General features: G+C 36.7%; 22 protein-coding genes, 2 long non-coding RNA genes and 43 other non-coding genes across 111 annotated transcripts; 13 read left to right on the top strand and 54 right to left on the bottom strand.

The window, feature by feature from the left end:
- Window positions 1–19,246: 19,246 nt before the first annotated feature.
- On the top strand, window positions 19,247–106,509 carry pex5la (peroxisomal biogenesis factor 5-like a). Of its 6 annotated transcripts, XM_048199779.1 has the most exons (16): window positions 19,247–19,845; window positions 36,987–37,023; window positions 61,845–61,949; window positions 71,541–71,652; window positions 76,686–76,880; window positions 77,169–77,289; window positions 79,813–79,906; window positions 80,121–80,150; window positions 83,534–83,629; window positions 96,009–96,125; window positions 96,240–96,383; window positions 97,372–97,442; window positions 99,834–100,040; window positions 102,285–102,450; window positions 103,046–103,203; window positions 105,744–106,509. In XM_048199779.1, exons 2-16 carry the CDS (start codon window positions 37,018–37,020, stop codon window positions 105,943–105,945), a joined length of 1,824 nt encoding a protein of 607 aa, XP_048055736.1. In that variant the 5' UTR covers window positions 19,247–19,845; window positions 36,987–37,017; the 3' UTR covers window positions 105,946–106,509. The 6 variants fall into 6 exon arrangements, with proteins under 6 accessions (XP_048055736.1, XP_048055733.1, XP_048055734.1 ...); XM_048199776.1 differs by lacking the exon at window positions 36,987–37,023; XM_048199777.1 differs by lacking the exon at window positions 36,987–37,023 and having other exon boundaries at window positions 19,248–19,845; window positions 77,172–77,289.
- On the bottom strand, window positions 27,112–67,542 carry LOC125273941. 10 transcript variants are annotated; one of them, XR_007186145.1, is made up of 5 exons: window positions 67,117–67,542; window positions 33,932–34,152; window positions 33,776–33,860; window positions 28,388–28,623; window positions 27,112–28,238 (listed from the first exon to the last, which is right to left on the bottom strand). It is a non-coding gene; the product is annotated as an uncharacterized LOC125273941 (long non-coding RNA). The 10 variants fall into 10 exon arrangements; XR_007186150.1 differs by having other exon boundaries at window positions 28,388–28,563; XR_007186152.1 differs by having other exon boundaries at window positions 28,388–28,521.
- Window positions 106,510–109,264: 2,755 nt separating the features above from the next.
- Window positions 109,265–143,026, bottom strand: usp13 (ubiquitin specific peptidase 13). Of its 2 annotated transcripts, none has more exons than XM_048199775.1 (21): window positions 142,801–143,026; window positions 141,150–141,275; window positions 137,739–137,799; window positions 136,583–136,704; window positions 134,284–134,426; window positions 132,598–132,782; window positions 132,327–132,421; window positions 131,028–131,218; window positions 130,647–130,718; window positions 129,600–129,693; window positions 128,935–129,057; window positions 121,869–122,022; window positions 121,417–121,591; window positions 121,058–121,146; window positions 120,398–120,520; window positions 119,732–119,758; window positions 119,402–119,545; window positions 115,937–116,103; window positions 112,973–113,165; window positions 112,759–112,843; window positions 109,265–111,481 (listed from the first exon to the last, which is right to left on the bottom strand). In XM_048199775.1, exons 1-21 carry the CDS (start codon window positions 142,909–142,911, stop codon window positions 111,385–111,387), a joined length of 2,577 nt encoding a protein of 858 aa, XP_048055732.1. In that variant the 5' UTR covers window positions 142,912–143,026; the 3' UTR covers window positions 109,265–111,384. The 2 variants fall into 2 exon arrangements, with proteins under 2 accessions (XP_048055732.1, XP_048055731.1); XM_048199774.1 differs by having other exon boundaries at window positions 128,935–129,060; window positions 142,801–143,024.
- A 1,437-nt stretch (window positions 143,027–144,463) lies between these two features.
- On the bottom strand, window positions 144,464–148,932 carry ndufb5 (NADH:ubiquinone oxidoreductase subunit B5). Its single transcript, XM_048199773.1, has 6 exons — window positions 148,761–148,932; window positions 148,160–148,245; window positions 147,986–148,052; window positions 147,833–147,894; window positions 147,576–147,682; window positions 144,464–144,716 (listed from the first exon to the last, which is right to left on the bottom strand). Exons 1-6 carry the CDS (start codon window positions 148,876–148,878, stop codon window positions 144,596–144,598), a joined length of 561 nt encoding a protein of 186 aa, XP_048055730.1. The 5' UTR covers window positions 148,879–148,932; the 3' UTR covers window positions 144,464–144,595.
- A 615-nt stretch (window positions 148,933–149,547) lies between these two features.
- Window positions 149,548–153,464, top strand: mrpl47 (mitochondrial ribosomal protein L47). Its single transcript, XM_048199772.1, has 7 exons — window positions 149,548–149,709; window positions 149,837–149,967; window positions 151,442–151,502; window positions 151,587–151,683; window positions 152,499–152,629; window positions 152,722–152,817; window positions 153,233–153,464. Exons 1-7 carry the CDS (start codon window positions 149,576–149,578, stop codon window positions 153,339–153,341), a joined length of 759 nt encoding a protein of 252 aa, XP_048055729.1. The 5' UTR covers window positions 149,548–149,575; the 3' UTR covers window positions 153,342–153,464.
- Window positions 153,465–155,251: 1,787 nt separating this feature from the next.
- Window positions 155,252–164,469, bottom strand: actl6a (actin-like 6A). The gene is made up of 14 exons (XM_048199771.1): window positions 164,269–164,469; window positions 163,840–163,916; window positions 163,576–163,750; window positions 162,049–162,149; window positions 161,842–161,939; window positions 161,558–161,652; window positions 160,821–160,927; window positions 160,605–160,694; window positions 160,451–160,512; window positions 159,676–159,790; window positions 159,514–159,594; window positions 159,323–159,418; window positions 157,647–157,733; window positions 155,252–155,786 (listed from the first exon to the last, which is right to left on the bottom strand). Exons 1-14 carry the CDS (start codon window positions 164,291–164,293, stop codon window positions 155,706–155,708), a joined length of 1,290 nt encoding a protein of 429 aa, XP_048055728.1. The 5' UTR covers window positions 164,294–164,469; the 3' UTR covers window positions 155,252–155,705.
- A 3,116-nt stretch (window positions 164,470–167,585) lies between these two features.
- Window positions 167,586–208,593, top strand: tmem131 (transmembrane protein 131). Of its 4 annotated transcripts, none has more exons than XM_048199759.1 (41): window positions 167,586–167,743; window positions 178,915–178,976; window positions 181,625–181,665; window positions 184,391–184,459; window positions 186,432–186,552; window positions 187,790–187,906; window positions 188,006–188,128; window positions 188,247–188,327; window positions 188,408–188,558; window positions 188,638–188,694; window positions 188,811–188,872; window positions 189,712–189,820; window positions 190,275–190,383; window positions 190,465–190,618; window positions 190,701–190,871; window positions 190,997–191,107; window positions 191,277–191,411; window positions 193,223–193,327; window positions 194,681–194,767; window positions 195,145–195,297; window positions 195,481–195,556; window positions 195,644–195,758; window positions 195,849–195,987; window positions 196,150–196,259; window positions 199,600–199,672; window positions 199,849–200,000; window positions 200,084–200,226; window positions 200,351–200,534; window positions 200,721–200,906; window positions 201,693–201,848; window positions 201,961–202,415; window positions 202,549–202,733; window positions 202,851–202,987; window positions 205,028–205,149; window positions 205,245–205,397; window positions 205,498–205,654; window positions 205,764–205,879; window positions 206,045–206,132; window positions 206,230–206,333; window positions 206,443–206,585; window positions 207,549–208,593. In XM_048199759.1, the coding sequence occupies exons 1-41, from the start codon at window positions 167,623–167,625 to the stop codon at window positions 207,804–207,806; spliced, it is 5,391 nt and encodes a 1,796-aa protein (XP_048055716.1). In that variant the 5' UTR covers window positions 167,586–167,622; the 3' UTR covers window positions 207,807–208,593. The 4 variants fall into 4 exon arrangements, with proteins under 4 accessions (XP_048055716.1, XP_048055717.1, XP_048055715.1 ...); XM_048199760.1 differs by having other exon boundaries at window positions 205,242–205,397; window positions 205,501–205,654; XM_048199758.1 differs by having other exon boundaries at window positions 205,242–205,397.
- Window positions 208,594–214,112, bottom strand: si:ch211-201h21.5 (uncharacterized protein LOC555526 homolog). Of its 2 annotated transcripts, none has more exons than XM_048199766.1 (6): window positions 214,007–214,112; window positions 211,269–211,463; window positions 211,009–211,188; window positions 209,788–209,899; window positions 209,453–209,589; window positions 208,594–209,366 (listed from the first exon to the last, which is right to left on the bottom strand). In XM_048199766.1, exons 2-6 carry the CDS (start codon window positions 211,449–211,451, stop codon window positions 209,007–209,009), a joined length of 972 nt encoding a protein of 323 aa, XP_048055723.1. In that variant the 5' UTR covers window positions 211,452–211,463; window positions 214,007–214,112; the 3' UTR covers window positions 208,594–209,006. The 2 variants fall into 2 exon arrangements, with proteins under 2 accessions (XP_048055723.1, XP_048055722.1); XM_048199765.1 differs by lacking the exon at window positions 214,007–214,112 and adding an exon at window positions 213,454–213,581.
- Window positions 213,536–223,115, top strand: LOC125273929 (basic immunoglobulin-like variable motif-containing protein). Of its 2 annotated transcripts, none has more exons than XM_048199763.1 (10): window positions 213,536–213,558; window positions 214,550–215,130; window positions 217,174–217,303; window positions 217,394–217,489; window positions 217,739–217,843; window positions 218,241–218,335; window positions 218,583–218,715; window positions 221,912–221,995; window positions 222,074–222,170; window positions 222,379–223,115. In XM_048199763.1, the coding sequence occupies exons 2-10, from the start codon at window positions 214,656–214,658 to the stop codon at window positions 222,670–222,672; spliced, it is 1,509 nt and encodes a 502-aa protein (XP_048055720.1). In that variant the 5' UTR covers window positions 213,536–213,558; window positions 214,550–214,655; the 3' UTR covers window positions 222,673–223,115. The 2 variants fall into 2 exon arrangements, with proteins under 2 accessions (XP_048055720.1, XP_048055719.1); XM_048199762.1 differs by lacking the exon at window positions 213,536–213,558 and adding an exon at window positions 213,700–213,830.
- An 879-nt stretch (window positions 223,116–223,994) lies between these two features.
- Window positions 223,995–229,457, bottom strand: zgc:172121 (uncharacterized protein LOC337599 homolog). Of its 3 annotated transcripts, XM_048199768.1 has the most exons (9): window positions 229,320–229,457; window positions 229,114–229,231; window positions 228,975–229,042; window positions 226,457–226,629; window positions 226,273–226,379; window positions 226,030–226,191; window positions 225,114–225,319; window positions 224,250–224,323; window positions 223,995–224,170 (listed from the first exon to the last, which is right to left on the bottom strand). In XM_048199768.1, exons 2-9 carry the CDS (start codon window positions 229,183–229,185, stop codon window positions 224,109–224,111), a joined length of 924 nt encoding a protein of 307 aa, XP_048055725.1. In that variant the 5' UTR covers window positions 229,186–229,231; window positions 229,320–229,457; the 3' UTR covers window positions 223,995–224,108. The 3 variants fall into 3 exon arrangements, with proteins under 3 accessions (XP_048055725.1, XP_048055724.1, XP_048055726.1); XM_048199767.1 differs by having other exon boundaries at window positions 229,114–229,412; XM_048199769.1 differs by having other exon boundaries at window positions 226,273–226,376; window positions 229,114–229,412.
- nme7 (NME/NM23 family member 7) lies at window positions 229,449–267,170 on the top strand. Its single transcript, XM_048199764.1, has 12 exons — window positions 229,449–229,764; window positions 233,783–233,884; window positions 233,966–234,132; window positions 237,101–237,211; window positions 240,118–240,168; window positions 240,358–240,565; window positions 240,705–240,810; window positions 246,836–246,900; window positions 247,717–247,785; window positions 250,185–250,286; window positions 265,360–265,467; window positions 267,080–267,170. Exons 1-12 carry the CDS (start codon window positions 229,762–229,764, stop codon window positions 267,110–267,112), a joined length of 1,125 nt encoding a protein of 374 aa, XP_048055721.1. The 5' UTR covers window positions 229,449–229,761; the 3' UTR covers window positions 267,113–267,170.
- A 2-nt stretch (window positions 267,171–267,172) lies between these two features.
- On the bottom strand, window positions 267,173–276,496 carry atp1b1a (ATPase Na+/K+ transporting subunit beta 1a). Its single transcript, XM_048199770.1, has 6 exons — window positions 276,275–276,496; window positions 272,880–273,008; window positions 271,026–271,181; window positions 270,551–270,735; window positions 270,286–270,369; window positions 267,173–268,615 (listed from the first exon to the last, which is right to left on the bottom strand). Exons 1-6 carry the CDS (start codon window positions 276,366–276,368, stop codon window positions 268,349–268,351), a joined length of 915 nt encoding a protein of 304 aa, XP_048055727.1. The 5' UTR covers window positions 276,369–276,496; the 3' UTR covers window positions 267,173–268,348.
- Window positions 276,497–292,446: 15,950 nt separating this feature from the next.
- Window positions 292,447–302,502, top strand: dpt (dermatopontin). Its single transcript, XM_048199757.1, has 4 exons — window positions 292,447–292,830; window positions 300,624–300,749; window positions 300,948–301,055; window positions 301,225–302,502. The coding sequence occupies exons 1-4, from the start codon at window positions 292,541–292,543 to the stop codon at window positions 301,289–301,291; spliced, it is 591 nt and encodes a 196-aa protein (XP_048055714.1). The 5' UTR covers window positions 292,447–292,540; the 3' UTR covers window positions 301,292–302,502.
- A 5,922-nt stretch (window positions 302,503–308,424) lies between these two features.
- LOC125273926 lies at window positions 308,425–313,524 on the bottom strand. Its single transcript, XR_007186142.1, has 3 exons — window positions 312,256–313,524; window positions 311,901–311,982; window positions 308,425–309,643 (listed from the first exon to the last, which is right to left on the bottom strand). It is a non-coding gene; the product is annotated as an uncharacterized LOC125273926 (long non-coding RNA).
- Window positions 313,525–319,099: 5,575 nt separating this feature from the next.
- On the top strand, window positions 319,100–331,344 carry zbtb11 (zinc finger and BTB domain containing 11). The gene is given in 11 exon segments (XM_048199756.1): window positions 319,100–319,640; window positions 320,321–320,538; window positions 321,629–321,860; window positions 323,203–324,224; window positions 324,961–325,257; window positions 325,347–325,743; window positions 328,157–328,274; window positions 328,391–328,549; window positions 328,728–328,741; window positions 328,744–328,902; window positions 330,198–331,344. Coding segments are annotated over 11 exon segments (3,444 nt in total). The 5' UTR covers window positions 319,100–319,330; the 3' UTR covers window positions 330,716–331,344.
- Window positions 331,345–333,077: 1,733 nt separating this feature from the next.
- On the top strand, window positions 333,078–368,880 carry dipk1ab (divergent protein kinase domain 1Ab). Its single transcript, XM_048199754.1, is given in 7 exon segments — window positions 333,078–333,454; window positions 333,457–333,501; window positions 333,583–333,666; window positions 365,089–365,223; window positions 365,676–365,783; window positions 366,609–366,785; window positions 367,308–368,880. Coding segments are annotated over 7 exon segments (1,407 nt in total). The 5' UTR covers window positions 333,078–333,409; the 3' UTR covers window positions 368,121–368,880.
- Window positions 368,881–369,407: 527 nt separating this feature from the next.
- rpl5b (ribosomal protein L5b) lies at window positions 369,408–379,366 on the bottom strand. Its single transcript, XM_048199755.1, has 8 exons — window positions 379,215–379,366; window positions 378,683–378,752; window positions 378,482–378,597; window positions 376,094–376,228; window positions 371,570–371,772; window positions 371,173–371,350; window positions 370,149–370,237; window positions 369,408–369,574 (listed from the first exon to the last, which is right to left on the bottom strand). Exons 1-8 carry the CDS (start codon window positions 379,215–379,217, stop codon window positions 369,478–369,480), a joined length of 891 nt encoding a protein of 296 aa, XP_048055712.1. The 5' UTR covers window positions 379,218–379,366; the 3' UTR covers window positions 369,408–369,477.
- Window positions 379,367–380,593: 1,227 nt separating this feature from the next.
- Window positions 380,594–441,864, top strand: evi5b (ecotropic viral integration site 5b). Of its 7 annotated transcripts, XM_048199750.1 has the most exons (21): window positions 380,594–380,716; window positions 400,015–400,241; window positions 411,455–411,644; window positions 413,954–414,178; window positions 414,970–415,044; window positions 415,332–415,457; window positions 416,290–416,433; window positions 416,737–416,826; window positions 417,046–417,143; window positions 417,216–417,276; window positions 417,807–417,860; window positions 418,842–418,874; window positions 419,276–419,425; window positions 420,162–420,293; window positions 421,059–421,199; window positions 421,425–421,583; window positions 422,389–422,535; window positions 422,907–423,002; window positions 435,796–435,891; window positions 438,709–438,718; window positions 439,961–440,144. In XM_048199750.1, the coding sequence occupies exons 1-21, from the start codon at window positions 380,714–380,716 to the stop codon at window positions 440,008–440,010; spliced, it is 2,307 nt and encodes a 768-aa protein (XP_048055707.1). In that variant the 5' UTR covers window positions 380,594–380,713; the 3' UTR covers window positions 440,011–440,144. The 7 variants fall into 7 exon arrangements, with proteins under 7 accessions (XP_048055707.1, XP_048055702.1, XP_048055706.1 ...); XM_048199745.1 differs by lacking the exon at window positions 438,709–438,718 and having other exon boundaries at window positions 380,596–380,716; window positions 439,961–441,864; XM_048199746.1 differs by lacking the exons at window positions 380,594–380,716; window positions 438,709–438,718 and adding an exon at window positions 381,285–381,633 and having other exon boundaries at window positions 439,961–441,864.
- Window positions 441,865–442,141: 277 nt separating this feature from the next.
- gfi1ab (growth factor independent 1A transcription repressor b) lies at window positions 442,142–448,188 on the top strand. 2 transcript variants are annotated; one of them, XM_048199752.1, is made up of 7 exons: window positions 442,142–442,409; window positions 444,936–445,140; window positions 445,530–445,730; window positions 446,134–446,516; window positions 446,600–446,737; window positions 446,833–446,998; window positions 447,083–448,188. In XM_048199752.1, exons 2-7 carry the CDS (start codon window positions 445,029–445,031, stop codon window positions 447,277–447,279), a joined length of 1,197 nt encoding a protein of 398 aa, XP_048055709.1. In that variant the 5' UTR covers window positions 442,142–442,409; window positions 444,936–445,028; the 3' UTR covers window positions 447,280–448,188. The 2 variants fall into 2 exon arrangements, with proteins under 2 accessions (XP_048055709.1, XP_048055710.1); XM_048199753.1 differs by having other exon boundaries at window positions 443,601–445,140.
- A 9,484-nt stretch (window positions 448,189–457,672) lies between these two features.
- glmnb (glomulin, FKBP associated protein b) lies at window positions 457,673–463,824 on the top strand. The gene is made up of 17 exons (XM_048199744.1): window positions 457,673–458,134; window positions 458,458–458,577; window positions 459,352–459,462; window positions 459,544–459,652; window positions 459,776–460,013; window positions 460,479–460,581; window positions 460,672–460,850; window positions 461,171–461,224; window positions 461,344–461,374; window positions 461,491–461,580; window positions 461,876–462,087; window positions 462,246–462,330; window positions 462,443–462,552; window positions 463,118–463,175; window positions 463,293–463,428; window positions 463,526–463,617; window positions 463,709–463,824. The coding sequence occupies exons 1-17, from the start codon at window positions 458,096–458,098 to the stop codon at window positions 463,793–463,795; spliced, it is 1,854 nt and encodes a 617-aa protein (XP_048055701.1). The 5' UTR covers window positions 457,673–458,095; the 3' UTR covers window positions 463,796–463,824.
- Window position 463,825: 1 nt separating this feature from the next.
- Window positions 463,826–469,476, bottom strand: LOC125273919 (protein SPO16 homolog). The gene is made up of 5 exons (XM_048199743.1): window positions 469,125–469,476; window positions 468,847–468,940; window positions 464,876–465,047; window positions 464,500–464,578; window positions 463,826–464,267 (listed from the first exon to the last, which is right to left on the bottom strand). Exons 1-5 carry the CDS (start codon window positions 469,185–469,187, stop codon window positions 464,157–464,159), a joined length of 519 nt encoding a protein of 172 aa, XP_048055700.1. The 5' UTR covers window positions 469,188–469,476; the 3' UTR covers window positions 463,826–464,156.
- A 2,130-nt stretch (window positions 469,477–471,606) lies between these two features.
- On the bottom strand, window positions 471,607–471,678 carry trnae-uuc. The gene has a single exon. It is a non-coding gene; the product is annotated as a tRNA-Glu (tRNA).
- Window positions 471,679–471,810: 132 nt separating this feature from the next.
- On the bottom strand, window positions 471,811–471,882 carry trnaa-cgc. The gene has a single exon. It is a non-coding gene; the product is annotated as a tRNA-Ala (tRNA).
- A 132-nt stretch (window positions 471,883–472,014) lies between these two features.
- On the bottom strand, window positions 472,015–472,086 carry trnaa-cgc. The gene has a single exon. It is a non-coding gene; the product is annotated as a tRNA-Ala (tRNA).
- Window positions 472,087–472,227: 141 nt separating this feature from the next.
- Window positions 472,228–472,299, bottom strand: trnaa-cgc. The gene has a single exon. It is a non-coding gene; the product is annotated as a tRNA-Ala (tRNA).
- Window positions 472,300–472,372: 73 nt separating this feature from the next.
- trnaa-cgc lies at window positions 472,373–472,444 on the bottom strand. The gene has a single exon. It is a non-coding gene; the product is annotated as a tRNA-Ala (tRNA).
- Window positions 472,445–472,593: 149 nt separating this feature from the next.
- Window positions 472,594–472,665, bottom strand: trnaa-ugc. Its single transcript has one exon. It is a non-coding gene; the product is annotated as a tRNA-Ala (tRNA).
- Window positions 472,666–472,738: 73 nt separating this feature from the next.
- Window positions 472,739–472,810, bottom strand: trnaa-ugc. Its single transcript has one exon. It is a non-coding gene; the product is annotated as a tRNA-Ala (tRNA).
- A 132-nt stretch (window positions 472,811–472,942) lies between these two features.
- Window positions 472,943–473,014, bottom strand: trnaa-ugc. The gene has a single exon. It is a non-coding gene; the product is annotated as a tRNA-Ala (tRNA).
- Window positions 473,015–473,087: 73 nt separating this feature from the next.
- On the bottom strand, window positions 473,088–473,159 carry trnaa-ugc. The gene has a single exon. It is a non-coding gene; the product is annotated as a tRNA-Ala (tRNA).
- Window positions 473,160–473,232: 73 nt separating this feature from the next.
- Window positions 473,233–473,304, bottom strand: trnaa-ugc. The gene has a single exon. It is a non-coding gene; the product is annotated as a tRNA-Ala (tRNA).
- A 132-nt stretch (window positions 473,305–473,436) lies between these two features.
- On the bottom strand, window positions 473,437–473,508 carry trnaa-ugc. The gene has a single exon. It is a non-coding gene; the product is annotated as a tRNA-Ala (tRNA).
- A 132-nt stretch (window positions 473,509–473,640) lies between these two features.
- On the bottom strand, window positions 473,641–473,712 carry trnaa-ugc. Its single transcript has one exon. It is a non-coding gene; the product is annotated as a tRNA-Ala (tRNA).
- Window positions 473,713–473,785: 73 nt separating this feature from the next.
- trnaa-cgc lies at window positions 473,786–473,858 on the bottom strand. Its single transcript has one exon. It is a non-coding gene; the product is annotated as a tRNA-Ala (tRNA).
- A 148-nt stretch (window positions 473,859–474,006) lies between these two features.
- Window positions 474,007–474,076, bottom strand: trnaa-ugc. The gene has a single exon. It is a non-coding gene; the product is annotated as a tRNA-Ala (tRNA).
- Window positions 474,077–474,204: 128 nt separating this feature from the next.
- Window positions 474,205–474,277, bottom strand: trnaa-ugc. Its single transcript has one exon. It is a non-coding gene; the product is annotated as a tRNA-Ala (tRNA).
- Window positions 474,278–474,390: 113 nt separating this feature from the next.
- trnaa-cgc lies at window positions 474,391–474,462 on the bottom strand. Its single transcript has one exon. It is a non-coding gene; the product is annotated as a tRNA-Ala (tRNA).
- Window positions 474,463–474,754: 292 nt separating this feature from the next.
- Window positions 474,755–474,826, bottom strand: trnae-uuc. Its single transcript has one exon. It is a non-coding gene; the product is annotated as a tRNA-Glu (tRNA).
- Window positions 474,827–474,958: 132 nt separating this feature from the next.
- trnaa-cgc lies at window positions 474,959–475,030 on the bottom strand. Its single transcript has one exon. It is a non-coding gene; the product is annotated as a tRNA-Ala (tRNA).
- Window positions 475,031–475,171: 141 nt separating this feature from the next.
- On the bottom strand, window positions 475,172–475,243 carry trnaa-cgc. The gene has a single exon. It is a non-coding gene; the product is annotated as a tRNA-Ala (tRNA).
- Window positions 475,244–475,391: 148 nt separating this feature from the next.
- On the bottom strand, window positions 475,392–475,463 carry trnaa-ugc. The gene has a single exon. It is a non-coding gene; the product is annotated as a tRNA-Ala (tRNA).
- Window positions 475,464–475,536: 73 nt separating this feature from the next.
- Window positions 475,537–475,608, bottom strand: trnaa-ugc. Its single transcript has one exon. It is a non-coding gene; the product is annotated as a tRNA-Ala (tRNA).
- A 132-nt stretch (window positions 475,609–475,740) lies between these two features.
- Window positions 475,741–475,812, bottom strand: trnaa-cgc. The gene has a single exon. It is a non-coding gene; the product is annotated as a tRNA-Ala (tRNA).
- Window positions 475,813–475,885: 73 nt separating this feature from the next.
- trnaa-cgc lies at window positions 475,886–475,957 on the bottom strand. The gene has a single exon. It is a non-coding gene; the product is annotated as a tRNA-Ala (tRNA).
- A 132-nt stretch (window positions 475,958–476,089) lies between these two features.
- trnaa-cgc lies at window positions 476,090–476,161 on the bottom strand. The gene has a single exon. It is a non-coding gene; the product is annotated as a tRNA-Ala (tRNA).
- Window positions 476,162–476,234: 73 nt separating this feature from the next.
- Window positions 476,235–476,306, bottom strand: trnaa-cgc. Its single transcript has one exon. It is a non-coding gene; the product is annotated as a tRNA-Ala (tRNA).
- Window positions 476,307–476,438: 132 nt separating this feature from the next.
- Window positions 476,439–476,510, bottom strand: trnaa-ugc. Its single transcript has one exon. It is a non-coding gene; the product is annotated as a tRNA-Ala (tRNA).
- A 132-nt stretch (window positions 476,511–476,642) lies between these two features.
- trnaa-cgc lies at window positions 476,643–476,714 on the bottom strand. Its single transcript has one exon. It is a non-coding gene; the product is annotated as a tRNA-Ala (tRNA).
- A 141-nt stretch (window positions 476,715–476,855) lies between these two features.
- On the bottom strand, window positions 476,856–476,927 carry trnaa-cgc. The gene has a single exon. It is a non-coding gene; the product is annotated as a tRNA-Ala (tRNA).
- Window positions 476,928–477,076: 149 nt separating this feature from the next.
- On the bottom strand, window positions 477,077–477,148 carry trnaa-ugc. The gene has a single exon. It is a non-coding gene; the product is annotated as a tRNA-Ala (tRNA).
- A 73-nt stretch (window positions 477,149–477,221) lies between these two features.
- trnaa-ugc lies at window positions 477,222–477,293 on the bottom strand. The gene has a single exon. It is a non-coding gene; the product is annotated as a tRNA-Ala (tRNA).
- Window positions 477,294–477,425: 132 nt separating this feature from the next.
- Window positions 477,426–477,497, bottom strand: trnaa-ugc. Its single transcript has one exon. It is a non-coding gene; the product is annotated as a tRNA-Ala (tRNA).
- A 73-nt stretch (window positions 477,498–477,570) lies between these two features.
- Window positions 477,571–477,642, bottom strand: trnaa-cgc. Its single transcript has one exon. It is a non-coding gene; the product is annotated as a tRNA-Ala (tRNA).
- Window positions 477,643–478,140: 498 nt separating this feature from the next.
- trnaa-ugc lies at window positions 478,141–478,212 on the bottom strand. The gene has a single exon. It is a non-coding gene; the product is annotated as a tRNA-Ala (tRNA).
- Window positions 478,213–478,285: 73 nt separating this feature from the next.
- Window positions 478,286–478,357, bottom strand: trnaa-cgc. The gene has a single exon. It is a non-coding gene; the product is annotated as a tRNA-Ala (tRNA).
- Window positions 478,358–478,506: 149 nt separating this feature from the next.
- Window positions 478,507–478,578, bottom strand: trnae-uuc. Its single transcript has one exon. It is a non-coding gene; the product is annotated as a tRNA-Glu (tRNA).
- A 132-nt stretch (window positions 478,579–478,710) lies between these two features.
- Window positions 478,711–478,782, bottom strand: trnaa-cgc. Its single transcript has one exon. It is a non-coding gene; the product is annotated as a tRNA-Ala (tRNA).
- A 132-nt stretch (window positions 478,783–478,914) lies between these two features.
- On the bottom strand, window positions 478,915–478,986 carry trnaa-cgc. The gene has a single exon. It is a non-coding gene; the product is annotated as a tRNA-Ala (tRNA).
- Window positions 478,987–479,118: 132 nt separating this feature from the next.
- trnaa-ugc lies at window positions 479,119–479,190 on the bottom strand. Its single transcript has one exon. It is a non-coding gene; the product is annotated as a tRNA-Ala (tRNA).
- A 132-nt stretch (window positions 479,191–479,322) lies between these two features.
- Window positions 479,323–479,394, bottom strand: trnaa-cgc. Its single transcript has one exon. It is a non-coding gene; the product is annotated as a tRNA-Ala (tRNA).
- A 73-nt stretch (window positions 479,395–479,467) lies between these two features.
- Window positions 479,468–479,539, bottom strand: trnaa-cgc. The gene has a single exon. It is a non-coding gene; the product is annotated as a tRNA-Ala (tRNA).
- A 149-nt stretch (window positions 479,540–479,688) lies between these two features.
- trnaa-ugc lies at window positions 479,689–479,760 on the bottom strand. Its single transcript has one exon. It is a non-coding gene; the product is annotated as a tRNA-Ala (tRNA).
- A 132-nt stretch (window positions 479,761–479,892) lies between these two features.
- Window positions 479,893–479,964, bottom strand: trnaa-ugc. Its single transcript has one exon. It is a non-coding gene; the product is annotated as a tRNA-Ala (tRNA).
- A 318-nt stretch (window positions 479,965–480,282) lies between these two features.
- On the bottom strand, window positions 480,283–480,354 carry trnaa-ugc. The gene has a single exon. It is a non-coding gene; the product is annotated as a tRNA-Ala (tRNA).
- A 6,037-nt stretch (window positions 480,355–486,391) lies between these two features.
- On the top strand, window positions 486,392–501,002 carry tomm70a (translocase of outer mitochondrial membrane 70 homolog A (S. cerevisiae)). Its single transcript, XM_048199742.1, has 12 exons — window positions 486,392–486,709; window positions 490,071–490,244; window positions 490,330–490,456; window positions 490,785–490,894; window positions 490,987–491,135; window positions 495,130–495,337; window positions 495,912–496,046; window positions 496,615–496,722; window positions 496,897–497,013; window positions 497,146–497,243; window positions 497,335–497,457; window positions 498,850–501,002. Exons 1-12 carry the CDS (start codon window positions 486,473–486,475, stop codon window positions 499,001–499,003), a joined length of 1,740 nt encoding a protein of 579 aa, XP_048055699.1. The 5' UTR covers window positions 486,392–486,472; the 3' UTR covers window positions 499,004–501,002.
- Window positions 501,003–506,579: 5,577 nt separating this feature from the next.
- On the top strand, window positions 506,580–524,304 carry tbc1d23 (TBC1 domain family, member 23). Of its 2 annotated transcripts, XM_048199725.1 has the most exons (19): window positions 506,580–506,724; window positions 509,884–509,998; window positions 510,447–510,552; window positions 511,779–511,983; window positions 513,184–513,307; window positions 513,695–513,819; window positions 514,758–514,804; window positions 514,925–515,028; window positions 515,190–515,312; window positions 515,917–516,009; window positions 516,236–516,406; window positions 516,522–516,564; window positions 516,680–516,786; window positions 517,211–517,347; window positions 517,617–517,661; window positions 519,001–519,089; window positions 520,206–520,341; window positions 521,519–521,713; window positions 522,905–524,304. In XM_048199725.1, exons 1-19 carry the CDS (start codon window positions 506,687–506,689, stop codon window positions 522,987–522,989), a joined length of 2,088 nt encoding a protein of 695 aa, XP_048055682.1. In that variant the 5' UTR covers window positions 506,580–506,686; the 3' UTR covers window positions 522,990–524,304. The 2 variants fall into 2 exon arrangements, with proteins under 2 accessions (XP_048055682.1, XP_048055683.1); XM_048199726.1 differs by lacking the exon at window positions 517,617–517,661.
- Window positions 524,305–524,874: 570 nt separating this feature from the next.
- Window positions 524,875–575,426, bottom strand: tp63 (tumor protein p63). Of its 15 annotated transcripts, XM_048199728.1 has the most exons (15): window positions 568,591–568,743; window positions 568,155–568,282; window positions 559,993–560,130; window positions 559,490–559,619; window positions 542,590–542,838; window positions 534,248–534,434; window positions 534,034–534,149; window positions 533,478–533,587; window positions 533,235–533,371; window positions 532,836–532,918; window positions 532,116–532,240; window positions 527,624–527,766; window positions 526,117–526,303; window positions 525,918–526,011; window positions 524,875–525,714 (listed from the first exon to the last, which is right to left on the bottom strand). In XM_048199728.1, the coding sequence occupies exons 2-15, from the start codon at window positions 568,205–568,207 to the stop codon at window positions 525,412–525,414; spliced, it is 2,055 nt and encodes a 684-aa protein (XP_048055685.1). In that variant the 5' UTR covers window positions 568,208–568,282; window positions 568,591–568,743; the 3' UTR covers window positions 524,875–525,411. The 15 variants fall into 15 exon arrangements, with proteins under 15 accessions (XP_048055685.1, XP_048055689.1, XP_048055684.1 ...); XM_048199732.1 differs by lacking the exons at window positions 568,155–568,282; window positions 568,591–568,743 and adding an exon at window positions 575,062–575,426; XM_048199727.1 differs by lacking the exon at window positions 568,591–568,743 and having other exon boundaries at window positions 568,155–568,399.
- Window positions 575,427–576,716: the final 1,290 nt, after the last annotated feature.

The raw sequence follows: 576,716 nt of genomic DNA, 5'->3' as shown, positions 1-576,716 counted from the left end.
TCATGCTAAACATGACCAAAGTTTTAAAACACGAGTTGGACATATGATGGTAGCCTGGGTGCCAGCCCGAACCCCGCCCACAACATTTTTTGGACGGGAAGTTCGGTCTGGACTCGATCCATTGTGGAGTAATTATGCTCGGCTCCCAGAAGGCCGAGCCAATCAAATTGCCAGGGCGGGCTTTAATCGATGATGGACAGGCTATCTGCGGTTACGTAACCACCCATGTCATCAAAGAGCGCTTGGGGAGTTTGATTGACAAGCGATCTAACCAATCAGAACGCCGCATCCGCCATGTTGTCCGACAAAGCCGTCAGGAGTTAGAAGATTAACATCGGTGGAGTTAAACTTGTAAAATTGTGCATATTGACGTCTTTCCGCGTTTGAAACAACTTTCATTCTCATGTTCATTCATGTTTATTTGATGCTATAAATGGAATAGTAGGAAGAGATGATCGGTTAACGAGCCTCTTGAGCTGAGGCGCTACAGCAATCTGTCACGATCATGGTCACAACCCATTAAAGAGCTACAAAACGGTTTTTATTGTTTGAATTTTTTTAATAACTACACAGTTTGAAAGCTGGGACTTTGTTTAATATCATAAGTAACCTGCTCTGTCTCGTCTGTCGATGTGTTGTCAGTTTCCTCTTTGCTCCGCGATGTATTTTCCACTCTGTGTGGCGTGACAGCGCCACGGCTTGTCGGACAAAGCAACAGTAACTAAGGGGAGCGAGTCCTTGCGAGGCATTTGTCGATGGGAAAGATGTCTTTGCTGTCCTTCCTACGGGATTCGGCAAAAGTTTGATTTATCAGCTGGCCCCGATGGTCGCTAAGAAGAGTTCTGTTGACAACTATGCGTCGCTCAACATATGTCACTTACACTGTAGCTCTGATTGGTTGTAGGTCTATCCAATTGAGGTCTTTCCTGGATTGGTTGAAATACGCCCCCATAATCAAAGCCCAATGGAGCAGTATCAGACTCATATTCTGACTAGAATTGAGTATGACCACGTCAGGCTAATATGATGGAGTATTTCTGTGCTAAATATACTCCTTCCGGATTCCGGATTCAAGTTTCGTAAAGTTTTTTTCAAGTATGGCCCTGTATCACATCTTAAAGGGTGGAATTCCTTGAATGGGCACTTCTCCCTGATAAGCGTGCGCACACATCACCAAGAGCAAGAGCAAGAGCACGCCCATCAAAGTGCTTCGTCCGGGTAACGGAAGAGATTTTTCAACAATGTCACCAAAGAAGTGTGTTTTTGGTTGTGAGGGAAAGATAACCTTTTTCAGCTTCCCAAATAACCCAACGTAAAGGGAACAGTGGATGCACTTTGTTTTTCTGGGACAGCAACGGAGTTGTGCACGTTTGTTTGTTTGTTCCCAGAATTTTGGTGATGAATGTTTTGTAAACAAGACTCAGTTCAATGCTGGATTTGCAGATTGCAGGCAGTGAGTAAAATTGCATCAAATGTCTGTTTTGTTGGCAATTGGAGCGCAAGTGCATAAAATGTAAACAACATGAACGCTTTTGTTACCTTTTTATTTATAATGATGTCACAGCTTGCAGACGATTGCTATGCAAAAGCTGCGTGTGCTCGTGACTCTTTAGCTCTGCCCACGGCACGCCTCCAGGAGCTCGGCTTTTTTCGGAAAGAGCCGTTACAGAAACTAAAGACTAAAGACTTTTCAGAGATATGAAGGATGCAATACTTTTCTAAATGTACTCAAGATTAACATGAGATTGGCGGAAACTGTGTGTGTTATGTACCCTTTAATATGCTTGAGTTGAGTGGCAGCAGATTTTTAATTTCCAGCATGCTTTGCATCAGACTGTATAAATAAATGCTGAAGGTGTTATTTTGTGTTTTTGCACAAGATTAACATAGGGAGACTTAGTTAGTGTTTAATGTTGTGTTATGTTGAGCTTTACAGGGGGTTTTGTTGTGCTAGTTTTGTAGGGTTACCATTGTGGTGAAGAGTAGAGCCTGTGGTTGAAGATGGGCTGCAAAACTTAAAGGTGCCATCGAAATGAAAATTGAATTTACCTCGGCATAGTTGAATAGCAAGAGTTCAGTACATGGAAATGACATACAGTGAGTCTCAAACTCCATTGTTTCCTCCTTCTTATATAAATCTCATTTGTTTAAAAGACCTCCGAAGAACAGGCGAATCTCAACATAACACTGACTGTTACGTAACAGTCGGGGTGTACGCCCTCAATATTTGCATATGCCAGCCCATGTTCAAGGCATTACACAAGGGCAGCCAGTATTAACGTCTGGATCTGTGCACAGCAGAATCATCAGTCTAGGTAAGCAAGCAAGGACAACAGCGAAAAATGGCAAATGGAGCGATAATAACTCACATGATCCATGATTACATGATATTTTTGTGATATTTGTAAATTGTCTTTCTAAATGTTTCGTTAGCATGTTGCTAATGTACTGTTAAATGTGGTTAAAGTTACCATCGTTTCTTACTGTATTCACGGAGACAAGAGCCGTCGCTATTTTCATTATTAAACACTTGCAGTCTGTATAATGCATAAACACAACTTCATTCTTTATAAATCTCTCCAACAGTGTAGCATTAGCCGTTAGCCATGGAGCACTATCAAACTCATTCAGAATCAAATGTAAACATGAATGACAAACACTTTGTAAAGATCCATTTTGAGGGGTATATTAGCTGTGTGAACTTTGTTTATGCAGTGATAGAGTCGAGAGCTCGGGAGGGGGCGGAGAGCGCAAGCAATTAAAGGGGCCGCAGCCTGAATCGGCGCATTTCTAATTATGCCTGAAAATAGGCAGTTAAAAAAATTAATTTAAAAAAATCTATGGGGTATTTTGAGCTGCAACTTCACAGTCACATTCAGGGGACACCATATACTTATATTACATCTTGTAAAAAAACGTTTGATGGCACCTTTAAGACCATATATATATTGTATGTTGTTTGATTATATACATGCAAGTATATAATGGCAGTCTCTTTGATAGTTATAAGAGCATGTGTTATTTGCTATCTAACATTTAACCAAGATCTGAATGTGACGTTTATATAAATGAACTGTATGTAATTAACATTATGATTAGAGGGGTGAGGCTGAGATCTGTGGGAGTGAAGGGATGCCGGTGACGTGATTGTTAATGAGAGACACCTGTGCACCACACTGGCCTTGCTCCGCTTCCACGGCTCTCGGCCCCGCCCCACTTGTCACAACAATTTTAAGTTCTGCTAACTTAAAAAAAAAATTGAGTTAGTTTACTTAAATGTTTTGGGGTAATAAGTTTCCTCAAATGTTTTGAGAATTCTGAACTTATTGAGTTTTACAGTGCACAGTTTTTTTTCTAAGGCAAAACAATAGTCAAAACAAATTTGTCAGATGCGAGGGATAAAAATTTGATTTGGGCCACATTCAACCACAATATGAACCTAGTGCTTCATTGCTATGCTAATTATGCTAAAAATTGAACATTAGTATTTTTAGGCATAGAATATATCAGAATTATTTTTTTTTTTAGATGTAATTGTTTAGCCACACATTATACAATCTTTTCCAAATAACAGCAGATCACAGCCAGTATATACTGCAGAAGGCAATAATGCAGTTCTAATTGGTCAGTTTTCAGGGCCTGAGACTGAGTCTCCTCATCAAGGGTATATTACATTGCATCAGAGTGAGAAAGATGCAATACTCTTGGGAATGCCAACGACATTAAAATGAAGGGCAAGACATTATTACAGAAACAGCGATTAAGAGGCAGTCAGACCTAGCTTTGTACAGTTCAAGTGCATAACGATATTGTGGCTCACTTTTTTTGTCAGTTGTAGGGATTCTAATTGAGCCACCTTCTGGCTCCCTCTACCTCTTCACTAATGAGAACATTCCCTTGTTATTTTCTGCCCCAAGTCTATGGTGTGATTGTGTAACATATACAACTGCATTCAAGCACTAAAATTAAAGCTGATGGAGTAACACTTGAACAAATCTTGTCTTAATTTACATGGACAGCACACAGCTGTTCAAGACAGCTTAGCGTGTGTTAATTTTACATGGCTTGAATCACGTGACGGGAGGTCACGTGATGTCGAATCACATCGCTTCCACTTTTCTGTTTGTTGGAAATGCTTTAAATGAGCAGTTCACCAAAAAATTATTTTCTCATCATTTAGTGTACTCACACTTATCTCATGCGACTTTCACTGTCGCCTTTTTCCTTTCTTAGTTGGGGATATATAATATTCAGCAATATTATTGATTTAACTGCACTGACACTATCAGATGAAACTGAATAATGACACTATTGTCTTCTGTAGGGAGTAGAATTGAGCTTGTATCATAATAAATGAACTTTACGCAGTTATTGAACTGAACTGAATCAACACTGAACGGAACTGAGATGAATAATAACACATCTTGCTACAGCTGCTTTAGAGCAAAATTTGAATCTGTCTCATATTTGATGAAGTTTGCATCATTAATTCTGCTACTTTCCTGTTTTTTACTAGCAAGCTGCTTTATTTTAGAAAGCAAAATAAAGGTGACTTGACTTGTACTGGTTGCTCTTTGCCATGCAATTACAATGAATGGGGACTGGAGATTTCAAGCCTTACGTTTTCGGAGGTAAAATGATAGCTTTCCGTCACAAACAGACCAGAATTCAAATCCTTGTTCGCGTAAAATCTTCCCCGCAAATGGCTTCTAAACTTAATAACTCAGTCGAAATTGTGAGTTCATCTGAATGGAATCAGCTGATTTGTTTTGAAAATCTGAAAAACTTGTTAATGAATCAAATTTTGCTGCTGCTTTCAGGAAGGCACCAAAGAGAGCTCGGGTAGATATCAAAAAGAATTTCTGTTATGACATAATCTTAGCTTGTTTCTTTTTTATGGTTTCAGAAGTCTATGGATACAGCGGCATAACCTGATATTGCTGAGTTCAACATGTTCCTGGGTCAACATTTTTGTTGATCCTGGAACAACATTCAAATCAACCAATCAGATCTGAGGGACAAGTTTACAGAAAATGTCAAGTTTAGGCTTAAAATCATGAATTGGTGCTTCTACATCAGTGTTATTCATCTATCATTTCCCTCTGATTTTTGGGATAACTTATGGGTAGGGTTAGGTGTTGGGGAAGGAATAGGGTTAAGACTAAATTTTCAGACTAGAATGTTGTTCCAGGATCAACAAAATATGTTGACCCAGGAACACATCTAACTCAGCAATATCAGGATGTGCGATACAGCGCACAAGTCATATCCGACGCATGCATGTCACATGCATGACGAACACTTTGTAAAGATCCATTTTGAGGGTTATATTAGCTGTGTAAACTTTGTTAAGGCACTGTTCAAGGCGAGCGCGAGCTCTGTGGGCATGGACCACGGGATTTAAAGGGGCCGCAGCATAAAATCGGCGCATTTATAATGATGCCCCAAAATAGGCAGTTAAAAAAATTAATTAAAAAAAATCTATGGGGTATTTTGAGCTGAAACTTCACAGACACATTCAGGGGACACCTTAGACTTATATTACATCTTTTAAAAACATAATCTAGGGCACCCCTAACCTTTGCTTTGTATTTTTCAATTACCGTCTCTGCCTTGCGTTTTGGACTTGTTATCCTTGCTCTATTACTGTCTGGTTTTTAAGAGAGAATGTGCATACGATTCTAATTTCATTTCATTTTAAAAAAAAAAGAAAAAAAAGAAAAAAAAAAGAAAAGCATCACTCTTTTTCAGTTCTTTACTGTATATTTTTCATGTAGCCATTGTTAGCTGAGAGAAACATTCTATTGCTATTGTACAGCATTGATCCTCATTTATTTAAGCACTCGAAAAATAACAACACAAAAAACTAAAGATGCCTCCTCTTTGGAAAATGTAATCTTTTAAATCACTCATTTATTTTGGATTAGATGAATCTCACTGACAGATGGTGGAGATAAAGATTTGGTTCAAGAAAGCAGCTGATCTCATGTTTTGTAAATCAGGAGATCATGTCCTGTCACTTCAGTCTAAGTGTGGCCCGAGAGAATGGCTATTTTTTGTCACCATGTTCTGAAAGGTTCCCATGAGCCCATTCGTCTGCCTCTCCTAAAAACAGCTCTGCTTATGTTGACATAACCTCCATCTTTGCAAACAAACACCTCATCAGAGGCAAAAACCACACAAAGGATTTCCGGGAAGCAACTTTTGACAGGGCTTTGAAGCAAACCGGTAACAAATTTGCTGAACCATCGGCTAAGCGAAAAGCTTTGTCCCTTGAGGCCTAGCCATTGCTTTGTAGTCACAACACTGGAACGGTCTACAGCAAACTCTCCGAAATTAATCCCACAGTTGGCAACACACCAACACACTTCACTTCTAATTTTTTACATCGTTTTGAATTATTCAGTGCTATTTGTAAAATATTTTATGTAATGTGTCTACTGTAATATCTTATTTTCAGATCCCTTTCACCTCAGCGGTGGGCTTTTGTTCCTCAGCGGGCTGTAATAAAGAATGTCGTCTTGGCATGATAATTCATCATGTAGATTAGACTCCATATACAGACTGTTCTGTTCCTCTGTCCGTGTTTAAAGTATCTCTGTTTCTCAGCTTGTGGGTAGAGTGTATTCACGCTCTCAATGCAATGTCAAATATTGCTTGCTCTGGTCTTAAAAAGTTTTCTTACCTCTTGAAGCAGGCCTACAAATGTGTCACCCCATAATTAATTGCTGGTTGCTAAGGGCTAATCATGACTAATTGCCTGCCCAATTTTGTCTCTCTATCACAGCAACATGTACAGGCTTGTAAGTCCTCAGGGACAGCAAAGAAGTCTTCGGTTATCAGAATGGAGCAAAGATGGGACTTCTGTGTGTTTCTGCTTTGCTTCAATTGTTGAAATTTGTAAAGGAAGAAGGGTCAGTGACGTGATGGCCTTTTTCTTGTCCAATCTTTTAATTTATTAAAAAAAGACATAATATAACACTAAATTAGTTTGATTAGTTTGTTTTAGATTTTTTCCAATTAAAATGCATGTAATATATATAATAAAATTGTATGTTATTATAATGAAACAAAGCCTCATTAAAATAATTTGTTCTTTTACTCATTTAATTATTTCTTAGAAAACAACTGCTTCATTGCTTATTAATGTTGGAAAATAAAAATATTTTGTTTACCAAAGTCATATGGTGCATATAAGTCATGTGATCAAACCAACATGCAGAAATATAAAAGAATATATACAAATAAAACAGGGAATTATATCAAAGAGAGAACCTTTGCAAACCATTACTATGTGTAAAGGCTATAAGTCCCTTATAATATCAGATCATTTTAATTTTTATGAAGACATATTAGTTCAGTTTGTAAAATGTTTTGTTGTGTAAAAACTTGTTTTTTTAAAAATTATGAATTAATGATATTTGATTATGATATTTGCTAGAAAAAAGTATTTTTACATTTTTTTAAAAATAATTATTATGTGCATTCAAGGAAAATCTGTTTTGTAAATACTTATCTGTAAATACTTTTTTAAAAAAAAGATTAAATTGCTTTCACGTGACATTTTTAAAGTCATTAAATTGAAACATCTTAAAATTACGGAAGAGGATTAGGGCCAAGCAATAATAAAAATATAAAACCATCTCGAGATTAAAGTTGTTAAATTTCGAGAAAAAAGTCGAGATAAAATGTTGAGAACAAATTCGTAATTTCTCAACATTTTATCTTAACTTTTTTCTCGAAATTTAACGTCATTTTTCTCATAATTTAACGAATTTGTTCTTGTAATTTAACGACTTTTTCTCATAATTTGACGAATTTGTTCTTGTAATTTAACGACTTTTTTCTCATAATTTGACGAATTTGTTCTTGTAATTTAACGACTTTTTCTCATAATTTGACGAATTTGTTCTTGTAATTTAACGACTTTTTTCTCATAATTTGACGAATTTGTTCTTGTAATTTAACGACTTTTTTCTCATAATTTAACGAATTTGTTCTTGTAATTTAACGACTTTTTCTCATAATTTGACGAATTTGTTCTTGTAATTTAACGACTTTTTTCTCATAATTTAACGAATTTGTTCTTGTAATTTAACGACTTTTTTCTCATAATTTGATGAATTTGTTCTTGTAATTTAACAACTTTTTTCTCATAATTTGACGAATTTGTTCTTGTAATTTAACGACTTTTTCTCATAATTTGACGAATTTGTTCTTGTAATTTAACGACTTTTTTCTCATAATTTAACGAATTTGTTCTTGTAATTTAACGACTTTTTTCTCATAATTTGACGAATTTGTTCTTGTAATTTAACGACTTTTTGTCATAATTTGACGAATTTGTTCTTGTAATTTAACGACTTTTTTCTCATAATTTGATGAATTTGTTCTTGTAATTTAAAGACATTTTTCTCATAATTTAACGAATTTGTTCTTGTAATTTAACGACTTTTTTCTCATAATTTGACGAATTTGTTCTTGTAATTTAACGACTTTTTTCTCATAATTTAACGAATTTGTTCTTGTAATTTAACGACTTTTTTCTCATAATTTGACGAATTTGTTCTTGTAATTTAACGACTTTTTCTCATAATTTGACGAATTTGTTCTTGTAATTTAACGACTTTTTTCTCATAATTTGATGAATTTGTTCTTGTAATTTAAAGACATTTTTCTCATAATTTAACGAATTTGTTCTTGTAATTTAACGACTTTTTTCTCATAATTTGACGAATTTGTTCTCATAATTTAACAAGTTTATTCTCAACATTTTATCTCAAATTTTTTCTCGAAATTTAATGAGTTTTTTCTCGTAATTTAACGAGTTTATTCTCAACATTTTATCTCGACTTTTTTCTCGAAATTTAACGAGTTTTTTCTCATAATTTAACAAGTTTATTCTCAACATTTTATCTCAAATTTTTTCTCGAAATTTAATGAGTTTTTTCTCGTAATTTAACGAGTTTATTCTCAACATTTTATCTCAACTTTTTTCTTGAAATTTAACGAGTTTTTTTCTCGTAATTGAACGAGTTTATTCTCAACATTTTATTTCGACTTTTTTCTCGAAATTTAACGAGTTTTTTCTCGAAATTTAACAACTTTAATCTCGAGATGGTTTTATTTTTTTTATTATTGCTTAGCCCTAATCCTCTTCCGTATAAAATCGTCATCATAAAAACTAAAAAGTTTAGATAAAAGTTTAAAGCACATTATAAAACGGATAGTTCCGGCCCTTGATTTTGATTGGTTGAGCCACGTTCGAAGCCGTTGTAAATTACTCTACAAACACACTTCATTACATCAGTATTACTGCACCACTGTGTCTGTGTTTCTGTAATTCCTTGTATTGTGTATTTCACGAAAAGTAACTGTTGTTTATTATTTATAAAACGGTTAGTTCCAGATTGGTCAATAGCTGTGTTTTGTTCACAATAAAACATGGCTATGACAACTTCACACAGTTCTACTACACAACACCCTTAGCAACCACTCTTAGCAATGTAAAAAATGTTTGTTCTCAACTGATATTGTTCACTGAAGCTTACTATATAGAAGAGTATTGTGAGAGAGATATTGAGTGACCGAGTATATTACCTGCATTCAGATGTAGCATTTTCCTTCAGGTCAGTCCTATGTTCATAATAAAAATATCTGAATGTCTGCTGCGACCTAGTCCTTTTAACAGTTAATGGGTTTTCTTGTGCTCTGCTGACACTAACAATGCTAGACAAAAGCTGAATCCCAAATGGCAACCTAAACACTTGCGGTCTTTCTCTGAGTCCGCACTTTCGTGACGTAATGCCATTTTGACTGCCGGGTAAAGTCCTCTGTGTAGCTCGCAAACTTGCGGGCTCAGCTGAAGTGCACATTGAGGGCGCATAGCGGCTGAAAAGGGGGCACTTGCGAGCATCCTTCTGAAACCTAAAATGATGAATGGGACACCCTACGGTCTTGTGGACTTAACGGACACACGCAAGAAGCAGCCATTGTAAGTCCACAAGACCGAAAGTGCCATTTGGGATTCAGCCAAAGCATTTGTCATTTGCGTCTTGTTCTGTGTTCACAAGTTTCAATATAAAAATCTTTGCGACTGAGTGACTCGCTCATAAAGACAATCTTTGCCGCCATCTAGAGGCGTAATAAATGTAACTTCTGTTGCTGTTCATGGCCAGGGACTATTTTTTCCAGCAGAAGGAAGGCTTTTAGAGATTTTACTTCATGAAAGTTGCATTGATACATTTTTTGTCTTTAATGTTTGTATTGTGTGGTAACCGTTTTATAAAAGCAATAAGCCCTGTGAAGCCGTGGTTTACAGTGAATTTATAACAGCTAAGGGTTTTTTTTTGTCACTCCGCGTCGTGCCTAACAACACCCTTTAGCTGTTATAAGTTCACTGTAAACCTTGGCTTCTCAGGGCTTATTGCTTTATTTTAAACCAGTTTTATCGTAAACACTGTTGTACGTCATTGATGTCAAATCTATGGTTGAACATGCAATTCGTTGTGTGTAAGGATTGACATTACAGGAGTTTGAGGACATTTGTCATAATAATATTCAAATATGCCAAGGTATATAAATATGTGACTTTGCCAAAATGTGAATCTATTGACTTGAAGCGGTGCAACCGTGTGATGAGGCCTTTGGCCTTCGTTTTTATTGAGGAGAGTTGCTTAATGAGGCTAAACATGGCAGAGGTGCTGGACCAAAATGGGGACAGAAGTTGCTCTGTCTGGAAGAGGGGGAGGCTGTTATTATAATTGATAGCCCTTGCCGCTCACCTCCATTTCAAAGTTCATTAGCAGCGCTGCACTCCTCACGTCAAGCTTTCGCAAGGTGCTTCATGGTTCTCTCCAATGCAAGAGAGATTTATGGACCCAAGATGGATCATCTGGGCTTTAAAAATACACTAAGAAATGAGATCATGCGCTCTAAATCCCTCAAGATCCACAGTTCCCTCTCAGCCCAACTTTCATTTTGTCTTACTGTCATAGCTTTCAAATGAAGCAAAGCTGTCATTTACCCCCAGAGAAATACAAAAATACTTCAAATGTATTAAATGGAGCAGAGAGATGATAAAAATGTAATTTAAAAACAGTGACATTGTTAACAGTGTTTTATCAGATGTGAAGGCTTTAAGCAAATGATGGCAGGGATGTACATTAACTCTCTTTACGTATACAATCTGAACGTGTTGAGGTGTGAGGTATTATAGACAGTAAACAGCTAATTATGGCTCTGACAGTGTGCTGGTGGGGAGGCCACAGGCCCAATTCGGCTCGACAGTAGAAGAAGCTCATTGTGTCTGAGATATATATGCGTACAGTCCCTGCTAAATGGAGTTTCTTAGTCTCTATTTAAACGGAAAGTTCATCAAAAAATGTACTACCTCTCATGTTGTTCCAAACCTGTAAATTTACTTTCATTTGCAAAACAGGAAAAAAGATATTTTGAAGAATGTTTCAACCATTTTTATCAATACACTGTAAAAATTATCTTAAAGGGTTAGTTCACCCAAAAATGAAAATTCTGTCATTCATTACTCACCCTCATGTCGTTCTACACCCGTAAGACCTTTGTTCATCTTCGGAACACAAATTAAAATATTTTTGATAAAATCTGATGGCTCAGTGAGGCCTTCAATTACAGCAAGTTTATTTACAATTTTAATGCCCAGAAAGCTACTAAAGACGGTCCCACTTTATATTAAAGGTCCCGTTTTTCGTGTTTTTTTGAAGCTTTGATTGTGTTTATAGTGTGCAATATAACATGTGTTCATGTTTCGCGTGTAAAAAAACACAGTATTTTTCACATAATTTACTTATCTGTATACCGCTGTTTCCACTGTTATAAAAACGGGCTGATGACTTCCTTGTTCTATGAAGTCCCTCCTTCAGAAATACGTAACGAGTTCTGATTGTGCCAGCGGTTCCTGTGTTGTGATTCGACAGCAGCTTAGCGCACCTTGCCCGGAAAGGTCACGCCTCTTACCATAACGTGTGCTGCACATAGTTTTACATGTGGATTATAATTTTCGGGAACCGAGTTAAACATAAATTGTAACCATTGATCTCTAAGTACAGCGTCCCTGGGAAGGCCAAACAAAGGTGATTGGACTGCGGGATGAAAATAACAGCGTTTCGACGACATGGCGACAAACACACTCTACAAACGCAACTCTTGCTCTTCTCCGTGGGAGCGCAACAAGACCACGCCCCCTTTTTTGTGTATTCCTGTGGGCGGAGGTTAGTCAAAAAACTGTTTTAGTCACTCATTAAAGAAGGAAGTAGAGGGATGTAGTCCAAACTGGCCGTTCGATGTAGGCGACTTCTGTTAAATAAAATATCTCGCTTGGCATTGAACTTTGAGCTTTAAAATTTTACAGATTTTATTTATACTCTAACAACAACATTACACACTAACTAAAGTTTGAAACATGGGATCACGAAGAACGGGACCTTTAAGTGGCCTTAACTACTACAACTGTACTTACATTTAAAGGTGCCCTAGATTATGTTTTTAAAAGATGTAATATAAGTCTAAGGTGTCCCCTGAATGTGTCTGTGAAGTTTCAGATCAAAATACCCCATAGATTTTTTTTTATTCATTTTTTTAACTGCCTATTTTGGGGCATCATTATAAACGCGCCGATTTTATGCTGCGGCCCCTTTAAATCCCGTGGTCCACGCCCACAGAGCTCGCGCTTGCCTTGAACAGTGCCTTAACAAAGTTTACACAGCTAATATAACCCTCAAAATGGATCTTTACAAAGTGTTCGTCATGTATGCGGCATGCATGCGTCGGATTATGTGACTGAGTATTGTATACTGTTATATTGTTTACTTCTGATTTTGAATGAGTTTGATAGTGCTCCGTGGCTAACGGCTAATGCTACTCTGTTGGAGAGATTTATAAAGAATGAAGTTGTGTTTATGCATTATACAGACTGCAAGTGTTTAAAAATGAAAATAGCGACGGCTCTCTTGTCTCCGTGAATACAGTAATAACGATGGTAACTTTAACCACATTTAACAGTACATTAGCAACATGCTAACGAAACATTTAGAAAGACAGTTTACAAACATCACTAAAAATATCATGTTATCATGGATCATGTCAGTTATTATTGCTCCATCTGCCTTTTTTCGCTATTGTTCTTGCTTGCTTACATAGTCTGATGATTTGGTTGTGCACATCCAGACGTTAATACTGGCTGCCCTTGTCTAATGCCTTTTATAATGTGGAAACGTGGGCTGGCATATGCAAATATTGGGGGCGTACACCCCGACTGTTACGTAACAGTCGGTGTTATGTTGAGATTCGCCTGTTGAGATTTATATAAGAAGGAGGAAACAATGGAGTTTGAGACTCACTGTATGTCATTTCCATGTACTGAACTCTTGTTATTTAACAATGCCAAGATAAATTCAATTTTTCATTCAAGGGCACCTTTAAATTAATCATTTGATACAATGCAATTATTGTGTACATACATGTTTTTACATTGTATTTATAGTTTAAAAACACCTGCATGTAATTACATCTGTAATTAATTTCTGTATTTACATTTATAATTACACTGTTGACCCATCCCTTACACCTTACCCCTACCCTTAAACCTACCCATACCATCAAAGCTTTGCCTAACCTTACCCGTATTCCACCTCAATAGCAGCAAAAGTGATTTGCAATTCAATATGAACCCAATAAGTACATTGTACCTATTTTTTGATGTAAGTACTTAGTAGTTAAGGCCACTTAATATAAAGTGGGACCCTAAAGACATATTTAAAACAGTCCATGTAACTACAGTGGTTCAACCTTAATGTTATGAAGCGACGAGAATACTTTTTGTGCACCAAAAAAAACAATACTGTGAAAAACTGTAATAGCTCAAACAAGACATTTCATGCAATTTTATAGTAAAATACTGTTAAATGTGCAGATTTTTGTACTTTGGTATATTTTGACTGTAAATTTAATCTCAATCTGTTAAACTTAAAATGTTTTTATTTTTTTTACTGTAAATTTAATTAATTTTGTTTATAGTGTATACATGTGCGTGTGTGTGTATATATATATATATATATATATATATATATATATATATATATATATATATATATATATATATATATATATATATATATATACACACACATACAGAATACACATACTAACCCAACCCATGAAGCCTCTCAATTGATTCAGTTACTTGTCAACAGTATAATATAACAGTGTATGTAAAGGTGACATCGTACATCAGATGGAATGGAATGGACAAAAATAGAGCAGAGTCTTACTTTTTTTTAAATAAGGGCCATATTTATCATATTCAGAGTATTTTATTGTATTGTATATATATATATATTGTATATACATATATATATATATATATATATATATATATATATATATATATATATATATATATTTATGTAGGTATATATGTATGTATGTATGTATGTGTACATACATACATACATACATATATATATATATATATATATATATATGGCTCCAGCTGCTGTGTCTTAACAATACTGTTGAAAGCCAGCAGAGGGATCTCACAAAGTCCCACACAAAACATAGAGCAGTAACAAGCACTAAAAGCAAGACCTGCTGTTGCACTTGTCATAACTATTCATTTAAAGCATCAGTGGTGAATGAAATTAGCTTTCAAACTTTGGTCTGGTAGGCAGACAGTATTCATTATAGTGATAGATAGCCAGAGCATCTCTCTTCCTCTTTTCGCTTAGTTACGTAAATTTTGACTCAGGACAATTTGTATCGAGTCGATCCTTTCTCTGTTTGTTTTTACGATCAATAATCTAGCAGGATCATCAGTCTTATGTTACATAGACAGTATTACATGACTGGAAACAGGACAAAAGATCCCTCAAATTTAACATGCACAAGCAATGAACAATCGTTTATGATTCAGTATTGCAATTATAGACAATAAATCATGCCCTCCTTTTTAATGAGTACAGGACGTCTAAGAAATCCCTGTAGTGCACTGAGTTACAACTGGACTGTCAATTACTGCAGTCTCCTAATCAGTTTATCCATTTCCAGAGAGTTATTGTTTTAAAATTATCTTCAGTGACATATTGGTGACATTTACAAGAGAACTGAATGCTATTGAAATTTTGTTCCTGAAGCATCAGCATGCATTTTTGAGCACAATTATAGTGTGTGTTATAGCTTATATTACTTCTGTCTACATTATATTACACTACTCAAGTAAAGGGAGCAATTGCTCATCAAAGTAATCTTTTTACCTCAAACCTGGGTTAAATAATGACAAAAACCCAACAAACCGTGATTTTAAAGTTGACATACATTATTTCTAAGACGGAGTATCACCTCTTTACCTTGAAAACTGAGTCATGTTAATCAGTGAAAGTTGATTATTCTTGCAATTATAGGTTTTAAAAAATTATCTATCGCATCCTTTGAGAAAAATGGAGGGAATAAAAAACAACAGAACAAAGTTAGTGTATTTGCAGTGTCAGAACACAATCCGTTCATTGCTCTCAAAATGGCAGAAAGTCAAAAACACCACATTGTACTCAGACTCATGCAGATCTATAATATAATCAAAATTTGAAAAAAAAAAAAAAAAAAAAAAAAAAATCATTAGCTCAGATTGCCAATCAATAATATGATCCTAAACAATATCACATCTGTGTATTCTGTTTTTGTTTTCCGCAGCTCACCCAGACCTAATGATGTCACTGGAGTACAGTCACTTTTTCCATGCGTCCTGGTCTGTTTTCAAGTGTCACTGAGTGACATCAGTATTCCCATCCAAGCCTGGAAACCCTTACTTGGAGCTAAACCCCTCTCAGTCATGCACCATAGATCTATCAGTGACATCACACGTCCTTTTAACCAAGCAGCAGGCCACACAAACACAGACAGCAAACACAGCTAGATCTCTGACTCTCATATGGGATAAATGATGATGCTGTTATGTTGACAGAAAACAATGAATATCCTTTTAGGCAGCTGTCAGACTGTATTCAAAGGCAGAATACTAACCCAACCCATGAAGCCTCTCAATTGATTCAGTTACTTGTCAACAGTATAATATAACAGTGTATGTAAAGGTGACATCGTATATCGGATGGAATGAAATGGACAAAAATAGAGCAGAGTCTTACTTTTTTAAAATATGGGCCATATTTATCATACTCAGAGTACTGTAAAAAATCTAACTGTGGACAGATGATTTGAATAAATGAAGACATCTATTCTTGCCCTCTCTTATTAATATTTAATTAATCTAATCACCATTCTTTATGAACAGAATAGAGGGCATATTTTTCTTTGATAATAAAATATTACATTTTAAGAACTGTTTCATTCTCTTGAAGAGACTGAATTGTAGCTGAATAGACTTTTTTTTTTTGCTGGTGAAGAAAATGTTTAAATCAATTCTTCTGAATCAACTCTTTTGGAAAATACAACCAATAACAAAATATTAATGTAATTAATATTTGTGTGTGTGTGTGTGCGCGCACACGTTTTTGTGATTTATGAGGACACAAATTTGTATAATGACATGGGTATTACACTGGTATTACGACATAAACATAAAATATATGGACATTTCATGAGTCCTCATATTTAAAATAGCTTTAAATACATACTAAACAATGTTTTATTAAAAATGTAAAAATGCAGAATGTTTTCTGTGATGGATAGGTTTAGGGGTAGTGAAGGGGGATAGAATGTACAGTTTGTACAGTATAAAAACCATTATGCCTTTGGAATGTACTCACTAAGATAGCAAAAAACAAAAAACCCTGTGTGTAAGTGTGTGTGTGTGTGTGTGTGCGTGTGTGTGTGTGTGTGTGTATGTGGGGGGGGGGATTGAAAGTGGGGGGAAACTCACATTATGAAATAAATGTTTTTCTCCAAAACACGTTGGCCACAATTATTGGCAACCTTGTATTCAAAACGTTTTGCAACCTCCTTTTGCCAAGATAACAGCTCTGAGTTTTCACCTATAATGCCTGATGAGTTTGGAGAACAGCTGACAAGAGATCAGAGCAGAGCCTTCATGCAGAATCTCTCCAGATCCTTCAGATTCCCAGCTCCATGTTGGTGCTTCTTCTCTTCAGTTCACTCCACTCATTTTCTTTAGGGTTCAGGTCAGGGGACTGAGATGGCCATGGCAGAAGCTTCATTTTGTGCTCAGTGACCCATTTTTGTGTTGGATTTGATGTTTGTTTTGGATCATTATTCTGATGGAAGATCCAACCACAGCCCATTATTGGATTTCTAGCAGAAGCAGTCAGGTTTTAATTTTTTATCTGTTGGTATTTGATAGAATCCATGATACCATGTATCTGAACAAGATGTCTAGGACCTCCAGCAGAAAAATAGGCCCACAACATTAAAGATCCAGCAGTATATTTAACCGTGGGTATGGGGTACTTTTTATCCATGTGTGCACCACACCCATCTGGTGGGTTTGCTGCCAAAAGGTTTGCTGCCTTTTTTTAGTTTCATCTGACCATAGAAGCCGGTCCAGTTTGAAGTTCCAGTCTTGACTGACAACTGAATATGCTGGAGATTGAATCTGGATGAGAGCAGAGGATTTTTCTTGAAACCCTCCCAAACATCTTGTGTTGATGTAGGTGCTGTTTGATCATATTTTTTAGGCTTTCTGAGACTCAAGACTCAACTAATCTCTGCAATTCTCCAGCTGTGATCCTTGGAGAGTCTTTGGCCACTCAAACTTTCCTTCTCACCACGCATAGGACGATTTAGACACACGTCCTCTTCCAGGCAGATTTTTAACATCTTTAGTTGTTTCTTAATTATTGCCCTAATAGTGGAAATGGGGATTTTCAATGGTTTAGCTATTTTCTTATAGCCACTTTCTATTTTGTGAAGCTCAACAATCTTTTGCTGCACATCAGAACTATATTCTTTGGTTTTTCTCATTGTGATGAATGATTATGGGAATTTGGCCTTTGTGTTTCCTCATGTTTATTCTCCTGTGGAACAGGAAGTCATGGCTGGACAATTTCATGTTCATGATCACCCTGGTGTGCTAAAAAAATTTAAATATGAATGGGAATATACTTCAGAGATATTTTACTCATAAGAATTACTAGGGGTGCCAATAATTGTGGCCAACATGTATTGGAGAAAAACATTTATTTCATAATGTGAGTTTCCCCCACTTTCAACTGTTTTCCTTCAATGAAAGATTAGAATTTTGTGAATTTTTTGAATGAAAGATCAAAAGGATAAACAATGCAGATTTATTTTCACAGCCACCTTTGCTCATAATTACTAAGGGTGCCAATAATTGTGGAGTGCACTGTATACCTAAACCTACCCGTCAAACATTCTTATATATGTTTTTTAAGATGTTGTCTTTGTGGGGTCTGACTGAAGGACCCCATAACATCATAAATTCCTGATCTTACTATCTTAGTGGGGTCATTTGGACCCTACAATGTAGTACAAGGATGTGTGTGTTCATTTGTGAGGAAAACAGCTTATAAATCTGTCAAAAAATAAGGGATGTTTTTTTTTTTTTTTTTATGTCAAAAAATGCAGAAAATTTTCTGTGATTTAGTTGTAGGGTTAGGGGACAAATACAGTTTGTACAGCATAAAAATTCTTATGTCTCTGTCCCCATAAAACATGAAAACCCAGTGTGCGTGTGTGTGTATTAAATGATCAAGTGTAAAATGAAAGTATTATGTTGTACAGGCCTATGCCAAAAGATTTTTATATAACACTTGCAATTAATAGAGTAATCAATATTTACATTTAACTTAATATAATAAGCCTATCAATTACATTAACTTAATGTAATATAATTCGTTAAAGAGAAGCAATTAATAAAAATAACTGAAATATTAATTTGTCCATATTAAAGCTGATTAATGTGATAACAAGCTATTTTATATTGAGAACACTTTCTTGTTTAGCCTACTTTTTTCCCTTTATTGATGCAAGTAAACAAAATATTTTCCCTTTTCAAAAAGAAAACATTGTGAAAATAAGCATTTATTTGGCATGTTGTCAATAAGCATGTTTTCTGCTATATTTCTTCACCTTATCACACTTCTGGCAATTGACTATTATGTAACAAAATGCAAGTAGCGCCTCCTTGCTCCGAAGCTACGAGGAACAACTCACGAGGAGGACGAGGTCCGATATAGCTTTTCACTTGATTGAATCAGTTACTCGCTAGCTGAACATTAAAACGATGAGAACACCTGGACCGGGCATCTGCGCGTGCAGCGACGCTTCTTTGAATGACGGAACCGGCTCCGCCTAAATCCGCTGGGGGAGAGGAGGGGACGAACAAGGAGAGAGAGAGAGAGAGAGAGAGAGAGAGAGAGAGAGAGAGAGAGAGAGAGAGAGAGAGAGAGTCTGATAAAGGAGGGAGGAATTGCTGAAGAATCAGACCAACTAAGATAAAACGCTGAAAGCCACGCAGGGGCTTTGATTATGACGTAGGCACGATTCTCGAGCCTTCAGCGCATCCATCGCGCGCCTCAGCAAGTTGGTGAAGAGACTCGCCGGCGCGCGTGAAGCTCGGAAGCCTCCTCACCTTATAAAGTGCATCGGTGACGAAAGCTATCGCGTGCGCGTAAATTCAGCACTTGGTTCACGAGACAGCTCCAGTGTGTCGGCTTCCCTAACTGGACTCAATTTCAAGAGCAGTTCTTTCAGTACTTTCAGAACACTCTCGCACGCATGAACATTAGAAGTGTCATCATATTTCTTGTGCTCATCTAGCTGTGATCCATAGTCTGGGACCTTTCTTATTCTCCACTAAATATGTACCAGGGGCATTTGCAGGTAAGACTCTGTTCACACAAGACGTACAATACTTTTCTTTACATTTATGATGGCTGTTATTTGTATTGTTTTAGTTACACTGAAATCACTGGATTGCACTGGAAGCATGTTAGGTGCAATTATCAAGTGATCAGTGCATTAAAATCATGTCAAAGTTGGATTTTGTCCTTCTAAAGAGTCTTGCTTGCTGTTGATGTCTGTTGTGTTCATTAATTTTTATTTCATGATTTAAGATATTAATGGCTGATACTGTAGTCTCAGACATGGTAAGTTATGTTATTTATACTTAAATTGCCAATATATGTATGATCCAATAAGAAAACCAAAGCATGCGCTCTTCATCTAGTCCACATGACGCAGATGCCAGTTGGACAGTTTGAAAAGTAAAATAATGTCTCTGCAGAAAAGAAAGAAAAGCAAGTTTCCAGTTACAAAACGCCGACATAAACATTCATCTTCTGTCTTGCTGTGCACTTTTTCCACGCAGTTGCACACTTTGTTGTAGTATCACCAACAGAGAATTACTCAATATTCTGTTGTATCACTTAGGGAATAATAAGTAGGTTGAACTACACAGTTGAACATGAAGGAGCAATCCATAAATCACATTATGTGCAAAATGAGACCCACTGGTGTCTTTGAACCTCTATGCTTACTACAGCAACAATAAGGTTTGATTGTGTTACTATTTGATGAAGATCTCTTAATTATGTAACTGCTAAATTAAAGCAGGCAGCGCTTTGTTTACCAAGTCTTACAACTTCCAAGTAATTTACCAGCTGAATATTTTATGACTTCTATTACAGCTTCTTGGGAAACCAGAGTAGCTTTTTGATACCCTTTGTCTTTATGGTCTACTATAGATGTGTCTTCAGTTACCTTCATATCACTTAGATAGTGATTGGCTTTACTTGTATTGTATGTACAACAATTCTCTAGTTTGGCCACCATTTCATGCATAGACACCTATAGTACTCATTCTTACACATATTTAAAGCTTCATATCTAATTTAAAATGATATGCTATTGCCAATATAGTATGAGAATAATCGTTTCGTTGTGTTATTAATGTTCCAGGAGACAGAAAATAGATATGTTTTCAAGTAACGGTAATCGGACACTTGATAAGAGTCTCATATGGTCCTATTCATAACTGTTCTCATCATGTTAGAGGCTTTTATTTCAGGCTTTGGGGAGTTAGGGAGAGTAAGATATCACATTTTCTCTGTCAGGTAGGAGGTAATTTAAGAGGAAATGTTCTCTCTGTGCAAAGCAGATGTTTTATCTGTCCTTCGCTGGGCTCTTTGCAGCTCCTCCTTCCTTAAACAGACACACTTATCTTGACAGTGATGGCTCATTCTCCCTTGAAGCCATCTCAGAGTATATGCTGTTTACTGTTTCGCTTCACCGTTGCTGTAAGAATGAGGTTTTTTTTCTTCACTAGTGTCTCAATGTATATTAGAGGCAAACAGTTTGCATTTGCACATTATATAGTATACATAGCAGCACTGCCATGAAGAGTTCAAATCAAATGGTACGTTTTCTAAGCAACAATACGTTGATACTCAAGTATGCAAGGATGTTGAGAGCTGTTCAGTCAGCCATTAACAGATGAATATGCTTTGCTGGTTTCATTAAATTTAAGGTGAAACTTGGATTTAAAAGTTTTACCTTGTGGAGTATTTCTGAATGTACAGCTTTTCTGTATTAAACATCAGCCTCTTACCACACTAGGGGGCATTGGAAATCAGTATATCCCACTGATCATTTTCATAGACCAAATTTCTTTTTAGGTGTGAAGTGTAAGTTATGTCATTTCATCTTAAACAACACAACCGGATTGAATTATATATATATATATAAGTAGTTTAATTTTAAGAGCTATTTGACCTATTTAAACCTAATAACAGCTCACACCTTAGATGTAACGGCACGTGTTATAATTACTATAAATAACTCTAGTTGCTTGGGTTACTCCTGCCCTTTACAGCCATACGGCTGTTTTGAGATTAATTTGCAATTCAGTGTGTTGCGTTCACTATCAAACATGGGCATCGCAAATAGTCCAAAATTGTGTGCATAATTTGTCTATCTTGCTCTGGCTATTGCTAGAATGCACCACACTGTCTGCCCAAGATAAAGCACCTTACGGAACGCTGGCAAAAGCTCCTGAGCCCTTTTACCTTCTTATTACTTTAATTAGTCGAAGCATCTTTTGCATATTCATTCAATTAATGGAGTGTCTCTATACCCCTTTGCTTAGTTCAGGGTCTATTTGTCATTTTTGGAAGCAATTCTTGTTTTCTAAAACTAAACATGCTTCCTTTTTAGAAAATCGTAGCCTCTGTGTCCGATTTCCTACAGGATGAATCCTGTTATACAGTTCAATATTCACTTAGTGTATCAGTTCCTTTTTCTATAAATCAATTTATTTATTTCATAAATGATATACAACCATACCACCTTGAATCAATTTTTGTATCACTCTGCTTTCTGTGTTTGTGGCATTAATAGTCTAGATCCAGCTTTGGCTTCAATACTTTGCTAGTGGAGCAACATTAGACAAAATAACTAGCCAAATTGTGTGTACAATGTAAGTTACTCAGTCTTAGCTTGCTTATATAACTGTTGAAATGGTATATGAATTGCATAATTGTATTAACTCTAGACAAGCAATACCACACATTAATTTATGCTTTTGTTCTGAATATCAGCATTGTTTTTCTAAAGCTCAGTCACACTGCCATGCAGATTTTCTGCAAAACAAGTGTTTTTTTTATTATTATTATTATTATTATAATTCCATTTATAACTATAAATGTCTTAATAGGTGCAGTAGGGTAAAATACGTCAGTTGTTCTGCTGGCTAAAAATTGGCCATTACCCTCAAGAGAGTCTCTGTATATAGCATTTACTAGGCTCTCCTGTTCTTTTTTTAAATGTATAAAATGATATAAATGCGATGTTATCTTCCTATTTTCTAAATTGCCTGCCTAATGGGTACCTCACAGAGCTGTTGTGTTGTACTGTATAGAATCCCTTGGTGTGGCTTTGCCTTGTGAATGGAGTCTCTGATTTCCCATAGGTGTGCAGATACAGCCCTGCCAGGTGTTTTCCTACCATGCTGCTCTGACAGGCTGACATGCATGAGGTCCATTGGCTTTTTCATGTTGCATGTCTGGGTTTGACAGTGATAGTGCTTTTGGTGAGGAGGTGAACAGCAGTTCATCTTGGGCTCTCGCCGTTTGAGCTGAGCTCAGAAAAAGAGATTGAGACATGCTTGTGTGACACTTCTGTGAGTGTGAAATATGCAAGCCCAGACTGTAGTACACTGAGGCGAAGGGGGCTCTCAGAGACCCTACAATCGTGACAGCTATTGATTTATGTGAGAGGGTCTCAAAATGACCTTTCAGGGCCTTTCCCCATAGAAAAGTCTGAGAAAGAAAAAGACAGATAGATTTAGAGAGTCTCTATCCTTTGAATATTAATGTAATAAGCATAGATTAATCCTTCATATGCTAATGAAGGTTAGATAAATGGTGTTACAAGCAATGCTGCTATACACGTGATAAAATTACAAGCAAATTATAATCGCGCCCTGCTGGAAACAGCAAAGATACATAATAGCTCTCTGCAAACTGTAAAAAAAAATGTCTCTCAGAGGTTTTTTAGCTCTTTTTGTGAATATGTTAGCATTAAGGTTATGAATAAGCTGATGTGTTCCAAAACAATGACAAAATTTGCATTTAGGATATATAAGCATTGTCTCTCACTTCTGCTAAAAATGGATCATGGATTTTCAGGACATCACCGCAGACTTCAGCTTCTCATCAGATCTTCTGTCCAATCAAATGCTCTCTAGAATCTAAAGCATCCCGCCCCCTTACATTATAAATAGACGCTGAAGCTGCGGCTGAAATCAGTCACTTGTTCACACATTTGCTATTTTCTACATGGTGAATGGCACAGTGCACTATACAGGGGATAGGGAACGATTAAGACAGTGTAAATATGAATATGAAGTTTACTCTGGCACAGAGACACGATAGCACAGAGCGGATCATATGCGCGAGTCGGCGTAGACCACAAAACGTATCGGACCCATTTGAATTCTACACAGAATGCTATATTTTAAAGCGATATGAAGGAGAAACGGTTAGAGATTAGAAGGAAACTGAGGTTTTACCGACAGCTCTGGCCAAGCTTGATATAAACAAAACACTATTGGCTATTTTTAAAGGGAGGAGCTGTTTGATATGTCTGTCTTCCTGTTTCAGTTGAAATAAAGTCAACACATTGAATAAAGCTGTGCATTCCAAGGCACTTCAGTGGACCTTTAAAGTCACCCAAGTTCACCCAAAAATGGAAATTCTGTCATCGTGTCATTCCAGACCATATGACTTTCTTTCATTTGTGGAATATAAAAGACAAAGAAACATCTCAGTGTTTTTGTCCATGTACTGTACAATGGAGGTCAATTGTCATCAAAATGGTTACCAAAATTCTTCAAAATGTATTATTTGGTGCTCTGCAGAAGAAAGAAAGTCATACAGGTTTGGAACAACATGACGTTGAGTAAATGATGTTCACCCTAAAATGAAAATGATGTCATTTACTCACTCTCATGTTGGTCCAAACTTGGCCTTCTTTCTTCTACATAACAAGAAAGAAAGATATTTTTCAGCTGTTTTTGTCCTAATTACATTTATGTCACCATATTTTATGTAATCTGTGTGTGCGTTGATAAATGTTTTTTTGTTTGATTTTGATATTTCTCTGTTCATAAAAAAACGTAGCTTTAGATGACTTGCAGTATAGTAGTCAAGTCAAGTCAAGTCACCTTTATTTATATAGCGCTTTTTACAATGCAGATTGTGTCAAAGCAGCTTTACATTGATAACTGGTACATAATTTTTGCTGCACAGCAGCTCTTAAAGACTAGTGTCAATGCAGGCAGATCAAAGCACTGTTGAATAAATGTCAAGAATACTGTTGAATATCAAATGTCAAGTCAAATGTCAAGTGTCCCCAACTAAGCAAGCCAAAGGCGACAGCGGCAAGGAACCCAAACTCCAACAGGTGACATCAGGTGGCAAACAAGTGGCAAATAGGTGTTAAATGGAGAAAAAACCTTGGGAGAAACCAGGCTTAGTCGGGCGGCCAGTTCTCCTCTGGCGAACAGTGCTTTGTTACGATTCAGGTTGCTATCATAAGTCTGATAGGATCGCAACAGTCAAATTTTATGTTCCACAGAAGAAAGAAAAGCACATGAATTTGGAAGAACATAAGAGTGAGTAAATCATAACAGAATTTTTATTTATAGGTAAACTATTCCTGTAAGAAAAAGGTTTTTGGTTTAAAGATTACAGCAGTTAAGCAAGTTTTGATTATTTTTTTAATGAAAAACACAACATTTAATGTTATGAAATAAATTGCTCTGTCCACTACATTTTACTAAAGTAGTGTCAGGCAAGCTGGTGGATACCTATTTTATCCAAAGACAGAGACATAAATGTTAATGAAACATGTTTACATTGCTCAACTGGTACAGCATGGTCCATACAATACCAAGGTCATGGGTTGTGAACATGCATACTAATAAAAAATGTATAGCTTGAGTTTCAGTGTAAGTCTCTTTGGACAACAGCATATGGACAATGCCATATAGAGGTGGTGTGACACCTTGTGTGTTATGACTACCATGATGCTTTTATGCGGTATTTTCAGAGATTACACAATCAGTTTGTCTAGCTGTTGAGAGTGCATATGTCGCTCAGTATCTATCATAATAATACTGAAATCCTGTTGATAAAGTCCGGAAGAAGGACAGTGTAATAGAAAGGGACATGTGGCAGCCTTTCAAATAAAATCAATAGACCATCTGTCTCACTCAAGGTGTGCTTCTTGACAGGGGGTATTTTTTACATCACCTGTGAGGAGGATGTTGCTTCTACTATTTGAGTTTTGCATCTCTGGCTCAACTCTTCAAGCTAAATTCCCGAAGAAACAAAAAAGACAAGGGACTATTTTGTCCTTTACCTGTTAAAGCTGATTAGCTTGAGTGTGTCACGTCTCTCATGGACACTTATCTGAGAGGACAAAACTCAAGGCCGGCAGGGAAAACAATCAGCAGGAGATACTAAAGGGGGGAAAAGAGTCAGGAGAAACAGACCGGAGCAAGTGGAATAAGTGATAGCGTCCGCTTTACCCCCAGAGAATATGTGAGCAGTTTTTGTGGAATCTTTATCTCATTTTAGAGTGGGTCTGACTCTGTCACTTCTGTAAAGGCAGTAAATAAATGATGAGGGTCTTACATGAGAGATGTTAGCAAAAGCTGTTATGTAACGCATAAATAAGAGGGTAATTAATATATAATAAATAAGAAATTTTAAAATTTTATGGGTGGAGGGAAAGTTGCAAGGCCAGTGAAGGCAAGCTTCTTCTGATGTGCTCAGAGCACAGCGAAGGCTTTGCAAATATTGGAAAAGCATGAGTGCAATATTGTGTGTTTTTTTCAAAGAAAGCATCAGATTACAGTGTTATTTTTTAATGTTCATGAATTTAATTATGATGGTATCCAGGGATGTCATTAATGCACAGGAACCAACCAAGGTTGCCATTGAGGGAATAGGAATTGTACACTTCCCATCCCATAATTCACAAGAATCTCAGCAGAAGCTTGGCATATGGAACTATAGTAAAATGAGAAGGTTGGTTAGGAACAATTCCTTTGAGCTTTTAAATTCAAACTCATCGCAAGAAATAGGACAGCTACCACTGTCCCTGCATGGTGCCTCATCCATCTCTAAGTGCAGCCCATAGATACAATCCCTCTGCATTCATCAGGGTCCATGGTGGACTCATCAGCTATAGGCGTCATATGAGGCTAGGCATCAGGGAAGGCAAGATGTGCTTTGGCACTGGAAAATTCAGACAGACAAATATGGGCCCACATCTAATCTCTTTGAAGTGGCACCAGTGCTAGCAGGGGTGTATAGCAGCCATTACAACTGGGTGAACATGACCCCCGCAACCACTTCAATTTTATTTAATTTTGGAATGCAAAATTACATTTATGTAGTTAGAGCTCTTCATAAAATGGCAGCCAGTGTAAACTTTTATCTTTTTGTTCCTGGTGTTAGCTGGGATTTTTTCCCCTGGTCAGTTTAAAATTGAGAGATAAGAGTTGAGGTGCAGGAAACTAATTAACTCTAGAATCCTTCCTTTCTTAGGTTTTTGATATCTCCACAGCAACCCAACCTAAAGACAAAGAGAAAACAATTTCAAAATGCAATTACTGCACTTTCTCATAACCAATTATGGACACCTTATACAAATAAGTTGATGAACAAAGATGCTATAACGATTCATATTTCCCCCTTAATCTCTCTCTCTCTCTCTCTCTCTCTCTCTCTCTCTCTCTACCATTACTAATTAGCTGAACCAAACCATTCTGGAAACTAGTCCACAGAGATCAGAGGGAAAAACAAACAGAGACTGCTCTGATTTTTCAAATTAATGTTTAAAGCTTTGTGCAACGCAAATTGTCTCAAAAGTCTATTACGTAACATTTGGCGGAAGCACCAGAATTTGACAGAATCTTTATATACACAATCAAGATAATTGCTGCAGAAGAAGGTGAGCTTAATTGCATGACGCGAGACCAGCAACTGAGGGTGAGAATGTAGTCAGATTTCTTCTTTTTGATGTTTGAAGATTTATGGTAGAGATGTGAAGTTGATTCAATCACACAGCAGGCCGCCTTTAGCTGTAATTGAATCAAAAACCTGACTGGATTCAAGATACTTTATTCAAGCCTTTACAGTATGTGTCAGCTAGTACATAGCAGAATTTACATGGCACATTTTGTAATATCAGAAGACATTAAAGAGATCTCTCCAACTCTGTATGACTTTCATTCTTCCTTGGGACACAAAAGGAGATTTTCAGCAGATGTTCAGCTGCTATCTTGGGCACCAATGGCTGTCAAGCTCCAAAAAGGACAAAAAAGCACCATAAAAGAATTGTAAAATATAGTCCATCTGACTTATGTTATATATGAAGTCTTCTGAAACCATAGTTACTTTAAGCTGTTATTCACCAAAAAATATTGCTTTAAAAATTTGACATTGTCATCATTCACTTTCATTGTAGTGAAAAGAGCTGTATTCTGCTATAAATAATATAATACTTTCAGCTCCATTTAACATATTTAAATACACAGATGTATTTATATCAGATGTTCCCCCAAGTCTGGCACAGAAGACGTAAAATTACGGTCCAAAAATGTATGTCAGAAAGGCTAATTCTGACTTTTGACATCCTGAAATGCATGAGACAGCACTCTGGACACAGTGTTTTATTATATGAAAGCTGGCACTTCATGGCCCTTCCTGTTAAATAGAGCAGGAAACCAGGAATTAGACCTCTATAAATATGCATATTAACCCTAATATGCCAACCAAAACATTGTTAAACTGTTATTACAAGGGGCAAAATACAAAAAAGCAACAAAAACACTGGCAGGCAGTTTGGGGTTTACCTCAGTAGAGGGCTTTTTAAAGAGACTCAAGGATACTTCAGCAGGGGGCAGTGCCTCCAGCACAGCTGTGACCCAAACCCTTGCCTGGTCCCATCTGTTCCACACAAGCTCACATGTGCTGAGGTCAAGTGGTGCTGGCATGATGAATTCCCCACCCAGAAACAGAAGAAATCATGCTGCATGCAGTATACAAGGTCAAAGGGCATCATGCTATATATCCTTTAGATGTGAACATGCTAGACAGGCGTGTAATGCAAACAGGAAGGACAGAGAAAGGCACAGAAGATAGTTTATGGTGTAGGAGTAGATTGACAAGATTGCAAAATATGAAACAACATTTGTTACATGGCACACCACACTGGGCTGAAGTGTTGAAACCTAAACTCTCTTCCAAAAGCAAGTGAACTGCCTACGGATGCAGCATTTTAGGCATCATAGGCACCCTCTTGACATAAAAGCTGTTCCAAAAGGAAGGCATCATAATTATTCGGCTTCCTAGATACTTTGTTTTGGCCAAATCTTGAGGCAGAATTGCATGTATCCTTTATGGAGAAGCCAATCCCATGATGCATTATAAGCACAGAAATTATGATTATACACTACTGTTCAAAAGTCTGGGGTTGGTAAGATTTGTTTAATGTTTTTGAAGTATCTTATTTTCACCAAGGCTGCCTTTATTTGATCAAAAACAAAGTAAAATATTGTGAAATGTTATTAATTTAAAACTATTGTTTTCTAATTTAATATATTTTAAAATGTAGTTTATTCCTGTGATGGCAAAGCTGAATTTTTAGCAGCCATTACTCCAGTCTTCAGTGTCACATGATTATTTCAGAAATCATTCTAGTATGCTGAAAAGCACTGATTTGAAATAGAAATCTTTTGTAACATTATTATAAATGTCTTTAATGCCACTTTTGATCAATTTATTCCATCCCTTTCAAGAATAAAATAAAATAAATAATTCTTACTGACCCTAGACGTTTGAATGGTACACAGCAAAATCCCCAGAGTTAAATCAACTCTGCTTAGAGTACATATGGTCCCTCTCTAAATAGTGTTAAAGTAACACTACTGAAGCAGAGTTAAAGTTAATGATATAATTAAGGGATTAATTAAGTGATGATTGAGCATTAATGATGAACACCTGCTGTTAACAAGCAGAATCACTGAAGAAAAGAGAAACACAAAAACTACAACTGACTTTAACCCTGTTTCAGTGTTACTCTAACACTATTTAGAGAGGGACCATATGTACTCTAAGCATAGTTGATTTAACTCTGGGGATTTTGCTGTGTATGTATATTTAATTAAATGCTAAAAATGTATCAATAAAACAAGTTACACTGAAAAATACTTTTATCCATTATTTGTGTAATATTGTGAGTATTATGCGGTTATCATAGCAACACACCAACATTACACTGTTATTGCTATTGGTGTGGTGCGTAGTGTAAAATACAACCATAAAGAATTAGTTTCATTTATTCATAAAATCATTTATCCAAATGTTTTTATGACTGGTTTACATTATTAAATTAATTCTGCTTGTGTTTTGTGTACTAGATCCATTTTGTAATGCCTTAATCTGACAGAAATACATTAGGTAGGAAGGGAAGGGTAAAAAAACAGAATAAAATATGAGGACTGTTGACAACATGGCCGGCATGTTTTTGAACTCTGCAAACAGCAGCATGTGTTTCTATTTTGGTCTGATAAAACAGCCCATCTTTTGGTCAGCTCTGATGAGCTTATCCTCTTAAATCACTCACAGTCCTCAAATACTTGAATTCCAAGCACAGGCAGCTAGCTCTGTTTGCGCCAATCACTAGTAATCTTCGACAAACAGATCACTGACAAACTTAAACCGCACACATATAAGAGTGCGAGCGAGAGCTAGAGAACAAGGTTGTATTACAAACACTGACACGAGACATTGGCCTACATGCACATTTCCACCAGGTGTTCAGGGATACGATGTGTGAGTGCGATTGTGTTTGTCTGTGTGTGCTGGACTGACCCCTAACCACACAGTCTGGCTCTACTGTCATGGGGCCTGACTAGTCGAGACACAGATGGCTCTCTCAGGTAGCGTCTGTGTAGTGTAAGGACTTTCTCTATGGAATTCCTTCTGCTGAAACAGCTGGTTTTCCCAGCCAAGCTCACTTCTTCCAGGCTCACTTCTTCCTGAAGCACACACTCCCAACGAATTAACACAAGTACACACCACCATAAATCTAACCGCAGATGCTACAGCACTCATTTTCCTCCCATTATATTTAGCTGGGGGGTTGATGAACTATCAACCTATGAACTGGATTTCTTATGGCCCCTATCAATCATATAATATAATATATATTTTTTATTATAATGTATGTCTAGTGTCTTTTGTTGTTACTTTTTGTAAACTATATGTGCACTATTAAATAAATTAAATATACTTTCCTCGTAAAATTATTAAAGGTGCCCTAGAATTAAAAATTGAATTTATCTTGCCATAGTTAAATAACAAGAGTTCAGTACATGGAAATGACATACAGTGAGTCTCAAACACCATTGTTTCCTCCTTATGTAAATCTCATTTGTTTAAAAGACCTCCGAAGAACAGGCGAATCTCAACATAACACCGACTGTTATGTAAAAGTCGGGATCATTAATATGTACGCCCCCAATATTTGCAAATGCCAGCTCATGTTCAAGGCATTAGACAAGGGCAGCCAGTATTAACGTCTGTGCACAGCTGAATCATCAGACTAGGTAAGCAAGCAAGAACAATAGCGAAAAATGGATCCATGATATCATGTTATTTTTAGTGATATTTGTAAATTGTCTTTCTAAATGTTTCGTTAGCATGTTGCTAATGTACTGTTAAATGTGGTTAAAGTTACCATTGTTTATTACTATATTCACGGAGACAAGAGTCGTCGCTATTTTCATTTTTAAACACTTGCAGTCTGTATAATGCATAAACACATATTCATTCTTTATAAATCTCACCAACAGTATGTAATGTTAGCTTTAGCCATGGAGCACAATCAAACTCATTCAGAATCAAATGTAAACATCCAAATAAATACTATACTTAAGCGATTAGACCTGCTGCATGATGAACACTTTGTAAAGAACAATTTTGCGGGTTATATTAGCTGTGTGAACTTTATGCTGTTTAAAAAAAAATCTATGGGGTATTTTGAGCTGAAACTTCACAGACACATTCAGGGGACACCTTAGACTTATATTACATCTTGTAAAAAAACGTTCGATGGCACCTTTAATAGTAATCAGTGCTAGCCAGTTCATTTAGACTAATGTGACTCAGTAGTCTAGACTTGAATATATCTACTGTCATAATTGTTTAGTTTACCGAGTACTTTGCTTTGTCAGCAATTATGACAAGCTCTTACTGTATGTCATAAATGTTTTCAGGCAAAGCCAGCAGTCTGAAAACAATTACAATCTTACAATCAATTTAAAAAGGTCATGTTTTAGTGTCATAACCAGTTTGCATTTCTCCAAAGACATCCTACTAAATTGGATGATGTGAGTGCATCTATAGAAATAGCTCCTTATACTGAGAGCAGCTGAGCATGGCAGATAATTCCTCTGGTGGCAGGGGGCTGTTTGTCAGCAAATAGAGTAAAGTGGATTCTTGCCGCCAGTGAGGAACCAGTACATTATTGTTTGCTTAGTGAAACAAATTGAGTGGTAACAGATAAAAGGGAAATCACTTACAACTCAATGAGAAAAATGTTAGAATAAACTTTATCTAAAAAATTTAGGCAGAGGCTATTTACTCAAAGTCATAAGGTGAGACAGATGGTATTTGCACCCGATGTAAAAAAAAAATTTTTCTAGTAACACATAATAATTATAAATTAGTCTACTATTTACTATTTATATATGTGACCACCAAGGCTTGACATTAACTGTTTTGCTCACCAGCCACTGTGGCTAGTGGTTTTCCAAAGTTACTAGCCACTCAGGATTTTAACTGGCCAGTTTTGACATCAATACCATGGGCAAAAATGGCCATATAGATATTTTTAATATGATCTCATAATTTGGCAGCACTTATATTAGGCTGCTGTCACTTTAAGACCTGATGCGTGAATCCATTATACTGTTAGGGCTTGTTCACACAGAAATTTTTCAAAGCAAAAACGTGAGACTTGGGCAGTGGAATGGGGAAATACGCAAGGTCTCGAGATGCGTTTTTTAAAAGTTGAACTGATTTTAACTTGAGCACCATGTTTTTAGCAAGCGCAACGGTCATACACGTCCGTCTACTGTGAGTTTACATAGAAAAACAATGGACACAATGGAATGTAAAAACACGTTCTGTGTGAACGGCCCTTACACATGCATTTTCTTGAGTGAGGCAAGGCAGATTTGTGTGTTAACTTGTTGTCAGAGAGATGAGAGCAAGAAAGCGCAGCTGATATCGTGTATATATTCTGTGGAAAATGAGTATAAGAACAATTTCAGATATTTCAGTATCGATATGTATCGAAAAATCAATATTTTTGACAACACATTGCACTTAGTTTATTATTTCAGATGCCTTTTTAAAAGACTACAATTGAAAAATGTATATTATATATAAAATCCACCCGCACTTGGCAGGTGTTAATGTCAAGCCCTGGTGACCACTTATATTGTCATGATTCCCTGTGTTTAGTTTTCTTGGACTTTTATTTTGATATTCTTGTGTCTCACTATGTCTGTTTTTTCCCCCTGTGTTTAGTTCCTGTTTCTATAGTTACTCTTGTCAGTCTCCGTGGTTACTAATGTTCCACACCTGTTCCACATTACCAATCTTGTTATTCTTTGCTTGTTTCAGTCTGTAGTTGTCAGTCATTGTCTTTACACACTTGTTGTAAAGCTGTTGCGTCTCCTGTTACTTCATGTTTGGATTATTACCATTTGTTTGGATTATTACTATTGGCTTCTTGTTTGGAAGTGTTTGTGTTTATATGTTCATGGAATAAAGACTACTTGCTAAAAGATCCTCACCTCTCCTTGTCCCTGCTGTAACACCTGTGACATGAGCCATACATATATATACCACCGTTCAAAAGTTTAGGGGCTTTTTTTTAAAGAAATGAATACGTTCAGCAAGGATGCATTATATTGATCAAAAGTGTTAGTAATGACATGTTATAAAGATTTCCATTTTAAATAAATGCTGTCCTTTCTATTAATCAAAGAATCCTTTAAAAAAAAAAAAAAAAACTATAACTATTTCCAAAAATATATTAAGTAGCACAACTGTTTTCAACATGATAAGAAATCTTTCTTGAGCACAAAATCAGCATATTAGAAAGATTTTTAAAGGATCATGTGACACTGAAGACTGTAGTAATGATATATATATATATAACAACCTACCAATACTTGTCCTGTACCAGTGTCTCCAGCATCCAGATCACCGTCACGCTGTGTGGCCAGCACTACAACCAACACGAATCACTCACTGTCAATGACAAAATGACAATTCAATTAAACTTTCTATATGATGACAATGATCTACATTCATAAACCAACCTCATGAATTCTAATTTTAATGTCAGACACGTCCTTTGCAGGCTGTCTATATTTGTAACCCAAATGATTTCTGCCTGTCATGGTATACCAGTCCAACTAGCAAACCCTCAAGCAGTGGACCATGTCAATTATATCCCATCCTCAGGCACAGATCCTATCCAGCGTTGTCTGCCAAGGCAAAGGTCAGTCGTGACCCAGGCCCTGGCATGAAATTCTCAAGTCTGAAAATAAAGAAAAACAGCTGTGTCCTGAGTCATTCATTTGATTCAGTTCTCACACTGATAATACTTTGCATCTTCAATAACTCATAATACCTCACAATTTATCTTATCACTCAGTTTATCTTAATTATCTAAATTGTTTTTCATCTGAGGTATTTTCCAGTACATTGTTATTGTCAACTAATTTGGGGCTGGTAAATTAGTGCCAACTGGCAACCTAGGGACATGCTAGGAGCTTAGCAACAAAGCTGTGTGATTGAAAAAAAGAGGATTAAAAACAATAAACAAATGTCAGTTTTGAAATGAGAACGTTGTTCTCAGTGGCTTAGACAACCTGCTAGCTTCATAAAAAAGGTACTGTACCTTTAAATGGTGCTCTGCACCATCTATTGTATTGATAATAAATAAAACAGCTGGTGATGAACTCACTCAGTAATTGCTACTTCAGGGGAAATAAGTTTATGCCCAATCATTTCCCAACTTCATTCACTGTAGTTCTGAATTGCCTTGCGTCACATTTGTGACCCGTCGCGTTGTTTTATGGATAGCATGATTACTCGGATCTCTCCGTGGCTCGTGCAATCAAGACCATGATACTTGTCTAATCTCACACGGAGCCCTTGCTCTCCAGTGCAGCCACGAAGACAAGTCTAACAAAATGGCCCTCCACGATGAAGTCCTCGGCAGAGTTGCGGTGATTAGCTTATGCAGATTGACATTTATATAGCCGTGGTAGAGCTCGCTTCTTGCGCTCTTTATCAAAAAAGCACTCAAGTGAAAACACAGCCTCATAGTTCTAGCCTCTATCATTTGTCAGTCCCAAAATGTATGCCCCTCTTCCCAACCTCCTGAGACTGATTGCCACGCGCACTTCATGTTTTTTCTCTCACTTGGAAGAATATTGCTGATGAACAGATCAAATCATGCAGTGCACATCTTTCATTTGGAGTGATGGAGAAGGAACAAGAAAGAAAGCGAAAAGGAGATGATGATGAATTTTCATCTTTGAGTGCATTATGCTTGAAAGGAGCTTTGTAACTCCATACTTTGAGATCAATAGGTGGAAGTGGGCCAATGGCTAGTCTAAATCTGTCTGGGCTGTTGAGGGGGACGCCGTGGGCTTCCAGTGCATGGGGCCTTCAGTAGGTAGAAATATCACATTACTGAGATGCCCCTGCAACACAATCTCTGAGTACCACATATTGATCCGAGCTGTTAGGCTTACGCACTAAACTAAACACTTTCACGGCTTTCTGGCACACAGGAGCTCTTGTTTCCAATCACTGTGCTATATTTAGTAATGGCAAGGTCCCTATTGTAGGCCCCCTTTGGCCCATACGTGCTTCACACAATGTTAGTCCTGCATGGGTTTTAATGGATGTAATTTAACATTGTTGTGTCATTTACAGAAAATGTGCAAGGACATATGCTCTACATCAGATAATTTCATTATTAAGTTGGAAGAGGTGCTGTTTTTTGTTGTTGTTGTTGTTTGTTTTTGGGTTAGTGCAAAGGAGAGGTAGAATGAAATCGAGCTGTTCCAGCTCACACACACCAAATAAAGCATATTACCTTTTGGAACTTGGAAGGGTTCAATTTGAGCAGATGTTTTTTACCACCATCAATGTCTTTGACAGAGCTCATTTCCCCAGTATATTTAACATCTGGCTCAAATTCGAAACTTAACCATATTCTCAAATCATTTTCAAAGTTTTCAAAATCAATATTTTGATCAATTATTCTTGAACTGACCAAAGTATTACAAATTACAGTAATTGTAATACACCCAACACTGGTTAAAGGTTTATAGTGATTGGATGGATGGATGGATGGATGGATGGATGAACGGACAGATAGATAGATAGATAGATAGATAGATAATCCGAAAAGTCTTTAGTTTTATCAGATTTATAAAGGAAAGATATGCTGTACCGAGTCTTTCCGAAAACAGCCGAGCTCCTGGAAGCATGCTGTGATAAATTCTCGAACAAGTCCTGTGCAGTGCTGCAGATGACTTCCGTAACCCGAACAAGGCACGTTGATGCACTTTTGCTCTCTTGTTCTGGTTGACGTGTGCACGCGCTCTTCCGGGAGAAGTGCCCATACAAGGAATTCCACCCTTTATTACGTACTGTAATACAGGGCCATACTTGGGGAAAAAAAACTTTCCGAAACATGTAGGAAATCTGAAGGAGTGTATTTGGCACAGAAATACTCTTTCATACGTCCAACTCATTTTTTGAAACTTTGGCCATGTTTAGCAAGAGAATTCAACTCTTTAGCAGTGGAAATAAGTCAGAATGCATGAAATAGCATAAAGATAGATATAAAGTCTAGAGTAGACTTTACAGAGTGCTCGACTCTTGAATTGTCAGTACAGTCTTGACCAAGAATTGATGCACCTCTTGATGGAAATAAATGTTGTGACGTTATTTCCATCAAGAGGTGCATCAATTTTTGGTCAAGATCTTGTATTGACAAAGCAAGAGTCAAGCACTTTGTAAAGTCTACTTCAGCATATCCCAAAGACTTTCAATGAATTTAAGGTCTGGACTTTTTTGGGCCGGGCAGTGTGTGTGTATGTGTGTGTATATATATATATATATATATATATATATATATATATATATATATATATATATATATATATATATATATATATATATATCTATCCTTTACTCACCTCATGCCATTCTAAACCTGTATGACTTTCTTTTTTCTTTTGAACAAAAAAAGAAGATATTTTGAAAAAATTAGTATTAGTCAATGACAGTTAATGTGGTCCAAAGTTGCACCCTAATGTTCTTTAAAATATCTTCTTTTGTGTTCCACAGAAGAAAGAAATTCATACAGGTTTGGCAAGACATGAAGGTGAGTAAATGATTACAGTTTATATTATTATTATTATTATTATTATTATTTTGGGGTAAACTATCCATTTAACATCTGTACATGAGTTTAGTTCCTCTTGTCTAAATTATATACCTGATAAAAGTGAATTACAGTAGAAAATAAATCATGGACATTGAGTGTCCTTTCAGTAAAACAATGTCCAGGTCAAACATCCTGATCACACCATGCTCCTGGTGCATTGCCGAGCATGTGAAATGGGTTTAATGAGTCTGTCTGGTGGTAGAGAGCGGCTCTGACGGCCTCATGTGCAGCTGTGAATACAACCAAGTGATTTCAAAGCAATCTGACGTGGTGCCCATGAAAACAGAGGCGATAAAGCCAGCACCGGTATCTGGCCCCTCTCAGCATTACGTGTGAATGGTTTCTGTTCTCCTAATCTGCTTTCCAGATGTGTGGCTTAAAGCTGCCATATCAGGACATCAAGCTTCCTGACAAAGCTGCCCTGCTGCCAGCCGAGGCCAAGCGATTCAGCAGGGGTTGTGACTAGAAAGCGCCCAGCTGGTTAATGCCTGTGTCTCAGGCAATGCATAACACCCAATCAAAGCCGTCCTCCCATTAGAAATGTGGAAGGGCTCAGGCCACTCTGTTACAGATGTCAGAGGGGATTATAATAGGATTGAGTCCAACATGTTTGTGATAGCATGTTGTGACTTTCATATGGATTCTGATCCTGACCATATTTCACATTTAACAGCCAGTATACTTTCATAAAACATGGAAGTTACTGCAGGACCTGGAAGGTGTCACACAAACATGTTTGTTTGTTTTTTTCATCGTGAGAACCTTCCACTGACTTGAAAATGTTGTTTTAATAACATTTTTCATCCTTAAACATTCACAAACCTATTTGCATTTTTAGGTTTAGATTTAGTTTATTTAGCTATTTATTTAATCATTGGCTATAGTGACTAAGAAAGATACAAATGAAATAAACAGTGCTTTACATTTTTGAGGTAGGCTACAGTAGGTCTAAATTTACTATACACTGATTCTTAATAAATATTTTAAAGGTGCCCTAGAACCAGTTTTTACAAGATGTAATATAAGTCTAAGGTGTCCCCTGAATGTGTCTGTGAAGTTTCAGCTCAAAATACCCCATAGATTTTTTTAATTATTTTTTTTAACTGCCTATTTTGGGACATCATTAACTATACACCGATTCAGCATGCGGCCCCTTTATTTTTTTTTTATTTTTTTATTATGCAAACAGACAATTACAATATTTACAGAAAACAAATTAAATGCAGAAAACAAATACAAAGACTGTAGTCCCCTCGAGTCTCCATGAATACAGTAAGAAATGATGGTAACTTTAACCACATTTAACAGTACATTAGCAACATGCTAACGAAACATTTATAAAGACAATTTACAAATATCACTAAAAATATCATGATATCATGGATCATGTCAGTTATTATTGCTCCATCTGCCATTTTTCGCTATTGTTCTTGCTTGCTTACCTAGTCTGATGATTCAGCTGTGCTGCTTCAGACGTTAATACTGGCTGCCCTTGTGTAATGCCTCGATCATGAGCTGGCATATGCAAATATTGGGGTCATACATATTAATAATCCCGACTGTTACGTAACAGTCAGTGTTATGTTGAGATTCGCCTGTTCTTCGGAGGTCTTTTAAACAAATGAGATTTACACAAGAAGGAGGAAACAATGGTGTTTGAGACTCACTGTATGTCATTTCCATGTACTGAACTCTTGTTATTCAACTATGCCAAGGTAAATTCAATTTTTGATTCTAGAGCACCTTTAAAGTTATTCATTTAAACATTGGGTGATTTTCTTTCTTTCTTTTTTTTTAATTAACATTAATCACACAGACAGCAGCTGGTTTATTAGGCTGCTGTCACTTTAAGACCTGCACAGATCCAATACACTGGAACACATCCGATTTCCTTCTCAACTGTTTTCGTTCACTAAAGACATACCCGACTGTGTTTACACGAATACTCGCCAGGATGTACATTTTGACATATTTTTGACCATTCAAGGGCAATAATCCACGAAGAGAACTGAAGCCACGATTACACGCTGATGCAATCAGCCTTCAATGCAGCTTTCTGTGCTTGTGCTTCAGCAGTCCATTAGCGCGAGTACTCCAGTGCATATCATCCTCATGGACTGCAGCAGATTTGCCAGTTTTTGCTGTGAGATGTTACCACTAAGCAGGGCTTGACATTAATTTTTTGCTCACCGGCCACTGTGGCTAGTGGTTTTCCAATTTTTTTTAAATTGTAATTGTAATTGTAATTGTAGATTGTAATTTTGTGCTACGATGAGCTTAGCTACCTTTCATTTGACTGTAGGCTGAAATTATATTCAACCTGCCAAAGTGGCTATTGGGAGTGGCTGTCTTACCCGCCACAGCTGAAATCTACCTGCATTTGGTGGGTTGGCGGGTGCCAATGTCAAGCCCTGCCACCAAGACACTTGCAAGTTCTCAAACACATCTGGGAGGACACATAGTTAAATGTCATTTGGCATTGCAAGGATGAGCCATGTAATGGGGAGGGTTGGGGAAAGCCCTGGCAACCAAGCCCGGAAAATGTATTGCCAAGAAAACTCATGGTCTCTCACATATGGCAAGAGATGGCCATAGAATCACCAAGAGTCAGACACGACTGGAATGGTTAATTTAATACAAATCAAAATCACACACAAAGTACTTTACATTTTCTTTAAAAAAAAAAATAATTACTAATAAATAATAAATAAATAATTAAAAAAATAAATAAATAAATATATATATATATATATATATATATATATATATATATATATATATATATATATATATATATATGCAATAATACATTAATATACAGTATAATTGTTAAAAAACATAGTATGTCTCTCTTTTATTTATTACTACTCGCTGTTGTTTTGTTTTAAAGTTCACCATAAACAGCATGTGACTGATCACTCTATCCATTTTTGCGCTGTTAAGAACCCTCTTAAAACTGGACACTTCTGAAATATCAACCATACTATAAGGACATTTTGTGATTTATATGTGGCTTGCAGAGAATTTTATTTCAATCAAAATGCACAGCTACTTTTGAATGGCTGTCAATGGAGAAACATTTTGTCTGCATAACAGCATAATCAACCTACAGGGGCAAACCAACCAAAATCTCCAGGTTTAACCCATTAAAGCTGATTTTCCGACCGGTTGCATACATGATAGGCGATAATGACAGGATAATCAGCTAATCATAGTGTCCGAAAGGCACTGACCCTTTCATATGACTTCAAATGTATGTTAACTGCATGCTGCATTCACCAAGCTGAAGGGAGCCAAGAGATTTTCATACTATGTATTTTTTTTTGTAAAACACTGCTATTATTCTATATATATACTCTTGCTTCCTGTGCCATAGTATTTGCTATATGCTATATGTGCTACAAACTACAGCATTGAAATTCAGAAAATCAAACCGCAAGCATATTGGCTAATTAAGATAAGCTGCAGCTAAAAGGGTAATCAGTATTATTTAATGCCGGTTTATGGCCTGTTTTGTCACATCCATTAGTGGCTACAACAGATATGCCATTTTTCACACAGCATTTCACAGACAATTACAGCTCTATTTAATCATGATCATGCTACATATTGTCATATGGCTTTGCCATGTAATTCATCATTTTTAAGTCAAAGAAATTGTTATTTCTTTGCTCAATTGAGATTTATTTGCTTACAGTACCAGCTGGCAATGGCAGGAAAGTCGGAAGAGTTTTTTTGTTTGTTTGTTAAAAACAAAGCATATGTCATACTCTGCTTATGCTAGTATTCATAGGATTTTAAAGTGTTTGCTGAATCATATATATTTGAAAGTAAGGTGGTAGATAACAGCGTTCATTTAGATACATTGGAGTAATACAACTGCAACTTAGCTGGTAACAAATAATTTATTGCTGTCTAGCCAAAGAGGTCACCTATATGTTAATGAAGTACAAATATTAACAAAATTCGCTTAGCAGATATACACATTTTTAAATGTACAGAATTAAGTAATTAAGTTCCAATAAAACAGAATAAATGATGACTCAACCGATGATGCACTACACAGATTTTTGTCCATTCGAATGCTCTCTGAGAATGCCCCACCTTCTAATAGCATTTTCAGCTGACTAGCAACTAGCAAGTAGCAAACCTTGGTTCAAAATTATGATGTAACTAAGGCCTATGCTGCGTCCGAAATTGCATACTGAGTAGGTACTACATTTGAATTTACTTTGTGACCATTATAAAAGTATACTACAGGAAGTATGACTATGGGTAGTGTGAATGAAATTTGCACATACTACATCCGCCATGTTGTTACTGTCACATGACCTACAGTACCAGCGTCAATTGCGTTGCTTCACTTCCACTCAAAAATCCCCTTCTGTGGCCTCATGGGATAGTAAAGTGTCCATCAAATGCACACTTTAGTGGAAGCAGGTCATCCAGGAATTTTTTACTGTTTTCTGAATACTATGTATTCGGATATACTACTCTTTTTAGCATACTGGTTTTCGCATATACAGGTGCTGGTCATATAATTAGAATATCAACAAAAAGTTGATTTATTTCACTAATTCCATTCAAAAAGAGAAACTGGTATATTATATTCATTCATTACACACAGACTGATATATTTCAAATGTTTATTTCTTTTAATTTTGATGATTATAACTGACAACTAAGGAAAATCCCAAATTCAGTATCTCAGAAAGTTAGAATATTACTTAAGACCAATACAAAGAAAAGATTTTTAGAAATCTTGGCCAACTGAAAAGTATGAACATGAAAAGTATGAGCATGTACAGCACTCAATACTTAGTTGGGGCTCCTTTTGCCTGAATTACTGCAGCAATGCGGCGTGGTATGGAGTCAATCAGTCTGTGGCACTGCTCAGGTGTTATGAGAGCCCAGGTTGCTCTGATAGTGGCCTTCAGCTCTTCTGCATCGTTGGGTCTGGCATATTGCATCTTCCTCTTCACAATACCCCATAGATTTTCTATGGGTTAAGGTCAGGCGAGTTTGCTGGCCAATTAAGAACAGGGATACCATGGACCTTAAACCAGGTACTGGTAGCTTTGGCACTGTGTGCAGGTGCCAAGTCCTGTTGGAAAATGAAATCTGCATCTCCATAAAGTTGGTCAGCAGCAGGAAGCATGAAGTGCTCTAAAACTTCCTGGTATACCGCTGCGTTGACCTTGGACCTCAGAAAACACAGTGGACCAACACCAGCAGATGACATGGCACCCCAAACCATCACTGACTGTGGAAACTTTACACTGGACCTCAAGCAATGTGGATTGTGTGCCTCTCCTCGTTTCCTCCAGACTCTGGGACCCTGATTTCCAAAGGAAATGCAAAATTTACTTTCATCAGAGAACATAACTTTGGACCACTCAGCAGCAGTCCAGTCCTTTTTGCAGTCCAGACGCTTCTGATGCTGTCTGTTGTTCAAGAGTGGCTTGACACAAGGAATGCGACATCTGAAACCCATGTCTTGCATATGTCTGTGCGTAGTGGTTCTTGAAGCACTGACTCCAGCTGCAGTCCACTCTTTGTGAATCTCCCCCACATTTTTGAATGGGTTTTGTTTCACAATTCTCTCCAGTGTGCGGTTATCCCTATTGCTTGTACACTTTTTTCTACCACATCTTTTCCTTCCCTTCGCTTCTCTATTAATGTGCTTGGACACAGAGCTCTGTGAACAACCAGCCTCTTTTGCAACAACCTTTTGTTTCTTGCCCTCCTTGTGCAAGGTGTCAATGGTCAACTTTTGGACAACTGTAAAGTCAGCAGTCTTCCCCATGATTGTGTAGCCTACAGAACTAGACTGAGAGACCATTTAAAGGCCTTTGCAGGTGTTTTGAGTTAATTAGCTGATTAGAGTGTGGCACCAGGTGTCTTCAATATTGAACCTTTTCACAATATTCTAATTTTCTGAGATACTGAATTTGGGATTTTCCTTAGTTGTCAGTTATAATCATCAAAATTAAAAGAAATAAACATTTGAAATATATCAGTCTGTGTGTAATGAATGAATATAATATACAAGTTCCACTTTTTTAATGGAATTAGTGAAATAAATCAACTTTTTGATGATATTCTAATTATATGACCAGCACCTGTATAGTAGGAAAGTATTCATTGTTTATTTGTTTATTTGTTGAAAACTGCCCATCAAGTGATTTTTTGGGATCGTTAACAGTGCATAATCTTTGATAATTTTCTATCCACACACCCTCTTTAGCCAACTTCAGTAGATATAAACATAGATTTATTACTTTACAAATGAGGATCATTATTCCCCATCACATGGGTAACCGAGACAATATGGCACAGTGCTGAACTGCTGGATCTTTAGCAGTCATCTATTATAGTGGGTTGCCGTGATGACCTCAGCACCACCGTGCCGTCCTGTGCTATATTCTCTTGTGTTTCTGCCAACTGTGCCACACTACATTTTTTTCTCCATTATAGTTCCTCTGTCATACATCCAGTCTATGCTGCCTCACACTGCCTGTCTGTTGATTATTATCCTACACATTTACATTTTTTCCCTCCATTCCCCACTAATGTTTTCACTGTTTTAACTTTGAAATTAATCACGTTGTCCAAGGATTTGTCAGCTCTCATGATACCAGTTTGTGCAGCTCCACAATCACACACAGACATACACACGAACATGCCCAAACATGTCTTCTCTTACACACATACACATATAGAAATGTGCAGGAGGGGTAACACCTGCTACCTTGAAATATGAAACACCTTTCACCTCGTCCACCAATCAAAGGATGTTGTGCGGCGAATAAAAGTATCTACACCACCAAGGAAAGAAAATATTAACACTATACAAATAGTAATGGTAATAGATTCAGTAGCGATAATGGTAATGGACTCACTCACCATCTTTTATTCTGACTAGTTCCTTTAACCTATCATACAACATCTAGAAAAACAAAACAAACAAACAAACAAACAAAATAAAACAGTAAGAATCATTTAGGCCTGAGACTTATTGTTCATGAAATGTACAACCCAGGCTGAATGGAAATATGTGCCTGTGGTGACATCTCTGAAAAATATCACGTTGCTTCTTGAACATTATGTGACCGTTTCAAAGTGAAATGTCCTGTGAGTGGTGCTAAAAACATGTTCAGTTTTATCTGAAATAGATTAATGTGAATCTTGCAGTGTTTTATTACGTTGGTTGTTCTATTTATTGGCATAGTTTGGAAATTAAATGTCCAGTCATTGGCGCTAGAAGATTAATGGTCTATTGGGTTTGAAAATAATGTACCACCTATACTAAACCCTACCCTAAACCTAAACGATAGTGTTAAAAAAAAGTTGAAATAAAACAGAAGCAACAATGCCCTTTTAGCTTATTTCTACGAGTCTTTGAGCTCTTTTATCATTCCTCGTGTTTCAGAGGAGTACCCAAGCAATCCACATCGCAAGTGCAGAGCTGTACCAGGTGAGCTTCTGAGCAAGTTTACTACATTAGAAGGGCCATATACTGTATTGCAAGCTGGTTATGTGACTCAAATGTCAAAATGTATAATTATTTTACAAATCACGTAGGATGGTAATTGTTTTCAGGTCATGACATAGTATTGTGCAAGGAACCCTGTAAAAAGTCTTTATTAATCGATAATCTGTTCCTGTAATTCGCGTGAACAGGAATAAAAGTTGTTGCCGTTTTACTGCCACTAGTGTTAATTTCTTTTGGAAACTGCCATGAAGTACAGTATGTATAGGTACCAAGAAAAGGCTCCTAGGAATGTAGGTAGGCACATTTTTCTAATGAGCCTAAGCTGGAAATGTACCAACAGATGTTGCATGCTTGAAGGAGCTTTTCTGAGTAACAGAACCTCTGAGCAGGTATGGTCATGAGCATTAGAGACGCTTGGTATAGCATCATAGATCTAGGACAGCAGCCGAAGGAGGTCTCTTGTGAGGATGAATTGGCTTTTCCTGCCTATTCTAAGTCGAGATAATCAGGCTAGATCTAGTGCAGCCAAGAGAGAGAAAATTCAGAAAGAGACAGAGACTAGGAACAACAGTAAGCTACATTATTGTCCACTGAAGCCCAATAACAAGACAACAGTTCATGACAGAATCATCTTAATCAGATCTGACTCTGAGGTAGGGATGTGCTAAATTTAGACATTAGCTCTGTTCCAAAACCTATTTAGCTGCCTCACTGACTACTGCCTACATAGTCTGCTGTCTTTTAAGGCAGCTCATAAGTGACTGATTTCAGTACAACAGATTTTTTATGGAGTTCTAATTTTTTTTCCATCGCACTGCGAAGAAAATTGGCCAAGAAGTTGTCAGAAAATGGAAAAGATGTGCAGCGCTTTGTGTATTGGGGTATTTCTGCTTTTCTATAAGCGCCACCTACTGTCAGAGAGTGAATTTGCACTTTCATTCAGCCTGTCTGCCATTTTTTTATGTATTGGTCTAAACAAACAACTTGGAATTGCATGCATGCACGCAAGTTCTGTCTTAATAAGCAATAATATACTAAGATCACACAAATTTTGTTAAGTAATCTTTTTATACTTCTTGAATGAAGTATGAACAAAGTATTTTTAATGAGCATTTCTTATGCTTCCTGCGCCATCTTGGATTTATTGCCTTCTCTGTGAAGGATACATGTGTCACTGCCTTAGAATTTACATAGTCAGCATAGGGTTGTCAACCCTTTGGAACGTACTTGAAATCCTGTCTCCATAGGTGGTTCGATAGACTTTGGAACAGAATATATTGTTTATGTAAGTGTATGTGTGTGTGTGTGTGTGCTGCACAGAAAATTGCTGCACATGTCTACCTGGAAGTTTGCTAAATACCCTGAAAAAAGACACTGTGGACATCTTATAAAATGTCTTTTACTCTGCGGTAATTATATAAATTAGCTGTCCCCTGTTCCACTGAATGCTTTTACGGTTTTAATAAAAAAGACAGTTGGCATTTAAAATAGACATAAAGGGATGTTACCTTTTTAGACTGACCCTTCAGGAGATTTAGATTTAAAACATTCTCTCCTGTTTAAACATCTGCTTTCTAAGGCATATATGAATGGAGAAATCAACTTTTCCTTAAGCTTTTGATATATAGGAGGTCATCATACTATAAGAATATCCTGTAAGTTTCAGAACTGAAAACTTCCTTGTTAGTCCAATAAAAGCTTTTATTGATACCAGGCCCATCGAACGACAGATCCTGGAATGTGCCTCATAGATAGGTGAAACGCTGCCTCTGCAGAAGAAATCAACACCTACTTCATCATTGCAACATTAGCCCCACACACTGTCGTGTTAGGGAAATGAGGAGAAGAGAATAGTTATAGAGGACAAAAATAACATTACCTTTCAAAGGATCCTAATGCTAGGAATATGGTTATTTATTTTCAACAATGTGAATGTCTCAGTTGAGCATTATTTATTTGCATTTGCCATTTCACTGTGGATTCTTTGGTAAATCAATCACATTTCTGCGCAGGCTTTGCAAACAGACTTTTACGATATGGCTCGACAGTAGTGCAACAACATGTAAGTAACTGTGTTGATTCTAATGTCTAATCTGATAATGATTCATGTACAGATCAGATGTTCTTTGTCTATGTCTCAGTAAATCAAACCAGCGACTAAATGGTCAACTTCACGTTGTTTCTCTTAGTAGGATGAAAATAATCTGTTATTTAAATGGTGATTAAAGTATACAAAGAAAGCGATCAAAGAACGCTCCATTTGCAATCGCTGGAGCTGTCATTCAAACAGTGCAAGTTTATCAGTGACTGAGTTCTGGACTCCCATTTTGTTCAACAAATTTCTTAGTTACATCACGTTTGCACTGTTAGTTGTGATGTAAGCATTCGTTAGTGTGCAGAAATTGAGTTGCAATGACGAGATCACTGCTTTCAGGCAGTTTATGACCCCTTTAACATTTAAGAGCTATATAGACTATATTTTGGTCACACGTTACAAAAAGTACATGTTTTTGTGGATATGGTACTAGGTAATACCATGTTTTTGGACGTTAATACCATTGTATTCTCTGAAGTATTAAATAAATACTAAGGTTGCTTATATACATATTGTAATCTTTTAAATACAACAGTTTACATAACCGATAAATCTGGTTAAATTTGTTTCAATGGAGGCACTGTTTAGAACTAGATGTTCAAAACATCTACCAGGATGGGCTAATGAGCCCCCTTGGTTTCACCTAAAAATATTGTTCATATTGGCCATATTGTTCACTGTTAGCTTTGTACACATATTCAGGTAGAGAGAAATGCATGATGTAACATTTTGCCTCAGCATGAGATCATTGTGATAATAACACTTTCAATGAGGGTTGTCAAGTCCAAAAGTTTGTGCAGCTCTGCAACTTTTTTGGTGACTGTGCACTCTTTCACTACTCTGCCTTTGTTGAATTCAGGGAGACCCCATAAATACACTGGCCATCTGTGAAAGTCAAAGACTGTAAGCTTGCAGAAAGGCTTTGCTCATCTGTCTTGCTAATGTGCAAGTGAATGCAACGACCTCAACCCCTCCCGCACTAGAGTTAGAAAGAATAATGCCATGCCCCTCTGGTGAATTTTATTTTCAACAGCACACCTGCCTGGCTGACAGCCCCCAGAGACAAGATTGTGGTTTAATGGCACAATGTTTCTTCTGTCCCACAGCCAATGAGAGCAGAGCAGTTGCTAGCACTATGCTGACATTAACGCTGTTAACCATGGGACGGTGATGGTGAGGCCCAGTTTCTCTTTGTTGTAAACTGTAGGACGCTTGTATAATGACATTGGAACTCCGGCGTTCTGTAATGAGCTGAGCAAAGCAGAGACGTTCAGTTCGTATTAGGTTTCTGAATATGCGCTAAAATCATGTTTGTTTTAAAACAGGTTTTTTGAATACTTCCCCATCTTCCATATTAGACAGACAAACAGATAGTCTCGCCCCAAATGCATGCCATCAATATATTTTTGTTTTCTTTCCCCTTGAGATTTGGTCATTTTAAGGGTTAGTTCACACAAAAATGAAAATTATCCTATGATTTACTCATCCTCAAGCCAACCTAGGTGTATATGACTATCTTCTTTCAGACGAACACAATCGGAAATATATTTTAAAATAGAAGAGGAGCTTCAGTTGGTTGCACAGCCCTATTTGTTTGATCTGCGAAAGGCATCTAAGCTTACGATACTCCTACATTCTGCATCATACATCGGTTCAGTTGTTACTCATTTGGCGCAAGTCGACTTGCGCAGTATGCATACGGTCATCTGGCAGAAGCTAGTTATTTTAGATTTTAAAGTTTTAAATATGGATATTTTTCTTAAAAAAAACCCATTGCCTCACTTCAGAAGTTTTGAATTATATTTATGATGGATGGATGCATTTATTTTGGGCTTCAAAACAGGCCCCCCATTCACTACCATTATAAATCTTTGGAGAGCAAGGATATTTTCGAACATATCTCCGATTGTGTTTGTCTGAAAGAAGATAGTCATATACACCTAGGATGGCTTGAGGGTGAGTAAATCATGGCATCATTTTTGGGTGAACTATCCCTTTAAGAATGGCATTCAAAAGGGCCAGTAAGGTTTAAAAAAAAAAAAAATAATAATAATAATACTTATATTCAGCAAGGATGCATCAAATGGATCAAATGTGATAGTAAAGACTTTTACATTGTTACAATGTTTTGCCATCATAAGAATAAATTACATTTTAAAATATATATTAAAATTAAAAATTAAAATTAATTAAAAATTATTAAAAAAAGTTATTTTAAATTGTAATAATATTTCACAATATTACTGTTTCCACTGTATTTTTGATCCAATAAATGCAGGAGAGCATTAGTACGGAGCCCCGCACATGACATGCAGGAAAAAAAAAAAGTCTAAGTCTTTCCCTCGATATACTAAATTGTGCACACGATTTACCATTTCGTTCCTCGATTTATAAATTGTGCACATGATTCAGCAAAATCGAGAGAACGAATCAGTAAATCAAGCGCACAAAATCGAGGGAACGACTTAGTAAAGCATGCACACAATTTAGCCTACTATTTTTTTCCTGCATGTCATGTCCGCACATTAGCTCTGGACATTAGAGTCTTCTTTCAAAAACATTAAAAAATCTTACCGACCCCAAACTTCTGAACAGCAGTGTGTGTGTGTGTGTGTGTGTGTGCATTATAGATAAGCATAATTTTTACTTTTTGTCTCACTCAACCTACAGTGTGTCTGTCAATAAGCCACAAAAGGTTATGACTTTGTCGTCTTTAGTGATTGTGAACATGTGGTCAATTTCATTGCCAGCTAACTCGAGGGATGGTTAAGTTGTTCCTAATTAAATGGTTTACGACATACAGGGTACTGAGGGAAAATCATCCTACAAAAGGCTTATTTATAGCTGTCTGCATATCATATGAGTATTTTAACATCAAAAAATTACACACTTCAGCTTTAAAGCTGCCGCAGTTTTCTCACGAAAAAGATGATTCATGAACATCATCAGAAAGACCTGTTTTGCTGTCTTACTTTAATACATGAGAAGAAAGATCAGAATTGGAATGATTCATTGATCTATATGTTGCCGGAAAGGAAATATAACACTTGTAAGGTAATCGCTATCGCACCCCGGAATGGCCTAGACTTGCTTTTTCTAAGGAGCACAGAAGTGAAAAAGAAGAGACAGGATGGAGGGCTGAACAGATGGGAAAGGACACAGAATGACAGCTAAACATGAAGATCTGTGAATGAAAATGGGGATGAGGAAGCATGAATAATGTCGCTCAGGGACACATTTATACATGTTCTTTTTGAATTAGACCAGGAAGCAACCACCTAGCAACCACCCACAATGCCCTAGCAACCATTCATAACACCCTGTGCTATAGGCTATGATGCTGGTGATTTTGCACAGTAAAGACAACTCACATTTTCTACATAATATAAAAATCTTATGCTGAATGTAACTGATAAAGGTTTCCCTAGCCGTTAGAAATGATTACACCGCAAAATCCCATTTCTAATAACAGAATCCCATCCTAGTTATTTAAGTGTTGTCAGCAGCAAGAAAACATCCGTGTAAGCTGTTCCTGCTTAGGACAGACACATGGCAGTGCCAGCCAACATCAGTCTTCAAATCCAGAGACTAGATTACCAGTAGCTCAGAAGCTTTTGGCTGTCTGTTTATCCAGACAGTAAGACAACGATGTGATCAATGAAACTGCCATGCTTTTGTATATAGTTTTATCATAAATACTTAATGACAGTTTGTTTGAAATTCAGAATTGTATTAGATCCTGTCAGCAAACTGCATATTTCGGAAATGTTTATTAAATTTGTTTTTGTTTTTTTAAAATGCACAGTAAGCATAGTTACGTAATCAGCATATGTGGCATACAGTTACATTTTTTTCATTTATTAATTTCTTTTTTTTCTGCATGCATTTGTCTTTAAATTAAGATATTCCTCAGTTAAGGTTGACTTTTTTAATAATATATATAATCAGATTATATTCAGAAAGAATGCAAGAAGAAAGAAGTAGCAGATGCTATTGGTGGCAATGCACAGTACTAGTGACGGACCTCCCGGCAAACTTAAGGTTACGCACACACATATTGATTTACTGTCATGCTGGGGACTTTCCATTGTATTCTATTGTTTTTATACTGAGCTAATGATATTTTCTGGCCCCTAACTTAAAACATGCCTCTAAACCTATCCTTCACACCCCTTCGTGCCTTCACCTTTGTGCCTTTTCATTAAAATATTTATTATGTGTAATTAAACCGTTTTCTTCTTTGGGACCATTGAATCACCAGAGGTGATTTCAGGTTTTACTGTCCTTGTGGGACACTTAGTCCCTACATTGTAGGCAGCACTGACCTATAAACGCACACAAATATCTAAATCAAATTTATTTTCTTTGTCAAAACAAGTAGAAAATGCATCTTTCATGGGACATAGTTTATGGGAAATGTTTTGACCTCGGGTCGCACATATGCTGGCAGCTTTCCTATCCAGAAGTGCTCTTTTCCTTAGAGACCAAAGAAGACTCGTGCTGAGACAATCCCAGTGACACACCACAAAGAAGTAGCCTCCCAAAAGCCAGAGGAGAAAGTTAGGACACCCATTAATTGGAGACCTTAAGACTCGAGCTGGCTAAATAATGGCGATAATGGGCTTTGCCGCTACAGAACAAGGGATTTGGAAACAACAGACTGTGCAGGGCATTCACAAAGTCCCAAAACACATTCTGAAGGGTTCTGATCACCAAAAACTGGTCATGCATAGGGTGTCGGCTCATTACCAGCTCTCCGCCCAGTCATTATATTCTCATTAAACAGTCAACAACAAATCATAAGGAGATGATCAGGTCACCCTGCAGAAAAAAAGTGGACAGGAAGTGTGCGGTTTTCATAGCTATATTCATTGTTTCTTCAAAGGGTCAATTACAGGTTTTCTGTAATGTATATCACAATCAGTACCTTTTATCTGAATATTTGCACTGTTACTGAATTCAATGTCCTTGTGGTTTCGTATAACATATGCAAACATGCATCCCCACCTCAGGAAAGAGATAATGCAATGAAATGCAATCTCGCTTTACCTTTCTCTCTTTCTCACCGTGCCACCATTTTTTGCATGCTGAGGCATGAACCAATTATTTCACATAAATAGATTGGTTTCCATCCGCACGTTGTTTATCATTCTGGGTTGGTAAATTTGTTTGTGTCACCATAATTATTCCTCCATGTAATATTTTCAATGCTCTCATTTCATTTTTTGATAAGATGGCACAGCTGCTCTACAGCTATCAACAAGGGTAATTAAAAAAATGTAGTCTTTTATCTCCATACACAAATCAAAACACAGCGATGAAACTCTTAAATTACTTCATATTCACATCACCCCACAATTACTCTAAAATACTACAGCCTTAACGAGTCTCAAGGGCATCAGTGACGTTACTGAAAGTTACGCAGAGCCTCATCTACAACGATGTCAAAAACTGATCCCATGTACGGGAGGATGGGGTAAGACGCCACCCAATGGAATTTATTTAGATATGAGTTCAGAATGATAATGCATAATATTTTTGCTATGGAAAATAAATGGAAACATTTGGAAATGCTGTTATCTGATGTTTGCAAAATGTATAAAATTTATTTGATATAAAATGCATTTTTGAAGTATCAATAATGTCATTTGACTGTCATACTGTCACATGATACATTTTATCAATCTATTTTTATCATTAAAAATGTATTAATTAAAAGGCATATTTTATAACAATGAATTTATCTCAGAATAGCAACAATGCTATATATTCAGATTAAGTTATTCTACTAATTCATTATAGCATTTGATGAATGACAAAGATTAATTGAATAATTAATAGTGCTGTCAATTGATTAAAAATGTATTCAAATTAATCACACATTTTTATGTAATTACACAAAAGATTTAATATATTTTTATAATGTAATACTTTCACATTGAATCTCCAAAATAATGTAGAAACAACATAAAGATGATATATTTTAATTATTTATTTAATGGCATCTTTTTACAATGAATGAAGGCCAGTAACACTGATACCAATACTGATCCTTATTTTTTTGTTTTTTTCTCAATATTAGCCATAAATTATAGCCATTCAACATTACAGTATAACTGAAAGCCATCATTTTTAACATTTAATAGGCTTAAAAAAAATAACTTTAAATTTAGGAGAACTTAAAACAATCTTCACATAAACCCATTGTAAAAAATGTCACATTTAGTTATGTCTTTAATATATAAGGACTCAACGCTAAGGGTGTTTTACCTGCCCTGCTAAAATGCTAATTGCTGAAAGGTAGACATCCGCTTCACAAACAGCGCGCCAGTACAATGCATTCATCTAATTTTTTATTGATAATTTTTAAATAATCAAGCTTTTTTTCTGGAATTATTAAATAAAAAGTCCCATTTCTGAGTAGGTTATTTTATACCAAGGGTCTGACATTACTTTTCCACTAAAACATATTTTCAATGTCCAATCTAAATGTATGAATCCTATATCATCAAATATAGGAACTTTTGATATTTAATGTGATAGGCTATACATTTACATAATCAGTATTATCTAGTGACAAAAACATCACCAAATGTTGATCTTCAGAATCAAAATTAAGAGTATAGACTTTCAATAAATGCGTTGAAATGAGATTAAGTGGCCAAGAAGACAATTGCTCCATCTCACCAACAGTCCCATTCATTAATAGTAGCCTACAGTTCTAAAGTATGAACTTTCAAGTCTAAGTTGCTAATTTGGTTTCATATAAGGCAGTGGAAAGGTAAGGCAAAAAAGAAGAACTCTACTTCCATTTAACAACTTTAATTGTCTGGCATGTATTCTTCTTAACTCTGCATTCAGATGTTGAAGGTGCTTTTGTGCACCTGAAAGTGCTCTGCAGGGGCTCTCTGAGTTTAGCATTAGCATTTAACGTGTCGCAGAAGAACAAAGGAAAAAGAGGAAAAAAACTTTTACACAAAACCTGACCTTTAAATGGTTCTTCCTTGGTTTTGTGAGTGGCAGTGGTGTCTGCGCTTCAGTGGCGAGCAGCTCATTATCAAGATTACTTGTGCTGTACAATAAAACGTATGGAATAGACAATGATTCTACATAACAAGGGTTCGGTGAGTCAGATACATGAAGATGGCTATAGGCACAGCCTGTTGAAAGAACTGTTTACTGGCCACAACGAGCCTCAGCACAAGGACATCTAGATGCCCGATGATTGCAGGGAACTTTCTTTTCCTCTAGCAAAGAAACTCAATGTGAATTGGAATGTCTAATGGTCAGATCTTGGACATTGTGTATCAAATGAATGTTTGCTTTATTTTGAATATAATCTGAAAGGTATTTCTATCCACTCAATCTAGTCCCAACCTTTTTAACTGTATATACACTGACAGCCCCATCAGAAAAGATAAAATACCTATTGTTATTGATACTAAACCACAAATGTGTTTCTTTTAACTCATAGGATCTCAAATCTAATATTGCCATTTCTCATTTAGCTTTTATAAAAGTTCTGAATAATTATAATCATTTTTAAGCATAAAATAATCACATGAATGAAAACCAGATTCAGAAAATCGCTTTCTCTCAAAGTGGAACAGTCAAAGAATATTAAAACATTCCGTCATTACAACAGTCATTAAGACATTCATTCAACTGAATTGTTAAAAAAAATAGTGATTTATTTAGTAATGTGACTCCCTGTGTCAGAATATGCCTACATCCCTATAGTAGGTGAAAAACATTATAAAACAGTATAATAAAACAGTAGACGAAAATTAAGCCTACATGGATGACTTCCGCCAAGATTCTGAGTTACATCAGATTTACTATCTTTACTATCCCATGAGGCCACAGGATAGGAGTAAATGGCAGTGAAGCGGCCAACTGACACTGTAAGCCAATGACAATACACATTCATGTAGAAAATTTTTTAATGAAATAAGTTCCACATCAAATGTTGTATCTACTCAGACAGTATGCGAGTTTGGACACAGCTAATGTGAGTGAGTCACTGAATCATTCATTTAACCGATCGGTTCAGAAACACTGATTCAGTCAGGAACAAAACACACTACTAAATTTGCTGCTGCAATTTTGTGTCTAATATAAAAGTTACTTATTAACATCTTGTTCTAAATGAATGAAATCCCAGATACTTTTCCACCAGACCACTACCATCTCTGAAACTTGCTAGTATACTTTCCAGGTGTGTTAATCTATATCTCTGCATAACTATCTCTATACGTAAGCCCTCCTTCTGAATAAAGTTTTCCCAGATTAGCAGAACAATGTATCCCATCTCTGTTTAGTCCCTGAAATGCTCTAATTAGATCAGCAGACCAAAGTGCTACCAGCACAGGGAGAAAATTAAAATCATTAAATGAGCGGGAGGCACAATTCTATGTGCTGCATGACGTACTGCTGCAGCTGCAAACTGGCATAAATGACCACATTGAAGAATTGTTTATATTTATAAAACGGGACATGCAATCTCTCACTGCACTTCACTTTAATACCCTTTGTTAGAGAACCAGCTGTGACTGTAGAGCACTGTGGATTGGCAAGTTGAGGTCAGCGGTTTGTATTAGGACACAGTGGGTAATATAAAGCAGGAGAACAACTCTGATTTAAAGGTGGCAAGCAGGCGTGACGTCTACTATGAATCAGATCCAGGAACTTTGAGCTGCCCTGTGGAGAAACGGGCAGCTCAACAGAGAAGCTAGTCCTAGACTAAAATGCATGTTTGGAAATCATAATTAAATGAAAAAACAGGTTTTTATTTAATTTATTGTTATTGTATTTACTTTTATTTATTTTTATTGTATATTCCAATTAAGATTTAAATTTTTTTCTTAATTTTTTTTCAATCTAAATTAAAAAAAAAATTCTATCCCTTAAGGTTCAAAAGTTATTAGCATAAATTTGAGTGCAAATTTTGACAGTTGGTGGCGCTAGAGGGTTTGAGTTAGAGACTCCAAAATCGCTGTGGTTAATGTTCAGACTGTCCTCTATCTGTGTGCCAAATTTCACAACTTCCCCACAAGCGGATCTATGGGCTGCCATAGACTCACAAATGGAGGGAGAAGAAGAAGAAGAAGAAGAAGAAGAAGAAGAAGAAGAAGGCAATTAAGTGGCCAAGCACCACAGAGGCAGAATCAGGAGCTAAAAATCAAGGCAAGGAGCATCATACCAAATGCAAAAATGAGACTTTTGAAAGACATTTGGAAATGATTTTAAGCAAAATCATTGAAAGCCCATAAATACAATCACTTGTAATTATGTGTAATGTGCTCTATAAATAAACTTTTAATTTGATCTGAACTTCTTTTGACCAATACTTTTTTTTTTTTATTTTTTTTTTTACTTTTGACCAATATGTGGTGGTGGTGCTGATACCAAATTGATCTGGTGTGGTCAGTGTTGAGTGAATATGACACAAAGTTTGGTGTCAATATGTCAAATCTTTCCAGAGATACACCCTCAGATGCAGTGTTGATGTGGTATACAAAAATGGTTTTGTCTATCAACACTAAATCCATAATTTTCAAAACTGAAAAGTTATTAGCATAAACGCAAGTGAAACTTTGGACAGTTTTTAGCCCTACAGTGATTGAGTTAGAGACTCCAAAATATCTGTGGTTAAAGTTCAGACTGTTCTCTATCTGTGTGCCAAATTTCATAACTTTCCAGCATTTTAAAGAGTGGTTGGGACAGGAGTGTGTTGCTGGTTATAGTTATAGCAGAAGTGTACAATAATAAATGCACAAAAAATAATATTGCAATCTCTAGAAATCAATTTCAATAGTACACTGAGTTTAATTTATTGACAAAGAACTTATGTTTAATGCGATAGTAATCTTCTATAATACAGTATATTGTTAGTCTTGTGAGTATTTACACTCTAAAAAATGTGTTGGCTCAAAAAAAAAAAATTATGCAAGAGTTTGCATCAATTTATTTGAGTTATGACAACTTTGAGTGAATTTACATTCAACCAACAAGCTACACTGAGTTAGAGGAACTTAATAATGATCAGCATAAACACAAATTTTTAAGTTTATTACTCAAAAAATGAAGTTACCAGAGTTATAACCCTGGAACCAATTAATCTTATCTATTTCAGTTCAAATCAACAGCTGTCATAGCACTAGCTAACATAACTTATTTAACATGTGCATTTAATGAATTCAGGTTTATTGGGACACTTTTTCCAAGTCAACTCAATGGCAAAATGTGTCCTACTTGTCACTGGCATTGCTTACAGAGTCAGTGTAGTGTTTACCCTCATGTATCTACTCTTCAGCACAATGGTAATGACAAAAACTTCAACATTACAGAAACTCTTTTAAACGTCAAACATAACAGCAAGCACTAACAGGTCTTTCCCTTTACTAAAAACAAATAAATAGCACTTAAAAACATTTGGGAATGCTGGGAACTAGAAATCCACTGCCTAATTTCTGAAGTTATCAAGACAATTTCATTAAGTTCATTAACTACAACCAAATTTTTTTAGCTAATGCAGAAGTTTGAGTTTAAATTATAGACGATATTAAGTTGATGTAATGATCAACATTATTATGTCAACAAAACTCTACAAAATAATTTTTGCAACTTAAAAGGTTTAATTAAAACAATACATTTTTAACTGGTAACCATGCATTTATTTAAGTTGTGGTAACAGGTCCCCTGAATAACTTTTTAGAGCATACATTAGTGAATAAATATGAAGACCACATTAGTGATATGTGTCTTAATGGACTGGTGGTAGAATTTTTGTTAAGCATGCCAGAGGTTCTGGGTTCTAATCCACCCACAAAAAGTTTATTTTCTCATTAAAGATGTTCATCAGTGATTGCATATCAAGAGCAGGGACACGTTTGTGTGCATTTTGCTTTGTGATTGCACCGGAACGAATAGAGAGTCTCGCAACAGCCTTAAGCGATAGATTAAAGCACTAGTTTGTGTTAAGACTGTGCACAAGTACCAAGAGAACACTGCTGCCTTCCGCCACTAATAAGAGCGGCAACGAGCACTCAGCATGATTTCAAAAACAACACATTCCAGCACCAGAACTCCTCTTATTTAACACAAACGAATAAATTGCTAATCAACTGGAGATGTTTCTTTTGTATTAGGAGACGTGCTGTGAGATGTTTCAAAAAGTGGTGTGGACAATATCAATGCTGGCAAAAAGTGGTGCGGCTATGTCCTACCCGTCCCACCTTCAAATTTCACCTAGACTTCCAGAGCAGAAGAAGAAGAAGACTAACTAGGTGCCTATGCTTGGCCCCTAATAAGAACACTAACAGATACGCCTACGCACATTCGGTGCTTGGCTCCTAATAATTATGTTGAGTTCACTGGTATTCAAAAGGTTTAAGCTTTAACTTGACATTAGTGGTAGTGGAGTCCCTGTGAGGACATTTCCCAACATACTGTATGTCTCTTCATTTCACGGCCACAGTTTATTTTTGTTACAGGCCCTTCTTAACTGTCCCTCTTGTACAGACATATAATATTAGAGGCAGCGCTGTGTTTTGTTCATACATAATGGCTATTGGTCCTGAGTCCAGTGGGCTGTCAAGACTATTTAATATGAATGTTCTCTTTGAAGCTGCAGGCAGATCCAGCAAATGGACCAAGCCCTGCCAGGAGCTGAACTAGAGATGCATCAAACAACCATGCATTATCCACGCTACTGTTACATAATCCAAAGACTATGCAGAGTGCAAGCACCAGTTATGGAGCAGTTCACCGGATTGTGCACTATTCGGATTTGACATGAGAACTCATTTTAAATTCAGTTCCTGTATTTGAAGAAGACTTTATATTTATATATTTTATTTTTGACCATAATGGAAGAACACTTAATTTCTCAGAATGCTCTAATACCCCCTAAATCTTTAAAATGGTGCCAGACAACATTAAGCAGCTTACAACATGGAAACATAATTTTTTGTCAAAGAACTTCTGTTGGACTAATGAAATTCCTCCTGCTGTGCAACTGTGTTGTATTTCTTTGGATTGCAGTTCCATAAAGTCCTTTTTAATTCAATTCAATTTCCAACTCATGAATATAAAATTCTGAGTTTTGCCCAACCCCATATCAAACGCCACAAACAGATTACTATCTTCCTAATTACTGCTAATTAGATGAAATATATCAAATCCATGCATTGTGCCTCCAAGATAATTTGGATACATGATTTACAAATGAATGCAAATTTTGTGAAATTAATTTGAAAATGTGACAGATTGTACACGCAGGAGATGTTAATTTACACATTTGCATAAAAAAGAATACTACTATTAAATAAACTGAGTGTAATTAATTATTTGAAATATCACCTTTTTGAGGAAGTGATACAATGTGGCAGTATAAAATGCATTTTTACTATTAGTTCAGCACCACTGATACCAGCTGATACCAGGCACTTGTGAGATTATTTACATCATAAACTGCGGTAATAGCAGCATTACACTCACTACTAGTTTATTTTCACAACTCATTTGTGCACCTGTCTCGTAACTAATGAGTTCAACACCTGTAGAGTAAACTTTCCCTTTTTGCCAGCTGGATTTACTGTAGTAAAGTGCAAAATTTAGTTTGAGTTAATTCAAATTCAGTTTATTTCTAGCATACACAATGCTGCAAATTGTCTTCTTTTAAGTTTCAGTAAAGACATTTATAATTATTTCTATTTCAAATAAATGCTGTTCTTTTGAACTTTGTATTCATTAAAGAATCCTCAAAATGTATCACCATTTCCAAAAAATTTTAAGCAGCATAGCTGTTTTCAACACTGATAATATAAAGATATGTCTAATCAGCATATTAGAATTTCTGAAGGATCATGTGACACTGAATGTTTAATATATTTTTAAACATTTTAAAATATATTAAACAGTTATTTTAATTTTGCAAGAGTATTTCACTGCTTTTACTATATTTTTGGTAAAACATAAGAATTTTGATTGTTTCTCCTCTCCGCAGATTTTCTACTACAGTGATATCACAAAGGAATTCACAATAAATTTTCCATGATATTATATTTAATACATTTACTCATGTTTTGTATCTGGAGGCCCTGAGACCCCAGACATAAGTAATGTAATTTGGAGGACAGTTGATGTGTGTTATTAATATAATATGTTGTCTATAATCACTTTTCATAACAATAAGAAAAGTATTTTAGTATCTATCTGATGTGGAAGGTATTTGTTTGTTTTTTTGAGCTATTAAAATGGCCTTGGGGTCTCTTAGAATCATAGGGCAACAGGACAAAGATGACAAAGAGAAATCATGAAGCAGAGAAGACTCCTCACTTTGTAAGGACTTCTTACATTTTTAATTAAAAAACACTTACACTTTATATCAGTCAACTAAGGCGTAGAAGTTTGTCTGCAGAAAGTGTTTTTCGTCTCCTTTAATAGCATGAAGTTCTCTAGAGAGATGTCTCTGGGGTCACGTACACACAATGGCGCTAGACCACTAAGACACAATCACAGGGTAGAGTGAATGAATTGAGCACTTCTCGTTTTAAGAATGACGACAGTGTGATTCAGAGAGAGAGATTACTTTTCTTATCTCTAATGGCAGAGCCATGCTAGATTAGACTGTCAGGGAATACATTTTATCAAAAAAAGATGGCTGGAAAGTTTTAAGGTATAAATTGCGTGGGTTTTTTTATTTTTAATAGAACGAGTTTTTGCAAAGATGCAGTATTTCATCTTTATGCAATCTAATGCTGACGTCACCACAGCAAACGAGAATTTGAAATGTAGAGGTAGAAAGATTTTTTGTTTGAGACTGTTCAAAAATTAAAATTCTGTTATTTATTACTCACCCTCGTATCGTTCCACATCCATAAGACCTTCGTTCATCTTCGGAACACAGTGGTAAATTTTTTTTTTTTTTTTGCACAAACAAAGCACTCAGGTTGCTTCATAAGAACAAGGGGTATAAAATAACAGAATTTTAATTTTTGGGTGAACTAACCCTTTAAAAACAATTGTGAAACATCCATTGCTAAAGTCTCATGCATCGCTGTGCAATAAAAATCTGATCTGACCAACTAGCAGTTTGAACAGTCAGTCTCAAACAAAAAATCTTTCTACCTCTACATTTCAAATTATTGTTTGCTGTGGTGACGTCAGCATTAGATTGCATAAAGATGAAATACTGCATCTTTGGAGTCACATGGAGTACTTTAATGATGTCTTTTTCCTACCTTTCCAGACATTGGAGCGATAGTTCTCTATGGAGAGACAGAGATCTCTCAGACTTCATCAAAAAAATCTTAATTTGTGTTCCAAAGATAAACAAAAGATCGTATGTAAGTGGAACGACATGTGGGTGAATAATAAATGACAGAATTATCATTTTTGGGTGAACTAAGCCTTTAAGAGGATAGTCCATATCTGCAATTCAAATTTGAATGTAAAGCAATATAAATAACATTAATTTAAAGAAATTCTGTAATATTTATTTGGAGTTTAATTAGTAATTTGTCATTTTTACTTAGAAAAGCACACTTTGCCAAGACAAACTTTGAATGTTTGAAGCATTGTAAGCCTGACGGACGGACGGACGAGATAGATAGATAGATAGTGTTACAGTATGTATTTGTATATTTGAAAGTTTAACAAGTTTAAATCCTCTGGATGCTGTATTTACTCAGTGCGAGTTAAGCCAAGCTGAACAGAGCTGTCCAATTCAATTTAACCCATTATGTAACTTGGCCTTGGAGCAATAGGATGCTGTCTTCCCTAGGGGAGGCAGTGGTTGAATCCTCAAATGACTGACTGTTCAGACTGGCCATACGTCTCTGTCTCTGTAGCTGAGATAAAAGCAGTTGACGACAGCCACCCACCCTATCACTTGCTTGACTTCGGTGGCCTCTTTGTGATATAGCACTTCATCACGCAAAGTAAAACCGAGGGGGACGTGAGAAAGAGCATACTGTCACTCCATACAGCTGTTTTCATGTGTGGCTTTAGGCAGTGTTTCATTTTGCTGTGTGTTGTTGACGCTCAGTGTGATCATATTAATCTTATAGCATATAAATCTTTCAGCACCGTAGGACGAATAATACTTGGAATATATAAAATATTCTGTCCTGACACAAGTCGTTGTTGATTTCACTGTTGTAGGGGAAAGACTCTAGGGCTGCAGATAAGACCGTTGCCATGGTCCTGAAGGAGATACCCAATAAGGCGTCCTCAGAAGGCAAGCCCCTCCTCACGGTGACAAACAAGGTGGGCAGAACTACTGCAGCTACCGCAAGAGTGAAACAGCACCTCCGTTCTCGCTGCATGATGATGATAACCAGTGGCAAGGCTTTGACCATCACATGTCTAACCTCTACATTTTAGCCTAAAAAAAAAATCAGTGTGTCTCTGCAATCATAAATGCCTAACCGACAACACAACTGCAAACACACGCTTTTTTATTTTTCATTCAGAGCAGCTCTGTGGGGTATAAAATTGGGCTTTTCACATCAGGCAAGGCTTGTCACTGGCAATAGAAATTATCATTTCAGATGGACACATGGGACACACATGCCTTTCAGTATGTTTAGTTATGGTCAAGGATTTTACACCACAACCACAATATAAATCACATATTTAAGCTCTAAATATAGGGAAACACATCACCACATGCTTCTAAACTGTAATATACCCTAATAAGCAGTTCAATTTGATATATTTTACATAGTGATGCACAATATATCAGTACTATATCAGTTATCAGACTATATTTTAATTGTGCATACTCATATTTCACCTATATTTACATTTAGATTACCACTGCCGTCTTCTAACGCTTAATAAATTACTAACAATGTTGCAAATCCCAAAATGAACATACATTTTTTATATTGTACTTTATCATGTCTAAATTCACTTCACTTATCAATCATTTAAAATTATTTTAGTTTTTAGTGCTTTAATTTGTAATTTATGACACAAAATAGTATGAAAATTTCATAAAAGGCAATTTAATACAGAATTGTAATAGTGTTGCGTCATTTCTTTTACATGCAGCAAACTACATGATATGATAGCAAACCCAAATTTATTTGATGCTGGATCATTTCTGACAAAAATACATTTCCTTGCTCTTGATATTAGTCTAGTGTCATAGCTTTATAGCTCATCTTATTGTTGCCTATGTGGTCTGTGGCTCATTCTGTGTTTAAATCTTTTTAGTTGTGTATGTGTAACTGTCGTCTGTATTGTACAAGTCTGTGTGTTGTATTGATGCCAGACGGATTCTGAACTATTCGATAATAATTGGATTACACCAAGCTTTTGTAGCACTTAACTGGCATCCACTCTTGCTTCACTAGTCACTAAATGACAAATAATTAAAATATGCCTTTGCAAAGCATGTAGTGGTTAGTTTTGTAATCAGTCAAGACTCAATAGACCAGTGACCTGAAGCCAACTGCACTCCTTTGCTTTGTCCATAATAGGATGAAGGTTAGTTCATTTTTTCAAATCAGGTGAGATCGAACATGGTATGTGAAGCACAGCATCATTCCTCTGTGTAAAGTCTTGTCAATACTGATGCCAGTGTTATCAGATCAATACTGACCTATTTAACACAATGAGGAACCTGTAGTAACTTCGGTCTTGTAAAACAACTAATGGTCCGAATGAGAAGTTGATTTCATTGGCAAAGTTTATTTGGGTGTCATTCGGTTATATTTATAGATACTAGGATATTTATTAAAAAGCCTAAATAACGTTCTGTTGAGAAATTATCACTTCTTATTCTCTGTGTCCCTAAACAATTAATACTGTGGATATTTAAACACCTGCCGTCACTTAAGAAAATTGTAGAATTTACCAGCTAGGCTCTTTATCTGAAGAGAAAGATTTTATAATTAGCCAGGAACACTGTGTGAATGACAGAGGAAGCAGTTTTTTTTACTTAATTGAAAACACTTTGAGAACCAGGCGTCCTTATTTATACTTTTGAATGTTTTTCAATATTTGATCAAATGAGCAATCATGCTTGTGTTGCATAAACACTTTCTGTTCAAATATCATATTCATTATACAGTTAATTATACAGGCCTCACACATAATTTATAACTCAAGATTAAATAGTATAGGTTTTTAACAATGTATTACTTTCACAGCCAAACACCTCTGAAAATCATTCCTCATACATGATGCAGTTGTGTACGTTCATGCTGTTATTTATAACACTAATAATTGCCTCAGATGAGCTTATACCTCCCTCAACTTACCTCCCTAACTCTCCCCCTTAAGACTCCCGCTAGCTAAACTGGTTCCAGGTTCCCTTGACAACAATATCTTGGAGTTACCACCAGGAGCTAAGCCCACGTGACACAATTAGTTGAAGTTTTCCATGACATAATTCAGGATATGCCCTCAGGCTCACCACAAAGACAAAAGTGGAGAGGTACGAAATGCTTGTGTTTTGATAAAGCATGGCTGAGAAGAACAGAAAAAAATCCTGTGAGAAGTCCATAAACATTATTTTTCTTACTGTACCTATCAGTGAATTTATTCTGCATTACAGTTACTGGGAATCAGCATTCACAGTAAAGAAATCAATTTGCATAAATTCACAAAATAATCGATCGTTGCTTAAATTAATGATCAATTAATCGATTAACTGTTAATCAACATATTAAATCCAAAGTGAGGGTATCTGTAAAATCATCGTACATAACAGACAGACTTGAAAACTAGTCTTAATAAATTACTAACAAGCACATTTGTTTCGGTTAGAGACCAAACCATACCGATTTGTATGAAAAAGTGCCACTGATGCACGTGTAAACAGTACACACGTGATTGCTTTTGCGGCATGTTTTTGTTTGGAACTTTGCAAAACATTAATAAACTTTAATAGATTGCATATCTTTATTTAGAGCGGGTGGTCTCAGAAAAGCCCAAACACAACATAAGACAATGCGTAGATCACGGAGTGACATGACATGCTGCTTGGCTAAAGCTATAGGGCTTCCAGAATCCGATTGTGTGGCGATCATGATGCAGTGTTTTCCAACGTAATTCTGAAAGGTCAACCAAAGGAAACTGGGTTTGTGTCCGAAGTCGCTCCCTATACCCTTAAATAGGCCACTATTTTAGGGGACAGCCATTTGTAGTGGTGTCCTAAATCATAGTGGATGTTAGAACGCACTCATTCAATCCCACAATGCACTGCAATAACAAGTGTACAAGCGGTGTGCGCTCAACGGCTAGAGAATTCCCATAATGCACTGTGAAAGTTGCGCACAGAATATATTCCCACATCTGAGCAGAAGATGGCATCCATCTGAATTACCCATCCATCCATTTTCCAAAACACTGTTCCAATGTGGCTAGAGCATAATATTATACAGGAATAAATTCCTTTTTAATTGATTATTAAATTGTTTAACTAAGGTTTATACATAGTTCCCATGACAGAGTTCAAGATAAATCTTTTCATTACTACTGGAGCTGCCAGTTTCAAATAATTTTTAAAAACAAGCACAAACTACGCAAAAGTGGTAGCCCTTCTAGCACACTCAGTGTCCAAATTCACTTGTTTTCATTCACTCTGTCAAGTGAACTATATTAGTGGACTAATGTAGGGAATAGTGAATGAGGAGGCGATTTTGGACACAGCCTGGATCTCGGGTGTGGTGGTTGGGTATAGTGGGTAGGGACGATGTGTAGAGACCAATGGGACATCGTTTTACAGCTAGAGCGCTCTTGGATTGGTTTGATCACTCAGATTGACAGGTCTTGATTTACCATATGCCACAGAATAGAAGCACACAGCTGAAACAGCACTGAAAGATCATCACTTATCCACCAGGACCTCATTAGTTCTATGTACTTTTATTGTGGTGTTTACACAAGTAATTCTTATGTTTAGTAAAATCACTGATTTGGAGGGTTTTTTGGACAATTGGTTAATTATGTTTCAAAATAAACGGTTAGCCTACCTTATCCATAGCATGTCTTGAATACATTAATACATTCAGAATACTTAACTATAGTGCGCTCTCTTCATTTTTCCATGTGTCTGCTGCACGTGTTTAGATGACCTTGCTTAATCGACCATCGAAAAGTTTTATCGATTAAATTATTAACAATTAATTGATAGTAGACTAATCATTAGCATCCCTAATTCATGGGGATGAATTAAATGTAGTTGCTATAAATGCTTTTGAGGATCATAGCAAGATGGGACAGAAGCAAATGAATCTCAGAATAGAACATTATGCTCTACATGAATAATCAAATCCTAATAAAAGCCAAATTATGTGACCTTGATGTTCAAGTCTTAGCTGAATTTGGCATTGCAATATTCATTGTTTGAATTTATAGGGAGCCTCACGCTTATATAACACACTTCAAATGTATTTCCAATGTATCTTTTACTTGATAATGCTTTTATGTTGTATCTTCTGAGGGACACTTGTAAATGTTTGAAATGTTTCTTTCAGACAATGCCAGGAAAGAAATAGGAACAGATTCCAGAGACTAGGCCATCATTTTTAATGGAAATAAGCGTTCAAAATGTAAGCAGAAATTTTAAAAAGTTCTTAATATTGTAGGAAGGTTTAAATTAAATAAACCACCAAAGTAGATAAAGACATTAATGTACTCTATTAATATTCATTGAATATTTATGCGGGTTATCATTGCGCCAGTAGGTGGCGACAAGTGACTGTCATTTTGAGCCATTAAATGATTCATGATTCAACCGATTCGCTAAAAAACAAAAAATCTGATTCAAGAACGACGCAAGACTATTGTGCTGCTCCGAGATGCAGCTGTTAATTCTGCAATCTCAGTCTTATTGGTTACTAGAAGTACTGTTTCTAGAGTGTTAGTTACTCTATATTAACTTAAGAATTATAGCACTCGTACGATATCGCAAAATATATTATTGCTTAACTGGCAAATGTACGAGCATATGCAACCAAAACTACAATAATCTGTTGTAAATACATAAGAAAAGGCGTTTCGAACATCTTTTTAGATATGTCAAGTCAAAAACGCCATGGTGGCTTTCTCTGCTTTTCTCTTATACCCACACTTGTCTGAATGCGATTCCAGATTCTTTGCACATGCGCAGATGTTTTGTTTGAAATTAATTAATACAGGTGGTGTAAACGATTATTTGAATCGGACTGCAAAGTTTAGCATAACTATAAACAGAACTTTCGGAATCTGCATTCGTGTTGAATAAATTAAGTGCCTGTAAACATACTTAGGCTAAAGGTGCCGTCATTTTAGCTAACGTTAGCGTCTCTGTTCCACAATGGTGTTACACGCTGCACTGCCATCTATCGACGTGAATCGGCATGACCGTCTCTGAGTTTTATGTATATTACGGATACTAGCGAGTTTTAGAGAGCTGTTTACACAAAAATAATTCCCTTACCTGTCCAAGAAAAAGAAGCAAAGTGGACATCACTACTCGGGATTGTTTTCATCGTCAAATATTTCCACCTCCTCGTGTATACCCTTCTAGCTTCAGACTCCTTGTACGTTAGAGGTCATACAATCAGTACAGGTACACATTCTCCCGTTGTCACTGCTGGTAATGCAAGATTAAGAAAAAAGTGTGATTAATTTTCGCTTTTCGCATTACCTACATTCACTATGCAACTATCGTATCTAACATAAATAGGCGGCAGCAGCCAATGGACGTGATGATTCTTTTCGACGGTTAGTGGTCACGTCATGGCGAAATACATTGAGCGGACAACCCCTAAATAGTTTTAAAATAATAGTAGTTAAATGATAATTTAACAATAATTAAATAAACTAACTATTTTTATAGAAAACTTGCAGTGTAGCCTTCATGAACTCAGACCATTCAGACTCTTAACAAAAACACAATTAAAATTTTAATGTGATAAACTTTTTAATTTAGCACCAAACGAATGCACTTTTAACTGAAGATACAGCAAATGTGTTTCTCTCTCAGACAGAACAGCTCAATAAATCCTCTGTCAACCAGATTGCTACTGAAATAATCAGACTTGAGTTAATAAAGTAGCCGAACTGTTCTGTAGTGTGACTGTAGTTATCTGCTCTAATTAGACGAATGAGTTTTGTCCCCTTAATAATTCCTATTAATGTCAACAACCAATTTGTGCCAGAAATGAAAAACAGTTTTAAACAGAATACAGGGCAATCTAATTAAGTTGTAGAGCCCAAAATGTTTCCAAAACAATTCTCCCCCTCTCGTTATGGCCCTTGTTCTGCTGGCATTCACAAGGGAGGAAATTATGCTTTTATAATAAGGCTTAGAGGGGCAAAATAAAAGTGAGTTCCAAATCCAGCTCACCTATAGTGATAAAACATCCGAACAGTAGATGCTGTTACATAACCCAGCCTGACACTTCAGAATATTCAGATGCTTGCTGATCAGCAAATCTGAACTTTCTGCATGTGAAAGAAGGCAAAGACAACAGAAGACAGAGTACCCTCATTTTCTTCACTTTCATCAAAAATGTACAAGGTGTTGTAACAGCAGGAGTTCAGCTTGGGTAACATCAGGCATTCCAGCCAGCGAAGGAATAAATCTCCTCCCTGACACTAGCAGAGCCAGAGTTGTCTGTGCAACCCAATTAAGACTGCTGGGTCAGCGTTCTGGCACAGACTCTCACAACAGGAATGTTCTCCCAAGCTCTCTGGCCAACATTCACTGCTTGTGTTATTCATGAATATTCAGTATTTATTTCAAAGCTTCTGTCAAGCTACTGTACGCAGAGATCACAAACCCTCGTACAGTCGCTAGTTTGAAGGTAGAATACGTACACCAGGAAATTGCCAAGCACAGATAGTTTTTGCTCAGAGAAGTATGTTTTTCTATGTCCATCTCTAAATTAATTCCTGCTGGACTTTTGTCTCTAGGGTCTTATTTAAGCCCCGGACAAATTAAAAATAAATCTGAGGGAAAATGCAGGAGCCCTTAATTAAGCCAGTCTTGAGAAGGTCAGAGTTTTCAATTTATAGTTCTTTTCAGTTTGTTTTAAATTATAAATATGCAACAGTCTATTAATTTAGGCAGCGTTATTTGAAGCATGTGTTGTTGTTAAATCCATATATAGGACATGTGAATGTGACATGAAATTAAATGCGTGCTGTTTTACAACCCGCAGTGTTTTGATGATACAGCCATATCCTTGCACTATTTGCATGAAACATGTCAGCAACATGCAAACTAGAGGCATTTCTTAGCTTCATCCAGGGGTACAGGCTCCCCGTTAAGTAAAATAGTGTCTATTTCTTTCTAGGGGTGCCTGGGTGGATTCTCTCCCCAAGTAAATTGTTTGCAAAAACAGCTTTAAAGCTTTCAATTCATGTGACATTTTTACATTCACGTAGCATATTTACATTCTCTTGAGTACAGTTGTGTAGCATTAATGCAACTATGGGCTACAGATGTTTTCATCAGTTAAATTTATTAACTACAACCTAATTCTTAACTAAGCTACACGTACTCTACTGTTCAAAAGTTTGGGGTCAATAAGATTTTTACTTTTTTAAAGAAATTAATTATATTATTCATCAAGGATGCTTTAATTTAACAGTTTTACTATTTTTAAAAAATGCTTTTCTTTTGAACTTTTTATTCATTAAAGAATACTGAAAAAAAAAAAAACTATCATGGTTTCCACAAAAGTATTAGGCACAACTTTTTTCAATATTGATAATAATAAGAAATGTTTCTTTAGCACCAAATCAGCATATTGGAATGATTTCTGAAGGATCATGTGACACTGACTTGAGTAAACTCAGCTTTGCCATTACAGGAATAATTTACATTTTAAAATGTATTATAATAGAAAAAAAAAGTTATTTTGAATTGTAGCCTAATACTACTTCATATCTGTTTTATCTGTATTTTTGATAAAATAAATACAGCCATGGTGAGCATAAGAGAATTCTTTCAAAAAAATTAAAGCCACCCTGTAGTCAATAATTTTATCCTTTAAAACTCATCTTTGATCACCAAAATGAAACATTTAAAAAAAAGAATTCCTGTGAAAAAATTTCTTCATGCCTTAAAATAGCTTGAATATAACTCTACACCCTTGCTTCATTTATTATACACAAATCTCAGAGATCCACTCGGTCAGCTTACTGAGGTAAATGCTGCACAATTGTATTGCTTTTTACAACGTTGGACACGTAACAATAATTAATATGATTAGCCTTTTGCTTGACTATATTATCAAACAGCTGTCTTCTAAAAATCAACATCCATAGAAATGCTTTGAACACCTTAGAACGTCAGTGGAGAAAGACATATAGTTCATCATAACATCGTTATTGTTATATATCATACACCCACTATATTGCTAAATCTACCTAATTGTTTATATCAACAGAAAAATATACCGGGATACCTTTTTGAGACTCTTTTGCTTCAGAGCGCTCATGGTTAATGATATGCTAAAGCTCGCCGGCACGTTGACGTGATTGGTCACAAGGTGGTTTGTGACGTCACAAACACCAGCAATTTCAAACCGTGGGTTTGAGACTGTCTTTTTTTCACTGCAGTTTTAAATAGAAAATTCTCAGCAATGGTGTTGACTAATCTGCACATGGTTATTGTCTTAAAGCCTATTAAAAACATAAACAACATTAAAAACTTGACCTTGACTTCACCACAGGGGGACTTTAAAAAATAACAGCATGTTTAGTGACTTTTGACCTTCGAAACACTTGATACAAACATTGCATTGTGTTCTTACTATAGTGAATATGACCACACCTGATGATGTTATTTTTAACTTACAACTTGTCAGAAATCCAGGTATTAAATTCGTACCAAGCAAAATAATATATGCAAACAAATTTAAATAGCTACTTATTCAGACATTAGCAAGTGTTAGCTTGGTAGCTAGCTGCCTTCCAGTCACGTAGTCACGTAAGCAGGCAAATCTGAAAAAAGGAAGAAAAAAAAGAGAGAGAGAAGGGGAGGAGGAGTCTAAGAGGGCGAAGATACATACGGTTAGAAATGTTTACCTCAGCTGGTGTGATCATCCTTCATGTCTTAAATTATGCAAACAATGGAGATTATCAAATCCAGTTAATAGATTAGCATGCTTCTCTGTATTTACTACATAAATATGCAATATGTAGTAATAAAATAATGAATTTGTCTGCAATGGGGACACACATTAAGCTTAAGGGATCTCTTTAATGTTGTAAATGTGTGTCTCTATCCTGACTAAAGGATTACACTTTCAAAAGAGTGGTAGTTATGGCTGAAAGTGCAGATTTGCTGTAGCCATGCACTGCCCACAAAAGTGCTCTCCTCTGATGAGACTGTGCCATGGCTGAATGAACACTATGAGAACAACCAGATGATGATTGATGTGTTTTTTCCATTCCATTCAGACACAAGGCCACCTCTACGCCAGTCTCTCAAGAGAACATACACACATTCTGTCACATAGCACACATAGTACACTGATGGGGGCTTTATAAAGACAGTCTCACACCTTGTCATAATTATATTCATATACAATTATATTTTAATGGAAAAACAAGCATGACACATAGCTACTATTTGTGATTTTACTGGTCTGCCTTCTCTCTGTTTAAGTGAGAAAGGGAGAGAAAAACATCCTCAGGCTAGAGACGTTTGTCAGAGGGGGGCAAGGTGAGAATTGTCGTCTCAGTCCTGTAAATAGGCAACAGCTGTAAGGGTGGTGACTACCAGCCTTACCAATCACACGCAGAGATGGTTATGGTGCAATGTAGGCTGCAACTCAAACAATAGGAGAACAGGAGGCCAAGTGTATTAATGTAGATCTCATCACACTCTTCTGCTTGATTTTTCAGCTGGTGAGCGAGCAACAAGAGAGCCGTCCCTTGCTGAGCCCTTCTATCGATGATTTCCTCTGCGAGACCAAGTGTGATGGAGCTGCCCGCCCAGTAACCTCTAACACAGCAGGTACCAGAGATACTGACCTTCTTGTACTTCCTCAAAAACTTTGCTTCTCCACTATACTATACTTCACTGCACTATACTATTATGCTATAGTAATTCTGTAATGTTAAAGGATTAGTTTACTTCAGAATTAAAATTTACTGATAATCTACTCACCCCCATGTCATCCTAGATGTCTTTCTTTCTTCAAGAAATTAAGGTTTTTGAGGAAAACATTCCAGGATTTTTCTCCATATAGTGGACTTCACCAGGGTACAATAGGTTGAAGTTCCAAATTGAAGTTTCAATGCAGCTTTACGCAATCCCAGATGAGGGTCTTATCTAGCGAAACAATCAGTCATTTTCTAAAAAAATAATCATTATGTACTTTTTGACCACAAATGCTCATCTTGCACTAGATCTGCGATGCACCACGCATTACGAAGTCACATTGGAAAGGTCAAGCGTGACATAGGTGGAAGTACTTAGCAAGTGTATACAAAGCGAACATGCAAAAAAAGGTAAAACGATGTTGGATGATTTTGAAGTTGGAGAAAATTTGTTTTTCGCTCTACCGCAGAACTTCCGCCTTCATCAAATGTGACCTTTCCAACGTAATTACGTAATGCGTGGCACATCGCAGTGCTAGTGCAAGATGAGCATTTTTGGTTAAAAAGTATATATATATATATTTTTTTTTTAGAAAATGACTGATTGTTTCACTAGACAAAACCCTTATTCCTCATTTGGGATCGTGTACAACCCATTAAAGCTGCACTAAAACTGCAATTTGGACCTTCAAGCCGTTGAAGACCACTATATGGAGAAAAATCCTGGAATGTTTTCCTCAAAACCATAATTTCTTTTCGACTGAAGAAAGACATAAACATCTTAGAGGACATGGGGGTGAGTAAATTATCAGGAAATTTTCATTCTGAAGTGAATTAATCCTTTAACAACATATAATCTCTTTTTTTTACGAACCAAAAACCAACAAGCATAGCAGATTAATTGGATTTTTTTAATCTAAAATATACTACCATTCAATAGTTTGGGGTCAGTCTATAACAGGAATGGAGCTGATTATAGAAATTTATATTCAGGTCTTTAAAGGGAACTGCTGTAATCTTTCAAAGGAACGCCTCTGAATTCAATTATTATTCTCTGGCAGATTCTCCTGAGTGAGCTTTTGATTAATTTTTCATTTTAGCAATAAAAAAAATCACGACTTGCTTTGGTTTAAAACGGCAGAGTTGAATGACTTTAAAAGGGACTTTATTAAGCTAACATTTTCAATTCAGTCACAACATTTACTTAATATAATTAAGTATTGTCAGACTATCATATTATCAACACGAGATATCGCTCATGCTTACGTTTCTACCTAATTAATTCCACACAGATGTCGTCGGCTTTATATACATCTTCAACACTTATTAGCAGAGCTGACAGACACATTACTAAATGAGGAAGTAAGTGGCCTCTTACTTCATGACAGCTGTATTACGTGAAGTTCACACTGAGAGGCTGAGCAAGTAAAACTGTATTTATTTCACTTGCATTCTGTCTTGCCTACACCACAAAGCAATTAAGACAACCTCTCCTACTCCCTATAGAGTATCTTGTTTACTTTCTGATTGTGGAAAATAGCATATTCAATTTACCAACAGATTACGTTTGGAAGATCTTTCGATTTGGTTGTAAAAAAGCAGCAGTCTGCTAATTACTGTGCCTCTGAACATAATGCATATTGAGGTTCAGAAATTACCAGGCAGAACTTTCTGCAATCAAAATGTCACATACTTCACAGTATGAAAGATTTTCAGTCTGTCAAACAAATAGTAAAAGTGCCAGTTATTGATTTATGTGTAGTTGAGTATGTAAGTGCCTGACTTGAAATGTGAAGCCAGAGACGATTACTGAGTAAACACTGCATTAAATTCGTAGTTTCTTGTTGGTACCACTTTAAATGTTTTTGCACAATGTTTATTAATATATGCTGAATTAAACTACATTCTTGAAGAAGAATTTGAATGATTAGTGGAATACCAGGCTTTTTTAAGCTGTGTCTGTCTATAACAGGAATGGAGCTGATTATAGAAATTTATATTCAGGTCTTTAAAGGGAACTGCTGTAATCTTTCAAAGGAACGCCTCTGAATTCAATTATTATTCTCTGGCAGATTCTCCTGAGTGAGCTTTTGATTAATTTTTCATTTTAGCAATAAAAAAAATCACGACTTGCTTTGGTTTAAGTATTGTCAGACTATCATATTATCAAGGCGTCAGGACTCCTATACGTCTTTATTTGAGACGCTTATGAGATTCAAAGCAAGACCAGTGCATTAAACCACACTGAATTTTATCTCACTTTTTAAGCATCTACAAACTAATTAATAATAATAATACACCATCAATGTGTAAGATCATGTAAACTTAAACCTAGATATATTTTTGGTTATTATAACAATTTCAGTACTGGTGGCTTATTCAATGCACACATGCTTATCTGCTTTATCATTTTAACATCAAAATCAGAGAAAAAACTGAGAAAATTCAAGATTTCAAAATGTTTATATTATATATATATATATATATATATATATATATATATATATATATATATATATATATATATATATACACACAGTCAAACCAAAAATTATTCAGACATTTTTTATATTTTTAATATATTTTTACTATTGGGTGCAGGACACAGGCATAGTTCATTTATATAAGTGAGGATAGCAAAATAAAGTAAACTGTGACATATTATACTCAAAAATTATTCATACAGTGGACTACCAGTAAAATTGATAAAACTTTGGAACCAAAAATTATTCACTTTTACCTGACCATGTTTTGCTTAAAGGTACAATTTGTAAGATATTCACAGTAAAATATCCAAAAACCACTAGGCTAGTGTTATATATTTTGTCCAGCTGATTACTAACAATATGTCTAATGTTTTCAACTACTTGTAAATCATGAGAAAATTCCCATTCTAAACAGTGACACGGGGCAGTGCAGTCGCCTGTCAATGACGTCAGTTATCCTTTATTACCGCCTTTACTGACGTAGAAACCACATGACAACAGTGTCGTGGACAAATGCGGAAGTAGTGTCTAGCGTCCAGCAAACCACTAGCTTGCTTCAAGCAGTTCCTTATTTACTTCTTGCACGTTTTATGGTGGATTGTGTTACTTATTTATGGAACATAATTACTGTTTACCATCTGCCGCTGGTTCTGTCGACAAGGACAGCTCCCGTAAACGTAAGCGTACAGGCCAACCAAACGACCCAAGAAGAGTTTGGGACAAGAGGAGAGAAAGAGCGAGGATCAGTATCGGTGTTGCATTTTCTAGATGGAGAGAGCTTCGCGACAAACTTCACCTAGAAAGAGATGCCGATCTCGCTTGTGTTTTACTCGACAGGTGAGTTGTTTTGATTCGTATCTTTACAGAAAACGTATGCCATTATAACGATCAACACGATTAGTATTATGGGGCATACACGCCAAATGCGGGGCATCGCGTCTCTAGACCCGCGCGCGGATGCGTCTGATCCATAGTTTATACATTTATAAAACTTTACCTCATCCGTTAAATCCATGATTTATCTTTCCGTCTGATTGATGGCCGTCAGCGGTTGGGTAGAAGACAGTTATCAAGTTTTATTGTCTAATCATTGAATTCAATCTTTCAATCTATTCATCTTTTTGATAATATTGATGGCTGAGGTTCTTGCACTCTGAGCTTGTTTTAAAGTAAGTAGGGTTTAGAAGATGTCAAAGACAGGTATTTGTCTTGACAGGTATTTGATGTGCAAGCTGGTCCTTGTGTGGTCAGCAGAGACAAAAGCATGTTAACCTGGTTTCAGCTCTGATGTTTGTGCCAGATTTCAGAAGGTGTACTGTCAAGCCCTCAAGGCTTGTGATCATGCAAGCTCTACGCTGGCATCTATATGCAGTACTGACCTGCATGGACATTTTGTCTACTACCTGGTTATGAAGACTTCTGTTCTGCAAGCCAGATGGCTAACAGGAAGGCAGTAGAAGCTGCAGAATATGTCTGTACTGTCTGTTCTAAATGTTCACATACTGGATAATGGGGGGTTCGGCCATCTAAAATTTTTATGCTTTAATCTCACCTAATCACAAAAGCTGACTACATTCCCTCTGAATATTGAATGAACACATTCTTCTCAAACCTTCATCCTCTGCAGCGGAATACAATGTTCTGTAGAGAGTGTTCTTGATAAAGCGTATATACATATATATATATATATATATATATATATATATATATATATATATATACACACACACACACACACACACACACACACTATATCAAACGCTCTTTGTTCTCTTGGAGAGGAACATGCAACATCAAAGATTATTTGGCACAGGCCCCTGAGCTGTCGGAACTGCCTGCTGTCTTTATTGCTGTGATCACGCAGGTAGATAAGTGCCTAGAGCAATAACTAAGCTAGAATATGTTTTTGCTTTCCTTTAAACTCTGGACATTTGGTTGATGACATAATTTGAAACTGTGCAAAAACTTGCTAGTTCACAATTTATTTCTAATGCACAAATGAGACTTCATGACACTGGCTCTCAAATATAAGATAGAACCTTCACCAGGGTTGCCAGGTTTTCACAACAAAACCCACCCAATTGCTACTCAAAACTAGCCCAATCACGTTTCGGGGGGTAAAATCCATGTTTTTGGTGGGTTTCCCCTGGTAAAATTCGCTTTCCAGGGGTTAAATATCATGCTATTTGGGGTTGCTACAACCCACAGATATGAAAAACAACCCACGGCAACAGTGTTCAAGAAAACCGTGGACTTGGCAACACTGACCTTAACCGTCTCAGTTCCTCTTGAACCTTCATTCAATTCACTGAAATGTACTAATGTACTAATCTAGCCTATGCTTGAAACTTGGCATTGGCCATGGGATGCATCCCACTCTTTCAGAACCACTAAACTTTCTGGAGCAGGAAGACAAATAAAAGTAGATGATATTTATTTTCTTTTTGCTTCCTTTGTCCAGTATTGTCCTCCTCTCTGGACTTGCTGGATCTGAGTGAGCCTGGTGAGAGAAGACACAGCAAAGACAGGAAGAGCCCTCTTTCTTCAAAGGGCACGCCATACAGGAAAAAGGCCGATGAAACAGAGCTGATCCAAGTGGATGTTGAACAGAGCACACCCTGTTCCCACACACCTGAAAAAATTTCATTGGACTCAGGTATTAAGCGTCACACAGCTAATGTGAAGGGCTGTTATGCCAAGTTGTTCTCTTGTAAATCAGTCAAGGGAAATCAGATTGTTACACCAATAAAAATTTTCTGGATAGTAATGGATAGTACTTTTTAATTGAGAAGAACATTACGCGATTACATATCATTATGTACTTGCCCTCTTCAATATGTGCATACTGCAAATGCCTCGAACTTTGGTGTTTGTTTGTGTTTTTTTTGGGTTGCATTATGATAATATATCTCTGTCAAACAACATGGCCTCATTTTGTTGACAGTAGCAGTTCCATCTTCATTGGACAAATGGGAAGAACTCAACCCACACCCAGAGAGAAATGGTAGTAGAAAGTGGAAACTTGAGAGAAGACGTTCATCAAAAAATTCTGGTGAATTTGTGTGGTAAGTTGCTGCTCTAAAGAAAAAAAAATGAAATATGAAAATACTCAATTGCTTTGTCTAAAAGATATGAATAAATAGTTTTCAGTAACGTGACTGGCACTGAGACCTGGAGGGCAAAATATCCATAGAACTGCAGCACAGGCCTGTCAATTTTCCATCTGTTTCAAGCCACTAATATTTAGATCACCTCTCAAAAAAAAAACAATAAAAAAACTAATATTTTTTTTTATCAAAACGCGAGTTTGGGCACTTGTGATCCTTATACAGCACCTGCTGCAGTATTTCAGTCACTAAAAACAGCAGGACATTCTAAAACACTTCACATGAAACTTGAACTTAACATGTATACACCTTATCAGTATTGGGAGTAACGCATTACAAATAACTTGAGTTACGTAATCAGATTACTTTTTCAAGTAACTAGTAAAGTAACGCATTACTTTTTCAATTTACAACAAAAGATCTAATTTACTTTTTCAAAAAAGTAATGCAACTTACTTTTTCACATTGACTGACAGCTCTCCTGTCCCCATATTAAGAGAAATAAAGTGCAGAGGTGTTGTGTGCGCTGTGTGAACATGATGCTTATTGTAGTTCTAGACTTAATGTGAGCATGCATTTACTCATCTCACTTGCACGAAAACATTCAGTATTCTTCTAAATGAATAAAAACAGTGAAAAACAATCTCAGAATTTTACGCAAACCTGTAATATGTAATTAACTATATTAAATTACACAAATATACTTTATGTATTTAATCTCACTTTATTAACCAATGTCTTTGCTGCAGATCTAATTCAACCATACTAATAAGCAAAAATGATTTTAGATTAGATTTAGAAATAAGAGTGTTGAACTTCCTTCTCCTATATCCTGTTCTTCTTTAATCTATAATGGCAGCAAAGCTGAAGGGTTAGTTTGAGCTGCGCCCTCTACTGTACAGGAGTGAATTTACATTTCCTTCAGCCTGAGGCTTAATCATTTTACTTTTGGTGTGAAAGGGTCTTAAAGGTCCCGTTCTTCGTGATCCCATGTTTCAAACTTTAGTTAGTGTGTAATGTTGTTGTTAGAGTATAAATAAAATCTGTAAAATTTTGAAGCTCAAAGTTCAATGCCAAGCGAGATATTTTATTTAACAGAAGTCGTCTACATCGAACGGCCAGTTTGGACTACATCCCTCTACTTCCTTCTTTAATGACGTCACTAAAACAGTTTTTTGACTAACCTCCGCCCACAGGAATACACAAAAAAGGGGGCGTGGTCTTGTTGCGCTCCCACGGAGAAGAGCAAGAGTTGCGTTTGTAGAGTGTGTTTGTCGCCATGTCGTCGAAACGCTGTTATTTTAATCCCGCAGTCCAATCACCTTTGTTTGGCCTTCCCAGGGACGCTGTACTTAGAGATCAGTGGTTACAATTTATGTTTAACTCGGTTCCCGAAAATTATAATTGTGGTATCCTTACTGCAATAGTTAATGTTGGACTGCAGTGCACATAATGGCCACAAGAGGGGACTATGTTTATGTATATGGCGGTTTTCCGTATGAGGTAGGCTACTCTTCTGAGTGAGTGCTAACGTTGTACATTTTCTGTCGCTGCTTGTGGAGATTAAAGAGTTCAGTCTCTCGGGAATTATTGTCTTTTGTGTTCATTCGGCACGACACCACAATAATCCACATGTAAAACTATGTGCAGCACACGTTATGGTAAGAGGCGTGACCTTTCCGGGCAAGGAGCGCTCTCTATGGCTCTGGGTGCGCTCAGAGCTGTCGAATCACAACACAGGAACCGCTGGCACAATCAGAACTCGTTACGTATTTCTGAAGGAGGGACTTCATAGAACAAGGAAGTCATCAGCCGGTTGTTATGACAGTGGAAACAGCGGTATACAGATGAGTAAATTATGTGAAAAATACTGTTTTTTTTTACACGCGAAACATGAACACATGTTATATTGCACACTATAAACACAATCAAAGCTTCAAAAAACCACGAAAAACGGGACCTTTAACATCTGCCAAAAATAGAACTTTTTTGTTGTTATTAAAAAAAACAAACAAGCAAGCCCAGCCCAGGTGAGAAAAAAAATAGCACAAAAGTAATGTAATGCATTACTTTTTATGAAAAGTAAATAAGTAACGCAATTAGTTACTTTTTTAGGGAGTAACACAATATTGTAATGCATTACTTTTAAAAGTAACTTTCCCCAACACTGCACCTTATAGTGATGATGCATACTATATACAGGCAAGCAGATGAGCGCAGAAACTCGTTGCGTTTGTATTCTGGGTTCATGTGCTTACATTATCAATAAAGCTGGTGTATATACTGAATTTAGTCTTTTAATATTGCTGCCTTAATACATTAGTACTTAGCACAACCTGGTAAAAAATAACCAGCGGGCAATGGAGGAAAGCCTTGTTTTATCTTGTAGGTGGCCATTCTTATTATGGTGTGATGAGAAAACTATTAATAGGTAGTAGTAGCACCTTTTTTTAACATCAATTTCTTATGACACAACCCCAGGTCTATGGATTGCAAGACTCAGCTAGACACTGCCCCCAGGAACTCCCTGGAGGTAAATAATAAAGTAGAGGCCGAAGCAGTACCAGTAACTCAAGTAAGTGCAACACCAAGCAACACTTATTGCTCTTTTTATGAGTCATGATCATTTGTACATATGTCAGTAACTTTCACATGTTATTTCCCATGTGTCCCACATTTGTAGTGTTGTCAAACATTATTATAAGTCCATCCACTTAAACTGTGAATGGTTTGTCACTCAATTCATTGTGGAACATTCTGTGCTAATGTCTAGAATTCTTTATTTTCAGCTTAACAGGCAATATGTTAGTGGAAGACACGTAAGCCTCTCTGTGCACTCTTTGTATGAATCGCTGAATGGTCTATGCATTTGCACCATGGCAACAGCATCACCACCAAATTCAATAGAAAAAAGACCAAACCTTTTTGGCAATACTTGAGCTACATTCATGGCAAATAATGAACTGAAGTGGTGATTTTGTGGTGGGTCACAGTTTGCAAGCACTTTCAAATTTGTTGTGGTGCTACAGGGTACAAATGTTACACGCTTTTCCCCCCAGTGAAGCATGCAGGTCTGTTGTATTGCTATCTATCATGATTAGATTATTAGAAAATTAATTATTGGCCAGCCACTGTCCTATATCAACGTCGGATGTTGCCCCAGTTTGCTTTGGAAGAAGGCATAAAACTGAAATTACACCAAATATATAGTTTCCAACAGTGGTTGCCTCCTCCAGTACCTTTAATTTGCTCCTCTGGTTTGTAGACGGGTTAAAATGTCATGTGGTGCGACTTCCCAAAAACGTATCAATACACTACCTTTCTAAAGTTTGGGGTCTATAAGATTTTTTAATGTTTTTGTCTCCTAACTTGCAGTTATTTGATCAAAAATATGATAAACATTACATTTAAAAATTACATTTAAAACATTTATTTAAAAAAAATAATGATTAATGTTTCTTTATTATGGACACTGTTATACTAGGGGGGTGTAACAAAATATCGTGTCAAAATATATCACAATACAAAAATGCAACAATATGTATTGTGCATAGTGACAATATGTATTGTGTATAGTTCACCAAAAATGAAAATTAATGTGTGAGAAAAAATTCAAGTTTACAGAGTTTTAGTGTCAGTACTACATTAAACTACTATATATAATGTTGAATATAATGCATAATAATGCAATGGGGAATATTTGTGTGTCCTAATAATGCCAAATATCTTATGTTACCAGTAAAAGTGGCCTAAAATAAAAAAAAAGCGTCTAAAATAATTCTGTATTTTCAGCTTAAGAATCATGAAATATTTTTATTCTGGTGTCACCATTGTCCTGTTCATTTGGGTTACCAGCACCAAATCCAAGCCTATTCATTTTCACCTCAATGTAGTACCAAATTTAGCATTTTAATCAACAGTACATTTTTGTTAACCTTTTACCATATGTCTTGGAGTATAACGATACCGTACATCACTGACCCATATATACTTAAACCTTACATTAGGAGTACAGGTACATTTTTCTTACATGACTTAAGACTAGTCATGATGAAGCAATCATTACGCTTGTGAGCTGCATGGTTCTAAAAACATCGAGCTCAAATTGTCTTTTGGCCATGAGGTGCAGTGGAAATGGAATGTGTAATGTTAAAGGTAATTGTTGCACTGACACAGGGTCTGACAGGGCACATTAAATGTAATTATACAGAGCTGCACCAGCACAATGAAGCAAGACCAATTGTCCTTTTTGAGGCCTCCATTATAGCCTCCTGTATGAAATCCGTTTAACTTGGTAACCTTGGTAATTGATTAATATCCAATGAGGCAGGTGGCAAATACTTCATCGTATTCCTTTGATTCAGTCTGCCTGGAAGGCTTTGTTATGCCGAGAATGAATTGGGGGAATGGAAGTTTTCCTTTGATAGCTCAGCACTTGACATTTAGAGTGACCTAAGAACAAGATACAAATACAGAGGGTGAATTTTAAAGGGTAACTTTATGATTACATTATTCATTAAAATGACAAGCAACTTTAAAGTTTAAGGAGCACCAAAAACATTATTGTTAATGAAAATGCAACAACTAGGGCCATCAATGTAACATGTTAATTTAGTGTGACTAATTTTTTTAAAAAGACACAATTAAAAAGTAGCACAATTAATCATGCCCCCTTGCCTGTACATTAATTTTGCAGTAAGGAATTTTGCTACCATCAGAGCAATTTAAAGACAGCTAGTTGGAAGATATATGCAATTATTTATGGAATATCCTGTAATTAATTTGATTAAAGAGTTAGGTCACCCAAAAATGAAAATAATGTCATTTATTACTCACGCTCATGTCGTTCTACACCCGTAAGACCTTCGTTCATCTTCGGAACACAAATTAAGATATTTTTGATGAAATCCGATGGCTCAGTGAGACCTCCATTTCCAGCAATGTCACTGCACCTCTAAAAGATCCAGAAAGGTACTAAAAACATATTTAAAACAGTTCATGTGAGTACAGTGGTTCAACCTTAATGTTATGAAGCGACGAGAATACTTTTGGTGTGGCAAAAAAATAAAATAATGATTTTTCAACAATATCTAGTGATGGCCGATTTCAAAACACTGCTTCAGAGCTTTGCGGATCACGTATGAAACAGTGTGCAAAACTGCTGAAATCACGTGACTTTGGCGCTCCGAACCACTGATTCGATTCGTAAAGCTCTGAAGCAGTGTTTTGAAATTAAGCGACGGGGATACTTTTTGGTGCACGAAAAGTATCCTCGTCGCTTTATAATATTAAAGTTGAACCACTGTACTCACATGAACTGTATTAAATATGTTTTTAGTACCTTAATGGATCTTGAGAGGTTCAGTGACTTTGCTGGCAATGGAGGCCTCACTGAGCCATCAGATTTCATCAAAAATATCTTAATTTGTGTTCCAAAGATAAACGAAGGTCTTACGGGTGTGGAATGACATGAGGGTGAGTAATAAAAGACATTATTTTCATTTTTGGGTGAACTAACCCTTTAATTAATTGACACCCATAGCAATAAACTAATATTAAAATATTGTATAGCGTTTTATAGTGTTTGTTTTAACATCTGAAGCCGTCAGCAAATGTAAACAGAAGGTTCTTATTATTTATCATGCCCATATGTCACCTTCTAAATTTGAAACCTCTCCAGATGAAGCCTTTATGACTCTGAAAAAATAAAACCCCTGAGATCTTAGTGTTGTGTTTTATTTTGCAGTAAGCTTGATTTTCATTGCTGTGTGAAATACACACAGCAGTGTAGTCAAAATGAATGGCTTTGCCGCATGTGAAGCATGTCTTCAGGTGTACAGTGCTGAAAATGGTGTGTATTTGACGATTCATGCTGAGCAAAGTCTCCTACCATGCTATTTTCAGATTTGCATACTGAGAAAAATGTGCAGGGCAGCACGTTGTGCATGACAAGCCAGTCCAGAGCCATTATGAGTGTGAGAACATTAAGAGTGGACAGAAAGATCTCAAAAGAGTGAAAGTGAGAAAGAGAGAGAGAAAAAGAAAGAAAACAAGAAGACCCTGTGCTGCTAATGCTGGCATTTCTCCTGGCCTCTGGCATCAGGGGTTTGGCAAGGGCAGGGCCTTTTTTCCTGTCAGAGTGATTGAGAGATGGCTGACAAACTTTTCTCTGAATCCCCCTTTGTGTGCATGTGTTTGACAGGGCCGCTTGAGCAAAGACCAACGGTGGGGTAGCACACTGCTGTCCAGAAACCAGTCTCTGGAGGAAGAGTTTGAGAGAGCTAAGGCAGCAGTGGAGGTAAGCCAAAAGCTTCTATTAAAGATGTCTATGTGCATCACAAACATTGCCTCATGGGTCATGAGCATTAATGGGCAGTGTCTATAAACTAGTAGTTATCCAATATATCGCCATGGCCTGTATATAGGCCAATATTTCGCATTTTTTTAATTATCAACATCGGCCGATACGTTTTTCTGTTTGACTGATGGGGCGGCTGCAGGACTTTTATTTTGAAGGCACTGAGAACACCAGCACTTGTTGTATTCATGTCATTTTCGCTGTTTCACTGTTCATGTCTTCGGTAGAGATGCTTTACAGCTGAATTTGTTTCATATTTGATTCATTTTGCAACATTAACACTGTTATTTTCCCATTTATTACTTTGAAGCTGCTTTGACAAAATCTGTATTGTATAAAGCCATATGTAAATGTAATTTGACGTGTGTCGCGGCTGGGTTGCAAATAAAGTCGAAAGCAGGATCTATTAGCAGCAGTAATGGTTTTATTTAGCATAGAACGCAGGAGTCATGGAAACAGAACAACTCAGTTTAACGTAGAACGGACAATTGAACAAAGGAAACTGAGGACTTAAGTACACAGAGGTAAACAAGGGAACTAAATGAACCACAGGCAGTGGCGTAACTTTGTTTTAAAAAGTGGGTGGTACAGGTATGTTTGTGGTGGTGGGGGGGTGTATTGTAATTGTATCATTACAATAATAAATGCACAAAATGTATTGACATAGACCTCACGTTTAATATGATAGTTTCGTCCTTATATCTACTGTAATACAATATATAGTTATTTACATTAACCAATAAATACGTGGATCCGCATTTAATGTTAGAATGTCCTGATGGACTAGAGGTAGAATTTTTGTTCAGCGTGCCAGAGGTTCTGGGTTCTAATCCGCCCTTGTGTAATTTATTTTTTTTTTTCTCATTAAAATCAAATATGTTCATCAGTGATTGTATATCAAGAGCAGGGACACGTTTATGTGCATTTTGTTTTGTGATTTCACTGGAACGAATAGAGTCTCTGGCAGCAATAGCGTTAAGCGATAGATTAAAGCGCTCGTCCGTGTGAAGACTGCGCAGTGTGTGCGAGCGCCAAGAGAACACTATTGCGCCACTGTTAACAGCGGCAACAAGCACTCAACATGATTTCAAAAACAACACATCCCAGCGCCAGATCGCCTATTATTTAACACAAAGAAACGAATTGCTAATCAACTAGTGATGTTTCTTTTGTATTAGTATACATCTGTGCCGCGAGATGTTTCAAAAAGTGGTGGGGACATGTCCCCGCAAATTACGCCTATGACCACAGGTGAACACATGCAAGTAACACATGCAAACTAAGGGGCCATTTACACAACACCGTTTTCAACTAAAAATGGAAAACTTTTTATGCGTTTTGGCCGTTCATTTACACAACAACAGCCTGAAAATGTGCACGTTTTTGAAAACGGTCTAAACAACAAAAACGCTAATCTGCGAAAACGATGATGACATGCACATGTGTCTGTGAAGTTTCAGGTCAAAATACCTCATAGATTTTTTTTTTATTAATTTTTTTAACTGTCTATTTTGGGGCATCATTAACTATGCACCGATTTACCCCTTTAAATCGCGCGCTCCCTGCTCCCCCGAGCTCTCGACTATAAAACAGTGCATTTACAAAGTTCACACAGCTAATATAACCCTCAAATGGATCTTTACAAGATGTTCGTCATGCATGCATGCTTCGGATCATGTGAGTATAGTATTTATTTGGATGTTTACATTTGATTCTGAATGAGTTTGAGGCTGGGCTCCGTGGATAACGGGCTAACATTACACACTGTTGGAGAGATTTATAAAGAATGAAGTTGTATTTGTGCATTATACAGACTGCAAGTGTATAAAAATGAAAATAGCGACGCATCTCTTGTCTCAGTGAATACAGTAAGAAACGATGGTAATTTTAACCACATTTAACAGTACATTAGCAACATGCTAACGAAACATTTAGAAAGACAATTCACAAATATCACTAAAAATATCATGTAATCATGTATCACGTCAGTTATTATCGCTCCATCTGCCATTTTTCGCTATTGTTCTTGCTTGCTTACCTAGTCTGATGATTCAGCTGTGCACAGATCCAGACGTTAATACTGGCTACCCTTGTCTAATGCCTTGAACATGAGCTGGCATATGCAAATATTGGGGCGTACATATTAATGATCCCAACTTTTACGTAACAGTCTGTGTTATGTTGAGATTCGCCTGTTTTTCGGAGGTCTTTTAAACAAATGAGATTTACATAAGAAGCAGGAAGCAATGGAGTTTGAAACTCAATGTATGTCTTTTCCATGTACTGAACTCTTGTTATTCAACTATGCCAAGGTAAATTCAATTTTTGATTCTAGGGCAACTTTAATGCTTATAGTCTAGTTTGACCGTGGCTTAACTTCATCATTACTCAGATATTTTACCTTTAGTAAAAATAGTATATCACTTTAATTTGCACTTTTTGTGAATAGCATCTTTCACTATTTGCACTATTTGTTGCTATAATACTTGGTGCAAATAGTATCTACTGCCTTTTTTTTTACACCTGGTGTACTGTATTTACAGCCAATGCTGCATTACTGTAATATTGTTCCAAAGTCAACAGACAAAGATGGAGTCTACAGACATTTTCCACTTTTTCTATCCTGGTTTAATTTGCAGTATTCAGCAGAGTGGATTTAAATAAACTAAAAGGATTGAACTAGAGCTGAGAGTACTACACTCATTTTAGCCAAAAGCATTATTCAGTTAATTAAAATGTTTTTGCTTTTGTACACTCTTTGGGAAGGCAACCCACCAATGGCTTACTTATACAGTAGATATTTCTGAACATAATAGATAGTGCACTCAAAAATAAAAAAAATCTGTAAATCATTTATTCATCCTCATGTTGTCCCAAACCTGTATGACTTTCTTTCTTCTGTGGAACATTTTTTTTTTTCCCATAAAAGAGAAGTCAACAGTCAACAATACTCTTCTAAATATCTTGCTATGTTCCACAGAAGAAAAAAGTCATACAGTTTTCGAATTACATGAGGATGAGTAAATTATGATGGAATTTTCAGTTTTTGGATGACCTACAGTATCACTTTAAATTTGGATTGAAGAAAATATAGTAAGATCGAAAGAATCAACATGAAGTAACTTGGTCTGCCCTCTACTGCTAAAATAAATGTTTTAATAAGGCCTCACCTTTGTGGCTTTGGAGGAGTTGAAAACCGTCTGCTGTCACGAGTACAATGTGATGCTAATTAGCCTCACTCAATAATTGATTGATTATAATGTCATCACTGTTGCTCGTGGAATAAGTTGAACCATATAATAACTTTCCATTGCTCAATGAAAGCAGAAAATAGGCCAGTCATGCAGCATCAGGTGGCAGAGGAGAAGGTATTGTGTTTTCAGAAACTAGATATGGGCTAATTCAGCTGGAGACCCTGCTATCCACCATCAGTTCCTCTGCTTCAGTGATCACAACCGCTGATTCATTGGAAGAAATTACTCTAAGGCCTGTCACTCAGACACAATATCGCTTATTCAACCAGAAAGCAATTTTTTGATATAACAGCTACATTTATATCAGTATTTTCAGCAGTTGTGCTTGGGTAAGAGAGTCTTTGAAATTTTTATTTTATTTCAGTTTCCAATACACAAAATAGCAACCAAAACTTGCAAATAAAAATCATGTATATAATCACAATGTCATAATACTACTTAGTGCTGTGTTAAGAGTCCTCACTGCTTAATTGTTTATGTTGTTCTGATGCCTTTCAGTTGTTGCACTTATAAGAAGCCAGCTATTGTATTACATGTGTTGCAGAGGTAGAGTTCTAAACACGGGGCAAAAACATGGGGGATCTGTAAGAACAGATGAATAATGGAGGAGGAAGGGCACATCTAAAAGTGAGAGCAGTACTTACAGTGTGAAGAACCAGTCAGTGCAGATTTTGTACTGTGCACAGAATCACTGGTTATGCTGTAGCCCTCAAGACAGCGGCTATTACAGCTATAGGGCTAAGATGATGTTCGGTTTGGAAGGGAGTTGGAGGGGGTGGGACTTAGTGTACAGTAAGTAGTGATTCTAAGGCTGCAATGCACAATTGGAGAGTTGATCGATAGCACCATCCTTGAGTTTCGATCATTACGGGAACTCTGGCCTGCACACTGAGAGCTGCCCTTCTGCCTCCAGCCCCCCTATAACTGCATATATTTAATATGATTATTAGCTGAACGGAGTCCTGAATTATCCAGAAAGCTACTTTATGGGACAGTGAGGCCAGTTTCCAATCATTTTTATTGGTTGATGTGCTGCATGAAGAAATACCTTGGAGCCTAAAATGAACTGAAATGGAGAATCACTGGGCTGGTCTGATTACTGAGCAGTGAATAAAGAGACAAGATAGATGGAAAATATATTTTATGCCCCAGAGTCTTAGGGGAGGATGTTGGGATGCCGGAAACAGAATACCACTGAAATTATGCTACTCTTTTTAGAAACAGGCAGACAGCAGAGGTCCATGCCGGATGTTGGCTGACTCTGTGCTGGTCAGGGCCAAATATAACACAAAGGTGTGTTAAATGCAAGGATTTATGCTGTGAATAACAGCGTATTTCATAAATTGTGAATATAATGATGTATAAATACCATGTGCCGGCAGGGAACCTATTGGGTCATTAAGACCTGTCACTTCCAAACAATAATAGCATTTATTTCACAAAGAAAGAACAGTATGATTGATTATATAGGATTTAGCTTTACAATAGCACACTTCCAGTAACTCAGAATCCATCATCTGATCCTTTCCATCTTCTAACATGTTGGACGTTTCAAATGATGCAAAATGACAGGGATCGGTTTTAACAGCAGGACTTGACAGCTTGTCGATTCTTTTTTTATATGCTCAGCAAACCAAACTCTCACACAGAAAGTTCCTGCTTTTCGTGGGGGAAATACAGCTACTTAAGGAGCAGTAGAGTAATGCGGTTACATGATCAGTTCTGTCCTGCAAACATTTTTGGTAAGACTTTATTTTACAGTGTCATTGTTACACATGTAGTTACTGTAGTAATAACTATAAAATATGCATATTTACATGCAATTAACCCTAAACCAAACCCTCACCCCAACCCTGAACCTTTAGTAAGTACATGCAGTTAACTGTTATTACTCAGTACTTAAATGTATAATCACACTGTAATACTGACACCTTAACATACTTTTTTTTTTATTTAGTTAAGTAATTATGATGGATATTAAATCGCAAATATGAATGTAATATTAATATGTAGTAAGTACAACAGGGACTACTTCAATTTGTCCCTTGACAGTTTTGCTGACTCATATATTCAAAACTCTGTCAGAAGATATTGTTCAGAAGTTTATTAGAAGCCTCACTGGATGACTTTTGTATTTATATGACTTCTTTGTATGAGTGTCACGCTCAAGTTTTTAATTGTTTGTCACGTCTGTCTTAGGGGGTTTTATCATTCCAATCATGAACTGACCCTTGGTCTCTTATAGTTTGTAATTATGAGATGAATATATTCACTTGCTCCTCTATTAAAGAGTTAGTCTTTGAGAGAGTTCAAATAATTCTTTGCATCCACCACCCCAACTTTTTCCTATTCTGGACAGCAAGTCAAACTTGTCCACATCCCTCTTATACACTATATGAATGTGTAAAGGTATTATTTTATAAACTAACAATTGTATTTGATGGGCATTCACTCTTTACAAGTTAGATTTATCCTTAAAACTTTACCAACGTAAAAAGATTAAATTCAAGATATATTTTCGGAAAAAAAAAATTCTATATCTTATAGTTATGCTTCTAAGGTAAATGTTTAAGGTTCCCAAGAACTTTTTTTAAAAAGATGTAATATAAGTCTAAGGTGTCCCCTGAATGTGTCTGTAAAGTTTCAGCTCAAAATACCCCATAGATTTTTTTTAATTCATTTTTTTAACTACCTATTTTGGGGCATCATTATAAATGACCCGATTCAGGGCTACTGGCCCTTTAATTCTCATGCTCCACGCCCACGGAGCTCGTGCTTGCCTTGAACAGTGCATAAACAAAGTTTACACAGCTAATATAACCCTCAAATGGATCTTTACAAAGTGTTCGTCATGCATGCAGCATGTATGCATCGGATTATGTGAGTATTGTAAACTGTTATATTGTTTACATTTGATTCTGAATGAATTTGAGGCTATTCTCAGTGGCTAACGGCTAATGCTACACTGTTGGAGAGATTTATAAAGAATGAAGTTTTGTTTATGAATTATACAGACTGCAAGTGTTTAATAATGAAAATAGCGACGGCTCTTGTCTCCGTGAATACAGTAAGAAACGATGGTAACTTTAACCACATTTAACAGTACATTAGCAACATGCTAACGAAACATTTAGAAAGACAATTTACAAATATCACTAAAAATGTCATGATATCATGGATCATGTCAGTTATTATTGCTCCATCTGCCATTTTCGCTATTGTTCTTGCTTGCTTACCTAGTCTGTTGATTCACCTGTGCAGATCCAGACGTTACTGGCTGCCCTTGTCTAATGCCTTTTATAATGTTGGGAACATGAGCTGGCATATGCAAATATTGGGGTCGTACATATTAATGATCCCGACTGTTACGTAACAGTCGGTGTTATGTTGAGATTCGCCTGTTCTTCGGAGGTCTTTTAAACAAATGAGATTTATATAAGAAGGAGGAAACAATGGAGTTTGAGACTCACTGTATGTCATTTCCATGTACTGAACTCTTGTTATTTGACTATGCCAAGATAAATTAAATTTTTCATTCGAGGGCACCTTTAGGTAAAGCATGTTTAGGTAATTTTACTGGAAACTAACACAGAAGTACTAATAAAGAACTATTTTACAGGGGTAAAGCATGTGATTTTGTGTACTGTCCAAATAGAAATAAAGGTCTCAAACTTGTGAACCAAAGGGCATTCTATTTCAGCAACAAAGACCAATTAGAAAAGACTTTCTCACCCCAGTGGAACAGCATGGCCTTGATCATGTGTCTGTTGTTTGAAAATGAGGAAGACCGAGCACTGACCCCCTTTGGAGCCATCAGTTAAGGCCTCTGCCATGGCCTGCTGAGCTCCTGACAGAATTTCAGACTTTTTTGCACTTATAGAGCTGTATCAATCTCTCAAGGGATCTACAATGCAGTTTGAGGTAAGAGAACTCTAAAGGAAAGATGCCAGTCTTAAATGACAGACAATGTCACATGGGTGTTCAGGAATGCTTTTTCTGTGCCCCTTGCACAGTAACAGCTTCAGGGTATGTCATAACAGCTCTCGCTATTCTTCATGGATTTTTTTCAGTGTTTCTGACTGTATATTTCAGTGAAACATGTTTTTAGAAATAGTCCAGGTGCTTTGCACAAAATAGGTGACCAAAGTTGTTAATGTAATAGTTCACCCAAAAATTATTTTTCTCTCTGTGGAGCACAAAAAAAAGGAGGATTTGGAAGATAATTTTGGTGACTGGAGCTTTCAAAGATGCTTTCAGGATTGGTGAAGAAATCAATTAGACTGCTGTTGTGAACCAGATTAAACCAATTCATTGATTCAAAGGGACAATTCATGAATCAGACCTCACAATTACTTTTATTAATAACTATTCATGATTTTCGGTGAAGAACGACTTAAATTTTGGGACTTGCATTTCCTTACTCAAACCTATCATATGGATTAGAAGACTTGAAAACTTGTGCAAACTGTATGAGCTACTTTTGTGCAGTGTTATTTTAATATTATTTATTAAATGCTATTTTAGTAGTACTTAATATTTCAGCTTTTATTTTTATATTTTACATTTAAATTTATGAAAGTCTTTTTTTGTAAACAAATGTAGAGGACTCTATAATTTAGAAATAGAACAATTGCGAAAAACATGCTGGATTAAAAAAAAAAATGTCTCCGATATGTTCGGTGAAGATGTGTGCTGTGAAGGATGTACTTAACACAAATGTTCTGGCTATTAAAAAGTTCAGTCGGGCAGTCTTTCTCTGGATGAGAGATAATGAGTCTTCAACTTTGACCTTTGACTAGTTGGATTGTCTCTGTGCTGAGCTGTTGGGGGGAAGAGGGGGTGGGTCATACAATTACCGTAATTGGCCACTTAGTGAAGCTGTTGCCCATCATAAAACACGGAGGGCCATTTATCTCCTCAACAAAAGATGTCATTGAACAAAATAACATCTCATCAACTTTCAGTCGCACAACATTCTTTGAAAACCCTCATCATAAATACAATCTCTGAGGGAATCAAGCCATAAAGGTTTTTGAAAAGCAGATAGCTCTCTTACATCAGTGCTTTTCAAGTGAATATGAGCCATAATGAAGTAATACTGGGACCTGTATTGATTGGTTGGTGACTTCAACAAATACTCCTGTCGCTTCTGTTTTTATAACAGTAATGTTATGTATTATGACAGTAATGTGTGAGGTTTTGATAAACAAGTATAACATGAATATATGTCAATATATGTTTTACATACAGTCAAACCTAAATTTATTCAGACACCTTGAACATTTCATTCATTAATACAGTTTATTCACTATTAAAAAAAAGGGTAATAAAATATGAGTTAAACTGTGTCAGAAAAAAATCATCTTAATTATGTCAGATTATGATAAGTCTCTTAGTCATTTTTGGTTCCAATTTTATTTAATCAATTTTACTGGTATTCAACTGTATGAAGAATTTTTGGGTATAATATTTCACAGTTTATATAATATATATTATTATTATTAACATTTCAAAATATTTTTCAACCATTTTGTCCTTTTGCTTAAAATCAAAGTGTTTTAGTGCAGTCAGCTCGCTGACTAATGCTATCTGAAAGTAATTTATTTATTTTTTTGATTAATCAAACCCTTTAGATGAGATTTCCAAATGTCCTAGATGGCTGAGAGCTGAATGATTGCTTGCGTGGCTGTGTAAGTCTCCTCTTGCCATCAATATTCATGCACAGTGATTCATTATTCAGATTGCTGAGCACAGAGAGTTCAGAGGCATGTTGATACAGATTTGAGACATTCATAAGTGTGGCACACCTGCAGAGACTCAACTAAAGACTAAGATTTACCCAGAGCATGATTTTACGGAGACATTTCATTTATTTTATTTTTATTTTTTTGCAGCTGGTTGCAGATAAAATTTCTAGTTGGATTAAATACATTCTGTGAATTAATGAATTAAAATGGTATTTCAGCATCTCTAAAGTTTTTGACCAGTATGTTTCCTGTGAATCCATGACCTTGATGAATTTCAGGAATTGCATCACTGTAATGTCACCAAAGGTTTTATAAGTGTGTGTGTGTGTGTGTGTGTGTGTTTGTGTACAGTGCTCAGCGTAAATGAGTGCACCCCTACACACAAAAGTAACATTTTAAACAATATCTCAATGAACACAAAAAACATTTCCAAAATGTTGACAAGACAAAGTTTTATATAACATCTGTTTAACTTATAACATGAAAGTAAGGTTAATAATATAACTTAGAGAACAAAATTTTCAGTTTTACTCAAATTAGGGTGATGCAAAAATGAGTACACCCCACTGAAAGTCTCTGGAGCACAGCTAAATTTTAGACTACAAATGTCTAATTTAACAAGAATCCAACCACAGGTGAGCCTAATTATTCATTACACAGGTGTCCAGCAGACAGCTGACTATAAAAGGGTGTTAAAACCCCTTCCCATTTCATACTGTCAGCAATGGCACCACATGGAAGAGAAATGTCAAAGACCAGAGAAAGAAAATAATTTCTTTACACCAGAAAGGTGAAGGCTACAAGAAGATCAGCAAAGCTTTACTTATCAGTCAGAATACTTTAGTAAAAGTGGTACAAACATTTAAAAAAGATGGAACTGCAACCATCTCACAGAGACGCCCAGGTCATCCATGGAAGTCGACAGGAGCATCTTCTGATAAGAAGGATTGAAGAAAATCGGCATGCAAGTTCACTGCAGTTATCTAAAGAAGTAGAAAGCCAAACTGGGGTGACTATTTCCAGTGACACAATACGGTGTACACTGCAGAGGAATGGCAGGCATGGGTGCCGTCCACGAAAGAAGCCTCTCCTAAAGCCCAGGCACAAAAAAACCTGCCTAGAGTTTGCCAGGGCCCATGCTGACAAAGATGAAGACTACTGGGACTCTATACTCTGGAGTGATGAGACCAAGATAAATGTTTTTGGAACTGATGGCTTCAAAACAGTATGGCGTCGCAAAAGTGAGGAATACAAAGAAAAGTGCATGGTGCCTACAGTGAAACATGGTGGTGTCAGTGTCCTTATGTGGGGCTGCATGAGTGCTGCTGGTGTCGGGGAGCTGCATTTCATTGATGGCATCATGAATTCACAGATGTACTGCTCTATACTGAAAGAGAAGATGCTACTATCACTCTGTGCCCTTGGTCGTCGTGCACTTTTCCAACATGGCAATGATCCTAAACACACATCTAAGGCCACTGTTGGATTTCTGAAGAAGAACAGGGTGAAAGTGATTCAGTGTCTCCTGATCTGAACCCAATCGAACACTTATGGGGAATTCTGAAGAGACAAGTTGAGCATCACTCTCCATCCAGCATCCAGTCTCTAAAAGAGGTCATTCTTGAAGAATGGAAAAAGATAGATGTTGCAAAATGTCGCCAACTTGTTCACTCCATGCCTAGAAGACCTGGTGCTGTCATTACAAAATCAAGTACTAGATGTAGTAGTTTTTGTTGTGGGGTGTACTCATTTTTGCATCACCCTAATTTGAGTAAAACTGAAAAATGTGTAATCTAAGTTATATTATTAACCTTACTTACATGTTATAAGTTAAACAGATGTTGTATTAAACTTAGTCTTGTCAACATTTTGGAATTTTTTTTGTGTTCATTGAGATATTGTTTAAAATGTTACTTTTCAAAGGTGTACTCATTTACACTGAGCACTGTGTATATATATAGCAGAATTAATATTACAATCCATTAGAAAAACCATCAGTTTCTTTAGTCTAACACACCCTTCTTTAAAAGGGGTAGGGATACTTAAAGCATCAAATAATGAGACTAAGTTTGATACTTGCATGTCTGTCCCATTTGAATAAAACTGCCCTAATGGAATTTGTTGAGGCTCCATTTGATCTTTGCTGATGTTATCTTGATGAGAGAGAACCAACTGGGGTCAGAGGATCCTTGGTGAATAGAAAAACAAGGCCACAGCCTGGCACAAACTTAGGGCTCCTTAGAAGACTTCTAGCTCAGCATCATCTTCACATCAGAGTTTCTCAGAATCCAAGACCGCATGATCTTGTGATCAGTTTGAAGATGCCACACCCTCTGGAGGTGTGTGAGCCAAAAAGAAGTTGTTCCTTTGGAGGGAAACTTTACGATCCTTTGTCCTCAGGTATTTGCATATGTAATTTGATTGGGTGTTTAAGAGAAGAACCTTCAAGATTCTTATAATACTAATATGTTGCATAGGTATCAACATATAATATACATGATCGTGTAGTTATTAAGAATGATATACTATATGCAATCTTGATTAATCGAGTAATACTAACACATGCATTCAAGGATTAATACATAGACAAAGAATGATCACATAGTGAATTCGAATACACGTTGATACATTTCTCAATTGGTAATATATAAAATATATATATAGGGTTAAAAGGGTTTATTTGTCCTTTTCAATGAGAATTAAGTGAGAGTCAAAACTCTGCAAATTCCTTCTGGTCATAAACCTTATCTGTGTTACCACAGTAACCAGAGGCCTGGTGTTAGCGGCATTTGGGGTGTTAGTTGCAGTTTTAGGGGATGGGTTCACAGAACTGTGTTGGGAGAGTGAGTTTTCTTGATTATTCATTAAATATAATGAATAATTGTGTGTCTGTGTTACATATCCCGTGTCGTCCGGACTCCATTTCCCACTATCCTCCTGTTCTCCACCTGCACTCACTTCCCTCGCTCTCCCCACATATGATCATCATACCTGGACCACCTCGTCAGCACTCCCTATATATGGACTCACTCCCTTCACTCCTTGTCTGTTCTAATGTTAACTCATGTGTTTGGATGTTGTCTCTCTCTGTTATATGAATAAATACCCATTTGCTTGTGGAAGTCCGTGAACGCCTTGTCTCTACAACACCGACACGTTACACTCTGATTGACCCAGAAGCTACATATCATTAATTAAATTAAATATTACAGAATGATATAGTAAAAAATTTAATATTTTAGGAGAACTGTTTTAATATGGTACTGTACATTGTGTCAACATGTCTTTCTTATTTCTCCTTTCTCAAATCTCTTACAGTCAGACACAGAGTTTTGGGATAAGATGCAGGCAGAGTGGGAAGAGCTCGCTCGCAGGAACTGGTTAACAGAGAATGACCAACCGCAGATTCCCTCCAATGTGTCTCCTTACGAAAAGGTAAAGGAGAAGCAATTCAAACAAATGATTAAAAATGTATTTCATTATTTTTCTAGTATGTAAAAGCTTCATACATTTTCCACTACTTAATTATTTCCATAATTTCTTCCTCAGGGATACTACTTCCACACAGATAACCCTTTCAAAGACTGGCCAAATGCATTTGAGGAGGGATTACGCAAGTCGAGAGAGGGAGAACTGCCTAATGCCGTACTTCTTCTGGAAGCAGCTGTGCTCCAGGACCCTCAGGATTCAGAGGTGAGGGATCGGGCTTACAAAACAATTGTAAGCCAGGTACTTTCATCCAATCAATGTCTGCACAGCTTGAAAACAGCAAACTACATGTTCTGCCAATCAGACTACCATCATACCTTTCCTACATACAGTGATAAGTGGTAGTTGTGTTCTTGCCCACACTGAACATTTTTACTGATCATGGCATGATTAGCCAAGGCAGGGGGGTCCATGTTCACACTAATTTTCAGTGAGAGTTCTGTATTAGACATCACACTTGAAAGTGACTGATGGCAAACCATTAACACTCCTGTAACTGAGTAGGGTTCCCTTTTTCAGACGATTTAATGATGTAATAGTTCAGTTACATCCCAGAAAGGATTATCCCTCTTCTCCTGGAATTACCCTACCTCTAAATGATTGTGTCTCCAAAAAAAAGCTGAATGTCACCAGATAATATTACAAGCAAATAACATTTCAGGGGAGATTTTGCTTGTGAAATGTAATGAAGTACGCTATACTCATTGTACCCTAGCAGGTTAAGTGCCCAGACTCAGCCAACCTTGTTAAGATATTCTATTTATACGGCTCATTAATACTTTTTCCATTGTATTCACAAACTGTAGCCTTGTCAGAAAGGTTTTGAAATGCAGTTTCCTCCTACACAAAGTTAATAAGCTTGTCTTCAAATAATTCAGTGTTTATAACCTTACAAATGTTTCATTTAGGAATCATAGCATAAATATTCATTCAGTCACATAATAAATCATACTAAACTTCCAATATTTGTCTAGCAGTATTCGTACGTCCAATGTTTCATTTTCTCCAAGTAATGGCAACACAAATCCATTCAGTTCCTCGCTAACATTGTGTTGTATGTCTGAGCCACAGGCTTTTGAAAATGAATCATTTCCCCCAGGTTAGCACTGTAGCTCCTGCACAATAGAAGCTCCTCGCCGGAGTCAAGGTGATAACCCCAAAGCTCATTGTTCAGTACCTATTTTCTTTTCAGGCTTGGTTGGTGCTGGGAACCACACAAGCAGAGAATGAGAATGAGCAGGCAGCAATTGTCTCCCTCCAGAGGTAAGGAAGTATCCCTGCATGAATCATATGCAAATGATGTTTTACATTGAGCTGTTTGGCGCATGAAGTTTGAGTCATCACACTTACGATGTGACTGAGTGTTTATGGCAAAGTAGAGTTGGTTTGTATTAGTACGTATGCTTGATGATTGTGAGGTATGAACCGAGATTCTCATCACCATCAATGTCAAGATTAAGGTTAATCAAAAAGTGAATCGTCATTCAGAATAGAAATGGTTTAATAAGTAATGAAAATAAGACCCTTCTGCATGTTTAATGCAGAGAGGAAGTTCAACCCGAAGAATGTCAAACAGGCCTTGAATCGAACACCTCCATGTGGTTATCTGTGACACCAAATGAGACAAAGCTCTCTGCTGTGTCCTCTCCTGCTCGAGATAAAGGGCTACTGTAATAACCCGGTGATCCAATTAAAATTGCATTTCATAAGCACAGAGGCCTTTGGGAGATTATATTCATTTTGGATAGAACAGCCAGTCATAATCTCATACAATGTTCCTCTGAGCGACCGGGGTGAAAACTCCAATCTATGGGTGTTAATCATTGGTGACACTCAAAGCTGTGTTTTGGTACCATGTATCCGCATTACTTTTGAATGGAGTGATTTTATAATGTCTACCTCACTCATATTATCAAACATAATTTAATATGTCATTTTAAAATGGTGTGTCATCTGTGGTTGGTCCGTACAGTTGCTATGCCCCAATTCACATCCCGTTTGTCTTAAGTAGTATGTAATATTAGAACTAGTATGATCCAAATCAGTTTCAGCTGTACTAAAGAGGCAAGGAATGCAACACCAAAACTGCCACAGAATTTTTAATAAATATATGGCTCAAAAGGTGAAGAATTGTAGGTGAAGTTAGCTAAATGCTAATGCAGGTTACATGTAAACAAATAACAAAGTGGCTTACTTTGTACTAGCTTTGTGTGACTTTTGGTAAAAAAAAAAAACATGTACACTGCTGTTTCTCTCTCACTGTAAGATTTTTTTTTATATTTTTGAAATTCTCTTTGCTCACCAAGGCTGCATTTGTTTGATAAAAAATTATTGTGAAATATTATTTCACAAAAACTTTCTGAATTATTATTTCACAAAATCTTTATGCCTAATTCGCAACATGTGCGCACACGCAGGAGTTTGTTCCTAACTTAGTTCTAATGTTGATAAATACGGATTATTCTAAATGAGCGACCGCGTGCCCAAGGTAAGTCATTTACATAAAACACCCCAAAAACATGTCCATATAAGGGCATTTCGTACACCCTTTTCATTCGCAACTCTCAGCAAACGACATTTCTAAAGACGCGTTCTCGCCTGAGAGCAGCGCAGTGAGATTTGTGAGCAATGCCAAGACGATTTCAAATGCAATAAACATCTTTTATACAGACATTACAAACCTCTCATTAACCAGCTGTACATCTGCGTCTTTATGCAGAGCTACTGTAACAGACGTAGTCTAGTAAGAGTTGTGCGTGTAAAACCTCACTCCCCTGAACTAGGCCTCCATTGTCGCTGTACCTTGCATGCGTTCCAGATTGTTCTGATTATAAAGGTTTGTTTGACTACCTTGTGAATCAACAGCCCCAGGACACGGTTGCCACCTTGTGGATAAACTAAGTACTGCAACAAAACAAAAAAAAAGCGCATATGCGACCTGGTTACAAAAATCCAGCGGTGCGCATACTCTTCTGATGACATTGCGCTCTGTACGCTGAACCTCGCGTACACGTAAATAGTGAAGTATACTTTGGGCTTTAGTGAATGAGACCCATTGACAGCCAATCAGAATCCATCCAATCGTCTAAGTATGTGAATTGGGACACAGCCGACATCTTATTTGGGCTGGCGGGGGTGGGGGTTGAGTATACTTTTACCTAAATCTGATTAGATGAGATCAGATTAGATTAGAATTGATATTTCTGATGGATTTAGCAGGTAAATCATCAGCAATGTGCACTGCTTTTGTTTTAATGGACAACAAGAGAAAATGTTTTTACTGACTGTTACAAAGACAACCTAGTAAAAGTTTTTATTTGGCATTGTTACATTTCCATATTTATTCTTCAATACAGCTGTGTAGCCAATGTTTGGAAATAAACAATATCCAGATGTCACCCTCAGTCTTTTTTCTTACACTTGTAAAACAGGGAACGCGACTTCCATCATAAACCGAGCAAAAGATTTATTTTAGTTTTATGAAATATGTTTAAATTGTCTCCATGCAGACACATGAGATGACACAAGCGTTCACCCATGAATTAAAACCAGCACTAATAAGGAAGCATCTGCCTCTCATTATGATGGCAGACAGCTAATTAGTGTCCATCAAAAGCAGCGGTTCTTTAGATGCTTCCCTGTATGTGTGTGCAGGTGTCTGGAGCTCCACCCCAACAACCTTCAGGCCCTCATGGCCCTGGCAGTGAGCCTGACCAACACAGGCATGAGGCAGGAAGCGTGTGAGGCACTGCTGGGCTGGATAAGGCACAACCCCAAATACAAGCATCTTCTGAAGAGCCGCACGCACCTGCAGGGCTCACCTGGCTCACGGCGACTCTCCCACTCCTCTTCAACTGGCTGGTATGGTTTCAAATGAATACAGTGACAATATGTAGTGAGGAATATACAGCAGCCCCAAAATTGGTTTGGATACTTAACTTACACTTAATGTATGAATTTCAATACTGTAGAAACAAAATGTTAACAAACAAGTGGTTTCAAACTAATTATTTCAGAACTAACTTAAAGTTTTAGCCATGTTTGCAGTTACATCTAATCAGCAGGTCATTTTAGTGAATGTATGAATGAATGTTGTATGAATGTATGTTGTTGTTGTTATTAAGATAAACAACCATCCCTCAACCTCTTCCCTCAACTCCAGTTCTACTTATTCTACTTACATATATAATTGTTTCTTAATTATATAATAATAATTAATTATTATTATTATTTAATAATTTGCATGGTTTTTATACCAACCCATAGACTGTAAAAAAAGATGGACGACGCACATTCACTCTCTTCCATTGTAGTAAGTGAAGCTGCCAGTGTGCCAATATGGCACTGAGTCTCGAGTCTGCGCATAGTGAACTTGGAGCCCGAGTCTGCGCAGTAGCGAGCACGAAGTGGAGCCGCGATATCAAGGTTCCGCCCACACTCCCGCAGAATCAGTTAATACTGCTGAACAACTCATTATGTCGGTGTGAAATAAACAGCTCCAATCTCCTCCTGAAGATCCAGAAAAAAGTCCATTGGTGCTTCAGTGACTACTTCACTCAGAGAGGCTGTCAATCTCAGCTGTCAATCATTACGTCAAAACCCGCATTTTTATTGCATCAAATAACTAACTAAAAACAAATATATTTAAAGAATGAACACTTTAAAGGTGCCCTAGAACCAGTTTTTACAAGATGTAATATAAGTCTAAGGTGTCCCCTGAATGTGTCTATGAAGTTTCAGCTCAAAATACCCCATAGATTTTTTTAAATTAATTTTTTAATTGCCTATTTTGGGGCATCATTAACTATGCACCGATTCAGCGCGCGGCCCCTTTAAATCGCGGGGGCGTACATATTAATGATCCCGACTGTTACGTAACAGTCGGTGTTATGTTGGGATTTGCCTGTTTTTTTGAGGTCTTTTAAACAAATGAGATTTACATAAGAAGCAGGAAGCAATGGAGTTTGAAACTCAATGTATGTCTTTTCCATATACTGAACTCAACTATTCAACTATGCCAAGGTAAATTCAATTTTTGATTCTAGGGCACCTTTAACTAACATCAGCGTGATTAATAAAAACTAAAATGACAGAAACCATCTTTAGAAAAAATATTTGAGGTGTAATTTAACTAGTTTTGTCTCACGTCCCATTACATTACATGGAGAGGGTGAGGTTTATGACCTATACTGCATCCAGCCACCTGGGGGCGATTGAGATGCTTTGGCTTCACTTTTCAGGACTCGTGTGGCACACTTGTACCAATCAAATTTTTATGAAGTATTTTTATATATTATATTGTTATATAAATATGTTGTTTTATATGGTAACACCTTAGTATGTGGAACACATATTAACTATTAACTATGACTTTTTTTCTCAGTAAACTCCTAATTTACTGCTTATTAATAAGTAAGGTAGTTGTTATTGTGGTTAAGTTCAGGTATTGGGTAGGATTAAGAGATATAGAATACGGTCATGCGGAATATTGCATTAATATGTGCTTTATAAGTACTAATAAACAGCCAATATGCAAGATAATAAGCAACTAGTTAAATGTGATAATTGTTCCCCAGACTGAAGTGTTACCATATATTATATATACATATATATATATATATATATATATATATATATATATATATATATATATATATATATATATATATATAATATATATAAAAATATATACAGTATTACCTGTATGTTTTTTAATTACTATTATTATTAAAAATTATTTTTTCTTGTTTGTATACCAACCCCTTCCCCCAACTTTGTCTAATTTTTTTATGTCCTACAAATCCTAAAACTTCTACTGTCTCCACTGGTCATGTATTTTAGCAATTTCCTGTGCCTAATTTTTATATGATTAAACTGACAGGGTTATAGTTTCCCAACATGTAGTGCTCCAAACACTAAATGGAAAGTTCTTGGAACCAACACTTTAAATCTCTCTCTAGAGAGTCCCTTTCCCTTTTCTTAGCTATTAAATGACACATTTTGATGATGTTGCTGGTAGGGACGTCCCTGAAGGGCAATGCCTCTGGGTCTCTCGTCACTTTCTCTCTCTCTCTCTCTATCTTTTTATGTCTTCTGCCGCTCCAGCCCCCTGCTGCCAGAGGTGAAGGATCTGTACCTGGACGCTGCCCAGCAGAACTCGGACACTATCGACCCAGACCTGCAGACAGGGATGGGAGTGCTGTATAACCTCAGCTCCGAGTTCAACAAAGCGGTGGAAGCCTTCAACGCCGCGCTGTCAGTGCGGCCGGAGGTAAGTCACTGTTCAGTGTACTCGACTTACAAACTGGGGCTAAAACATCCAGAAACCCTAAAGGCAGAGGTCAAAGGAGTTAGGGAGAAAGTCACCGGGGCTTACAAAGTGCCTCCGAAATCTTTGAAACAGTTCATTTGAAACTTGAGGGGAGCTTTACCATTCATGAGCGCTGACTCCAGAACCCTGTGGGTCACCTTGTCGACGATTGATGCTTGCTAAGCCAAATTCTGTCCCCCTGTGTAGACTGCATTTACACTCAATCGAAAATCCTCCCCATCTGCTTGACTTGGTAATGTCTGCTTGCCTGCTGGGGGGCTCAGAGCGTGAATACGATGAAAGATAATGGCAATGTGGAAGTGAAACTCTGATACCAGGCTCCTTTTGACTTCTTTGTACAACTGTTTTAGACCGTGTCACAGTACTTAAAGGTCAAATTCATATTTTTTATCCCTAAAAGAAAGAGAGCACATCATCACTTAATGGTATTAAACATGGTCGCATGTAACCGCATAATCTTTCAAACGCAGAGTGATAATTATTTTGATCCATGACACTGAGCCAGAGGGGATTTTTTTGCCGTTGGTGTGTACAGGACTACCTGCTGTGGAATCGGCTGGGGGCGACGCTGGCTAATGGAGATCGCAGCGAGGAGGCTGTGGAGGCCTACACCAGAGCCCTGGAGCTCCAGCCCGGCTTCATCCGCTCACGTTACAATCTTGGCATCAGCTGCATTAATATGGGCGCTCACAGGTTTGTGACAGAGTTGTCCTGAAAATTATGTAAAACTTTTTGTATAAATACTTTGATCCTGGGTTTATGCCTGAATAAATGCAGCATAATAAAGAAACATTTATTCCTTGATTTATGGATGTTTCTTCAACTGCTGGTACTTTTGTGTCCCAGGGGTTGATTTTTTTTTAAAGAGGTTTTTTTTTTTTTGTTGCTGTTTGTTTGAAATGAGGGTCATATATACTGTTATGGAAAATGTTGCCTTTGTGGAAACTGCCTTCGTAATTTATTTGTGCTACTTTTCAGATGCCTTTATGTGTAGATTTTATTATTATACCATTGGATCTTTAAAATATGAAACTGAAATATGAAAATTATATAAACATTATTAATTATGTTTTATATATTATTATATAAAACATAACTATTAAATTTATTAAATGTAAACAAATATATGATCATCTAAAGTAGGATTAAAAATTGAGGTAAAAGTAATTTGATGTTTATTGTGTGAGAGTAATTTTTATAAATTTTTACACAAATTATGGCTGTTCTTCAGTCAGCATTTTTGCCATGACTTTTATGTTTATGTTTAGTAGATGAAAATTATTATTTTTTTAAAAAAAGGAGGAAAATAAAAAAAAGGTAAAAATGACTTGGTGACTAATGACTTGTTGTGTACAAGATACACTATATTGCCAAACGTTTTGGGACGCCTGCCTTTACGTGCACATGAACTTTAATGACATCCCATTCTTAATCCGTAGGGTTTAATATGGATTTTGCCCACCCTTTGCAGCTATAACAGCTTCAACTTTTCTGGGAAGGCTTTCCACAAGGTTTAGGAGTGTGTTTATGGGAATTTTTGACCACTCTTCTAGAAGCGCATTTGTGAGGTCAGGCAGTGATGTTGGCGAGAAGGCCTGGCTCACAGTCTCCGCTCTAATTCATCCCAAAGGTGTTCTATCGGGTTGAGGTCAGGTGAGGTCACTGGTGCGCAGTCATGTTGGAACAGGAAGGGGCCATCCCCAAACTGTTGCCACAAAGTTGGGAGCATGAAATTGTCCAAAATGTCTTGGTATGCTGAAGCATTAAGAGTTCCATTCACTGGAACTAAGGGGCCAAGCCCAAACCCTGAAAAACAACCCCACAACATAATCCCCCCTCCACCAAACTTTAAACTTGGCACAATGCAGTCAGGCAAGTTCTCCTGGCACCCGCCAAACCCAGACTCGTCTATCAGATTGCCAGACAGAGAAGTGTGATTCGTCACTCCAGAGAACATGTCTCCACTGCTCTAGAGTCCAGTGGCGGCGTGCTTTACACCACTGCATCCGGCGCTTTGCATTGCACTTGGTGATGTAAGGCTTGAATACAGCTGCTTGGCCATGGAAACCCATTCCATGAAGCTCTCTACGCATTGTTCTTGAGCTAATCTGAAGGCCACATGAAGTTTAGAGGTCTGTAGCTATTGACTCTGCAGAAACTGTGACTTCTGCGCACTTTGTGCCTCAGCATGTGCTGACCCCACTCTGTGATTTTACATGGACTACCACTTCATGGCTGAGTTGCTGTTGTTCCCAATTGCTTCCACTTTATGATACCACTAACAGTTGACCGTGGAATATTTAGTAGTGAGGAAATTTCACGAATGGACTTATTGCACAGGTGGCAACCTATCACGGTATCAGGCTTGAACTCACTGAGCTCCTGAGAGCGACCCATTCTTTCACAAATGTTTGTAGAAGCAGTCTGCATGCCTAGGTGCTTGATTTTATACACCTGAATTCAATGATTTGGAGGGGTGTCTCAATACTTTTGGCAATATAGTGTATATGTCAAATTATGTGAAAATATATTTTGTGTATTTAGAATACTAAAATTTAAGGTATTAAATTAGCCTTAGCAAGACAAAGGAGTTGGCCATTTTATTGCAAAATTTTCAACACTGTCATCCTATTAAACACAACATCTATTCAACATCCTATTAAACACAATGTATAATTTGAGAAAACACTATAGTGGAAATGTTCATATTAACTTTACAAAAATGACAGAATTCTCCTTTGATGCATGTTTGTCTATGTACAAATTAAATAAACTAGTGAACTAGTTGGAAAAATGAATATACATTTTCTGAATAGTCAGTCACAACCCAGGTGAAAAAAAAGTACATTTCAATAATGTACTTAAAGTGCTCTATTTTTGTACTTAATATACAAAAAAATTCTTCTTTAGTACTTACTAAGATAATCGTAAGAACATCTAAGTGTACTCAACTGTGCTATTTTGAGACACCATGACATGTGAACTAAAATGTGCTTTTAATACACTATCTCTGTATTTAAAAAAAAATGTATTTAGATACTACTTATAGTACATTTGAACCCATAGTGTACTACAAGTGGTAACTAAATATATTTTTTAAATACAGAGATAGTATATTAAAAGCACATTTTAGTTCACATCATGGTATCTCAAAATAGCACAGCTGAGGGCCAAAATTACCCGTAATTGTAGAAATGCACCATTTTGCAACCTTTTTTTTTTTTTTCTTGCAGGGAGGCAGCCAGTAATTTCCTGACGGCTCTTGGTATGCAGAGAAAGAGCAGGAGTCGGCAGCTTTCGCACCAGGTCATGTCTGGAAACATCTGGGCGGCCCTTCGGATAGCACTGTCCATGCTGGACCAGCCAGAGCTTTTTCAAGCTGCTAACATAGGAGACCTGGACTTGCTTATGAAAGCCTTTAACCTGGATATGTGAGCGAGAATACCCTTTAACCATGGCAAATATCCAAAGTACTTAATGGGAAGAACTTTGTCAGAAAGCAACATTTTTTTCTCGCAGAGCACCTTTACATTCCTGAGAACTGAGTGCAGGATGATACCATTTTAATAGATTTGCACATCAGTTTACGATTATCCTAAAGAGCACAATGCCAGGCGAAGATTGTACAAGTATGCCTTAGAGAAAATATCAGCTGGACCTTTAAATGTAACAGTGGGAATCGGAGGAGAACTTAATTCCACAACTGATCAGAGGAACGCAGACTTTAAATGTGCAAGAAGAACATTGACTTCACATCAATGACTTGATTAGAAATGTACTGTACTGCGTAGACTTTATGTATTGATTCACTTGCACTCTTTATTTGAGATGGTGGGGTTATTATTGATTTTGGTGGCACTTAGTTCAACCCTGGACATTCCTCACCTGATCTCTGCTGCATCATCCCCTTTATTTCTTGGAGCTTGCAGACCAGATTAAGAAGCCTTACTTTATCGTGCATGTAAAATAAATAATTAAGATGTTATCGGTATGATATCAGATAAAAGCCATTCCTTGCCATACAATGACCTCTTGATATAACTGAGGAGAAGTCTATGTTCCATCAAGGTCTTTTTGTGAAACACACCACATCTTTGAAATGTTATTAGACATAGCATTATTTTTTACAAAATTCGATGCAGGGAATTCTGATATACTGCCCCCTTTTGCCACAATTATCAGCCTGGATTTATCAGGAAAAAAAGTGTCTCTGTTTTTGAAGAAAGCTGCCCAATATCTAAGCCAAACAATTTGTGATTTTTCACAGTTTTATACCCTAATACTGACGTTATTACTCATATTATTAAGGTTTATCTCCAGCTTGCATGACTTTCCATTTTGCTCATCAGCGTGAACACACAAGTGCTCAATGTTGAATATGCGCTTCAAGAAAAGTCAGTACATAGGTGAATGATTTTAAAATGCTATGCAAAACCTATAGATTTTTTTTTTTCTTCATGCAGCCCGGAAGCAGAAGAAAATCCTATAGCATTTTATACATGCTTTGTCACTTTTAGGGCTTTTCACACAGCGCTTTGAAATGAAAATTAACCCAAGCTTTACTCACCCTCAAGCCGACTTCCATATTGAAGTTATGAAGAAAGTGTAAACTGGCATCATGTCAGTTACACTTTTTCTGTAAGTTGAATAAGGAAAGCGTTTCATAGCATAACGTAGCGTAAGCTTTGTGAACTGCAAGTTTTACACTTTCTGCGTACGTTAAATACGGAAGGTGGCTCGTGAGGAAGCTATTTATTTTACTTCATAACTTGTTAAATATGGATTTTTTTTTTTTTTTTTTTTACACAAACGCATCGCTTCTATTCAGAAGGCCTTTAATAACCCCCCGGAACTGTGTGGAGCACATATTTATGATGGATGGATGTGGATGGAAGCACTATCTTCAGCTCATACTCATCAGTCCCTATTTCTGCAATTATGTTCATCAGAAAGAAGAAAGTCATATACACCTAGGATGGCTTGAGGGTGAGTAAAGCTTAGGCTAATTTTCATTTCAAAATGAACTAATCCTTTAACCCCGGGTTATCGTCGTTCTAAACACCTCTTTTAACCCCGGGTAAAGGAATGTTTCATACTTGTAATTTTGAAGCGGAGTTAGCACCGCTTTTTACCCGGGGTTAGAAACCCTGACCGGAGCAGGGTTAGCATCGCTTTTGCTAATGTTACAGCTAGACGCTTAGCAACAGACAGCAATAGTGTACTCATATTTGCCTCCTTTGGACAGTCACGGAAACGCTGCGCATTGTATATAAACAGTAAATTCAGCATTTTAGAAGAAAAATGTCAAATGCTGACCGAAAACGCGACAATTTGAGTGAAGAACAGACCGTTTCATTCACCTTTATAGTCCGATATGCCCCACTCGGCAATACGAGGATGCACAATGCTAGAGCAAGCCAATGTAAACAGGTCGCGTGCTGCGTTTATCCAATCAATGACACTGCAAATATGCAAATAAGAACGTTAATCCAGGGTTTAGGAAAGTACAATGTGAAACGTCAGTTTATGAATACCCAGGATTTATTGTTAACCCCGGGTAAATTATGAGCAGTGTGAAACTTCAGCCAAGAAAACCCAGGACTCTGTTTACCCGGGGTTTAGAATGACCCAGGGTTAACTATTTCAAGTGTGAAAAGCCCTTTGTGTTGTAATAAGATGTAAACTGGTACAGTAGGGAGAAGATCTGGTAGACAATGGTCTATTTTACTTAATATTTTGTTTCTTATTTTAAAAGTCTCCCTGATCCAGCTGAGCTTATTTGTAGCATCATATATTTTCATTATCCCCACACAACGTGGAAGAATTTATTTATTAAATAATATGTATCAACGAACAAGCATGCAAAGCCATTCAAGTACCCATTATCAAGTGTTATTGTTATTATATTTATTTAATTACTGCACTCTGTATTTGTTTTATTATTCTGTATCCGAAACTATTTGAAAAGTCCTGTAAATGCTCATCGATACAGTTAGAACAGACTTGTGCTTTGTAGCCGAATGTTACAGTAGATACTGTAGATTCTCTAATGCCTGAGGCCAAACCTCCTCTTTTCTAGAACTTTGTACAATCTCAGGTGTGATTGTCTAGATGAATTCATGCTCCAGAAATACTCCTGATGTATGATCGCATGCCGAATATACTTATTTTTGAATGCTGTAGATTTATTTATATGCATGAACTTGACATGCCTATTTTAATCTATACCCTTCATTTCTATGACTTATTTATCACTGTAATCACAAAATTTTGCATTTAACAATATATATATATATATTGATCTGAAGAATACGGCATATTAACCGTAAAATACCTAGAAATAACAAGGAGTTTTTTCAATGCCGTGGGTAAAATCTCAACAAGACGTTCTTTATAGTCACTTATATTACTATTGCAATAGCCAGATTTACTAAAGCCTTTAGAATTAGAGGCTCAAATACATTATGCATCATTCAGAGCTGTGTTTCTGAATTTTGTACGTGCAAACTTTCTTAAATGTTTGCCAAAGGCTTTAATAACTCTGGTCCAATATTTAAAAGATAGATGCATACACAAAAGTTATCTTTTAAAATAAAACATTGTAATAGAATTTGTATGCCTGGTTGTTGCTGTCGATCAAAAATTATTGCCATGAGTGCATTTAGCTGTTAAGGGACTCACAAAACAAATGGTTCCATGGATAAAATCTCCTCTTTCAATACTGGCATCGCCAAATATGAAAATGGTACAGATAAACAATTGTGGATTTTATTGAACAATCCAAACATTGATCCACAAGTATGTTTGAACAGATTTTCAAATGAGGATTCCCACATTTGCCATGACTGTGTGTTTATATATATATGGATCAGAAAATCCATTAAAAAAAAAAACCTTTTAACAAACAAGTGGGCAAGTTTGTATAGTAGCTACAGAATTGGCACACCTTTTTTGCAAAAAAAAAAAAAGTTCAACAATAAAAACGTACCACTTAACCTTCAGTTCCATGAAAAACAGAACTCGCTAAAAATCAATAATATATTGCAAAATGTCAACTGACTAACTTTGGAGTTTTAGTGCACATTCTGAAAAAAAAAAAAAATCAAGGCATGTTTAATAAAGGTGAGGTAAAAGCATCCACTTTCACACCCAATATAAAGACAAAAAAGAAAAGAGAGAGAAAGAGAAACAGGAGGAACTGGATATGAATATTCATTCATTGTTAGAAAGAGAGGAAGAGAAAGAGTGAGAGAACCTCAGATGGATACGCCAAAGGAAGACACATGCACAACACGAGGTAAATGGACAAAGACACGGACCTCCCAACGTAACAGCTAGTGCACAATAGAAAGAAACATGACAGGGTACAATCTTCAACAGAATGTGCAACATCAGTTGAAATAAATTGAGATGAACAGGCCCCACCTCAGCCTGAGCGAGATCACGTCGTAAAACAATGAATATTAAACTTTAATTCAGCGCTAACCTTCAGACTGAAGCTCACGGCGTAATAAAACACTTTAAAGGATACTTGCCAAGAACGAATACGGGTTTTGTTTGGTAATGACATGCTTCTTCAGCAAATAAATGAAATGTCCAAGATTTGAAGGTGATGGAGGCGGAGCCAAGTTTGTCAGATATGTTGTAAAGCTTAAGAGCTTGTGATTTGGTAACACTGAGCACCAATACATACATGTATCTGAGATCATTCTATGAATAATACTGCATATAATTCTGCTCTATACAGTATGTCATCACATATTGCTTAGGTATGGGATAAAAATAGTTTTACATTCTTTGAGACTGGAAATAAATGAAACGAAACGACTTCAAATGCATTCCAGTCTTTAAACTGCTAAAGATATGATCAAAGTAAAGCACTTGAACATTGCATGAATATGTGATATTGGTGCACTTTCTGGTCAGATATCACAGACTGACTGAAAGCTATCATGGACTTAAAGTTGAATGTAATGATATTGTACAAACAAAATATTTTTAAAGCCATGCCAATAAATGAGGCTCAATGTTCTTGAATATATATATATATATATATATAAAAAGGTCTACTTCTGCCTGAAGGTATAGAAACTGGACAAACTTTTGCAGTTGGGGAGAATAAACCTGAAATATAGATTCCATTATTAAAAAAAAAAAATCAGTCTGATGCCACAAATATGGATCAATCCAAATGCTAGAACATAAATCTAGCACATATCTATCAGCAAACTAAGACCTACCAAACAAGGACCACAGTCCAACATTTCAATAAACTTTTTTCCTCTATGGGCATGAGTCAAAAACAAATGTTTCTGTGTAATAACATTACGTTATAGATCGATTGCAGTTTCATCAAAATCCACTAAACATGATCTCTATTTGAAATCTCCTCTGACAGACTTTTTGTTGTTGTTGAACAACTAGGTAACCCAAAGAACATGAACTGAAGGGAGTACATTCTGAGATGGCAGTAATAACATTTGTAAATGCAGGCACGTGTTATGTTTTCAAAAGAAGTACGCCTTGAAAATACTGGCACAGGAGCTTAAAGTATTCAAAGAGAAACATAACAAATAATTTGAGAATATATTAGGAAAATAATCTGCATACGTAAAATTGCACACATCCCACTGTACCTTTAAAGCAGACACGAGACGAACAAATAAACAAAACTCGGACAGACGACACACACACACTCGTTTCCCTGCTCGACCGTTCCTGTGGTATTAGTGTCTGTGTGGGTCTTGGCAGGGACTGAGAGGTTCTCTCTCCGTCTCACAGATGTAAATGCTTCCCTAGTTTCCAGCAGTGTCAGTGGTGCCCCACACACCTCTCTGGCCAAATGGCTGTGCATAAGGTTGTGAAGGTCCAGATCTAGCAGCTTGACAGGCGCCGGTAAAAGTACATGTAGCCCAAGTCTTTAGGGGGTCTCTCTGACAAACAAACTTTGTGGTCATTGTAAATCAGCCATCTAGAGAAGTGGAAAAAAAAGTTTGAGTTTTACACACACACACACACACACACACACACACACACACACACGTATCTATTACTTTTTTTTCATTTTAAATATTTTTTTCTAATAAGCCCATTTTAAAATTCTAATGATAAAATTTAAAAAAAATGTATAATTTTTAACTCATTCTTTATTTTTTTCCTAATTATATTTATTTTTTTTTAAATAATTTCAACATTTATAAATGTTTATATATATATTATAAATATAAACATTTTTCCAAACAATTACATTTTATCATTTATTTAATTTTATTTTTACATTACAATATATATATTTTTATTTATCCATTTATAAATGATAAAATATTTATTTTAAACATTTATACTTGTTTATGAATGTAATTATAATTGGTTAAATTATTTATAATTTTATTTATCCATTTATAAATTATAAAATATTTATTTTAAACATTTATACTTGTTTATGAATGTAATTATAATTGGTTAAATTATTTATTTTAAACATTTATACTTGTTTATAAATGTAATTATAATTGGTTAAATTATTTATAATTTTATTTATACATTTATAAATTATAAAATATTTATTTTAAACATTTATACTTGTTTATAAATGTAATTATAATTGATTAAATTATTTATAATTTTATTTATACATTTATAAATTATAAAATATTTATTTTAAACATTTATACTTGTTTATAAATGTAATTATAATTGGTTAAATTATTTATAATTTTATTTATACATTTATAAATGATAAAATATTTATTTTAAACATTTATACTTGTTTATGAATGTAATTATAATTGGTTAAATTTTTTATTTTAAACATTTATACTTGTTTATAAATGTAATTATAATTGGTTAAATTATTTATAATTTTATTTATCCATTTATAAATGATAAAATATTTATTTTAAACATTTATACTTGTTTATGAATGTAATTATAATTGGTTAAAATATTTATGAATTTATTTATAAAAATTAATTAATTAAAACATTTTAAATTAATATGTAAAAAGTTTAACTTTAAAATGTGTTTTCCTTATATTTATTAAAATAGGTTTTATTTTCTTTATCATTTTAACACATTTACATGTTTCATTTTTTTTTTTTACATTTATAATCATTCACCTATACATCATTGTTTGTTCTTTACAGGCACAAAACAATTGTTTTTTAGATGTTCTCTGCAATCAGTCCGATTGTAACATCCACAAAATGAAAATGTGCAAATAAATAACACACATTATAATCAGCATACCTGCCCTCTTTTTTGATATGACACACATAATGACCAGACATTGTGGATGTTCCCATGTGACTGATGAAGGCAAACAGTTCATAACCTTTGAGAAAGAAAAAAAATGAAATGAATGAATGAAATATCAGAATGAAATATCAAACCAGCAATGTGTGTAATCCTTAGTATGTGTTGACCCTCTGTTTGCTGAATTTAATAGTCAGTGGGCACTTACGCCCTGGTCCGTCTCTGACGCGGGGGCTGGACAGGTCCTGATCTGGAGAGAGCGAGGAGTCGCTGTGGGCATTGGCGTTTGAGAAGCTGTTATCGTTCGGCTCTGTGTCTGCTGTGTCTGACATAGCCTCAGTCTCTTCCTCACAGTCTGGGTGTGTGAATATCCAGTCAAGAGCTCGCTCCAAGTTGTTGTTCTATATAGTCACACAAGGAGTAGAAGAAAGACAAAATTTCACTTAACGATACTGTAATACATTTTTACTGCTGCCTTCAGGCTAAAAGACAAAATAATTTCATCACTTGAGTGGAGGAGCTCTTAATAAACATAACCACTTTTTTAGGTTACTAACAGCCTAACTGGACAAAAAACATGGCAAGCTTTAATTTCACAAGAAAACACTGAACATCGAAATTATATCCTCAGGCAAAGAGCCATTTTTAAATCGCTCAGACCAGTCGAAAGTCCTTGATTTAACTGAGGTCATTCTAGCGTGGTCAAAAGACTCATTTAGGCATAGGCACTAATCTGAAATAGCGCCGTGATTCACTGCAAATGCCAGCAGTGAAAGCAAATGTGCCCTGACGCCCTCATCTTTTCCTGGACAAATGTGAACGACGTAGGTTGAAGACGTCCACTTGTTACCGCGCTATTATTGGCTGTTTGAGAGGCTATTTTTAAACACACGTACACACACATGCACAGATATGAAAAACACCACCACACTGACTCAAACACAAAGCCAAAAAGAAATATTCAAGAAGAAGCAGGTCCTGCTATGAAGCAATAATGTTAAACATATAACATTATAAACATCAAAAATTCTGAAAAAAAAAAAATTATATTTATAATTTATAATAATTAATTAATAATTTATATATATATATATATATATATATATATATATATATATATATATATATATATATATATATATATATGGATTTGATGAATAGAAAATTCAAAGGAAAATCATTCATTTGAAAAATGTCACTTTTAATTAATGTAATCCATCCTTGTTGAATAAAACTATCAATTTCTTTTAAATAAAAAAATCTTACTGACTCAAAACTTTTGAACGGTACTGTATATATACATTTAGTTACCAAGCTAATTTGTCCTAAATAACAGCATGATCTCTGAAGAACTTCAAACCAATAAAAATCACAATTCCTTAAAAAAAAAAAAAAAGGAAAAGTATGAACTTTCAAACATACAGTACATTAAGACAATGTGAAGGTTAGCCAAGTACCAAACAGTTCAACAAAAGAGATCAGCTTCTCCAATCTCACATGCTTGGTTGAAGAGCAGCGAGTGACAAAACGGATTCTGACATGCTGAAACATGTTGCGTCTGTGGAACATGATGGAGCATGATAATTATATTCCTGCCAAAGAATCACATCTAAAAATTTGCAGCTAGGAACAGTTCAAATCAGTAACATCCAATCTACAGTGGCCCTAAAAGGTACATGGACACTTTTGTACACTTAAAGGGTTAGTTCACCCAAAAATGAAAATTATGTCATTAATGACTCACCCTCATGTCGTTCCAAACCCGTAAGACCTCCGTTCATCTTCAGAACACAGTTTAAGATATTTTAGATTTAGTCCGACAGCTTTCTGTCCCTCCATTGAAAGTGTTTGTACGGTAGACTGTCCATGTCCAGAAAGGTAATAAAAACATCATCAAAGTAGTCCGTGTGACATCAGTTGGTTAGTTAGAATTTTTTGAAGCATCGAAAATACATTTTGGTCCAAAAATAACAAAAACTATGACTTTATTCAGCATTGTCTTCTCTTCCAGAATCCTTTCCATTGAATTGATTCCATTGAATTGATTCCATTGAATCCTTTCATCTGTCGGCATTGGTAATGCACTTTTACGTTGTTGTTTTTGGCGATTAGGACATCCGCGACATGCACACTTACACACTATTTTAAAAAATATAGCAATACCAAAATACAAACAATGTAGAATAGCTTGAATACAGCGTGCGTCTCTCTCAGACTGTAAATGAAGCTCGGGCGCACCGGATAACACGTCAGCAGCGTCTTACATCAGCACCGTCACTGTGGAGTCGTGAACCACACTACGGAGCAGAAGGGGGCGGTAATACACCAATAAGCTGGATGCCAACCGCCGTAAAACAGGAAAGAAGAAGAAGCAGAGTCGTGAACGTGGATTGACAACAGACCCGGAAGAGAATACAATGCTGAATAAAGTCGTAGTTTTTGTTATTTTTGGACCTAAATGTATTTTCGATGCTTAAAAATGTCGCAGATGTCCTAATCGCCAAAAACAACCAGGGCGACGTAAAAGTGCATTACCAATGCCGACAGATGAAAGGATTCAATGGAATCAATTCAATGGAAAGGATTCCGGAAGAGAAGACAATGCTGAATAAAGTCGTAGTTTTTGTTATTTTTGGACCAAAATGTATTTTCGATGCTTCAACAAATTCTAACTGACCCACTGATGTCACATGGACTACTTTGATGATGTTTTTATTACCTTTCTGGACATGGATAGTATACCGTACATACATTTTCAATGGAGGGACAGAAAGCTCTCGGACTAAATCTAAAATATCTTAAACTGTGTTCCGAAGATGAACGAAGGTCTTATGGGTTTGGAATGAAATGAGGGTGAGTCATTAATGACATAATTTTCTTTTTTGGGTGAACTAACCCTTTAAATGCATGAATTTCATTTGCAAACAAATGACACTAGAACTTTTATCAGAACTAACTTGAGCTATTTCTGAAATTACATTTAACCAGCTGGTCTCAAGGTAATTTTTTAGTAGATGGATGTATATGGAAAGTTCACACAGGTGTTCTAGCAGAGTAACCACAGGTGTAGTTTATCATAATGCAATGACATTCATACATTTAAGTTTGACCTAGGTATCCAAATTCTTTTTATGGGCCACTGTCTATGAAGCAGATGAGGCATGACACTCACTGTGGCTTTGAGAGCCTTGATTGTGTGATGTCTGGGGAAGCCCATGGAGGTGAGGATGGAGATGCTCTCTTCTGGAGGCTGGTTGTCCAGAGCACTGGTAGTAGGGAGGCTGGGGCTGAGCAGGTCTGGTTCCATGTAAGAGGGAATTGCCAGAGGCTCGGCAAAATCTGCAGTTAGTTTCACAAGAGACGTAAGAGACAGTAATAGTAATAACAGTAAATTATATGCAACTAACCCCAAGTCAAACTTAACACTGACCCTATAGTAAGTACATGCTGTTAATTAATATTACTCAGTACTTCAATATATAATTACACCGTAACAAGGACACCTTACAATAAAGTGTAAACCAAGTCTTTTATCACACATATACTACATATCAGAACACAGACAATGCAGATAGTAGATGTAACACCAAGTATTATGTAGTCCTTTAAATCCAAAGTATCTCAAGAAGAATTTCAAATTCAGTCTAGACTACGGATTTATTCACCAAGTGTGCAGAGAGGATGAAAATATCACACTCGCTGCCCTATTGAGATTACACAGATAAACCGGAAATTCAAATGAACACGAGCCATGTAATCCATTCCCTGTAGTCTGCAACTAATCCTTTAATGTTCAAGATCAAATGCTGTGCTCAGACACACAAACACACTGTATGACAGCACCATGTTTGGCCACTAGCAACTACAAACTGACCTGCCTCAGCCCTACATGAACAAACATTCTAATTAAGTATTAAAGGCACTCCTGTGTGCCATGCCTAACAATGGACTTTAGCCATGATATTTAATCACAACCTCCAGTTCCTTAATGTTTCTATAAAAACTGCTGCTACTGCACATAATAAAAAATTATGGAAATAATGGATAAAATAAGGATAGAAATTAAACATAAATGTAATTATTACATATTAATTACATATTTATTATGAATTAAATATGAATTATACAATTTTTGTTCAAATTAAAGGATTAGTCCACTTTTAAATACACTTTTCCTGATAGATTTACTCACCCCCATGTCATCCAAGATGTTCATGTCTTTCTTTCGTCAGTCGAAAAGAAATGAAGGTTTTTGAGGAAAACATTCCAGGATTTTTCTCCTTACAGTGGATTTCAATGGCTACCAACAGACTGAAGGTCTACTTACGGAACGAACGTGGCGCCAGTTTCGTTTTTTTCCGTAACTTGAATAGGGAAGGCGTAGGACATTCAGCGTAAGCGTTATGAAGAATGCGGAAGCGGAAAGTACGTTCAAGGCGATATTTTGTTTATAAAGCATAAACGGTTGTATTTTTTTCGAAAATGACCGATCGATTCGCTAGATAAGACCCTTATTACTCATCTGGTATCGTTTAAAGCCCTTGAAGCTGCACTGAAACTTTAATTGTTGACCTTCAACCTGTTGGTAGCCATTGAAATCCACTGTAAGGAGAAAAATCCTGGAATGTTTTCCTCAAAAACCTTCATTTCTTTTCGACTGACGAAAGAAAGACATGAACATCTTGGATGACATGGGGGTGAGTAAATTTATCAGGAAAAGTGTATTTAAAAGTGGACTAATCCTTTAAAAGTTATTGTACCATGCAGATATCTAAACAAATGGGAAATGCATCTCTGAAGTTTCTATTTTCGGTTTTAGATTAGAAAATTAAAATCTAATCTAATCTTTATATTATCTATTTTATAATAACATCTATTTTAAACAGTAAAATTGTAATATTGTGTGAAATTTTCTTTTTAAATATATTTTACATTATTATAATGTAATTATAATTATAGATAGACTGAAACTATCAATTTTATAAAATTATAAAATCAGGCAGAGCAGATTTTTGACTAAATGTTTGACTTTTTAAAAAAAAGTTAAGATTTTTGTTTTCTTTAGACTAGCCATATATCACCTCCACAGTACAGAAGAACTAATGTAAGACTATAAAAAAAATGGTATGAAGCTATGTGTAACACACTCTATATTAATAACCACTGTCAGTGGCGACTATATAGGAACAGGCCCAGCTGTAGCTGTGGAGCCGACGTAAGCCACACGAGTCCAGGAGATGTGAAGCTAATGGTGTTTGGACCACTAGAGACTCTGTTTGTGTGTGTAGAGAGTCTGTTTGTGATCTCAGGTGGCTGCTTAACTGGGGCAAGAAAGTGAGGAGAACAGAATTCCCAGCTCACAGGTGACGCTGAAGTGTGAGGACTGTGTTTATTAGCCAGAAGCACCATGATAAACAAGGGTGCCTAGCAAGAGACTTGAAATACAACCTTGTGTAAACTTCTTGTGTAAATCTACTAGACCAATAATATAAAGCAACTAAATTCTAAATTGCATTTGGATTAATTCCTTTGGCATGAATCTTTCCCCATCAATAAAAGTACGCAACTCTTTACGTCACATGGCATGCTCCAAACATGAAATATTCCCCTGTGGCTGGAACCCAGATAATGAGCCTCACAAAGCACATGCAGCTTATTTATCTTGACTGCAGCATAGATGGCAGTTAAAATGGTCTGTTCTGAAAAAAATACAATTAACTATATATTCCTTTCGTACATAGTTGGGGTAGCAAAATAGGTTATTACACTCTTGTTGGTGACGTTCAAGGCTGTACGTCACATTAAACTCTACACTGTTGTAATGCAAATTCATCTTGGTAGAAACCAGACTAATTAGGCAGATGCTTCACATAGCCATGGATATCACCCAGACTACACTATATACAAGAGAGAGAGTTTGTTTTTTTCTGACCACACTGTGTTATGCAAATTATTGATTTCAACATTGGAATTCATAAGACATTTAGAAACCAAATACTCAATTACAATATTGTATTGTAAATTGGCCCAGTATCTGGTCCACGTGTTTGTTGTTGAATTTGAAAATAACTTTTGGATCATAAACAATTTTGGATCAATACTAAATTGATTCCCAGTCTGATTTCCAATGAGGCCTAAAGCAAAACCAGTTGAGTAAATATTGTTGTGAAACTGTGCTGGAGTTCTTTAAAAGAATGTCAACTGGATGACTCATATGCAACCGACAGTAAGTTCATTTGAGTTAAATGTCTACAATGTTCCTTTCGAGGCAGCATGTAATTAGGTGACACTGTCTTCTGCTCAATTAGACTTTTTCTCACACTTCAGTTCCAACAAAATGGCTACAACCTTTTAGCCAATGGAGCTAAAATGGCAGACACGTCAGTGTTTTCCCCATGATTACAAGACTATGTGACCAGAGCCATTAGAACAAATAAGATCTCATACTTTTAATACTGTCTCAGCTGCAAGTTTTAGACGATAACAAATATACATCATTTGTTATTTGCATATGGAACATTTTGTAGTTTTACATAATTATTATTATTTTAAATGCTTTTATATGGAATAAGCAAAGGACACAAAGGATATGCCTTTGTTTAAAATGTGTCGGTTCAGTCAAGATACGAGGTCCTACCTGGCTCTTCCATGTGCGCTATTATCCAGTTAAAGGCCATCTCTGCCCCCATATTCCCAGTGTAGTACACTGCCTTCCGACAGGCTTCCAGAGGGAAACCCATCTCTGCCAGTTGCATCACGGATGATTCATCTATTTCTGGAGCTGAGGAACAGGTAAAGAAAATGGTTGCTTCAAATCAACATCCCACAACTAACAATAGATATACAGATTATATTTGAGGCTAATTAAAGCAGTTCATAAAAACTATTTAATAAATATAAAGTATTTTTGTAGTGCATGTGTACAATTATAAATGTATGGAATATTTACAATCAAAGTGGTACTTACATTCCAAAGAGTTGTTTGTTGAACTGTCTGAATGCGAAAACAAGACTTAGTTAGTACAAAGCAAAAGGGAACAATATGCAATTGTGCAATTTCAAGCAGGCTGTTTTGATTACACTGCATTTTATATATATATACATATATATTTTATATATATATATATATATTCAATTTTGATATATTTTAAAATTTATTTCTGTGATGGGAAAGCCAAATTTTCAGCATCATTACTCCAGTCTTCAGTGCCACATGATATATTCAGAAATCATTCTAATATGCTGATTTGATGCTCAAGAAACTTATTATTATCATCAGTGCTGAAAACAGTTATGCTGCTTATTTTTGTGATAAATTTTTCATGATTCTTTGATGAAAAAAAAATTATTTGAAATACAAGCTTTTTGTAACAATTTAAAAGTTTTTACTGTAACTTTTGATCCATTTAATCCATTCTTGCTAAATAAATTTCTTTATAATAATAATAATCCATCTCTGTCTCTCTCTCTCTCTCTCTCTATATATATATATATATATATATATATATATATATATATATATATATATATATATATATATATATATATATATATATATATATATATATATATATATATATAGAGAGAGAGAGAGAGAGAGATATATATATATATATATATAGTAGTTTCTCACCTCTGGTGTCTTCAGGAATGACAATGGGAGGTGTAAGGTCAGGCAGTTCCTCTTCTCCTGCCTGTAGCCCTGTTGCCCGGAGGCGATTCAAGTCCAGGAAATCAGGCACATCTACAGATATATCTGTAGCACATAAAAAAGATCTTTGAAGGACATCATATATATGACAAAAATATATATACTGTATGCTGATACACCCAGAACAGACTCTGGGCATTATTCCTTTCCAAACACCTTCCCAACATTTTGCTCCACAACAGAACCGCAAACTTTCTCTGATCCCAAAATTTGTCATGTAGAAAAACAGTGTTACAGTACCCTCTGCTGGACAAGGGAAAAGCTTCTGCTGAACAAACATAACACCTTGCAAACCGATAGTCTTTTCATGCAAGCAATCATGATGCATTGCTCAACATGCACGGCATGTGATGGTCTGAATTGCACAAGAGAGCATGTGATAGGCAGACACAGATGACAAACAAGAACATGACATATTAATAAATCTGCTTTGGCAGGAGCTGGATGGATTAAAAACAAAATGATCCAACATTTTGTACATGCTTTGGCCAGCAATGTGTTTGGCCAGCAATGTGTTACTTTAACTACAACAATGTGAAATCAAAATACAACATCAAATCAAGACCACTTAAATTTACACACCTAACTTTTTGGGAACCCAATCAACACCAAATGTGAACTTCTTTATCTGCACAACCATGTACTCGGGGAAAGATGCGAAACGAGAAGTCCTAAGAAGAGAAAAAGACAGAAAAAAAGACAGTCTTAGAGAGTAGGGTTTTTTAACCTGTATAGACAACTCTTTTAGCCAGCCTAGGGATTTATTATTATACACTTTATTATAACTTTATTATAATTTATTATAACTTTCATTATGTATATGTATGTATATATATAATTGTATATTATAATTAAATAGCATATAAGATTACTGTTGATGTAAACTTTTACTGACTGTTTTGCAAGTCATTCAAAGGTCTCAAAACCAGAACCTTGCTTACTTCACTCCAGCTGACTTGGCTTGCAGCGCAGAGCTCCAGAAGTCTGGAACATTCTCGGGCTCAGTGAAGGCTTGCAGACAGGCAGTGAAGGGGATTCGGGCTCTCACCGGCTCTGGAGGGGGCCGCATGTTCTCCTCAGCTTCCTTCCGCTTACTCTCAAATGCTATTAGCTCCTCTGTACAAACGACAAAACCATACGCAAATAAAACACAAACATGTCTACCTGCACATTGGATTCATAAAATGTCATTAAACTTAAAAACAAACAAAAAAATACACTGGTTTTATTCAAGTCAAAAAATATTTATTATAAATGAATCACCTAACAATATTAGGTTTTATCAATTTTATAGAGGCAGATCAGGTAGAAATAGCTCTTTAAAGTAATAACCAGACATTTTAACTTTGTGTAGAGCAGGAGCAATGTTCAGATCAGTTGTAGAAGGTATTACCTCTGTTGCTGGCTGCCTCCAGGGGTGTAGGAAGCTGCATAAGGTAGTCCACTCGCTGTGTGTACCGCACCTTCTGTGTCTGACAGCACTGCACTCGCTCCTCAACTATGAAGCGAAACACATCGCTGGGGTTCTCTGAGCCTGAATTGTTCCTCTGCAAGTGGCAAAACACAACGTAGCCTATAGAAAGTTTTCTATTCGAGCCATGGCACAGTGGGTAGCTCTACACATAAAAAAGCTGTTGTCCTCATGGAAACACAGGTTTGAATCTGGCCTGTTCCCATTTGCCTTTCCTCTATAACTTTCCTATCTACTTTTCAGGTCCATTAACAACAAAAGAACATAAAAAGTTTGGTCACACTTCATATTAGGTGTTCTTGAACTACTATGTACTATTGTGTTCATGCAAAACACTTTTGCTGCTATTGAGGTGGGATATGGGTAAGGTTAGGAAGAAATTTGGTGTTATGGTTAGGTTTAAGGGTGGGTTAAAGGGTTAGTTCACCCAAAAATGAAAATAATGTCATTTATTACCTCACCCTCATGACTTTCCACACCCGTAAGACCTTCGTTAATCTTCAGAACACAAATTAAGATATTTTTGTTGAAATCCGATGGCTCAGTGAGGCCTTCATAGCCAGCAATGATACTTCCTCTCTCAAGATCCATTAATGTACTAAAAACATATTTAAATCAGTTCATGTGAGTACAGTGGTTCAATATTAATATTATAAAGCAACGAGAATATTTTTGGTGTGCCAAAAAAACAAAATAACGACTTATATAGTAGGGCTGTAACGATATGCGATATGAAACCGAAATCGCGATACGCAGGTCCACGAACCTGTATCGCGATGTGAGAAGGCAGAATCGCGACACACCCCTTCCAACTCCCAGAGTTATCCTTCCTGTCCAGATCCAATGCTACCACATTTTTAAATTACTATAAGTATTAGGGGTGTAACGATTTATCGTAGATGGTGTGTCTCAATCAGCTCTCTAGTTCAGTAAGTGTTTCGGGCACACATTGAATCTTGCAAGCAGGTTTAAACGTTTCTCATGTCAGTCTCTTGCATGGTCGCGTGAGAAAAGTCGTGGCTTTCTTTCACAGCAGTGCACAGGAACAGCTGTGCTCACAGAAAAGCAAAAGACGCTTGCGATGCTTTGCTTTAAGAAGTTCTGTGGGCCCGTTCACATATTGCGTCTTTTCCGCGTGCAAGTCAGTTATTATTTTCAAATGTAGCCGCGCGGCAAGCGCGCTCATAATGGGATCAACGCGGTCGCGACGCGCATGCAATTCTCAACTTCTCAGAATGCCGCAAGCGCACCGCAGGTCGTGTGACAAGAATCAACCGATCAGCTATGGCCTTTCCGTAACAAAACATCAAAAGCTCAGCCGAACAGCTGATCATAGCTGTACATGGTGGTTTTTATATCTTATCTCCATCAATATATCTCGTAGTAAAACTAATGCAAGGGCTAGAAATCATTTATCCTTAGCAGAAACATCCTGATCCTCTTGGAGAGCTCAGTTCATGGTTGCATAGCAACGACCGACGCCACGGGAGCGCAAGCGCTTTGGAAAGAAGGAGAAGCGGTGCGGCCGCGCCTTCCACGCGTTTTTAGACGCGATATGTGAACGGCCCCTATTCATAATTCTAAGTTCATGTTAAATTTAACATTTTTTTTCAGTGACAGACAGCCCTATTCAGCTGTTAATTTGAATACAGAAGGTTTTTATTAAAATTTTATATTTATTTATTTTATTGAAATGTGATCTTGTATGTACAACAAGGAAAATTATTGAAATTTGTTCATGTTTTTTTAATAAATCTTGTTTGAATTTCAGTTTCATTTTGTTCAAAATATCGTGATACGTATCGTATCGTGAACTCCGTATCGAGATACGTATCGTATCGTGACCTGAGCGTATCGTTACACCCCTATTATATAGTGATGGCCGAATTCAAAACAATGCATCAGGAAGCTCGGCGCATTATGAATCAGTGTGTCGAATCAGCAGTTCGAAGCTCCAAAGTCACGTGATTTCAGCAGTTTGGCGGTTTCACACGCGATCCGAATCATGATTCGACACACTGATTCATAACACTCCGAAGCTTCCTGAAGCAGTGTTTTGAAATCGGCTATCACTATATAAGCTATTTTGTTTTTTTGGCGCACCAAAAATATTCTCAGCACTTTATAATATTAATATTGAACCACTGTACTCACATGAACTGATTTAAATATGTTTTAGTACATTAATGGATCTTGAGAGAGGAAATGTCATTGCTGGCTATGAAGGCCACACTGAGCCATCGGATTTCAACAAAAATATCTTAATTTGTGTTCTGAAGATTAACAAAGGTCTTTCGGGTGTGGAACGGCATGAGGGTGAGTAATAAATGACATTATTTTCATTTTTAGGTGAGCTAACCCTTTAAGGGGCAAGGGAAGGGTCAACAGTGTAACTAAACATGTATGTACACAATAATTGTATCAAATGATTCATTCAAATGTTAGTCAGTCTATAACGCTTCAAAAAGTTCATAAAAAGATCGTAAAACAAATCCATATGAATCAATCAAATCTGTGGTCAGTAATTTTATCCCTTAAAACTTATCTTTGATCACCAAAATGACATATTTAAACATTTTTTCCAAGGAAAAAATTCTTCATGCCTTAAAATAGCTTGAATGTAACTCTACAGCCTTGCTTCATTTAGTATAGGCGGATCTATAATTATGCTTATTAGCCCCGCCTCCACTGACTCGCACGAGTTCAGAGTTTCACTCGGTCAACTTACTGAGGTAAACACTGCACAATGGCATCGCTTTTTACAATGTCGGACATGTAACTAACGGTAATTAATCTGATTAACGTTAGCTTTTGGCTTGACTATGTTATGCTATGTTATCAAACAGCTAATAATGTGTTGCTAATGTTACACAAACCATGTTCCCGTTCACCATCTCAGAGTCAGACAGCTGCATTCTGAAAATCAGTAAGTTGAAATTATTTTAACTTGACATGGCATCTTAAAAACGTGGCGCTCGTGTACGAGGCACTGCAAAAGACGCAAGATGAGCATAACGGTCATACACATCCGTCTAGCACGTGTTTACATAGAAAAACAATGGAAAAGTAGTGCATTGGAATGGAAAACACGTTCTGTGTGAACGGCCCCTTAGAACGTCAGTGGAGAAAGGCGTATAGTTCATCATAGCATCGTAATACACCCGCTATATTGCTAAATCTACCCTATTTTTCAGTTCAACAGAAAAAAATACCGGGATAGCCTGGCTTCACAGCATAGTAATGATATGCTAAAGCCCTCTGGCACATTGACATGATTGGTTACAAGGTCGTTTGTGATGTAAACACCAGAGATTTCAAACCACGTTTTTCCCCCCCTGCAGCTTTAAAGGTGCCATCGAACGTTTTTTTACAAGATGTAATATAAGTCTAAGGTGTCCCCTGAATGTGTCTGTGAAGTTTCAGCTCAAAATACCCCATAGATGTTTTTTAATACATTTTTTTAACTGCCTATTTTGGGGCATCATTAAATATGAGCCGATTTATGCTGTGCGGAGCCTTTAAATCTCATGCTCTCCGCCCACGGAGCTTGCACTTGCCTTAAACAGTGCCTAAACAAAGTTTACACAGCTAATATAACCCTCAAATGGATCTTTACAAAGTGTTCGTCATGCATGCGTCGGATTATGTGAGTATTGTATACTGTTATATTGTTTACATTTGATTCTGAATGAATTTGAGGCTGTGCTCCGTGGCTAACGGCTAATGCTACACTGTTGGAGAGATTTATAAAGAATGAAGTTGTGTTTATGAATTATACAGACTGCAAGTGTTTAAAAATGAAAATAGCGACGGCTCTTGTCTCCGTGAATACAGTAAGAAACAATGGTAACTTTAACCACATTTAACAGTACATTAGCAACATGCTAACGAAACATTTAGAAAGACAATTTACAAATATCACTAAAAATATCATGTTATCATGGATCATGTCAGTTATTATTGCTCCATCTGCCATTTTTCACTATTGTTCTTGCTTGCTTACCTAGTCTGATAATTCGTCTGTGCACATCCAGACGTTAATACTGGCTGCCCTTGTGTAATGCCTTTCATAATGTTGGGAACATGGGCTGGCATATGCAAATATTGGGGGCGTACACCCCGACTGTTACGTAACAGTTGGTGTTATGTTGAGATTTGCCTGTTCTTCGGAGGTCTTTTAAATAAATGAGATTTAAATAAGAAGGAGGAAACAATGGAGTTTGAGACTCACTGTATGTCATTTCCATGTACTGAACTCTTGTTATTCAACTATGCCAAGATAAATTCAATTTTTCATTCGAGGGCACCTTTAAAGAGAAAATACTCAGCAATGGTGTTGACTTATGAATTTGCACATGGTTTCTCTTAAAGCATATTAAATAAAACCACATAGACATATAAACAACATTAAAAACTTTATTTTCGCCACAGGGGGTCTTTAAGAGACACCATTGCTTTATATGATAAACAGATTTAATTTAGGCTTTTATTTACGTTTAAACATTCCACTCACACATCAGTTGTGGTAAACAGAAGCTCAAGCATGTTTGCTTGACATGCGAGAAACAATGAGGTTTATACTCTCTTTTTAGCACATTCGAGCTTCCGCCAGAACAAATGAGGTTTGAGCAAGTACGACAGAGCTTCTGTTTATGTTCGCTGATCAATTTATATGTGGATAAAAGCATAAATTCAATCTGTTCATTATATAAAGCAACCAAAAAAAAAATTGGACTAAACCACTCAATTCATATGGATTAGTTTCTAAAGTGGTAGTTGCATGGACTGTCAACGGAGGGCCAGAAATCAATCAGATTTCACTTAAAATATCTTCATTTGTGTCTTACTGGATTTGGAATGACATGAGGGTGAGTAATTGATGACAATTACAGTTTTGGGTGAACTAACCCTTTAAATTCAGGCATCTTTAGGGACAGTACAGAGTTAGCCCGTAATTAAGATCAACGAGGTCATCCTACAGCAGTTTCGCTATTCTGAGGCCATACAGAAATATACCAGACCTCCTCTATCAAGTCTGAGATACCAGAGACCACTGAGCAGAGAACAAACCTGCTGAGGAAGTAGAAATGCACTGTAAAGTCCCCTCACTGTTCATAGGCCTTATGCCATTTCACACAGGGCACTGCTGAAGGCAGCTACAAATAAACCAGTCAACATTTCTGAGCACTAAAAACATTTCAAGGGACTATAGCTCTGTCTTGGTATTAATGAGGTTGACCCTCTTGGTATATGTGCACTGTCAGGACCAAAGCAAATGTTAGCAAAGATTAGGTCTTGATTAGATGCATCACTTCAAAACCAAACAAAATAGAAACATATCAAGCTTGATATATTTGTGTAAACAACCACATCAAATTAAAATGGACCCTTTTTATTTTCATAATACAGTTTTCTATCTCTATTGTGAAAGATTCATCTGTGCATGTTAGTTCAAATATAAATATGTCCACAGACATTAACATCGGTTGCTAGTAGGCGTTCCTACTTGACCGCATTATCCAACTATATTAGGTGGCCGATCACTCCCTGCACTCCCATTGGTATTCTCCACATCACATCGCTACTTACACAACCGTTCAAAAGTTTAGGGTTAGAAAGATTTTTTTTTTTTTTAAATAATAATGATACTTTTATTCAGCAAGGATACATTAAATTTAAGTGGCCTTTATAATGTTGCAAAACATTTCTATTTCAGATAAATGATGTTGTTTTGAACTTGAGCATCAAAAGTGTTTTCTGCATTGATAATAAAAAGAAATGTTTCTAGAGCAGCAAATCAGCATATTAGAATGATTTCTGATTCTGAAGGATCATGTGACACTGAAGACTGGATTAATGACTGCTGAAAATTCAGCTTTACCATCATAGGAATAAATTACATTTTAAAATACATTAAAATACAAAAAAGTTTTAAAATGTAATAATATTTCACACAATTGCTGTTTGTACTGTATTTTTGATCAAATAAATGCAGCCTTGGTGAGCAAGGCTTATTTTAAATGTGACTTCTTTAAAAAAACATTAGAAAATCTTACCAACCCCAAACTTTTGAACAGTAGTGTATTTGTAACATCACCATTGATCATGATGTTGCTCATATCGCAACATCATTCTGTTCAAAAGCAAATTGCTATCTGTGTGAATGCTCCTTAATAACTAGAATTGACTTTCCTTTTCAGCTGATGTCAACAAGCACTTATATTTTCCAGCCCCTCCCCTCCTACCACCTGTCATATAGAAGCCATTTTGCATGATCCATTCAAGTATGTCACATCATAAAATGTAAAATGGGTTGGGAACTGGTTCTTATTGACCTACATAGTATATCTCACATTGTAAAAGTCTAACAGTGTGGCTTCTACTGTTGTTTGTTTTTAAGTCACAGAAAAGTGTCATGGAAGGCAACGGCTTTCATTCTGGACATAGACCAAGTGGGGAGGGTAACAGGAAGCATTATCTGTGTAACTGATAGGGGTATCTAATTTTAACACAGTTGAGAAAGTCACTTGAAGTGTGTGTCTGCCAGTAGAGGGGTAGAGAGTGCAGTCCAGTGTGTCTCCTGAAACCAGAGCCTGCTGACAAGACTCAAAGTCTACAAACACGTCTGGGGAAATTCCGGCCAAACCCTAGAAACCCATTTCTCTGAAATAATTTTTTTTAAATATATGATGACTTCAAATGATTTAAAGAGATATTTCACATAAAATTATTTTCCTGTGTCGTTCCAAACCTATATGTATTTCTTTCTTGTATGGAACACGAAAGGATTAGTCAAGAAAAATGTTCAAGCTGCTCTTTTTCCATAAAAATAAAAGTAATCTACATCTTTCAGCTAAAGAAATGAGGGTGATTATATAGAAATTTCATTTTTGGGTGAACTATCTTTTTTAGACACGAAATCATAATAATCAAGGTAATATTAAGTTTCCACAAAAGAAGCACAAAAGATAGAAACACACAGTCGTACCTCCACCAGGTTAATTAAGTGCAGGAAGAATTCGTGAGCATCTTGTTGTCGGTTTGAGGAAAACTCGGGATGTCCTTTACTGACCAGCGATTTGAACATCTTAGGTGAAATCCCTCTTTGCTGCTGCTACAGAAGAAAACAACATGACACATCTAGACTCAGGGTCACCAAACACACTTTAAAATGGCATCAGAAATCCTAAGAAAGCTGGATTTCAGCGGGACATTCTAAAAAACTCTTAAAGGCCACAAAGCTGTACTTTAGGAAAATAGCATGCAGAATTTTTTTGTTTCATATAGCATGAAATTAAAATAAAAAACAGTCCATGTTTTCTTTGGATGAGAAAGGAAGTATATTATCATGGAAGCATATTTACAATTTGATAGAAATTCAGTGGAACTTCCAAATTACTATAATTTAGTCATACAAAAAAGAAGGCCACCCAAAACAATAAATTAGCTCAAGAATATTAGATAACTGTTGGGATAAAAATGGTATTGTGTCTTCTCTCAAACAAACAACTAAACCAGATGTACAAGCATATTGGTCTAGCAACCAAGGCAAAACAGCATGCAAAGGACTGCACCTGCAGATCTAGTAAGTTTAAGCAGAGTTATGCAAACCTAATTGAGCCAAATATCAACAAGACAGACCAAGTCAAATACCTTGTATTCTTCTTTCATCACCTGTTCAATTAGTTCTGATTTCATTGGCGGTTTTGCATACTGGCCTGAGAGAAGTCCATGACCAAGTTTTGCCCTTGAAAAATAAGAAAACAAACATTCCAGTTTAGATACCATGTCTTAACGACACACACGTAAAGGGTTAGTTCACCCAAAAATGAAAATAATGTCATTTATTACTCACCCTAATGTCGTTCTACACCCATAAAGACCTTCGTTCATCTTCGGAACACAAATTAAGATATTTTTGATGAAATCCGATGGCTCAGTGAGGCCTCTTTTGCCAGCAATGCCACCAAATTTCTCAAGATCCAGAAAGGTACTCAAAACATATTTAAAACAGTTGATTTGAGTTCAGTGGTTCAACCTTAATATTATAAAGCGACGAGAATACTTTTTGTGCGCCAAAAAAACCGAAATAATGACTTTATTCAACAGTATCTAGTGATGGGCGATTTCAAAACACTGCTTCGAATCTTTTGTTTCGATTCAGTGACTCGGATCTCGTGTCAAACTGCCAAACTGCTGAAATCATGTGACTTTGGTGCTCCAAATCACTGATTCAAAAGATTCAAAGCAGTGTTTTGAAATCGCCCATCACTAGATAGTGCTGAAAAGTCACACAAAAAGTATTCTCGTCGCTTTATAATATTAAGGTTGAACCACTGAACTCACATGTACTGTTTTAAATGTGTTTTGAGTACCTTTCTGGATCTTGAGAAGTTGGGTGGCATTGCTGTCTATGCAGGCCTCACTGAGCCATTGGATTAAAAATATATTAATTTCTGTTCTGAAGATGAAAGAAGGTCTTACAGGTGTGGAGTGACATGAGGGTGAGAAATAAATGACATTATTTTCATTTTTGGGTGAACTAACCCAAGTGCTGCCATATTAAACCAGTAGTAAAGATATGTATAATATTGCATTGCATTATATTACACAAGAATTAGAAGTAATTTGAATTTCAGAAATAAACAAAAACAAGATAAATGTAACATGATATTAACATTCAATGACAAAAACACCTACATCTGTGTGTTGAAATCCTGAGTTGGATCAAGAGGCGAGTAGTCATATATTCTCTGTAGGTTCCCAACATACCTACAATATAAATACTGGTAAGAAAAGCAATCATTTCTCACTGTTTACACCTGCATATTAAATTCACTGGATAAAGAACCTGGCTAGATGAATTTGACATTGAATCAAAATCATCACATAAAAGAAAGAACAGATGGCACAGAATAAGAGTCTAAATACAAGTTTTCTCAGAAATGACACTTCTACAGTGTGATAGCATTCAAACCCGATTCTTTTTTTTCTTTTTTTCACAGACCCAATGATAATGGGAGGAGAATGTAGGCGAGTATGTAGAATGCACTGGACCACTGAGGTCTTTAAGGTACTCACGCTCTCTGGAACTCTGGAATACTGAAAAGCACTTGCATAGTGGTGCTCAGGTAGCAGCTGTTGCCCAGGTTTTTGATGCCCGTGTATCCTGGTCCATAGACGGGCTTTAGCTTTAGACCAGCCTCCTGAATCACTTCCCAGTCACTCACACGCAGCTGCACGTGGTTGTCTGTATGATGGCCATTCTCTGTCTGAGAGGGATAGACAGACATTTGTTGTTGTGTTGCTTGTCTTTGCTTAAGTAATTAACTATTGTTTAGAACAGGGGTTTTCAAACATTTTGATGCCACCGACCCACAAATATGACATATTTCCCTTCCTACAATTAAAAGGAAGCTACATATTTTCATGTATAAAGACCCATTAATAGGCTACCATGAAAAATTAAAAATATTATAAATATTTGTAAAATATTATCAGAAGAGTTTGGTTCCAAAACGCGATAAACGCCATTTTCAAAAAAATCGAGTTTCCGCCAAAATCAGTATTGTATATGGTCAGTATTGAAAAGTCATTTATTAATTTTGCGCAAAATGCGATATCCGTCGTGTTATTCTGCCATGTTCCCTCCCTTTCTTTCCAAAATGCGACAAACGCCAGTCTCCTTTTTCTCCAAAACGCGATATATCCGCTCTCAACCAATCACAGCGCACCATTCCACCCACTGTAAACATTGAAGGCTTTTTAAAAAGCCGATTTTAATAACAATGTACTTGGCAAATGTGTTTATTTAACAGTGCGGTGGCGCAAGATACTCTTTAATCGGTAATGACAAATAATTTATAACATTAACAAGATGACCCGTTGAATTCATTTTGGGAGCGACGGCTGAATGTATTTTTAGTAAAATGTCTGTACATAAGATAAATATTGGCAAAGTTTAGACTCTGTCATATATGTGTGAATCAACTTACTTTGTTGTGTATTTTCAATTTGAAAAATAACTTTCATATTGATGGATTAATTGCATTTTGAAAAAAAAGTATCATGGATTTATTGCATTTTGGGGGAAAAAAATAACATGTTTTTATAATAAACTTTTTAAAATCAAAATGTAGATTTGAACTTTTAATGTTTTTATAACCAAAAGATGCTATGTGAAAGTTTGAAACAGAAAATAGTGGTTTTCATCTTGCCACTTTCTTGGTAAAGAAAACACCTTTTTACTCAAATTAATCAAAATGGAATTATTGCGTTTTGGAACCAAACTATTAGAAATTTATGAATGACCGACTACATGATAAAATGTAAAGAAATTTATGAATAAAGTGTAGGCAAAAAATTTAAATAAAAACATACCCTTTGCATTTGCAGCATATCTATTCCGAAGTGTAACAAATGTTCTGATATGTGAGGATCAAGCACTGCTTCTTCTTCATCGAAGGAATAAACATCTGCAAAAGAGTGAATGGAACTGAAACACCTTCTATAAACAAAAAAAAAGGGTTTTTTTGTCTAAATTATGTTTGAGCTTGAAATGTTTGTGTGATATACATGCAGGCCAACATATTTCCTGGAAGACTGTGTGACACATGAAACTGTGTGAAACCTGTCTTGGAGAGACACTTACCTGCTCCATCTGGGGTGATTGTGTTGAGTTTAACTGCCAGGGGGAAGTTGGTTTCTCTGTAGTGCTCAAGGGCATGTCCGTTCCCTCCGCTCCCATCAAAGAACCATTTCCCACAGAGGACAGAGCCATCCGTCAGGTTTAGCCACAGGTTTTCTCTCATTTCACACTTGGCGCACTTCCAGCCGCTAATAGGACATAAAGCATATTGCAGACTTAAACAGGCAGGAGAGGAACTCCTCAAATTTCAATCCAGGTGATGCAGGTGTCTTCAAAGTAATGAGGCTATGTTACTCTATAATCCACTGACTATATACTGTAATCTATTTGTGTAGACCAAGATGAGAGCATTTCCAACACATCAATATATCGGCTAGACCAATCAATTGCCAATATTTTAGGTCATTTTGAGATCATGGTTAAAGAAAAGAGTTAGTTCCCCTTCAGTGTTGTTATTGTTAACAAATACTAAAATTATTAAAAAATTTTGGTAATTGAAATAAAGCTGAAATATAATAAAATATGTTAGATGAAAATTAAAAAAAAAAATTGAAATGTTGCTGTGAAAGTTTGAGTTGAAATACTAATATTACTATATAGAAATTATTTTTTTTTTTTAAAATGACAAAAGCACATAACAAAATGACTAAAATGTAAACTAAAAATGTAAGTTGTAAATGTAAATAAAAGCTAATTCAAAATATTAATAAATGTTATAATAGTATATAAATACTACTAAAAAAAGTGTTTTTAGACAAATATAGTAAAGAAGTGTAAATTTAATCAATTTGGCTAATTTACTATAATTAAACTGTACTACTTTTAAAAACCACATTATATTAGTCATCAGACACCCTGCTTTCCAGATATCAGCATCAGTATATCGGCCACTGAAAAGCCTTCCCCAGGGAATTTTGACAGCATTAGTACACTGTAAAAAAGAACTGTTGGTTAACTTTTAAAAAAAAGTAAGTTACCTGGCTGCCTTAAAATTTTGAGTTCATTGAAATTAAAAATTTGAATTAATACAACGAAGGCGATTGGTTTAATCAACAGAAACTTAAAATATTATGTTATCTGAACCACATTAATTATCTAAGTTGATCTGACAAAATAAAAAATGTTGTGATAAATCATGAAAACTTTTTTTTACAGTGTTCTGGAATTTCTGGAGTATCCTAATGGAACAGGATTTCAACATAAAACAAAAACTAGATCTTTCAGAACACACAGTTACTAATAGTTCTATTGTGATTACCATAAAAAGGACGCTGTAGGACATCAAAAAATAATTTAAAAACTACTTTAATTGTCTAAACTGTTAAAGCTCCCTTAAACAGTTCAATAGCAAGACATAAAGATTACACAATATCCAATCAGATTCAATCCTGTAGGGATTTCAGTTTATCTGAAAGGATATAATTTGGTTCCCATTTAACCATATATTGGGGATATCAAACAATGACTCATCTAAAATGCAGTTAACCAACACCATGTATTGCCTCATAGAAATTTAACCATTCAACTGGGTATATTAATATCCTAAACATATAAACATCAATAGCTTGTTTTGATATTATTTCACATGGCAGGGAAAACAGACATATCAGATTCAAGGGTGACCTGAAGTAAGTATCAGAAGACTCTAGAGTGCTAGTCCTTATGACTCAGGGTTTCCACGGGACCAACCTGGGAGGAATTCGAACCCCATTCTCCTGCTGTCTGAGGCTTCTGGCATGTTTAGATACTTGGATCTCCTCTTCCCATGAATCCAACTCCTGCTTTTTGTATGGAGATGGCGCATTGAGGATGGCATCACAGGCTATTGTCACCTGAAAGTTGAAGGGGCATGTGAACATTATTTTATCGCTGTTTCATTGCTAAATATGATATTGAATATAATGACTGTTTAAGAAAACACAGCCAGCTGGAAAGTCATGCAGACTACGGCTAATTAGATTTAAAAACGTTGAAACTAAAACTGAATAAATAATAAGTAATAAAGAAAATAAATATAAGGAAAGCAGCAATAAGTACACACACCATGCAATTACAAGCATCTACAAGCACAAAGATGTGTGTTCACTTGTGTGCTACTTTAAGTATTGTATGAACAACTAACATAGAACATCATAAACTGTAACAAATTAAGCTTCTTGCATCATGTGTACTGATACAACATTACATCAACCAGTGAATCCACAAATATTTGAGATTGGTAAGATTTGGGGTCGGTAGAATATTTTAATGTTTTTAAAATAAGTTTCTCATGCCCACAAAGGCTCATTTTATATTAGATTAAAAAATACAATAAAACAATAACATTGTGAGCTTGTAACATGTAATTTATTCCTGCATGGCAAAACTGAATTTTCTGCAGCCATTACTCCAAAGTGTCACACGATCCTTCATTCTAATATGCTGATTTGGTACTACATTTCTTCTTATTATTATTAAAGGTGCCGTAGAACGTCTTTTTAAAAGATGTTATATAAGTCTAAAGTGTCCCCTGAATGTGTCTGTGAAGTTTCAGCTCAAAATACCCCATAGATTTTTTTTTAATCATCTTTTTAATTGCCTATTTTGGGGCATCATTAAATATGCGCCGATTCAGGCTGCGCGACCCCTTTAAATCTCATGCTCCCCTCCCCCGGAGCTCGCGTTTGCCTTAACCAGCATAAACAAAGTTCACACAGCTAATATAACCCTCAAAATGGATCTTTACAAAGAGTAAGTATGGTATTTATTTGGATGTTTACATTTGATTCCGAATGAGTTTGATAGTGCTCCGTGGCTAAAGCTAACAATAAACACTCTTGGAGAGGTTTATAAAGAATTAAGTTGTGTTTATGAATTATACAGACTGCAAGTGTTTAAAAAATGAAAATAGCGACGGCTCTTGTCTCCGTGATTATAGTAATAAATGATGGTAACTTTAACCACATTTAACAGTACATTAGCAACATGCTAACGAAACATTTAGGCAATTTACGAAGGCAATTTACAAATATCACTAAAAATATCATGATATCATGGATCATGTCAGTTATTATTGCTCCATCTGCCATTTTTCACTATTGTTCTTGCTTGCTTACCTAGTCTGATGATTCAGCTGTGCACAGATCCAGACGTTAATACTGGCTGCCCTTGTGTAATGCCTTGAACATGAGCTGACATATGCAAATATTGAGGGCGTACATATTAATGATCCCGACTGTTACGTAACAGTCGGTGTTGAGATTCGCCTGTTCTTCGGAGGTCTTTTAAACAAATGAGATTTATATAAGAAGGAGGAAACAATGGTGTTTGAGATTCACTGTATGTCATTTCCATGTACTGAACTCTTGTTATTCAACTATGCCAAGATAAATTCAATTTTTAATTCTAGGGCACCTTTAATGTTAAAAACAGATGTGCTGCTTTATATTATTGTGGAAACCGTGATTCTTTGATGAATAAAAAAAAATTATTTGAAATAGCCTTCACTATTACTTTTGATCAATTGAATGCATCCTTACTGAATAAAAGTATTCTTTTTTTCAAAGCAAATCATACTGACCACAACCTTTTGAACGGTCTGTGTCTACCACTAAAAAACCTATTCTGCTCTTAATAATTTCAAAAATATCAATAAACACAAAGCACATGCTGTGTATTCAGACATAAATGGTTGATGATTGTGCTTTAAACCACATAAAATTCAGATCTAATCAGAAATAAACTTTAATTTAACTCATTTTCGTGTATACCAAAATAATCCATCATAGGTGAGAGTGGAAAACTAAAACTCATATTATGACAACAACACATGACATCACTGCACACAGTAAGAAGGATGAACAGTGAGTATATAAAGTATAAGGCCATCTGTCGACAGAATAAAATGTAATGTTGTGACGTTTGACAAGCAAGCACTGAAACTGAAATGGCAGATCAGGCCTTTGGCATGCAGGGCATACAGGGCGCATGAGCACACACTCTCACTAACCAGTGCGGGCAACTCCTCAATATTTGGTAAAGGGATCTCAAAGTGGTCTGGAAATATGACAAGCTTGGCTTCATCTTCATACTCATAATCATCTCCATTAAAATCACGGTTAAGCTCTAAATCTTCAGGAAAGGAAGCAGAAAGAGTTATTTTTAATCAAGAGCTGAAGGGCTGACTGCATTTAGAACAAGTGCTTGGAAAAAAAATGTCCCAAAATAATTAATTAATAAACACATGATGAAACTGCACAAAATGTACACACACAAAAATAGCTTTCTATTCATGTTTGTCTTGTCCTTCTCTTAAAAAGGGTATGATTCAGCCTTTCGATTCAACATTTTCTTTAGCTCCCTTGACTGAACAACTAACATTAAGATTTGAGGTTAAAATGTATTTGAATGTATAATAGAAAGTCTAGAGGCTGCGATGGTTTTTAAAAACCTTTTAAAATAGCTTTTTGCAGTTCACTTAAATAGCCCTGCAATGAGAGAACAAATTTTCTTTCTAGTCTCTCAATTAAAATACAGACTACAAGTTTGGTCATTATAAAAGTATAATAAAGAAACTCAATTCGTTTGAGTATGAATGTTTTGTCTGCATTAGAACATGGCAACGAGATCTGACAGACTAAAGAAAACACCTGATCGCATCAGTTTGCGCTCCAAGCCACTGGTGACAGGCCAGACATTATCCTTAATAGAACAGTCAGAGTGGTCTAAATGACATGTTTGGCAAAGCATTGTGGGTTTACAAAATGACTGGCATCCTTTCTGACGTATCGTCCTCAAAGAGGCGTTTATATTGACTGTATGCATGAGAATAAGAGGCCGCAGGTCCCCCACCTGCTACGTCACACCTCCAATGGCAGAAGTGTGTCAGCCTGGGAGGTTGATAGGGCACAGCAGCTGACAGGCATAGCCGGCCACTGTAAACCAACCCTCCATAGCACAAGATTAGGCCAGGGCAAGCATGTGGCACTTTAGATTTAGAATGGTTACTAACTGCATATACAAATAAATAAGCTAAATTTAGCCCCAGCCAGTAATGACTGGGGAGGCTAAACATAAAAATATAAGGCTTATTCAAAAGGGTTTGAGCTAGAAGTTTCAGTCTGGGACTTTTTTCTTTTTTGGGACTTTTTTCAAAACAGACTTACCTAAAAATACTTTTCCATTCCTTCTTCTTGGTATGGCACCCCCTGCAGCACCTGTGGCTTTCTGTAATTAAAATCAGGAAACAACAAGGCTAAGTGTAATGTTACATTTGCAAAACTGTCTATATAGAACAACAAAAAAGCACATAATGGTAAAATCAATTGATTGTGGAGTAAAGTGGACTACTGAATGGTTAATGTTGACACACTTTTAATGTAATCCCAAGTAAAAACAGCAAACACAAGAGCTACAAGAATGGGGCCAGCTGTTTGATCCAGACAGGAAAATAGCAGCATTTAACCAGCACATCCAAATTCACTTGGAACTAACAAGAAGCCATTAAATAATTAAGATCCTATTCTAAATGACCAACAGATCAGTCATCGTTAGGCCAATGTATAGGAGCAGGCTGGAAATCAACAAAACTGCTAAGACATGAAAAGACTTCCATTGTAACACTGAAAACACGAGACAATACCTTTGTATCTGATGATTTAAAACCTATCATACTGGATTTAGTACATATTTTGTGACAAACAATATAGATATGGTGTTTTAAATAATGCAGCTCATTTATCTTCTCTGTTTGTAACATGTTGTTAATTTATTTATCATGTTGTAAATATATTTACTGTAATTATTGCAAATATTCCTTTAATGCTGGGCTCATTAATTATAAACCAATATGCCAAAGCCATTTCTATGAATATACCGTAAAAAAAAAAATCCACCTATTTCAACTTCAAAACTTAATTATTTAAGTTAATTAAGCAAATGGACTTTATTAAGTTCATTTGCTGCCTTAAATTAAGTATAATCAACTTGTTTCATTTCACTTCAACTTAAATTATATTAAACTGACTTAAAAAAAAATCTAGTTGAAGTAATGTAAAACATAAGTTGCCTAATCATATAATTTTTTACAGTATAGCAGCAGATTCTTAAAACTCTCTAAAAAAATTAACTTATGATGAAGAGTGAAAAAAAGTATACAAAATATAGCTGCATCTTCAGCTTCAAAATTTCTTTTCTGTAGCAGCTCAATAACACCTAAAACCTTTACATTTCATTGGGTAATCACCTCAAAACTCTAAGCTGTTTTCTAAATCCAACAGTCATCAGTCTCTGCTAAATTGAGTTTTTCCACCTTTTGAAAGTAGCGTGGGATGGCAGATCTTAAAACTAGAGAATGCTCACATAACATAAGAGGAAAAAAATCAAAAGATATGACTTAATCCACAACTAATTTGATTATAGATTAATTCCATCTGCGCACTATGGATGAAAAACATCTGCCAGTCACGTTACTTAATAGCTGTAAATGACGCAGTTGTATGGACGAAACACATCTGGTAAACAGCAGAGGTTGCAGAGTGAGCTGCTATGGGAAATTCTAAATTATTATAATTTGCTTCTACTTTTTTCTAAAATATTTCTTGTTAGACATTAAATGTAAGTTTAAAATACCACAAGTAATTGTATTTTGTTATGAGAGCAGTAACAGTAAAGGGACTATGAAATATTAATGTAATATGTGTGTTCCTCCTACCTCATACTAATGATGCAGGATACACCTGTGCTAGCAAGAAATCATGATACCCTGCTTTTTAAAATGGTGCGCTATCTCATTTTACTAGTTATACATTATACTGAAAGTTGTTTTAATAAGAGCCGTATTTCCTGAGTTGCGTCAACGACAGCATCTGTGCAGTGCTCTGTTTCCACTTCCTGCAGGCACACTGGCTTTACCAAACTTTATATATCAGCTCAGGACTGCTTAAAACTATTGACAAGTTAAAGCGATAAAGAAACATGCATGAATGAGAAAATAAAGTGCGGGACGTGCTTGATGGTAAAAAGAGTTATTAAGAGCAGTAAGCTGCGAGAAAGAACTCGATGCAGTACTCACACGTTACACACCCGAAGCACCGTGCACAAAGCCGCCTCTAAGACAGCATGCAATGTCGAATTCAGATCTTTTTCACTACTTATTGCGTCCAACAGTCAAATACACACACAGTTCTATCAAAATGCCCATCTTAGCGAGTATTCACGTAAACGCAGTCAGTTATGACTTAAGTGAATGTAAACAGTGTGTGTCAATAGAGTGGTGCAGAGATGACGTATTTTTGTAGGCCAACCAGAAAGTTTTTTTTATTATCTTTTTTAATTTAGTGAATAAACGTAAGTAATCAGTTTAAATTTTAACCACTTTCTTTGGCATATAAATGTTTAATTGCACATGGCCTACATTCACTATATTTCTTTTCATTGCCTTCAAATTGCACATTGTTTGGAGGACAATTTTGTAAATAATGGATTAAAATTTTATTTTTTTTAATTAATAATATTATGTTATTCATAATTAACCTTTTTTTTTCATTTGATTGATCGAAGAAATAATATTGATAGTCAAAATCATCATTAGTTGCAGGGAGCCCTACTACATAAAAACAAAGACTATAGAATAACACAAGACGTGTCACTCGTATTGTTTTGAATGGGAGAAAGTGTAACGCGCAATATGGCGGAACAAGTCCCGCCTTCTAAATAAGAGCCAATCACCGACTGGTAAAGTCATCGCAGCGTCACTGCAGCGGCCGTTAGAAGCACCGGTTTCTATAGAAACAGTCAGACGCGCACCTCCGAAATGAGGCACAAGAGACGCGCATTTAGGTCTGTGCATGCGCATTAGCTTGATCCAGTAATTTTGATGCGCATTTTTTTGTAATGATTCGAGCGTTTGGGAAAAAAATTATGAGACAGTTGTTGTCAGATTTCATTGGTGATTTCAAATATGAAATTTAATCGAAAGCTTGGCAAACAGCTTTGGAGCTGCATGATGCCCAGGATGCCCGAGAGGTGTTTCAAAGATGGCCGCCGTGTGAAATGACTTGTCTTAAAGGGACTTTGATGAAAAGTAGCCTAATAAATATATGTACATCCACATAGAATCTGCTCACAGAAGTCCAAAAAAGCACCTCAGAATTCTGTCATTCAAGTTCCGCATATCCTCCACCCCTTGCATTAAAGATATAATTCACTGGCACCTTAAGTTTATGTTAATGCTTTTGTTATGTTTTCAGTTATGTTACATTAGATGCAAAGTATCTGTTTCCATACAAAAAAAAAAAAAAATCCAGAAAACAGTGTGAGTTCTTCATCAAAACACTGGTAGGAAACTGTTCCTATCTTCAACAAGTGTTGTACTACCTTAAACCGATGATTAATACATATTACTTTATCTCTTTTGCTTCCTTTGTGATGTTTGTAAGTATGACATATTCAATATGTACAGGTTCCTTTAGAGTGCAGAATGAAATATACAACCACACTTTTACTATTTCTATGAAATTTGAAAAAGAAATTCAATCCAGCAATAAGCTTGAAAAAAAAGATGTCACTGTTCTTACCTCTTTCACATGCCGCTTTAAGTGCATGTACACACTCTGTCCAGTCTTGCGGTAATGTCTCTCCACGTGTTCTCTTCCAAAACCCAGGAATGAGTTCAAACACACATATAGACCTCCTTCCGATTCCTAAAACAAATGATGAAGCAAGATTTAAGCTAAGATATATTTCATTAAGATATATATAGACATATTTCTACTTTAGTGATTTACTTTTTGATTTACCAGACAACTGTGAATAAAACTGCTATTAGAGATTAAAGCAGACTGTTCAAAGACATGAACATATACATGAAAAGAAGACACACTTCAACATAGCAGAGCATAATAATCTAAAATACCTGCATCCTATTTACAATCTAGGGCTTCACTGAATATTAATGCCAAATATCTAGTATGTATTATTAGAAATACAAAATATGGACATAAAAGTAAAATTATAAATGAACATTTAATTGCTCAATGCTCACAGTAGTGCCTTTTACTTAAAGATTTAAATTACTATAACATCAAAGCTCCAATAAGTACTATGGTGCTTCTTTTTTTGTTGTTGGACATGGTAATAAAATGTTCTTCAGGCATATTGCAATAACATTTTGGTCATGTTTCATGATATATACAGCCATTTTTGGTGGTACCTAAGATTATTCAAATAATATAATTTAAAAATAATGCTTGTTTGTTATTTATTAAAGTTATTTTCAGAAATGTTGTGTTCCTTCTAAACATTAAAAACACATATAAACAATCAGAATTATTCTTTTCTAAGTCTTTAATAACAAATAAGACACTTCTGAGTTTAATCTGAATCAAAACACTGTGTTACAGGGCCGGTGTGTGTTAGGGTGTCGAGGGCCCAGCAGACTGAAAAACCTGTCACTAGCTCCTGGTGACACACGAGCTTGAACAGATAGTGTGTAAAAATAACCTGTCTTTTGGTCTGACATGACGAACTCCAAACAGCTGAGTCACCTTTAAAACTTTTACAGCTGGGAGCTAGTTGTGAACTTTACCCACATTTATGTAAAAGTTCCTATACCGACCGCCAAAATATATGGTATTATACATAATTTGTGGACAGAGCTTGTACACTTGAGAACATAACAACCCACGTTGACCTGGATTCTTTTATAGGTCATGGCTGCTAACTGCTTATTAGTGTAGATTTAAGAAATCCCATTTTTCACCTATTTCATCCTACACAACAGTCGTTGCCTCTTGATATCAAGGAGATATCATAATAAACAGTCTGACCTCAACAAGTAACACACTACTAGATGTCTAATGTGGATGGGAAGATGCCGAATGCATAAAAACGTGGGACATAATTATTTCTTTGACACGCCTTTAAAAGACAGAGGACAGAAATGCTTTCTAGTACAAACCAGCGTTCAGACTTGCAGTGTTTATGTTACCATTATACATCTGTATCTCGTATAACGCCAACTGAAAGAGGGAAACTTGGTCACGCTGTAAGATGTAAACACCTCAGTGTTGTTTATTTATTTCTGTAGACTGTCACATAAGTTGAGCAGGAGAATGGTGGCCGAGGATCCCCAATCTCTCTTACGCGCCATACGCAGCTTTTCACGTGTCTGTGGGACGCCAGTTGTTGTTTAACGTTCATGCATGAAGTATTTGACATAATACTCACAGGAGAGTCGTAGGAAAAAGCGCATTCGCTCTTGAAAACCCTGTCTCCTGTCCTCGGTACTCTAATGGTGGGCATGTACGGGACCAGTAGCTCTCCCAGATCTGTAGCCATCTTCACATTCCTGCTGCTCGCACCACTATGAGCCTCGCTGGAGCAGCGTGTCAGGCAGAAGATGAGATGGGGCTATTTTTAAATCATACAGACCCGACATTCCTCATGGACCGAGGGATGTGACGACGAAAACATTGGGACATAGAGGGATGGAGGGTGGTGTATAGGGGAGGGAAACAATGGGTGTCCCCATGGAGAAACAGTCAATATTTGACATGATTCACCCTGACGCCAAGTGGTGACGTTTTCAGATCTACGCTTAGTGAGTTTGATGTGTTTATCAATGTAGTGTGCTTTCATACTGAATGTGTACAAACATTTAACGTTGTCTTTTGCTTTTTTGGCTTTTAAAAAGGAAATAGTTTTTACTGAAATATTACATGTATTATGTTGTTTTTGTTATTACTTTAATTTCCAGTTTATTATGTATATATTATTTTGGTTCTTGGTACATTATTATGTAAAGTACTTGATGTATATTATAAATCTTTTTTATTGTAAAGCACTTTGAGCTTTGTATGAAAGGTGTGAATAAACAAAGTTTATTATTATTATTCATTTTAATTATTAATTTTTACATTTTGTGGCAGAAAGCTATTTGCTAGATGATTATCTACTCATGCAAAGTATCTATAACCTACTCTAAATAACTAACATTAATCAAAATTATCAAACATGTTGAAACTGATGTTTTTTGGACTGAAATATTATAAGGTAAAAATACATTTTGACAGATATAGTTTGGCTGTTTTCTTTTTCTGCCTTTCTTTTGAAAGAGTAATTTATGGAATTTAATTTATTCACACAGTTATGAAACCATTTTATAATGGACATCATATTCTGATGTAGTACACTTTACTATTATTATGGTTACTGTAAATTTCTGATTCTAGTGCGACTTTACTGCAATCATGTAAATATTTTGTAATATTTATGTTTTGATTCCAATTCTTTTGTTAGTATTTGTTAACTTGAAAACCTTCATGACATTTCTACTTCAGTGAAACATAAAATAAGAAATTGTGAATAATATATTTGGCCACTCTTTTTTATTAAATAATAATGGAGACAGGAGATTTCAAGCTTCCATAAACATAAATGCATACTGAGCAGTCTGAAATGAGTAAATTAGGGCTGTCAAACGATTAATCGCGATTAATCGCATACAAAATAAAAGTTTGAGTTTGCATAATATATGTGTGACTGTGTGTAAATAATATGTATATAATACACACAAATTAATGTATATATTTAAGAGAAATATGTTATTTATGTACAAAAAAAAATTATATATAATATAAATTATATAAAAATATAAATACATATACTTGTTAATATTTCTCAAATATATACATGGATGTGTTTGTATTTATATATATACATAATAATTACACAAAGTACACCCACATATATTAGGCAAACTCAAACTTTTATTTTGTATGCGATTAATCGTGATTAATCATTTGACAGCCCTAGAGTAAATGATGACGGAATTTCAATTTTGGGGTAAATCATTGACGTAACACTTAAAAGAATACACAAGAGCAGTAACTTAGTTATAATCATTCGTTTATTGGTGCCAGAGGCAAAGAAAAGGGAAAAAAAGAAAACATTTTTTATTAATAACTACACATTATACATTGTATAATGCCTGAATATTTTGGACAGGTATGCATGACCACTCTTAGTTATCAGGGGATGATTTGGGACTGTGGTCGATGAGATTCTTATCAAGTGTCTGAATTTGGAACCAGGGTCCATCTCCTTTTTCTCTCATGTGTCGGCGGACTTCAAGTTGTTTATGTCTACAAGAAAAATAGTGAATAATACATTAGAGATCATCAATTAGGCTACATAAAAACAAGATACATTTCTGTGAGCAGTAAAACCATTTCAAAGTGCCTTTGTTGTTGTGGTACTGATATTAAATTATACCCTAAGGTTTGACTATTCCTTCATTATTTTTTCCCCTATAGACATTTTTCTCTTTTCTTCTAATCTTCTACTACATGATTTATTAATGACAATGTGATTTTTCTTTACTTGGAGGCACCTCACACCTCAAAATGAACCTATTGTGTGGATCACCTAAGTGAGCAGAATTTTTCTATCATGATAGAGACTGTTTAAGAAGTACAGAACTAGATCATCTAAACCTCTAGACCAGGGGTCGGCAACCTATGGAGGGGAATTGCTAGCAGGTGAGCAAAAGCGAGAGAGGTGTATGTATTTCATTCAGATTAAGTACCTCCCACCTGCATACAGAGTTAAATTTGAGGTAACCATTCCTCATAGTAACACAGCTAGATTTATTAAGTTAGGAGTTAAATAATAATATCAAAGTGTGAGAATTAAACTGTGCAAGTCACTGAAAGCACGCAGCTCTGACAGAGCATTAGTGTGACCACTGCGCATCACTTGCGCACAAGTTACTGACTGACAGCTTTTTCCGCTGTAAATTGTTAATGCTATAAATTTCAACCATAGCTATCCAATCGTGAAAAGACCAGGGGTAAATGTCCTCCGAAACAGGGCATTTTTTCACATTTCAGATGAAACAGGACAAAATGCATTTGGTTGGTGAAGTCACATATGTACATTTTATTCCTCCCATAATGGTAAAATATAAATATGCGAGAGGATATGATATATGACATGACCGCGCTACTGCAACACGCATCGCCACAGATATGGCCTGCTGCAAAGGAGTAGCAGGGTATCTCTTCAGCACCCGATGTGAAAGTTCAGCGTCACATCCTGAAGCTCAACATACAGTTGTCTGTATGTTGACACTAAATTATCTTACCAACGCTGATGCTGCTCTCTCACCAATTGCAGTCTTTGATCTTGAAATTAGTGGAAAAATAAAATAAAGCTCATATCTTGCTTTCATTGATGTGAAATCCGCTGAATTTGCATATAGCATGGGAATTGAAAATTAGATTTATATTAGTTTTGCGGATACACAGTTATGTTGCCAAGCGTAAATTGAACAGTTCTGTAACAAAGCGGATAGCTATCCGATAAGTAAAACGCATGAATGACCAGGTGTAAATAGGCCCATTGGAATTCTTCTTTAAAATCTAATTTAAACCTGAAAACAAACAAATTTTATGAAAAATTGCTTCAGAAATATTTAAGGTTATACATATTCAATAAATCTAGTAAATCCCGTAAAATTTCCAACTGTTTCCTCCTACTTCCTACTCAGTCATATGTATATTATACCATGGAACAAGAAATGAAACACTCGTTTGACAATAAAATGCTTTAAACAGTGGTTCTCAAACTTCTTGACTCAAAGGCCCCACTGTGTACAAATTCTTTGACTAATATATTTCCTTTGGTATTTCTGCTGTAACTTTGAATATTTTCAAACTTTTTTTATTAACAGAAACTGCAAGTGACATAATAAATAAACTGATTCAGTTTGTGATTCCAGATCTAAGATTCTTGAGGTCCAAGTTATTGAGGTTGAAAATGAAATATTATTTCTATTCCATCTTTTTGCATTTTAATTAAAGGATTAAATTACCCCATGATTTACTCACCCTCAAGCCATCCTAGGTTTATCTGACTTTTTTCTTTCAGATGAATACAATCAGAGTTATATTAATAATCACCCTGATGCTCTCAAGCTTTATAAATGGCAGTGAATGGGACCAACGAGTATAATGCTCAAGAAAGTGCATCCATCCATCATAAACGTACTCCACACGGCTCCTGGGGGTTAATAAAGGCCTTCTGAAGCGAAGCGATGCATGTGTGTGAAAAAAATATCCATATTTAACACGTTATAAAGTAAAATAACTAGCTTCCGCCAGACTGCCTTCCATATTCAACTTACGAAAAAAGCGTAACTGATGTCACATCAGTTACACTTGTTTCATAAGTCGAACACAGAAGGCATAGGACGTATCGTAAGAGTTGAACTGCGAGAGGCGTTACACTTTCTTTGTAAGTTGTCTGGTGGAAGCTAGTTATGTTATAAAGCTTGGGAGCATCAGGGGATTATTAATATAACTCCAATTTTATTTGTCTGAAAGAAGAAAGTCATATATACCTAGGATGGCTCGAGAGTGAGTAAATCATGGGGGAATTTTCATTTTACAGTAAACTAATCCTTTAAGTTAGATTTTCTTTAAAATAATATCAAATAATCAACCTGTGCCCCAGCCATGAAATAATATTAGCAGATAAAACTTTTGATTTAAATAATGTATGTGTAAATGTTGAAATTAACATTAATTAAGATTACAAAATGCTTTAAAAGTATTTTGTCATTGTTAGTTCATGCTGACTTATGTAGTTAACTAACGTTAATAAATGAAACCTTATAGTAAAGCATAACCAAATATTAAATATTTATATAAATAACCTAATTCCTAAATGCAAATGCTTACATGTAAATAAACAGTTCACATGCATGTATAGTAGTAGTAGTAATGTGACTTTTTAATGCCATGTCAGCATCTGAGGCTATCTTCATGGCAAAAACGGAGTTACAAAAATACACAAGACCAAACAAAAGGAAAAAAGAAAAAAAAAAACAGCAGGAAATATTACACAAGACATCTTACATTAACATACCATGCATGTATATTGTCTATTGTTATAATGTCTAATTTAGCTTAAATTAGCTGAATCGTGTGAAGACAACTTACCTCATTTCAGCCTTCTCAGTCTCAATTTGGATAAGTGCCATCATTTTCTCATAGTCCTTGACTGGGCTGTCATAAAAGGTACGAGCAATCCAACGGGTGATGGGATGCTAATTTATAATAAAGACAACAAATGAAAGAAAAAACATGAATCATTATGATAGCAGCGACACAGTATTCATTTTTTATTCAATTAACAATGGGCAATTTTTACTGGGCAGTGTATTTGTGGCATACAGTGTACTTAAATATCAGAATACCTTGTAGTACTCCCAGTGCTCTGGTTCATAATCTTCAGGTATCTCTGCTAACTCAGATTCTCCTGTTTAATGAATTGCAGACATTAATCAAGTTATTATGGCAGGTACAGCAATTATAGGAAGGGAAAACTGTCAGGTACATTAGAAACTTACCTACAAAAACATTAACAAAGGTCACAAGCACTGCCACAGGGATGCCAGTGAGAAGAATGTAATTTCTCTGGAGTAATGAAGCAAGAGAGGAGAGAAACATTGGAAAATGTTATTAGAATAAGAACAAGCAGCAAGAATATGCAACTGAAGTAAAGTACTTATGACAGGCTTTACCAGCAGGTAAAGAAATCTTCTATCATAGAAGTCAGTGGGCTTGATGACAAACATCCTTTTCCCATGGCTCCCATGACGGACGACAACTGTAAAGGAATAGGCAAAAAATATTAATAACAATAAAAAGGACTAAGCATGTCAACATATCACTGTAATAGCTTTAATGCATGCAAAACAACTTTTATTCAACAGGAAGTCAATTATAATACTGAAGTGAAGCAAGAGTGATACAGAATATACAATTAATGCTGCAAACCCAAATTATAAACTCAAGTTTTTACAATATATAGTTGAAGTGTTACATACACAATGAGGGCCGAAATATTGTGCTTGTCTAACTTAGTAAAGTGATTGCTTGCATATCAACACACATAAGAAGCTTAAGAAATACTTAGTCAAAAACTGTTAAATATATGTCTATGTAAAAACGCCCATGATGTATCACATACAGCTGTTGAATGTATATATCTATAGGAAGGTTACAGTGGGGATTGTTGTTGAGGCCAGCTTGTACACTTGACATGCTAAGCAAGGTCACTGCTAGTTATAATCACCTTAATCGGTCATATCGTTGTGTTTAGTAAAAATAACCATTCTTTACCTTGTTCTGAACGTGCAACAGTCCTGGAGAGCAGATTCGAAGATTGACATGTTCGTTTCAGCGGGTTTAATCTGGCTGCAAACGAAGCCGCCGTCCGCAGTACGCTCATGCCCACCATGACTGTTGAGGGAGTGCGTCAACACGCGCTTTACTGATTGGCTGACGCAGAGTGAAGCAGTGTTCACCATTGATACTCAGGGCAAATTAAAGGTTCGTATCAAAAGATGGCCCTTAAAAATACAATATTAAAAAAAAAGAAAGAAAATAATGCTGCTGAAAAATAAGACTATTTGGTAAGATTTGAATCCGAATGCATGGTATATTATAGTTGAGTAATACAATAATTTACAGTAATTTACCCTTCAGTTTGTTGAATTACTCTATATGATTTCTTATACTTAAAATATTAATATGCTTATGGGTTGAAATTATGGGTCTAAAAGACTAAAACAATCAAATCTATACATAACGGCATTTGGAAAGTATAAAAAATAAACGATGAGTGTACAGTACAATTATTCCAATACAATTTAATGTGAACACGTCCAAAAAAATCTGTTATTTTAAATAAAAATCAACAGTGGGATAAAAAGTAAGTTACACGCAAATACATTACTAATTTGGATTTTATTTTAAATAATTTTTATTTTTATTATTAATAATTTTACACCATTCGCATTGTTGTGTGCTGTGGTGTTGAACATTTGCAACAAAAATGTGAACTTTTAACGTGGAGAATTTGTTGTGATTAATATATACTGTCCGGCAGGTGGCGCTGCACGTTTCCGTTCATTTTTTCGTTTGACATTGTCAAAATGGCTGCGGCCGTAACGAGCCGCCTGACTGCTGCTGTCTGCAGACAATTTCAGCGTTTTGTTACAGTGTCTTCACACACAACGCCTCAGTATGCGACCCAAGCGCTGTCTAAATTTCATTCGTGTCAACGAAGGTATGCTTTTCTCGTTGATTATATGTCGGGCTTAAATGTCAATGCATCATGATATTCAGAAAGAAAGGAGCATGTTTTAATATATCACCAATACATTTGAACTCTTTTCATATTTCCGGGAATTTAGGCAAATGTATGACTCGTTGTGGTTCAGAAGTTCCATGAATAACAGAGCTCTCCACACTTCTTGTGTCAGAAAAGGATTGGAAGAGTTTTTTGACCTGCCAGAGAACTGGGGTGAACTAACAGTTAAATCAGGTACCAACACTATTAATCACGATTTCACCTTAATGTTTATTATTCACAGTTACTATAAGCTTTAGGTTGTGTCTCAAACCTGGCAAGTTGAGTTCCTACCTAGGCAGCATTTTGGGGCATCCTTACAATACATATTCAGTGCAACATTCTATCTAAATAAGATTTTATATACATATATAGTTAGGTTAACATTAGTTAACTACTTTAGTTAACATGAATTAAGAATGAACAATACTTCTATAGCATTTACTCATACATTATTAAAATCAAAAGTTGTATTTGTTAACATTAAAACACTGTTAGCTGGAACAGTGAATGACTTAATTTTATTAACTAATAATAAAAAAGATTACTTAATACTGCAACAAATGTATTGCTCGTTGTTAATGTTAGTTAATACATTAATGTTAACAACCTTATTGTTTATTGTAAAGTGTTATATCAAAAGTTTGGAAACATTACTATTTCTAATGTTTTTGAATGAAGTCTCTTATGCTCATTAAGGCTGCATTTATATCATAATAAATACAGAAAAACCAATAATATTGTGAAATATTATTACAATTTAAAATTATGGTTTTCTATTTTAATATACTTTAAAATATAATTTATTTCTGTGATGCAAAGCTGAATTGTCAGCATCATTACTCCAGTCTTCAGTGTCACATGATCCTTCAGAAATCATTGCAATATGCTGATTTATTATCAATGTTGGAAACCGTTGTGCTGCTTAATATTATTTTATAACCTGTGATACTTTTTCAGGATTCATTGATGAATAAAAAGTTTAAAAAATATATCAGCATTTATTTAAAATAGAAATCTTTTGTAACAATATACACTACCGTTCAAAAGTTTGGGGTCAGTAATTTTTTTTATTTCTATTTTTGAAAGAAATTAATACTTTTATTTAGCACGGATGTGTTAAAATTGATAAAAAGTGATAGTAAAGATTTATATTGTTAGAAAAGATTTCTATTTTGAATAAATTCTGCTCTTTTTAACCTTTTATTCATTCAAAAAGTATCACAGGTTATAAAATAATATTAAGCAGCACAAAATAAATCGGCATATTACAATAATTTCTGAAGGATCATGTGACACTGAAGACTGGAGTAATGATGCTGAAAATTCAGCTTTGATCAAAGGGATTAAATAATATTTTAAAGTAAATTAAAATAGAAAACCATAATTTTAAATTGTAATAATATTTCATAATATTTTCACAATATTTTATTTTATTTGTTTTTTTTCTGTATTTATTATTAAATAAATGCAGCCTTAATGAGCATAAGGGACTTCGTTCAAAAACATTAAAAATAGTAATGTTTCCAATATATATATATATATATATATAGACAATACACAAGAAGCTCACTAGGTTTTGAGATAGATCATCGTAATCTACCACCATCACTTGATAACACATTGTGTTGATAATGTTGTCTCATGACTGTTTTTTGTAACCTCATAGGTGCTCCATGGACTGCCAAACAGCTTAGGGGGAAAAGTAATGAAGACTTGCACAAACTTTGGTAATTGAGGCATCTTTACCATTTGAAGACATTTAAAAAAAATTACAACCAATATTAACCCACATTTCTGTTTGAATTTTTAAGGTATGTCCTCTTGAAGGAAAAGAACATGTTACTCACTTTAGAACAGGAGGCAAAACGGCAGCGTGTTCAGATGCCCAGTCCAGAGCGCATCAAAAAGGTATGCAATGTGTTCAAATTTGATTAAAATTGCTGTTTCTTTCTGTTTATAAAATGGAATAACCTTAAAAAAATAATACTGGGACAGTACCATGGTACAGTGATGGTGCAGTAATTCCCATGGTATGTACGCTACTGTTTGGGGTCATTAAGATTTTGCTTTTATTCAGCAAATAATTAATCAAAAGTGACAGTAAAGATATTGTTACAAAAAAATCAATTTCAGATAAATTAATCAGAATCCTGAAAAAAAAATGCATCATGGTTTCCACAAAAATATTAATCAGATTTTTTCAACAATAAGAAATGTTTAAGTACCAAATCAGCATATTAGAATGATTTCTGAAGGATCAGCTTTGACATCACTGTAATAAATTACATTTTTTAAATATATATAAATAGAAAAGTTATTTTAATTATTAAATATATTTCAGAATGTTAGTTTTTTTAAAATCAAATAAATGCAGCCTTGGTGAGCATTTCACAAACAGAACAAAACAAAATCTTACCAACCCCAAACTTTTGAAAGGTAGCATACATAATTCCGTGGCGCTTTTCATAAGTAAATCTATTCTTGAGTCTACATTGGATTTTTTCAATTCTTCCACCACTGTTCTGAAAGGACATATTTGCACAACCTGCTAGGTTGTATCTGTTATATTCCTGGTCTCAAGATTCATTCTTTAAGGAAATGACAGCCAAGAGCAGCTTAGTCCTGAAGTATAAGAACAGAGTAAATTTGTGCCTGTTCTATGTTTGTTCAATTCATCAGGTGTACATGGATGAACCTATATCCATTCTGAATTCTTTTAATAGGTTGAAAGGTCAATGATGCGTCTTGACACTATTGTGAAAGAACGTGAGGATGCTCTGCGCTTACTGCAGACGGGACAAGAGAAAGCTAGACCGGGCGGGTGGCGAAGAAATGTCTTTGGCAAAACCTTCTGGTAAGCAAATCAAATAAATATTTCGCAGATTGTTCTCTTATGCATATCTATTTTGTGTAACGCAACTTATTATGAGCATGTCTGTTCATCAGGTACCGCTTCAAAGAACACCCAATCCCCTGGCACCTTAATTCGAGATACAAAAGGACAAGATTCTTTGAACCATCACATGTCGCCCCTTACACAAGGTATGTCTCAAATTTGACGAGTCTACAGAAAAATGTTACCCCATCAGAGTAACAATACATTAACTTTTCCGATTTTAACTCGTCATTTTAATTGGATGGAAATAGTGTGGAGCCCCTAAGGGGACATTGTGATGAAAAATATGAAATGAGAAGGAAAAATTATATTTCAAAGCTTTTGAGTTCCTCTAAGAAATATTTTCCATTCTTTGTGTGTGAACAATGTCCCCCTAGGGGCTCTGTAAAAGTTATTTACTTACTAAATTTATGTGATTTATTCAAAAAGCTGATTTATTGTTAGTTTTCCAAGTTCTATTTCTCAATGAAAACTCTTTGCCTCTCTAACATGTTATTACATTATGTATATTACATTTCCTTGATGCACATAAATGTTTAACTTTGCTGTTCTGAATTTTAGGTTGAGCCTTGAAAAATACCTGAGGAGTAAAATGCGGAAAGAAAAAAAAGAAAAGAGAAACCAAAAAAAGCTTGCAGCGATGTTTCCAAAAAAGACTGCACATGCATGAGACCATTGAAAAGACTTTGCATTTAATGTCTTTTCAACACAATACTTTTTTTCATTTCTCCACAAGTTTTGGAGTTTCAGAATATGTTGTACAGTCAAATAATAAATTCAAACTTGTAACTGAGACTGTTTGTGTACCTTCTTTCATTTGTCTTGCTAAATATACAACTTATTAGGATTGAAAATTTTCCTTTTCTTATGTTCAACGGACACATTATAGGCTGTCCTCAATATGCAAGTCTGAATAGACCAGTTACAGTGGTGATCAGAATTATTGGCACCCTTGGTAAATATGATCAAAGATGACTATAAAAATAAATCTGCATTGTTTATCCTTTTGATCTTTAATTCATAAAATTAGCAAATCGAATCTTTCATTGAAGGAAAAGAATTGAAAGTGAGGGGAAAATCACATTATGAAATAAATGGTTTTCTCCAAAACACGTTGCCCACAATTATTGGCACCCTTTTATTCAGTACTTTTTGCAACCTCCTTTCGAGTTTGGAGAACACCTGACGAGATCAGAGACCATTCCTTCATGCAGAATCTCTCCAGATCCTTCAGATTCCCAGCTCCATGTTGGTGCTTCTTCTCTTCAGTTCACTTCACTGATTTACTTTAGGGTTCAGGTCAGGGGACTGGGAAGACCATGGCAGAAGCGTCATTTTGTGCTCAGTGACCCATTTTTGTGTTGGTTTTGATGTTTGTTTTGGATCATTGTCCTGATGGAAGCTCCAATCATGGCCCATTATTGGATTTCTAGTAGAAGCGGTCAGGTTTTAATTTTTTTTATCTGTTGGTATTTCATAGAATCTATGAAGCCATGTATCTGAACAAGATGTCCAGGACCTCCAGCAGAAAAATAGGCCCACAACATTAAAGATCCAACAGTATATTTAACCTATTTAACTGTAGGCATGGGGTACTTTTTATCCATGTGTGCACCAAACCCATCTGGTGGGTTTGCTGCCAAAAAGCTCTTTTTTTTAGTTTCATCTGATCATAGAAGTCGGTCCCATTTGAAGTTCCAGTCTTGCCTAACAACTGAATATGCTGGAGATTGATTCTGGATGAGAGCAGAGGATTTTTCTTGAAACCCTCCCGAACAACTTGTGGGGATGTAGGTGCTGTTTGATAATTTTTTTTTAGGCTTTCTGAGACTCAAGACTCAACTAATCTCTGCAATTCTTCAGCTGTGATCCTTGGAGAGTCTTTGGCCACTCAAACTTTCCTTCTCACCACGCATTAGGACGATTTAGACACACGTCCTCTTCCAGGCAGATTTTTAACATCTTTAGTTGATTGGAACTTCTTAATTATTGCCCTAATAGTGGAAATGGGGATTTTCAATGCTTTAGCTATTTTCTTACAGCCACTTTCTATTTTGTGAAGCTCAACAATCTTTTGCTGCACATCAGAACTGTATTCTTTGGTTTTACTCATTGTGATGAATGATTAAGGGAATTTGGCCTTTGTGTTTCCTCATGTTTATTCTCCTGTGGAACAGGAAGTCATGGCTGGACAATTTCATGTTCATGATCTAAAAAAATGTAAATATGAATGGGAATCTACTTCAGAGATATTTTACTCATAAATATTCTAGGGGTGCCAATAATTGTGGCCAACGTGTTTTGGAGAAAAACATTTATTTCATAATGTGATTCCCCCCACCCCCCACTTTCAATTCTTTTCCTTCAATGAAACGTTAGGTTTCTGCTAATTTTATGAATTAAAGATCAAAAGGATAAACAATGGCGATTTATTTTTATAGTCATCTTTGATCATATTTACCAAGGGTGCCAATAATTCTGATCACCACTGTAAAATGTACTAAATATTAGAACAAAAGTACACAATCACTGTACTGATGGTCTTACCCATTCAAACAAGATGAGATCAATTTAGACCAGTTTAACAAAAACAAGTTTATTCCCAAAAGAGCTGATCAATTGTTAAAAGCATAATAAACATTTGGTTTCCTGTGGTGCATTTTTCTAGGAAATGGTAGAGTGATGTAAATTAACAAAACAAAACAAAAAAACTTTCAAATGTCTTAAGCACTGATACAATTAAGGGGTCATAATTCCCATGTACCAAAACACATACCTTTGTCACTGTTATTTAAAATTAATCAGGTGGTCAGAAAAGTTTGTTGCCAAACTGGATATGAAAATATTGTGTGAAGGAGTAGAAAAGAGTGCAACCACATTAAACGGTTTAAAATATGGTTTGTTTGCACTAAAAATAACAGTAAGTGTCCTTGTTAGTTCCTGAGTCCACTAAGAAGGCTTTTTCTACTGGGTGGTATATTTTTTATTTTTCTTACATCTCCTTCAGAAGGCAACCAGGTGTTGAAGGAACTGGTTAAGGACACTTCCTGTCAACACACTGTTTCCCACCTTCCTCATACTCCTGTTTTGAAATCCACATTTGCTGGAAAGTTCCCTAAAGGTAAAAAGAAATAAGTCATAATTATTATATTGTGATTTTGCTGATATATATAGTAATACTACATATGATAATATTATCCAGTGCCAGTAACTGGTGTAAAAGCGGAAAAAAGACGACAACAATGTCGTGTGTAGTACATGTACTGTTGCACAAAATCATGTCAGAGGAGATGACAGTCGAAGGTGAGACACTATTTTTAAACTTTTTTTTAAAAAATGGAAAAATGTAGACACTGAGCAGATCTTCCAAGAAATTGTTTAGGATCTGGGTTTTCTTCCCTGCATATATGGAAACTTTTACTCCCCTGCTTATTTGAAAAAGAGAAAAAAAAAAACATTTATACTTCTCCCACCATCTTATAATATGCGTAATGAAAGTTGTCAGCATTTATTTAAAAAAAAAAAAAAAAAAACATGCATTATGATGATGTGTGTGTTATACAAATGGGGTATGATTAGATAATGTTAGACAAACCCAGTTTTCCTTACAAATCAAGTTTATGTAGATAAAACAGAGCAAAAAGAGTTCTTAAATACATTCAATTTACACTGTGGAACTCTGTCTAGCTGACAGTTATCCAGATAATTTGACGTTTTTACAAAATATATTGAAACAACCAGAATATCCATTGGTCTCCTCGTCACTTTAATTTCACCAACAAATCTCATCTTGAAGTATGGCCAAGTGTCAAGTCAACTTTATATGTATAAATTCACAATACACATCATTTACAAGCAGCTTTACAGAAAGTCATAATGTTAAGTCTATATTGTCTATAATGCCTTTGTGCTTTAACAAGTTTTAGGGCTGGGCGATATGATGATTATTAGTGCTGTCAAAAGAACCAGGTCAGTACTGAAATTTTTAAAATGTGATGACACCAGCATTTCAAGCGCTGTTGAGCAGATTCTTAAACTCCTGATTGGTCATTGTGTTCACATGCTCAACAGATATGTCTGTGATTGGCTACAATGATCAATGCTTCAAAAACATGTTGTAAATAGACATCTTTGATGCTCTTCACCAAGCGCTCACACAGATACACATGGGAGCATTTGAAAGCAGGCATCTATCTATCAGCGGATCCCTAATATATCAGCTGATAGACGGATCCACTGATAGACACCTGCTTTCAAATATCCTGCCAATCACAGACATATCTGTTGAGCGCATGAACACAATGGCCAATCAGAGGTGTTTAAGAATCGCTCAAAATGCTAGGGGGAAATTCTGGTATTGTCACATTTTTAAAATTTCAGTACTGAAGTCAGAATTTTTGACAACACTAACAACAATGATATAAGTGATCATCCAGATGTAGATCTACCTATACTATATTTATAGTGCTGTCCAGCAGATAAAGCTTTCACAGGCTTTGCTTTATGTATTTCTCCAATGTCAAAATCGGGTACATATGAATGTCAAGAAAGCTGATTCCTAATATGTCAATGTCCATGTACCACTAGTTCTTTGCTAAGTTGTAAGGATCACTGTTAAATCCAACTGCCTTTAATTTAATTTAAGAAGATAATCATTTATTTTACTCCCAATTTCACAGTTCCCCTACTAAAAGCAGCCATGTTGCAGGATTTTTTGCCTGGATGTGTTAACAGCAAGTTCTTTTGTACAGTAATTGTTACAAATTCTCTCTCTGCCTCCCTACCTTGATATTTTGAGTGTGATTTATTAGTCCAAAGAGAGAGAATATATCATCAGTTGAAGAATTTCAGTGTTTTTTTTTTTCCAAAATCTATCTACATGTATAACACAACATCATTAAGAAGAATTATTTTGGCCACAACACTCATGTAGTTAAAATCTGATATTGTGACAGCCCTAGTGAACACTACTCACCAGGGATGCGAGAATGGAGCCCCCAATCCAGGCGCTAAATCTGCGCTCAACAGTTGTGTTATTGGCTATCAATTTCAAACGCATACTCTGCAGAGAGGACGAAACAACAATTCATGTTATCATACAAAAAAAGCACTGAAAACCCAATGACATTCTAATAGATCTTAGTCAGGTTAGATGCCATATTGAATTTAACAGATGAAACCGAGGCTGTGAGGGACAGATTTACAGTTTTTACAAAAGCACACACTTTATAAAAGGTCCTAACTTTTAAAACTATTTTCATTCTGTATTTTGCGGAAAGACGTTTCGTCAGCTGAACAATCGGTATGTTGTTAAACAACAGTACAATAGGGCTGTCAAACGATTAATCACGATTAATCGCATACCAAATAAAAGTTTGAGTTTGCCTAATATATGTGAGTGTACTGTGTGTAATTATTATGTATATATAAATACAAACACATCCATGTATATATTTGAGAAATATTTACAAGTATATTATTATATAATTTATATATATATATATATATATATATATATATATATATATATATATATATATATATATATATATATATATATATATATATATATGAAGAGTTTGGTTCCAAAACGCGATAAACGGCATTTTCAAAAAATTGAGTTTCCGCCAAAATCAGTATTGTATCTGGTCGGTATTGAAAAGTCATTTATTAATTTTGCGCAAAATGCGATATCCGTCGTGTTATTCTGTCATGTTTTCTCCATTTCTTCCCAAACCGCGACAAACGCCAGTCTCCTTTTTCTGCAGAACGCGATATATCCGCTCTCCACCAATCACAGCGCACCATTCCACACACTGTAAACATTAAAGGCTTTTTTAAAAGCAGTTTTTAATACCAATGTACTCGGCAAATGTGTTTATTTAACCGTGCGGTGGCGCCAGATACTCTTTACTCGGTAATGACAAATAATTCATAACATTAACAAGATGACCATTGGAGCGACGGCTGAATGTATTTTTAGTAAATTGGCTGAATATAAGATAAATATTGGCAAAGTTTAGACTCTGTCATACATGTGAATCAACTTACTTTGTTGTGTATTTTCAATTTGAAAAATAACTTTTATATTGATGGATTAATTGCATTTTGAAAAAAAAAGTGTCATGGATTTATTGCATTTTGGGAAAAAAATAATACGTTTTTATAATAAACTTTTTAAAATCAAAATGTAGATTTGAATTTTTTTATGTTTTTATATCCAAAAGATGCTATGTGAAAGTTTGAAACAGAAAATAGTGGTTTTCATCTTGCCAATGTTTTGGTAAAGAAAACACCTTTTTACTCAAAATAATCAAAATGGAGTTATTGCGTTTTGGAACCAAACTCTTCATATATGTATACATTTTTTGTACATAAATAACATATTTCTCTTAAATATATACATTAATTTGTGTGTATTTATATACATATTATTTACACACATTAATCACACATACATTATGCAAACTCAAACTTTTATTTTGTATGCGATTCATCGCGATTAATCGTTTGACAGCCCTACAATGCATTGAACACACTGTATTCTATCCCTCACTGCCTTGTTTTATTTATTCCTAACAAAAATTAAATATGGCGCTACGCTGACTAAGGTCTATAAAGCAAAAAAGCAAAATACAAAGTGCCACTTACTGGTGGAGTCTTCTGTGAGAGTTCTCTGTTAAGTCTGTCTGTAAAGCCTTGGATGAGAGTGTTTCCTCCTGTAACTACCACACTGCCATACAGACCCTGTCAAAAAAAACAAACAAGGGCAGCATAACGTCATTTGCATAGGCAGCATAGACACAGGACATGTATGTAAAGAAATGTGTTTGAAATCTTACCGGTCGAATGTCTATGTCACACATGCCAACGCTTGTGGTCACAACATGGCCGACCCCCAGCATGGTGTTCCCTGATAGACCCTGTGAAAATTAAGAATAAGAAAATTTTATACTAGCAATTTTACAATGAAACTTGGACAGTGTAAAGAGGATATTGCTTGCCTTAGCATTTGAAGGATCAAACAGACCCTCAGGGATCTTAAGTCTTTCCGCTCCAAAATCACAGTTGTACCCATTAGGCAGTTCATAGTGGACAGTGGGCATCTGGGCAGCTACTCTGTACAGGGCAGATTGTAACAATGTGATTTTTCTTTTTCATTAAGATAAGCATTTAACCTATCCAAAAACTCAAAAATCAAAAAAGTGAATTATGACATATTAACTAAATGTTATATACACTTCCGTTAAAAAATGTGTCTGTATGATTTTATGTTTTTGAAAGGAGCCCCTTATGCTCACTAAGGCTGCATTTATTAAAAATACAATAAAAACAGTAATATTGTACTAAAATAACTTGTTTTCCATTTAAATATATTTTAAAATGTAATTTATTCCTGTGATGGTAAATCTAATTTTCAGCATCACTGAAGTCACACGATCCTTCAGAAATTATTGTAATATGCTGATTTGGTGCTCATGAAACTTATCTTATTATGAATGTTGAAAAGAGTTGCACTGTTTAATATTTTTGTGTGAACTGTGATCAATTTCTTTCAGGATTCTTTGATGAATACAAAGTTAAAAAAAATAATAGTGTTTATTTGAAATAATGTTTTTGGTCACATTATAAATGACTACTGTAACTTTTAATCAATTCAAATGTAATTATTTAATGCATCCTTGCTGAATAGAATATTAATTTCTTTACAAATAAAAATAAAAAAATCTCACTGACCAAAATTTTGAGTGGTAGTGTATGAAAAATAATTGAACTTACTGTTCATCATAGGGTGAATCGGACACCTGTAGCACAGAGGCCTGAAAATCCTGTATGACGGTCTGAAATGACAGGTAGCAACATTTAATACACCTAAAAAATGTGCTTCAGTATATTAAGCAAATTTCACTATGATTCAGTTCTGATCACTTACATTACACATATAGTTATGCCATGAACGGGTAACTTGAGGTAGTTTCTCTTTCTTCTTCCAACTGGCGGGGGCTCCTTCACGAACTGAATCCTTTAAATTAAAAATTCAATTAATTTTACCTACACACCACCACCACCTCAAAAATATCATGAGAATTGCAACCTCCAAACAGAGATGGTAATATGACTGAAAAGAATAAACTTCAGCAAGCCTCACCTTTGATGCAATCATATACGGAGGTACTATTTCAACACTCAACTCTTGAAACAGCTCTCTACATTGCATACTCATGAAGTCACCAGCAAGAGGAGACTTTACAATGCCTGGAAGATCATAAAACACACATTACAGAAATGTTAACAACTGAAAAACATACATAAATAAATACATTTTGAATGACCTTGTGGCTTTAAAAAAGCATCAAAGGCTATAATCATGATAATAAATAAAAACTAGAAAATTAAAATTCAATGCCATAAATATATTGTAATAACACTTTAGTATCGGGAATACATTCACTATTAACTATGACTTTTCCCTCTCAATAACTCCTATTTTACTGCTTATTAATAGTAAGGTAGTTGTTGTAGTGGTTACATTCAGGTATTGGGTAGGAATAAGGGATGTAGAATATGGTCGTGCAGAATATGGCATTAATATGTGCTTTATAAGTAGTAATAAACAGCCAATATGCAAGCAAATACGCAACTAGTAATTAGTAAAGTGTTAATTGTTCCCCATACTGAAGTGTTACCATAACTGTATACAATTAAACTTCATACAACATTACAATAAACATAAAATTGATCAGTTTAATATTTGACAAATTCAAAAACATTTCCTGGTGTAAAAAACATATTAATGAAATGTGTGAATTAAACTGTGGCATATTAACATTAAAAACAGGTCAGTCCAGTAAAATATGCATGAAAAGTCTAAATGATTCAAATTACCTTGTTGTAGAACATAACCATCATGCACTGGAATAGCTGTTGTGTGTGTTGATCCACTATCTAACACTAAACCCGTGGATCGTCCATTGGCAAACCTGCAATGCCGAGTAAAGGATTCAACATTTCATGTTCCTGACTGCCTTTTAAGATGGATACCCTGCCCAAATATGAAATTTAAATCAACAACTGTCATTCCTCTGATACTGTTCAAGCAATTCTAAACACATGACATTGTCTTCTGCAGAGATCTGGATCTTCAGCTAGACAATTAAAATAAAGGATACGCTGACAGGACAGCCGATTTACACAAGAAGAAAGCTGGAATGTTGTAATGCTCAAACATTAGCTCAGTCAGCTTCTCTCTCTTCGCTCGTGTGTTCCACTGCAAGATGAAGAAAAAAAGGTCACGGGAAGTTGAGTGAAGCATCCTAGCAGATGGCACATGTATGATGTGATCTGCAGATTAGATTTGTGCCATAAAAACAACATACCGAGGCCTCTGACATCAGGACTGGATGCAGACTGGGCTCGGATTTGAAGTGCATTTTGTAGGTGTGATCTAAAATGGCTTGGAAACTGTCCCAGTCCTCAACTTCAGAGAGGAAAACAGAAAAATTAGTTACTGTATACATCCATACACATACATGTACATATACATATAATATACACTGCCTCCAAAAGTTTGGAAACTCTCTAGAAAAGTGGGGTTTTGGACAATATTGGCATGAATCCTTTTTAATTTGTGATAATTTTGCACTGATAAGAGACAACACAAACTACGAAAACATATTTTATTATATAAACAGTTTATACATAGAAAAAACGTAAATTTTCTAGGGCTGCACAATGATTAATCGCGATTAATCGTTTGCAAAATAAAAGTCTGTGTTTACGTAATATGTGTGTGTTCTGTGTATAATAATTATGTATAAATAAGTACATGCACACATATATATATATTTAAGAAAAAAATTATATTTATATATAAAATATCTATATATGTAATATAAAATATATATAAATATGTATATTTATTTATACATGTATATATTACTTAAATGTATACATGTATGTGCATGTATTTATATATACATAATTATTATACATAGAACACACACGTATATTTTACGTAAACACAGACTTTTATTTTTCAAACGATTAATTGCGATTAATCATTGTGCAGCCCTAACATTTTTGATTCATCAAAATATCCACTAGTAGCAGCTATCTGACCTAAACTGGGTTCTAATTGGTTCATTGTATTCTAAAATTAATTGGCAATCAATTGTTGAAGCTATTAAGATGTGCTGACCCAAAAATCTTTTACAAACCTGGGCCAAGTTTAAACCAGTAACCAGGCATCACAGCTGGCAAAGTGGCATGTTTGACTTTGACATGTATATATTGGCATTTTTATGTAATCAAAATGAAAATTATTATTGCTGGTTCTTCTATGATAATGTCAAGTTACTTTAATGTATTTGCACCAAAAAAATGATAAGAATTTATGCTGATATCGTCCAAAACCACACTTTGCGAGGGGTGTTTCCAAACGTTTGGAGGGCAGTGTATCTACACACACACACACACACACACACACACATACATATATATATAGAGAGAGAAAGGCTATTTGCTCCAAGTGAAAATAGCAGTATTTTCTTTGCAATAAGTGTAAATAGTTGTTATATGCTATTTGTTAATAAATGCTGTTGGAACTATTTGCACTTCATTGTATTGTGGTACATTAAACAGCATGCAATAACATATTCAGATTTATTAAAATCATAAAATGATGTGTCCTTATTAGGACATTATTTGTAACTGTCCCTAAAGGCATACTCAATGATCACTTTATTCCAACTATTAAATACCCATTAGGCACTTTATTTTCACTTTTCGTATATTTCCTTCATTTTTATTTCACATAAATACCTCTCCGAGCTTATATGTTATGAGAAAAGGGAGAAGAATAAGCTCAGAAAAAGGCAGATTCAAACTCGTTTTCATCAACTTACTCATCCCATTTTTGAGAGGTGACATGACCTCCATGTTTTCTCTAGGGACCCTGAGCTGGTTAGTGTCAATGTAGTAGGTGGTGCCGCTCTGCTTTCCCTTCTCTCCATCTGTCTCCATCGGTGTACTGCCATCCTCCCGGTCCAGAGTCACACCGATCACAGTAGGAAAATCAGCCTAAAAACCACAAAACAATTACATTTTTGCTCAAAACATATGTTTTTCAGCTTTAACACTAATATATGGATTCATCTTACTGTTCACACCTTGGGACAATCCTCTCCTGCATATCCAGCTCTCACCGAGTATGAGCCCATGTCAAAGACAAGAGCTCCAACTTCATCTATATAGGGAGAAAAATGTCCAAAGAGAAACAGATGAGGATACAACTAAGAGGAAAACACGTTTAGTATTCATTAAATAATATGACAATACTGTAGTCAAAAAATATGCATGCGAGTCCGTTATAATACATAACTCGTCCTGCAAATTTTATTTTTATTAACTGCGCATTCATTTTGCAATATTCAGCTGTATTCTGCATTCTATTAAGCATAAAAACCTGAAACGAGGGCTCCGGTTTCATTTTCACAAAATAAGAGCAGAAATAATCTTATCATGCTAGTTTGATGGCTAGCGAGCTCATAAACGTGGCGCATTCATTCATTTGATTCTCCCTCCAAAATCGCACTTACCTCCGCCATACACTCCGCCACTCATTTTTACGTCTGATTAATACTGATAGAAGATAACTGCTTGATTTCTTATTTTAAAAGCGGGGATATAAAATAAGAACTGTACGATTCGTATTTTCACTATATCACAACAAAGGAAACGATTCAGACATCTTTGTCTTGGGAAGGATTCTGGTGGTTTGCGCTTGAGGTACTTTTAGCAGCGCCACCAATCGGCCAGGAGGATGAAATGAAACTTAAAGGGTTAGTTCACCCAAAAATGAAAATAATGTCATTTATTACTCACCCTCATGCCGTTCCACACCCGTAAGACCTTCATAAAACCTTCATTAATCTTCGGAACGCAAATTAAGATATTTTTGTTGAAATCCGATGGCTCCGTGAGGCCTGCATAGCCAGCAATGACATTTCCTCTCTCAAGATCCATTAATGTACTAAAAACATATTTAAATCAGTTCATGTGAGTACAGTGGTTCAGTATTAAAATTATAAAGCGACGAGAATATTTTTGGTGCGCCAAAAAACAAAATAACAACTTATATAGTTATTCACTTATATAGGCCTAGTTATTATATAGGCTATATTCATGAAGCTTCGGAGCGTTATGAATCTTTTGTGAGGAAAGACAACTAGCCCCGCGTTACTTTGTGCCCCGCGCTCCCCTATGCTATTCCTCAAGAATTTTACAACCCTGTTCGAGTTAATTTTTGTTTATTTGTTTGTTTGTTTGTTTGTTTTATTGCATTTAGTAAATTGTTCTGTTGTATTAGTCAGCTCATTGAAATAAACATCCTGGATGCTACAGTTCAAAATAAATCAAAATCAAAACATCACAATGAAACAGAACAACAAATGGTACAACATGTACTACTTTCATATAGCCTACATAAAGTATACTTTCACGCATCATATTTAGGCTACTTTTTATAGCTAAGTAGTTCTAAATATTAGGCATAGCAAATGTTTTTAACCAATATTTGTTACACCTTCCATTTCATTTATATAAACATGTTAAGATAAACTCATTTATTCAAAATGTAATACATTGCTGACATTTTTTTTTTTTTTTTTGAAATGCATTTGTCTAGTCATTCATCAATCAGCACCATAAAAACAGACCGAACAAATGGAAAAACCTTATTGTTCCTTCATTGCTGTAATTCTTAGAAACACTCCCATTCATCATATCATTATTGTTCATCACCTATGTAGACATATATGTTGACTAACTAGTATATCTAGAATCCTCATGGCTGAAGTATAATGAATAAATAATAAGCTTCTCTCACCCCTCATACTGTTGTGCTATTGTGCCATCTCATAACAATCCACCAGTTTTGTTATTTTGTGCACTTCAGACAGCGACTCATAGAATTGTGAGGAAAAAACTAACACAAAGTTACTAATTTCCACATTGTAAAAGGTTACCAATGAAAATGCATTTTTAGAACAGACATTTTTGTTAGCATTAGTCAAAGAGACTTTTATGTTTTTCAAGCTGTCTGCAGATTCAGACTCTCATCTTTGGATGGCAGTTCTCAGCTAAAAACTCACCTTTTTTCTCCATTCCATGCTTTTGATGAGCTGTTATTATTTAAATTATTTGTTAATTATTCAAACAAACAGACAAGCAAACAGATCAAACAAATTGCTGTATCAGGTGTGGTTATAAGTACACCACATTAGAGAATATCAAATAAAGGCTTTAAATGTTTACAGTTACTCACAAGGTGCAGCAGTTATAATGAACAGATTAAAAGGGAGGTAATTATTTCTATTACTCACATGAGCTCAAAGGAATTCTACTTGTTTGCGAAGTTAATTTTGTTTTTTCATGCAGTGGATTCAATGGAGAGATGCAATGGAGACATAAAAGCACTATATGTTAATGAATTATACATTCAGCAATAATATTTCTCATTTGCACAAACACTCTTAATTAGGCTTCATTGTATCAATATTGTATATTGTTTTACTGTCCCACATGACAACATTAAACATCACTCTAATGGCTGAATGCCTTAAATGTAAACAGTATTTGGATAAGTTGATAAATAGAGCAGAACAAATAGGCGGAGGCAGTTTTTTGAGTCACTGTCTAAAGAGATATGCTATACACCTTTGCTTTTTACAGCCCTTATGGCCCATAATGAACTGAGGTGTGTCCTCAATCACGAGGACAGCTGTTATCAGTCAGTCTATAGAGTAAACGTCTTAAGCCAACAATAATATTTAAACAGGAAAAATATAAAGATCTCAGTGGCTCACATTCTTCTTTCATAATGCAAACACACTGGCTACATGAAAACTTTGTCAGCTTTAGTAAATATGTGCTTGCAAAAAGGAAGCAATGTGGACAAGGATGAAACATTTTAACGTATCAGTTTTAGATTTTAGACAGGAAACAAGTAATGTATTTAACATATAATGAAATGTAATTAAATCAAGTTTTTCAAATGCCTAGATTTCACACATAGGCTATCGCAATCAAACTTGCAGTCTTCTGTCCCTACCATTATTTTATGAAGAGTGGTTTTGTAATTTGAATGCAATTTATCACAACGTTAATGTATCAACATTTAGGAAAAGAATGTGAATAAATTCACCTGGTTTGTGTAAGCTTGTTTGCATGTGTTATATGCTTTCACTGTGCATGGGGACTGATTTGCATGAAGATCGGGAAGGCTGTGTATACAGTCATACAAAAGATAAAAGCCTATTCATGACTGTGATCACTTCACATCTATTGCTTTACCAAAGTCCAGTTAAGGACTAAAAAATTAATCTCAAAAAGTGAAATATTACCTGAATGGAAGGCACTAAAACTTGCATAAATAATACAGGAACAAATGCTGACATTTACTTATCAATCTTTATGCATGGCACTAAATATTTTAGTAAGAGTCATACCATTACACTATTGCGCTGTTGACTCAGACTTAGTTGTTATTGTTGTTTTGTACTTTTATGTTTATTCATTGTTTGCCTGAAAACTATAATGTAAACATGTTATTGTTGGTAACGTGCAGTTTTTTTTTTGTGAGTTTAACAATATTAATAATAATATAATTTACATTATTTAAATGAGCTGGTCATGTGATATCAACATGGGGATGACTCGAACAATATACATAGAAGTCTTTATTTTGTGTGAGTGTACATCTTTTTAATCATTGTTCTCAAAAGTCATTCTCATTTTTATTAGAAAAAAAAAGTTTATTGAGTGCACTGACATAGTGACAATGTTTTGTAGTTCACCTCACATCCGCTGGGTGCCTGTCTTGAGTGAACTCGTGAGCGCTGTTTATATGAGCGCGCACACGACGCGCGCACGGGTAGAGAAACAGCAGCAGGATGGCGAGCAAGGACACAACACAGAGTTCCCCACATCCAACACGAACAAAATCATCATGTGTTGGACTTCTGCGCCTTTTATTTATTGCATTTATTCACGTGGCACAGGCGAACAAACAAGGTAACCCCCTGAAATGCGCTGTGTTTTTTTTTCAGCTGTTTTTCGCCAGTGAATATGGGTTGTGTATATATACACCGCGGCTTCACTGCAAGCTAATAACTGTTAGCTTCGAGCTTTAGCGCGTCAGAGAACAAAATTAGTATGTAGTCATGTCTTTTCCACAATATTGAATTCACAGCTCTGGGTTAGATGACATGCTACTGCTCTTGCTGTTTTTATTTTCTTGACGTAAAGCTGTTGGAAAATAGTGTTCAGAGACATTAGTTTAGCTTGAGTATTAAAGCTAACAGGCTTAGTCATATTACATTAGCTATGCCACTAAACCTGTCTGAAGTTACTCTCACTCTCAAAAACAAAACAAAACAATGGCTAATGTGTTACAGAACTCAAACATTTCCAGAATAGGTTTTAACCTTTATAATAACACGTTTAATGAATATGTACGTTGGTGACTAGTGGTGGTTCACGACTATTTTAGCTAATAAATGCGGGTTTGGTACTGAACGGCTACGTTTTACGCTGTAAACAACGTTAATGATATTTCAGACCTTTAAAACATCTTGTTATAGCAGTGTTGTGTGGGTAAATTAGCGGAAGGTTCAAGGTTTAAAGTAAAGTGTTAATGTGAGAGTTTTGTTTCTGAGGCCCAGGCTGTCAGTGACATGTCAACTAACTCAGAGAGGGAGAAGGAGGAGGTGGTGACTGCATACTGCAAGTTCATGCAAGTTTATACTATATTTCTTCTTGTTGCTCAAGCACAGTTAAATACAGTAGTTTTGTACGTTACTGGATGTGATGTACTTGTGTGCAGTAATTTGTTGTTAAGCAATGTATCATATAGAAATTGAGTTGTTTGATTGCATTTTAGGGATCCAGCACTGAATACAATAAGAGGTTCACAGAAATGACACTGTAAAAAAAAAAGAAAAACAAATCTTATCCACGTGTAGAACCACTTGGCTGTGTTTGCAAATGGAAAAGTGAGGGTTACAGTGCACTCTGACACAATCCAGACATCAACCCCTTTGACAGGGCAGATGACCCAGTAAATACTAGTGCTGCAACTTGCTTATTTATTTATTTATTTTTGACTGATTCTTAGTTTTTTTGCTTTTATTGAAAAGACTCTGAACTTAAGAGATAGTTAGCCAAAAATAGTTTTACAAATGACACCAAATAGTTTTGGTGAACATTGACTTCCATTGTATGGAGAGAAAAAAAGTTCTCAAAACATCAAGTCATACAGGGTGACATCAGAGTGGGTACATTTTTGGGTAAACTGTCCCTTTGAAGGAGAAATGTCTGTGGAATTTGTGCACAGTATGCAATTAGTACTTATTTTACAGAATACTCTCTCAATTTCCCTACTAAGGCAAATCGCTGTTACACATTTTGTCAAAATGAAGTTATGACTGAAATTGGTCTCTTGGTCTGTGATTTGTTCTGTGATACCGGTTTGGCTATGCACAGTGGGAAACTATATCAAATCAGTTTGATCAAAAAATATTTAAGCCATTTCCCTCAATTCCAGTGTTGTCATAGATGCTGTTTTTTTGGGGGAGGAATCATCCATTGGCAAGATTGTCAGTGGATTTTGTAACAGACACTGGGAGTAAACACAGGGAGGCAAACATATTGACCGATAAATTGACCTGGCCGATTGATCACTCTATCACTACTTGTCATGTAGTTGCATTAGTTTGGGTAGCAAAAAACAAAATGCTCCGACTCATGCTTTAGCCCTGTAGATCAGTGAAGGTGCATGATCTCTGTCCTTCAGAGACAACATGTTTCTCTTCTCCATAATCCCTGGATTACTCTGCTTCTTTTGCCTGGACACCAGGGCAATCCAAATGTGATTTTAGGGCTCTAATGTGCATTTGCTCCTTGGTGATTAGTTCTTTTGTTGGTTCTGTGAATTATGTGAATAGTAGGCTATTTTTTACATATTGTGAGCAAAGAGACATGATAAAATAAAAAATATACAGCTTTTGTGTTGAATGATATATCAAATTCTTAAGAAGTCAGTTATCAGTCCTTGCGAATATAAGTACAGTGTTTTGTTGTAAATGTGCAACACTTATGGTCTAAGCCAAGTGACAGAGTAATAAACCTATTTCTCACTTCTTAGTTCTTTCTTTTTGAAAGTTTCTAAATGGACCTAATAGCTACAAAGAGACCACACAGAGGCTTGAGCAGATGGGTTAGCGCTCTTTGGGAAGCACGTGTGAGTTAAGTGTTCTCACTCTTCCCTTGAAATGAATGCACCACTATTTCATTTACTGTGTCAACCCAGTTATTGACTGAAGAGACTCACTGATCACATGGAGTGTTTTTTTCTCCTTTAAATTGAAGGAGGAATGTGTTTAACCCCTTGGCGGCCTATCTTCATGGGACAAGAATCCAGTTGTCAATGACATCACACTAGGCACGTGTCAGTAAAGCACTGACTGTAAATCTTTGTGATGATAAGCATGTGTGTTTAGTAGGTGTGTAACAATTCAAATTACTCATGGTTCGGTTTGTATCACAGTTTTATGGTCTTGATTTTGGTACGGTTCGGTAGGGCTGGGCGATATGGCAAAAAAATAAAATCTCGATAGACCGATTCACGATTTCGATTTATTTATTTATTTATTATTATTTTTTTTTATATAAGCCTACTGTTTAACTAGTCAACTTAAAAACTTAACTACAATATGATTCAAGTAACATTTTCTTTATTAATAATCTGGTTAAAAAAAAGTTTCATTCCAAGTGCACCACACCTTAAATGATCAACATGGTGTAAATGTAAAACAATTTGTTAAATATCTTTGCAGAAAATATATAAAATAAGAAAAATGCTAAATATTTTTTATCCAAAAAGTAATAGCAATAAATAAAACAAGTTATAGGCTGTTATTTACAGCAAATGCTTTGTTAAAGGTGCCCTACAATCAAAAATTGAAATTACCTTGGCATAGTTGAATAACAAGAGTTCAGTACCTGGAAAAGACATACATTGAGTTTCAAACTCCATTGCTTCCTCCTTCTTATGTAAATCTCATTTGTTTTAAAGACCTCTGAAAAACAGGCAAATCTCAACATAACACACTTTTACGTAACAGTCGGGATCATTAATATGTACGCCCCCAATATTTGCATATGCCAGCTCATGTTCAAGGTATTACACAAGGCAGGCAGTATTAACATTTGGATCTGTGCACAGCTGAATCATCAGACTAGGTAAGCAAGCAAGAACAATAGCGAAAAATGGCAGATGGAACGATAATAACTGGAGGGTGCAGGGAGCGCGTGATTTAAAGGGGCCGCAGCCTGAATCGGTGCATAGTTAATGATGCTCCAAAATAGGCAGTTAAAAACTTCATTAAAAAAAATCTATGGGGTATTTTGAGCTGTAACTTCACAGACACATTCAGGGGACACCTTAGACTTATATTACATCTTGTAAAAACTGGTTCTAGGGCACCTTTAAAACAGAAAACAACAGTAGCTTTCAGCCTGTCACCATCATGTAAACATGAAATATCAAACATACAGTAGTAGTCCTTACAGGTTTTTGCATTCCATTGCGCTATTTGTCCTATTGTTTTTATGTTTGGCGGACGTGTTTGGCTGTTGCACTCATGTCTCACATCTTTTGCTGTGCCTCACCCTTGAAACGGCATTCTAAAAAGACGGCGGTCAAGTTAAAAAAAAGTTAAACTCATGTTTAATAACTTTTTTTTCTCATTCCATTGCCTGCGTCTCATTTTATAACACAATAACGCATTTCTGAATGAACAGCCGCCTAAGAAGTGATGTGTTCTGCTTTCATAGAGCATCACATGAGAGCGGTTAATCAGGCGCGCCGGCGCCATCATGTGGTCGGATCATTTTCTTCTCCTAACTGATAATATTGCAATATTGTCAACATACCTAATTGTAAGGCTTGCTAACATTTTTATTCAAAATCGCGATTTCTCGATTTAAAAAATAATAAAATTGAGGCAAAACATTAAATTCGAATTAATCGAAAAATCGAAAAAATACCAGCCCCACGGTTCAGTATGAAAAAGGACCACTGTCAATAACAAATTAAGAAAGTAAGAACAAGTAATCAAACTACAAGTAATAACACATATTATTTATTAACAAACTGGTTACAACAAGATGAAGTTGACGATGCTGACTCGCCATCTCCACATATAGTGGATGCGCCTTTAGAGAGAAATGCACCTTTCATATGGATTACATAATCAGAGAGTATTTGTTTTTGATTCAAATTGGTTAATTTAAAAGTAGACCCCTACAGTTTCGAATGATGTATTTTTCTTATGTATTACCAAAAAGTTGTTTCCACTGTTATCAGGAAAAAATGCAAGTGATCGCGCCAATGCCTCCATGTCATGCAGTAAGCACGCTATACTTCAGCATCCACAATCCGCACTAACACTTGGATATGAGCCTAATAATAACGCACATTTATCTAGGTTAACGTTAGAGCAAGCGGCCAAGTAAAGTTGCTACCACTTGCATGTTTCAAATGATAAGCCATATTTGAGGTCAAAGGATGAGAGTCGAACGTTTGAATTACCTGCTCGACATACTGAAATTAATACAGACGCAGCGGCTTGTCCCCTTCGCTTGCCATGCTGAACTGCAACACACCAATGTGAGGAACTGTGATTTCAGCAAAAGATTGATTGGACAGCTACTCTCACGTGAAATGCATGTGGAGCGTATCCGTTGACAGAAATATACATTAGTGGAACTCTGTCTATTTTACAATTTTTTTTTTATTTTACAATTTCACCAAACCATATATACACGGTTTGATTTTTTTTTTTTTTTTTTTTTTTTTAAATCCGTGAATTATTACACCCCTAGTGTTTTATACATATGTTCACGTGTGTGTGTGTATATACCTGGATATACATATACATACATACGTACACATATAAAGCTTCATTTTCAACGTCCAATACTTCAGTGGTTTATCTTGACCTGGTTTATCTTGACTTTTTATCTTCTTGTGACATGTGGTTCTGCAATTATAGCTGTTAAAGTAGCAGAATTTGTGTGATGTCAGCATGTGAAAGTTGTGAAAAATACTCAATCTCCTCCTTTCAAGGTCTTGGCTTATCTGCTCAACAGATGCCTGAGAGAAGGGAAATGGTTGATGCTTGATCGAGAGATGCTCAATCGCCATTACATAATTCTGTTCATGTGTGCAACAGCACATAGTGTTCTAGCTTTTCAAGGCCTAGATCTCACACAGTGTTAGGGTCTCAGTTGAGCATGAAATGTTTAAATGTTCTGTGATTGATTCACTTGCTTCAGTTTCTTTCCAGTGCTGGAGTGATTGAGTAATATAGCAGTCAGTGCCTCATGCAATGGCCTGAAATACAGTTGTCTATTAGGGGTGTAAGAAAATATCGATAAACGTCAATATTGCGATATTATGTTTGGCGATACTGTATCGATTCTCAAAAACACTGTATTGATATTTATTTATTTATTTACATTCAAGATTTGTGGCTTTGTGTTTGATTTAACTCCAACTGCTAGTCACTAGATGGCAGTGTTATCTCAGAACGTAAAACTGACTCAGAGAAGAGAAAGGCGCGTGCGTCACTGGCGTTAGCATTAGCAAACCCAGCTCACAAGACGATAGAATTATTCCGGCTTCCGCCGCGAGCTCATGTGGACTCATTTTGGCTTCAACTAAAGAAACCACATGGAGATCAACAAGAGTCATGTTGTTTACAAAACAGGCCATGTTAAAATCCAGTACTCGGGAAACGCATTGAATCTGAGAGCTCACTTAACATCCTGACACCATCTGCGCTGCTGAGAGAGGCATTTCGATAGAATATGTAATATGTACTGCACGCTTTCCTCTCAATAACAAAATAAACACACAAAAAAAATGACAGCAGAAACAAAAGCATCTGATCATAGCGATGTGGATATGTTTGCGCCAGCTGTGTTCAGCACTTCAGTGAAGGCATGTTTATTTAAATAGCACTTTAAACAAAAGACTGCTTTAAAGCAAGCAGCTTTACAGTATCAAATATGGAAAAGTCATGCGGTCATGGAACGGACTATGATGAATTTCTGTTGTTAAATAATTTAGAAATTAAAAACTTCTATTCTATGAACCTTTAAAACATACACTTAAATAATCCTGCAGTCACTTTAATTTCCCTTTACTTAGATTGCACAAATTAGTGATTTGTGATATAAATGCAAATAATACTGTCTTGATTAAATAAAATAAAGTTTATTTGTCAGGTTTTATGCATGTGGTTGTGTGTTCTTTATGACAGTTTTTTCTAAAATTAGAACCTCGTTCTAAAAAAACATGAACTAAAACAGTATATTGCCTTTCTTACAGTATCACAATATATCGTATCGTAACCCCTGTATCGTACCGTACCGTACCGTACCGTATCGTATCGTATCGTATCGTATCGTATCGCCAGATTCTTGGCAATACACAGCCCTATTGTCCATAGGTTTATCTGTGTTTCACTTAAAGGAATCCATCATAGGTGTGTACATGAGCAAGAATTAGTTTCCGGAGTAGCGTGTTGTTTTTGCTCGTTCAGCAGCAGCTTGCTCCCTCCCACTGTCTCTCTACAAAGCCAATAGTGAAGGGTCTGTCTGACACACATTCCTCACACTACAACATCCATGATTGTCTTTTGGCGTTTAAAAAAACGTATGTGTAGGGACCACTTTTGTTGAAAGGAACACAAGCTTTAACTACATTTGTTTGGTATCCCTGTGAATTGTGTGGTATTGTTAACATGTTTGACCAAGCATCAGTTTAAGAACTGAGATTTCCATGGAGTTCCATTAATACAAGCTCTTCATGTAGCAGGGCTCAAGTATAAGGCCAGTGGTTCAAATTTTTACTTGCACTGCCAAAATTACTTGCACTGGCCCCACCATGAAGTAATAAATAAATAATAATAATAAAAAAGACCTTAATTATCGTTTTCATTGTTTTTGATCTATAACCTTAATAAATAAGGTTATGACAGCAAAAGCTACAAGCCTGAATCATATACATTTCAAATATTGTAGTAAACTGTCAGTAACAAAATAAGAACAAACAATTAAATTATGAGCAATAGCACACATAAATGCAACAAAACAAATATACAAATGAAATAAACAATGCTTTTCATGTTTTTCAGGTAGAGAAATTGAATAATCAAATGTAAAATAACACTGCGTAGTCTTCGCTGTATAAATTAAATATTAGGGGCATTCGCACCGAATAGTTCTTGGAACTCAGTTCTAGGAACTAGCCACTAGGATAGAATAGGAACTGTGAAGCTGCTGACAGCAGCGTCTTTGAGTACGGCATTTACAAACGCTAAAAACCGGTGGATGAAGGATGCCGTGATCGGAGCTGTGTTTGTTGTGTGTCGTGGGTTTCGTGATAACGGAGATGGATGTAAACGCTTAATCTACTACGCGACTGAAAGAACAAAATGTCACTGATAGTTCCTTAGGGCCCTATAAAATCAGTTTTATTTTTTCCCAAATTCCGTTTTATTTTTTCCCAAATTCCGTTTTTTCCGTTTTAATTTTTCTGGATTCCATTTTTTCCGTTTTATTTATTTTTTGACTCCATTTTAATGGTTCAATTAAATTTTGTCATATCTATGAGGCGGTGTGAGGTAAATGAAACTGCGCTTCCGCATCATTCATTTCAGAGGCACAAGGCATGCAGGATTCATGTTTAAATAGTCTTTTTGTGGTTTAATATTCAGTCACTAGTCTATATCGCGATTTAATTTATGTGTACTAACCTGCTTTTAATTCATTCATCAAAAATGTGACAAATTCCATGACATTCCACGTTATATAGTAAATTCCGTTTTTATGACTGGATTCCACCATTCCGTCCGTGATTTTTCACTGAAATTATAGGGCCCTAGTTCCTGTAGTGCTGGTTTAGATCCTACTCTGTAGTAGGAGCTAATTTAGTTCCCCCAAAAGAAGTTCATAGAACTAAAATCGTTCCTAGTTCCTGTAGTGGGAACATGCCAAAATCCTGGTACTTTAGCCAATAATTCTAGGAACCCTATAGATTAATCCTTATTAAAGGGGTGATGAATTAAGAAATCCAATTTTCCTTGAGCTTTTGACATATAAGAGCTCATATTACTATAAGAATATCCTGTAAGTTTCAGAACTGAAAACTTCCTTGTTAGTCCAAAAAAAGCTTTTATTGACACCAAACACAGCAAACGATAGGATTTTCAAAGTGGGCATCTATGACCTCAAAGGGCAGCAAGGACCGTCTCCGCAGAAGATCAACGCCTACTTCATCACTGCCTGTTTAGCCCCGCCCACCGATTCGCACATGACATGCAATAGAATATGTAGCCTAAGTAACATAGGCCTACATGGTGTTAAACCTGATCGAGCTACCAAGCAATAAACATGCGGTTGAGGATTACAAAATATTGTGCAGTGCCTGGACTCGACAGTAATGCGACAACATGTAAGTAACTGTGTTAATTCTAATGCCTGATCTGAAATGTAATGATTCGTGTACAGTCATGTTCTTTGTCTGTGTGTCAGTAAATCAAACCCATGACTAAACGTCAACTTGCGTTGTTTCTCTTAGTAGGATGAAAATAATCTGTTATTTAATGGTGATTAAATTATATAAAGAAAGCGATCAAAGAATGCTCCCTTTGCAATCGTTGGAGCAGCGTGCGCTGAAGCTGTCAATCAAACGGCGCGAGTTTATCAGTGACTGACAGGTGTAAAACTCTTCACAAATCTCTTAATTATATCGCGTTTGCACTGTTATTGAAGTTGAAAGCATTTGTTAGTGTACAGAAATTGAGTTGCAATGACGAGATCACTGCTTTCATGCGCTCAACATGTCTGTGATTGGCTACAGTGTTCATCTCTGCAACCTTTCATGCCACAATCTAAATATAATGCCATAGATCTAAATGTAATTCAACATTTGTCACGATTAGTTAACCTTGAGAGCTGTAATAGTAAAAACGCACTAAAAGAGAGAGTAATACTTAGCTATTTCAAATGGAAAGATGTTAGCCAATCACAGCAGTGGGCGTTTACACTGAAGTCTCACAGCAGACACGCCCCTTAAAACAGAGCGTTCAAACCAGTGGGCTAAAATCAAGGTAGGAAAAATGTCTTTTATTTATAAATTATGGATGTAAAAAGCATACTAACATTATAAATGCACCCCAGGAAATGCAGTTCATGACCCCTTTAAAGTTACAAAAGTTATTCAGTCAAGAGCAGTGAGTGATTTTTTTCTTTTCTTTGTCCTTTAATTAACATTAAAAACAAAGACAGCATTAGGTTTATTAGGATGCTGTCACTTTAAGAGCTGCATGCCCGGATCCAATTACACAAGAGCTTTATTTCTCAACTGTTTGTTCACTTAAGACATAACAGATTATGAGGATACTCACCAATACAGGCATTTTAACACAAGTTTGTGTGAGTGTATCAATATATCAGAGAGGCAGCTTGAATTGAGTTCTCTTTCGCGTTTTGTTGCACTTGAATATTTCAATTGGCAAGGCTTAAAAACACTTGCAAATGATAAACTTTTGTAGCGATGCAGCACTGGCCCGATCGGGCAAATGACAGTTTTGTCCACTGTCCCGAGCGTCGTTTATGTTGGCATAGGGCTACTGGGCAGTCCTTATTGTTGAGTTCTGGGAGTTGTAAAATAGATGCAATTTAGCTCAGAATTTGAATGTGTTAGGAAAGTTTTAAACCTCTTTACAGGTGGCTTTGTACATCTAAATGAATCCTCTTGTCTCTGTGGCGTTTTTAAGAAAAGTTATTATGAGTAAATGTGGTAAGGGATCTCTGATGTGTAAAGATGCTTTTAAACATTGAACCTCCAGACTGGCAGACTCACACACACTATGGAATTTTGTTGTGAATCTGATCTATTTAAAATCCCCTTGCCATGACAGTATCTTGGCACAAATTTGACACACAAAAAAAACACACAGCTAAATGCAGCAATACATTGTCAAAAATATTGAATTATTCATAAATTAGACAAAGATATTTAATTGTTGTTTAAATGTTGTTTCATTTAAAAAAAAATCTACTGTTACATGCTGTTACATTATCATATTTTTGCATGTATATTGATATGTTGCGACACCCATATTTTAGTATTATTTATTAAATGATGCAGCCCACAGTTATCAGTTGATTTTGTTCTTGCCCAAATCTTGCCCAAGTTGATGCTTGACTCAAGATTTAATTAATGTTTGTTGATGAAATGGACTCCACACCTCTCTAAGTTAATTGTATGATGTAACATGATGTGGTGTGGAAAGTGATGCGTTTTGTGTACCCCTGAAAGCGTATACGAGGAATGTTTTGAGCTTCATGAGCGTGACCAGCCTCTGTCACTATAAACTTCACTAGAGTTACAGACCTGCAGACTAATAATAGCACTGCAAGTAGACTGACATGAAGCTGAACATGAGAACTCGGCAGCTCAGGAGGACTTTCCTTTTGCCATCTGTTAATCTGTAAATAATCTGCTCCTGCTCAAAGAACTCCTGATGTTATGTTTTAGTATAATCAGAAGAAGAATTTCATTAGCTGACAGTATGGATGTTAACGCACGGTTTTACAGTTGGCTTAACTTAATTCAGTGTCCAGTTTTTTGTATTTACTGTCATCAGTGGTTGTTTGAAGGAAATTGATGATATAATGATAAAGTGATAAAGATACTCACTTCAAACATCTGAAAGCAGATTGAGGTAAACTTCATGTTGACCACATACATTTCTGACATTTCAATTTCTGTTTTGCTTGCTTTTTTGCTATTTCCTGGCCTCAAAAAACTGTTTTCAGGAAGCTGTGGCAACTTTAGCTTCTCTTACAAAGTAGCACACGAGACAGTGAAACTATATGGTTCTCCACACTCCTTAATCAAGAGCTCACTTGAGACATATGCAGACAGCGAATGATCGCAAAATGACTGTAATGATTCCCTGTCTCTTCAGTCCTTTGTGTTGCCTGATGGGTAATTGTGTCCAAATCTGATACACCCCTAGAGAGCCACTTGCACCCACTGCATAAACCTGCATGGCATTGTTTGCTGATATTCAAACCTCATGGGAATTTGCTCTGTCTGTCTACAGCTTTCATACAGTCAGACAACATCCTGGAGGTACTACACTTTGGGGAAGGAGGCCTCTTGCAGGTACGTTTTTTTGTGACTGCGACAGCTGATAGCATGAAGCTTGCATTGCAGTGTAAAGGCCATGTTCAACCGTTTTTTGAGGTTGAACTGTGATTAAATATCACAAACCCTGATGTAGTAAATAAATGACAAACAAATTTGGTCATGATTAGTGGATAAGACTGGAGTAACTTATTTTAAAGGTAGTGAGGCAATCCACAGACGGTTTGATTAAAAAAAAAAAAAAAAAAAAAAAAAAAAAAAAAAGGAAGGTGTTAGCCACTTCAATGCAAGTTTTGTTCACAGAGCAACAAAAACAGAAACACTATGTCTGTCAACTGTGAAGTGTTTTGAAGCTGTTGCAAACAGAGTTAAAGGAATAGTTCACCCAAAAATGAAAATGATCCCATAATTTACTCACTCTCAATCCATCCTAGGTGTATATGACTTTGTTCTTTCAGCTAAACACAATTGGAGTTATATTAAATAATATCCTGGCTCTTCCTAGCTTTGTAATGGTTTTGAATGGCGCCCAAGTTTTTAAAGCTCCAATAAGCACATGCATCCATCATAAAAGTAATTCATACGATTCCTGTGGGTTTTCCTATGTCATACGTCGGGATCACCGTTCCGCCGGAACTTGACTCTCTTGTGAACATGCATACGGCAGTTGCCGGAAGCCAGTGATTATAGTTTATAAAGTTTTAAATAACCCATCACATCGCTTCAGAAGGCGTTTATTAACCCACTGTAGTTGGATTACTTTTATGATGGATGGATGCGCTTATTGGAGCTTCAAAAACTCGGGCACTATTCAGTGCCATTATAAAGCTTGGAAGAGGCAGGATATTATTTAATATAACTCTGATTGTGTTTTGCAGAAAGAAGGTCATACACCTTGGATGGCTTGAGGGTGAATATATTATGGGATCATTTTCATTTTTGGGTAAACTATTCCTTTAATGAAACAAATTAACATTGTTTTCCAATTTCACATTTTTATAGTAATATTATTATTATCAACCTTCATTTTATGTAAGTTATACAGTATTTGAAGAAGTAAAGTGTGATGAAATGAAATAAAAACAAACACAGCACATCTTCCTCTTGGTTTGTCTGGATACATAAACGCACAAAGCAACTGGTGCAAATCGATTAAAGCTAATAAACATACTGAGGACCTTTTATGAGACAGTTATATTAATGAATCTTTCAAAAGAACTCTCAAATGGTCTTGCTGAATTGTGTGTGCAATTACTGATTTAACATCAGTTACGAAAGGTGTCATTGATTTTGTTTTGTTTTCTTGTCTCACCTTCTGTTATGTAAGGGTTATGTGATTTATATATAAATATATTTAAACTGTATTGTAATAAAGTAAAATATATTATAATAATTGTAAGTTACGCAGGTATTTAGGGGTTGGAGTTTCTTTTCCCCCTCTGAAAAAACAGACTTCTGTAAGAAAGACTTATGCCCGGTTCAGACTACACGATTTTAGCCCGGTTTTGCCACAATCTGCTTGACTTTGTAGGGATTTGTAAACTGCAATGGGCGTCAGGATGCAAGATTCGATCATTTCAGCTCGTGTAGTATGTCATAGTGAACGACAACCGATACCGTATCTGTGATGCGTTACGATGTCTCGACAGAAAGATTGTATCCATGCAATCTAGATATGTGTCCACTTTTGAGTTTTTCTGATGACAAGACAGCAAAACACGCTGCTAGCCATTGTTTGTTTACTACGCTCACGGCACCTTCTGTCAGTCAGTGGTCCCGCCGCCTTCGATGACGGCACGCACGTGGTTAAAGATGGCAACTGATGAATGGTCGGGTAACATGTAGTCTGACATGTTTCTTGTCCACGACACGATAATATTTTAGGAGTCAAAATCATATATAATCTGACACAATGACTCTCGTAAACAACAAAAATATTGTGTAGTCTGAACCCGACATTACACAACCACATAAAGTAATTAGCTGAATTGAATGAATATTGTGAAATACCACTTTTTTGTGATACTCCAGTTGTCAATAATTTAATTTTTACTCAAGGTTGATGAGAGCTTTGCAGAGCTTCAAAGCTTTATCTAATTTTATGTTTGATCGAGTCTTTTTAAGGCTTTTGTTTTATCTTTTTCTAGTACTGTATGTTTCATTCTTTGCAGTACTAGTCATGGTTTATTAGCCTTAAAAAAGGTGTGGCAGCGTAAACAATTTTGTTAAATGGATTTCATTGCACAATAAAGTGTTCCCTAATAATATAAAATATCTGAGCGGTTTTGAAATGATAGGCTAGCTGTAATAGTCCCTTGAATGGACTATGAACTCTATGATCTTAGTGGTTTTGTGTACATGAGAGTTTGGACTTTTGTGGAAATGTTAAGGTTTTTAAATAGACCAAACCTCACTCCCTATCCGGCTTTTTCCATTTTATTTTAGTCCTACAGAAGTGAACCTCAGTGAGGACATCTCCACCAGTCTAAAACACACTCAGTGTACACAAACAGTAGCCCATACATATAGCAAGACTTTAACACTTTGGTGGGACATGTTTAACCTAGACCATCTGTCTTTTTAACCTACTCTGTCTCTGCTTTAGTTGTCCTGCTTATTGGTGCTATTAATTTTAGAGGCTAATTTTGTTTCTTTTCTTCTTACAGACAGAGTCTGATATTGATCTTAGCTTATATCGTCAAAAAAGGTAAGGTTACATACACCCAGAGATTTTCTTCTTGCTTTGTTTTGTATGTGCTTGGCCAGAGCTAGCATGTGGTTTATATTAGACTGTCCAAGAAACATTTGTTTGGTACTTAACGAGACACGTGAACTGAACCTTCCCACTAAACTATGAGATGTTCCTGTGCTCAAGGGAAAAAAACAACAGAGCAAAAAACACCAGCTGTCATTTCATCAGACTCCCTTCGCATTTCAAATGATTTAATCAGATTCAGATACTCTCTTGGCGGTTATTTGGCACTCAGTAAGTTGTCACACAGCGGACGAAGGAAATGAATCAGTGGAAGACTGAACGGCGTGTTTATGCTGTGGCATTTTAAGTACTTCAATGATTTTACTATGTAGATCAGAGTTCAGGTGATTATCAGGTAATTCTGTCCCCTGTGAATATCTGTCATATTGAGTTTATGAAGAGTTACACAACTCCGTCCTTTAAGTTTGTAGGCAGAGGAACTGGTGTTAAAGAGCAACAAGTCAAAGACGGAAAAGTTATCGTTCTCTTAAAAGCCAGAAGAATTTTCATGTTCACATTCCACCTTAAATGTTTTTATTTCAGGTGTGCTTTGAGCTAATTCCAGTAGATCAACTTTTTGTGTACTAGGTGGCCTATTCATTTACTCAACCAATCACAGCTTTCCAGCTCGAGGGATTTGTCAACCTACTCGGCTGTATATGCTAGCGGTGGCTGGTTTTCATTGGCTGATTGTCTTTGTTATGACTCGTCATCTCATCTGAAAGAGGAGACACCCTCAGTCGACACCATCAGCATGTCATGTACAGTTTAGCATGCATGCCAAGTCTAGTGCAAGCAAGAAAATGAGGAAGCAAAAAAACATGTTTTTTTTTTTTTTTTTTTTTTTTTTTTACAAAAATATGTAGCTTAGTGGTCTAGTGCTAATAAACTTTGTGTTTTTCTCTTATGCTTATGGATGGACAGTTTTTCTGTTGTGTTTTCAATCTAGTGTCTACTTATAGTGGTGTTTTTATTGCAGCTACTTAGGGTTATTTTTTATTTTTTACTGCAGTTGGGGAAGTGGTTGGCACTGCTGTGTTAGGGACTTTGTTGCAGCTATTTTTCCTTTTGTGGTTTGTGCCACTGGACCAGTCAACCTAGTTAATGCCTTTTGACACTTTATATTTGAAGAATTTCTCTGATCTCATCCCACAGAAACATTGCATGACACATTAACATGTTTTATGTGTGGCAAATTAATCTGCTGGTGGTGTATTTATTTCACCCTTTAGCTCAATTCTAGTTCATTTTGTCTAAACTGTGTAGCATGAGATTATTTTGCCACTGTTTATTTGAGTCGAGCTTTAAAATCATCTACATTTAGTTCATATTAGTGTTTGTTATCCGTGCATAAGCTGCAGTTGAGAGATTCACAAGATACAGGCTGTATTTAACTCTCACACATCGGCGTGCGACTTGACATGTCACTTTCTGTTAATCTACAAATATGCTGCTAGTCTTGCTCTGGAGAGACAATGTCTTTAGTCAAGTAGAATGACTAATGTGTCTGCCACTCTAACACTCTCATGGTGTGAGAGCCATTATAAGTTTATTTTAGTAGGTTTACATAAGCTTTGCCTTATGCGCAGATTTTTGGGGTCTTGTATATGAGTCTGTTTTAGAATGCGTTGCCCCTCTATGAAAACATTCGTTATGTTAGTAACTTGCCAGTGGAGAGAGTCTATGTAATGAATAGCTCTATAGTAGAAATTCTTTGAGATCCTGTTAAAATCAGGGTTTACTTTAGTCTTTTATCTAGAAATTAAAATGAATAGTAATTTGTAATTATTAGTTATTATTATCATTATTATTATTTTTTCTTTTTAAATTATCCATTGGTATAATTATTTATTATCATAATTGATGATAATAATTGTTAGTTAAATAATAGTCATCATCAAATAAGTAAATAATAAAAAAAATAACTATACAATAAATATTATTATACTCCCATAAAAACAGCAAAGACTTCATTTCAAATATTTTTTTCTTAGTTACTAACTAAATCACATCAGCTTCCCAATGTAATTTTTTTCCTGTGATCTTAGAATTGAAAATTTCATTTAGCTACAGTTAATTCTTCGACTAAGTTTTAAGTGAGTTTGCTAATAAATATCCTTGAAGGCAAATATATTGTTATAAAAACAATGATAATATCTTAGGCCACATTAGTGGGGCACACCCTAAAATAATTGATATCTGACCCAAGGGACCATATCATTTATCATAGATTCATTTTACTATTTAGTCTGCCATTTGCAAAGTATTGCCAAAAAATGAGGAGAGTAGTGTTAAATGAAATATGGTACAATGGGGAGGGGCGTTGTTATAGATTTTAAACTTTGAACAAATATATGTGTGAATGTGGTTTGGTTTTGATCCAGATCTCTGAGTCAAATGCTTGCCCAGTGGAAGGAACGTTTACCTTAGTAGGTTCCTGAACTTTAATGTTTGGTGTAAACCTGATGCTTCCATGCTAGACAAAGACTATTTGTTACTGTGTATGTGTAAGTGTGGGTGTATCTTTCTCTTTGCCTGAAGGGAAATAGAGAGGCGTCATTTGATCCTCAACAGGCCATGTTGTGATGTGAATAAAAAGCACATCACATTGGATTACAAAAACTGGTGTCTCCCACTGTGAGCCCCCCTCATTTACTGTGTTCCCTTGCTCTTGCAGTGCATCCTCTCAGCGGGGGAACAGCAGACCCATACGCTTTGAGCCTCCAATGCTGGACTTTCATGAACAGTAAGGCAACTCTAACTGGGTAGTTGACATGACATTTAAAGCAGTGACAGCACAAATCCTACAGTACTATATGATATTGAAACATAACACAATTTTTCTATTTATTATTTAATGATGCATGAATATTACTATTAAGCCACTATTTATTGCGATTTTATATGAAAAAAAAATGAAATGGTGAAAAGACAAGTCACAGTCACTTAAAACATATTATATTATATTATATTATATTATATTATATTATATTATATTATATTATATTATATTATATTATATTAGTTTATATTATATTAGTTTATATTATATTAGTTTATATTAGTTTATATTAGTTTATATTATGCTGGCTTAGTATCACTTTTCTAGATTTAAAAAATGGCCAGTTTGTCAAAATTCTTCAAGTGAGTAAAGAAGAAAAATATTTTAGTAAGTTCCTTAATATCTTGCTATTGGAGATAAATATAACAAGCTATATATAACTATAAACTGATTACAGCACTTCCTTTAGGTGACCTAATCTAAGTAATGCTGGGTGGTTTTCCACAGAAGTTGCACTTGAATGTAGTTGTATTATTACACAGTTGTCATTTAAAGAAAGTGTCAACACCCTTCCATGCCTCATTAGATGCATTAGTTTTATTAGCTCACTCCCCAGCAGGTCAGGTGATCTCAACAGCCTATGACTCAAAGAACGTTCCATTCTTTGGTGATCATTTATAGATCTGTTCAATTTGTAGTCTTAAAGTGAATTGGCTTTTTACACAAGGATTTACATGTGAATTTCTAATGAGTTTTTAGAATAGCAGTTTTCAGTTTATGAATGAAATAAAGTCTCTGGTTTACATTACTTGAATAACCTTTCCTGTTTTGTTCTACAGTATAAATAAATTACACCATAAAATGATGAATAAACTGTGAAATGTTTGTTTTAAAGAGCCTTTTTAAAGCATTTATACTTAACTGCTTTGTTTTCCTTTCTATGTGCCTTACATAGTTATCATTTATGCAGTTTGGAATTAGGGCTGGGCGATATATCGCATGAGATTGTCACGCGCATTTCGTCAGTAAAGCCGGTTCCCTGATTACCGCTAAATCGCCATCACCTGCTTTCAAATGGAGCGGCATTTAATAGACAGAGCCGTAGATCACTGAAAAGCCACGCAATATCGCGTTCATTATCGAAGGCGATTCATCTGCGATATGAACGCGATATTGCGTGGCTTTTCAGTGAACTACGGCTCTGTCTATTAAATGCCGCTCCATTTGAAAGCAGGTGATGGCGATTTAGCGGTAATCAGGGAACCGGCTTTCTGACGAAATGCGCGTGACAATCGCTTGCGATATATCGCCCAGCCCTATTTGGAATGCACTGTCTGTCAGTGTGTGGATTTGTAAAACAAGCTTCCTAATATTGTCCTTACAAATATGGGTGTATGAGATTTTTCTGCTGGTGTTCTACCAGATAACCCTTACTTCACTCCCTCTTCTTTGCATTATTTTATGCTAAGTTTGAAGTCTCTTCTACTTCCTATGGAGTCATTGTACAGCACTGATCAGGCCAGTCCCTCTTTTACCAGCAGCAAGCAATAGAACCTCAGATAAATTTGTATCTCATCCTGTATCTTGTGCTTTAATCTCATACTGATAGCATGTGTGGCCAAACAGTTTATTTATATGTTATTCATTATTTAACACTTAACAACAATTATTTGTCTTATGATTTTATCAAAACACTTTTTAACAAATTGATTTTGTTCATATATACTTGTGTATAAGCTGATAAATAGAAATGAGCCACCTCAGATGCTGAATTGATTATTTTTTTTAGTTTACCTGATTCTAATTTGATTTAACATTAATAGTCATTTTCATAGGTTAAAGCAATGATTGACTCAAGATTGAAGTCAGTATGTACCATACTCTTCTGTCCTTTTCCTGGTGGCTAAATGTTCTTTTTTTTCTTTGCATTTCATAGGCCAGTTGGAATGCCAAAAATGGAAAAAGTTTACTTACACAATCCAAGTTCAGAAGAAATAAGTTTAATATCAATATCAGCAACAACATCACATTTTCATGCATCCTTTTTTCAGAATAGGGTAAGTATTTTATTTTACACATATACATATACATTAAACGTGTGTGTGTCATGGTTAAACCGTTCAAAAGTTTAAGCAAGGATGCTTTAAATTAATCCATTCATTGATTCAAATTAAATAAATTCTGTTCTTTTGAACATCTAAGAATCTTGAAGAAAAAAAAGTATTATGGTTTCCACAAACATATTAAGCAGCACGACTGTTTTCAATGTTGATTTTTTTTGAGCACCAAATTAGCATATTAAAATGATTTCTGAAGGATTTCTGAACACTTCACACTTAAGTCTGCAGTAATGGCTGATTATTTATTTCAGCATTTATTTCATATTTCACAATATTACTGTTTTTGATGTGTTTTTGTTTAAATAGATGCAGAGACTTCTTTCATAGACATTAAAGATCTCACTGACCTCGAACTTTTGAACAGTTGTGTATTTATCACAGGGAAACCCTAGGTGTGATCTACAAACTAATGCTGAGACAGTTGTGACTTCCTGTTCAAACCTAGCAAAAAAAAGAACAGAAGAAATGTTCTTTTAACTTGTGTGCCAGCTGCTGGATTTGTGTGGTAAATGCCTCATCTTATTTTGTGGCGCAGGACATGACATAAATAAACGTCTGAGCTCACACCAAAGCTCATCTGACAAAGACCTCCGTGGAGACATCTCCTTGATAATTTTGATGTGTGAAGGGAGTCATTTAATGTCACCCTTACACACATTCACGTCAGTGAAACAGCAGGACGCTGACCTCACTGAAGCTTCTAATTAAAGCTTTTAGTGTGTGTGTGTGCTCACACTCCAGGCGGTTATAAATTAAACACATCCCACCTGTTCCTGACACCTGCATAAATCAGCTCCTCTCTGCCCTGGCTAATGACTTGTGGTCGACCAGATTTGATAATCAGCAGCCGTAAACTCGGTGTACTCTTGGTGTTAACATTCATTTCGGGTACTACATTTGAAATTGGACGATGCTAAACACAAGTGTAAACTGGGTCAGAAATGTTTTCAGAATCATCCAGTTCAACCAATTCAGAGGTGTTTGAAAACGCATGTTTGTGTTTAGATTAAAATAATATAAAAGTGATATAAATCTAAAAATATATATTTATATTTATATTATTGTTTTTGCTTTATTAACACAACGCAGTCTGACAATAGTGAGTGACGTGTATGGAGTGATGCATGTAATCTTGCATGCTGTATATGTAACACTATCCATCATTTACTTACAGATAATTCCACCTGGAGGCAACACCTCATTTGATGTGGTGTTTCTAGCTCGAGTAGTAGGGAATGTAGAAAATACCTTATTTATTAACACATCGCATCATGGAGTGTTTACATACCAGGTACATTTCATATGCTTAAAAATGTTGTTCTGCATTTGGTGTACAGCTATTAATACATTGATCTTTTGGACAGAAGATGTGACTGTAGTTTGATTTTAGGTGTTTGGTGTGGGTATCCCCAATCCTTACAGACTCAGGCCCTTTGTAGGGGCCAGAGTTCCAGTAAATAGCAGCTTTTCTCCACTCATAAGCATCTTCAACCCACATAGTGAACCACTGCAGGTACGCAAAACTCTTCAGCTTAGCATACTGCTCCTATCATATTTTCTTTTACTGGTGGGCCATTTTGATTCTTTATCTTCTTTATCATTGTCTCCACCTGGTATTTCTATGGTTTCAGGTTGTAGAGATGTACACCAGTGGAGGAGACCTACATTTAGAGCTGCCTACTGGACAGCAGGGTGGCACCAAAAAATTATGGGTGAGCATAACTTTTTATTGTAAATCACTGTCGAGATACAATTGATTATTTTCACATGCTAAATTTTCTGTGTTCTATAGGAGATCGCTCCATTCGAGACAAAGGGTGTGATGAGAGCCAGCTTCTCCTCTCGAGACGCTGACAACCACACAGCCTTCATAAGAATTAAAACTAATGCGTCCAATGAGGACGAGTTTATCATCCTCCCTGTTGAGGTTGAAGTTACCACAGGTCAGTTAAAATCACTTTTTCTGAGACCATCTGATCAATATTATTTCAACTCTGACTCATGTTTTGTGCATCTTCCCAGCACCTGGTATATACTCCTCCACAGAGATGTTGGACTTTGGTACGCTTCGATCGCAAGGTATGCTTTTTTCCCTACTACATTTGACAGCAGTTTGGTAGAAACAGCAAAACTGCAGGAGACTGATACTGTGAGGGGAAAAAGTAACAATCATCTGTGTCCTTTCAACTTTACAGATCGACCAAAACAACTGAATTTGCATCTGTTAAATTCAGGAGCAAAAGATGTATCGATCATGGTAATTTATAGGGCTTGTTTGCATGGCTTATTTGTACACTACAGGAAGTTTGGGGTCGGCAAGATTTTTTTAAAAATGTTTTTCAAAGAAGTCTCTTATGCTCACCAAGATTAAAATTTGTTTATTTGATAAAAAAATGCAGTATAAACACAATATTACATACAAATATTATTCCACTTGACAATTTAAATGTAATTTATTTTATCACAAAGCTAAATTCAGCAGCCATTACTCCAGTTTTCAGTGTCACATGATCCTTCAGAAATTATTCTAATCTGTTCATTTGGTACTTAAACATTTTAGTTACTCTTTTTTTTTTTTTTTAAGAGTATTTTAGTTACTCTATATTTTACGTAATTGCATTGTACTAACTCAGATGTAATAAGTACTGAGTAATATTAATTAACTACATGTACTTACGGTTATGGTTGGGGTTTGGTTTATGGTTAGTTAGTTGTAATTATACATAATTTACTGTTATTACTATAGTAAGTACATGAAGTAATGTGTAACTACGTCACCTTAAAATAAAGTGTTACCAACATTTATTTTTCTCAGTGTTGAAAAAACTGTGATGCACCTTTTTTCTGGATTCTTTGATGAATAGAATGCTCAAAACAGCATTCATTTGAAATGGAAATCTTTTGTAACAAATGATTGTACTGTAATTTTTGATCAATTTAATTCATCCTTGCTGAATAAATGTAGTCATTTCTTTAGGAAAAAAAATCTTACTGACTCCAAAATTTTGAATGGTAGTGTAAGTCTGGCAAGGTTTTTGATTTAACCAGTGAATTAAATATCTCTTTTAATACTCTTAATGTATTTGTTTTGTATAGAGTGTTAGGCCAACTCCATCGAATGAAGCTGTCACAGTTGAGTTCAAGCAAATTACACTAAAAGCTGGAGAGAGCCGATATACCAAAGTTGCAAGTATTAGTTTTGATGGTAAGTACTGTTCTTTTTAGAGGTGTCATTAGGAGGGCATTTGGCCTTTGTCAAATTAATCATAAAATGCACCTCTGTATTGACTTGATGGTCAGTAAACAGATTTTTATCCATAAGTCAAATGTTTATTAAGTGTAAGGAGGAGAAGGTAGAAGCTTTTGGGGTCTCAAAATCTGTAATGATCATGTGGATATTAATTAGAAAAAAGTTTTTGATTAAAAAATAAATAAAAATGTGCATATTCTGTATGGAGCTAGTAATAACTTAGATGTGATCAGAAAAGTCACATCAAAGCAGCTAAAGTTTGTTTATAGTGTTACCAGTGCTTTTTCATCCTCATGAAATTATTTATTTTAGACAATGTATCCATTGTTTTACATGAAACAAAATGTTTGTTTACAGATATAACAAAAGAAATGTTTATGGCGTTTTTTTATTTTTTTTAACATTCCAGCTTCAAAAGCAAGAAGATCAGATCAGTTTTCTGGAAAAATAACAGTGAAGGCAAAAGAGAAAAGCTACTCAAAACTTGAAATCCCTTACCAAGCTGAAGTTTTAGAAGGGTAAGGATTCACCAGCATATGTTTAGAACTAGTGTAACTTTTTTTTGTAACTAGTTGTGTATTTATGCTCACCGTTTCTAGGTACCTGGGCTTTGACCACACAGCCACCCTGTTCCACATCAGAGACAGTCCTGTAGATCCAGTGGACAGGCCCATCTACCTCACTAATACTTTCAACTTTGCCATACGCATCCACAATGTGTCCCTTCCTGAAGAAGCCAAGACAATGTTCAATGTGAGAGGCTATTCACGTTTTTGTCAGCAGAAAACTTCTTTAGAGTGTTAAAAAAGTAAAACATTGTTTTGTTTTTCCACAGGTGCATAATTTCAGCACACCAGTTCTTATCCCTCCCCATGAGTCCCGCTACATTTTCTCCCTTCTGTTTCGACCAGTAAGACCCTCCATCCACATCGACAGCAACATTCTCCTCATCACCAATGCTTCTAAATTTCACCTGCCAGTCAGGGCCTACACAGGCTTCTTGGAGGTACATTAGCAACAGCTTACACATGACAAACTGTCACTAATGCAACCTAATTCTGAACTTTACATTTTGTAAATGCATTTTGTTTAATTTTAGAGATTATATGTCTTTGCTTTCTCATTTAACAGCCCGTCGTTCTTCCTCCCTGTCTTCGAGAGCATATCTTAGACTTTGGTGTCCTTAGTGCCACAGACACCAGCAGTTTGGTGTTTGTGGTGGTCAACAGCAACCCAATTGAGGTACAAGGTCATCATGTTCAGTACTTTGTGTCACATTTTGTAGGATAAGAATAGCAGTTCTCTTTTAAATTTTCAAGACATTACTGAAGTGAGCAGTAATGTTGATATGGCTTTTTCTCTATGAATACATGTTTCATATATATGAATACATGTTTCTCTGTGCTTACAGTTGGAAATAAAGTCATGGTTGGTGACAGGAGACAGTCTGTCATTGGAGTTGCTTAATACAGAAAGAGGGAACAGAAGTATAGCACTGAGCAGAATTCAAGAGCTGCAGAACACATCAGCCGCCCAATACAAAACCGTAAGTGTGCGGTCTTTATCACTCCTTTACTGTCCATTACCAAAACCTGTTTAAATCATTTCAGAATCATTTTTCTCTGTAATGGACAACATTTCACAGAGGGTGAACTAACCTTGAAGGGTTAGCTCACCCAAAAGTGAAAATTCTGTCATTAATTACTCACCCTCATGTTGTTCCATACCCGTAAGACCTTCGTTCATCTTCGTAACACAATTAAGATATTTTTGATAAAATCCGATGTCTCAGTGAGGCCTGCATCGCCAGCAAGACAATTAACACTTACATTGCCCAGAAAGCTACTAAAGACTATAGTGGTTCAACCTTAATATTATAAAGCAACGAGAATACTTTTTGTGTGCCAAAAAAAAACTAAATAAAGACTTTATTCAACAATATCTAGTGATGGGCGATCTCAAAATACTGCTTCATGAAGCTTTGAAGCTTTACGAATCATTTGTTTCGAATCAGTCACATAAACTGTTTTAAATACGTCTTTAGTAGCTTTCTGGGCAATGTAAATGTTAATTGTCTTGCTGGCGATGCAGACTGAGCCATCGGATTTTATCAAAAAAATATCTTAATTTGTGTTCCGAAGATGAACCAAGGTCTTACGGGTGTGGAACGACATGAGGGTGAGTAATTAATGACAGAATTTTCATTTTTGGGTGAACTAACCCTTTAAGTTGTCTAGTAACTAAGATATATATCTCTGTATTTCATATTAAAAATCTGATAAAAGTATTTACAATCCAGATGCGCTAAATTATCCAGTATAAATATATAATGTGGTTTAGTAGCATTGTAAAGTGGAAAGTGTGGATTTGTGAAAAGCTGTGCTAGTGGTTGTAATAGTGATACTAATACCATTACGAAGTACTAAGGCTATTACAAGAACTGTTACAAAATGTTGAAAAAATTGACTACATTCCAAGATTCTTTATTTTCATTTATGTTCATATTTTTATTTGAAATATAAATAGTCACCATAGGATCAACTTAGAACCTGAAATGGCACACTCCCCTACACTAAATATTGATGATTTTTTTTTCCTTCTCTGCTCAAATAGTTAAATATATATGATAAATATAAATATATATATAAATATTTTGTGGTCTTTGTCATTGAAAATATTTCAGATTTTAAAGATTGGAGAAACAACTGATAAACAAATAGAGCCATACATGGCTATCTCAGATTGGATTATATCTGCAGGCAGTCATATGACTTCCGGTGGAATCTTTGCATGTCCGTACTTGTGGTAAAATTGCAGAAGTGTTGCAAGATTTATGGTTTTGGGGTACTGCAAGCACAGAAGTTATTTCATACATTTTTCATTTTTTTAAAAACACCCCAAAAAAGGTAATGGAAACTGAATGGTACAGTTCACAGAAAAATGCTTTAGTTAGACTTTTGTTTTTATATACGTAATGTTAGATTTACACTGAAAAGAGTTAGTGCATTCAATTTAAAGTTTATTATTCCATGTTGTGATATTTATAGGACCATCACACAATGTTCCAGCATTAATGATCAGTATAGAATCATGCTCATATCCATGTAATGAGGGAGGATTTATAAAGTTAACATTATCGAAAGAGTTCAATAATGTAAAGTAATCCCTGCATATTCTTTGCCGTATTTTTCATATTTTAAAAGTAAATGTGAGCATCGGGAAGGGTTTATGAAGTTGTGTTCCATTATGTATGTGAATATTTATTTTTTTTTATAAAGAAAAGCAGGATGGTTATAGGACTGTCATTTGTACGTATAGGTGTTCATAACTCTGTATTGCATGTCGGTTTCCTCACAGGTAATTTTAGCCTCAGGCTATTACGCAGCATTTAAAGTCACTTTGGTGGCTAAAGCTCTCGAGGGATTTTATGATGGAGCCATACACATTACAACAGACTATGAGGTATGTGTTTCGTCCAGAAAAATGTGGGTCTCTGTTACCTCTTTCCACAAAACTGGCTCTGGGTGTTGTGCCAAAGCTGATGCTTAGGCAGGGGGATCAGTGAACTTAAATCAATCAATGTTTTGTCACAGGCCTATTTATTGTGTGTGTGTGTGTGTGTGTGTATGTGTATGTGTGTATATATAGTGCTTAATTTGTAAATGAATAATTGCTGGATAATTGCTATTTTTGATCCGTCAATTATTCATCATTTACAAATTAAGCGCGCACTCTCTCTCTCTCTCTCTCTCTCTATATATATATATATATATATATATATATATATATATATATATATATAATATAATATAATATAATATAATATAATATAATATAATATAATATATATACACATATACACACACACACACACACACAGTGTACAGACATCCCTCCCTGCAAAACTTGATGTAGTTGAGTGTGACGAAAAAAAGAGGCGAGGGAGTCATTGAATCACAAAAACACAAAATTGTCAAAAGGTCTGTTTTGTCTTGTAAGCACAGGCTAAAATGAGTTATAAAGTCTTACATTAACATAAAGAGTTGTGAGAAAATAGGATGTGTGTCACATCAGTGTCATGTGCGTTAGGTCTTAAAGTGACAGCAGCCTAATAAACCTGCTGCTGTCTGTCATTAATGTTAATCAAACAACAAAAGAAAAGAGAAAATCACTCTTTTAGCTTTAATAAGGATTGATCTATATTTATAATTTATACAGTGAAGATTATGTGTTTGATTATTCAATTTCTGTATATTTCCTACCTGTTAGACCTACTTGAAAATCTTAAAGCACTGTTTACAAGGTTACATGAGTCAGAAACAACAAAAACAACAACTTTTTATGCATTTTGGCAGGGCAAGTAAAAATCTCACCCAGCCCGACTGGACCAGTAGGGAAAAAAAACTTGGCATTGAGCGCTGATATATTAAAGGCACAGCTAAATGTGAAGATTGTTTTAAGTTCACTTAAATTAAAAGATGTTGTATTCTTCAATTAAATGTTAAAATTGTTACTTGAATTCATTTATAATGCGAACTAGATTTTTTTTCACATAAATCTTGCCAGATTAAGCTGTCTTGAAAACATTTTGCCAGATTGAGCGGTCTTGAAAACTTTTTTTGGTGTGTATATTATACTGGGCCCGGCCACTGATGTTAGCGGTTCCTGGTTTTGTAAGGTAGCAAAATGTGCAGAACAATTTCATATCAAGCTCCTGTACCTGTTCTTGCACACTATAGGTAGAAAAGTGGCATATCTTTAACAACACAATGGCAACCATTGAGCATATCTCAAGTTTGTATGTGTCTCTTTCAGATATTGACTATCCCTGTAAAGGCTCTCATAGCGGTTGGAACATTAAGCTGTTCACCCAAACAAATCATTCTTCCACCTTCATTCCCGGTAAGTCTTAAAAATCATCATCAAAAATTATTTTATGTAAATTCTCAGTGTTCTTCTCAAAATCATAGTCATATACTTTTGTCTCTGTATTTTTTTTTTTTTTTTTTTTTTGCAATTTGTTCAAAAGTACCTGTTCATTGAGATCTCAATGTAATAAAGACACTTCTATTGTACATGTAATGTGAGCATGTGATTCATGCCTGCTTTTAGCCCCAGGCACTGTTTGAACACCACTCCCTGTGTCCAGTGCCATGTGCTAACATGACCTGTTTTGCAAACCACTGTTATTTTTACAAGACAAGAGACCATTCATTAGGTTTTATACCATTTCCAAGTGATTTTCATCAGCTGTTTTTCCCCCTGTGTTTTCTATGTAGGGAAAAGTAGTTCATCAAAGTTTCAGCATACAGAGTTCATTCTCACAGAAAGTAAGGCTTCAGCAAATTCGCTCTCTCACGGAGGACGTCCGCTTTTACTTCAAACGACTTCGCAATAACAAAGTGGAGTTGGAACCCAGACGAAAGTCCAAGGTGCCAGGCCCAATTACAACACTATAACGCTATACTAAATCTACCCTGACTTAAATGCACCTCCCCACAGTTTGCTCAGTTTACTTTGTGCTATAACTACAATAATACAATGTAGAATAATTTTGGATGAATCCGATGCTTTATATCTTAAGAATTTACTTTTGTTTTTTACTCCTTTTCCAGATAGCAAACATTTATTTTGATGCCAGCTTGCAGTGTGGTGATCACTGTTATGTGGGATTACCGTTTGTATTGAAATGTACGCTTTCTTTCTGCACGTCTTTTCTTCAAAAATTAGTTGTTTTTGTATGTTTTCATTGAATATTTCTCCTATGTGTTTCTGCAGCGGAGTCCAGGCCCCATGGTTTGGTTATGCAGGAGGACATGTGGGATGCTGATGTAGATCTACACCAGCGGCTCCTGAAAAGATGGCGAGAGCTCAAAGAGCAATCAGGCCTTGAGTAAGTCTGATACATCTTGCTTTAAACCAGATTTAGATAACCATACAGTAAATGTATTGTATTTTTGATGTGATTCTCTTGTTTGTGAAGGATTGAAGCTTTCTTTGAAGTGAACACAGATCTGCAGAAGAATGTGCAGGCCAAAATCTCAGCGCGGCTCACATGGCCCTCACTGGTCAACTCATCACAACAGATCCATTTTCCTCTTACAAACACCAACAGCTCATCAGTGAGTGTATTCGCACACCAGTCATTTACAAAACTCTACACATCCCCCTCCCTTGTGTGTCTTTTTATTAAATATCTTTGTATTCATTTGTTTTAGCCACCAATGAGTAAGTCCACTATAGTACTTTCACTCAAGTCAAATACACTGAACTTGTCTTTTAAGGAAGAAGAAGTGATTCTAGAAAACCCAGCCGATGTCCCGGTCTACGTCCAGGTTCTTCCTCTGGCTCTGTACCCAAATCCTTCAGTGTTCACAGGCAAACTTGCTGACAGGTAAGGCAATTCTTATGCACTAAACCAGGGGTGCTGATACTATAGACCAGAGGTGGAAAGTAAAAGTATTGCTACATAATAAATAATTTAGTTGAGTACAAGTTAAAGTACTGAGAAATAATATGACTCAAGTAAAAATAAATAAGTAGTTTGCTGAAAAACTACTCAAGTTACTACTTTAGAAGGCACTTTAGTATTATTTTTTTTCTATTTTTAACCAAAATGAGGTGATGTGAGCATTATAGAGTCCTAAACACTCTCATGTAATGTCAGTTTCATTCATACTGAAAGCCCTCCAACTGACTTTATATAGTGATTTTTGGAGAAAAACATGGTATTAATCTCATAAATTGTTTGATAAGCAAAAATGCTGTACTACCTATCCCTGTTGCCAGGAGCGATTGTTTTATAATTAATTTTGAAAAGTAAGTCCACGTAAGATCATTTAAATGTTATTTTAAGATGGGGAAAGGCAGAGAAGGGTAAGTGAGAGGTTTGTTTAAAGAAATGAGGGATTAAAACAGTATGAACAGGAAGGTGTCAGTAAAAAAATAAAGTGGGGTACAGGTTAACATGTTAAATAAAAAAAATTACAATTTAAAATCAGAATATAAACATAGCTCACTTACATTTACTAAAATAATGAAACATTAGCAATACTGATTCAAATTTTTTTGTAGCAAGGCCAGTGAAATTTTTGGCAGGGCAAGTAAATATCCGAACTAATAGGAAAAATCCTCAAGTATGATATTATATGAAAACAAAATATAGCTTGCTAAATTAAATTGAAAAAAAGAATAAATAAATCTCCAGATAATATTTTACTTTGTATTAAATGTGGTGGAAATTCACCTATAAGATTAAAGTCAGGCCACTCAGTAGTAAAATTATCAAACCAAATTTATTTCTGAAAATCCAAATTCAGAGTAGTCTTTCTTAAAACCAAAACATACCTTAGAGAGCTACAAAATGAGCTCTAAGCAAAACAGAGTATTTAAAGTATGTAAAATTTTAAGTCACACATTAATTTTTCATTGAACAAAGACTTTCAAAATTGATTGGATAAACAAATGAACATATTGTCATAAGGCCTCCTACTTCCTTTTATCGTATATGTACATTTTCCACTTCACCTTCATCCACCTTGGTCTTTCTCAACATCCGATAATACGCCCACCTGACGTATGTATCTTATCTGACTCCCTAAAACTCTTCCCAATCCAACTGACCTTGACTGCAGAAAGAAATCATTGTTTCCAAGTTGCCTCTCACAGCTTTTGTAGATTAGCTTTGAAACATCAGAGAGAGAGAAAAACATAACATACAGTTTTTCACCAAGTGTATGACAGAGAGTGGCCCAATGTTCAGTAATAAAATGTAAAAGGTAGTATTTATATATATATATATATATATATCTAGAAAATATGTTTTCAATACATGCTATGGTTACACACATATCTATATGCCAAAAAACAAATGACATTTTCTCATGAATGAAAGTTATGTAAAGGAATCTTTGCAACTTATGTAAGATTAACTAAATTGATCATGTATAAGCAGTAGCATTGATTGAATACACATAAGAAAATAATATTTCTTTTGCATAGATAAATTATGTATTTTTTTTTTTTTTACTAATAGAGTAGTGTTAGATGTGTAAACCTGAGGAGAAACATTTGTCAAATGTATTTGTAGCTGACCAGTCTTTAGAAACCAGAATTGAAAGAACAATATGTACAGTAAATGTACATGGAAGACATTTTTATTACACTTTATTATTTTGTATTCTTCTGAAACTTTCTATGGACTTAAAAAAACATAATACGGTGGCAAGAAAAAGTATGTGAACCACTTGCAGAATCTGTGAAAATGTGAATATATTTTTTATTTAGTACTGTCCTGAGTAAGATATTGTACATTAAAAGATGTTTACATTTAGTTCATAAGACAAAAAAATAGCTGAATTTATAAATTTGACCCCATTCATAAGTATGTGAACCACTGATTCTTAATACTGTGTGTGGTTACCTGGATGATCTACAACTTTTGTTTTTTTTGTTTTGTGATGGTTGTTCATGAGTCTCTTGTTTGTCCTGAGCAGTTAAACTGAGCTCTGTTCTTCAGAAAATTCCTCAAGGTCCTGCAGATTCATCAGTTTTCAAGCATTTTTTTTGCATATTTGAACCCTTTACAGCAGTGACTGAATGATTTTGAGATCCGTCTTTTCACACTGAGGACAATTGAGGGACTCAAACACAACTGTTAAAAAAGGTTCAAACATTCACTGATGCTCCAGAAGGAAACACGATGCGTTAAGAGCCAAGGGGTGAAAACTTTTGAATTCAAATATCAAGGTAAATTGTACTTCATTTTTCTTCCGGGAAACATGCAAGTATCTTCTGTTGTTTCTGAAGGGCAGTACTAAATGAAAAACAATTATATTTAAACAAAATAAGAAAAATTTTGACATCTTCATCCTGTTCAAAAGTTTTCACCCCTCGACTCTTAATGCGTCGTGTTTCCTTCTGGAGCATCAGTGAATAATTGAACCTTTTTTAATAGTTGAGTTTGAGTCCCTCAGTTGTCCTCAGTGTGAAAAGACAGATCTCAAAATCATTCAGTCACTGCTGTAAAGGGTTCAAATATGCAAAAAATGCTTGAAATCTGAAGAATCTGCAGGACCTGGAGGATCATCCAGGTAACCACACACAGTAAACAATCAGTGGTTCACATACTTATGAATGGAGTTATTTTAATAAATTCAGCTATTTTTTTGTCTTGTGAACTAAATGTAAACATCTTTTATGTAAAATATCTTACTCAGGACAGTACTAAATAAAAAAAATAACATGCATTTTGTATGATCTCTCTTATTTTATTAAAATTATTCACATTTTCACAGATTCTGCAAGTGGTTCACATACTTTTTCTTGCCACTGTATATCTAAATAAATTCAAAATCACATTATGGCATAGGGTGATTTATGAAATCACAAAGGCTGCTGTTTATTATTAATAATAAAAAATTGTACATCAATTTACTAATTATTTTTATAGTCATTGAATTGGTCAAAAACAGTGGTAATGTGGCCTATGAAATCTCAAGTGGAAGAAGGCATTTTTTAAAACTTTGTCCACTTTAAATGCACTCACCTACAAAATCAGCGAAATAACTAAAATGATTCATTCTTTCCAAATAGAGCTAGTAATCTGGAGAAAAATCCTGTATTTTTCATATCAAAATATGAAAAACAAAATATTGCAATGTCAGTTCTTTTGCAATATTGTGCAGCACTAAAACTGATTTCATCTGATGTTTCTTTCCTGTTGTTCCTTAAAGGTTTCCTTTAGGAAAGTTGTCCAACATCAACATTGACACAAATACACTGGAATTCCAGGTCCATAAAAATTATGTAAGTAACAAAGACTTATTGTGACCATGTAGTGACATTTCATTGTATAATTGAATCAGTTTAACTTAATTCTTCTACATTGTAAAATTCCTTTCATGATATCCACCCAAATCAAGAATTGCTGCACAGTGGTAGTGGTGTGTCTCTGGTGCTAATGATTTCTGTACATTTCTCAGTCTTCAGTGTTGAAGAGTTCCACAGGTTTTGTTGAAGGTTTGACTCGGCCCTACATATACAACGTGCTCCTTATGCCCGGGGAAGTAAAGTCCTTCAATGTGAGGTTCAGACCCATTACCAATCACAGTGTCTCTTCTCTGCTAGTCGTCAGGTAAGTTTAGTGTGCAAAATGAGCACTGAAAATAAAATGTTATGAGAGTGCTGTTGCACATTACCCTTGTCATCTTTGCACAGGAACAACCTGACAATAGTAGACCTGATCATGGTTCATGGTCAAGGCACCACAGAGAGTCTGAGACTAGCTGGTAAAGCCCCAGGTCTCGGCAGCTCTCTTAGGTTTAAACTTACTGAGGCATTCCTCAAAGACTGTTCAGATGGTGAGTGTCAAAATTAAATAAAAATTCTGATGTTTTCGTTGTTAACAGATAGTTTGATATTTTATACCTTTCTATTCACTTACTTATTATACTGATTGAATGTGTGTTTTCCGAATTCTTTAAGTTAAAGCCAAGGAACCAAACTTCACTCTTCGAAGGACTTTCAGGCTGGAGAACACAGGGCTTCTCCCGATTCACATTCGATCTATGGAGATCAGTGGCAACGCATGTGAGGGTTATGGCTTCAAAGTTCTCAACTGTGAAGAATTTGCACTCAAACCAAACACTTCAAAAGACCTCGTCATACTGTGAGTGTTTTTTTTATGGCTACCCTTTTTTAACAAAAAGTAAACATTGTGTTAATAATGTCTTTAAAACATAGGTACTTGCTAAAATGTGATTTTCATTCTCATTTATGCCTTATTTTAGAGAGTTTGATCATAAATAGCAGTTGAACAAAGGTGATTAACTCTTGTCTATATTGTGATGTGCAGGTTTACACCAGATTTCACATCATCCAGAGTGATCCGGGAGCTGAAGTTGGTGACTGCGGGGGGCTCAGTGTTTGCGTTTGTACTGAATGCATCATTGCCATATCACATGTTGGCAGTGTGTGCTGAAACCCTTCCCCGACCCAACTGGGAGCTGGAGCTCTACATCATCGTCTCCCTCATTATGAGGTCTGATTTCTCATATTTGGTCACCTGATTGCTAAGTCTAAACTCATACTCATAAAGTCTTATAAACATTACACAACACAAACTAAGCCTTTGTTCACACTGCACAAAATTCTGATTTGTTTTTTTACAATTCTGATTTTTAGAATTAATTGTCCACTGCTTTTTTGCAGTTTTATAGGGTTTCTTTCTTTGGGATAAAAAAAAAACCCAAACAAAAAAATCGTACTCTACCATTCAAAAGTTTGGGGTCAGTAAGATTATTTTTTTTTTTTTTTTTTTTTTTTTTTTTTTTTATGATCACCAAGACAGCAGTTATTTTATTTTCAGCATCCATTAATCCAGTCTTCAGTGGCACATCATCTTTCAGAAATCATTCTAATATACTGATTTGATGCTCAAGAAACATTTCTTATTATCAATGTTGAAAACAGTTGTTCTGCTAATTTTGTTTTCAGGTTTATTCAATGAAAAAGTAATGTAAACTATTAATACTTAACTATTAATTTCCCAAACTTTTGAAAAGTAGAGTATTGGAGTTGGTTAGGCCTAAAATTCAAGTATGAATAAAGTATGAAACACTGACATTCATTTTTGGCATGTTAAAGTATTTTTTGCTATAGGTAGGCCTATGTATATTATGTAAATTGAGCGTTGTGTTTTTAGTGTATTAGTATGATCTTTCTAATTCTGTTTAATGTATAATAATTCTATATATTTTAACATGTGGGATTAATAAAGTACTTGTCTCTTTATCTGTAAATGAATAACAGTGTGATATTTCTCTAGCTCTATGTTCCTGCTGGTCATCGCTACTGCCTATCTGGAGGCCCAGGGAATATGGGAGCCTTTCAAACGACGGCTGTCTGTGGAATCCAACTCTCCCATGGAGACTGGAAAACCTTTTGATCTCAGGGAAATTGTACGAATTCAAAGTGATCCTAAGTGAGTGAGGAATTTTTTTAATTTATAAAAAAGCAATGTCATTTTTGTTTCTCTCTGATTTACTCTGCATCTTTTTATCTGAGTTTTACGAAATACAATTAATCTGTTGCAGCTTGAATGATTTTGCCGACTCAAACCAGAACTCGACAAGAGGAATGTACGGGTCAACCGTTGGTGGGCGGGCTGGGGGTCGGCAGGGTGGTCCACACTCCACTTCCAACAGCAATGGTGTTCTGCCAGACAGCAAGCCCAGATCTGGTTCAGGCCGCTCTGGATCTATGCAATCTTCTTCAACCTTTCCGCTCAATAAAGATAGTGGCCAAGGACTCAATCAGTTGACTAACCGAAAGGCCCGGAGTTCCAAACAACAGCAGCAGGGCTCGGGCCTCCTGGAGGACCTCCCGAGCTCAACACCCTCACAGTCCAACAGCACAAGGGCCAACAGTACAGAAGATCAGGATTACAGCCGACTCCTGGTAGCCATGGATAAAGATCTTGACAGGCCTGAGTCTTCTGCCAATAGTGTGTCTTTAGAACACAATTCACAACAGTTCTCACAAAACAAAGGTAATATATAACAATATAGATCTATAACAGAATAGATTTACATTCAACTTACTGTGCCAGGTGTTTGTCCGAGAGTTCAGTGTAATTTGCAAAATGCACAGTATAACTTCTGCACAATTTACTTGTTTTTCAGTGCTTGAATCAAAAGGGAAAGTGAAAAATAAAACAAAAGCTCTTAAGAAGAAAGAGGAGAAAGAGAGGAAAACAAAGGGAAAGGCTCAAGGAGAAGAATTAAAAGAACCACTGGCAGACAATGATGACAGCTCTTCTACTACCACAGAGACCTCTAACCCAGACATGGAGGCCAATATTAAAGAGGTACATACACGAGACATACTAGACCAACCAGAGCACTTAAAAAAACAAACAAAAAAAAACTTGCTTTTAGTTGCTTTTTAGATGCACTTTTTGACTACGATTTGTCTTATTAACCAGGAGCCAGTGAAGATGAAAGGAAAAACACTGTCATTGGACAGTGGAAAAGAAAGAGAAGAAATTACTCCCTTCCCTACTAAACCAAAAACTAAGAAACAACCAACCACAAAGAAGGAGAACCAAGTTGAAAAATCCAGGTTTGTTGAAATTGCGTTCAAGATAGGTGTATGGGGATTTGGAGGGAACAATTTCTGGGATATTTTATATAATTTGCAGGCGTCCAGGAGACTATCAATTTGCCAGACTCACTGAACTTCTGGGAGAGGTGGGATGTCTGCAGAAGCTGCTGGGTGCGATGTTAGATGAATATGTGCTGCACGCAATCCTCTAAATAACACAACAATGACAGCAGTGAGAAAAGTGCGGTTAAGAAATCGCTGATCATAGCAACGTGGCTAAGCTTGCACCAGCTCTGCAGTTTGGCACTCCAGTCAAGTCTTGTTAATTTATATTAGGGGTGTAAGAAAATATCGATACACATCAATATTGCGATGTTTGGTGATACTGTATCGATTCTCAAAAAACTGTATCGATATATATATATATATATATATATATATATATATATATATATATATATATATATATATATATATATATATATTTATTTATTTATTTACATCCAAGATTCATGACTTTGTGTTTGGTTTAACTCCAACCGCTAGTCACTAGATGGCAGTGTTATCTCAGAACATAAAACTGACGCGGAGAAGAGCAAGGCGCGTGAGTCACTGGCGTTAGCATTAGCAAACCCAGCTCACAAGATGATAGAATTATTCTGGCTTCCGCCGCGAGCTCATGTGGACTCATTTTGGCTTCAACTAAAGAAACCACATGGAGATCAACAAGAGTCATGTTATTTGCAAAATAGGCCATGTTAAAATCCAGTACTCGGGAAAGGCATTGAATCTGAGAGCTCACTTAACATCCTGACGCCATCCACGCTGCGTTTCAATAGAATATGTAATATGTACTGCACGCTTTCCTCTCAATAACAAAATAAACACACAATAAAAATGACAGCAGAAAGAAAGCATCTGATCATAGCGATGTGGATATATATTTGCGCCAGCTGTGTTCAGCACTTCAGTGAAGGCATGTTTATTTAAATAGCACTTTAAACAAAAGACTGCTTTAAAGCAAGCAGCTTTACAGTATCAAATATGAAAAAGTCATGCGGTCATGGAACGGACTATGATGACTTTCTGTTGTTAAATAATTTAGAAATTAAAAACTGCTATTCTATGAACCTTTAAAACATACACCTAAATAATCCTGCACTTAATCCTTTACTTAGATTGCACAAATTAGTGATTTGTGATATAAATGCAAATAATAGTCTTGATTAAATAAAATAAAGTTTATTTGTCAGGTTTTTTGCATATGGTGGTGTGTTCTTTATGACAGTTTTTTCTAAAATTAGATCCTCTTTCTTATAAAACATTAAATAAAACAATATATTGCCTTTCTTACAGTATCGCAATATATCACAATATATCGTATCGTAACCCCTGTATCGTGAAACGTGCCGTGTCTCCAGATTCTTGGCAATACACAGCCCTAATTTATATAGCGCTTTAATACAAATTACTTCAAAGCTGTATTAAACAGAGAGAAAAAAAAAACAGTTTCACTATGTCAGTGTCAGTGTTGTAAAGTTGTACTTAAATTTTAGGAATCAGAATTTCAATTACAATTAAAGCTTCAAATTCAACTATAAAGCATCTTTCCAGTGTATTCACAGTGCAAGCTATCCATGTCAAATAAGGTGGAGCCTATTTACCCACTATCATGACCAATGGCGGTTCATAGGTGTTTAACAGCCAGATTTTCCTTGATGTTTACACAATGGTTGAGCCGAAACGGACTCCAAACAAGCTAAATTTTGTCCTGATTTTGTTCAAAATGGCAGCACACCCATTTGTTCTTTGATTTCCCTTGAAGTATATCAGGGCCTTTAGAGGAAGGGGCCAGAGGTTTTATTTGAGGAACCCGAGGTTCCGTTAGTGGGGCAGAAATAAAACACTTCATCTTTTAGGCCTTGAAGTTTCCAGTGAGCCTTTTACCTGTAACTTAGAATACTGATTATAAATATATATTGTTTTGCATCAAACTTGCACAATCTCTGTTATTACTCAAATCAGTTTAATATCATTGTCTTAATTTTTTCTACACAGCTCTCTAGAACTCCCTTACGTTACACCCCTGGAAAAACAGGATAAGCAGCGCAAGACCTTCACCAAAACCCTTGCCAATACAGGAATTCACAGCTTCTCCAAACCACGAGCTCTGGGCAAACGTACGTGTCAAATTTCAGCTTTTCCACACAACTTTTGAATCACTGTTAACTGTATAAACCATTTGGAAATAATTTTACTGTGTCTGTCCTAGTAGTCAGTGGGAAGATGGGTGATGACCGGCTATCTCCACTTGGAAAGTTTGTATCCAATGGCTCCATGTCGGAGCTGGGTCATAGCAGTGGATCAGAAGGAGAGAAAGAGTCCCCCCCACCAGAATGGGATGTTCCTCTCAACAAAACTGGCAATCGTAAGTAATGAGTAGTATAACCTGGGCTTGTTTGTGAGTCAGCTTGCTATTTTGTGTTCTTATATTCCAAAATTTAAATATTTGTCTCATGTCTTATCAGCAGCAGACAGTCTTCAGCAGATATCTATGCAGACCATGCATGCAGACCCCTTCCTGAAAGGACCCAGTTCTCTCATCTCCAGAACCTGTTCCCCACCCCCAACCTCCCCCAGCCTGGTGCCTCGTGGAAGCTACAGCAGCGTGCTCCACACCACCAGGTAACTTCAACTGGCGTGTGCTTTAAAGTGCACATACTACTAGAACTCATTTGGGTAACTGCCTTCAAGGCATCCCTGAGTGACGTATTCTTCTTGTATATTTTTATAGCGAGGCTACTTTAAAGAAGGCTCCAGGGAATAAGCTCACCAAGTCGGCCTCTTTGCCTGGTCAAAATGGAAATCCAACTTTTGCAGCTGTGGCTGCTGGCTATGACAAAAGCCCTGGTGAGTGTGTCTATTAAATATGATGATTATGGTTCAACTTTAATGTAGTTGCGCACCAATCAGGAAATTTGAGGCCGATACCATTAACAGATTTATTTTTAAAGTGCCCCTTGCAACACATTTATACGTAAATGTTATACAAGTGGTGTGCTCTTGTTTTCACAGGTGGCAGTGGCTCAGCTAGTAAAGCTGACAGTCTGGGGAAGGTGACACTGTCTCACATGACATCAGTGGAGAGTGATGGATCTGACAGGTGCAGTCCCTTCTTAATGAAACATTGCTTAATCATCTTCCCCATCTGATTTTACAAGTGTATTTATAATGTCATTGTGCATTTTTTTTTTTTTAAGCTCTGGACTGTGGAGCCCAATAGACACCACCAGCAGCCCCAGTTTTGGTCCAGTTAATGCTTTCTCTGCTTTTGGACCCAACAACCCACTTAACCTCTCTGGAGGTATGCAAAAACCAATTTACATTTTAAATTCTAATTTTAAAATAAAATGCTTAAATCAAGTTTGCAATGCCACTGTATCCAATTTTTATGTTTATTCTCTCTCTATTAGTTTTCAGAGGCATGACCGTTCCCAAGAGTTCAGAGCCCCAGCAGAGTTGGCCTGATTACACTCCAGTGTCCCCATCCATCTGGGAGACTGAGCCTAGTAATTCCTGGGCTACCAGCACTGGATCCCCAGCAACTCCAACAACTGTAAGATATCTCTTTCTTGTCAGCTTGTCTCATTCAGATGGACACCTTTGAATCCCTTAAGGGCTTTTCACACTGTGCTTAACCCTGGGTTATCGTCCTTCAAAACACAGCTTTTAACCCCGGGTAAAAGAAAGTTAGTATCAGGGATCAGGGTTAGCACTGTGTTTTTGCAGTGTTAACCTCTCATTGCCGTGCCAACATTGTACAGTGTGAAACGGAGCGGTGTTAGAATGTTAAGACTAGATGCTTAGCAACCGACAACCAATCATGTACTCATAATAACGTGCTTTGGACAGTCACGGAAACACCGCGTGTTGTATAAACGGTAGTTTCAGCATTTGAGGGGAAAAATGTAAAACGGCGTCAGAAAACGCGACATCTGCAGTGAAGATATGCAAATAAGGACGTTTAGGAATGTACAGTGTGAAATGTCAGTTTAGAAATATCCAGGATTAAGTGTTAACCCGGGTGAAGTATAAGCAGTGTGAAACATGAAGCAAGAAAACCCAAGATTCCGTTTACCTGGGGTTTACAATAACCCAGGGTTAACTATTTCAAGTGTGAAAAGCCCTTTAGAGAACATTTAAAACTACAATCATGTATATTGAAATCTCAGTGACGCTGCATTTTTTGATATCAAGGTTATTTTCAGATGAATATTGAGCCATTATATACTACACTATTTTAAAAGTTTGGGGTCATAAAGATTTTCAAAGGAATTCGATTTCAAGTAAATGCTGTAATCAGTTTCCACAAGAATATAAAGCAGCACAACCATTTTTAACATGGATAAGAAATGTTTCTTGAGCAGCAAATCGTACATCCCCAAACTTTTGAACGGTAGTGTGTGTATATATAGCAATAAGCCAGATGCTTAACATGTTTCAGATTTCCCGTGGCTGTATATAAATGTAGCTTTGCAGGTTATGACATGATAGTCTTTCTCTTTCTGCCTGTCTTTAGTCCATTTTGGGCAGTGCACGCAGTCCCTGGTCCTTCAGCAGGTCCATCTGGTCCACTGGAAACGACTCCACCCTGCACTCCTTCAACCCTCCTACTTCCACCACTCTCCCTGATTTGGTCAGCCACACTGCACCGCCCACACCTGCCCCCAACGACATGGGTCGCACCTACAACCCCTGGAACATGGGGTGGTCTCCCTCACTCAATCGCTGGAACTCAGAGCCCTGGCCTAACAGCCCCGACAACAATGGCATCTGAGGCAGAACAGCCTCATTGAGCAACAGAAAATGCAGTGGTTTCTAATCTTGTTTTATTTTTCATGGTTGAATAGAATGATGTACACCAAGATCATTTTAATGATTGGAAAAAACCTTGAATTGTAATGGTACAAATGTCCACTGGAAATCCAGTGTTGCATTTCCAAGTCCCCCTCAAAATTTAGAACTATTTATTTTAGTGGGGTATCATAAAAATGCCTTAAGTTCAATTTTAACTGACACATTGAACGAAAGTTTGACGACATTGGTTTAATGCCAATGCCATTGCCCTAGTAGGGGTATTTTTCTTTACCATTTTAGAGATTCCCTGTTTTGAGTAATACTGCATTGTTTGGAATTCAAATATATGGTCCAGTATTATTGTATTAAAATGCAAGATGCAGTGTTACTCAACCTCAAATAAGCACTTTGCGTAAAACCCCACTCCTACAATGCTGTTATATTGGTTTGATGATTTAATTCTAGAGCATTTTCTGGCCACACTTCTTGGTTGATTTAACATTTGGGAAGATAAAAGTGGTTGCTAAGACTACAATTACCACATTGATTTGAACCCCTCCAAGTCCAAGCCAAACCGTAAAAGCATTCAGAAGTTGAGATTTTAATTTATTTTAATTGGCCTCTGCTTAATGCAAAACAATTCATTTGCTGAAATTGGCTTTTAATTTGAGGGAGCTTAAAAAACTTGAATTGTGTTGTTCATTCATTTGTCACTTCAAGAGTGAGCGTTTGGTCACTTTGGTTGAAATAAACATATCAGGCTGGAATATTGATTTCTCGTTTTATTTCTACCCAAGTTGGAATTTACTTAAAGGGAAAGTAATTGCCATCATTTCAAACCCAGGCAATCTTTCATCTTCTAAACATAAATTAAGATGTTTTAATGAAACCTGAGAGATTTCTGTCCCTCCATTGAAAGTCCATACAACCAAAAATTTGATGTCTCAAAAAGTTCATAAAAACATAATCCATAGTAACATTTTATCATTTAATTAAACATCATTTATGTTTTAAAAAGTAAGTCTTATATGGGTTTGGAATGATGTGAGGGTGAGTGAATGATGACAGAACAGATTTTTTTGGGTGAACAGGAACACTAGCATTAAAAGTTCAAAAGATTCTACATTTTAAAATTGAAATCATGTACAGTAGTACAAATGCATTGAAATGAAGCTTATTTCTATGCTAATTGCAAAGAAGCTTTGAGCATCAAGCTGAACTTTTTAAGGTCACATGTCCTCATCACAAATGCAAGATGGCCTTTTTCCAGTGTGTTGGTTGGGTCCACAACCATCATGCCTCGTCCCAATACACCTTGTACCTCCACACGTACGGCACACTGTAAACTCTCTGTAATCACGCTGCTGTCCACACAAGCTGCCACAGCAAAGGCATCGTAGGGTACAAACCCTTGCCCAAAGAGCACATCTTTTCTGTTTTTGATGGTGAAATCTCTTGAGTAGGCCCAGCACTTGGAGGTTATCTTCTTCATGAATCGAGCAGCTGATGTATCCTGATTGACCAGCTCATCAAAACACTCCTGGAAAAATATGAAGCGTACAAGTTTGTCAGGTCTACAATATGTTCGCTCAAGACTCTATTTTGCTCATGTTGGGACGCTCTTACCCAAGACAGTTTGTTTCTGCAAGTGAACTCCCAGGTTGCGATGTGTGTTGGGCAGGTATATTCTTCCAAAACTATGTAAGCTGATTCAGCGTCCATACTAAAATTAAACTCTGCAGTTGGTGTCAGGTTTCCCTTCCCTGGAAGATTAACAGTGGACAGTGTGGGGAGATGAAGCTTTATAGAAAGAGTCCTGATTGGGGTACGTGTCCTGAGCTGTGCTGTTCTCAACACTGCCTTGGTTTTTTTATATAATACATAATCACTGATAGAAAAAGTACAATTTGGAGGTACACATTTAAGGTGCCAAGTTTCTGAACAGCAGCTTATTTTCTTACCTTCCATATTGCCACCCATAATATACAGATCTTTGAGTTTCTGAGGGAGGGTGGGGTCTAAACTAACAGCCAAAGCCAAGTTAGTGAGTGGACCAAGAGCAATGAGAGATACCTATGGATGTAAACAAACAGGGCATTCCATTGTCAACCACAAGATGGCATCACAACATTCAGTAGAGGTCACTTTAACTGCTTTTTAAACATTCTTACCCAGTGGTTCTTAACCTTTTTGACTCCATTTTTAAAAACAATATATGATAGCGCCCCAAGATATTTATTGATACTTCTGTTGTAATGACAAATCTGCCCTTTTCAAACTTTATTTATAGAAACTAGGAGTGGCAATATACTAAAATTCCATTTTTCCAGATGTTTCAACACTTCAGGGTTTACAGTTTTTATTACCAATGCATTCACATGACTTGTCTAGTTCATTACAGGGTTTTTATTACTTATCAGATTCTTTTACAACCCTTATTTTTAAATAAAAATAGCAGTTAAGGGAACAAATAAAAAAAAAAATACTAGCTTACATTTTAGCTATTTTAGCTTATTTTAAATCTTTTGTTTTATTTTAAGCCATTTTGTCCTCTTGAAAGTATGCTGTAACCCTTCTATAGTATTTGGGTAATTTTTTTGCCCATCTTCAGTAAAGAATACTCTATTAATACCACATTGTTTTTTTAGTTTTTGAACCAGGCTTTGCGACAGTCAAGAATAAAAATGTAACAATATCATATTGTGGATAGTGACAATATGTGTTGTGTATAGTTCACCCAAAATGAATAGAACCCAAATATGTCTTGGAGTATCTCAATAATATTGTATTGCGAGTTCAGCATCGTAATATGTATCGAGTTGTGACATGGGTATCGTAGACATACAGTGGGTACGGAAAGTATTCAGACCCCCTTAAATTTTTCACTCTTTGTTATATTGCAGCCATTTGCTAAAATCATTTATGTTCATTTTTTTTTCCTCATTAATGTACACACAGCACCCCATATTGACAGAAAAACACAGAATTGTTGACATTTTTGCATATTTATTAAAAAAGAAAATATTCATGCATTTTATTCTAGGAATATTTAGTCTAATATTCATGCATTTTAGTCATTTTAGTCTGTGAAACCGGGGGATTGTGCTTGAAAGGTACTTTAATATTTCTTTTTATTCAGACAATATTCTGTAACTAAAGGTGGTTATTAGTTTATTTCTTACCTCTCCCTGGTTTTCATTCACCAGTCGTATCATGGCATGAACGGCATGCTCTTTCTGTATCTGCCTCTTCCAAATCTCAGAGTTCTGCAGAACATCTCCAAGTCCATCCGTGCCAAAGTGATCTTTAAACGGTGTCACAGGTCCAACTAGAGGACCAGCAGACCCTTTGAAGACTGGAATCTGAGGGAAAACAATATAATAGAATGCAATCTCATCTTAGTTCTTGATAGTTGTATTGATACTCTTTTAATTGTACTGACCTGGGTTTGTTGACAGACTGTCAGTACTCGCATCACATTCTGACATACATTATCCACATCAGTGTTCCCAAAGCAGCAGGTGATGCCCAACACCTTCACACCGGGAGCTGCGAGAGCAACTATGATAGCCAGAGCATCATCTATGCCACAGTCTGTGTCGATTATTAGCAGCTTGCAAGCCATGTTGGTTAGATTCTAGAAACATCAGTCTAGTAAGGATACTTAATCACACACATCGTTGGGATGTTATCTATGGCGATTAGCAGTGCTGGGTACATTACTTATAAATGATAGTCAGTTACTGATTCCAAATTACATGACAAAAATTGTAGTTAGTAATGTAATCTAGATTACTCATTTCAGGTAATGTATTCGGACTACTTTATGATTACTTTTTAGATTACTTTTATCCTAAATCGTTTATCACATTGATTTGAATAGGATAATCTTGTACCATATTGATATAAAATATACAAAGAGAAAGAAAATATATTCTATGCTTTGTTATTAACATGAAGTTCATTAAATATTACATTACGTCAATGGTTCCCCTGAAACAAAGAAGTAGAATCAATGATTTCCGAATAATTTACTGCCATTGTCAGAATAACATGCAATTATGTAATCAATAAGTAACTGTAGTCTGATTACGAGTAGCCTACTTTAAAATGTAATGTAATCTAATTACAAGTACTTAATTTTTGGAATCTGATTATGTAATCCAGATTACATGTAATCAGTTACTACCCAGCACTGGTGATTAGTAACTACTAGGTAATTTGTAACAAACTCAGTACTTGGTACTTGCACCATTTGTTCTTAAGGTGAGACATAAACTTTCTGTAAATCATTTTGTAGTGATAACATTATATTTGACGTGATAAAAGATTAACACACACACACACACACATATATATATATACAGTACAGTCCAAAAGTTTGGAACCACTAAGATTTTTAATGTTTTTAAAAGAAGTTTCGTCTGCTCACCAAGGCTACATTTATTTAATTAAAAATACAGTAAAAAACAGTAATATTGTGAAATATTATTACAATTTAAAATAACTGTGTACTATTTAAATATATTTGACAAAGTAATTTATTCCTGTGATGCAAAGCTGAATTTTCAGCATCGTTACTCCAGTCTTCAGTGTCACATGATCCTTCAGAAATCATTCTAATATGCTGATCTGCTGCTCAATAAACATTTATGATTATTTTCAATGTTGAAAACAGTTGTGTACTTTTTTTTTCAGGATTCCTTGATGAATAGAAAGAACAGCATTTATCTGAAATACAAAGCTTCTGTAGCATTATACACTACCGTTCAAAAGTTTGGGGTCAGTAAGAATTTTTATTTTTATTTTTTTGAAAAGAAATTAAAGAAATTAATACTTTTATTCAGTAAGGATGCATTAAATCAATCAAAAGTGGCAGTAAAGACATTTATAATGTTACAAAAGATTAGATTTCAGATAAACACTGTTCTTTTGAACTTTCTATTCATCAAATAATCCTGAAAAAAAATATTGTACACAAATATTTTGTACAATTGTACACATTAAATGTTTCTTGAGCAGCAGATCAGCATATTAGAATGATTTCTGAAGGATCATGTGACACTGAAGACTGGAGTAATGATGCTGAAAATTCAGCTTTGCCATCACAGGAATAAATTACTTTGTGAAATATATTCAAATAGAAAACAGTTATTATAAATTGTAATAATATTTCACAATATTACTGTTTTTTACTGTATTTTTAATTAAATAAATGTAGCCTTGGTGAGCAGACGAAACTTCTTTTAAAAACATTAAAAATCTTAGTGGTTTCAAACTTTTGGACTGTATATATATATATATATATATATATATATATATATATATATATATATATATATATATATATATATATATATATATATATATATATATATATATATATATATATATATATATATATATATATATATATATATATATAGCTTTAAAGATGTCATGCATCAACAATCAAAATTTTGATCAGGTAACTTTCTGCAGGTTAAATCCAAAACTACAAAATAAGTATTCTAAAAGTATATGCGTTTAACAGGGAAAATATTTTCAATTAATAGTTTCACATGGAACCACGCTTCGGATTTTAGCCATATTTCATAAAATCGCTTTATCTGACTCTTATTGCTCACCTGCCCCGGTCTTGCACCTGCTTTTGTTTAGTTCATTGACAGGCAGTTCAGTCCACTTTCAAGACATCCACGCTCTACTTCCCATGAACGATTTCAACAACGGAGGTGGGACTATCTTTATGACTATCTTCATTTACAAAACTATCTGCCTTAACATTACATGTTTTATACAAAAATTCTTAGAAATTACTCAGTAATACGGTACAGTGTTATATAGACCGTTTAAATCCGATAAAGGAAATATTTAAACATTTTATGTCGTACAACACCCCTGCCTTTGAGATTGGTAGAGCCCGTTAAAACACAGCTAGGCAATCAAACACTGAGCCAGGTCGCGCAGCGCAGTATATATAAATTATTCCTGCAGAATTAGCAAGGTAGGTGTACAGTGATTGTTTCTTATTATTTTTAATATTATTTTAATAATGGTTAATTAAATAAGGATAAATATATGAGCTATGAATGCACATTCCCATTGATGCTACATTGATGCTGCTTAGCTGTTATTCATATCTGTATTATTTATATGGTGTTCTCAGTGGATTAAACTTACAGTGCAGCGATTTATCTTACAATCTAGTCCTGAAATGATGCCTAACCACCATCATCGATTAAAAATGACCTAAACGGTGGTGTTGTTGTTGACGGTGATTATAAAGGTGGAATTCAACCATGTGGTACCATTTAGCATTAGTCTAAAGATTAAACATTATTAAAAGCTGTTGTCAGTTTAATCATTTCAGTTAATAGCATTCTCTGGCCTAGTGTGGGACTATATAATCATAAATAATCATGGTGATGGAGACAATGTGTCACACCACCACACCTTAGTTCGCAAAAAAAATCCACCATACTTTTATTATTCCAAGTGTTTTGTTTTTGTTTACATAAATGGCTGTAATTTTGTTCAATTCAAAGCTATTTTAAAATATTATTTATATTCAGCCATCAGTGTGGCATAACCTGGCATCAATTTTGTAATCTTATGACAAGAAAAGGATGAAACAGAGACCCGTTTTCCACAAAAATATTAAGCAATATTTACAGTTTTCATATCTTATTATTATTACACTTTCTGTCTTATTCTTATTTGTAGTCAGTGGATGAGATTCTTTCTTTGAGCTCTCTTCTGGGACCAAGCCGTCACAGCGGGAGTACACCTGTAACTTATTCTCTTAACCTTCGTCCCAGTTCTCCGTTCAATGCCTAACACTGTGGAAAGTGAAGGCGCCAAGGTATCTGCTAGAACTGATCAGGAGGCCCCATCACGGGCCCCGGGCAGAGAGGATGAGCGTGAGCGCAGCTTCCTGAGCCCGTTGACGCGTGATGCACTGAGGGTGCGACGGGCCTCCAGCGCAGAGCTCCAGCTTCCTTGGACCTGCCCTGTTACACACTCTCGAGAGAAGTTCTACACCGTCTGCTCAGACTATGCGCTGCTTAACCGAGCCCGACCCATCATCACATCCGAAGATGTGCCACCAACCAATCCAGACAGTGGGATATCATTAGTCAAGACCAACACTGCAACCCCCTCCCAGAGCCACTCAGGGGGCATAAGTGTGTCTTTAGATGGGAACTGTGATATGGAGGTTGTGTCATCCAGCAACAAGCCTGTGCTGGCCTGGGAGATTGACACCTCTGATTTTGATGCGGTTTTAACCCGGAAAACCAGAACAAGTATGGGTCTCTTTAAAATGATCTCAGTCATCTACATACTGTTGCAGGGACAGAAAAATTTTTAAATTTGAAATTCCATTTATTTATTTTTTTCTTAATTAACATTAATCAAATTTGATAGTATTATATATTTCATCATGCTTTCTAAGGTCTGGTCAGATTAAAGGCTGTTAAAGGTTATTAAAGGTTAGTAGTTCACCCCAAAATGAAAATTCTGTCATTAATTAATCAACCTTATGTCGTTCCATCTTCAGAACACAAATGAAGATCTTTTTGATGAAATCTGAGAGCTTTCTGTCCCTCCATACTGCCTTTGAAATTTGATCTTTGACGCTTCAAAAAGATCATAAAAAGATCGTAAAACTAATCCATATGAGCAGTTTAGTCCAAATTTTCTTAAAGGTCCCGTTTTTCGTGTTTTTTTGAAGCTTTGATTGTGTTTATAGTGTGCAATATAACATGTGTTCATGTTTCGCGTGTAAAAAAACACAGTATTTTTCACATAATTTACTTATCTGTATACCGCTGTTTCCACTGTCATAAAAACGGGCTGATGACTTCCTTGTTCTATGAAGTCCCTCCTTCAGAAATACGTAACGAGTTCTGATTGTGCCAGCGGTTCCTGTGTTGTGATTCGACAGCAGTTTAGCGCATCTTGCCCGGAAAGGTCACGCCTCTTACCATAACGTGGAGATGCACGCTCATGTTATTGTAAACATGTCTTTAATTTTACCCTATCAATTTGAGCCGGAATCAGACCCGGTGATTGGACTGCGGGATGAAAATAACAGCGTTTCGACGACATGGCGACAAACACACTCTACAAACGCAACTCTTGTGTATTCCTGTGGGCGGAGGTTAGTCAAAAAACTGTTTTAGTGACGTCATTAAAGAAGGAAGTAGAGGGATGTAGTCCAAACTGGACGTTCGATGTAGGTGACTTCTGTTAAATAAAATATCTCGCTTGGCATTGAACTTTGAGCTTTAAAATGTTACAGATTTTATTTATACTCTAACAACAACATTACACACTAACTAAAGTTTGAAACATGGGATCACGAAGAACGGGACCTTTAAGAGCATAAACAGATTCTCAACCGAACTTGAATGATGCACGAGAACAAACCTTTTCTGGAAGCTCAAACGTGCTGCATAACACACTAGAATGAACCTCATTGGTTACACAGCACATTTGAGCATCCAGAAGAGGTTTGTTCTTGTGCGTCATTCTGGTTCGGTTGAGCATCTGTTTATGTTTGCTGATCAATGTTTATATGTGAGCAAAAGCCTAAATCATAGATCACTTTGCAAAGGTAGTCTATGGATGGACAGACATCTCTCAGATTTCATCAAAAACATGTTCATTTGTGTTCTGAAAATGAACTAAAGTCTTACCGGTTTGGAACAACATGAGAGTGAGTAATTAATGACAGAATTTTCATTTTTGGGGTGAACTAACCTTCAAGCTTATTATGACAATAATTTTATTATGAGTAAACTTAATGGTGAAATTTAAAATAACAGGGTCATTTTTAATCTACAAGCTGTTGAGCAAAAATTTGCCAGGAAAATGAGCTCATACTGACCATCTGCTGTGTTTTATGTAACTGCAGTGATGACCTCACTGACACAGGTGTCACATGGTTTTCACCTAGTTAATTTGTAATTAATCCCAGATTCAGAGTTTATAGAGAGAAGAAGAGAATGCATTGGATGTGTGCCATCACTCACTGCCTGATCAAACAGAGCCTAGAAATGGTTAGACTTTGTGATTACTGATCTAAGGAATCTTTGCCGAGACGAAGAACACAGGACAGATTCAGAATGATAATCATGCTCTCTACATATGCTTAATGAAGCTTAACATTGAGCTTAGCTTTATCCAAACTCCAGCTAAGCCCTCATTCACTGCATTTTAAGGGTCTTTTATATATTCCAGTGAAACAAGTATATCCTACTTGACAAGTGAATGTAAATTTGAACAGCATGAGACTAATATATTACCTAGAATGTTGTTTAAGGATTTAGTGTGTTTTTCCTTAGGTAATTTAAAGAAGTTCAACTCTAAGAAAATGAAATCGTCTGACAGGCTTAGCAGAAACCTGCAAGATCTCCCACCACAAGCTTCTCTGGAGGAGATCAAACAGAGAAAAGTCTTGGACCTCCGTAGATGGTAATACACACACTGGAATGAGAAATGAGACTCGAGAAGTACAAGTTTAACCACTTTTTGGATTAACAACTGTCCACTCTGATGTTCAAGGTACTGCATTAGCCGACCCCAGTATAAAACATCATGTGGAATCTCTTCACTTGTCTCTTGTTGGAACTTTCTCTACAGTACTCTAGGAGCAGGCAGGTATGTTCCTTGCTGAAACTTATCAACACCTTTTGCATTTGATGGCTAATTTCAGATTGTAAATTATGGGGTTTTTGGATAGGCCTTTGCTGATTTAATGCATGAGACTTGACACAAACCGTTCAAAAATATACCAAGGAATATGTATTTTTAGGAGCAAAAATAGCACTTTAATTTGATCTATTTTAAGACTTCTAATCTGGTCTGGTAGAAATTGCAAAGAGTAACCTTTAGGATTGATTTGTTCAGTCTCCCACCTATTTCTCAAGAAGAAGCCCTGAATATTCTTGGTTTCCAGCCTCCATTTGAAGATATCAAGTTTGGACCATTCACCGGCAATGCCACTCTGATGCGGTGAGTTTACTGTACATTTTGTATTTTAACAGTTTCTCAAATGCGTTAACATACATTAATATATACACTACCACTAAAAAGTTTGGGAAATATGCTGGTTTGGTGCTTAAAAAGCATTTTTTCTTATTTGTTTCTATTATTATCACCATCAGTGTTGAAAGCATTTGTGCTGCTTTTTGTGAAAATGGTGATAAATTTTTTTTTTTTTCAGGATTCTCTGAAGTGAACATTCAAAAGAACATTTTTTTTTTAAATGATTTTTTTTAACAGTGTAAAAGTCTGTCACGTTTGATCAATTTAATAGCATTCTTTCTAAATAAATGTATTTCTTAAAAAAATCTTACTGACCCCAAACTTTGATTTGTTTTGTACATTATGTATTTTTATATTGGTGCAGATGGTTCAGACAAATCAACGAAAATTTCCGTGTCCGGGGATGCTCTTATATTCTGTACAAACCTCATGGGAAGCACAAGACAGCAGGAGAAACAGGTATGTGAATTCTGAATCATTTTTCATAAGAACACAGGCTGCAAGAGCATATTGTTCTACAAATGCACTTTTGATGTAGTTTGTTGAGCAGAGTCAGCAGACAGTAGTTCAAATGTAATATCCAGTCTGATATTTACCTAATCTTCTGTTTAGGTTTAGATATAGCTTATGTATTATAAAAGAATATTATTCTGTCATGAAAATACTTGAGCAGCATATTGTAGCAGCACATGTTTGTTCTTTCTAGCTGAGGGGGCGCTGCTGAAGCTGACGCAGGGACTCCGAGATGAATCCATGGCCTACATTTACCACTGTCAGAATCATTACTTCTGTCCTGTGGGCTATGAAGCTACACCACTAAAAGCAGCCAAAGCATACAGGTACATCATACAGCAACTTTGGTTTTCATTTTCTGCTCGGATGTATCAAATTCAGGTTATGGTTGTAAGAAAAAAATATTTCTAAAAATATTAATAAAGGTGCAATGTGTAAAATTTGTGAGGATCTATTGACAGAAATGCAATATAATATACATAACTACACCGTGGGACCCCCCCTCCATGTCAAGTCTCATTTTGCGCCGGTATGTTTCTACAGCAGCCCTAAATGGACAAACACTCTAAGAGCGTGTTTCATCACTATGTTGTTCTTCTAAATCGTTTGTGTTTTTAGAGGCAGCTTGCATCATAACTACGTTAAATACGCACAAAGTAGTAGTAGTCGTCTGGTTTATTAGAAGCAGAGACCGTTCTTTGTTAGAAGTAAGAAGAAACCACATTGCTTGACTGGCTAACGTACTCTTTGATGACATCTTTGACTTGTGTTGGCCAGACGGCCACCATAGCTTCACTATTTTGCTCAAAAGGGAGGGGTGAGCTGCCGTTGGTTGCAGTTCGCAACCTCACCACTAGATGCCACTAAAATTTACACACTGCATCTTTAAAGGTGCCCTAAAATTAAAAATTGAATTTACCTTGGCATAGTTGAATAACAAGAGTTCAGTACATGGAAATGACATACAGTGAGTCTCAAACTCCATTATTTCCTCCTTCTTGTGTAAATCTCATTTGTTTAAAAGACCTCCGAAGAACAGGCGAATCTCAACATAACACCGACTGTTACGTAACAGTCGGGCTCATTAATATGTACGCCCCCAATATTTGCACATGCCAGCTCATGTTCAAGGCATTAGACAAGGGCAGCCAGTATTAACGTCTGGATCTGTGCACAGCTGAATCATCAGACTAGGTAAGCAAGCAAAGACAATAGCGAAAAATGGCAGATGGAGCAATAATAACTGACATGATCCATGATATCATGATATTTTTAGTGCTATTTGTAAATTGTCTTTCTAAATGTTTTGTTAGCATGTTGCTAATGTACTGTTAAATGTGGTTAAAGTTACCATCTTTTCTTACTGTATTCACGGAGACAAGACTGTCGTTATTTTCATTTTTTAAACACTTGCAGTCTGTATAATTCATAAACACAACTTCATTCTTTATAAACCTCTCCAACAGTGTAGCATTAGCCGTTAGCCACGGAGCATAGCCTCAAACTCATTCAGAATCAAATGTAAATATCCAAATAAATAGCATACTTACGCGATTAGACATGCTGCATGACGAACACTTTGTAAAGATCTATTTTGAGGGTTATATTAGCTGTGTGAACTTTGTTTATGCTGTTTAAGGCAAGCGCGAGCTCCATGGGCAGGGAGCACCAGAATTTAAAGGGGTCGCGCAGCCTGAATCGGCGCATATTTAATGATGCCCCAAAATAGGCAGTTAAAATAATGAATAAAAAAAATCTATGGGGTATTTTGAGCTGAAACTTCACAGACAACACATTCAGGGGACACCTTAGACTTATATTACATCTTTTAAAAAGATGTTCTATGGCACCTTTAAGGTGTCTTTGTTACAGTGTAATAATACATTTAAGTACTGAGTAATATTAATTATTATGTGCTTACTATATGGTTATGATTAAGTTTGGTTTAGGGTTAGTTGCATGTAATAATTTTTTGTTATTACTATAGTAACTACATGTAACATGTAGGACACTGTAAAATAAAGTGTTACCAATTATTTTTTCCCCTTTTTTAGTTCAGGTTTTTACTTGGCCCTTCAAATAATACACATTTCATTTTTTAGTATTTAACTTTTATGTATGCCAGAAAATATGTAAATGTTTTCATTTTTTGAATGTCAAATGTTTAGGTTTTCAGTGCAAACAAACATGTACATTATCGCTCAAAAGTTTGGGTTCATTAATTTTTGGGTTAAGAAATTGTTCAAATATTTCTTTTTAAAGTAAATGCTGTTATATTAAACTTTCTAAAGTTTTTAAAAATATATCACAGTTTCCACAAAAATATTAAGTAGCACAACTGTTTTTAACATTGATAATTATAATAAATGTTTCTTGAGCACCAAATCAGAATTTTAGAATGATCTCAGAATGATCGTGACACTGAAGACTGCTGAAAATTCAGCTTTACCATCACAGGAATAAAAAGATGTTTTACATTTTCTAATAATACAGTTTTGTAACATTTCATAATATTACTTTTTTTTAACTGTATTTTGATCATATAAATGCAGCCTTGATCTTACCGAACCTAAACTTTTGAAAGGCAACGATTACAAGGTCAACAAATGTAAGATTTACTGAAAAAAAAAAAAAAAAACCTCTCACACTGACCCTGGGCTTTTCATATTGTAACAATAAGGATGAGCACTGGTATTACTGTATGAAAAGTCATGAAAGTGTACAGTACATTTATTAACCTTTTACAAGACCCTTTTCTTTAAAGGGTTAGTTCATTTATTACTTACCCTCATGCCGTTCCACACCCGTAAGACCTTCGTTGATCTTCAGAACACAAATTAAGATATTTTAGTTGAAATCTGATGGCTCCGTGAGGCCTCCATAGGGAGCAATGACACTTTCTCTCTCAAGATCCATAAAGGTACTAAAAACATATTTAAATCGGTTCATGTGAGTACAGTGTTTCAATATGAATATTATAAAGCGCCGAGAATATTTTTGGTGCGCCAAAAAACCCCCCCAAAATAACGACTTATTTAGTGATGGCCAATTTCAAAACACTGCTTCAGGAAGCATCAGATCATAAATGAATCAGTGTATCGAATCTGCTGTTCGGAGCGCCAAAGTCACGTGATTTCAGCCGTTGGCAGTTTGACACGCGATCTGAATCATGATTCGATACACTGATTCATTTGTGCTCCGATGCTTCCTGAAGCAGTGGCTTCAAAAAATTTTCTTGTCGCTTTATAATATTAATATTGAACCACTGTACTCACATGAACCGATTTAAATATGTTTTTAGTACATTAATGGATCTGGAAGTGGAAGTGTCATTGCTCCCTATGGAGGCCTCACGGAGCCATCAGATTTCAACTAAAATATCTTAATTTGTGTTCCGAAGATTAACGAAGGTCTTACGGGTGTGGAACGGCATGAGGGTAAGTAATAGATGACAGAATTTTCATTTTTGGGTGAACTAACCCTTTAAATTAAGAATGAAGTTTATTTATTTATTTTTTACAGGGGGGCACTGCCGCTTAATGAGATGGAACACTGGATTCTCATTGGCGAACCAAGCAGGAAACACCCTGCAATCCACTGTAAAAAGTATGGTTCATTTTATTGAATTGTAGTATTTGGTAAAATTATAAATGATGCACATATTCTAACCTTATTTTTAATCAGATGGGCAGATATTGTGACTGATCTGAATACTCAGAACCCAGAATACTTAGACATTCGCCATACAGAGAGAGGCATTCAGTATCGCAAAACCAAGAAGGTAAGTGACTTAAGTACTATGGTTATGGTACTTAGGGATGAAAAGGGGTGGAAAATTTCCAAAACTTCCTGAAAGTTTCCAAAAATCCTGGAAAGTTTTTGGAAATTCAGGAAATGTTCCACCCCTTTGCACCACCAATGGTACTTCTACAGTAATTTGGATATTAGAATTATGTTTCACATATGTTATTTCAATGATATTTTTATAGGTTGGAGGCAATCTGCATTGCATCATGGCCTTCCAGAGAGTGAACTGGCAAAAGCTGGGACCATGGGCACTGAATCTGGAAAATCTGAGGCATGATCTCCATCATCAGGCTTCAGAACACAGAGGTCAAGCTGCGACAGAGGATGGTTCTGAGGAGCGAGCAGTGAAACGCCTGGGTAGGTCCCTCAGTACGGGGAACAAGTCCGACAATGCTTGGAAACGTTTGTCCAACACAGCAGAATACAGGCACCGAGGCTCTCCAGACAGTGACCTGGATGAAGACATAACTGACTAAATCTGAAGTGTCCAACCCTCCTCCTGAAGAGCCAATTGGGTTTCGACAGTTTAAAACAAGAAAAAAGATAAAGAAAATTTATCTCTCCAGGTTGTTAGCAACAACGAAAGGTTAGAATTAGGTATGACGGATGTGGTTGCAAGCCAAATGGTGTGGCGTAGTAGTTAACATTCAGGGCTGGTAACCATAAGAATGCTGGTTTGATGCCCATGAGGAATGAACCACGAGCTCTCGTTGGAGACGTTCTTGTAATGCCACCATTCTACAGCAATGCGAAACAAATTCCACAGGCCTTGGTTATGTGGCAATAAGTTAAAAAATATTACTTAATGGCTCTCCAAGAAGAGGTCAAGTCACTTCCTGTAGGTCAAAATGCTGCTTTGTTAAACACATTGTGGATAAAGGAATCATTAAATAAATTGTCCTAAAGGTGAGGTCTCATTTACCATTGTGTTGCGAATTTTTGCAGGCAAAATACACACAATCAGGAATTTTGCGTGATGGCGAAAGATTCCCCCATGCAGTTTTCGCAATGGGTTCAAGTTGATCATATTGAATGACTTCTTTGTGAACTGTAGACAATGGGCCTTTTTGCCTGTGAAATTTCGCCAAAATTTTGGTTCCAGAACAGAGGTCAAGATGCGACGGGGCGATTCTGAGCGAACGATAAAACTTGTTTAACTTGGTCATGTGGATTCAATGACCAACAGATTTTTGGTTTCAAAGCGACATATGAGTGAGCTTTGCTTCATACATCGCTAAACTTTTTTTGCTTGCTGAAATTTGTGACTGCACCTTAAGTGTACCAAGAGCATTTAGTGAATATTTGATTTTCTGATCAATAGCATCATTCCATTTCAGTTATATGCTATTTGGTGGATATATATGCTACTGATGGTAGATAATTGGAGGACGGTATGGACTTAAAAATGAATAATCTGCATAAAGTGCACGCATAATGCTCTGAACACTACATAGAAGACTGTTTATGAAGTCTGCTTCTATACACAAAATGGCTTTATTAGTGTAAGTCAAAAAAATACAAACTAGGTTATCATAAAGATAACAGACTGTTTAATAATGTGTCAGTGGATCAGATTCGGGCTATAGTGAAGTGAAATAGTCCAATAAGATGGCGCTATCTTATTGTAAATACTAATTTGAAGGATTACAATAACGTTCTTTGTGAAACGCTGTGAGCTAAGATTGCATGATTGCTTCCATGTTACGTGCATTGTGATTGTGTTCTTCCTTTAACACAGCAACATCTAATGTATTCTGTTCAATGTTTAGTCATCACAAATCTCATACTCATGTGAATCTAGTGTTGGCATTATTTTTATTTATAAATAAAATATTTATACACCTTCTTAAACATCAGTGCATTATTTCATAGGCAGCTAGATGTGAACGGTGTCATGCTTCATGAGTCATATCTATACATGTAGTTGTTGCTTCAGTGCAGTTATATCAGCAGGACCAACACGGCAGCAGCCACCTGTTGACAGAAATCTTGGTGAGTCAGCGCAACAGGAAAGAACAAGTCATAGTATTTACTGGTGCAATGCTATACCAACCAATCCACAAAGCCCCTTGTTCTTTCCAGCTGAGACTTAATTTGGCAAATGACTTCTGTTTTTCCATTATCCATCTGAAATTGTTTCAGAACAGCCACTTAAAACAATGAAACTGAGACAAATTGTGTCCTTTATGACCTAAGTAAATAAATTCAGGGTTCCCACACCTTTTGACCAATCAATTTCCATGACTTTTGCAGTCATTTGTGATTATTTGTAACTTTTTATTTAATTACACTACAGTTCAAAAGTATCTTATGCTTACAAGGCAGCATTTATTTGATCAACATATAGTACAAACAGTAATAATGTGAAATACGATAAATAAAAATTTTTCTGTTTTAATATTTTAAAATCTGATCTCAAAACTAAATTTTCAGCATCTATTACCCCAATCTCACTCACATGATCCTTCAGAAATCCATCAGAAAATAGAATTTATTTGAAATAGACTTTACTGTCACGTTTGATCAATTTCTTACATCATTAAAAGTATTAATTTCTTAAAAAAAAAAAAAAAACTTAAAGATTACATTCACAAAGACCGATTTTTAAGATTTGAAATATATGGGATGAAATGGAATCAAAATTAGGATGAAACTGAATCAAATTATTAATGTGTTAATTTATTCATTAATTTAATTAATTAATTATGTCTTTTTCAGGTCTGGAAATTATCATTTTAAAATTCCTTTTTTAAAATAATTTTAAGTTAAATTTTCTATTCCAAGTGCTTCATGAATGTTGGAACCCTGTAAATTTAACTTTAACTGAAAAGAAAAAAAAAAAGATGGCAATTATAAGTCAGGAGTTATTGATTAATCTCACCCAAATTGTAAGTCAGGAGTTACTGATTAATCTCACCCAATCTTGGGGTCCCAACTCTCTCCACTGTTAGGATAGACCACCCAGCTCAAATCTGCTTTCTTGTGTGACTTGGCTGACTCTAGAAGCGGTTTCACCAAAGAAGCGGGACAACAGTTCACCCCGACAGCAACCAGCTGTGTGGACCTACAAGCCACCTGAACCGCCTCAGAAAATCTCCTCCCGCTTGAAATATTTTCAATGTCCTGAAACACATTAATTGTATTAGGCACACTGTAAGTTTCACTGCTAGTGGTCCCTTATTTAGGCGTAGCTTGATGATCCCATGAATAGGCGTGGAATCATGGGAGTTGTCGTCTTCACCTCCACAGCCGATGAAAAGCAATCCGACAGGACTCGGGCAGAAATCGTGTTCATGGATAAGCAATGTATTAAAGTTTTATTACATTGCTTATCCATTAAATTTGTATTACATTGCTCATTTATTCACATTGCAGTACTGCAGTAAGCTGGATCAATATTAGAATATATTAATAAAAGCAGGATGACTTGTGTTGCTAAATGGCATGCAGTTAATTATAATATATTTTATATGGTGGAGAAAATGCTGCATTACTGTTTCTACAAATAAAGCTCTTTGATTATACTATGTTAACCACTTGACAAAATAGTGTTGTCTACTTTTTGGGTAAAAACTAGTGGTAAATCAAGAAAACGAGATTCAAACAAATAGCTGATTTCTCTGGATTTAAACATTGTTGGAAACATTTGGGATAATGTAAAGTCAACAAAATATATAACATTGTTCTAGTGGTATTTTAATCTAAAAATCTCTCATTTGTTTTAATCAGAACATAAATGGTTGGCAAGTGTGTTATGAAAGCAATTTCTAATTGGATATTAATATGTGCAGTATATGTAATTCAAGGAACCCTTAATCATTAATATCAGTCACCTTACAGGAAAAGGAAAGCCAGGCTTTAGTTTCGGGAAATTCTTTGAGTACTTCCACCAAAGCCTCTGCCTCTTTAAGACCTGGAATGGTCTCCATGGCAACAAGATCAGCTCCAGCTTTTACCAAGCACTGGATCTGTGGACGATGCCAATCTTTCAACTCCTACGACAAAAGAGAAAACACGCACTTGATATTCTTGTGAGGTGGCAGCTTAGGCAGACAAAGAGCTTGATCTTGCATTACCTCCAATGTCATCTTGTCCTCATAGGCCCCTGTGTACTCTGACCCATCATGTAGAAATGCCCCATATGGACCCACTGAGCCTGCAACCAAAGGCTCTCTTCTGTCTTCTAGGGGATTATTCATTTTAGATTTTGTGTAGCAGAAACTAGATCAAATGAATGATTTAGCAGAAGTTAGCACACACCTGATTCGGGTGAGTGAGACATGAACTCACGCACTGTCTGTTTTGCCAGTTGAACCCCTGACATCATCATCTGCTGCGCTTCCTCAGGCCGGAGACCAAGATATTTCACAAATCCCTCAATGCTGGCCTGATATGTGGCTGTTGTTATGACATCAGAACCGCTTTGAAGAAATCTATTTTAAAAAGTCAGATCAGTCATTCATCAAATATTAAATAGTTCTTGTCATAGAATAGAGGGATGCAGAAATACCAAATGACTGAAAGATTAAGATGTTTTTGAAAGTTGTAGTTGTAAAAAAAAGTATTGCTATTTACAATAACTATTTTCTAATTAATTATATTTTAAAATGTAATGTATTCCTTTGCTCAATATATATATATATGTATATAAAAAACTGCTAATTTTAAGGATTATTTGATGTCAAAAGAACAGCATTTGTTTAATAATTACTAAACTTTTGAACAATATCATTTGACTGTACAGTATTTTTTTTTCTCAACATTTTCAATCACTTTCTTTTAATCTTTTGTTGTGGTTCACTTAAATATTCCTGTGGCTGACAAATACATTCTTAAGAAGTATTATATATATATTATATATACACACACACAAACACCACACACGCACTCCTGGGCAAAAAATAAATAAAAATAATAATGGCCAAGCCCAAAATGGCTAAACACCAAGCTTTTAATTATCTTAACCACAAATTATTGGTTATTATTTCAGCAAATGTAATACTTAAAGGGTTAGTTCACCCAAAAATGAAAATTCTGTCATTTATTACTCACCCTCATGCCGTTCCACACCCGTAAAACCTTCGTTAATCTTCGGAACACAAATTAAGATATTTTATTTGAAATCCGATGGCTCCGTGAGGCCTCCATAGCCAGCAATGACACTTCCTCTCTCAAGATCCATAAAAGGTACTAAAAACATATTTAAATCAGTTGATGTTAGTACAGTGGTTCAATATTAATATTATAAAGCGACGAGAATATTTTTGGTGCGCCAAAAAAAACAAAATAACGACTTATTTAGTGATGGCCGATTTCAAAACACTGCTTCAGGAAGCATCGGAGCATAAATGAATCAGTGTGTCGAATCATGATTCAGATCATTTTGGTTTTTTTGGCGCTCTAAAAATATTCTCGTCGCTTTATAATATTAATATTGAACCACTGTACTCACATGTACCTTTATGGATCTTGAGAGAGGAAGTGTCATTGCTCCCTATACAGGCCTCACGGAGCTATCGGATTTCAACTAAAATGTCTTAATTTGTGTTCCGAAGATTAACGAAGGTCTTACGGGTGTGGAACGGCATGAGGGTAAGTAATAAATGACAGAATTTTCATTTTTGGGTGAACTAACCCTTTAAGCCATTGCTGTCTCAGAAAAACATCAAAGACAGAATTAAGATTTTGACAGAATATGAGAAGTTGTGTGTGGAGTGATGAATCACAATGAAACATAAGTTGCATGGTGATGCTCTAGAGAGGTGTCTTTAAAATCTTCTGAGTGAAAAGTGAAAGTGACGTGTAGCTAAGTATGGTGTCCCATACTTGGAATCTGTGCTCTGCATTTCACCCATCCAAGTGCACACACACTGTGACCACACACCGGTCAGTGGGCAGCCATTTTTGGGGGTTAGCTGCTTTGCCCAAGGGCACCTCAGATGTGGGTAATGAGTGTGGAAGTGAGCGCTGTTCATTCAGTCCCCCAACCTACATTTCCTGCCGGTACTGAAACTTGAACCTGCAACTTTGGGTTACAAGTCTGACTCTCTAACCAGCACAACTGCCCCTTATATAATAATATAATAATAAATGCATCACTACCACAGTGAAGCAGGAAGAGGTGTCATTTTGTGGGGAGCCTTTTCAGCTGCCGGTATTGGTAAGTTACGTCACTTTGGTTAAAGTCACTTTGGAGTACAGGAGAATATTGCAGAATGGCTTGCCTCCCACAAATGGAAAATTGTTATCTAATGAGGAATGATCATATATTATAACGGAAGACGAAACAAGTCCATCAGGCTCATCCTTTGGCCTGGTCAGAGTCCAGATTTAATCTCTATAGTGAATATTTGGTCTTACATTAAACTCAAACGAACTGGGAGACATTTTTCAACTACTCATGAACTGTTTGAAGCCATTAACATTGAGTTGAACAACACTGACTCTTTTTCCTGTAAAAATCTGTCTGCAAGTTGGGGAAAGCTATTCCATGCTAAGTTACTTTATCTACAGTATTTGTGCAATTTTTACTAATTTCCTGATCAGTGATTTGTGATTAAAATGGTTAAGACCATTAAAGGACCACTAAATATCATGGCCACCTATTTGTGGCCCCTTTTTTTGCCCAGGAGTGTGTGGTGTGTGTGTGTGTTTGTGTGATTATATATATATATATATATATATATATATATATATATAGCAAATTGTTTAAAAAAAATACATTATACAATGTTTCACACTCAGCCCAGGTAAAAAACATAATGAAGCCTGTAATTACCTGTAATGTACGTCCTTGATGGCCTGTGGGTTTGTATGCAAAAGTCTTGCACTCCACAGTGGATCTCCCTACAAACACAATAATATATGCGTGAGTAAACTTGTGATTACTGACAATAAGTCTGTGTAATAGTACCTACCTGTAATTGAAACCCACTTGCTTCAAGTTCTGTTGCAAGACCTCCATCTAAAATGAATGGACAGGGGTCCATTTTAACTGTTGTGGTAAGGTGAAATTCCTCCAACTCTAAGCCTCACCTACACAGTAAATTACTTTTGAAATTATATAACAAAAGACCTTTGTCTTGTATTGTGATAGGTTTGCAACATTTTAAGCCAAACCTACATTTTAGAAGCACGTTAAATTGTAGCCAATAGCTTAACAGTTTTGTCAAAAAGCTCTGAATACTGGACTTCTGAAGCGAAACTAGTGTCAAAGTCCACACCATAACAAACCCATGTGAGAGTGTCTGTTGGCGGTAAGAAGGTCAGAAACGACTACTTCCGGTTTACGGTATACAATCGTACAAGCAAACTATACGCTCTCTAAGCGTCTATATATTCACCAGACTTTAAAAATCGATGTCAGCCGAATGTTAAAATACTGCGGAATATAGTTACGAGTTCATATGAGATTTAATAGTTAAGTTTAACTATTTTATTTGGCGGTAGTCGTTTGATGTTGTTGCTATGGTGATGGGACTTAACAGCGAGGCTAAATGAAGACAATCAACCGTCCGTTAAACAACAATCAACAAAAATCTTTCCTTTAATAAATTAATTTAGACATGGTAAGTGGGAGAATACATTTTCCAGTCTTAAGATGTGAGTAATGAAGGACTGAACTCATATGAATATGACTGTTTGTTTGTTGTGGTTTTGGCGAAGTTGCTTAGTTTATAACTATATGTTTAGTTTTTCCACCGAAAGAAATACAAGTCACATAATCCACTGAGAAGTGGATTTGTTCACTAAATATAAAATATAACATGTAACATATCGTGTACACTGTAATTCAGTGTGTTATAGAGCTATTCATGAAGTCCTTGCAAGTGAAAGTTGACAGTAGCATCTTAGTTAAATGAAGACACTTCATCTTCAGTTAGAAAACAAAACAGTTTTGTAACTGCATAATTTAACTAATTTTCGACAGTTTTGACGTACTGAATGCTCTCATTTGATACACCACTAGATGTCAGTATTTGCCTCCATAAGGAAGGTTGAAATTTAGTTGAAATTACAGAGCCAGTTCAATCAAAAGCTTTAATGTCATTGAGTGGAATAATATGCTTTTTTAGTGTCATTTGCACAACAATCTAAACTTTGTTATTCTGTGGGTAACAGGATACTTTGACCATCATTTTCTTGCTCTGTTGTACTCCTACGCTATGTTTATTTTCCAATTCACATTCTGTCTCCTTAAGTAGTGTACATTGATCCATCTCCATGCAGACAGCATGATTTGTTTGCAGTGATAGCATAGGGCAACAGCAGGTGTCTGAGAAAGTCTCAGCTTCCAAGAAGGGCTCTGAGAGGAAAGCCCTATTTTTCAGAGTGTTAGAGGTGGCAGATAAGCCCAGCTTTATCTAGTTCGATCTGGCCAGGATCATTAACCAGGAGACCAGTGATTTCGTTGTGCTGGAATGTTAATTTAGATCCCTATGCCCCCTCAAAGTGCTTTCATTCCTGCTGTAAACACTCACATAAAAAAACAGGTTTTTATGACACTTTCCCTTAAGAACAACAGATAGGGTGCACTTTGTGGTGCTAAAATTAGCGAAAAAACATTCCATCTTTCTTATTAGACATACAGATGTCCTCAGGTAACTTTGGCCCAGGCAGAATGTGGACATATAATAGCTCTCATTTTGCACAAAGCTGTAGGGGGTGACTACCTGCCGAATCTTCCCCACTTAGATTGGTGAAATGCCATAAAACTCCTCAGTAGTCTTGATCATGAAAATCTAGGCTAGTGTTTTATTATAAGAGCTGTTTTTGTCACATTGTCAAAGCACTGCACTGCAAAAACTGATTGTATTACTCCGTATTTTTGTCTTATTTTCCAGTACAAAAAATACATACCTTCTTAAATCATAAAATGTCTGTCAGTGGGGTGAACTTTGTAAAGCCTGAGATATGAACAGTTTATTGAACCTTTAGAAAAATGCATATAAATATTATTTGTCTGTAGTTTTGTTTTGTGGGAGGCAAAACATATAATGCAATGCGATACGATGATTGAGAGATGTACAAAAATGTATGTAAACGTTCCTCAAAAGCCTGATGTATCATATTTGATACTCGCATTTTAACATGATGTATCTAAAATGATGTATGGATAATCAAGTAAGTTGCTTCAGTCCAGTAAATGTTCATCTTAAAATATTACTAACAATATAAAAGTTACTACATTTACTTTATAAAATCAGTGAATATTTCACAGCAAAAAGACACGTGTACCATGACCTGAAGGGGGACATTTTTAGAATTACTAAAAGGCATTTTCCTAACTAAAAAACAATCACTTAGAGGGCAGAAGGCATGTAGTAGATTGTGTACAACAGGTTTTTCAGCAAAGTTTTGATCATGTTGAGAATTTAAAGGCCTTATTTAGAAATTTGTGTATATGTTACAGGAGATTATATAGGGTTAATTAAAAGGAAAAACAAAATTATTTTACTTACCCCATTGACAGATATTTTTTTATTTCATGTTTTAAGAATAAATAGATTTTTTTTTTCATAAAACAAGACTTATATCTTTAAGTCATTTTCCTTCTCAAGTAAATATATATTGATTTAAGAATTGTTAGATATTAGTAATGGAAAACAAGATAAAAATACAAAGCAAGAATATCTATTTTATATAAATTGTTTAATGTTTAGTGCTGCCAAAATTGACTTTGGCTGTCTTCACATTTATATTTACATCTTGTTAATTGGTATAAGGCTTCAGACATGAGGTGATAACTACTGGTGTCAGTGCAGACAATTACAGCACCAGACAAATAATATAACTCTAAATAGAGTTTCGAGATGTGATTTCTGGCTTTTCAGACCTGTGCCTCAGTGTATTTTTGTACAAAGAAGGCTGTTCTTTGTCAGTACTCTGTCACAGCTGACTGAGAGGTAAAAATAGCTCTTGTTTAGGAAGAGGCCCTCTTAGATTCAAGATAGGCCGCTTTACGTTAAAGGGATTCTCATTGAGTCTGTAAGGAATGCTGAATAAGAAAGCTTGTGTTATTTTGCAGATGAACTAAGGATCTGTTGTTAAATTAGTTTGGATAATGTGATGTTAGGGCTCAGTGTTGACATGTTGTCTCTATGAATTATCGAGCATGTGGCCTGAAGGATGGATGGCATAGTGCCTAGAAATGCTACATCAAAGCACTGCTATTCTAATATACACTGAAGATGATTATCTGCCATTTTTTATGTCAGTTATTATGAATATGTTATAACTACTATGAATTACTGGTGTAGGCCTACTCTCATTTGCTTGACTTTTGATGTCCACTGATCAACAGAAATGTTCTCATCACTGCTCATTTACATGCCCCTCAATCAGTCACATGTGCCTGTGCTATGAATTTCACCCACAAGGTGGCGCTTTGCAGGGGACAGATATCAAACCAACATGTGAGTTCTCCATGTTTTGTTCAAGGGCACCTCTGAGTTGGTATCAAGGTGAAATCAGCTACTTAATTGTGGAACAACAGTAACACTGTGATTTTGATACAGTCTATTTTAATAGCCTCTATAATCTGTTTTCAAGAGCTGTATTGCATTGTCTTGGTGCCAGTAAATGTATGTTTTATGTTAGTTTATATTCAAAGCATTATTCTTTTGTCTGCTAGTTCTCGGCATTTACAAATAGTTACCTACCCATCATTCTACATATATGGTATAATGTTGCGGTGTCTAAAGTAACATATTTATAGCTACAACCCTAATTTGCATACTTTTGCACTATTCTATGCCGTTTTGAAATCGTATGAGTAGTGTGTTTACACTAAAAATTCCAAAAATAATAAGTGCACTTTTGTTTTGTTTTTGTTCAATAAAATTTCCATTAATTATTCCATTAATATGGAAGAGAGCTTTTATTGCTTATCACTTTGAGTCACGTTAGGACATTATATTAAGGTTTTAGGTTGTTTTATTATATTTTATTATATTATGTTATATTTTTTTTTGTTCTTCAGACACAGCTGGATAAAACAAAAACTCAATAAATTAATTCCATTAATATTTATATTTTTATTGATTGTCGCTTTATCATTTTAAGTCAGGTTAGCTTGTTTTTTTTTGTTTTTTTTTATAAATTATGTTTAGTAGTACTGCAATTAAAAATTCTTGGAACACAATTTTAATTCCATCATCCCCAGGCCGCATGAGTAAAAGCTAAATAGCATAAAGGCCCCTCCTCATCACAGGGCCCACAACAACATTTTTGGGTTGTGCCCTCAAATGGATTTATAATATATTAGCGATCATGTTGATAATTAGTCTCCATATTTGTGCAGCCCTAATGTTTGCACAAGTGTGTAGTGCATGATTTTAAGAGCAGTAATTCCAGCAGCTGGATATTGCTCCCCATTTGCAGCGACGCTCCCCAGGGGATCATAGGGCTGGTTCGAGGTCTGAACCTCTGACTCAGCATGTTAACAGGCCCAGCTGCCCGTCTGTATTGAGGGTCAAAGCGCGGCTGTTATGACTCCCTGTCCAAGCAAGAGGTCAGATCAGTGACATTCCCCTGCTGGGCCTGGCTTGACTGTGTGTTTTGTTGTGTCTGTTGTGTTATGCACAGGAGGAACGCTTTGCCTTTCTGGCTGAGTGGTACGACCCCAGCGCTGCTCTGCTGCGAAGATACCAGCTGCTCTACTACCCTAAAGATGGCTCCGTGGAGATGGTGTGTTCCTATACTCAGATTTCAGACCCTTTCAGCTGTGTTTGAGCTTTGTCCCTTCATATGTATGTTTCTCTTATACAGTTTGATATAAAGAATCAGCGTACCTTCCTACGGAGGACCAAGTTTGATGAGCTCCATTCAGAGGATCTGTTTGTTGGCAACCGAGTAAACATCTTTTCACGTCAGCTGAACCTCATAGGTTACGGGGATCAGTACACAGCCAACAAACTGGGCAGTAAGAAGGAGAGGTAATTTATTCCTGAACACCACTGCTGAGGCAAGACCTGTCTTATTAGTCACAAAAATGCAGACTTAAAGGGAAAGTTCACTAAAAAAAAAAAAAAAAACTATTTACCCACACTCATGTCTTTCCAAACCTTTATGACTTTCTTCTATTCAATTCAGTTTAATTATTACAATACATATTGTTTCAAAGCAGCTTTACAGAACATGTTTCATTGTTACAATTTGTAAGTATTCTGTTATCAGTTAGAGATTAGGGTTAGTTGGCATTTACAACCCCAATTCCAGAAAGGTTGGGACATTTTGTATAATACAATAAAATCAAGAATCTGTGATTTGTTAATTCTCTTGAACACTTATTTAACTGACAAAAGTACAAAGAAAACATTTAAAATGTTTTCACTGGCCAATTTAATTGCATTTTGTAAATGAACAAATTTTGATGGATGCAAAACACTACAAAAAAGTTGGGACAGAGGCAAAATAAAAAGATTATAGAAGTTAAACTGCTTTGAAACAGTCCACAGTTAGCAGCAGGTGAATTGGTAATAGATGGAGGTATTGTGTTTGGGTATTTAAGGAGCATCCACCAAAGGCTCAGTCTTTGCAAGCAAAGATGGGTCATCGTGGCTCACCACATTTTGCCAAATTTCATGTGAGAATTGTCAAAACACTTCAAAATGCAAGATTGCAATGAATTTTGGGCTTGCACCATCTAGCATACATAATATTGTGAAAAGATTCAGAGAATCCAGAGAAATCTCAGGAAACCTCTGTTGAATGTGCCTGACCTTCGAGCCCTCAGATGGCATTGCATGAGAAACCGCCATGCTACGGTGTTAAATATAGCCACATGGGCTCGAGAGCACTTTGTAAAACCAACAATCTGCATTAAGAAATGCAACTTGAATCTCTGTTAGGCATGAAGAATGCTATACATCGATTCTATGCAGAGATGCCTGCCGAGTTCTCTGGGCGGAGTTCATCTCAGATGATCCAAAAGACAGTGGAAATGTGTGCTGTGGTCAGATGAGTCCACGTTTTAGCTTGTTTTTGGGAAAAACGGTCATCGAGTTCTTAGTCCCAAAGACGAAAGAGATCATCCAGAATTTTATCAGCGACAGTTGCAAAAGCAAACATCTGTCATGGTATGGGGATGCATCAGTGCAGACAGCTTGGGTGACTTGCATATGTGTGAAGGGCATAAATTGGGATTGTACAGAGACATACACTGCCATCAAGATGACATCTTTCCTCGGAAGCAAAACAATGCCAGGCCTTATTCTACACGTGCTACGTTTGAGTGGTTTCTAGACACTCTACACCGTAGAGTGGATGTGCTTGACTGCCTGCATTCCAGATCTGTCTCTTATTGAAAATGTTTGGCCCATCATGAAAAGGAGAATCAGACAACGATGACCACAGACTGTTGAACATCTGACTGGTATCAGACAAAAATTCCACTTACAAAACTGCAACAATTAGTATCCTCAATTCCCAAATCATTACTCATTATAATCAAAGGAAAGGTGACACAGTGGTAAACATGCCTCTGTCCCAACTTTTGGAGTGTGTTGCAGCCATCAAAATCAAAATTTGTCAGTTAAATGGAGGTTAAAGAGAATTAACAAATAACAGATTCTTGGAATTTTTTTTTTTTTTTTTTTTTTTTTTGTGGAAATGATGCTGTAGGTAAACAGATACAATGAACATGTTAGGCAGCGGTTACAGCTTGTTCCCCCAATGATTACAATATTATATAAGGATATTATATAACAGTTTTGCATATCAATCCAAAGTTGGCAAGTTTCTTCTGCGGAACACAGAATTTTCATTTTTGAGTGAACTATCCCTTTAAAGGAAAGGTTCACGCCAAATAAATTAAATTATTAAAATTAAAATAATGTTAAAATGAAGGTTTTCAAAAAAATCCCAAGTCTGAAGTCATACTATAGTTTTGTGTGACAAAAGGCCTACATTTTGTCATTATTCACTGATAATCTTCCCCTTCACTCAGCTGTTAACCACTGCAACAGGATCATTGAGTTACTCACTCATTGAGTTGAACTGAACCGAATCAGTCTGATTTATGAATGATGAAAGTCATATAAGCTTGGAACGACATGAAGGGGAATCAATTTTTGGATTACTTATTCCTTTAAACCAGATCATCACAAGACATTTTAATCATCATCTTTATTTAGTGTGATGAATAGCTTATTGTATGTCACAAGAAAAAGTCATTAACAGTCCTTTTTTTCCTTTGGCCGCTCCTCCTCAAACATCTGCTAATGTAATTTTTTATTAAAAGTGTAGCTGAGCTGCTGTGTCCTCTCCTGTTAAAAATCACTGAACAATAATTACTGCTCTAATGAATCAGCTCTTCCTGTTATATCAGTCACATTCACACTATTTCCCACTTCTCTCCTGTGAGATTCATGGTGGTGTGCCATGAATATAAATTTGGGAAATATCACAGAGGGACAGACTCAAGGCAAAATGCAATCTTCAAAGTAAACTTGAAGTGACTACTCAATTGACTGCTGTTGTTTAGCCAGACCATCATATCTAGTACTGTGATAGCAACTTTATGTAATGCTTTGGGTAAATTTAAAATATAATTTAAAAGATTAAAAATTTCCTTTGTAAAGAAATTCTTTAAACCCAGTATCAAATTTTAACTAGACGTTATGATTCATTTGATGATAACTTAATGAAAACCTCATTCGATTTTTCAGTGACTCATTAATATTTATCAACCAGCCTTTGTAAAGTCTGACAGCAGCAGTTGTCGTTTTGAGATCGAGGCCATTTGCTGTGTGTTTTCCTTTATCATTGTTTAAGCTCTTTAATAAAATATTAACAAGAGCTAAATATTCATAGTGCTAAATAGCTGCAGAATGTATGTATGTATGTATGCGATATGTATGTATATTTTTATACTTAGATAGTATGTTTTTATGTCTTCTTCAGGACTTTGGCTATGATTAAGCCAGACGCTGTCACTAAAATTGGTGACATTATTCAGATGATTTATGATGCCAACCTTATCGTCACCAAAGCCAAAATGACCAAGCTTACATGGTAAGTCATTTATGCTTCAATTAATAGACTTGTTTAAGAATTATTATACTGGCAGCAGTCCTTCAGCTAAAGTTCACCCTACAAGTAGGTGCAAAGAAAAGGATTCTCTTGGATTCTTGCTTAAAGCAGTTTAAGACTAATTATTCTAATGAGGTATTTCAGTTTTAAAGTAATCCAAGAGTGAATTCTCAGAAATGGTGATGGGTGGATTTGACAAAGTCACATGTTCAGGTAAAAAGTATATCACAGCAAAAATCATGCACTGCTTGCTCTATACATTAACCTGGCAAAGGCATACACTTGTTCTTCTCTGAGCACCTGACCGTTTTTAACTCAGAAAGATCAGGTCAAGAATGAAAGTTAACAATTTTGCACACTCTTGTGTTCTATATTCTAAAGCAATTTACAATGTAAGACTTGCAAAGAGCAGAGCATCTCATTAGTGGCTGCTTTTGCACAGTACCAGGAGTAGATTATATTCACAGCACAATGCAGTAATTATTAACTGAGGTTGTGAGAAGGGAGAGAGTACGAGAAAAGAGGCAGTGTTTAAAGCTGCAGACATGATTTCTTTGGCCTGTTTATGATTTTTAAAATAGTGGTAATATGGGCGCTGGTAAAATAAAAGTTACAGATTTGGGCTGCCAGCACAAATATTCTGTGCTCAATCACAGGGAGAAGTGACCCAAGAACCAGGAGTTACTGAATCACAATTTTTTTCAAGTAAAATTGTGCCCTTTAGCAAATTAGCCAAGATTGCTCCATTGTATTTGCCCTTCAGATTAGAGGAGTTGTTAAGAGTAAATCTGAGGACATTTCTAGTAATTCCACAGTAAATTGGCTTTGAAGGGCTTTGTGAGCTTGTTTGTTCATAACTACAAAAGTGGGTAATAAAGGACACAAACCAGTATGAGTCGTGCAAAGGAGAGACCTTCAAAATATGATATTAAATGAACTTCAACCAAGGCTAAAATGTGTTATTGTTCCTCTCACATTAAAATATATTAGGGAAAATTATAATGTAATAAACATTTTACATCAGTAATGATTTTTAATGCATTTGCTAAGTAAACATTATAACAAATTAAGTAAATCCAATGATGTAGTACTATACGTTAATTTTGTCATTTTTGAGTTGTTTTAAATATTTCGATACAGCTTTAATTTATTTTCATTTAATTTTTAGTCATTTCAGTGCTTCAGTTTAAACTTTAGTTAGTTGCCAAAGCAACATTTCTAATTTTCATTTAAAGGGTTAGTTCACCCAAAAATGAAAATTATGTCATTCATTACTCACCCTCATGTCGTTCTACACCCATAAGACCTTCGTTCATCTTTGGAACACAAATTAAGATATTTTTTGATGAAATCTGATGGCTCAGTGAGGCCTCTATTGCCAGCAATGTCACTGAACCTCTCAAGATCCAGAAAGGTACTAAAGGCAGTTCATGTGACTACAGTGGTTCTACCTTAGTGTTATAAAGTGACAAGAATACTCTTTGTCAGCCAAAAAAACAAAATAATGACTTTTCAACAATATCTAGTGACGGCCGATTTCAAAACACTGCTTCGAAGCTTTACAAATCTTTTGTTTCTAATCAAATCGAATCGAATCAAATGTTTGGATTGCGTAAACGAAGCCTCGTTTACTGAAATCATGTGACTTTGGCGCTCCAAACCATTGATTTGAAACAAAAGATTTGTAAAGCTTTGAAGCAGTGTTTTGAAATCGCCCATCACTAGATATTGTTGAAAAGTCGTTATTTAGTTTTTTTGGCTCACAAAAAGTATTCTCATATTCTATTCTTATAATATTAAGGTAGAACCATTGTAGTCACATGAACTGTTTTAAATATGTCTTTAGTACCTTTCTGGATCTTGAGAGGTTCAGTGACATTGCTGGCAATAGAGGCCTCACTGAGCCATCGGATTTCATCAAAAATATCTTAATTTGTGTTCTGAAAATGAACGAAGGTATTACGGGTGTAGAACGACATGAGTGTGAGTAATAAATTACATTATTTTCATTTTTAGGTGAACTAACCCTTTAAGTTTTTTAAGATTAAGTTTTTCATCTAAAAATTACTGATTTTTTTAAATTAATTTTTAATTAAGTTTAAGTTTATTATTTTTTAGTTTTTATTAGTTTATTCATTTTGAATAGTTTAGTTTTAGTTTTAGTTATAACAACACAGTCCCATGCTGCAACACTTAACAACAGTATTTAAGGGAAGTCAGATAATCTGTGTTGATCATAATAGCTTATTTGCTTCTCTAAAACTTGGACAGCCTGACTGTATGTGAGGGAATAACATTTATAGGTCTTTTAGATGTCTGAAATGACAAAACTAACTTTGTATATTTGTAGACACCCCATCAGCACTAAAACATTTGACAGTGTTATATTCGTGTTTATGTATTTGGCATCCAAAACAAACTACACTGAATTCAAAGTATATGTTTTTGTCTGTATGTCACTATACGTGTGGTTTAGTCCTACATACTTTGGAGAATGGAAAATGCTGATGGTTAATCTTTCCTTTTCCTCTTGAAATTTGCTGACTCTGAGAGTTTCTCTGATACACCATGTTGTTTTAGCCTGGTCAGGTTTTGCTGCTTTAACCTTTCCTCAAAGTAGCAAACAGCTGTTCATTGACAGAGACAGTCCTTGTCAGAGTATGAAGATGTGTAAGTTACATAGACACATTTTCTCATTTCTTACACGAGGTGACGTGTAATCAGATTAATATATGATAATTACAAAAAAGATGAAATGCACACTTTATGAAAATGTTTTGCTCCTTAGTTACATATATAAAACTATTTCACTATAGGAGTCAGCGAGAGATGGTAGGGTTTGGAGATCACTTATTAACTCTGTGTACTCTTTTATGGCTTTCTTACAGGAAGCAGGCAGCGGACTTTTACATGGAACATCAGTCAAAGTCTTTTTTCAAGTGAGTCTTTCCTGAGTCAATGATTGACTTATATGTAAGGGCTGCTTTTGAAGGAGACTCTGACACCTGAACCACCAACACTGAGATTGTCAAAGTGACTTTGACATGACTTTGCATGACATTTCATGTTTTAAACCACAAATTCAATCATAAACACCAAGCATAAAGTTGCTTCTTTTTCAACAACAGTAATCTGATGCAGTTTGTAAGCTCTGGTCCCGTGATTGCTATGGAGCTGATGGGGGATGAGGCAGTGTCGACCTGGAGGAAAGTTCTGGGCCCAACTGATTCTGGTGTGGCACAGAAAGAAGCAGCGCATAGTCTCAGAGCCCAGTTTGGTACCGATGGCACTAAGAATGCAGGACATGGGTCAGACTCATTGGCATCTGCTGCACGGGTAAAAAAAAAAAGCAACTGTCAGAAGCAATTAATCAAGCTTATAAGTCTTTTCTTAATCCAATTTTCCAGTTATATGCTAATAAAGTCAAAGGAAATGATTGGTTGTGTTTTTAATTGTACCTATTTTTGTCTGTTAGGAGCTGGAGTTCTTCTTCCCCTCCACCACTGGTCACGGTCCCTCCAACACAGCCAAATACTCAGACTGCACCTGCTGTATCATCAAACCTCATGCCATCTCAGAGGGTAAACCCACACACAGACGCTGATATTATACTCATCATGTCTAATCGGGGATCTTTGAAATGACCTATTATAGATGAGATATGGCGTAGTTAATTATTTACTATTTGTAATGAGCTGTTAGTAGTGCATTATTAACCCATCTCTGTTTTATAAGTGATTATTATCATCAGAAGAATATGCTGAAATGTCATATCCTATCATTCCTGTTCCAGATACTCACTTAGGCTATATTCTCTTATATGCTGGTCCAAGAGTTCTACTAGTCCTGACCCAAAACTTCGCCACACTTAGTCAGTGTATGAAGTTATGGCTCTAAAATGCACCATGGACTAGATCAATATGGCAATATATAAATACATATAAATATAAGTAACTAAAACCTAAAATATTTTTATGTAAATAGATTGAACATATATAACATATATACATATATAAATATTAGTATTTTAAAACTAGAATTTTTTTTATTGGTACTAGAATTGTAAAAAGTACCAACTTCGGTACCAAGTCGGTACTGAAATTTTAAAAATGTGACGCTTTGAGCACTGTTGAGCGGATTCGTAAACACCTCTTATTGGCCATTGTGTTGATGCACTCATTGGATATGTCTGTGATTGGCTTCAATGATCAATGCTTTAAAAACGTTGTAGATGGTCATCAATGACGCTCTTCGTGCTTACACAGATACACATAAAGCGTTTGAAAACAGGCGTCTAGCGCAGACACGTTCACTGATAGATTTCTGCTTTCAAACGCTCTCACTTTCAAAACACTTTCAAATTCAAACACTTCCGCTTGCTTTCAAAGGCTCCTCAATCCTCAATCGCAGACATATCCGATGAGTACGTGAACACAATGGCCAATCAGAGGTGAATCCACTCAACAGTGCTCAAAGCATCACATTTTTTAAATTTCAGTACCGACTGGTACCGAAGTCAGTACTTTTGACAACTCTACTTGGTACATTTAGTACTATAAATTTAGTTTTTTCTTGTACATTTTGTACTATATTTTGGCATTCGAAGGTTTAAACTAAATATATTTTCCATCTGGGGATATCGCTTTTGTAGAGTGCTGAACTTGCTCAGAACAGAAGCCATAGTTATGGCTGATTTGTGAGTAAATCTTTTTTTTTTTTTTTTTTTTTTTTTTTTTTGGTTCAAGATCTTTTCAATAAATCAGTTAAACCAGTTCATAAATTGGTTATAAAGTCTGTTTTTACTGCGAGTAGCATGCTGAATTCTGAATGATGCACTATAGCTAGGCCTATTGTCTTTTGCAATAGGCTTTTATGAAACCTATTGCTAGAGAGGGAATTACTCACCCATTGTTGAAAAAAAGACATCTGTCAGGCATGATGCAAGGTACACAGTGACAGGCACGCAAACAACACTTCCTGTTCAGTAAATCTGACTGAATCCACACAAGTATTCTTTTACATTCTGTTTGCAGCAAATTTATTACTATTTAGTTGTAAATTGGACTTTTGAAAGACCTCACACAAGTTAGATCACAGCAATTTCTATAATTCCATTCTATAATTTATGGTTGTATTTTATGCTTTTGCAGTTTTACAGTTATGCGTGCGATGTGAAACAGGCCTCCTCCCAGACCAATGCTGGATTGTAAAAACATTTTCTTCTCAAAAAAATTCTTCTTTTCAAAGTGAAACCAAAGTGGTGGATTTGGTGGAAGTGCAAACGCATGAATGAAAGGAGCAGTTCAGCTAGCGAGGGCGTTACTTCAGAGTCCTTTCGTGATTGTCTTCTGCTTGTATAACTGTTTTCATCCCTTCCTGGCCTACTGTTATTTTGCTTGTTATACATTGATGAGTATAAAACTCCCAAAGCCAGTTCGTACTCTTAACCGAGCCTTCGCTCCGGATTTGTCCAAATCCGTCTCCTGATCCCTGTTCATGGAGCATGCCGCCAGGGCGCTGACCTGTGAAATCTCAAATCCTCTCGATAGGGCTGAGGTAGATATTTCACATAGTGGTCGTGGACTAAGCAGGCCCCAAGTTGATTTTGTACATTGCTGTGGGCTGAGTAAACTAGAGGGAATGTTAAACATACATACACACACCAGTACCCCAACAACAGACCCAATCAGTCATGAACACAAAAACAATACATACTTCAAGACCTCAAACAGTTTTGGCGCACTTTATATGTCGATTTTAGGGGTTTCAATCCTTTACTGATAATTTGCCTCATTATTGAAATGTCCTTTTCATTTCGAACATCTAACAGTCCCATCAAAATAATGTTCAAAAAACAGTCAGAAATGTCAGATTGCAACACTGAAGTTTTATGGTCACTCTTTTAGCTTTTGCTAAACTTCATTTTGCCTTGTTAGCATTACGTCAACTCTCTATTAGTCACCAAATTTTCCAACCAATTGCACACCCACACTCATATTCCAGCTACCAACCTCCCGCAGTGTGTCTGTTCTCAAGACCTTTATCAAAAGTGCTGGCAACCACTGATTTAAAGAGGATTGCAGTCTTGATTACCTCTTGATTGGAGGTCTGGAGCCCACCAGGTTTGCAAAAGGAGTAAATAAAAATAGCCAGTAATGAAAGTCCCTGCTGAGAGTGCCTCAACATGACTGTAATTAGACAGATTATGCGGCAACTGCTCTGTTCATTTTTTCAGTATAGTCATGTGGCTTGGTTCACCTTGTGTTGTAACATTACTTTTGGATTATAGACTACAATAGCATGTTGTTCGCATCCCTCAACTGTAGTTATGCACTGATTTTAACTTATAGTCTTATCCTATGCAATGTCACTTTGTGCAAGATTGAATTTTATGATTGTATGCTTTCCATTTCTCGTCTCCATCTTCAGACCTCAAACCTATTATAAACATTTGAGTCCTCAAGAAATGGCAAGCCAGATGGGAGCAGTGTAATAGAAACAAACTTTACAAAATCAATCCTATGGTTGGTGGGAAACGGTGTCCATTTTGAAAATCATGGGACTATGTTATCTACACTCACTGACGAATAGACCACTCCAGACTAACCTATACGTTTTTTTTAATGGGTGAAGATCCTCCTTTATGTCCCTTTTGCCAGTGTCCTTTATCGCTGAAACGTATTTTGATGGACTGTGATGGCTTAAACTCCGTTAGGACTCTTACTTTTCAGTTGACTCTTATGAAGTAAGACCAGATGTAGTTTTAGTATTTTTTATTTATTTTTTTTTATCAAAAATAAACTTTAAAAACCTTTTTAGATTTTTATTTTGCTGGTCTATTTTAATTTATTTATTTTTACTTTTTTATTATCTTTCACTTTTTTCTCACCACGGATATCCGCTTGTTAAGTTACAGCGTCACAGACATTAATATTTAATGATTTATAAAAGATGAATCACTGTCTGGCCATCTGGGATTTTGATATGGAGATAAAGGTTATGATTATAATTTTTGGAAGTATTACACCACATCGTGTGTGTAGATTAGCACCATTTGTTGTTTTCTTGTGGTATGAGAATTTTGGAGCAGTTATGTTCATTTTTGAAAACGCACGTTTTTAATAAGTAACTAGATAACACAGCTTGGGAGTGTGTGCAGTGTACGTTGTAGAACAAAACATCAAAGTATCATCAAGTTATGTTTACCACAGGCTTTATTTTTCTCATAAATTTAAAAACCCCATTGCAAATTAGACTTCTGGGTTCTGGCACGTAGCTGGCATGGCATTAAACTATAAACAAACAAACAAACAAACCATTTTTGTCTGAACAACCTGTAATCTTAATGAATAAAAAGTTAAAAAGAACAGCATTTATGTGAAATAGAAATCTTTTTTTAATGTTATAAGTATCTTTACTGTAACTTTTGATCAATTTAATGCATCCTTGCTTGAAAATATTAATTTATTTAAAAAAAACTTAATGACCCCAAACTTTTGAACTGTAGTGTATACTGTGGAAAATTAGCTAATTATGCCATGTGTGACCTTGTTTTGTTATATTATATAGTATGCGTTGTGACAGTGCATACTGTAGCTGTAGGTAAAGGTCATAATTCTCTGAACTGTCTGTGCCTGGCATATACTCGAGCAAGCAGCATGCCATAATAAATGGGTAATGATTTACTCAAACCTATTGTCCAGGGTTAGGGTCATATCACAGAGTCGTTGTGCATTTTTACCTGCTCACTTTCTCTGTTTTTTTTAATAGAATACAATGATTAACCTAGTATGCAGTGTTTCTCTAGATGGATAATGTTGTCATCAAGGTCACGCTACTTCAGTATGAAATAGCTTAAACTTTGGGCATCCTTCATTAATGTATCCTGAGATTCACGCCATATGGTCCAAAGTCTATAACACTAAAGTTAGCTGTAGCTGAAAGCATTTGTAAAAGTCTGACCTATTGATATCAGACCTTTAAACATATGTGACTTTCTTTCAAAACTACTATCCGATTAAAAAGTCACTCTGACCTTGTAAGGGTTTAAGTTACAGCATTTGTATGTGTCATCCAGTGAATCCGTATTTTTTAAACTGAAAAAATCTCAGCCAATTGAAAAGCAGTTTGATTTGTTTTGAACTGGCTCATGACTGGAATAGACAAATGTGTTGCCAGGCAGCGCTGATACCATTGCCTAGCAACAGGGCTGATGTGTCTGGAAGCTGCTGTCAGAATTGGAACCTTTAGGGTCACCAGTGGTGCCTAGGGAGGGTTGGGGATGTGTGAAGATGTCATTTATGTGAGAAAAGAAAATTCTCTGGAGCAATTACTACTGTGCATAGGGAAATAATCTGTTCATGCTAAAAGTCAACTACATATGATAATGTCCCTCTTATTTCTTAGAAAATGTTAAATATTAATTTTTAAATATGGAAATATTAAACGGATCCTTGCACTTTTCTGCAATTGAATTAAGATTAAAAACACATTTGATTTGTGCTTTGTAGTATTTGCCCTTTCTCTTAAAGATATGAGAAAAAGCAGCAAATATAATTGCTGCCATGAACATATCTGACTGCACTGTGAAACAAATTCAATATGAATATAATAAAAAAAACATGTTATATGTGCTGATTGATTGGTAATAGTCTTTAAAACATACAGTAAAAAATTACTGTGCTAAAATTGAAACCACAACCCCCTAAATCAGTTCAAATTGATACATACCTCACAGTGCCTTTTATTAATATAATCTTTCAGCACTCAGTCCAAAGGAGAGGACCTGGAGATCGCTCTCGTGTTATTGAGATCAAAGTCTCTCCTTTGAAGTCACTCCTTCATGATCTTGAGAACTGTTTGTTGGCCTTTAACTCGGCGTCATCATATCGGTTAAATGGAAGGTCAAAAGTCTTGCCATTTAATGAGGCCTATGCAACATATAGTTCTTTAACTGCAGGGACAGTCACCCTAGAGCAAGGGCACATAGTCGACAGAGCAGGATCACATGAGTTTCTAGATCAATTCTACTTGATATTGAACTTAAAACCCTGTTAGCATCTTAAATCCTTAATCATTAGACTTCTATCTAATGATTAGTCTGCTCTTAGAAGTGCAAGTAATGTTTCCAGTAGCACGCAAATTTACCCTGCACTATACTTTGCTTTCCTTAAAGGGGAAATGTCATTTTTGCAATGTTTTTTTTTAATATACACTTGGTAGGATTACACACTTTACCTTTAATTGTATGATTCCTTTTAATCTTTTTTTTTTTTTTGTGTGTGTGTGTGTGTAACTTTTTTGTTATTTATTATTCAAACTTTTGGGCCTGAAAAATCCTTAATTTATGCAGTCACTGTACCCCTTAAAGCTATATCATGTGTAGAGAATATATGTGGAGAATGATTTCAAATATTGAAAATCAGTCTGTGTTTGCATGGTTTATTCTTGTATTAAAAGTTATATATGATCTAGAGAGATTTTTGTCAAATGTAAGAGTGCATTCATGGCAGTTAAGGGTTATTTTATTTTATTTTATTTATTTTATTTTATTTTTTGCCGTTTTAAATTAGCATCTTTCATTTAGACTGTCTTATATTTTTCCAGCTTTGACGGGAAAGATTCTCAAGGCAATCATAGAAAATGGATTTGAGATATCTGCCCTACAAATGGTAAGTATTTTAGTTCCATTTAAATTACTTTTCAGTTTTTAGATACAATAGCAATAATTACAAACGGTATGTTCAAATAATACAGTTCAATTAATTTCAGCAATGAAAGATACGCACATTTTATGGATATTAGACCAACCTCTCTTTCAAAAAACAAACAATGAAACTAATACCAAACGTAGGCTAAGTAAAAGGAGTCTCTCTATGAACCAAGGGCAAACACAATTATGTTTTCCCTTTGGTGTAACCTGACCCCGTATCGACCATACATTCTGTGACCAGATCAGTAGCCTTCCAAACCTCCAAACGAGTCCTCTGCTGACCAATTACAGGGCTGCAGCTTTGTCACATGATCCTGCTGAAAATAGTGTACAGAGGATGCCCCTGGGCAGCAGTGGATCAATGAAGATTTTGTTACTATTAGGAAGCATGTATGTCCAGGGCTGAGTTGGTGATCAGTAAAAAGAGTATCAGACAGTGATAATGGTGTGTTAGAATGGTTGGCCTGGAGATTTTATCTCTAATGTGTTATGTGTTGGATAACCCTGAAAAATACACCATTTTCTAGTCAGAATTATGATTAATACATCAAATTTGCTTGTGAAAATAAATATTCTTGTTTATTGTTTGTATTGTGTGTGTGTGTGTGTGTGTGTATGTATCTATATATATATATATATATATATATATATATATATATATTTCTATATATATATATTGAATGTTTTTACTCATTTATATGAGTAATAATGTCCTTAAAAGTGTTAGTTTTTATTCAATATTCAAATTATGACTTGGTTTTCCATTATTCTACAGTTCAACATGGATCGAGCGAATGCTGAGGAGTTTTTAGAGGTTTATAAAGGGGTTGTAGCCGAGTACACTGTAAGTATATGTTGCTGCTCTCTCTATTATGATTTCAATTGTTGCACTAAAGTACTATGTACTAACATTTAAATCAATCATTTGATACAATGCACTAATTGTGTAGATACATCATTTACATTATACTAATATTTAAAAAATACATGCATGTAATTACAGCTGTTATTAATTTCTATAAAATGCATCTGTAATAACACTGTTGACCCTACACCTACACCTTAATCCACTCTTAAACTTAACCATACCAAACCACTAAACCTGTCCCTAGTTTAGTAGTTTCCCACCTCAATAGCAGCAGATACGTTTTGCAATACCACATGAACACAATAAGTACATTGCATAACATTTATTTTTGATGTAAGCACATAGTAGTTAAAGACACCTCATATAAAGTGGAACCAAATACATTTATTAAACCCTTGTTTTTATAGCTGCTCATACGGTTTAGTTGCTGTTTAAACTTCATGACAATTCAAGGGTCCAGTCAAAGGAGGTTCAGTTCTGCTCCCTTTTCCAGCTCAAATGAGATTCTAGTTGTTCATTTATTCATTGAGTGAAGAAGGTGTATTCGCCAAAGCATTGATTGTAACTGCATTCACACCTGTCTCCTGCAAACTTATCTGTCAAGGCATCGATGGGGCATATAAAAATATATGCATGCTCGCCTCATGGCAGTTTCCCTGTTCTTGACAGAGAGTTGTGTCACAGTACGTGGAATTTTGGTTCACAGGAACAACCTTCACATTCCTGTTTGCTATTTAGCTTCAATAAATCACTGTCTTCTCTTTCTATTTCAGCCGAAAAGCAATAATTTATTTTATAATGTTCACACAAGTCTTTTAGACCAAAAATAAGCCATTTTCAGTTCCGGGTCATTAAAGCCAGAGGCTATTTTGGAGTACAGGTCTTTGTCTGTTGCCATGAAAACTGTCTCATCAACATATTGATTGCCTCACATTTACCAAAACGCAGACTGCATGCTGCAGGTGCAAAGTACCTATGAAACACTTAAGTGAGTGTGCCACTATTTTTGAACTATACTAGTGTAAGTGCACAAATTTAGAGAATGGGATCTAATGATGTTGTTCTGCAAAAATATACAGTAAAGTCATGTATTGTCTTACTCTAGCTGCTGAAACAAAGTGTACTTGTGCCAAGCAGATCTTATTGTGATCTTATCAGTTATAGATTTAAAGACCCTGTGAAGTTCCATGATATTATAATATAGTAAACAATGATTTTCCCAAAATTTAGCACCATGTTGCCATGTCATCGCTCATCCTCTTATTATGTAATGTAGGGCACAGCCTTTGGTAGTAATTTCATAGTAACCTAAACCATGATCTCCACTACAGGCATAATCCTTGCATTGCTTTGCAATGTTTGCATACTCAAATATATTCCATGTTATCATTGTATCATATCATTGTAACAGCACTGCTTATATGGGGTTGCAGAGACTGCGGTTACATTGACACTGAGATTTCTAATGAAATGGGGAAGCTCTTTGATGCTTCTCTGTCTTCATTATTTAACCATAACCTACACTCTTAAAAATATTGGTTGCCATATATGGTTTCATGAAGAACCTTTAGCATCCATGGAACCTTTCCATTGCACAAAAGGTTCTTTATTGTAGAAAAAGGTTCTTTAGATTATTAAAATGAAAGAAAAAGAAAAAAAAAAACGTTTCTTTTTAGAACTGTTCACTGAAAGGTTCTCTGGACCCGAAATCTAAAATTGTTCCTCTTATGGCATTACTGTGAAAACCCTTCTTGGAACCTTTATTTTTAAGAGTGTACAACAGTTTCTCATGCAGGTTATAAATGGTTTATGATGGTAATTTTTCGGGTAATATAACTTTTACAATTGTTGTTTTTATTTTTGTAGATCTCATAAATGTTTGATTTTGAAATATTTGTTTGTATGTAGTCACAAAATGTAACCCATACATTGTTAATAGGTTTATCCGAAAGGCTTTGTGTCTTTGAGATGCAAAAATGGAACTAAGTGCTTATTCTTTTTGAAATATAAAACTAAAAAGATGCCATTGCAGGCTGTTCAGTGGTCTGTGCTTTGTGGGCTCTTCACATTCACCCCATAATTCTAATACCCCACAAAGTTATACATACCAAACACAGAGGCCAACTCATCAAACCAGATTAAAAGAGAATGAGAACTAGTCTTGTTGCAAATAACCTGTTCCAAGAACAATAGCAACAATTGTTTGCTTTGACATCCTTTAATTTATATATTTATTAAGAGGCACACTGGTAACTTGAGTCCTCCAGCTGCTCCAATGTCTTCCCAAGGTCTGTTCAGATAATAAGCTCTTTCATTGGTACAGGCACCGCAGGTAGACCAGGGGAATCGTTAACTCTTGACTGCTTGTGTTGCAGAATATGGTGGATGAACTTTGTTCTGGACCTTGCATGGCCCTGGAGATCCATGCTACTGATGCGCCCAAAGTCTTTCGGGATTTCTGTGGACCAGCAGACCCTGTGAGTGACAAGACTGTTCAATCCCATACCATGTTATAGTGTGTGTTTCTCTCCCAAGTAATGTGCTTATACCCACAAGCATAGCATTAATCATTTCAGTTCTCTTTTTATATACTGTAAGATCTGAGCATTCATCTTTAACGTGACTTCAAGGTCATATCAAGGCTTTATGAAAGTTATAACAGAGACTTAATGGTCCTTCAGTCTCTTGGACTCAGTGACCTCTTTTTCCTTATGTATCATGTTATCTGTAGCGCTCTGAAGGCATATCATTTGTACCCCAACCAGGTAAAAACCTGCTTTGTGTCTGCATCAGCCAGTCGAAATGTACACCGCCATGAAGGTTTCGTCTTTTACGAAAGATTAGTCTGCCCACTCATGTTGCATGACGACTGTTTCCGCTCTAGGTGGCCACAATTCTGCCAAGTTTTCTACTACTAACAGAGATAGCTTGTTAACTGCAGGTACCAGTCATGATGTACCATTAGATAAGGATTACAATACCTGCTCCTTTGAGTCCTTGGGTTAGGGTTTATCGGCTTTACGCACAGCACTAAAAGGTTTGATAATAATGTGGACTTTGTCATTTTCAGTGTGGCACTCGCTTATGGTCAATTTGGTTCCCTATGATGGGTAAAATGGTTGACTATGGGCTCTAGAGTTTTAGTCAAAGACCCCATGAATTGTTAGCTTTTAGTCATCTATATATGTACATAAGTTAAAAATAAATTGACAAAATTATCTTTTAGCAGATACACATTTAAAATTTAATACATTTTTAATATATATCAGGATTTTTAATAAAAATTGAATAATACAATTTAAAATATATAACAAAAAGTATTTATGACATCTTACACTCAATATATATCAAAAGTTTTGTCCAGTATAATGCTCTCTGTATTAGAATTCCTTCTTCTAGCAGTAGCAAGTAGCATTTCATGGTTAATGTCTGTGACATGAAATGAAGGCAAGCTCTTCAATATGTGTCATCACAAATTGCTGATTCATTGCGAATATAACACACATCATAAGGCAGTGCATTAATTTGTAATGATGATTAAACTGATTAGAACTACCTGTGCGTTTAACGATTTTAACGCACATCTTCCAACCAATCAGAATCGAGTATTCCGACAGACCGTGGAATAATAGAAAAAAAATTCCAATGAATAATATAGAAAGGATCAAATAAAAAATGTAATAGCCGCCACAAATAAATTAATACGTTTTCATTTTTTGCAGTTACATTGGGACAAATCATCCATTTAACAAACTCTCATGGCAATTCATGACTATTTTTTTGGCGAATTGGTGGCTAATTCTTATCGCATTCGTACAATCTGCTTACTCCCCGTTGACGATTAGGTTTATTGGTGGACCATTTTGCTTTCCTAAAAATCATTACAAGTCAAATTCATATGAAATAGCCACCTCGTAAAATAGATGCTTTTCTTATGAAAACTGTCTTGCTGTTAGCATTGTATTACTTAAGAGTGAGTATGGGCAAAATTATATGAAATGTTTCTATTGACTAAATTATTCACAGTTTATGCATTACACAAGCTGATGCTCACCTAATAGATATTTGTGTTCTTTAAACAAATGGCTTTGATACTCTGAACATGGCTCTAGTGTTGTGACCTTTACAAGGTCAAACTGGATTGCTCAATCATGGGTTCCGGAAAGAGCTACGCACTTCTCAATTGACAGTCCCGCCCTGGGTCCTCCCCCACCCTCTCTTTCTCACACACACACACACATGGTGCAGAGGGAAAGAGAGAGAGCGTGAGAGTGTGTGGTTGGTTGTTAAACACTCAGACAGGCTGTATATCAGCATTGTCTAGTCACAACAGCAACACTTATTGTCTTATATCTCACAAGTTCTTTTAACTCATGCTCTTTATTTTGACATGTTCTCCTGCTTTCCCCTCTCCTTTTGTGCTGGATCTGTGGCTACATGTCTGTGGTTTATAAACACTGCCAGTATGATGCATAAAACATAGTTATTATATGTGTTTTAGGGAGATAGACTGTTCTAGATATTGTACTGTAAACACTTTTTGATTGTTGCTGTGAATAAATGAGGGGTTACCATCCATTCCTTTTCATTCACCAAATCACACTAAACACATATACAACACAACCATGTGCTTACATCCATTTATAAAGTTAGAAAGCCTTGTATTAGTGTTTTAAACAGAATTCAGTAATTCATTTCTTCCTTCTTCAACATGAATAAATGAAGCACAGCACTTAGCAAGGTATGTACATGCTGTATTTTGTTGCCATTTTATTTAAAGTACAGTAAAGTTTTATTTTAGTACTATTTATGCAGTATACTATTATGGTATTTATAGCCCTAATATTTTAATCTATTTTTTATTTTTTGGAGATAACAATAAACACCACCTTTAGAAAGGAAATGTGGTAGGGGAGTGCCATCATCGCTCAAGCTGTATTTGAGCACATTTTGTCTGCGTAAGAGTGTTGCTGCTCTATGTTGGAGCTAGCATACTAACACTGCAAGGCCTTTATAGTGAACAACTCCAATTTGAGTCATTCTAATATTCATCATTTGGATTCAATGAATGTTCGTCCAATGAACGTTTGCTAGATAGTCTTGCAATATGCACAGTACTGTTTTGTGTTGATGACCAGATTTATTTCAGATGAACAGACAAAATAAAGTGGCTAGAGTAGCTACAGAGTGACTATCAACTGAAGGTGTGCCACAGACTGCATCTATTGTAATGGAAGCTGTGTGCATGCAGACTTATTTGTTGTCTCCTAGACCAGGGGTTCTCAAATTTGTAGGTCGCAGAGTGGGAAAAGATGGGTTGCGCGAGCAAAGTCACTTTGCTGCAGCCAAATTTATGTTTCAGTGAATGACACATACTGTACACAGACACAAACAGTTTAGTCTAGGGCTGCACAATATAACAACATTAAATAGAAATCGAGATATTGCTTGGTTTGATTTTTGAATCGCAAAGGCTGCGATTTAATTATATAAGTATGCGCTGCGTGTTTCAAAGTGATGCACGCGCGTGCTACTTGTAAAAACAGTGTTTTCAGGGTCTCAGAGTGGATCACATTATTAATGAGTAGAAACCCTTTCACTCCAATCACTGCGCTGTATTCTGCATGAGATTGCATTACATCGGAGAATTCAAATGTCATGAAAGGCTGTTTCAGGTCTGTTCATTCATCTCTGTCGTCTGTTCAACTCAGCGCTGTTGTCTTTTAGAGACATGGTTACCTCGCGTACATTTGGCTATCTATCAACACAAAGGGTAAATATGTTTGTAAAAAGCATTTCACATGTATACACAAGGAACGAGCATAAGAGTGTTTTCTGCGCTGAACACTGTGAGTTTAACCACTCTCATTACAGGACCGGAGCGAGTGCGTTTCAAGGTTTTATGGAGATTTCATACATCTGAATGTCTGTAAATGAAGAAATTAAAATGTAATTATTAAATACTTGATTTCTGTCATATCATATGTTTGATTAAGATTAAGCTTACAGTACCCTACCATCTCAAATATAATTGAGATCAATTATACTTGTCTAGCTGTGTCCTGGAATGGAAAATTTTGGGAATCCCTGTCCTAGACTACAGCAGTCCTTAAGATTATATAACAGGAGCAAAATGCAGAAAGATCAAATTGATCTGTGAGGCGGATATAAGGATAAACCATTAACACTTTGAGACTCCAAGATTGTGTGAACAAAAGAAGGGGAGAAATATTTTCAGCATTGTTTGTGAAGGATTAGTTGTAGTTCATAAAGAGAGGATAATACTCTTCATCGCTGTTTGAGTCTGAAGGCAGGCATGTTTTTCTTTCATTTCAGCCGAAAGTTTCAAAATCCTGTGCAAACACAAAGATTACATTAATTCGGGTCGGAATGTGTAAAGTTTAGTGAGAGCATCATAAAGTTTTCTGAGCACAAGACAGTTTTAATGACATGTTCTGTTGCAGAGTTTGGAGATCTGTATGATAGATTTTTGGGGGAAAAGGTCAGTGTTTGATGATGTGATTTGTCAGTCTAGATTCAGCATGCTTCATTAACCTTCTTTTCTGGTAACCTCCACACCTCTGAGGTTTTCCCACTGCCGAACACACTTTAGTGTTGTGTAATGCCTTATCAAATGGTAGTGACATGAGAAGGACTGTGAGAGTTGCCTTGTAACGTTTATTTTTGATTCAGAGAAAGGCCATATCGGGGAGCAGTACCACGGCATTGTCCATTGCATGGTGGAAAACAAGAAACATTATGTCAGCAACATTGAAGACTAACCTGAAGACACATGCTTCATTTGGAAGAATTTTGGGCCTCTTTGTGTCCTAATGTAGCATCAGCCCCTGTATAGAAGACATGAGATCAGTCAGACCTTGTTGTTTTGTTGTTTGTATTTAATTGGATTTCCCTATTCTTACATTTAGGTTACCTTTGCTGTCATATAACGTTGACTCAAAGTTGATCTTTAAAAACACTAATAATTTAATAACACTGTTAACATAATGTAATCTTTGGCAAATCTCAAAATTGGTATCCTTTTTTCTTCTTGCACATTATGATTTATGCCTAAATTCACTTATAGGAATTAAAATGACTAAAAAAGCATTTAAATGTTTCATTTTTAATGTGTTTAGGCCATTTATTGGTTGTCAACATAAACTGATAATTATTTTAACGTTAATGGTTGTCAGTTATCGGCTATAATTTTAATATTTCTCTCTAATAAAAGGTTTGTATGCAACAAATGATTTGGATAAGTATTCTTTTTGAAACCTCACTATTATGAGAGAGACATCACCCTGTCCAGGCAATCCAACTGAAATATATGAAAACATACTGTAAGGTTTTACGTTGGCCATAAATCAGACTTTAATGCCCCAACTTTGGTCATTTTCATAGTCGTGTCTCATTTTTAGGACAGTCTTACTTCAAGGTCATGGTCAACATAGAGGTATTTTACCAATGTTTTTTTTAAGAATGTGGTTTCTGAACACTATCTTCTGACCTGTTTGTGGTGTAGTATTGCTGTATCCAGGAATGATATCAGTAGTGGAACACTCTGCTCCTCTCCACTACCTTGATCTGTTACAGATCTCTTTATCATGTTGATAGAAGTGTAAAAGCGCAAGGAGATATGTGTGAAGGTAGTGAAAAATTCATCATGGCAGATCCTGTTGGCTTTAAGTTGTAAACTCAAAGTCAATTGATGGGAGATTTTAACTTTCTTGTTCCTTCTTGTTTTGACAGTATTGTTCAGTGTAACCTGATTCTCTGACTCAAGTGTCTGTGTACACAAAGAAACAATGTTTTATCTAGACAAAACTTCCTTGAACAAGGTTGTTTCCAAATGTACATTTTGTTGCATTCTGCTGTGTTATTAGAACAGACAGAGCTCACAAAAGAATGAATTCTCCAGTTTCTGTTAAATACCTGCTGTTATTGTCTGCCTTTCTACATTAATTTACATTCTGTATGTATCTGTTTGAGCTGTTAAGCTCCAAAAGGCTGACTTTTGTTCAAGGTTGTACAGAAGAAATTAGCTATTTGTTTTCGGTGTGAGAACACACCAAGATCCTGTTCACTTAGTTGTGCTTAAGTCTCATATGGTGTCGGAGTTCATGAATAATGTATTGTGCCGACAGATCGTATCAACTGACAAAGTTCAACTGAATGCCTGTCAATGACTGACTGGCTTTCAGCTCCAGGTTCCAAAATACCGTAACTGAACCTCCACTTGGAAACGAAGGTAACTTGTAACATGGTAAACCTATAGAGTGGCAATGTAACGTTCCCGATTTGTCACAGACAATGGAGATAAGATAAAGTATTAGATGTTTGGACACAGTGTTTGCCTACTTCAGACAAGAGCATGTGGTCTCAGAGCATTTTGTGTATCCATGTCCTCCAAATGTATCAAAAGTAAACACAATGGTTTATGGAGGTAGAATTATGTCTTTAATACAGCTCAACAATGTAAGGTCAAGTTTGTGAATTATTTTTTGAGTGCCCTGCGCTCAGTTTTAATAGGATGTTGCTAATCTAGTGTTCTTGTTCTAGTATGGCTCTGTGTCAGTCAAGGACTGTTGCCTGCTACACAGAGAAACAAAGCACAATTGACACTGTTGTCTCACGTGTCTTCTGTACAGTCCTGTTAGATCTGTCTGTGGGAAAAATGACAGACAAACAACATGTTATAGCCTGCAAATAAAGAGCAAAGGCAATTAGTAACAATGAGGTTTTTTTCCAGATTAGAGTATTTGAAAAGGCATGAATCACTCAAGTACAAATAACAGAACATGCTGTGGATGGTTCTCCTACGTTCAAAAGGCTGTTAAAATGGCCATAGTGTTTCTACTGAGAGCAGCTGCATTTAAAAAAATGTTTTGGTTCAAAAGTTTGGATCAAAAGTTCAAAAGTCTGGGGTCAGTAAGATTTTGAAAGTCACTTATGCTCAACCAGGCTGCATTTATTTGTTACAGTAAAAACAGTAATAATGTGGGATGTTAGTACAACTGTTTTTTATTTTAATCTTTTTAAAAATGTAATGTATTCCTGTGATGGCAAAGCTGAATTTTCAGCAGCCATTATTCCAGTTTTCAGTGTCACGTGATCCTTCAGAAGTCATTCTAATATTCTCAAGAAACATTATGTTGAAAACAGTCCAATATTTTTTGGAAACTGTTATACATTTTTTTTTCTCTCTCAGGATACTTTGATGAATATAAAATTCCAAAGAACAGCATTTATTTGAAAATCATTTGTAACATAATAAATATATTTACTTTCACTTTTGATCAATTTAATGCATTCTGCATTCTTCCTCAATAAAAGTATTAATTTTGTAAAAAAAAAACAACAACAACAACAAAAAAACCATTCTTACTGACCACCGACTTTTGAATGATGGTAGTGTGCTTTTAAATAGTCAAATTCCCTTGCACTTATCCTAAATTGTGGTCAAATCGTGCAAAAAAAGCAATATTTTTCAGGCTAGTCTATAGTAAATGTGCATGCATGTGTAAATAAATAAGTGATGCCTCTATGAAAAAAAACTGATCGGCTCTTTTAAATGTAAGGTGGAGCTACTCCCACCATATTGAGTATTATGATTTAACTATTTGTATTTAAATTTGTTTTTGCACAGTTGGGCTGTCTTCTTCCCTTACAATGTCTCTGTTCATAGTTCATTGAACTATTTTATTTCAAAAGATAAACGAAATTTTGATTTTTATGAAAAATAATTTTTGACCTGGCCAGAGAATACATAAAATACTTTCTTCCTGATGGCTGAAAATCTATGCTTATCGTAATGTATATTTTAATTGGAAGTGAAATTTAATTTTTTAAAGATTTATCCTTGATATTTTGTTTCATAAAGAACATTAGTTTCTCATTTGTTCCCATGGCAGAATAATTAGCTCTCTAACAGCATCTGCCCTTGTACATTTCCTGTTGTAAACCAAATTGTTCATCCACAGACTAGGTTATTCAATCAGTCAGGGTTTAATTGTGATCTCAAATAGTGCTCAGTTCTAGCATGTGTCAGTGCTTGAAGTATGTGGGCATAAAGGCAGGGCCGTGGAGACCTGTAGTTACCATGGTGGTGCTCTCTTAGGAGGCTCCAGTGTCGTCCCACAGCATCGATTGCTGCTTAATTAAGGCCCTCTTACATCAGAGTGGCACCAGGAACAGGGAGTGAGTGAGCCATGTGACCAGGACTGAACTGGAACTGCCTCGCACAATCTGCCCGTCATCTGGCACCAAATTAGTTTAGATTTACTCCCTCTATTTTCCTAACATTAAGAGTCTACTTTGGTTTGTTGTTGATCATTTCGCCTGTTAAAAATAGTTCATTAATGACAAAAAATAAAATAGTTTATGTATCACCACACAAACTTTTTTCCTACATTCACTCTAGCGTTCACATCAGCAAAATATCGGCAACATTTTCTGGGCAAAAAGGTCAATTACACAATTACAATTACACAATTGTCAATAGTGTAGAGATGTCTGAAGCACAGCTCACACAAAGGTCGCTTTCAACCCATGAAAAGAAAACAAACATTTAAAGCCAAGGCATTCAGGGTTAAGAAATCTAAAAAGCCTTTATTTACTCATGGCCTAAATGATTTAAAAACAATTCCATATACCAACGTATTGCAGCTAACAAGCCTTCATCAGGCCACTTTCAACCCTAAGCAGCTTTCTGTTGGTCAGTGTGGTGAATTTGAGTGACTAACTTGAACCTGGTGCAAAATTGGTGTGGGGGAATATTTTGCCTTCACATGAAATTCTCAATCGCATGGATTCCTATTGAAATTACTGATTTTGCCAATAAAATTCGCCAAACAACGGTTAATGTGGCCGCACCTTTAGATAAATGGTTACTTTGTTCATTGCCATTTGCCTGATGCTTCTTATTCAAATGACTTCAAGTATGCTAATTACATGGACAATTCCCTTGCCACCACCTGTGGTGAAGTGTTTTGTTCGAGGGTCCATTGGTGAAAGCACAATTGTGATGTCGCTAATTCTCAAGGTCCTACGTCACTCATTTGGGACTAAAGGTTACAATCAATTTTTTCTCAAAGAAGATTTAAATGTGCACAAACCAAACTTTTCCATAGTGTGTCATACCGCTCAGTGAGAAGTGTACCTATTTATGTATACTTTTATATCTGATCAGTTGCTGTAGACAAAATTATCAAGTAGGAGAAAAAGACAAGAACTTGTAGTGATTGGTTGCCTTACAAGCTTGAACTAAAACTTAGTAAATATCTCAGAAAACCCTATGCTGAAAACAAATTGACTTTTATTCTATATTACATGATTTTTAGTATTTTAAACTGCTTTATGTATGTTTAATTACTGTATATTTACACGTGTTGGTAATTTGTCTAGAAAGAGCCATTTTGGCTTGGTTGGGGTTACAAAAGGTCCTCGTAAATGAAAGTGGCTGGAATCTATTGCTAGTTAATTAACATATACCAGGCAGATTAGCACATTGACTCTTTTGATAGCTTTGAAGTGAGAGGCCTTGATGGAGGGGGTGTGAAGAATGAGCCTCATTTAATAAACATGGCTGTTTTTACAGGTAAGAGCCCAGGCTGCATTGATGAAAACTGGAAACTAAAAGATTCAGACCTTGTGATCAGCTTCAGTGTCAACTAAATGTCTGAGATTAAACTAAAAATCTGAAATTCAGAATCTAATGTACACTATAGTTCAAAAGTGTGGGGTTGGTAAAGATGTTTAATGTTTTTGAAAGAAGCCTCTTATGCTCACCAAGGCTGCATTTATTTAATCAAAAATACAGATAAACATTCATTTGATCAAATATACCTTTTAGATGTTATGTTATGCGGTTATGTAGATGTTATGCTGATAAAATAATTTATAATGTAAACATTTATTAAATGATCAAATTAGTGCAAAATGCACAAGCATCTTTTGGACCCAATAGTATGAGCTGCCATTCTAAACAGCAGGCACATACAGGGTTAAATGTGAGGAGTTTAAGTCTGGAACAGTACACTCTGTTAACACAGTCTATGTGCCCAGATTGTATTTCACCCGTTTGACCAATTAAGGCTAGTTTACCCATCTAGTGTGAATCTGTCCCTCTAAAATACAGTTATTTTAGTTCAGTAATTTGTGATGATTGCCAAATACTATTAAATGGCACTGAGTGTCAGATATCCATATACTCAGATGTTAAGTCATGCCACTCTGCTCTAAGACTGGAACGTCTCTCTGAATACAGCCCCATTTTATCAGTAAACAGCGAGAGGAGGGTTTGTGAGGCAACGATTTTTTCGCCTCGGTCTACATAGACAGTAGTGTTACGTCAGTGTGTCCTCTCTGTTGACATTCTCTTTATGTTCTGTGTGGTGGGGTGAGGGACGTTTAGTGTGTATATGCAGTGTGTGGCAGCAGCTCTGTTTAGAATGAGAACACACGCACATTATCAATGCTGACGTCAAACAGCTGCCGTTAGAAATGGATCTCACCAACATGGATATCTCAGTCATGCAAACGTGCTGATTAAAGCAATTTTCCCAAAGGAGTTCCTTGAGACAAAGAGGCAGTGAGAGGCGAAATGGTCTCCCTTATCTTGTTTGTTCCTAATCGTTGCCTGTAGTTTGTGTGTAGCCATTAGTGTTTGGGCTTGGCAGGACTCATTACAGTGACATTAAGCTCAGTAGCTGCAGTTATGGGTAACTAACGCAATTATAGTGAGCCAGCTTTGCCAGGAATTCTCTCAACACTCAAAATGAGCCTCACTGTGAGCATATCTATGTGTCATTTAAATGCACTTTAAAAGTCCAATTCTAGTCAGGCTAAAACAATAATTTGTCTATTTAAAACAAAGTAAATGCTTTAGTCGACTGATTAAAGGTGCCATCGAATTGAAAATTGAATTTACCTCGGCATAGTTGAATAACAAGAGTTCAGTACATGGAAATGACATACAGTGAGTCTCAAACTCCATTGTTTCCTCCTTCTTATATAAATCTCATTTGTTTAAAAGACCTCAGACGAACAGGCGAATCTCAACATAACGCCGACTGTTACGTAACAGTCAGGCTCATTAATATGTACGCCCCCAATATTTGCATATGCCAGCTCATGTTCAAGGCATTACACAAGGGCAACCAGTATTGACGTCTGGGTCTGTGCACAGCTGAATCATCAGACTAGGTAAGCAAGCAAGGACAACAGCGAAAAATGGTAGATGGAGCGATAATAACTGACATGATCCATAATACCATGATATTTTTAGTGATATTTGTAAATTGTCTTCGTTAGCATGTTGCTAATGTACTGTTAAATGTGGTTAAAGTTACCATCGTTTCTTACTGTATTCACGGAGACAAGAGCCGTCGCTATTTTCATTTTTGAACACTTGCAGTCTGTATAATGCAATTAATGCAATTAAAGGGGCCGCAGCCTGAACTGGTGCATTTCTAATTATGCCTTAAAATAGGCAGTTAAAAAAATTAATTTAAAAAAAATGATGGGGAATTTTGAGGTGCAACTTCACAGACACATTCAGGGGACACCTTAGACTTATATTACATCTTGTAAAAAAATGTTCAATGGCACCTTTAAGCTCAGTTAAGATGAATATATACAATACCATTCCAATTTTGGGGTATTTTGAAAGAAATTCCTATTTTTACTCAGCATGGATACATTAAATCAACATGTCGTTTATAATGTTACTAAATATTTATATTTCAAATAAATGCTGTTCTTTCAAGCATTATATTTAACAAAAAATCCTGAAAAGATGTAGCACTGTTTCCACAAAAATATTAAGCAGCATAACTGTTTCAACTTTGATAATAATAAGAATTGTTTTTTTGAGAACCAAATCAGCATATTAGAATGATTTCTGAAGGATCACGTGACACTGAAGACTGGAGTAATGCTGCTGAAAATTTAGCTTTGTATTAAATTAGGAATAAATTACATTTTAAAATACATTTAAATAGAAAAAAAAATATTTTATTAATATTTCTCAATATTGCAATTTTTTTACTGTATTTTGATCAAATACAGTAGCCAAAGAGAGGTGAGCCAAAGGTTTTTTTTTTTCAAGAACATTTAAAAAAATCACACTGACCCCAAACTTTCAAATGGTAGTGTATCCCTCTTTCAAAAAGTATGGTGGCAGTAATCGGACAAAGGTATCGGATGGTAATACCATGGTACTTTGATGTTTACCGTAGTGCTAAACAATGTTTACTGTAGTACTAAATGATAAACTATTCATGTACCTTGGTATATATGTGGAACTTCAAGGTTCTGGGAGTATTACCATGGTACTTTTTAGTACTTTTTTTCTTGGTGTCATACTAGCATCGCATGTTACATTTGACTTTTTGAAGATTTAAACTATTAATTTTTGTTTTGCCATTTTAGACTGTGCCAGTATTGCCTCAGAGATGTGTGTTAGTCATCTGTGTCTAATCAAATGAGGATGTGCCTGTTCTGTATCATCACTATACATTTTAACTGACTTATTAATATGAAACGAGTGAAGCTTGCTATACTAACCATGATATTAGATCTCCGTCTCGTTTTTGTTAATTACAAAGCAGACATCATATCTAGATAAAACCAAAGAATGGATTGCCTTCATGTGCTTTTTCAATGTCGACAAGATAAGGATAATAACTAACCAGCAAAAGTCTCTAAAGCTTAAGAAAGGAAATCATATGTTACAGTGCTGCCTTTATTTGAACCAAAACACTAATTTTGCCTGAGACTTTCTCTCATGAGAATGTGTGGTCGCTTAATACTCCCTTTTTGTTTAAACTGTGTGATCTTCAGCAAGTTCCAGGCCACTGAAATGGAAATCCAGAGATCAAAATGGAAGTGACAAGATGGGTGTGGTTAAGGAAACACAATTTATTTACATTTAGATAACCCACCCCCCATGGGCAGAGATTGGGAGTTAGATTTCCTACTGGTAGAGATTAGCAGAGGACAGTAGAGCCGCCGGGGCTTGTGTCCTCAGGAACATTTCATTTCATCACGTTCCATTTTAGCCTTAGCCAGTTGGCCAGCTGAGCTCTGAATGAAAAGCACATGTGAGTGCGAATTAAAGTCAAGACCTGGTATTAGTCCAACATTCTGCTGAAAGGGCAGTGAAATATAAACTCAAAGTAAACTCAGCCAAGACCCCTTGAACTTCTGTCATGCTGTAATGGCAGGGGAGGAGTATTTGTTTAACATTTGTGCACCTTTGTAAAGGTGATCATATATAATCAATATATATATATATATATATATATATATATATATATATCACTCACATTGTTACACTCAACTACATCAGGCCCATTTTGTTGGTCTTAGTTTTAACTGTGGGACTTTTGTATCTCTTGTATTCCTCTGCTACCGTTTGACTTTTTTTTGCTAGATGACAGCATGCCTAGAATGCTGAGCAGTCTGTTCTTTGCCAGCCTGGTGTTAATGTCAGGTTGAGATGAGCTTGACCAGAGAAAATAACAGCTTGTTGAGTTTCACACAAATAATGTCATAATTCTGGATTGAACCATTTTCATTTGGGAAGCACTGGTATTTAAATTCTGTCCAACACAGATAAACACATAATTATTGTATATTATGGCTCACTCTTCGAAAAAATGTGCAAAAATTGTACCTTATTTACCCCTAAAAGGTTCATAGTAGTACATATTATGTGTACATAGAACAAGTACATAATACTACTCTTAGGTGCTAATATGCACATTTTGATGGTTGATAAGGTTAATTTTTTTCTGACAGTGATAACCGTTAAATAGACAAAAAATCTAAAGTATTTTGTCTATATAAATAAAAAATAAAACACTATAAACTAAAATCAGTCATTCTTGTTTCAAGTGTTAAAAGTGAGGTTAGCCATCACAACGTTATAATGTACAGTACAAAAATGGATATTCATTTCAAGATTTGCTAAAGATGACATTTAACGGTGTCATTAAATTATTATTTGCATGAAACGGAAGTTGCAATCATCTTTTCTTCCCTATTGTGACGTATATCTGAGTGAAATGGCTTCTCAAATAAGAAAAAATGTAGGGCGGGACTTGATGTTGGTCATCGGAAATTAATTGGATCATTGTGGTTTACTATTGCTGTGATCCCATGTGAGTGACAGGTTGTCCTGCCCTCATGCCAGTAAACATGTCATGTGCTCAGATAAATTGTTTAGAATAAATACTGCAATATTCCATAAAAGCAAGAACTGTCAATTTTGATTTCAAACTGAATTTAAGTGAGTGTTAGATGACGACGAAGATAATCTAAATGTAAAAGATAAAGATAATCTAAGTAAGCAATAAGTTACGAGAGGCTGTGCTGTATCGTCAATAAGTCACGGCTGAAGGGCGTTGTTAGGCATGACGCGAAGCGGACCCCTTCAGCCGTGACTTATTCACGATACAGCATTAGCCTTGAGTACCTTATTGCTTTTATAAAACGGTTACCACACAGTACAAATATTAAAGTCAAAAATATGTATCAATGCAACTTTCATGAAGTAAACTTTATGAAGTAAAAAGGCATTCTTTCCACTGGAAAAAATAGTCCCTAATCGTAAACAGCAACAGAAGTTACATTATTACACCATTAGATGACGGCAAAGACTGTCTTTATGAGTGTGTCACTCAGTAGCGAAGACTTTTAAATTGAAAAGACTGAACTGTTGTGAACACAGAACAAGACGCAACTGACAAATGCTTTGACTAGTGCTGTCAGTCATGGGAAAACCCCTTAACTGTTAAAAGGACAAGATATTGCAGTGGACATTTAAACAGATTTTTTATTATGAACATAGGACTGACCTGAAGGAAAATGCTAAATCTGAATGCAGGTAATAAACTTGCTCACTTGATCCCTTTCTCACGATACTCTTCTACATAATACAGTAAGCTAGAATGAACAATATAAATTGAGAACAAACAGTTTACGTTGCTGAGGGTGTTATGTAGTGATGTAGTTCTGTCCACAGAACCGTTGGGTGAAGCGGTCATAGCCGTGTTTTATCGTGAATAAAACAGAGCTGTTGACCAGAATTGTCCATTGATCAGAATCAAGGACAGGAACTAACCGTTTTATAAAAGTAAATATAGTACAAACAATTATAATATCCAAAGATGTTACCAATATATTGATTAAAAATGTTGCTATCATTTTAATGCTAGCCTAAAAATGTCCAATTAAGTTTAAGTTGAAAGTTTAGTTTTGTGTGCCTCTGAAGTGACTGTCATATGTCTGTTTAGGAAGCTGATGTTTGCAGTAATCTGTTTGAGTAACATGAACAAGTGTGAGTAACCTGATGTCCTGGATAGAATGTGATGTTATGTGATATCGCAGCAGCATCAGGCATGAGTAATCATCACATGTGTCATCACCTGTGCTTTTATCCAAATGCTCTACCAAGGGAAACACTGTTCAAAGCATGTGCTCCATTGCTCTAACTGTAACCCATCACAGAGCTGTTGTCATGTTATGTGTTTTGTTTCCATACAGGAAATTGCACGCCACCTTCGGCCCACCACTTTACGAGCGCTCTACGGGAAAAACAAAGTGCAGAATGGCGTTCACTGCACAGACCTACCAGAGGACGGGATTCTTGAGGTGAGCTCATGCAAATCTCATTCAAACACAATGTTACGCAAGAGCCACACAGTCACGTTTTGTCTTCAGCTTCGTTTTACTCACTTTGAGGATGTTTGTTCGCCTTCAAAAATATTTCTGGATCCCACAAATGCTTATGAAGCCCAGAACAAAATGGCATGCAGGTCTCATGACTGTCCGCAGTGGGCCGAGGCAGACCTACAGCCTGTGTCTCACAGGAAGGGAAGCAGGCAGATAGAGTCTGTTTGGTAGAGGGGGAAAAAAGGCTTTGTTATGCCAGGGAGTGGGTTTGGCCCGGTGGACGTCATTGTTGTACACAACTCCTGATCTGTCCAGCCTCCCAGCACAAATGGCCCCTTGTTAATCATTTGCCTGCTGACCGATTCAGCCATGACATTCCAAGAGCTCAGGCCTCACAGAAGCCCAGCACAGACGCCGGTTGCCGTAACAGGCACAATACAGGGAAAGTCAATTGTTTGAAAGTAAAACAAGCTGGTGAGCTGATGCCGAGGCCTGATGAAGTGCTAAAAGTGTGTCGCAGATTAATGCAGGTTTATTTTTTATGAAGGGCGTTATAATTTATTAAATATTCTCATTACGTGTGTCCAAATTCATGTACTTATCCACTATTCTATGCCTGCTAAATGTTGGGACACTTCACGCCCTCAGCTTTTATTACGTAGCAGTGGGTTATCAGACTCCATGTCAAATGTCAAAAAAAACACAGTTTTCAACTAAAAACAGAAAACTTTTTATGTGTTTTGGCTGTTCATTTACATGACAACAGCGTTTTGGGTGCCTGAAAATGCAAATTTTTGAAAACAGGTTTAAAATTTTTTGAAAACTATACAGTTGTCAAATCCGTGTTAACTGCAAAAACGCGAATCTGTGAAAACGGTGACGGCATGCAAATGCGTACTACATGTTTAGTCTATCCACCTTAAGTAAGGTATTTTCTGTGAATGTGTGAGATTTCCTAATAATTAGTCCCTATAGGGAAATGACAAGAAGAATATCAAAGTTGATTAAAATAAGGTGGACAGGCATGCACGTTTGCCGCAAGTGCTCTGTATAAGATTTGCGAATGTGCAGGCGCATAGTCTTTCTTTACAAAGTGATATCTCCAACTACTTGTCTGGAATGCGTAGTACACAATTCTTGTCTGGAATGCGTTTTTAGTTATCTATGCCGATCTGTGTGAACGGGGATAGTTTTGATAACGTCATCTGTTCAAAGAAAAAAACATTTCCGTTTTTAGTACATCATTGTGTAAACATACCCTAAAAAAATAAAGGTTCTTCATTGGCATCTATGGTTCCATGAAGAACCTTTAACATCCGTGGAACCACATTCTACAAAAGGTTCTTTAGATTTTTAAAATGTTTTTCTCACTAAGACAAAACATGGTTCTTTTAAGAACAGTTCATTGAAAGTTTCTTTGGGGAACCATAAAGGGTTCTTCTATGGCATTTCTGCAAAGACTTTCTTTTGGAACCTTTATTTTTAAGAGAGGTAGAGTGCATAGAGGTATTTGGGACACAACTATTGTATTAGTTAGTGTTTACCATTTGGAGGAAGATTGGACTGAACTGTGGGAATTTCTGTTTTGCAGGTCCAGTATTTCTTTAAGATTTTAGATGGGTGAAGCAACTGTGAGAGATGTCCGTCCGGCTGTTATTTAAATAAAGACCACTTTAACAATGCCTCAGTTGTCTGTCCATTTATTTCTTCTTAGGTCTTACCCAGATTTAAATAACATCACAAGAGCAAATGCAACTCTTGACAAGTGTTCTGATGTCCAACAATGACTTTTAAGAACTTTAAACACAAACAAAATATCCTATTACATGGGGTACTGCTTTGCATCTGATAGGTTTCTAACCTTTGACCAGTGACTTTGGTTTTTGGATTCATACATTACACTTTCTCCTTCTGAAAAAAAAATTGTACAACTGCATAAATATAAAATTCTTGAAACCATGAAAATGGCAAAAACATTCATTAGAAAGTAACACCACATCATGTGATGTCTCAGAACAAAAAAAACAAAAAAAATTAAAAGCACTGAGTTGCCATGGTGACCACTGGCCACTTCAGTCCTCCACACTAGACACACAGTTCTACACTTAATAGTAAAGGAAAATAAAAGCCTTACACAGAATTTTCATTAGCCCCAATTTCCCAAATTGCAAGATCAAATAAAAAGTCAAAAGGTGATGTAAAAACATTCCCCACAATCAATGAAAAAAAAAGATGAAAAGAATAAGGGGAAAAAAGGTTTGAACGGAGTGCAGTCACTTACAAACACACACACACAGACCTGGGGAGTTCAGAGCGTACCATGCCAGTATTTTCAGTTAAGTAGACGAATACGCACATTCACACTCAAACTCTCTCTCGTACACACACACACACCTTGGACCGCTAAGTCTTTCTCACATAAGACAACAGAAATTACAACATGGCTTGGAAAGGACCATTGTATGCGACTACTGCACTGCACACTCCATAAAATAGAAAGAGACCACACTAGGCAGAAATACTCAGGGGACAGAAACACTGCTCGCTACATCAGTAGTGGAATTATAATTTACAGTAATAAATGAACGTCCCATGGCTCACGGAATATTCTCATTTACAGTAGAATAAATACTTTGCTATTGCTACTCTTCCTGTAATTTACATTCTAACCCTAGACATGCAGAGAAAGCTAGTGTAAAGCGTACAGATTAAGTGTAGGTCCCGTATGTTATGAAAGTTTGTTCAAGACTAGTTGTCGTTCTTGCTTTTTCCAATTGAATTTGTCCTCGTCTTTGTTTATTCATCTAAATTACTGTGTTTTGAAATGGGCAGAATAAAAGTGCTATTTTCATAGCTATGGTCATGATGAGGGGTTTTTGATGGTGATTTTGATGTCAAAACGTCCCTGAGAACGGTCCTTCTCGCTGTAATCGATGTTCTGTCCGTATACTTTACACTCTATGCGCATGTCGAAATCCCTCGTGATGTTGTGGAACTTGATGGCCACCAGAGGCTGGAGGTATTGGGGCTGTAGCAGCTTGCCGTAGTAAGGATAATACTGAAGGGGGAAACCAGCACCCATCCCGAAGTATTCGACCGGTCCGAGCTTATCGGCTTCCTCTTCTCTCTGTTGACAAGCAATAACTAGTGTTAGATCATTCCCTAGAGCACTATGGCACATTGAGTTTTGCATCACAGTGTACATTTCTTTGCAAAAGGCACGTTCACATCAAGAACCATAACTATACGATACCTAAATTAGCGTCCACACCAATGGATGACAACATTCTCTTTATCATAAGCGTGCACAGTTATGATTTCAACAATTTCGTTCTTCTAATTCATTATCGTTAAAGTTGTAGTGTGGACTTCCTTTTTCTCACAGAATTAGAATGATTATCTAAACTTTATAGTTCTCATTATAGTTGTCTTGGTGTCAAAAATGAAACCTCTGTCATCATTTACTGATCCTCAAGTTGTTCCAAACCTGTATGAATTTCTTTCTTCTCACAAAAGAATAAATATTTTGAAGAAAATGGGTAAACTTATAGTTGATGGGCCACATTAACATCTGTAGTATGGAAAAAAACCACTATGGAAGTCAAGGGGGCCCATCAACTGTTTGGTTACCGACATTCTTCAAAATATCTTTTGTATTCAGCTGAAGAAAGAAATTCATACAGGTTTGGAACAACTTGAGGGTGAGTAAATGATGACAGAATTTTCATTTTTGGGTGAACTATCCCTTTAACACTTGACTGGCAAAAGAGTAGGGATGCACAGATAATGCAATTCTGGCCCATAATTGTCTTAATTATGCTATAGTAGTGGTTAAACGGATCAAGCCCCACGGTTTGGCACGCATGTGATTCACTGATCAATTGCAAGTTTAACCGCAATAAAGTGAAAGGTTATCATTTGCACATGTTTTGTCTTGTCTTTAATTCGGTATCGCACGTCACGCTGTTATCGGTGCGCACGCACACCGAGAGAGAGGCTTGTTTCAGATAGCTTGTGAACACCAAACTGATTTCTCTTTCGCGTCCTCAATGCACTTGGATGGACACATACACGCATTATGTCAGTTAAAATACCCCTCTCAGCAAGTATTCTCGTAAACACGTTTGGTTATGTCTTAAGTGACCGAGGTGAGAATTCGGATGTGTATCTGTTGGATGTGTGCGTGCATGGGGTCTTACTCTTAAAGTGACCGCAACCTATAAATACCTGCTGTTGTGTCATGTAAATCAAACAGCAAAACACAGCTTTAACAAAGATGAATCTATATTAATCATTGTCATTTTACATTTAATTATTACATTTCTGTACACGAAAATTAATACTTTATTTGTAAGTTTGTTGTATTTATCTATGCTTGTAATTGGTGTACAGTATTTGTTCTTTTCTGTTTACTTGCCTTTATTAATGTTTTAGTTAGGCTAGTAGTTTCTGCTATGGTATCAGAGTAGTTAAAGTGGGCTAAGTAATAAATGCAAAGTTACCCCCCACCCTTTTTTCGTGCTGATCCGAAAAATGATCCGATCCATGACTTAATAACCGTGATATGATCCGAACCGTGAGTTTTGTGATCCATTGAACCACTATGCTATAGCCAATATTATAAATGTACGCGTTAGTTGATGTCAAAGGTAATATAAATGTAAAAACCATTAGCATGCACAATAATAATAAAAAAAAATCTCTAAAATCGGACACTAACCAATACGTTGACAATAATGTATTGCATCTCTATACAAGAATGCTATTTTACCAAGATAATTTGTAAGTATTTCTTACCTTGGCTGAGCAGTGGATTGGGATCAGATGGTTCTGAAAGTTAGGGCGGGCTGCCTCAGGGATACTGTCATTGGAAGCTGGAGGCTGAGGAGAGAGATTGGCAATGTGATACAATCCCAATATTAATGTGAATGTTGCCTCAGGCTAACAAAGCACTTGATTTATATATATATATATATATATATATATATATATATATATATATATAATCATGAATAAAATAAAATGCTTTTTTTCTACATCCTGCTACTCTTTGATAACTCACCCGTGGCCTGAAGTTCACAATCCTATTGAGTTTAACGATGAGGCAGGGCTTGCCTTCTCTGAAGCCAAATTGATCATCCGTTTCGCCTGAGCATTCCTTCAGCAAGTTTCTTTTGAAGCGGCAGGCCTTCCTCACACCGTCTGTGCTCTCCAGTTCTCCACGCTCCGTATAGGTTTGAGGTATGTCTGAACATGAAATGCATTAAGGCTTATTAGTGACTACTACAACTGTATTTGCTTGGCATTACTACAACAGTGCACAGACATGCAGGACATGGGTCAAATAAAGCCCCAATTGTCTACCTAAGCAGTGAACTGTTGACTTGTGAATGAAGATCATATGACACAGCTGGGGAGTGATGTAGGAGATCACTTCCTGAACTGAACCCTTTTTAGCTGACCTACTTAATAATAAAGCTAAAAGCTTGGGTTTAGAGACATGTATAGCTCAAAGATGATCATAAAACTTATCGTACCTTTGCAGTCTTCAAATTTGCTGCTGTCCTCCTGCTTTTCGTCGTTGTATGCTTTCAGAAATTCTCCCATATGACTCACATATGCTTCGTAAGTCTCATCTTTACCAATAGTAAAGCTGATCTCTGCTTTATCCGGGCGTGGGGTGTGTGATAAGCCTGTAAAAAAAAAAAGTGGAGAGGTTAAATGTGGCCTGAACACCCGGTGATGAGAACATTTAGAATGAATTTCCCTCCAGCTATCAGAGCAGCGAATGCCTGGTCCATTCATTGACATGGAAGTTTGCTATTCAGATTCCCAGCTTGGCAGTAATTTTCCACCAGCTCGATCGTAAGGCCACAACAGGGTGTGGCGTGAGCGGAGCCAGCAGAGAAGAACAAGCAAACGGAAACCTTATATTGTCTGTAATGCCAATTTCTGTTTTAACAGCTTGGTAATGACCTCCAATGCATGTGCTGCATCCGATGTAAAAGAGGAGCTTCTGGCTTATCGCACATGAGAAAGTCACACAGACATTGTTTAATTCACTTTTAAGACTCCGGTTAGAGCTTGCGAAAGCCTCCCAACCTTCCCCCTCCTCCTCTCCACAACTTCACGTGCTCCTGTCACACAATGGAAACTTTTAGCCCCTAAGAGGGAGGCGGGACTTGAACGCAGGCAGCATGTCATTTCTACGTCCGGCCTTCTTTGCAGCAAATAGCTGCACACCATGGTGATCTCCACTTCATTCCTACTCATGTTGTTTCTTTTTAAACTTTGGCATTCAAGGGCCGCCTCTCTTAAAGGGGAAAGGGCTCTTCTTGGCAAAGGCATTTATGTTCAGGACCTTCACAAATACAGCTAAATGTAATGCCAAGGCAGGAGTGTGCACTATGCAAACATTCACTGGCATGGCTGGTGTGGCAAATGGCTGGCAGTGGAGCAAAGGGCAACCTAACAGGGATTATGGAAACTGCAGTATACAATGCTCTCCACTGTTTCTTTTGCCCATTTTTAGCCTAAGTTCAACTGCAAAACAAGCTTTTTTGTGCAAAACAAGCTTAGCGATAAACCCAGAGCCAGTATGTTTAAGCGCACAAATACTGATAACATCAACCTCGGCTGAAATACAACAAGACATACCAGTTCAAAGACATGCGAAGTGTGTGGATGAGGTACAACAATGCTGTTAGAACCCAAACGGGAAGCCTCGTCAGTCTGGCCGGGAGTGTGAAGGTCAAAATGGCTTTCTGTGTGTGTCTCTCCTTCTACTCCCTCACACTCCTACCACTCCACCCGCTCACTCCGAGGTCAGGCAGACCTTTAGGGCCGCCGAAATGTCAGGGTTTACAGAAACAAAATTAACTTCCAGCATTATGGAACAGTTTGAGTGTGTGTAAATGAGAATATCCCAAAAACAGTTTGTTTTTTTCCATTTTTCCATATCAATGGCAAAGAATAACATGTAATGTTCCTGCTGGCTCAATTACTTTTAATAGCCTGTGACAGCAAGGCCTCTTGAAAATCTTGTCAACCAGGTGACAAACAAATCTCTGAGTTTAAAGTGATTCAAAAGCTTCTGGCATTTCACTTTAAAACACACTGTTAAGATTTACACTAAAACTGACATAAAAACACCTTTCAAATAGTGTACGAAAACACTAAAGTGACCACTTCTATGTTAGTCAAAATCATCAACTACACAACAGTCGCATATGGTACTTATCAAAAATCGTGCCAGTCAAAACAACTATTAGCGTTAAAGTACAAATAGTTCATTCTGTATATCTTCAGTTTGGTGATTCATTCACAGAACCCAACTTCTGAACACTTTTGGGCATGTAATATCTTCAGCATCAACCAATCTGGTTTGTTACCTGGGGGTGCAACCCTGTCCTGGTATGTGGGTTTGTAGTTGCTGAGAGTCAGGAGCATGGCCTGTATGGTGCCAATGAAAATTCCAGCCAAGCAGCCATAGAAGATAACGTAGAAGGAGAAGATTTTGACTGCAAAGAAAAATATATAGCATGAAATCAATGGGATGTTTTAGAACACATATAAAATTACATTCAGTTTCCACAAACACAAAACCAAATGGTCTCAAACATAAACAGTGTTTAAAATGGAAATGAGCATTCAACACATCCATGCCAACTCATCCATGCACACGTTTCTTTTTCTTTTTTTTTTTGACTGTCATTTTTAATCAAAATGCCATAACTCAATCTTCCGGTGAAATGCTAGACGCCTTTTGTACAATCCACTGGAAGCTCACATTCAGATCTGCATCCATCCAATTAGCAACTACAATAATTTCACTCTGATGTACATTCGGAAAATAAGATCTGACGCTACTTCCATTTCATCCCGACTTTAAAGCGCCAAAACAAAACTATAGAAGCTTGTTTAATTGTGAATTTTTATCTAAAAATGTAGACTTTTTTTCCATCTCAGTCTAAGTCTTGACTTTTTTCCTCTGAATTTTGAGTTTATATCTTGCAATTCTTACTTTATAACTCAAAATTGTGAGTTTATATCATTGGTTACCCTAAGCCTTCACTAAAACAAGTAATTATGTAACGACAATACATTTTCTTTTCACAGTCTTCAGTTATAGTATTTTTCTCAGAGTTCTGAGTTAATGTCTTCAGTTCGGACTTCATAACTCGCAATTGCTTGTTTATATCTCACAATTATGAGAAAAAAAGTCAGAATTGCGAGATATAAACTCACAATTGCAAGAAAAATGAGAAATAAAAAGTCGTAATTACCTTTTTTTATTTTTTATTATGCGGTGGAATCAAGTTAAACGGTATCTAAACTAGTTAGAATAAAGATAAACAAAACCCCTGTCAACTGTCTTCTGAGATAAGTGACTTGTGAAAATCTAAATTAAAATGATATATTATAATTGACAATTCTTTTATAAAATATTTATCTGATTACGCACTGATTGAGTCTTTAATTCAGTTTTACTGATCATAAAAAACTATATAATTCCAAAAATATTTAACATACCAACACGAACATGCCACAAATGTTAGTCTTAGGCCCTTATAATTTTCCAAAACTGAGGAAGGCGGCTGCCTTCTAACTATTTTATGCAAAGTTGCCAATAATCATGAAACAACCCAAACTTCCCTGTCTAAAGTAAAAGCGATAACAAAACTCCCAGAGCTCACATGTGCCCGTGTGACGCAACAACAGTATGACATTCCTGTCTGTCAGATACTGTGCCAGTCTGTGGGCTTCATTGAAAGCGCTTCCCAACAACCACTTCAAACCAGTCGCCACCAAACACAAGGGTCGGTTTGTGTGTGTGTGTGTGTGTGGATGATGATGGGGTTATACTTCCTTTCCTTCAGCCCTGGCACTAAAACTTTGCCGCCTCTTAAATCTACAGGAAGCACATTCAAGTTTGAATACAGTCCCATAAACAATAGGTTCACGTGTTGTACTCTCAGTGTGGGCAGAGAAAGAAGCTTTTCCCTGAGGGTAGGAATAATAGGATGTCTGTTTTTAAACTTCTGTGATGTTTTAAAAACGTAATAAACCCACATACACAAAGACTAAGAGTAAGAGTATCACATGCCAGCAGTGAAATCAACGCGTCTATTGGCTGTTAACCATGTCCTTCAGTCTCTCACACTTCTCATTGGTTTCCCTAAAAGGCTTCACTAAAACAAGTAATGATGTAACAATACATTTTCTTTACATCTTCAGTTACAATATTTTGCGGGCAGCAACCTGAGTGAAATAATAAAATGGACCGACTTTACATAAACAATTATCGGCAAAAGAGACTGAAAGATGTTAAAACTCCTCTCTTTTAATGATATGAGCTTTAATGAAATCATATGCGTCAGTGAAAATGCTTCCTCTACCGCTAGCATCCCCTCGTACGGATTGTTTGGATAGCGTTTTCCAAATTTATCAAACTAAACAAACTATAAATACTCGTTCATTTAAAGTCGACGGTTTTACTAAACTTTTCGCAGACATTACTATTCATTTTCAAATTAAACTTCTAGCACACAGAGAAGAGCCTAGCTGGCTAAGCTACATGTGACTGACTCCCACATGTGTCAGACTCAAACCTGTGTTTCATCTTTCCATCCGTTTCACATGTTTTAAACAACTGTTCTTTTAAAATATGAAAAGCATTTTGTTATAACGCGTTGTTACTGGATAATGTATCTTTTTAATAGCAGGCATTGGAAAGTGCAGCAAATACACACACACACACACACACACACACACACACACAGAAGTCGATCTTCTATCAGGAGGGCAGCGATAAACACAAATGTTAACAACTGATAAAACTTTCAGCTAGTCTCCCGCTTTATTAAAATGACAAACTCAGCTGATATATATTTACAAAGAAAGCAGGTACAAAGCAGTATTAAATAAGCAATTATTCCTACATTATTACTAACTGTAGGCCATAAACTAGACATGCCAAATTACTTTGAGTCACCTTGACGAAAGAAAATAGTTAGTCACCAGCACAAACACGATCATGTCATTACAGGCTCTTCACTGTACAAAACAAAAGTTTCCATCCATGCCACAATAATTTCTGCTCGATTTGTTGATGTTTGAACTCGATTTTCTTAGTGGTTTATATTAGTAAAATGCAATTTGAAACCAATTTGATGCTAACAAAGTTAAATTTCTATTTTAGTGGTTGGAAAATAGCAAACTGTCCTTCAACGACAGCTATGCTGACCATTTCAGATGTAACGTTAGCTGAATGACATCTTTCCTAAACAGTAATAACATCCGTATAACGACCTTCAAAATAACCTTTTTTCTTTTCAGACACCCCAGCATGGACCTAAACTTTAACATTTATTTAAACAATGTATCAGTTATAAAAACATTTTGTGTAAAGCACTGTTTTCCTCTTTTTTCCATTCAGTCAATGCCATTTCACCACCTTGTGGCTCACTGCGCACATTATTCATTGATCAGTCCTTCATGACTATAACTCGATTCTTTCGGCTCACTCTATTCACTACAGCTGTTTATATGCTTAATTTTTACGAATATCTCTAATATGATAATTAGGCGCCATTGCGCGGCGTTTTTTTTTTCCATTTGAAAACGAAAGTCACGACACGGTCAAATCAAACAGGTGTTGGGCTTTTCCAAAGTCAGGAAACACACTTTAGCCTTTTCTCCTGTCTTTAACTTTTGAACGTATGGATATTAAAAACTAGTTTAATCCAAGAGAAGAAGCACTGATAGAACAATCGTGAACACTTACACCAACTGCCGCCTGTGCGTCCTAAAAATTCCTTCTTGTCGGAATTCCAGATAAAGCTCTTCCATCCACCATCACCATCTTTATTTGCAGACATTTTCGGTATGTAGTTCCCTTTTTGGTGGTGTTTAAAGCGGGCCTTATGGACTTTACTGCGATGTTATCCCCTTCCTAAATGTTGTAAAAAAGGACAAAGTCGTACCCGGTACCTTTGGTTGTACCCACTCAATATATAGTCGAGGCTTGACTCCGCCCATCGGCTCTTTTAATAAGTTACCTTCAAAAGAGGGAGGGCAGATTTCGGCCAATCACAGGCCGTCTTGGTTTTGCGTAACAACTCGTAAACGGGGGAGGAATTTATGCTCGCTTGAGCGGTTCAGTGCTGTTTCTTTCAAACTCTAAACTGTGTTCTTTGCCCAAAATTATAGATTATTTCCCCCCTTGAGCTCATAAATTAATGTCATACGCAAACCCACCGGTATATTTTGATTGTTTGAACGACAATAAAGTACCACGGTGCTTTTTTGGATATGCAGGCCTGCCATTGTACTGTAAGGTTTTTATGGGCTTGTAACGTGTTATTCTTGGAAGTATCTTAGAGTACCATATAAACACCATGGTACATTACTTATTATCTGAATACCATAGTACTGCCATCTTGTATCATCGCTGTACCATGGTACTGCCAAAGTACTTTTTAAAAGGGGATAGAGCGTAGTAGCAGATCAACTGATCATAAAACAATTTAAGTGGTCATATAATCATTTTAATCATATCATTTAATCAAGTGACATTTATGAAAGTACAGATGGCGCTATGATACAAAGCACATTTTCTTCTCTTTGTAGGTCCTCATTACAGAGATAAAATGTGTATGTATTGTGTGTGTCTGTCGTTAAGGGGAGGAAACATTTTCCCAGTGACCTGTTGTGGAATACTCAAGTTCAAGTATGTGATCTGTGCTTCATTCAAGGTCATTTGTAGGAGGCAGCAGAAGATTGAGGTGAACCCACCTACACCAGGCCTATACACATGCACTGAGCCATACTTTCAGTCTCTCATTTGGGTATTTGAGAATATATGTCTTTTCACTTATTTTTCTTTCTCATAAACTATAGACAAGCTCTTACAAGTGTAACAAGTACAGGTATTAGTTCCTGCACACTGGGATTACTGGTCCTTTCTTTGAGTTTGGGGGTCTGTTTGATCCCTGAGCTCCATACATTACAGTTGCATTTAATTAATCAGTTAAATGTAATGTGTTTGGCACTTCAGTAATACAAGAATGTGATGTTAAAACAGTGTATACTTAAACTGATGCATCTCTTAATAAATCTTAATAAATGGCTGCATGCATTGTTGTTGTGGGTGTGGAGCTTCAGACATGTGCACACAGGTGCTTCCACTAGGCCAATTATGACCTCAGTATGTCTTTTGAAGCCCAAAGTACTTTCATTGAGAAAAGAATGAATGCATTATCAATGAATCCGTATTATAGCGGTAAACGTTGTGAATGATCTAAAATGATAAAATTGGTAACGCTTTTTTATTAAAAATGTTAGGTACAATGTACTTCATGTTGCATTGCAAAACTCTTTTGCTGCTATTGAGGTGGGATACGAGAATGGTTAGGGACAAGTTTGGTGGTATGGTTTGGTTTAAGAGGTAAGGGAAGGGTCAATAGTGTAATTATAGGTGTAATTACAAAAAAAAAAATAATTAAAGAAAATTAAAAATTAATTAATTACATGCAGGGATTTTTAAAATACAAGTATAATGTAAAAACATGTACACAATAAGTGCATTGTATCAAATTATAATTTAAATGTTAGTACAAAGTTAAAGACACTTAATATAAAGTGAGGCCTAAAATCCTTACTTTTATACAAGCATATATTTGTCATTTTAAAGGGATAGTTCACAAAACCTGTCAACATATACATTTTTTGCATTTCTTTCTTCTGTGTAACACAAAAGAAGATATTTGAAGAATGTTTCAACTGTTTTTTCTGTACAATTAAAGTAAATGGGGTCCAAAACAACACTGGATGCCATTGACTCCCCCCAAAAACATACTTTATTGACTTGCAAGGTTTGGAATGACATGAGTAAACTATGCAAAAGTTTATATGTGAGAAGATCATTTACATGACATAAACATCAACACATTTCTGTCCCGCACAAGTCCTGCTGAGGCAAAGGCTTTGTATTTACATAGGTCAGGCTATTGGCAAGTCCTCTGGGAGGTGCTGCATTCCAGTATAGGTTGCTGATTGAATGTGGCATGCGCATGAACTGCCAGATCCCAGTTCATCAACAATGTCATACCTGTGCAGCGGCACGGAAAGATGGCGTCTTCTTGAACACGGTCGTCTGTTCCCCCTCCGTTTGACACTAAGTAAACTCTGCCATTACTTTCAACTTCAAAACAACTTTTCACTAGCTGACAAGCTGAGGTGTAGATAGTGTGTTGAGCCCTTTGATGCCTGAACTATTCTTAGTGGTAGCTTTTTTCAGTGCCCTTTCCCTCACAGCCAGTGCATCGTGGAGTATCAACAGTGTTTTCTTGATATGTGTTTGGAACACAGTTGTGATCCAATTAAATATATCTAGCCTGATAGTTTCAAATACTGCCTGGAGCTCTGAACGTTTTAAAAAGCATGAAGTTTGTGGCCTCTTTTGTGTTTATCTCAGTAATGACACTGGTTCACTTTGCCAGCAGAGAGTATGGGTGGTGATAAGGGTTTTTCCCCCTGGCCTCTATATGTGCGAGGGATGGATATCTCTCAAGCTCTGACAGCGGTGTGCGCTTCAGTGACAGCAGTGTCAAAAATTCAATGTAAATTTAAGAGCTAGACTAAATGACAAAAAGAGGGTGACACAACATTCTGATGTTGCTAAATGAAATGAGAGAGGTATTTATTTGTGCTGATATGCATAATTGGTTTTCCATGTTATGTCTAAATCACACTCAAAAACTTCTGAATTTAGCATAATTTTTTAAATGTACTTTGAAGGATTCCGTTGGGTAAAACATTGCATCATGATTTTGGTGGAGAAGACTTCTCATGCCACCTCTGTGTCATATTTACATAGAGCCTTCGCTCTGGAATGCAACCTCTGGCTGTAAGGTGGAACATTTTAATGACTTACAATAATAAAATGACCACGTTTATCCTTTCAGTGTAAACAGAGTTACACATCTGTAGTGTTTAGGCCACTTCTTGCTTCACAGAGAGTTCATCCAAGCTGAAAAATGGCTTTGTGCAGTGTAAAACCGTATATAATATTGTCTCCTCTTATTATTTTCTCTACGCATGAGAAGCAACAGAGCATGGTTAAAAGCTAGCATTTTAAAAATGATTATTTCCTAAATTGTTTATTCGCAATTATTTATACTGATTATTAAATAATGTCCCTAAATATTTATTAAGAAAATCACTGAGTTTACATTAAAGGGTTAGTTTACCCAAAAATGAAAATTCTGTCATTAATTACTCACCCTCATGTCATTCCACACTCGTAAGACCTAATCTTCGGAACACAAATTAAGATATTTTTGATGAAATCCGAGAGGTAAATGACTCGTCCATAGACAGCAATATAATCAACACTTTCAAGGTCCAGAAAGGTACTAAAGACATCGTTAAAACAGTGACTGCAGTGGTTCAACCTTAATTTTATGAAGTGACATGAATATGTTTTGTGTGCAAAAATAACTTTATTCAACAATCTCTTCTCTTCTGTGTCATTCTCATACGCTGTTTACGTCCAGCGCTTCCAGGTTATATGTCAGAATGCCGAATCATTATTGGCCGGCTCCTGAGTCAGCATCACACGCATGCGTCTTGCTGCTCATGTGAACAACGTCAGCCAATACTGAGCCGGCATTCGGACGTAAACACGGAAGCCTTCACTGTGCTTACTGCGGCAACTGCATAAGGTTAATGACAGGGAAGAGAAGAGATTTGAATGAAGTCTGGGGGTTTTTTGGGCACAAAAAGTACTCTCATCGTCGCTTCAGAAAATTAAGGTTGAACCACTGCAGTTGACTGTTTTAACAATGTCTTTAGTACCTTTCTGGACCTTGAAAGTGGTGATATTGTTGTCTACGGACAAGTCATATATCTTGCAGATTTCATCAAAAATATCTTAATTTATGTTCCGAAGATGAACGAAGGTCTTACAGGTGTGGAACGGCATGAGGGTGAGTAATTAATGACAGAAATTGAATTAAGCCTTTAAAATCACTTAACAAAAATAAGTGAATTTTTCTTAAGAGAAATTTACTTTTTGTTAAGCGATTTCAATGTAAATGTACATTTTCTTAATGTTAGGAGGGTTATATATGGAGCTCTTCAACACATCTGATATGCAACAATCTTGGCAGTGATTCAGATACCTAATAACTTTAATGATTCAGAAATCATTCCGGTGTTCAGAAAACATTTCTTATAATGCTGAAAACAGTTTAATATTTTTCAGGAAACCATGATGCATTTTCCCCTCAGGATTCTTTGAAGAAAAGAAAGTTCAAAAGAATGGCATTTATTTATCTACTTTATTTATTGCTATATGTTTTATCTTCAGCCATTAGGACACAGTATGAGTGCAGCCTTGCAGACATGGCCTTTATAATGAGAAACAACAGAGTCATTTAGGGGGAAAAAATGTGCCTTATAACGTGCACTGGGTACCAGTCTCTCTGTATACTGAAGCCCTCTAAAAACAAAGGCCTAATTTCTTTATGCTTGAACTGCACCAAAGTTGATACTGCACATATAGGGTCCAAAAGTCTCCATTTTAAAAAAACTGGGATTTAAAATCTAATTTAAACCTGGAAATATATAGAAGGTTTTAGGATTTTGAAAAACTGTAAATAACAATTCTTATGGCTTACAAATCTCAGTTTCATAATATTAATTTTTCACTCAAATTGTTTGTAATAAAAAATATTTTATTTTTGAAGAAGAAGAAGAAGAAGATGACAGCATTTTCACTAGTGATCTCATATATTCTGACCCCACTTTGGACTACATAAAATATATCAGTATTCTCACTGGTGCTATAACAACACAACTAACCTAGATGTTGTGCAAGCTGAGCATAGCAGGAAGCTTTTAGGGGCTACTAAGGTGTAGTTTCTGTCACGTACATTTATTCTTCTCTCTCGCCTCATGTTTCTGTCAGGTTTTACTGGAGCCAGCAGGTCAGCGGGGTGCCTGAACTCATCTCCCCACACACAATTAGAGGAGCAATCTAGGAAGTGATAAAGAGACAGCCAACCCAGCGCAGGACACAGCCCGAGGGAACTGTGGGCCAGACTGACTGCATAATCAATATCCCTCCTGCTCCAAAAAAAAAATGGCACGCTATTTACTGTATGTGCCGATTTACCATCACTTATATTAAGATATTATATGCATTTATGTTTGCAGTTGATGCTATGTGAATACTTTGTGCCATGTAGACTACTTGTGAAAATGCATAGGCTACTTATGCCAGTTTATTCATCTGTTTTTGTTGTTATCCAACGGAAACAGAAAGCATACAAGCACATCTTGTCGGTTTCATCCACCATCTGATAAACTTTGTGTCAGTCATACAATGCTAACATAATCAATGGTGCATCCGTTTTCAGACATCACTGGAGCTTAAACAAAAAAAAATCTTCTATTGCAGAAAGGCTCACTTAACTTCACAGGCTCGTAGGCTACTCCACAGTGACATGTGAGAGAAACAAAAGTCAATATTGTGCTTTCAAAAGAGCAAGTACTACGATTGGTCTTGACATGAAGGTAACCCACACCCCTCTGTGGTGCAAGCCACCGATAGGTGGAGAACACATAGGCTCTGCCCTAGAGTGGTGGCTGAATTAATGAAGCACTCTATTCACCAAGCCATGTGAGAACCCTAGTGGTTATGTGCTCAGTAAAGGTCAGTGAGACAAGGTCATAGAAATCAATGGAGAAGCGTGAATGAAAGTGTATTTGAAAGACCACCGTCAAATCTTTTGGCACAGTACAAACATTACCAATATAAATATATTTATTTATAGAATTTATTTTATATAAACTATTTTCTATTTTAATATATTTTAAAACGCAATTTATTCCTGTGTTGGCAAAGCCGAATTTTCAGCAGTCATTGCTCCAGTCTTCAGTGTCACATGATCCTTCAGAAATCATTCTAATATGCTGATTTGGTGCTCAAGAAACATTTCTCATTATTATCAATGCTGAACGCACTTGTGCTGCATGCATAATATTTGTTTGATTTAAAAATACTCTGATATCATAAATGTTTTTACAGACACTTTTGATCAATTTATTCTTTAAAAAAAAAAAATTAAAATCATACTAACCCCAAACTTTTGGACAGTAGTGTATTTAAAATGATGTACGCTTACATTAGATGGCATCCAGTATCAGTGGCCTAGTTGTAGTAGTAAAAGCTGAATGGGATTTCGCTGCATGGTGGCAGCCATGTTGGGGTCACATGACCAGTCGAATACGACTCTCATTTTATCAGACCCCTGTTATCGGACACTTTGACTGATAGAATTCTACCATAGAAATGATTGCAAAAATAAGATTAGTGTGATATTCCGAATTCTGCATATACCACACAAAAAAATAAAATAATCATAGTTGACCAGCGCATCTCAGTTTTGAATGATGCTGCATCAACAAAAAGAAGACATATCGGTCAGAGCAACATTAATAAGGATGACTGGATGCACCTTCAATGTGCATAAAAAGAGCAGGAGGACTGTACTGAAAGTCAAAATAAGAAATATAGCTGGATATCAGAGCTCTTTGTTTGACAGTAGCTGCCTGTGACTTCATATGGATAGAAGTGTAATTTCGCATTTATTCATTAGCAAACATTTTTTCCCCAAAGCAACTTACAAATGAGGAACTTAAAAAGGCAATGCATCACAGAGGCAAAATTATTCATATTTTCTGTAGTGAATGCCTTGGATTTTTGGTATCTTCAGGTGCATCTTGAGATTGTTGATGACCTCTTGGTGTGCAAGTAGTTATTGTTTTAATGAAAGAAGGTTGAGGGAGAGACAAAAAGAAATGGTGAGAGCCTTCTAAAAGTCTTCTGAGGCGTGATTAGTTTCTAACCCATCATGCTCTTCTCTCCCATTATTCCCCTGTCAAGGCAGCTTACAGTAAAATGCCCACTGACTTCACAAAGGCTCTCGACACTTCTTCCAAGAAACCGTGATCCATTGCTCTAATGAGGTAGGCCCTGGAGTCAGGCAAGTGTTTTTCTTTTGAAGAACCCTTAATGCATGGTGGCCTTTTAACTCTTTTCTTTTAATACATCAGTGAAGCTCTACTAATCAAAACAGGTCCATAAAAAAACAAGCCCTTGCTCTATAACCCTGCACTGCATTATTATTTTTTTTTTTACTGTATTTACACACACTAAATTCTTTACAGTGAATTGTATATACCTGAAATACTCTTGAGATTTAATTGTTATTTGATACATAGTTATATTATAAATATTAAATATGATTTATCAAATATTCTAGGCATTACAAAAACATCTATCACATGAAAGATATTCAGTAATTTCTGACATTTTCCTTTATGACGTGCTACTCAGTGCATTTCAAGACATGACATTATTTCACATGACTCTAGAGTCATTTCCTGTATTATGTAAAGGATTTGAGTATTCAGAAACACAAGACTATGAAGTGGCCAAAACACAGCCAATCCGCCTTACAAGCTATTGTACAATTGATGAATTTTGAAAACCAAACAAGCTTTTTTTTAAAAAAAGGCTATCAAAAAACCTATTATGCCCCTTTTCACAAGATGTGATATAAGTCTCTGGTGTCCCCAGAATGTGTCTGTGAAGTTTCACCTCAAAATACCCCACAGATCATTTATTATAGCTCGTTAAATTTGCCCCTATTTGGGTGTGAGCAAAAACACACCGTTTGTGTCCCTTTAAATGCAAATGAGCTGCTGCTCCCTGCCTGCTTTCCAGAAGGGGGCGGAGCTTTAACAGCTCGCGCTTCAGTTGCTCAACAACAAAAACAAAGCTGGAGAATCTCACACAGCCAAAATGACGATTGTCGGTAACGGTGTTCAGCCTTACATTGTTCAAACCAGAGTCAGACAATGATAATGAGACTCAGGAAGAAGTTACAACTTATAGAATGCATGACAACAACACTCTACTACAACTCTTCCTCTTTTCTAAAGCAGCCCAACATGGCCTCGTCCCCTTTGTTGTGTGTTCCCAGGAGCAGGGTTTATGTAAATTTTGGGGTTTGTGACGTGACCAACCCGGGAAGAAGCTCATTGTAGTCCCTACCAGCCATTTTTTGTAGTCCTTAAAAAGTGATTTCTGTAAAAGAAAATATCTTCCTTTGCATTCAATTTTGAGCATCATAACTTTGCAGATGTTGTTTATGCTCAAATAGCAACATTACACACCAAGGTTGAAAAAAAATGAAATAATAATCAAGGACCTCTTTAAGGAATTGGCATGATGTAGCAGAAATTTGCTAACATAACATTTAAAGATGTTTGAACCTGGATCATGCATGGGAACATTAGTTATGTGTTGAGTGAATGACAGCTGTCAGTAAAAAGCGCAATTGAGTTTGACTAGATTGAGAGAAGTCTCTTATGCTCACCACGAGGCTATTATAATATATTTTAACCCTTAAATGCATTCTTCGGGTCTTTAATGACCCGGGACGTCATTCACTCCTCTTCGTTCATTTTTTAAAGTTAGACATCAACCTTCTTGGTATTCCTCAATCAATTCATTATAAAGAATATAACAAGAAAAAAAATCATAAAATTATAAAAGGATGCCTATTTTTGTATTCATTTTTTTGTAAAAATTGTATAGGGTCGCTAACGACCCGAGGTGTGTATGAGTGTACGTATACTTTTTCTTCACAACAATAATTGAATCTTAGATGATGGAATAAGTGCAATTCAACTTTATTCCACAAGGTGGCAATGTCTGATACACAATGCTGAAGTGACGACTCTTTCAGACAGAAAACGAAATAATAAGAAAAACATGAAATTGCTCAGCGATTTACTGCAGAGCAAGTACTGAACGCAATCAAATATGACTGTAAAGTTCTGTTACTGGATGGATCTGGTGAAGCTGTTAGCAATCGAAATATTGATTTTGAAGATGTTGAAAATTATAGTTTTGAGAATACGTTTGAGATCGCGAATGGGCTCATGTTTGTGACCTCAAACATAAAACTAGCCCATTATTTGCTGAATTTACTGGGAAATGAGCTCTGACGAGGACAGTGGTGATGGCATAAAACATCTGCTCAAATGGAGCCCTTTCAAGCTCCAAAAGGTAACAAAATATGCTTTATTTTATTCTTCTGTAATTGTTACTCTAATATCAGAGGAGTTTTATATTATCATGACAGGTAGAGATCCATCAGTGTTAGATATAGATCCGGGTCGATAAAGACCCGAATATGTAAGAATGATTGGTGAAACAGTCATGCATTTAAGGGTTAAAATGTAATTTATTCCCGTGATGGAAAAACTGATTTTTTTTCAGCAGCCATACTGTCACATGATCCTTCAGAAATCATTCTAATATGATGCTTTGGTGTTTTATCAATGTTGAAAACTGTAACAATGTAAAAGTCTTTATTGTCACTTTTGATCAGTTTAAAGTATTAATTTCTTCTTTTTTAAATCTTACTATGTATAAGTATACAAAACAAGATAAAATGAGGCGGCATGTAAGCAGAAATAGGGCTGGAATGTATTTGGGTCAAAAGGGTGGTGACGAGTTTGTGCAGCCACACAACAGAGGAAATGGCAGTTTTTTCTTCCTGAAAGCATGCCGCTTAAGAGACAGACATGTAACGTATTATAACCGCATAAACGTACTCGTGCAAAATGGGTTTCCGCAGCCACGTGTTCTACCTTATTAAGAAACTATCTTTTGAGGGACACGTGAACGTGACAATCATTGAAAGAGAAATGAGGCTTTAGATTTGTTGTGGTGGTGGGCTGTAAATGCATTTCTCGAGTGATGTTACAGCTTTGTTGTAAGTAAACAATGATATTTAAATAGAAAACAAATTAATGAAACAGCATGTGTCCATGTGTTTTTGTTTGCACATGTGCATTTTTCATTATTTGCTTTCTATGGGAGATAAAAAACCTCTCAGATTTAATCAAAAATATCTTAATTATATGTGTTCAGAAGATGAACGAAGGTCTTGCAGGTTTGGAACGACATGAGAGTGAGTACTTAATGACAGAAATGTTTTTTTTTTTTTTGGGTGAACTAACCCTTTAATGTAAGTACGCCTTGCAAACATGTTTAACTCTGACACCTTACATGGCAACCTTGATAACCATTATCACCTTCTTTCTTTCTTTATTTATTCTTATCTTGTTCACTCAAATCTCCACAATTGTAGAGCAGCCCTTGGTGTTATGGTTTGTAAATGAGATGGCTCAATTGTGAAGGTGATTGGGGGAACTAAATCCATGGGCCATTAGCAGCTTTTTAGGTTAGCGTTTTCTGCACTTCTGCCATACTTAAGCCATTATGCTGACCCACCAATCCATTGTAAAAGCTATATGCAGCTTGGCGTATGGGGTGATCAGTACGTCTTCATTATAGAACATTGGAGAAATCAACATTTTTTTAAAGTTTGTACATATTTGTGCACAGACAGATCAGTTATAAACTATATTTTGTGCAAAATGTCTGTGCTGCAAGAGCTTGTGTTTATATATGGTGGTTGCAAGAGTGATATTTTCTTTAAAGCTAATTAAATATGCTCTTTTCCACTAATTGATTTTGTGTCCTAAAGTGGAAAATCAGTTTATTGCATTATTTTATCTTAAATTTTGTCATTTCCTCTACAGATGTGTAGTACTCAAGCATTTGCTTTCTGACACAAAACATTTTGTGCCAATGTAATCTATAAGGAAGTTCAAAACCATGTTTGCTTCAGTGATGTCCAAAAAAAGCAGATGTGAACTATCTGGCTTCTTCACTAGGAAAAACTGCAGTTGATGTTGTTGTTGAATTTGGATTCTGTGTATTTTGTGCACTGAGCTATGTGCTATACAGTAAAACTACAGGACAAAAGAGCAAGAGAGAATGAATGAACTCTCACAAGTTTGAATCTCACTGTCCCAAATAAAGGTGCTTTTTATGGAATGATCAATCTAAAAATACACATCTCTGTGGTCTGCTCCATTTAAACTGATATGAAACTGTACAAGATGTGACTCACACACTATTTCTGAACATGTGCAGTTATTTATTTTTGTACATTTTGAGAGTGGCGCCTCTCCAAACAGATCAAAGTCACTGCATGGGCAAGATGGAGACAGACAGAATTAATAATACTTGTAACACAGATTTGAAGCGAAACATAGACCAAACTATAGTGATTCTTGTATTTGATTCTCAAATTTCATAATTAAAATTGAAACAAAATGTAAAAATGCTATAGAAAAATGGTTTATTGGTTAAATGGAAGTTACATTACAACAATGAAGAATCATACAAGATTTAATATTAAATGTCATTTTACAGTAATATATTGTTGTTTTTCGCAAGTAAAGATATGAATTATATAACTCACTATGAAAATATAAAATAAAAAAATATTTTATTAAATTCAGCAATACGTGTTTTACCGCAAAATATTGTTAAAACTATATCATTTTTTGGTCCCACTTTATATTAAGTGGCCTTAACTACTATGTACTTACATCAAAAAATAAGTACAATGTACTTATTGGGTTCATATTGAATTGCAAAACACATTCGCAGCTATTGAGGTGGGGTACGGGTAAGGTTAGGGAAAGCTTTGGTGGTATGGGTAGGTTTAAGGGTAGGGGTAAGGGTTAAGGGATGTGTCAACAGTGTAATTATAAATGTAAATACAGAAATTAATTACAGATGTAATTACATGCAGGTGTTTTTAAAATATAAGTACAATGTAAAAACATGTATCTGCACAATAAGTGCATTGTATCAAATGATTAATTTAAATGTAAGTACATAGTAGTTAAGGCCACTTAAAATAAAGTGGGTCCCATTTTTTTAACACAAACAAAAGTCACCCATAGTTACAGTATATGGCGACAAACAGTATAGGATGTAACGTTGGATTTAATGTATGAACAATATACTCTATTGTGACTGTCCTCAACAAGTGCTAATTTTTATATATAATATATTTATGGAAAATGATTCATATTTATTAAATCACTGCTGTTTTTAAAAAAAAATCAAGTTACATTTCAGATACCTGCAAAAATTTGGGGATCCCAAAGGCAATTTTGGTCACAAGTTCTGTTGTTACTGTTGTTACACAGTTCATTTATGTACGGGAAGAAGGAGGCGGGAACCGGCGAATGTTAAATACTTTTAATATATAAAATAAACAAACACAAAACGAAAGTAAAATGCCACACAAACGTAATAAAACGTAACATAAAGTCCAGCTCCTTCTTTTATGCTTCTGGAGCTCCTCCGTAAGAGATACGAGACCGGTGCGACGCGCAGCTGACGGTCATTATCACTTGCGCCACCGGCCTAGCGCCGTTCTCTCATGGCTCTCGCCCCGCCCTGCTTGTCACAGTTACCAATACCGTTCAGTGAAATTTGCGACCATAGTTGACAAACGATGCTTTTGGGAAATGCACCCCTGATACTCTTGATTCATATTATGAGCTATTTGGTGAGAGGCCTTAATACATAGCACTTGTAATATATATCTCATTATTTGCTACTTGAAATATGCTCTATATCAGAGCTACTGGAGCAGCTAGGGACTCTAGGGACATTTCCTCTTAGAGTTGGCAGGCTTGAAATCATGTCCTTATGCTCTACCACTGAGCCACATTCCCCTGTTTACAGACCAGATGTCCTTTATTACATTCTCTTTACTCAAATTGTGCTTTATATAGCTGATATCTGCAAATGCTTGGGAATATTTATGATACTGACATCAAATTACTGTACAGTTATGATTTTCAGGCTTATAAGACATTTTCAGTTACAACTGATTTTATTATTTTAAATGACTGAGGGGAGTTTACATCTGTCACTGGAAACATCAGTGAATGGTGATATAGAAGTGCAAATTATAAGGGCCTAAAAAAGTGATTTATGTGAAAAAAACTTCATGTAGTTTCCTCCTGGACAATGTAAATATATCGACTTTGACTTTGGCTTAGGTCTTCAAATGTCAACTTGCCAAATTATGGTTTTGTAGCTCTGTTAGTCGCTATGCTAGTACAAAGTTTGCTTTGCATCCAATCATTGATAAGACAAGTTAATGTTTAAACAACACTATAATAACTTAAAGAACTCTGCAGAAGCCCTAAACACTGATTGTTATCTGAGCTCCAGAGATAAATGTTTGTGTTTTACAAGATTGTGCCTAAGACTTATCTCTGAGTTAAAGTTTTAAAGGATCAAAGGCTTACAGCATCTGATGTGGCCTGACATGCTAAATAATCTGTTTTTATTGTTACTAAGTATTACTTACAGCAATACGTTTGGATTTTAAAGTAAAGGAGAGGATGAACTGGAACAAAACTGCAATATAGCAAACAAGTGGTCTGCAGACGATTGAGCTGAAGAAAACACTGTAATCAATACAGACACATGCATAACATGTTCCTTTAATATTAGTGACCTTGAGTAACTTGTGCGTCAGAGGTCACTGCCAGTAGTATTCCTCATTCTGAAGGGTTATTACTATTGAATGATAACATATCTTGTAAAAATGTTTAATTTATAGGTTAAATAATATTTTTTGACATGAATTAAATCATGTTTTTTAACAAACAACCTTATGAAGTAAGTAATATTGAATATATGGTTCCTGTGGATCCTCCACTTTACCTCACATTTGAAATGCTTGATTGCTTATATCATCGCAAAATGTAATCTCTCACTCAGCGATATATTTAAATGGATATATAGTACATCTAACTTTATCCACATACATACAGTACACTCACGTACAGCAATATATACTTTATAGCAAATCTATAGCAAACTGCTTGGTTGTTTATATTGTCTCAAAATGTTAACTACATTATCGCTCCGTGATGTATATAAAGTTATATACATCCAACTTTATCCACATACATACAGTACATACACTCACATAAAGCAATTGCTACAATATAGCAAATTTTTGCTGCATGATTTTTTTTTATTGCATATTATTGCAGTGTCAGTAACACTCTATTTTACTCTATTTTCACTCTATTAACACTCTATTTTGTTACACACTATACATGTATGTAATTAGATGCAACTAACCCTAAACCAAACACTAATCCTAATCCTTACATGTTGCTAAATGATATTACACAGTACTTAAATATATAATTACAATGTAACTAAGACACCTTAAAATAAAGTGTAACCAAAACTGCATATATATATATATATATATATATATATATATATATATATATATATATATATATATATATATATATGTATGTATATATATATATATATATATATATATATATATATATATATATATATATATATATATATATATATATATATATATATATATATATGTATATATGTGACCCTGGACCACAAAACCAGTCATAAGGGTCAATCTTTTTAAATTGAGATTTATTCATCTATCCATTTATCCATTGATGTATGGTTTGTTAGGATAGGACAATATTTGGCCAAGATACAACTATTTAAAAATCTCGAAACTGAGGGAGCAAAAATAATTTCAATATTAAGAATATCGCCTTTAAAGTTGTCCAAATGAAGTCCTTAGCAATGCATATCCCCTCACAAAAAAAAAAAAATACATATATATATATATATATATATATATATATATATATATATACAGTAGGAAAATTACAAAATATCTTGGAACGTGATCTTTACTTAGTATCCTAATGATTTTGGCATAAAAAAAAATCTGTAATTTTGACCCATACAATGTATTGTTGACTATTGCTACAAATATACCCGTGGGACTTATGACTGGTTTTGTGGTCCAGGGTCACATATATAAGTACTGGTCATCTGTCCAGGGTGTTTCCCTGCCTATGGCCCAAGACGCATAATGTTCACAAATCATGGGTCAAGAGCCCAACTAAAGGAAACACTGATCTCCATCATGGTAACGTCAAACGAAACAATAAAACAACATCTAAACCTCTGTTAGTTCTCAATAAGAACTTTTCTAGACGAATGACAGAAATAAAGTCAATCTGGCTAGTAATAAGTGATGCTGGTAATGCTGTTTGTGGTGTTTAATCCTCCTCTGCTGAGATTTTGAGAGATTTAATGTCTTTTATCTTCAGTTGATTTCATCTTTCTGTTCTTGTTGTTTCTCTTTCCTTCATTGATTCTGCTTGTTAAAAGCAGGTGTTCATCAGTGTCTTAATTCACACACACATTTTATATTGCTGTAGGCTACTTCCTCAAAAACGTCAAATATTACCCAGAATGCATTATTTTCTATGGTATATGCCTGTGGAAAACACAGGCTAATGGAAAACAGCATGTTACTGTCGAAATTTGGCTGTTTTTTTACAGCATTTTTTTACAGTGTGGGATAGTCTTCAGCATCCCTGCAAACCTACATAGGACAAGCAGTTTGGAAAATGGATGGGCGAAAATTATTCTTAATTCAGTTTTGCAACTGTTCTCACCCTATGTGAGTGTGAAATACAACACAAAATGTGTGTTGTTGTTTTTTTAATTAAAAAATTACTTTATATGCCTAAAAGAACTGTTCAAATATATTATTTAATATGACTACATCAATCTGAATAAATTTGGTTGGAAGTAATTATTAAAGAGTCAGATCAGCTAGAAATAGTTTTTTGAGGTAACATGTCCGTTTTTACTTTTTATAGTATATATCATTTTCTCAGTACAAGTGTTCAAATTTCCTGTAAAAGTTCCTCATTCCATCACATTGTTTAACACAATGAATGATAGATTGGAGAAAAAAAAACATTCTGTTTACACAAACGTCTGGCCATAAAGTGAGATTTTTCTTTAAGTCATCTATCTCAGGGTCTTCAGCAGACTTTGGGAGGGGGCTGGAAACATCCCCCAAAAAGGTTGAATCCCTGACCATAACTGTTTGCTCATTTTGAAAATTATCTGGATCTGGATGCAAAACATCTGGACAGCACATCCCAGAGAGCCTTTAAGACGGAGGAAGTGTTGAGAGGTTCCACAGAATTTCACTTCAGGATGAACTCAGCACATGTTCTGCAGGCTCTGCGCCTGCTGATGGTTTTCTCCACGGTCAGTGCTCAGCAGGGCTACATGTATGATACCGGTGAGGAGTGGGTGAATACCTGGCGCCAGGGCTTCAACTTTCAGTGTCCCCATGGTGAGGTCTTAGTGGCAATCAAGAGTTACTTCAGTGAGAAAGAAGGCTCGGATCGCCTGTGGAACTTTGAGTGCCAGAGGACTCCCTACGGCTGGGGAGAGCCTAGCGAATGCTGGTGGGACGATATCAACAGAGCCGGGATGGAATGGTATGTCTGTATGTATGCGGATACCAAACACAGATCTCTGTAGTTACATCTTTGCTATTGTGCAAAACACATTCGTGAGTATGTTTTGACAACATTCACTGTAACAGACTATGAAAACGACACCTTGATGTTTCAGTCAGTATCATTTTTAAAATGTGTTACATAGAGATACATACGGTAGATAGAATTAAACTGAATATTTTTGGCATGTTTGCCAAAAAAAATTCTGTAATAATGCAAAAATGCATCTTTATTAAAATGATTATTTTAGAACTTTGTCAATATATATAAAATAAATGAAAGAGAGCTTTAGATAAGGAATAGTTTATTTATAGTTTTCGGACAGTTATTTGGAAATAATTTTTGATACAATAATTTTTGACATCCTGCTACTCAGATATCTCAAATATATTGTTTTGTATGATAACAATTAGAAAAGATGATGAAATGACACCCTAGTCAATTAATATAATTTTTAAACTGTGTGTTTAATATTGCGATACATGGAGAATTGCTCAGTGTCCAGTGAATAAACATGAATGAAAGTTGGATTTGTGATGAGGAATATCAGCTTTTGGACAGTTATTTGGAAATAATTTTTGACGCTACACAGATATCCCCTGTGCTGCGAATATTTTTCTGCTGATCATGCTTAAAAAGGTTTTGGTTTGTGTATGCTTGGTTTCCACTAAGTAAAGTGGAGAGCTCTCTTGCATATGATTAGACTCAGATGTGAATGTTTACTGAAAGCACTAGCTAATGCTAGCTTTCAGTGCTGAGTGCTTGCTTTGACAACTTCATGATAATTTGTTTGTCAAGGGGAAAACAATGAAAGTTCTTAAATAGGACTGGAGAGAGACAAGTAGATGTTTGGACCAATCCAGGTTTCATATGTCATTTAATCCTCGCCTCAGGTCAGCTGTTCTCAAAAAACCACAAGCCACAGAAGAGATATAATGGCAACACTTAAGTTTAAGAGCCTTGTTTACTGCCAAAATGAAACCTTAACAAGCTGCCACAAATATACCTCTGACATCTTTGAATCCACATTTGTGAATCACTTTAGTACTGACATCTTATTTAGAAAAACACTATGGCATTTCAAATTTAAGTTGTGTTATATGTTGTATTAAAGGTTGTAGTTTCTTGCTGAAGCACTACAAGATTGCTATTCAGAACATCTTGGACTCATCTAGGTCTGATATTTCTAATGAACTGTCATGTGGTCCTGGATACATGCTATTTTAGTTATATGTGCCAATATCTGACAAATTTTTGAGATAAACTATATATACAGACACAGACAAAAGCATTCCAAAGGAATTTGAAAAAGAAATAGAATGTTGAAGTGTAATTTAACTTGATAATATAAATGAAACAACAAAGTGTCTGTCAGCCAGCTTTCATTCAGCTGCACATCCAGGGAGCACAAACACTTAAATGGGGAAATTAGACTAAATTACTTAGTGCACAGAGCACAGCAATTATAAAAAAGTCATTGTGATGATAAACAGCAATTTGATGTTCTTGTCATATAAACAGGGCTGCACATTAAAGCTTCACAACTTTGTCACATTCATAAATAATATAAGGATATGGAAATTAACATTAAAACGTCACAGTTGCTCATAGTACATGCAGTTCTGACTGTTGATTACAGCTAAATCAACTTAACGATATGATTGATGAAGTGTTCTCTCATTTTTGCCAGGTTTACACAGAGACACTAACTTCTCAGAGTGAAATCTGACCAATTAAAGGCTTATGAGACATGCTTGAACTGCATTAAACACTATAAGCTTTGTTGTTTTGAACACACTCAGGATTAAACTTTTCCTGGTATAATAATCACATTCTGTACTCAGAGTGCTGCAATGCCAGGACACTCTATGAATGGATATTTTGATAATTAATAACTGCTGCCTTGATTTAAAACATAAAGTTCAAACTGAAGGAAAACACTAGAAACTATGATAAGAAAAGCATATTGTGCACTAGTTTAAACATTACACTGGCCACTTTCCTTGTCACAATTACCTTTGACATGCTGCTTTGGAACAATAAGTATTATGAAAAGATCTGTTCGTCTAGAACTGACTTTTGTGTTTAACAATGCAATAGCCATTCCCACATCTAGACTCTGGTTGGCCACAGGAACGTGAATGTTTGCCCAGAACATTACAACATGAAAAATGATTCAGAGTCCTCTCATGATTTTCCCTCTACTACAATAAGCATAATGTCTTGATATGCTTGCCTTATTTCCTTCCTCCATTTTTTTTTCTAATTATGTGATGTATGATGTAACACAATAAATGTCACGGTAACTTTATGTGATTTTTATTTTATTTATTTATTGGCTCAGGTTTTTCCTGTCATGGCTAGAAAGACCCGTACGATGACTTACAATCCATTTGATTCTCATAACAAAAGCGACCTTATTTGACCAGTTCTACAGCTTGTTAGAACAGGAAAAGTGTGGTTGCTGCGATCAGTCTCTGAGGGCATAAGAAAAAGAGCCAAGGGCCATTCGGTGTTCCATCAAGTTCTCTCTCCCTTTACTCCAAAAGCAATGGGAGAATTTTTTCCAGTGGGTTAATTGGACTCAGTATAGTTTTCCCTGATCTACTGCCCAACTTGTGAGATTTCCTTAGACCCAGTACCAGTGACCTCAGCCCCTGTCTGTTTCTTACTGCTAGAGCTTTGTGAGGCAATACTGTCTGTCCATCTTACTGCATGGTGGGAATTTCACAAGTTTTGGACTGATAGCCATGGCTAATACATAAAATACATTGGTAACACTCTATAAAAAAAAAAAAAAAATAAATAAAAAATCTGTAAAAATAGGACACAATGTACTGTATTAATTTTTTTTTTTTACAGGTGTTTTACCTGTATTTTGAATTTTGAACTTCATTGCATTGTGTTTTAGGGCTAATGGAAATGTCCATAAAATTACTGGATAATGTCCTGGTAATTTTCTGCCAGTACATTATCCATTTTTTTACAGATTTTTTTTTTTTTTTTTTTTTTTTTTTACAGTGAATAAAGAACATCTACTTTGAATTAACTTTAGTTACTTAGATTTCTTTATATATTTTTTGGCTACATATATATATATATATATATATATATATATATATATATATATATATATATGTGTGTGTGTGTGTGTGTAATGCATTACAAGTAACTTGAGTTACATAATCAGATTACTTTTTAAAGTAACTAGTAAAGTAACGCATTACTTTTTCAATTTACAACAAAATATCTGAGTTATTTTTTCAAATAAGTAATGCAAATTACTTTGGTTTCCTATGTATTGACTGACAGCTCTCCTGTCGTCATGTTGAGAGAAATCGACAGTAAGTGCAGAGGCATTGTGTCTAAACATGATGGTTATTGTAGTTCTAGACTAAATGTGAGCATTTACTCATCTCACTTGCACAAAAGTAGTCAGTATTCCACAAAATGTATGAAAACAGTGAAATGCAATCTCAGAAAATTGCAAAACCTGCAATAATTAAATATATTAAATTAAACAAATGTACTTTATGTATTTAATCTCACTTTATTAACCAATGTTTTTGCTGCTGACCTTCATGATCCAATTCAGCCATACTAATAAGCAAAATGACTTTAGATAAACATCATATTTGTGATCAGCCTGAAGCTTATTCATTTCACTTTTGCTGTGAAAGGCCTTTACATTTGACAAAAATATAATCTTTTGTTGTTATTAAAAAAACAAACAAGCAAGCCCAGTAACACAATTAGTTACTTTTTTAGAGAGTAACTCAATATTGTAATGCATTACTTTTAGAAGTAACTTTCCCCAACACTGTATGCAGTATCTCACAGAAGTGAGTACACCCCTAACACTTTTGTAAATATTTTATTATATCTTTTCATGTGACAACACTGAAGAAATGACACTTTACTACAATGTAAAATAGTGAGTGTACAGCTTGTATAACAGTGTAAATTTGCTGTCCCCTCAAAATAACTCAACACACAGCCATTAATGTCTAAACTGCTGGCCACAAAAGTGAGTACACCCCTAAGTGAAAATGTCCAAATTGGGCCCAATTAGCCATTTTCTCTCCCTGTTGTCATGTGACTCATTAGTGTTACAAGGTCTCAGGTGTGAATGGGGAGCAGGTGTGTTAAATTTGGTGTTATCGCTCTCACTCTCTCATACTGGCCACTGGAAGTTCAACATGGCACCTCATGGCAAAGAACTCTCTGAGGATCTGAAAAAAAATAATTGTTGCTCTATATAAAGATGGCATAGGCTATAAGAAGATTGCCAAGACCCTGAAACTGAGCTGCAGCACGGTGGCCAAGACCATACAGTGGTTTAACAGGACAGGCTCCACTCAGAACAGGCCTCGCCATGGTCGACCAAAGAAGTTGAGTGCACGTGCTCAGCATCATATCCAGAGGTTGTGTTTGGGAAATAGACGTATGAGTGCTGCCAGCATTGCTGCAGAGGTTGAAGGGGTCAAGTTTGTGGGCGGTCAGCCTGTCAGTGCTCAGACCATATGCCGCACCCTGCATCAAATTGGTCTGCATGGGTGTCGTCCCAGAAGGAAGCCTCTTCTAAAAATGATGCACAAGAAAGCCTGCAAACAGTTTGCTGAAGACAAGCAGACTAAGGACATGGATTATTGGAACCAACATGATAATGACCCCAAACACACCTCCAAGATGACCACTGCCTTGCTAAAGAAGCTGAGGGTAAAGGTGATGGACTGGCCAAGCATGTCTCCAGACCTAAACCCTATTAAACATCTGTGGGGCATCCTCAAACAGAAGGTGGAGGAGCGCAAGCTCTCTAACATCCACCAGCTCCGTGATGTCATCATGGAGGAGTGGAAGAGGACTCGAGTGGCAACCTGTGAAGCTCTGGTGAACTCCATGCCCAAGAGGGTTAAGGCAGTGCTGGAACATAATGGTGGCCACACAAAATATTGACACTTTGGGCCCAATTTGGACATTTGCACTTAGGGTTGTACTCACTTTTGTGGCCAGCGGTTTAATGGCTGTGTGTTGAGTTATTTTGAGGGGACAGCAAATTTACACTGTTATACAAGCTGTACACTCACTACTTTACATTTTAGCAAAGTGTCATTTCTTCACTGTTGTCACATGAAAAGATAAAATAAAATATTTACGAAAATCTGAGGGGTGTACTCACTTCAGTGAGACACTATATATATATATATATATATATATATATATATATATATATATATTTTGTCCAAAATATATTTAAAAAAAGTTAATTTTGCATTTTACTGTTTACAAAATATAAATTGATTTAAAAAAATATAATTTTAAAAAATATTGATTTTAGCCATATGCAAAGTTTTAGCCGGCATGACCTGTAATTTAGACATTCTTCTAAATGGAGAATCAGTTGTTTACATTACGTAATTTGAATATATATCCCTAAATCAGGGACTGTCCTTTAAGAGTATCTTCTTTTTTCTCTCCCTCTTCACATCTGAATTGCACTATGGCATAGATGACATTCTACTGGGAGAACGATTCTGGCTCTAAATCCTATTGGTGGAATGGTTTCCCATTGCGTTAGTGTTGCTATGACAAAAGTCTGGCGCTGCTGGTGGCTGGGGAGCAGTGCAGAGCTCATGATTGTGTCCCTGTTGTGATGACAACAGTTTGTATGGGCTATAAACAAGCAGCCACTCTAAATAAACCTGTATTTACAGAAACCCTTAAAAACTACTCTCAGTCTCGCAGTCACCTCAGGGGTGACATTTGCCGAGTTTACAAACTTGAATGAAAAGCAACTTTAGTCTTCTAATTATAGACTGGTTAAATCAAATTAGAATGGCTTGTAATGACATGTAAATCTCCTTTAGCACACTCCATGACAGGTAAACATCTTTCTACTGTAACAAACTTAAATATGCTGCTATTCATAGTCAAAAGTCAAAGTTTATCATACCTGTGGAAGTTTAATTATAAGGGTTAAATGTGCTAAAAAAGAAAACTATTATGGATGATGAATGAATATAATGGTTAGTTCTGGTCCTTGAATCAGATTAGACGAGAGGCATACAAAGAGTGCTGATATAGGACCCCAATAGACTGAGAAGCGTCTCGCTGCAGCCTGCGGTGGACACCCACCGGGCCACATCCAAGAGTGATGTCAGAAGCCAGGCCCATGCCACCCTGCAGCCGATTCTTACGATTTTATTAGTTATGTCAATCACAGCACTGATTGCCTACACTAAACACTTATCACTAAACCTACCTGTCACTGTCACCAATGAAATGACCTGCAGGGCTGGATTTCTGCTAAAGTGGTTTAGTTGGGAGTCATGAGGTGACGTATTGGGCATGGCTTCTGATGTGACACTTGGATGTGGGGGTTGGATGTCCAACGCAGGTAACAACGAGGCCTACTTGAATAGACTCGGACATTTGACTGTATCAAGCATTCCTGGAGGTTACATCATTATGCCAGCAGGTGGCAGCAAGTGAGCTTTAGGAGCTAGTCATTGAATCATTTTACTCAAACCAATCGTTCAACTATGCTGATTCATTTAGGAATGAAAAAAAAAAAAAAAAACTTTGGCTGCATCCGAAATCGCATACTCTTTTAAGTAGGCACTTATGTTAAGTAATTATGCCATAACTGCTAAAAAAGTATGTTCTATATAGCTGTATGTAGTATGAATGTAATCCAGACATAATACATTTGCCATGTTATCGTTATCATGTGACCTACCAGCAACAGTTGCGTCGCGTCATTGCCATTCACAGATCCACTCCCATGGTCTCATGGGATAGTAAAAAGTCCATTGTGCGCACACTTCAGAATCTCACGGATGTAGTAGGTCATCCGGGTACTTTTTGCCTACTCTTTTATGAGTACTGTGAATTCATATATGACTTCTTTTGTTCACCCATATAAAATAGGAAAGATTTCGGATGCAGCCAGTCTTTATGAGTGAGTCATTGAATCAGTCACTCAACCAGTTCGATCAGCAATGCTGATTCTTTCTGAAATGAAACAAGTTAACTGTTTTTATGAATGAGTCCTTGAGTCATTCACTCAAACGATTTGTTGCAATGCATTCAGCAATGAAACTTTATGAGTGAATCATTAAATAATTCTGTCAAACAATTTGTTCAAAAATATAATTCATTTAGGAACAAAACCCCACTACTTTGGTCAGAGAATGCTGTGATTTTTCATTATTTTCATTAGCAAAGGAAAAAGCCACAAAATAACTGGCGATATTGTGTCTAAAATGTAAGTTACTTCATATTAACTTCTCATTTATTTAACTGTAGTTCAATAGCAGTATCTCACTCTCAATCATGTTGTTTTTTTCCCCCTGAATATCTGTATGTCTTGCAGTCAAATGACTCTGATATTCAAGAACAACCTATGGAAAATCCAAAAGATTAATTTCAGGATCTTCTTTTAAAGCCCTGTAATGGCAGAATGGAATGAATGGAGCCAAACAAAGGGACATAACTAATGTTAATGCATGTTTGTCAGGCACACGTTGCTCTTGCTGTTTTAGTCAGCCCTTCAGTATAAACAGGAAGATGCACACAATACAAGGTCAATAGCTAAAGGCAAGCACACCTCACAAGATCACATGCCATATGTGAGACAGTTTCTTTTGAATCCACAGAATAGACAAATATTACAAAGCTGTGTTTTGAAGGATTCATATATTTAACAAATAACAAATGTTTATTGTTTAGCCTCTTCGCTCTTATAAAAGCCATATTTGTACTGTCTACAGGTCCTCAGTTTGCACTAACAATGGGCTGGTTGCTGGCATTCAAAGTCAGTACTTTGAAGCGGTTCTGGATCGAGAATGGCAGTTCTACTGCTGTCGATATGCCCGCAAATGCCCGTATTCCTGCTGGTGAGTCTTGAAACACCAAATGGTGTTCTAATATACTCATACATTTACTACAAACCTCAACACAACAGATTATTTACTGTTATAAATATTATGATTATGTGTCCTCTGGAAATTAGATTAAAACTGGACAATAGGATGTCTTTCAGATAATTTATCTATAACCTTCCTTTTAATTGCATTTTTGTGGTTTATGCACAGGAAGACATCTGATGTTCCAGAGTACCACAGAGAAGAGGGAGAGATGGTAATTCCCAGTTACGGCTACTTCATAAGGGGGGCTCAAACTACATTCAGTGGTGTACTGAGGTTTGTGAACACTTCATCTTCCTTTCCACTTGGTGCTGGAGGTTTTGTCTCTAATGTCATAATAACATCCATTTTATAATAAATGGATCCATTTTATTGACTGTTAATGCATACAAAATTGTTTTCCTTTTGTGGGAGCTAACAGTCTATTTTTTTCAATGCTTTTCAGGGATCGGCAGTGGAAGTACATCTTGTGCCGAATGACAGACTTTGATTGTCAATTTGAAAATTTCTAAACTGCATTAATCACTTAATGTCCTTATCGAAAAACCTATGCTAAATGAGCACATGAACATCACCACAAGAGCATTTAGAATAGCACTCACAGAAAGCATATGACATACTCCAATTTTTTATTAGCTTTACAGTTTACAAATTATTGGTTTGCTCTGTTTGTAAGTCAGCATGGGCTGCCATGTTCTCATATTTTGCAGTTATTTCTGTTATTTCCATGTTTAGGGACAAAAACATTTTTATATTGTTGTGTATTATAAATAAGCAGCACATACATTTATGTTATGCAACCATTTAATAAAAAATGCATGAAATTTACAGTAGTTTGAACACTTTGAATATCACTCAACACTTATATAGCAGCGTAACAGTTTACATTACATAATCATGCTAAAAAACACAATCCCACTTTATATTAGTTGGCCTTAACTACTATGTACTTACATTTAAATTAATCATTTGATACAATGCACTTATTTTGTACATACCAACGCTATCTCACGAGTCATGACCAACTCGTACGTATTTTACGAGGTGGCTACTTCGTACAAATTCGTACGACCTCACTCGTACGAATTCATACGATTTGTCTAAAACCCAGTAATGGGTAGGTTTAGGGGCAGGGTTAGGGGTAGGTCATTCGTACATATTCAGACGAATTTGGCAACTCGTATAATAAGTACGATTTAGCAAAAAACATTGTGTGAGGTCGTACAAATTTGTACGAATTAGCCACCTCGTAAAATACATATGAATTGCCGTGAGTTTGGTACATACATGTTTTTAATTATACTAATATATTAAAAATACCTTCATGTAATTACATCTGTAATTAACTTCTGTAATAATTACACTGTTGACCCAACCCTAACTACCATACCCATACCACCAAACCTGTCCTAACCTTACCCGTATCCCACCTCAATAGCAGCAAAAGTGTTTTTCAGTACAACATGAACACATTGTACTTATTTTTTTGATGTAGCCTAAGTACATAGTAATTAAGGCCACGTAATATAAAGTGGGGCCAAAAACACTTTTGCTGACCATTTAAAATTCTGCTATCTCCAATGCATTTTTGAATGGTTGTTGTAGAAGTTCAAAATACTCTTTTGGTAAATTTTTAAATCAAGGTCTCAAACACTTGAAGCCTTAAAACATGCTGAATTCTTTGGGAAAATGGGTAGAACTAATAAAGCAAAGGTTTCTCCCATGGTCTGCTTGTTTTTTTTCTGCATTGTGCAACACTCATGACGGCTGTTTACTTCGTCATCCTTTTTCCATCTGTTTTCAGCTTTGCTTGAACAAGTGACTTATTTCTCCAGTGGATGTGGCCAGATTACATCTGATCTCTGTGTATAAATGTAAATATGCACAGATGTATTTGTAGGTGTTTATAAATACTGAATACATCTTCTACTGCTTTTTGGGCTATGAGAGTGTATGCAAAAACAGTGCTGTAATTCCTATAGAATTATGTTTTTGCATTTCTTTGTCTATATATATAATATTTCAAAGCTCAAATCTGCATTTTTGGTGAGCATAACAGATTTTTTTTAAAATCGTAACGTATAATTACTGTATAATTCAAAGCAGACATCACTAAAAACAACAATATAGCTTCTAGTTCATTAATTGTGTCAAATTCAGTTCAGTTCAGTCACGGATTCGTCCGACTGATTCAAGCAGACAACTCATCTTTTTAAATTATTCATTAAAAGAACTAACTCACAAGAGTCATTCATTTAGGAATCAGACTACTCTTGTCACACTATGTTTTTGATTCGCTAAAAAACACCAGCTCAAGAGTCATTTGTTCATGAATCAGACAACACTGATCACGCTGTATGTTTTTGCGTGGAGCCCACAAGGACAACACGGTAGAAAATTTCTGCCATTTTAGCATGGTACACAGTCTTTGTTTGCATTACATCCAATAAATATGGCACACTCACATTCACAAATATGATTTTTCATTTACTGTGGTGCTGAAGATCCCCCACTGCTGAAAGGAGGTTCAGGAAACACTGATGTGTGTTTGTGCTTGGCCTGGGTGTGTCTTTCTTAATGAGTGAGACAATTATAGGTTGGATAAGGGTGTTGGGATTGAGATCGTGCCTGAGACAAACACATGCCTCTTTATGTTGAATTAGCATGTAAAACATGAAGTAGCCTAGATTGCAGAAGATTATAAGCATTATTTACTATGGTCTTTGCATTTGTATGTTTTGTCAGAGACCAGGGCCTTTTATGAAATATGATAAATATATATACACATATATAATTTTGCCTCCTTTTGCTCTCAGTCAGCCCTTTTTGGTTAAGCACTTAGGTGAATGGGGTTAAGGAGAGGGTCACCAGAGCCAGAATCTGTCCAGCAGTCCTTCTACTTCCTTCTACTGTAGACATGGTTGGGTGTAAGCCAGTGGCTCTCAACACTGTTTATTTATGGCAGCTGCCGACTTGAGGCATGGAGCCAAGCATCACAAAATGTCATGGCTGTACCCAAGTCAAGCCTTCTCTTTGGGGACAGCCGACTTCGTCCGTGACTTCTACAGGAACACACCACTGCAGAATGGGTCAGCAGGTCAGGCCACACTTTCATTCAGGCTGCTCTGCCATTTTCTTCCGCCTTCTTTGTGAGTTTTAATTATGCAGGATTACATACATGCACTATCAATAGCCAATTCTGCTTGAATGGCAATGTTGTAATTATGGTTGTTTGCAGGAGCGAGAATAAAACTTTGTTAGAATGGTGATGGGTTTTGGAACCTTCGCTCAGCTGTAATTATGGGATAAATGTGATGAGACGCCACATTTAAGAGCAGGAGAAAATAAACAGATGCTAAATCCGATGAAAGCGTTGAAAAAAAATGGCGACTATGAGGGTTTACTAACAAACAGATGAAGCAAGAGGATGTTCCAGAAGAGGTTAGGTTAACATTAGTATTTGCTTTTGTGTACTGTAAATTGAAATGCAGGTTTTAAATGGATTTTAAAAAAAAAGACAATGAAAAGAACACTATGTCTCTTTTTATTATGTCATGAACTTCATAATTGTCATGCGATGAAGAAGATGATGGAGGAAGTTGCAGTGAATGCATTTTATTAAAATCAGAGGTAATACATACAAAGGATGTTGATGAAGAAGGAGAGTGTCAAAGTAACATGAAGCTTCAAATAACACCTTCAATAATAATCTTTCCTTGCAGATCTCTTAGAAAAAGAAGAGGGTTGCATGCAAAGCATGCGGGTCATATTTAGACGAGACAAGACAATGGGGGTGAGTTGAGTATGAGTATACAGATTGGAGTACTAGTGATGAGGGACAGGGATGATCATTAGTAGGCCTATTCTGGTGAGTGGGATTGAGCTGGAGGTAAAGAACCAGGTAGAGGTTTGAAAATAATAATATCCAAAAAAGCAAACAAAACTTGAAACCATATAGGGGAGCCCAGAGCTATTTTTTGTTAAATATCTCGGTCATTCAGATAACTAGGTGCAAATAAACATGTAAGTTCTTGGGAAAAAGAGAAAAAAAAAGATACATTTAGTGTCACAAAATATTTCTTAAGTACAGTTAATTTATGACTAAAAGTATGTGCAGCTGTGCCAATTAACCAACCCCAAAAACAGTAATATCATAAAATATAACAGTAATATTTAAACATTTAACATTTTACAAAAGAGGATTGTTAGCATTAGGTATCATGAAAAAAACAAGTTATTTATTAAAATAGTTTAATGTTATTTTAGAAATTGAATTGAACTGAATTTCTTTATTGTCATTGTATGCGTACAACTTTCATTGTATCCGCCATTGTACCGAAATTTCACATGCAACTTCCACACTAGATGCAATGAATAAATTAATTGAAAACAGATTAATTATAATTGTTCATTGTTAGTTCATAAAACATTAACCAAAGCTGATTTAAACAAATTGAATGCTAAAAATGTATTTGTATTTGTAGAAATAGAGCACATCTCCTGGGGTCTCATTTATTAAACTGTGCGTAGGATCCCTACTAAAAGTGTACGTACGCGCAAAAGCTAGATTCTGCATACGCACAAAAAAAAATCAGATTTATAAAAACATGCGTACGCCAGAACCTGCGCACAAATCCCTTTATAAATCCCAGTCAGCGGAAGATTGTGCGTACGTGCATCTCCACCCTGTCTCCTCCCCGAAATCACCGTATGTGGAGCTTACGACGCCTAGTTTTACTATGCATAACCTCATCTGCATATCATTTCCATACACGTTCCCAACCACGTGACACCATGGTTAACACCGTCAAAGATACAAGACATTGGAAAATATTAGATATGGACTATAAATGCCATTTGTTGCACACATTATATTGATAAAGATCATCCAGTATCCTCTTTATGTTTTAGAATAAATATATCAAAATATCCATAAAAACAAAATTGTATAAAATACTTCAGATAAAGGTTTTAGAATAGAGTTGATTCATTCATTTCCACTGGCCAAATAGTATTTGAATAGTTTTAAACAATTCAAATCAAATTTATGCAGTTTTGCTGATGAGGTGAACATATCTTGTAGGAAGTTTATAGGCTATTTTAGTGGAAACAGATTGGCCTACTTATTTATTGCAGTGTAAATACAATTGTCTGACTCGGCGCGTCACTGACAAATGATTTTAAAAAGAAAACATGCAAATCTTACCGTTTTCCTCAAATTATATCCTTCAAATGGTAATTGTTTGAAGATCCTACACTACATCAACACCTCCTGCAGCTGTGGCTGTACAGTAAGATATCATTGGACCTATTCAAACTGGACAACGGACCGCTCGACCACCGAATCCAGCAGTGTCTTCCATAATATCGAAGTTAAGTGTGCATCACTGATCGTCAAAAAAAATATTTTGTCATAACATCTGCAGTTTAGTTTAAAGAGGAATTATTGTGCTCCCAGCGCTCCTCGCTGTCATAAAACAGCGTGTCACTGGAAAAGTGATCGAAAGTAGCACATCTACTATCTCAATTCATATCACTTTTGTCTCCAGAATGTGCGTACGCACGGCTCAAAGTTTGCTTAAAGGTGCGCACATTCTCCCGTCAAGTTTGTTTTTATAGATCACAACCTTTGCGCGGGAACTGGCGTACGCACGCTTCCAGCCCCGTTTTGTGCGTACGCACGCTTTATAAATGAGACCCCAGGTCTCTGTACACTGTAAAAATTTATGGTGAAAAACAGTAAAAAGACATTCCTAGAAGTCTCTGCGTGACACAGAACATGACTATACAGTGGGTACAGAAAGTATTCAGACACCCTTAAATTTTTCACTCTTTGTTATATTGCAGCCATTTGCTAAAATCATTTAAGCTATTTTTTTCCTCATTAATGTACACACAGCACCCCATATTGACCGAAAAATTGTTGACATTTTTTGCAGATTTATTAAAAAAGAAAAACTGAAATATCACATGGTCCTAAGTATTCAGACCCTTTGCTGTGACAGTCATATATTTAACTCAGGTGCTGTCCATTTCTTCTGATCATCCTTGAGATGGTTCCACACATTCATTTGAGTCCAGCTGTGTTTGATTATACTGATTGGACTTGATTAGGAAAGCCACACACCTGTCTATATAAGACCTTACAGCTCACAGTGCATGTCAGAGCAAATGAGAATCGTGAGGTCAAAGGAACTGCCTGAAGAACTCAGAGACAGAATTGTGGCAAGGCACAGATCTGGCCAAGGTTACAAAAAAATTTCTGCTGCACTTAAGGTTGTGGAAGACGGAAGACGTTTGGGATGACCAGAACCCTTCCTAGAGCTGGCTGCGGCCAAGTACAGGGATATCCTGGACGAAAACCTTCTCCAGAGTGCTCAGGACCTCAGACTGGGCCTAAGGTTTACCATCCAACAAGACAATGACCCTAAGCACACAGCTAAAATAACGAAGGAGTGGCTTCACAACAACTCCGTGACTGTTCTTGAATGGCCCAGCCAGAGCCCTGACTTAAACCCAATTGAGCATCTCTGGAGAGACCTAAAAATGGCTGTCCACCAACATTTACCATCCAACCTGACAGAACTGGAGAGGATCTGCAAGGAGGAATGGCAGAGGATCCCCAAATCCAGGTGTGAAAAACTTGTTGCATCTTTCCCAAAAAGACTCATGGCTGTATTAGATCAAAAGGGTGCTTCTACTAAATACTGAGCAAAGGGTCTGAATACTTAGGACCATGTGATATTTCAGTTTATCTTTTTTAATAAATCTGCAAAAAATGTCAACAATTCTGTGTTTTTCTGTCAATATGGGGTGCTGTGTGTACATTAAAGGGATAGTTCACCCAAAAATGAAAATTTTGTGTTTATCTGCTTACCCCCAGAGCATCCAAGATGTAGGTGTCTTTGTTTCTTCAGTAGAACACAAATTATGATTTTTAACTCCAACCGTTGCTGTCTGTCAGTCAAATAATGCTAGTGGATGGGAACTTCTACAATAACAGTAAATAAAACTTGCTTAGACAAGTCCAAATTAAACCCTGCAGCTCGTGACGACACATTGATGTCCTAAGACAAGAAATGATCGGTTTGTGCGAGAAACCGAACAGTATTTATATCATTTTTTACCTCTAATACACCACTATGTCCAACGGCATTCATCACTCGATTCGTTTGGTCTGATCGCGCTCTGACAACGGCAGTGGTGTCTCGCTCTCATTGAAGTATATGCGCGAGACATCACTGCCATTGTCAGAGCGCGATCAGACCAAACGAATCGAGTGATGAATGCAGTTGGACATGATATGTAAAAAATGATATAAATACTGTTCGGTTCCTCACACAAACCGATCGTTTCGTGTCTTAAGACATCAATGTGTCGTCACGAGCCGCAGGGTTTAATTTGGATTTGTCTGTCGTGTTTTATTTACTCTTATAGTCCAAGTTCCTGCTGACTTGCATTATACCACTGACAGACAGCAGCGGTTGCAGTTAAAAATCATCATTTGTGTTCTACTGAAGAAACAAAGTCACCTACATCTTGGATGCGCTGGGGGTAAGCAGATAAACATCAAATTTTCATTTTTGGGTGAACTATCCCTTTAATGAGGAAAAAAATGAACTTAAATGATTTTAGCAAATGGCTGCAATATAACAAAGAGTGAAAAATTTAAGGGGGTCTGAATACTTTCCGTACCCACTGTATATATATTTTTAAATCGTTTTGTTTATTATCTGTTATCAGTAATGTACATGTGCATTACCCTGATGGTGTCTTTGTGTTTTTATCCCTGTGCCCCACAACTATATGCGAGTATGTTTTATGGACTGGCCACTTACGTTGAATTTATTATGTGGCTTAATTTCTGTTTTACCTCTCGTATTATTATAGTGGTTATCGGTAAATTTTAAGGTAAAAAAAAAAGGTTTTGGCAGTCCAAGTAGATAGAAATATTAAGATTATATCACTTAATGAAATACATGGTTATAAGTTGTAAAATATAGAGGCACCAATATGCTATGTCGAAATACTGGGAAAAAATATTTTCACAACATTTTTTATGGTGGCTCTTTAGCAACCGCACCAGTAACAGTGAAAAAACATAACTTCTGTTTATGTGTCCCATGTCATGAGGGTAAGCAAACAAACTATCCCTTTAAAGGTTTAACCTCATCAGCTGAGCACAGGTTGATCTTGCTTCTTTTCTCTCTGTTGTTCAGCAGGACAAAAAGAAGATCTAAATGACTGAAGAGAAAACAGGACCTTTCCAAGCTCCTACTGTGGTATAGGTCAGTGTAAATACAACCATCCCATTCTTTCTGCAGGAGCATATATCCACTTTCAACTCTGAGGGTCTAGGTTACCTATTAAAAATACTACACCCCTAACCACTTCAATGTGTGAACACTTGCATAAACACACATACTGCTGAAGCGTAAGTGGCTTCCACTCCAAAGTTTTGACAATGACCTCTGACAAGACAATGATAATATTTCACTAAAAACAACAACGAAAAAACAAATATAGCATTATTGAGATCTGCTGGACCCTGTGAATTGACCTTTGTGACCTCTTTGGTAACCTCTGTGGTTAATAGTGGGAGCAAGCTGGATGCCTGAGTCACTTGTGTTAATGGTTACAGAGCAGATTTAAGCTCAACCAGGAAACCTGACTCTGCTGACCTTACATACGCCACGATCCCTCCTCTTTCCTCCTTTCTTTCCTCCCTCACCTCCTTACTCCATTGTTCTTTGTGTCCAGTCACAAGACACGTCGGTAGTACAGGAAAGGTGAAAGCCAAAATCCTGCCTGATAATGTCTCATTTCCAAGCTGTCATCAAGTTTTCATTGCCTTTCGCTCATACCTGTACAACAACACAAAGATACAAGCTGAGTACACAAGAATACACCACAAACCAAACCGTGACCTCAACGTTTCAAGGTCAAATTTTAAATTCACACAAGAATCAATGATTCTGATCTTTGTTCTTGTCATTTCTTCTCATATGCTGTGCTCGTTCTTCCTTTAACTGACTAGAAATGTTCTTTTTTTGTATTTTTGATCACATCAGTGAGCTGAGACCTTGACAAAGTTCAATGACTTTAAGAAATGTTCTGTACTTCAAGGTGCGTGTTCACGAGAGTAGGCAGGGCTACAGGTGACTGAACCATTTCTGAGAAATCTGTCCACAATTCTTTTCATAATTACTATAGGAATACCTGGATACACTCTGAGTCTCCGGGAATTGCTTGTTTTCTGTGAACAGCATATTTAAATTTTATTGCAGACTATTTACAATGTTTTAAAGGGAACAGAACGCGTGAAGTATGTTGATTTCGGTCCTTTGATAGAGTTTTGCATATCAATAGGTTGTTTCCAAATGAGTGGTTTGTGAATGTTTTATTCACAATCACATCTATCTAAGCAATGTCAGCATTAGGTCACATCTATTGTAGTCCTTCGGGAAGCAGCCTGCTGGTGCATTCTGGGAAACAGAGAGGCCCCTAGTTATAAGATGAACCAGTACTGCCTGTTTGCTCTCAGTGTGATTTGAGAGTCATCTGACAAAGAGCTTATTATTAGGGGCTACACTGTGTATAGTGACTGCATGGCTGCTAAATTGAAGTGCGTGAATCACAGTTTTACAGCCTGTGATGACATAAATAAATGAGATGCTGTGACTAATACTGCCCCAAACTAATCCTTATTACCCCAGTTTAGGTATTGTGTTGCCATTAAATAATGGTGATACCCTCCTGATTTATATATGCTGTCAGCATTTGAACAGAATATATATATTTTAATCAGGGTGAATGTAATATTCATGTAATAGTCTATTTTATTTATCTGTGAAAATAGAAAGCATTATATTATAAAGACAACATAAAATTAAATAAACGGCTTTTATGTTATCATTGTACTAAAGTCAATACGAATTATTAAAATATTTTCTGGAAAAATGTACTATATACTTTTTATATACTATATACTTTTTCTACAAAATACCCAATCAAATGTTTGAAAGAAGCCTCTTATGCTCACAAAGGTGATCAAAAAATAAAGTAAAAACAGTAATAATTTGAAATATTATTACAATTTAAAATAACAGTTATTCCTGTGATGTCAAAGCTGAATTTTCAGCATCATTTCTCCAGTCTTCAATGTCAAATGATCCTTCAGAAATCATTCTAATATGCTGATTTGGTGCTCAGGAATCATGTTTTATTACTATCAACAGTTGTACTGTTTAATATTTTTGAAAACCGTGATACATTTTTATTCTATATTATTTGATAAATAGAAAAAAACATAATTTATTTGGAACAGAAATCTTTTGTAACATAGTAAATGTCACTTTTGTTTGATTCAATGCATCCTTGCTGAATAAAGTGGATAAAACTTTTGAATGATAGTGTATTAACAGTTAGTTTCAAATTTATGTAATGATTTTCATAATACAATCACTGGGCAAAAGGAAGACATTAATGATTCAAAGCTAATTTAATTTTTTTTAATTTATTATACTTCATTATTTCTCAGTTTTGATTCCTTCCTGTGGGATCCTTAAAGATTTGCAGACTCCAGTTTGAAACGCCTGTGTTAGTTGTGAGAGACAGTGATGTCAATGGAAACAGTGGCAGTACTTTGATCCTGCAACACTTTATTAAAACTTCACTCCCAAGGCATGGGAGTCCATGACTGGCTTGCGTAATGGAGTAGGGGGGTGTGGGGGAATTTCAGGGTGTTACTAATCCTATGCTTTGGCTATGAGCCCATGGAAAGACAGAATCTCCATTTTCCCAGCATGGTCTTAAACTAAACTCATCCCTGTTCTCTTACCAACTCTCCCTGCTTTTCAAAGCAACATGAATTATTCCTGACCGAGCAACCAACAATAGAGACCATGTATCTGGTTTAGCTCTATTATATATGTCCTTAATTCTGGATATTTTAGGTTACACATGAGCAGTATTCATATTCCAATATAAAACAGACTTTTAAAGCAAAGCTCAAAAATTATGTGTTAATGTTAATGATTAGTTTTTAATGAATCATTTGTATAGGTTGAATATTTTGAATATGCTTTCGGGAGGTCTTGCTGGTGTTTCAAGGTTACTTACAGGCTCGTAAACTCCTTATGCCTCTGGGATTTTTCCAGCAGTAGGCTACAGAAAGTCACCTTGTAGCATGCATCGTCCTCTCCTGGACACAGTTTGAATAGGGCACTTGGACATTCCATTCTCTTTAATGCTCAAAACCGCTTCACGTGACCTTTTGTCCCCTTATGTAACCCTTTAAATACAGGTTAGCTTGAGAGAGACAGATGATGTTACTGTCTGTCACTTTAAGTGGAGCAGCTTTCTGTCAGCATGAATGCTGTGCAAAAACTTGTGAGGAAGCTTTTATCCTAGTCAAGGATTCCAAATCTTGGATCACTTGACACATCCGGACAGCTGTATACTTTAAAAAACCTACCTTTTATAATCTGAATCCACATTATAAGGAACTTCTGGAGAACATCAGGGTTGGATGTGTTGATTCAAGACCCCAGTTGAATCTGTACTTCCTCTGAAGCATTTGTCTTCCTGTGTGACCTTACAGAACCCCCATTATCCTTTTACTTCCTCACAGGAAAACAGAAAACAAATAATTGTCTATTGTGCCTTGATTTAAAGGAATATTCAGAATTCAGTACAAGTTAAACTCAATTTACAGCATTTGTGGCATAAGTTTGACTACCACAATAAATAAATAAATAAATAAATAAACAAACAAACAAATTCCATGTATCCCATCCTTTTCTTAAAAAAAAGAGGAAAAATCTGTGTTATAGTGAGGAACTTCAATGGAAGTGAATGGGACCCATTGTATTTTTTGTTGTTGTGCCACAACAGGATGTAAACAATATACACATTTTATCTGCTTACTAACCTTGCCATGACAATGTAATGCTGTGAAACCCTAAAACAGCTGTAAAAATAACTTAAACAGCCGTGCAGATCAAATAACTGACAGTTTTAACAGAAGAATTAATGTACGTACATTTATAATAGTATAAACGTCACATACCTGCTTTTAAGTCCTCCAAAAATTAGCCCTATTCACTTCAATTGTAAAGGCCTCATTGTAACCTCCACTTTGACTTTTTTTAAACAAAAGGAAGGATGAGATGTAAACACAGACACATATTCAAGCAAACTTTAAACTGCTACATACATTTATCTTTCTCCCTGAATCACTCAGTCCGTCCATACTGTCATACTCTTCCACATTCTGCCTAGTGAGAATACATACATGTCTTAAAAATAGGTTCTCTGATTACAGCGAGAGAAATCTAGGCAGATGCACTCGCTCTCTCCCAGGTGACCCCTGATGGAAAACTACGTCTGCTCAGTCAGACATAGAAACAAGTGTGACAAATGTGATCTCTTTAGCAGCAATGAGATTTTTGCTGAGGTCTCCTGCTTTTCGGATTTTTCTCCTGTAAAATTATGCACCTATAATATCACATGCGTCTCCTAGTTTCTTTGGTGTCTTTATGGTTATATTATTTAGAAATATTGGAGACAAAGTTGGTACATAAAGAAATAGTTCACCAAAAAATTAACATTTTGCAGCATTTACTCACCCTCATGTTGTTCCAAAACAAGGCTTTCTTTTTTTTCTGTGGAAAACAAGATAAGATATTTTGAAATAAAATTGGACCCCATTGACTTTTATGGTATGGAAAAGCATTGTATGAGAAGAAAGAAGGTCATAAAGGTTGGGAATCACATGTGGGCGAGTAAATGATGACATAATTTTCACTTTTGTGTGAACTACCTCTTTAAACGAAATTTAAAGGGTTAGTTCACCCAAAAATTAAAATTATGTAATTAATGACTCACCCTCATGTCGTTCCAAACCCGTAAGACCTCCGTTCATCTTCGGAACACAGTTTAAGATATTTTAGATTTAGTCCGAGAGCTTTCTGTTCCTCCATTGAAAATGTATGTACGGTAGACTGTCCATGTCCAGAAAGGTAATAAAAACATCATCAAAGTAGTCCATGTGACATAAGAGGGTTAGTTAGAAGTTTTTGAAGCATCTAAAATACATTTTGGTCCAAAAATAACAAAAACTACGACTTTATTCAGCATTGTCTTCTCTTCCGGGTCTGTTGGATATCCGCTTTCACTCCACAGTGACGCTGCTTCTTCTTCTTCTTCTTTCCTGTTTTACGGCGGTTGGCATCCAGCTTATTGGTGCATTACCGCCCCCTTCTGCTCCGGACAGTAACGCGATTAGGACATCCGCGACATGCACACCTACGCACCATTTTAAAAAATATAGCAATACCAAAATACAAACAATGTAGCGTGCGTCTCCCTTAGACTGTAAACGAAGCTCGGGCGCACGAGATAACACGTCATCAGCGTCACTGTCCGGAGCAGAAGGGGGCGGTAATGCACCAATAAGCTGGATGCCAACCGCCGTAAAACAGGAAAGAAGAAGAAGAAAAAGAAGCGTCACTGTGGAGTGAAAGCGGATATACAACAGACCCGGAAGAGAACACAATGCTGAATAAAGTCGTAGTTTTTGTTATTTTTGTAACAAAATGTATTTTAGCTGCTTCAAAAACTTCTAACTAACCCACTGATGTCACATGGACTACTTTGATGATGTTTTTATTACCTTTCTGGACATGGACAGTATACTGTACATACATTTTCAATGGAGGGACAGAAAGTCTAAATCCAAAATATCTTAAACTGTGTTCCGAAGATGAACGGAGGTCTTACGGGTTTGGAACGACATGAGGGTGAGTCATTAATGACATAATTTTCATTTTTGGGTCAACTAACCCTTTAATTCCATTCCGTCTTACGAGCTATGAAAGAGCAACTTCTAATCAATCAATGGCGTGTTCTGGGGGTGGGGTGGGGGATTGATGGGGGGGTTTGAGTGGGTTCCTTCCCCCTCAGTTGGGTTCCGGGGGTGGGGACGGGGGGTGTGGGGTTTGAGTGGGCACCGCAATACAACCGAAAGGGCACTTTACTATTAGAGATTAAAGGGGCAGGGGCTCGAGCCCCCCTGGCCCAACCGTGCATGCCACTGTAATTAATAATGTTTTCCTCTAGGGTTCCTTTGTTTTCCCTTACTTCCCTTCTTCTATACTTTGTCCTTCATCCAGGCATATTTCATTATTACAGTGAAACTGCAACTCCAGAAACATAAATGAACCTGCTTTCTTTAATCTATACTTCTTCCCATTTCTAAACCCATTCATTCATCCCTGTCAGTGCACAGTCTTTGTGTTTAATGCAGCTCTTCTCTGGCTTCTTATGCCTGTATTGGCTAGCTGACGCTGTGTTGAAGCTGAGGAAACATAAAAGACTAAGTCTGATCCCAGCAAACCAGTTCATTCCAGTGAAAGGAAGTGCTAGTCACATACCCGGTATTTATTGCAAGCCACCTCACTTGACAAACAAATAAAAAGAGCTGTGGCTTTGGCTAATTTAAAGGTAAAGTGTGCAATTTCTGTGCCGCTAACATCACCTAAAAGAATTACAAAAACCATGACTATTTTCAAACAGGCTTCACCAAGTACTTCCACTGCATGCTATTGTTCTCTGCATATTAAGCTGGGATAGGAGAGAGCATTTAAACATTTAAAAAGATGACCTTTTTTTATTATTATTTTACCGTCAGAATCACTTTCCATACCAACTCACAACTGGGTGTGAGAACAGCAGACAAAAATTTTCCCAACTCAATTATTACTAATTATTGTTAATTTGGGGCCAGAGTGACAAAGAAGCCTTTGTTCTTTAAGAGAACATGGAGGATTTTCCACTACACCTAACTACTGTGATTTGGCCTTGTGTGTGTTTTTTTCCCCCACATATTATATGTTCCACAAATCAAGAAAGGCTGGTGTAAGTAGTCATAAATCTCAGAATATAAGTAAATACATATTGTATAAACATACTGAATCCTTAAATCCATATGAGCACGACATCTTAAAGGGATAGTTCACCCAAAAATGAAAATTCTGTCATCATTTACTCATCCTCAGGTTTCAAAACTGTATAAATGTCTTTGTCCTGTTGAACAAAAAGGAAGATATTTTGAAGAATGTGGGAAATTGAACAGTTCTGGGGCACCATTGACTTCCATAGTAAATCATAGTATTTTTCCCCCCATGGAAGTCAATGGTACCCCAAAGCGGCCTGGTTACAAACTTTCTTCAAAATATCTTCCTTTGTGTTCAGCAGAACAAATACAGGTTTGGAACTAGAAGGTGAGTAAATGACGACAGAATTTTCATTTTTGGGTGAACTATCCCTTTAACGTCTTCCTTGTGACTTCCAGGGGCTGTCACACTGACAGGTGCTGACACAAATGAGCCATTGCTGCTCTCTTCCTTTCTCTACCTCCCCTCTCTCATGTTTGAGATTCAGTTATTTATAATGTATTTCTGTTCTTTTTCTTCTGGCTTATCTCTGCTCTGTATTTGCACTTCAGGTTCGACTGTTTATATCAGTGCAGCGGTACTATAAATCCAAAGCAAAGATGCTGGTCTATTTTATAGACCTGTATATTACTGGAATGACCTTTCAAGGTCCATAAATCATAATTTGATCCTATATTTCCCTTAATAAACCATAATAAAAAAATCAGAACATGCATATTTAATAAAGGTACACAGGAGGCTGGTGGTGAAAGATTAGCCTTGTCCCATTTTGTAGTATTTCATACGCAGAGCACAAAATGCATTATAAAAATAAACGTTAATAAGAGAGCGAGAATAAAATGAGTATATGAGATACATCAGTTGAATATGAGTTGTTTTTAGCTGAACATTCGACCACCACGTCAATTTATCAATGCTCACTTTACTCAGTTTACTACCCTCCATGACCTGTACAATATTACAACTACACATACTGTGTTTTTACTATTCATTGTTTGCATGAATGATAGAAAATTATCTTTTCAAACTAGATTAAGAAGTTTGAAAGAGAAAATGTTAGGCAGTTGCTTATACAATTGCTAGGTGGATGCTGTGGTGTTTTGGATGGTTGCTAAAGTGTTACTAAGTAGCTGCTAGGGTGTTGCTATGGAGGGTATTCTGGGTGTATAGACAGATAGATAGGTAATTATTAGACAAACATACAAGCAATTGTCAGACTGTGTGAGCGATTCACTCTCCTCTAGAGTCATTATGATGAAGTTAAATGTATGTAATATTTTCTGTGCGCTAGAGGTCGCTAGAGGCCTATTCAAAACAAATGCATAGCTTGATGACGCCAAGTTTGAGCGCAGAATCTTGGGACATGTGGTCTTCTTCATCTCAACAGATGGGATAGGACTTGGGAAGAAATCATGTTCATGGATGCGATTATTAACGTTATTGTAAATAACATATTAATTAAATATTAATTATGCATGCAATTAATTTTAAAACGTATTGTAAGATGGAGAATTATCTCTGTTACTAAAATTGTATTACTGTTACTAAAAATAAAGCTACATCTGATTATGCTATGTTAGCTACTTGACAAAATAGTGTTTTTCTCTGAGGCATGGTAAAACATGGTACTCGCAAAAAATCAGGAAAATTGGGGACAAAATGTGTTGAGCTATATAACAATGATTAGTTTTCTGTCTATAAATATATCAAAACAGTTGTTCCCTTGTCTATTAAAATATGTAAATATTAAAGCGTCTTTGGTGTTTCCATGGTTTCTACAAAATAAAACTGGAAACCGAGGGTAACGCGGTTATGACGCAATTGACAGGCGACTCCTCACACGTCCTGGAGCCTAGGTTAAAATTGCAATTTTCTCACGATTTACAAATAGTTGGAAACATTTGGGATATTGTAGTACTCAAGTGAACAAAATATATAACACTGGCCTAGTGGTTTTTGGATATTTTACTGAAAAATTCTCACATATTGCACCTTTAAAAACTCAACAAGGACCGACATGTTGCCATGCGCTGTAACATAAAGCTGTAATAGCGCCCCCTTGCTGCAGACAACAGGAAAACGAGGGAAGATCTCTCTCTCATCTATCTTCAGATAGCTTTATTGGAACGACAAAAAAAAAAAAAAAAAAAAAGAAAAAAAAAGAAAGAAAGAATAGAAAACGGTTTAGAAAATTTGACCAGTTAGCAAGTAGCCCTCTTTTCCCTCAGTTTAAATGATACGGCTATCACCTCTTTTGTACTGTAGTCCACAAATTTCATAGGTAGCCTGAAATTAAAAGAATGATGTAAAAAAAGAAAGATGTAAAATTACTTAGCGACAACAGGCAGCATGATATTCTATGAATTCATAATAATATTATTTTCATTATTTACTGTTATTCTATCTGTGATTGTGAGTATGCGTGAATGTGTAGCTACTTCAGTCTAATTATGAAGAGTGACTTTATCAGTGCAGCAGGTCAGAAGTGTGCAGGGGACTAAATGGGTCTTCTCAATGGAAGGAATGTATCAATGATAAGAAAGGACGAATGTGCTGTGGACGAACTGATGCTGCTAACAACTCAAGCCTTCACAGAAGAGTATGTGATGAGTCATTTCGGTCGCCTGGCAACCCTCTACAGAGGTGCTAGCTTTTCAGTTATCTCTGTCAGACCGTGTCCCAGCATACCTAGAGAGAGAGTAGTTGAGAGATAAAAGACATCCACAATGAATGTCAGGGGATAAAGATTTGCTCTTTAATTAAATCAATGCAACCACCTGCAAGATTCAAATTTGGGCAGTGTGTATTTACATCAAATGCAAATAGCCAACCTCCACTACTACATTTTACCTGTAGTACAAGTAACATATTACTTCTATTTCAATTTTGTGTGAAAAGCATGTATAACTATTTGTATTTTAATGTAAACTAGATGCTATTTATATTACTAAGGTAAATAGCATTTACCTTCTACACTTTTAGTTTATCTTCAGTAGCCTCCATAGATATACAATGGGCTCAAATAAGAGTTTAGTTTAGTTTAGTGAATATAAATTAATTCCTTTATTTGGTTAGCCAAGAAATTATGTAGGTCAGCTCACTGAATAACTGGTACGATATTGTTTATGATTAAAAATAATTAAAGTGTTTCTTTAAGTATAGCCTATATTTTAGACAAAAAACTATTTCTAATGCACTATGATTGGAGTGCTAATGATTTGGTATGACAACAAATGTCATCGTATGTAAAACGCAGAATGTTTATTTTAATAAACTTGCTGGTAAACAGCGCCCTCTGCTGTTATCGTGACTGTCGTACACGTGAAGTTCTCGGTGCTGCTTCCGCCATTTCAAACGCAACATCCGGTTGTGCAGCAGCCATTTTGTCTGTTCAGGCAAGTCCACCACACACGGTCAAGAACTGACGTTCCCCCTTGGAAAATATTTCAGAAATATCACACTCGATATTTTTCCGTGTCATCTATGGAAGTGGAAACGGGCTGAAAAAATACCTCATTGAATTCTACGCTCGAGAATACCTCTCATAGGCTGATGTGTCTTGTTTTTGTTGAATAAGCGTCATTAATCGGGGTTATGTCGAGCGAGGAGAGTTATTTAGCCATCCAGCGCTACTTGACCGATGAACGGGAACCTTACGCACCGGGCACGCACGGCAACACCAAGAGAAAGATCCGAAAAGCAGCTGCCTGTTACATAGTGCGCAATGGGATTCTTTATTACCAGAGGCGGCAGAAAGGTCTGGATGAATTCACGGAGCTGGAAGTGGTGCTGCAGGCCGAGAGACGGAAGGAACTCATCACGGAGGCGCACATCACGTCCGGAGGGGAACACCTCAACCAGCAGCAGACATGGGATATCATCTCCCAGAAATACTGGTGGAGAGGTACACTAATCACAACTTTAATGACCGCGAGGATTTCCAGCTCTGTAATGCTGTGTGACAGTTGGCAACGCTTAAATGTTTCTTGTCAGCATGTCAGAGCAGGTGACAAGAAAGGAAGCCACAGCTGGATAGTGTCAATAGTAAACACCGTATAGAAAAGGGTTATAAATATGGCCGTTTGTGAGATAGAATAGGCATTAAAGTTACCATGAAATCAAAATTGACTAGCCTAACTGTTTTTTTAATAGTGCAGTATTTATTATGATTTATTCGTTCACATCAGTGTTTTTTTTTTTTTTATTCTTGTCACCTCCTAATCACTAACAAAATTAACTTCCCCTCCCTCTTGATGACATATCTGATGACGTATTTACAGGCGCGAGGGCGGGGCGAACTGTCATTCACCTGAGATCACAGATCCAACAATCCAATCAATTCCCATCCTACATATTTTCTTGTTCAATAAGAAGTTTCATTTAGATGTACGTCACAATAGGAAAGAAGACTGCAACTTTGGTTTCATGTCATCTTTAAGAAACCTCCTATATTTAAATATTAACAAGTAAGACAGATAGACAGATGCTTTATTAACACCATGGCAAAAATAGATGTAATTGGTTGATTTTGGAGAGGAAGTCTGTTATTATATGTGGCCTAAATCTAGAGTCTTCTTATCCCAGGTGTACTGAAGCAGGTGAAGGATTGCATCAAAGAGTGCAGTCACTGCCAAAGCAAGCAGGAGAAGGGGAGAGGCAGTGCTGAAGATGCCACAAAACAAACTGTCCGACAAGTTAGACGAAAGACCTCTGCCTATGCCAGTGAGGAAGAAGATGATGAGGCAAATGATGATTTGGATGAGGAACAGTCCAGTGCAGTTGATAAACATGAACTGGTTTTTGTAAGTACAGAATGCCATTTGTGTCAATGAATACAAAATATTCCAGGTACACTAGTTTATTTATGGGTCATTGACGAATAAGGTTTTGTGTAAAAAGTCATTTTGAAGTGTTAACAATGAGATTGTGTTTTTTTATAATCAATGAACACTGCTTTTGCCATTTTTTTTTTACAGGATGGACAAAATTTGTCACCGAAAAAGTCATTCAGTTTAACCAAATTTCGGTTTTACCGAATGACACTTTTGGTTATACCGAATGACAATATTTTAAAAAAATGCTAACAGGCTGATATCTAGCTAGCTAGCTAGCTAGCTAGTTAGTTAGCAAAAGAACAATCAAACATTTTGTATTTAGTACAAGTTTTTAAAATATTACAACATTTTCCATGTTTTATAGCGGTTGTACCGAATTACCTGATGTTTCGGGACATGCGTATGAGCAACTGAAAACTTGAATTTTTCAAATAGTTAAGAGAGAGTTAGTTACTTTGCTTCATGACCATGTGGTCTGAATGATGGCACATCCTGTCACATGATACTGATTACATGACATGATCCAAAATGGTCCTTTTATATTGGTTACTTCGAATGACATCAATGAAATTCATTTTTCTGGACATTCTTTCTCATAACAAAGCAATGACGTCTGCACATAATTTTAATAGCATTTTGCACCATGTTGATATATATGATGTTATAAAATCATACCAGAATAAAAAATATATACATTTATTACATTTTAAGATAATTTAATCACAAGTGAAGTGGCTGTATTGGCCTTTGGATGGTTTAAACCGAATGACCTTTTGACACTTCAAAATCTTTAAAATACCTTTATATGTAGCAAAATATAATTAAAGCCTTTTGGATTCGATGAAAGAGATTTAGTTTTACTACCTTACATACTTTGGATGTCATATCTTTGTTTTTTATTATTATTAAGGCCTTTGGACAAAAAAAAACCCAAAACATGTCATTGACCCTTACATTAAAAGACCAGAACATAGATTTTTTGTATAAATATTGATTATTTATATTTTATTTATTTATTTTTAAGTTGATGGATGTGTTCTTTCATGCATGGTTATAGGTGGACAGTAAGGGCGTTGTCAAGCAGTTCTTACCGAAGCATGGGCAGACAATGCTGGACAGGTTGAACCAGCAGAGACTGAGAAATGAGTTTTGTGACATCACCCTGATCATTGAGGGTGAAGAGCATCGGGCACATAAAGCTGTACTGGCCTCCTGCAGTGATTATTTCTACGAGCTCTTTGTGGAAAAGGGTGCTGTGACCAGTCATGAAGCTGTCGTTGACCTCTCTGGTGAGAAAAATGCAGGATGCTGTTGTTTAAAATGATGAAACTAATGTGAACAATGTGATAAGACATACTGATTAATTTAGGTTTTATGTTTAAAAAGTATTTAAATATAAACCCTAGTGGGCTGTGTCACGGTCTCAATAGCAGGGTCCACAGCATCCAAACCCAAATGTGACTTCAAAAGTGACCGATCTGAAACACTATTTATGAGCAGTAACTCCTTTAGCACTTTTCTTTTAATATTCTTGTAATATACATACATAAATATATTGCATATTGGGTGAGACTGTGTACTACTGTTCATTTTAACACTTTTTTTTTTTTTAGTAATGATATGATTTTGGTTTATCAGTTACTAATAGTTTTTAGTAATTGATAAATTAAAAATAATTTTTAGTTCCATTCACAATCTTTGTATTTGACAGAACTATTAAACAAATATAGTCAGAAGTCAGCAAATACGCATTCATATCATTTTTCATATTGTCAGTCTTTTAATATCTAATAAATATTTAATTCCATAAACCTCACCGAATATAGCAAATTCTCTGTTGAATCCAGCTGAAATCCTACTTCCTTATATTCATGTTTTTAACCATTTCTGTATTTGTGAAAAACACTGTTATATGATTACAGTATTAAGAAGTTGCTAAAGTAAAAATCTGTTTTTTTTTATTTTTTTTATCAAGTTCAAGTTTTTTTTTTGTCACATTGATTGATCTTCAAATAATTCTTTTCTAAATTAAGAAAATATGATGTAAAATGAAATGCCTATCATTGCAGCTATCCTTAAATAAAAATAGTATGATATCATATATATCGGCTTTATATCAGCCATCACCCACCTTGTTCTCTAAGATGTTATCGGCCATCAAAAATCTATATTAATCAACCGTAATGTCTAAAATGTTGCCTAGATAGGCAGTTTTTAGCTAGTTTGTAATTTGTGTGAGAACATTAACCAGTTAAAGGTACACTATGGAACTTTTGGCCCTCTAGTGGTTAAAAAAACAAAACTGCATGCATTTTGTGGAAGAACATTGTTTTGGCTGTGCTTCGGATCTGTGTGGATGAATATGACCTCTTACTGTTCGAGAGCTATGTATGGCAATTTATCTGTTTAAAAAAAATACCTTACTCACCTGTTGAGTTATAAAAATGCCATTTAAACAGGCTTACCATAGAGAATCAGGGTAAGACAAAAACACATTTTGGAAGAAGGATTGGTGTATTCAATTATTAAATTTTAAGAAAAAAGTTACATAGTTCACCTTTAATTTTTCTGATGTGTTATTTATAGATATTCAAATCGTAATTGTTTCTTTTGTGTTGCATTACCTACCAGGCTTCAGCAAGGCCAGTTTTCTGCCATTACTGGATTTTGCCTACACCTCCAATCTGACATTTAACTTTTGCGTGATGGCAGAGGTAGCCACACTGGCACGGCACTTATTGATGGCTGAAGTGCTTCAGATCTGTGAATCTGTGCATAAAAAAGTAGAAGAACAGAAGCTGATGGTCTATCAGAGAGGAGACATCCACACTGTGGTGGCCAGCCAGCCTGCACCCCCTCAGCCAATCACACCTACCGCTTCCGAGACCTATGTGGTAACTATGCAGAGTGATGACACACCGGAAGCAGGACAGTCCCTGGCTGTAATCACAAGTGAAATCGGGACAGCTGAATCGCTGGCTTTGCTTGCTGGTGCGACCGTAGATGGTGAAACAATGACTGTAGTTACTCATAGCGGACAGGCTGGCTCAGCTGAGTCTCTCGCAATGGTGGCCCACAGTAGCCAGGCAGAGGAGGGCGAGACCATGACTTTGGTCACTCACTCCGGGCAAGCGGGTTCAGGCGAGTCCCTGGCTGTAGTACAGGCTTGTTGGTCTGTAGAGGAACCACAAGTTGGTGACACTCCTGTCGCAGAGAGTATGCAAACGGGAGCCTATCTCATTAGTGTGGATCCTGGCAAAATGGACGCTTCTGAGATTGTTCATTTAGCTGCGGCAGCACCACCTGCTGTGCAGGATGAGCCCCAAGCTGCTGTGCCCACATGCCAGCCTGAGCCAGCAGCAGCAGCAGCAGCACCACCGCCAGCCCCTGCGCCGGTCAAAAGGAGGCCAGGAAGACCACCTAAAGTGAAGCAGCCGGAACCACCTCCTCCTCTCCCTTCAGAGGAGGAGCCCACAGAGATGGAGGGGGTTGAAGATGGATCCGGTGCAGATGAAGAGAAAAAAGAAGAGGAAAGCAAAGATCCCAACAAGAGATACCTCAGAAAACGATCCGTGAAGGAAGGAGGGTACGTTCGTCTTCATATGGGACTTGAGACCGAGGAGGAAGAGAGAAGCACCTCACCCCCTGCAAAGGTATGCACTCCCATTCACTCGACATATGATTCATCTGTAAATGTGACGATGGCCCTGTCCCAAATGGTGCCCTTTTGGACTTGGCACATTTGTAAGGTCCACAAGACCGCAGGGTGGCCCATCTGTCATGTTATGGCTCAAAAGTGTGCCGACTATGTGGCCTTTATGCACCCTTTTGCAAAGCTTGTACTGGTTTCCTGATATGATAATGTTCTAAAATCATCATGAGGGAAAAAGCCTCATTAAAAGAATAAATGAATGACATTCTTGAAACAGGAACTTTAAGTAGTTAATAAAAAACAATAACAATTTAAAAATATAGATATAAATAATAATAAAGATTGGCATAATCAAATTATTTATTATTTCCTAGGAAAATGTCTTAACAGATCTGCTTCCTTTATACACCAAGTCATACGATGTCACCAACATGAGAAACTCAGAAACTACAATCTTATGTATTATGAGAATTTTGAGAATTATGCCTTTCTTGTAAATGATATAAATCTCTCTTTTAAATGATATAAATGTTTTTCAGAATCACGTACAATCAGCATGAATACATTTAAAATACAAAAGTGCAGCCAAAATTTTGTCTCATTCATTTTAAACAAAAATTTTTTTAGACACTATTATTTGTCATTGACCCCAATATCCTGTTGTTGTTCAATGAGCCAGTGATTGGATAAAAAAAGTTCAGCCTGATTGTCTTCTTAGAATCTCACTGTGTCCCCAGACACCTCAGAGACTTGGCAGGAGAGGTCGACCGGTTCAGTCTGTGAAGAACAATCCTGATGAGATTTCAGAGTCAAACATAGCGTCTGCTTCTGATGCCATGACGCCTTTAGCAGAGGAACTGGAGCCTGTTGTCGACCAGCCAGAGACTTTGGAGGAGGGCGCACTACAGGGAGACCCAGGAGGAGCTGTTGAAGGAGAACATGCATGTAATGAGTGTGGCATGGTGTTCCAGAGGCGGTACGCCCTCATCATGCACACTCTGAAACATGAGAAGACTCGCAGCTTCAAGTGCAGTGTATGTACCCTTGGGCTGAATATAAAGTAATTCTTGCCTGATCTTAATGCATTTTGGTTATTTTCCTGACCTTTCTTTTGTCCTCACAGATTTGCAATAAGGAGTTCCAGTATGCAGCCTCACTCCGTGCACATTTGGCCCGTCACAAGCATCAGAAGACTCAGAGAGCCAGCATGACAAGGGCCATGGCCACAGAAGATTCTCAGGGGTCAGAAGATCAGGCGAGGTACCGCACCAAACGGGAGTTTGTGTGCGACATCTGTGGCAAGACTTTGCCTAAGCTGTACTCCCTGCGCATTCACATGCTGAACCACACGGGGGTGAGGCCGCACACCTGCAAGGTTTGCGGGAAAAGCTTTGCCACTAAGCACAGCCTGAAGATGCACCGAGCGCTGCACGACTCCCTCAAGAGATTTCAGTGCACTGTCTGTGACAAGTCTTTTGTCACCAAAAGAAGCCTAGAGGAGCATACAAGTATTCACACAGGTACACACACATTTTGCTTGTGTCAGGCCAGACGAATACTTCAAGGGATAGTTCACCCAAAAGTGAAAATTCTGTCATCGTTTACTCCCCCTTTGCTGAACAAAAAGGAAGATATTTGGAAGAATGTTTGTAACCAAGCAGATCTCGCCCCCCACTGACTGCCATCCTACTATGGTAGTCAGAATTCTTCAAACACTCTACAAACATTCTTGATGATGACACAATTTTCAATTTTGCTCTTTAAATATGCAACTGGTATTATGAGATTAGTATTAACAATGGAAGTTACGATTAAAAAAAAAAATTAAATATGAATTTAGATTCAGTTACAGAATTAAGTAAATGATTATTTAATGATTAATGATAAGTTTATTTATATAGCACATTTTCGTTTTCATAGCACATACATATGTGTGTGTGTGTGTGTACCTAAAAGACAAATAAAAAGGAGTAAATGTAATTAGAAATGGTTAAAAAAGCTGAATGAAATAATACAGTAAATACATAATCAAGTGAAGTGTAGAATGAGTGGACCATGTTAAATGTGCAAATAAACTGGTGTTTTAAATCTGGACATGTATGTGCCTACCATTGGAGGCATCTGATACCTGGAAGCTTCTTCCTGTTGATTGTATCTAAATGCTGTTTCCATATATTTGGAATTAGCTCTATGTATTTTTAGCCTCCTCATTATAAATAATCTAAAACCGCCTTTCCACTATCTCTGACATTCACATAAGATTGTCGCTTTTCGTCTTTTAGTGGCAGTCGCACAGTACTTTCAAACTCACAATGAAAGCAGCCGCTACCCTTCACTAATTCACCATGATAAAATTAATACATTATAAATGTATGAATATATGCATGCAAAAACAAATGACACCAGTACGTCTGAAAGAAAAACATAGTGGGTTTTCTAGGGCTAATCAAGGTAAATAATTAATTAACAATTATAAAATAATTATTTCTGATGTAATTGGTGATAACTGCCTGTTTTACAGAAATAGTGTTTAAAGAATAATGTTTGAGTGAAAAAAATGTTGGTAATTTGGACTGATGTCATAGTTTTGATTAGAATACATCATATCTAGTCTGGCAGTCACATGGTCTAGCCATAAAAGTTCAAACATCACATCCGGAGCTCAGATCGCATCCGAAAATTCTGCTTATGCATATGATCTGAACACCACACAGATCCTATACTACTCTTCATTGGAAATGAATGACTTTTGGTCTGTAATTGGTCAGAGGTTGTGAAAAGGTGAGTTAAGGTTTATATTCAATAAAATATTTTTGTAAAATGTCAAATAAATTTTATTTTTTTACTATCTGATATTTAAATATATTGTATATTTAAATATATTTTATATTTAAAATATATTTAATATTTAATTTTTTTTTTTGTAAAAATCCACCGAATCTAGATTCCAGTATAAACACTTTCAGTTGCTCCAGTTACAGGTCAGCTTGGTTTTGAAAGTATGAATCGAACTAATTGAATTAGACCTAATTTTGACCCAAATTTAATATTATTGGTAAAAGGTAGCAATTGAGTTGAATTATTGTCTGAGCAAATATTTACGATCTTAGTATTAATGTAGTCATTAAAGGATTAGTTCACTTTCAAATGAAAATTACCCCAAGCTTTACTCACCCTCAAGCCATCCTAGGTGTATATGGCTTTCTTCTTTATGATGAACGGAGAAATATTAATAAATATCCTGACGCATCCAAGCTTTATAATGGCAGTAAGCGTTCTTCCATCCACATCCATCCATCATAAACGTATTCCACACGGCTCCGGGGGGTTAATAAAGGCCTTCTGAAGCGAAGCAATGCATTTGTGTAAAAAAAAAAAAAAAAATCCATATTTAACAAGTTATGAAGTAAAATATCTAGCTTCCGCCAGACCACCTTCCCATTCAAGTTACAAAGAAAGTGTAAACTGGCGTCAGTTATATTTTTTCCGGAAGTTGAATAGGGAAGGCGTAGGACGTAGTGTAAGCTTTGTGAACTGCAAGAGTTTTACACTTCCTTCATAAGTAGAATACAGAAGGTGGTCTGGCAGAAGCTAGATATTTTACTTCATAACTTGTTAAATATGGATTTTTTTTTTTTTTTTACACAAACGCATCGCTTCTCTTCAGAAGGCCTTTATTAACCCCACCCCGGAGCAATGTAGAGTATTTTTAATGGAGGGATGTGGATGGAGACACTTTCTTCAGCTCATACTCGTTGGGTATCGCTTACTGCCATTATAAATCTCAGATGTGTCCGGATATTTATTAATATTTCATATACACTTAGGATGGCTTGAGGATATTTAAAGCTTGGGGTAATTTTCATTTGAAAGTGAACTAAAACATTACAATAGTGCTAAATGAGTGGTTCATAATAGCAGTTTGTTTGACAGGTGAATCAAAGTACTTATGCACAACTTGTGGAGCATCTTTTCACCGTGCCTCCGGACTGAGCAAACACCTCAAGAAACATCAACCCAAACCTGACGTCCGCTCATTCCATTGTACTCAGTGAGTGCCTTATCCCTCGATACATACACATGACTGCTTTCTGTGAACCCCGATTAAACTTTTATTCATGTATCTTCCCACATAATGGTTTGACACCTTTTGTTCTTTCATTATAGCTGTGATAAGAGTTTCTTTGAAGCGAAAGACCTGCAGCAGCACATGAATAAGCACTTAGGCCTAAAGCCCTTCCAGTGCCAGGTCTGTGGGAAATGCTACAGCTGGAAGAAAGACTGGTACTCGCACGTCAAATCGCACACCGTTGCAGAGCCCTTCAGGTGAGAGTGGAGAAACAGAAAAACAAAGTGTATTTTTTTTTTTTCCGCTTGTGCTTTTTGAAGGGCCTGTTATGGATAATTGTATTTCTCTATTATATGATATCTGAACTCTAGAGTGACTCAGGCAGTTGTTAGAGGTGGACGGCGAACTACATTGTATGTTTTGTCCTTTTGGCAGGTGTAATGTGTGTGGGAAGAGTTCTTTGAGAAGGCCCTGTTCAGACGGCATGTCAAGAAAGCCACTCATGGAAAAAAGGGCAGAGTGAAGCAGAACTTGGAGAGAGAGTGTGAACACTGTGGGAGGAAGTTCACACAGCTCAGAGAGTACCGCCGCCACATGAATAATCACCAGGGTTAGTGGAGAATCATACATAAACGCATGTGGAATGATAATAACAAATCATGTATATGCAGATTCAGGAATTGTTTCACCCAAAACAAACCAAACAAAAATATAAAAAGGAAAATTTAGTTTCACAGCAACAGCAAGAACTATGATAGCTTTAACTATAATAACACTATGACTCTATCATAGTTTTTGAAACTCTATCATGATTATTATTTATTTTATAAATTATTTTGTTTTAGTTTTCCTTGGTCCCCACCAAAATACCACTTTAATACTACTAATATTTCTCACACACACACACACACACACACACACACACACACACACACACGTATATATATATATATATATATATATATATATATATATATATATATATATATATATATATATATATATATACATATATATATATAATACAGTCAACCCAAAATTTATTCAGACACCTTGAACATTTCATTAATTAATACAGTTTATTCACTATAGTTTTAAAAAATGGTAATAAAATATGACAAGATCTCAGAGTTAAACTACTACAGATGGTCATAGTGTCTGAATAATTTTTGTTTCAAAATTTTTATCAATTTTACTGGTAGTCCACTGTATGAAGAATTTTTGGGTATATTATATCAGTTTAGTTTATTTTGTTATCCTCACTTACATAAATGAACTATAGTGTCCTGCACCCACTAGTAAAAATATATCAAAAATGTCTGAATAATTTCTGGTTTGACTTTATATGTGTGTGTGTGTGTGTGTGTGTGTGTGTGTATGAGAGTGTTTGTGTGTGAAATATTAGTAGAACTGCATAGCTACTTCAGGAAGAGAAAAAATGATAGTGCTTTATATATTTTTTAACAATTTAAGAAGAAAAATTAATCTCAGAAATTTTCATTTTGCCTCTATGAATTACTAAAAATACAGTTTTTTTTTTTTTTTTTATTATTATTTTTTACAAAAATATTGTTTGTATTCTGATTTAGAAAGTATATTACCCAAAGCAAACCAAACAAAAATGCATTTTTGTAAAAACAAAAAAAAACTATTTAATACTTTTTATTTGCTTTGAAAAGATTGATCTGATCTGCACATCTGCAGTGTGGCTGTAGGTGGCACTGCATGTCATTGTTTTGAGACATTCAGTCTAATAGACATCCTACACATTTTCATGCTTGTATTTAGCAATTTTACAGTCAACTGATATTTAGGTTTGGGTGTCAGCCACTTCAAATGCTTATAAATAGCTGAGTATAACAGATGTCATGCTGTCCTTTTTTCTTTTTTTTTTTTTCTTTACAGGAGTGAAGCCCTTTGAGTGTCTGACCTGTGGAGTTGCATGGGCTGATGCTCGTTCGCTGAAGCGCCATGTTCGCACTCACACGGGCGAGCGACCGTATGTGTGCCCATTGTGCCAGGAGGCCCACATAGACGCCAGAACGCTGCGGAAGCACATAACCAAGTTCCACGGAGATCAGTTGCCTGGCAAAATCATGCTGGAGAAGGACACTCTGCAGTTCCACAACCAAGGCACGCAGGTGGAGCACGCCGTCAGCATCCTCAGCTCTGAGCTGCCCCCTGAACTCCAGCCTCCACAACCTCCCGTCACAGAGGAGATAGAGACCGTGCTCATCACCGAAGAAACCGTGGAGGCCGTGCAGGCTGTGAGTGATGCCGCCGTAGCCACGTTGTCCGATCAGAGTATTATGCAGGTGGTGAACTACGTCCTGGCACAGCAAGCTGCAGTCAAGGTGGAAGAGGCGCCAGAGATCATCCAGACCATGGAAGTGGAGGTGGCCCATGTGGCAGAGGTGGAATGAGACAAAAGTATTCACATCTGGCTCCTCAGCCTTTGATGTTGACTGCATCATAGTGACTTGGCAGTAAAAGTAATATGAATAAGGGCATACTTATTCTTTTTTTGTTGTCTTATGCACCCTGTGTGATAATGTAAAAAAAGTGCTCATTTATTTTTGATGTAAAATGTAAATTAAAATAAGCTTAAAAGACTCTTGAGTTTGCTGACATCACCCTTCTTACAGCTAGTGTGTGTGTGTGTGTGTGTGTGTGTGTGTGAATCGGGGCATGATTTGGATGTGTGAAAATGCTTGATTTGCATTATAAGTAAGCTTCTGTATACACGTGTACATAAACAGAATCGGAATCATTTGCATTGTAATAGTCACAGTCAAGCATACAACAAACAGATGGATCCCAATATAAACGTTTAACTTTTTTTGTAACTAGGTTACATTTTCTCATTATAAAGGCTGCTTTTTTTCTTTTTAATTTGTAAAGATTATATATCAGCTCTAACAGTCTTAGCAAAAGGGCCATAGGCTCTTGTCTGTGGTATAATGCGGTGCCTCTCGGTCTCAGCTGAGTACTATGTATAGCAGCAGAAATGACAACCAAATAAAAAACTCCCTGTCTGCAGGGATACACCATGTGCTATATTTCTTTTCTCTTTTTTTCCATTTTATCTGTCTTGAAGTGAAAATGAAAATGTGTGAAGTCCATACACGCATATACCAGCATCCCAAGATTTGTGAGAGCTGGCCTAAAAAATGTACTATGGTTTTATTATAGTGATAGCTGTTAGAGTTTTGGTGGATCCTTTGTAGAATAAGATTAAATCTATTGGTTTTTGTCAGTTATAGTTTCTAAATGTGTTCTGGTTACCACTTTTATAAACATACAACATTACATTAGAAGGTATAGTAATATTGCTTTAGCTATCCATGATTTTAGCTGTGCACTCGAAAAAAAATGTTTTTGTTTGTTAAATTTATGGTAAATGCTAAGGCCAGAACTTTACTATAAAAATGTTTCAGGTATTACATTATATTACACTGAACAAAATTATAAACATACCACTTTTGTTTTTGCCCCCATTTTTCATGAGCTGAACTCAAAGATCTAAGACTTTTTCTATCAAATATTGTTCACAAATCTGTCTAAATCTGTGTTAGTGAGCACTTCTCCTTTGCCGAAATAATCCATCCACCTCACAGGTGTGGCATATCAAGATGCTGATTAGACAGCATGATTATTGCACAGGTGTGCCTTAGGCTGGCCACAATAAAAGGCCACTCTAAAATGTGCAGTTTTATCACAGCACAATGCCACAGTTGTCGCAAGTTTTGGGGGAGTGTGCAATTGGCATGCTGACTGCAGGAATGTCCACCAGAGCTGTTGCCCGTGAATTGAATATTCATTTCTCTACCATAAGCCGTCTCCAAATGCGTTTCAGAGAATGCTGGTCTCAAGCAGAGTGCCAGTTGTCCACCAGTACAAAGTACCTGCACAGAACACTTAGCGCACATACACATGATTTCACAGCAAGGCTGAAGTTGATCTGAGCTCTGCTCTGAGCAGGAAACTTTCCCAAAACATACTGATAACATGTTCTTTTCTCTCAGTGAGAGGTACAGACAATATTCATAATTATTTTCTAGTGTTTGAAAAGGAAAATAAATGCTTTAACATGCATTGAAAAAGTCTTTCAAATAATTTAACAGAAAGATAAATGTTGATTAATAACTTCAAAGATATATATTGAAGCGGCAGTGAATTCCAGAATCCACCCCTTCAAACCGGCCTCACAACCGCAGACCACGTGTAACCACACCAGCCCAGGACTTCCACATCCAGCATCTTCACCTCCAAGATCGTCTGAGACCAGCCACCCGGACAGATTTAGACAGATTTGTGAACAATATTTGAGAGAAATAGGCCTTTTGTGTAGAAGAAAAATTTAGACCTGAGTTCAGCTCATGAAAAATGGGGTCAAAAACAAAAGTGTTGCGTTTATAATTTTGTTCAGTGTATTATTAATTGTCTATGTCATTATATAATATTAATGTACTAATATAAGCTATTATTACTCTAAATCTATTGCAAATAACAGTTGAGTAATGGAAGACCATCATGATGATGTAAACTTAAAATAATTAATATAATGCTGCATAATTATAGCCTAGATATAAAATCTAATTCATATTTTTTACTTCTAAAAATATATATATATTTTTAAATAAAATTACTCAACATTTTATGTGGTTTGAGGTTGTGGTTGGTTACTACAATTGGTTCAAAAATGCCACAATTAAATTGTGATTTCTATGATTATAATTGGGCTTAATTGTTTGAATATCTTTTTTCATACAGTCTGTGACAACCCAGTGCAAACCCCAAGAGTGAATTCCCAAGAGTATTCTATTTAGTGTTATATCAACTTGTGTTTATCCATTGTAAAATGTTTAGAAAGGCGAGATATTTGTGCAACAAACAGCGCTTCACACACTGACCTGACCTTATTTGGAGAAAAAAACAACTCACATTAGTCCACCTGGTGCACCTTATCCGGAAATTAAGTAAACGAGACTAAAAAACGGCTTTCTAAATGTGCACGAACTTCCTCAGGCTTCATCGTGTTGTCATAAAATGTGAGATTAGTTCGCGTTGTCTCTCGTGCTGATGAACGCGAGCTCATTCAGTGGATTTGAGCGCAGATGTTGCTCATCGCGCGTGAGGTGCGGCGCCTGAGGAGCCTCACATACTCTTCATCGTCCTCTTTCCTCATGGCGAGAAAGACCTTGGCTTGGTAAAGGACATTGGTCGCTGTAATGTGTTTTTACATCATTTAAATGGCTTTCATCGTGCACTAATGATGTGTTTGTGGTAGGTTAGTGCTGTGAAATGTGGTGTTTCAATCATGGCACGGGGTCTGATACCGTGGATCTGGCTGAAGCGACCCGTCTATATCCAGGTAAGACGCGAAATAAGCATCGCATGCAACTTGTTCATAAAACGTACCGAGTGTTTCGTTTTAATAGCCATTTGCATACTTGGAATAAATTGTGTGAGAGATCTGAATTGACGAGGTGGGGACGCTGTTATCCCGTTTGGACTCTGAAGTTTCTGAAGGCTTCATCTTAAGCTTCACTCCATCTAACTAGCTTTAATACAACGACTAAATGCATCGAGCGGCACATCCGCGACTCTTTTCAACCATTTTTCGACCTTTTTTACATAAGCGTCGTTTAATACCTTACTAAAAACAGCGAAATGGCATTTTTCGCAACTGTATCAGTTGCGTTTCTCCTGTGAATTTCATGTGATGGATGAAACTGATGTTGCTGCGTTTTATCCATCATTGGGTCGGTCGTTGCTGTAGCAACCGTGCTGCTGTATAACATTTTTATAGTCCTGCTGAAAACATTTCTCCTACCTGTCAAAAACGTAATTCAGTATATAAACCATGAATTCCCAAACTCATTGGAGCGCTGTGTTCATGTGCGTCAAAGATTGACGACCTCATTTTGCACTTCTATACTGAGCAACGTCGATACATGCTCATATATTTTTTAACTCAAGAGAATAATAAACCTACTTTCACCATTACAGACTTTTTAGGGACATTTACTTGGGAGTCCTGAATAGCTAATGCTTCTGCAAAGTTTTGCTGATAAATTGATGTTATATTCCCTTGAAATATTAAAATGAAATGTTAAAGTCCCCCTGAAATCAAAATTGAAGTTTTTTTTAGCTTTTAGTATGAATATATTAGCCTTAAGGTTATGAATAAGCTGGTGTGTTCCAAAACAATGACAAAATTTGCATTTAGGAGATATAAGCATTCAAAACTTACAGTCTCTCACTTCCGCTAAAATGGATCACGGATTTTCATGACATCACATCGCACTTCAGTTTCTCGTCAAATCTTCAGTCCAATCAAATGCTCTCTAGAATCTGAAGTCCCGCCTCCTCCTGCACTCTTACAGACACTGAAGCTGCGGCTGAAATCGGTCACTTGCTCACACATTTACTAGTTTTTACATGGTGAATGGCACATAGTGCACTATATAGAGAATAGGGAACGATTTAGACAGTGTAAATATGCTTTCCTTTGATGCGAATGAAGTCTGTTTTCACGTTAGTGTCACATGAACTGCCGCAATGCGAGCAGTCTGCTCTGGCCCAGGGACACGAGAGCACAGACCCCAAAAGGTATCGGACCCATTTGAATTCTGCACAGAATGCTGTATATTAAAGCGATATAAAGGACATTCGGAGGAGAAACGGTTAGAGATTAGAAGGAAACTTCTGTTTTACAGAGTCTAACGGCTCCGGCCGAGCTGTTACATAAACGAAACGCTATTGGCTATTTAAAAAAAGGGAAGGGGCTGTTTGATATATCGCCGTCTTTCTGTTTCAGTTGAAATTACGTCAACACATTGAATATTGCTGCGTGTTCCAACACTTTTCAGTGGGCTTTTAACCCTTTGTTGCTGTTCAGTCATTTTTGACTAAAACTTTTACGTTTTGTTTTTTTAGAATTTTTTTATTTAATCGGAATGGTATGAAACTTGGTAAAGGTTTTGGCACTTGCTGTGAACACACACACAGGTTTGTTTTGCTATCAAAGTGAATTTTTTGAGATTTCAACCTCAAATTTGGAACACAACTTGATTTATGGCTTTGATTGTCTCTCAGTTTTAGAGTAAAACATGTTATGGAAAATGTATATTTCATATAAAATTTAAAAATAGTAGGTCTATTTGTATGCATTTTTAATAGACTTAAAGGGTTAGTTCAACCAAAAATGAAAATTCTGTCATTAATTACTCATGTCGTTCCACACCCGTAAGACCTTCGTTCACAAATTAAGATATTTTTGATAAAATCCGATGGCTCAGTGAGGCCTGCATTGCCAGGAAGATAATTAACACTTTCAGATGCCCAGAAAGGTACTAAAGACATATTTAAAACAGTTCATGTGACTATAGTGGTTCAACCTTAATGTTATTAAGTGACGAGAATACTTTTTGTGTGCCAAAAAAACCCAAAATAACGACTTTATTCAACAAAATATCTTGTGATGGGCAATTTCAAAACACTGCTTCATGAAGCTTCAAAGCTTTACAAATCTTTTGTTTCGAAGGAGTGATTTGGAGCATGCATCAAACTGCCAAAGTCACGCCCCCCCCCCACCCCCACTGGGGAACAATTAAAATTTCGAAACACTTATGACGCAACGAAGCCGCGTTTACTGAAATCACGTGACTTTGGCAGTTCAATACACGCTCCTAACCACTGATTTGAAACAAAAGATTTGTAAAGCTTCGAAGCTTCATGAAGCAGTGTTTTGAAATTGCCCAGGAAAGCATTTTTTTTTTTTTTTGGTGTATAATAAGTATTCTCGTCGCTTCATAATATTAAGGTTGAACCACTGTAGTCACATGAACTGTTTTAAATATGTCTTTAGAAGCTTTCTGGGCATCTGAAAGTGCTAATTATCTTGCTGTCAATGCAGGCCTCACTGAGCCTTTGGATTTCATCTAAAATATCTTAATTTGTGTTCCAAAGATGAACAAAGGTCTTACGGGTGTAGAACGACAACAACACTTTTTTCACTTCAGCAATAATCTGCCAAGTGTCTTATTTAAAAATAGACCAAACTTAAGTCTGTGCTCCAAAGCATGCAAAATTTACAACAGTTCAAGTTGGAAATTTTATTTTCAGGTCTATGCTCAAAAAGTGATTAATAGGTCATAAATGGATTATATTCCATAAATATATTTTAGCACCATAAAATCCACTCAAAACATTAAATGAAAACATTATCAAACTAAAATATAGTACATTCATTTAATTGAAATAATGATAATAAAAAGGTGGTCATTTTTGTTTAAAATAAACATATATTTAGCTGAATAAATCTTGTGCTATAAGTTAAACCTGTGGTTGATGGTCTTCCTTATTGTAGTTATTTTATATCCCTCAGAATGAAGGAAATGGCATCAGCGTTGTGGTGTGAGGGATGAGCAATTCAGACTAGGACAGCAGGCCTCCTTAAAGCATTTTGTTTATTTTCTGAAGACTGTAATCCTGCATACTTTCACCAGCTTACGAGACTTCAGCTCTGACTATCCTCGCACTCGGAGTCTGGCTTACTGTCTGGTGTTTGCTTGCTCAAGTGAAAGATTGATGGAGAGAGAACATGAATGTGAGATATGTGCTTTTTTTGTGAGCAAAATGAATCTTAGAGGTAAATATTCACCACTTTGCACTGGTCCTTGCACACTAGTTTGTAAAAATAGTGGCTGTTCCCTGTGAACAAAACTTCACCTACATTTTTTTTTTAAAAATTAGTTTTAAATATTGCTCAAATTTCACCCTCTCTGTTATACCCTGATGCTCTCTGCAGGGGCAGATTTCATTTTTATGGAAAACGTGAGAGTCATATTATATTATAACTCTGTTTATATGCCCAAAGGATCTGCTCTGTTACTTTGACCTCTGAAACTATACTGTCCTTTCTAAATAGATGAACTCTGAATAGAATGCTTTATTTTATCATTCTGTTTAGTGGTCATGCGCTCAGAGAATTTATTTTAAAAATAACAGCTTTATGCTCTCAAACATTATATGGAAGGAATTAGGAGAACTCAACTTGCCTCATAAAATTCACGAGGTTACTGAGAATTAATGCTTCAGGACACAATAGTACTTGTTCAGGAGGTGAGTTTCTTTGTAATGTTCTACATTTCTCTCAGCCAGAGGCATGATTCACATGTTTTCAGATACAGCATTCCCACAAAGCCGCAGTGATAACCAGCTGAATATAATATATGTGAACTCAGGTATTTGGCTATGCTGTTTATTAGTATTCTCAAGTTAACATTTTGTGAAATGATAATTAAATCTAGACATCTGCATTTTTACTAAATTAGGACAATGACATGATCCTTTTTTCATCTAAATTTATTAATTTATTTAGAAATACAATAAAACAATTATAAAATCAGGTTTTTCTGATGAGGCTAGTTTTAAGGTCCCTCTTTTTGCAGAGGTTGGGGACTAAAACACTGTGACCACCCAGCCATGAGGGAAAGAGGGCATTCAATAGAAAAAAACTCCATAGGGAACCTTCAGACAACAAGTCCAGACAAACTTTTAGTTATCAAGGACAAGAGGGAAAGTAATATGAGCGGACCAATACAAAATGACACAGTTACCCCAGTGCAGTGTATTGTAGAGTTCTCTGTTTCATGGTCCCATAGGACGGTACATTTCTTCACTCAATTCTCACCTTGGCTAGGTTTCATTACACTTCTCGTACGTAAATGTATGACAAGTATCAGCTGTTTTGGTGTTAGTCATAAGAGTCCAAATATACTGCATTGCAGTTCCATCCATTCCAAGCAATGATTTGGTGAAACAGTTTTATCAGGCCACAGCAGAAAAATGGTTGAAGATATGTCTATGTTTCTTATTTGGCTGACTCACTATGACTCAAAATCCATACAGTCCTATTTTAACCAAAAGCATTCAATTATTTTGTATAAAACCATATGATAGCAGAGGAATGCTATATCTAGATAGCATTCAATGAATGGTTTTAAAAAGAATGCCTCTAGCCTTAAAGGATTTTAGTACATCAGAAAAGAACTTAAAATTTCATGGCCTCCCGAGTGCCTACTTAGATTTGTGGCTACTTGCTGCCGGCTACACTGTTTTGATTCTTCTGTTGTCCTACCTAGTTGTGTCTTGTGTGGCTAACCTACTGTCCAGTATGTTTGTAGTTTAACCTAGAATTAGATACCCCCATTTTCTTTAAACAAGAAACTTGGTTCTCATTTCAGCCATATTTCAGCACCGTTTAGGGATCTGTCACAGTCAGACGACCATTCTCCTCTATTTTGTCCCGGTGGGAATAAAAAAACCAGGTCTCCTATTTACTATGAGTGTCAGGCTGGCCCTCTTTGCTTCCAGTGCAGCCCAGAGGAACTGTGTCACATGCTAAATGAGGTTATATGGTAGGACATATTTAAATATTTCAAATATATATCAGGAGGAAACCAGGAAGCTGGATCGAGTGTGGCATATATGGAGTGTTATTTTAGGGTTTTTAAGCTAAAATTCTTGATAATTTTAAATGAAATTAGCTAAATATACGACAACGTATTCCATCAAACCAAAACCAAATCTCTGATTCTCTCTGAAAAGTAAGACCAAATGATTTTTAATGATATACATATACGGTCAAACCAAAAATTATTCAGACATTTTTGATATATATTTACTAGTGGGTGCAGGACACTATAGTTCATTTATGTAATTGAGGATAGCAAAATAAAGTAAACTGTAACATATTATACCCAAAAAGTCTTCATACAGTGGACTACCAGTAAAAATGATAAAAATTTGGACCAAAAATTATTCAGACACTTTGACCTGACCATGTTTTGCTTAAGTGTTATCTGACATAATTAAGATATTTTTTTTTCTGACACAGTTTAACTCTGAGATCTTGTCATATTTTCTTACCATTTTATAGTAAATAAACTGTATTAATGAATGAAATGTTCGAGGTGTCTGAATACATTTTGGGTTGACTGTATATTAAGTATTATTAGTATTATAAGTATTAATAAAATTTTTCCCTTATATTTAATGTTTTAAAATTATGTAACAATATATTTTCTATAACACACACACACACACACACACACACACACATATATATATATATATATATATATATATATATATATACACACACACACACTGTAATACAACAGAATTTATTACATATCTTGCGTACATTTCAGTTTGATATAATTTAAAGGATTATCAGGATTTAACATTTATTTAATCTGCACTGACAAATGATCCCAAGCACTAAATATGGAAAAAAACAAAACAAAACAAAAAAACATTTGTGAGGTTAGTCTTTCTACTTCATAAAAGAGAGGCTGCTTTGAAATGACATTTGTGATACAGTGAAGGAGATGTTGCTATACTAGATTATTTGTTGCTGTTGGAGTCACACATCACCACGCAGTGGAACAAGAAGCAACTGATCATCATTCCACATTAATCATGTTTTTTTTTTCATGTGAATCTATGTGTTGGGCTGCTCTCATCACCCTGAATCACAACCTTCCTGAGCTCCAGTGGTTAGTTTGATGTAAACACTTTGGACTGTTGCAGCATTGAGTCAGTGTGTAGATGGATGTGTCCCATGGGGAAACAGGAGTGAGAGAATCAGGATGGGGTGCCTGATTGCTGGTTGTTCTCACAGAGATGAGTCAAATTAGACCTGCAGTGCCTGTGTGACGTCTGCTTCCATCAGAACGCCGCCGCTTGGGAGCAGAGAAAAAGAGAGGAAGAGAGAGAGAGTGGGAACTAACACTGTCTCCCATCACACTTATAATGCACCAGAGAAGATTTTTCTTGTTCTTCATTCTTTAGTGAGAGAATATTGTTGTTTTCTTTCCAGTTCAGGACATTAAAAACCCTTTTGTTTTTGAGTTCATACGTGACAGCAGCCATCGTTCTCGCACTCTCTGTCTGTCTTTGTCACTTTTCTTTGCTCTTTTTGTTGCTTTCTCAATCTATCTGTCGTTCATTGGTCTGAAGGGGAGGGGGGCATTAGGGAGAAGCAGCAAGAAATCGCTTTATGATCATGAATTATGGATGAGCAGAGAGCGAGCTATGAAAACAAGTGTCAGTGCAAAAATTCTCCCCCACTTGATCCGCTGCTTCCATCCGATCATCTCTCGCCGAGCCACTAAGGGGTTTGAGGATTAAAAGCAACTGACATGCTCCATATTCCTATTATGTATGGCACTTTTTTGCAGAGTACCTGAAATCGAAGGCTAGGCTTTAAGAGCAAATAGCAATGCTTGTGATTGAAGCTTTCGGCACTAGGAGGTTGATTACATAGTAAGCTTCTGCGGACCTATTAGGATATCTGTCCCTCTGCAGTTCCTCTCAATAGAAACACTGCTGTCAAACCAAACAAGCTGTCACAGCCTAAGGGAGACAGTGTAATCTGTAAAACCTTCACATTTACATTTATGCTTTTGGCAGATTTAATCTCTAGTCATATTCCAGAAACAAAATGTTTTATTCTTATTTGGAGGTTTTAAGAAAATTATAGATAGTAGATCCATTTAGTTTAGTTTTGTGATACATGTTTGGAGCCTATATATGGTAAACTGTTTAAAGAGGCACTTTTTCCTTGATCTGCCCTTGATCCCACCACTGTACATATAGAATGTCTATTGAAAGTAAGCTGCAAGAATGGCTTGTAACTTTAATAGCTTTCTGACGTCATTAGATGAATACATTAACATATGTCTTCCCACATTTGCATGTAAGTGATGCCTGGTTTTAACAAACGTGGCCTGCACAGTCACAATAAAGCGCTGAGGAGGAAGAAGGGAAAATATTTTTTTCTTTGCAATATTGTAGGCTTGTTTTTTTAGAAATAAATATAGGACAAGCAAGACAGATTTACTTATGAAGCAAAATGACAAAATGAGATCATGAGAATGGTTTTTTTTTTTATTAAAATATGAATATAAAAATAATATTGTTTCATTGGCATATACATTAAAAAAGCAGTAACTTTTCTTGGTTAAAAATGATCCAAAATTATCCATTTTTGAGCAAGTGCATAACCAGCCAGTGTTCTCATTTAGCCCGATTCACAACGGTAAGCTTGTAATAATGTTTTCTAATTTGAATGGTACTGGTGGGTTCCCTCTGGAAATTCGAGCATGCCGCCATTCGTTTTTGCGTCATTACGTCACGTCTGTTTACATAAAGAATGAGTCCCAGCTAGTAGGCTATATGGCATGTGAGGATGCTGCAGGTGGCAGATAATTTATAGCATTTTCTCACAGCAGCTGGAATAATTAAACTTTAATTTTAATGCCAGATTGTATGGTATCACATTGTAACAGAAAATGAAACCTACAGGTACGCTAATAGTATTAATACACACTAAATATACATAGTCACGCAATGCTGATGTTATTAACATTAACAATTTGAGAACAAAGTATAACAATAATAATAATTTCCATGGTTTGATGTGAAATGAGATAAGCGATCGTTAGATTTAATCACCATTTGTAGCACGATTTACAGTAATGCTTTTTTTTCTCAGTTGGTCAGAACAAAAGTGGCAAATTTGTTACTTACTTGTTCATTTTCTGGTAAAATTTTTTAATTTTTCTCATACTTCCAAGACAACAATCTGTGATTCTGAAGTATAGTATCCACCGGTGCGGTGACTGACAGCCACACATTCTCCTCAAACATTAGATTCAGGAGCTGTGGCGATGCACAAGCCACATAAAGATGATAATTCCACAAATAACTGCAATTGCAGGCTTCAAACAGAGATGGCAACAAAGAGGCAAAACTTACAGACTGCAGCTTCAATAAGAATGCATTAAATTCATGAAAAGTATATTAGAATGCTTTCTGAAGGATCATGTGACACTGAAGACTAGAATAATGGCTGCTGAAAATTCAACTTTGCCATCACAGGAATAAATTGCATTTTTAGTATATTCAAATAACATACAGTTTTTACATTGTAATAATATTTCACAATATTGCCTTTTTACTATATTTTTGATAAAATAAATGCAGCCTTGGTTAGCATAAGAGCCTCTGAACCAAACTTATGAGCGGTAGTGTATAGATAGAAATACTAATTTTAAAAAAACTATATTATCACACCAAAATTTTGACTAACATTATAAGACCTTGAGAAAAGAAAGAAAAAAAAAAAAACAGATCCCTTTTATGCACCTCTTTACAGTCTGGTCATCAGCAGGTTAAATGTAACTTTGAGAATAGCACAGGATCTTTTAAGATGCAGACTACTGTACCTCACTTAAGACACAATCCCTTTTGCCTGTATGTCTTTAGAACTGTTTAGATTAAAACGTTAGATGAAAGCCTTTGAGGGTCATTGGGATACCACTGTTTCTGCCCACCTTTTCCACAGCCACTGGTCTTCACTCACTCAGCCACTAATGAAAAGCGGACACAAAGCCTCAATCAATAACCTCTCATTACGTACTTCTGTTTAGCTTTGCCTTTAGTGAGGGACGATGTTGTCCTGAGGATGAACATGCCACATTAGCTGAGTTGAAATTAATGTCTCTGTGCATTGACTGAAAAGGTCAGGTGTGGGTTTGCTTTGTTTGTGGAGTACTGCACTTGTAATGGAGCAAGGATCGATCTGAGATACCATGGCAATGAGCATTACAGCATGTCTCAGTGAGCCAAGCGAAGTACTTACTGGTTTAAACAGACTTGTGTGCACACATGCTTGAATGCATATAGAGGTGCAAACAGGCTTAACCTCATGGGAGGGCAGCAAAGAAAATAAATCACATGCAGACAATAGGCATTTATTTGTACATTTAAAGTTGTGCATTTAAAAATACAATCCCCTTTCCTAGTTAAAAAATGCAGAGACAGCTATAAGTAATGATTAAAGGGTTAGTTCACCCAAAAATTAAAATTCTGTCATTAATTACTCACCTTCATGTCGTTCCACACCCCTAAGACCTTTGTTCATCTTCGGAACACAAATTAAGATATTTTTGATAAAATCCGATGGCTCAGTGAGGCCTGCATTGCCAGGAAGAGAATTAACACTTTCAAATGCCCAGAAAGCTACTAAAGACATATTTAAAACAGTTCATGTGACTACAGTGGTTCAACCTTTTATTATGAAGCTTCGAGAATACTTTTTGTGCACCAAAAAAACAAAATAACGACTTTATTCAGCAATATCTAGTGATGGGTGATTTCAAAACACTGCTTCATGAAGCTTCAAAGCTTTGTCTTTTTTTTCTGAATCAGTAACTGAGGCATCGTTTCATAAGTGTTTTGAAACGTTTCGAAATTTCAATGGTTCACGTGACTTTGGCGGTTTGATACACGCTCCGAACCACTGATTCGAAACAAAAGATTCGTAAAGCTTCGAAGCTTCATGAAGCAGTGTTTTGAAATCTCCCATCACTAGATATTGTTGTATAATGTCGTTATTTTGTTTTTTTGGTGCACAAAAAGTATTGCTTCATAACATTAAGGTTGAACCACTGTATTCACGTTTTAAATATGTCTTTAGTACCTTTCTGGGCACTGAAAGTGTAAATTAACTTGCTGTCAATAGAGGCCTCACTGAGCCATCGGATTTTATCAAAAATATCATAATTTGTGTTCCGAAGATGAACGGAGGTCTTACGGGTGTGGAATGACATGAGGGTGAGTAATTAATGACAGAATTTTAATTTTTGGGTGTTCACCTAAAAATGAACATTCTGTCCAGAGTGCGGACGTCCAGGTAACCAAAACTTGGATGGATGAATCATTAATGATCAAGATCAATTCAAAATCAATAACACACATTTAGAAAATGGACATGGTGAATTTTAAAGTCCCCCTGTGGTGAAAATCAAGCTTTTAATGTTGTTTATATGTTTATGTGGTGTTTTTAATATGCTTTAAGACAAACCATGTGCAAATACATAAGTTAACACCATTGCTGAGTATTTTCTCCTTAAAACTGCAGTGAACCAAAGATAATCTCAAAAAAACGCGGTTTGAAATCGCTGGTGTTTCTGACATCACGTGTGATGTCAGACGTGTGATCCTCAACGAATGGATCTCTGAGCTGGTGTATGTGAGTGGAGGCGGGCTAATTTGCATATTCATAGAACTGCGTATTCTAAATGAGCGAGGACTGTAGAGTTACATTTAAGCTATTTTAAAGCACAAAGACTAACTCATGGTTAGTCTTCAGTCTTTAAAAATATCAGATAATATGACGTATTAATGACAAGTTAGTTCAGTTTGTAAAATGTTATATGGTGCAAATAAATAAAAATACTTTTTTATGGTGAAATATATTTTTTTGTCGTTTTTGAAAAGTAGTTTTGATGTAATGATGGTCACACTACATCAGGTCTTCAAATTGTCGCAAAACATGAACAAAAAAAAGTATATTAAGATTTTTCTTTTTTTTTTCTTTTTTTACACTTATTTGCCATTGACCCATTTCTGTTATGATGGCTAACACATCATCAATAGCGACCTAATCTTAGCTCAAAGCACTGGCTAAAGAGAGTTCACCTCAAAGTGCTGACAGACAGAACCATGTCCTTAAAGCCCATAATTGTAAGAGGAGCTGATAGAGCTCTCCAAAAAAATGAAATGAAAATTCTTATGAAGTGCACTGGTGCCTTAATGCGGCTCTCATCTTTAGCACGCTTAATAAAGTCTGTAAAAACTCCAGAAACTCTTTGCACCTCTATGCCTTTTCTACTCCCCCATAAAAGGCTGAGCCACAGGCTCATGTGGTGCGGAGCCTTATGTGGACTTTTCTCTCCGTCTTGTGATTGAAATTCCACGCAGTCTTCAGTTTGGCTGAGAGCCGAGAGTGATGTGGGGGCCGCCACTGAATTTTTCACACTGTCTACCGTCACATTGCATGCGAATTCACAGCAGCGGAGCATCTAAATGCTGTTTGACACATATAGACATGTGTCCACTGACCAGCATGATCCCAGTGTACTAAACGATGAGAGCTCTCTGACACTGCGATCCTCTGTTAATTCAAAGAGCTGCCATGGAAACACTTCCTGTCACAAGGGGGAGACCTGTCATCCCGAGTGGCAAACTATAAAGCTATTGATGTGAAACTCATTCAATTTGATATATGAGCTACTGCTTGATACACAAGAAGCAAAGTGTTGCTGTTTGTGTTGTTTTTTTGAAAACAAGTTTAAAAACAGTGAAACAGTTTACATGAGCTTCAGGCATTATGGGTAATGCTTGTCTTTTGTGTCAACAAGGTTATGGATCCTCCTGGAAGATAAGACTTGATCAGATTAATTGTTTTAATTATATTTGTGGACTGACTGATTTGATCATCTCCGCTCTTGTTATCTTTGGAAAGTCTTTGTCAGGCTTTCTTAGCTCCTCTCTCATTATACAAGATACGAGTATGCATTTGCATTTTACAGTTATGTATGTGAAAACAATGATTATGTGAAAACATTAGAAATATGCCTAGTGCTAGCTGGAAACATTAAAATAATTACTTGCAGCTGCAGCTGAGTTTTGTGAATCATCCTGGAGAGAGATGGGTTATTCTGAAGAAATATGCCTGCCTTTGTGATGGATGCTGAAAATTCAGCTTTGCCATTAGATTTTAAAGTTTATTCATAAACTTACATATTTCAAAAATATGTAAAAATCTTACCGAGCCCAAACTTTTGAATGGTAGTGTATATATAAAAATCTGATATCTGATTTATGTAAAATTTTTGCATGCTTTGCTGTTCCTCTGAGGCCTATCTGATTTTTCACTACATGTTTATTGTGGCCAAAAGAACTTTCAATAACAATATATCACAATATCTATAGAAATCTTGGGCCATTGTATATAAAAGGAACAATTACACTTAATGGCAACTAGTTTGAAATAACTTAATACTGTAAACTGATGTGGCTTCTTAGCAGAGAATGAGGCAGAATTTTTTATTATTTTATAATATTCTATATGATAAAGGCAATGTTGATTGGCATTGCATTATAAATATACATTGTCCTTATGAAAACACCCAAGATGGCTTGAAGAACACAGATAAAACAAATACTGTTGTAATGGTGTGTTAACATTTAATCGTTTAATCAGTTGAAATGTCTCTATCTGCATTTTATTCAGCTGCAGTGATATTTTTGTTCATATCAGGGATTTCCTGAAATGTCATAAGTTTTTACTCCTATGAGTCTCACTTGTGGACTTTCTGCACGAGGGCATCCTCCGGCGTCGAGTATGAATTAAAAATAAATCACACGTGAGAGTTTAGCCTTCCATAATCCTCACATTGCCCTATTTTGGGTAAAAATAGAAAAAAAAAATACTGCTTTCTAAAGAAATTTGAAGTAAACATAGGATAATACAAGTTTTTATCCGAATGAGCACACTTTTGGACTAAAAGCTCAGAGGGATGTAAATATAATAAAACACAGAAAGGCGTCAGCAGTTAACTGTTACGGTACACAGGAGGCAGACACAGATGTAACAGGTAATGGTTGTTTTATTGACCACAGTAGAGCAGAGGATAACACACAGGTGAGTGAACTGGTTGAAGATAATGTAGAACGGGTAGTATGAGGAATAGTTACTGTCCTTTCTGTTGCAGGTAGAGACAAACTTGGGAGCTGGCTGAAACACACCCACACAGCAGACGAGGCACACAGAGGGAAGGAGACTTGCTGGAGACAGGTGAGTATACGAAGAGGAGTCCTTGAGGTAAGCATAACAGGAGTATATGCGAACGAGACCGGACATAGAGTGCTGTGTGAGTGTGTGCTTTATAGTGCTGCTGATGCGTGGAGTGATGAGGTGCAGGTGGCGGTGGTCAGTACTCTGGAGACAGCGTGCGTTGTGATTGGGTGATGTTGGAACCTGACGTCTCTGTGACAGTACCCCCCCCTCCACGGCCTGCTCCAGAGGGCCGAGGACCCCGACGCCGTGGTGGTCGTCCTCTTCCCCGCGGTGCCGGTTTCTCAGGGTGACTGTCGTGGAATGTCTGGAGTAAGCTGGGGTTCAAGATGTCGTTCCTTGGGACCCAGGAGCGTTCCTCGGGGCCGTATCCTTCCCAGTCCACTAAATATTCTAGCTGACCACCACGACGCCGGGAGTCCAAGATCTCATGAACCTCATACGCAGCTCCGTCCTCCAGGATGAGTGGAAGGGGGGGTTCGGCGGGAGCCACGCCAGGTCCTGTGGGAAGAACAGGAGGGTGGTGAGCTTTCAGCTGTGACACGTGGAAAGTGGGGCGTATATGATACCCTTGTGGAAGACGGAGTTGATAGGTGACTGGGTTGACCTGCTTGACGATAGGGAATGGGCCAATGAACCTGGGACTCAGCTTTCTGCAGGGCAGACGCAGTCTGATATCCCGGGTGGATAGCCAAACCATCTGACCAGGCTGGAAGACCGGAGTGTTGGAGCGTCGAAGGTCGGCTACCATCCTGCGTCTGCGCAGGGCTCGTTGCAGTTGATGGTGTGCTGAGTCCCAGACCCTCTCGCTCTCTCTGAACCAGTAATCCACTGCCGGAACGTTGGAGGGTTCCCCGGACCAGGGGAACAGTGGGGGTTGGTAGCCGAGTACGCACTGGAACGGTGTGAGTCCTGTAGTCGACTGCCGGAGAGAGTTTTGGGCGTACTCGGCCCAACCCAGGAACTGGTTCCAAGAGTCCTGGTGGTCATGACAGAAGGTACGGAGGAAGCGGCCAATCTCCTGCACCTTCCTTTCCGTCTGCCCGTTCGACTGCGGCTGATATCCGGAAGTCAGGCTGACAGCCACACCTAGGAGGGAGTAGAACGACTTCCATACTCTGGATATGAACTGGGGTCCTCGGTCGGAGACTATATCTTCTGGTATTCCGAAGTATCTGAAGACTTGGTTGAAGAGTATTTCGGCGGTCTCCATGGCAGTGGGTAATCCTGGGAGTGGAATCAGACGGCATGATTTTGAGAAGCGATCCACAACAACTAGGATGGTGGTATTTCCTTCTGAGACAGGGAGATCAGTAATGAAATCCACTCCTAGGTGTGACCATGGGCGATCTGGAACGGGCAGCGGAAGGAGTTTCCCAGCTGGCAGATGACGAGGAGATTTGGAGATGGCACACTCCCGACAGCCCTGCACGTACCTTCTGACATCCGAAGCCATCCCTAGCCACCAGAAGCGTTCTTTTAGCAACAAGAGGGTTTCATTGACCCCCGGGTGACCAGTGCCAAGTGACGTGTGAGCTGAGTGAATGGTGGGAGTGCGTCGTGTCCGTGGAATGTACAGCAAGCCGGGTGGACAGCCCGGCGGAGAGTTCGTGGAGGCATTGGAGGAGGGGATGGTCTCCTCTGACCAGGTAATTGGACTCACGATGAGAGAGCTCGGGATGATGGGTTCAGGTTCTTCGGTCTTTTCCTCAGGAGCATGGAGACGGGAGAGAGCGTCTGCCTTCACGTTTTTGGTACCTGGGCGGTAGGAGATGGTGTAATTAAAGCGGGAGAAGAACATGGCCCAGCGAGCTTGTCTAGGGTTCAGTCTCTTTGCTGACCGAAGATATTCAAGGTTCTTATGGTCTGTCAGTACCAGGAACGCATGTTTGGCTCCTTCCAGCCAATGCCTCCACTCTTCCAAGGCAAGCTTAACAGCAAGAAGTTCCCTGTCACCGATGGAGTAGTTGACTTCCGCCGGGCTGAGCTTGCAGGAGAAGAAGGCGCATGGATGGAGTCTACTTGGCGTCCCCTGCTGCTGGGACAACACCGCTCCCACTCCAGTTGTCGAGGCGTCCACTTTGACGACGAACTGTTTTTCTGGGTCTGGATGGATGAGTAAGGGAGCGGTGGTGAAGGCTTCCTTTAGGTGGTTAAAGGCGTTGGTGGCTGCTGGGTTCCAGGACAGAGACTTGGGCTTATTACGGAGCAGGCTGGTAAGTGGATGGGTGATGGAACTGTAACCTTTGATGAACCGTCTGTAGAAGTTGGAGAATCCGAGGAAGCGCTGGAGCTCTTTAATGGTGGTGGGTTCTGGCCAGTTGGTGATGGACTCCACCTTCCTCTCGTCCATCCGGATGCCACTGTGGTCTATGTTGTAACCCAGGAAAGAGACGGAAGGTTGGTGGAAGGAGCACTTCTCTGCCTTGAGGAACAGGTTGTACTGACGAAGACGGGTGAGGACCTCCGCAACGTGTTGGCGATGTTCGGCCTGGCTCCGGGAGTATATGAGTATGTCGTCGATGTAGACTAGGACAAAGCGGTGGAGAAACTCCCGGAGCACCTCATGTATGAAATCCTGGAATACGGAGGGGGCGTTGACCAGTCCATACGGCATTACCAGATATTCGTAGTGGCCAGTAGGGGTGATGAAGGCGGTCTTCCACTCGTCCCCCTCACGTATCCGGATGAGGTTGTACACGCTGCGGAGGTCCAGCTTCGTAAACACAGTGGCACCACGGAGATGTTCCAGGGCCTCTGGGACGAGAGGAAGGGGATACCTGAACTTGACTGTAATCTTGTTGAGTGAGCGATAATCGATGCATGGCCGCAAGCCTCCGTCCTTTTTAGCCACGAAGAAGAAACTGGAAGCAGCAGGGGAAGTAGACGGCCTGATGTAACCTTGGGCGAGGGCTTCCTTGATGTAATCCTCCATGGCCTTCTCCTCTGGGATGGAAAGAGGGTATATCTTTCCCTTTGGCACTGGTTCACCCGGAAGCAGGTCGATGGCACAGTCCCATGGCCGGTGTGGAGGCAGCTTGGAAGCCCGTTGCGGGCAGAAGATATCGCTGAAGGGGGCGTAACACTTGGGGATGTCGACGGAGCGTTGTTCGACTGGACTTTCGATGGACGTGGCGCAGAGAGAGAGGACAGGCGAAGAAGATGGTGGAACAGGAAGTTCAGCCAGACAGCGAGAGAAGCATGTGTCGCCCCACTTCAGGATTTCGCCCGTTTTCCAGGAGATGGTGGGGTTATGCTGCTCCAACCAGGGGTGCCCCAGAACCACGTCAGCGGTGGAATCCTCCAGAACCAGCAGATGTATCTCTTCTTGGTGTAGTAAACCAACTTGAAGTGTTACTGGTCCAGCCACGGTGCGGACGCGCTTACGACTCAGGGGTTTGCCGGTTATTGAACTGATCTTGTAGATGGTCGGAGATGGAGTGGTCTTGAGACGTAGTTGGCGGCAGATGGCACCGGAGACGAAGTTGCCGGCTGACCCTGAGTCGATGAGCGCGACCACTGAAAGGGAGACAGTAGCGGCAGTAAGATTGACAACAGTAGTGAGTGGTTTCATTTTATGAGTAGCAGGAATAATAGCACTCACCAGGGGTCGCGGTGGTCGTGTGGGGCATGCTGCAATCACATGCCCAGGACCTCCACAATAGAGACAGAGATGTAGGGTCAGCCGGCGGCGGCGTTCTTCAGAAGATAGACAAGAGTTTTCCACTTCCATGGATTCTTGGGCTGGTTCTGGAGTGCTGACGGGTTCGGATCGACAGAGGAGCACGTTGGAGAGGGACTGGTCCTGGTGCTCTTGGATGCACGCTTGCATGCGAGTGGCGCAGCGAATGGAGAGCTGGATGAATTTCTCGAGGCCGATGGAGTCCTCGCATGCAGCGAGATGCAGCCGCACCCGAGGTTCTAATCCTTGACGATAAGTTGTTATCAGAGCTTGTTCATTCCATCCGCTGAGTGCTGCAAGCGTTCTGAATTGCAAAGCATAGTCGTAAATAGACATTGATCCTTGTTTTAAATTATAAAGTTTCTCACCAGCTGAAGAATCCGTGATTGGTTTCCCGAACACTTCCCGGAAGTGGGAAATAAACGCCGAGTAGGATTGGGTTACAGCGCCCCGCTAGGACCAGATGGAATCGGCCCATTTCAATGCTTTGCCGCTGAGCTGAGAAATGATGAACGCAATCTTGGATGTGTCACTCGGGTACAGGTGCGGCTGCATCTCCAGGACCAGTGTGCATTGCAGCAGGAATCCGCTGCAATCCTCCGCCGATCCTGAGAAGGGCGCCGGTTTGGCCATGGGACTGGCGTACGGCGGCAACGAAGGAGAACTGTTGACATTGGCGGTGGTTGTTCGCTGGTGCAGGTGAAGGGACAGTGACTGGAGATGGCGGTGGTGGGTTGATGGTCAAAGTGCGCCGAAGCTCATCCACCAGTTCCTGAAATGGATCCGGCTGGCTCATACTGGGTCTGCGGTGTTGGTCCAGTCTTCTGTTACGGTACACAGGAGGCAGACACAGATGTAACAGGTAATGGTTGTTTTATTGACCACAGTAGAGCAGAGGATAACACACAGGTGAGTGAACTGGTTGAAGATAATGTAGAACGGGTAGTATGAGGAATAGTTACTGTCCTTTCTGTTGCAGGTAGAGACACGTTGGAGCTTGGAGATCGCTGGAGAACTTGGGAGCTGGCTGAAACACACCCACACAGCAGACGAGGCACACAGAGGGAAGGAGACACGCTGGAGACAGGTGAGTATACGAAGAGGAGTCCTTGAGGTAAGCATAACAGGAGTATATATTATTATATATATACAAATATATTTGCCAGCAGCCATATCACCCTGTAGCCCAAGACTGGTTGCCCACTGAAGCTAAGCAGGGCTGAGCCTGGTTAGTACCTGGATGGGAGACCTCCTGGGAAAAACTAGGTTGCTGCTGGAAGAGGTGTTAGTGAGGCCAGCAGGGGGTGCTCACCCTGTAGTCTGTGTGGGTCCTAATGCCCCAGTATAGTGATGGGGACCGTCACTAAGCACCGTCCTTCGGATGAGACGTTAAACTGAGGTCCTGACTCTCTGTGGTCATTAAAAATCCCAGGATGTCCTTCGAAAAGAGTAGGGGTGTAACCCCGACATCCTGGCCAAACTTGCCCATTGGCCTCTGTCCATCATGGCCTCCTAATCATCCCCATACAGTGATTGGCTTCATCACTCTGTCTCCTCTCCACCAATAAGCTGGTGTGTGGTGGGCGTTCTGGCGCAATATGGCTGCCGTCGCATCATCCAGGTGGATGCTGCACATTGGTGGTGGTTGAGGAGATTCCCCCTTCAATATGTAAAGCGCTTTGAGTGCCCAGAAAAGCGCTATATAAATGTAAGGAATTATTATTATTATTATATGCGAACGAGACCGGACATAGAGTGCTGTGTGAGTGTGTGCTTTATAGTGCTGTTGATGCGTGGAGTGATGAGGTGCAGGTGGCGGTGATCAGTACTCTGGAGACAGCGTGCGTTGTGATTGGGTGATGTTGGAACCTGACGTGTCTGTGACATTAACATGTTAATGAAACATTTCCCATTTAAAGGTGCCCTAGATTATGTTTTTAAAAGATGTAATATAAGTCTAAGGTGTCCCCTGAATGTGTCTGTGAAGTTTCAGCTCAAAATACCCCATAGATTTTTTTTAATAAATTTTTTTAACTGCCTATTTTGGGGCATCATTATAAATGCGTCGATTTATGCTGTGGCCCCTTTAAATCCCATGCTCTCCGCCCACAGAGCTCGCGCTTGCCTTAAACAGTGCCTTAACAAAGTTTACACAGCTAATATAACCCTCAAAATGGATCTTTACAAAGTGTTCGTCATGCATGCGGCATGCATGCAGCAGATTATGTGAGTATTGTATACTGTTATATTGTTTACATTGATTCTGAATGAGTTTGAGGCTGTGCTGCGTGGCTAAAGCTAACATTACACACTGTTGGAGAGATTTATAAAGAATGAAGTTGTGTTTATGCATTATACAGACTGCAAGTGTTTAAAAATTAAAATAGCGACGGCTCTTGTCTCCGTGAATACAGTAAGAAACTATGGTAACTTTAACCACATTTAACAGTACATTAGCAACATGCTAACGAAACATTTAGAAAGACAATTTTCAAATATCACTAAAAATATCATGATATCATGGATCATGTCAGTTATTATTGCTCCATCTGCCATTTTTCGCTGTTGTTCTTGCTTACTTACCTAGTTTGTTGATTCAGCTATGCACATCCAGACATTCTGCCCTTGTCTAATGCCTTTCATAATGATAATGTTGGGAATGTGGGCTGGCATATGCAAATATTGGGGGCGTACACCCCGACTGTTACGTAACAGTCGGTGTTATGTTGAGATTCGCCTGTTTTCCGGAAGTCTTTTAAACAAATGAGATTTATATAAGAAGGAGGAAACAATTTCCATGTACTGAACTCTTGTTATTTAACTATGCCACGATAAATTCAATTTTTCATTCGAGGGCACCTTTAAGGACTATATATATATATATATATATATATATATATATATATATATATATATATATATATATATATATATATATATATATATATATATATATATATATATATATATATATATATATATATATATATATATATATATATATATATATATATATATATATATATATATATATATATATATATATATATATATATATATATATATATATATACTGTATATATATATATATATATATATATATATATATATATATATATATATATATATATATATATATATATATATATATATATATATATATATATATATATAATAGTTGATTAATCAGATCATATATCAGACATATATTCAGTATTCTACTAAATATTAGTATATCTCTTTTGAATATCAGTAGTGAGTCACAGGGACATTCATAGCAGACAAATAGCACCATTTCATCAGAATGGCCCAGATATGGTTTAAGTATCAGAATTGTAAAATTTTTAAATCATTTTGAACTTTTAAGCCCACAGACATCAGCCGAATAGGAAGGAGAGGATGGCAGAGGGAGGACTTTAGAAAACTGATTTAGGATTGATGAATGAACCTCTTCTCCCAAACCTTGACTTTGGACTTGACAGGGAGACGCCTGCCTACAAAACTGAGCATTCTGTCAGCCCATTGCCATGGCGACAGCTCCTCTGGGCCTTGTGAGGTATGAAAGGCTGTACAGGACGCTGGCCTGCCACAACTCTCCAACGCCTGTCATCCTGGCTTAGTGAGGCAGTGAGTTTGAGACGGTGGGGGGAGAGACCCTGAAGGGCATGAGATTTAAAGAGTAGAGTAAGATGGATTCTCAGATGGAAATGGCAGAATTGCATCTCACTGAGTGCCCGTAGTGGACAGGGAGTGATGGCCTGTCATTAGGGATGCCACTGAAGAAAGAGACAGTGTAAGAGAGAGATCAGATTAAATTATAGACAAACTAACAGATGAGACCAATGAGATGGTGACTAAAAACCTCCTTTCAAAATTATGTAGGAAAAAACACATATATCATCTCAGTTCTGCTGACTGTAGCCAGACCAGGCTCTGACCAAATTTTAAATTGGAAACTGGAGGGGCAGTTCAGATTGTGAGGTTTAGACTTGAAATCAATCTACTTACATTATTGGCATTTTGGTTATTGGTTTAGATCAGCTTGGCGTAGGATATTGGTTTGTACATCTCCAGGCTCTGAAAATAACTGGATTTGCTTTATTAAAATAGAGTACAGATTAAATCTTACCCAGGCTTGTACCTTGAAATAGGAGGCTGATTAAAAGAAGATTACTGTCAGTTAGAAATTTGGATGTTCTCTGAGATAAAATGTCATTGCGAGAGAGGAACTAGAGCTGACACTGAGCCATAAGCAAAATAGACTGAAGAAGAAAGTCCATCACTGTCCAACTGACGTCTCATCATCATTATCAGAGAGAAGAGGCTCCATCAGGTCTGTTATTTGGATGCTAATCTCTTTGCAGTATGCATAATAGGCAACTATCTTAGATATGGTATGAGATCATTCACTCTAGAGTATTTAAAGATTGCAGGACAAATGGGTGCATATGCAGCGTTCATTTTACTTATTTAGTAGTCTGCTTGCATGGGTTTTACGAATATAATAAATAAAATAAATGTACTTATATATATTAATTGTCTATGTATATATATATATATATATATATATATATATATATATATATAAGTTTTCCACTGATGTATGGTTTGTTAGGATAGGACAATATTTGGCCGAGATACAATTATTTGAAAATCTGGAATCTGAGGGTGCAAAAAAATCAAAATATTGAGAAAACTGCCTTTAAAGCAGAACTCAGTAAGATTTGCGAAGCTCCCCCTACAGGTTCCTTCAGTGAATCACACTGTCGTAAATACTCCAAGCGCAGCTCTGGACTACAACGACTACAACGCTCACCAGCGCAGTAGTTTTGCAAATACAGTACAAGAAATCTCGATGGAGGTGTGTAATTTTCGAAATTGTCTTATAAAGTCTTAATATATACATTGTTTTTGAATTACTGTAAAGCATTTTGTCACTCTCACGTGAACGTGAACATGAGGCGAGATTGTGTCGGGTTGGCGCAGCTCAACTTGCAAGTGCTGTTTTCTGGCATAGACGTGCCAGAGGGGGTTAGTGCATGCCTCAAACACACCACTACAAGTCAATTAACCATTGTAAGGACTTAGAAAACTATTTATGAAAGTAAAAAAGTTACTTAGTTCTGCTTTAAAGTTGTCCAAATGAAGTCCTCAGCAATGCATATTACTTATAAAATAAATGTTTGATATATTTATGGTAGGAAATTTACAAAATATTTTCATGGAACGTGATCTTTACTTAATATCCTAATGATTTTTGGCATAAAAGAAGGGGTTTTCCCGCGACTAAAGGGTTTTCCCGTGACTGACAGCGCTAGTCAAAGCATTTGTCAGTTGCGTTTTGTTCCGTGTTTACAACAATTCAGTCTTTTCAATATAAAAGTCTTCGCTAATGACTGACTTGCTCATTAAGAAGTCTTGCCGCCATCTAATGGCGTAATAATGTAACTTCTCTTTCTCTTCACGGTCAGGGACTTTTTTTTTTTCTGGTGGAAGGAAGGCTTTTAGTGATTTTACTTCATGAAAGTTGCATTGATACATATTTTTTGACTTTAATATTTGTATTGTGTGGTATCCATTTTATAAAAGCAATAAGGTACTCAAGGCTAGTGCTGAATCATGAATAACTCAGTGACTAAAATCACAGAGTGGGGTTAGCGGATGCTGAGGCGCACAGCTGTAGCTATTGACTCTGCAGAAAGTTGCCAACTTTCTGCAGAGTCAATAGCTACAGACCTCCAAACATTATGTGGCCTTCAGATTAGCTCAAGAACAGTGTGTAGGGAGCTTCATGGAATGGGTTTCATGAAGCTGCAGTGGTGTAAATCACGCCGCCATTGAACTCTAGAGCAGTGGAGACATGTTCTCTGGAGTGTCGAATCATGCTCCTCTGTCTGGCAATCCAATGGACGAATCTGGGTTTGGCGGTTGCCAGGAGAACAGTACTTGCCTGACTGCATTGTGCCAAGTGTAAAGTTTGGTGGAGGGGGGATTATGGTGTGGGGTTGTTTTTCAGGGTTTGGGCTTGGCCCCTTAGTTCCAGTGAAAGGAACTCTTAATGCTTCAGCATACCAAGAGATTTTGGACAATTTCATGCTCCCAAATTTTTGGGAACAGTTTGGGGATGGCCCCTTCCTGTTCCAACATGACCGCGTACCAGTGCAAAAAGCAAGGTCCATAAAGATGGATGAGTGAGTTTGGTGTGGAGGAACCTTGACTGGCCTGCCCTCAACCCGATAGAACACCTTTGGGATGAATTGGGAAGATCAAGATGGCGCCGCGCATGGCAGCCACAGTGCTTAGCTCTTCAGTGTTTGTTCTGTTTTTGTTAGTTTTTCCTGTTTTCTGTTTTTCAAACACCATCAGTTTTACAGGGATGAACTGCTGAACATTCAGCAGTACACACCAAAAAATCTTTTACCGGATTTCGATTATTCAGACGTTTTGTTGAATGTTGTAGTCGGCGGAGCGGCAGCGCTGTTTAGACGCTTCAGGACGCGCAGACGGGGAAAGCGCGCCGGCGCCCTCGTGAAGCTCAGACAGCGCGGATAAGAACGCTGCTGCCTAGCATCCATCTGGCGATCTCCGCTCTCTGCCCAACAAAACGGACGAACCTTCTGCTCTCCCGGACAAATAAGGATTTCTCGAACTCGGCTGCTCTGTGCTTCACGGAAACTGGCTGAATGACGCCATTCTGGACAGCGTGTTAAGTCTGCCGGGCTTTCAGCTGTTTAGATCAGATCGCGACGCAGAATCAACGGGGAAATCATGCGGCGGCGGGACGTGCTTTTACATCAACGAAAGGTGGTGTTCAGATGTAACGGTGTTAAAGAAGATGTGCTGTCCAGATCTTGAAACACCTTCATTAACTGAAACCGTTCTATTCGCTGCGGGAGTTTTGCTCGTTCATTCTGGTGAGCGTCTACATTCCTCAGCAAGCGCACGTGAGCTCGGCTTTACAGATACTCACTGATATGATCACAGAGAGCGAGCAACAACACCCGGACTCTGTTCTTATCATTCTTGGGGACTTTAATAAAGCGATTCTCTCACGTGAACTGCCCAAATACAGACAGCATGTTACCTGTCCCACCAGAGACAGTAATATACTCGACCATTGTTACACAGCAATATAGGATGCATATCACTCGACGGGCAGCTTTGGGGCTCTCTGATCACTGTTTAGTTCATCTCATACCAACCTACAGGCAGAAACTGAAATCACAAACCTGAGAAAGACTGTAAAGAGATGGACCACCGAAACAGAGCGGGCTTTACAAGCCTGTTTCGATGGACTGATTGGAGTGTTTTTGAAGCTGCTGCCACCGATCTGGACGAGCTCACAGAGAATGTAACTTCATATATCAGTTCCTGTGAGGATCTGTGCATTCCTACAAAGACTCATTTATCTTACAACAATGACAAACCCTGGTTCACTGCAAAGCTCAGCCAGCTCCGTCAGGCCAAAGAAGATGCTCGCAGAAAAGGGGACAGAGTCTTGTACAAACAGGCCAAATACACACTGGAAAAGGAGATCAGAGTGGCAAAGAGGAATTATCCTGATAAACTTCGGAATCAGTTCTCTTCTAATGACACAGCTTCAGTGTGGAAAGGTCTGAAAGACATTACCAACTACAAGACACCATCCCCCAGCTCTGTGGAGAATCAACAACTGGCAGACGATCTGAATGGGTTTTATTGCAGGTTTGAAAAATCACCATTCACACCTCCATCAACCCCCCTCTCCCCCACATCTGCAATTCAGTTCAGTGAAGATGACGTGCGCCAGGTCTTCAGAAAGAACAAGAGAAGAAAGGCACCAGGCCCAGACAGCGTTTCACCAGCCTGCTGAAAACTGCGCTGACCACTGGCCCCCATCTTCACACTGTCTTCAACAGATCACTGGAGCTGTGCAAAGTCCCCTCATGCTTCAAATGCTCCACCATCATCCCCGTCCCAAAGAAACCCAAAATTACTGGACTGAATGACTACAGACCTTTGGCTCTAACGTCTGTGGCCATGACGTCATTTGAAAGACTGGTTCTGGCTTTTCTGAAGGACATCACTGGACCCTTACTGGACCCCCTGCAGTTTGCTTACCGAGCAAACAGGTCTGTGGATGATGCATTCAATATGGGACTGCATTATGTTCTCCAGCATCTGGACAGACCAGGGACTTATGTGAGGATCCTGTTTGTGGACTTCAGCTCTGATTTTAACACCATCATCCCATCACTCCTCCAGCCTAAACTAACTCAGCTCTCCGTGCCCACCTCTGTCTGTCAGTGGATCACCAGCTTCCTGACAGACAGGCAGCAGCTAGTGAGGCTGAGGAAAATTCTCATCCAGCACCCTCACCGTCAGCACCGGCGCCCCTCAGGGCTGTGTCCTCTCCCCACTGCTCTTCTCCCTCTACACAAACGACTGCACCTCTAAAGACCCCTCTGTCAAGCTCCTGAAGTTTGCGGATGACACCACACTGATCCGGTCCTCATCCAGGACGGTGACGAGTCTGCTTACAGACTGGAGGTTGAACAGCTGGCTGTCTGGTGCAGTCTTAACAACCTGGAGCTCAACACGCTCAAGACAGTGGAGATGACCGTGGTCTTCAGGAGAAACCCCCCTGCTCTTCCCCCACTCACCATCATGAACAGCACTGTGGCAGCAGTGGAGTCATTCAGGTTCCTGGGCACCACCATCTCCCAGGACCTGAAGTGGGACAACCACATCGAGTCCATTGTGAAAAAGGCCCAGCAGAGGTTGTACTTCCTTCGCCAGCTGAGGAAGTTCAAGCCTGCCACAGGAGCTGCTGAAACAGTTCTACTCTGCCATCATCGAATCCATCCTCTGCACTTCAATTACCGTCTGGTTCAGCTCAGCTACCAAATCTGACCTCAGAAGACTACAGAGGGTAGTCCGGTCTGCTGAGCGAATCATTGGCACAACCCTCCCCACTCTCCAAGAACTGTACTTATCCAGAGTGAGAAAAAGGGCAAAGAAGATCACTCTGGACCCCTCACATCCAGCACACTCCCTCTTTGAACTGTTGCCATCCGGTCGACGCTACAGAACCCTAAGCACCAGAACGACCAGACACAGGAACGGTTTCTTCCCTCAAGCAATCCATCTCATGAACACTTGACAAACACAGGAACACATAACACTATTACACATTATTTACTTAAAACACTTATTTATATCTCAATTTGCACACATAATTGTACATACAATTGTCTATAATATATATTGTCTTTTGCCTTTTTTGCACTTTGTCTATCTTGTAAATTTGTATATTATTATTTTATTCTTTTTATTATGTGTCTTGTCTTGTCGCTGTTACTCTGTTGCACTGTGGAGCTTCTGTCACTAAAACAAATTCCTAGTATGTGTAAACAACATACCTGGCAATAAAGCTCTTTCTGATTCTGATTCTGAATTAGAGTGGAGACTGCGAGCCAGGCCTTCTTGCCAACATCACTGCCTGACCTCACAAATGCGCTAGAAGAATGGTAAAAAAATTCCCATAAACATACTCCTAAACCTTGTGGAAAGCCTTTCCAGAAGAGTTGAGGCTGTTGATATCTGCAAAGGGTTGGCAAACTCCATATTAAACCCTACGGATGAAGAATGGGATGTCATTAAAGGGTGGTGTCACAAAAAGGTGATGCTAACATGTCAGTAAGCAGTTATCGGCTAATGCTGATCATTTCAAAATGGCCAACATTAGGCTCATAATTTATTGGCCTACTACATTTTTTAAATTTGATGTTTGCACTGGATTAATTCCCAAAGTACCAGCTCCTAACCATTTTGGTGCTATATGCTGTTTTAGAAAACTCATGGTAAGCAAACACTTTTAGCATGGTTGGCAGGCCCGGTACTAGGCTTGCTGGACTGGGGGGGCAATCACAAATTTTGGTAGGGCAGCATTTTCTAGGCTAATATTCATAGCTAACTTATTGTAACTGTTTTTTTGATTCATCAAGAATCGTCTTGTGGCTAACAAATTATAGGCTATAGCCTAATTTGTACTGGCTATTGCTTAGTAGGCTATGTGAATTATTTATGGACATAATAGACATTGTAAACTTTCGTGGCTTAGCCAAAATCTACATTTGTCCAATGACATTTTAATTTACTGACATGAAAGGGGCTTTTTTGTAGTATTCTTGGTAAAAGTTCATAAAATGTACATTATTTCCCACTGGAATTAGTAAAACTATGTTTGGTTTAACTCATCTAGGGGGGTCCGGGGGCATGTCCCCCGGAAGAAATTTTTGTATATTTTAAGGTTAAATGCATCAATCTGGTGTACTCTGGAAGCTCAAAACTGAGAGCTTCAACCCATGTACAGAGTGCAAATTGACCAAAGAAACAGCATTGTACCTGTTAATGAAAGAAGGCTCAAACATCTTTTTTGTTGTGATATAGAGTCTCAGTCTACATTGTATTTTAGGATGCCAAACAATTATTACAATAATATAATAATGTTTTAGGTCTATATAATTATTCATATGACAGTATTGTAACAAATGCTCTCTAAAATAAATTACAATTTTTATTAGTTACTTTACACAACAGGGAAATTACAAAACTTTTGTACTAATTTCTAAGATAAAGCCTTGTGCTTTTATTTTGATCACACAGATCACCAGCTGATCGTGTGAGTAAATGTGCACACTTCTCTTTAAAACACACAGCACAGAAACCTCAAACCTGAAAGATTCAGGGCTCCAGCCCCTTTAGCCCACCCCTAGCATCGCCCCTGGACATAATGTACGAATTATTCATTGTTAACGAAATTACTGAGGAAATGTTCGCTGACAGCTATCTCAGCATGCAGAAAATATGTTCGGCTGATGCAGATGTGATCCTCATCGTGATATTTTTTAGGCTACTTGCTTGAAGATTAGGTGTACACTGACGTATTTTCTGATTAATGTTCGTTACTTCCCAGTTCGCATGTTTTTGGATTTTAAGTCCATTTTTGTGAGATTAAATATCATTATAAGCATAATATTCACTTATTTTCTGTGAATAAAGTGGGCGATCCTTATTCAATAGATAAGACGTTTTTAATGTTTATGTATGCCTATTCATTTTTATTGTTGGCTGCACATTTCTGGGGGGGCACAAGGAAATTCTGGGGGGCAATGCCCCCCCTAGCCCCCCCCTAGACCCGGCCCTGATGGTTGGCCTCATTCACACTTGAGCAGAATAAATAATGAATGATTTTATAGGAAAAACTGTTTTGTTGCATCAAGAAGAACATCTCTATTTGGAATTGAATCTAAAAACTAATTTTAACAGCCAGACTATCATGCAACCCACTCTACTTTATTTTACTGTGCAGGTCAGGGCTATCATACCCACAGCATTTGAACACTAGCTACATTGATACAGAGATGCATAGCTGCAATTGTAATTAATAATTTAGCATTTCTTATAAATTTTGCAAGCAGTATAGCTGTTTGCACTGAGCTGAGCACATTTCAGAAAACTGTTCCTCTGAGGTGTGCTTTTCAGTTCCAACCAAATAAGACTCAGATATTATCATCACCTTTTAATCATATTTTATATATCGCCCCACCACCTTCACTATACTCTTCTTCACTTTGGGAATTTCACTTTCATATTTACCTGATTTAAAATCCATTTACATTGTAGAATTTGGTACATCAAAAACAACATATTATTATTATAGTACTACAGTATTTTCCATACATCTGTTCTGTAAGTGCAGACTATCCTTCCATCCGATTATGCCTACTTCCATATAGTAGACAAAAAGTGAATGTGAGCCAAGCAGTATGTTCGAATTCATAGTATTCTTAAAACAGTAGTCGAAAAGTACCTGGATGACCTACTATTTCTGACGAGATTCTGAAGTGTGCATCCAGTGGACACTTTACTAGCTCATTAGGCCGTGAGAGAGGATTTGTGAATGGCAGTGAAGCGATGCAACTGATGCTGTATGCCACATGACTCTGACAACATGCCAGATTTAGTTTGTCTGAATTTCATTCATACTATAAACATTCAAACAATATAAAACATACTTTTTTACGTTCTCAAACCTTCAAACAAAATGTATGCTATATATACAGTATGCGGTTTCGGACGCAGCAATTGTTCCTCATCTGTCATGTTATCACATAATGCGTCTACCTCCTTAGTTGTTTGTTTTTGCTACTGTCATTGTGTGTGAATGTGTTTGCATGATGATCAGCTTATACAAACTCTGCATACAGGTGGTAAAGCACTCAGCAAACCATTGCTACCACAACAAAGTTCCTCCCAAAACACAAAACAACACCAGATCTACACTCTTTCACTTTTATTGCAGGCTATCAAGCTCAGCCTCCTCCTCATGCTGGAGGAGAAGTTCTGTCAGCTCAGATTTTGCAGATAAGGAAATGTCAGACCACGGAGGGCTGTGATGGTGCTGAAATTAGCTGGCTGTGTGCTACCCCGCTCACTCAAACGTTTGCTTGTAGTTTCAGGCAAGCTTTGACTCCAGCTCCTCATTTGAAATCTCTCTTCCTACGTCCTGACAGTAGGAAATGTCTCTCAAACATTTGCAAATATATTGAAGACGAAGATGAAGCTGTAACATACATTATATGGCTTTGCTCCTCATGTCCCAAGGAAATTCTGCCCAGAGGAAAATGGAAAATTGACCGTATAAGACTCGAGCACTCTGTCAGAGGAGCCTGCATCTGGGAAATGGTCTAATGGATTTGGAAACATTTCGCTGTTGCATCATAAATAAGTTTGTGATAAATTCTGACCTCTGTTGTTTTTAGAAATCTAGGTGAAAATTATATTTCATGAAGTAAGTGCACTCAGTGGCTGAAGTGAAGGGACTATCTATTTATAATGGATCACACATACTGTGTGTCTGTCAAGATGATAGTTTCACACTGCTCTGAGCTTTAAAAGGTCACATATAAATAAAAGATGATATGATTTTCCTGGGTTTAATACCTCTATCATGGTTAAATGGTTAAATGACAAAATGAAGGATATTGTTCAGTTGTGTTTGTCCTCGTAAGTAATTAATACATTCATTTAGCAGTACATTTTAAGTGTATGAAACTAGAAAGCTATGATTAATTTATTTTTTTCCATATATATATACAATTTATTTTTTCACACACACACACACACACACACACACACACACACACACACACACACACACACACACACACACACACACACACACACACACACACACACACACACACATATATACACTGCACGGCCAAAAAAAAAAAAAAAATTCGCTGTTTGGATTTGAATAGGCAAATACTTTGTCAAGATTTACCAGGCTTAAAAATGTGAAGGAATGGTTCAGAGAGCATGAAGAATCATTTTCACACATGAATTGGCACCTCTGAGTTCAGACCTTAATTTCATTTAAAGTTTTTGGGATGTGCTGGAGCAGACTTTACAGAGTGCTCACCTCTTGCATTGTCAATACAAGATCTTGACCAAAACATTATGCACCTCTTGATGGAAATAACATCACAATATTTCTTTCCATCGAGAGGTGCATACATTTTTGGTCAATATCTTGTATTGACAATGCAAGAGGTGAGCACTCTGTAAAGTCTACTCCAGCACATCCCAAAAACTTACACTGAGGTTAAGGTCAGTGCCAATTCATGTGTGAAAATGATTCTTCATGCTCCTTCCCAACAATTCTTTCACAATTTGAGCCTGATGAATCCTGACATTGTCATTCTGGAATATGGCCATGATACATCTAAATACATGGTTGTTTAAGAAATGAAAAGCTACACAGCTAACACTCTTTAGTGTTAAAAGAACCGTTGCCAAACATATAACATGCTAGAAAAATAATAAATCACTGTAATAATGATCCATCCATAGACTCTTAAGTATTTGCCTATTAAAATCCAAACAGCGACTTTTTTGGGGTGCCGGGCAGTGTATATATACTAATAATTATAATCATTTCACCCACTATTTGAGAAAGAATCAAATTTTTCTAATTTCTTTAGGGATGGAGACTGTAAGTCTTTCCACTGAGCTGATTTTTTCAGCTGTTTTTTAGCAGTCCAGGCGCTTATCACTTACCATTGCAGTACAACCTCCAGCATATTATATCAGCTCATAATCAGCACACATCAGCACAGAAATGTCTTCAAAAGTGCCTACTTGCCTAGTGCTGAAATCAAATCTTCACTATAGTCCAAAACAGTCAAAGTGTTCAACACATTTAGCATCAATTAAAAACAGTTTTATAATTATTACTATATGAATATTGAAAAAAACTTTTAATGTTTTTCGGTTATCATTGGGAGAGATGTTATCAAAGGGAAGGTTTTTTAAGTGTTTCTTTGTCCCACTCTCTTGGTGCACAGGCCCGGTTCTCCTACCTACACATGAAGTACCTGTTTTTTTCCTGGTTGGCTGTTTTCGTGGGAAGCTGGGTGGTGTATGTAGAATACTCTTCATACACAGAGCTGTGCCGTGGACATGAGTGCAAGAACTCTATTGTGAGTTTTCAGTTCTTAACTAACTATTAAATATTTGCTGACCAATATGTCAGTCATTCTATACTAGACTAGACTTCCACTGACACCAATAGCAGCTTGGATACAGTAATACAAAAGTGATACTTTAATGCAAAAGGAAAATGTTTCGATACTGATACCACTGTGAAAATAAGCTCAAATTCATTATTCATAAATATAGTACTATTTAATTTTTATGATTAAAACTTTTTTTAATGAGGGAAAAGGGCACATCCACAGCTGTTAGACACTTTTTAAAAAAACTTTTTTTTTACAAACATAATTTACAAAAGGGAGCCATCTAGAGGAGAGTGATTGTAAAAGACACTGACTTAATAAATGGATCAGGCAATCTTTGGGGAGTACAATGTCATGGAATAAAATGAATAATGTAGCGTAGACTCTGACATATGTGTATCTCCATGTCTTTCCAGTGCGATAAATTCCGGAAGGGGGTGATTGATGGTTCAGCCTGCAGCAGCTTGTGTGAAAAAGACACTCTTTACTTGGGGAAATGTCTCTCTGCCAAACCCAGCAATCAGGTCAGACACAACAGACTGTAGTTTCTGCTTAATATAACATAGTAATTCTTCTCTGATCCTTTATTGAGTGCGTGCTTTTGGTGATCTGGATCTGCACAGATATGAATCTACATGCAAAGTTAAAGGATGAATCCATCCAAAATCCATCCATTCACTCTTTCCAATAATTCTGTATTGTTTTTCCCTCAAAGTAAGTGCTCGTCATTGTAATGGTATCTATAATTACTTTGATAACTAACAGAACATTGTATTTTAAAGGGTTAATTCACCCAAAAATGAAAATTCTGTCATTAATTACTCACCCTTGTGTCGTTCCACACCCTTAAGACCTTTGTTCATCTTCGGAACACAAATGAAGATATTTTTTGCTAAAAGACGAGAGGTATGTGACTCGTCTATAGACAGCAATAAAAACAGCACTTTCAGAAAGGTCCATATAGGTACTAAAGACATCATTAAAAACGTCGACATGACTGCAATGGTTTAACCTTAATTTTATGAAGCGACGAGAATGTTTTTGCACACAAAATGTATTCTTGTCGCTTCATAACTTTAAGGTTGAACCACTGCAGTCACGTTGACTGTTTTAACAATGTCTTTAATACCTATCTGGACCTTGAAAGTGGTGGGTAAATTGCTGTCTATGGACAAGTCATATACCTCTCGGATTTCTATCTTCATTTGTGTTCCGAAGATGGACTAACCCTTTAAGACCACTGGGACAAATTATAGGGACAAGTGTGACTAATGAATATAAGGCTTGTGTTTATGAAAAATAAAATCTAAAATTATTAGTGCTCTCACAGTTATCACCTTCTTGTTTAGGTATATTCTGGCAGTTGGGGGGATATGGAAGGAATCATAAAGTGCCAGATGGAGGAGGACCCTCATTATGATCTGGGTGTAGAACTGGAACCCCGAAAAGAGTCTGCATCCTTTAACAGGCCAACCAAAGGGACATCAATGGAGAAGTTCAAAGAAATGGTCTTCAGCCATCTAAAGGTCTCAAATCCCATGCAGTTTTGTAATATAATTTTAACATATTTATTCTGCGCTTTGACATTTTTAGCATTGGAGATTTATTTTCTTGAATTAGTAAACATCCATCCATCCATTCTCCAAACCACTTATCCTATGTCACAGGGAAGCTGGAGCCTATTATTAGAAATAATAATCATTATTATATTTATTAACAGTATAATTGAATGAATGAATAAATAAATAAATGAATGCATGAATGAATGAAAACCTTTGTGCTAGTGCACTAAAAAACCTGAGGTCTGAAGCTGTTGGAAATCATTAGTTTATACTTTTAACCCCCTATTTAATCCCTTTTAAACTTGTATATTTATGTAAACCTGCATTACTTGTTCTCCATGAATTTTCCTGTGTTTAATAAAATAAAAAGAGATATTTATTTTCATATCCTGGAAGACCTTTCTGCATGCAGAGACGAATATATTTACCACACCTCTTCCAGGCAACTGTTATTAACTCATTTCAATGACACTTTTTCTCTTGCAGGCACAAGTAGGAGACCAAGCCAACTTAGCAGATTTGGTGACCCTTGTGCTTGGAGTCGCCGACAGCAACAAGGATGGCCAGATCTCCTTGTCAGAAGCACATTCATCTTGGGCTTTACTGCAGCTGAATGAATTCCTGCTGTCCGTCGTGCTGCAGGACCGAGAGCACACCCCCAGACTGCTGGGCTTCTGTGGGGACTTGTATGTGATGGAGAAGGTGCCTTACGTACCACTCTATGGCATCAGCCTACCATGGATGGTAGAGCTGTGGATTCCAGCCAGTCTGAGGCGAAGCATCGACCAGTGGGCTGCTCCCTCCTGGCCCCGCAAGGCTAAGATAGCCATCGGTCTGCTTGAGCTTGTTGAGGATGTCTTCCACGGCACATTCGGAAGCTTTCTCATGTGCGATGTTAGTGCCGCGGGGTTTGGTTATACAGAGCGCCATGATATAAAGGTAGTAGATGCAAAGCGTATTATACCCGAAGCTGCTTTTCAAGAGGCAATGCGTGAAAGGCGGTGCGAAGAGGACAGCGACTGTGTGTACGGAAGGGACTGCCTCACTTCCTGTGATCTCACTAAACACCGCTGCACTACAGAGGTCACGCAGCCGAATCTGGCTAAAGTATGTAGCACACTGAAGGACTATCTTCTGCACGGTGCACCATCAGACATTAAAGACGAACTGGAGAAACAATTGTACGCCTGCATTGCTCTCAAAGGCGCCAGCGAACAGATGGAAATGGAGCACTCACTGATTCTCAACAACCTCAAAACTCTGCTTTGGAAGAAGATATCACACACAAAAGACTCATAATAATACATAGAACAAAGTTATTGTTCGTATATACAGAACACTGAAGATATGAACTGGGACTGTCTGAATGATATCGGACAACCCATATTTTGCCTAATATAATATTTTTATTTTTGGCCTGCATTTGTAGAGTACTGTCAATATACCCTTTGTGGCACCTTGTTTTGTTAAATTACTCAATCTTGACTCGATCCCAAATTCTAAAAGCTTGGGCTGCAGAGAGATACTTCTGCTAATGAAGGTCCTCCAGTGCCAAGAGAAAATGCCAAATTATTATTCTTACTGCAGATCCTCGTTCAGGAAAGTGAGACAATCTAACTGTCTCGCCCAGGGGTTTTCAAACTGAGGCCCATTTTACAGAAAAAAAAAATCATTTTATAAAATATATTTTTAGGGTAGTTATCTTGTAAATAGGTTAGACAGTACTTTATTTATTTGAATTAATTTATTTCTACAGATTAAAATGAAATTATTTTATTGTACTGACAGCACTGGTTTCAAATCTGGGTTTTATTTTAACGTTTTAGTGGGGAAAAAAAAAAAAAAAAAAGTGAGTGAACCTAGAACAGAAGTAAATACTGTCCACATCATTTTATTTTAATAATTTACTTTGGCTTTAGCCCAGTAATAACATTTCTTTATACATGAAACATATAGATGTCATTACTTGGTCAGGGATAATTTAAGGGGGCCTTGGCATCAGAAATTGTGAAAACCCCTGCCGTAGTCTGCAAAAGATATTTCAGAACATTTCCATGCTTCCAATTTTAACTACAAAGGATCTGAAATTATTTGCATGATTCATAATTTTCAGACTGAACACTGTTATACACAATACAATAGGTTAGAACAATTATGCTGTCGCTTTTTGAGTCAAACTGCAACAAACAAATTATCCTTTTTTTTCCCCTTAAAAAAAGATGTATGCAGAAATGTTTAAATAATTTTGAACTCAGTTTCATCTTAAGAGTGAATGTCACAAGCTTTAAATATGTATTGATATATAAGCTAGCAGCCTTATATAAGTTAGTACTCAGGGCCCACAGGACTCACAAAACTTAAGTATATTTTGAACTTCAGGCCTGACTGTTTTTAGTTCATTCACTACAAATACAGAGAACTGAAAAGATTACATTTTGCCATTTTTTGAAGTTTCCTTAGTTCTGTAAATGCTAAAGGTTTCCTTAAAATAAGGTGTTAAAACATGGAAATACACAAACTATATTTAAATTTTGAAAATAATACACCTACTTTTTAACGATACAAGCAATCAGACGGATGCAAACAGTCTTTTCTGAAATATTTATTAGAACAAATGATTTCTGCACAAATATGAGGAAGCAAGCAGGATCAAGCTCTAGTCCTCCTCTGCAGCTTGAGCCCGAAGGAAGCTGGCCTTCTTCTGGGCAACACGGTCTTTTCTCTGAGCCAGTGTGAGCTTGGCACGGTTCCATCTAGAAAGAAAACCACTCAATTTTAGCAAACAAGTAGCAAGCAATTTCTCCCAGGAAATCAACTTTTAAATACAGCAATACATTTTAATGAAACGGTCATTTAGGTGAGACTAACCAATTTTCCCCGACCAAACAAGCATTAGTCAAGTTCATTGATTTACTTGGTCCCAAGCATAATTCATTAATGTTCTTTGCAGTCTAGCTGCGAATTTATGCCCGCTATGAAAAACTCCAAAGTAGACAGTCTAAAACAATAAAACTTCTTCTAATGGCTCTACTGACACTAAAAGTCTAACTATTAACCAAAGCTGCTCTCAGCCCCGTCTTGAAATATGCTTGCATCAACTGTGCAAACGCAGGACCAACCACAATTTGCTCAGTCTGAAAGGGTATCATCATCAAGCAGCAGAACAGTTATTGTGGGCATAAAAATCTCAGTTCTAAACAGTTCAATTGACCCCCCAAAAAAAAAAAAAAAAAAAAGACCAAAAACAACATGACCCTATGGCTGTGATGTTCATGAACATCAACTTGTGAGCACAAGACATGAAGCAACCAAACAAAAGATCTGTACCTCTTCTTCTTGACTTCCCGCTTGGGCTTCTTTTCGTGCACTGGGTTCTCCCGGATGGCTGCGTGTGCCTTCTTATACATTTCCTCCATCTGAGGAAGAGATGCATATTAGAATATAGCAAAACGGTCACAAGATTAATAACATCATTTATAACTTATGTATCAGCCTGCTTTACTGTAAGATCTTATGTTAATGAAATGCTGAATTTAAACGTGAAACAAAGGATTTGCAATTTTTGGTTACTCAACCACAAAATGTATGGGGGTGTATTACAAAAATACTATTTCAATCATCTATTTCAATCACTTTTGGCCAAAACTCATTTGCAACTTATATGTAAATCTCAGCATGTTGTGAAGCATGATGCAAGTACATTGTGAAACTCGGGCAAGAAGTGATCACACTCTGTGCTTGCGTGATGTTCAGAGTGTTTGTCATGATTCACAACATTCTGATGTTTACAACAAGCCCATTGTCTGGAAGCCATGGGTTATTAAAGAATTTATATACTTTGTTTCAGAAGACACTGAATCATCCTCTGCGGTCGTATGGATTACAGTTGTGTCATTTTGCGTGGTTTTTGAGGATTCAACTTTGAGGGTTCCATCCACTTTATATTTTTTAAATCTTTGTTTGGAGTATTATATTTTAAGCTCAACATTCAATAGATCTTTTGGTTAACTTAATATTAAGTGTCTTTAACGACTATAAAATAATAAAATACTTTTTTTTTTTTTTTTTAAATGAAGTACAATGCACTTGTACACACAGTGTTCATGTTGCTATCAAGGTGGGATAAGGAAAGATTAGGATCAGGTTTGATGGTATGGTTAGGTTTAAGAGCAGGTAAAGGTGTAAGGGAAGGGTCAACAGTATAATTATAGACGTAATTACAGAAATTACACATGTAATTACAAGCATATATTTAAAAATACAAGTACAATGTAAAAAACATGCATTTACACAATAAGCACATTGTATCAAATTATTTTAAGTTATCAAAAGAAAAAAAAACAGCACATACTGAATCAGCGGTAACACCGTTCTTGATGAAGCGAGAGAACTGTTTCTTGTACGCATCCTCATCCTCCTCCATCAAGTATCTCATGTACTCTGCGATGTTCAGGCCCAGGATGTGCTTGCGGTGGACCTCTGCATTGAACTCCTTGCTCTCAGTGTCATAGCCTGGGAATCGCTTGGTGCTAAGACAAATTACACTTAGTATTAATGAACAGAGCTCATGCAGTTGATACTTCCAATGTAAAAAGGTCTTAAAATCAGTCCCGTCTTGAAATGCAATCACAACACAAGCTGCTCAGTTTCAAGAGTTGTCATCAAGTTAGAATTATATGAAATAGGAAGACCTAGAACATACAGATCCACATTTTTTAGCACAGTAAACTGTAAGATGGTAGATCTACCTATGAGGAATGGAGAGACCTCCATCCACCGCTCCCTTCAGGGCTCCGAACACCTTGTTGCCAGTGGTGGTTCTGGCAAGTCCTGCATCCAGGTAGCAAGTGAATGCTCCAGGCTGTCCATCAATGCTCTCCACATTAAACTCGTCCCCGGTGATCTCCACCTGGCCGTCATATACCTTGTCAAGGCCAAATTTGTTCAGCAGCTGGAAGAGAGCACACAGTTCTCCAGTTATAACCTGTGCTTGTGTCCTTGTTTCAATTATCCAGGAATAAATTAAAGTGTTTAAGAACTGCTTAAGGACCCATGTACACCTGGTATTAACAGTTATGGATGATTGGATTGCAAGAGGACAGCACTCAAAACAGGTGAAAATGGGCAGCAAAGCATTGTGATCTTATCAAATGAAATTTGGGGGTCATTAAAAACACATGAAACCACATTCCGTTTGTAGAGTCAAAGCTAATGTATCTGGATGGGTTTTGGACAACAGCAAATGACTTCTTTTCTAACAAGTAATGCTTCAGCAATAGGGGTGGGACAGAATATCGATATGGCGATATATCGTCATCCTTCTCTGTGCGATACGAGAATCGTATCGCTGCGCCAAATATCGATATTTTAATAAAAAAAAAAAATAAAGCGCTATATATAGATTTCTTTGCTCAAAGCGTCCTACTTCAAGGCGGCGCTCGACACATGAATGAGGGAAACGTGAACTTAAGTTAGCTAGCCTAAGAAAAAGAGGTTATTAACAGGATGGCGGACAGCAGTGTGAGTAAAATAGATGCCCCAGCCACGTTTAAGTTCAAAGTCTTGACGCACTTTTATACCATTGATGTGACAGTCGTAGACATCTTTGACGTTCTTCACCGAGCGCTTAGATATACACGGGAGCATTTGAAAGCATATATTAGGGATCCTCTGATAGACGCCTGCTTTTGAACGCTCCCGTGTATATCTAAGCGCTTGAAGAACGTCAAAGGGTCTGTTTGCACCTGGTGACTTCATGCATTTTCTCTGATCGGATAGCTATCCGATCGTGAAAAGACCAGGTCTAAATGCCTAAATACGCATTTGAGACGGATTTAAATCCGATCGCTCAAACCACTTCAGGAGATGGTCTGGGACGCATTCCAGTCAAAACTGTCTATGCTCAGTCTAAATGCATCTGGTTGTTGAAACTACATATGTAAATTTTACTTCTCCCAAAAATACTAAAACTGAAACGTGAGAGTCAGATATGACAACGCTACTGCATCACACATCGCCGCAGATCTCTTCAGCAAGCTGACGTGCAAACGGCCGCATATGAAAGTGAAAGTAAGTCGCAGACGCATAACACACAATTATCTTCATTAAAAGTAATGAGACCTTATACCAGTGCTGTTGCCGCTCTCTCCTATTGCAGTCTTTGATTTTGAAATTAACTGATGGTCAATAAAATGCACCTCATATTTCTTGCTTTCGGTGACGTGAACTCTATTAAATGTACATATAAGATCGGATTTATCCGTTAACCTGCACTTAACCTTTTCACGTGCATTTTGTTTTCATATTAAGACCAATATCGCGATGTATCATTATAGGATTGTCTAGCGATATATCGATTATCGCAGAATCGCTGACTCGCGATATTATCGTTATCGTGAGCCATTTATCGTGATCGTATCGTATCGTGAGGTACCCTCCGATTCCCACCCCTATTCAGCAATGCAAAGGTTTCAAAAAAAAAAAAAATCTGATCACATTTGAAAAAGCCAGACTTCATAGAACGTCTTTGGTATTTATGATAACATGCAGTGATGCAGATCACATGAAGCAAGAACAAACAAACCTCAGGTTGAAGTACTGCACCTGAGATGACTTAGTATCAGGTGTAAAATCACCCATCGTAGCACATTAACAAATACAGATTCTTGCTCAATTAAATGTCTAAGGCCGCATTTACACTGCAGGCCTTGATGCACAATTCCGATTTGGTGACTATCTGATTTTTTTTGACGACCTTCTTGCATCATCTTTTAAAAGTGACCCGTATCCAATATTTGCATTTACACTATACACTAGCGAAACAGCCCAAGATGTTCTGACCTGGAAAAGGAAGTAAAACGGTGCAATATGTAATGGATGCAGATGAAATTATACATTTTGCTTTCCGCACTCTTTAAAGGTCAGCAAAACATTGCTCTCTAAAAAAAAAAAAAAAAAAAAAAAAAGTGCAGTTCGTGTCCACCTGAGTTGACGTCATTCGCCTCTGTCCCTTTTTCCAATGACATACGACTCGCATTTACTGGGGAATATATCCGATTTGACCGCTTACATGGCAGACATAAATGCACGCATCCGAATCATATCAGATTTATTTTCACATGAGGGAGGCCTGAAACCGATCTGAGAATATCGGAATTGATGCTTTCTTTTCGGAATTGGGTCACTTGAACCATGCAGTGTAAATGGGGCCTAAATCAAGTACCATGCATTATGGGACAATTTTATGGATGCACATTTGTATTACTCTTGAACTACAGGTAGACATGATTTAATTCTTAATTAAACATTTGCTGCATCCCAATTTGACTACTTATCTAGGCCCTAAAAGTATGTACACTTTTTGTTAAGAAAAAGTATATGTTTGAGTGTATAACAGAAGAGTAGCCAAGTTTTGGGACATACAACCATGTAATAATTGCACTGTTAACAGAGCATGTTGTTGCTGTAAACTGGCCTGTCAATCATCGTGTCACAGTTAACATTCCACATTACAGTTTCTGTAGACAATTCTTCTCATTGTGTTGGAGAGAAAAGTAGCATGTCACTCTGCCAGTTGTGGGTCTTCCATGCAGAAAAAATGTTTTTCATAATGAAGCAAGTTAATGGCCAAACATTCCTTTATAAACAATATTGTTGCTGATAGTATTTTTAATCAGGTTAGATATACTTTTTTAGAGGTATATAAACTCAAACCCCTTTATCTAAATCTCTCAACTTAAAGGGTCAGTTCACCCAAAAATGAAAATTCAGTCATCATTTACTCACCTAAATGTCGTTCCAAACCCATAAGACTTTTGTTTGTCTTCAGAACAAAAGTGAAGATATTTTAATGAAATGAGTGATTTGTGTCCCTCCACTGACAGCTATGCAACTAGGACTTTGACACTTCGAAAAGTTGATAAAAAATAAATTGTAAAACTAATCTATATGAATTGTGATCTCTCCATGTACTTTTTGAGGCGTCAAAGTGCAAGTTGCATAGCTGTCAATGGAGGGACACAAATCACTTAAATTTCATTAAAATATCTTCACTTTAGTTCTGAAGATGAAAGAAAGTCTTGCGGGTTTGGAATAGGGCTGGGACAATAAATCGAAGCATCACTCAATTCAGTGCTTTTCCGAATGCATCGCGATTCTCTCTCGAATCGATTCTGAGATTAGTTTAACAGCAGATGGTGCTCTGGGCTAGTTTTTAATCCGTAAACTCAAATGTTCACGAAGAAGAGCGTGCTTGTGCGTTTGACCGAGTCTAAGAAAGTACTTGCACCTCAGAATGCTTTTATGATGCAAGGTTAATGTAACTGCACACTGCAAACACCCTTGTAATTCACTTCAACCTTTTTGAAAGATTATTTTATAAAAGGTTCAAGTGGTGTGTGTAAGGAATTGGAAGCAAGCACAGTATGGCTGTTTCTAAAGCACATAGTGCCATCTGCTGTTAAAAACTAAGCCAAGAATCGATTCAAGAGAGAATCGCGATGCATTTGGAAACTAGCAGAATTGATCCAGAATCATTTCTTGATTCACGATGCATTGATTTATTGTCCCAGCCTAAGTTTGGAACAACATGACTGTAATTAACGGCTTTTTCATTTTTGAGTGAACTAACACTTTAACAGTGGGTTTTGCACACATCCACCATGTTAGTAGTTTAACAGTTTTACATTAAATTAAACTCCTGGATGGCCACTGTCCTGCAGTGTGCGCATGGATCTGCACTTTGAATTTCGAGCAGAAACAGACCATCTGGCCATCTTGGGATACTCATTTCAACATACTACGATTTGGGACACATTGATTCTAATTTCGAATAACATTTAGGATGTATAGTATGCAAATTGGGACACGGCAATTGCTTTTCATGGCTAAACAGCAAAATACCTATATAATGATTAAAAAAAAAAAAATCCATTGCTTAATCTGGACTGACTTAACCCTTTCCAATGCGTCAACAGAAAAGTGGAATATTTAATTCCAGTACAATATTTCATACGAGACGGTGAGCCCCTTTTGCAGTTTCAATTATGAGAAATGCAATCTATCTTGAACGAATTTGATCTCCTGCAACTGAAATGACTCTTTTAAAGTCATATTTCTTCATTTCTGTCAGAAAGACAAATGATTAGATAATACAGGTTAATTTTTTTTTTGATGCAACTACTCTGCAAGTTCTTGAGACAGATCTGCAAGGCAAGTTTAATAAATTTCAAATGGGGAAATAAGTCAAAATAAGAGGCAAGAGGAAGACTCACCCTGCGGGCGAGCAGCAGCCCAGTGCAGTAGGCTGCAGCATAATTTGTCAAACCCACACTGACGCCGTACTTGGGCAGCTCATGGGAGTAGGCCGCACACACAATCATGTCACCCTCAATCTTGGCATAGGCAATCTGGGAAAACAAACAAATCTTAGGTCACATTTGATTCAACAGGGATATTTCTTTAATGATATTTCACATACAGACAAGCTTGATTCATCTTATGATGCACAATAATGAGAACATGCTTGTCAACCATATTTTTAGCAAACAGTTTTCAAAAACTACATTTAAATGCATAAAATATAACTACTATGTACTAACATTAGCCACTTTTCCACCATAGGGCAAAACCGTTCTCTTAGCTTGTTCCATTCCATTCCGTGCTGATCCGGCCCAGCCGGTACGGATACGATTTCACTTTCCACTGTGGGGCTGACGACGAAGCTCTTTAGAATGTAATAAATACAAAAACAAATGTTTCCTTGGTAACGCAAGAGTTTACAGATGATATGTGATGTAAATAGTGACTGCGTTATGGAAGATAAGATTTCTTTTAATTCTATAGTTGCGTCCCAAACGACGCACTATACACTATGCACTTATGCACTATGTACTCATCCATGTAGTGCGTGAATTGTATAAGGTTATTTTGTCATTTAACAACGGAGTCCGATACCTCCTCCCCCTCCTCTACGTAATTAAAGCTGCGACAGTTGAGTGCATGAAGTGTCCAACATTCCACACTTCGTTTTTTCCGTTAATTTAGTGCACCATCCGGGTATTTAAGTGCACTTTTTCTTTTTGGAATTTTCAGCGTGAACGCACTACTTGCACTATTTATACTTAAAAACGTCATAGAATAGTGCACAAGTAAGCGAATTGGGACGCACCTTATTATTAATTTGTGTTTACGTCGCTCAAATATCGTGCTTAGCCAGCTACTGAGAAACTGATAGCCGGGCAAGACAATCGACCCGTCGCAAAGACCCGCCCCCCTTGGTTACAGTTGCTTTGTCCGACAAGCCATGGCGCTATCACGCCACGTGCAGTGAAAGATACATCGCAGAGAAATTTGATCAATAAAAACCGTTTTGTGGATCTTTAATGTGCCGTGACAGATTGCTGTAGCACCTCAGCTCAAGTGGCTCGTGAACAGATCATCTCTTCTTACTAGTTAATTTATAGCATCACATAAATATGAGAAGGAATGTTGTTTCAAACCCGGAAACACGTAAATCTCGGCGAAGGGTCAATTGACCAATCCTGAGTTGCGTCGTCTCTATATGCATTTAACCAGCACGGTTGGCCAACCGGACTGAGAACGTTTGCAATCAGGCCATACCAGGCTCAAGTGGAAATATAACTTGAACTGTTCTTAGAATCGTTCGGCCTGACAGTGGAAAAGCAGCTATTGAATACCCACAAGACTATGTATTTACTGAAAATTGGAAAAATTCACACATTTATTGCTAATGAGTTTGAGGTATGGCTGAGTAAACAGTAATCCTGTTTACATTTGTCCATTTCTGTGTATTACGTGATTGTTTTTCTGTTGGTCTCAATACCAATTGGTGTAGCGCCTTTAATTTCATTGTATGCTGTACAGTGAAAATAAAGTTCAATCAGTATAAGCTTGCAGATGATTTTCTCTCAGAAGAAACTGAATGGAATTCGTTGATGCTCATATGGTTCGCGGCTCGGATTGTGTGAGAGGAATTTACAAGCCAAGTTCAGTGCGTTAAGCAACAATTTTTAAAAGGTTATAAAAAAAAAAAAAAAAAAAAATTAGGGAGTCAGCCTGGTTTTAAACAATGTATAGGCTTGTCCCCTATTGCCAAATAATACACAACCACATCAGATCAATGCTAGATCAATGAATATTACTATAGTCTAGTGGCTGCAACTGTACAGTGTGTGCATTCCCTGACTGACACATGTTCTATCTGAAGCTATAGCAGCAACACTGAAAGCTTCAGTCTCCGTGTTTAGAGCAAAAGCTCAAGCAATTGTTGCCGGCTCACTGTCCTGCTTTGACACGATTATCAGGTTAACTGACTCATGTGTGCAATGGTGCACGATCTCACGGATATCCGAATGGTTTGGGTTACAGTTAGGGGTAAAGTTGACTGTGTAACAACAAATGTTAATTAAATGCATGTACATTGAATGTAAATACAATGCGCACATTTAATAAGTATATTGTATGGTTAACCAAGACCACCTAATATAAAGTGTGACCAAATATTGCTCAATTAGTTTGTCAAGAGAATCTTCCCACCCCCCATCCTATGCAAGTACTGATTTTCAGCATTTAAGGATATCCTGCTGCATGAACACTTCACAAGTGGTCATGGGGCAAATAGTGAGCATCTTTCCACCCACCTGGCATATGATGTCCCTGTTGGAGAAGCGGACAATCATCCTATACTTGGGTGTGTTGTACTTGTTCTTGTCTTGAATAACCAGGCGCTTTCGGGCAAAGTAATCAGTTTTTCCCTCTGAAAAGCAAAAAGAGAATACAATGAAAGTCAGGCCTGTCTGTATGACTTCAAATAACTGCTTAAAGTTCTGCATTTACGTTACCTCTCCTTCTCCTGAACTTCACCTGGTACCTCTTGAAGTAGGCCTTGTTCTTCACTACTTTTACAAATCCCTAAGAGACAACACAAGTCAATTAAAAGTCAAACACTTCCGAGATTCAACCTGCAGACGCAAAACAAAATTAAGTTTCTACTACAATGAAAACTGACGTGATAGGACTGTAAAAGGTTGAAAGGCCTCCAGTAAAACTAAGTCATAGCATGCTAGCATTAAACATCATGCCAGAGCTCGTTTGGATGTTTAAAAATACATTCATATTGTGCTTTTTTATGAGCGTGTGAGGTTGCGAAAAACATTAGTAATATTGCAAATATTCACTAGTGTGCATCTCTCTCTGAAACTCATGTGGGAAGGGCTTAAAATCAGCCATAAGGCCACGTTTGAACGCTGTCTATCCGAGAAAATCTTAAGCCATCCTTTTATTATCTGTCCTCATACTATAACGAAAGGGCACCAAACAGACAAGTAAACTTTAGGGAACACAATAACAGAAGTATTGCAGCGCTGTACTGACCATTTTGTAGACTTTTCAGTCTCCTAAGCCGGAGCCTGGAGTCAAACTAGGGAGTTTTGACTCCGCTGCACTGGGAAAAGAAAGAATGATGTGCGCATGCTCGGTTAATACCATCGACAGCGGGGCAAAACAACACTGTGAGGAGGAAAGCACAGCGACACCTGCTCTTTTGGATGTATAAAGGCGTATATGAGCTAAAATACCTTTTTAATGAGAAATGCTTATCAACAAATGACATAGTCCATCTCATATCGCATTGTTCCAAGAAATACTGACTTCAACTCATTACATGAAGATGCAGTTTAACTGTCTACTGTATTGCTGTTATGCTGTACTGTTTCATTTTTTTTTATATATAGGCCTAGATTTAATTGTTTTGCCTTTATACAGTCAATTAAATTATGAAAATAAGTTAAAAAATATATAAATTATCGCATGTTTAACATGGTTATGATCTAAAGAAATAGTCAAATAAACATACAACAGTTGTATTATTATCATATGGAATAGAAAATGTAGATTTACTGCAATTTTGTAGTATATTTATTTATATCTTGATGTTTATTTTGTAAAATTAGATTTATTGTTCATTTGGGTGTAGAAGTTGTTGTTGTTTTTTATTATTTGCAAATTAAATTAAAAGGTTTTTACAGAGTGAATTTTGGATATGTCTTTTTATCTTTTTATCAGCCAGAAAAAAAATATATTTTCACCATTTTTTTTAGGAATAAAATGTTGTATAAAATCAGGCAAATTATATACCAACAAATCCCTTGGTAAAAACCTTCAGAATATAGATAGGAATAAAACTGTAAAGTTTGGTGTATGTAAGTTCTGCTGAAGTGGAAATTTCTGAGCAGGAGAAAAAACTCATTTTGAGAAAATGGCCTTTAAAGATATTTACTGTAATTGAAATCTATACATGCAAATAGATAAAGTGCTATAAAATATACACTTAAAAGTGTATTTTGGATGTGTTTTCTTTCCACCAGTCTGAAAAAACACCACAGAATGCTATTAAACACAATACATAATTTGAGATGAGATGGAAGTGACATTGTGATGGAACTACGTAAACAGTGGTCATAAACTATGAGATCTGGAGCAATTATTCTTTTATAATTTTAACAGAATTCTCCTTTATATGTTTTCTTTTTGGAAATGCAAACAAAACCATATAGACAGCTTGACTTTTATAGACACACCTTTAAAAAGAGAAGACATTAACCTCATTACATGGAGAAAGTAATTCTCTTTTTTGTGTCTTAAAATAGGTTCCACGTATAAAGCAGTTCTAATAGGCTGATTGCTGCGTCAGTGATGCATTGTTGGAAAGCGAAAGGTGTGTCCTACATCAGAAAGAAATGAGATTAACGTCAGCAAAACCAAGGAAAACCAGAAAAGTTGGTTGCTGTGCGACGTCTTCTGCTATCCGAACTGCCTGTCTAGTCACTAACTTCTAAAAGAAATCTACATTTTGCAGATGACCTAGCCATCTAATGGTGAGTTGTTTATTCAATTATCTGGCCTATTCTTTTCACAATAAGAGCAGCCTGTTTTAATAAAATAGGAAAAAGTATGGACAATCTCTATACAGCATAGATAGCCTAAATAGAAACAGTGAGAGACTCAGATTGCAGTCATGAAATACACTTGGGGATTTTCCAGAAAACATTACAACTGTTAAATTTAAAACTATTACTTTAGATAGGCTACAACAAAATGAAGTTGAACTGCTTTGAGTTCACTTCTGTTGTGACAACTTCAAGATACAGGCTAGGCTTATGGCAGAGTATTGTGAAGAACAAATTGGGCCTAGATGGACTCATTGTTATGGAAATAATTATGAAATAACTACATTTTGTCTTCTTATATTCAAATATTGCCTTTTGTTTATGAATTGCATTTGTAGTTTAATCAGTGAAGATGCACAATGAACGTCTCTGGTAAAATGTGAAGGTAGACCCTGAAATAGTTAAGTGTCGCTACTTTTAATTTCGTTCTCTTCTAATTTGTTATTATTATATTAATTTTGTCCGCACTCGTGTCGTGTGTTTACATGTAGCCTACTGTTTACAGCAGAGGGTGGTAGAGAGCTGGTTAGCCCTGCAGGCAGCGCATGTGTACGCATGCGCAGTTCCGTCCAGCGCAGCCGCAGCGCACAGCTCGTCTTCTGATGGCATGAGTGACTGCTGGAGGAGCTGCGGTAACTGCTTTGCTGTCTGCGCACACACGGTCTTTATACATTCAGCCTCTCTATGGACTGGACTGTTGAAATCCTGCCCTAGTGTGAAAACTGACCGCTGACGACGGGCTTGAACCCTCAGTGTACGCTTGTGTGCAAGGTTATGCAACTTTACCTCGCTCCATGGAAAGTTAATATTTAGCTAAAACCCCTGGAATTGAAAAAGACTTCAAGGTAAACAGTTTGAGACGGGTTTTAATCTAGTATGTGTGTGTCTGTGCCTGTTGCAGTAAGGAGGTGAATGCCGTCCAACGTCCGTTGTTTGTTGTGGTTGTTTATATAGTTGTCCATGTAGTTATTTAGGCTCAATTCATCTAGCTAATTGTCAGCTAGTGAAACACAGTTTAAATACTAAAATAATGTATAACAGTTGTCATTTTTGAGACTCTTAAAACAGTTCCAGCATATCAGGTTGAGGTCTAGACTGTCTGTTAGCCACCACTGCTAACTCCTTTAGCTAGAGACATCTCAATAAGACTCAGTTTAACACTGACTAGTATAAAGTATGCATAATGTATCATATTCCTTTATAGGTTATATTGATATAATCTGCTATATGTTGGCAATTTATCATCATTATTATAATTAGATTTACTCTAAATCATGCACACGTATGTGGTACGACTGATGTTATGAGCTGGGTTGTTTGCCAACATATATTTAAATGCCATTGGATTGCTCTGTTATTTGTTAGCCTTATTATTTTGAGTTTTGAATAATAGTTCCACATTTGTGGTCAGAGGTTAATCCACGTGCGTCTGGTCACAACATTGTCACGGATCACAATGCCACGTTTAGATGTCTAGTCTAGGGTGGGGTGAGACCCAAAATGCATTGATCAGAAGAAACTAGAGGAGTGTGATCACATCAAACAGAAACAAACACATTAGTCCATTGTTTTTTTTATACTATAACACAAAGCAAGCATCAAGAATACTGATGATCTAATCATCATGGGAGTATTTCTATTGTATGTATTCAAATATGTTGCTATATTTGCTTAGTTTTTACACTGAAGGTTTTGGAGATGTTGAGTAGGTTAGTAACGAGTACTGGGACAAGACATGATCTTGATATTTCATAGTTTTCATAGTGACATATAGAAAATATAAAAATATATGTTTAAAATAAATAAAAAAATAAACATTTACTTAATATTAAAACGCACTAAATATAAAACCCTCTAAAAGCTGTCCTATAAAAATGAGGGGTGACTAGTTTTACCTGCTTTAAAAAACATTTACATAGTGTTTATTTTATAATTTTGTTAGGGACATTCTAGTGATCATCTCTAATTCAAAGTTCAGAGTGTAAATGTTTGTGGGAAAGCTATTTTAAAACTAGTAGCAGGTAAAGATGTTTCATCCAATGTCTAAAGCCCGTGATACACTGCACGTTTTTAGCAATCCTATAAGATAATTACAAATCACTAAATCTATTAAACTTGAGGACGACATGCTTGTAGACTGTACGATGATGACACCTGTTGACTCGTAGGCTACGATGCAAGTTTCTATAGAATAAAACGTCACCAGCATGCGCTAGTGGTAAACAAAAAGACCATGTTGAATCACACATTGGAAGTTATAGTTTTAATGTGTGCTGAAAAAAAGGAAGCGGCGAAAGAAGAAGGGAAAAGAGCTTGAGGTAAGCAGTTTTAAGTTTTAGTGCCGTGTCACGTTGATTTCATGTCGCATTTTTATTGGCTGGTCAGTAGACGTAGGTCGTAGCAGCAAACACACTGTGCATTGATCATGCTGAAGGCTATCTTTGGGAAAACGGCCATCTTTGAACCTCTCTCACTGTACGACATGGGTCCACCGATAAGAGCCACGATCACAGAAATCACCACAATTGTTTTACAATGGCAATCTTTCGTCTGGGACAGCAAAAAATCGTGCAGTGTATCCTGGGCTTAAAATAATAATGTGTCAAAGGGCATATTTGATGGCATATGTACTCTTGTTATAATCTGTTGTGCTATTGAACATTACCATTTAAAGTCCATTTTGACTAAATATTCCATTTTGTTAATGAAATGTAAACATAAGGGCCATGCAGAGTGGTGCGATTAGTTGATCAATAGTTTTAGGAAAACTGCCAACTGCTTTGATGTGTTTTCTCCCCTCCATTTATCTTTGGCGTTTACATTTTTAAGAGTGACAAGATTTCTAGTCCAGGAAGTCTGTGTTGGAGGAAAAAACACCTTCCTCCAGATCAGATACTTTCCTCTCACCTTCATCCTCTGACCCCCATCAAGGTCGTTAGACCCACGAGTGAAACGTGAACCACTGGATCTTTAACTTGGGCTTAGCAGTGATTACAGCTGATCCCCCTCTGATCGCTGCTGATCCACTTTAGTTGTGAGCCCATCCTTCTTATTCTGTGAACACCAAACTGCTGTTGTAGCACTTCACTGGAACATGCAGATTCAGGAATTTGACTGTATTGTGACCTGAGGTATGTTTGTCAGTCATGTGATAAGATTTCCTTGATTTGTCAGGCTGATAATCTTGAATGTGACTACGTAATGCTTCTGACAGTCTTCTTGTCTGTTCTGGTGTGGGAATGCTAATGCTTGATGTTGAATGACTTGAAGGGGAATGGTATGATTTTTGAGGGCAGATTTTTTAGTGGTGGCTTGTGGGTGTAAATGTGTCTTGAGATTATAACCGAATTCATGCGACCAAATTACTTGCCTCTACTTGCCTTCTAGAATGCTTCTTGTCTGGTAGAGGGGACATTATTTTTTGCTTACCTTTGATGTTATATTTTCCCTGTATGGATACTGGGATCGTTCATTATTCTTATTCACACGGCCCAGCCATGTTGGTGCACTGCTCCATCTCACTTCATATAATTTGTCACATTGAATAGAAGATTCCCTGCAGGAATGCTTTGTTAAAGTCTTGCTCTAAGTGGCCTCGTATAAACTTGCTCTTCACTCCCTCTCTTTCTCTGTCCTTCCTTTCTCACCCCTTTACAGACATACACACTCAGACAAACATCTTGCTTCCATTTGGCCTGAGCAAATGGAACTTGTTTGCTTTGCAGACAGGCATTATTTCAGTTCCTTTTTAAAAGAGTATCTTGTATCTCAGACTGCATGACTGAGGGAATTTCTAACCTTGTACGATTGGGTCAGGCAGTAGTGCACAGACGTAAGCAAACCAGCCGATTCCCTCACAGCAAAGTGCTGACTGGTGAAAAAGAGCGGAAAAATATAATGCAACAAAAAAATCTGCTTCGTATATAAGCTATCCTGAATCCCTTTTTGCAAAAGTCAGTCTCGCACAGACCTTTTTTGGTCTAACAGTGACAAGTCTTGTTATATTGTGTCTGGCAAAGGCCTTTTCATCATTCGGTATTCAGATGTATTGTTGCTGCTCTGTCATTGTCATCTCCTTTGACAAACATTGTGGAAAACTAGAAGTGTAGTCTTGATTTACACATGCTGTTGGAGAAGATCATTAGATAAGACGCCACCTGCAAGATGGCCTCTTGCTGCAGGCCCATACAGAGAACATCATTAAACTTAGTGTGGTTTGAAGACTTAAACATTCCATTACAATAAGTCCCTAAAGTGGGTTACTTAATATGGAAGCAGACCATCTGGGCCATGAGTCATTGATGCATGGAGTTAGAGCGGCACTATTAAAGGGTTTGTTCACCCCAAAATGAAAATTCTGTCATATAATTACTCAAACACGTGTCGTTCCAAACCCGTAAGACTTTGTTAATCTTCGGAACACAAATGAAGATTTTTTTGATGAAATCTGAGAGCTTTCTGTCCCACCATAGACAGCTATGCACCTGAAAATGTGATGCTTCAAAAAGTTCATGAAGAGATCATGAAACTAATCCATATGAATTGAGTGGTTTAGTCCAAATTTTCTGAGGATACTCGATCGCTTTATACGAGGAACAGATTTAATTTTGTTAGAATGCGCTTGTGACTAAGGATACGTTTATGCAACAATTTTTCTTTGTATAGATGACAATGCTGTCAAAACGATCCGTGAAAATGACTAAAAACGTTGCATTATGCATGCCAGGTCAGTAGTTGGCCATGTCACTTTGTAAAGAATGCACTCAAACACGCATGCCTGTTGACTTAATGTTTTCACAGATTTGTGTTGTTTACACGGAGACGATAACGGTATCATTTTCAAAAACTTGCAAAAAGTTTGTGTTTGCGTTCGCGTTTTCAGGCCCCCAAAACGCCATTGTCGTGTAAATAAACGGCCAAAACGCATTAAAAGTTTCCCGTTTTTAGTTGAAAACGGTGTCAGCCCCTTAAGCTGTTTGTTCATACTTCTGAGTGCGGGAGGGGGAAAAAATCATTAGATTATTCGATTAATCAAGAAAATAAATAAATAAAATAATCGAAAGATTAATTGATTGAAACAATAATCTTTATTTCCAGCCCTAGATTAATCGTTAAAAGATCACAACCTAGGTTCAAACACCCACACAATCTTATTCCTAAATAACAACGATTCGCCTGTCTATTAAACCTTTTACAAAATCACACCAGAACATTCAAATCTGCTCTTGTGCTGCCGCTGACCCAGAGAGCAGTTATCATGTATAGGTATGAAACGGCTTCACAACAGTCTTTTCAGCCACAGTAGACCTATTGTTGTTTCTGTCTTACAAATATGAACAGAAGTACTGGGCTAAAAGTTTGGATATAAACACTGATGTCTATGGAAGCGATAGAGCAAATATAGCATATCACCTTTTGAAAGTAACTTGGCACTTCAAATAATGAAAATTATTGTCATTGAATCATTCATTCATAGATTTGTTCAGAAATGCTGTGAGTGAGTCATTGAATCATTCATTCAATAATTCAAAAATAAAATTTGAACAGTAAAATAATTCATTCAGATTAATTAAACATTTTAAATGGACTGCAGCAATTAACATTTTGTCAGAACCTCTAGTAAATTACATGTTTTTTTGTTTAGTTGTCTGTTCAGAATCATGGGAGAATCGTGATCTTTGTTTGAAACGAAAAAAAAAAAAGATGATTCTCATGATTCTCAATTTATTCAGACTTGTGTAGCTCTACATGGACTGTTCATCTGTTCTTTATGCAAAGTTCATTTTTAAAGAAAAATTAAGGTTAAATGGAATTTAAGCATTTTGGTGCAGAAAATAAATTTTTTTGCCTACAGCAAAGGAAATCAAAAGCAGAAGTGTGACTTGCATGAATTGTTTAGTAGAAATGTTTGTTACTTCATTTGTGAAGCTGTCCAATGCATCCTTTTGAGGTGGCTATTTTTCCATTTGATTGAACTTCTGGTTATATTTTACAGAAATGATGCCTGTTAACACCAAGATTCAGAGCAATAATATTTTAATTTGAATGAACAGCTAACAGTTAATGCCTCTGTTAAAACTCAAACATTCGGCAGCTGTCAGTGCAACTTTTTTTTAAGGACGGGTGTTCTAATCTCTTTTCCATCACACTACGAATAATGTTGGCCAACCAACCAGTAAAAGTTTTGCGCTTTTGGTCACATGTCCAGGGCCATTGCTTTTACATAAAACTACGGCTTGGTGGCACTCAAGAAGTATTGTGACTAGCGTTTTTGTGGTTGTTCATCGAGTTACATAGACAGTGTTGGTAGGCATAAAACAAGTGTCAAACTACAATTGTTATAAGGCAAATTAAGTTAGAATAGGAGAATTACACAAAACTAGAAGTATTTTTTTGATAATGAAAAATTGCCTGAATCTTTTACAGGTTACAGTGAAAAACACTAAGCCCTGACTACCTCTGTGAGCTGCCAGTTTATTGTAACATAAACCAAGCATATTGATTGAATTTGTCTGTTGTGAAATGCCTGTTCCTCTCCCTCGACTTACAGTGAAATTATTTTCCTTGTACTGAACAGGTGTTGGAAATGATAAATAGCTGATTTCCAAAATAACCCTATGCTGTGTTTGCCAATTGTTGTCCTCAAGCTCTCTCTATATAGATGTGTGTTGTTAGGGCCGCAGGTTGGCTCTCCTGTGGACTATTTGGACAGCTGAAGCAGAATCCATAACAAACAGTGGAGGACACAGAGCTTTAGTTAAAGACATGACCGCCTCCTGCTCGCTTAGTTTAAAGTTCACTCAGAGAGACAGCTTGGGTTTGCACTGTTTTTATTGCTTTAAAGGAATGGTTCACCCAAAAATGAGAAATTGTCATTATTTATTCATCCTTATATTGTGTCAAATCCATATGCTGCTATTATTCTTTTTCATGGCAATTTTTGAAGAATCTGCATACTCTCTTCAGTATGATAAATGAAAAGAACCATAAAAATAGTCCTTATGATATCATCAGACTTCAAAAAAAGAAGAAACTCTTTTTCTTTTTCTGGATATTCAAATGGTATTCTCTAAATTACGTAAAACCTGGCGTGAGGCAGCTTGATTATGGCAAAAATAATAATCACGATTATTTTGGTCAGTATTGTAATCATGTTTATTTAACACAATTAGCCTATGTGTGGGCCATATGACCAAATAGCTTATAAGTAATTTATTTAATGATGCCGATATATATCAAGTATATATTTGCTGGAAATTATATCTAAATTTGAAATGCCAGCAAAATTTTAGAATTCTCTTAGAACTCCGTCAGAATTTTAATACCACAGCAGAATATTAGGCTAACTAATGGAAAAGTCATAAAAAAATGATTGAAAATAAATAGGCCATTAGCTATACAATAAAAACAAAAAAGAAAATTACAAACAACATGACCAAAAACAATAGAAAAAAAGATACAAATGAAACAAATGGTGCTTTGTTTTTCATGCAGTTAAGTCTCTAAGTATTCAGCTAACAGCCTACTACAGAAATTTAATAATCAAATGAAAAATAAAATGCAGCTTTATCGAATTGAAAATCGAAATTACGATTCAATTGCGGTTAATTGCACAGCTCTACCTGACGTGACACATAAAGGCATCAGTGTGATTGAAAGTGATCGTAAATGCTTCATCAGGGGGAAAGATTACCTGGATGCAACAACTTAATTTAGTGTTTTTTTTTTTTGTTTTTTTTTTTAAACACAATATTATCGTAAAACTTCAGATGACTTGGAATATAATGCTAAAGTTGTGTGGGCTTCTTTTCTTTTCCTGTTTGAACTTGGCAGACATGGTTGTTATGATCTGTGATTGAATGGAAAAGAGCCTTGTAAAGGTTTTTCAAAATATCACGAGGGTGAGTAAATAATGACAGAAGTACAAGTTACATAAAACATTAGTATATGCTGCAGTGAAAAACATAACAGTAATTGTTCATGTTGATGCATAATCATTTCAGTCTAGACAGCACATCTGACTCTAGTCTCTTATCAGACAGATAATTTTTTCATTATATATAAATTTTGCAATCAAAAGGTTTTCTGCAGTCCTGTGCAGCGTGCTACATTAGCAGGGTCAATGTAGGGATGTACTGTACCACTAATAAAGGTGGTAATCTCTAGCTGCTGTTTCCTGTTTTCCTGTGCAACACAGGATCTGTGCCAGCATGCATGTCTGCAGGTTTCTACTCAGCTTGACATAATGACAGACTTTGTTATTGTTTTTTTGCTCTTTGTCTTTAATGAACACTCTCTTCTCTGACTCTCACTCTGGATATGTAGCTCTGGCCAGTTAATGGGTTGCTGGAAAATGTTGTGTTGACTTCAGCATGTTCAAAAGTCCATGTAGTCTGTTTTTTCCTTCTCCTGAACCTCCAGCAGTGCGGATAGAAAGTGCATGCACATCACTTTCTTGTTCATCTTCCAGGATGAGCTGAGGTCTGGCTGTCAGGGGTTTTTGACAATATATCATTGTCAGCTGAAGATTAGTCAGGGGTCATGACAGAGGCTTGGAGTCATGAACTAATTTGCCTCTGTACAATAAATATAATTCACTATTTCTCCAATGAGGAAAAGAAAAGAAAAGAAAAGAAAAGAAAAGAAAAGAAAAGAAAAGAAAAGAAAAGAAGAAAAAAGAATTGGGTCACAGCATTTTGTTGTAATACAGTTATTTTGTTTTATGTATCTCTATAAGGATGGCTGTTTTGTGAAATCGATTGCACATTTTTTTTTAGAGTTCCTGACAACAGAACTATTAAAAATAAAATGCATATTAAAATAGTCAAGTCACCTTCATTTATATAGAGCTTTATACAACACAGATTGTTTCAGAGTTTTGTGTTGATTCATTTCCGTTGTAAAGATCACCAATTATTGAATTAGTTAATTTCATCTATAAATCAGTTCTGCAAAAAAAAAAAAAAAAAAAAAAAAATCATCGTCCAAATCAGTTAAGTTCTTATACACCGAACGAACGCTGTGTGACTATGATTCAGACTGCATCTCGCTGGTATGGAGCCGAAGCTGGCCATAGCGGTCTGTGCGGAGGACCTGTCTGATTCTTGTGGTCTTTGCTGAGGATCTGTGCCAATGGCTGTCATTTTGACGAGGCCTTCACAGGGGATTGTCTAGTAGACACGGTCTTTGCTGATATTCAGGGCTGCGTTGTGCGTTGCAGGTCCACCATCTGATCTGGATATGGACCGGATCCGGAAGATTACGGTAAACTCGGGAAACGGATAAGACAGACAAACTAATATTAGCGCAGATGCCATTCTTTTTAGGTTGTAACAAGTACATTGGGTGTTATAGGAAGTGTTCCCAGTTCCATTTGGTCTAATTTATGCAGTCTAACAATCATTTAACTGATTTAAATAATAGAAATTGTTATGTGTTATGTATGGCAGGAAAAGAGATGTGTTTTTAGTCTAGATTTAAACTGACAGATATAGTTTTTTAGTTGGAAAAATGCAGTTCACAGATGTTAGAAATGTGGCTTTCATATAAACACTCAAGTTCCTTACTGACGATGAAGACCTGACAGAGTAGCCATCAAGTGTTAGACAGTATTCTAGGGTGTTACATTTCTTGTCATGCAATTTTTATACCAACTACGCATTTTGTTCATTTTTTAAAATAGGTTTGTTTTGTCAGGGCGCATAGAAATGTAGAGCTGAGTATCATCAGCGTAAGTGAAAACTAATATCATGCTTCCTAATGATATCTCTCAAGGGTAGCATGTACAAAAGAAAAGCAATGGTCCTAGTACCAAGCCTTGTGGTACTCCATACTGAACTTGTGATCGATATGACACCTCTTCATTTACTGCTACAAATTGGTAACCGTTAGATAAGTATGATTTAAACCATGCCAATGCAATTCCACTAATTCTAATGTAATTTTCAAGTCTATTCAAAAATGTTGTGGTTGATAGTATCAAATGCATCACTAAGATCCAGTAACACTAATAGAGAAATACAACCATGATTGGATGATGAGAGTAAATAATTTGTAACTCTAATGAGAGAAGTCTAGTACTATGATACGGTCTAAATCCTAACTGTAAATACTCGCAGATACCATTTCTTTCTAAAAAGGAACATAGTTGTGATGATACTGCCTTTTCTAATATTTTTGACAGAAAAGGTAGATATAAGATTGGTTTGTATTTAACTAATTTTCTAGAATGAAGTTTTTTTTTTTTTTTTTTTTTTAATAAGAGGTATAATAACAGCCAGCTTAATTTTCGGTACGTATCCGAATAACAATGATGAATTAATAATATTAAGATAAGAAGAGGATCTCTTTCAGTTGCTTAGTTGGTACAGGGCCTAAAATACATGTTAATGATTTTGATGATTTAACAAGTTTAGACAATTTTTCCTCTCCTATAGCAAAGAATGAATGGAATTGTTCCTCAGGGGGTCTATAGCCCGACGTCTGATGCAATACTGTAGTAGACGGTTGCATGGTTATAATTTTCTCTCTAATAGAATCAATCTGGCAAGTAAATAAATTTAAAAAGTGTTTGGAAACCTCTAAAGTTGAAGCTTTATTTTTCATTAATTTAGCCACTGTATCAAATAAAAATACAAACCTGATTCCAAAAAAGTTGGGACACTGTACAAATTGTGAATAAAAACAGAATGCAATGATGTGGAAGTTTCAAATTTCAATATTTTATTCAAAATACAGCATAGATGACATATTAAATGTTTAAACTAAGAAAATGTATAATTTTAAGGGAAAAATAAGTTGATTTTAAATTTCATGGCATCAACAAATCTCAAAAAAGTTGGGACAAGGCCATGTTTACCACTGTGTGGCATCCCCTCTTTCTATAACAGTCTGCAAACGTCTGGGGACTGAGGAGACAAGTTGCTCAAGTTTAGGAACAGGAATGTTGTCCCATTCTTGTCTAATACAGGCTTCTAGTTGCTCAGCTGTCTTAGGTCTTCTTTGTCACATCTTCCTCTTTATGATGCGCCAAATGTTTTCTATGGGTGAAAGATCTGGACTGCAGGCTGGCCATTTCAGTACCCGGATCCTCCTTCTATGCAGCCATGATGTTGTAATTGATGCAGTATGTGGTCTGGCATTGTCATGTTGGAAAATGCAAGGTCTTCCCTGAAAGACACAACGTCTGGATGAGAGCATATGTTGTTCAAGAACTTGGATATACCTTTCAGCATTGATGGTGCCTTTCCAGATGTGTAAGCTGCCCATGCCACACGCACTCATGCAGCCCCATACCATCAGAGATGCAGGCTTTTAAACTGAGCGCTGATAACAACCTGGGTTGTCCTTGTCCTCTTTAGTCCGGATGATATGGCGTCCCAGTTTTCCAAAAAAGAACTTCAAATTTTGATTCGTCTGACCACAGAACAGTTTTCCACTTTGCCACAGTCCATTTTAAATGAGCCTTGGCCCAGAGAAAACGCCTGCGCTTCTGGATCATGTTTAGATATGGCTTCTTTTTTGACCTATAAAGTTTTAGCTGACAACGGCGAATGGCACGGTGGACTGTGTTCACCGACAATGTTTTCTGGAAGTATTCCTGAGCCCATGTTGTGATTTCCATTACAGTAGCATTCCTGTATGTGATGCAGTGCCGTCTAAGGGCCCGAAGATCACGGGCATCCAGTATGGTTTTCCAGCCTTGACCCTTACGCACAGAGATTGTTCCAGATTCTCTGAATCTTTTGATGATATTATGCACTGTAGATGATGATAACTTCAAACTCTTTGCAATTTTTCTCTGAGAAACTCCTTTCTGATATTGCTCCACTATTTTTTGCCGCAGCATTGGGGAAATTGGTGATCCTCTGCCCATCTTGACTTCTGAGAGACACTGCCACTCTGAGAGGCTCTTTTTATACCCAATCATGTTGCCAATTGACCTAATAAGTTGCAAATTGGTCCTCCAGCTGTTCCTTATGTACATTAAACTTTTTATGTACATTTAACATTTAACTCCGGCCTCTTATTGCTACCTGTCCCAACTTTTTTGGAATGTGTAGCTCTCATGAAATCCAAAATGAGCCAATATTTGGCATGACATTTCAAAATGTCTCACTTTCAACATTTGATATGTTATCTATATTCTATTGTGAATAAAATATAAATTTATGAGATTTGTAAATTATTGCATTTCTTTTTTATTCACAATTTGTACAGTGTCCCAACTTTTTTGGAATCAGGTTTGTAGTATGCAAAATTTTATTTTATTCCCAAACTCTTATGTAACCAATAACATTTTCAACATAAATCTAACTTCAACCTATACATTTATGAAAAATCTATAAATAAATGGGTAACACTTTACAAGTTCTCATTTGTTAACATTAGTTAATGTATTAACTAACATAAACTAACAGTGAGCAATACATTTGTTGCAGTATTTATTAATCTTTGTTAATGTTAGTTAAAAAAAATGTTAGTTAAAAAAATCAAGCTGTTCATTGATTGTTCATGTTCACAGTGCATTAACTAACATTAACAAATACAACAATGTATTAGTAAATGTTGAAATTAACATTATCTAAGATTAATAAATGCTCTAGAAGTATTGATCATTATAGTTCATGTTATCTAAAGTAGTTAACAACTGTTCCATCAATGCAAGAGTTTAAAATTGTACACAGACTGCACTATTCTAAATCCAAACTACTCAAGGTCTACCCAGCTGTGTCTCCAATTTGTGATCGATGTCAGGGTGCAGAGGGAACTTTCTCATTCTTCAGAATCTCCCTCCTGAAATGGAATTGGCCATTTTTGGCTATTCGGATATGGCTCTTCCTTCAAAGATATTCCTCTTTGCCTTATTTGCAGCTGGCATTGATACTGGGCATGGTTGTGGCTAGGAAAATTATATTAAGCTCCCTCGTGTTTTCAGAGATGGCTTGCTGAGATGGTCTCTGTCTTAAACCTTGAAAAAATACGAGCAAAATCTCGTATACATTTTGTGCTGATTTCTAACCCCCTCTTTAAACTATTTATCTTCCCCCTTTGTACTTTTTAGGCATTTATGTCATTTGTAATGTCATCTGACCTTCTTTTGTTTGTTTACTGTTGTTGTTCTTATAAAACTAATAAAAATGATAAAAACTAAAGTAGTTAATGTTAACTAATGAAACCTTGTTGTAAAGTGTTACCAATAAATAAATCAAAATAATAAAAATTCTTCTGCAGTATGATTGATTGAAAAGTTTTTTTAGTTGTTTTTTTACAGTACCTTTACACAGAGATCTGTCTAACAATTGACGATTCATTGTGACCACACAGATATGTGTCTGTGTTGTCTTTCATGTGTCTATTTCTGTTGTTGTACTTAATAGATAATAGTTATTCTGTTAGAAGAGGGAGTTATCCTTGGGAATTTTTATTAAACATAATGAAAATGCATGAGGCCTGACCTTCCTCTTTTTTTTTTTTTGTCTTATTCAGCAAACACAGCCCAGTGCTTCTGTATGAATCATTTAGAAGGTCAGGGCAGAGGAAGTGATATTGTTCTGTTTCCTAGCAGTTACTCTTCTCCTCTCAGTGTATGAAAACACTAAGTTAGGCTAAGTTAGGCTTACCCAAATGATGCTTTCATTACTTACAGTATTGACTCACCTCTTTGACGGTGCCAGCACTCTCAGACAGTCGGACCACAGCTGAGAGAATGACAGAATTTCTGATGTGGTGTGAGTTTAGTTCCTTTTGCTTTCTTACTAACTTGTTGATATTTAAAAAACTGAGCTAATGAGTGGATCAGTAGACAAGAGTCTGAAATCTGTTTATGAAACCAGGCAGATTGTATTTGCATGTGTGTGTAGCTCCTAATGCACGGACACAGCTTTGAGCAGACTTTGTATGGACTTATGAGCTAAATTTGGGCTGACCTTATTTTGCAAAAAAAGTAAAAAGTGTATATATAATAAATGTACAGTAGGCTGTCTCACAAAAGTGAGTACACTCCTCACATTTCAGCAACCATTTTGTTATATGTTCTCAAGGGACAATACTATAGAAACGAAAATTGGATATACTTTAGAGTAGACAATGTGCAGCTTGTATAGGGTACAGATTTACTGTCCTCCTGGGCATGGAATTCACCAGAGCTGCACAGGTTGCTGCTGGGATCCTCTTCCACTTCTCCATAATGACATCACAGAGCTGCTGGATGTTAGACACATGGCGCTTCTCCAACTTCTGCTTGAGGGTGGCCCACAGGTGCTCAATAGGGTTCAGGTCTGGAGACATACTTGGCCACTCCATCACCTTCACCTTCATCTTCCTCAGCAAGGCAGTTGTTATCTTGGCGGTGTGTTTGGGGTCATTATCATGCCATTCAGCCCAGTTTCTGAAGGGAGGGCATCATGTTCTGCTTCAGAATGTCACAGTACATGTTGGAATCCATGTTTCCCTCAATGAAGCGCAGTTCCCCAGTCCCAGCAGCACTGATGCAGCCCCAGACTATGATGCTATCACCCACCACCATGCTTGACTGTAGGCAAGACACAGTTTTCTTGGTACTCCTCACCGTGGCGTCGCCACACATGCTGGACACCATCTGAGCCAAACAAGTTTATCTTAGTCTCATCAGACCACAGGACATGGTTCCAGTAATTCATGTTCTTGGACAGGTTGTCTTCAGCAAACTGTTTGCGGGCTTTCTTGTGAGCCAGATTCAGAAGAGGCTTCCTTCTGGGACGACTGCCATGAAAACCGACTTGTTGCAGTGTGCGGCGTATGATCTAACAAGCTGACCTTCCACTTTTGCAACGTCTAAAGCAATGCTGGCAGCACTCATGCATCTGTTTTTTGAAGCCAGCTTCTGAACCTAACGCACAGCACAAGGTCTCAACTTCTTTGATTCATCTTCTTTGGCCTGTTCCAAGTGGAACCCTTCTTGGAAAACCTCTCTATGACCCTTGCCACTGTGCTGTAAATCAGTTTCATGGTGTTACCGATCATCTTATAGTCTAGGCCATCTTTGTGGAGAGCAACAATTCTAATTCTCAAATCCTCAGAGAGTTCTTTGCCATGAGGTGCCATGTTGAACATCCAGTGATCAGTATGAGAGAATTGTACTCAAAGCACCAAACTGCTCTAATACAAGATCCACACATTTGTATGGTCCTGTCAAGCAGACAAAAACATGAACATGATGAATAGGACATGTGGCTTTGCATGGTTAAACAATATACAACTGTTATCACTTACACCGTGTCTTAACCAGACGTGACGCGACGCCGCGACAAAGCTATCTTTTCCATGTTAATCAAAGTTTTTGTCCTAACCAGCTGTGACGGCGACATGTGAATATTCTATTTTAGAAACGGTTTCTATTTCTCCGCGACGTCGCGGCTGAAACAGCAACACAAAGTTTGGCAATGATAATATCAGGTACTGTTTGTGCCTTATTTAATATTAAAAGCGTCTAATGTGAGTTTGAATATCATTCTGTGTTCCCAGATTTTAGCTGTAATGAAAACACTGGCTAATTCACCTCAAATCTTGAAAATAAATAAATGGGCACAAGAACGTTCAAAATGTAAACTCAATGAGAACAAACAAGCGTATTCTATGACAAAGATTGGTTTAGTCACTCCGTATGTACTTTAAATAATGTTTAAATTGTGAAATATATAATATTTATTGGCTATATGTTAAATTATTTTCAGAGGACAGTAAATCTATACTGCTATACAAGCAGCACATTGACTACTCTAAAATATATCCAAGTTTCATTTCTATAGTATTGTCCCTTGAGAAGATATACTAAAATTGTTGCTGAAATGTGAGGTGTGTATTCACTTTTGTGAGATACTGTATGTATGTATAATATTATATTGTAATATTAAAAGGATTCAATGTATCTATAATAAGAGTATATATGTATTTTATTTATATCAGATACACCTGTCAATTCTTGATTGCTCCTTTATTTGTATCTGCACTTTGTTCTGGTCTTCCTATCTATGCCCCACCTCTTTCTGTGTCACTCTTCTGACTGTAACGCTGTCTAAGAAAGGGTGTTTCCAACTTTGTCTGCTCTGAGTCATTTCTAGGCATTTTGATGGGGAATACTATAAATTTTTGTTTTTGGTAGTTTGTGAAACCACAGAAGCCATGCATAAGCATGTGGTCATAATTTGTCAGAAATGGAGATCGCAAGAGGAAACGTGAGACCTGTCTTGTAGAGGATTCAGAGAAGTGCCACATGCAAATGTGAAACCTGCTTTGTTGTAAAGAGGTAGACTTCCCCTGGGTTTATCATTACAGCTCACTTATGTCGTGAAGCTCGGCGCGGTGAGCTCAGACGTCACAGAGGCTTTGCAGGAAAGGATTTTTTTTCTCTGTCGGGTGAATTCCAAGGCATGAATTAGTGTTACAGCTGTAAAAGGGAAGGTAGAAGCTTATACAACTGCTTCTGTCTACTTTACAGCTGCCTCTGTGTCTTCTACATGAGCACTTTGACCCCAGGTGACACCTAGACAACAGTGTGACTTTGGAATCTGCAAAACGTCTCAGAAGACTGCTGAGATAGATCACGAGAATACTGTTAATTCTCCTTTGGATTTGTTTATGGAATTAACGAGGACCTCAGTTAGGGTTACATTTTTCTTCAGGTAAGAGCAAAGTACACCTAGGAAATCCTAGATGGAAACGGAGGATTCTTGCCTTTCTAATGTTACACTGTCATGGTTCCCAGTTGTCTTCGTACTGTCAGTTTCTGCTTTGTGCCTTTTTAATGTCTTCAGGTTCAGTGTGATTCAGTTTATGAGAGTCAGTGTTTTTACTACTGCCGTTCTGGTGGAAAGTACACAACTACCTCAAATATTTCCTTAGTCCAAACCTTTTTAGAGGTCATCTTTTAAAAATATAGAATGACATATGGCATCAGTTTCCAATCTAAGGTGTACACACCTAACTAATGACCTAGTAAACCAATTGGCTCTTGTAGCTGTAAGGAAGAAGTGTTTTTCTTAAAACCCTTTACACAGCACTTTAAAGAGCTCATGAAATGGCTTCACAAATACAGTTTTCTTTCCTGTTCTGATGTAGCCTATTTTTCAGTGAAAGAGGAAGGTGGTCCAGGACATATTTAAGAGATTTTTTTTTTTGTCTATCATGCAAACTAAAGGATGTTGGCCACAAGTCATGCTATATCTGATAATTATAATTTGATATGTTATTTTATGTTATGTTATGTAAGTCAAAGACAAGCATTTGTTCTTGGGGGAAGGTACATGCTCATTTTAAGGAGAGTTTTAATTGGACTTGCAATTGGAAGATGAGACCACAATATTTTGATTATATAAGAATAAGAAATACCGCAAATGCCTGTATCCGCTAAATAAGTTTTTCCAAGTTTTAGGAGTATACTAGCATATAGATGACCTCAAAGCTATGGGCATGGACTAAAAGACACTGAAATCCAATTGTCTTTTAAAGAGCCACTTTTGAAGAGGATGCCAAACAAAAGTGATGTCTAATGTCTTTTATTGTCAGATGATTACAAAGGGTGATTAACTCATTTTTGTGGATGATTATTTTTGCCATATACGTATATATCATATGGGTGAAATGTGCTAAAACCAAAACTTCTCTGACTTATAAAAGCCTAAAAGCCACAGTGGCTAACTGGCTATAATGATGAATGCTTAATTTTACCAGACACTTGTTTAACCAGACAGTTTTCTTTTTGGACAAGTGACATTATCTTGTATTTTGTTACTACTAATTTACCTATAACCTCAATGCAATGTTATTTGGTTAAAATTAATCTATATGAAATCATTTGTTGCTACTTGGCAACAGCATTTCTTGCCCAATGTTAATCCTGTGTCTGACAGGCTGCTCCCCACTGTGACTTGCAAACAGAACTTTCATTTGACTAGTGCTGGGTGTTAACCCTGCTGACCTATATGGGAAATAATGGAGAATATAGTCATGGGAATATTATGTAAAAATGTAATCTGATCATTTTTCAAACGGCATGAACTGCCTTAACCAGCAAGTCTGTTTACCAATTCTTAAAGGGATAGTTTACCCAAAAATTAAAATTGTCATAATTTACTCACCTTCATGTTGTTCCAAACCTGTATGAATTTTTTCTTCTGTGGAACATAACATTTTTTTGTTTGTCTGTTTGTTTTTTTTGTTTTATTTGTCCAAAGTCAGTGGTGAAGCAACATTCTTCAGAATATCTTATTTTTGTGTTCCACAGAAGAAAGAAATAATTTTAATGTTTGGGTGAACTAATACTTTAATAGTTTTAAAAATAGTCAAAATAGTTTAAAATAGTTTTTAGCAAAGCAACAGAAAATATAAGAGATATAAGGGAAAGTGAACAATGGCACTGTACGGTCCAAACCAAGAATGAAAACCAGTGTGTTTGTTTGTGGTAATATAAACTTTGACACATTCAAATCAGTCTGCATGCATATTTTGGACAGTGCAAAGCTGTTTTCATTGACCTGAATTTTTTCATACACAAGAATGTCTGTGTGAGGGATTTGGCCATCCTAGCATCCCCACAAACAAAGCTAAAAAGTTTAATTTCTTAAAGCATTTTATTGAAGAAATGGCCTCAGTTAGATTCACAGTTTGTAATATGTTCTAGTAACACAAACATTCTGCAAAATTTTTGCTGTAATTAGCTTATTCATGATTAATTTAAGATGCACTCTTCACAAGAAAAAAGATTGCTAGTGTTGTGGACATGCTGTAATTTTGTTGAGATGTGTTTACTAGATTTAATTTTTTTCTGTAATATTGTCAGATGTTCTGATATACCCTTTTTATTTGTCTCATTGTTCATTGTATCTAAACATTTGTTCAATATATTCCATTTAAGTAGCTTACATAATATTAGCATAAACACTATCATAAGTGATTCTGACACCTGAAGATAAAGCAGTCTAAAAACTATGAAGTTGCTTTAAACACACTATATCTAGAAGATCATGATGATGATGATGATGATGATTTTTAAAAATTAGGCTAAATCCTGAAACTATCATGTGATTTGACAAATTACATATTATATAAAACCAAGAATTAGAATTTATAACAAGAAACTTCTCATATCCTGACACTAGTTTGCTAAAATTAAAGCCTTTTAAGATGTTTTCTGAATTGTAACACTTTTGTTTTTCCCCTTAAACAATCTTTATTTTATTTTTACACAGGTGGCGACAGACAAGGTAGCAGGCAAGCTGAGTTCGACTCTTTCATGGGTGAAGAACTCAGTGTCGCACACGGTGAGTCAGATGGCTAGTCAGGTGGCCACGCCCTCTTCGCTGCACACTACTGTGGCTTCATCCACTGCCTCGCTGTCCTCGCCCTCCTCAGCCTCCCCGACCCAGCTCAGCCCAGATGATGTGGAGCTGTTGGCCAAACTAGAGGAGCAGAACAGGTACGAGTGCTTCACCGAATGTCATCTGGATGATTTGTTTCCAGTCTTTAGTGTTTACCAAAGCACAACGCTTTTAACAATTTTCCCATTCCCAAAAGCATTTTGGGAGCACCGTTTTGTCAGAATATTGCAGTGCTTTGGGCTGTGTTCGAAATATTGATATGCTGATGTATCGTCACATACTCTTTCCCGATATGAATACCGATACAGCTGCTTCTGTATCAATTCCACAGCACGTGCACAGACTTGTGGACGGCACTTAATTTGAATACAAGAAAAACATTTGTAAAGGAATTGAAAAGTGCAAGGTTTCTAAAATGAATGATTTAGCATTATTTTATGCTGAAAAGCAGGAAATTGAAAAGTCTACAGGCTTTTATTTTATTTTTTTAAGGAAATGCTTTTGATGTTTGTGTAGAATTTGCCTTCGGGTCTTGCCGACTTTAAAGTTTGTCTAACCTTGTGTTGAAGAGCTCTAGTCTTGTCCAGCTTCTCTTCTGGTGTGGTCCAAATTTAGCCTGTTCTCTAATACAAACAGTGATATGTCAAGAGCACTGACATGATGTTAACACAGTGAAGCCTTTACTGGGGTCGCTGTGTTGTGTTCTCAGACAAGTGATGGCACAGTACTTTTCCAAATATAGAACCTGCGAGTGATAAAGGGCTGTGGAGCTGTCTGTCTATCACTCTTCGTTTTCTGTCTAAAGTATAAGAATTGCTCACACATAGTTGTAGGAAATGTCTTGAACATGGTTTGCAAATTTGCTCCAAACTGTAATGTTCATGCGAGTGACTCTGGTTCGAGTCTTGCCGGTGATGTGTCCTGATCCTATTCTACCTCTTACTCTGCAGGCTGCATTTATTTGTATACAGTAACGGTAATATTGTGAAATATTATTACAATTTTAAATATATTATAATATATTGCAAAATATAATTATTTCCTGTTGATTATAATTTATTCCAGATTTTTTTGTAACAATGTTAAAGTCTTTACTGTCACTGTTAATCAGTTTCATGCATCCTTGCAAAAAAGGTGTTCATTTTGTAAAAAAAAAAAAAAAAAAAAAGTCTGAACGGTAGTGTAAATGTAAAATCATTAAAGGGTTAGTTTGCCCAAAAATGAAAATTCTGTCATTAATTACTCACCCTCATCTCGTTCCACACCTGTAAGACCTTCGTTCATCTTCGGAACACAGTTTAAGATATTTTTCATAAAATCCGTTGGCTCAGTGAGGTCTGCATTGCCAGCAAGACAATTAAAACTTTCAATGCCCAGAAAGGGAATTTGTGTTCCGAAGATGAACGAAGGTCTTACAGGTGTATAACGACATGAGGGTGAGTAATTAATGACATAATTTTCATTTTTGGGTGAACTAACCCTTTAACAGTAACATTTATGGTAATGGAGCGCATGGCCAATCATTTTAACTAATTTATTGCCAACTCATTTATATAAAATTTCACATTGGTTCAGATAATCGTAGTTTAGTCTAGGAGAACATTTGTTTATCTTTACGGTTTTGCACAGCAAACTAAGGGAGAAAAAAAAAAAAATCAACTTTGGATGTGCAGTTGTACTTATTCACTTCAGATTTAGTATGTTAACCCATTTTGACCTGTGACCTTTACTAAATAGCAGAATGGGTGTGGTGCTCAGGCTAGCTGACCTCTGACCCCAGTCTTCATCAGGACAGCTGGAAGCCACAGCTGGTCCCAGAGATCACGAACAATGCCCTATCTCCTGCTGTCTCCCACAGTATGCATGCCATTAGTGTAATGCTGCCTGGCACATGTCAGAAGTGTGTCTCCTCTCAAGCCTCAGCACTTTCATGTTAGGCAGTTTGTCTGATATTGATAGCAAAGCAGAGTAGAAGTGATATATTTGACTGTCATTTAAGCCACACTTTCTTTGGAAGGCATTTTAAAATCAGCTGAATTTATTTAAACTGCCACATTTGAAACCAGGAAGGAGATGTAATAAAATAAAGGCCTTTTCCTTCCTGGTTTCACATAAGAAGAAATTGTGACTGTATCAGCATCTGCAACTTATTTCCTGGTCGTTTTCAAAGTGTTAATAGGCACGTTGACCTTTTCGTGAGCATTCATTTGAATTTGTTGTTGACAGATAAAGCCCCGCCCCTTTCCTTATTAAATATTGATTAGATTGGAGACCCATTGCTTGCTTTCATCTTGTTGTTTTTGGTATCACAGACAGGTTTCGGTATTAGAGCGGAATCAGAATGATCCGCTTGGGCGAGTGCAACACCCACACAGAGTTCTCTCTGCAGCATGGAAAGTAGGGCAGCTGCTCAGAGGATCTGTGGAGTGTTTGGAGCTCCGATTCTTCACGTGGCCATATGAGCTCGTCTTACCACTGCAGAAATAGGGCCTCGAGTACCACTGATGAATCTTTAAGTTAGGGCTGTGCTGATACAATCAAATATGGATACATCACAATTTAATTTCTTACAATATTACACTGTACTTATCCACATATTTATCCATCTCAAGTTCTTATCCATATTTATATTTATTGTTTATTTCATATTTTCTACAGTTTAGTTAATGAAGAAGAAGCAGCTAGTCTAAACCAACATTTCTATGTGAGGTCAGAGACACTTCTAAGACATGGCACTCAACAAAACTGAAGTATGAACAGCATGAGAGATTGATACCACAGATTCGCTCTGTCTCGCTGACACACTGACATTCTATCTGGTGTTATCTGAAAAAGTTTCAAACACAATTATTTCTTGATGTATTGGATTGTGTGTCACAATGTGTACAGTATTGGGAGTTAACAATACCCAGCCCTACTTTACACTACTGTTCAAAAGTTTGGGGTTGGTAAGTTATTTATTTTTTGAAAAAAGTCTTTTATGCTCACCAAGGCTGCAGTATAAGTAAGAAAAATAAACCTCACTGACCCTAAACTTTTGAACTCTAATGTACATGGTCAAGACAATTCATATCATGGTCCAAAATTAAAAGCCAAATTAGAGAAAACAATTGACAAATAACGCATTACAAATAACGTGAGTTACGTAATCAGATTACTTTTTTGTGTAAAAAGTAACGCATTACTTTTACATTTACAACAAAACATCGGAGTTACTTTTTCAAGTAAGTAATGCAAGTTACTTCATTTTCTCATGTATTGACTGACAGCTCTCCTGTCCTCATGTCGAAAGAATCGTGAGTAATGCTGCCTTCACATGCTTTCTGAATTATGGTAAATATGAGTTTCCTTGGTAAAAATTGCAGATGAATGCCCTCCCATTTCGAAACTTCAGAAGTGGGAATTATCAAATTTCCGATAGGATGTGAAGGCAGCATAAGTGCAGAGGTGTTGTGTGCGCTGTGTGTGAACATGATGGATAATGTTCTAGACTAAATGTAAGCATTTACTCATCTCACTTGCACAAAAACATTCACTTCCTCAAAATTAATAACCTACAATAATTAAATGTTCAATTATACAAATTTACTTTATGTATTTAATCTTACTTCATTAACCAATGTCTTCTCTTTAGATTTTAAAGCATACTAATAAGCAAAAAATAAACATAACATTTTTTTTTTTGTTATTATTGCTAAAATTATTTATTATAATTATTAATTATAATTATTACTAACATTCTTCTCCTGCATCATATTCTTCTGCAATCTAGAAGAAGGCTTATTCATTTCACTTTTGGTGTGAAAGGACCTTTACATTTTAAAAATCAAACAAGCAAGCCCAACCCAGGTGAGAAAAAGTAACGCAAAAGTAACTTAACACATTACTTTCTAATAAAAGTAACTTAAGTAATGCAATTGGTTATTTTTAATGCATTACTTTTAAAAGTAACTTTCCCCAACACTGGTAACAGGTAGTGTTTTACAGAGATACAAAAAATGGAAGTGAATATATGCCAAGGAAAAAACTGATAAATGATTCTGTTGTTTTAATTCATAATACGGTTTCATAGCCATTAAAGGATTAGTCCACTTTTAAATAAACTTTTCCTGATAGTTTACTCACCCCCATGTCATCCAAGAAGTCCATGTCTTTCTTTCTTCAGTCGAAAAGAAATTAAGGTTTTTGATGAAAACATTCCAGGATGTTTTTCCATATAGTGGACTTCAATGGGCACCAAACAATTGAAGATCAAAATTAGTTTCACTGCAGCTTCAAATTGTTCTACACGATCCCAGACGAGAAATGATGGTCTTATCTAGAGAAACAATCACTCATTTTCTAAAAAAAATAAATACAATTTTATACATTTTAACCATAAATGCTCATCTTGAACTAGCTCTCTTCTTCTTCTCTATTAGAATTCCAGCAGTGTAGATACTGCTAAGTGTATTACTGCCCTCCACAGGTCAAAGTTTGAACTAATTGTTATATTCTATTGAACTAGCATATTGCATATAAAAATGAGTTCAAAACTTTGACCTGTGGAGGGCAGTAATACGCTTAGCAGTGTCTACGCTGCTGGAATTCAAATAGAGAAGAAGAAGAGAGCAAGTTCAAGATGAGCATTTCTGGTTAAAATGTGTAAAATTGTATTTATTTTTTAGAAAATGAGTGATGGTTTCTCTAGATAAGACCATTATTTCTCGTCTGGGATCGTGTAGAACAATTTGAAGCTGCAGTGAAACTAATTTTGACCTTCAACTGTTTGGTGCCCATTGAAGTCCACTATATGGAGAAAAATTCTGGAATGTTTTCATCAAAAACTTTCATTTCTTTTCGACTGAAGAAAGAAAGACGAACATCTTGGATGACATGGGGGTGAGTAAATTATCAGGAAAAGTTTATTTAAAAGTGGAATAATCCTTTAAGAATTAAAGGCCAGTAATTTTTTTTTTTTAATTCACCCACCATCGGCACGTGTGGCAAACAGTTTTGAAGCATTCTCCATGCATGCTTGCACAGATTTTAAACTCCTGGGATTTTGCTTTGCCACTGCACTGGTCAAGGGCCTTTGCACTTTAGATAAGCAGTGTTTGTGTGTTTGTTTATGTGGGTTTAGAGAGAGAGAGAGAGTAGGGTGAGACTGAGACAACAAGAGAGTGTGAGAGAAAATCGGGTTGTTTCACTTCTCACAGACACACATTTGGGATTACTTGGAGGAATCCGAGGAAAGACATGTGGATTGCAGAATGAGCTTCCCATGGTGAGCAGCCTCACAGTAATACCTTTGATCAATTCTCTATCGCACAATGCTGCAGATGCAGCGGAGCTGAAATTCACAGCCGGTTACAGATTTTATTAGCGCAGTCTTTTTCGCTGGCACAGTCTTGTTTTCTGTTTGTGGTTGCTTTCAAATTCATTCGTAGAACAAGTACTTGGCTTTCTCTCTGCTTTTACAAAGTAAAATTTTTGTGGAGGAATGTGTAACAAAAGTGTTTGTTTCCTGTACAAGAATTCACTTTGCACTTTAACCAGCAGTGAATCATTAACACAGAAGCAACAATTGCAATGCAAATTGTCTTAAATGCTCACTGAATTCATCACAGGTAAAGCCTACAGTATATGTACTTTAACATTTAACAAGATTTTTTTAAACCATTTATTTGTTTTGCTTTATTTGTATTTAATATAGCTTCTGAACATCTTTATGATGGCTTGTGAGTGGACATAATTGTGCAAACATTTGCTGGGTTTTCCCAGGGTAAACGTTCTGACCTTTAAATAAATATCATCTTGATAGAGGTTTCAAGGGACAGTTCACCCAAAAAGAAATGGAAAAATAATTTACTCATCTTCAAGTCATTCCAAATCTGTATGACTTTCTTTATTCTGTGGAACATAAAAGAAAGTATTTTGAAAAATTACCAAAACTGTTTGCTTACCATCATTCTTCAAAATATTATGCTATCTTTTGTGTTACGCAGAACAAAGAAAGTCATACAAATTTGAAACAAAACAAGGGTGAGTAAATGATAACAGAATTTTCATTTTTAGTGAACTGTCCAATAACAAATGTTCTTCAGAGTTTTCCTTTAAGTTATCTTTTGGTCTCGATTAGATGGAAGAGATTCAGCCCCCGTGTTGTTTGCCTAATGCCTTGATTAGTTTGTGACTGGAATTTAAAGTAACCTTAAGTTACTTTAAATGCAGTTTACAGTGTGCTTCTAACAAAAATTGGTTTAAAAAGTTACATTTTGGAGGATTAAGGGCCAGTAGAAAAACCGAGACTTGACAGTCTCTCAGCAGGACATTCTCTTTTTCCTTTCTGCCCACCTACCACCAGTTACTCATTCAGCATCACAACCCCTCAGCTGTGAACCCCATGACTCTCTCTCGCTGCCTTTCACCCCTAACAACCGTGGCCCCCCTTGAATGAACCAAAAGCGGCTGTAACTGGATCCTGCCACAGAGCCTTGGCCATGACGTCACCTAGTGCTGCCTTTAAAGGCCCGGGGCCCCTCTCTTTTTCCGAGATCAGGTTTCCATGGCTTTGTGTCTGCGCTGTCAGCTCTTAAATGTTGAGGTTACTCACAAGCATTATCTGCTTGTCTTCCAGCTGATCCAGGGTCAGGTTCATAATGATAGCCCTCCCTGCTGTCCCACTCACAGTCAGAGAGGGAGAGTTTTTTTTTTTTTAAACTAACTATTTAATATGTGTTTTACTACTTTGTTTTGGAGAGTTTTATGTTTTGCTGGAAGTTTTTTTTTTTCATGCTTATTTTGAAAATAAGGGGGGGGGGGGTTGTCCTGTTATGTTTGAGCATGCAAATGTGGTTAGTGTTGGCTATAAGAGTTGTTGTTTTTTTACTATTCTACAACCTCTGCATTTTGCATTAGATATGCTTTAGAATCTTAAATTGGCTTTTCCATTTATAGTTGTCTGCCAGTGTTCCCAAGCTAGCACACTCATTTGGCAAGCAGCCCCTATTTCATAACAATATTCAGTTGTTAACTCTGAATGCTTGACTTTTAAGTCTTAAAATAACGTCACTCTAATGCTACTGTTAACACTAGGGGTGAGCCTGAATAGTCGACGATTCGATACTTCGATAGGAGGAGCCTGATTCGACTACCAATCTCACATTGGAATCTTCGCAGAGGTGTAATGAGACGAGATATGGGTGTGCTCAATATCTGATTTCAAATAAACCTACTGGTTTTCTCCCAATACGTTAATATGCGGCCTATTATGATAATGCTATAAATAAAAATGTGAAAAGAAAGAAGGTTTTAAATATTTTTAATGTGCGTGAACAAAACCAGCCACCACTGTGACAGTTGTTTCACTTTCCATGATCCGTGACTGACAGAGGAGCATCTTGGCTTCAGGGATTAAATCTTTAACAATGTCTGGAATAAGAAAATCAAAAGTGTGGAATTGGATGCACTTTGAAATGGTAAACGATGATCCAAAAAACGTAAGATGCAAGTTGTGCCAACAGCTCATGTCCTACTCAACAACGAAAAACATTGCAGCGCACTTCTGCCGGTCAGCGTTAAAGAGATGACTAGTGCACGGTCAGCGTTAAAGAGATGAACATCTAGCGCCTTGAGTGTAAGAAAGGCGCAATACAAATAAAATGTATTATTATTATTATTATTATTATTAGTGCACTATTTGAAAAGACTCTAATGGACATAGGCAGGTCGCGTGAAAGACTGGATTTTTTTCCCCCCGATCAGGTAGGGTATGTCCAAAAACCACTAGGCCAGTGTTATATATTTTGTTCACTTGAGTACTTACAATATGCCAAATGTTTCCAACTATTTGTAAATCGTGAGAAAATTGCAATTTTCTCGGGACGTGTAAGGAGTCGCCTGTCAATTGCGTCATACCCGCGTTAACCCTCGGTCTGCCTCAGTTTCCGGTTTTATTTTGTAGAAACCATGGAAACACCAAAGACGCTTTAATATATTACATGTTTTAATAGACAAGGGAACATCTGTTTTGATATATTTATAGACGGAAAACAAATTGTTGTTATATAGCTCAACTCGGTTAGTCTTAATGTTTAAATCAATTTTCTTGATTTTTGCAAGTACCATGCTTTACCATGCCTCAAAGAAAAACACTATTTTGTGAAGTAGCTAACACAGCATAATCAGATGCAGCTTTATTTTTAGTAACAGTAATACAGCATTTTCTCCATCATACAATACGTTTTAAAATGAATTGCATGCCATTTATCAAAACAAGCAATCCAGCATTTAATATGATATTCTAAAATCGATCGAACGCACAGAGTAACGTTATAACATTTTCAACACACTCAAATGTATCTAATATAATAAACAGAGCTGCGTTACCTCATACTCATGACCGGAAAACCGGAAGGGGCACCGGCGACTGTGTCATAATAAAAGTTCCACTGCTCGTGAGGCGTGTGTTGCGCAATCACTCCAGCGGCCTCGTTCAGCTCCCACAACACTCGATCCTGCTCTGCTTCATACTTCAGTAACGTTAATAATCGCATCCATGAACATGATTTCTTCCCGAGTCCTATCCCTATTCTTTTGCACCATCCGTTGAGGTGGAGACCACATATCCCAAGATTCTGCTCTCAAACTTGGTGTCATCAAGCTACGCCTTTGTTTTGAATAGGCTTCTTGCGACCTCTCGCGGACAGAATTATTACATACTGCACCTTTAAAAAGACAAAGTTGACAATTCTGGCTATAGGCTATTTTCATTATTTTTATAATTTCTTTAATTTTAATTTATTTATTGATCACTTTGGGTTATCTAATTTAACTATTTGTGGCTTGTGTTTGTATGTTCCCCTGCCCTTTTGGCATTTTGCACTTATGACTTGATTATGACTATTTCATTTTTTTTTTTTTTAAATAATTTTTATTTATTAGAACGGTATATTCTGTTCCAATTCAATTCTTTAAATTAATTTGATTGTTTTTCAGTGCATTGATGTTGCGCTGTAGAGTTTGCTTGCACAGGCCATTTAGCTGATTTAATTTGATGACATGACATGTGAAATGCATACCTGCAGTGTGGCTTTTCTGTAGTTATATATATATATATATATATATATATATATATATATATATATATATATATATATATATATATATATATATATATATATATATATATATATTTTTTTTTTTTTTTTTTTAAGGTTCATTAATCCAAAATGTGTTTAGTCATTTTCTTCTATATCTTTGTGTGGTGTTCTGTACATTGTAGATGTGAATGTGTATCCATTCCACATTGCCTTTCATTTCACTTTAAAAAAGATAAAAAGTCTAAGTAGTAATGACTAAGTAGTAGCATTTTTGTAAAGGTAGTGTTTAATTTATAGCATGAACAACTGTTTGTCTATGAACACAGAAGTTTGTTGGTGTTTGTTGGAGAAGTATGCAATAGAATTGAGCTAACTGGCTAGCGAATCAAAAACGCGTTGGTCTTTGTTTACGTCCTTGATGCAACCAAAAATAGCAACAGAACTATACGTTTAAGACATGTACGAACAATAAAACATGTTTACAGTTTGAAGCCAGTAAACAGCAGATTCTGCTTTTAAAGTGGAAACTGCTCCATCTTTCAGTAATAGCCTTTGTGCAAATCCAGCATTAAACTTGTGTAGATTCTGGAAGCTGTCTTCAGCGGCGCATCCAGTGTAGAAAATTTCACAGATTATAATGGGTTATATTATCTTTTGACATGTCACGCCGCTCGCATCCGGTGTACACAACTCTTCCGCTTCCATTATGCTGCGCGACATGGCCTCGCCCACTTTGTTGCGTGTTCCCGGGGGCGTGTTTTGTAGGGTTTATGATGTCACCAACCCAGGAAGAAGCTCATTGTAGTCCAAACCGGTCGTTTTTGTAGGCATTAAACTGCCATAACTTTAAAAGACAATATCTCCATTTGCATTGAACTTTCAGCGCTGTAACTTTGCAGATACTGTTTATGCTCAAGCAGCAACATTACACACTAAGTAAAGTTAAAAAAGTGAAATCGCAATGAACCACCCCTTTAAGCACGGCAAGTGGATGCCCACCCCCATCCCCCCGCTCAAAACATATATAGTCGACTGATTGCCGAATCATAGGCAATCTGATTATGTAATGACTATGTAAATCCGTAGTCGAGGACACCCCTAGTTAACACCCATATAAGCATTTCTGTCTGCTCTGAATTGTAGGTTTTAAAACTACGTTTTCTCTAACAAACAAGCCATGCAGTGTCCCTGCCAATCAGGCAAAAAGAGAGAGCAATTGGAGTAGTTTAGCCATAGCAACTGCTACTGTTGCCCAAAATAAATCTTTATTGTCAACATGAACATGTTGCTTCCCTAAGTTTGGCAGCAGTGGCATCACAATTGTTTCTCCGTAGAATGGCTAGAAATGTCTTTTCTTTTTGCTGGCATCATGCCCTCATTCCTGCCCCAAAAACCAGTTTGCCATTCAGTTCACTGATTATCAACTTAGAACACTTCCCTGATACTGGAAGGAAAGTCAACATAAACCAAGTTGTTTTGAATGTTATTGTGTTACTTAATATGATCGCTTTTCTTATCGCTGCTCCATCTGTACACCAAGACTTCCTTTTAAGGCAACAACTTTTACCAGTGTATCAATATTCACTTTATGGTGGGTGGCATTAATTAAAATCTAATGTCACAGTATGATTTTGTCTTGGTAATACTATACAACACTATATGATTTATTATTTTTGCTAGAAATTCAACTGAAAATTGTTTATATATTCAATAACCATGTAAAAAACTTCTTTTTTTTTAATTTTATGAATTAAATGCTTTATGTAAATAAATGAAATGTTTCATAATTTTTCTTATTATTTTGGAACTTTATCCAAAAAATAATATTATCAATAACAAATAATATTTATGAACACCTGCAAAAACCACTGCTTCATATTGTATAACACTTGAGTTAAAAAAGAATAATTAAAAGAAACTGTAAAAGTAACCAAGGAAACTGTGAAAATAATCTTATAAAATAGATTTGCATTTTAACAGTCTACTTGGTAATTTTTTGACATTTGTGACATTGTCATTAATACATTTAACTGTTTATTGAACATTTGTTTTGTATAATGCTTAAGTAAACTTTCACCATGGCAAAATCAGGCCTATTTCATCTGAGTTAGGTTAAGTTTGAGTTCATATATCAGTTTTTCAGTTTTCATTGTGCTTCTTTTAAAAGAACAACAAAAATGTTCATTTAATTTTGTATTAACTGTTGTCTGCCATGGTTGTCTTTCCAGGTTGTTGGAGACGGACAGTAAGTCTTTACGTTCTGTGAATGGCTCTCGAAGGAACAGCGGCTCCTCGCTGGTATCTAGTTCCTCAGCCTCCTCCAATTTGTCACACTTGGAGGAGGATTCATGGATCATGTGGGGACGCATCGTCAACGAGTGGGAAGATGTGCGGAAGAAAAAGGAAAAACAACTAAAGGTAAGCAGATAGATTATACATCAAGCCACGGTGTGTGAATCAGATTTATGCTATTTATGAACTGAACACATGGAATTTCAGCTATAATTCTTTTATTTAATCACAACAGTACACAAGATTTAGAGAAAATCTACAGCAACATCAAATATAGTACACAAGTACACAGCTATATAGATTTATTGCTGTTGCAAGAAAGTAAATCACATTACAAAGAGGGTTATAAAACGTATGGCCCAGTTTAAATATGTGAGTGATTTATCGGTAATGCTAATGTGTTCACGAGTAAATCTCAATGCACTTGAACAGACAGTTTTTTTTAATTGGCATGTATTTTTTAAATTCAGTATCATTAAAATGATTGATTGAATTTCCATAAGTCTTAGGCTGTTTTTCAGTATGTGTTCTTAAGCGATCTTGCGTCCTTGTATTATGTCATCATCAACCATCGAAGATCAGTTCAAATACTCAAGAACCCAAGTACGCATGAAAGTACCCGGATGTGTTCTTGATATCGAGGATGCATTGAATGCAGACTAAACATTTGTTCGATTGTTTTGCTTAATAAATGATAAAGACCTAAAGAAAGCATGCAGTATTTTTATTGGCAGATTAAAAATAATCTTAGCATTGACAAAGCATAGGTAACATTAAACATACATACTCATTTTTGCAAATACACGTGGCAAAATTATATTAGATAAAATATGAAAATAATCAATAGTCAATAATATGAAAGAAATGTTTTAATAGGTTATAGGACATTTGTTTGTGATTTTATGTTGTATTTATGTATTGGTCGCTAACAAGATTGCAGCACATCTCAATTCTCACAAAGATGCATTGTGTCCTCGCGTCCTTCCGAGTTTGTTCTTTCAAGGTTGCCTGGCAAGAATGTTCTCCATGAGAATTCAACTCTGTTCTTTGCATTCTTGGAATTAAGAAATATAAGCTAATTTAAAATAAAAAAAAATAATTTTTTAAAAAGATTTTTCGGTTTTCGGCCAAGTACATCCAAAATTTTTTTTTTGGCCCAGAATTTTAATTTTGGTGCATCCCTAAATGATAAATGATGATTTCAGTGATTCGCTCTGCACATTTTGTAAGTCTCCCTTATCTGTTATATGACACACACAATTCAGTTCATGAAGCACTCTCCTATGAATCAGCTGTGATGAATAAGGGAGACATGGAGACATACAAAATGTGCAGAGCGGTGGGTCCCCAGGGCCAGGATTAAGAACCACTAATATATATTTGAGTAAAGAGAATTCAAAAATGACTATACAAATGAGTATATGAAAACCCCCATGGTATGTTATGGAAAGTGATTTATAAGCTTCATAGTGAGCCTGACATGTGTTGTTGCTCCTTATTACACTTATAAGTAGGCCTCCAAAAACAAAATCTAAATGATAAAAAAATATCATAAGACCATTTTAAAACTTTCAAAACTTTCGAATGACTGGTTGAATACTTCTATCATTGTAGCCCTTTCCTTAACTTTCCTTTTAAAACTACATGGAAGCTTCTGAAAAAGTTTCCATTTCCTCCTAAATTAATATTTCTGCAGCGTTTTACACATCTTGCTCTCACAATAACATTTCCAAAGAAACAAAAGGAAAAGAGAAAATTATATAAACCACTTGTGCAAATTTTGCAGTTTGCCTGTATTATGTTGTCGCTTTCCCACAGAACTTACGGTGCTCAGTGAATGCAGTTTGTAAATGCAGTTTGTGTTTACTGTATGACCTCTTACAAGCCAAAGGGGAGGATCTAGGGCTCTTTTAGCAGAGCAGCAACAGAAGTCTTTTGTAAAGCCTGGTGTTTTTAACAAAGACAGATCTCTAGCACAACCCTAGAGTGCTTTTGAAGAATCTCAGAGCTGACAGTGTATGTAGGTGGACTGGCATCTCAGACCCTCACAGGAATGACCAGCTGTAGAAATTGGCCGTCTGAGCCAATTTCTGCTTTATAGATGAGCACAGGAAACAGCTTAATCAGGTCAAACATAATTCGCTTACAAAAACATTGAGCTGTGCTATGGAAATCTCTGACAAGGTTATATTTAGCAGCATAAAATTGCCTTATCCTGTCTGAGGCACAAACTAAACCCCTGGGAGAACATCTGAATGCTGACAATCTTGAAACCTTCAGTCATTTTAAGGTGTAATCCTTCAAATAAACTAATATCTTCTACAACCCTGTAGATGTGGCAAGTGGCAACATGACTACTTGTTCTTAAGTAAGGCTGTTATGCCCTTACTTTCAGTGTTAATATTTAAAAGTGGTTTGATGTTGTTTTTTCATAGGAACTGGTTAGGAAAGGCATTCCGCATCACTTCAGAGCAATAGTGTGGCAGCTGTTGTGCAATGCCCAGAATCTACCCATAAAGGAGCAGTACTCTGAGCTGCTGAAGATGACCTCGCCCTGTGAAAAACTCATCCGCAGGGACATTGCCCGTACCTACCCCGAACATGAGTTCTTTAAGGAGAAGGACAGTTTGGGTCAGGAGGTGCTCTTTAATGTTATGAAGGTATGGAGAAATGATTTCCATTAATTGGAAGAGAGAGTTTTAGGATGATAGGGTGATAGGCAGGATTTTGACCAATTCATCTGCACATTGACACGAAATCTAATAATTTCAGAAAAAAATAAAGACAAGAAATTTTATCTGGGACTGCTCATCAGTAAATATAATAAGATGATATCACACGGCATCGCTGCAGTTTCCCTAAAACACCTGGTACGCCAGGTTATAGGTTAATTTTTTATTAGATTTTTAAATGTTCAGTAGTAGCTTTAATTAAGCAGATTGCACATATAAGAATATTTTGAACATAAAAGTAAAGCTGTAACTCAAAATGATGAATGCTGTTTTTATTTTCTTTCCAACGTCATTAGGTCTAGAATTGACAAGAATTTGTATGATCCAATATTGTGTGTTGTCCATCATTAACAATGTTTTTATTTTATTTTTTTTATTTTTAAACACATTTGATAGCAGGGAAAAAAAAAAAAAACATTTGAACAAGGACATAGTAGTTATACTTCATACTTAGTTATTTATAAGTATAGTTCATTTGGAATATGAACCTCCAGATCTGTAACCTGTACACCACCTGACATCAGTTTAAGTTTAATGACATTTAAAGCCAGCTCACCCTAAGAAAACACCTAAAGATCACTTGAGGTTGTTTTTAAAGAGTGGATGAGTAATTCACAGGCTTGTCTGGGGGAAGAACAGAGCTGATTCTGCACTTAACTCAGCAATGATATTATAAACGATAGTCCAGCTCTCACCAAATCTCACTTTTGTGTTTACAGGCTTATTCCCTGGTTGATAGAGAGGTGGGTTACTGTCAGGGAAGTGCTTTCATTGTCGGCCTTCTTCTAATGCAGGTATTAACGGAGTCCAAAAATATTCCACGTATAAATCACATTCGATTTTTAACAAGCTGTATTATGAAACATTACAGTATAATATTTAAGATGATGCTGGATGAGCTGCTGTTCTGTGATGGTTATATATATATATAATCTTGGGTTTTGTACTAATAATGATGATGATGATAATAATAATAATTACATAATAATAGTGGTTATTATTATTTCTTCAAATGAAGGTATATCTGTTGGTAGTGTTTTTCTAGTCTGTAATTATGTGATGTATAATTGCCTTCTCGCAGATGCCAGAAGAAGAGGCTTTTTGTGTGTTTGTGAAACTGATGCAAGATTACAGGTTGAGAGAGCTCTTTAAACCCAGTATGGCTGAACTGGGCCTCTGCATGTACCAGTTTGAATGTATGATTCAGGTCAGTGACTGTTTGCCAAAATCAGACTTTTAAGCTTAGCTTAAAGGATTAGTCCACTTTTAAATACACTTTTCCTGATAAATTTACTCACCCCCATGTCATCCAAGATGTTCATGTCTTTCTTTCGTCAGTCCAAAAGAAATGAAGGTTTTTGAGGAAAACATTCCAGGATTATTCTCCTCACAGTGGATTTCAATGGCTACCAACAGATTGAAGGTCAAAAGGTTTATGCTTTATAAACAAAATTCCGCTTCCGCATTCTTCATAACGCTTACGCTGAATGTCCTACGCCTTCCCTATTCTACTTACGGAACGAACGCGGCGCCAGTTTTGTTTTTTTCCGTAACTTGAATAGGGAAGGCGTAGGACATTCAGCGTAAGCGTTATGAAGAATGCGGAAGCGGAAAGTACGTTCAAGGCGATATTTTGTTTATAAAGCATAAACGGTTGTATTTTGTCCGAAAATGACCGATCGATTCGCTAGATAAGACCCTTATTACTCATCTGGTATCGTTTAAAGCCCTTGAAGCTGCACTGAAACTGTAATTTTGACATTCAATCTGTTGGTAGCCATTGAAATCCACTGTAAGGAGAATAATCCTGGAATGTTTTCCTCAAAAACCTTCATTTCTTTTCGACTGACCAAAGAAAGAAATTAACATCTTGGATGACATGGGTGTGAGTAAATTTATCAGGAAAAGTGTATTTAAAAGTGGACTAATCCTTTAACGTTCCAATTCCCCACTAAATTAAATTAATGTGTTTTATGAATTGCACATAGTTCTTGCTTTCTCTCTGTGATTTTACAGTCTCTTTTGGTTTCTCCCTGCAGGAGCAGCTCCCAGAGCTCCATGTGCACTTCCAAGCCCAGAGTTTCCATACCTCCATGTATGCTTCATCTTGGTTTCTCACAATCTTTCTTACCTCGTTCCCTCTTCCTGTAGCCACCAGGATCTTTGATATATTCATGTGTGAGGTAAGACTTTATCATTCTCTCTCTCTCTCTCTCTCTCTCTCTCTCTCTCTCTCTCTCTCTCTCTCTCTCTCTCTCTCTCACACACACACACACACACACACACACACACACACACACAGAGAGAGAGAGAGTCTCCTCTGCCTTTCATTTTGGTGGTGTAGTCATATGTTTTATGTGCTAAACTAATTGAGAACACAGCACACTGGTGTATTTTAGTGGTCTGCTATCGCCCTCTGGTGGCTTCACAATGCTACATTGCATTATTTTTGGCTCTTGAGTTTTCACCAGTAGGTGTCCTTACAGGGTTTAGAGATAGTGTTTCGTGTGGGGATGGCCATCCTGCAGATGAATCAGACTGAGCTCATGCAGTTGGACATGGAGGGAATGTTGCAGGTGGGATATTTATAAACATTTTCCTTTCAAGAATAAACTCTTATTTGTCTTAATTATAGTGCTTATGCTAGCCAATGTTTTCTGTAGAAGCTGCCACATCATAAATAGTCTAGGCTTAAAGACTAGTTTCCTCTAAGCAGTGTACAAATTAATTTGTTTTACAAATATGCATAATTAAATAATAATATGCAGTTTTGTTATTTTCACTCTCTGTTGCAGCACTTTCAGAAGGTCATCCCTCACCAGCTGGATAGTGGACCAGACAAAGTTATCCAGGCTGCTTATCAAGTCAAGTACAATGCCAAGAAAATGAAAAAGTGAGTTTACATGATGTTAATTGAATTTCTTTTTTTTAGTCTGTTTTTAGACGTTTGTTTATGCCTTCACAGATTAGAAAAGGAGTACACTACAATCAAAACCAAGGAGATGGAAGAACAGGTGGAGATCAAGGTAAGACATCCATCCCACCATCCAACTTGCATTTTGCTTAAATTATGCCTTTCCAAACATTTGATGGTGTTTTTTTTCACAGTTATTAACATTGTAAGTCACATTTTTTTAATATTAAAAAGTACATTTAAAAATAATACAGCAGCTGTGGGAGCAATAGTAATATTGACAATCTTTCTGTAGTCAATCTCCCTATTTTTTGTTGTTGTTGTTGTTTGTTTGGAAAGTTGTGGAAATTGAGAAATTTACTATTGGAACAAATAAGAACACAAAAATCATATTTGCTGTAATCTCCTGTTCACCACTGTAGACATTGAGCCAACTATAACAACTTCTGCTTTTGAGAACTGCGGACATGTAAAAAAGAGTCCATTGTCTATAATTATCTATTTTCTCAACCCATTTTAAAGTAAATACTGTTAAATGTGTTTAGTTGAAACACAAACTAAACAATAATATTGCCAAATAGTTGGAATATTTTATTGATGTATTGCAGTCTAACATTGTTAATGTTGACACTCTTATTACAGAGACTACGGACAGAGAACAGACTGCTGAAGCAACGAATAGACACTCTGGAGAAAGTGAGTGATAAATAAGAGGCAAAGCAAATCACTAATCAATCAAACATGTCCATTAACCATTGCCATCTAATTGCTTATCTTGAAATGGTTAATCTCCTTGCCGTCAGTTATCACAACTCTTTGGTTTCAACAATTACAAATGCTCGTCCACACACCCCATTGGCTGTATCATAACTAACTGCTTGTGAGCATGTCATTGGAAAACCTGTTGTGTTTTAAGAGGCTGGTAAGTACAGTGCTAACTGAAAGAATAATCAATCTTTTGTGTGCGCACGTTGGTATGAAATGCTTGTACACTACATGTACTATTTCAGGCCAAAGTGGTTGTCTGACAGGCTGTTCTTTTGAGCATGGGTGAAAACCCAAGCCTGCAGTGGTGCATGTCAGAATATTCTCTGCTTGTGAAGGCATGTTTGTGTCATGCATGAAAAAGAAAGCCCACAGTGCAGGTCAGTAAAAAAAAAACAACACCTCCACTTGGCTTTCATCACCTCTCAGCATGGAACCTTTGTACTCAAATGAAGTACTAATTCAAACGTCTTCAGAAATTCCCCGTTCGTAACCAAAGCCTGCGTTCGTCACACAAATAGTAGACTTAGAGGCTTTAAAATAACACTTATTCTGTTTTATTTATTCTCACCCTTCTGACACACAGACTGTCCTCTGCTTGGCCTCCTTTTACACTTTTCACGCTGTTGTGGTGCACAATCTTGCTTTTTTCCATAGCCACAGCACGAACACCATGCTCAAATCATGTTCCTTTTCTACCCCACCTCACTGTGATGTTTTCAAAGCTGCATATTTATGCTGATATAGCAAATGTTCATCTAGAACAATATCTTTGCAATGTTTTAATGTAGGGGTACGAAAAAGAACACTGTTTTCTGTCAAATCAGTCTTATTGTTTTGTTCTGTGTTGTAATATTCTTTGGTCTTTCTCTTCTCTTTGCTGTTTCCTTTATGGATTTTCTCTGTTTTTAGGAAAGTGCTTCTTTGGCAGATAGATTGATTCAGGTACAATTTTCACTCTCCACTCCACCCTTTAGCTCTGTCTTTTTTCCATTTAAGAACCCAGCAGTTCTATCTTTAGCTTTGCTTCATTTCCTTGATTTGCTTAAATATCTCACACCTACTCACAATCAACAGTGAAATAAGGCAAATTCTGCAATTTCTGACTTCAGGGAAGAGAGTATCACTGTGCTTATTATCTTTGGGCTGCAGTCCTGATTATTGGTGGAATACTACAATAATCCCCCCTTTGATAGTCAAAGAAATTTTAAGTGCTAAATTGAAAGCCTAAAACTGCTAACAGCATGACAGAGCTTGAGATCCAGCATTATTTTTCTCCATCCATACATCCGTTTCCACCCATTCCGATTCTCCGCTCACCCCTCATCCATAATTGGTCACGTTAGGGTCAGGTGACACGAGCCCAAGAGGCGGAGGAGAACTATCTGGTCAAGCGGGAGCTGGCCACAGTCAAACAACACAATGAGGAGACCAGTGCACAGCTGGAGCAAGCGCAAAACACCATCCGACAGCTCCAGCAACAGCAGCCGTTTGCGGTAAGGACAGTTCAGAGACAGCGCCTCCTCCTGGATGAGAGGCCTGCTCTTCGAACACAGAAACCGTATGACTACACTGAGAAATGTTTAGCTCCCACATTTCAACAGTTTTCAGTGGCAGCTGTACTTGGTTCTTTCACTGTTGCCTAGCAACAAAATCTCGGCGACCACAGAGCTGCACACAGCAGCTCTTGTAATGATGCTCTTTACATGCATGACTGAAGATCAGAACAGCAGAGCTGGGGTCATTTGCATGCACAACTCTGCCAAATGGGGTGTATGTATATGTAGGAGTTTGTCAAGAATGAGTGTAACTTAAGCAGAGAGTCTTGAGAAGCCACTGCCCGTTTGATAAAATCTACATTCCCAGCTGAAGGGCAGAATATGGCTCATCAGTTATTAATGTGCACATGCTCAACACAGAGAAAAAGTGGATAATGTGTCATGTGCTGTGGGGAAAGTGCTGTTTTACATAATGTTGTGTTGCAATATCATTATGTTTTAATGTGGCTGGTGGTAAAACCATGAACGTGTTGAGAGAACTTTTTTTTTTTTTTTTTTTTTTTAATCTGAAGATGAAATGAATGTGTGATCTATGTTGTTGGTAAAATCAAACCACTAGAGCCATTCAGATGTTATTTCCATGAGTATTCGGTTATAACGCTGACGTTAATTACTGACAGGTTGGGTTTTGATTGACAGAATTTTTGGTCAAACTTTTTTTTTTTTTATTTAGAAGGCGAACCCACGCTACACTGAGGAGTTTATCCTGCAGTTGGAGAGAGAACTGGTTCAGGCCCGACTTAAGGAGGCTGAGTCTCAGTGCGCACTGAAAGAGATGCAGGACAAGATCCTCGACATGGAGAAGGTGGTAGAACTTTATTAGCATTCTTAAGCACACATAATCACCTGTAGGCAGTTGTGTTTTCCAGTACCAGTTGTGGTACTGGTATTCATGTTCATTCTCAGAACTGGCATTTCAAAGAGCCAAACAATGATGTAACTCGTTACTTTCCTACATGACCTGCTCATGAAGTAATATATTTTATCATCCTACATTGAATTCAGTCTTGATGCCATCACAAGCTGCTTTCAGTAATCATAAGATATTTAAATATATGCACCGAAGTATCGGCCAATAATCAGTAAGTGGCCAGTTATTTAAAAACAGCAGATGATCAGGACCGATTAAAGGTGGTGGAAAAACGTGTCAGATTGCAACTCGTACTGTGTGAGGAAAAAATGTTCCCGGGAGGTTTCCCATTCAGGTACTAACCCTGGCTCAACCCTGCCTAGCTTCAGTGGCAACCAGTCTACTGGCCATTTCACCCTGTAGCCCATTTTACAAAAAAAAAAAAATCCCCAATATTTTGAACAGCCAGGCTGTTTTTTTTTTTTTTTTTTTACCGTGTGTGGACTTTAACCCAACACCTAACCTATGATGTTTAGTGGTTATTTGTTTGAGACCAGCAAGCTTGATGGTCAAAGCTGTCTTTTCTGCTTGCTTTTCTACACATTAAATGATTCCAGGTTTGGGCCCCACTTTAGCTGCCTAACTGCAGAAAAGTTCTTTCTCTTCATTCTGTTGTATAAGCTTACACTTATCTTTCTTGTATATTTGTTTCTGTTATAGAGAAATGCATCCCTGCCAGATGAGAATAATGTGGTACGTCTTCAGGAGGAGTTAATTGGTGTAAAGCTGAGGGAGGCAGAGGCTCTAACTGGTCTTAAAGAGCTTAGACAGCAGGTCAGAGACCTGGAGGAGCACTGGCAGGTGAATACACATACACACACACACACACACACACACACACACACACACACACACACACACACACACACACACACACACACACAGAAAGCTGTTTCATTCACAATATTAGAATGTGTGTAATACCCACAAACTCTGCTGTGTTGCAGTTTTACCATATGCACTCCTTTTCATGCCTCCAATTAACTCTCAAATGTTTCAGTAAGACATTTTTGGCATTGTTTGCAGAGGCATCTGGCGCGCACAGCGGGCCGCTGGAAAGACAGTCCGCGGAAGAATGCAGCGAGCGAGCTTCAGGATGAGCTGATGAGCGTGAGGCTCAGAGAGGCAGAGGCACAGGCTGAGCTCAGAGAGACCAGACAGAGGATGCTGGAACTGGAGACCCAGGTCTTGACACGCATGTCTCTCACTCACGCACTTACACCTGTGCAGTGTGTCGGGCATTCATGAGAAGGCCAATTTCTAATCCTATTTTCAAATTTTTAATCATATTTTTCAAAGAATCATCATTTGTTCAGGACTTAAGAGACAGACTTGCATGGCCAAACAACTTTTGCCTGGCTACATCTACATCTTTTGTTATGTTTAGAAACGGCAATACTAGTCATATAGCCACTGCAATTGCCCAAGGTCCACTCACTTAGTCAGGAAGAGGCCGTCTGACTGACATATAAAGTGACCAATCACAGTTTTGTAGCTTTGTTTTGTTCAACATCATGTTTAGGGGCGGGTACATGTTGCGACTATTACAGACCTTTGTGTTATAACAGACTATTGATGCATTCATTTTTTTTTAAATCCAGCATTTAGTTGCTTCTCTGAAGTGATCTTTGCTACAGTATCAGAACTTTAAGCACAGCTTTGTTTTCTGGTGGACCGTTAAAGATCACCACACACTAGGCTCCCAGAAAACCTGTAGAAGCAAATCAGATTCATACTATTGCCTTATAAAGTGTTTCCAGTTTTGTGTGCCATATGCATTAGATATTCAGCTAGTGGAGTGTGGGCAGTACAAGTGTGACGTCCGAGGCTGAGACAAGAGAACATACACAGATTTTTGGCCAGTAGAGGGAGACAAATTAAATGATTTTTTTTACATGATAGGCTGTATCTGTTATCAGAGTTAGCACTGCTGTTTTTTTTTTTTTTAAGAAAGCTGTGAGTTTTGAATTTATTATATTTTTACTCACAGAATCAAAGACATAGTAATCAACTGCGGCGAGCAGAACTGGAGGCACGAAATCTACAGGAGCGACTGCAGGTTTTGACCAACCAGAACAAGATGTTGCATGCAGAGCTGCAGGAGATGAAACGGAAACAGGCTGAAATAGAATGCAAGGTGATGATCATTTACATGACATCAGCTGAGTAGTCACAGACAATCCCATAGCCTTTTGCAAAAATGTAGACTTTATCCCAAATGTATTTATTTATTTATTCTAGTTACCATTATAACTTTCATGCAGTTAGTAATCTGTCAAAAATAAAAATACTTTTATGATACAAAAAAGCAAAATATGCCTCTAATTACCACATCTTTGTATGATTTGGTTGTATTTCCTCATTCATGACTTGGCTTTAAATAGGGTTTAGTAAGTGTGTTTCTGCTTTCAGTTAAGCATACAAAAATAAGCCATTCAGTAAAAGCTGAATATATGTTCACAGTTTTTTTTAATTTCCCAGTCTTTTTTCTCTTTCTATCTCAAACAGAATAAAGAAGAGGTAATGGCAGTGAGATTGAGAGAAGCTGACAATATTGCTGCCATGGCTGAGCTTCAGCAGCAGATCTCTGAGCTTGAGATTCAGGTACAAATAAGCAACGAATCACAGTTCATCAGTCCAATTTAGTCTTACACAGCCCTTCTGTCTAGTCTATGACAGTAGTCTCTCCATAGCACAGCTGCTCATAGTTTCCTTTCATAGTATTGCTTTTTTGTTTGTTAGCTCCTAAAATGCCCATTAGATTTTTACTTTTAAAAATGTGCGTCTATCATAGCATTTTGAGTGTATTATTTGTCCACAATATTTAAGCTCTAGTGTGTAAATAAGATTTTGCTCAGTGGTTATTTGTGAACATAGTTCATTGTTCAGTCTTGCTGCCTTTTTCTGTGTGAAAGACCACATTTTTTGTATTATGTGACTTTAAAAACATTTCTTGGTTGATTTGGTATGTTAATTTTGCAAATAATTTTAATTGAACCGAAACTAAAATTAGAGTGCATCTAAAGTTAGATGCCCTAGAATTTTATAAAACACATCTGTAATTCTTCTTACCTAGCTTTACAATATATGTTTAAATACAACCTTCCTTATACACAGTTTTCAGAATCCTGTTGTAAGATGTATACACTCTTTTCAAGTAAATCAGTTAACTTACTGTAATTACTGCAGCTTTGGCATTACGGTAAAAAGGGTCAGACATATGTCAACCGTGATTGAAATGCAGGTGTGTTTTGATTTGAGGGAAAGATTATATTAGTAAGATTTACTGGATTAAAGTGAGAAGTGAGATGAGCATTTTTTGATCTCTTCAGAGAAAATGCTGCTGTCTAAAAATGTTCCTTTCCCCATGCAGGAAGACAAATTATTTTAAAGATTGGCTCAGTATGTCATCAGTGCCGTTTTATATCAGTGTGGGGTGTTTGACTTTCCTTCCTGAGACGGATATATAATGCGGGCTTTTTTTGTATTCGAAACTAAATCTCACCTATATGAGAGTTTGTTCATTTCTGTTGCAAGCGTTTCTCTTCAACACTTTTTTTAATGTCTGTGAAGTGTGATGTTGGACAGTCTGCGTAATCTCACATTTAGCTGTTTCCTTTCCTAGATTTAACTAGAGAGATTTGTATTTTGCTAGATGTATGCAATTGATTTATGTATGTTGAAATTGCATCAGTTTGCAATATATCAGATTAGACAAGCATGCTCCTTTTAGGCATGTGCAGCTCTTAGCTGTGGTTCTGTGGTTTTGGCTACCTAGATGGTTTTTACCCTGAGGGCTGTGGGCAACATATCTGGCTCACCATACTTTAATTCACTTTTTTGCTTTTGGCTCAAGACGGTGAAGATGTGAGCGAATGAAAGAAAGAAACTACCCGTTGTTTATCTATAGGTCAAGAACACCACCAAATGATTAAAATTTATTTTAATTCAGGCTAACAAAGTTAATGAATGCAGTTCATTATAAGTTCCACACAGCATTTATTTTACATTGTAACTGTTCATTCTGTTCTGTGTGATTTACTAAAAACGGATCAAATTGACTTAAACCTTAGACTTACTGATACCTTTGGTAGCTAATAGCGATTGGTCGGATCTGCAGTGCAACCCGTGCACACAAATGCAACACCCGTTAATCAGTAAATGATGGCAAAGATCTTGGTAATGTATAGATTCATTAAACCTAAACAATCATCTTTACACATGCAAGATTGTCCATACAGTGCCAAGGGAAATTTCTGCATTATTTTTTTTATTTATTTTTTTTTTTTGTGCGAGTAAACAGCACTATTGCAAATTTAAGCTATTTATCACCCATGCAAATAGCCACATGTATCAGTTACACACAACACACAAATAAACAAAGTTAAATAATTTTATTTAATTATGAAGCATTTAGAATTTGCATATCTTTTCATCATTGTTACCGACATAGCATCGAACCAATCCTTTATTTGCTCATCTTTCGCCCACTCTTAACTTGACATGTCCCACTGCTGGAAAATATAACACCATGATGTCACCACTGCGTTAATTCTCTGGACTGACTCTCTGAGTCACCCCTGGTGTGAGTGTGGTTTTTATTTTCACTGGAAAGATCCACTATAAAGTGAACCTACAGGTCTGTCTGACACCAGACACCAACACACTAACCCAGCTCCCCAGCATGCAGGAGATGCAGACACCTTTCAGAGAACACCCACACAATGTGTTAGCCCCGAGTCTTTTAATAGTTATTGCGATTGATGTGCAAGTAAGATTGAATGAAGCCTTCACAACGAAAATGCAGAGCATCAGCATTGCTCCTTCTCTGCATTGTTATGAGCTAAGAGTGGAGTGGGTTTTTTTCTTCTTCTTCTTAGTTTTAACACCTAGCAGAGCACAGGGTTGAAACGGCTGCTTGCATGGCCCATGGGACCGCAGCTTAGCTATCTTCATTACCAGATGAGAAACCACTTCCTATCAGGCAGAGAAACACACTAAGTTATAATCAAAGCTCACATTCTGCTTTATGCTTTACTGCTCTGGATTCATATGATCGATTGTAACAGAGAGATTTAGCTTGGCAGGTGTTTGTAAGATGCATGCATACACGTGAACAAAGAAAGGGCAATAAGAGAAATCTCAGTAGTATAGTAATGAGTTGCTGCAGAGAGGAAAAGTGACATTTAGTTGAAGTGTTTCAAATCACATGCACCCGAAACACTGAAGTGACAGTGTTTGTTGCCATGGCAACCTGATATAGAACAACAAATGCTGAACATTTTACCTCAACTACATATTGGTCATAATGTGTCTGTTGAAGGCGTTATGTTTTAACGTTTCAACAAATACACAGGTTCTTTTCTATATCGGAGTTGTAAAGTTCATTGTAAAATTACAATTTTAGTTACATTATTCATCAAATTTTAAAAAGCAGTAATGTCACAATAGAGTTCGTTCCATCAGATAAGAATTGCTCAATTTAACGAAGTTGAATCTTTCCCAGAATCAGGCCAGCAGATCATCTTTAATACTACAAATTCATCAGCATCACCATTTGATCGAGTCATTGTGGCTCAGTTCTGTTCTGCTTTTTGTTTGAAACGGTTATGCTGTTTACTTGATTATAAAAAAAAAAAAAAAGTTGTGTTAAACTCAAATCTTTGGACTGAACAAACAACGAATATGCTTTTTTTTAAATGAAAATAATGTATTTTAGCTTCTGAAGAGAGTTGTCTATTTATGTATAGATATATTGTCATGGAAGGCCTAAAATGTCTCCATTTAAATTATTTAATACAATTTGCATTAAACTGGGACTCATACTTGCATTAGACTTTTTTTCCTTTTGAAGTATGAAAATGCACAAATTAGGGATGCACAATATTTGGTACTATATTGGATATCGGCTGACATTACACACATTTTAAATTTAACAATATCAGTTAACATTGGATATATCTATTTAAATGATCTTTGCCGTCATCTAACACTCACTTCAAGTTAATCTTAAAACACACTTAATCCTTTAGTAAAACTGTTAAATGTAGTCTTTAGCAAATCTCATTATAATGTTGTGTGATGACTAAATTTACTTGTAGCATTTAAAATGTTTATTCTAGATTTTAGTGGGGCTGGCTATTGACAGATTTTTAGGATTTGATTTCAATTCACAAGCTGTTGATTTGATTCTGATTTAATATTCTATATCAGACAGGTACAGTACATGTCAGTTTTTATTTAAAAAATATATCTCTCAACTAAAGCTGTAAACTTTACAGGGCACCCTGTCAGTTCGTACAATACTATAATATTAAAGGATAAAATTAATGGAATAAACTTTTAAAATAAATGTAACACTTAAATTCAATTATTTCTTTTAAGATATAAAAAAACTGTTTTGTATACGAACATTTAAATTGCACAAGGCAGTTTTGATATAAAATTTAATGATATTATTATTTTTCTACATTCTACAATGTTTAAATGGTGGCTGTCATAACTTGACGGATTTATTCAAACATATATAAAATAATAAAAACATCACTAAGGGAGTGTTTACACAACACCATTTACAACTAAAAACAGAAATCTTTATGCGGTTTGGCCATTAATTTACATGACAACAGTGTTTTTGGGGGCCTGAAAACCCAAACTTTTGAAAACAGGTTTCAAAGTGTAGTTTTTTTTTTTTTTTTTTTGAAAACAATACCGTTATCGCCTCGGTGTAAATGACAAAAATGCAAATTTGTGAAAACTGATGTTATGTGCATTTGTATTATGTGTTCAGTCTATAAGTGCATAGTATTTCTTTGCGAAGTGACATTGCAAACTACTGGCATGGCATAATACAGACATTTTTACTTTTGGTCATTTTCACAGATCCGTGTGAATGGGGATCATTTTGACAGTGTCGCCTGTGCGCAAAACTTTTCAAAAACGCAAAGGAAAAACATTTCCATTTTTAGTACATTGTTGTCGTGTAAACAAACTCTAAGAAGTTAAGTGAAAATATAATGAATATGTTACACAGTGCATATATTTTGCAAAATGCTATGGAAAGTAGGCTAAATGGCTTTCCTGAGGTAAATGCAACTATACGTGACATTGTTTACAAGCTCTTTCAATTGGTTGAAACACTGATTGAGCGATTACATTAGACATAAAACATTTAAGTAAGTAGTACTGTTTCTTTTAACATACTTTCTTGTTTGTTCTGTGATGTAAGTAGTTGTAGAGAGGAAGAGATTATCGATTTATGGGCGCTCCATGCTGGCACTTGAACTGAAGCGGCTAAAGCAGTCTGTCACCACATTAAATTGCATCAAAATTACATTTATTGTTTGAATTTCATAATAATTGTCAGAATTTGAAAGCTGGGTCTTTGTTTCTTATCAAAAGTAACAAAACACAAAGCTTATTGCGATAGACGGTGTGCTACGAATAAAGTTTTGTTCACACATCAACACAAAACAGCATAGACTAAACGATCAATTTTAGGATTTAAGATTCGATATTGGTTCATCAAAATCATTATCCATTAAAATCAATGAATTGATATTGAAGTGAAGTACTGATGTGAGGAAGCCATTACTCAGACATTTGATGTCCCTAGCTGCAGTCTGCCACCTGCTGATTTCATGCAGCTGAGTGTAAGGAAGTCAGCTAACTGCCTTTCCCTTATCACAACACTATGAGGGGGGGAGGGGGAGAAACCTCAAGAAAAACACAAATTCTTGGAAGAACACTTTAGATCCCTCTCCATCCCCATCCTCGGCCTATCAGAGAACTGCATGCACAGCCGAACGCAGACCACAGGAATTGAAAACACCCATCCCTGCTAGGGTGTGTGTGCATGTTTTGATCTTACCTCAGTACCGCTATAATACACCCCTCTCTGCACCTCTTCTCCTTTTTCACTCCTCACTCTGTCCTGTGTGGCTTGCCATAACTGTACCGATACAGAGGAAAACGGCTCTTTGCAGCATGTTTGTAGTGTATGTTTTGATTTCCCTTTTTAACAGGTGTGAATGTGGTGGGTAAACATGTTATGTAGTGTGTACACATGTCTGTTCAATACCGCAGCTCCCCCAAGGCATTCAGCAGCAGTGAAAAACTAGTGGTGCAACGGATCACAAAACTCACGGTTCGGATAATATTACGGACCATATTATATGATTTTTCGATCAGTGAAAAAATAAATAAATAAAAATAAATAAATAAAAGTGAATAAATAAATAAAGGGGGGGGGGGGATGACAGTGTTCACTGTGTTCAGTGTTCACTGTATAAATTAAATATGGCTTAATTATTGATAAAGCTGTGTTTTGTTGTTTGATCAACATGATTGATGATATAGACAGCAACATGTATTTATTGGGTGCTGTTACTTTAAGACCTAATGATACACATCTGATTTCTCTCAACTGTTTAAGTTCACTTAAGACATAACCATCTATGTTTAAGAGAATATTTGCCAAGACCGATATTTTGAGATAATTTTGTGTGTATGTGTCCATTCAAGCACAAAGAGATGCAAAAGAGAACTCGATTCTGTGTTCTTTCTGTGTGTGGGTTTGTGCAGATAACAGCGTTGGAGTACTGAATTAAGTTCTCTTTCACCTCTTCCTGCGCTTGAATGATTTAAAATCTTTAAAAGATTTAAAATGTAATGTTTAAATTGGCAAGACTTATAAACGTGCAAATGATAAACTTTCACTCTATGATGGTCAAACTTTGCAGCTAATCCACGAATCGCATGCGTGCTGATCCATGGGGTCTGGTCCGTACCGATCAAATACAATCCGTTACACCTCTATGAAAAACACAACAGGGTCATTCTGTGTGAACTCAACCAGAGGTTTTCATGTGGTCAAAATGACAATTTTCACCTGAGATTTGGAGTCAAAATAAAAGTAAAAATTACTTAAAGATGGCAGCATCATTATTTTATTTTTACACAGACATTGATAGGTCTATTAGTAAAATCTGTTGACTTTAGCAATCTTTGTTTCATTATGTGCCAACAATGACAGTTCAAAAATGGCAAAAAAACACTTTTTTTTTTTTTTTTTGCCTCACGTTTGCATGCCTGTAACTAAAGAAGTATTAAAGATGTCTTAATATCCTTTTAGATCCTGGTTCTTAACTTTTCTTTTGGTATCTTCATTTTAAAAGCCCTCGATGGTTCAATCCCAGAGATATGGACATGGTAATGTGGCTCCATAAGTAAATCAGTAAATTGTACACATTTTCACTGGTCAAAAACTGGTCAAATGTGGGTTACTTTGCATAGAACATACCTGTCTTGAGTGCCATAAATATTCTTTTTCTAAAGGTGTCATGCCTGTATCTCTAAAAGTATTCAAGATATCTTAATATCCTTCTAGATTCTCATTCTTAATGAACGTTTCTTTTGGAATCTTAATTTAAATAATCTTAATCTAAATAACTGCCTGTGAACACTTTATATAACTACAATATAGGTAGGTCTAAATCGGAGTGATCATTTATATCAATGTTATATATATATCGTCATATCATCCAGCCCTAAAACTTGTATAGTTTTTGTCAGTGTTTATTTAAAAACACCCAATTGTGCAGAATATAAGATGGTAAATATTTAATTGATGAGTTGTCAACACCATATATAACAATACAATATATAGGGTATGATTTTACACCAAAATCCAACATTTTGACACAAAATGATAACTGCAAAACATGTTTCTTTGCCTGGAGTCCAGCTGTTTCTGTGAATTGTGGCAACCTATTTGCTGCTTTTTTCTGTAGCTTTCAGCAGTCTGTAAAAATATACCTCAGATTTTGTGTCAAAACTATTTGTACAGTCAATCGCAAAGCTCTTTCCCGTTTTGGGTGTGGTTTGTGTGTTTTTCGCGGCATTCACGCTGAAAACCAATGCTGCCACTCAGTCTTTTGCCACTTTCAGTGACGTCACATGCATACCCTCTATAGTTTGTGTTTAATGAAGAATGTCTGAAGTACAAATAACACAGAAACTAGAAATGTATCTTGTTTCCCTCTATCATAACAACTGAATACAACACACCTCTCTGAGTGCCAATAACAAACATTTTCCCAAAGTTTACGTCTTTAATTTAAGAAGTGTTAAACATATCTTAATTTCTATTTAGATTCTTGCTCTTATTCTTGCTCTTTTTTTTTTAACCTCCTAAGACCCCCATTTAATGCAATGTATCTATACACTGTATCTAATTTGCATATTAATGTGTTCTTGGAGCAATGTAATGAAAAAAAAGTATAATAATGGGAGTAATAGTTGGCAACATTTCATATTCACTAGTGTCTCCTAAAATGCCTGATAAACAAGATTTAAGTCCTGGTGTCCTCTACTGAGGACATGTATGAAATCAATGTTTTGTACCAAAGTCATATTTTGATTAGAAACCCCATAATGTTTTCCTGAGATGTTGATTTATAACAAACAATTTGAAAATTTGTCAGATTTAAATGATAATTACAAAATATTATCATATTTCCATTAGAGGATCTAGGAGGTTAAGACCCCATATCGTTCAATCTCATAGATATAGCGATGTCAGTGTGGTAACGTGTAGTTACGATACTGCGTATCTGAACTATTGGTTGCTTCAGAAGCTGTTAAAATGAAAAATCCCATCAAAATCCCATCTTCCAAGTATCCCAAAAAACAAATATAGATTCTTATAAATACACTTTTGAGAGCAAGTTAATGTGCCTCAACCATTTCATTGGATTTTTGGTACTCAGAGAGTTAGGTTTTATGCTATTCTTTTGATAGAGGGGAAAAAGATAAATTTCTAGTTTAAACAATTATTTATTCTTTAGACATTCCTCTTTAAATGCAACAAGTATCAGCGGTGTGCAAAGTGAACCACATTTGGTTTTCCATCACTGAAAATGGGTAAAATTCAACAGTTTGAACCTGAAGCTGCTTTGAGATTGCCAAATCTATGAGACTGAACCATATAGGGCCTTGAAGATTTCAAAAGAAAAGTATATTAAGAATGAGAATCTAGAAGGATATTAAGATATCTTGAATACTTTTAGAGTAACAGGCATGCAAACTTTGGAAAAGGAATATTTATTGCACTCAGACAGGTATGTTCTATGCAGTTGTATTCATAGAAAAACAGTACATTTCAAGTTTCAACATTATTTGTTCTTCAGATATTCATCTTTAAAAGAAAAAAGTATCAGCTGTATGCAAAGTGACTCACATTTGGTTTTCGACCACTGAATACATGTACAATGCCACATTAAGATCTCCATATCTCTGCGATTGAACCACTGAGGGCCTGTAAAATGAAGATACCAAAGGGAAAGTTTAAGAAGTTTAAGTTTTTAAAGGGGTGGTTCACTGTTTTTTTTCTAGGCTTTATTGTGTTTATGGGGCACAGTTTAACATGTCTTAATGCTCTGTTTTTAAAAAAACGCTGTATTTTACCTTTATTCTACACTGCTGTTTCCCTTCTCCTAAAAACTCTCTGTTGAGTTCCTGGTTTTATGAAGCCCCTCCCTCAGAAATACGCAATGGACTGAGATTGGTTAGCTGGCCATGTGTATTGCGAGTCGCTGTCCAGAATACGTTGTCACGATTCACGCTGTCTGGAAATGCCACGGCCCTTACCATTAGGGGCAAATGTCGCATATGCTTCGGTCAAAGTCCAGTCTTTGCTTCGGTGGAAAGTAAATAATGGCGTCAATATTGCCGTATCAATTTGAGCCCGAATCAGACCCAGATAGCAGTAATGATGAAGAGGGTCAAGCAGAACCTCTGCAAGCACAGCTTTTAATGGACGTTTATGAATGTTTAGTATTTTTGTTAAGCTTTACTATAGCTCAATACATGACTGAGTAGTTGCATTTTTGTAAAGGTATTCTTTAATTTATAGCATGAACGAGCATGTGGTTAAACACAAAATAAAAACTGTAATGAAACAATGCTGTACACTCATAACAGAAATGCCAACAAACACCAACAGAAGTTTGCTGGTGTGATTGCATAGAAGTTTGTTGGTGTTTGTAGCCGTTTGTTAGAGAAGTATGAAATGGAATTTAGCTAACTAGCTAGCGAAGCCAAACCGATTTGTTCTGTTTACATCCCAGAAACTATATAACTAAATAAAAATAACATAAAAACTTTATTAAAAAAAAAAACATACTTACAGGTTGGGCCCCATAAACAGCAGCTTCTGCTTTTAAAGTGGGAACTGCTCCATCCTTCAGTAATAGTAATGCAAATCCAGCATTGAACTCGTGTAGATTCTGGAAGCTGTCTTCCATAAAATGCGCAGCACAGACAGTTAAATTAGCATTATAATTGTCAGGAACAGAATTAAACATAAATTTTAAACATTGTTCCCGAACTCCAGCGTCCCTAGGAAGAAGACTTGTATGCACACGACATGGCCTTGCCCACTTTTTTGCATTTTCCTGGGGGCCGTGTTTGTTAATTGCAGGGTTTATGATGTCACCAACCCGGGAAGAAGCTTGTTGGAGTCCAAACCGGTCGTATTTGTAGGCATTAAACTGCCATAACTTTAAAAGACAATATCTCCGTTTGCATTGAACTTTCAGTGCTGTAACTTTGCAGATACTGTTTATGCTCAAGCAGGAACATTACACACCAACTAAAGTTAAAAAAAAGTGAAATCACAATGAACCACCCCTTTAAGATATCTTTAATACTTCTTGAGTTACAGGCATGCAACCTTGAGGCAAAAAACTCAAGAAGTGCTTTTTGCCATTTTTGAACTGTCATTGTTGACACATAATGCAACAAAGATTGCTAAAGCAACAAAGATTGCTAAAGGTCTAAAAACCTACCAATCACTGTGTAAAAATAAAATAATGATTCTGCCATCTTTCTAAAGTCATTTTACACCCCTCTAATTTGGCTCCAAATCTTAGGTGAAAATTGTCAGACCCTCCTCTTCAAAAAAGTTGATTACTCAGTAAATATACATCTGACATTTAATATTTTAGCTTTCATCACTATTTATATTTGTCTTTGTACAGAAAAATATTAACAAAATCAAAAAATTGAGCCAGGGAAGTTTCCGAAATTTGGTTGATTTGACACAGAATGACCCAACAGCATTTATAACCTCTCAATCTGTTCACTGTTCACTTCGGAACAGATTGAGAGGTTATAAATGCTGTTGGGTCATTCTGTGTCAAATCAACCAAATTTCGGAAACTTCCCTGGCTCATAAACTATAAACTAATATGGCTGCCACAAAAATCTCACCTCGTTTTTCACCCGTTTTATATTAGGTTTCTTTTAAGTACTATGTACAATGTATTGTGTTCAAGTTGTATTGCAAATCACTTTAACTATCTTTGATGTGGGATACGGGTAAAGGCCCCGATATACGAAATCGAAGAACAAACTGATGTGCCGTGATTTCAAACAAAATGCCGAAGAAGGCCAAAACAAAGTTTATTTGGAGTTTGTTTTGGGAGTTCAAAATAGCTTGCCGAAGTGAACTTTCCTGAAAAGCTTTTTGCTTTTAAGCAATCCATTGTATAAAGTGCTGTATAAATAAATGTGACATGACTTTACTAGAGCGCCGAATTGCAGAGCTCGTGCAAACTTATCCACGTTGCTATGATCAGATGATTTTCTTATGCTTAAAAAAAAAAAATGCTTGCTGTTTTCTAGTTTTTGTTGAGTGTTTATTTTGTTATTGAGAGGACAGTGTGCTGCACATATTTACAAATTCATCTAAATGCCACTGAGCAGCGTGGATGGTGTCAGGATGTTTACTAACAGTATATCGCTGCTCACGTATTTCCAACTTCTTTTTTCCCCTGAGTGAAGAACGAAAAAGAACTTTAGTATATTGGGGCCTTAAGGTTAGGGACAGGTTTAGTGGTATGGGTAGGTTTAAGGGTGGGTTAGGGTGTAAGGGATTTGCAGGTTTTATATTAATATAAGCACAATGTAACAACGTGTATGTACACAATTGATGCATTGTATCAAATTTATAATTTATGTTAGTACATAGTAGTTAAAGACATTGGGACAAGTAGTTCTCTCTCCAAAAAAAACAACAACAAAAAAAACAACAACTTGTTGGTATTTCCACACCCTCATTTAAGTCCTAACTTGTATGGCTTGCTTACTTCTGTTGAAAACAAGATGTAAAATTTTAAAGAATATCCTGACCACTTATTTCAGCATTATAAAAGTGATAGAGGACTGGAGCTGTCTAACTACAAGATGATAAATAATAATAATAAAAAAACTCCATAAAAATATAGCGGCAGTATTTGTGTACTGTATTCCATAAGTTTTCTAAAACCATATAATGGTTTAAAGAGCTGACCAAACCAAATAGTCACTGAAAATATTGATATCTGTCCTGGCTTTGTGCCACATTAATAGAGACCAGATTGGAGTAATGGCATGCCGAAAGGTACACAAGGCTACAACAGAAACTAACCCCCAGTCCTACCCTACACTCTAACAGGAAGCTTTCGCAACCTATTGTAAAGAACTTTCGGCACGGACATTACTCTGACCTGCAGATACCCACAATTGCATTAATGAGCTAAGTGATGTTCCTCCAATACATGAAGGAATAAATCTTGTAACACTGTGTCCTAACCAGATGTGATAAGATTCCAGTTGATCACACCAGATGCTGCTACACGACTATGAGACATGACAGAATCATTCAAAAATCACAGACAATCAGAAGAACGTTTTTATTACACCATTTTCACATTATTTAAAATATATACTGAACAACCGATACAATATTTGTTGTTGTAACGTTCTTGTTTCCTTTAATTTATTTTTAAGATCTGACTCAAGATTCAAACTCACATTAAATTCTGTTAACATTAAATATAGCACATAATCAGTACCTGAGATTATCATTGTCATACTTTGTATGTTGTTGTTTCAGCCGCAACATTACAGAAATAGAAAAAGTTTCTGAAATAGAATCGCCATGGCTGGTTAGGACAAAAACTCTGACATGGAAAAGCTACCTTTTTAGTGTGTTGCATCACATCTGGTTAGTCAAATCTTTTCAGTGAATCAGGTTATACAGTTCACAAAACTCATTCACAAATCAGACTGATTCAGTTCTCGAGTTAATATGATCCATTTGAAGATGAAGACTTTAAGATGAAGACTCTTCATAAGACTTTGAATGTAGTGCGCATGAGTCATATGGGCTGCTTAAATGATACTTACTTTTATGGTGCTTTTGCAGAAAAAGGCAAAAGATACAATACTACTTGAAAATGTGGTTGAGATCAACTTTGATGTTAACATGAGGTTAATTTTGTAAATGATCGCTAGTTGTTCTAGGTGGTTTGCATATTCTCTATAAAAATTGTTATTTTTTCTTTTTTCCTAGAAAGAGGAAGGAAAGGTCCAAGGTCAGCTCAACAACACAGACTCCAGCCAGTACATCCGAGACCTCAAGGATCAGATAGCAGATCTCAAACATGAGGTAATGTCCATGTTTATAAATATTATTTTCGTGTATTGTTTCAAAATATTGTATTAGACTATATACTCTTTAGAATTTAGAATAATAATATCTGCTAGGCCACAGAGGTCTTCATCTGTGAATAATGATTCAAAGTATGATTCAAGTTTAAATAAACATACTTTGTGAACAAACAAAAATATATATAGATGTATGATTTTTTTTCAGTTTCATTGTTTTAATGAAGAAATGTACCTTTAAGCAGTAGTCACACGTATTTTTATTCACAACCCGAAGGATTTGTTACAAGTCTATTGTAGTAATCAAAGTCAACTAGGCAACCGTGATGTTTTACCCACCCATGAGATGCTTCTTTTCCTGCCTGATGTATGTTTTTGATCTTAACTATTTGTTTTGTGGTTAGCTTCTTATTTTTCACAAGCTTTATGAGCGCTTTGAACAGATTTGTTAGTTTATTTCACAAGTCTTTTTTTTTTAAGTGTTAACTACGCCCTGTGCATGGCCTCTTCCTGCACTTCAGTTTGCCCTGCACACGCCCCGTCACAATCTATAGCGCTACACCTATCCGCTCACAGGTGTTGTAACCACCCTGAAATTCGTTCTGTCGACCCTGCATTTTAAGAAATCGGCTGGACTTGTGACTCAAGGTCAGCCTTATCAAATTATCAGGTCATCAGTCAGATAAACTGAGAGGTACACACATTTTACAGTGAAAGAAGAAAAAATTCTAAACAAGTAGCAGTTGAATTAAATCTATTTTAATTTCTCTTTTAGTGCACTTATTATGCTTTCTATTATTTTATTTTTTTTACCTTTTCTTTAGTGCGTAATGTTGGTGATTACTTACAAATAACAAAAACTACCACTTGTGAAAACTCTAGATTATCTGTAGGTGGTGTAGTTTTTGTGGCTAATGTGTTGTTTTGGTTTTTGCCCACTTCTGGTAGTGGGATTAGGGTCATTTTTGCTATTTCTGTAGCAGTGATGCACTTCTAACCCTGTCACATGTTCAATAGCTACAGAGGAAGTACTATGAGTAGATGGCTTGGCGTCTTGAAAAATTGATGTATCAGTAAATTGGATCAAAATCAACAATTATAATTGTTTTAAGGATAACTTAAAAATAAAAACATGAAAAATATGTTCCATCTGTCCTGTCTTATATAGAGATGGTTTTCAAACTGATTTCAAGGCACAAGATTTCAAGGGCTCGCAAGACCACAAGACAACTGATTTGAGTGTTTAACAAAATTGTTAAATAATTTGCATCTATGCAGATATGACATCACTGTGTGGCGAGCAGGGGTCGATGTTCTCTCGTAGATGTTCCCTTAAGAGTCACCGGCTTAACCACTGCTATATAGAGCCTTTCATGTGCTTATGAGAATTATGGAAAATGCAAATATGGGTAAATTTACTTTTAAGTGTTTTAATTAGGCATTAAGAATCTGGTCTAATAGCTTCTTTTGCAGGCCAGTGATGTTGCTTATGTAGGTGGTATAGGTCGATATAGATGGTGTAATGTTTATATGGAATTTGACATCACTAACAGATGTAAGCTTTGTGCTGGGAAATATGTTGACACAATATGTGCAATGGGCATGACGTTTCTTCCTTTGATGTATTTGGGGAGCAACCAGTTTTAAACATCCCTAGTGTAATGTTTAAGAAATCATATAGTAAAATGTCACCCGCATCACAGCGACATAACAAAACAGAAGACGGAAAGCATTTAATTGATTTATACAGAGGGCAGGATGTAGTGTGATTTTTCTCCTCCTCCCTAATTCTGACAACAAAAGGCTGGTGGTTTGCGGTCAAACAACTTTCTACTAAATCCATCTCAATCCCTATCTACAGAGTGCAGCAAGACAGCTTTACCTCTTAAAACCTGCCAGGTTCCTCTTCGTACACAATCAAGCAGCAGCATGAATCCTGTCTGTAGCCACAAAACCTTACGAACAAGACTGATTTGGATGTTTGTGAATGTGTAGTTTGAAAAAAGAACCATATAATAACATTACAGTTAAATTAACGTTATTTTTTATGTTTGCTGCTTAAGTACAGTTAGTTAATTAATTCATATAATAAAATTGCTTTTTGCTTTTACATTTAAATGTATTAATTTATTCAAATATTTTGCTGATGCTTTCATCCAAAGTGAGTTATAAATTGGAACATCAAAAACAATTTGTCAAGAGCCAACAATAATAAAGAAACGATACAAAAAACAAAACAATCAGTACATAATGGCAAGTTTAATAAAACCTTTCACCTTTACACAATCTATATTACTCATCTGCAGAGGTTTACTTGAGATTTGTGGAATTAAGTTGTAAAGTTGTGCTTAAAAGATCAGCCACACTAAAGTCGGCTTAGTCATAACCTTAAAACAAAAGGACGGATGTCTCGTATCTGGTTGCTATTTAAATCACGTAGTTGCTAAACAGCGAGAGGTTTCCAATCAGCCGCATTTGTAGCAAGCAAAACCATACTGAAGCTAATCTCTCAACATCACAAAGTCATACTTTGTGGCCTCACTTGCCATTTTGACACTGCCTTCCGGCTTATTCGCTTTTTTCTTTCTTTAGCCTCTACAACCCACACATCAGCCGCCTTCAATGTGCACTGCATTCATATCCCAAATGAACACTGTGTCCTCATTAAAAAAACTCTTGGTTGTTTTGTAATTAGAGTAATATCAGTTGGGATGACTGTAGATTGTGAGGGGGACATAAAACAGAATGTTACTGATTGTGGTTACACTGCAATACCCATGAATACGTCTCTCCCCACATGTCTGTCTTTCTGAGGCAGAATGTTTCAGGTAAGAGTGTATGCATCTCTATCAACTGTGTGTTATACCACAGAGCAAGTTTCTCAGTTCAAAACCACATTTCACACCAGGACTTTTTTGTTACTGGCTTACGATTGGCCATTTGATTTACATATTTTTGCTTTTGTTTTAGCATGGACTTTTATTTTAATTGAATGGACTTTGAACATTGTATTATTATATGTGATACATGCTTTAGCCTTCAAGTCCAGATGACCTCCTGACTTATTACTTGTTTCTTAAAGGGATAGTTCACTCAAAAATGAAAATTTTCATAATTTACTCACCCTCGTGTTGTTCCAAAATGCTATGCATTTCTTAGAACACAAATGAAGATATTTTGAAAAATGTCCATACAATGAAAGTCATTCTTCAAAATGTCTTCAAATAACGTGAGGGTGAATAAATAACCGAATTTTCATTTTTGGGTGAAATATCCAACCTGATTTCACAGGAAAACATAACTTTTTTACGAGATGCGATTTCGTATGGAGTTGTACGATTTTTAGAAAAAAGCATGAAGGTCCACCCTTAACCCCACCAGGAACACAACTGTCACTGGGCCGTAAGCAGATAGTATGAAAACATATGAACCTACACAGCAAAATCCCCAGAGTTAAATCAACTCTGCTTAGAGTACACATGGTCCCTCTCTAAATAGTGTTAAAGTAACACTGAAACAGAGTTAAAGTCAGCTGTAGTTTTTGTGTTTCTCTTTTCTTCAGTGATTCTGCTTGTTAACAGCAGGTGTTCATCATTAATGCTCAATCATCACTTAATTAATCGCTTAATTATCTCATTAACTTAAAAATCTGCTTCAGTAGTGTTACTTTAACACTATTTAGAGAGGGACCATATGTACTCTGCAGAGCTGATTTAACTCTGGGGATTTTGCTGTAATGAGATTGTGAGAATTCATACGAATTTGCCACCAATTTGCCAAATTGTAAAATGGTTAAGTTTGCCATGAGATAAGATTGTGTTTACTGACTGTAGTTAAAGTTGTTTGTGTAGAAAACTCATTTTGGCCCCATCATCCCACTATATGTGCTTGTTTAAATTTATGGTGCTGTCCAGAGTTTGTGCATTGGTGTGTGTTTTGCAACTGTTACCTTTTTCTGTTATTAACTTTTGCGAAGAAATAGTTCCCTGGTGTTTTTGCATGTTGTAAAATGAAATGGCTGAGGTCTTAAAGTTTCAGTTGTGCTGACGTTCTCTTTCCTCTGCTCATAGATCCGATGCTTAAGAGGGCAGAAGGGATTACCCGACCAACCCAGTTTTGATGGGATTCATATAGTCAATCACTATGGAGGTGACAATGAATCCTACCAGTCCTCGGATGAAGATGGAGAGAAGCTGTCACCCCACCTGACCAGTCATCAGGTTAGAGGCCGGATCACACTACATCCAAACCTGGAGGACTCGGAAAGTGAGGGTGATGAGGAAGGAGATACCCTACGACTTACTGTGCCCTCAAATGGCAGCCATAAGACAACTACAGTATGATCATCTGGATTGGTGACACAAAAGGTCTGGGAAGGATACATGGTCTGTAAGCTCGTCCTACAGCATGGGACTCGAACTGATGAACTTGAAAAGCCCTCATTCATCTTTTCAAATGGACTTGTGGAGTCATATCTCTCTTAAGGTCATGGTTTACATCTGCATTTGTTTTGTTTTTGCCAAAATGCGTCAGATGTTTGTCCTGGCTCTACTTTTTAATTTTAGCCGCAATAAAGAGGGCTAATGTGCCTTTTTAGGCTCTTTGAGGCCCTTGTAATAAAAGTCATAATTTTGTGGCACGAGATTCCCAAACCTTAAAAAGGGGTGTTTCTAATACCCCACAATTTTTCACATTAGAAGCGACTTTGTATAGTGTAGTGTTTTATGCATTAAGATTTTGCATTGTCATAGCTTTTATTTTTTAAGTCATCCTTTTTTTAAGAAACCATGAGAAACCAGTCAATGCATAACTTCTGAGGGAAACATTAAAGAATGGAACACTATCATCTTTCAAATGACATTTTATATGTTCCATATTTATACAATGGTGTCATATCTGAAGTTAACAAGCCTTTTTTTCCTGGCATGAATTATAAGATTGAGTCTTGAACACATGAAATGTGGGTCAAGGAACCCTCATCTGTGTAAATATGTACATGTTTTCATTTTTTTCATCTCCATTATTACTTGAAAATATGTATTCAGTGAATGTCATGTCTATATTGTAATGTATTGTACAGTTAAAGGACGTATTACTAAATTTGGGAGGTCTTTGGAGGCAACAACTCTTCCTGGCACACTGCTGTCCAATCACTTTTATGTACTGTAGCTTTAATGTAGTCAGTTCTCTCTTTCACAGGATGGAGTTTTGTTTTTGTGCCTGGAAAGATTCTATGAAATTCTTGCTGATTTTCAATATTTTCTACAGTATGTTGTATGCTGAGCATGTTATGAATCATGAATACCTGCAAACTGATGGAATTGGAGGCAAATCGGAACAATGTTCTCGTTTCTCGGCCTTACTCAAGCCAAGCACTCACAGGCAATGAGAATACAATTATACACACACGGTCCCTCCTTTTCTTTTTACATGAATATTCGTAACAACTCACTTCTGAATCGGTTTGCATTTTTGCACAGACGACATGCATATGACTTCACGACAATGAAAAAATACTACTTACCCCTGTTTATGGCAATATATTTAATTGAGCTTCACTCTATTGTTGTTCTCCAATGAGTTTGTGTCCCAGTGATTTATTTTGAACTACTGGGAGTGGACTTTGGAAGTCATCTTCAAAGCAAAAAATTAAGTAATTTCAGAGAGCAAGCCTTAAAACCTATCATGATGGATGTAAAGTTGGTACACTATTTGCCCACCTTGCCCACATACAAAGTAAGACTTTGCTAAACAAGCTTGCAAAGCACAAAACACTAAAGTTATTTAAAGTAATTAAGAAAACCTGTTTAATATAAACTAAAACCTTACAAAAGTGGAGTGTTTTACAGTGGATTCCTGTGGAATGTTCCTGTGGGCATTAAAGGCTTTACAGACTGTTGACAATGCAAGATAAGTGTCTTGAAGATTATGGACGTGTTGATTCATATCACAATAAAAAGACCATTTGATAGTAGCCTACGACTGTTCTGCTTTGTTCGCTATTTTCCATGCAGCAGCAGGGGGGGAAAACGTGATCATTGTAGGCATACGTGTTAAACTTTTTTTTTTTTTTTTTTTCCCTTTATCAGAGTAATATTTTTTTAATGCAATTATTCACAAAACATTTAATAATACGATTTTATATATTCGTTTCTCTTGAAATCGAGAAGAAAAAAATTCGCACCAATGTTATTTATTTATTTTTATTTTTTTATTGTATTGTACTAGGATTTATTAATTTATCTAGCCTATCTATCATTTTATGTAACGCTATTTTTCAGGACAAATAAAAAACATTAAGTACACTGAAATAAACAGCTGCTGAAGGTACGGCCCTCCTCACACTGTATTACTATTGAGATGTGTCGCAAATAACGTTCTTCAGGAAGCTTTTTTATGTGTGTGATGCTCGTACGCTTAAAACCCATGAGATGAGAAGGGCTGTGCGCTCTTTGCCTTAAACGAAAACACCTCAACTGTACTGAAATCATCTTACAACGAATTGTGTTAGGATATCAGGTAAGTACTGCAATTCCTGTCGGGGAATGAGCTCTCGTTAAATTTTAAATGATTAATAAAACGTAATTCTTGAATCAGGGTTTCGCTGAGAGGAATCACAGTTCGCGCGTTTCCATTGTGCATGAAGTTTCATACTGTACGTACGAATTTAATCTAACTAAAACGGTACTTATCTCAGCACAGTTTTACCAGTACAAATGCAAAAGGTTTTAATTTGCAACGTTTCGAATTTCGTGGATGACATTTAACTAGCCTAGTTAGGACGATAAACATGAACAAATAGCCTATAAGAGAAGCGTTATTTGATTTTGGCAGGTTATTGTGGTTGCTCTCTCGTAGCCAATCTTTAAAACTAAACAGCAGGCTCTGTATTTTTATTGTACAATAAAAGATCATATTTATATTACAAATTCGAAAAAAAAAGAAAAAAAAAGAAGCAGCAACGGTCAGTAGCCTATCTTTATTGTTACTTTTTATTTTCGTTTGTTTATGTTGAACGACATAAAAATAGGCTATTTGGTGTTGTTATTGAGATAGAAAACTATTTAGCCTATTGATTTTTTTTTTTATTACTATTTGGGTAAATAGCTTGCTGTACGTTTAGGTTTCTGTCACTTATGTGGGATAGCTTAAATATGATTATATCAAATATATATTTCTCTTGATGGAGTAAGGTAAATGTGTAGGCTAATAATGTTTGAACATCAGTCAAGATATCTACATGTCCTTGCATTATCGGTATCCTATCTACCGGATGCCCTGCGGTGGCATGTCTAATCGACGGAGGGCACATTGCGCTTTGATTTCCTGCGCTTCGCAGTTGGCCAGTCCAGACATCTTCTGCGGATCCTGGACTGTGAGATTGTAAATAGCCTATCCTATCAGGTACTGATGGGCGCGACAGACTTCATAAATCCATACAAGCTGATCAAAAAATGAGCGAAACATGTCTAAATAACGAGCTGAAGAAGAAACTTAGATAACGGTTAGTCCACATCAATTTGCAGCTTTCCCCCCTAAATGACAAGACTGCAAAAGCGCTCTAGGTAGGCTAAGCGAAGCGATTAATTTACGAGAAGGCTGTCACGAGTCAAAAGCAGGTGAGACGTAGACTGATTGGCTGTATGTATGGGCTCCCACTGATTGTCTGCCGCACGAGCTGAATGCGTGTCCCTGTTGTGTCCACGACAGATCACCAGCGTCCACTCTGAACAAGGCAGCTCTGTTCACCGAGGAGCCACGAAACTCGAGATCACCGTGACCCCGCTGGCGTGTGGACAGCTTTATTTCAAGTCTACTAAAACCAAGTTTTACTTTATATGATTATTAACCTGGCTTTATAGAGGTGATAGTCAATTATGAATTCAACAACAGCATTCTGAGAACTTTAAGCTGTATTCTAATTGTGGACATTAACTTTAATATAAACATCGTCATTCCACGAAATCTTCCGTTCTGAAACTAAAATAGATTTTAACTCAATAAATTGCATTGATCCATCTCAAACGTTTAATAGGCCTATGTGTTGTTACAGTTTTAATGTTCATTCAGGGGTTATTGGCCTTGTGCTTAAGGTCATGACAATTCAATGTTTATTAGAAATAGAATTATTTGATAGGCTTTGTTTATCTGAGATAGTTTTTCTAATGATTGTTTTCTTTAAAAAAAAAAAATCTATTATCAATTACTTAATTGGCCTACTATTTTGGACAATCGTAACAAAACATAAAATGGTTGAGGGAGGAGATATTTGGCTTTGAAGAGTTTATGATGACGTGTCATATTAAGGTTTTTTTTTTTTTTTTTTTTTTTTAATGGAACTGTCCCTGAGGGGGCGTTTTTGACGCATAACTTGAAACTAAAATCTAAAAAATACATAAAATAAATATAGGCTACTTTTCTAATGGATTATTTTATCCAGGCCTGCTTTTTTAAATCAAAGTGTGCATATTTGCTAAAAGCCTACAGCAAACAAAAAATAAAATAAAATGTCTTCACGATTTGTGTTGATGTGTTAAGAAAAATACAATTCGTTTGTGTTATCATTTTATGTTCAGCCTACACATATGAAGAACTCGAAATGTCCCCTTGTGCATGATCCATATGTAAACGCACAACAAATTAAATAAGCAGTCCCTAAATTGATCAAACAAATTAAATAAAACCGTGTGAGGAAAATATTAAACTTTTTGCTAACAGCAAGTCCTGCGCAAATCATAAGCTAGAGAAGGCACAGGCCGGGTTACTGTCTCCTCGTTTCCTCTCCCCCTGCAGCTAGGGATTGAGTAACACATTGATAAAACAGTGTATCACTTATCCTGATAGCCACGGCTCCCCCCGGACCTGTCTGTCCTCTCGTAGAGGGGCGGACCAATCACAGGCCTAAGGCTTGGTAGTTGTTCCTTTAAAGCACCTGTCTTCATAACACCTGGCAGACGAGAGAATTGCTTTACGCATGCTCCCACTCTGCCGTATCCTCTATACAGACGCGCTGCTCTTCAACCATTGGTCTTCAAATCTTTTCAGAGATAAAAAAGCCGCCGCATCTGTGGATCTGACAGATTGCCTGATCTTCACTAATGACTGAGGACATCGAAAGAAGGAACCAGAGGAGACACAATGCCTAGGTCTTTCTTAGTGAAGAGCAAAAAAGCACACAGCTACCACCAGCCACGATCTTTGGAAGATGACTACAACAGACTTGATACTATTTTAGCTCATATATGTGCAGGTATGTCGAAAATTATATCGATTTACTGATAACAATACAAATACATTGCAATTGTCAAACACGTTAGCCTATGTCAAACAACGCTTTAGTTACATTTATTGTAGATTTTATATGTTAGGCTATTTTTCTTTTTTTAAAATATTGTTATTGTTTTTCTTTCTTCAGATTCCTATAAACATAGATAAAATAATGAGGTCATTGTTTATTTGTCTAAGAAAGAAAGTAATATTAAAATACCGAGCGTATATACGACTACATTTGTGTGGGGAAAAACTTTGGATTCTAGATTTTCGGTTGTACACTAGGCAATCAACCATTATGCTGTACCATATGTTGTGAGATTCAGCCTAATACAGCTGTGGTTTTGACGGGGGAAACAATGATTACAGAAAGCAAAACTTCAGACGAGTCAGAGTGCTGTACGGATGCCCTGACAGGAGACACGACTGGTGCTTTTTCACCGGACTCTCACCTGGTGGATCAAGCTGATCTTTCCTCCAAGTCTCCTCTCAGCTGTGGGGGAAGCGTGTGCGACCGCTCGTCAGATTACGAAGACTTTTGGCGACCTCCATCACCATCAGCATCACCGGGTACGGGTGTTTTTAGGCTATTGAAAATATCTAAAGCTCTTCAAATTGTATAGTGTGAATGCATGTCATTAAGGTTTCGGGGAGGTTTTTTGGGGGGTCTGCCTTACGACTAGCTACATCTTTTTTTTTTTTTTTTTTTTTTTTTTTTTTGTTAACCTGTTTTAAACGATCTAGTAACCTCAAAACATTTTAGAAATTATTGCGAGATGCCTGGGCACGTTTTGTCCACATCATTATCGGACAGAATTTGAACACAACAACGTTTAAAAAACTTTTTTTGTTTCAAAATAGTCTATAATGCATTTGATCAAATTTTGGCACAAAACGTAGGTAACATAAATAGTAAAATATAACCCACGGAAATCATTAGGCTAATTGATTTTTTTTTTTTTTACTTTAACAGAGTCAGCAAAATCTTTTTCACCCTCCGTTGAGGAAACACAGCCTTTCGCCGTCCCTTTCAGGCCTTACGCGTGGAGCAGGTACTCGGGATGTGAAATCAGACAGCTGGTACAGCATACTCTCAATCATCACCACTCTCTCGAGCGGCCTACACCTCCAGCCTATTACAATGACCGCGTGGCCGAGCCCTCTCTTTTCACCGAACGAGGATCTGGCGCAGGTATTTACGGCTCCACTGCCACCCTATTCGAGCGCGCCACTACCTCTGGATTTTATGATGACAGCAGCATACTGGGAAAAGGAACTGAGATAAAGTCCAGTTCTGATGTGATGTGTAGTCGTCTCCTGCTCAATGGAGCATACAAATGTATAAAATGCAGCAAGGTAATGTTTGTTGGCGCAATACAGATTGACTGTTTTTAGAAATCACGACTATTTATTAAAGATGGGTCCTCTTTGCTCCACAGGTGTTTTCTACACCACATGGCTTGGAAGTTCACGTCCGAAGGTCGCATAGTGGAACAAGACCTTTTGCTTGCGACATCTGTGGGAAAACGTTCGGACACGCGGTCAGTCTGGAACAACACAGAGCTGTTCACTCACAGGTGCGCGCATTTTGTTCTTATTTAGCACAAATGTCTAATATTAGTCTAACTGAATGCAAAATTGACTTTGTACAAACACACCTTTCACCTCACAGGAGAGAAGTTTTGACTGTAAAATCTGTGGGAAAAGTTTTAAAAGATCATCCACTCTGTCCACTCATCTTCTCATCCACTCCGATACAAGACCCTACCCATGCCAGTACTGTGGAAAGCGATTTCACCAGAAATCAGATATGAAGAAACACACATTCATCCACACAGGTGAACGAAATAAAGTGCAGCTTACTATGGAAATAACATTATAATTGTGGATGGAAAAGTTGACGTATGTATTTTCTCTCCCAGGGGAAAAGCCACACAAATGCCAGGTGTGTGGGAAAGCTTTCAGTCAGAGCTCCAATCTGATAACGCACAGTCGAAAACACACTGGATTCAAACCGTTTGGATGTGACCTCTGCGGCAAAGGATTCCAGCGCAAGGTCGATTTAAGAAGACACAAAGAAACACAACACGGACTGAAGTTAGGAAACATTGCTTCATGAGTCAAGGACTTCAGCTAACACTATTTGAAAACCCATCGGAACTTTAACAGGCTTTTTGATTTAGCAAGCTACAAATGCTCATTCATAAAACATTAAATCACTGTTTTAGAGTAGGCGACTAATAGCGTTTACATTAGTTGTGGAACTGTTTATGCTTTGTGAGATTTGCCTACGAGTCAGCAGCAGGCCAGCAGGTCTGGCAGCTTTCATGGTGATATTATAACAGGGTATCACAGGGTATCTTGATTCAAATCAATAGCCCGCTGCAGAAACATGTCAGGCATCGTGTCTGAACCCAAAATATTATCACCAAAATAATCAGGGACGAAATATAACCGCCGCGAGAAAGGACACTGTATCACCCAAAATATCAGCTGAAGGAGAGAAAAATCACCGCATCTCAAAAGAATGTCACTTTGTTTTCAACGCTGCAAAGGGGATGCTGGCAAAACAAGCACTACAATAGACTGCGAGATTTCATCAATAAAAGGATTGTTTGTGTACTATAGCCCAACTTAAATTATTTGGCTTGTCGAACCCTTTCCAGTAATCATTTTTTTCTTTTCTTGTAGGTTCGTTTTCTTTGACGTAAACAAATAGGCTACAATAGCTTAGGCTATACCTTGTTAGATAAATTAAATTGATAAATAGCTTATTTGTTTTTATATAATTTACACTATTTATTGTAATAAAGAATATTACGAAGAGATATTTCTAATGTGTTTTTTCTGTTTTGTGTAATCAAAGTTTGTTTCATACAGATTTGTAAAATCTCTGCACTGCGGGCATCGGATAACTTATTTTGAGCTAGGCTCCTTCATTTTTTGATTGTAAATGAAAGCATTTCATTAATTTAAGCATTGGATATTTCATTACTTGTTTAAAATAAAATTATATATTTATTCGCAACAGCTGTTGGAAATTTCACGTGTCATGTTTTTCACTTAATGCATTGGCATTATCTTATACTTTCAAGATAATAACTATTGGAAACACAAATATATAGCCTAAGTTGATGTAAATCAAGAATTATTCGATATTAGAAAAGAAAAGAACGATATAATGGGAAAAAAAATGAAATAATTTATGAAAAATAAAGACAATTGATCAACTATTTATGTCTTTATAGAACCAAATCTCAGTATTCGTTGTATAGGTTGAGTGGAGACCACAAAACAAGTGTCATAAAATAGCCTAGATAAATTGAAGACCAAGAAGACTTTATGCTCATTGCGCGCGCAATATTTTTCATCTGAAGCTCGGAGTAAGGTTTTTACATCTGTCCATTTAGTTTCAGACGCTGCTTTTAATTTTCCCAATGATTTATTCCACAGTCTGAGAAATACATGCCGCATTTAAAATAAACGAAAGCCCTACGCTTCGTACAATTTTGATACATAAAATGTTTTATAATTGCAGAAATCATTAATTACTATGGCGCAGTAATAACTAGTCCTCAGAAATAAAGTGTAACTAACCAAAATCTTCAAAAAATATTTCTTATATAGAAATTTAATTAGCCTATTCATGTTTTTGGAAATTATAGATGCAGATGTCATCAAATCAAACAGCAGTTATCTCTTATCTGACATGAAAATAATTATTCCCTTTTATTTACACTATAAACACTCTTGGATCTCCGCTGTTAACCAAACTAAGTGTAAATAAAGGGAGTTTATTCAGCAGAAACAGTTCACTCTATGCCCGCGAAATAGGGCGGGTCAGTGCTTTCTGCTGCCCTGCAGTCTAAAATGGCCCCAGGATAAACGTCAACTTATCTATGGTTCTGGCACAATGAAGGTAAATAACAGGCTACAGTTTAAAATCTGTTTCCAACAACGCAACAGCGCTGCATACGCTGGGGGGGGGGGGGGGGGGGACTTTATTTCTCATTTTCCAAAAGTACCCTCAACCTTTTTCGAGATGCCATGATATTAATTCTGTGTTAGATGAACAAGTTTTTGTTGAGTGGGGAAGGAGCAATCAAAGATTGAAATCACTGACTTTTTATAGCTCAAATCTCACTACATTTAGGCCCGCGAAAATACTGAATATTTTAAAACCCCGAAGATTTGACAGAGTAACAAGAAAAATCCATATTTATTCTAGAGAAAAGAGAGATAAGCACGTGGGATCTACATGTTCTGCTGCTGTGAAGGAAAATCGAACATGCAGAAATTAGGAAAATATTGGGAACGTAATCTGCTCTTTTTTAACCAAAGTTGATAACATCTATGATTGTCAAATAACAAACACTTTAGTCATATTCCATAATTTCAAAATCTGTTATTTCCCTTATAGGAACAGAGTAGTCTGAATAAGAGTACAGTGTGGCAGTGGTATATGTTGTCCAGAGTGCTGCAGGGATTGCATTGCCTTTACGTAGGTCACTATCCAGCACAGTTTCAATCCTCTGCAGTTCACTCAGAGGGAAAGTGCAAGCTTCAAGTGGACCATTAGGCCAGGCCAGATTTCAGTGAGGGTTTTAAGACCGTTGCCCCACAGCCTCCAGGCATATCAAATATGAATAGAAGAAGTCCTGGAAAGAGCCCAATCAATTTCAGTGGGCGAGTAATCAGAGCACTTCATTCTTTGGCTTACACACACACACACACACACACACACACACATACACACACACACACACAGGTTTGTTTTGCTATCTTAGTGAGGATATTCCATAGGCGTAATGGTTTTTATACTGTGTACAAACTGTACATTCTATCCCCCTACACTACCCCTACCCCTACCCCTAAACCCATCACAGAAAACATTATGCATTTTTACATTTTTAATAAAACATTGTTTATATGTTTTTAAAGCTATTTTAAATGTGAGGACTCATGAAATGTCCTCGTATTTCATGTTTACGTCGTAATGCCAGTCAGGGCTCGACAATAAGGACTATCCGATGGCCCGGGGCCAGTGTGAACGACCGATCGGGCCAGTGCTGTAGAGTGTGCGATATATGTCTATGATATCGTAATTGTTGATTTAACGATCTGAAATTATCGAGTATGTCCCTCACTTTACAAAAACCAAACAAAAACACAGCTATTGAGTACACGCATGCACTACGTGAGGTAGTCGAGTAGATTAGACTAGTGCGCGTGCATATTTAGAGTGTACGCTGTCACTGCGTGATTTAGTCTATTAAAATGCCTTTAGAATGCCCCAGAATTCAAGATAAGGGGCAAAAAGGGCCCTGCATATCTTTTATATTTATATCATTTAATATATATTACACAAAGAGCGCCGTGATACTGATTTTATACAGCATACAGTTGAATGAACAAGAACTTAATATTACTTACATTTTAGACACCAAACCACCTGTTTCGCTCTGTTTCGCCAACGAAAATAGTTCCAAAGTCCACAGAACTGTTTTGCGTCTCTTGAGCAACACTTCCTGAATGAATCAGCCGTTTGAATGAATCGGTTGAATCTCAATGACTCACTCTTTAACAGTGATTCGCTGCCACCTACTGGCGGGTTTAATTTCACGTTTAAAGTGTCTTCATTTAAAAAAAAAAAAATTCAAAAAACAGTATTTAATGTTTTATATTTTCAACATTTCAAAGCATTATTTATGCATTTGTAACTGCTCTTGACTGATTAACTTTAATACAGTTTAATCTATAGTTATACATTAGATCACAATTACTGTACCTCAAAATCTCCTGTTTAAACCTGCATGGAAAAACTTTGAAAAGCACTGTTTATTTCATTTATATGTTTGTTCTGTTGTATTTGTGCTACTGTAATTTGATTATCTGTTACTATTTTTTTACTTACTGTTTACTTGTCTAACAATATTTAAAATCTAAGTGAGTTAATAGCTTTTGATACCCCCATTTATTATGGTTGCATCTATCAAAAACAACAAAAACAATAACTAAGCTTATTTTATAGGCCCTTTTTCTTTTCTTTTACTTTATTAATTTTTTATTGTGGGGCAAGTGAAAATTTTGGTGGGGCAAGTAAAAATCTGAACCACTGATTTAAAAAAAAAAAAAAAAATCCTTAGCATTGAGCCCTACCCTTGTCATTATAGAAATTTGTGTCCTCATAAATTAATATCAAATTTCTCAATATTTTAATTTTTTGCCACCCTCAGATTCCAGATTTTAAAATCTTGGTCAATTATTGTCCTATTCTAACAAACCATACATCAATGGAAAGCTTATTTATTCAGCTTTCAGATGATGTATACATCTCAATTTCAAAAAATTGACCCTTATGACTGGTTTTGTGGCATTTCACAAGCAGAAGTATAGTGCAGGCAATGAAGCATAAACAAGGTATGTAAGTATCACCTGTTAAACAGTCTGGTATTTTAATGTACTACTCAGCAGTCTCTAACTTAGAAAGATAAACAGAGGTGACAGAGGAAATGCAGGGCGTCTGCACCTCTGTGACGGGATAGCAGTGCAAGGTCTCGGAGACAGGGCTCAGATACTGTGTTCTTTTGTTGTGGTGCTTTATTCATTATTTACTTGATCTGAAAAATAGACTGCAAGACAACTGCACAGCTGTCATCAGGCAGTAGGGTGGAGATACAAATTATTCATGATTTTAGAAAGAACGGTAGAAATAAAGGGAGAAAAAACATAACAAGGAATTTAGTTGGCACAGATGACAGACCCTCACACTATCTGCAAGAAGAACAATTTGCACAGGGTTACGTGAATTCTACTTGATGAAAATGGGGATATTTGATTACATTTCAATGTGAGAACTATGTATATGTGTATATAAAATTTTGTATATGGATTTTATCTATATGAAATCTATAACTAGAAAATTCCCATCAATAAAACGGTTTTGTGAAAATGTTGTGCATTGTGAAAAGTGCTATACAAATATAACTTGACTTTTTTCATAAAACAGGATATATAATATGCTAAAAAAACAGATATACAAATATTAACTCTATCATGTACTTACTGAGAATAAAACTCATTTAACACAAACACAAATAGAGAAAAGCAACAATTAAAAAGTAATCTCAATAGAGAAGTCTGATTTGTCTTAAACTCTGCATCAGGTTACAGTGTGTGAGGCCATCAGAGAACAGTGTCTGTCTGCTCCTATTCATCCTATTCCAGCTTGACATGACACCTCAACACAGACTCAGGGGAACAGGGAGCATTTTTCCAGTCTGCTCTGGGATGTCCCAGCTGAGCCTGAGTACCATGCTTTTACTGCCTAAACGCTGCACACTTTTGTTTTGAAGTCCTTGTTGTTTTCAGGACTGTTTAACAAGGTAAGTCTCCAGAGTCCTGGCACGCTCTAAAGTCAGTCACTCCGAAGAGTCCGATGGGGCTAGAGTATGTGTGTGTGAGAGAGTGTAACAGAGAAAAAGCTATGCATGGGGGGGTCATAGTAAAAATTGGTAAGAGCAGTGGTGATTGCCACAATTGGGAGACATTAGACCTGGGTGAGCGGTCAAATGTGAGCTGACGTTTTCCTTCAGGTTAAAGCCCTGAAAGCTTTTCCATTAGTTACCTCGCAGTGGGGCCCACCAACCCCTGCACAGCACGCAGTCGGCCTAGTCAGCTGCTGAAAGATGGGTGCAGTAGGTCGCTGCTCATTTAAAGACATGTTTATCTGCTTCATTTAGCATTACATATCACTACCACTATGGATGCTAGTTGTCGCTCAAATGGAGACGTATGGGGATGTTTCATATTTGTTGCAGTATTCACTGCACTTGTAAAAATGAGTTTAAATATTATGTTTATAGTATATAAAAATAAAATGGTAGATGTGTGTAAATAGCATTTGATTTTACAGTATCGGATATTGTTTTTAGAAATCAGTTTTACAAACTAGAGTTTCTCAAGATGGGAACTAATGGAAACTACACCTAAAGACATTTAAAAAAAATGATTAAACATTTGACATTTCCCAGAAATCTACTCCTACTCTTAATAAGTCAAATTTCCATGACATTATATCTAATTCATCCTGCTAGGCAGCAATTTTTTTAGCCCTAGTACATCAGTATAGCTCTGTTTCATCAACATTTAAAGAGTAATCTAATAGCATATGAATCCTTCAAAAGCACTAAAAGGATTCATGTTGGTAAAAGGTTGAACAAAAAGAAGCTTTCTGGTCAGAAACAAATACAATGTGACAGAGAGGCCCAGGGTGCATAGTTACAGTACAATTAAAAGCTCTAAAATCTTTTATGTAACAGTCCATGCATTTGTTCCTCTAATATCAATGCCCTTGTCTCCTTTTCAAGAAAGATAAAAATAAAGTTAAAGTGAGTTTTCTAAGGGAATGTTTTAGTATATTTAGAGTGTATAACATTGTAATATTATAAGTAGTCATCCATCAATATCGGTCAGTATAAATCGATTTTCTATAAAGAGCGTGATATTCGAAAGATTGCAAATGCTGCCTAAAAGGTTGTGAACTGATACAATTCTCCACTTAACCAGGCCTGACTAAAGCAATGAACCTCTCTGAAAAATTCATAAGATCCATTTCACAAAATACCAGGCCAAGCAAAAGGATGTATCAAACTAGAAGAGAGAAGGAGAGAGGGATGTAGGCAAGTTGATATGCAGAGACAGAGAGGGGGAGAGAGAGAGTGCAAAAAGAGACAGGAGATGGTGGTGGTGAGAAAAAAGACAAAAGATTTATTCTCAGTAATAATAAAAAATTAATGTTGAGGCATTCAAGTAAAGTTCCTTTTGATGTTCTGATTTAATGAATGATTTGAGCCTCAGATGTAGGTTTGCTGAAGCCTGTGCTAATGTCTGTTCTGGGTCTGTGTAGTCATGTGTCACTCTGTAGCACCATCAAGCCATTGCACTGCTTCTCAACAGATCAAGCAGTCTACAGTCAGCTGGTAAGTACTTCCAATGTCCCCGAGGTCCAGCACGCACACGCATGCACAGCCTCCTCCATACACATTCTGACACTAGACGCACAAATACACCAGCGCATTTGCTCACTAACTCAGACACATTGATATGGTCCTACACTGTTTAAAAGCACTAGAGATAAAGGTTATTTCATGTAATGGTGTATGTGGGAACAGCTGTGATGTTTTTCTGCTGTTGTGTGAATGTGGTTGGTGTTGACCCTCTGATGGGCAGTGAAGTGTGAACGGAACAAAAGAGCGAGTTTTAACAAAACTAACACAACGTGCATAAAAAAAAAAATATATAATTTCCTTTTTGTCAAACATTAATAATTAGTCATTTATTTCTGACTCAAGCTATTTTTTTATACAATAAAACTGGTGGCTTATACAGCTCCACATATTACTACAAAATTCATGTCACACATTAAATATTTCAAAGAGAGAAGTGAATCTTGAGGTCCAAAATAGAGACTGCTTTTGATTCTGGTCACTGTAAAAGACTACAGAGGTCTGAGAGAGCAGCATTACAAGGACAAAGATCTGGGTTGCCGAAGTAGATGAGACTGGCCCTGCTCGTTTCCCCGCTGGTGTATGCTAAATCATTAATGATCACAACCAGTACCTGATCTGCTCAAATCAACTCTGAGTTTTTCCAGCCTGCTTTCCACACAGTCCAGTTATAGATGTTTGCACAACAACAGCATGAAGAAGCAGGTGTGGCAACTGACCTTCAGAGACATATTTGGCAGGAGGAATAAAAATTAAAACACTTGTACATGTACTCATGGATAAAAGGAGAGGGGGGGGGGGGGGGGGCTGGAACACCTAAAAGCTTCCATCACCTTAATAAAATCATGGGAACCAGTACACAGTGTGTCAGCATCTCTAAACACCAGAGAATGAGCAGACTGACAAAATTGCTTTGACAGCCTGTTCACATGTAACATCCCAGCCTCTTCTGCCATTGGGGGTTGCCTACAGAGATGAAGGCACAGAGTACCCAAGCACACAAGTGGACTCTGTCGTGCTGGTGAGCATGGTATTGATCAAAGGCAGACGGGTTGTCTCTCCTTCAGAAAAGGGGCCAGCGTTATCCTTGTCAATTAAGGTTCACACACTGTACGTATTGATTTGGAACAACTCAACACAGGTAATTGCCATCAAAATGCCGATTTACAAAAGGGCAAGCAGGCATCGGCAATAGAAGCACCTGTATGGTTGTATGGATCTGTTGTTTTCTCCTCCTCATGATCCCAGTCACTCTGACAACACTCAGATCTAGCATTACAGAGGCTGCTTCCACCCAGAAGATTGAGCATGTAAATATATATGTTCCATGTTTTCGTTTGCACTTAAAAATGCAATAAATGTTGCACTTAAAAATGTTAAATATGGAAGTTAACTTAAGGAAAAACAGTAATTTATCTATGATATACAATATGTCAAGGCCTAGTGATTTCATTTGACTCTGACCCCTCCTCTGTGTATGGTAAATGTTCACGCAGGGGCTTATAGCTATTACTTGAGTAGTTTCTGTGAATCACAATATTTATTATTTAGTTTTTTAATCTTCCTGCAGTTACCAAATCATGGGGAAGGGAAAATCTGAGCCATGTCCATATAAAGTGCAGTGTTTCAAATCAAATGCACAAGTCCATCTGTAGGCAAGGCAGTGAAAGCTAAGGCACAGACTCTAGGGAGTGACCCCTAAACAGCACAGTTTTTCTTGACATGCTCACTGGGGTTTAGGGAGGGATTCTGGCAGACAGCGTCAGCTCCAGACACGGCCTCTAGGGGCCTTCAGGGCCACTCTATTGCCAAGAAATAGGCAAGAGAGTGGCAGAGAAAACAGTCCTGTCAGCAAGCCATTATAAAGAATAGCAAGTGCAAAAAAGCATAGTGTCTCACAGTGTGTGTGTCCGTGATGGAAGGGGCATTAAACTCAAATATACTTCATGAGATATGATTGTTGTTTAAATTGTTTTATAATCTTTAATGTTTTAGTTTTCCTCAAGCAAAAGTTTACAAGAAAAACTATTAAAGGTAATAAAATCCCATATTTCTCTTTGCTAAATTCCACTGAGAAGTCTAAGCCAGAAAAGCTGATGTGTCCGTCAGATATTCAGGTTACACTTTTGTTGTCCTGTTGCTGTTCCCTATTAAAAATACATGGATATATGATAGCAGTGACCTGGGACAGGCCTATCACACATACACTCAAAGAAATTCAGCATAAAAAAGGTGTCATGTGAATTTAGTGTATCTTATGCAAAAATATTCCAAATGTAAAGTCAAAAGTGTCCCCAGAAACAGTATACAAATGCTATCATACTTCTGCCAAGGCAGCACACATCTTTCTGACTAAATTCAAAGACAAAAATGTTATTAAATGTTTTTTCTTAAAAATATGTTGTCAGTTAACATAAAAACGTGCTTCATGTAGTAGCATATAAAGTCAAGCATATTATTTAATATCTGAAATAACTTGGTGACATGAGGTTACACCAAAAAAGATATTGATTGCCTGTTATGACTTTTTTTTTTTACAGTGTATTCTGAAGTGATATCGTGGCTTATTTGTAAATGAAAACTACAGATGATTGACTGCTTGATTGAAATGATTGAAATATCTGTTTCTTTGACATTTGAAAATAATTATACTTAATCCCATATATATATAAAAACAACATGCCTACGGCCAAATCACAGCCGTGCTGATATACAGCCATATTGCACGGCTACTCGCTACTCGTGTGATATTGCTCATATATATATATATATATATATATATATATATATATATATATATATGAACATACAATGGGTGCAAAAAGATATGCGCTGACCGCGCTATATGCTATAATATATATATATATATATATATATATATATATATATATATATATATACTAATTCAAAGTCCCTTTGCAACACCTTGTGAACAAACAATGAGTGCAAATTGATATGGGCTGACCGCACAAAAAAAAAAACAAACCTGTTTGTCTGTCAACATACTGTGAGAGATCATTTTTTTGAGCTTGACTTTCATTACACACAGTCTGTTCACTGTCAAAACACTAAATCAGCAGTCTTCAATTAGCCACGGGCAAATCTGAAGCTAACATGCAAGCAGCCTGTCCTTTCCTGTTATATTTACATTGTGCCTTTTGTTAAAGCCTTTCACCACAGTGTAATAGACAGAGCAAACTTCGCAGCTGCTGCTTAAATCCAATTGCTCAAACCTGGTTTGTCTCCATACACCTGAAATCAGGGTCTACAATATTTATCCAAGCAGGAAGTTAAAGACACTGCTCATATCAAGTTACATGTCCATTGAAGCAATGCTGGATTTTTTATTGGGGATTTAGCTAAGAGATAGTACACACATGCTCGCCAAAGATTAACTAAGCAATTTCTGATGAGCTTTCATTATTTTCATGGCATGACATGTTTAAATAACATCAGGGCTTATTTGAGAGCAGTCTACTAGGGTTTTTATGAGTCAGTGTGGTCTTCTTGTATGAACCTATGTATGAGAAAGAAATGTTTAATTAATTATACTTATTGCCTCTAAAAGTCAGTTGATTAAACAGAATCTTAATTGACTGTAAATTATAAGAACTCTCATGATGGTTTTCCAGGGCATTCGAGAGAGTTCCTTCTTGTCCCATCTATTTTAGATTGCTTCTTAATCCTATTAGCAGACACTCAACTGCAGTGCTTACTAAGAGGTTTACAAGGGTCCCCTGTCAGATTGTCTCTTGCTTGGTTCTTTTCAAACACCCTGACCTCCATTATAAACCTAGCTACCCTATTCTTTTGTGCTGAAATTTTATTGCAGATGTCATTCAGATCTTGAACAGAAAAGCCTCTGTTATAATCCTGACCTTGAAGAGTCACTTATATGGACTATTTTTGAAAAGACCAGCTCTGAAAATGGCAGTGAATCAAATGGACGATGTAATTCAAAGATGGGTGAGGAAACTAAAATTAAGTGTCATATTTTGTTGCAGTTTTTTACTACATTATGTGTGCTGATTTGTTATAAACTTTTTGCGTTTGTACTTATATCAAGTTAGGCATAAATGTAGTATGTGTAAATCAGTATGCATTATGATAATGACTGTAAAGGGCATAATCAAAATGCAAGAAGGAATAGGCTCTGAATGGTTTGTAAATTTGTTAGTTATTATTAATTTTAATCCTATAAACATGACTTCAAAGATTTACAGTATGATTATTTGTTATTGTTTATAGTAGAGATAGAGGATTTGATAATGACTCTGTCCATGTTTCAGAGAACAACTGAAGACTTTAAACCAGAGGACCATGAGCTCTTTCTGAATACTGGTCGCACCTGCATTGCCCAAGGTGACAGCAGTAAACTACTGGACTTCATAAAAGAGGAGGCCAATCAGGTAAATCTGGAAGCAATGACATAACGCTTTTAAAACTCACTTTAGATCTTTTATTGGAAAGCATTGGAAAGTATTTCTCACCCATTTTATGATTTAAAGCCTTTTGTATCAACTCAAGTCACATAACACTACTGCAAACAAGAAGGTACCATTTAAATTTTAGGTCCTTAAGAGACAAACAGGTGCCACAACGTTACACATATACATCCCGCGCTCATTTTTATGACATCAATCCACTGGGATTGGGAGAATTTGATGGGCTGTATCTCTACTAAACTGCCACTTTGTCATTCTGCCAAACTGACAGGCCCCATGACCCTTGGGTGTGGGAATGCAGTTTAGCAAAGAACCAGTCAGATTTCTTGCTTCACTGGAAGCCCTCTCAGGAGCAGCACTCCATTAAGTGCTGTTGATTTACCAATTTTCTGCACTGCTCCACTTTTCTATGCATGCAGCACACACTAAATAACATGCCATAGCTGTTTTAAAGCAGAGCTCAAATGCACAAAAAAATTACACCATATTTTCAAATGGCTGATTTCAAAATAATAACAGCCAGTATCTGTCAAATGCAAAATTTTCATGATCATGATTGTGAATCATTAAATTTCAGGCATGTACAGAATAATGGTCTAATACATGTCTGTAGGCATACATTTGCAAATACTACACAAATTAATAATATGTACAGTACATAAAGTGTACAAAAAGTTTCAAAAATGCAAAATTGTTTCAGTAAATGTAAAAAATGTAAATGGATAAATGTCTTTCTAGCACATAGTGAGGTCCATGGGCAGTGGCCTACTACCTGCACTGGTGAATGAAGCGCTGAGAAAGGACAGGAGTCCTGCTTACTGTCAGATTATCCTCAATGAACTTGTACAGGTAAGGTTGTACTTACTCAAATATGGTACTTAAATACTACTGTAAGATGATGACAATAAATAAGCATAACTTTTATTGTAGATCTGCAGTGTGCAAGAACTCCTCGATATTTTACTTGAGCAAGTGGAGGAGACTGATCCAAATGCCATTGCAGACACCGTCATTGTTCTCATGCCTCTTATTCAGTCAGGTAATTAAATTAAACCAGTATAAAAAGCATGTTTTTAACTTAAAATAAAAGCCAAAAACAAACAGGGCTCCCTCTACTGCAACTATCAAGTAATACAACATTTTCTGTTTGTTTCCGTTTCAGTGTTGTTGAGAATGAGGGAGTCGAAAGCCCCTGGATTGGCTTTGGCGCTTGATTCTCTGCAGAAACAAATTTCAAGGCTGCCTGTACCTTACTCACACAAACAGGAACAGGAAGATGTGTATGGGCTCTGCCGATGCTGCACTGCAGTACTGACCTTTGTACAACCCTTTGTACAGGAAGCCAAGAATCAAGACACAAACTCAGTGGCCACCAAACTAAGAGCTACTCTTCTAACGTTGTATGTTTCCAAACCTGTTCTTACTAATGGAATCACAATAATTTTAATGGAAATTACATACTGCTGAAATTAACCATTTATCCAAGTATTTCAAGCCAAATTATTTGTATAGTGCTTTTCACAATACACATTATTTCAAACATATTAACATTCAAAAAATTATTTTTACTAGGGTGGGCAATATGACCATATAACAATGACAGAAGTAATCCTGTGGATTTAGATCTAGCTATATTGTTCACTTTTGTTCTAAACGAGAGTAAACAATTCTCAAAAGGCATCTATAAAGATACGATAAGTTGTTTTAATTGAAAAATAAGAGTCTGATATAAGTTAACATTTTGCAAATTTAATTAGCATTAATTTAATTAATGATATTGAGAAACATGTAACCGTTTGTAGATTATAAGCATGCAATATTTTACATAATTCTTCACAATTTCCTTTCTTTCTCTAATGGCTCAGTTGCATGAATAGTCTAAGGGAACCTCTCCTTCAAGTTCAGCTGGACAGAAAGGCAAACACGACAGAAATTTCACCCCTGAGGAATTTTGCCACAGAAATAATGGTAATGATAGCACACATTTTTGTTACTATTAGGCATGGTAGTTTTGGAAAAAGGATGAACTTCTAAGTGCTTCTGTGCTTCTAACACTAGGCAATCTTAGCAGTGATCCAAGAGTCTCTGCCAAAAATACTGTTCTACCAGCCTTTGAGGGGAAAAGAAGACACTATACTGGTGAAAGATGCTTGTCATCCAAATGAATCAAGAGCTTGCATGGCTTACTTGCTGTTTGTCCAGCTTATTGCCATAGAAGTGTTTCCTGCAGTTTTTAGGTAAGTTGCAGTTAGACCTCAAAACTTTAAATATGTGTTTTTCCCCCTCTTGCCATGTGTTTACCAGACTTAAAGACAGTGTGAACTGTTGAGGCCACAAATCTCTTGGGCTTTCAAAAGCAGTTCAACATCCCCTTCATTTGAGAATCTTGTTTTATGCTTAATTTTAGAACTTAGGCAAGTTGTTTTTTTTTTGTTTTTGTTTTTTTAAATTTATGGTATACAATAACAATGTCTTTATGAAAGCGGTTTACATGACCAATATACTTTTAATGTACCAGAGTTTTTACATAGAGGTTTAATTTGACATTTTATTTCAGCCCTGTTTTCGTCCTGCAGTGCAATATGGAATACATCAATCTTCTGTTGAGTAGGTGTGTAAATAATGCAATTTTTTATTTTATTAAAAAAAAGAAGAAGAAGAAAAAAAAAGCCAACATAGTGTACCATGTATTTAGTCCAACTTCCCTTCCTGCTTTTTATTTCTATGCAGAAAGGATGAATCATGGATTTTGAAAGGACTGGTAAAGTGAACATCCACCAAAAATTATTATAGTTAGTACAAGTTCAGAATTTTGTACATACTTGATTTTCAGTACTGAGTAGTAATTTACTAGCGATGTCTTTTTGCATTTTTAAGGACTTGTATGTTAAATGTTTGGAAAGAGTAACAGACTGCAGTCTCCCAGTGGAGCTCTTAGAGCTTAAACCATTTCATGAGGTTCCACAGGTATGCAACACTATATATTGTTATATGGAATAAATAAAACAAATAAATTTAGAGTTGAAATTTACTTTTGTGTTTTATACTGTGTATGTTAAAAAAAACTGAAAAACACATCACCCACTTCTTAAAACCTACATAATATCTTGTTGGTGAAAACTAAGGATACACAATATATCAGTACCATATCAGTTTCCCCCCCACCAGAATTTTAATTGATGAATCCCTGGTGAAAACAAAAGTGTTTACTTTTTTAATGACATTGTTAACTTACATGAAAACTTTTGTTATTTGTTCACAGAACTTAATTAAAATTATGATTGACTGTCCTATCCAGCATTTGGTGAGTATAGATGAGACACAAATTGCATGTAAATCTGATCTATGTGAAATAAAGGCAGTTTTATGTTTGCGGTCATTTGTCCTATCTTTCATTAAGAGGGGAAGAAGTCTCGTGGTGTTCCAGCTCTTTATCGAGAAGCTTAATGGTGAAGCGAAGCACAAATTTTTCAGGTATGGTATCTGGATAGTTTAAATCAATGTTTAATTAAAAGTGCTATCAAAATTTGAATGGAATCTGTTGATGTATGTAAATACAAAAAGTGTAACTTAAATTAGAACATTCGCAGCTGGGTATTAATTGCTTATTTCTCCTTTGTGAATGCTCTAAGACGTATCATGAAGACTAGCCATCATGCAGGGTTAGAGAGTATCATCATCAAAAACATAAAGAATCAAGTGGAACTGTGCAGAAAGGTAGTGTACAAAACGATCAGATATCTTACAGTCATGAATCACATGCTTATAGGATTTTAATCATCTCTGAATCACTGATGTTAGAAATATTTATTCTCTTTTGCTATTAAAGTCAGCCTACCAGGATGGCTGGTTTGAGGGGACATGGCTCATCTCACTGCTCAGAGACACTATCACTCTCCCACAGGGCCATGAAACTGACTTGCTACATGGGATGGACAGGTGAACAAGACCTGTATTTTTACAAAGCTTTTAGTAAAGGAAAACAATCGCCTGACAAGCCACTAAATGCACATAACTACTTCTTGATGGATCTAATCAACTTTCATATCAACAAATCATTGACATGAATCGTAACCCAAGTACAGACTCCACGTATGGCAGCTGTCTCTATTTTAAATGTTAGATCTCCTACTAGCTAGATACAATCCATCCCTTACCATAATTTATTTATGAGTGTAGTCCAGGTTTACTGCCACGATCCCACAATGCAGAACAGATGGTGAGTAGTCCAATATTTTGAGGCAGATCCAGTGTCATTCTTAAAATGATACTAAAACCTGAGTGATTGACATACCTCGTCTGGATAATCTGTCCCTGATAAATTACTTAGGCCTTGCTTCATCCTGCTGATGGTCAGCTTTATGCACCTGTTGCACGTAACTCTTTCTGTGTAAAGTACAAGAAATATCTAAGGACAAAATATGACTATAAGCAAGAAGAGTTATTTGTGTTGTTTATTTTTTTCTCTCCCACCTTAATATTTTTATCTTTATTGCTTTTAAAGGATCATGGAGTCTCTGAATCTTCTGCGGTATTTATTGATAAAGGAAAGAGAAATTTCCGTAAGATTTTTACAACAGTTTGTCACATCACCACTATATATATATATATATATATATATATATATACTGTATATTTTCATCATGTTCTATTAATAAGACCCACCCTGTTATTTTCAGACTGGAATATGGATAGACCTGTGCCACATTGCAGAAAGTTACACAAAATTATTGCGAGTATGCCTAAGCATGTCAAAATCATACTATGGAAAAGAGCTAAAAACACTTAGAGAGGACAAAAAGACCAAGGCTAAAGGTAATATATGGTTTGTGTTCTTTCTCTGTTAAATGTATATATTATGTAGTGATAAAAATAGAATTTGACTTGTAGTAACATCTTTGTTTCCCCACAGAATTTAAGGAGGCCTCTGGGAAGAGATCAGTTCAGAGCTTGATTGTGAAAACAGAAACACTAGGCAGCATGCCACTTGAGGCACAAGATAAGGTTAGATTATGAGTAGGCCAACTACTTACCTGAATTCAGTTTAAAAATAATGACAGTATGTCATACATAACACTAAATATATCATTTGCAGGTCTTGCAGTGCGCCCTGATCACATATGACTTAATGGAAAGCCTTGTGGTTCGCATTGAGGACATCATTGAGGAGGGTCAAAAATGAACAAGTGGGCACAATTACTGTGGTCTGAACTGAATAATGTATTTATTTATTTACATTCCCTGTACCATGCTGCATTTTGCCTGTGAAAGATACAATATTGATATTTTCAATACTGTATTCATACTCTTCAGTCTTTTTCATCACAAAAAAGGTGGTGATTTTTCCTCTGTCAAAGTTTATACTTTGTTTTTAATGAAGAATGGCTATTATGAAAGAAACAAGTTTTACAAGAATATGAACAAAGTATGAATAGCAATTAACAGTTTTTACACAACTTACTATGAAACAATACTGACATCTGCTGTTAAAAAAAAGTATAGCAAAACATTAAGAAAATGAATGGACATGAACATAAATATCACTAGAACTCTCTCTCTTGAAGCATCCCCCAAACTGGGCTATGATCAATGATTTGAGCACAAGCCAAAGACATCTGATCTCTCAAATTCTCCACATTGGGTTTACTTGTGGCCTGGAATATAAAGGCCATTAAACCTTTTGCAGACACCATGCCAATATACTTCTCATACATGGAATTTTAGTATAAACGCTTTTACAGTGAGCACAGTCCTTGACATAAAATTCAAATGAACATTAAAACCATAGCATAATTTACCTCTAGACAGCATTCACTGTAAAATCAAAACATTACAAAAAAATTATAAGAATAAAGAAAACGCAAACTGTAAGACATCACAGGTTACCTTAGCGATGATCAGCATTCCCTTCACTACATCAGCTGTATTATGCACAGGTATGACTCTGAGGTTACAGCCAAGGAATCTGTTGCAAAAAATTAAAATATCAGAATTACACCATTTATCAAATATTCTTTCTTTCTTTCTTTCTAAAATAAAAATCTTTGCTGCTGGCCAGAACTGAACTCTTCCACAAACTTCATTATTTATTATTAGTCACCTTTGAAAAGTAATTGTGCCACACAGGCACCTTATTCAATGAGTCTGAGTGAATCTCTAGATGCCATGTCTAGAACTCTGCCTTTTTGGTCATTTATGTAATATGGCGTGCTTGCTTTCAAAATAAGGTTGTACATTTGTAGTTTTTTAATTTATCAATCACCTGTTCTGCACTGATGAGAAAATGTCCCACTCTCTTTTTCCATAGACTGGGGCTTGAAGCAGAAGAAAACTGTTTCTATGGACGTGCACAAACTTCTCAATTCTCTCAAAAAGTTCTGTATTCTCAAGCTCACACGAAAACTCCTCCAGTGTGACTAGCAAGAAAGCCGTACCTGTGCAACAGAAAAGTGAAGAGAAGGCAACTCTTTAGTGTACACTTAGGATCTATTTTCACAGACTGTATTTTTTTTTTAATTTATGTATATATTCAACACTATACTTTGTGTTATATTTTCCTTTATATTTATATTGTGTAATATCAATAGGCATTACTGCTGCAAGGGTGTTTCTAATACAACAACTAAAATTTGACATCTTTTTTCTCTTCTGACTGCTGTAACCAATCTCTCTATATTTTTTTCCTCTTTTGGAAAGTCGTGGAAAGCCTATTGTGGATTTTTTCTTTTTCTGTTGGAACAAATGGGAATGCTAAAATCATATTTGCTTTAGTCTCCTGTTTACCACTATAGAAGTTTACCCAACTATGAAAACTACTTAGTTTTTGCGAATTCCGGAAATGTTAAAAGGCTAACAAACTCTAGGAGTTTTATACAATGCTTCTGTCATCAGTACAGTTGTAACACAGTGTAAGTGCTTGCCTGAATTTCTCAGTGAATTCCTAACATGAGAGGGCTGCAAGACTGACAGTTCTACAGGCCAAACCCTAAAAATAAGTTAGCATTTTAGCACTTCCAGCTAAAATAAATAGGTTTCTTTTTTATTTATTTATTTATTTTTTATGATTTTAGGTTAAAAGACTGAAATAAGATCTGTGGTTAACACAAGCTGAAAAATGACCTAGACAAAATATCTTTGACAAAAGATATTTTCACATTTTATTTTACAACATAAATCAGTATAACCCCACAGAGAAAAACAACCAATATGGGGAAGTCCTAGAGCAAGACGCATGTTGTAATTATTTAATGATTATTTTAATTCTTTTTCTATGTAAAGCACTTTGAATTACAATTGTGTATGAAATGTGCTATATAAATAAACTTGCCTTGCCTTTAACAGTTTATTTATTCCTTGATTTTAAATGGAAAAAAGACTGTTGAGATGATCTTCGACCCCAGATCTGTGGGGGACCATAGCCCTGTAATAATACATGGAAATATTATTGAACAGGTTTCATCATATAAATACTTGGGCGTTTATATTGACAGTTCATTATGTTGGTCCTCCCACATTGACAGTCTGTGTTCTGGATTGCAGCAAAAGGCTATATTTTTTGCGAAGATTAAAAATATTTGGGGTAAATCAGAAGATTTTATTTTTCTTTTATCAGTCTGTTTGTGAGAGTTTGATAAGATATGGAATAACAGCATGGTATGGAATCCTGACTGTCCAATCAAAATCAAAACTTGTACGACTTGTACACACGGCTCTAAAAATTGTTGGGTGTGACGAGAAATGATCTATACAGGAGCTGTATGAGATATCTATTTTAAGACAAGCTAAGAAAATTGTTGCTGATGAGACATTTCACATGAGGATTTTAAGATGTTACCCTCTGGGAGACGATTAAGGATTTTGAAGTGCAAATCAAATTGCTACAAAAATTATTTTGTTCCAACTGCAGTTAAACTATTTAATAGGGAATTGCTTAAATGAAAGAACAGGTAGGGTATTGTTGTTTTATCTGGCTTGTGGTTATTAGTAATTTATTATGTTTGTGCTGTTTATGTGAGTTTAATGTTGTACTGGCTATGCCATGGTTGTCCAAGATGAATTTCCCAGCAATGGGAGAATAAAGTATATTCAATTCAATTCAATTCAATTCATTTGTATGGAAAAAATGCAGTTGCTAACATCTAAATGAGACTAGCGATAGCCTTCGGCCTCGGTTTAACTATTCACAAGTTCTGCTGATTGTATTTAGGGTTCAAAAAGTTTTGTTCTTTTGTGAAGTTCTTTTTTGGTCACAGAATTTATGTTTCTGCAATAATCATAATAAGTCAATTTTTGTCCAGAGAACCAGGGTGATGCTAACTTCCGGTTTGGCCTGCAAAAAATTGTAATCACTCACTGCAGCACTCTACACTCACCTAAAGGATTATTAGGAACACCATACTAATACTGTGTTTGACCCCCTTTCGCCTTCAGAACTGCCTTAATTCTACGTGGCATTGATTCAACAAGGTGCTGAAAGCATTCTTTAGAAATGTTGGCCCATATTGATAGGATAGCATCTTGCAGTTGATGGAGATTTGTGGGATGCACATCCAGGGCACGAAGATCCCGTTCCACCACATCACAAAGATGCTCTATTGGGTTAAGATCTGGTGACTGTGGGGGCCATTTTAGTACAGTGAACTCATTGTCATGTTCAAGAAACCAATTTGAAATGATTCGAGCTTTGTGACATGGTGCATTATCTGCTGGAAGTAGCCATCAGAGGATGGGTACATGGTGGTCATAAAGGGATGGACATGGTCAGAAACAATGCTCAGGTAGGCCGTGGCATTTAAACGATGCCCAATTGGCACTAAGGGGCCTAAAGTGTGCCAAGAAAACATCCCCCACACCATTACACCACCACCACCAGCCTGCACAGTGGTAACAAGGCATGATGGATCCATGTTCTCATTCTGTTTACGCCAAATTCTGACTCAACAGAAATCGAGACTCATCAGACCAGGCAACATTTTTCCAGTCTTCAACTGTCCAATTTTGTTGAGCTCGTGCAAATTGTAGCCTCTTTTTCCTATTTGTAGTGGAGATGAGTGGTACCCGGTGGGGTCTTCTGCTGTTGTAGCCCATTCGCCTCAAGGTTGTGCGTGTTGTGGCTTCACAAATGCTTTGCTGCATACCTCGGTTGTAACGAGTGGTTATTTCAGTCAAAGTTGCTCTTCTATCAGCTTGAATCAGTCGGCCCATTCTCCTCTGACCTCTAGCATCAACAAGGCATTTTCGCCCACAGGACTGCCGCATACTGGATGTTTTTCCCTTTTCACACCATTCTTTGTAAACCCTAGAAATGGTTGTGCGTGAAAATCCCAGTAACTGAGCAGATTGTGAAATACTCAGACCGGCCTGTCTGGCACCAACAACCATGCCATGCTCAAAATTGCTTAAATCACCTTTCTTTCCCATTCTGACATTCAGTTTGGAGTTCAGGAGATTGTCTTGACCAGGACCACACCCCTAAATGCATTGAAGCAACTGCCATGTGATTGGTTGATTAGATAATTGCATTAATGAGAAATTGAACAGGTGTTCCTAATGTGAGTGTATATAGGTTACATTACGTTTAAGTAAACAAATCAATATTTATAAAGTTTACTTTCATGATTAGACACAAACAAATATCTATCCACTCTAACAATGAAAAAGGAGTAAGATTTACCCCTCCCACATATCTTGAATATCTTCACAACGATGTGAACTAACATTACGTCCTTTAAATTTCCCAAGCTGAAAGAGGATGTAACGTGCATGTGCATAATGACAGTTCTGACTTGCGGTGCATGTTCTTTGTGTCACAGTATGGTCACAGTTTGCATTACCCTATGGCTGCGTTCCAGTTCGTTTTTTAAATGCCCTTCGACGCGATATGCGGTGACGTCATAATCGTGTTGCATTGTGGGTTATGGAGCTGCCTGAAGTGTACATGTGAAGTAGACTCGGTCAAAATCGAGGGAACGAGGGTCTGTCCATGTAAACTTCCCTCGTCCACTTCACGAAGTGGAATGCACTTCAGAATGGCGGCAGGGATTAGGGAAGTTCGCGAGTGCGTGTCTAAAACTGGAGTGGAACGCAGCCCATATAGGCTACTTGCGATTCTGGCGGAAGCTTCTGCACACTGCAGCACATACAAGATTTCGTTCGTTATTACTGCATTGAAAAAAATCCAGTAGGACATCTATAAAGTATTACATTTACTTATGAAATTTAACTAATTTCTACCTGACAAGGGGAAAACAAAAGATGAGGACAGAATGCTATCCGAGCGGCGAATCCTGTGCTGCTGCGCTAAAAGTATCTGTGAGGGTTCATCACACTGCGAAGATAATACAAAATAAGCAGATAAACGCATAAATAAGCATGCTTCAGTCAGCCAATAAATTAGTAAATTAGTAAAATCAAAAACAGAAAAACAATATTTTCCTCAAAGCTATAACAACTACAACCTATGAACTAACAGCAAGCATTTTAGCTGTCCAACGTAAACACGGAAAACCAACCTGAGGTGAGGTGCTGATTATAACGGTTGTTTTCCAAGAAGAGGTGTTGGTATCGCTTGCCATTTCCAGTTAGTTGGCTTGATATTCAGTTAGTTACGTTGCTAACAGTTTTCTTCCACAAAAGAGCCTATAAAAAGGTTTTACCCATAGGTTTTACCTAGACAGTCCGTCAACTGACGCCAATGTAAAGTTAGAGCGGCGGGTTCAAACTGGGACATTCAGAAATGCTGAATGTTAATTCACCTTGTTACTGAAATTGTTTGTACTCGAACAAAGACATAAATAAATGTAAAAAAAAAAAAAAAAATAGCATTTTCACAAGTGACTTTTTAAAATTAAAACACGATTTTTTTTCATGATAAAAACAGTAGCCCCGCCCCTTTCAGCGCTGCGCTCCTTGTCTTTTGTCTTCCTGTTTGTATTTCCACAGCGTTCTTACGCATTTATGAATGAACTGCTCGTTTTAAAATCGTCCTGGGGTGAGTTTTCCGAAAGCATCGTTGGTGAACCATGGTCGCAAGTCCCATTGAACTCTATTGGTAACGACGGAACTTGCGACCATAGTTCGCTTTGGGAAACGCACCCCTGGTCTGCTAACATTTGTTAAGACATCTGCTTTAAACATTACAATGCTCACGATAACTTTCATTAACTATACAACAAGTAAATCGACTTCACCAGCTAATTAATTCTTTGACAGCGATGCCATAGAAATACAGAACTACAGCAAAAACGGAAGTTCAAAGATAATTATAAAGATGGCGGTTTATAAGGTTTATTACCTAGGCATATACAGAAGGATATATAGAAACAGAAAATTAAACAGGAACTATACACCATGTACAAATCAAATTCATCTTTCTAAACCTCAGTTCATTTGGTCTAGTTTACCTTAACTTTAGATACACTATACTGTTTGAAATTTTAATTGCTATGAAATTATTTTAAATACATTTTTAAATTTTTAAACGACATTATTTTTACTCAAAGTGTTCTAAATTGATGAATTAAAGATTCAGTAAATGCGCAATATTTTTCAAACATTACTATCTTTAAAACCAAAATTTGACTTGTGTAAGTGTACAACATCTTAGTTTTATTTCTAAAAAAATAAAGTTATTCAACAAAGGAGAAGTGTTGGCAATTGTTGGAATTTGGTGGTTTCTTTAAAGGGATAGTTCACCCAAAAATGAAAATTTGATGTTTATCTGCTTACCCCCAGAGCATCCAAGATGTAGGTGTCTTTGTTTCTTCAGTAGAACACATATGATGATTTTTAACTGCAACCGCTGCCGTCTGTCAGTGGTATAATGCAAGTCAGCAGGAACATGGACTATAAGAGTAAATAAAACACGACAGACAAATCCAAATTAAACCCTGCAGCTCTTGACGACACATTGATGTCTTAAGACACGAAACAATCGGTTTGTGCGAGAAACGTAACAGTATTTATATCATTTTTTACCTCTAATACACCACTATGTCCAACTGCATTCATCACTCGATTCGTGAGGTCTGATCGCGCTCTGACAACGGCAGTGATGTCTCGCACTCATTGAAGTATATGCGCGAGACATCACTGCCGTTGTCAGAGTGCGTTGTCAGGTTGGAGTTAAAAATCATCAATTGTGTTCTACTGAAGAAACAAAGACACCTACATCTTGGATGCGGTGGGGGTAAGCAGATAAATATCAAATTTTCATTTTTGGGTGAACTATCCCTTTAATAGAATGAATGCAAATTATTGCTATACAATGCAATGGCCAATATACAAGCTATACATTTCAGATAGTCACGGACCGTTGGCTGAACGTCTGCTGCATATGGCACACTTAACTGGAAACACTTCAGGATTCAGTCATCAACTGGTTGGTTAAATTCTACAGGATGTCCGGGAGACGCGTGTGTTGCATTGGAAACAAGTGCTGTGACGCCAAACCCCCTTGTGGAAGAAGAATGCTGTCGTGTTTACAACTGTGACAATGAGCACTTACCAGGATCAACAAAACACTGGATTTTCAAAAGTATGTGAAGTTCGCTGCTCCATTGTTGCAGTAAACTTGCACAGTGTTCTTGAATAAATAATTAAGTAGATGCACGCCGGTCTGTTATTGTAGGAGCATCAACTTTACATTTTCACGCCCCTAAACATGACGCGAAGCAAAACGAACTGTGATTGGTTGCATTACATGTCAGTCAAATGTCCTCTTGGGCAGTCCTTGGCCAATCAAAGTTGCAATAGAGTCCAAACCTTCTGCTGTCAGTCTGAAGGTCTGGCTATGCGAGACTACATTTTAGACAACATTGTACTGTAACTTACATCTTAAATAATCAAGGAAACGTGAGGATAAACCATAAAGCTTCCACTTGTGCATTTCAAGATGTAAAGGTGATAATGGAGAAGAATAGAATACATGCAGATAAGGTTAAGACCTTTTAGAAAAAAAAACGAAAACAGTTTACTTGAAAGTACCACATTGCTTGGAGATGCTGGGGATTGAACCCAGGACCTTATACATGAAAAACACACATTCTACCACTGAGCTACACCCCCTGATGGTCATGAGATTTCTACTTGTGCATTTCAAGATGTAAAGGTGATAATGAAGAAGAAAAGAATACATGCAGATAAGGTTGAGAGGTTTTAGAAACAGGAAAACAGCTTACTTGAAAGTACCACCTTGCTTGGAGATGCTGGGGATTGAACACAGGACCTCATACATGCGAAGCATGCGCCCTACCACTGAGCTACATTCCCTGATGATCACGAGACTTCTACTTGTGCATTTCAAGATGTAAAGGTGATAATGGAGAAGAAAAGAATACATGCAGATAAGGTTGAGAGGTTTTAGAAACAGGAAAATAGCTTACTTGAAAGTTCCACCTTGCTTGGAGATGCTGGGGATTGAACCCAGGACCTCATACATGCGAAGCATGCGCTCTACCACTGAGCTACATCCCCTGACGTTAAAACCTTTTTCGTGTTTTCCTTTTTCCCCTTTCAAGATGTAAAGGTATTAAAGGACAACGTTGCAATTCATGCACCAAATTGGTTAGAAATATGTATGTGGTTGAAGCCTTTTACTTAAAGCCCAACAATGCTTGGAGATGCTGGGGATTGAACCCAGGACCTCATACATGCGAAGCATGCGCTCTACCACTGAGCTACATCCCCTGACAATTCTCACACCAAATTGGTTAAAAATATGTATGTGGTTCAAGCCTTTTACTTAAAGCCCAACATTGCTTGGAGATGCTGGGGATTGAACCCAGGACCTCATACATGCGAAGCATGCGCTCTACCACTGAGCTACATCCCCCGATTTTAGAACGATTTTCCTGTTGAGTACTTCCATGTGCCTTTTCTTAGATTTATATACTTGACAGAGTCAGAAATTGGAATACTTGTACATAAGATTCAGTGGTTTTAGAAACAGGAAAACTGTGCACTTGAAAGAACAACATCACTTGGAGATGCTGGGGATTGAACCCAGGACCTCATACATGCAAAGCATGCGCTCTACCACTGAGCTACATCCCCTGACAACTCATGCACCAAACTGGTTAAAAGTATGTATATGGTTCAAGTATTTTAATTAAAGCCCAACATTGCTTGGAGATGCTGGGGATTAAACCCAGGACCTCATACATGCAAAGCATGCACTCTTCCACTGAGCTACATCCCCTGATGACCATGGGATTTTTACTTGTGCATTTCAAAATGTAAAGGTGATAATCAAGAAGAAAACAATACATGCAGATAAGGTTGAGAGGTTTTAGAAACAGGAAAATAACGCACTTGAAAGTTCCACCTTGCTTGGAGATGCTGGGGATTGAACCCAGGACCTCATACATGCAAAGCATGCGCTCTACCACTGAGCTACATCCCCTGACAACTCATGCACCAAACTGCTTAAAAGTATGTATATGGTTCAAGTATTTTAATTAAAGCCCAACATTGCTTGGAGATGCTGGGGATTGAACCCAGGACCTCATAAATGCAAAGCATGCACTCCACCACTGAGCTACATCCCCTGACAACTTATGCACCAAACTGGTTAAAAGTATGTATATGGTTCAAGTATTTTAATTAAAGCCCAACATTGCTTGGAGATGCTGGGGATTGAACCCAGGACCTCATACATGCAAAGCATGCGCTCTACCACTGAGCTACATCCCCTGATGACCATGTGATTTTTACTTGTGCATTTCAAAATGTAAAGGTGATAATCAAGAAGAAAACAATACATGCAGATAAGGTTGAGAGATTTTAGAAACAGGAAAATAACGCACTTGAAAGTTCCACCTTGCTTGGAGATGCTGGGGATTGAACCCAGGACCTCATACATGCAAAGCATGCGCTCTACCACTGAGCTACATCCCCTGTTGATCAGGTGATTTCTACTTGTGCATTTCAAGATGTAAAGGTGTTAATCGAGAAGAAAACAATACATGCAGATAAGGTTGAGAGGTTTTAGAAACAGGAAAATAGCGTATTTGAAAGTTCCACCTTGCTTGGAAATGCTGGGGATTGAACCCAGGACCTCATACATGCAAAGCATGCGCTCTACCACTGAGCTACATCCCCTGACGATTCTCACACGAAATTGGTTAAAAATATGTATGTGGTTCAAGCCTTTTACTTAAAGCCCAACATTGCTTGGAGATGCTGGGGATTGAACCCAGGACCTCACACATGCGAAGCATGCGCTCTACCACTGAGCTACATCCTCCGATTTTAGAACGATTTTCCTGTTGAGTACTTCCATGTGCCTTTTCTTAGATTTATATACTTGACAGAGTCAGAAATTGGAATACTTGTACATAAGATTCAGTGGTTTTAGAAACAGGAAAACTGTGCACTTGAAAGAACAACATTGCTTGGAGATGCTGGGGATTGAACAGGACCTCATACATGCAAAGCATGCGCTCTACCACTGAGCTACATCCCCTGATGACCATGTGATTTTTACTTGTGCATTTCAAAATGTGAAGGTGATAATCAAGAAGAAAACAATACATGCAGATAAGGTTGAGAGGTTTTAGAAACAGGAAAATAGCGTACTTGAAAGTTCCACCTTGCTTGGATGCTGGGGATTGAACCCAGGACCTCATACATGCAAAGCATGCGCTCTACCACTGAGCTACATCCCCTGTTGATCACGTGATTTCTACTTGTGCATTTCAAGATGTAAAGGTGTTAATCGAGAAGAAAACAATACATGCAGATAAGGTTGAGAGGTTTTAGAAACAGGACTCCATTGCTTGGAGATGCTGGGGATTGAACCCAGGACCTCATACATGCGAAGCATGCGCTCTACCACTGAGCTACATCCCCTGACAATTCTCGCACCAAATTGGTTAAAAATATGTATGTGGTTCAAGCCTTTTACTTAAAGCCCAACATTGCTTAGAGATGCTGGGGATTGAACCCAGGACCTCATACATGCGAATCGTGAGCTCTACCACTGAGCTACATCCTCCCATTTTAGAACGAATTTCCTGTTGTGTACTTCCATATGCCTTTTCTTAGATTTATATACTTGACACAGTCAGAAATTGGAATACTTGTACATAAGATTCAGTGGTTTTAGAAACAGAAAAACTGCACTTGAAAGAACAACATCGCTTGGAGATGCTGGTGATTGAATCCAGGACCTCATACATGAAAAGCATGTGCTCTAACACTGAGCTACATCCCCTGATGACCATGTGATTTTTACTTGTGCATTTCAAAATGTAAAGGTGATAATTGAGAAGACAACAATACATGCAGATAAGTTTGAGAGGTTTTAGAAACAGGAAATTAGCGTACTTGAAAATTCCACCTTGCTTGGAGATGCTGGGGATTGAACCCAGGACCTCATACATGCGAAGCATGCGCTCTACCACTGAGCTAAATCCCCTGACGTTAAAACCTTTTTCGTGTTTTCCTTTTTCCCCTTTCAAGATGTAAAGGTATTAAAGGAGAACGTTGCAATTCATGCACCAAATTGGTTAGAAATATGTATGTGGTTGAAGCCTTTTACTTAAAGCCCAACAATGCTTGGAGATGCTGGGGATTGAACCCAGGACCTCATACATGCGAAGCATGCGCTCTACCACTGAGCTACATCCCCGATTTTAGAACAATTTTCCTGTTGAGTACTTCCATGTGCCTTTTCTTAGATTTATATACTTGACAGAGTCAGAAATTGGAATACTTGTACATAAGATTCAGTGGTTTTAGAAACAGGAAAACTGTGCACTTGAAAGAACAACATCACTTGGAGATGCTGGGGATTGAACTCAGGACCTCATAAATGCAAAGCATGCGCTCTACCACTGAGCTACATCCCCTGACAGCTCATGCACCAAACTGGTTAAAAGTATGTATATGGTTCAAGTATTTTAATTAAAGCCCAACATTGCTTGGAGATGCTGGGGATTGAACCCAGGACCTCATACATGCAAAGCATGCGCTCTACCACTGAGCTACATCCCCTGATGACCATGTGATTTTTACTTGTGCATTTCAAAATGTAAAGGTGATAATCAAGAAGAAAACAATACATGCAGATAAGGTTGAGAGGTTTTAGAAACAGGAAAATAGCGTACTTGAAAATTCCACCTTGCTTGGAGATGCTGGGGATTGAACCCAGGACCTCATACATGCGAAGCATGCGCTCTACCACTGAGCTACATCCCCTGACAATTCTCGCACCAAATTGGTTACAAATATGTATGTGGTTCAAGCCTTTTACTTAAAGCCCAACATTGCTTAGAGATACTGGGGATTGAACCCAGGACCTCATACATGCGAATCATGCACTCTACCACTGAGCTACATCCCCTGTTGATCAGGTGATTTCTACTTGTGCATTTCAAGATGTAAAGGTGTTAATCGAGAAGAAAACAATACATGCAGATAAGGTTGAGAGGTTTTAGAAACAGGAAAATAGCGTACTTGAAAATTCCACCTTGCTTGGAGATGCTGGGGATTGAACACAGGACCTCATACATGCGAAGCATGCGCTCTACCACTGAGCTACATCCCCTGACGATTCTCGCACGAAATTGGTTAAAAATATGTATGTGGTTCAAGCCTTTTACTTAAAGCCCAACATTGCTTGGAGATGCTGGGGATTGAACCCAGGACCTCATACATGCGAAGCATGCGCTCTACCACTGAGCTACATCCCCTGATGACCATGTGATTTTTACTTGTGCATTTCAAAATGTAAAGGTGATAATCAAGAAGAAAACAATACATGCAGATAAGGTTGAGAGATTTTAGAAACAGGAAAATAACGCACTTGAAAGTTCCACCTTGCTTGGAGATCCTGGGGATTGAACCCAGGACCTCATACATGCAAAGCATGCGCTCTACCACTGAGCTACATCCCCTGTTGATCAGGTGATTTCTACTTGTGCATTTCAAGATGTAAAGGTGTTAATCGAGAAGAAAACAATACATGCAGATAAGGTTGAGAGGTTTTAGAAACAGGAAATTAGAGTACTTGAAAATTCCACCTTGCTTAGAGATGCTGGGGATTGAACCCAGGACCTCATACATGCGAAGCATGCGCTCTACCACTGAGCTACATCCTTTGACGTTAAAACCTTTTTCGTGTTTTCCTTTTTCCCCTTTCAAGATGTAAAGGTATTAAAGGAGAACGTTGCAATTCATGCACCAAATTGGTTAGAAATATGTATGTGGTTGAAGCCTTTTACTTAAAGCCCAACAATGCTTGGAGATGCTGGGGATTGAACCCAGGACCTCATACATGCGAAGCATGCGCTCTACCACTGAGCTACATCCCCCGATTTTAGAACGATTTTCCTGTTGAGTACTTCCATGTGCCTTTTCTTAGATTTATATACTTGACAGAGTCAGAAATTGGAATACTTGTACATAAGATTCAGTGGTTTTAGAAACAGGAAAACTGTGCACTTGAAAGAACAACATCACTTGGAGATGCTGGGGATTGAACCCAGGACCTCATACATGCAAAGCATGCGCTCTACCACTGAGCTACATCCCCTGACAGCTCATGCACCAAACTGGTTAAAAGTATGTATATGGTTCAAGTATTTTAATTAAAGCCCAACATTGCTTGGAGATGCTGGGGATTGAACCCAGGACCTCATACATGCAAAGCATGCGCTCTACCACTGAGCTACATCCCCTGATGACCATGTGATTTTTACTTGTGCATTTCAAAATGTAAAGGTGATAATCAAGAAGAAAACAATACATGCAGATAAGGTTGAGAGGTTTTAGAAACAGGAAAATAACGCACTTGAAAGTTCCACCTTGCTTGGAGATGCTGGGGATTGAACCCAGGACCTCATACATGCAAAGCATGCGCTCTACCACTGAGCTACATCCCCTGACAACTCATGCACCAAACTGCTTAAAAGTATGTATATGGTTCAAGTATTTTAATTAAAGCCCAACATTGCTTGGAGATGCTGGGGATTGAACCCAGGACCTCATACATGCGAAGCATGCGCTCTACCACTGAGCTACATCCCCTGACAATTCAAGCACCAAATTGGTTAAAAATATGTATGTGTTTCAAGCCTTTTACTTAAAGCCCAACATTGCTTGGAGATGCTGGGGATTGAACTCAGGACCTCATACAGGCGAATCAGGCGCTCTATCTCTGAGCTACATCCCCCCATTTTAAAACGATTTTCCTGTTGTGTACTTCCATGTGCCTTTTCTTAGATTTATATACTTGACAGAGTCAGAAATTGGAATACTTGTACATAAGATTCAGTGGTTTTAGAAACAGGAAAACTGTGCACTTGAAAGAACAACATTGCTTGGAGATGCTGGGGATTGAACACAGGACCTTATACATGCAAAGCATGCGCTCTACCACTGAGTTACATCCCCTGATGACCATGTGATTTTTACTTGTGCATTTCAAAATGTAAAGGTGTTAATCGAGAAGAAAACAATACATGCAGATAAGGTTGAGAGGTTTTAGAAACAGGAAAATAGCGTACTTGAAAGTTCCACCTTGCTTGGAGATGCTGGGGATTGAACCCAGGACCTCATACATGCAAAGCATGCGCTCTACCACTGAGCTACATCCCCTGACAATTCTCGCACCAAATTGGTTAAAAATATGTATGTGGTTCAAGCCTTTTACTTAAAGCCCAACATTGCTTAGAGATGCTGGGGATTGAACCCAGGACCTCATACATGCGAATCGTGAGCTCTACCACTGAGCTACATCCCCCAATCTTAGAACAAATTTCCTGTTGTGTACTTCCATGTGCCTTTTCTTAGATTTATATACTTGACACAGTCAGAAATTGGAATACTTGTACATAAGATTCAGTGGTTTTAGAAACAGAAAAACTGTGCACTTGAAAGAACAACATCGCTTGGAGATGCTGGGGATTGAATCCAGGACCTCATACATGAAAAGCATGCGCTCTAACACTGAGCTACATCCCCTGATGACCATGTGATTTTTACTTGTGCATTTCAAAATGTAAAGGTGATAATCGAGAAGACAACAATACATGCAGATAAGTTTGAGAGGTTTTAGAAACAGGAAATTAGCATACTTGAAAATTCCACCTTGCTTAGAGATGCTGGGGATTGAACCCAGGACCTCATACATGCGAAGCATGCGCTCTACCACTGAGCTACATCCCCTGATGACCATGTGATTTTTACTTGTGCATTTCAAAATATAAAGGTGATAATCAAGAAGAAAACAATACATGCAGATAAGGTTGAGAGATTTTAGAAACAGGAAAATAGCGTACTTGAAAGTTCCACCTTGCTTGGAGATGCTGGGGATTGAACCCAGGACCTCATACATGCGAAGCATGCGCTCTACCACTGAGCTACATCCCCTGATGACCATGTGATTTTTACTTGTGCATTTCAAAATATAAAGGTGATAATCAAGAAGAAAACAATACATGCAGATAAGGTTGAGAGGTTTTAGAAACAGGAAAATAGCGCACTTGAAAGTTCCACCTTGCTTGGAGATGCTGGGGATTGAACCCAGGACCTCATACATGCAAAGCATGCGCTCTACCACTGAGCTACATCCCCTGTTGATCAGGTGATTTCTACTTGTGCATTTCAAGATGTAAAGGTGTTAATCGAGAAGAAAACAATACATGCAGATAAGGTTGAGAGGTTTTAGAAACAGGAAAATAGCGTACTTGAAAGTTCCACCTTGCTTGGAGATGCTGGGGATTGAACCCAGGACCTCATACATGCGAAGCATGCGCTCTACCACTGAGCTACATCCCCTGACAATTCTCGCACCAAATTGGTTAAAAATATGTATGTGGTTCAAGCCTTTTACTTAAAGCCCAACATTGCTTGGAGATGCTGGAGATTGAACCCAGGACCTCACACATGCGAAGCATGCGCTCTACCACTGAGCTACATCCCCCGATTTTAGAACGATTTTCCTGTTGAGTACTTCCATGTGCCTTTTCTTAGATTTATATACTTGACAGAGTCAGAAATTGGAATACTTGTACATAAGATTCAGTGGTTTTAGAAACAGGAAAACTGTGCACTTGAAAGAACAACATTGCTTGGAGATGCTGGGGATTGAACCCAGGACCTCATACATGCAAAGCATGCGCTCTACCACTGAGCTACATCCCCTGATGACCATGTGATTTTTACTTGTGCATTTCAAAATGTAAAGGTGATAATCGAGAAGAAAACAATACATGCAGATAAGGTTGAGAGGTTTTAGAAACAGGAAAAAAGCGTACTTGAAAGTTCCATCTTGCTTGGAGATGCTGGGGATTGAACCCAGGACCTCATACATGCAAAGCATGCGCTCTACCACTGAGGTACATCCCCTGATGATCAGGTGATTTCTACTTGTGCATTTCAAGATGTAAAGGTGATAATGGAGAAGAAAACAATACATGCAGATAAGGTTGAGAAGTTTTAGAAACAGGAAAATAGTTTACTTGAAAGTACCACCTTGCTTGGAGACGCTAGCATGCGCTCTACCACAGAGCTACATCCCCTGAAGTTGATGCATTCTTCCTCTTGTGTAGATACATATGCCTTTCAAGTTGTAAAGGTGTTAAAGGCCAACGTTGCAATTCATGCACCAAATTGGTTAGAGATATGCATGTGGTTTAATCCTTTTACTTAAAGCCCACCATTGCTTGGAGATGCTGGAGATTGAACCCAGGACCTCATACATGCAAAGCATTCGCTCTACCACTTAGCTACATCCCCTGACTTTGACAAGTTTTTCCTGTTGTGTAGTTACATGTGCCTTTTATTAGATATATATTGTTCACAAGGGCCAATATTGGAGCACATGCACATAAGGTTTAGTGAAACAAAATGTACAAAAAATACATTGAAGCAGTAAGCCCCACATGTCTTTTGGCCATCCTAGTTTAGCATCAATGCACATCTACCTTAGCTTCTCAAGATGGAGGTCATTCACAGTGTCGAAATGAACTGTGCTATTCTGCACTGCAACACTAACCAAAAAGAAGTTGTGGAACAACGAGAAGTAACGGTAAATCTCTGTAGGCTACAATAAGCCTTAACTTAGTAAAAATAATACACAGTCTCAAATCTACTCAATACACTAGGGTAACAGCACAAGGAAGGTGAGGGACAAAGCACTCTGGAAGGCAAGCTTCAGTTTGAATGTCACTCCAAGGTTCTTTTGTGCGTGCAGCCTCCACAGTAATGAGCAGCAGGTGTGAGCACTCACTCTCTCTCTCTCTCTCTCTCTCTCTCTCTCTTCCACACCTGGTGGAGCAGTAGAGAACATACAGAAAGAGAAGAAAAACACCAGCACGCATCTAACAGAATATACACTACCATAATTCACAACCACAGAACGTTTTGGCGATAAAGATATCTCCAACCCAGATACTTTGCACATAATAAAGGGTCACCTTTGTGGAGAGGTTAGGCTAGCACATACATCCAGGACCTGGCTCATCTTTATTCATCTTCTTCATCCTCATTTGAGGTACTTGAATCCACCTCCAATATTTGTAAATTCCAATTTGGTTTATAAGGCCAATCTTGATAATATACACTTTGGTTGCCCTCTAAAATTACTTTTCCATTAACTTGACATCTTAGCATTTCCATTGCTTAAACATGGCACCTTCCCCTCGTCCATCTGGATGCCACTGTGGTCGAAGTTATAACCAAGGAACTGCACTGATGACTGGTGGAAGGAGCATTTCTCGGCTTTAAGGAAAAGCTGAAAGTCTCTCAGGCGTTGCAGGACCTCCGCAACGTGGCGTTGATGGTCGGCCATACTCCGGGAGTAGATCAAGATGTCATCTATATACACCAGCACGAACTTGTGGAGGAACTCCCGAAGCACCTCGTGGATGAAGTCTTGGAAGACGGAGGGGGCGTTGACCAGACTATACGGCATCACCAGGTATTCGTAATGGCCGGTGGGCATGACGAAGGCAGTCTTCCACTCGTCCCCCTCACGTATCCGGACGAGATTGTAGGCGCTGCGGAGGTCCAACTTGGTGAACACAGTGGCACCGCGGAGGTGTTCCAGGGCAGCTGGGACGAGAGGAAGGGGGTATCTGAACTTGACAGTAATAGAGTTGAGAGCCCGGTAGTCGATGCAAGGCCGCAAGCCTCCGTCCTTTTTAGCCACAAAGAAGAAGCTAGAAGCAGCAGGGGAAGTTGATGGTCAGATGTATCCCTGAGCCAGCGCCTCCTCGATGTAATCCACCATGGCCTTCTCCTCCGGGATGGATAAGGGGTAAATCTTACCCCTTGGCACTGACGCACCCGGAAGCAGGTCGATGGCGCAGTCCCATGGCCGGTGTGGAGGCAGCTTGGAGACTCTCTTGGGGCAGAATACGTCGCTGAAGGGGGCGTAGCAGGACTGGATGTCCACAGATCGTTTCTCAAGGGGACTCTCAATGGATGTGGCACAGACAGGTAGGGAGTCGGAACATGGAGACTTGGGAACAGGTAGGCTGGAGAAACATTTCGGAAAGCAGGTGTCGCCCCACTTCAGGACTTCCCCAGTCTTCCAAGAGAGGATGGGGTTGTGCTGCTGTAACCACGGGCGCCCTAGAATCACGTCAGCGGTGGAACCCTCCAGAACCTCGATGTCCTCGATATGCAGCACTCCGATTTGCAGTTGAACTGGTTCCATAATGCGACTGACATGTCTTCTACTCACAGGTTTGCCTGTTATTGAGTCGATCTGGTAGGTGGACGGCGTGTTCTTGGTCTTGATATTGAGCTGATGACAGAGGGCGCCAGAGATGAAGTTTCCCGCTGACCCAGAATCGAGGAGGGGGCAGATACTGGAAGAGAAACATCGGCAGCAGTAAGAGTTATAGTCGTGGTGAGTGGTTTATGCGTCTGGAGAGTAGAGACAATGGCACTCACCATGAGGCGTGGAGGACGAGTTGGGCATGAGGAGAGTACATGCCCTGGTAATCCGCAATATAAACAAAGATTCTGGGTCAGCCTTCTCTGTCTTTCAGCAGGGATCAGCCGTGAGGATTCTATTTGCATGGGTTCGTGAGCTGGTTCTGGGGTGCTGACGGATTCTGGTTGGCAGAGGAAGGTGTTGTGAAGAGTTTGACCCTGGTGCTCTTCGAGACACGACTGCATACGAGTGGCGAAGCGTATTGACAGTTGGATGAAGCGTTCAAGCCAGATGGTGTCCTCGTATGCAGCGAGATGCAACCGCACTCGAGGATCCAATCCTTGACGGTATGACGTCAGCAGAGCTTGTTTGTTCCATCCACTCTTGGCAGCGAGGGTCCTGAACTGCAGAGCATATTCGTTAACTGACATTTTCCCTTGTTTCAAATTATACAGTTTCTCACCGATAGATGAGTCCCAGGACTATTTTCCACACACTTCCCGGAAGTGTTCAATGAAGCCAGAGTAAGTCTGCGTCACGGGATTATTCTGGGACCAGATGGAATCAGCCCACTGCAAAGCTCTACCAGAAAGTTGTGAAATGAGAAACTCTACCTTTGAGTAGTCAGTTGGGAACAAGTGCGTTTGCATCTCCAGGGTCAGGGAAACTTGCAGGAGGAATCCATTGCAGCCCTCCGCCAAACCAGAGTAGGGCGCCGGTTTGGCCATGGGACTGGTGTAGACGGGCAGTGAATGAGAGGTGACGTGGATGCGGAAGTGATGGCGGGAGCTGGAGCTGGCGGTGGCGTTGGTGGTGGTGGTTGCACGTTGAAAGTGCGGCGAAAAGCATCCACCAAATCCTGGAAGGGGTCTGAGTGACTCATGCTTGTGTTCCGCTGTTATGGTCCGGTCTTCTGTTACAATAGGACCAGCCAGGAGACAGGAGATAGTTTAACTACTATTATTGAACACAAGCAGAGGATATTGGTGACAACAGGTGAGTAAGCAGATGCAAGTTCGTGACAGATGAATAGTATGGAGAATGATACTGTCCTTTTGCGGTTGCAGGGTAACAATGGAGAATGATACTTGCTGAATGGAGTCGATGACTGCAGACAACACTTCACACCAGACTGGAGATGAAGAGGGAGACTTGGAGACAAGGAAGGCAGGTAAGTAGCGAAGGGAGTCCTTAAGGTAAGCATTCAGGTAAGTCCTTAGATGCAAACGAGACCGGACAATGTGACTGTGTGTGTGAGTGTCTTAAATAGTGCTGGTGATGAGAGTGCTGATGAGGTGCAGGTGGCGGTGATTAGTATTCCGGAGATGGTGCGCGCTGTGATTGGACGGTGCTGGAGCCTGGCGTGTCTGTGACAATAAGTCGTTATTTAGGTTTTTTTTGGTGCTCCAAAAATATTCTTGTCGCTTTATAATATTAATATTGAACCACTGTACTCACATGAACCAATTTTAATATGTTTTTAGTACCTTTATGGATGGAAGTGTCCATTGCTCTCTATGGAGGCCTCACGGAGCTATCGGATTTCAACTAAAATATCTTAATTTGTGTTCTGAAGATTAACGAATGTCTTACGGGTGTGGAACGGCATGAGGGTAAGTAATAAATTTTCATTTTTGGGTGAACTAACCCTTTAATAAGGAAAGTACACAACAGAATAACACCCCATCCCACCAACAATATTGCAATCTCCAAAAACATTCCCATACATGCGCCTAACTTTGAATCAAACCAGACTCATATTTTTTATCTTTTTAACCTTTATTTAACCTGGAAAGACTCACTGAGTTTAAAAATCTCTTTCACAAGAGTGACCTGGAACACTAGCTATATTTGATTATCTCTTCCAGCATTTAACTTCTGTTCTTTTTAACTTAATCATGACTTTGATCAATTTTCCTCCCTGAGTAGTAGTATTTGGTCTAAAAGTACAACACTGATTTGTCATTCAATGTCATTCTACTTGTTTCAAGTATTGGAAACACTTCATGATACTGTTCCGTCATTAATGAATAACTACACAGAAACAAATGAGGAACGCAATATTAATAGTAACTACTATTAACTAAAAAAGAAACTCTGATTAACTAATTAGTAAGTAATAGTGCTTAATCAAATGTGGTAGTTCACTATTAGCTAATCAATAACTACTATTTTTTTCATACCTCCCAGAGGACTACTAAGAACTACAGGCTCATAATTAATGTGAATAATGCATAATGTATTATTAATTCTATAGTAAAGATTATGGTAACCCATTAGTTATGACTCAAGTATTACCAAATATTTCAGAAGGAATTACTAATTATTTGGATCAGTATTCTAAAGTGAAAAATATGATAATTCTCTAGTAAACATGATAATTCTCTCTTTTGAGGTTTTTGTAAAGTATTGAATAGTACTCAAGTGTCACTACATCCTTCAGAGGAATTACTAATTATTTGGAACAGTATTCTAAAATGAAGATCATTATAACTCCCTAGTAATGACGGAAATCATTGTAAGCTTTTGAGGTTTTTGTGAGGTTTTTGGATAGTAATTCCTTCCGATGAATTTGGTAATACTTGAGTCTTTAAATTGATCAAAAGTGACAGTAAAGATTTTTACAAGGTAAAATGTAAAATTTCTAATTCAAATAAATGCTGCTCTTTTAAAAGTTCTATTTAAAAAGAATCCTAAAAATGTATCACAGTTTACACAAAAATATGAAGCATCACAATGGTTTTCAACATTTAATTATAAGAAACACTAATAAGAACATAAGAAATATTTCTTGAGCAGCAAGTAAACAAATTATAATAATTTCTGAAGGATCATGTGACACTAAAGACTGGAGTAATGGCTGCTGAAAAACCAGTTTTAACATCACAGGAATAAGATACATTGCAAAATATATTAAAACAGAAAATATTTATTTTAAGTTGTAATGCTGTTTCACAATATTACTCTTTTTACTGTATTTTTGATCAAATAATACCTCAGTGAGCAAAAGGGACTTCTTTCAAAAACATTTTTAAAAATCTTACCAACCCCAAACTTTTGAACCGAAGTGTATGCTTTCTTGCATTAATGGTAATATTATGGCAAATGCAAAGTAGGTCAAACTAATGGCCTGCAGTGGCCCTACACAGGCATATGCCCAGTGTATCCACCCTTTCCCAACATACCCACATTTTGTCCAGTGGGCTGCAGGTGGGCATTGGGGCCCCAGTGGGTTAGCATTAGTGTGGACATCCTGTGGGCCCACAACGGGCTCCATTGGAGATGTCTTCTACTTGAACACACTCAACCCACACTTTGGGCTGTTCCGCTGTATTGCAGACAATACAAAGGTGTGTGTGTGTGTATTGCTTGAAAAAGCTTTCATACAGGTAAAGCATGCCCTCTGCACTGAGATACATTTCAAATGTGAATTATTATTTGAGATGCTAGCTAGGGGTGTAGGACCTCCTTGAATGAGGGGGCCCATATTTCTGAGAAAAACGTTGAAAAGAAAAATACAAAATTCAAGTATAAATACTAACATGGCTGCATGAAAACCAAGACAATAAAATATAAAAATGTATAAAAATGTTGGAAAATAGCAATAGTTTAATTTTCTGTAAAAAGTTAATTTTTACTTTCTTATGTGGAACACTGATTACAATTTTAGTTGTTTACAATTAAAATTGTAATAAGAAGCTACCACATTGCAGTTTAAAATCTATCTCCAACAATGGCATATTTCGAAATAAATGTTTAATAATGGAACATTATATAAATATCAAAATATATTAAGATTAAAGTTTCAGATTATTGTGGATAACTATCTGTAGTCCTCCAGTATCCCATGATACCACCTGCTCAGTGCTCAGCGCGGTGACCTACCAAGTGGCTTCTGTAAAGGAGGTGGCTCGTTGTTGCGTAAGCACGCTAGTGTGTGAGTTTGCGCGTTAGCTGAGTGCTGCTGCGTGGATGATGGCTGCGTCGAAGCCAGTAGAGCCTCAGTCCGCGAGTGGGCTCCCCCGCTGGCAGCTGGCACTCCTAGTAGGGACACCGATCGTCCTTGGCGTCGGAGCTGTTTATCTGTGGAACCGAAGTCGCAGCAAAGAAAAGCAAGGGAAAAAGAATGGAGAGAGGAAAACTCCTGAAGGAAGCGCTAGCCCTGTCCAGGGCCAGCACGGAGCGACTAACCCAGAGCTGGAGAACATGGTAATGTACCCAATTATAAAGCATAACTGTTCTTTTTTTCTTAATAGACCACATTCATATATTTGGACCTGTCATTTAGCCCATAAATATTTTCTTGACACCCTAACATTACTGCAGTCTCAGTCAAGGACACTGCTTGACAAACTAGCCCGTGTTAGCGAAAGTGCATTAACGTTAGCCAGTTAGCTTCCAAACGTGCGCTCCTAAACCACATATGTGATCAAAATCTGCGCAGTCAGCTAGGAGTGTCAAATGTTCTTGGTTTGATAATCCTAATGCAGAATATAGTTTGATCCTAACGTTACGCGGTTTTATGTAAAATTCTGGTGGTGTGTGCTGTATGCGAGGGCGGGGAGATAGTCAGAATGAAGCAAATCCACATGTGTCAGTTTCCTTGTTAGCTATATTAGGCTTTTATCAGTTACTTTTATTGCATGCTTGTACTTTGTGGTGACGGCGTCTCCTCTAGTTTAACAACATTTAAAGCTAAAAATGTTGTCGAACATGGACCTGTGTATGCTTAGATTATAAGGTATAGTATACGTTCCTGTTACACAGTCTGGGTCGAGCTCTGGGGTCATCTCTGTTCATATGATTCCGTCATGAAAAAAACAAAACATAATGGTGTTTAATTTGTGAGTGAACTGTTTGACTTGATTCTTTTTGGTCAAACTAGTGTGCATATCAGGGTGATTAAACATTCTTATCCAGTAATCTCAAATGACTGGAAAGGTCATGGAACGCATAACAAAAAGTGTGGGAACCCAGGGTTGCCTCTAATGACACATGCATGAATTACAAATTACAAATTTGTACAGCCAATATTAGGGGTTCCTATTTAATTATTATTTTTTCAGTCTCAAATTGTGAAAGAGTGGGTAGAAGGGAGCATGAAGAATCATTTTCACACATGAATCAGCACCTCAAGGTCTGAGTCCAGACCTTAAATTCATTGAAAGTCTTTGGGATATGCTGGAGTAGATTTTACAGAGTGCTCGACTCTTGCATTGCCAATATCGGCACCAAGATCGTGACCAAAAATTGATGCACCTGTTGATGGAAAAAATGTTGTGATGTTATTCAATGTATCTTCCCTTCCAACAATTCTTTCATAGTTTGAGCGTGTTGAGTCTTGGCTTTGTCATCCTGGAATATGGCCATGATATGTCTTCCTACATGATTGTTTAAGAAATGAGACCCTCCATCAATTAAAGTTAAAAGAACCGTTCCCAAACCTATAACATGCTAGAAACATAATAATCACAGCAATAAGGATCCTGTCATAGACTCTTAAGTATTTGCCTATTTAAATCCAAACAGCGACTTTTTTTCTATAATTAAATTGCAGACTTTGTGATTCGAAAGCCGCACGATTTCTATTCAGTGCTGGTATATCATGAAGCCCTGGGGCCCGTTCTTCGTACGTCGCTTATTACATCCGAGATCAAATGACACATCCAAGATGATATCATCGTGCTAATCATGATCCGGCTAATTGGGTTCTTCGAACACACCTGTTGTGTATGATTAGTATCGCTGGATTGAGTTATCTGAGATAAATGCGCATTCATGTGTTGGCTTAAAAGGGGATATGTATCGATAGTAGAAACATTGATCAGCAATGCAGCGATTGGCTGGAGTCAAGACGGCAACGTAATGACATCATAGAATGAGAAAAGACACCTGACGAAAAACTTGACGAATTTCTAGACATTGATAAGGAAACAGCCAAGCGAATAAATGACAGAAGAACGACATAAATGTTAGATAAATGAAATGTGTACTATTTTTTTTTTTACATGATTACCCAATTATTTAGGCTATATTCACAATTTCTATTATTTGTACATTAAATTTTTTATTTCAATGTTGTAATTAGCAACTAATTTACCTTTGAAGCATATTTGACAGCATTAATTAAAGTTTCTTAAGGGTCAAGATCAAGTTATCTGCATCTCCTGCGCTTCATCAAGCCACTCCCACAATATATGTCGCGGTTCAAATGCACAAATGCATGTATGGCATAGACATCTGTACATCATGTGTGTAAAACTCCAATAAAAAATATTACGTAATTATTCCCTCACGAATGAATCTCTCACAGAGTAAAACTGTCGGTGTCTATATTATGACACTACACGGCATTATAGTGTTATTTGCAAATTAATTTTTAAATCATTATTATTGTCCCTGGTTTACATTAGGGTACTCTTGTGGGAAAGTAGCAGAGGCTGGGACAGACTTTAAACATCACCTCCACTTAAAAAGATGCAATCTAAGGGGCCGTTCAGACCGAACGCGTTTTTCAATTCCAATGCGCTACTTTCCCATTGTTTTTCTATGTAAACACGCGCTTGACGGACGTGCATGACCGTTACGCTCGCGTCTCGCGTCTTTTGCAGCGCCTCACACATGAGCGCCGCGTTTTTAAGACGCCGTGTCAAGTTAAACGAATTTCAACTTTTACACGCAGTGCCACTCATCAATGTCAGTTCCAAAACAGTGGACCAATCAGAAGAACTTGGAGGCGGGGCAAGCGTTGCGAGTTGGAATGACAACTGTTTTATATAATGGCAACATGGCGGAGTAGGCGCTCATTATTATCTTATTTTCTTTTTTTTCCATGTCAAAACTTGTATCTGTAAATTCTGCAGTTTGCCTATTTCTATTATTTCCGTTATTGTCGTTATTGCATCACGTCTCAAATGCGCGTCTCGAGACTCTCGCGTTCTGTGCTGCGCTTTTTTTAAAACCACTCCTGAGCGCTGTGTCTCTGTTTTTAGACGCAAAGACGCGTTCTGTGTGAACGGCCCCTAATACTGTTTACATGAAATAAGCCTGCTCCCGAGCAGGTTTGAGCTTACGAACCTGTTGCTATGACAGCAAGTCTAGGATGAGCTTCGAAGAACCAAACGATCCAAGATCATGCCAAATCGTCAACAATCAAATCCAGCTAACTGAGTTAACGACGTACGAAGAACGGGCCCCTGGACTAAACTGTTTGTGTGTGTGTGTCATTCATTAATATGTAAATTTAGCTGCAGCCAAGTAACTGCGTGACCCACCTTTTCCCACTCTGTGACCCACAAATGGGTCGTGACCCACAGATTGAAAACCCCTGTTCTAAATGACAGTGTTACACTTTTGTGTTGGAATTTATTTACTATGTATGTCAGTTGAAAAGTGCTCTAGTTAATTTCTTTTCTGGAATTAATGAAAAAGCTTAGCAGTATTTCACTACCGATAGAGCAGATCATATTATACCATGATTCAATACCAAGCATTCAGCTTTGTTTTATCATACATTCTATTCATCATGCAATTTTAGTTTTATTTAAAATAATTGTGTCTGCCCATCCAGAGTCCCCTTGACAGAGCACAGTCTGCCAAGAATAAGGGCAACAAATACTTCAAGGCTGGCAAATATGAGCAGGCCATCCAGTGCTACACAGAAGCCATCAGCCTATGTCCCAAAGAACAGAAAGGAGATCTATCCACCTTCTACCAGAATAGAGCTGCAGCCTACGAGCAACAGGTTTGTCTGAGTCCGATGATAATTTGTAGCATCACTAAGTGTTATAAGTCTGAACAATTGCTTTTTATTTGTTTTTGTGTTTTAGATGAAATGGACAGAAGTGATACAGGATTGTTCTCAGGCAGTCGAGCTGAATCCTTGCTATGTAAAAGCCCTTTTTAGGCGTGCCAAAGCACTGGAAAAACTGGATAACAAGAAGGAATGCCTAGAAGGTTAGCTTTATTTCTGGTTTGATTTGAATTGTGTTTCTGTTATTTGAATTTTAATAGAATTCTTTTTTCTTTTTTTGGTGGAAGATTTTAATTTTAAAGTCATATATTTGATGTGTTTCAACCTTTTTGCATTTTTGGGTTGATTTTAAGCACCTCTAACCTGTTTCTAAACAACCTGCTGTCACAATCGCTGATATTAGCCACTAAATCAAGTTGTCATTAATTACCATTAATTGTTTTAATTAAAAAATAACTTTCTTTTAACATTGACAACATCCTGTTCTCTGATATAATGTTTCAGTCGCAAATATGTTTCTGCTTTTTGTAGATGTGACAGCAGTATGTATTCTGGAGGTTTTTCAGAACCAGCAGAGTATGCTACTGGCAGACAAGGTGCTGAAACAGCTTGGAAAAGAGAAGGCCAAAGAGAAATACAAGGTGGGAATGTGACCGAAAGGATCTCAGATCTGCATCACATAGTTATATCATCTACCTTCTTTTTTTTGCTCTGTCATGTTTGCTCTTCTCAGAACCGGGAGCCCCTTATGCCATCTCCTCAGTTCATCAAGTCCTACTTCAGCTCCTTTACTGATGACATCATCTCACAGCCCCTACAGAAAGGTGAAAAGAAGGATGAGGATAAAGACAAAGAGGGTGAGGCCTCAGAGGTCACAGGAAGGTGAGAGCTGAGGGTATTTTGCCCATACACACTGAGATTTGTACACTCTGTATGTGTTTTTGTTGGTATTGGTTTCCTTTATATTCTAAATGTTTAGTGTCTTATTTTTACATTATTATAATATAGTCGCAACCAAGTTTATATATATATATATATATATATATATATATATATATATATATATATATATATATATATATATATATATATATATATATATATATATATATATATATATATACACAAACCCGATTCCAAAAAAGTTGGGACACTGTACAAATTGTGGATAAAAAGGAATGCAATAATTTACAAATCTCATAAACTTATATTTTATTCACAATGGAATATAGATAACATATCAAATGTTGAAAGTGAGACATTTTGAAATGTCATGCCAAATTTTGGCTCATTTTGGATTTCATGACAGCTACACATTCCAAAAAAGTTGGGACAGGTAGCAATAAGAGGCTGGAAAAAATAAATGTACATATAAGGAACAGCTGAAGGACTAATTTGCAACTTATTAGGTCAATTGGCAACATGATTGGGTATAAAAAGAGCCTCTCAGAGTGGCAGTGTCTCTCAGAAGTCAAGATGGGCAGAGGATCACCAATTCCCCCTATGCTGCGGCAACAAATAGTGGAGCAATATCAGAAAGGAGTTTCTGAGAGAAAAATTGCAAAGAGTTTGAAGTTATCATCATTTACAGTGCATAATATCATCCAAAGATTCAGAGAATCTGGAACAATCTCTGTGCGTAAGGGTCAAGGCCGGAAAACTATACTGGATGCCCGTGATCTTCGGGCCCTTAAACGGCACTGCATCACATACACAAACGCTACTGTAATGGAAATCACAACATGGGCTCAGGAATACTTCCAGAAAACATTGTCGGTGATCCAGATCCAGATCCAGATCTAAACATGATCCAGAAGCGCAGGCGTTTTCTGAGCCAAGGCTCATTTAAAATGGACTGTGGCAAAGTGGAAAACTGTTCTGTGGTCAGATGAATCAGAATTTGTAGTTCTTTTTGGAAAACTGGGATGCCATGTCATCTGGACTAAAGAGGACAAGGACAACCCAAGCTGTTATCAGCGCTCAGTTCAGAAGCCTGCATCTCTGATGGTATGGGGTTGCATGAGTGCGTGTGGCATGGGCAGCTTACACATCTGGAAGGCACCATCAATGCTGAAAGGTATATCCAAGTTATAGAACAACATATGCTCCCATCCAGACATCGTCTCTTTCAGGGAAGACCTTGCAGTTTCCAACATAACAATGCCAGACCACATACTGCATCAATTACAACATCATGGCTGCGTAGAAGAAGGATCCGGGTACTGAAATGGCCAGCCTGCAGTCCAGATCTTTCACCCATAGAAAACATTTGGCGCTTCATAAAGAGGAAGATGCAACAAAGAAGACCCAAGACAGTTGAGCAACTAGAAGCCTATATTACAGGGAGTGCAGAATTATTAGGCAAGTTGATTTTCTGATCATATTTTTTTCCCAAGCACATTTTACCAATTCCAGTCCACATCAATCTTAATAACTACTATTAATATTGTTTTTAATCATTTATAAGTGATATATAATTGTTCATGAAGGCTGGAAATGAAAAATGCCTTATATTCAGGTGTGCAGAATTATTAGGCAAGTTTTCTTTTACAGGCAAAATGAGCCAAAAAAGAGATTTAACTCAGACTGAAAAGTCAAAAATTATTAAATACTCATGAGAAGGACGCAATACTAATGCAATACTAGAAATTGCAAAGTTAAAGCATGACCAAGGGACAGCAAAATGCTCATTGGGTCAGCGGGGTCAGACAAAAACAGGTGGAAAAGAAAAGACACGTTAACTGCAAAATAATTAAGAATTATGTGTGAAACCATCAGGAACCCTTTAGTCTCCAGCGCCACCATTTTCCAGAACTGCAACCTACCTGGAGTCTCCAGAAGTGCAAGGTCTCAGGATCTCAGAGACTTAGGTTAGCTAAAGAATCCTAAAAAATGACCCGCACTTGATAAGAATCACAAGCTGAAGTGTTATAAAATACATGAAGACTGGGTTTTTATAGGCCTTATAAACAGACAGCTTGAGAGTGACTCCTGAAGGACCAGCACCACATCCTCTTGTACCACTGTTTGAAGAATTTATCTTCCAGAATCTGGCAGTAAGTTTTGGAAGATCATTTTTAGTCCATCTCTGCAAGACAGACATTTCAGGATAAGAGATGGACTAAAAGTGAACTCAAACACCTTACTGCCAGATTCTGGATAAATTCTTCAAACAGTGGTACAAGAGGATGTGGTGCTGGTCCATCAGGAGTCATTCTCAAGCTGTCTGTCTATAAGCCCTATTAAAACCCAGTCTTCATGTATTTTATAACACTTCAGCTTGTGATTCTTATCAAGTGCGGGTCATTTTTTAGGATTCTTTAGCTAACCTAAGTCTCTGAGATCCTAACACCTTGCACTTCTGGAGACTCCAGGTAGGTTGCAGCTCTGGAAAATGGTGGCGCTGGAGACTAAAGGGTTCCTGATGGTTTCACACTTAATTCTTCACCTTAATTCTTAATTATTTTGCAGTTAACATGTGTCTTTTCTTTTCCACCTGTTTTTGTCTGACCCCGCTGACCCAATGAGCATTTTGCTGTCCCTTGGTCATGCTTTAACTTTGCAATTTCTAGTATTGCATTAGTATTGCGTCCTTCTCATGAGTATTTAATAATTTTTGACTTTTCAGTCTGAGTTAAATCTCTTTTTTGGCTCATTTTGCCTGTAAAAGAAAACTTGCCTAATAATTCTGCACACCTGAATATAAGGCATTTTTCATTTCCAGCCTTCATGAACAATTATATATCACTTATAAATGATTAAAAACAATATTAATAGTAGTTATTAAGATTGATGTGGATTGGAATTGGTAAAATGTGCTTGGGAAAAAAATATGATCAGAAAATCAACTTGCCTAATAATTCTGCACTCCCTGTAGACAAGAATGGGACAACATTCCTATTCCTAAACTTGAGCAACTTGTCTCCTCAGTCCCCAGACGTTTGCAGACTGTTATAAAAAGAAGAGGGGATGCCACACAGTGGTAAACATGGCCTTATCCCAACTTTTTTGAGATGTGTTGATGCCATGAAATTTAAAATCAACTTATTTTTTCCCTTAAAATGATACATTTTCTCAGTTTAAACATTTAATGTAATCTTTGTATTCTGAATAAAATATTGAAATTTGAAACTTCCACATCATTGCATTCTGTTTTTATTCACAATTTGTACAGTGTCCAAACTTTTTTGGAATCAGTTTATATATATATATATATATATATATATATATATATATATATATATATATATATATAATATAATGTGTGTGTATGTATTATGTTATATTATATTAAATATATATCAACCGATTCCAAAAATGTTGGGACACTGTACAAATTGTGAATAAATTGTGAATCACTTAAGCCATAACCGACTGTATTTACGAGAGACACTTCACACAATGGACATTTTGACAACTGTGTGCATTTGACCATTCAGGCGCAAGAAGAACTGATCGCGCACTGAGAGAACTGGGATCGCGTGCAAGAAAGAGAGATCCTGCCTATATATATATATATATATATATATATATTATATCTTTTCCACATTTGAATCAAAATAATTTCCTACATTTATTTATTAATTTATTTAAGGCACAGTTTTACAAACAGGTCTTAGATTAAGCCAGAATTAGGCCTTAGTTCAATTAGGGCATTTAAGTGGCTTTTATTAATGTGCCTTAGAAAAAAAAACATCACTGGTGTGCATCTTGAGACAAAACAATAGCACTGGCATATTAAGAAATGTCAGTGCAAGTTGCTTTCAGTAAAAACCGCTCAAACATGCGCTTTAGTCTGGGACTAGACTTAAGCCTTGTCTGTGAAACTGGGGGTACAATTATTAAATTAGTTAATTGACCACTACTGTTTCCTCAGCTCAGGCTACCTAAAGGCTAAGCAGTACATGGAGGAGGAGAACTACGATAAGATCATCAGTGAGTGCACAAAGGAAATTGAGTCTGGAGGCAGGTACACAGCTGAAGCTCTTCTGCTGAGAGCCACCTTCTACCTGTTGATTGGCAATGCTACAGCTGCACAGCCTGACCTTGACCGTGTCATTAACATGGACAATGCCAGTGTCAAGGTAACAGATTATGATTGATTGTTCTAGAGCAGGGATGTGATTTTTTTTTTTTTTTTTTTTTTTTTTTTTTTTTCGGATTTATACGGCTTTATGAATTTTCCTGCCCTTAAAAAGTATCTCGCATGAATTGTGTGAATCTGAAGGGGGGGTTGCTGGTTGCTGTATGATGACTGAAATCATGAAATGGCCTTAAACAATTACTAGCTTGTGGTGCCATCTGCGGGACACTATTAGCATGTTAGCCAGGGTTCAAAAACCAAGTTTAGAAATCTGTTGTTGTTAACAAAGTCAGGTTTTTCTTCTTTTTTTGTTTTAACTGATCACATGCCTGCAAGAGTTCAGATACCTCCTCTTACTGCCATTTTTATCAGTTACCAAATTACACATTAAATGTATACTTAAAATTAATAGAATCAGATTTACCAGTCTCTACCTATCTGGCAACACATGTGGTTTTATAGCTTTTAACCCCAAAATTATCAGAGATTAAAACATTTAGTTGACATTTACATTAAGGAAAGTTGTATGTCTTATTGATCCTATAGTGTTAATGCATCTTTCTGATGTGTTTTAGTTGCGTGCTAATGCGCTAATTAAACGTGGAAGCATGTACATGCAGCAGCAGCAACCCCAGCTCTCCACGCAGGACTTCAACATGGCTGCAGAGATTGATCCCCGTAATGCAGACGTCTACCACCACAGGGGACAGGTATGACAACTTCACATTCATGTTGGAATTTTCACCTAAAGATACACTTAAAAGCAAGCCCTTATGGTGAATTTTCCTGGTATTAATATTTGAGGATTCCATTTTCAGTCAAGCCATTTTCCAGCTGTAATCTTCATTTACAGTTTTTGGAGAGTCAGGAGTCATTGTGTGACTGCATGTCTCAGTGGGTGGGTGTTAATAGCAACTCGTATCCCTGCTGAGTTTATGACCCTGCCAAGTTAATGACCTGCAGTGTCACTCATTTCAGCTAGCAGAAGTTTCAGCAAAAACAATTCCCTGCCAAAATGTGCAGTTTGTTTCTGTTTGTAATATTCTTGAGGTGGCCTTCACCAATTTACCTTGATGTTTGTGCACCATAGCAACTAAATGGAATTTCAGTCAAGCCCATTCACTTAAGTACTTGTGTACAATTTGCTTTGTTCTGCAACATTCCCTAACAACTGTGTTAGGCACAACAATTAGCAACAACATTAGCAATATTCCCCAACAATCAGTAGCAACAAACATTATGTATTAATAACCTGTTGGGCATATTTTCACTTCTCAGTTGAAGATTCTGCTGGATCAGGTGGAGGAGGCTGTGGGAGATTTTGATGAGTGTATAAAACTTAGACCAGATTCTGCACTTGCCCAGGCCCAGAAGTGCTTTGCATTGGTAAGTACCACAAGAGAGTACTGTTTACACATTAAATCCTCTGCACTGGCACTGTTTGTGAAGGCATTTGAATTACATTTATGGATGTTGTGTACTGCTAACCTAATAGGACACATTCTCAATTTTACTTATTGTAAAAACGGTATAAACTTTATTGCCTTTTTTGTCTTGTAGTACCGACAGGCATACACTGGAAACAACCCATCCCAGGTACAGAAAGCTATGGATGGCTTTGAGGATGTCATTAGGAAGTTTCCAAAGTGTGCTGAGGGCTATGCTCTGTATGCACAGGTACTTCTCACCTTTATGGCATAAAACCATAAAATTGCACTTTATCAGAGTTTACTTCATATCTTTATCTATAAGATATGTGTCTTGTCTTTTTTTTCTCAATTTTTTTGTTTTGTTTTTTTTTTGTTATAGGCACTAACTGACCAGCAACAGTTTGGTAAGGCTGATGAAATGTATGATAAATGTATTGAACTAGAGCCTGACAACGCCACAACATATGTCCACAAAGGGTTAGTTCTATCCTTTTTTGTATTTTAAAGAATCCTATGTTAATCTAAGTTCAACAAAGAAAATACTCATCAGTTGTGTTTCTGTGTGCAGTCTGTTGCAGCTTCAATGGAAGCAAGATCTGGAAATGGGGCTTGAACTCATAAGCAAAGCCATTGAGATTGACAACAAATGTGACTTTGCTTACGAAACTATGGGAACCATTGAAGTCCAAAGGTTTGTGATGAACAAAATGTTACATTGCGTTCCTTAAATGACCTTTTTCTATACTTTTTGTGTTGTATTTAAGTCATTGATTATTTGAAATCATTGAAGCCATTGAAAAATTTGTTGAAAGGTTGATGTGGCTATTACAGCCTTATTTTATTACGGGGCTCATCACAAAGATTTTTGTTCTACTGGCCTGATTCGGCCACTGGTTCAATAACAAATACATAAAATAAAATAGTTATTTTCGTTTTTTTTTTTTTTTTTTTTTTTTTTGACCCATGCAACATTGTAATAAATAAGGTTATGACACCAAATTTTTTGGATACCTGAGGAATTTCACAATTCTCGATTCCACTTTCAATGCACAACAAAAACGACTAGCCTAACTAATATAAAAGTTCTCACAACCCCTTAGACCTAGTTTTTCCATTCTAGTGCGCTACTTTTCCATTGTTTTTCTATGTAAACATGCTAGATGGACATGGATGACCGTTGCTCTTGCGTCTTTTGCAGCATCTTGCGCATGACACGGCATTCTAAAAATGTGGAGCTCAAGTTAAAATCAGTTCAACATTTAAAACGCACATCTCAAGACCTTGCTTTTTTTCCCCATTCCACTGCCCACGTCTCCCGTTTTTCAAAGCAAAAACGCATTCTGTGTGAACAAGCCCTAACAGCATTATTACAGAATGAAGTGAATAATCAAATATGAAATAACACAGCAATTAAATATAGATTAATCCTTATTAAATTTACAAAATTATGTAGTCAAGAGCAGTGAAGTTTTTTTGTTGTTGTTGTTGTTTTTTCCCCCCCTTCTTTCCTTTTGTCTTTTGTTGTTTGATTCACATTAATGACAAACAGCAGCAGGTTTATTAGGCTGCTGTTACTTTAAGGGCTAATACATACTGATACGCATGCATTTTCTATCTCAACTGTTTACGTTCACTTAAGATTTAACTTTCTGTGTGTCTATGAGGATACTTGCCAAGACAGGCATTTTGACAATATATTGTGTATTTGTCTATTCATGTGCAAGAAGACTCAAAAGAGAACTTAATGCAGTATTTGTGCACTGTTTGGGAAGAGGCTTTCTGTGCTGAACTTTGGATGTGTGTGCACAGAAAATGGCACGCATGTACCAAATTAAGTTCTCTTTTGCATCGTTTTGCACTTGAATGTTTTAAAAAAAGCGTTGGAATATTTAAATTGGCAAGACAAATGCAAATGATAAACTTTTGTGACGATGCAGATCGGGCCAGTGACATTACATCAACTGGCTTGAGAGTCTTTCACACTGTCACAGGCCATTGGGCAGTTCTTATAATCGAGCCCTGTATTAGCTTTGGACAGAATATATGAAATTGTGTTTTAAAAACATTTACATTTTTTCCACAGAGGCAATCTGGACAAGGCTATAGACATGTTCAACAAGGCCATCAACTTGGCCAAGTCAGAGATGGAGATGGCCCATCTCTACTCCCTCTGTGATGCTGCTTATGCCCAGACAGAGGTGGCCAAGAAGTATGGGCTCAAGCCTCCCACGCTATAACTCTTGCTTCTTTTCTCCACTCTCTACTGCCGGGCCAGAGTACACATCTCATAACCTAAGTTTGATATTTTTTTTCTTTATTTTTTTTTACTTCATCATAAAGATGATCATTATCAATGAAAAGGAAGCCCGAACATGTTCTGCTACTACATGTTTACACCAATTTTGAGGACTGGAAGGTGGCAGAGAAAATGGAGGAGCAGCAAAAGGAAACAAGAAAATGCAAAAAAAAAAAAAAAAAAAAAAAAGACTGATAGCTGCTGTGTTAGATATAAAATCATCAGTGGCATAGTTCAAATCCTCCCTCATTGAGTATGGCTTAGACTATCTTATGACTTACAAACGGCACTCATTTGTTCATGTTCAGCCTCCCCTGCCAATTGGTTTGACAGATGTCTTCATTCGGTAATTATTTCTTTTTCTTTTTTTCTCTCTCCAAAACACCAGATTCACTACGTTAAATCAGTGTTTACCATCAGCAGGACTGCATTATGTATTCATGGTTTGATGCTGTAATGTGCGTAAGCTTCGTCCTTTCACTGTCACATCTTAGCAACCTTATTTGCATTTTTTGTTGTATGGGAAATGCAGGATTAAAGTTTTAGTTGATGTTTTTTGTGTTATAAATCTGTATGTTCTTGTTGTGTGATGACACTGTAAGAAGGGGATTATATCGAGGAAAGGTTTGACATTTGGCCATACAGTTCTTCATTTTTGTGTGCATTTTTATCTTAAATTTTTGATTTTTTTAATCTATATAAATATTCTGTGCAGCAATGAGAATTTTTCTTTAAATATAAATGTCAATACACAAAGTTACATCCTACAGATATTCAACTGACACAAAAATAAGAGACAAATTGCACATTATTTAATGTTGTATAAGATAATATAACTAAAGTAATTTAAAACCTTCTTAGCCCTGTATAAGAATTTTGCTGTGAAGTCACCTTGCCCATCTTATAAAACTGAGGCACTAAAATGTTAAATGTTAAAAACATAGCTGTGAGAAACATAATGTTGCATATTTGTGCAAAAACATAAATGAACCTAGAAACATTAAGAATCGCCAAAATTACATTCCTCTCATTTTGTGTTTAAAACTGCACATATCTGATTTTATTTGTTTAATTCCTCTGTGAAATAAAAATGTCATTGAGGGGTATATTTGAAGAATGGCTCCCTTCTTGAAAAATATAAATGCAGGAAAATAAAACAAACACCTTGCATTTAGCATCTATATATATATATATAATATGAAACATTCATAGATTGGTAGTTACAAGAGTTGGTTATAAATCCTTTTTTTTTCAAGAATGATTTTTTAAAATCATTTTTAATAAAAGACAGTAAATTATTTTTCCTTGAGCATTGCAACTATGATTTCTTCGCTATCTGCATTCATTCAGAAATTAGAGAAGTTCATTTCTATATTTTATACTATTTACCTGCTTTAAGTTGATTTCAGTATCAAAACAACAAAATGGCATTGCTGTCTTTCAAATGTGGATTGCTTAAAATATTTTCCCTTATTGAAGCTCTATTTTAAAACCACTGTTGACTGAATGTGTAACAGTATAGGGCTTGGACTTTCGCCTGCCCAGTTTACAGGGAAAAAAAGGATGTGATCAATTGCCTATGCATGTACAAATTAAGCGTTGCCTAATGTAGATGTTTACATGTTTGTTTATTTTCTTTTTTCCAATCAATTAATAATGGATTTACAGACCAATATTGATGGAACAAGTCATTCCAGTCATTCTGCTGCATGTTTGAAGATCATAATAAATGATTGTTTTAAAATAAATTACAATGCAAGCTAATTGGCACAACCTAAAGGTTTAAAATGAATTTGTTGTTCTGAATCTGTTGAAAGTAGCTGTGCAAAAAAAAAGAAAAAAGAAAAGAAACGGAAAAATGTGATGTCGCTAAAGTTTACTTGTGTAATATTAATGTATGATACCCTAAAATAAACAAGTTGTCCACAGTTATTCATAAAGCCAGCTTGCCTTCGTGTTTCGATGCAGATTTACATTTATTAATTTAGCAGATGCTTTTATCCAAAGCAAATTAGTTTTTTTATCTGTAACTATTTTTATTTAATGCTTATTACATTTGCTTATTAATTAAATGCACATGCCCAGGGACAGCAGATGAAAATGGGGTATTTTTGCTTAAACTGGTCACATACATCACCAATGTAATTTTATGTCTTTAATGCCATTTTACATTTCACTTTTTATTATAATATAAGTAGCAAATATGTACAAATATCTATACAAATATAGAAAGAAAAAAATATGCACAAGCACAATGTTTTTTTGTTTTTTTTTTGAGTGGAGGTGGCTAACATACTAACATTGTTCTGTTTAGGGTACTTTTATTAATCAGGTTTCTTAGAAATCACATATCACTTCTCCCAGGTCTATGAAACGTGTCACAGATTGAAATACACACAAATAGAGAAACCAGAAAAATCTGGCTTAGTTGACTGTGGTGTTTCTTTCTTTTCTTCTTTTATTTTTTTTATTTACCTGAAATGTAAAAAATGAGATACAGGGGGGACTAACTGACATTCCTGTGCTCCATATACGGCCTCTTCTCAGCTCTTTTCCGACATGTTGTAGAGGTGGCACAAGTGCATTCTACTGGGTTTTGGCAGGCAGAAGTGCCTCCTGTGAGATCCTGTGAGGACGGCATGAATTTACGCTTCAGTATAAAGTTTTTGCCAGGATAAAAACATCAAATGAGATCAGTAAATGAGCATTTGCATGAATCCTTGACATCAAAAGTAGAACACTCATTTAACAACAGTGGACTTTAGTTCAGGGCCAGTCGCAAAAACTGCTCAGACTCAGTTACGTAAAAAGGCAGTCTAATTTGCATAAAAAAGTAAGACTGTTTACCTCTTGTTTAACTGCTAGTAGGTCAAACTGTAGTTCTCAAGACATGCTATTTATGCAACTGGCCCCTGTGTTATTCAGTAGTTTTGCTTACAGGTTTTTGCCAACATCTATCCAGTTGTTTGTGTGAAAGTGTAGAAGTTGGCGAGCATCTTCACATGATAGGTCACATGAAAACAAAGTACACTTTGAAAAGTCAAAAGCACCCAAAGAGCCAGGGTGATGTAGTAACTGTGTCTTGACTTCTCCTCATGGCTAAAATGTATTGTTGACTGTGTCTCCTAGAGGAAATTAATCAAATTTGCTTGGATGCTGACCATTTCTTGTGTAGGCTATGTGGAATCTCCATGAATAATTAAAAAGTAGTATAAGAAAAATAAAATAATATACATATAGGCTATATCAAAATTATTAATCTTTATAGGTTAGGTCTATTTGTTTCTCCTCTAATACAATTTTCCATATCCACACAAAAAAAGCTTGTACAGTATATAGGGTCTAAATGTGGACCATAATATTTTTATCTTTGACAAAATTCACAAGTATAATCAATATGTATAACCTAAATCAGTGGTTCTTAAACCTGTCCTGGAGGACCACCAGCTCTGCACATTTTGTATGTCTCCCTATATCTGACACCTATTTCATGTCTTGCAGTGAGCTCATGAGTTGTATCAGGTGTGATAGATGGAGCAGACATACAAAATGAGCAGGGCTGGTGGTACTGTGTTCGAAATCGCCCCCTATACCCTCATTCACTATTCCCTACATTACTCCACTAATATAGTACACTGGAGAAGTGAATGAAAACTAGTGAGTGAATTTGCATAGTTAGTGCTTGCTGTTTAACATTTTAGCAAACTGGCAGCCCCAGAAGTAAGATGAAAAGATTTATCTTGAACTCTGTCATGGAAACTACTAGAATGCACAAACCGTAATTAAACAATTTAATAATCAATTAAAAATGAATTTATACCTGTATGGATATCAATCTGTAGCCACATTGGATAAGGTATAAATGAATGATTCAGCTGCGAGCGCCATCTTCAGGCGAGACGCGGGAATTCATTCAAGTTCAACTCGCGACTCTCACGAGCGTACATCAGTTGTACACTCGTTATTGCAGTGCATTGTGAGATTGAATGAGTGCACTCAATAACGTCCACTATGGTTTCGGACACCACTACAAATGGCTGCCCCCTCAAATAGTGCCGTATTTAAGGGCATAGGGGGCGATCTCGGACTCAGCCCAGGACAGGTTTGAGAACCACTGACCTAAATGAAATCTCACGATTAGCTGGGATGTGTCACCTCATTTGCTGATTATTCTATTTTCGGTCACGTGACAAATAAATGATGAACTAAAGACCAGAAGATCCAGTCGAGTGGTTATATATTTTGTTTATTCAATAACACGTTACATATGACATTAATCATACAACAAAAGGGATGCATCATGGCAGAAAAATGAGTAATTCAATTCAATTTATTTGCCAGACTCATGTCCAAAAGCCACGCAAGACAGGACAGATAAAAATAAACAAAAACAGCAAACAAACAGTAAAAAAAAAAAGCAAATACAATAATTAAAATACATACAGACATTCCAATGCACTCTCAGTCTGGATGTGTACCTGTAGCAACTCACTAAGGGATTTGAGAGTGCCACCATGATACTGTTAGTAGACTCATCCAGACGTTGCATAAATTTAAACATCAAATTTCTTAAAAGTGCTTTCAGTGTGGTTACTCCTACAGATACAAACATCTGACTAGCACTCCCTCCTCTGGGAACCTTGAGTAAAATTCTCATTGCATCATTGTAGGCAACGTGTAACTTCTGCATGCTAGATTTTTTGTAAGAAGACCACAGATGGGCTGTATAGAGTGGTGTACAGTAAGCTTTAAACAAAGCCACTTTAACTCGAGTAGAACAGTAACTAAATTTACGTGCTATGGTGTTTGCCTGTGCATATAACTTATAACACTGTCTGTATATGTCATCATCATCATTCATATCATCTGCAATACAATGACCAAGGTATTTAATCTTTTTACAGACCTCAAGACAATTATTGGCTAGCGTGAACACAGGAAAATTAAGCAATTTATCCTGTTTCGTTCTGCATATTAAAACAGCACTTTTGCTGGAATTGTATTTTATATCAAATTCCACCCCATAATCAGAGCATATATTAAGAAGCTCCTGCTGCCCAGCACTACTCGGACTAAAAGTAACAAGGTCATCTGCATATAAGATGATTCACCAGCATGCCACCAATCATACAGCCAGTGTTGCATCCATTAAGTCTCCTTGACAGTTCATCCATATATAAATTAAATAAGACAGGGGACAAGATTCCTCCCTGCCTAACACCATTGGACACTCTAAAGGGGGCAGATATGCTACCCCCCATTTGATATGCATCTGCTGGTGGGCATACCAATAGGCAAGAACCCTCACAATATACCCAGGGACTCCCCTTTGTTTTAGCTTAATAAAAAGCTGTTTGTGATTCACTCGATCAAATGCTTTGGAGGCATCAATAAAACACATGAGAATAGTGGAATTTTTAGACTTATACAAATTCACTATTTCCTTGAGAGCATAAATACACATGTCTGTGCCATGGTTTGGCTTAAATCCAAACTGATTATCCAGGGAAGAAATATACCCACTCACTCTATCAAGGAGGATTCTTTCCATTACCTTGGATAAAATACTGGCCAATGCTATAGGTCTATAATTATCCAGGCAGCAAACTTTTCCAGCTTTGTCCTTAATAACTGGGACAAGCAGAATAGATAACATTGAATCTGGAAGTATGCCATGGATCAACAAACCAGTAAAGTTGATTGCTAAGAGGGAAACAAGCCTAAGACTGGCATTTTTCAGATGCTCTGCAGTTATTGAATCCATACCACATGCTTTATTGTTAGGTAATTTCCATATGGCACCAAATACCTCATGTGTCAGAATACTTGATTCATTACTAATAGCAGAGTCCTCCACATGTGGATCATGTTTTAAACAATTAAAGAGGGAACTATAATGCTGTCTCCATATTTCAACATTATCTACTCCTGAGACTCCTTCAACAGTACAAGGAAGGGAAATTTACAGTTATTGAGGGATCTCACCTCCTTCCAAAGTCAGTAATATTGTTGCTCATCATTTTACTGGCCATAGAGTCAGCCCTCATGGCTTGCTCATTTCTAGATATAAAACGAACAGCATACTTATATCTGGCATTGGCAAGCTTTTTGTTCTCAAGCTCAGGGCCCTGCCTAGGTTTCCCAGCCAGGGCCCAAAGCTTGTAAGCTTCCCGAGCTTCAGTGTGATATGGTGCTACATGCTCATTCCATCCTGGTCTAATATTATAGGCCCTGTTTCTCCTGTGTTTTTGAAGAGGTTTACCACCCTCCAACAGAGCAGCCACAACATCATCATACATGACACATAGATTACTCTTGTGCTCCTCAATCTGACAGTTGACATTCTTACACATAATAGCTTCTCTGGGCAGATAAACATTACTTAGATAATGGTCTGTATTAGTATAATAAGCCAAAAGGTCCTCTTCAGAAAGAGTTGACCAGTCTAATTTAGTACTCACATTACCACTGATAGCATTGTCGTTGCTGACTGTAGATGGTAATTCTTCAATGTTAATTGTGAGGGCCAAAGGTATATGATCTATTGTTGTGACCCCATACTTAATACCCATATTCTCTATGGCTGCATGCCCATCAGCTGTACTAAGACAATGGTCAAGCCATGATGTTGAGTGCCAGGCTTCACTTATGTATGTATAACTGTCTGCAGGCAACAGTACTCTACTTGATAGTGAAGTTATTATCTTCACTGAAGCATATCAGATGCTTAGCAAATAATGAGTTACTGTCATTGATATCAGCATTCATATCCCCAACAGCATATACACTGCAGATGCTATTGTCTTGAATAAAAGCATTTATAAAAGCCAGTCTATTTAGATATTCAACCTCATTCTCACTAGACTCATATGGAGTATAAACATTTAAAATGACAAAATTATTACATTTATAAGTATATTGTATACCAATACACCAGTCAACATCAAGCCTGATCGATTTTATCACAGCATCAAGCTTTTTATCCCAGAGCACAGCCACCCCACCTGGGATTCTGCCTCTGACTATAGCCTTGCTAAGATCAGTCGTTGACTCTCCCACTCCAAGAAAGTTTTCATTAAGAGTGTTCAGTTTCTCTAAATCTTGTTTAGCAATAAAAGTCTCTTGCAAACATAAAATGTCACATTCGGCGAGCAAACTGTCCACCACACAACGTCGAGCGTTATCCCCTGCACTCTGTCCCAGGCGCAGGCCACGGCAGTTGTAAGACAGTACGTTACCCGAATTGACATTTTCATGCCGACGGGTCAACACCAGAGTGCCCATTTGCCTCCCTTTCGGACGGCACACGACAAAAACCAACAACACTGGCCTTACGTGGCTCATAATAGTTATTCCAACTCAATTAAAAAGACAGTGGGCTACTTACTTGCACAACAAAATGAAAAAAAGACTCAAATATGTTAGAGGCAGGCAACAAGTGTCCTTCTGTGTCGAAACCGAGCAGGTCTAGAACGTTGTCTTTTATTAATTAAAGCTAAAGTCGCGCGCTTGATTCTGAATATCGCGTTCTACGTCACGTCTAGACTAGTGACTAGTGCATGTGGTCCTAGCGACAGGACGCTGGTATTTACGACACAGTTTGACGTGGACCGTCACCACAGCAATGGCGGATGCTGTAGGGGAAGTGCTTCAAGGCAGCTGGTAAGAAAACACCACTGATCAATTTTACCGCTGGACGATTAACCGGTCCCAGTCTGATATTATCACTTGGAACTTGAAGTCCGTTGAAGAAAGATTATTAATGTCGTAGCTTTTTCACGGCATTCGTTTGAGTGGCAATGAGATAGCGATGCTGTGCTAAGCAGCTAACTTACTCTGGCTAGTCAAAGCACTTAGTGTATTGTTTTGAGACTCCAGCTGTTTCTCAGACCTTCTCAGAAGTTTGACATATGCCTTTTATTCTTATGGTGATCTGTGTAATATGTGTTCTGAGAGATTAAATATGTCATTGTTGTGTTTCATTGGGAGTTGGTTGTGTTAAAACAGATTTGGCTAGGTGTTAGCGTAGCTTTGCACACAATAGAGTTGTGATGATTGTGGTACTCTGATTATATTATCTTAGTTCTTTTACTATGGCTACTTTTCCCCCACTAATATGGTACCCATGATTGTAGTTCACGGTGTTCGGCTGTCTTTAAAAGTGTGAGTTGTGTTGTTTAGCTTTGTAAGACATCTTTCTTAGCTGTGGTGGTTTTCTGGTGTTGGAAAATGGGTGACTTACTTTTTTGTACTTAATATATTTATTATTTTTAATAAAATATATGTTTTGATGAATGTTTTAGTTATGTCTTGTACAAGAGAGTTGAAACAAGTATGAACATTAGAAACTCCTCCCAAGTTAAAAATGCTTGAGGAATGGATGAGTATTACCTTTTGACAGCTCAGCTACACTGACAGCTTATTGATGTCAACACTTTTTCTGCTTTATTGTTTATCTGCACATGTGTAATTGAAATAAGTTCAACAGAATGATTCTGAAAAGAATTTTGAACCTTGATGTAATTCACTGCCATGGTAAACTGTTTTTATATCACCTGTAACTGTAAAACACACAGTCCACCATTATAGTTTTCTAAATTGTTTTGCTTGATCTAGAGATGAACTGTGTAATGACAATTAGTTTGTCAAAATAAAATTAATCCTAGATTTTTAATGATTCCTCTAACTAAAGGAAAATGTTCACACAGAGAAATCACACAGACACATCTCTTCTACTGAGCCTTTGTGTCCTCTTCCTCTTCTGTTAAATATGGACCTTCCTGTTTTCATAGGCAATGACCAGGAAGACAAATGACTCTGTAGGAGAGATAAACGGAGCAAAGTTTGTGCCAGGGTGGTGTATATTTCATCCTGTGATTGCTAAGTCCATTATTAACCACAGATAGAGCCTCACATGTTCTTTAGCTCCTGTTGCACCTAAAAATGTATTGACTCTAAAGCTTCATATCTCATTCTTCAGGCATTCGTCCAAATATCGAGATGTGGCAACTTGCATTTTTTCACCCCAGATTGGAATGCTTGGAATGGCTTGTTGTTAGACAGCTTTCATTCCAAAGAGGTTGTCAGGACTTTAATCAGCTTGATTTCTACTACAGTTACACATTTACAGTGTTTAGTTTCCTTGATATATTTATTTAACTATGTTGTTCCACTGATGTAAATAAATGTGATGTCATTTAGGTTGATAACAGGTTATTTGCAGAAATTGTGAGAGACTTATGATAGTCTTGGAATAATCCGTTAGAATACGTGAGAACTTGAAATTTATACCATCTGTAAAAAAAAAAAAAAAAAAAAAATGAATGTCATTAACTACTATATTGCAGGTACTTATTAATCAATTAAATGTTTTGTATTTTTGTAATTGTGAATTATTGCTCTGAAAAAGAGTTTATTTTGTAATGCATGACTGTTGTTTTTGCAGCAGCTGAGAAGAGGTTGTGTGTGTGAAAGAATTGGAGCATCTGCGGTGTGTTTGCGTGAGTGTGTGATGCACATTGTTTGATTCCAGCACAATTGTTTTCAGCAGTAGTGTGTGAGTGGGGCTTTGTCTGATATTTTCTTTCCCTGGCAGTGTAGCAGATGGTAAAGAGGCCTCAGAGGATTTCTTTCTGTTTTTCCTCAGCTAAAAAAAAGAAAGAAAAAAAAAAAAAAAAGAAAAAGCAATTTATTGCAAGTCGAGTGTGTTTTTTTTTTTTTTCTCTCTCTGTCTCTCTCTTGAAGAACCCTGTACCAGGTTCTTGGCTTGTTCGGCTAGTGTCTTAGAATTTGTAGTAGGTCTGGAAGAATCCCTAGAGGAGAGTTAACTGCAGAAGTGCATGTGCACAGAGACTGAGCATCAAGCTGTGATGAAGCTTTTTCTGACTGAATATTGAATATGGTGGAAACCTCTTTCTGCAGTTAAATTCTGAGTAATGTGTATTCATTGCACAGCCATGTCAGCTAACGTGTATACACACACACCTTATTTGTTGTGGTGATATTAATTTCTGTATAGCTGCTCTCGGCATATTGCTCATAAATGATTCATGTCAGGGACTGTTCACACAGTTTTGATATTTGCCTGTGCTATTTTTTTTAGTTGTTTTTATATATATATATATATATATATATATATATATATATATATATATATATAAATGCATCAGACTGAATAAGCATAAATTCATCAGACACTTAACGCAAATAATTATTTTTCTCCTTAATTCTGGTATTAGAATTAATTAGAATAAGTTGTTGTATTCTTTATACTCGCTTTATATTAAAGCAGTTCACCCAAAAATACAAATTCTGTCATCAAGTACTCACCCTCATGTCATTCTAAGGCCTTTGTTCATCTTCGGAAATGAAAGTAGTTAATCTTGGTAATGAAATCTGAGAAATTTCTGTCCCTCCATTGTAAATTTATTCACACAAAACATCTTCAAATTGTTCATAAAGATTAAGAAGATTGTAAAATAAATCCATTTTGTCAGTAAGATTTTTTTAATGCAATTTAAGGATGCATTTTATTGATCAAAGGTGAGATATTTATGATGGTACAAATTATTTATATGTAAAATAAATAATGATTTTGTGAACTTTCTGAAAAAAAAAAAAGTATCATGATTTACACAAATTAAGCAGCACAACTGTTTTAAACATTGATAATAAATGTTACTTGAGCACCAAATCGATCAGCAGACTTCTTTAAAAAAACGTCTTTTAAAAAATGTTTCATAACCCCAACTTATGAACAGTAGGATCACTGTGAGTGATCAGGTCACAGTGTGACGTGCTTTTACTGTGTGTTTTCTGAAGGAATCAGGATCTGGCTGATGCTCTTGACTTGGCAGAATGTGATCTGGACACTGATCAGGATAGTGTCATCCAGGTCCGAAACCTTCCCCCACCACAGCGGGCCAAGTTATGGATGGTAAGTGTGTACAGACAAAACGGCTTGACTAATCAGTCTGGGTAGCATCATTGACTATCTTCATTATGAAAAAGATTTGGAAAGATTGTACATGATGTGTGTTGATGAGAGAGACAGAAAAAGTGATATGTGTAGTATACATAAGAGAGTATACAAGGCTTTGTTTTAAAGAATATCCTTCAGAGTCAATGGGTCTCAAAGGGCTTTAGAGAGCCTCTGTATCGATCATATGGCCATTAAGGAAACTGTAGCTTGGCTTGGAATCTAGGACCCTTTAAACTTGCTCCTCCGTGGGAGATTAGCTTATATATCTAATGGTGTGTGGAAAGGGCCTTGTTGGACTGTAGGTGTTTTATGTTTACTATACTTTTGTCTTATTTAAAAAAAAAAAATTTTTTTTCTAAGCTTCGGTTTCTGGCTCTTATGTCAAACGTGTATGTGTTGACAGATTGCTTTGAACGTGTCTGGTAAAGGAGACAGTCTGTCCTCATGGGATGGGGCTTTGGACCTTGCAGAACAGACGCTCATTCACAGCCGCAGTCAGCAGATCATTGGTGAATAACCTTTGTACACCTCACCTCATTTTCATTGTGCCTTTTATGTGTGATTATGCACATTAGGACAGGGCGATATGGCCAAAAATCATATCTCATTTTTTTTGGCTAAATTACAATATATGGTTATATATATCTCGTTTTTTCTACTTTTTATTTGGAGAAAAAAAAATCTGTATTTATTTTTAAAAATGTTATTTCACATCATGCCCAATGTTGTTCTACAAACAATATTAAAGGATATATAAACAAATATAGTGAATGTAACCATGTAGGCTATGCTATATATTATTTGCAAAAAAGAGTTAAAATCACATTACATTCTACAATATTGTAACAACATTACAATCTGAAAACAAAAATAATGCTTTTTAAAGCACAAGTTATATTCATTAAAAAAAATAATAATAATTTGCCATAATATGCCATATGTAGAACTGCTTTCAAACGCTCCTGTGTGTATCTGTAAGCGCTCTGTGAAGAGCATTATTGATGTCTATTTACAACATGTTTTTGAAGCGTTGAAGATTGTAGCCAATCACAAACATGTCTGATGAGCGCGTGAACACAGTGGCCAATCAGAGGAATTTATGAATCTGCTCAAAGCGTCATATTTTTTTAAAAATTTCAGTACCGACTTGGTACTGAAGTCGGTACTTTTGACAACACTACTCTTCACTATAACTTACAAGCTCTACCTTAACGAATGCCAAACCCACCACTAAACCTACCCTTAATGGTGCTATAAGCTCCACCCAAACACCGCTGGCCTGGCGCTGATGTCCTCACATATCTGTGACGTATGGCTTTGCAGTTCTGTAATTGGTTATTATTGACCTAATGATACACATTGATACAATGATACACCCCTTGCTGTATTTTTTCTTATTGTTAATTTGTTTCAATCGCTAGGTCACAATGCGGAAGAAAAGATCTATTACTGTTTTTGTTTCATTGTAAAAATTTTTTCATCACAAGCACTATTGAAAACAAGCACTTTTTTTTTTGTTTGTGTATAAAGATTAGTTAGTTAGTTAGTTAGTTAGTTAGTTAGTTCTTGTTCTTTCTGTAAAAATATCAGACATGGCAAGAACAAGGCATCAAGCAATGCAATACTACTTTTACACAAGCTGTAAATTACAGTGTTGTGAAATACAGCCTCATATAAATCAGTAGGATATTTTGTTATGATGCTAATCTTTGACCTGTGTAATCTTTGCATATAGATGAGCTGGGAATACCAGTGGAGGAAGGGCGGGACCTGGTGTCAGATGTGGAGTCAGTGATCACCTTTTACTGCAAGTCCAGAAATGTCACCTTCACTCCAGATCTTAGTTGGCCACACATCCTCAAACCACTCCTGGGTTTACAGCTGTCCCGCAGAGACCTCTACAACTGCTTCTACGCCATCATGAATAAATACATCCCACGGTAGTAGTGTTCATATCTCAAAAAATAAATAAATAAAATACAAATAAATAAATAATGATAAAACTAACTCCCCACAGTTTTGCTTTTCATCTATTTTTTGCCACTCCAAAACTTACCTAATCCATTATTTTATTTGTGCAGTGACAAGTTAATTTGATTAAACAATAATAATAATAATAATAATAAAAGGTTATTATTGCGTATTATGTGTATGATTTAGAACATAGGCGCCGATTTATGTTTCTGCCGGTGGGTGCCCAGTCAACCCCCCCCCCCCCCCCCCCCTTTTTTTTTTTTTTTTTTTTTTTTTTTAAGATATTATAGTTTCATTCTTACAGCTACATTACAATATAAGTATCGAACTACTACTATATTTTAGACAAATTCGCATTTTGTCTTAGTATTCCCCATTGGTCTCGTGGTAGCGTTATCGTTAATACAATCAGAAATTCGCCCGTGCTCTAATTATCAGCGGTTCGAATCCGCCCTCGCATAGTTTTTTTCTCTCATTAAGATCAAAGAAGTTTATTTATGATTGTATATCAATACCAGGGAACTCAAATGAATGTCAACTGGATGTTTCATTTGAATTCGACCCAAAACAAGCACATTCTTTTCATGAGTGTTGTCGTGCTCTCGTTGAAATCTGATGATCAGACAGTAACGTTACCTAAAGGTAGCCTACACTGTTATTTCGTCAGTCAGTCATGAAAGTCAGGTGGTTAAAAGCTTCTGTCAACTTTAAATCCAGGAAAGAAGACCATTTTAGGGACAGGGCAAGGACAGTTTTAAGTTCTGATTCTGCATCTGAGCGAGCGCGAGAGTGATGGAAATCCGAGTTGAGATTTGTGCTCGCTCAACACTGGACGCGCTCTCGACTTTTGCCATTAAAATAACGTCATTGAAACGGCCTTAAATAAACTATATATATAAGGATAGTTTCTGATAGCAATAGCAATCGATTTTTTTTTCTTGTTAAAATCCATGGAGAATATCTCGCAATTTTCCGTGGGTGCTCGACCATTTCCGTGGGTGCTCCAGCCCCCGAGCACCCACGGGATCGGCGCCTATGATGTAGAATGCATATTATGTAGAAAATCATAATCCCTGAAATGATCATGTCTTGTCTAAAAAAAAAAAAAAAAAAAAAGTTGAAATATTGATTAATTGTCTCATTATTTACCTTTTTGCACTTTGCAGAGACTGTTTTGTGAAAGGACGGCCATTTCACCTGTTCAGGCTCCTGTTGCAGTACCATGAGCCTGAACTCTGCTCCTTCCTGGACACAAAAAAGATCACTCCTGATTCCTATGCCATCAGTTGGGTCAGTCTTTCTATCTGATTAGTTTATGAAATATTTGTCTCAGTACAGGAATCCAATCCTGCTTGTTGAGGGCCAACGAGTTTAACTCCTACTTACCCCAACACTACCTCTGGAAGTTTCTAGTAAGAGAACTGGTTCCAGTGTGTTAAATTGAGGTTGAAGCTAAAGTATGCTGGACAGTGGGCCTCCAGGAGCAGGATTGGACACCCCTGGCTTAGTATATCAATTATATGTAACTTATACATAGCAAGTTTGAGAAATTGGTGTGGTTATATTCCTACTAGAATGAATCAAATATCCATTAAACATTTTTACCTTTATGCTAAAGAACTTGACTCTTACATACTTTTTTTTTGTTTAATTTTTTTGCATTCTTGTCTCTTGTAGCTGGGCAGTCTCTTTTCTAGCCACTGTCTCCCTGAGGTCACACAGGCCTTGTGGGATATTTATCTCCAACAGGCTGACCCTTTTCTCATCTTCTTCCTCATGCTCATCATCCTTGTCAATGCCAAGTATGTGACATTTCAGACTGTTCAGTGCACCCAGTTGATTAAAGGGGTCCTATTATGCTCATTTACAGGTTTATAATTTTGTTTATGGCATCTACTAAATATGTTCAAAATGTATGTAATGCTCAAAACCAAAATCATTTAATGTTTTTCTTTTTTTTTCTTTTTTTTTTTTTTTTTACAATGTACATTGTTGCAGCGCCTGTTTGCTTTGATTGGTCAGCCGCCCCAGTCTGTTGTACAGTTGTAAATCTACCACTTATAGCATTTGTCGGAAATTAAAAAAAAAGTAACAGCTCTGGAGGCTTCCTGAGGTGCTGTAAACACTACTGTAACTACGCAAACCACATCAGATTTGCCAAATCAGTTTGAGCCAGAGTCCGATAATAACAGTCAAGAAGAACAGCTGGTCAACCTGTACCACTTTCGCAAACATGACTTGTGCAGGATGTTTCACAGTGGTATTTCAGATGTGATGTTACAACTGTGTTATTTATAACATCTGGCCTGCATCGAACTGCATGGTTCAGAAAGCAGTTGTTAGAAAAATGGTGAGAACACAACAACACAACAAGAAGTTTGTGGTTGTATACTGATGAGGAATAGTGTAACATGGAGTCAACACACTACGTAATGCAACCAGGCCCTTTTTTCGTATGCCTTTGGCAGGAATTATTTAAATGAGGAGTATTGTGACACATACATTCCTGGAAGAAAACTCAAAACTACAATCGAGGGAGTTAAGAAACCGTGCTTACTGATATAGAGAATAACTCTCTTTGGAGTGAACTTTGTGCTTTCTATCTTTGCAGACCCTTTTCATGCTAACACAGTAAAAAAGCATAATAGGACCCCTTTAATGAACTACAATAAGGCAGTTTTACTCATCTGTTTATGAGATCAAGTAAAAAAATGTTTTTTGTGTGTGTTCTGATGTCCAGAGACAGCATCCTTGTACAGGAAGGAGATGGCAAAGAGGAGATAATCAGTAATTTTTTTTTTTTTTTTTTTTTTTCATGCATTATTTAATAAAAAATACATTGCAAAAAACTGTTGCATTGTCCTGTGTGATGAGTGTACAGCTGTAATTTTTTTTTTTTTTTCTCAGAAATGCTGGAGCAGTCACCGTCATTACTCGAGGCAGAGGACATTGAAGACTTGTTCTCTTTAGCACAGTATTACAACAGCAAGACGCCTCTATCTCTTAGAAAGGTAAGCATTATATCTGTGTTCTTTTGGCCAGGTATTGCCAACTTCCTATAGATATGATGCAAATAACAATAGATCAGAAACTGTGGTGTATCACAATAACATAATTTAATAGCATATAGCATAATTTAAAAGTTTAAAGTATTTGCTGTATGTGTGTGCAGGAGAACCATAATCTGTTTGGCAGCAGCCTGGTTGCCCTGAAAGAAGAGGACATGGACCTGAGTCAAGCGCTCTGTCTGCCTGTATCCGTCCCTGAGATCCTGCAAGCCAACCAGCTGCAACCTGTGAGTTCCCACTCCAAGATTACTGTTGAAGACCTCTCCAAATCATCTTTCATGATTATTAATGTTGATAATCAGGGCTCAACATTAAAGAATAGTTCACACAGAAATGAAAAATCATTTACTCATCTAACTCCCTCATATGTTTTCATGAACTTTGACGAGTGAAGATATTTTTAATGTTTTCACACTGTTCAAAAAGTACATAAAGACATTGTAAAATTAATCCATATGAATGAAGCAGTTTAATCCATGTCTTCTGAAGAGACTTAATCATTTTATATGATGAACAGATTTAATTTAGGCTTCTATTCACATATAAACATTGGTCATCGCACATAATACGGTAAACATGCTCGATACGCGAGAACAAACCTTTGTGAGTGTCAAGCATGCATGTTTGAGCTTCTGTTTACCATATTTGACATGCTCTAAAAAATCTCTTCGAACTCACACTGTGACTGTCCTTGAAAAATAGAACTTTTTCTAACATCTTGATTTTTTTTTATTTGCCATCTGTGCATGACAATTACAAACAGAGAATCAGTTTTTAGCATGTGATTTCTTATTTCCAGTGATGTTATTCTTGCGGTTTTGTGCTACTTAGGAGGGTGTGAGGTTTTTTGTAGTCGACTGCCGTCCTGCAGAGCAGTACAATGCTGGTCACCTCTCCACTGCCTTTCACTTGGACTCTGATCTGGTAAGAATTTTTGCAAGCAGAGAAGAATGCTTTTGATTTGAAAACACAATGGTATTTGTACATATTAGACCTAATATGAATTGGTCAAATAGAGATTTGTCCACTTTGTTTCCACAAAAATGCTTGTTTATGTGTAGCTGCATCAAAGAGGAATTACACACAGGCCTGTGCCCTCTTCACCATCAGAATATCAGTGATAATGTAATGATATGGTATTGGTTCACAGATGCTCCATAACCCCTCTGAGTTTGCCCTGTCAGTAAAGTCTCTTCTGGAGGCACAGAAGCAGTCTCTGGAGTCAGGCTCTGTAGCCAGCGGAGAGCATCTGTGCTTCATGGGCAGTGGACGTGAAGAGGAGGACATGTACATGAACATGGTGCTTGCCCACTTTCTACAGGTCAGAACTGTCTCTGCTGATACATATTGAATTGTTGTATAAATTATTATTGAAAGAATTTTACAATTATTAGAAATATAAGTGGTAAATCTAATTAAATATTTTCTTTTTCTAGAAAAATAAAGAGTATGTGAGCATTGCAAAAGGTGGATTTATGGGTAAGTTCTATTTTTTTTATATATAAATATATAATCAGCAGTTATACATGATAACAGCAGCAGTTGTATTGTGCTGATGAGACTATCTGTACCTTTTTGTTTCTTTAATATTCAGCATTGCAGCAGCACCTGGCAGATATTAATGTTGAAGGGCCGGATAATGTTTATGTTCACTGGATTGTGAGCACCTCAGGATCCCACAGTAGCCTCAGCTCAGCTGACGTGAGTTTAGTGTGTGTGAGATGCACTTTACATCATCAGATTGTGCATTAAAGCTGTGTTACTCACTAATGTGTGCATGCAGTCCATAAACTATGCTTTTGTGGCCCATGTCATCATCAAAATTTTCTCAGTCCATTTTTAAATTATTTATGGTACTTCTCTGAAGATTTATCCACCTTAATTTTTTACTTAAGAGCCCAAATGGCCATTTTTATCTTGAATTTCGAGGCTTGCTTCCATTTTGAAAAATAATCTGAATATATGTAGTCTTCCTTTCATTTTTTGGGGGTGGCAATTAGTGCCATCTAGTGGACATGGTATGTAAAGCAAGCCATTAAAGCCTTCAACCTCCATTGTAAGAAGCAAATGCCTCTTTATTCTTGACTTCCAAAGTTAATGCAGCCTGTCTCTTATATTGATACAGGGGGAACTGAACAGCACAGATGGCAAAGGAGTTAAATCACTTGTCAACAAAATGACCTTTGCACTCAAGTCAAAGTCGGTTAATGTGAAGGAGAAGGTGATCAGCTTCATTGAAAACACTTCCACACCGGTCGACAGGTGAGCATCTTCACTGGACAGGCATTCTTTCACATCCTTCTCTGCAGATATGTCCGTCTAATGATTTAAAAAAAAAAAAGGGGGATAATTGATGAGAAGGAAAAAAAGTATAATGATCAGATCTCATTAATTTTTGTTTTGTTGTTAAACCCCTTACTTAAAATAACTTAAATTATATTACATAGAGTCATTTATTTAAAGTGACTGTTTTCCTGAAGTCTTCCTTTTTCAATCATCCTCCCAACCTATGCCCTGTTATTTCACACTAGAATGTCTTTCAATCTACCCTGGCCAGACAAGGGAATACTGGATCGGTAAGACTTCATTACTGTTTGTCTGTGCGCCCTTCAGCGTGCATCCGGTTTTCGCAACATGCCCTCTCAAGGTGGCGCTGTCAGCTTTAGCTCAATTTGTGGGTTTTTAAAACCCAGATTAAACTGCACACCCATGTATGCTCTAACACCATATGCATCTGCATCACTTGCATCTATAGTACAAATATTCTATTCAGTCTATTGAATTTCCTGTTTCCTGCTATCATCAGAGTAGAATAATAATCTAGAGTTTCTGACTTTGTCATCCACTACCAGACATTCACATGCATGTGTAGTAGAATTCACAAATACCACTCAGAATGGTGGAAGCTGTGAACCACAGGTCTTTTTGTCACTTTGTGACAGTGTTGTGACCTTTATCACTGCATTTGCCACTTTGTGCCTTTCCTTGTTTTATGCCAGCAGTTTCTGTCTCGCAGCCTGACATCTGAGTCATCTTTGATGCCCCTAACTTGTGTGGAGGGAGACTGCAGTCCTTCATTGTTTTTTTTTTATACAGATTTGATCATTGCTGTGGAAGGCTGGGGCAATTGTGATTTAATTTTGAAGTTGTTTTACTGTAAAATGTAGTCTGTCTTCACTTTGTAAACTCTGGCCTTCCACACTTTGATTCTCATCTATGTTAAGCCCCTTTCACACAGAGATTCTGGAAAATACATGGATAATGTGTCCCGGGATTGTTTGATTTTGGGTTTATTAACACTGCCAGCGATTTTCTGGAATCTGTTCGTGCGTTCACACTCATCCTGTAAAGATCCCTAAAGACACATGACATGTGTAATGTCTTCGCAGCGTCTTAAGTTTGCATATGATCTGCAATTTCTCTCTCGAGAAACCACGCTTGTGCATTTTTTTTCTGATTCAAACATACATTTGAATACCAAACCACTAAGCTGGTGAACGATATAAGCTTTAGTGTCCTCAGTATGACCTTACGGCATAGGTCCTGCCTTTTGTTCACACATGGCGCGTTCCGGGACTGATCCCAGCAATGTTATTAGGTCCACATCCCGTGATTGATCCCGAAATCAATCCCGGGATATGTTTGCGTTCACACAGAAGACACTCTGGCAATTTTCTGGCAATTTTCTGGGAACAACGTGCTGGGTGAAAGGGGCTTTAAAATGCAAACATGTTAACCTCCCTCTCTTCCAACTAACAGTATTCACCTTTCTAATCCTAGAGGAAACCTCATCTCACGTCCATGCTCTTAGAATGCCTGTATTAGGACAAGAAAGACAATGCTGGTGTGAGGGACAAACCTTTATTCTTCTAGTGGTTCGTATAAGTACCTCTGATGCTATTTCTTTTCCTTCAGGCATGTAAGCAGCAGTGATCGGGTGGGGAAGCCATACAGGGGTGTGAAGCCTGTTTTCAGCATTGGAGATGAGGAAGAGTATGATACAGGTAAATACATAGGTCCACCTAAACCAGGGACATTCAACCTGCTCCAGGCAACTCAACTTGCACTCTCCTGCAGAGTTTAGTTCAAACTCCAATCAATATCTAATTTCTATTAAAGGGATAGTTCACCCAAAAATGAAAATTTGATGTTTATCTGCTTACCCCCAGAGCATCCAAGATGTAGGTGTCTTTGTTTCTTCAGTAGAGCACAAATGATGATTTTTAACGGCAACCGCTGCCGTCTGTCAGTGGTATAATGCAAGTCAGCAGGAACTTGGACTATAAGAGTAAATAAAACACGACAGACAAATCCAAATTAAATCCTGCGGCTCGTGACGACACATTGATGTCTTAAGACACGAAACGATCGGTTTGTGCGAGAAACCGAACAGTATTTATATAATTTTTTACCACCACTATGTCCATCGCGTGCTCTGACAGCAGCAGTGATGTCTCGCGCATATACTTCAATGAGCGCGAGACATCACTGCCGTTGTCAGAGCGCGATCAGACCAAACGAATCGAGTGATGAATGCAGTTGGACATAGTGGTGTATTAGAGGCAAAAAATTATATAAATACTGTTCGGTTTCTTGCCCAAACCGATCGTTTCGTGTCTAAGGATATCAATGTGTCGTCACGAGCTGCAGGGTTTAATTTGGATTTGTCTGTCGTGTTTTATTTATTCTTATAGTCCAAGTTCCCGCTGACTTGCATTATACCACTGACAGACGGCAGCGGTTGGAGTTAAAAATCATCATTTTTGTTCTACTAAAGAAACAAAGACACCTACATCTTGGATGCGCTGGGGGTAAGCAGATAAACATCAAATTTTCATTTTTGGGGGAACTATCCCTTTAAGCAAGGTTTTAAGGATCAAAAAAAAAAAAAAAACCTTTTAAAATTATATTAACAAAATAACCTACCCTATTTCCAAGCCAGTATATAGCCAATAATGTAATTAGAATAAATCTGTTGAGGCCCTCTATAGGGCTATGGACCCCTAGTTGAGAACCACTGTACTAAACCTAATTTATAGATGATTATAAATTCAACATTTGGTATATCTGGGTCCCTGTGTTTTTCCTTATTGGTTTCTTATTTCCTTTCATCCTTTTAGATGAGATTGACAGTTCATCAATATCAGATGATGACAGGAAAGAGATTGTCAATATACAGACTTGGATCAACAAACCAGATGTGAAGCACCATATTCCTTGCAATGAAGTTAAGGAGACTGGACACATGTTCCCAAGGTGAGGCCACATGTCTGAGCACATCAGAACAAGACATGGATTGGAGCTCCAGGGATTCCACTACAGGCGAAATCCTCAAATAAAAGTTGAAGTACCAGAAAAATAGTTCCTCCATTTTAAAAAAAAAAAGAAAAAGAAAAAAAGAAAAGAGGAAAAAAAAGCGATGTTATATTCTCTGGTGGCCAAAGTATTCAGCGGAATAATACTGTTGCATGTGAAAATCTGTGATCTCAGCCCATCAGATACTGAGGCTCTCCAGCCGATGGATGGTTGGTGGGTGCGTATTAGAGCTGAACGATTAATCGTTTAAAGATTGCTATCTCGATTCTAATACCCACGCAATCTTATTTCTAAATGTCAGTGATTCAGCTATGTCTGCCCACCCAAGTTCACCCAAAAATGAAAATTCTGTCATTACTCACCCTCCTGTCGTTCTACACCCGTAAGACCTTCGTTCATCTTCAGGACACAAATTAAGATATTTTTGATGAAATCCGAGAGGTATATGGCTCGTCCATAGACAGCAATATAATCACCACTTTCAAGGTCCAGAAAGGTACTAAAGGCCAGTTGTAGCCTAACGCCGGTTTCACACTGCAAGCGCCAGCGGCGCGTGAGCAGCGCATATTTTTTTCGATGTGCAATGGATGCATTCACACCACCAGCAGGAGCAGCGCGTGAGCAGCAGTGAAGCGGGGGTTTCTGACACTCAATAAAAGTGAAAGCACACTTTTGATGGACAAAATCAATATAATTTCACACAAAGAGTGTTCAAAATGCTCAGAATAAGCAAGTGTGTTTTAACAAGAATTTGAGTATGATAGAAAAGAAAATTAAGAATCAAAAAGATTTACCCATTTTTTTTAATTATTCAGTTTGGGTTAAAGTATGGTGTATTATAAAAAAAACTAAAGTGAACTAGCCAGAAAATATGATATAAACATTCTGGTTATTACATAGACACACATATTTTGCTGACTACTTTCGTCGAGTAATGAAACAAGTCTTAATGAGCAAGTCATTGAATGGCAAAAAATAATAATAATAATGCAAATGAACTGAATTGAGATCTCTTTTAAACAAACAAACAAAAAAAATCATGATTCTCAATCTATCCAGAATCGTGCAGCTCTAGTGTATTATGGTATCGATAATTCCATTGTTTTATTTTTCACAGCCATCTGCTGATCACTGCAACACACATGTACTGTTTGAGAGAGATCGCTGCCCGAAAAGGTTTTGCTTACATCCAATCCAGGCAGGCCCTAAACTCTGTGGTGAAGATCACATCCAAGAAGAAGCATCCAGAACTCATCACTTTTAAGTTTGGCAACAACAATGCTGCAGGAGTGGAGATAGTGGCTGTAGAAAGGTGACTCTGACAACAGGAATTACTTTTATGTATTTTAACTGCTTTCTCTATGGGGGCTTTCGCACCGACTAGTTCTAGGAACTAGCCACCAGTGTGGTTCCGCCAACAGTTCTAGGAACTATGAAAAGATTCCTCCGGTGCGAAAGCCCCTATTATCTCCTGGTCATGGTATACTAGATAGAGGTGTTATTTTAGTGTTATTTAAATACTATTGCAGTTTTTAGTGATATTTTAAATTGGATTTTATTTTTATACTTTCAGTTTTTGATTTTTACAAATTTTGTTAGTACTAAGCTTTTTATCTATTACTACTTGAATTAATTTATTTTTTTTCTATTTAAATTTGTTCATTTTTGTTTTGATTTTTTCCAGTTAGTAATTTTAGTGCTTCAACTTAAAGGCACAATATGTAATATTTTTGGATTCAAATATCCAAAGACCACTAAAACCCAAAAGTCGTGGGTTCGAGTCTTAGTACCGGCAGGAATATTCTTATATAATTGATTTGTGTACTTATATTATCCCAAATTTTTCCACCAATGTTTAAATCCAGAGAAATCAGCTATTTTAACCAGTGTAATGTCCCGTGTCATTGCGTCGCCTGTCAATGATGTCATATCCACAATTTCTGGTTTGAAATACCAAAGACGCTTTAATACAGTGTTTTTTATTAGACAGGTGAGAGACTGTTTGGGTACCTTTATCAACAGAAAACTAATCGTTATTTAGCTCGACGCGGTTAGTCTTATTGTTTGAATCTCGTTTTCTTGATTAACTGCGAGTAACATTTTTGTACCATGCCTCAGAGACAACACTACATTTTCAAGTGGCTAACCGCATAATCAGAAAGAGCTTTATTTTTAGAAACAATACAGCATTTTCTCCACCATACAGTGTTTTAAATTGCTTTTCATCGGCTGTGGAGGTAACGACAATTCACATGATTCCACGCTTATTCACGGTGTCATCAAGCTACGCTTTTGTTATTGCCTTGAATAAGCAACCTCTAGTGGTGAAACTTACATACTGTGCCTTTAAATGTATTTCAGTTAATTGCCAAAGCAAATATTATATTCCAGCTAGATAACTAGTTGTTCAGGCAACTCAACAACTGTTCATTTTTGAAAATGCTCATGTTTTACACATTTAGTTGTGTCTGTGTTCTGATGTTTCTTGTCTTCTCTTCTCAAGGTATTTAATTCCAAACGCAGGTGATGCCACTAAAGTCATCAAACAGCAAATCATGAAAGTTTTAGATGCTATGGAGAGCTCTTAGTGACAGAGACATCACTCTGAGATGTTTCACTCTGGTCATCCAGGAGACAGCCACAGCTCCAACCAAAACAGCCTGAAGGGGGAAGGAGGGAGTAGAGCATTCCCACACTGTTTTTGTTTGTTTTTTTTGGTCATCATCCCCCCCACCTCCTCCCTGGACAACACTGACATGGAGTTCTGTCAAGACTCTTTGGGCACATTGCCATCATGATTGACAGGAGTTCTAAAACTTTGGGCATGGAGATGTCAATATGAGCCTGCATTAGAAATGGTTATTTTGTTCATTTTGCTTTTTGATTTCTATTTCTGTTTTGAGAAACTGACCTAATTAAGCAAGTTAGATTTATTATCTCTCCTCTATCTGTCTCGAGCCTTAATGAGCTATAGCTTTTTATATGAGTCTCAAACAGGTCCTCTGGATGAGAAAACAGTTTTGGAACCTCAATCAAGGAACCTCATTTCTCTTTATCTGCTTTAATGTTTGATGTCACTAATTCTTTTGCTATTTGAAGATATAAACATCATATATTGCTGAATACTCATGTAACTGGGAAAAGTTTGACATATTTATCAGAACAGTGTTTTTACAGCAAACAAATTCACCAGGAGCCTCATCACAGGCATTGAGGTGAATATATACTTTAATTTTCATATTTGGAAAGTATGGTTGCTTGCACAAGAATGTGACACACATATACTTCCATACAACTCTTTGTACTGATTCACTAAAATGCCCAGAAATTGTTAACCTTTTGTTGGATCTCCTGGTTCCATTAAGTTGTCTTGTGATTGTAGCTTTCAAGATTAAAAGGACCGGGTTGATGAGACATTGACTGTAAAATGGGACTTCTAAGTTATAAGTAATGGCCGAGTTTACCAGAGAATGTGTTGAGAAAGTTTAAGATGCCAATAATTGAGTTAAATTAAGTGGACCAGCATATGTATTGATGTCGAAGCACTAAAGAAAAACTGGCTTGTGAATCCAGTGTCCATCAAAAATAAATATATACACAAACAATTTACCAGTATCAAACATAAGGTTTATATGTATCGGTTAACAAAGCTCAAATGAATGTGAGGAAAACTAAAGGTAACCTTAAAATCATTTTTGGAAAGAGTCCTGTCAGTTTCTCACACTATGCAAGTTCTAAAAAATTGAAAGTCTTAAACATAAGATTCTTAAAATGACCTGTACATTACAAAGCTGTTCATCGGACTGTCCCCAATGCTCAACTTTTTAACCTTTTGTTTGTCTGTTAAAACCACAGAATGCGATTGATAAAGTCTGTTTAAATAAATCAAAATGAGGTCCACCATGTCTGACTATTCTATTTGAATGAAACCTGTTAACTATACAAAAAACGTTAAACAATGTTAAATGATATTTCTTTTATTTTTGGTTTATATCAAAATAAGTACATTGCAACATATTTACAATAATTCCTTATTAAAAGTTTGATAAAGAATTGTTTACTCAGTTGTCAAATGAAAGTGAAATAATAAAAAAAAACTGTACAATATTGCCACAAAAGGCTAATAACGAGTATCAAGTGAATTGGAAATTGGTTTAAAAAAAATACTGAAGCCACATTACATTGACAATGTATAAACACATTGGCAAATGTACCAATAAAAATCACTTTTATACTTTTAGAGGCCAGTAAACATAGGAGTCAATACTTAAACACTGCAATTCTAGTATTGGAGTGTTTGTGACAAATAGAAGATACAAAGGGTTTACATAGAGGCTACATGACAACATCAGTCTTACACCACAAATAAAAATGGATGAATAACACTTTCTGCGAGAATAGAGAACCATGTGCGATTTGAAATACATACAATCAAAACCGACAAACGTCAGCCTTTTAAAAATGACATTGTTCAACCGCAGGGAATTATTTCAACATTGGTTACAATTAACACTAAAGTTTGTTTTGTTTTGTTTGTTTTTTTATACAAAAAAAGAACAACACGTTGAAATATACCTTTGGCCTTGTAAAAAAAAAAAAAAGAAAAGAAAAGAAAAAATGAAACCCCAAACGTTCAGTGTTTATTTTATGAGTAGTAACAACAGCATTTCTTAAGTGCTTCGTCTCAAGAAACAGTAAAAATGACAAAATCTAGCAAAGCACCATTTCCCCTCAGCCACAGCTGCTTGCATTCAATAAAGGGGCTTGAAATGACAACCAGAGATAAATCCACCAGTAGAAAATGAAACCATAAAGGACTTTAAGTGCATTTTATCTGCCCATTTAAGTGTAAGTGAACTAGACTATGAGGCTCACAGTTTTTTTAATCATCACTTGCTTAGGAAAACTGTGAAACGATCTGGACCAACACCAAGTGTGCTAATATAAAACAGAGAGTGTGTGTGTGTACAGTAAATGTACACTGTTGCCATTGTATGTTTGTATGTATGTTCATTCGCCCTCCTCCTTGATGCGCTGTTGCTTGTTGCGGCGAGAATCTGGAGCCAGATCAAAGGAGAAATCGGTCCAGTCATCCCGCGGAGGGAAGGAAATGGTCTGACGGAGAGTAAAGCGCACCGCATCGATTACGCGCTCGCCTCTGGCTTCGGTGGAGCCCACGCTGACGGTGGATGTCCCGCTAGAGGTGCGCAAGATGTGGGGAGGTGGAGAAAACTCCATGGTCTGCCGGTACTCCATGATTCCTTTCCAGATGATGTGCTGGAATTCTGTGGGAATCTTCAGCCTGGACAAGTCCTGTGGATGGATATACCACAGAGCTCATGAATACAGCAGCCACTGCTCTGATCTCTCCGTCACCCCAGACATTCCAAATCCTGGCATTTACTGCACTATAGTAACAATTCTAGGCAACGTTATCTTAAACAGGCACCTGACAAATGTTTTCGCAAGTCTGAACTGATAGAAAAAGACACTAAGGAGAAAGGCAAATTCCTCACCTCCAAGTTGTAGTTCTCAATCTGGTAGATATTGGTCAGTCCTTGAGCTGTGAAATAGTCCAAACAGGCTGAACAGCCCAGCCTCAACAGGAAGCTGCAATTGTAAGATATTAAGCTTTAATTAAGTAGTACAATAATGCAATTTCCCTTTCACTTGTGTGCCGTTTTAGAGAGACTTACTGCGAATGTATTTGTGTACCTGGAAATACTGTTGTCCATTGGGTAGGGTGGTGGAGGTGTGCAGTGAGAGGAGGGCACCATTTGTAACTGAGGCTGCAGGGGGTTGGTGGGGCTCAGGGCACTCATGTCCGTGTTCATGGGAACAGGGCCGCCCATCATGGGAGGGGTCACTGAAGGGAGGGGAAAGTGTTGAGACTGTAATAAACCTCAGAAAAAGGGAAATAAAATGGTAACACTTTACAATAAGGTTCATCAGTTAATGCATTAGGTATCACAGAATAACAACGAAAAATACTTTTACAGCATAATTTCTGCATACACTAATACAATTACGACATTTCAAGGTGTAGAAATTAACAAATGTAAAATTAACAAACATGAATTAACTTTAACTTTAAATACACACACACAACTGCTCAAAAGCTTGGAATCATTAAAATATTTTTCAAGTCTCTTATGCTCAGTATAAACAATATTGTGAAATATTATTACATTTGCAAAGTATATATGAAAATATATATTTTCTTTTTTAATATATTTTAAAATGTAATTTATTCCTGTGATGGCAAATCTGAATTTTCTCCAGTGTCACATGATTCTTCAGAAATCATTCTAATATGCTGATGTGGTCAAGAAACATTTTTTTATTACCAACAGTTTTTGCTGCTTAATATTTTTGTGGTAACCGTGATATGCTACTGTACAATTTTTAAATAAATTAATACTTTTATTCAGCAAGGATCCATTAAATTGATCACAAGTGACAATTTATAATGTCACAAAATATTTTATTTCAAATAAATGCTGTTCTTTTGATCTGTTCATTAAAGAATCCTGAAAAATATTAAAATATTGTTTTACACAATTTTTTTACAGTAGGCTATTAATAATTTTACTATATTTTTGATCAAACAAATGCGACCTCTGTGAGCATAAGAGTTATTAAAATATCTTAATGATACCAAACTCTCTCTCTCTCTCATATGTATATAGAGTATTCTTTTTTTTTTTTCATGATTTATTCGAACCTTATTGTAAAGTGTTACCAATAAAATAAAAGTATGCAAAATTTCCTTTTCCACAACCTGCCTGCATTTATTATAGCCTATATATATTATACACTATATAAACACCTGAGGGCACCAAATATGCATTAGGTGATTTCAGAAAACATGAAACCTGAGGCACATTTCTCACAGCACATTTCACAATACATATTTATCATGTATAAGAAAATTTTGACAGCGCAAGTGTGCCAAAGGGAAGGCAGATTGTCCCACAAAGATCTAGTTCGATTTTAAAAGGAAACTGTCTGTCAAAGTGACATTGAGAACTGAGAATTTTTCAAGTCCAGACAAGACCTCCTTCAGAAAGGGTTTGAAGGCACTTTCTTCATGTAAAATTAACTTCAGAAATTGCTTTATATTGATTATAAGATCTTTTATTAGTCCTGACATATTCTGATACATTTGTAGATAGACTGTAAGCATCTATTAATTTAACTGATGATTAAATAGGGGCCTTACTGTCAGTTAGTCCTCCAGCCATGCTGGATGGGGTGAGTGTGTTGCGCTGTTGGGGGTTGATGAGCTGACTGACTGATGGCAGCTTGTTCTTGCCGAGGGTGGGTGAGCTGGAACCGAAGGCAGGCTGGGGTGGCAGAGAGCTCCTGAGGGAGAGAGGAAGATACAGATTCTCATACTGTCATTTGATATTTGCCTTAAACTCTAGAGGACGTCCAAACTTCCCATTACTGAACTCTTCGCACAGGCCTATATAGGCATATTACAGAAAAGTGTGCTACCTTGTTGTGATTAAATGTTTTCTATGAATGTTTTAGAAGGTCTCTAACATGTTTGTGTTGTTTTGCAATTCTCAGCAAAGATGTATAAACATGTATATTAAAAAAAACACACAAAAAAACATTCTGATTTACTAAAGCCGGGGACACACCTAACGATTAGCTGAAACATTCTAAGACTGAACTGAACACACATACCGATTGTTTCCTTCGACTGGAGCCGATTTATATACTCACACATGGAATTTGAACACCGACTGTAATCGCAGACTGAACGCAACTGGCTCTGACTGGACGCGTTTGAGCGCGATCAGTCATAAGTATCAATTTACATTCATAATCGGCCTTACAATCGTTAAGTGTGTGCACGGCTTAAGTGAAAAGAAATAGAAATTTAAACAAAAGAAAAAACGGATAAAAGACTTAATTATTGTTAATTTACATGACATATGTGTGTAATATGGTCTTACAGTGTTAAGTCACCCAGAAATTTAAATTCTGTCATCTTTTACTCTTTTACTCTCCCACATATGATTTTGTGTATATACACACACACACGCATATACACACACACACACACACACACACACACACACACACACACACACACACACACACACACATATAATTTAAAATATATAATATAAGATTTGGAAAGACATTAGAGTGAGTAAATGATGACAGATTTTTCATTTTTGGGTGGTCTAACCCTTTAACTCGCATATGTGGCTTTCTTTGTTCACATACTGCTTGTAGTAAAAAGTAAAAAAGAAGAATCAAGGAGATAAAGGAGAAGAAAAGAGAATAAAGAGGAAGTGTAGGGATAGGAACACAAAAGCAGAGAAGTTATTTATTGAATAGTAGTAACTGACAAAAGTGCAAGAGCCATTGAGAATACAACAACCATTCATTTCATATGAAACAACAAAAGGATCTGTCAACACTATAGCATTCATTTTTCTTTTCTCTTAACTGCCATGTACATAGCAGGAAATACATTTTTTAAGAAAATGCACAAATAATCAAGACAAAACGCACAAAAAACTGCCCAGCAGTACACTTTACAAAACATGACCAGCATTATCAAAATTCAGTCATCAATAAAGTCTATCCCCCCACATTTATAGACAACTCAATGAGTCCAGCTCCAATAATAAAATGAAGACAGAGGCAAAAACAAAAAGCTATTTAAGATGAACCATCATCAAGAGCTTAAAGAAAAACTATGAGTCCCATAAAAAGGTGTGTGCTTGGTTCCTGGTCAGTTTAGACATTCAGGATTATTTAGAGAGATAGAAAGAAGAAAAACAGATGGAAAGAAGAAAGAGAAAAATAAGGTGGTCAGCTGACAAGTTGCTATACTGTTTATGTGCAATGGGTTTCTGTGCAATACCAGCAGAACATAAAAAATGCTGAGGCAACAAATCGCCTCAGTCACAAGGGCCCTTTAAGAAACATCAAACACGGAAAATGAAATGTTAAGAAAATTTAGACACTTCAGATTATTGAACAAGTATACTAATGCAACTAAATCTGAGTGTAGGTTGAGTGAGTGTAAGCAAATTTAACACACAAACGGATCATTTCAATTGATAAACAAGCGCCACAGTCTAGATAATACACTTTGGAGGGACAAAAATCATGCAATGGACTTTCCAAAAATATCTAAAATGACTTCACTTGAGAGCTCACATTTAAAACGAGGTCTTCAGGTGGTAGAAACAAAATCCTGTGTTCAACCTATATTTGTGGCATGTAAAAAGTCTAGGAGTTACCACAGGTGACACTTTGGAGAAGCACAGGGAGCCCCTTGAGGGGTAGAGGATGAGATGAAGAAGAGATGGAGATAGATGAGCGAAGGATGCTCTGAGGGAGGAGGAATGTGATTCCTATTTTCAGGAAGCACTGAAGCGCCTCTTCTGCTCACCTATTGGGTCCAGAAGCTCAGAGCGCAAACGGGCCCTTAACAGACTGTAGAAAAGAATCAAAGATAGACAGTGAGAAATAGAAAGATAGGAAAATGCAGGCAAATGTGAGGAGAGGAGAGAGAAAAAAGAGGTAGAGGAATAACAAAATGACAGGAAAATGAAAAAGATGAAACAATTTAAACAGATATTACAGTGTATCGTGAAATAAAAGAGAGAGATGAGCAGGTGATGGTGGGTATATCAAACTGGAATTGCATATAGACTACAAAAAAAAAATAAAAATAGAAAATATAAAAAAGGGGGAATCATGTAAACTTGTGCATCTACAAATCTTGAAAGTCTCATTCGTTTGAATAAAATGACATCATATGATTTAAAAGTGCTGAAAGCAATAAAAAAAGGCTCATCAAACTATGTTGAAACATCTGATATTAGGATGCATATTTTTTTCCATCTGCATTTTTCTTGCATTTGCATAATCGTTCCACAAGGTGGCAGTAAGTTGCAACTATGGAAGTAATTTCAGTTTTTAAACTGTAGAAACAGTAAGAAAGAACAAGGAAATCAACCAAATAAAACGCCCAACCCACTGAATCTGACAGAAGGAACTTTATTTATAACAAAGAAAAAAATATATAGTTAGAAAAACAGAAAGAAGAGAGAAGTAACAGCATGCAGACAAAGCTGAAAATGATCAAACCACATTTGTGCCAGGAAATGTTAAATAAACTACCTATTTAACCAGGAGAGGGATGCTTTCGATGTGTACTGCATTAACAGGCTACTCAAATGATAGTTCTGGAGGGTCAAACAATGCGCATTTCACAGCCTGTGTGCTCTTTTCTTGTTCTTGTACAAAGGGACACTTTAAAACATAATGGGTATTTGGTCATTCTTACCTAGTCATTTAGCTCAGACCAGAGTCTGAAAGTCAAATTAACCCTAAAATCACCAGCATTTCTTTCACATTTTCTCACACTGACTAAATAGAGCTGTTTATTGTCCTAAAACCCAGTGGAGAATTAGCATTTTTAAGCCATGGGTTCCCTTTGGAATATCTATGGGTTTTTAGTGTAGGCTAGCTGTTATTTATTTAAAAGTAAATGTGGTCTGTGGTTAATATTACTAAAGGATTTTTACATTTTGTTCTACAATATTAATAATGACTAAAATTGCCCAAACAAACAAACAAACAAACAAACAAAAAAAAAGTGAGATTATGCAACCAAATCTTTATTTTACTCATAATTTAAAAAAGGCTATTCTGAAAACCCATTAGAACTTCCCTAGGGAATCCATGGCGAATCCACTTGACCTACAAAATGACGTTATGACTGAACAGCTCAGTTGGGTGTGGATGGTTTAAACGGTCTTAAGGAAATTTACAGGAAGGAAAACATTGACATATAAATTCTCATTGCCAGACATCAGTTGGTTTCTTAATAGGAGAAGCTGACAAAATCATATATTACTGAAGGGCGACAAGGCTCATTTAAGGAATAATTTACAGGTCTCTCCCTCCCCCTCTGTTGAGCACTATTACAGCAGATACAGAATATTTTTCCGAGGAAACTATGCTTAAGGTTAAGAGCAGGCCAAATTTGCATTTACCATGAAGACCAATAAAAATTTGCCTCCAGACCATAAACTTGTTTGACTCAGACGCAGTTCTATGGTAATCTTTTAACATCATAAAGTGGAAAAAAAAAAAAACTAAATAAATCAGAGCAAGGTACACCCCTTAATGAGAAGCCATACAGAATGCAAAACATAGCTAATATTGTGTGAATTGCTGACCATAACAGCAGGGTTTGATTAAGGGCTAATCTTTTAACAACATCATCAATGATGCACAACACAAATCTCATGCAGATGCAATCCAAACGCATACATTCATGCTGTAAACAAGATTATATTATCATTGTGAGAAAATTAAATTGCCATGTTAAGTTCCAGTGTTTGCACTCTAGGAGGTGGAAATTAATGGCTGATCAAACAAACCAAGAATTGAAATTGCAAAGTCAGTTCACAGTCAGTTAATGAGCAATCACAATTAAACACATAAGTGTTGAAAGCAAGCAGGTTGATCAAGTTATTAAAACACTGCCACAAATATCAATTTGTGGGTGGACCTTGCTAGCACGGTATGGTATTTGCCTAGTCACATTATAAAAAAAATGAAGCGCTGTGGATCAGTTCCCCATATAATTGTTTTCCCTCAATTTTCCAATGAGGCAGAATCACCCTCATTTTTATTAGGGAATTTTTCTGCATGTGTAAGGTACTCACTGTTTCTGCAGTAGGTTCTGCTGTTGCTGTCTGTATGACTCAATAGTGTGCTGAGGGAGGAACTGCATGAGTTCCAAAGACTCTTTGATTTTCACCAAAATCTCATAGATTTCACGGCCTTTAATCTGAAGCACAGAGAGGGAGAGAGGAGTGGTAAGTCTGGATGTCAGACTCTTACATTATTTTTTTCTTTATTATTTATTATCTTTTCAGTATCAAATATTTCTGTAACACTTTTTATGAAGTATGAATGTAACAAGTTTTAATGCATTGTAAAAGTATTCATAATTTATTAATCTATATTAATGTTCATTTATGAATACACTATTGTTCATATGCAATTTGAAATATGTAAAAAACTTTAAAAAAAAAATACTACTAAATACTAGTAGTCTACATTAAAAATGTTATAGAATGTGTAGAAAAGATCAGTAATCTAGATTAATAAATGCTGTAAAATTATTATTAATTGTTAGTTGATTGGTAGTGTACCTAATTAACAAATGTTAACAAATTATGAATTCTATTTTCCTAAATGATTGTTAATTGTTCTTATAATAGTTATAATACATTATTATAGTTACATTTTCACAGTTTAGTGTTTAGCATAATGTAACATGTACTTTGGTGTTTTCAATAAACCAAAGACTTGTATTTTATTTCAAATTAATAACTTAAAATCTGATGCTCGAATACTGCAGACAAAGTACAGATACTCACAGGCAGACAAAACACTTCCTCATCGGTGGATCTTCGCTTCTTGATGGAGGGGTGCTGAGACAGGTGAGAGGCCTGGCGGAAAACTGTGGAAGACAGAGATAGAGGAAGTGAAACAGCTGCAAGAGAAGATCTGCAAGCACAAGATGCAGAGCTAAAGCAAGGACAGAAGGAAAAGTTGTAATGTGTGTGTGTGTGTGTGTGTGTGTGTGTGTGTGTGTGTGTGTGTGTGTGTGTGTGTGTGTGTGTGTGTGTGTGTGTGTGTGTGTGTGTGTGTGTGTGTGTGTGTGTGTGTTCAAAAGGACATGCAGTATCTACAGAGGTGAGAGGACTACCTAGGAAGAAACATGCAATGTATTTGTGTTAGATAAAGCCCAGTCACCAGCCCCCAGCACTACTTACGGCGTTTCGTACCCTCACTGCTCTTTGTGCCATCGCTGACATGCTGTTTGCGGATGCTGTCCTCGTCAGCTTTGCGGTCGCGTCCAGGACAGGCGCAGATACGAGCTTCAAAACACCGTCGGCCCAAAACCTGACCACTGAAGAGAACAATTAAGAAATGAATGCACATTTCTATATTTCCTTTCACACAAATAAGGAATATTTTATTCAGTACAATCCAGTATGTTTTACAAATTGTCTTACTCTCTGGTTTCCAAAGTGACGATGATAAGAATAGGCCGTCTGTTCATTCCACCAACACAGCTGGAGTTACACATGAAATTGTAAAGGATGGTTGTGAACTCTGTGCCCACCTGTTAATAGGGAACAACCGTGTCATACACCACACAATTGTTCATTTCTGTAGAGCTGTTATGTTGTTTTAAATTAACATCTGTTAGCAATGATTTCAGGTGTGCAGGGTATGTAGGGAGAGCCAGGTTGACTGTGCTGTGTGTGTGTGTGTGTGTGTGTGTGTGTGTGTGTGTGTGTGTGTGTGTGCGTGTTTGTGTGTTCTTGTATACGTGGTTTATGAGGAGTCTTTGTAAACCAAATGGCTTTAAAAACTACTAAACAGTGTTTTTTTGAAATTCAAAAAATGCAGTTTTCTGTGATGGGTAGGTTTAGGAGTAGGGGTAGTGTAGGGGGGTAGAATGTATAGTTTGTACAGTATAAAAACCATTACATCTATGGAGAGTCCCCGTAAACCATATATACAAGTATGTGTGTGTGTGTGTATGTATGTGTGATAAGTGTTCACCTGAGGGGGCTCGTAAGGCACAAGCACACTCTGACGCCCAGTAATGGAATCTTCCACGTATTGAGCATGGCTGTTCCCCTCAACCCTAATCAGGTGACTGGGTGGGGCTATTTGGCCTATTGAACACAAAAGTCAGTCGATTATATCATCAAGCTGAAGATTAAAAGCACATTTTATCACATTTCTAGAGTACAAACTTAGAAGACTAACATACCGTCATTGAACTCTCGGCTCAGTTCATGGTTCGGGCATCGTTTGACCACCTCAGTAACATGCTCCGCTTTCTTATAGACAGGCATGGCCCGTATGACTGCACCCTGAGGTGGGTTAGTAAGGACCTTGATTTGAATAGGACAGGTTTTGGCAATCTGACAGTATAGCTTCTTCAGCTCTGTGGAGTACTAAAGAAAACACAGAAGAGTTTGGTTAGTAACTGTCATAAAAATCATACAAATATTACTTTATGTTATCTGTAGTATTGCACTACTATTTTAACAATATAAGCACATTTTAATCAGTATTACTAAAATGTTTGCTTTCTTAGAGAGTTTTGTAAAATGTTAATGTAAAAAAGTCTCTTGTAAACAGCCAATGCAGAGATAAAACAGCTGCAGTTTGGCAACCCTTTAGTGGAATAAGCGCCACATAACCGTCTTTAAAGGGAAGAGCAGCTGCCATTAGACGGCGGGACTTCTGGTTCTGTCCTACAGCTGTCATGAGTTTAGATATACCTGTGTTTAAGCACACAAAGCACACTGTGATGTGCTTTCCAAAACACCTGAAGCATGATTTATCTATGAAGATGTCAGGACCCATTTTGTTGCAGAAATCTGATGTAAATTGATTACCCTGATAATATTTCTGGTGCTGAGCAATGAAAAGCTTAGTCTTGAGCTTAAGTGACTTTAACAGGCCTCATTCATAAAACATGAGCAAAACAAATTTGCAATTAAATAGCATTCCAGAAGTTTAGGTGCGAATTATATTGTTTTTGGTTATTTTAGCTTGTTTGTCATATTTTAAAAATTTTGGATTTCTGAGACCCCCTAGTAGAGAACCAATGGTCTAATTCATTAATAATGGTATTAATTGCATAAATTGTCATGATCAAATCACCAATTTATGCAAGAATGGCTTTTTACACAAAAGCTAACTCAGCTGGAGTTTCATAATTATAGTTTCTAAATTGATGAAAATTAACATTTAACTGATCATATCATTATTAAATAGAAATCTTATGAAGTAATCACAACTGTATTTCCCAACATCCTCTTCATCATTGATGACAGCTTGATGTTCAGGGTGTCACTGACCACAAAAATCACAATTGCATCACACAGTGTGCTTGAATCATCCTCATCACCACAGGCTAACACTCAGGTGTTACTCATACTTACAGCATCAGCAAGTGTTTAAGATACTGTCTTACCGCACACAATAGGTCAGAAAGAAAGATAGACACTCACATAGCATGACCGCTAACATTGTGACAGCTGCAAATCACCACTCAGCCACCATCAATGTTGCAAAACCTAATGGTATGTCATAGGTTTTGTATTGTAGATAATAACGGCTGGTTGCACATCACTTCTTTTTCAAGAAAAATAGCACAGACCATAATTTTCTTTGCAGCTTTAAAATGAATTCTTGTGCTGAAAGCAGCGTATCAAGTGCATGGAAAATCACTGAAGAAAACTTTCCTGTCAAGTTCATTTGAAAAGGTAAGAAAGATATAAAAGCGATGTGAACATTGCCCGGGGCTGTTCTGAAGAACAATGCCACATTAAATTCCATCTCTATTAACTTTTGATATGAAGTGTTCCAATGAGAGGAGCCCATCCCAACACCTGCTTTTGAGCTTTCAGAGTATTACACAATCTTGACAAGAACACACACACACACACACACACACACACACACACACACACACACACACACACACACACAGGCCATTTCCTGAAGGAATTGGTAGAACAATTTGGATGATGTAAAAACAAAACCAAAAATATCAATAAAAAGAAAAGAAAATAATAATCCATGAAGAATTTGCCTCCCCATACAGTCTATGATTTTACTGATACAATAAGACCACAGTGGAGTATACAAGATACTAAGGTTCAATGTGTTGACATCAGTTAACGCATCTGGTATTATGAAATATACTTTTAACAGCATTTACTAATCTAGAATAATGAAAATTTCTACATATGATGATACATTTTAACAGGTTTAATAAACAATTTCATTCAAAAATTAAAAATATTATGAATGAACAATAGTATATTAGTATATTATAAACTGTTGTTTAATATTTTAAAAACAAAATAGATTAATAAATTGCATTGTTAATTCTTTATTATAATTTATAGTATGCTGTACAAAAAAACATTATATGTTATTTATCATTATATGTTAGTTTATGACTACTGCATTAACTGTTAACAAACTGCACCTTTTGTATACATTTTATATCAGCTGCACTGAATATAGGTTTGTACAATCCATATTTTCAGCTCCCTGACTTGTCATATCACTTGCATTAGCTGAAGATGTCTTCATCAGAAAAATCAACAGCATATAGCACCTACACATCATCTGCACTCTCAGAACTGACTTGACCCATTTTAGCTCTGACTAAATTAGCGCCAGGGTGCTTTCACCAAGGGATGATGGAGGTGTTTTGTGCGTGAACTGAACACACTTTTTGAAAGGTGTTCTATTAAAAATAGATAAATTACTGTAATTGCCCTTCTGCTCCCAACTTGATATGCCCTATACGCTCCTGTCATTCATTTAAATGAGGTGAGTGAGAGAAGGGGAGAGGGAAGATCCTCTAGGACCAAAGAGAGAGTTGTAAACATGAATGCCAAAGGGTCAGTCACATAGAGGCCCAGCAAAAAAGCCAGAGACAGATATAAATGACAGAAGCTTGACATACTGACAACAAACATCGTAAACTTCAACCTACAAATCTTACCACACAAACAAAGCAGTTGATATACCAATTCTAGCCCTAAAGCAACCAATTTTAAGAATGCAAATATGTGTGGAGGCTCCCGTGTTTGCTTAGGGCCAAATGAGACGCTTCTGACAAGGAAAACACAAAACACGCACACATACATAAAGGGTGGGGCCACATGGTGATCTGATGAATTGGAGGCATTGGCTGTTTTACAGGGAGGGGCACAGTGGTGTTAGCGTGTAATTATGTTTCAGTCATGGGCTACAATGGGAATTATACAGCTTGGAAATGTAACAATTGATTAAACAGAAAAGGAGCTTAGTAACATTTTACAAAAAGGATCAAATTGTCAACATTATGCATTAGGTATAATGAACTAATTAATAATAATAATGAATTAATAATTTTTAAAATGCATTTATAGGTTAACTTATTTATTTCAAGGCATCATTTCTACATTTCATTTAAGTTTTTTAATTATTATTTTAAGTTTTGCATCTAATATTGATATATTATTTTATTTCAGCTTTTATTAATTACTGAAAATTATTTTTAATAGTTTTATTTTTAGTTTATAACACTGATGTGGTAAGAGTACATTGTTGCTAGTTCATGACCCCCCCCTAACGAATTTACAAATATTAAGAAACTGAACTTTATTGTTAAGGTTTACCCAGAATTCTACACTACAGTTTGGTGAACTGCAAGATGTTTTAAAAAGGGACGGTAGTGGGACTTTTAAAGTGATCATTTAATTCTTGCAGACCACTTCTACAGTTTTTCAGCTGACAATCAGCCTACACAGTAAGAAAATAATAATTTTCATGATCCGTTATCACAACATTTTTTCTTTTGTCAAATCAACTTAGATGACTTCTGACGTCAGACTTCTGTTGATTAAATCAATAGCCTTCATTGTATGAACTCAAATTTTTAATTTTAATGAACTCAATTTTAAGGCAACCAGTTAATTTACTTTTTTAAGTTTAAACAACAATTCTTTTTTTACAGTTTAAAGGAAATGTGCAGAATCGGCTGTTTTAAGCATGACTGTAATGCATCATCTAAGGTTTGTATAGTTCCTTTAATTGTCCTGCAGACTTTAATGTAAAATTATGTAAAATTGTTAATTACTGAATTATAAAATAAAAAATGTTAATATGGTCCAAATGTTTCTTGATTCATTTTCTATGTCTTTGAAATTTATTATATGTGCACTAAATCAGTCAAAAGATTTTTACACATACAGAGATTTATGTGCACACACAATAAAACCGCAATCACGCATACAACAAACGCACACACATACAGTGCTGTACATGCTGTGACAAGTTTGCAGCTGTAGTGTGTGTGTTTGAGCAGAGCAGAGCTGCGGGCTAAGGCTGTATTCATGTCTCAGCATGGCGAGGCGGGTTGGCCCAATGCTCTGGCGCCTCTGGTCTTGTCCCACCTCATACCTGACATGTACCATCACGCCTGTTGCTTCTCCCAAAACCTGTTTCATTATGAAAGAAATACATTTTTTTTTTTTTTTCTCTCCCTTTGGCGCAGTGGGGAAAATTGTTCATAAAAACACCTGTTAGGTGAGTTTGGAAAGCAAAACTTTTGCACCCCCTACACTCAAATCCTAATTATACACAGGAAAATGCAAATGTTCAAAGGCAAATTTCACAGGACATTGCTCATTATATGTGCTTAATATATTTCATGCTAGAAATGTTGAGGGCAAAGTAGAGTTAAAGCTGCTCTTTACACTAGAATACATGGGAAACAACTGTTTGCTGTGTTGCACGTTTGCACCACTTGGTGAGCAGGAGGGATGCAGCCACGGTTTTGATTAGCAAATCAAAAGCCATGATGTTGCTGTAAATGCTTGAAAACTTTGCATGGTGTTTATGCATATTTACTGGTTCAAAAGTGAAAATCAAACCTTTTGTGTACAAAAGGATGAAGCCATAGTAACATATCAACATTTAAATGCAATTGGTTTTCAAACCTAAACCAGTAACTTTGTTCATAGTGCATTTGGAGGGAGATCGTTCTGCAAACTACCCTCATCAGATTCATACTTTCTTGAGTGATGTAAACAAATGCCCCCATGCTTCCTGGCACTAGTTAATGCCCTGTGATTAAATTATATGCTTTGGAAATGTGATCTTTCCCAGAAAACGTGTGACAAGCTTTGGTGTAATTATGCTGGATTTCCCCTCGTTTTGCTCAATGGTCCCCCTGAATGCTGCCAAATTCTTTCCTCACAGCTACCTTTATTCCTTCTTTTGCTGAAAATGAAGGTGTTTGCAGTTCTGTTCTCATTCAATTATGCTCTGAAGGTGTCACACAAAAGGTGGGCTTTAAGTCACTTCTAATAAGTAGATGCCAAGTCTTTTCAGAGAGCACCATTGTATCTCGACTGCATGAGAAGATGGAGATTATGATCGTGCAAGTGAGCTAAAGCAGACGCTTTGGCTATACTGGTGCTGACAGACTGATCTCCTCTTTGACTCAGTCCAGTTCTACCTCATGCATGGTCTTTAAAAGCACAGGTAATCTTTCATTGTTCAAAAACACAGAACAACAAATCTCCAAACAGAACCTGTCAGAGAAGTGGCCTTTTCCAGATACGCCTTTCTTAGAAATCATTTCCCTATCATAAAAATCTTTTCAACCTCAGATTTTTTTTTTTAAATTAACCTCTCCCTTCTTTTCTTTCTTCTCCCTCTGCTTGCTCTAGGTTTTAAGGCTTTACGTGGCAATGTCAGACGAGTCTCGACAAGCTCGTTGACACAAACAAGTCTCAGCTCCATCTCACGAGGCGTGGGACGGGCCTGCAGATGTTCCATGAACAAGTCGCATCTTGCCACCTTTCGCTGGAACACTCGTCTCTTTGAACGCTTCTGTCCTCCCCCAACTTCTATCCTTGTTCTCATCTCCTTGTCCTGCGGCATTATGAGATACGCAGTCGAAAAGCTTTACTCATTGAGCAGGGAACAGCCCCTTTGGCACTGCAGGGTTCAGGAGGAAGGCATGGAATATTTACACGAGTATTACTGACCCATTCTTCTAATCCCCAGCTCACTTCTTGAGACAACAACTCTAGTGGTCGCATTCCTTCAGTCATGGAGTTCTATACAGGTGAACCAATAGGCAAACAAAACCGTGCTGTATCGTTGGATGCATTGTTGATAGGTTGACAGTAAAATGCAAATTGAGGCTCTGCTCTAAAGAACATCAAATAAAACAACAACAAAAAACACCAAGGAGCCAAAAAAAGTGAACTGAAAATGATCAAGGGGATGGGTTTCCTCTGAAAATGAACAAACAAGGTTCATGTATGGTCTGTCTTATCATTGACATCAACAAAAAAGGAAGGATTGCAAAACCATTCCCATAAATGATGAGCGGTAGGATGCAATGCCAGGAAATGTGTGTGTGGGTGTGTGTCATGGAAGCTATATGCAGGATTAGATTGAGCTGTGCATGGAGAACAAGCGTGGGTTCCATAAAATGTAACCCAAAAAAAAAAAAAAAAAACATTTCATTTTCTAAACTGTTATTAAATTAAAAGAAGAGATAGTCTTCACAGCATTCTTCACTGTGAGAAACAGAAATATGAATGAGTAGGGACAACTTTAATGAGACAACCAAGGGTGTGGTGTCTTTCTCACACCCAGAAGTCTTCTCTAAATACGGTGAGGTGTCTGACAACTGCTGCTGTATTGGTGAAGTCAAGAAGTGAGGATGACAAGAGCTGTTGTGGGAATAGGGTAAATGTCACAATCCCACACTGCACTGTAGCCAATGAGCACCGAGCAACTCACAAACCAATCTCCGCTCAACTTGTTTACTCAAAGATGTAAGACCGCATTACCACAACTGACTCACTGGTTTTTCAAAACCACAATCTGCCAAATTCAAGATTAACTAGACATTGGTTTATAATAGGTGGGATCAATTAACCTCAAATAATGACAGACATTTATCTCATATAATGTCGCGATTAAATAAGTCTAATGGAAGCACTCAGGTCAGCCTTGTCAAAAATAAATGCATCACATTTAGCGCAAAAAATAACACCTGTTGTTATTGCTATCATAAAATACAACGAAAAAATAAAGAAATGGTGTGAAGATGAGGTTGCCAAGACCTCAATTAGCTTTAACTAGCTAGCAACCGCTAGGGTGCGTTGTCCAACCGAAAGCCAGTTTCATTTTGTACTTTTTAGTTGACAGACATAAGGCTCAGCGGACTGATGGGATTGTTCCCCGCTACTACAACTTGCCTAGCAAGTTTAGTCGGTTTGATTAGAAAGGGGTGACACCTATCTATGCAAAACAAAGTGACAGTGACACAGCTACTGTAATGCTCACTGATGCGCATTGTTTCCGCTATGTGGACATAGCGGTCCGTGAAAAAAAAGTAACAACTCACCAGCAGGGGTCAGTCATGGCCCTTTTTGAATAGAATTTCTTTCGTCTTTTATATTTAATTTTCAAAGATTTAAAATAATTTTCAATTTTCACAAGTTTTTTTTTTTTTTTTTTTTTTTATTTAATTGCTGCCTACAAGTATTAATCAGTTAATACATTTTATTTATTCAAAATTATTATTATTATTTTTTTTTTAAATAACTGCTTATATGTAACTGCATATGTACCTATTTTAACTTTAACCTGTTTTGACTTTGAGAAAATCCTCAAAAAGATGGCAAGTAGTACTCCCACTGTGCAGTAAACGAGGCCAGTTTAAACCTAGGGGGCCTTTTTTCTCAGCCAGAGAGAGTTTTGTAACTGACATCTTTCATATAGTTCACAGAAGTGCCTAAAGCTGAGATCAGAGTTACTATCCTCCTAGAGGAAGAAGAACCCTTGACAGCAGAAATCAACTGCTTTAATAAGCACATCACAGAGTCTTTGTCCTTGTGTAACACAGAACCACAATACATTGTCAAACACAGCAAAACACTCCAAATGCCATATAGATGATTTGTAACCAGAGGGCAGGAGGTCCAATTTCCTGGTGCAGAAATATTTCGTTGTTTCTCTAAAGCCAGACACTTAACCCCAATACAGATTTAAGGGACAACATACTCTCCTCTCTCTGCCCCTGTATTGTTTTGTCTCTAATCCCTTACCCCATAAATAAAAGGTATCTGAATAAAAATTTATTGTTTGTTGTTTGTTTGTTTGTTTGTTTGTTTGTGTGTGTTCATGTATTTATGGTTTATAAGGACACAAATGTGTAAAATGACATGGGTATTACAACGTAAACATGGTTTACGAGGACACTTCCTGTGTTCTCGTAAACCTAATGGCTTAAAAAAAAAAAAAAAAAAAAAAACAGTTTCCTGTGATGGTAAGTTTAGGGGTAGTGTTGGGGGATATAACATACAGTTTGTACAGTATAAAAACCATTGTGTCTATGGAGAGTCCCCGTAAACCATATATACAAGCGTGTGTGTAAATAGCATAATGATATAAATGGGTTTTGTTTGTAGTTTACTAGCAATATTTCACATATCACAATGTAAAAAAAAAATAATAATAATATAATATAAAAGTCATATGTCATCACATAACACAGTTGGTATGACTTACCGTCCAGGTGGCTGATTTGGCTGTGCTGGACTGCTGGAAGGACACATCAAAGGTGTGTGGGCCAGCATAGTCTGTGTTGGATGGGATGGCAGGTGATGGAGACAGGGCCTCGAAGGTGGAACTGGGCTGGGCGTAGGGTGATGGTGCCGTTACATTGTTCTGAGCATGATCGTTGTTGTAGGGGCTGGTGGAGGTGGAGCCACCATTTTGATCCATGCTGTTGAGAAGCCCCAGACTTGTATACTGTGGCTAGAGGAAAAACAGGGAGTATTTTTATCAGTATAAAATCTTTTCAAGTGTTTATGGTATTAGCAGTGTCATATGAACAAAGACACAATATTCATCAAAACATTAATGAGTTGTTGCCACAATACAGCTTCTTTTGATGTTAATACATCAGGCTATGATGTAATGGAGGGCTTAGAGAAACAGATGATGTGCACAACAGCAAGTGCTTGGCAGACTTAAATAAGTCTTTGTACAGTATGTGCAAGTCAGAGAAAATTATGACCCAAGAGGTTATGCTCTTTATCAAACTGTTCATCAAACAGCCATGTCTGTGTACTTGTGTAAAGAAAGGCAGTAAATGTCCATCTATAACAGCATCATATATGCCAATCATAGCTGATGAGAAGGATTACCACAAGAATAGTGATGCATTATGTAACTATTAATTACTAGATGTAAATTTTCAGTTATGCTCTCACTCAAATGTTTTCCAAGAGTTTTATCTAAAAATGAACATTATGTAAATTATTAGAAACAAAGCCATGATTCAGATTGGAAGGATTCACAACTAAGCATATAATGCCCACATTTTCAATGAATCGAAAATAGCCTAACATCTATGAGGGTCTTAAATATGACAGTTCGAATTAGCTAAAAATTAGCTATTTCTAAATGTATCCCAGTCATTTTTATTCCATAGGTGTGAAACTGCAATCGTTTACAATGTAAACAACCACCATTTTCAGGACCAATTAAGTCTTTAGCACAGCTTAATTGCTCTAAGGTTGTTGGTGTGTTCTGTAGGAATGAATGAAGACACTAAATGAACTGAAAGATGGAGTAATAACAAAGGAAGGTGGGGTCAGCGAGGGGGATGTGCAGTGAATGGGCGATACACAGTTCACACGGCTCCTGTTGCCTTGTTCTAGTGAAGGCGCAGAGAGGAATTAAAATGACTGTCATTTGAGAGAAGGAAGAATGTTCTGGAGGTAAGCCAGCCTTTTCCAGCCCCACTCCTCCAGTCCATTCCTTTCCATTTATATACGCCACATTCCTGGATGAGGTGCCATGGTTGTGTGGCTCTTTAGACAGTCATTAATCTCAACCGAGTCCCTTGTTTATTTCAGGCATGGATGGAGACAGCTGTCCAGCTTGCACGCTTCTCCCCTTTCTCTCTCTTTTCCTGTCTCTTTCTTTTTCACTCCCTCCCAATAAAATTCTCCTGGTGCTGCTGGTGGCTCAGGAGAATCACCAGTGGGGCACAATCAAAGATGGACCTTTTTCCACAGACTGTTTTCCCACAGTTATTAACCTCATAAAAATAGTATAAGTATAATATAGGTTTTTATATTTTCATTTATGTACTAAAAGTGTAAAATTATGTACATTTATAACACTATACTTGGTGTTTTCTTGGCATTAAAGTACAGAAAACTGGTTAACAATGTTGTGTGTTGCTAAAACAACGGCTGAGGGAGTGACTGCAAATTTGTTCATTCTCTCTTCCGACCAACATAATCTCTAAATATTTTTTCCTCTTTTGGATAGTCACAAAAATGCTATCATGGATTTTATTGAGGCAAATGGGAGCATGACATTTTTATTTGTTGTAGTTTCTGTTCACCACTATAAAAGTTTAAACAATCATGACGAATTCTGAGAATCCCAAAAATGTTAAGAGTCTGTTCATTTCAACTAATGCATGTGTTGAAATAATTCATTTTTTGTCTTGAAACAAATTAAAAAAGTAGAAATTTGTTTAAAAAGTCTAATATATAATATAAAGTAAAATATATTTTTACAAATAATTAAATATATATATATATATATATATATATATATATATATATATATATATATATATATATATATATATATATATATATATATATATATATAGTACACCAACACACGTGAGAGTGGGTCACTTCACCTCAGAATACCTCTCTAACAGTGCTGTAGGGCATTAGAAAAGAGAAGTACCATTTGCACTGTACAGACAGGGGTCGGTCATTGTGTGTGTGTGTGCCACGAGTCTGCTCAGCCTCCTGGAAACAATGAGTCTCAGGCTTTTAAGAGCCTGTCTGAAGAAACAATAGACCAGGTCTATTGGTGTATGAAAAGAAGCGTATTGTAAGAGCAGACACACATACCCACACAAAGAGGACCCAAACACTAGAGCTGTACCCTCCAGCCTCAACAGAACTTCTCAAACACACACGTTCTTACAATGGAGTAATTAGGACATAATGGAATCTTTTAGAGACAGTAAGGCCACGCAAGTCAGTCTGTGTGTCTGATCCCACTACAGAGGTCTAGGCAGAGGTCTAATGTAGTGCTCTGTCTACTTCAAGCCATTATCAATACATTAGCATTAATTTGAAATTACAATTAAAGTTGGGCTTTATCACACACACACACAAACATACACAAAAAAAAAAAAAAAAAAAAAAAAAATCACAAAAGGATAACAATCTACATAAGCATGTAAACTGTAAAATGCAGAGAAAAAGCAATGCTAAAAAATGTATAAGTTATTAAGTTAAGTATTATTAAGTTATTAAGTATTAAACTAAAATATTGAGTTTCTAGGAAAAAAAATGTGTTACAAGTTTTAAAGTGTATAGAGGAATTCACTGCTGAAATTATTATAACATCTTTGCTTGAGAGGCCTATTTATGCAAAGTTTAAGCACCAAAACTGGTCTCGTGTAGTGTAGTAGTAAAATGCTCAGACGCTTACAAAAATTATAAAACTATTCCGAGGTAAACTGAATGACTCATATGCAGATACGCTTTATGATTTATTTTAACATACAAGTCACGTCTGTGAAACTACCCAAACTTCCTAAGAGCTGCTCAAATAATGTTGAAGGAAGCAATGAGGGAAAGTTTACCAACTGCGCATATGCTATGAGGAAATACAAAATCATATTTCAACAAGTTTGTGTAGCCAAAACATACAGTAATAAAAAAAAAATTATTCAGCATATAGGCCACATTTTTAATCAGTGTGTAATTTTCTCTAGCACCTTTTTATCTAATACTACTCTTCCACAATGCAACAACCATATAACAACTGCTTTAGCTGCTCTTAAAAATACCGCCCTGTTTATAGCCTCCTTGAAGAGTGAGCCCCTGGGATGTGTGCATGATTTAGCAGCATCATAAATCAGATGACCATGACAGGTTCGGCTTTTATAATACCAGTGAAAGTTTGAACTATATTCATTGATTGCTGATGAACAAATTGGAATAATTTGTTAGTTCAGATAACTGAATGGGAAGAGACAAACATCAAAAAGAAAGCTGAATGACTTCCAAAAGAAAAGGCTGCAGGTGCAATATTTAATAATTGAGCTTTTGAAATGCCATGATATATGCTGATATGACCTTCGTACAGTTGGGGGTCCTCAACTCTTTCTTCTGCTGATCTACCTTCCTGCAGAGTTTAAATTTAAAATATATAATATAATATAATATATAATATAATATAATATAATATAATATAATATAATATAATATAATATAATATAATATAATATAATATAATATAAATGTATTTAAGCTATATTTATATTTAGATATATTTAGCTTAAACGTTACAGCATGGCACCAACAGCACCAATGTAAATGGTTATGGGTTTGATTCCCAGTGAATGTGTGAACTGATAAAATGTTTACCGTGAATACCAAATCGCTTTGGATAACTTTTTCTGCCTAACACGTAAATGTAAATGTAATACTATAATATATTGACAAGCAAAACCCTCTCCATTGCCGCCCTTGTGCCTAAACTCACACATGGATGTTTTTATGAAATCAAGGCAATCTAAAGGTTCAACGATCATCAGTTTCTTAGAAACTATTCCAGCAAGAGTAAATCATAAATATTTCGGTTTTCAATTTTCAGTTTTATTTCAGTTTTTCTGGAATGTCAGTCTTCAATGAATTCCAGGTAACAAACGAATAACTCTAGTTCCATCTTTTAACAATGTATTCCATTAATGTGCTGTTGACAGGTGTCAGCAGTACCAGTCTCGAATGCTACTGGTCTTGGTTCCTGATTCCACAAAAAGTATCCTAATGACCAAAACCACTAAATTACTACTACTTCATTCTAACAACTACTTAAGACTAGAGTTTGAGAGCAAATTGAGGGCTCCTAACTCAAGAGAAGTGACAGGAGCTGAGGCTGCCCTGGCCTGGGGGGGTGAAATGGCTGCCATTCCTGGGTGTGTTCCAGTGACCTGGGCAGTTTGTAACCCAGGATGGGTGTTGAGAACATCTGTGAGGCCTTGATGAGTGACCACAGGGGTAGAAAGCATTAAGTACTAAATTGAAGAAGTCAGAGGGGGGTTAGGTGGGATTGCTCTTACTCTCTTCACACTTCATACCCAGTGGGCTGGGCAGAGCAGATGATTGTATCTGTATCCACCACAGTTAAAACAATTACAATTCCTAGACTTCTCAAGACCACTTTGATGCACGCATTCTTCAAAGCGGCTCCGCAATCTATCACTCAGATGAGCAGGAGTTTAACCTGAAGACCCTTCGCTGAGAGAAAGATGGACTCATCATAAGGGCCAACCTGCTCTCAAAGACCTCAACCTAACCCTTACCTTAATGTTAAGGAACCTCACCAAAAAAAACATAGTTTAAGATGGAACTGAACCAAGAAATGAGCTAATTTGATCTATCTGAACCATCATTTAAAAGATATTTGTGGTAAATCAAAACATACACAATACTATCTAATTTCTTTGAAATTCCTTGCACCTCCATGTCTCCTCTTACAACACAAAACATGCATGTCTACGGACCCATAACCCCTACCATGATTAAAGAGAGTGAGAGACAGAGCGTTTAAAAGCATTAATCAAAGCTGTGTGGGCAGTGGATTGGTTACCTAAAGCCAGCTTTAAAAACACAAGGGGGGGACTGGACTGTGTTTCTACCAACAGGTTTGTCTCTGAGCTAACGGTGTTGTGTTGACAACAGCTTTGTGCAAGAGAATGGCAGCACTGAAATCACAGTTTGAACTACCACCTGTCAGGAAGGAATGGGGGTGATTTTAGAGAACAAACACAGATTCGTCTGCAATCTTAGATGGCTTACAACATTTCAGTTATAAACTTAAGTTGCATTATACAGTAACAATACAAAGAATGCTCTGTTCTATGAAATTTCAATTGACAAATTATGCAACAGAAGATTTTTTTTAATGTATTTTTTTTTTTTTTTTAAGAAATATTATTGTACTTTTTTTTTTAAAGGTTGAAACAGTATAATTGTGGGGATTGATTAAATGTACTCTCCACATATAAGAAATAAAGAAGAATCAGTGTTAGCATATTACTGCAGTTCAACAAAATAGAACCATGCCCTAACGTTCATTCGTGATCATTTGAAAACACATTAGCAACCTGACACGAAACTCAAGCTTAGCTGTGAAATCATGATCCGTTTGTCACCTCACTCAATTATATTGGCTTAAAGTATTAATCTTCTTTTTCTTTCCTGATATAGCAATACATATACAGTACATCTGCACCCATTAACCGGAAGAAAAAAAAAATTGTGCGTAAAAAAAAAAATAATAATAATTTTTGAAACTGTTTGTAAACAAAAGTAACCATCCAATAAGCGATATTAAGGTTAAGTAAAAGTAGACTCCATGAGTACTTTCTCAAAGCAAACTGCCCAATCGCAGCCCATTGTTCTATACAAACAAGATTATCAGTCTCACCGTCTTAGACAAATCCATTATTTGCCAAATACCTTGACTCAACCTAAGAGCAGTACTCCGTAGACAAAACAGCTGCTAGGCAAACCATTAAAGCAATACATGTTGATTTTTATCTGTAGACACATGTCCGATTTTTCACACCCACAAACCATTGTAAAATCCATTATCGCAGTTCAACCAACATGACTTATTAAATGCAAACATTTCACTTTTTAAAGTGTCAATATAAAAAGTTTAGCGAACATGTGCGCAAAGAAATCAAAACCAATAATTATTTTTCAAAAAAGTCAAATAAATTCAAATGCAAAGTGTCAGACCAGTACGACAAATCACAATATTTTCACAAGTAACAGTATCCCCTCAATGTTTTTGGTTAACACCATAAAAAAAGGATAAAAGAAGATATGCAACGCCTTTGTAAAGCCTATTTTTGATGCCACTCTTGCCAGTCACTCCACAAGGTTCCCTGAGAACCCAAAATTTAGCATTGGGACCACCTCAGTCTCCAGATGGGCAATGGTAGCGCAAAGATCCTTACCTCACTGTATGATGTGGGAGGATTGGTCTCGAGGTACAACATATTGGCGCTGAGGTTGAGCAGTGCAGCCGCTGTTTGCTCCACAGGCTCCAGGATTCTTACCCCTTGTTTTCCTCGTTTTATCCCCTAAAAGTGTGATGTGGGCTACAGAGGTGAACGGGACAGGCTTAAAGTCTCTATAGGAATTCAATGGGATTGCCATATATACAGGGACAAAAAGGGAGGTCCTGAGAAATTACCTGTCCAATACCTGAGTTCAATACCACACCCTACTTTTGGGAAGGTGTTGCCTGTCTTGTGGCTCTTCCTTTAAGATTTAACCCTAAGGAGTATGCACCAGACCTAGACCTTCCAATGAAGATTGCTAACGTTTTTCACTATCTCTTTTTTTAACATATTAAATTTTATACAAAAATAAGTCCAAGTTAAATTATTTTTACAAAATGAATAAAATGATTTTATTTTACTTAAATTTTCCATTAACAATTTTCAAAACAATTATAATGTAAATCAAACACTTTTCAAATGCTAAGCAATGAAATACCTCTACTAATTTACTTAAGCCCAATTATTATACACAAAATCAAATAAAGTATACATAAATTTGATTTCTATTTACTGAAATAATTAACAAGACTGTTTGAAACTTTAATGATTTCAGTAATTTGTGACATGACGAGTAAATGCCTCTGCACTGAAACATGGAGCCTCCAGAAACAGAATTCTGGAATCCTCTTTATAGCTCTAAAAAGACCTTAGAGCACGAAATTCTCTCCAGAAGTAGCATCCATAGTCCCTGTTTGCATAAGAATGAGCCTCTCCCAACCTCCCAAAGAGCCTCTAGCATGGCCCTATGACAGTCTCATCAGAAACAATAGGACTACAGTTGACAGCTTGTATCTATCAGAGATGACTGGTGTAGATTTGTTTTGAACACACTAAGGTTGTTTCAGATAGGGTAGAACCAACCCACTCCTTTGTGAATATTTAAATGTCTTCATGTTAGATTCATCAGATGATACAGAAGAAAGAAAGGCCATTAAACCCCTTTTCAGCTTGAGGTACTAACGTAATTTTACACACTAAGTGCAATGTGACCAGTCATGCAATTTATTGAACTGTTACTGTGAACTACAAATCTCATTTATGATATTTTTTTCCCATTTATTTTAAATAATCTGTTATATCAGCAAATGTTGCTATCTTTGCAAACCTACCAACTTGTAGATGTACTTGTAGACCAACTTGTACCAATTGAATGTGCTAAATTTGGTCTGTTTAAGAGATTGACTTAAGAGAAAATTGTTCACTTATGTATGGTTGCCAACCACAACTCCCTGTACAGCAGTCTCATGCCAACATAGTTACCTCTGAGAAGGGCAAACTGCCTCATTAATGAACTATGAGTAAAGAATATCATATAGAATTAAATTAGCATCAAAAACCACATTTGAACCATTACCCCCATCTAACACCCAGAGCATGTTTTAAAATTCTTCAAAACAGTAGCTCACACCCTCCTGGGGGTAGCTGTTATTCAGAGCACTTTTTATGGGGAGGATAGGAGTGGGGGGGGGGGGGGCAATTAGGGTTAGCTAAACAAACTTCTAATTATGTTAGAAAAACACTGGTTACAATCTACAATAGGGGTTAAGGCCCTCACTGTTGTAGCATTGAAATCACAGTTGGCTGCTGCTATTAACCCAACTCAGGTGTTGTGATTAAGCTGACTGTACCTCTTGCAAAAGTCTGAAATACGCAACTTATTATTGTCTATATTATATTTGATATTCATTATGCAATGTTCTCTGAAGGAGTAACTAAAGTATCAAAAGTCCTGGAAGCAAAACCAGCTCCATCGATTCATTAGAAATTTGGAAGAATGTTACATTTACATATACTGCCATTCAAAAGTTTGCAATCAGTAAGATTTATTAATACTTTCATTTACAAGGGTGCATTAAATTGATCAAAAGTGTCAGTAATCACTTTTAATTTGCTACAAAGTTTTCTATTTCAAATATTTAAAATGTTGTTCTTTCTATTCAAAGAATCCTATGCAAAAGCAAATGCATCCACAAAACTAATAAGAAGCAAAGTATTTTTCAATATTGATAAGAAATGATTACCAAATATCAGAATGATTTCTGTAGAATCATGCACTCTTAAAACAACCCAAGTTGGGTTGAAAATGGACAAACCCAGCGTATGGGTTGTTTTAACCAGTGTTAATTTTGACAGCAAATTTTGATTTAGTTTTAGTCATAGTCTTATGACTAAAATGCCATTTAGTTTTATTCATATTTTAGTCATCGGAAATTGTTTTAGTTTTAGTCTAGTTTTAGTCGACTAAATATTGTAAGAGTTTAGTCGACTAAATCTACAGTAGATTTAGTTGACTAAAATCTAATTTAGATAAATTGTAATGCATTAAGTATTTCGCTAACAATACACAGATCCAATACACTGATAGATCTGATATTCCCCAAACTATTTATGTTCACCCAACTGTACTTTGCTCGCCAAAGCGGACGGTTTTTGACCGTTCAAGTGCAAAAAGACAGAAAGAGCAAAAATCAGGACTTTTCAGGGATTGACACACTTATCATTGAGGTACTATTATAGTTTTCGTTTAAAATTTTTATTCCAATTTCATTTTTAGTTTTTCTGCTTTCATTGTAATTTTAGTTAAAAATTTTAGTAATTTTTTGTGTTTATGTCTTTTAGTTTTTGCTTTTAAATGTCTATAAGTTTTTATTTATGTTTGTTATTTTAATACCTCAGGTTAAGCTAAAGCTAGAAACTAGATGAAATAAAATACACGTGACTCTTATTCAGAAATGTCTGCAGTATGCACTGTAGCAGGCTGCTCATGAGGGTGATAAATATGCATTCTTACAACCGTCTAAAACATGCTACCATATAAACATTGTGTAGTAAACATTGTCATAATTCATCAACATTAGCTTATAAAAGCAATCGCATGGCAAATGTGCGCTATTCATTGATTGCGCAGCAGTCAGATGTACTGCTGCAAGAGCCTGTAGAGCGCGCAACAGCGTTGCGTTTCCCGCGGTTAGATCAGCACGTTACACTTCAAATGTGCGCATCTTCCACACAGGACAGCAGTCCTGACTGGATATGTTCTCAAATCGTCCCTCTCTTTCATTTACGTCTGGTTTTTATTCGTTGACGAAAATTAGAGTACATTTTAGTCATAGTTTTAGTCATTCAAAACGCATTTTTATTTAGTCATCGTCTCGTTTTCGTCCATGAAAAAATGTCGTTGACGAAAAATATTACGAAAATTATTCGTCAACAAAATTAACACTGGTTTTAACCCAGCGGTTGGGTTAAATGTTTTCCCAACCTGCTGGGTAGTTTTATTTAACCCAACTATTGTTTAAAATCGACTATATGGCTGGCTTAAAATGAACCCACAATAGGTTGGAAATCAGTAACAATAATAATCAAAAGGTGAACATTTATTAACAAGCAATTTAATAAGTTTATTGTTTAATTATTATTCATTAAACTTTTTGGTAAAATTTTACAATAAGATTCATTAGTTAAACATTAATGTAATGACTAACATGAACTAACCATTAGCAATACATTTGTTACTGTATTTACTAACCTTCGTTAACATTAGTTAATGAAAATACAGTTGTTCAATGTTTGTACATGTTAGTTCACAGTGCATTAACTAATGTTAACAAGATTTTAATAATGTATTAGTAAATGTTGAAATTAACATTAACAAGGATTAATAAATGCTGTATAAGTGCAGTTCATTATTAGTTAATGTTAACTAATGTAGTTAACTAATGTTAACTAATGAACCTTATTGTAAAGTGTCACCGACCTATTGATAAATGTTTATTAAACATTAATAAATTTCCAACATATTTTGGTTTAATTTTAAGCAAGCAATACTGTAATTTTTTTTTAAAAATAGTTGAGTTAAATAAAACTACCCAGCAGACTGATTAAACATTTAATCCAACCTCTGGATTAAAACAACCCAATTGCTGGGTTTATCCATTTTTAACCTACTTTGGGTTGTTTTTAACCCAGCATTTTTTAGAGTGTGTCAACCTGAAGACTAGAGTAATGGCTGCTGAAAATTCAGCTTTGCCATCACATGAATAAATTAAATATAAATATATTCAAATAGGAAACTGTATGTTTAATTTTACAGATATTACAATTTTAGTCTTTAAAAACATAAAAAAAAATTTACTGACCCCAAACTTTGAACAGTAGTGTATTCTCCACAATATTTGTCTGCTCTTTGATTGTTATATCTAAGATTGTTTGTTCTGTCTGTATGTTGTATTAACAGATGTTAATATGTAAAACTATATGTAAGACTATTTTTGGGGAGAGGGTTTATTGCACCGACTTTAAAAGCTATTCCTGGTCGAGAAGTTATTTATGTGTCCCATGGGGGTCAGAGGTGACAGCATTAAGGGACAGCCTCAGGTAACAATAGTCACAGTGCTTAAAGGGCTGGACCCCTAAACCTGACCCACCTAACAATCACAAATTATACCACAGACTGCAGTCAGGAGAAGTAAGCCCCTAAAAAAGATTTTGCTTTAGGGAGGCATGGCCATTCCTGACTAAAACAGAAAACATAGATTATATATTTGTTGAGACGGATCATTCCCAAAAGGTTGACTGTTCTGGTCATTAATTTTTTATGAATTTGCATGGATCTTGGAATCTTTTTGAGGCTTAAATTTTACATTTAGATAATGGTGTGGGCCTTCTTTTTAGTTTATATATATTCACCGCACCACCTATATATATATATTCTTACAGTCATACAAAACAATTAGGCTAAATTAGGCAACCACTGTGAGGCAATAAACAGGCTCTGCAAAAAGGTGGTGAACCCGACTGAAGCTTCCCGGTGACTCTGAAAAGGATGCTGCGCTTAGACCCATATGGACACTTAAAGGACTGTTTGGGCTTACAACTCTAGGATTAGTGAGGTGTCATGTGTCAGGTGGCTTGCATTTTGAGAGACACCTGTTCCAAAAAAAAAAAAAAAAAAAAAAAAAAAGGCATCGCCATTTTTAGAGAGAAATGAGAAATAAAGAGGGATAAGAATGTTATTTTATTATATTTTTATATTTTGTATTTATTTAATATTATATTTTAGTACTATATTTAGTACTTATGTACGTTTACTATACAAGACTGTCATTTCATTTTTAATTTTATTTCTATTTTATTTTAGTTTTTAGCTTTTGAAACTCCTCTAAGGGTCAAGCTGCTTTAACTGAGTTCACTAGCTCATGGGTAACAGTGCTACAGTTCAGGATAATAAGCTGTTTGTGATGTCAAAGACTAAACACCTGTGGACATCACAGAGCAAAAGTCAACACCTGCACTCTGAACTTAAGAATTGTTTTACAGCATAATTTGCACTAGTCCTTACTATCCTGTTTTGATCCTTGTCTAGTCTTCGAGGGATGGTTGTATTCTGTTATTAGTTAAAAGTTATTAGTTTCAAATCAACATGATGTCTGGTTAAAAAAAAAAAAAAAAAAAAGGATCCTATTAGCCATTGACAAGAAAAAACATAAACGGTTAAAAAGGACAAATTAAAAAAATGCCAACTCCTACACCATCACTTAAACATGCAGAGCCTTACAATCAAACCAGGTTAAAGGTCACTGCTATGATTTTCAGTATGAGACAGAGAAGGAAGAAATATGTGCTTTAATTTCTTCCTTTTTGCATTTATACTGAGTTTTCTATTCAGCAATATAATATTTAGAATGCCTTGATGTACATTAGTAAGAGAGAAAAATAGGTAGGTGGAAAAGAAAGAGAAAGAAAGGAGAGAGATAGAGGGGAAAAAAGAGGTAAATGTTTACATGGCAGTACTTTTTCATTGCGCTTGAGGCAAACTGGTGGGGTGAAGAGTCAGCAGTGATTTAGCTGTCGGGATTTAAACTGTGGAGTTAAATCTCAAATCAAGAGTTGAAAAGAGTGGCACATAAAATAGCAGAAGAACAACTGTAATGACTTTGACCATCTGAACATGACATGCATCAGCACTATGAAAACCATTGCAATAAATAAAATGTATTAGATAACATTAATAGAATGAGGAACAATGTAAGAGACTGATTTATAATCTGTAAAAATCAGATTTTATAATAATTTTATAAATCATAATTTTAAAGGATTAGTCCACTTTTAAATAAACTTTTCCTGATAATTTACACACCCCCATGTCATCCAAGATGTTCATGTCTTTCTTTCGTCAGTCGAAAAGAAATTAAGGTACGTTCAAGGCGATATTTTGTGTTTATAAAGCATAAACTGTTGTATTTTTTTTTTTTAAATGACCGATCATTTCACTAGATAAGACCCTTATTCCTTGTCTGGTATCGTTTAAAGCCCTTTGAAGCTGCACTGAAACTGCAATTTGGACCTTCAACCTGTTGGTAGCCGTTGAAATCCACTATAATGGAGATTTTCCTCAAAAACCTTAATTTCTTTTCGACTGATGAAAGAAAGACATGAACATCTTGGATGACATGGGGGTGAGTAAATTATCAGGAAAAGCTTATTTAAAAGTGGACTAATCCTTTAAATAATTCACAAGAAGCATTTAGGACAAAATAACAGTAGCTACAGAAAGCATGGATGGCGTTAAGGAAGCACGCCTACATTATGTGTTCCTGCCTAATGCTGAGTCAGGCTCTACTTGAAAAGAACACTACAAATGACTAATCAAGGGCTAGGGCACAACACAGCCTAAACAAACCATTGCCTCACCACCTTTAATGTGTTTAAGGGATATATTATGTTGAATTCTTGCTGCTCAGCAACACCCAGACCAAAAATGTACTTAATGGGCAGTCATTCTCTTCCACCAATGCTCCAAAATGAACCAGTTCGCAAAATATAGAATCTTATAATGTGTAACTTTATTTAGTTCGATATCGGTTAGATTGGCTAAGACATTTGATAGGGCCAAAAAAGCACAGCGGTTTGTTGATGTTGTGGAAAATTGTTACTGCCGGAGTTACTACCTCTGACTGGAGTCCTTATATATATATATATTTATATATGCAAGTTCTGTTTGTCATCCACACAAACAGATAAAACTTCATACATATTATTTAGTTTTCTGTCCTTAACTTATCACATTCAGTTCGATTTTGTTATTTCTACAATTGTTCATTAAATTATTTAATTATAATTTTAATAACTGAATAATTTTCTATGTATAATAAAACAAACCAGCATTGTACACTTCAGTTCAAAGTTGTTTTTTCAGCAAAGATGCACTAAATTGATCAAAATTGACAGTACAGATAATGATACAAAAAAAATTCTACTTCATAAAAATGTTTTTTAGAACTTTCGATTCACTTTAAAAATTATTAAAATAGAAAATAGTAATTTTACATTGCAATAGACTAATTTAAGTATTACTCTTTTTTACAGAATTTTAATCTAATATTAATGATCTTATTAGTGTTAATATTATTATGTTACCAATAACTAAAATTAGTCTGAGATTACTGTATTAAAAAGTGCTGCCATTTTGTGAAAGACGTCTTTCAAAAACATTAAAAAAATCGTACCGACTCCAAAATTTGTACATGTGCATGCACTCAAATGTGGCTGAGCATCATCTCTTTTAATATATTAAAATATCTTTTAAATATAATAACAAGATGTGGACTTTGTTATACACCTTCTAATGAAAAAGTGGATTTGAAAAAAGACAATAATTACTGGTTTAATACTAATTGTTGAGGGTAGTAACAAATCTAATCCATGAACTGAACACACCAACAAGGATACATCATTATACCAAAGCAAAAAGTTTCATTTACTATTGCTGGCATGTTGAATATTAAAAAATGTTGTCTGCCTTTTCGTTGGCTATTTCATCATCTACAAAAAATTCTAGCTCTGAGTTCACCACGTTTCACACACCACCGTACCATGATATCAGCTGAGTTGTTGGATGTCAGGACATAAACTTTCCACTGTCACATTCCTCCATTCTACCTGACTCGACACCTCTCTCTCACTCTCCTCCCCTATCCCCGATCTCACACAGACAGAATAGGACGCAAGCCTCGGTTACTCACAGCGGCAGGTGCTGCACTAAATTGTTGCCCTGCAGCTACAAAGAAAGCACACCTCCACAAGAAAGAGCAATTTCAGATTAAAACATAAAACCCCTGCACAATACAAACACAGAGGACCCCGAGGGCGCCAAACAGTGCACATCATTTGATAATTAATGAAGGGTGGCAAACCCTTTTCTTAATTCTTTTTCTTTTGGTGAAAGAGTTCACAGATCATTCATAAGGGGATAGTTCGTCCAAAAAGGAAAATTCTCTCCCAGTATTTTTTGTCCAATGGCTAACGTTGTTCAAGATATCCACAGAAGAAAGTCATACAGGTTTGGAACGAGTAAATGATGGCAATTTTGTGAACTATCCCTTTAATGGGATGGGCAACAATGCCCACTGCTGTCTTTCATTCAAAAGATTGTTCTTCAGAGTTTAATTAGCGATTGGCAGGTTGCCATAGTTTCCACCTTTTCGATCAACATGAATGCTAGCTGGCAAGGGACGGAGTGTTAGCGTGCCATGCTGCGCACCACACCCGATCTTTACTGCGAGGAAGATGGGGGCGGGTGGTGTTGTATGGGGGGGTATTAATCACCAGATCAAGAGAAAAGATAATCCCTCAGGGCCAGAGAGGCAAAGCGTTGCTCAGTCTCTCCCTTTTTTCCCCATCTTTACTACCGGACAACTGCATTCCTCTGCTGGGAGGGGAACCACAACCACCTAATTCTCCACTGCGCCCAGAGAAAATCTACCTAGGCCTCAGCGTCGGGTCATACACTTAATGTCAAACTTTCCATTGCTCTTCTGTTTTGTATAAACACAAAACGTGTTGATAGAATCTGCCCGAGGGATACATCGATTTTCCTTAACTTACATCAACTTTAAGCAAATTAGCAGTTGTTAAACAGTGTTAAAGATCACTAACTAATTTTGACAAGATTTACATTTTAGAAAAGAAGAGGATTAAATAGTTTGCACTAGAAACAGATCTTGTCCAGAGTGTAGAGAGGCAAAAAAATGCTAACTTACACCAAAGAAGAAATTGTCTGATGTGTAGTGCTGTTGTAAATCTCCATCTTCATTATTCATTGATCCACTTCAGTCTCTTAAAATTTTAATTCAATAATAACAATTCAAAAATTGTTTTATTTGCATGACACAATGCTACATCTGAAGCACTTCAGATCGGATGCGCCATTGTAGCAAAGCAAGGCTATCGTCATCAGGACTTTTATATTTAGCACTGTTCATCCGGACCTGGACATATTATTTGACTTTGTTGCAACCAAAACTATTCAGAATGACCAGGGAAAACCCATAACACCCCCAATAAACAGTAACACCCCCACACACAAGTGTAAATTAACTGTTTCTGCTGGGGCTTACCACTGAATTCCCCACTACTGAAATTATTCACTTGAGTGATCAGACTAAACAAAACCAAGTTTCATATGTGATAAAACAATTGCGTTTCTCTTGCTTAAGAAATTCATATGTGCATTAAAAAAATGTTGGCTGCAGTTCAATATTTAAAAGCAAATTACATAAAAAAAGCACACACAAACAAAAAATTAGCTAAAACATTTTGGAAAAAAAAAAAAAAAAAAAAAATACAGAAATTCTTCTTATGATACTAAAAAATTAACTATCTACTGCTTCCATCAAAAAACAGCTTGTCTGAGACCATTCAGTGGGAGGTTTCAAAAAATCCCCATGTACATTTGTGTTAAACTCAACAGGGGATTTTGGAAGAATTCAACAATTAAATGCTTCAGTACTACAAGTAGTAGGAAAATAAGCTATAAATTGAAAAGAGTATTAAAGATTTTGTATTGCTTTTTTTAAAACTGTCTGTAGTTTTATGCTATGTGAAATTACATAAAATTCATCAACATACTGCAAAAAAGGCCTAGAGGCCTATTAAATTACCAGTAATAGACAGTGTATATTTGGACAGTATATCCATTTATTTATCAGTTATCAACTATCTGCCTTTAGCTCCTCCTTCTAAACACTTAATTAAAACGAATATTCCCATATAAAGCTTAGATATATTCATTCAAGAAGTTCAGAACTTGCATTTTACATAATCTGACATCTTGAAATGTGTCAAGAACACGAGTCCCACAGTAACTGCTCAGATCTTAATGACACAGCAATATCCTACAGAGAAGTGAAATTGTTATTTAATTACACATTGGTGTAGTTTTTAAATGTGCAAATTTAAGAGTGAATAACTGTGTGTTAAGTGAAATGAAGTACTCACTGTAAGGGGTTCCTCAGGCCCACGCATTGTAATACAGTCCATACTAATCTGTATGGTATTGGATGCTGATCCGATCGCAGAGCCCTCAGAAAAGTTGAGCTCGATAGGCTGCATTGAATGTAGTGCAGACCTAGAACGGAGACCAGTAAATTGATTGATTACTGGTGAACAGTAGATAATGTTGGAATATATAGTGATATTTCATTTCTCATTGAATTTATTTATTTATTCATTTCTTTATTAAATAAACTTAAGTTTAATAAAATGTCATATAATTTATCCAATAAGTGGGTATGACTGCTTATAGTGGTATTATTAAGTATTATGGATAACACTTTATTTAAAGCCTTTATGTATAATGCATTATAAAGGTATTCATAATGCACTTTATGAAGCATTCGATCTTATATAAATAATTGTAACCAAAGTTAAAATGTATTATACATTAAGTAAAGTGTGTTATTGTATTATGTATTGAATTTTTAAGGTACTTCATAACTCACTGGTCCAGCATCTCCAGTAGCTGGTTGAGGACGTCTTGTCCGAGGATATCTGTACCCTGAGAGCCTTGGCCTTGTGACATGGAGGCCAGGAAAGAACCTTCAGCCCATGAGAGACAAGCTGCTGCTGGTTCTCTCAATCTAGAGAGATGGAAACAAAAGTTAACTCAAAATCTGTGTCCTCATACACTCTGCACAATTTTTGGATACACTTACATTGTATTATAAACTAACTGAAATATTTCTGAAGAAAATGTGAGTGTTGTTTTTGCCCATGCTAAAGTCACTTCCAGGTGTTTGCTAGGGTTTAATGGATGGTTTCTATGGTGCTGCCAGGCATTTGCTAGGGTTTTTTGTTACAAGAACCTACTCCTAATTCTCTGATAATTTTGTCACTATATATTTGTGTCATATTTTCAGCTCCCTTATTTATTGTACACCAGGCCAAAAAAAAAAAAAATGATTGAGTTATGAAAATCCTTTATCCTAAGTATGAGCAGCAGTAATAGTTATGTTTGACTTTGCAATCACCGCTAATTAAAGTAACAAATAACTTTCACTTGTTCTCAAATTTTATTTAGTAAACTGATACAGTATCCATTATTGCCAGGGCTGGATTTACCCCATTGTGACATTTTTGGGCCCCCCGGCCTGCTGTTGGTCGGAAACCTTGTATGACCAATACGGCTACTTTTCAGGAAATAAAAAAAAAAAAAATTGTAAACATTTTTTAAAATTAAACACTGCGCTGCGTTCGTTCCGTATGTTGAATAGGGAAGGTGTAGGAAATACAGCATAAGCTTTTTGAAGAATATGGAAAGCGGAAGCACGTGCAAGGCGATTATTTGTATTTATAAAGCATATACAGTTGTATTTTTTTCAAAAACCGATCGTTTCGCTAGATAAGACCCTTATTCCTCGTCTGGTATCGTTTAAAGCCCTTTGAAGCTGCACTGAAACTGTAATTTTGACCTTCAACCGTCTGGAGGCCATTGAAGTCTACTATAAGGAGAATAATCCTGTAATGTTTTCATCAAAAACCTTCATTTCTTTTCGACTGAAAAAAGAAAGACATGAACATCTTGGATGATATGGGGGTGGGTAAATTGTCAGGAAAATTTTATTTGAAAGTGAACTAATCCATTAAAGTTGATGAGGTGGCTTTATATATGATCATATTGCCTACTTGCATGTGCCATTATATTATTAACATTTTACAAAAATCAAGCTCAAATCAAATTCCCAAGATTTTGACCAGCAAATGTCCTGTTTTTTTTCCCGTCATTAAAATGGCCACATCTGAGGCAGTGAGTGCAAATGATAGACTAAGACACTCTTCTCTGCTCCTCAAATTAAAAACATTAAACATTAACCTTTCTCTTTATTTACCTCTACAAACAAGCAGAGACGGTCAACAAAAATGTGTGCAGCACTTCATTCAAGATTGAGGAGGGGTGGAGTTACGGGGTTCTACCAACAGTTTCATTTTAAAAATAAAGTGATAGTTCACCCAAACCTGAAATTTTTGTCATCATTTACTCACCCTCAAGTTGTTCCAAACCTGTATGAAAATCAAACAGTTGATGGGACCCACTGACTTCCATAATATGTATTAAAAAAAAGTAAAACAAATACTATAAAAGTCAATGGAGTCCATCAAATGTTTGGTTACCCATATTCTTCAAAATACCTTATTTTGTGTTCAGCAGAAGGAAGATTTTCATACAGGTTTGGAACAACTTGAGGGTGAGTAAATGATGGAAGAATTTTTTTTTTTGGGTGAACTATCCCTTTAATGGTGGTAAGAAGGCATTGCTCTTCTTTGGGATGTAAAAACACAATCCATTCTTAATTACCTCTCCCCCCTCAAAGGCCATGCTCTGTGCCTGTCTAATGCAACACCAAAAACCAGTGTTAACATGACATTTAGTAGCAGTAGAGAGAATAAGACTGTCAGTGAAAACACGATGACCCTCTCCATCTGAAATATGACACCAAGCCAGAGCCCGGCGTCTCATTGTTCCTGCTGAGGTGCAGCACACGCTGAGGACCAAGCAGAGCGGAATTCCCCCTCGCTGTCTATATGATAGCAACACCACCGCTATGCAGCATTCGGAATGTGTGTGGCTGAACTGGGCTTGGCTGTGGGGATGGGGGTTGAAGGTAGTAAATGTATGTATCTGTGTGTGTGTGTTTGTGTGAGCGTCTGGGAGTTGGGGTGTCAACCCATAATCTAACGTTGGCACTCGGGTGTGGGGCCGGAATTCCCCTACATTCTGTGCGGTGGGGAGATATTAATAAACTAAGCTATGTAGGCATGCTTAATAAATTCTGAATGCTTTTAGGTCGAAGGATGTCAAATTACTGTATCCTAGACAGAGATACAAAGCAACACTAGTTTTTGATGTCACTGTAAATTGACACTTCGATAACAGCCTTTGAAGAAAAACACATGTCTATTTATAGTATTTATTCTGCCTATAGCATCACAAAGCTTTTTTACATGAATTCGTATGCGTTTGATATGACAAACTATTAAAAAAAATACATTCATCACATTTTCAAGTATAAATTCTTTGTTTCTCAAAAGGGATAATTGCAAAATCCTGTATGTTTTTTTTATTATTCTGTGGAACAGACTTTTTCAGTTTTTTATTTTATTTATCTATCTTTTATTTTGTTTTGACCCCAGTGATCATCAAAATATCTTCTTTTGTGCAGAAGAAAGAAATACATACAGGTTTGGAATGACATGAGGCTATTTAAATAAATGATGACAGAATTTTTTTTTCTTTTCTTTTTTTTTTCTTTTTTTCGCACTATCCCTTTAAGGTGGGAAATGCCTATGTTCACTTTTTACAATGTAATAAAATCAATGAAAACTACATCCATTCCCTAAAGGAGGAAAAATAGGAGGTGCAAAAGAAGCTTTTGGAATTCAGCTTCAATACCATACAAAAATTCCTCTTTTCCCTTTTCTTTCCATGGGTTTCCCAAACATAGCTCTTCAGAAGAAAAGCAGGGTATATACTTTTTTTTTGTCTTTTTTGTTCTGTTCACTGAAGAGGTGTGGCACAAAGTAAATGCTAGAGTTGAATTACTGGGACAACGGTGTGCTGCCAGGCCTGTCACTGGGGATAAAAGCTTTTTCAATGCTAATGTTTACTTTAAGCCTCATAGATATTGTCATTTGGCACACTGGAAGACACTCAAATGCCAAGCCCAATGCGTCAAATGTCACGGTGTGTCCACAGGTCCATACCTCAGCATTCCTACCTCCCATTGTAAGATAAAAATCTAAACCCCTCTGCATTTTACACTGTCGACCTGAACAGTCTGAGGGGCTTTTAAGGAAGTAAGCGAATACAAATGAAATCTGGGCCCTAACTTACTGACAGATATTCATATGGTTAGTTGTATTAATGAATCCACTACAAGAACAAACAGAGAAGGTACTTCAGAATATTTATTAGATGTAATTTTTATAAAATGGGTGGGATCTTGCACATGCACACAACTGGGTATGACATTGAGATGATTTTGCTTTTTTTTTTTTTACAAAGTTATAAAAGCAACAAAAGTCAACGTAGCTACCTAGAAAACACATGCGTCTGATATTAAAATAAAAAGACGTAGTTCAATGTTATGAAAAATTAATCTTACGATCATTCATTATTTCCTGCAGAATTAGATTGTGCTATCATAAAAAGCTATTATAGGTAATATTTTTAGTATTTGTTTATTTACTATTGATTTGTTTTTCTTTTTTTCTGTTGAAACAAAAATTAACCCTCCCAGTAAGGATGCACTGATCATGACAGATACGCCAATATGCCAATAAATAAACATTATACTGTCAAAATAAAAATTGAAATAATAACAACAAATAAATAATAATAATAATAATAATAATAATAATAATAATAATAAGCATCACAATTAATGATTAGTATAAAAAAAAATCTTCATTTTTGAGATTTGGTAAAGATTACATTTAACAGTGTTATTAAAATATTAGCATTTCAAAAGATCGAAAATTAAAAAATTCTGTCATTATTTACTCACCCTCAATTTGTTCCAAAACTATATGAATTTCTTTCTTCTGCTGAACACAAAATAAGATATTTTGAAGAATGTTGGTAACCACACAGTTGATGGACCCCACTGACTTCCATAGTATGGAAAAAGTCAATGGGGCACATTGTTAAACTAGCAAAAGTGGATCCGGACACGCTCCAAGTGCAATTGCACCGAGTGCTTTAGACCATGCGCTTAGATTGTTAAAATAGGGCCCATAAAGCTATCGTGTCTCTTCAGAAAATTTGGACTAATATGCTCAATTCATATGGATTAGTTTTACAATCTCTTTATGAACTTTTTGAAGCATCAAAAGTGGTAGTTGCATAGGCTGTCTATGGAGGGACAGAAAGCTCTCAGATTTCATGAAAAAGATTTGTGTTCCGAAGATGAACGAAAGTCTTACAGGTTTGGAACAATATGAGGGTGAGTAACTAACGACAGAATTTTCATTTTTGTGTGAACTAACACTTTAAGCTACAATTAATTTTCCATGTTCTTTAATTATCTCTAAAAAGTCTCATAAACAATGCAATAAGAAGTGACAAGCTATAAAGAGGCGGAAGCAACTTAAGCAAAGTGTTTATGCCATAGGGGTATGTCATCTATATCACATATCATGAAAGACTATGTTTAATTTATAGTGCTCTGAGAGTGCTAAATGGCTCTACAATTGTCAGTACGCTTAGATTTAGCTTTTGCTATTACACTCAACAAAACCACAAAACAAGATACTACTTCTCTTATGTCAGAGAATGTAGTGGCTAATAACCTTACACAAGGTTCCAGCAGCTCTCTGTATAGGGATTACATGTCTCTCTCTCTCTCTCTCATTGATATGTTATTGCATTTAATATTGTCAACATTACAGGTTGGTGAGAGCATGAGGACTATATAGGTCTCCAGCAGGTGCTGAGTGGCTGCTGTCTCAGGTCACACATTGCGACAGGACATGTTTCAGATCCCTGGCTGAGAGCTGAGTTGACAGCCCTAGTGTCATGACATCATCATCATCATCATCATCATCATCATCATAAAACCTGTGCCAGAGGAATTATCCAATTAAAGTCGAGAGAGGATGCACGCTCTGCAAAAGGTCCAAAAACGAAGGATGAACGGACGCTAGATAGTAGCTAGAAATACAATATGGTTGACAGGGACTTTCAGCCAAGAATGACATCATGGTCCCACAAAAGGTGCAGCACCCATGCGCGAAAATATCCAGCTTTGATTTACACCCACAGAAATGACAGGTGAAGTTTATGGGCAAATTTCTGATCCATCATCAGCTAAAGTGAGAATGGCCGTTTCATCAATTAAACATCTATAGACACTTTATGTTTACTTAATAATTGGATCAAACATTATAGCACTCATAAAGCCTGATAAAACAAATAGCACAACCTGAAAGTGAGTAATTCAAGAGTCACACAGTGTTTCTCTCACCGTCAAATTACTAAAGCCGAAACATGTTTTAGATTTTGCTTGAACACAGTGTCTGCCACATCTTTCATTATGTCAGTCATCGCATCCCAAATTTAGCCAAGGAATCATGCTTCTCATCCTCATAACAGGTATTAAAATCCATAAATGAGATTTTAGTGAAATAAATAATTATTTTAGGGCTTAGCTTCAGTTTTGACACCTTTTAAAAAAGCATAAACTTCTTGGAGACAATAGTCAACTGTAGTTTTTCCATTGTGGATATTTGTAGGGTGGGTTTCATCTCTAATGGTAGCTTCTTTGGAAGCTGTGGGTGGGTGTCTGGTTACTGGGGGAGTTATGCATTCTGCCTGAGGGAGAGGCTGCACTGCGTCCACTTAAACACAGACCAGGCCCCTCGCAGACAGGACGGGGTCAGAAGTCACAGCTTAACAGGGCTGCCCATTGTCTCCTGACAGGTTGGGCACATCCAGCGATGAAAATGCAATCAAAACAAACAGAGCCTAGCAATCTGGGGAGACAAGTGAGAGGAGCTTCTCCACTATCTTCATTAATCAGAGGCCAGGTAACATTCAAAGGGATCTGCCGACCCTTCCCTCATCCTTCAAATCTGGGGCTGCAGGATGGACATGGTGGCTCAGACAAAAGAATAATGGCCCTCATGATGTTTCCTTCATTTAGACACGTGCTTTCATTGTGAATGGACCCAAGTTCTATTGAATTGTGCCAAAGTTAAACAATCTCATATGGACTTACTCCACTCTGCACTTGTAATTTATTCTTTTTTCAAAAGCGTGATTGAAAAAATGCATGTATGCTTGCCAATAAGGAAGAGGAAGAAGGAAGAAGAAGGTATTCATTTAATATCTTGTGTACAAGCATAACACAGAATAAAGAGGTGTGTGACAATTTGATTTAACTGTTTGGAAATAATTATAATTTAATTTAGGTCAATCACAAAATATACTCAACATTTTCCCTTATTTGATTATTTAATCACTCCAAGAGGGTCTAAGAACTGAAGTTTGGATTTTATTTAAAATATTTGAGTCTGATTTTATAGGATTCAGTTAGAAGAGACTTGGAGCACTTGACTTCCAAGGAAATGCATGTTCATTTTACTTCTGTTGGTTATTTTTACTCTTTACACATCTGTTTCTCTGGTTTTGTGGTGTAGATTAGACCTACTGAATGAAGCTGGATTAGTCACAAAAACAATCGTCTCTGCAGGTATACCCACATGTGCTCAAGAGCTAAGACCTAACAATATAGTGGTAAGGGAAACCGCATGTTGTCACAGAGGGAAGTTGTGACAAGGGATTTACGACAGTAACTATAAGGTTTTACATCAAATGTCCAATAACACTCGTGTGATTTCTCTAACAGTAATTTTGTACGTTGGTTTAAAATATTATTATGTCATATTTTTTGCCTTAGCTCTTAGGTAAATAAATGAACACAATAAAATCATCACTGGCATTTAGGCAAGTGTCAAAACTATAATTAAGGCAGATTTTAACCAAAATGCTGAACTGTTTTCTTTCAGGTTGGGGCAAGTTTAACACTTTTATTGGGTCAAGTTGCCCCACATGTTTTAAATTTTACAGATTTTAAATCCATATGAATATATATATATATATATATATATATATATATATATATATATATATATATATATATATATATGTGTGTGTGTGTGTGTATGTATATGTATATATATATATATATATATATATATATATATATATATATATGTGTGTGTGTGTGTGTGTGTGTGTGTGTGTTTGTTTGTTTTCAAAAATTCTTTCTTTTATATTAATGTATTTAATATTTGCAGTTTTTGTTTAATCAATTGTCAGTTCATCTTTAATTTTGCCAATAAATACAACAAATACAAATCCTCATATAGTGTGACAACATGCCTCACTAATGAACTGCATGTTTTTCCTGAGAATTTTTTTAATAGCCAAGACTTTAAGTAATGTGCTTTAAGTAACAATTTATTTAACTGAGAGATTTACATTCAGAGCAGCTAAGGAAAGCTGGCATTTGAAAATGTATGTAGTATATGAAATTAATATTTAAATTGCCTTTTTAAAGAGGTGCCAATACTCCATTGAAATGGAATACTACATTAGAACGTCATTAACGGATACAAGCATGAGAATTGAATCCCTAGCTATTAATACAGCTTTATTTAGAGTTGAACTCTGTACAGATCCACAAAAACAACTGTCCAGTAGCAAGTGCAAGAAGAGCCAACAAGCAAGCAGGCTGAGGATTTTGAGTATCTAAGCAGTTCACCTTAAACTGCACGAAATGCTTACTTTCACCACAAGAACACTACACCTATAAATACCATAGCCAGGCAGCAGCTGGAGACCAGACACAACTGTTAGCACCTCCAGTACGTCTCAGTCCAGAGAGCAACTCTTTAATGAGGAGTGGAAAAAAACACTGTTCTGGACCATAGAAACAGCCACATGTTGCTTTGCAATATGTGCCCATATCTATTTACAAATGAAGCAACTAAATAAAACCATGTGTGCATGCCCAAGTAAGTAGTCAAGATAAACCTAATGACCTTAAAAATGGCTTTTCAGAATTGGCCAACAAATTGGCACAAACAGTAGCTCCTGTCTTACCGTTGAAAGGCTCGCTCTGGGCAGAATTGTACTGCTGCATAAGGAGAGGTCATACTGCCAGACTGGGGTCTTTACTGAGGTCGTCAAGGTTATCGGCAAGTGGCCCAAGCACATGTATTACAGCAGATCTGGAGTTATAAATAAACGAAAAACATGAAAAACATAAACAAAAAAGAAATTGTGAGGCAGATTAAAGTGCTAGAAGGTCAAGTGCACAGGAGTGAATCAAGTGTGGAGGATGTTTTAATTTTGGTTTAATCTTTCTACAGTCCACAAGCAAAGGGGCGGCGTCAATGCCAACATGCTGACCAATCCCTGACAACAACTGGACATGGTATCATACCCATTCAGTTGCTAGGATATAGATATTAAGCAACAACCCCCACCCATTCCATTCCTAGTCCATGTCCCCAGCGATGTCTGTCTAAGCACTAACCTGAAAAGCACATTCCGCTGTCCATTCGCTGGCTGAGTTTCTATCCAGAATCCCAGGAGCTTTCAGCCATGCGTGGTGATTGCATCACACAAGCCGCTAACTTCTATTTTAACCTGATCAGGTGAAATAGATGTCACATCAAATAGCCCTCGGTGACCACGGTGGCTTCCTGACCTGTCAATAGGGCTGAAACTCTGTGTTAGAAGTTTATCGCCCTGCATCCCTTCATCCGCTAACATGCAGAGCAAGCGCCTGTGACATGACAAACTAAACTTAATTGGCAGATCCCTGCTGTCATTGAATCGGTTGAATAAAACCAACATTATAAACTCAAACTAATGCTCTCCTCTTGATGTCAGCTTGTTGGTTGCTACCAATTCTAAAAGGCAAATTAAATTAGAACTGCTACTGTATGTACTTGAGTGTTCTCTAATCACAACACATAGTTGGATTGTAAAAATCAAGCCATCCATAGATAAGCACAGAAATTATTGAAAAATCTCGTTTGATTTATGCCTGACGATGGTATAGTTCAGAGGCTGTAAACTTAGAGGTGTTTTGCGGTTTTTAGGGGTTGAATTGCAGATGAATCAGAGGTCTAAAATAAAGGGGAGGTCACAGAGGGGAGAAGGATAATAAATAGATGCTGGGTATCCAGGGAACACGATCCGGTGTGCCGGACTTTTGTACCTTTAAAGAGAGCCTCAGTCAAGTGTCTTCCTTCTTCTATCCTATTCCACCACCCTTAATGCTCTATAAAGGGAAACCTTATAATGTGGACTTAACTATTGTTTTTAGGACATAGGTCATTTGAACATGAATTCTTGTTCCCAACCCATTTTACTAATCTGACATAACAACAAAAGTGAAAAATGAAGGACAGGACTATGAAGGACAGTTTTATCCATAAGGAACTGACTGGATTCTGAAAACTGAAAGGCCCATACCAGAATGGAACCAGACCTGATTGCAGATTTGCAGTATTATCCAATAGCCTATATGCAAAATGATGTTAGCAGAAAAGGAAAGTTGTTTTGTTATAATTTATATATGTCATTGATAAATGTATATATGTTAAGAGCATAATATTACATTTTGATTAAAGATTACCGAGGAAAAAATACATAAAAATGTAACTTCATCTTAAGTCAAAATGAAATCAAAACAGACAATTCTTCTTTATAAAAAAAATAATAATAATAATATATATATATATATATATATATATATATATATATATTATATATATATATATATATATATATATATTTTATATAGCAGTAATCCGTGTAATATCCGTGCATATTATTGTTTTGTTTTTTTGTCCATGTGTCCTTGTAATATGAGTCAGCATGAAACGGAAGTTGTGTTAGACTTTTCTTCCCTATTGTGACATATATCCGAGTGAAACGGCTTCTCTAACAAGAAAAAATGTAGGGTGTAACTCTATTTTGTCCATCGGGAATTGATTGGATAGTTGGACTGTTGTCGTTTGGTATTGCTGTGATCTCATGTGAGTGACAGGTTGTCCTTGAATATTGTAACTTCTGTTTAAACCAAAGTTGCAGACTTTAACCAAAGCCACTTTAAGGCAAGCCTTCAATATTAGAAAATAAACCATAAATGCAGCAGTATGCAGGGAAGGAGACCAGAGGCCGTTTTTTTAATCGATGTCAATGAAGTAGAGGCGTGGAGAGAAGTCAAACAATTTTGCAGCAGGCAGGATTCAGCTATTCTCATGGATCACGTGTGCCTTGATAACCAATCACATTACAGCCTTAATGTCTTGAATTTCTGTCAGAGTTGTACAACAGTCAAATTCAATGAGGCTCATTAAGGCTGTAATGTGACTGGTTATCAAGGCACATGTTATTCAAATTAACCATTACGCCTTCTCCAATGGTAGAGCCACGGACCTAATAAGAGTATCTCTGCTTTAACTAACTGACCAGCAACCTCGCAGTCTCATGTCCTTTGATATATCTTTCCCTACACATGCCAAGCAGCAAGTTATTTTAGACCAACCCCCCTACACACACCCAGCACACAGTTAAGCATACACTGCACACACCCAGGCAGATAACTTTACAAACATCTGCAAATTGTGTGTCCTCATTTTGACATTCCTGAACAGAATCCAACTTTAACTAAATGTTTTGCCCTGCTGTACTTGGTTTTAGTTTATGGATGGTGGCAGATTCCCACATACCCACAACCAAAGTGAAAATACTTTTAACTTATTTGTCACTCAATACAATCCCAGAAATTCACTGTGCACTTGATAAATATCAAATAACTAAAAGCATTAGAGAAGTGTTTTCTGCATCTCTTTATGAAGGTAGAATATTTCAATGTCATGGCAAAATTAACTTTACATGTGTTGTGAATAAGTTTGCAATCTGAGTTGAATGTGATAAGATAAAAAAAACATTTAACGCAAAATAATTGCAAGAAAATATGCCTTTCAATCGAGTTGTCCTCATAGACTGAAAGCATAAACAATCATAAAAGCGAGTGACATGACAAGTGTAGTACATTTCACAAAAAAGATCTGGTTATCTTAATGAGTCATTCGAAAAGACTCTCAAACTCATGAATTATCAGTTTAAATCCTTCACTGAATTAACTCATTTTCTGTGTCCAAAGTCGCCCTATACCCTTAAATAGGGCACTATTTGTGGGGAGAGCCATTTGGTATCCGAAACCATATTGGACCTAATCAAGAGCACTCATTCAATCCCATAATACACCGCAATAACAAGTGTACAACCGATGTACTCAACCGCACTCAACGAGCCTACTCCATAGGCAAGACCATCCCATTTAACAATGCTCAGTCCAACCTTTGCGGCCTTCAAAGGCCAGTCCAAGTCCTTAGAAGGAAGCAGCCTTTGAACTGGGACACAGCTAATATTGCACTCAACAGCTAGAAAATACCCATAATGCACTGTGATGGTCACGCCTAATGAATTCCAACGTCTTGCCATAAAATGGCACCCGCAGCTGAATCATCCATCCATCCATTTTCCAAACCACTGGTCTAATGTGGATACACTGTAATGTCATACAAGTATAAATTTATTTTTAATTTATCAGTAAATTGTTCAATTATGGTTTATACATGCTAGTTTCCAGTTCAAAATAAATCTTTTCATCTCACTACTGGAGCTGTCAATTGCTAAGTTTCAAATGATTATTAAACAGCAAGCACTATACAAAAGAGGCAGACTTACCATGCGTTCCATTCGGAAGGGCTGATCCCTATGCCCTAATCCCTTCAAAGGGGTTACCCTTCAGAGTGAGAAGGGATGAAGGGTGTAGGGGTTAAAAAAAAAAACAAAAAAAAAAACTTTTTCTGGAACGCTCTTCTGCGTCATCTTAACGAGACAATCGAGGAGAAGTAGGTTGTGCAAGCTGCGCCTTTTGTTTAACGTTAGTTTATTTATTTATTTATTTTTGGTTTATCGCACCATATTGTATATTGTGTCTATGTATTTGAAACATTTGAATGGACTGATAAAGGGAGCTGTAAAATTTTTTTGTTGAAGTACAATGTCATTTTGACCATAATAATGTACCAAATCTAACTTGTATAAATATTACAGTAGTATAGAAAAATACTATACATACATTTATAGGTAAAATCGAACTCTGAGCCTCCTGTACCCAATCTGTGATGCCAAACAATTTCCCTGTGCAAAGGATCATGGGGACCCAAAGTGTCCATCAGTGGTACCCTTCAAATCCTTAATTCAGAAGGGCCCTTTGAAGTGGCTAGTTTTGAGCACTTCGGTTTGGAACAACCCTTTAATATGGCGGCCATGATTATTTTCACTCCGAAGTGCCCTTCGGAGGGTGATACATCCCGTTTGGAACGCGCCGTCAGTGTACAAATTCCCTCAATCATTTTCATTCACTCCTTCGAGTGGACTATATTAGTGGAATAATGTAGGGCAATTTCGAACACAGCCTCTGAATCTGTCAGACCAGTTACTTAATATACATCTGAGTCACTGACTCTATATGTCCATTTTGAAATTAAGTTTTGTGTACATAAGGTTTGTAAAACTTAAATCAGTAATATATACCCGGCTCCCATGAAAGATCAGCTTTGTAGATCAAAGAGAGGTATTGTTGTATGCGGGTGTTTACAGAGACAATAAAAACAGCATATGTCAACAAATTATTTTCAGGTAATGATCAAAGTTTTGTTTTGATTTATTCTGCCAGTGTCAGTAGGTTATTGCATTCTTAAGGGAGTTGCAGAATCACGTTGTTTTTCAAAAGACAACAATTGTTATAACCTAATGAAGCACAAAACAGAACAGGCCTTATGCATCAGAGAAATAAGCATGCAGCCATCTTCAGAATTTAGTTTGAACCACTGATCTATATGTGGTTTGAACTTCCATTTTGCAGTAGCTCTGTATATTTTTATGGCATTGCTGTTGAAGAGTAATTAGCAGGTGAAGTGGATTTACTAATTGTAGAGTTGATGACAGTGCTCATAAGCATTGTAATGCTTGAAGCGGATGATATAAATGTCAGTACACCAGAAAGATTTTAAAGCGGTTAATTCATAAATCCATAAGATCTTACCTTCATGCTGTGGACATGCAAACCGGAAGACAGGATACAACAACAAGCACGGCGGCACTGAAAAAGGGGTGGGGCTACATAAGGTTTATAAGTATACTATGCAATACAATATTATCAAGTGGATACACACTGCGACTGAATCAAGGCATGAAATGCTAATATGTATGTTATATTTCAGAAACAGAACTAGAGAAAATATAGAAAGCACATATAACTTAATACATACAATTTTAAAGGGGGTCTATCACACACAGTTTCTGCCAATCTCCTGAGTTAATCTTGAGTACCTATTAAGGCAGGAACACACCAAGCCAACAGTCGGCCGTCGGGCAGTTTTTGTTCGTCGGCCGACTAAGTTTTCTCAGTGTGTTCCGCACTGTCGGCTGAAGATGGTTCTCGTCTGCTTTTTCGAAATGTTGAATCGGCGTCGGAGCTCGTCGGTTCATCGGGCCATCTGATCATTCTGACTGGCTGTTCAGTTACTGCCACCTGCTGGTTCGGAAAGGCATTTCATCTTATGCACGCACAGAATGGACATGCTACTTGGCCGTCGGCTGTCAAGCGTTGGTTTGGTGTGTCAGGGCAACTTTGGACCCAGACCCTGCCAACGTGAGCCAACCCCGCAGTCTGCTTTCGTCACCACTAGTTCGTCGGCGTCGGCTTGGTGTGTTCATGCCTTAAGAGTAGTAGTGCATCCTTCATATCTCCGAAAAGTCTTTAGTTTTATCATATCTATAAAAGATACATACGCTGTACTGAGTCTTTCCGAAAACAGCCGAGCTCCTGGAGGCGTGCCGTGTGAGCGGAGCTAAAGGGTGACGAGCATGCGCAGCTTTTGGCATAGCGATCGTCTTCAAGCCATCAATGGTCAGCTAAACAAATGTATTTAAAACATGAGCGTAGAATACGCGGGGGACGTGTCCCCCACACTTTTAATAAAATGTAAATTCGTCCCCCGCACTTTTCGCATGACCTGTCATTTTATTCTTAACTAAAATGAGGCGATCTAAACACGATTGCAACAAGACATGGTTTATGTGTGTTTTTCAAGCCATCTCAAGGTATTTATTGACAATAAAGTATATGAATAATGCAGTGCTAATTGACAACCTTTTTAATGTTTTTGAAAGAAGTCTCTTATGCTCACCAAGACAGCATTTACTTAATCAAAAAATACTGTAAAAACAGTACGAAGTTGCGAAATATTACAAATTAAAATGGCTGTTTTCTATGTGAATATACTTTAAAATGTAATTTATTCCTGTGATTTAAAGCTGACTTTTCAGCATCACTGAAGACTGGAGTAATGATGCTGAACATTCAGCTTTGATCACAGGAATAAATTATATTTTAAAATATATTCACACAGAAAACATCTATTTTAAATTATAATACTATTTCACAATATTACTGTTTTTACTGCATTTTTTGATTAAATAAATCCAGCCTTGGTAAGCAGAAGAGACATAAGCCTATTTCAATTGTACAATAACAATTGTCCAAACTTTTGACAGGTACTGTATTTTCTACTTTATTCTGTGATCTTTTTTTTTACATTGTATAAAATCTATGTGGACTTAATGCACAAATGTTTGTAGTACATAAACCAATCATAATATTATCATAAAATATAGGGAAAAATTTCTGTCCCCCTCACTTCTAAAATGATGGCTACGCCCAATACACCATCGCATCGTACTGACATTTATAACACCCGCTTCAAACATTACAATGCTTATGATAACTTTTGAATCACTATAATGAATATAGCTTAGTGAATGATGAATAATGAATTCATAAATTAACTACTTTCGTGTTGTTTACATTATATGCACCTATTGCCAACAAAACAAACATGTGATGCAGTTTTACCACCTGCGGTTGGTAGAACTGGGCCTTGTTTATAAAACCATAAGTGCCGACCCTGAGGGCTCGAGCAGCCGCGGAAAAACACGAGATATTCTCCATTCATTTCAACCAATAAAAAAGTGATTGCAATTATCAGACATGACTTTATCCTTATTTTGATAGTTAATTTAAAGCGTTTTCTGTTGTTATTTTAATGACAAATATCGAGAGCATATCAATGTTATGCGTGAGAACAAATCTCTCAAATCTCTAAATCTCTCAACTTAACGCTGGGTTCATTGGGAAGCAAGGTTATCTTTCCCTCACAACCAAAAACACACTTCTTTGGTGACATTGTTGATTTCGTGGTCTAAAAACAAAGTGACAAATCTTTCTCGAACAAGTCCTGTGCACTGCAGCGCTGCGTACGACTTCCGTAAAGCCGAACGAAGCGCGTTGATGGGCGTGCACTTGCTCTCTCACTCTGGTCGATGTGCGCGCGCGCGCTCTTCCGGGAGAAGTGGGCTATGTCCGGCCTTCGGAGGACACATTTCAAGGTAGTAAGGCATCAAGGCACGTCCGAATCCAGTGTTAGATTCACTTCATATCTCCTGAGATACCTTCATCTGATTGATTTTTCAAGGCAGCATAGATGTGTCCTTTGCTGTCTTTGATATCCCACAATCCTATGCTTTCCATTCTGTGACAGTTGAGCTAGAAAAATAAAGATGGCGTCCGAAAGTTGCGTTTGCTGGCCAGTTTGTGAGTAAATGTACATTTTTACCAATATTTTCCACTTTTGATATCATTTCTAGCGAGAAATTTCTACTGTAGTAATTAAATATTTGTTTATTTCTCACCAAAGCTCGCATATTGCGGTAGATCATTAAACTGTTACACTGTCTCAGAAGTCTGTCCGAAATCCGTTTCATAAGGTGTCTTCATGCACAAACGCTGACTTACAAGTCATTGCTTGATAAGGCAGTGAGGCAGCAAGTCAGCTACATAGGTTTTTGGACGCAGCCGTGGTGCCCAAGGAATTCTACGGAGCCCCAGATATGACATGCTGGAAAAAAAATCGTGCGCACGGTTTAGTAAATCGAGGGAACGAATTAGTAAATCATGCACGCAATTTCATGCATGTCATGTGCGGGGCTCCATAAAATTCCGGCCTTTATTACATAATAAAGGGCCATACTCGAAAAAAAAAAAAAAGTGAAAACATTTTTTAACATGAAAATCACGTGAATTACCAATCTAATCAGCAGATGACTGCAGAGGACCAATCATTAGTTCATTTGCCATTTCCACTCCTGTTTATAGTTCTATTACATGTTACTGAAGTATGAAGCATAGCAAGAGTAGTCTCGAAGGTATCACAATTATGTTCAGTTTAGTTTTGTTACTGGACTTTGTAATTTGTAATTCTTCACTTCCTGTGTTCCTTTGTTTGATTTTCCCACCACCTATCTGTTACCATGGACACTAACTATCATCACAGCTGTTTGTCATTTAGCACATCATCTTTGTGTATTTAAGTTCCTGCTGTTCACTTAGTCTTGGCATGCATCTCAATCAGCTCCCTAGTTCAGTAGTCAGGGCACTGAGAGTCGGCCACATTTATTTACACAATGTACTGATTCACAACCTAGGAAGCTAGGGAGCTGATTGAGACGCAG

This window comes from Megalobrama amblycephala, linkage group LG8 (assembly GCF_018812025.1).
Source record: "Megalobrama amblycephala isolate DHTTF-2021 linkage group LG8, ASM1881202v1, whole genome shotgun sequence".
Lineage (NCBI taxonomy): Eukaryota > Metazoa > Chordata > Actinopteri > Cypriniformes > Xenocyprididae > Megalobrama > Megalobrama amblycephala.
The sequence above is the reverse complement of the archived record's forward strand: the minus strand, read 5'-3'. Positions and strand labels throughout refer to the sequence as shown.

Coding starts and splice junctions, on each gene's coding strand:
- evi5b (XM_048199745.1), top strand. Junction 415,458..416,289: donor AGTTTGAATGTATGATTCAG/GTCAGTGACTGT, acceptor TTCTCCCTGCAG/GAGCAGCTCCCAGAGCTCCA. Junction 421,200..421,424: donor ACCTGGAGGAGCACTGGCAG/GTGAATACACAT, acceptor CATTGTTTGCAG/AGGCATCTGGCGCGCACAGC.
- tomm70a (XM_048199742.1), top strand. CDS start 486,473: ATGATGGCTGCGTCGAAGCCAGTAGAGCCTCAGTCCGCGAGTGGGCTC. Junction 490,457..490,784: donor CAAGAAGGAATGCCTAGAAG/GTTAGCTTTATT, acceptor TGCTTTTTGTAG/ATGTGACAGCAGTATGTATT. Junction 495,338..495,911: donor TGGACAATGCCAGTGTCAAG/GTAACAGATTAT, acceptor GATGTGTTTTAG/TTGCGTGCTAATGCGCTAAT.
- pex5la (XM_048199776.1), top strand. CDS start 19,825: ATGTACCAGGGGCATTTGCAG. Junction 83,630..96,008: donor GAGCTAAGGCAGCAGTGGAG/GTAAGCCAAAAG, acceptor AATCTCTTACAG/TCAGACACAGAGTTTTGGGA. Junction 97,443..99,833: donor GCAATTGTCTCCCTCCAGAG/GTAAGGAAGTAT, acceptor ATGTGTGTGCAG/GTGTCTGGAGCTCCACCCCA.
- zgc:172121 (XM_048199768.1), bottom strand. CDS start 229,185: ATGGACCCCTGTCCATTCATTTTAGATGGAGGTCTTGCAACAGAACTT. Junction 229,043..229,113: donor CAAGTGGGTTTCAATTACAG/GTAGGTACTATT, acceptor TTGTGTTTGTAG/GGAGATCCACTGTGGAGTGC. Junction 224,171..224,249: donor ACAAGGGGCTTTGTGGATTG/GTTGGTATAGCA, acceptor TTCTGTCAACAG/GTGGCTGCTGCCGTGTTGGT.
- tp63 (XM_048199728.1), bottom strand. CDS start 568,207: ATGACCTCTCCTTATGCAGCAGTACAATTCTGCCCAGAGCGAGCCTTT. Junction 533,588..534,033: donor TGCCTTACGAGCCCCCTCAG/GTGAACACTTAT, acceptor CCCTATTAACAG/GTGGGCACAGAGTTCACAAC. Junction 526,304..527,623: donor GGCTGGAGGACTAACTGACA/GTAAGGCCCCTA, acceptor CCTTTTTCTGAG/GTTTATTACAGTCTCAACAC.
- mrpl47 (XM_048199772.1), top strand. CDS start 149,576: ATGGCTGCGGCCGTAACGAGCCGCCTGACTGCTGCTGTCTGCAGACAA. Junction 152,630..152,721: donor GTCTTTGGCAAAACCTTCTG/GTAAGCAAATCA, acceptor TCTGTTCATCAG/GTACCGCTTCAAAGAACACC. Junction 152,818..153,232: donor CATGTCGCCCCTTACACAAG/GTATGTCTCAAA, acceptor TCTGAATTTTAG/GTTGAGCCTTGAAAAATACC.
- rpl5b (XM_048199755.1), bottom strand. Junction 378,598..378,682: donor GAAGTTCAGGAGAAGGAGAG/GTAACGTAAATG, acceptor TTTGCTTTTCAG/AGGGAAAAACTGATTACTTT. Junction 370,238..371,172: donor ACGGTGTTACCGCTGATTCA/GTATGTGCTGTT, acceptor TCTCTTCCTCAG/ATGGAGGAAATGTATAAGAA.
- ndufb5 (XM_048199773.1), bottom strand. CDS start 148,878: ATGGTGGGCATGAGCGTACTGCGGACGGCGGCTTCGTTTGCAGCCAGA. Junction 147,683..147,832: donor AGCACTGGGAGTACTACAAG/GTATTCTGATAT, acceptor ATTATAAATTAG/CATCCCATCACCCGTTGGAT. Junction 144,717..147,575: donor ACTGAGAAGGCTGAAATGAG/GTAAGTTGTCTT, acceptor TTTTTCTTGTAG/ACATAAACAACTTGAAGTCC.
- atp1b1a (XM_048199770.1), bottom strand. CDS start 276,368: ATGTCTGCAAATAAAGATGGTGATGGTGGATGGAAGAGCTTTATCTGG. Junction 273,009..276,274: donor ACGCACAGGCGGCAGTTGGT/GTAAGTGTTCAC, acceptor TTTTCTTTGCAG/TCAAAATCTTCTCCTTCTAC. Junction 268,616..270,285: donor CAATCCACTGCTCAGCCAAG/GTAAGAAATACT, acceptor GCTTGTCAACAG/AGAGAAGAGGAAGCCGATAA.
- LOC125273929 (XM_048199763.1), top strand. CDS start 214,656: ATGCCTAACACTGTGGAAAGTGAAGGCGCCAAGGTATCTGCTAGAACT. Junction 217,844..218,240: donor GGCAATGCCACTCTGATGCG/GTGAGTTTACTG, acceptor ATATTGGTGCAG/ATGGTTCAGACAAATCAACG. Junction 218,336..218,582: donor CAAGACAGCAGGAGAAACAG/GTATGTGAATTC, acceptor TGTTCTTTCTAG/CTGAGGGGGCGCTGCTGAAG.
- tmem131 (XM_048199758.1), top strand. CDS start 167,623: ATGGCGAGCAAGGACACAACACAGAGTTCCCCACATCCAACACGAACA. Junction 193,328..194,680: donor ACATTACAACAGACTATGAG/GTATGTGTTTCG, acceptor TGTCTCTTTCAG/ATATTGACTATCCCTGTAAA. Junction 200,535..200,720: donor TCAAAAGACCTCGTCATACT/GTGAGTGTTTTT, acceptor TGTGATGTGCAG/GTTTACACCAGATTTCACAT.
- usp13 (XM_048199774.1), bottom strand. CDS start 142,911: ATGGCTACAGATCTGGGAGAGCTACTGGTCCCGTACATGCCCACCATT. Junction 129,061..129,599: donor TGATGAAAGAAGAATACAAG/GTATTTGACTTG, acceptor TTTCTTCTGTAG/CAGCAGCAAAGAGGGATTTC. Junction 119,546..119,731: donor AACAAACAACTCTTTGGAAT/GTAAGTACCACT, acceptor CCTGTTCCTCAG/CTCCAGAAATAGATGAATCA.
- nme7 (XM_048199764.1), top strand. Junction 237,212..240,117: donor AAAATGACCAAGCTTACATG/GTAAGTCATTTA, acceptor GCTTTCTTACAG/GAAGCAGGCAGCGGACTTTT. Junction 240,169..240,357: donor CAGTCAAAGTCTTTTTTCAA/GTGAGTCTTTCC, acceptor TTTCAACAACAG/TAATCTGATGCAGTTTGTAA.
- glmnb (XM_048199744.1), top strand. CDS start 458,096: ATGGCAGTGAATCAAATGGACGATGTAATTCAAAGATGG. Junction 463,176..463,292: donor TAAAGGAAAGAGAAATTTCC/GTAAGATTTTTA, acceptor TGTTATTTTCAG/ACTGGAATATGGATAGACCT. Junction 463,618..463,708: donor CACTTGAGGCACAAGATAAG/GTTAGATTATGA, acceptor TATCATTTGCAG/GTCTTGCAGTGCGCCCTGAT.
- actl6a (XM_048199771.1), bottom strand. CDS start 164,293: ATGAGTGGCGGAGTGTATGGCGGAG. Junction 163,751..163,839: donor CAGGAGAGGATTGTCCCAAG/GTGTGAACAGTA, acceptor TGTGGTTTTTAG/GCTGATTTTCCTACTGTGAT. Junction 157,734..159,322: donor TCTCACAGAAGACTCCACCA/GTAAGTGGCACT, acceptor TCCTCTCTGCAG/AGTATGCGTTTGAAATTGAT.
- tbc1d23 (XM_048199725.1), top strand. CDS start 506,687: ATGGCGGATGCTGTAGGGGAAGTGCTTCAAGGCAGCTG. Junction 516,010..516,235: donor TTCACTTGGACTCTGATCTG/GTAAGAATTTTT, acceptor ATTGGTTCACAG/ATGCTCCATAACCCCTCTGA. Junction 516,565..516,679: donor TGCAAAAGGTGGATTTATGG/GTAAGTTCTATT, acceptor TTTAATATTCAG/CATTGCAGCAGCACCTGGCA.
- LOC125273919 (XM_048199743.1), bottom strand. CDS start 469,187: ATGGCAAGCGATACCAACACCTCTTCTTGGAAAACAACCGTTATAATC. Junction 468,941..469,124: donor TAATCAGCACCTCACCTCAG/GTTGGTTTTCCG, acceptor TTATCTTCGCAG/TGTGATGAACCCTCACAGAT. Junction 464,579..464,875: donor TTCTCATCAGTGCAGAACAG/GTGATTGATAAA, acceptor TTTTTGCAACAG/ATTCCTTGGCTGTAACCTCA.
- si:ch211-201h21.5 (XM_048199766.1), bottom strand. CDS start 211,451: ATGGCTTGCAAGCTGCTAATAATCGACACAGACTGTGGCATAGATGAT. Junction 209,590..209,787: donor TATGGGTGGCAATATGGAAG/GTAAGAAAATAA, acceptor TTAATCTTCCAG/GGAAGGGAAACCTGACACCA. Junction 209,367..209,452: donor GCAGAAACAAACTGTCTTGG/GTAAGAGCGTCC, acceptor ATATTTTTCCAG/GAGTGTTTTGATGAGCTGGT.
- dpt (XM_048199757.1), top strand. CDS start 292,541: ATGAACTCAGCACATGTTCTGCAGGCTCTGCGCCTGCTGATGGTTTTC. Junction 300,750..300,947: donor AAATGCCCGTATTCCTGCTG/GTGAGTCTTGAA, acceptor GTTTATGCACAG/GAAGACATCTGATGTTCCAG. Junction 301,056..301,224: donor ACATTCAGTGGTGTACTGAG/GTTTGTGAACAC, acceptor AATGCTTTTCAG/GGATCGGCAGTGGAAGTACA.
- gfi1ab (XM_048199752.1), top strand. CDS start 445,029: ATGCCTAGGTCTTTCTTAGTGAAGAGCAAAAAAGCACACAGCTACCAC. Junction 445,731..446,133: donor ATCACCATCAGCATCACCGG/GTACGGGTGTTT, acceptor TTACTTTAACAG/AGTCAGCAAAATCTTTTTCA. Junction 446,999..447,082: donor ACACACATTCATCCACACAG/GTGAACGAAATA, acceptor TTTCTCTCCCAG/GGGAAAAGCCACACAAATGC.